The sequence below is a fragment of the Leuciscus leuciscus genome (assembly GCF_965113295.1).
Source record: "Leuciscus leuciscus genome assembly, chromosome: 19".
NCBI classification, from domain to species: Eukaryota; Metazoa; Chordata; class Actinopteri; order Cypriniformes; family Leuciscidae; genus Leuciscus; species Leuciscus leuciscus.
This window is the reverse complement of record NC_138743.1, coordinates 25587537-26157939: the sequence shown is the minus strand read 5'-3', so window position 1 is coordinate 26157939 and position 570403 is coordinate 25587537. Positions and strand designations below refer to the sequence as shown.

The 570403-nt window shown below is 37.7% G+C and overlaps 19 protein-coding genes and 1 long non-coding RNA gene across 35 annotated transcripts; 11 read left to right on the top strand and 9 right to left on the bottom strand.

Moving 5' to 3' along the window:
- Positions 1–2245: 2245 nt before the first annotated feature.
- Positions 2246–21550, top strand: hif1ab (hypoxia inducible factor 1 subunit alpha b). The gene is made up of 15 exons (XM_082146802.1): positions 2246–2561; positions 10549–10739; positions 13938–14083; positions 14174–14258; positions 14363–14472; positions 14792–14994; positions 15749–15855; positions 16018–16165; positions 16269–16525; positions 17571–17797; positions 17915–18037; positions 18126–18457; positions 18669–18756; positions 19021–19138; positions 20155–21550. The coding sequence occupies exons 1-15, from the start codon at positions 2530–2532 to the stop codon at positions 20307–20309; spliced, it is 2322 nt and encodes a 773-aa protein (XP_082002928.1). The 5' UTR covers positions 2246–2529; the 3' UTR covers positions 20310–21550.
- Positions 21551–22717: 1167 nt separating this feature from the next.
- snapc1a (small nuclear RNA activating complex, polypeptide 1a) lies at positions 22718–27860 on the top strand. 3 transcript variants are annotated; one of them, XM_082146881.1, is made up of 12 exons: positions 22718–23623; positions 23927–24073; positions 24157–24295; positions 25383–25542; positions 25660–25800; positions 25887–25988; positions 26164–26304; positions 26479–26526; positions 26626–26688; positions 27194–27323; positions 27418–27477; positions 27612–27860. In XM_082146881.1, the coding sequence occupies exons 2-12, from the start codon at positions 24064–24066 to the stop codon at positions 27644–27646; spliced, it is 1029 nt and encodes a 342-aa protein (XP_082003007.1). In that variant the 5' UTR covers positions 22718–23623; positions 23927–24063; the 3' UTR covers positions 27647–27860. The 3 variants fall into 3 exon arrangements, with proteins under 3 accessions (XP_082003007.1, XP_082003006.1, XP_082003008.1); XM_082146880.1 differs by having other exon boundaries at positions 25383–25800; XM_082146882.1 differs by lacking the exon at positions 23927–24073 and having other exon boundaries at positions 24123–24295; positions 25383–25800.
- Positions 27861–29632: 1772 nt separating this feature from the next.
- Positions 29633–42511, top strand: sgpp1a (sphingosine-1-phosphate phosphatase 1a). The gene is made up of 3 exons (XM_082146872.1): positions 29633–30589; positions 35223–35312; positions 39463–42511. The coding sequence occupies exons 1-3, from the start codon at positions 29879–29881 to the stop codon at positions 40012–40014; spliced, it is 1353 nt and encodes a 450-aa protein (XP_082002998.1). The 5' UTR covers positions 29633–29878; the 3' UTR covers positions 40015–42511.
- A 1661-nt stretch (positions 42512–44172) lies between these two features.
- ppp2r5ea (protein phosphatase 2, regulatory subunit B', epsilon isoform a) lies at positions 44173–63867 on the top strand. Of its 2 annotated transcripts, none has more exons than XM_082146863.1 (14): positions 44173–44641; positions 55081–55241; positions 56156–56352; positions 57350–57451; positions 57648–57740; positions 58143–58273; positions 58367–58426; positions 59367–59511; positions 59674–59727; positions 59844–59894; positions 60124–60243; positions 60738–60865; positions 62103–62204; positions 62291–63867. In XM_082146863.1, exons 2-14 carry the CDS (start codon positions 55085–55087, stop codon positions 62391–62393), a joined length of 1443 nt encoding a protein of 480 aa, XP_082002989.1. In that variant the 5' UTR covers positions 44173–44641; positions 55081–55084; the 3' UTR covers positions 62394–63867. The 2 variants fall into 2 exon arrangements, with proteins under 2 accessions (XP_082002989.1, XP_082002990.1); XM_082146864.1 differs by having other exon boundaries at positions 44174–44641; positions 59403–59511.
- Positions 63734–85610, bottom strand: rhoj (ras homolog family member J). The gene is made up of 5 exons (XM_082146930.1): positions 84941–85610; positions 76085–76143; positions 71348–71512; positions 70895–70990; positions 63734–70342 (listed from the first exon to the last, which is right to left on the bottom strand). The coding sequence occupies exons 1-5, from the start codon at positions 85152–85154 to the stop codon at positions 70196–70198; spliced, it is 681 nt and encodes a 226-aa protein (XP_082003056.1). The 5' UTR covers positions 85155–85610; the 3' UTR covers positions 63734–70195.
- A 1206-nt stretch (positions 85611–86816) lies between these two features.
- kcnh5a (potassium voltage-gated channel, subfamily H (eag-related), member 5a) lies at positions 86817–184733 on the top strand. Its single transcript, XM_082146781.1, has 12 exons — positions 86817–86930; positions 101142–101265; positions 103139–103245; positions 105468–105596; positions 114721–114836; positions 116238–116630; positions 121403–121495; positions 125538–125967; positions 156416–156615; positions 158278–158530; positions 162088–162284; positions 181871–184733. The coding sequence occupies exons 1-12, from the start codon at positions 86858–86860 to the stop codon at positions 183032–183034; spliced, it is 3279 nt and encodes a 1092-aa protein (XP_082002907.1). The 5' UTR covers positions 86817–86857; the 3' UTR covers positions 183035–184733.
- A 22272-nt stretch (positions 184734–207005) lies between these two features.
- Positions 207006–425182, bottom strand: LOC309481851. 2 transcript variants are annotated; one of them, XR_014200116.1, is made up of 3 exons: positions 425045–425182; positions 424491–424926; positions 207006–207335 (listed from the first exon to the last, which is right to left on the bottom strand). It is a non-coding gene; the product is annotated as an uncharacterized lncRNA (long non-coding RNA). The 2 variants fall into 2 exon arrangements; XR_014200117.1 differs by lacking the exon at positions 207006–207335 and adding an exon at positions 422916–423313 and having other exon boundaries at positions 424813–424926.
- On the top strand, positions 215628–231396 carry ptk2bb (protein tyrosine kinase 2 beta, b). Its single transcript, XM_082146782.1, has 31 exons — positions 215628–215784; positions 218014–218257; positions 218571–218749; positions 218854–218941; positions 219044–219123; positions 219286–219348; positions 219430–219484; positions 219831–219971; positions 220107–220181; positions 220814–220915; positions 221017–221146; positions 221411–221450; positions 221647–221675; positions 221776–221823; positions 221925–222019; positions 222241–222322; positions 223312–223412; positions 223986–224101; positions 224670–224770; positions 224981–225070; positions 227053–227257; positions 227417–227525; positions 227623–227682; positions 228971–229093; positions 229246–229395; positions 229491–229526; positions 229679–229703; positions 229841–229887; positions 230030–230164; positions 230582–230662; positions 230838–231396. The coding sequence occupies exons 2-31, from the start codon at positions 218066–218068 to the stop codon at positions 231072–231074; spliced, it is 3015 nt and encodes a 1004-aa protein (XP_082002908.1). The 5' UTR covers positions 215628–215784; positions 218014–218065; the 3' UTR covers positions 231075–231396.
- On the bottom strand, positions 231549–245053 carry chrna2b (cholinergic receptor, nicotinic, alpha 2b (neuronal)). 2 transcript variants are annotated; one of them, XM_082146850.1, is made up of 6 exons: positions 244852–245053; positions 239725–239876; positions 236744–236788; positions 236446–236555; positions 233262–234414; positions 231549–232508 (listed from the first exon to the last, which is right to left on the bottom strand). In XM_082146850.1, the coding sequence occupies exons 1-6, from the start codon at positions 244913–244915 to the stop codon at positions 232383–232385; spliced, it is 1650 nt and encodes a 549-aa protein (XP_082002976.1). In that variant the 5' UTR covers positions 244916–245053; the 3' UTR covers positions 231549–232382. The 2 variants fall into 2 exon arrangements, with proteins under 2 accessions (XP_082002976.1, XP_082002975.1); XM_082146849.1 differs by having other exon boundaries at positions 244843–244930.
- baalcb (BAALC binder of MAP3K1 and KLF4 b) lies at positions 345967–349265 on the top strand. The gene is made up of 4 exons (XM_082146626.1): positions 345967–346103; positions 346864–347273; positions 347935–348125; positions 348752–349265. Exons 2-4 carry the CDS (start codon positions 347090–347092, stop codon positions 348917–348919), a joined length of 543 nt encoding a protein of 180 aa, XP_082002752.1. The 5' UTR covers positions 345967–346103; positions 346864–347089; the 3' UTR covers positions 348920–349265.
- On the bottom strand, positions 349891–357810 carry nme6 (NME/NM23 nucleoside diphosphate kinase 6). Its single transcript, XM_082146627.1, has 5 exons — positions 357358–357810; positions 355267–355366; positions 354827–354866; positions 350601–350761; positions 349891–350221 (listed from the first exon to the last, which is right to left on the bottom strand). Exons 1-5 carry the CDS (start codon positions 357433–357435, stop codon positions 350073–350075), a joined length of 528 nt encoding a protein of 175 aa, XP_082002753.1. The 5' UTR covers positions 357436–357810; the 3' UTR covers positions 349891–350072.
- eif2b4 (eukaryotic translation initiation factor 2B, subunit 4 delta) lies at positions 369618–380097 on the top strand. 3 transcript variants are annotated; one of them, XM_082146855.1, is made up of 13 exons: positions 369618–369749; positions 370259–370296; positions 370553–370724; positions 371854–372051; positions 372835–372917; positions 373541–373632; positions 374412–374526; positions 374605–374681; positions 374803–374905; positions 377323–377450; positions 377530–377707; positions 379071–379251; positions 379344–380097. In XM_082146855.1, exons 1-13 carry the CDS (start codon positions 369701–369703, stop codon positions 379541–379543), a joined length of 1614 nt encoding a protein of 537 aa, XP_082002981.1. In that variant the 5' UTR covers positions 369618–369700; the 3' UTR covers positions 379544–380097. The 3 variants fall into 3 exon arrangements, with proteins under 3 accessions (XP_082002981.1, XP_082002980.1, XP_082002979.1); XM_082146854.1 differs by having other exon boundaries at positions 369628–369749; positions 371851–372051; positions 372838–372917; XM_082146853.1 differs by having other exon boundaries at positions 369642–369749; positions 371851–372051.
- Positions 380772–382739, bottom strand: atraid (all-trans retinoic acid-induced differentiation factor). Its single transcript, XM_082146928.1, has 7 exons — positions 382582–382739; positions 382284–382411; positions 382109–382177; positions 381936–382007; positions 381328–381449; positions 381149–381249; positions 380772–381062 (listed from the first exon to the last, which is right to left on the bottom strand). Exons 1-7 carry the CDS (start codon positions 382705–382707, stop codon positions 380958–380960), a joined length of 723 nt encoding a protein of 240 aa, XP_082003054.1. The 5' UTR covers positions 382708–382739; the 3' UTR covers positions 380772–380957.
- On the top strand, positions 383882–413057 carry snx17 (sorting nexin 17). Of its 3 annotated transcripts, none has more exons than XM_082148366.1 (15): positions 383883–384632; positions 388516–388590; positions 389755–389872; positions 392323–392387; positions 396412–396522; positions 398902–398992; positions 402586–402673; positions 405935–406004; positions 406257–406349; positions 406530–406733; positions 408291–408419; positions 408565–408642; positions 410188–410262; positions 410360–410401; positions 411068–413057. In XM_082148366.1, exons 1-15 carry the CDS (start codon positions 384573–384575, stop codon positions 411185–411187), a joined length of 1419 nt encoding a protein of 472 aa, XP_082004492.1. In that variant the 5' UTR covers positions 383883–384572; the 3' UTR covers positions 411188–413057. The 3 variants fall into 3 exon arrangements, with proteins under 3 accessions (XP_082004493.1, XP_082004492.1, XP_082004491.1); XM_082148365.1 differs by having other exon boundaries at positions 410185–410262; XM_082148367.1 differs by lacking the exons at positions 410188–410262; positions 410360–410401; positions 411068–413057 and adding an exon at positions 409843–410050 and having other exon boundaries at positions 383882–384632; positions 408565–408663.
- On the bottom strand, positions 413524–420367 carry znf513a (zinc finger protein 513a). Of its 3 annotated transcripts, XM_082148362.1 has the most exons (5): positions 420146–420367; positions 419724–419837; positions 417459–417593; positions 415412–416107; positions 413524–415328 (listed from the first exon to the last, which is right to left on the bottom strand). In XM_082148362.1, the coding sequence occupies exons 2-5, from the start codon at positions 419761–419763 to the stop codon at positions 414550–414552; spliced, it is 1650 nt and encodes a 549-aa protein (XP_082004488.1). In that variant the 5' UTR covers positions 419764–419837; positions 420146–420367; the 3' UTR covers positions 413524–414549. The 3 variants fall into 3 exon arrangements, with proteins under 3 accessions (XP_082004488.1, XP_082004489.1, XP_082004490.1); XM_082148363.1 differs by lacking the exons at positions 417459–417593; positions 419724–419837; positions 420146–420367 and adding an exon at positions 416451–417238 and having other exon boundaries at positions 415412–416172; XM_082148364.1 differs by lacking the exons at positions 417459–417593; positions 419724–419837; positions 420146–420367 and adding an exon at positions 416451–417238.
- LOC309481760 (E3 ubiquitin-protein ligase RNF19B) lies at positions 421007–437778 on the top strand. Of its 2 annotated transcripts, none has more exons than XM_082146819.1 (10): positions 421007–421314; positions 424051–424448; positions 425078–425523; positions 426877–427079; positions 427163–427310; positions 431031–431193; positions 431851–431965; positions 433992–434123; positions 435246–435489; positions 436468–437778. In XM_082146819.1, the coding sequence occupies exons 2-10, from the start codon at positions 424290–424292 to the stop codon at positions 436661–436663; spliced, it is 1806 nt and encodes a 601-aa protein (XP_082002945.1). In that variant the 5' UTR covers positions 421007–421314; positions 424051–424289; the 3' UTR covers positions 436664–437778. The 2 variants fall into 2 exon arrangements, with proteins under 2 accessions (XP_082002945.1, XP_082002944.1); XM_082146818.1 differs by having other exon boundaries at positions 421009–421314; positions 435225–435489.
- Positions 437779–441140: 3362 nt separating this feature from the next.
- Positions 441141–473731, top strand: LOC309481812 (low density lipoprotein receptor adapter protein 1). 3 transcript variants are annotated; one of them, XM_082146912.1, is made up of 10 exons: positions 441141–441436; positions 458937–459079; positions 460082–460194; positions 465661–465775; positions 466107–466179; positions 466276–466356; positions 466457–466575; positions 467560–467594; positions 470528–470556; positions 471595–473731. In XM_082146912.1, the coding sequence occupies exons 1-10, from the start codon at positions 441352–441354 to the stop codon at positions 471639–471641; spliced, it is 840 nt and encodes a 279-aa protein (XP_082003038.1). In that variant the 5' UTR covers positions 441141–441351; the 3' UTR covers positions 471642–473731. The 3 variants fall into 3 exon arrangements, with proteins under 3 accessions (XP_082003038.1, XP_082003037.1, XP_082003039.1); XM_082146913.1 differs by having other exon boundaries at positions 441147–441436; positions 470528–470565; XM_082146911.1 differs by lacking the exon at positions 470528–470556 and having other exon boundaries at positions 441146–441436.
- Positions 473732–474057: 326 nt separating this feature from the next.
- On the bottom strand, positions 474058–503776 carry fndc4a (fibronectin type III domain containing 4a). Of its 2 annotated transcripts, none has more exons than XM_082146933.1 (6): positions 503300–503776; positions 491692–491807; positions 487017–487221; positions 480278–480367; positions 477933–478066; positions 474058–474878 (listed from the first exon to the last, which is right to left on the bottom strand). In XM_082146933.1, the coding sequence occupies exons 1-6, from the start codon at positions 503373–503375 to the stop codon at positions 474837–474839; spliced, it is 663 nt and encodes a 220-aa protein (XP_082003059.1). In that variant the 5' UTR covers positions 503376–503776; the 3' UTR covers positions 474058–474836. The 2 variants fall into 2 exon arrangements, with proteins under 2 accessions (XP_082003059.1, XP_082003060.1); XM_082146934.1 differs by having other exon boundaries at positions 503622–503776.
- An 8558-nt stretch (positions 503777–512334) lies between these two features.
- On the bottom strand, positions 512335–523929 carry blk (BLK proto-oncogene, Src family tyrosine kinase). The gene is made up of 15 exons (XM_082146862.1): positions 523729–523929; positions 523333–523374; positions 523023–523120; positions 522843–522936; positions 522545–522581; positions 522173–522266; positions 521729–521827; positions 520760–520863; positions 518750–518899; positions 518207–518359; positions 516492–516671; positions 516317–516393; positions 513792–513942; positions 513311–513442; positions 512335–513208 (listed from the first exon to the last, which is right to left on the bottom strand). Exons 4-15 carry the CDS (start codon positions 522933–522935, stop codon positions 513006–513008), a joined length of 1473 nt encoding a protein of 490 aa, XP_082002988.1. The 5' UTR covers position 522936; positions 523023–523120; positions 523333–523374; positions 523729–523929; the 3' UTR covers positions 512335–513005.
- A 9912-nt stretch (positions 523930–533841) lies between these two features.
- rp1l1b (rp1 like 1b) lies at positions 533842–566912 on the bottom strand. The gene is made up of 4 exons (XM_082147711.1): positions 565907–566912; positions 552025–552654; positions 546543–546720; positions 533842–546422 (listed from the first exon to the last, which is right to left on the bottom strand). The coding sequence occupies exons 2-4, from the start codon at positions 552514–552516 to the stop codon at positions 534889–534891; spliced, it is 12204 nt and encodes a 4067-aa protein (XP_082003837.1). The 5' UTR covers positions 552517–552654; positions 565907–566912; the 3' UTR covers positions 533842–534888.
- Positions 566913–570403: the final 3491 nt, after the last annotated feature.

The following is a 570403-nucleotide window of genomic DNA, read 5'->3' as shown; positions in this document are numbered from 1 at the left end:
TTACAAAAGATGACGTTACTGGGAAATAAATGATTTATAACAGTGTTATTTTGCAGTAAAGGATAAGCTGATTGCTTTTGATGAAACTTTTCCCAACAGCAACCTGATAATTCCTCTAATCTTTCCTGAATTACAGAGAGAAAGCAACTGCTTATTTTTAGAGCCTTAAAGCCCTTCACAACCCACTTTGACGGGTGAAAGAGTTTAACACCTGCTAAAGCAACTTCTTTGCTTAAAGGTTTGATCAAAGCTGTCAGATGCTGTTAGACTGAAACTTGGTTAAAACAGCAAATTGACACACAAGCTCCAATCTTTTCTTTCATAAATCCATATTAAAAACATGTATCACTCTTTATACAGTCAGGTGATCTTATCATAATTATATGTTTGGTCATGCACAAACCATTAGATGATTTCAGTTTCATTGGTTTTTCAGTCATGTTGTCCATCTATTAGAGTTATGTCTCTCAGTGATCATGAGTCAATAACAGTCACTGCCTCCACATCAGAAACCTTCCATATGGCCTTGGCTGGATCTGACACTTAACTCCTGATGCTGTATCCACTGACACAGTTTATAAACAGCAGTTAACAACTATTTTCATCTTTAAGTGAATTTGACAGAATTGTGAGCTTAAATATGTGCATTTACATATGAATACCACTTAATCATTAAAAGGACCTGAGGTTACACTTTATTTTAAGGTGACATATATTGTACTTACTCAAATAAGTACTGATGTTAATTAAAGGGATGGTTCAGAGTCATTTCAACCTATGGGTCCTTTGCACCATGACCTTGAGCCAAACACCCGCCACCACTAATATGCACTAATATTAAAAAGAATAATAAAAAATTAAAATAAATACATTTAACTTTGTCAACTTAAAATAAAGTGTTACCGGACCTGAATATAGGCCTATCAGGTGATAGTAATTTCATGGTGCAAAGGACCCTAGGTTGAAATTACTCCGAACCATGCCTTTAATGTACTCACTATAGGGTTACGGTTAGGGTAAGGGTTTGGTTTTAGGGATAGTTACTTGTAATTATGCATAATTTACTTTTATTACTATAGTGAGTACATGTAGTTACATTTAACTACCCGGACCTGAATATAGGCCTATCATTTAGATTGGTGACTGGTGCAAAATGAGGTTTTACAGCAGAAAGAAATAGGCTAACACTAACACACTTGAGGAAACTGCTGAAATTTCTGCAAAACATTTCACCATCAACATCAGTACTTCCCTAAACGAGCAGAAATCTCACACCAAATAAAGGTAACTAAGTTGGCAATATTGTCCACAACAACGCACACCAGCTTTCTGTTTAATATGTCTATACCTCTTTAAATTCTTGGATGAATTCTGATTGTCTGTCAGTGTTTTTATCATTCATCAGATGAAAAATAAAATCATTCTGTAAGTGATTTTTGTCAGTGTTCATAGGATTTATAAAAATTGTATTTGGCTTATGTGTGCATTTTTAAATAAAGATATGCTATAGAAAAGTAAGGTTTGTCAAGAAAGTTTTTGTTGGCTTCACAAGTCTTATCTGACCATTTAAAATAATTTTAAAAGTTGAAAGCTTTTACAGTGCTGTACAGTCAGAGATTGCAGGGTGTTGCAAGAGTGGTGTGGTTGGTTACCACTTACCAGTATGTTCACTGTAAAAAAATCTGCCTTACATTTTTAAGTGCAATCAACTTGGATGTTTAAGTCACTTCAACTTAAATTATATTAAACTGACTTAAAAATTAGTGGCTATTTTTTATTTTGATGAGTTCAACCAATGTAAAAACGTTGTCAACTTATTGATATATATTTTTTACAGTGTTGTTAAAAAGATGCTAGGGTTATTAGATGGCTGGTGTTTTGGCTGGTCGTTAGGTCATTTTAACTGGTTGTTGTTAGTGTTCTGGCTGGTTGCTTCTAATGTGTTCTGTGTGGTTGCAGGCAATGTTTAGGTCTTCTTGCTAATCTCAAAAAATTATAATAAAATATTAGACGTTTTATACTAAACAACACACCATTACCTGGACAAGAAAGAAAAAAACCTTGGTTGTAGGATAAGCAAATCATTTTAATTTACTCGATCTGTGGTCAAATCAATAGTGGTGATTACATCACAGCGTGGGGGTCGACAGAACTGCTGGTTGGATTGATGCCCCATCGGTGTGAAAGAGTTTTTGACGCGACACCGACGTCTGTGCGCGCTCCCGTCACCGTGAACGCGCGGGCCACATAGAGAGTAGTAGGAGGCACGGCTAACTCTTTGTACCGACTTGAAGCTGCACCGATTGGGTGCCAGACAAATGATTTGACCTTCAGCGAACCGGAGGGTTGATCTCTACCGTTCTGACGCTTTCAACACACCACACCGCACTTGAATCGGATAATTTTATCGCGTTTGCTCGGTTTCTTTTAGAAACATTTTTATTTGTTAACAAGAGGTGGCCACGTCCTTGATTTTCTGGCCTCGCGGTTTGGAAAAACCTAACACATACTGAGTGGTTTTACCCAGGAATGGATACTGGAGTTGTCACTGAAAAGAAAAGGTAGGGATTCCCGTTTCTGTTTTATAGAAAGTGCTTGCTGAGCGGATTTTGTTATGTCTAACGTTATGTAGTAAACAGACAGAAAGATCTTCATCCCCCCCGTCATACCGATGTGTCGCCATTTTGTGTTGGATGGCAAACCAAACATTTACGAGCAAGTTTAAAGCGCTCATACCGGCTATTTGTGTTTAAAAGCCTATTAGATATTTTTTACAAACAATAAAAAGAGTGATATTTTTTGCTTTGTAACGTAATATTTGGCTTTATTTGAGGTAGCAAAGTGTCTGTGGAAATAGGCTATGAAACTAGCGGTATGCTAACTTAAACTTCCACTGATTTATGGCTTAAACCGCTATAAACAGTTTATAGTAGTATAGACATACTTCAGTTTCAATGGGAGTGCATAAACAAACTGATTATATGTCAAATGAATGCTTGCAATAAGCACAAAATACATAAGTTACTGCGCTTCTTTTTCCATAGTGAAATGATCAGACAGCTGTAACGTTAACTCTTACGTCTATTATAATAGTGGAGTTAAATGGTATAATCTTTGTTCTTAATTCAGTGGTTTGTACTTGGTATTCTGGTATTGTGTACCTAAGCTCTGAATGTTTTGATGTCGTATATTTGTGAGATAAAAGAGCCATGTGCTAGTAATATGACTGATCCCTTCTTCACCCCTCAAACCACTTGACCCCACGGGTCACACTAACTCGTTGCCCTCGTTCAGCCAGTTCGTCTGGCAGATTTGTTGATATAGGACTGGAAGCTGGAATTCATCCTTGGATTCTGCTGACAGTGTCTTATTATTTGTCAGGCCTGTCATCAGTGTGGGCTCAAAGTTTAGATGAGATGGAAAGAAGTGTTCTCATTGCTAAGTCTGGAAATAGTTGCTTGGTTTTTCTGTACTAATGAATTCACAGGAAGAATTAGACTGGCACTGTAGTTAAGCTAAGATACAGTCAGAGTGTGCCACCATTTATTTTATGTTATGGTGTCAATTTGACCCTTTTTGATTTTTTAGAAGTAACGTTACTGGTTGATAAATGTATAATTTATATAGATATAATATTGTTACTTTTCCTCATTTAGGTTCATTAGCAAAGTGTCAACACTTTGATGTGTTGTGGAATGGGTGTACAACATTTCTATTATATCCAGTTTAGATCCAACTGTACTGACCCATAATAAACTTTTTTGGGGGATATATTTTGTTTTTTAGTCTTTCATATCTACCCTTTTTATATTTTATTCATTTGGAAGATGCTTTAATCCAATGAAACTTACACTGCATTGCATTGAAGGCGTACATTTTTAGCAGCTCATACAGAATCATTCAGTTTGTTGGACTTCTCATGATCTTGGTATTGCTTGCACACCTTGCTCTATTGTTTGAGCTTCAGGAAAGCACACAGAACGGCTTTTACATACTTCTGTTTAAAATGTTAAACTGTTTTGTTTTTTTTAAGTTCAAAAGTAGTTACAGTGCTGTTTATAGGCTAATATTAATTATATTATTATTATTATATTATAAAAAAAATGTTTGTAATGTGTGAAGGAATATTAATGTTAAAGATTTGCTGTGTTTTTTTTTTTGTCATAATGTGATTTTTGGTGAATTGTATTCAAGCCCATTAGTGTCAATTTGACCATATGAATCTTACCCAGATTTTGAACATAATCTCATTTTTTATTTTTAGTTAAAACAATATAGTGTGATAGGCCCCATATAAAGTGAGTAATACCTTGTTTGCAGTGGCAATATTTTCCTGTAATAAATTTGGTTGGCATCCAAGTTCAAGCAACTACATGCTCTTCTCTCAAATCTTAATCACTCCCAGCATTGACGTCAATGCAACTTCCTGCCCAGTCTTGTGGCAAGACAGCTGCAAGTGCTCTATCAGTTTGAATGTTAAAATGGGTCCCTCTTATCATATTTTCTTGTTTTGGAGAAGGACTGGGCATTAAAACGATAATTATTATCGTGATGTAATTTTCCTCGATAAAACGATAACATGAGTTCGATAAATGTTAGAAATAATGTTAATTTATTACTTTTTTTTACTTGTATTTATTACTTGTATTTATTACTTGTATAAACAATAATTTCTTTGGCCATATCGCCCAGCCATATTTTTGCGTGTTTTTAAAATCCTCGGGTCAAGGGGATGTCTATTGATTCAGTCATTGTGTCTCAAGGCCTTGTATGTGATCTATATGAATCCAATTAGCCTGGGAATCGTGCCATAAAACAGACCACCTTTTAGACTGGCATCAATTTTGGTTTACTGATCAGTGGTCAACAAGGTATTTTTAGGAGCTCAAGAAGCCCTGTTCTTATATGGTAGGATTAGGCCATATATACATTACACACCATGTAGGCCTACTATGCTGAGCAGTTAGGGCGTGCAAAACTGTATCTTCCATACAAACTAGTCAGTAATTTTGACATTTTTCTTCACAATTGGCAATTTACACCTCACAATTCTGACTTTTTTCTCAGAAATGCCAGTTTATTTCTCTCAATTAATTCAGATTTTTTTTCTCAGGTGTGCCAGTTTATATCTCGCAATTCTGACTTTTTAAATTATTTTTTATTATAACATTTAGCCTAAATATGTTCTGACTGTCAGAGCTGATAGTCTTGTAGGCAGTGCTTCGAGAGAGTTCGGGTGTGCTTCGGGCAACCTGAGTTCGAGTCCCAGCTCGAGGTCCTTTCTTGATCCAAGTTAGAGATGTGATGGTGAGGAGTTTTCCCCTCTTTTTCCTCCTCGCTTTTACTGTACGGTTCGTGTCCACTGGCGCAGAGCGAGTTTCAATTAAGTTTTCAATTACGCTAATTCCTTGGAACTTCCATAGGAATGAACTGAAAACGCTTGCTCTGCTCACTTCACACCAGTGGACACGCACCATAATGAACTCCCGTGCGGATTTTATTAGCGGCAATTCGGGAGCGTCAATTGCTTGAATGGTGGGTTCATTATTCATTTTAATGAAAAACACAACAACAAAACAGTACAATGACAAACTCGCTTAAAGGCAGGGTAGGCAGGATTTTTCTAAAAAACTTTCTCCCAAATTTGTTTAAACTGTCTTTATATACCAATACATAATGAAAATGTAAGTACTCTGAAAAAGAGAGTATAAAAATCGAGTGTCTGTAGTCCTCTCAGGGCTGCAATAAACACAGCTACTTATTCCATTCACTCCCACCCCCTCCCTTCTGGGCTCCTTCCAAAGCCACGCCCCCAAAACACATGAGCCCCTTTCACACAGAGATTCCGGAAAATACACGGATAAAGTGACCCGGGATTTGACCCGGGTTCGTTTGATTTTGGTTCATTCACACTGCCAGTGATTTTCCGGAATCAGAGAGTGCGTTCACACACAATCCGTAAAAATGCCGTAAAGACACGTGATATCGATGTGACTCAGCAGCGTCTTAAGTTTGCTTATGAGCTGCGATCTCTCTCGAGAAACCATACTTGTGCATTTTTTTCTCTGATTCGATCATAAACTTGCGCATTACGGACCGTTTCACAGCTGGCGAACGATCCCGGCTTCAGCGTCATCACATACGACATGGCATTATTACGGCTTTTGTTCACACAGCGCGCGTTCCGGGACTGAACACGGCAATGTTACTAGGTCCCCAACACGGCATCGATCCCGACATAAATCCGGGGTCGGGTTTGCTTTCACACAGAAGGCGCTCTGGCAATTTGCCGGCAATATCCCGGGTTCAAAGCACTGTGTGAAAGGGGCTATTAACGCGCGATGCCGACTGCTCAGCTGGAGGACGCGTTTGCCAGCGCCGAGCGGAGAGGAGCGCAGTGCATGTAGTGACATCATGTCAGAATCACATGTAATAACATACCTAACTTTATCATTATGAATATAAACAACTAACATGGCTGTTAGTACTCACTATCAAGCTAGCATATCGATACTGGTAAAGTTTAAAATATATTGAGTTTGATTCGGTAACGAGCTAGTAACATAAAGCAAAGCTAAAAACAGGTTGCATTGATGCACGTTTTCCCATTACCATCAGTTATGTCTTATCGCGCTTGAATGATTCAAAAGCATTTGCATGTATAAGAGCGTGATCATATATTGACATGCTAGCCAAAGGATGATGGAGAAAAATATGGATGCTGCGTCAAATATTTTTAACGTGTTAAACCGATTTTTTTTTTTCTCATGCGTTAACGTGTTAATTTTGACAGAACAAATTAAAATAATATTAAATAACAATGTATTATTCTTTAATCAGTTCTATGCAACAGAAGCAGATTTAACAGATTTATAGAACTTAGGACTGACGGTGGCGTTTCTGTAAAAAAAAAATACTACTACCAATTCTATTACTTATAACAATATAAAATGCGCTCGGTCTGATGAGCTGAAGTGCTAATGAATATTAATCACTCACGTTGTCTGTTCGCTCAAACTGATTTGCTGAAATTAAAACAGGGACAGTAATAGGTGAGTGCTAGCCAATGAGATTTCCATTTGTGCGTTAGTTCCGCGCACTACCGAAGAAATTGGCAGTGGCTTTTGCTTGCTTTTAAAGGCTGAACTCAGTTATTTTAACAGGAAAATACAACAGAGTATAATTTACATGTAGTGCGTAAATTCACACTAGAGTTTAACGTTGCATCAAATATGCTGCGCATCCATCGAGATGAATTGGAATAGTACGAAACTCAAGTGCTCAGTCAGAGTGTTCAGCGAGTGAAAATATATGTGTTAAACTTACACTTAGCTTCTAACTCAAACACTGGTGGGTGAAATCTAACATTTTATTAGCCAATGGCTAATGATGACATTATTTAGTTGCCTAGCATGAAAATTTAGCTGCATATGCGAGTGATTTACTCGCATTGTAGAGGATTGATAATGGGCTTGCGATTCACATGGGTAAGGTACTTTGTACTGTGTATGTACTGGGTTTATTACTACATAAACTTAGATAATTAAAAAAGAAATCAAACGGGCAATTAAGTTTTACCAGTCATTATAAACATAAGAAGCTGGTGATTACTTTTGCTAATAGACAAAGAGAATACAACCAATTAAATTTGCATCAACAACAAATGCATTTTCAGTACATGACGTAAGGTTATTATCAGTTTGCTTTATTTGCCATCTTGTCATCATGATGAGAAACACCCGTTTCAAAGGAAACTCTTGTATTGTTCTCTTCTTATTGTGTTTTAAAGCCATGCAACCTCATACTACTTATGCATTTACAGTTAAATTAAAAAGCTTTCCTTTGCCAAAGGGGTCTTCCAGCTACTCTGAAAACAGTCAGAAATGTAGACATATATTATTAAGAAGTCCATATATGGAACTTACTGCGCACAGACACAAACAGGCTGAAAACTGCAATGAAATGCGCATATGAACAACCCCTGTGCACAAGGGTTTTCCTCCGTTTCTGGCCAAATGATTTCCGCTTTACTTCAGAGAGCGCTTTGATAGGGAGGATGGGAGCCTTCTGTCTCAAAATTATGTTTTTTTCCTGCTAGGTCACTAGGCTGTCTTAACCGTTTTCCTTCCTTTGTTTTGCTTGGCTTTGACAGTTTGACACAAGGCCTGCTCATTGTTTCTCATTGCTGCTTTGACCTTGAGCTCTTATGGGGAATAGGCCTATGTAGATTTGTTGGCAGTTGCACAGAGACCTCATTGGTCAATTCACTATTTGCTTGTCTTCAGTAAGAGTCAGAAGCATTTTTGCAAATTCAGAACAATTCTTTTTGATTCAGTAGCCTACTTTTAAAAATACTTTAAGACGTATTTAAGAGCTTCCGCTGTATTTTAGACTATTATTAGATCAACTTCCATGGGAATTAATTGAAAACGTTTGCTGTAATGATGCCCAGTTCCAGGAATGCACTAATATTTTGTTGGTAATACCAGTTTGCAACCATTATTAGTTAACACTAAGTTGTTACCATCAAAATATTAGTGCATTCCTGGAACTGGGCGTCGTTACACGACATCCTTATGCATCGCTTTCTGCCAGGACTTTTACGGGCTTTTCCCAGAGCACGGAAGTGACCTCGACGTCCGGGTTTGCTTTAGCATAAGCCATCAGGCAAGTGTTATTTATATAAACTCCTGATGTACTTTCAAACTTTCCAATGCCTCGTTTTATGAGTACAGAACCTATTTGTACTACTGTAGAAGTTTGGTACCATACCGGGCATTATTAGTGGGGTAATTTACGAGATACATCATAGGATCCATTAGCGCCTGCACTAAGCCATTCGGTTGATATCTCTAAATAAGCTCTAACTTTAATAATGTTCGACCAAAGGAAAAAGCTTCTTTGGTGTTTGGCTCAAGGTCATGGTACAAAGGACCCTAGGTTGAAATTACTCCGAACCATACCTTTAATAATGTTTCCATATCTAATCTGAAGCTTGTTTGATGCTTAATATCTTTAAGAGATAGATAAAAATAGTGGTGCAAGTATGACATAACTTTGTAGGCCATAACACGCAAGCAAGTTAGCATTTTTGCACTTCTGGTTCCATCATCCCGAAGTCAATGGGTTTTTAGTTAACACAAGCTCAAGACACTTTCAAGTTTTATTCTATAACATAAAATACATCAGCATTACCCACTCGTGACTTTTTTTTAAAGCTGTTACGTGTCTTGAAAAAGGCGGTTTCTAACAAGTATCTAAATGGGACTAAAGAGACCGCCGAGGAGATTAAACGTCATCACACAGGTAAACTCAGTCCACTTTTACAGCCTCGTTATGCTTATATTTTTGCTCATATGAACTATTCTAACTCAAACTTTCTGGGAATTTTTTTTGGAAGCTTGGTGATGACATTGAAGTAGAGCGACCGTGGTGTAGTTTGTTTATAGCCTACCTTTAGCTTTTTATGCATTTATGCTTCAGAATTCGAAAGTTGTGTTAATCTGTGAAAATTATCTTGATGGACAAAATGTGCAAGTTTTAAACTTTTGTTGATCACAGAACTTGTTTTTTGCGATAATCCAAAAAAATCCTATTGTGTTTTTGTCGAGGGAACCAGTGTGATGTTAACTGCCGGTTGGCATACAAAGTGACATCATACCTGCACCACTCTATATCTATGATAATAGGTGTTAATAGACTCTTTTTTTTATTTTATTTTATCTCTGTTTAAACCACTTCAAGTTTGTGAAATGTGACCAAGAATGTGAAATTCTAAAAGAATTAAGAAAATACGAGTTTATTCGGGATTTAGTCAATTTTCCTTAGTGTCATGGGCAGCTTTTGTTAACAGTGAACAACTTTCTATAACAATAAATCATGAAAGAACACCTGAGGGTTTTATTCAGTAAGGGAACTTTTGTTAAAGGGTGTGCATTACATAGCCTAGTTGCTCTTTGTTGCCCATAGTTTGGCTTGTTTTTTAGAGCCCTTCATTCTTGCATTTAACTGAAACACGTATTAAATATGTGGGAGTCTGTCTTGTAGGTCCCAAGGGTAATAGATATGCTTCTTTAGAAATCATGATGAGATACACACTAATTTTAGCAGGAAACTTTTTCATGGTGACCTATTTGTTAGGAAAGGGTTTATTTTCTCGCCATTAACTGTTTATTGTCCAAATCCTGACCTTGCTTGTTTGTAAGACCAGATGTTGCTTGTTTGTATGTTAAAGTTTGTTCTTTGTAGTGCACCGAAAAGTTTATGCTGTGAAATCTGAAAACTGTCGGACACAACAAATTTACAACCGTTGGCTGACCTCCAAGGGGTGGAACTGTGTCTTTCACACTGTGTCCACATCCTTTCACCAGCCAGTCACATTGAGACTATCTGCTTTCCTTTGACGCTGCAAGTTTTGACGCCATGCAAATGAGATATTTCTGAAAAAAGTAGACCTTGTTGCTGTCCTCAAGCATTAGCGCAGGATGTCTCTCTTTTCACAAACACAGAGCTAAACTAATGCCACAATCTCCTCCCTTATTTTTCCAGGGTGAGCTCGGAGCGCAGGAAGGAGAAGTCCAGGGATGCAGCGAGATCTCGCAGGGGAAAGGAGTCCGAGGTGTTCTACGAGTTAGCGCACCAGCTTCCCCTGCCACACAATGTCACCTCCCACCTGGACAAAGCCTCCATCATGAGGCTGGCCATCAGCTATCTGCGCATGAGGAAGCTGCTCATCTCTGGTCAGTTCGCTGATATGAATATTTGTGTCTAGAAGCGCATAAAGTTTACACCGCATGCAAAACGGATTCAAAACCTTAGAGATACTGTAAACATGAAGCAAGGAGGGAAATATGTACAATCTGCAGTCACTGGGGCAGTCCTCAGAGGGTGCATAATAGTACTAGTTTGTACCTTTTAGATATACGGTATGTATATCTGCATAATTAATCTAAATCAAACCAAAATCATGATTATGGCCAAGCATGATTATAAACTGCAATCTAATTAAATATACACTAGGGCTGTGCGATTTGGGGAAAATATCTAATTGCGATTTTTCTGACAGATATTGCGATTTGGTTTGCGTTTTAATTTTGTAAAGTCTAGCTGCAGCTCAATATTCTCACAGCACACACTCTAAATTAAAGGAGTACAACATGCCTTTAACTTTAGACCTCTCCACTACCTTGTAGTCTAGTAGATGCAGTGTACCTTTCTGTTAGTGTTCATTTTGTCAGCTATTTTTTATTTACTTAGTCTTAGTCCCGTCTCAAATGTACTTTTTAGTTATCATATTTCGTCAACCATGTCCTGTATTTGTTTAGTCTAGTTTTCGTCAATGAAAACTTGGTCACATTTTCGTCCTGCTGCATAATGGTTAAATTGATAATCCCAATTATTTTGCTCAAAATTATAAGCATAACGATTATTGTCATTTGAGAAATGTATTTCATCAGAATTATTGCACTTTAACCTATAAACACAAATCAAGAGAATGTCAACCCATACACATTTATTTGACCTCATCTAGTTTCCTGATTTATCACAACTACTGGTTAAACAAGAAACTTATCTCAAAAATGTAAATGTTTAATATTTTTCTATTAAAACAACAGCAAAAAAGACTTATTGTCATACAGAGCTGCATAAGTGCAGTTATTCAACAATCACAATCAATAGGCTATAGTCGAGATCCATGTTAGGATTTAAGGCAGTTCATCACTGAAACAGATTTGCAGCGACACAGATTTAGTCGCTGCAAACAGCGCAAGCAGCTCGTGACAGAGCACAGACCGACTGAATGACACTTTCATTTAAGTAGAAAATCTCAAATGTAGAATGGAGATCGCTAAACTGCAGGTTACTTGTTTGTCTGTGTTTTCAGATCATCCACGCTGCTTCAGCATTGTAGAGAGAGAGCGCGTGCGCATGGTTGCGAGATTGCAAAGATTTAGTAAAACACCGGGTAGAAAACGTGTTCTTTTAACAGAAAAGCTCTGATTGGGAGATTTAAATTGTTGAAATCTGGCAACCGCAAGCATGAATGCTCTTAGCGGCTTGTTAAAAATTTCTGTTATTTTTTTGTAGTCTCTTTTTTTGTTTTGTTTTTTCTGACAAAAACAAGTGATTTTGGTCAAGATTTTATTTTGAACTACATTTAGTCTTGCCTTTTTTCGTCAACGATATTGCATGTTTATTTAGTCACAGTTATCGTTTAATGACGTTGGTGTCGTCTCGTCTTAGTCATGGAAAAAAAGGTCGTCAACGAACATCTTTTGTCATAGATTTAGTTAATGAAATTAACACTGCTTTCTATCCAGTAGATGGTTAGCTTCTTTGGGGTAGAACAGAGGTGCGCTCCCTCAGTTGGTTAGTAAGACTGACACATAAAGAGGACAGTCATGCTTTTGCTCTGCAACATATTTTTCATATCGCATACACATCGCAGCCTTTTGCGATTAGCTAATCGCAACGTTTCAAATCGCAATTGCGATTCGATTTCGATTAATCGTTCAGCCCTAATATACACGTTGCGTGTTCCAGAGTGAAGGGCGGCACTGTGTTCCTTTACACACAACTAGCTCATGATCTGGTGTTTTCAGTGTCTCAGAGAGACTGTGTTTGCAGTAAATGCTGCTCATCCGCTTCTGCTCTGAGTTTGGGTCGAGTATAATGTGCCGGTATTCGGTAATACGATATATCACGATAATGAACATGCACAATATTGTTAACGTGGGCATATTTATTTTCAAACTTAAACATTTTGACATTTTAATCTGGACAACATGCCCTATATTGATTGAATAAAACTCTGATTATTTTATTGTTCAATCACACTTTACAATAAGGCACCATTATTTAACATTAGTTAATTCATTAGTTAACATAAACTGACAATGAAAAATACTTCTAGAGCATTTGTTGATGTTAGTTAATTGAATTTCAACATTTATGAAACTCTTTCTTAAAATCAAAAGTTGTAACTATTATTTAATGGATCTGAGCTAACATTAACTAGCAGTTGTATTTTAACAGAATTATTCTTTAACAAATAATAATAACTTCTGCAGCAAATGTAGTTCTTGCTCATTGTTAATGTGTTAATGCATGAACTAACGTTAACTAATGAGACCTTATTGTAAAGTGTTATTGTTTTAGGTAAGCTTTTAATGAAATTAAGACAGCTGTAAATATTAGTATTGTAATTTTACAGTTGTACTGTAAAAAGTTTTTATAATTATTATTACTATTAATGTCATTTTTTAAATACTTAATTATTTTAATTGTAATTAATATTACAATAGTAGTATTTCTTATTTTCAATTCACATTTTTTGTATAGCACTTTTTTCACAATACATAGTTTCAAAGCAGCTTTATAGAAAATGCATGTCTACATTACAATTTAGAGTGATCTGCTATCATATGTGACTGGGTCTAATTATGCATTTCAGAAATGTACATATACAAATCACACAGTCAGCCAATATTGCATTAAAGGCAGTAAACAATGAGCTCATTAAAGTAGTGAATACATGTTAACAAATGATTAGGATATTGTCTAATATTTTTTATTTAGTTGTAATAATAATTATTGTTATTGCCAAATTGTAAGTTATCACAAAATAATGCAATTCGATTTTTTCCCCACAAACTGCCCTATTATGTGCCTTATGTACGGGTGCCTATTAGTACCAGTATGCACCCTTTAGATTCTGTGTAATTTATCTACTTCTCAAGAGTACATATTAATGCTAGGTACTATAGTGCCCCCTTTAGGTATTAACATGTACCTTATCTTCCCCTCAAGGGTGCATTACAGTACTGGTATGTACATTTTATGCATCCTGCTGTTGTAACTGTAAAGGTGCCATATTTTCTGAGAGTGTCTAAAGGCACGATGTGCCACTATGACTTTGCTGTTGTTTGACTGTGCAGATGACTCGGAGAAAGAAAATGAGCTGGAGAGTCAGTTGAATGGCTTTTATCTAAAGGCCCTGGAGGGTTTCCTCATGGTCCTATCTGAGGATGGAGACATCGTTTATCTCTCTGAGAATGTCAGCAAGAGCATGGGCCTTACACAGGTAGCTAGCCAGATGTTTACATTTTAGTCTGTGCTGTTTAGATTTAAAGCTTATGGTGTAGCTAACTATCTCTGCACTCTTTACTCTCAGTTTGATCTGACCGGTCACAGCGTCTTTGAATTTTCACACCCATGTGACCATGAGGAGTTGAGAGAGATGCTGGTCCATAGGATAGGTGAGTCACGCATGAAAAAAAAAAAAAAAAAATCTCTGCATATAAATGCATCAGTGATTAATAAAAAAAAATGCATTAACTGAATTTTTTTTGTCCATGTTTAGGATCCAAAAAGACCAAGGAACAAAACACAGAGCGCAGCTTCTTCCTGCGTATGAAGTGCACTCTCACTAGCAGAGGACGTACTGTCAATATCAAGTCTGCTACGTGGAAGGTGAGATGTCTGAATTGATGCAGTTTTCTCACTAATCTCTTAGTATCCACAGCTTATATATGGTTTTCCCCTTTAGCTTTCTCCTTTCCTGGTAGATTTTTAGGTATTTGTTTTAGAAGATAAGATTGTATTTCCCTGACTTGATTTTAAATGGTTCATTAATTTTGGTGACATTACAAGAATACACAAAATGTAACAAGGAAGAAGGAAACTGGCTTGAGTCCTATGGTGCATAGAGCATCCTTTAAATTATTTTTATGCATGTCTGACTTGCTATAAATGGACTGCAATAGTTTCGCCCTTCTCTCTCCTGCTACAGGTTCTTCACTGCGCTGGTCATGTCCGTTTGCAGGAGCGCAGCGAGAGTTCGGAGGACTCTGGCTTTAAAGAGCCCCCTCTGACTTACCTTGTGCTCATCTGTGAGCCCATTCCTCATCCCTCAAACATCGAGGTGCCTCTGGACAGCAAGACCTTCCTTAGCCGTCACACTCTGGACATGAAGTTCTCGTACTGTGATGAAAGGTTAGCAGAGAGATGTAATGCTCTTACAAAACTACAAGCAAATTTCCCCCAGATTAGGTGATGGACAGATTGGCAGACATCATCTTTTCTTTCTTCCCTTTATTTTGTTTTCGTGTTAATGGTTTTGCCTTCCCCACTTCACATTTGTCTTTTCTTTTTGTGTTTGGGTTTACCTTGATGGTATCTGTACGTAGCAATGAATGTTGTGCGTACCAACGAGTTGTTTACATCTCTTTGAATAAAAGCAATGCTGCCGAACTGGTCTACATTTACATTTACATTTACATTTATTCATTTAGCTGACGCTTTTTATCCAAAGCGACTTACAATTGCTATATATGTCAGAGGTCGCACGCCTCTGGAGCAACTAGGGGTTAAGTGTCTTGCTCAGGGACACATTGGTGTCTCACAGTGGATTCGAACCCAGGTCTCTCACACCAAAGGCATGTGTCTTATCCATTGCGCCACCACCACCCCTGCATGCCAAAGCATGCCAAAGAACAAAAGCCTGTATTCTGTACTTTTACGAATGTAATTAACGCCACCTAGTGGCAGAAACCAGTGTTTTATTTTAAGCCTCTGCTTACTGTGAAGCTGTTACAGTGACTCGGCTTCGGAGTTGCTAGAAATGTAGAACTGTTTTGTTTTGAGCAGTGTTGTTGTTATTCTTACCTAAAACTATTAACTAACCATTCAATTAAATGTTTTAGTATGTTGCTACTTAATTCACACACAATCTGACTCTTTCCCAAAGGATCACAGAGCTGATGGGATATGAGCCAGATGATCTGCTGAACAGGTCAGTGTACGAATACTATCATGCCCTGGATTCAGATCACCTCACCAAGACGCATCAAAACCGTGAGTTTCTGGATTTAGATAATTATTGGCCATAGTTTACTAATTTAGTACAGGTGACAATGTCTACCTGATCATGTTAGAGGTTTACTTCAACATGCAAAACTGCTACAAAAGATGTCTTGTGAAATAATTCTAATTGGAGAATGTTATTTTTTTCCCCAGTGTTCGCAAAGGGCCAGGCTACCACAAGCCAGTACCGCATGATGGCTAAGAAAGGTGGTTTTGTTTGGGTGGAGACTCAGGCCACCGTTATCTACAACCCCAAGAATTCACAGCCACAGTGCATTGTCTGCGTCAACTTCGTTCTCAGGTACGGATCCAGTTTTGTTTCATTTTTAGTGGATCAGCATTTTTATAGAGACCAAATTGCGTCTGTGATCATATCTCTAACTTTACTGTTCTGTCCCATCCAGTGGCATTGTGGAGGGGGATGTTGTCCTGTCCCTGCAGCAGACCATGACAGAGCCCAAGGCTGTAGAGAAAGAGAGCCAGGAAATGAAAGATGAGGCCTCTGAGGTGGACATGCTCAAACTCTTCAAGACAGATAGCCTCAAGTGTCCCATGGAGAGCTCTGACCTTTATGAGAAGCTAAAAGCGGAGCCTGAGGCCCTCACTGTGTTGGCACCTGCAGCAGGAGACGTCATCATCTCTTTGGACTTCAACAACTCAGGTACTTTCTGATGGATGGTTACATTTTTAAATGGAACAGATTAAGCTCACTTTGACAGCAAACTTGCAATAATCGGAGGTCATTCGCTTTTATTGAGAGCTGGCGGTTCAAGTCAACTTGAGCAAAGAGCGAGTGTTTATTATTATATTTATATTCATGGTTCTCATCTCGTTTAGCCATAGATGACATTCATGCATTTTGTATGAACGCTTCCCCTCCACAATGTTGGTTTTTAGCGTTACAAAAAGTGTAATTCAAAATAAAATGACATTAATGATATATGGTTTGTGACCTGGAGGCTGGAGTTTTGCTACTTTGTGCAGCCCACAAGTACTGTAAGACAACCAGAATTTGAAGAACGCATATTTGCAATCGACAGCTAGTTGGTGACCAACAGTGCCTGACACAGTCATGTGTACATATACAAGTGTACATGTACATTTGTGATGTCTTTGAAATAAGTTGCTTATGCAGTTATGCATTCTCAAGGCTGTATTTATTTGACAGTAATATTATGTCAAATAAATATAAAACAGTAATATGACATTTATTTTAATCTAAATAAAATAACTGTTTTCTATTTTAATATATACTCAAAATGTAATTAACTCTTGTGATGACCAAGCTGAATTTTCCGCAGCTATTACTCCAGTCTTCAGTATCACATGATCCTTCAGAAATCTAATATGTTGATGTTTGGTGCACAAGAAAATTTCTTATCAATTTCGAAAACATTGAACAGCATTTATTCGAAATAGAAATCTTTTGTAACTGTGTAAAAGTCCAAGTTATTTCCAAAAAAAATATCTTCCTGACCCCAAACCTTTTGAATGGTAGTGTACCATTACATAACCAAATGTGTTTTCTCAACAGCTTTTTAATCTTTTAAAGATAGAAACATGTACAAAGACATTAACTAATCCTCTTAGGCTGTTTGAGAAATATGGATTCATGATCTTATTGTTGTAAGAAATTAAATAATAAATATACACACAATTCCTTGGTGTGCTGCCCATAATAATTAAGAGTATTCAATTCCCTCCAGACTCTGAGATGCAGCTGCTGAAGGAGGTGCCCCTCTACAATGATGTCATGCTGCCCTCCAGCAGTGAGAAACTGCCCATCAGTCTGTCTGCTCTGACACCCAGTGACTCCAGCCCAGTTCTGTCCAAACTAGAGTCCGGAGCAGAGGACTTCCCTTTCAGCTCTGCCTCTGATTGTGTTTCAGACTCCACAAACAAACTCTCCACATCTGGACTCATCTCCTCGGGGGTAAAGACTAATTAAACACTTTCTCATTCATTTCAAAATGATTGCTTATTTTTAAGGGCTAATGAGATTCTGTGTCTCTCAAAGATTTGCTTTAGCTGTTTTTTTTGTTGTTCTTAGCCCAACAGCCCCATGGATTACGGTTTCCAAGTGGACACTGACATCAGTTCTGAATTCAAACTGGACCTGGTTGAAAAACTGTTTGCTATTGATACCGAGGCAAAGACCCCCTTTAACTCCCAGGTAAACCTTTATCTGCCATATCTCTCTCTCTCTGCGGTCATTTATGCATTTGCATAAACTTCAGAACACACATTTCTGTGACCTCTAGGCCATGGGGGATCTCGACCTAGAAATGCTGGCTCCATACATCCCAATGGATGATGACTTCCAGCTGCGCACCCCCTCTCCACTGGATCCGCTGCCCTCCAGCTCTCTCTCTGTTTCAGCCATGAGCTCCCTGTTCCAGCCCTTACCCTCTCCAGCATCTCCAGCCTCTTCCCCCAGCAGAGCAGTGACGCAGGAGCCATCATCACGGGCCCCTTCACCTCTGCATCAGCTGCAGGAGGTGTGCAGCGCTCCCATCTCGCCCTTCAGCGGCAGTCGGGACGCTTCCCCGGCTCGATCCCCCACCCCACAGAGCAGCAATCAGCTCAATAACAGGTAAAGCTCTCGTTGGCACAACTACCTGCTGGCATCATTAACAATCGATTTGCACAGGGATCAGATAGCTGATCCGTATTAAACTTTAAGTAGATTGGAGTCCAGCCAAAACAGTTCTATTATGAGCGTAAGAGCTTTGATTTGGACTTATTTTTTTGATGACAATAATTGTAGATTATCTGATCTTCTGTCCGTTACTCCAATTTCTCAGAGAGCTGTCTCCAAAGATGTTAGCCATCCAGAATGTCCAACGTAAGAGAAAGCTGGAAGTGACATCTCTTTCTGAGGCTGTTGGACTGGTCAGTATGTTTTTAGATTTTATACATAGATTGTTTGTAAAGATGCATATATAAAAGTACTTTATTTTGTTAAATATTATTTTTAATATTAATATTGTATTACATTTAATTGTTTTATGCACTATACATTCCAGTTTTTTTTATTAAATTTTTTTAAATATATTTTTAACTTAAAAGGAAACATGGCTGACAAATAAGTGATCTTTTTGAGATCTGTTTTCTTTGTAACACCCATGCTAATGGCCACTCTACAATTTCCCGCAGGGTGCTTTGCTTCAGAGTGTGGACAGTGCTGTCGAGCCTGGAAAAAGGGCAAAGGTTTTAGAAGTTAAAGGATCGAGTGTTCTCGGGGGGGACAAAACCATTCTTATACTGCCCTCTGGTGAGTGACGAGACCATCATCATTGTACCATCTATTTGATGGAATTTTAAAGTCGGCATGAAAAGGAAGTTGCGATTAGTCTTTTCTTCCCTATTGTGACATATATCAGAGTAAAATGACTTCTGGAATGAGAAAAAAAATGTAGGGCGAGACTTGATTTCGTCCTTCGGGAAATTATTGGATCGTAGGAAGTTGCCAGTCTGCAGTCAGCTGTGGTGAATATTTAGCTCCACCCTCCACGAGACATGCATCATGAAGAGAACGACGTCATTAGGAGGTGGAGGGGAGGTTGACATTTTTGATTTAAGGATTATGAGTGCACATACATTTGAAAAAAAGTAATAATGCATGGATAAATTATTTATAATACTTTAAATGCGCTCTACTAATAAAAACAATACTATTTTGGTGTGTATACACAGTTATAAGTAGGGCTGTCACAATTCCTCGATTAAATTTGAGTAGTCGATTTAAAAAAAATAGTCGATTGATATTTACCAGTGTCGAGTAACAAGCAAAATACCGGAAGTGGCGAATTCCACAGACGGGAATCCATGAACCGCCTCATTAGACCTTTTTCTAAGGCTGCACTATATATTAAAACCATTTAGATCATAATATAGGCAGCATAGTGCTGTTATTAATTCACAAAGGCTGCTATTCAATGAAATAAATATATGCCCCGCTGGTTTAATATGCACTTTAATTATTTACATGCGTGTAGGTAAAAAAAAAACAAAAAAAACAGTGCATGTATTAAAAACATGACATATTTCAAAATATTATCGAAAGCACTATTGTGTAACCAAGATGATGAAATCCATTGTGAGAAACACAGGAAAGCCATATTCATGATCATGATTTAAATATTAAGATATTTGTTGAAAAAAAAAGACGTATATTTAGTATGCCACTTTTTATTTGAAGGTAGCACTTGAGAATTTTTCTTTGAATCTTAGCGTGTTGTAATCCAGTTGTCAGTAAATCAGTTTGTATTCTTTCCCCTCTGACTGTAGATGTGGCCAGTCGTCTGTTGTGCAGTTCTCTGGAGAGCAGCGGCGGGCTGCCTCAGCTAACTCGTTATGACTGCGAAGTCAACGCTCCTGTGCAGGACCGCCATCATCTGCTCCAGGGAGAGGAGCTCCTGCGTGCTCTGGACCAAGTCAACTGAACTCTGCTGTGTTTAGCCATTCTGGACATTGCATCCCTCTCTCGCCCCTTGACCCCTGAAATCTGCCTCCATATGTCTCCTTTTATTCCAAACCCCATTTATTCTCTATAAACCCCAGTGTTTTAAAAATGTAATAAATGACCTGCACCTTATATTGATCCTGTCAGTGATGCGAAGAGGAGCCCAGAGGGAGTCCATCCATCCCAGTGTGTAGAGGGCCTCAAGACAGAGAAGCGTAATGTAACTTTACAGTGGCATCACAAGAGTTAAGAGCCTTAATGTGAAATGCACAACTTGCCCCGACACCGATGCGTGCAATGTCACACACTCACTCTGGATTCCCTACTTTCACAAAAAAAAAAAAAAAAAAACTCCCGTTGTGTTTTATCCCCCCCAAAGTGTGTGTATTGTAGCTACAGTCGCACAATAATCTATTTTCTTAAGACAGAATACCAGCAGTCCATGCAATATACAAAACCATTTTTACAAATATGTACTTTTAATGAAAGATTGAACAATTTATTTTTTCTCTGTTTTGTTATGTAACGGTTACGTAAGAACTCTGTGTGTGCACTCATAGGCTCAATGGTTAAACGCTGTTGTATGTTTGTGAGTGTTGCTTTTCATTGCATTGATATTTACTTGCATACCTTTTGAGTTTTCCCTTGAACAGCACATATGAATTGTAAAAGAGACAAAGTAATGGAGAATGTGCACAAAAAAAAGGGAATTTACAATCATGGTATGATGTTCTCATGATGGGTTTTCTCCTGAAGAGGTTAAAACAGATTTATAGTTTAATTATGCAATAGATTTTTATATTTTTAGTGTTCATTTTTATTTCTGTTTAGTTCCCTATGTGGTAGATTCTTAATGCTTTCAAGAAGTCATAGCTGGTAACCATTTTTCTGCTTCAAGAGCAGTTTTAGATCATGCAAAGCTGATGTATCATTTGTCCCAGTTTTACAAGTATTTAAAATGCATTAGAACACAAATGCTTAGTTTTAAGTAAGACAATATTTGTTTTCATTTGCTTTCAGATTAATTCAGCCTGTTGACAATGTCCTGCAAGTATTTTATGACCTTTTATCTCGTTTTTCAATAGGAAAGACATTTTCTTTTTATGTTATTGTAATCTTCTGTTCAATTATCTCTGCAGTCTCCAGTCTTCTCCTTAATTCTCTTAACACTAAATGTATTGTTTATTGCATAAATCAGTAAAAGACAATTGTGGACCAGAATTTTGTGGTGCATGTTTCAATTGACATACCACTTTATAATATATATATATATTTTAAATCTGGATCTATTAAGTTATTCAGAAGTACATTAAAATGTAATTCATATGTGACTTGAATACATTCTTTCATTTTCTGAATTATTATTTTTAAGTTAAAAAGTTAAAACATTTATTTTATTACATTAAGCAGTAAAACAGCTTTATTTTACAATATGAAATTGTTTTTCTTTGTGTTTAAGAAAAGGAAAAAAGTTTTATTTTTTAAATATTATAATCGTAAATACAAGGGTGTAACTGGTTTGAGGAGTGGGGGGGACACAAAATGGGGGAAATGTTTTCATACTTTAAAAAAGGCAAAAAAAAAGTTTTTCGCAATTTTAATCCCATTTCCTGCATTTAAATACCTTTAGGGACTATGGTGATACAAAATCCAGGAAATAATTAAGTTGATTATAATGATAAATTCGGCCAAAAAGAATACAGTAGGCTACTAAACGTATAAGAAAAATATATGTCTTACTTTCTTTATTGTTTAATAGGGGCCGATTGCCAAGACTTGAGAGAATCATTTTATAAAGTCAAAAATGTTCACCATAATGTTTTGTGTGTAAATCAAATTTAAATAATGTGAGACTCAATTTCCGCTGTAATGTAGAAACAACATGTAAGTGAACTTAAAACAATCCTCACATAAACCCAAAAATAAATGTAATATTTACCTGTGCCCTTCCCGTCTAACAGGTATGAAATCTGAACACGAACGGGATTTTAAAAAGTGGGGTTTCCTGTCCCCAAAGGAAATTACCCCCGTGCGTAAATATATGCTGGAAGCCATTGTAAGAAGCACTGGAAACCTTTTTTTTTTTTTTTGCATACAAGGCCATTTTTATAATACAGTTTGTTTGACCCCCCAGATTAATTTTTTTATTTAATTTAAGATGAGGGTTTCATCTTAACCCTCTTAATATTTTACATTTTGTGTTATAGCCACTAAATTAGCAAATGTTTCTATTTATTTCCTATAATAACACATTGGCTGATGCATCATCATCCTTCACATGCTACATTTATATCTAAATATGTTACAGTTTAAAAGTAAATTCACATTGTTCTTAAATGGGGTCATCTTCCCCCATGTTACCCTATATACTCTATGTGTTGCAAAATTACCACCAAAACAACAGAGAACCATCCTCATCCGCTTGATGAGACGCCTATTAGGACTGGTAATGTAGATGATAGGAGAAAAGAGGGATGCAGGGAGAGAGGAGAATAAGAGGTGGTATTCACTTTAATTTTTTTAATTGAAGCTCTTAAATATCACTACATTCCTTTATTCTAGTGTTGATTGGCGATTCTTCAATTAGAGGGACTCTTTTACATTTGGTCAATGATTCTTTGTCATCACACCAGGCATTTTAGAGTGATAGTTTAAAGATCAGAAATGAAAATGATTTGATCAAGAAATCTATTGATAGTTTTCGGTCATTGCCAAACCGGTCAATATTTGAGTACAAGAGCATACTGCCCTCCAGAGTATTTTGACACGGGCAGGTACCATGCAAAACCAGCAACAGTGTTTTCACTAGACATGTTCCTGTTCCTGTCCAACAGCCTGTACCTCATCCACAATGACAGGTCCCAATTTGTCTTCTCACAAGGTGAGATTTTCATCAAAGTGTAAATCTCTTTCCTCCAGGTATAATAATTTTATAATATTTTTTAATGATGTAAGATTAAAAATATGATAAACAGAATGTAATATAGTGCATATATTTAGCAAAAGGCTCCTCTAGAGTTTCGAACTAACATGCTGGTCATTGGCTTTAGGTGACATTTTGTTCTCCAGCTGTTTTATTCACGCCTTTCCGCGGTTGAAACACCGATTGAGCGATTACATGAGACATACATTTCAGTAAAATGTATCTTTCAACATGTTCATTCATGTTTATTTGGTGCTATAACCAGTAGTAGCCTAATTAAGAGGAGGACAGATTGGTCACGAGTCACGACACCTGCCGCTTGAACTGAGGCGCTACATCGATCCCACGTCACATCAAAGAGCGCCAAAACGGTATTTATTGTTTGAATTTTGTAATAACACTAAGAGAATTTGAAAGCTTAAATTTTGTTCTATATCAAAAATAACCTGCTCTCTCTTGCCTGTTGTCGTGTTGTCAGTGTAGGCTTACTCTAGTCTTTTCTACGCGTTGTTTTTTCATTGAGTGAGAAAATGGGTGATGAGAGCGTGCCTGTGTCACATGATCTTATTAATGTGCAACAATAGGATACATTATAATAAAATATTGCTATTGTATAGGCCTAATGTTGCAAGCAACGTGTATTCATATGAATATATTCTGATTATATTTTCCAGGTTTGAACCATATTCGTAAGCTATAGGCCTAACAGATCGCACCCAATATCACCTGCTCGGTTGTTAAATCACCGCGCGCACAGGTGCACTCACATAATCACCATTCTGTGAACAGGAAAGTTCGAGGACGTGAGGTGATGGCGCAGAGTAAGTTAGTGTAAATAATATGATTTCATACATGGTTGCTTGATATCAGTGCTAGGTTCTCACGTGAGTGTGTGGTTGAGTAGAAAAGCAGTGCGAGTACTACTGGGCTCCTTTCAAAAGTGACTGCGAGGAGCTTCTGGGCCGCTTCCAGCAGACCGAGACGGTTCGGTTTGAGGAGTTTTCTGCCATATGGAGGGAGATGGACTTCTCTAGTGTTTTTTTGTAAGTCACACATTTACAGCGCTGCACTACGACATTTATTGTACTAAACGTTAATTGTTAAGTGGTTTTAAAGATAATTAAATTGACTTATTGCTTATCAAAATCTTCGAATCAGGCGTGTATTTGTATGGTTGTTAACTTATTCACTGCTATTGAATCCCCAAAGGTCACCCGTACAGGCACTATGATGTTTTAAGATGTTTGCCACACTTAAATGGTTTACCCAACAATGAAAATTGTCATTCACTCATACTCATTTTTTTCCAAACACCACTAAGTTACTTGTTGTCTTTGGAAGAAAAAACTAAAGGAGAATTTAACATTTCATTCACCCGATTGTGTGTGAGGAACAGACTTCACCAAAAAATGAAAATTGTTATATTTACACGCCATAATATCATTTTCAAATCTGTATGACTTTAATTCTTCTTCTGGGGAACACAAAAGAAGATATTTTGAATAGTGTTTGTGGTTAGCCTACCACTGACTTAATTTTAATGGAAAAATACTGAGGCATTTCTCAAAAAATCTTATTTTATGTTCCCCAGAAGAAAGTCGTGCAGGTTTGGAATGAAAGGTTGGTGAGTAAATGTCAGAATTTTAACTTTTGACTGAACTATCCTTTTAAATCAGCTAAATTAAAAAAACTCGATCAAGCAGATTCTGTCAGCATTAATGAAGTTCAGCCACTCTTACTGATTTGAAGTCAGTTGTCATTGGTTCTTTTGTGTCTTATGACTGATCATAATTGATGTCAGAATTGACGACCCATATTTTAATGTGTGCAAGCACACTTTTTTTATGCGTGTTCATTACCTTTCAGAATTGGAAAACCTGGAATATTGTCAGACTATTTGAATGGGTCTTTTTCCATTTTTGCGAAGTCCGTTTCCATTCAGTTTCATTGTATGCAAAAAAATAAATAAAATCAGCCAGGACATTATGCACTATCTTTTAATTTGGAAGGAAAAAGAGATATAATAGGCTAGTTTTTAAACATGAGAGTGAATAAATTAGACTTTGTTTTTACTGTAATCAATCATGTTTTTCGGTCACTCCTGTTTTTTTGTTTTGTTTTTTTCATCAGTGGAACTCATTCCAACCATGAGAACAGATCCTTCACGCGGCTCTCTTTCACCATAGCCTACAGATACATTCTGCCCCCATACAGCTTTCAAATTCGGGTTGGAGGCCTGTATATGATCTATGCCCTTTACAATACACAACTTGTTTGGCCAAAGGAAAAGGTGATCCATGTCTCTATTGTCTCACTCTTTTTAATCAAGCTCGATGATTCAGCATTACCTGTACATTTTTTTTTTCTGAATATGAGAAACATACAGTTGATTGTCTGTTTTACCCAGATCAGGATTGCTTTGAAGGACTGGAACGATGTGCAGAAGCTTATCACAGAGGCAAAAAGTTGTCAGCATTTGGATGTTGTTTACATCTTAAAAAGGCTTTTGTCAGCTAAGGCCTTTTATTTCACTGCCATGCCCAAGAAGGTCAGCATGTTCTACCTCTGCTATTGTGTTTTGGGGTGTATCTTCCAACAGTGTCTGAAAACTCTCTGAATGTGACTGACTCGCAGCTGACATTTGAAGCGAGCGAACGGGTTCAGCATGATGTGAACGAAGAGTTTCGGGCCCGCAAGGACAGAGTGGCTGAACTTGCTTCCTTTGAAATGCTAGGAGTGAGTATTTAGTATAGTGAAATGTTTTTATTGTAATATTTATTTTCTATTTAAAACAGTTCTGACTTGTGTAATCTCTTGTCATATAGATAATTTGAAATTAATGGAGGATTGAAATAATTAGTAATTGATTATTTGAAATTAATACATATAAAAGTATTTTTTTGATATGCAGGAAATTGCAAACGTGCACGGTCATTATGAGAGACTGAAGAAATCATCAGTGCCCACATCATCTGGAGTGACACTGCTTAACCTGACAGATTTGCTTCGGAAATGTACTTTTGAGTACCAGCAGTGGCAGCACAAAACCACTGTGAGTTGGTGGACTTGTAATACTATGCATTGACTAGTGTTCATTTCTGAATGTCGTTTCTTGAAGTGTTTTTATTATTTATTTTTTATTGTTTTTGAAAAAGAGCTTTTTTTTTAGTTCAGTTTATATAGGCCTAACTGTCTTACTAGTGTGTATTATTTCATTTGTACTTAGGCTGCAAAGGATACAGACTCTAAAAAGGAAACCACTCAGAAATCAGAGGCGAGTTAAACCCTGCTTTACATAAAGACACCTTTCATATGGATACAAAAAAGGTGTCTGAATTTATGGAAATTAAACATCGTGGCATTGTTTCTGCAGTCCTCCAGTAGAGCTGATCTGCTTGCCGCCATCAAGTCCAAATCATATGGTCACGTGTCAAAGGTTTGAGATTTTCTTGTTGCTACAAATACTGTTTTGCTTGTTGCTTTAGTTGAGGACAGTACTCACAAAACATTGACATCATTAAGGTCATTGTTCAGTTTAAAGGGGTCATGAGTTTTTGTTTTCCACGCTTCTGAAACACCAGGAATTGAAACTGCCCCTAGCATGAGTATGTAAATCAATCATCTTAACAACTCTTGTCTGTCCATCGATCACAAGAGCGATACTGCTGACAAGGTTAAGTGTGACAGAGTGAAAATGTGGATGGGAAAATATTGTTTTTAGCTTTTTTTTTTTGACACGCTAACCTCCAGAAAATATATAAAAATGTGAAACTGCATTTTCACAGCCCCTTTCAGATCACTTTTAGAATACAAATATATATTAATCATGTGTATGTTTGTTTGTTTCAATTATTTGGCTGTACAGTCAACTCTTTGGAAACTCATGTTGTAGACAGAAAATGGGTTGTTTCTCTCTTGACATGGCTTTGGCACATGGTAAGGGAACAAAATCTAGGCGCCACAGAAAGGTTGAGATGGTAACATCAGGCTCTGGAACTCAAGCCCTGTCTGGTCGTAAAGGGAGACCCCCATCCCTCAGGACCAGAACCTATCAAAACTTTGGCAAACCAGGTCAGAACTGGCTAAGGCCCTCTTTTAGACATATAAAACAAACAAATTTTGGGTCAGAAGTTGGTGCTGATATGATGTATTTTGTCTGAAAAAGGGGAGCCAGAACAGACACAGGACTGGCTTCTGAGTGTGATGGAGGAAGACAAAAATGCATGTAAGTGTAGTTTCAATAAACAGTCAAATTTACTGGGATACATTTAACTTGTGTATATTATATATAACTTGTGTATATATTACTTGATTACTTGTGTATTATATTACGTGATGTATTTGTTTTTCCTCTTCCAGTGAGACGCAAAGACCGGAGAAGATTCAAGTGGTGAAATGGCTATATTGCAATAAGTCATTAATTAAGTGTCAGTTAAATTGCACAAAACAGCACATTTTTCATCCTAGCCATCTATATGTTAAATTGAGAAGTTGTCAAACATTGCATTATGTAATCCAGTGTTTTATTTTATCATTTGAATACTTGAAGTCTAAAGCATTTCATTATCTCTTGTTTTATATATATATATATATATATATATATATATATATATATATATATATATATATATATATATATATATATGAGAGATTTACATGTGTGTATACATAAATAAAGAAAATAAAGAAATCTAACCATCCTCTTATTGCATTTATGGTATGATTCAGCTTACAAATCTCCTGCTTTCTTGCTTAGCTAGATGCAATGTTCATATTGAGAAAGCACAGGTTAGCGTTTATATTTTTAGAAAGCCTTGATGTTCTTCATGTTACACGCTTCGGCCAAATCATTTAAATTATATATATATATATATATATAATATATATATTACATTTATCTATCAACACTGCCAGTAAATTAATAGCTGTGTAAAGTCTCCCTCTAGTGGAGAAATGTTCAAAACGTCACTGCACCCGAGGTTCTTTTTAATTTAAGCATCTTTGACATCACTCTTACAGTGGCCACAAGACGTAACCTATGATAGTCCCACAGGGTAAATGAAATCCGATTAATTTAGGGGAAACCCTGACCACAAAGCTCCCTCTGTGTCCGGTGTGCTCCACAAAGTCATATGTTGTAATCAGCACGAGAAAGCAGTGTTAAAGGTCTGAATCCAGTGTTGTGTAGTGCTGCTCTTTGTCTATTTAAACCATCCATGAGATGCAGTTGTACCAGTGTCAGCAGAACTACTCTTTACACATATCCTCGACATGTGGATATTTTGGGGATATTTAATTTAATTTTATCAATCAATAAATTCCTCTTGAAACAAACTTTGTTGTATTATTTAAATTGAATACTGTGAAGCTGCTTTGATACAATCTGTATTGTGAAAAGCGCTATACAAATAAACTTGACTTGACTTGACATGCGTACACAAGAAACCTTATTACTAAATGAGGAATCTGACTAATTCTGCATTTCAACCTAAAAACTTTAACAAATTTGATCTGCAGGTAGTTGTAACTTACAGTAATGTAATCAGTTTTGTCCACATTTTCCTTTCCCTTTTTCTATTCTTAAGATAATTGATCAATAAAAACGTTTAAAAAAATGTAATTCTAAATTGAGGTATTTCATGATCCAAATGAACCTCTTTACTCATTTAGACCTATAAGTTGAAATAATTGTCTTGTTTTATGCTATATTCCTGTTCTGTTTATGCATCAGTTTCTTGATTTTTTTTTAAAAGTTACTTGTGAATTTTAAATTTATACTGTTGCACAGGTTAAAAATTGACGATATTTACAAAAAAATATTTACTCCTTCGGGGGGCGCTAGCTGCAAACTCAAAGGCCACAATTAAATCTTATAAATTACGTTTTTGTCTTTGAGACATCTGCTAAAAAAACTAATGATTTAAGTGAGTTTTTTTCTGAGTATTTTTCCGCCATTCGTACAAATAGAAATCCCCAGCAATCCCTACAAAATGATTTAGTAGGCTAGGTCTTCCAAACGAGTGTGATTGGTTAAGTCTGACCAGCGAGGAGAAAAGTAACAGGTCCCACGTGAAAACACCATTAAACGAGCTGCTTCAGAAACGTCCTGTACGATAATTTACATTTGAAAATGACACCAAAAACGTAATATCCATTGAATATGCACATTGAATAACTGAGGAAGATTTGTTATTCGGACTCATCGTTCCTGACTAACGTTATGTGGCGAGCGCCGCCCATTTTCAGATCCTCCTGTTTCATGCTAGTTATTATAACTTATTATTAGTGATCAAATATTTTCTGCAGACCGTAATAGAAAATAACCGAGACCTACTGTGCGTCATTACCAGCGCGTGTCCCCGCCTTCAACTACGTAACGTTACGTTACATGCCTCATCTGTCCCTGCTTAATAACGGACGGGCACTTCCTAGCCCCCAGTCAAACAGCCACTCTATTTTACCAATGTCTCATGTGGTTTGAAGACTCGAGGATTGTAAAGCTATGCGCCGTACAATATAATCTGCCATTGTTTAGCGCAGCTTTGCACGCGCTTGTGTTTACAGCATCTCGCGAGCAGCGCGCGCGTGATATTGATTCAGGGTAAAAGAGTCCTTTCGGTTTCACCATGGCAAGCGAGGCGCTAAACAGATTCGTTTGTCTTTGTCGATACCTACAGGATCCCTGCCATGTCGCCAGGTTCCAGCAGTTTTGCGGTGTCCGCGGGACGTTTCCTAAAAAAACAACCGAGGCTAGCGAGAGTGACGCGAAGCTTGCGGTCAACGGTGTTTGCGTGGGGCAATGTCAGGAAGACCGCGCGGCTAGTGGGGATTCAGCACACGGACTCCCGGGCCAAAGGCTGAGAAAAAGTTTAAATGCCGCTGGAGATGTTGAACCGGAAGAATGTCCCGCTGCTTTTCTCAACGCACCATCAGGGCTAGAGGCAGAGAGGGACTCCAAAGGCAGAGTGAAGCCTTTACGCAGGAACTCTTTGACTGGGGATGTTGGCCAGGAGTTCATCATCGAGAACAAGTTTCTCTTCTATCTCTTCACCATTGGTACCGAGCTGGGCAATGAGATGTTTTTCATCGTGTTCTTCCCCTTCTTGATGTGGAACGTCGATCCCTATGTGAGCCGGCAGCTCATCGTGGTGTGGGCCTGGGTGCTGTTCTTCGGCCAGTCCACAAAAGATCTGGTCCGGTGGACCCGTCCTCCGTCTCCTCCTGTGGTCAAAGTTGAGGTGTTCTACAACACGGAGTACAGCATGCCCTCCACACATGCCATGTCCGGCACCGCGCTGCCCTTCTCTCTGTTCATGCTCACATGCAGCCGGTGGGAGGTACAGAAGCCTATACTTCCACACAAAACCAATCGATAATCTTACCCACCTGAAGCAAGTAGAAAGTTGACTATTTCTGTTTATGGCAATCTGTTTTAACAATTTTCCTAAATTAACTTCCATTTATTTTTATTTTACGTAATGTGCATTACCACTTATTCCTATAGGGATTAGTATCTTTTCAACTTCATTCATTACATTGTTACTGCCACTGGCCACAAATCACACATTTTGTGTATCACTATCATTAGTTATCGTTTGCAAAATAGAATAGTTCTCTTAAAAATGAAAATTACCCCATAATTTACTCGCCCTCAAGCCATCCTAGTTGTAAGCTAAGACTTTCTTCTTTCAGCCAGACACAATCTGATAATATCCTGGCTCTTCCCAGCTTTGTAATAGCATTGAGTAGTGCCTACGTTTTTGAAGCTCCAAAAAGCACATCGATTCATCGTAAAAGTAATCCATAAGACTCCAGGGGGTTAATAAAGGCCTTCTGAAGCGACGCAATGGGTTTTTCTAAGAAAAATATCCATATTTAAACATTTTTAAGCTATAATCACTGGCTTCCAGCAAACGGCTGTTCGCGTGTTTAAGAGAGAGTTCTCACCCTGCAGAAGGGTGACCTCTGACCTAACGTATCCAATGCATAGCCCTATATGAATGCATAGTCCTATGAAGTATTCATTCTGACTTGTCATTACATATGACAAGTTAAAAGTAATTGTACTTATTGACATAATAAATATTTTTAGTATAGGATTTGGATACTAGTGAAGTGGTGTCTGTCAAGCCTACCATTGCCAAATGAGTACAATTAATAAGCTGAAGCACTAGTACAACAAAAAATAGATACTTGTAACTATTGGAAAAAATACTAGGAGAGCCACAGCTAGCAATTATTGTGCCCTGTACAAAACCTTCATCATGGGCCCTCTGGCACATTTGATAAATAAAATATATGCTAGTCAATGAAAACAAATACAAGCTGCTAGGTCTATGGGGTACATGTTAAAAAGACTTGCTGTTCTGTGTTAGGTGTGCTATATTCTTTCTGAACATCTGTCCTCATTATCAAAACAACCTGCCTTTAGCAAGCAGTCAGTGTCTCAGTAAAAGAGGCTGATAATAAGGATTTGTTCTTCTCACATTATACCTCAGCTGCTGATGTAGCATCAAGAGAGTTATGTAATGGTCTCATCCCAAACATTTTTCATTATATGTATTGCCATTTATGGAAACAGCAGAACTTTGCCTGAGACAAAAAATGTCATTTATCACAATCAAACTTAACCTTTTGAAGATTTTACAGTCTCTATATACATTTGATCCCAGCCTCTCATCATCCTTAGATTAAATGAGCTATTAAAAAGGTTTAAGTTACCATTAGTTAGTTAAGTATTCAAGCATAGAATTTAAGGCATAAGGCCAGTTTACACTAAGGATGATAACGATAAACATAGTTCTAAAAATCGTTCTAAATATCCACAGTTGTGGAGTCCACACCACAACTGTAACGATAACGTCACAGAGAAACAATATAGTTTGAATCATTTTCAGAACGATTTTTTCCAGCTGCAGAACTATAAAAATAATGACAATCAATCAGAATCCATCCTGCTTTAAAGAGTGACATTTAAAGTGTCAGACGACAAAACTGCAGCACGCTTTTCGAATAAACAGAATGATATCATGCTTTGTTGTGGACACAGTTATATTTATCGTTCTTGGTGTGAATGGGCCTTTATTTTTAATGCTTTGTTCTTTAAAACTTGCCACATCTTGCAGAATCAAAAACACTGAAATAATGTTTCTCTTGAGGGGAAGTTATGTTTTTTCTTTCTGTATTCAGTTCATTTGACCAATGCTTTGAGAAGTTCATGCTGCTGAATGATGACATGCTAGAATGATTGCTGTCTGTGTCTTTAAAGTTCAAACGTTATTGATTTTCACAGATCACAAAAGTAGTCAGTCTATTGCATTCAGTGGAAAATAGTAGTACTTTTCCATATTATTGTAGAACTGACTCATCTGGCAAATTGAGGTTCCCAGTGAATGCATTTCCAGACAGGACATTAATCTCCATCTTTTTGCAAAATATGCAGGCTTTGTTACTTAACCAGTAAATGTCTATGCAGTGCACTCTATTATTCATAAATATGGATTTCTCTGCTGGGTTGATTGAATCATATGTTTGTTGGTGTCAAATAAATCATTACATTCAACAATAATTAGCATATAGTCAGAAGAGGTTGTGCGATTGCTTATGATAACTCTTTTGATGCATCTATTATATACGCCAGAGATTTGATATTGTTCTGTAAAAAGCTTTTCTGATAGATTTTTATGGAGGATCATCCTTTTCCCCCAGCACTTCCTCTGAAGTTAGCAGAAACTGACCTATAATGTGCCTTGTACCTACTGAAGGCTGAAGTCTTAACCATAATTTTGAGCACAAAACAGAACAGTCTCTTTAGATTTTCTTGCTTTCATATCCTCTTAAATTTAGCAGGAAGCTAGAAACAATAGCCTCAAACATGTTTCCTCTTCTTTCACCGTTGTGCCTGCCTGTTGATTTTTTGCAGATGATTGATTCAAGTATTTTGCCAATGCCAAACTAGCAGTTTTGTATTCATGTTTGTGCTTTAACAACCACTGTACTAAATGGTAAAAGAGATTTACCATTTAAGGGAAACTGAAGATTTGTATTAAGGGGTCCTATTATGCTTTTTTACTTATTCAACTTTAATTAGTGTGTATTGTTGTTTGAGCATAAAAAAGATCTGCAAGGATACAAAGTCCACTTCAAAGAGAGAAATTTATTTAACAGAATCCCCTTTTCAAGAACTACAACGAACGGTTCGTTTGAACTACAACATGTTTTTTTCCCGGGCTTTATGAAGTCACAATGTTACTCGTTTAAATAATCCCCGCCCACAGAATATGCAAAAAAAGGTGCGAGGCCTGGTTGAACTGCATTAGAGAAGAGAGTGTTGTCACTGTTAAAGAGAGACTCTTTTTTTTCCACCCCGTTTCCAAAACTCATTTGTTTGACCTTCCTAAGGCTTCTGAACTTAGTGGTAAAATGTATTTTAAAGATTGTTCCTAAAGTTGTAGTCCTGTGAAATCCATGCTTGCAAAGTCCATGCATGAAATTCGTTCTGCACGATCCTCTTGTCTGTTAACATTAATCAGGCTTGAATTGGTTTGAAATTGACACCATCCTTAATATTTACACCTGAGAAAATGAAACTCGCGGTTATGGTAAGGGGTGTGACATTTCCCGAACACTGGCAATCACAACAAACTGGGCCAGCTAACCAATCACAGTACATTTTGTATTTTGGAAGGAGGGGCTTCATCAAAACAGGAACTAACAATGCGTTTGGTCCAGACGGGGTAAAAGACCATAATAGGACCCCTTTAAACTTTATTTTGGAAGTTGCAGATGAGAGCCAGTGAGGTCAAGTTAGTTCAAATTTTTAACATATGCACAGGCTAGTCAATGTTGATGGGTTTGTGGGAGGTACTGGTATGTTGCCCAGACTACTGGAGCGAAAAAATGCATGAGCACAGAAAGAAAGTTTAGCTGAATGCCAAAAATGAATAGATCTGTGGTCTGAATAATGAGAAATCCAGCATTTCTGCAGATCAGCAGCTACTTCAATCCACTTCTTTTCCAACTGCGCATGGTCTTCCTCTAGTATTAGAGTAGGAATTCATAAAACATATGATCTTAAATTTACATTGTGCCTGCTAGTCTCAATCCTTGATGGACTCTTGAGGAACTTTGCCCTACTCCTTCCTGATACTGTTGCTTTATTTGTCATTGATCATCATAGGTACTGTTAAATTATAAGCTTTTTGTCCAGACTAAGGCCTGTTTCACACTGCACGTGTAAGTAGAGCGTATTTCTTTTGGCACCCATGTAAACAGATTAGAGCATTCAAACTGCACACGTAAATGATGCGTGGCAGCACCTAGCAGGAGTTAGAACAAGTAGAACAAGTTGAAGTTGTTGTTTTTAAAGCACTGAGTCTATTTTTGCTGCGCTGCTCACACTGAATTAAAACCACAGTGCATTGTTCTCGGTCAAAATAGACCTGAGTTAACACGAAAAACTACACATTTAAATATAAAATTTTATTAAGTGAGCTGTTGTCAAAAATGTATTTTGCCTATGTCACAATATGAGGTAAATTTGACCTTGTACATATATACAGCATGTTATTGCATATGTGTGGGACAGTAGGAGGGGAATACGTGTTCAAAAGTTAGGGGTCAGTAAGAATTTCTTGGCCGCATTTATTTGCTTAAAAACAGTACAATTGTGAAATATTATAACAATTTAAAATAACCCCATCTCTTTTGAATGCCATTTTTTCCCTTGTAATGTCCTTTTTATAAAGTCTTACTGATCCCAACCTTTTGAACAGTAGTGTACATTATGCACTGTGTTGGACATTTATATTGGATCATATATATTTGTATATGTGTGTATTTTATTGCTAAAATATAGCTTTTATACCCTGATAAGAATTTAGATCATGTTATTTAACAGTGATGAAATTATCTTACTGCCTTTTGAACTGCAGTTTCCTCATAAGTCTTTCTTCTCTGTATGTTCAACAGTACCCGTTCATGATTGGATTGAGCTTAGCTCTGTTCTGGAGTGTCCTCGTGTGCATCAGCAGGATTTATATGGGCATGCACTCTGTCCTGGTGAGTAATGTTTTCATCACATTTAATCATTCTGTCTACCTAAAAGGGACAGTCATAGGTTTTGGAACAACATGAGGGCAAGTAAATGATGGCAGAGTTTTCATTTCTGGATCAACTATCTCTTTAAAATCTATGGCCATGTTAGATAGTTGCACTAGTAAGTGTGCATGATTGTTATTTTAGAGCGTCTTAATATGTTTTATGTAGTTCAGGCACGTTCAGCTGTGCACCATAATTTGCACTCCACAGCTTTTGAGGTTGAGGAACTTTCCAGCAGCTTCGTGACTAAGGTTTTGGTAACAGTTCAAGAAGAAGCTTAATAAATGCTGCTTCAGTCTTTGCAACCCTCTCCTGTCAGTAGAGCCCCTGAAACTAAGCAAATCAGTGAGTCATCACGGCTGACTCAGTATCCTCTGATCTTCGATTGCTCATCTGTTTTCCATGCTTTTCTTGCAAAAGATCTCTGATCGGATAATTGCTTCCCTTGGGCTTGTATGAGCCAGTGGGGATCCATTTACATTTTGATGTGTAGACTGTCAGCTCAAAACACAAGCTTTGCTTTAGTCATCAAAATCAACATACTGTGTATTAGTCATCAGTTCTGCAGGTTTCACATGCAGTAACAATTATGACAAGCTTCACACACCTGTTATTTTAAATAAGGATGTCTGTCTTTATCTGTTTAAAGCTGTTGGGGAGAGCAGACAGATTTAGAAAGCAGATGCTGGTTGCCTAGGTGATGGGAACCTTGTTATTTTAATGCCGTGCTCATGACGAAGGTGGCTGAGTCATCTTTGTGGAAATCTGCACACTCAATGATTTAGGAAGTTTAGATTGTGTACTGTGTGAATATTGTGTGAACAGTTCAATCCAATTAAGAATGTAGACCGGGGCTCAGCATTAAGGGTGTTTCGATAACCCACTATATCTTATGTCGAATGATCACACACAATCAATGTGTGAACATTGAACATTGTTGCAAATTGTACTGATTTATGTATGCCAAGTCAAAAGTTGTCCAACTAACTAACTAAAATCTAATCAGAATATTTCAAAATGACGAGAATAACTTTGAAACGATAGTTACAAGTTATATTATCAACAAATCAGTCATGTTTTGCACTGACGGTTTTCAGAAAAAGTATGTTAATTAATCGCTAATTTAATTCATTTAATAGCAATTTGTTGCATATATCAACTTTTTTGTTGTTGTTGGTTGTACACATGCAGATTGACATCTTTGGCTGTTGCATCATATCTCACTTTTTTCAGAATCTTGCTTTTTATAAGACTTTTGTTCTTCTTCGAAAAACACAAATGAAAACATTTTTAATGAAACCTGAGGGATCTCTGTCCCTTCACTGAAAGTTCATGCCAGAACTTTGACATTTTAAAAAGTTAATAAAGACATTGTAAAAGTAACCCGGATGAATCGAGCGGTTTAATCCAAGAGACATTATCAATTTATATGATAAACAGATTTAACAGCCTTTTACAAAAAACATTGATCAACACACATAGAGCTCATTAAATATGGTAAACAGAAGCTCAACTGTACATTGGTTCTTGCGGAAGCTCAAATGCACTTTCTTGGCGCGGGAGAACCGATGCGTGCCCTCAACTAGTGGGCCAACCAAGCCAGGATTGAAAAATTCTTATTGTTGAGCCCCTGATGGGCTGTTTGACAGCTTAGGACTGAAAAGCCTGTGATCAGAGAGCTTTGGTAGAAAGGATTACGAAAGAAAGTCTCAAGGAGAGCTTAGATCTTTCCAGCACCCATTCAGCCCTCTAACTTCAAAAGAGCGATAGAGGGAAGGACTAGAGCAGGAGTACAAAATGAGAGACTGTGCTGGAAAAAATGTGAGTCTTTTGGCCTGCAGTATATGGAGAAGCATGTTGTGTGCACATACATGTATACATGGACAGGTCGAAAAAGCTACACGTCTGTCAGATCTAAGGCTGTGTTCACACTGTCAGTCCAAATCCTATTATTTGTGTATCCCATTGGAATCTGATCTAACAGTGACTGTCCACATTGTGTGCAACAACTATACAGATCTGATTTGTGTGTCCATGCCCCTCTTTAGTTTTCCGGAATATCTTCATTGGTTTCTATGGCAATGGCGTTGCTTTGGTAGGTATACACCAAAACAACATGGAGGGGTTTGCAATAGAGATATTGTCTTATTTACAACATGACAATGTGTAGCCGCCACGCTGGACTACTGCGTCTTCTGAGGCAGCGGCAGAACCGTAGGAGACTCGTATGAGCTGCTTTATTCCGTGCTGTCGTCTCCGCTGTTTCAAAACATGTTTCTGTTATATTGTCATTTTCTGCTAATCCTGCACTTTGCAACAACACAACCTTGTTTCAACAACGTCTGATGTTTTAATTTTTCGTGGCGTGAGAAAGTCACATAAACCATCCGAAATCCGATCAGAGGCAGTCAGAATGAAACGGATTTCCAGAAATGTTATTTGAATAGGTTTTCAAACCACATATGAACGAGCTCAAAACAGATTTCATTTTGTGATTAATTTTGATTAATTTAATTTTAATTTTATTTTTTGCCGTTCACACTTGCTAAATCTGATCTGATTTCAATCGGATATGCACAAAAATCGGATTTGGACTGACAGTGTGAACGTAGCTTAATTGTCTGCAATCTCTAAAGAGAAGAGTTCATTCTGCAGGTTGCATTGACCTTTTACCCATTTTAAGTACATATCAGCATGATTGTATCACATAAAGACGATCAGATCGTAGTGTTATCGCGAAGTGTCCAAAGTTAGTCTCTAATCTTCTGTTAACCTTGAACATGCACCACATCAGATCAGGCGACTTGGGGGAAATAGATCATTTACTGAACTACCTCATGCCTTTCAAAACCCGTTTGACATACTTTCTTCTGTGGAAGATGAGAAAATGTGCAGAACTCTCTATCATTTCTTCATAATGAAACGGGCTGTCAAGCAAATACGAGGCAAAAAATATCATAAAAGTATTCGATCATAAAAGTGCTGTATGCTTTGTGTAGCAAAAATGATAAATCATCATACTGTGAATGGATCATTGAGTGTGGAACAACTGATTCACTGAACAGATCTGATTTTAAAGATGCTGGTACACTACTGTTCAAAAGTTTGTGATTGGTAAGAATTTTACTTTACTGTCACTTTTAATCAATTTAATGCATACTTGCTGAATGAAAGAATTCATTTCTTCTTTAAAAGAAATTAATCTCACACAGCAGATGAGTTGTATAGACCACTTTTATGATACTTTTCCCCTTTCCTTTTGAAGATTATCAGCATTATTTTTTTATATTGAAAAGAGTGACCAGAAAAATTATATGGGTTGGTAACATCACAAGGCCAAATAAAAACAAAACAATTAAATAATGTTAAATAATGACTGTCCTTTCTTTGCAAAGAAATTACAAGGTCAGAATGGACTTAAAATGTCAAAAAGCAGGAAGTCTGAAGGAATAATGTTCCAATTTTCATAAATATCAGTTCCCAATTTTCACAAGGCTGCAGTGTAAGAAACGTTGAGCTGGAAGACACAAGGGAAGACTTTGGATGTCTACTCTCTTGTGAAATCTCACACAAAGTGGAGAATAATAATAATAATAATAATAATAATTCATTACATTTTGATTACATTACATTACATTCATTACATTACATTACAGGGAGAAGTGCCCTGAACATGGGCTTTAACTTTTTGTGCCACCCACAAAATAAAGCAGCTGAAGTTAAAACATAAATAAATGGTACCTCTTAATCAGATCTACAATATATGTTATATTCTTTCAGCTTGTTCTCAGGTCTGTTTCGGCTTGCTGTAGAATTCACTGCAATTTTTCATTTCGGGATTAATGTTCTTGTAAGCTATGAATGTTTTGGTTAATTCTGCACCCAATTCCTGTTCCCGTAATGACTGTTTATATGCAGTTAACTTAACTGTTTTCACTGACCTTCATATGTTTGCCTGGCCAGTAGTAATAAACAATGTGAAATGCCAGTTTATTTAAAAATTGCACCATGTGTCAACAAAATCAGAATAAGGTTTGACTTGATTTGCATCATAACCCAAGGACCATTCATTATTTTTCTGTCTAATAAGATTGTGCCTTCATCTTTACAGGAGGTGATCACAGGCTTCCTCTACAGTGTGCTCATCCTGGCAGTCCTTCACCCCCTACTGGATGACATTGACACGTTCTACCTGTCCCACAGCTACGCCCCTCTGGTCGTCCTGCTAGTGCACGTGGGCTTCAGCTTGGTGGCCTTCTCGCTGGACTCATGGAGCACGTCCCGTGGCGACACGGCCCAGGCGTTGGCCACAGCTGTCGGAGCAGCGTTGGCGTCTCGTCTGAACCACCAACTGGGTCTGCAGCCAGATCCTCCTGAAGAAGCTTTACCACTCACCCTTCCCCTGATCGACAGGGCCCTATTGGGCCGCTCAATCTTGCGCCTCCTGGTGGGAGTGGCGGTGCTTCTGGCCGTCAGGGCTGCCATGAAGGTTGTGGCGATCCCATTGGCGTGCAAGATCTTCGGCGTGCCTTCGGATGACGTGCGGAAGGCTAGACAACATGCGCAAGTGGAACTTGCATATCGGTTTATTGTTTATGGCACAGTGGCCTACTGCTGCGTGTTCCTGGTCCCACTTCTCTTTAGCTTCCTTGGCTTATCCTGAAGAAAATCCCCACGTCATCCTTGTTATTATCCGTTTTTTATCCTAGCTAAAATCTATACCTGACCTGAACTAGTCAGGGTCCACAGCTGTTGTCAAAAAAAGCCTTTTGAATGCAAACACGAATGATGTTCATGATGTTGATAATTTCACCTGCTCCATTTCCATGCTAATTTATTTCACTTGTTTTGTTTGAAGATTTGACTAATCTAATCATTTTAAGCAGGGTTTTTAGGCACATTTGTTGCCAACTGTGGGAGATGAATCCAGTTTTTCGTGAAAGTGAGTGCATGTGACCTGTTCAAAGCTTCTGAGTGTTTAACAGTGATGTTTATAAGCCATTCTCAGAAAGGTCTCAGATGTTTCCTGCATTTGTCTTCAGTGGTTTCTCCTCAGCAGACTGACACCCACCCATCCTGAACCTAATACGCAGGAATGTTTCTCACTATATACAGAATTTATCTCAGTCTGCGGTCCTGTTTTCATCCTTCGGAAACGAACTAACCCGAGTGACTACCTTTGACAGACATCTGTATCTTTGTCATGGTTTTCCCTCAAGGGCTCACTCTCATAACAATTTGTAATTTTTCATTTATACCAGGGCTTGTTTCTTCTGTGGATCCATTCAATGCTGTGACCCCAATGGTTCATTCAACGGTTAAGGAAAGACACTCCAAATTCTGAGAGGTGTAGAAAGTTCTGGTCTTATCTAAAAGCGGGTTGAACTCAGGCCTCACAATACGAGGTAATGCATTGAGAGAATGAGGGGAGGGAACTTCCGGTCAGTATGAATGCTGTATACATGAACTTCCTGTGGATGTGTTCCTCTGAAACCCAAGCAAGGAAAATACTGCTCTGAATATGAAAGCCACATATCTCTCTTAACATTCTGTCATTGTCAGTATAGTATTTATACACGATATATGATATGTTTTCGAGTATTACTACAGCGAGTAATATTATTTATGCAGTGAGTGAATAGCTCAGTAAACTCAAGAAAATTGTACCATTTTTAATTTAAACAATTGCAACTTGTAGGTAGACTTTTGTAACATTTTCCATTGGTGTTTTTCAGTTTTCTTTCATTAGTTCACCCAAAAATGAAAATTCATGTAATGATTTATTCATCGTCATAAATCTGTAAAACTTTCTGTGGAACATAGTCCAGTTTTTGGACACCATTGACTCATTATATGGACAAAAAATACAAAAAACAAACAGACAACAAAAATGTAACCCCATTCACTTTCATTATGGTATTAAAATTATATATAATTTATAATTTTTGATTGAACTATCCCTTTTAGTAACGTTAGGCTAAATTGAGTCATTCAAATTCAGAGCTGTGTGTTGTCAGATTGTGCTGCAGATGTTCTGCATGTCTCTCTGTTCGACTGCTTTAAGACATCCGGTTTGTTCCATACTGTCAGCAGTTTAGAGAAGATACATTGAAATCCTTGTTTCTCTAGAAATTCACTCAGTGTGGCTTTATTTAATGGATCGACTGAACTTCCCTGCTTTCTTCACTTCTGCAGTTTTAACCGTTTAAATATGATTATGGTCATGGTAACATGTATTTTCAGATAACAAGTTGTCAGTATTAACCTAGGTAGTTGATATGTTGTTTGTCATTGAACTAGTACTCTGTACTTGCAGTTATTTTATTAGTGTGTTTAGTTTCACAAGAAAATGTTGTAAAGCCATGGAGGACAGATCTCAGATATACATTCATTGCTCACTGCTCAGAAACCCCAGTGCCTTGCATCCTTGTTTTCAGGGCAACTTTATCCTCTAACTAGGCACAAGACACCACAGCTGTCTTTCTGTGAACAGTTTTGATGGTGCAAATGACATAAAAATCATTACACATACTTAATGTTTATTTGCAAAAAGACATTGTTGGTTATGTAATTGAAGGCTTTTCCTTTCACTTTTTTTTTTAAATGTACATTATGTGGAATTTATTACCAGGTTTCTGGTAATGTATTTTGATGGTGACAGATTAGTAAACATTTGCACCAGTATAAAGGAAACAGTTGACCATATATTAATTTGTGATCAGTTACATGGTAAAAGTGCCATAACTGAATGATCAGCCATATTCAACGGTCATTATACAGTGCACTGAGCTGAAGTGGGTATCACAGAAGGCTAGATGAAACGAGTAAATGCATTATGAATGAACCTTGTACATTCTACCTGTACTGAACTTTGAGCCCGTTCGTGGTCGTCTAAACTCACAAATGTACTGTATCTGTAATCTATGGCTCCTCGTCTGCAATGCTCTTACCATTTTCTGTATTGACAGTGAATAGAAACTAGTATAAATTACCACTGTATTTGTGTTCTTGTCATCTGAAATTATTATTTTTTTATTCAATAATTCCATTACAAAGTGATAACTGAGCATTTTGTGTGATTAATTACAGCATGGTGTTGGTGAAAAATGGCTTTTTGATTAGGACCAACTCAATACACTTACAACAGTGTTTTCACCTTATCAGTGTAAGTGTGTGTGCTTGAGTTTGTTTCTCAGTTTGTCAGTTCTCTGGACAAAGGTCTACTTTCTGCATGATGTATTCATTTTAACCCAGTGTGTAAGTAATAGAGGACCTTGCTTATTTCCTACTGCACATTTATTTCCACACTAAAGTCAAGCGTCTTCCTACAATACACATATTTAGGCTCTGTGTACAAATTCGGGTTGTATTTTTCCTCATTCACTATTAACTCAGGTTGTTTTTACACATTCACTGCAGAATAAAAAAATAAATAAAATCCCATTTATTGGGAGGGTAGTTGGCATGAAATTTCAAGCAGTGACATCAGTAGTGTGACATGATGTGCTTGCTTTAAAACTAATTTTAAATAGCCTAACGTTTTTCCAAAAAAAAAAAAAAAAAATAAGACCTCATAATGAGACTACATGGAATATTTATACTTATAAAATAGGACAAAGTAAACTAGTTGCCATCAACCAGGGAAGATTTTTGAACAGTTTTCATATTTGATCAAACCGCGTTCATTGAGTTCATCATACTCATAGACAGTATGATCATACTGAACTTTCTCAGAGAATGGCAGCCACAAAGTTAAGGTAGGCTACTTATCGCCATCCTGTGGTTCTAAGTGCAAAGTGCATCGTGGGGAACAGTGGAATGGGCTCTTTTGTTGAACTTTTCTCCAGTTCTAAAAAAATAAAAATTAATGTAATTATCATGTAGTTAACCGCTAAAACAATTTAATAACTAACCTTCATAAGAACGGACATTCAAAGGCAATTTGTGGTGGGATTTTGAATCAGTAGGCTAGCCAACTCGAATCTTCGTTCACCAAAAGATTCGTTTGCTGATTCGTGCACTGTATAATTACACCAATAGGCAGCGACTCGTGAGAATCTTTTGTTATGAGTGATTTTTTTCACTCAAATGATTCCTTATACCGAGTCACGACCAAATTAAGCCGTATTCTACTTCATTAAAAATCACCTGACAACTAAAGAGACTTAAACTTTTTCATAATTCTTCACTTGATAACATGATTTAAGTAAATAAAGAAAAGAAAAAGTAATTGTAAGCTGTAGCCTATAAAACAACGTGGCAACTGTAAAGCATTACATTTGCTCAGTTGAGAGAAGAAACGAGAACGAATAGATTGAGATGAATAAATGAACGAGGAGAAACATCATCACTGGTCAGTGTCATTCGTGTTATGTAACATCGTGTTCAAAGTGAGGATTCAGTAATGGAACAGGGTAAAAAATCCCTCAAATCCTTTTCTAAGAATAGAAAACCTTAGTGGAATCGTTTGTCTAGTTACGGCTTTCTATAAGCGTAATTCATTTGTTGTAATTTACCTCATTTGAGATAAACTGAGCATGTAGAGACCGAGCGGACCGCAGCTCGGGTGACATTTCTTGCCATACGGGCATTTCAGGTCCTTGCCTTCATCCAATCTCCATCTCAGACATTTACGCCGCAACCTACCTCCATAGCTCCTCGACATCAATGACTTTTGACTTTCTAGGCGTAGCTAACACTGTTTTTGATTGACAACTCCAGGAACCAATCCACACGTTATTTGTGCAGAAACTGGCCAATCATTGGCTAAATAGCACAAACCAGCGTTCCATCATGCTAGGTTTAGCGGTCTGTTTTGAGCCAGGAAAAAAATTTGGCACAGAGCACTAGCAGAGTCTGCTAACATTTACTTACGATAACAGGTTAACAATTAGTCGCTATTTGAGTGAGGTTAGCAGTAAGGAGAAGGACAATCTGACCTTAGTGACCAACATCTGGGTATGTAGTCGGTCAGCGAATGTGTATGAATGTGGCTTTTGGTGCAGGCTGGGACGGCAGCTACAGGGATTAGCTGTGCGGGGAGCTCCTGCTAGCAGTGCAATGCTGACATACCTTCAGGCGGCTTGATAATTATCTCATAAACGGGGATTTTGGTGTGTCTTCAGTCGGAAAAATCCTCACCATTCACACGCGGATTGTATTCGAAAGCTTAGACCGGTTTAAATAGTCCGCAAGTGAAGCGATTGAGTTAGCTGGCTAGCTGGGTCGCCTGCAAGTACAAGGTTAGCTGCTTAAAACGAGCCACCTGGATCCGAGAACCATCAAGAGAGGTAAGAAGCCCAATTGCACACATCATTATTAAATTAAGAGTGATTTTAGAGTGATATTTAACAAGTGTCAGATCATTTAAAGAAGTGGACAAGATATTTTTTTTAAAACTAACGTTATGCTCTCTAAAAAAATCTAAACCTCTGAGGTCGATTCGAGTTTATCTGCCTATAAACACGAAACCACCTCAGAATTTTAGATTAGAGGCACGATCGTGCTTTGATTATAATCTTGTCATTCAGTTTTTTTACATATCTGCTCACTTGAGGTATTCAGCAACGCCTTCTTCATTCTGGTATGGGACACTGTCACTGCTGTGAAATGAGCACCGGTTGTACACTGTGCAGTGATGATTATTGTGTTTTCTTCACAAATGTTGAGGTATATTCTGAGGCATTTGTGAGAGTCTGATCAGCCTTTGGTGGGATGAGAACATCGCCTCTTTCTAAATCTGCCACAATCTTGTTTTGATTCTTTTTTTTATTTTTATTTTTTAGCTTGTATAAGACCTTTTTGAAGTGTCCATTTTGATATGGTCCATGTCCAGAGTGTATGTTAACATAATTCCAAATATCTGGTGTTGGGGTTGTCCTCCTCCAGGGTTTCTTGTGCTTTTGCTGGCTTTAACAAGTCAACAGTCTTGTTTAATGGCCTTGTCTTTCAGGCTCTTGGGAATGCAATATATTCCACACCTGTTTTTGTTCCACAGCTGCGGTCATGCGTTTCACGGACTGACAATTGAGACTTTTCAGCCACACTGATTCAAACTCTCCTTACCTTCTTGTTTTCTGTCTGATAGTGCTTATATTTTGAGGCAGGACACTTTGTTTTATCTCTCAAGGGCATGCGTTTAATCAGAAAGTGCAGTGCAAGATCAAACCCATCACTTTTTTGCTGAGATTCAGGAAATGCACTTTGTGTATACAAATACAAGAGTTAAATCTTGAGCAACATGAGTGACTTGTCAGTACTGTCTGTAGCCTCTTGATTTAGATTGTTGAGTATTGGACTACCAAAACATATAGAAGGAAAGTTAACTTTAATTAAATGGGTCAAGTGTTTGCTTTGTCAAAAATAGTGTCTAAATCTAAAGGGACACTATCTATATGGTTGTAATTTGAGTCAGGCGTTCCAATCAATGAGATGAGTCAATTGTATGTTACAGAGCCCTTCCTTATAAAACAAACACAGACTCTATAGCTGTTGTCTCTCAGTATGCTCTAAATTTGAGTCTTGAAAAGTTTGAAATATACTAGTGAAAGAATTTCTTTGGGGCAAAAAACTAAATGTTGCTGCTATTACTGAAGATGGAAAGGGGTATTACTATACAGTCAGACATGGCATTTTGAAGCAATATAGTGTCTTGTATAATTGAATTGCTTGATTATTAAAGGTAAAAAAAGTGTCAAACATTGTAGCTAAAATTGTGCGTTTGCATGTCTAAATTTGGTCAGTCCAATGAGAACTATACCATTATCACAGTTTAAAGTTAGTTCACCCAATAAATGAAATTTCTGTCATTAATTACTCCGTGTTAACAGTGCAGCGCTTCCTGTTTCCATGGCAGAACGCCGGCTCACTATTGGCCGACGCTGGTCACTTGAGCACCAGGACACATGCGTGTGATGCTAATGCAGGAGCTAGCCAATAGTTAGCCGGCGTTTTGACTTAGAACCAGGAGCCTCTGCACTGTGTTTACAATGCGTCAACAGCGTAGGAGAATGACGTGGAAGAGATTGTTGAATAAAGTTGTTATTTTTGGGGGGTTTTGCGCACAAAGTATTCTCGTCGCTTTATAACATTTAAGGTTGAGCCATTGGAGTCACATGGACTATTTTTTTTAATGTCTTTACTACCTTTATGAGCCTTGGAAGTTGCAGTCTATGGAGGGTCAGAATGAAACCTCTCTGATTTCATCAAAAATATCTTTATTTGTGTTCCGATTCCCAAGATGAAAGAAGGTCTTATGGGTTTGGAACGACATAAGGGGGACATAAACATAATTAATGACAGAAATTTCATTTTTCTGTGAACTAACCCTTTAAGCAGCCATTCCACTATTTCTGACATTTGAATATGATTGTCACATTTTGCCCTCAGTTGCATGGAACCTACAAATCGCTCATGAAGCAGCCGTTTATTCACCATGGTAAAATGAGTGAATGATGAATGTATGACTATATCACTAGTACGTTTGAAAGCAGAATATAATTGGTTTTTAGGGCTAATTGATGCAAATAAAGTAAATATCAGTAAATTCGTTTTTGGTAATGCTCACTCAATATTGGTGTTCTTCGCTAATCTCATGGTTTTGATTAGATTAGGCTATATCATTCGTTCTGGCGGTCACATAACGGTCTAACTGCAAAAGTTACTCTACAGTGGAAATGAATTGACTTTCAGTCTGTTGTTTTTCAGAGATTTACACTTATGCAACAAACTGTTAAGTTGTTGCTGTTGTTTTTTTTCTATATCCTTTTTTAATTTTTTTTATACATCATGTCTATCAGTACCATCAGTTTGTTTAGCGAATCAACCACATAGTAAACACTGTTTTTAATTGGAGAACATCCAGAAATATTTGGCCGCATCCTGTTCATGATTCAAGGGAGTGTATTATTTTGGGGCTGATTTGCTGTCTTGGGAGTGGGACAGCTTTACACTTGTCTCAGCAAAACAACAAATTCTGTATTTTGCCTGGGTGTTTTACAGGAGATTGTAAGAGCATCAAGGTGTCCGTTTGTGAGCCGAAGCTTAACCGAATGTGGGTCATGCTGTACAACAATGATCCTACGCTCTTAAGTAAATGTATAACCAAGCAGTTTCAGTCGAAGACATTTTATGCTTTAGAACAACCAAGTCAAAGTCCTGACTCTCCGGTTGGCATTTCCTTGCTCGTCATGACATGAGAAGTTCAATAGTTCAGTTTATGAACTCTAAAGAAGGTGAGCTAACATTTTAAGTTAAATTAATTGTCTTAAATGTTATCACAGTCGTTCTCTTACAAATATATGCAAAGTCCTTGTGTATGAAACCTTGAACATCTAATAAACAACTTGGTATCTTGAGTGTTGATTTATAATGCTGTTAGGTGAATGGGGAATAAATCCTGGACCGTTGTTAAATGTGCGGTGCTTTGTTTCTCTCAGCTTTAAATCCCAGGCTCATACTGGCAGGCCGTTTAGGGCCATATTACAGCCACCATAATGTAAACAAATCTGCAGAATGGAAAAGCAGTCGGCTGTTCTCCAAACTTCACTTTTACGTAAGGGTCCCGTGGTCTTAAGTTCATCTCTGTTTTGGTAAGGCATCCATGGGCTACATGCAGTTCATCATATGAATAACAGATCACTGAAACCATGTCAGTATAAGGTTGTGTAGCGTTAAGTTGCTTCTTGCTGAAGAGTTTGTCAGAAATGTTATGGCTTCGTTGTTTATTGTAATTTTAGATTGGTGACCTTTTATGTTATTAATACAGTAGGGATAACTGTTAAACATAGGCTAATTTACATAGGATTTTTTTCTGGTGGTTCAAAGTTTTAGTTTTTAGGTCAACATTAAAAACAGATGGCAGCAGGAATATCAGGCTGCTGTCACTTTAAGACCGAATGCACGGATTCAATATACTGTTACACATGCATTTTCTTTCTCATCTGATTAAGTTCAAGTAAGACAATGTTTACGTGACAGCCTTCGGATAGTCCTTATTGTCGAGCCCTTTTATATGACTTGTTCTTGTTTTTCAATATGCAAGCAACTTCAGGGATGGCAGAATGACTTCCCTACATGGAATGGCTTTGCTTCCAAAGTCCTTTTAGTTTATGACTAGTGTTATGACAGCCTCACATTTATCAGCGTGATAACTGACAGTTACACACTCTGTTAGTTGTGAAATTTATAAGCAAAGAGTATTTATTTAGCATGAGAGCTTGCTTAAATTTGTCATTGCTTTTCATTTTGGAGGCTTTTGCTTTGTGGATTACACAATTAGTCATATTTTTTTTGAATGCCAAGGGCATTTGTCTTTATTACAGGGTCTGTAAAAAAATCTGATGTACACCCAGCAGCGCTATGCTCATCATAGCAAATTGCAATGCAAAACATCAAAACTTTTCCCTTTGTTTTGTTGTCAAAATAAAAGGCACTTTCACTAATAATGAAACAAGTTCAAGGAAGCTAAGTATGGAGATTCAACACAAGTAGGGTAAGACACATGTGATAACATGGAGATAATATATCAGGACAAGGCAGAGCAGTTGTGGTGGTGCGAACTTTCAACCTACCAGAAAAGTAGACTTAAACAAATATCTTATGTGTTATTTACTCTAACTTTCAGATGAGTCTTGCTCCTTCCTTGTCAGCAGATACAATGCTTTTAATTGGTAGATGTTTGTTGATCATTGTTGGATGACTCTTGATGATGTGAGTTGTCATAATGAGAGCACTTTGATTTGCACAGTAACCGTAACTGTGAGGACTGTTAGCCAACACCCAATACAGGAATCCAGAAGAAAGCGAAAGGCCCTAGACCATTAACTTTGAACCCACGAAGGTTCAGGTCAGTATGGAATATTAAATTATGAGTGTTTAATAAATAGCCAATTTGTTTTCTCTGGTCTTCAGTTAGGTTTCTTTTTAATAAGATGGACCTGAAATTCACTTTACCCAAATGTAGGACATGGGGCAGAACAGAAGGTCATATCCATTAGGGCTGGGCGATAAAACGATAACGATATGTATCGCGATAGACACGTAATCAATATCAATAAAAAATGCGTTCGATAAAACGTTCGATAATTATTTATTTATTTTTTTCGTTGGAAGAAACCAGCAAAGCAAGTTTGATTGCATGAACAAAGGCACTCACTCTCTAGTAACTAGATAAAACAGAAAAAGTCAGCTCGCCTGACTTAAAGTCTGACCGTAGTCAGACCAATGTCGTCTGCAGATTATGCAAGACCGTCGTCAGTTTTTCTGTTATTCGCGTGCTTATGCGCTGTTCTAGCTAGTTTCTCAGCGCATACATGTGAAGCTCACATGCACTAAAAGCCTGTCTACCAGCGCCTGAATACTAAGTTATCTTTCGAGTCTTATTTTGCTAATACTGTTATACACACAAGGTTTACATAAACTAGTCGGATATGTCTAAAGTGAAAGCAAACTTGAGAAAATTGAGAGAAAATCTGCTTGTCAAATGCGTGTATAATAGACGCGTCGCGCGCAGCTCTTAAAGAGACAGTAGTAATAGTAAACACGCTGCCGCTTGTCCTTAAAGGGATAGTTCACCCAAAAATAAAAATTATCTCATTATTTACGCACTCTAATGTTGTTCCAAACCTGTATTAATTGCCTTCTAATATTTTCTAATATTAATATTTTGAAGAATGTGGGTATCCAAACAGTAGCTGGTCCCCATTGACTTCCATAGGAGGAAAAATATACTATGGAAGTCACTGGGGTACATCAACTGTTTGGTTACCCACATTCTTCCAAATAACTTTTATTTTCAACAGAAGAAAGAAACTTATTCGAGTTTAAAACAACGTGAGAGAGTAAATTATGAAAATTAGAATTTTTAGGAGAACTATCCCTTTAATGTTAATAAAACAACAAAATGTAAAGAGAAAATCACTCACTGCTCTTGACTAATAACTTTATTAATAGCTTTAATAAGTATCAATGTATAATTTATAGAAAATAGAAAGAAATAGATTTATATAATTTATAGAAAGAAATCGTAATATTATATTTTTGCCATATCGCCCACCCCTTTATAAAGCATTTCTTATGTATTCTTTAATTTTGCACCTTAATGTTAAGAGATAATTGTTAAGTGTTCATTGTGATTTTAGACTTTTGAGTTTTCCATGGTCGTGTTGACATTTCTGCCTTTTTAACTGATGGGATTATAATCAGAGGTAGGTTAAGTTTAAAATAAAAAATCTTTAAATGTAATATATTTGTCTCCTGGACTGGTCCTTATTTTAAATATGTTATAAAAAAATTCAATAATTATCGATATCGACCGATATGAAACACTTATATCGTGATACAGTTTTCAGCCATATCGCCCAGCCCTAATATCCATAGACCCCCTGTAGATTCTCTCTGGAGAACAAAGTATTTGTGCCTGCTGTGAAATTAATCAGCTGTCTGTTATTCTCATCCAGCTCCTACCATAGCAGCGTGTCAGGATGTTGACATTTTAGCTGAAAAGACAGGTGGGGTTAGGAACCAAGAACTGGTTCTTAGTCTGAATGAATGATATTCATTAATCTACATTATGGTCTTTTTAAGGACTTAAAACATAAACTTGAATTCTTGAGTTATCTGTTTGAATAAGTGTTTCTCAACGGTTCTTGACTCAAGGCAGGTTCACACCAAGGACGATAAAGATAAAGTTTTAAAAATAGTTTTAAATGTAATGGCAGAGTCCACACTACACCTAACTATAATGATAACAGCACAGAGAAACTATATTCCAGCTGATGAACAATAAAAACTTTGACAGCCAATCATCCTGCTTTAAAAAAGCTCAAGCATTTAAAGGGGTGGACGAGTGCTGCTCATGCAGATAATGAATAGAACAATGTTGAACGTTGGTGTGGACGCTAATATAGTTGTCTCTTATTATTGTTATAGTTATCTTTTATAGTTATTCTTGGTGTGAGGTGTGAACGGTCCTTTATTCATTGAACTTCAAGTCATTATCTTTAGTCATGTCCTTTTTTCTTTCTTTTTTTTCTTCAGTTTCATTTTTGTTTTGGGTTTTGTTTTGTCACCCATCATTTTTTCCAACACGCCACTCCTCCCCTTTTTTTTGTGAAGATATGGCCTAGTTTGCTAAACGTGTACAGTGTGAAGTCCCCACCTCCTCCTGCCTCTCCTCTACTTCCTGCTTTGCATGGGAGGAGTACTAAAGCCTGATTACTTCCTGTCCCGTCCAGCCCACGGTAATCCCAGTGCACAGCAGTCCTTTTGGTGTGTTTTGAGCCTTTACGTAAGGCTGAGAAGCATCAGGGACACCAGCCCCTCCATTCAATTTAAGTACAATTAAACCTGTGATGGCTCGCCGCCGTTTACTAACTTTGAATTTGAAAGGCTGAAACAGGTTCAGGTCAAGGGCTCGAGTACACGTCTGTCCTGATCATGACCGAGTGAGGATTTTAATTTGGAACAGACTTTGCGTCTGGAGTGCGTCCTTAAAATGCACCTCTGTAAGCATCTCACCTGCATTTGTCCCTTAGATTAGTGTTGTGACTTCAATACGGTTATCTGATTAAAATATCTCTATACTAATACTACAGCAAAAACCTAAAACAAGAAAAAATAATTAGAAAATAGAAGATAGAACACTGACTGAACATACAATTCGTTGTTTTATTAATTCATTAATTTCAGATCAAGCTAAATTGAAGTTATTACTGACCTCAACTGCCTCATCAGACTCCAATGATGAAAAAAAGTTTGCTTGTCACAAAATAAATCACACTTGTTTGACATTGAATCCATGAGCATCATCATGATGTAGGTTAATTATATTATCAATCACGAACCCAATTCTGTCATTTAGGGTTACACCAAAATCATATTTCATGAGTAATTTTATTTCACAAACATGTATCATTCAAGATAGTTATTTTTGTTACTTAATTTCTCTATGATATATAAATTTGAACAAAGATGCAAATTACAAACAGTAGTACAAATACAGTATAAGAAAGATAAATAAAATAAGCTTTTTTCAGGTACAGACTATTTAAGAGTAGCATTCAAATTAGGGAAAACTATAGAAATTGGATAAATCAAATAAAACGTTGGCTACAAAGTTATTCACTCAAGAGCAGTGAATGATTCTCACATTTTTTTGTTTGATTAATATTATTGGCATTAGACAATTTTTAATATAATGATAATTGCTGAAGCTTTTATCATGGTATATTATATTGTCACGGTATTGAATTAAGTTACCAAAAAGTGTTGTCCTTCCAACAGATTTAATAACTTTTAATATAACAAAAAGAACATTCAAATACGATAAACCAATACACAAAAATGTATTATGTAAACACTTTTTCAAACAGATAAAAGTGCAAAAGAACTATAGAGAACAAATGGAAGCACTTTATAATGAGGTCCCATAAGTTAATGTTAGTTAATCCAATAACTGACATTAACTAACAATAAGCAATATCTAGATTTGTTACAGTAGTTATTATTCTTTGTTAATGTTAGTTAATAACACTGCTAATACAACTGTTCAGTATAGGTTCAGGTCCAATGTTAACAGATAAAACCTTTGATATGAATAATGTATTAGTAAATGTTGGCATTATTATTAAGCAAGGAATAATTGACGTCGGGCCGTTGAACTATCAGAAAAATTATGCACACCCCAGAGTCAATTATTCTGCTTATACTACGGTTACCACACCTTTACAGTTTTTTCAGTGAAAATGTACTGGTGTGTGTTCGATTATATAATGCGGTTGTCACTCCCATAAATAACTGAACTGTCTGTGAACGTAACTGTATTAAGGACTCAAATGCAGGATTGACAACTGTGTTCTGCTGCTGTGTGAATGAACGTGGCCATAAAGTAGTGCAGCCCGGTTTGTTTAAGGGGTTACAGGGTAAATGCTACGTTTCTGCTGTTCCATCAGAGCAATCCGCCATGCTTCTCATTAGGGCTGTACTCAACCAAAGAAAATCTTGGTCGACTGAAGTCCTGAAATTTTCGACTAAAAATCGACTAAAATCGACTAAAAATGACGGTAGAAAAAAAAAACGTTAAATTAATTAGATGCGCACTGTGCGCAGGACTTGGTAGCCTTGTTGTCCGCCTAAATGAATTATAAATAAACATAAAAAACTAGTAGGCTATTTGCAGTATATTAAATCGTTTTTGACCTAATTATTTTGCACTGAAATGAGTCTGACACTCGAGTCTGTCGGCTCTGACAGCGCTGCATCACGTGCACCTGCAATATCATAGCTTATGATTTCCGAAAATAGTACTATGTTGTCAACTAGTGATATCATCACAAGAACTGTTGAGGAATATGCAACATAATTTAGACAATTATTTTTGTCATATGTTATAATAAGTTATAACTGTCTGTCAGACACTATCATTTCACCGTTCATGTCCTCGCACCGAGCGAGGCTGAACATGAGCTCAGCTTCGCAGCTGAGACACGAATAGACTATTAACTTAAAGCTTTTACTCTTAATAAACACAAAAGGCACGTCCACTTTAATAAAAAAAGAATATTTATTAAACAAACCAGATCAAGAGCAGAAACGAAATAAAGCGCATAACTGAAAAATAAAGCATCCTAGGCTCAAAACTAACACAACCAACAGCACAGCGCAATTGCGCATTAGGCTCCAAATAAAAAATAAAAAAGTTAGGTTATCACACTAAAACATTGAAATATGCTCATTCTGATATGTTCATATAGCCTACTCAAAACAGACAGGGCAAGCTAACGCAGACAAGTGAGCTTACCACTTTTAGATGATATATCATGTTTGTCGTCGAGCTGTTGCTTGCAAACTTTGCATTCGACCTTTTTCCTGTTATCAATTTTAACAAAATGCTGCCACACTGTCGATTTCTTTGTTGTTGATATGTTAGAAGAGGACTAACTATTAAACGCTCTCACAATTAAATAAATAATATTCAGCATCAAACCTTCTATAGTTATCGCGCTCTCTTGGGTTGGGCTAATCCAAAAAAGGTGAAAACAAGGGGGGTGTTCTGAAGACAGACTGTTACAGTGAAACAAGGGTACTCTGAAAACACCCCCATTAGCAGTTAGTGCTTTCCACCTGATGAAATGAGCGCGCCTCAGCGCGGCAAAACTGATGAAATAAACTCGGCAAAACTGATGAAATGAACGCGGCAAAAAATCGACCAATCAGAATTTTGGTCGAACCAGAACGTATCGACCAATTAATCGACTAATCGACTGGGACAGTACAGCCCTACTTCTCATGCACGTTGTATACATCAGTGTGAGCATGCCTCTTTGATGCAGCATACAGGCAGTTGTAAATTTTAACCGTTTGATGGAAAAGTATTCTTAAAATGCATCCTAAAAATGCATTTCTTGATATGGAATTATTCACGGTATTTTGAAGTGCCTACGATAACTATATTGTACATGTTTATTTTCGCAGTGTATTGTATTACCGCACATTGGCACGTCTGCTAGCAGCCTAGCAGGCATGTTAGGCTTCTGTCACTAAGACCTGAGGTCGTAGAGTCTTTTTACTTGGTTGCATTAAAACATGGGTCTTAATGTCTTTTTAATGTCTTTTTATTTATTAATGTCTTAATCTCTTTTTGCACAAAATCTCATTTTGTGCAGATTTTCATTCATTCTGCACATTATAACTGACTTTTTCTCTGTTTGTTTCCTTTTTGTCTCTACAGGGTTATGTCTTCAGCAGCCACCACAGCCCCGTCTGTGGACAAGGTGGACGGCTTCTCCAGGAAGTCTGTCAGAAAAGCCAGGCAGAAGCGAGCACAGAGCTCGTCCCAGTTCAGATCTCAGGACAAGCCCATAGAGCTGGTGCAGCTGCCTCTGCTGAAAGGTAAGTTCTGTTAATGTGGTCATATGAAGATAGTGGTTGGTGTCACAGGACTTTGAGCTATTTTAATTGTTCTGATAGAGCTGATAAAGATAGTTGTACTAAAATAAAAAATAAATAAAAGCAACACGGAATGCAGTCAAACCTGTCACTGTGTGAAAGAAAGATCTTATTTGTCAAGTTGGGATTGTTCTGTCAAGTCTGTGTCATGTTTCCCCAGATTTAATGTCCGTATTTGGAGTCGGTTAGACTTTTTTTATTAAATTTTTTTTATAATGTTTTTGAAACCAAGTTTAGATGGCCCGGTCCGGGCTGATCATGCGGAAAATTGGCCGATTCCGGTCCCTGGCCGGTCGGTCGGTGCATCTCTAGTATATTTCATTGCCTAGTTGATTTGTTGTGGATGTATAAACTCATTGCTCCCCAAGTGTAGTTCATCACATTAATCGTGAACATGTTAGACTAAAGCTTGACAACCACAAAATATCCAAATACATTAACTTCATTTGTGAACAGTATATCTATAGTTTTATTATTTTAAAGCGTAAAAAATCTACTTTGTGCAGTGTTTATGCTTAAAGTGTGTGTGCACTATCTTTCTGTTTGTCTAAAGTGTTCAAATACTGGCAATAAACCTATGTACCTACATGAACATTGCCACTGTAATGGTTGGTTGTGGCACATATATTACTGTGTCTTGAATGGCTTTTCAAACTCAAGCCCCTATCACTTGGAATATTTAGGGGTCAAATGCCAGATGGATCTCCAAGCTAATATGTGAAGTATTTTAGGCCTCCCATCAACAGTCCCGAAACACAAGACAGATTACAGTTGGAAAGTCAAGGATGTTGACATAAACCATTTGTGGAATTCTAGTACTACTGTTTTGCATTAAATCTCTCTTTCTCTCTGTCTAGATGTTTCTGCGCAGGAGCAACCAGAACTGTTCCTCAAGAAGCTGCAGCAGTGCTGCACTCTGTTTGACTTCATGGACACACTTTCTGACCTCAAAATGAAAGAGTATAAGCGGTCCACCCTTAATGAGCTGGTGGACTACGTCACCCTCAGCCGGGGCTACTTGACTGAGCAGACCTACCCCGAGGTTGTCAAAATGGTGAGATTAAAAGATTAGAAGCATGTTGTGTGATTGGAAAATGTATATTCTGTTATCGTCTAATTTATATGCTTATATCATAGTGGTGTAACGGTACATGTATACTTTCCGAACTGTGCGGTACGGACGTCACGGTTCGGTGCATGCAATCACGCGCAACCCACACTCCAGTCCAGAAGGGGCGTGCGCAGTAATGCAATGCTGTTTGCTACCAGTAAAAAGCGCAGAAGAAGAGTCAATCGCTCTGTTTACATCTCTCAACCAGTTTCAACTGCTGAAAGATATCAATAAAACTGCTTGAGAATAATATCTCACGTAGCATTACATTTACCTCAGGCATTTAGTGTCGACAGCAGGTTAGTTCGCTAGAGAAATGATCTGTAGAGAGGAGCATTTCGTATATGCACTATATTAGCCTATTCATTATGTACTTAATGTCTTGATTTATTTAATGTATGTTTAAAAAAATTTGTCATGAAAACAAGTTATGACAGCCACTGTGTAGATGGTTATAATTCAAAAATGAATTGAAGTAGAAAATTAACTTTATCATTAGATTTAGAAGTTAATGCAAAACCTGCCTTATGTGCAATTAACATGTTTTATTTTATTTTAGTGTTGATTATAGCAACTGAATTTAATAATTTGGGATCTGTTGTTAATTGTAACCTTTAATATTAGAGTAATGTGCAAGTAAGGGCTAATGTGTAAGTAAGGGATACCCATATAGTTTACAGCATTAGCTAAGATAGATTTTGTTATCCTTAAGAACATTTTTATTATAATTCAATTTATTTAAACAGACACATTTGTTAAAAAAACAAAACAAACAAACACAGTTTAATAAAAAATAAAAAAGCAATTGTGTTTAGTTTTCCCCCCCCTGCTGTACCGAACCCGTACCGTGACTTAAAAATCGAGGTATGTACCGTTACACCCCTACTATATCAATATTTCAGATATAACTCGAGGGTTTCCTCCTTTTTATTTGTCACAGGTGTCCTACAATATATTTCGGACTCTTCCGCCTAGTGACAGTAACGAGTTTGACCCAGAGGAAGATGAGCCCACGCTGGAGGCCTCATGGCCACACTTACAGGTACAGAGTCCCGGCTGCCATCATATGCAAAATAAAATACTTAATTTACAAGTTTCTACATGCATTGGTTTTCTTTTATATTTCAACGGTCAAACATGTGAAAAAACACATTGACGTTATAAAGGTCTTGAGATATTTGTAGGGTCTCATTTTCAAGGAAAAGTTTTCTGATCCCTCTCTTCCTTTTCTGCTTAAGCTTGTTTATGAGTTCTTCATTCGCTTCTTGGAAAGTCAGGAATTTCAGCCCAGCGTTGCCAAAAAATACATTGACCAGAAATTTGTATTACAGGTGAGTGATTGCCGGTTATGACTTCTCATCCTAGTATAAATCAAGTGAAGCCATTATTGCTAGTAAAACAGCACTGATATAGCTCTCTGGAATAGTTCAAGTTTCTCCTAGGTCAGTTGTGGCAATTTGCTGTCAAATAGTTTAGAATAATTGCCACTAAACTGTACATTTTACTGTTGTCACTGATAACCACTTCCCCAAAGTGCTGTTACAGAACTAGTACTCTTCTCACATAATTAATTTAATCTCAGATCCATATTTGGTTTGGTTTGGTTGTTTTTTGTTTTGTTTTAGTAGCTGTGTAGTTATAAAGGTAATGCATGGACAGTCTTTTTTCAAAGAGCGATACACATTGCTTATGATGAAGATCATGTAGTCAATAAAAGTCTTCCTAATTTCTAGCTCTTGGAGCTGTTTGATAGCGAGGATCCACGGGAGAGGGACTGCCTGAAGACCGTTCTGCACAGAATTTATGGCAAGTTCCTCGGCCTCAGAGCCTTCATCCGAAAACAGATCAACAACATTTTTCTTTGGTAAGTAACTGTCACTCTATTTAGTTGTTTATTCAAGATGAAATATAATGGTATGCTGACATAGCTCTTTTTCCTCCTGTCCTGCTCTGGCAGTTTTGTATATGAGACAGAGCGCTTCAATGGTGTAGCTGAACTGCTGGAGATTTTGGGAAGGTATGTCATATTTTAGAGCCTATTAATTGGTTGGAAGAGATATGGAGAAATTTAAACTAAGAAACTGAAAGTTTGGGAAGACATAAAGGTGCGACCCACAGAGGTCACATTCCTGTTTTATCTTACTCCACTCTGTCTTAAGGCCCCGATATACTCACAGCGAAGTTCTTTTTCGTTCTTTGCTGGGGGGGGGGGGGGTAAAAATACGTTTAAAATACGTGAGCAGTGATATACTGTTAGTGAACATCCCGACACCGCCCATGCTTCCGTGACCAGGGTTTAGATGAATATGTAAACATGCTGTACGCTTTCAGCTCAATAACAAAATTAACACACAACAAACTGAGAAAACAGCAAGCATTTTCTTTTTAAATGAAGCACAATAATCTGATCATAGCAACATGGATATGTTTGCACGAGCTCTGCAATTTGGCACACTAGTAAAGTCATGTCAGGTTTATTTATATAGCACTTCATACAATAGATTGCTTAAAAGCAAGCAGCTTTGCAGGTTTAAACATGAAAACCAGTGCTAGTCTTATTTCATCAGAATTACAACTATAAAGTGGCTTTCCAATGTGTTTTCACTCGTGGACGTGTGATCTCAACTGACTGAACAGGATGAATGAACCAGAGACGATTCATGATTCTCAAGATTCAAATTGATCCATGTCAAAGAAGGCGGAGCCTAAGCACACACCTACCTAGTACGTAATCGCCAATGGTAGTTCAAAAGGTGTTTATCAGACGGCGCTAACTTTTTCGCAATGTTCGCTTTGGCAAGCTGTTTCGAACTTAATTTTGGCCTGATTTTGTTCGAAATGATGTCAAACCAGTTCATTCTTTGATTTCGCTTGAAGTATATCGGGGCCTTTAGGTGTCATTTAGATGTCTCAGTCTCCTGCATATTATCAGTTTTTGTCATGGTTATCAATGTCAGATCAGCGGTGAAGCCTCATACGTCTCTGGTTTACAGCATCATCAATGGTTTTGCGCTTCCTCTCAAAGCTGAGCACAAACAGTTCTTGGTGAAAGTTCTGCTGCCTCTGCACACAGTGAGGAGCTTATCTCTCTTCCATGCCCAGGTACACACACTCAACATCTGTGTCTACACACGTCTGTGCTTGCTTGCATGCATTTCAAGGACAGAAGAAACAGAATCCTTGTCATGATTGTTTATGGAACAGTTTATGAATCTAAACATTTGTAATGCATTTATATTAATCTTAAGTCACCTTTTTTTGTAGCTGGCCTATTGTATTGTACAGTTCCTAGAGAAAGATCCCACGTTAACAGAACCTGTAAGTGTTCCTTGTCACCATTATCTTCCTCATTCTTCATCAAGTCCCATCTTGTTTTGGCTTGTTCCTAAAGGATTTTCACTAGTTTAACTTTTTTTATGTGTGTTTTTTTTCAGGTGATCAGAGGCTTGTTGAAAATTTGGCCAAAAACCTGTAGTCAAAAAGAGGTAATGTCTTCATTTTATGGAATCATACCTGCAAGTCATTAATCCAGTGTCCATTTTTTGTGACTTGCTCTCAAAAAGAAATAGTTGTTGAATCTTCTACCAAACCATAATTTAAAAAGTCAGAGAAAGTGAAGATATGATTTCTTCCACTATTGTTTTCTTGCATTATTCAAGAGAAATCCTTCACATGCTTTTTCTAAACATTTCTATAAAAAAAATGTTTTTGTAGGTTATGTTTCTTGGAGAGTTGGAGGAGATTCTAGATGTGATCGAGCCCACTCAGTTTGTTAAGATCCAGGAGCCTCTTTTCAAACAGATTGCTAGATGTGTGTCCAGCCCCCATTTTCAGGTGAACACACTCCACGCTAAATCCTCCTCACAAACCTTGTGATATCTTGCAATAGCTAGAAACTTTAACATGAAGATATTCAAAAGCAATTTCCCAGAGAAACCCTTATTCATTTGCTCACGTCACCAGTCCACTTTAAAATTAGCATGTTTGTTCATTAATATCACACAATTCTGGGCATACATATCTATTAAATAAAAAGAGAACATTTGCTACTTTAAAATCAACTGTACTTTTTTTTAATTGAATTTTATTTATTTAAAAGGGACCATGTGTAATTGAAAACATAAATGTAAACATTTGATGCATTACACCAGAGTTAGCCTTAGGCTAATTTGCATCTGCAGTCCCCGTTCCACGTTAACTTCCACGTTAACTTCCACGTTTTTGGCATGAAAATGGCACATTTGAGTGCAAGTGAATGCTTCAGGTTCTGCAATCTAAAAATACTGATCGAATTTTTTGTAAACATTTTTAAATGTATATCGTTTCAGGTGGCAGAGCGAGCCTTGTACTATTGGAACAATGAGTACATCATGAGTCTGATTGAGGAGAACTCTAGCGTCATCCTGCCTATCATGTTTGCCAGTCTCTACAGGATCTCCAAAGAGCATTGGAACCCGTGAGTTTCATGTTATATATATATATATATATATACACACACACACACACACACACACACACACACACACACACACACACACACACACACACACACACACACACACACTAAATGGACAAAAGTATTGGGACATAGCTCTTAATTCTTGAAATCAGGCATTTCAATCAGACCTATTGCCACAGATGTATCAAATCCAGCACCTAGCCATGCAGTCTACATTTACAAACATTGGTGAAAAAAAATGGGTTGTTCTGAAGAGCTCTGTGTGGTACTGTGATAGGATGCCAATCCTTTGCAATAAGTCAGTTTGTGAAATTTCAACCCTGCTAGATATTCCACAGTCATCTGTAAGTGGTATTATTGGAAAGTGAAATTGTTTAATAACAGCAGCAACTCCACCACTAAGCAGAAGACCACGTAAAGTCAGAGAGCGGGGTCACCGAGTGCTGAGGCGCATGGTACGCAAGAGTCGCCAATGCTCTGCTGATTCCATAGCTGAAGAGTTCCAAACTTCCACTGGCATTATTTTCAGCACAAAAACTGTGCGCCAGGAGTTTCATGGAATGGGTTTCCATGGCCTTACAGCTTCATGCAAGCCTCACAGCACCAAGTACAATGCTATATGCACGAGTGGTGTAAAGCATGCCGCCACTGGACTCTAGAGCAGTGGAGACGTGTTCTGGGAAGTGACAAATTGGGCTTCTCTGTTTGGCAGTCTGATGGGCAAGTCATCGTTTGGCGGATACCAGGAGAATGTTACCTGCCTGACTGCATTTTGCTTACTGTAAAGTTTAGTAGAGGAGGGATAATGATATGGGGTTGTTCATAGGTTGGGCTTGGCCCCTTACTTCCAGTGAAGAGAAATCTTATTGCTTCAGCATACCAGGACATTTTGGACAACACTCTGCTTCCAAATTTGTGGTAACAGTTTGGGGAAGACTCTTTTCTATTCTAGCATGACTTTTCCCTAGTGCACAGATCAAGATCCGTCACATGGTTGGATGAGTTTGGTGTGGAAGAACTTGACTGGCCTGCATTTATTTGAAATACTTAAGATTTTTCCATTATTACAAAAGATTTGTCACTTTTAATCACTTTAGTGTGGGCTTGCTGATTTTTATTTTATTTTATATATATTACTGACCCCACACTTTGAAATGGTGTCTATTAGTAATAGCAGAGTAGATAATTTAGACAAAGTGTTTTGATGTTCATGTCTGTTTTTCTCTACCATCAGGGCAATATCAGCTTTGATCTACAATGTCCTCAAAGCATTCATGGAGATGAACAGCGCTTTGTTCGATGAACTCGCCGCCAATTACAAATCAGACAGGCAAAGGCAAGAAACAGACAGTGTAAAGTGTTGTTTTAAACTCATGCACTTTACAAAGCAGTTCAGATAACCTCTTTCTCACTTTCCTGTAGGGAAAGGAAGAAGGACAAGGAACGGGAAGATCTATGGAGGAAGCTGGAGGACCTGGAGCTCAGACGGGGCATCCAGAACAGCGACGGTGTCATTCCCACCTAACACGGACCTCGTCTCCAACCTTCTCTTTGGCCCCAACCAATCCCTTTCTACTCTTCCACAGGGACCCCTCTTTGCTTCTCATGCTGCGTACTTTACCGCACACTCCCTCATTCATTTCCTCTCTTTCAACAGCACTGTAAATAATCCTCTCCCTCTTTCCTGTATCATACTACTACACTGAAAGGAAGAAAAGAAAAAACAGAAAATTTGAAGAGACTTAATGTGCACTCCTCGTTGTAAAAAAATATGGTCAAATGATAATCAGCTATGGTCAAAGGATATATTTAAAAAAAAAAAAACCTTTCAGTTCAGAAGTTGTTCAGTGTCTCCATGTCGATATTGTTCTCCAAGGAAGTGCCCTGGGACTTTAGGGTCTGTGCTCACCCTGCGATTAAAGATGTCTTATATGAGGATCCCGCTGCCACCACAATTTTTTTATTTATTATTTTTTTTATGAAGAGAGACTTTTCCATCTAGACATAATTTGACTCCCCTGACTCAGGGGATGCAAACTATAAACCCATGACGTGAATATAAGGAAAACAGAAGTGGGGAGGAAAAAAAACAAACATTATACATCCTCTCTGTGGTGTGCATTTTTTTCTTTTACAGGATGTTCAGCCTGGTCCTTTACTGTACATTATGGACAGGTGCTTTTCGCTGACCAGGAATCTTATCGTCCAAGATGGGCCGCAGTCGGCTACGGTGGTTACCTGTGCTCAATAAAGAGGACAAACCTCTCCGAGGACCTTTATTTTTTTAACTTGTGAACCAGGAAATTATCCGGTCATAGCATCATGCTGTCTGCTGTGGAGACTCTTGGGAATTCCCATGTGGAAATTCAGTTGTTACCAAGAGTATGTCAAGCTCAGTTTCTCGGACTTGTGGAATTTTGGTGGCACACAGTGTTCAGAGCTCATCCAGTGTTTTTAAAACCGTTAAGTGACATATATATTTTTCGTAAAGAATATTCTGGACATTTTTCTCATGTTCCACCCAGATTTCCACTGCTCAGCTCTATTAGTTTTCGATTTCAGGGTGGTTGGATGTCGTCTACATGACCGAGCTGAGCGAGACAAGGTTTTTCTTTCTGTTCATGGAGTGTTTGAAATGAAATCCTGCTTATGTTGGGGGGTTTTTAGGGCCTATGTAGGTAAACGCTGATCCGGTAGGTCATAATCTCTCTTCTGAAATACCAGCCGCCAGGCCAGGCTAGAACTAAAAAGCACTTCGAGCTAGATCATTAGTTGTTCTCATGGGACTTCAGCCCCTTTTCTTCTCTTCTTTTATTTGAAGTCCAAACAATCATGGTTGTGGATTTTACATGTGAGGAGGATGTATTTTATTATATATATATTTTTTGGCTTAATCATCTCTCTCTCTCTCTCTCTCTCTCTCTCTCTCTCTCTCTCTCTCTCTCTCTCTCTCTCTCTCTCTCTCTCTCTCTCTCTCTCTCTCTCTCTCTCTCTCTCTCTCTCTCTCGTTTTAACTCTCCCAAGCTCATTGTGTGTTTTATGATGGCCCAAATTTGATATGTATAAAAAAAAATTCAAAAGAAAGGGTTTGATGAATAGAATAAATCTAATTATTTTAAAAAAGAAAGAGATATTAAATAAACCTGTTTTTTTGTGATAAAATGTTTGCTTGTTTTCTTTTTTCTGAATTTGAAGTTCTATATTTGCAGATTGAAAAGCATCTGATCAACCCATTAGGCTTAGTGTTTTCATTATATTAATTAAATATTTTAAGTGTAGACCAATTATGAGAATATAGGAAGGGCAAAGTGTAAAGTAAATCTTTTAAGAGTATAAATGTGCCATTTTAATCCAGTAGGTGGCAGGAGGCTCATTCCAACAGCTGAAGGAAAACAGTTCATTTGAATAGAGAACTTGAAATGTTAAGCAATGAGTGCTGTGCTGTGTTTTAGTTAAGCTAATGACTGGCTATGTAATGAGATTCCAGATCGATTCCATGTTCAAAATTATTTGGTTAGATTATCACAACCAATAATATAGTGAATTAATGATAATTTAATTGTTAGTTTTAAAAATGTAATATTTTTGTGTTCTGTCTTCCACGAGCTGCATTAAACTAGACGTTCAAATGTGCCGTGGATTTGTGCGTCGATCAACTTACCTTAAAACACGCTCCACTCCCGGGAATTCATGTCATGTAAATCCTGATTTGGTGTTTTATTAGTTAACCTTGATATGGTTACCACCAGAGCAATCGTGTAGTGATTATTTTCACCAACAGAGTGAGCTGCAAGCTACATTCGTTGGCCTCGCGCCGTTTCAGCTATTAAGAACTTTTACCTTGACGAGAGAAGAGAAAGTCATCGTTATCGCTTTCAAGGTATGATACTAACTATTCATGATGGATTAAAGTAATACTGTTTGTATACACTATATAAAAAAGGCCTGAACAGGGTGTGGGGTTGCTTTAAACTATTTTAAACGTTCTCGAAAGTTTTAACGTTACCGTCACAGCTTTGCAAATAGCCTTCTCCCCGTTATGAAAAATACACCAAATTGTAACACTTGCTACAATTACATTCGGAAAAAGCATGTGTTTTGTGCTCATGTCCACAAAAACCCTGACTAGACACACCTGCCTGTCATTTTAAAGTCTGCATGAAACGGAGAGTCTCTAACGTTAAGTGATCGGCTCATCGAACAAGAAAAAACGGCGATATCCGAGCTGTCTAATTTCGAAGGCTGCGTCCTCTGGAGATCATTGTTGCATAATACTGTATATAAAAAAAAGATATATAAAAAAAATAACAATAAAAAAAAAAAAACGATGGACGACGCACCTTAACTCTCCTCCATTATAGAAAAGCCTCCAATCTTAACTTTGTGGTGCTGACATCTTGCTCTGATTATCTCTGCGCAGTGGTGAATGGGAAAGTGGAGCCGTAGTATCAAGGCCCCGCTCACACAATTTACTGCAGTAGGCCTACCGTGCAAAACAGCTCATTATGTCGCTGTGAAATAAACAGTTATGGAAATGTACAAATGAAAGTTAAAACTCCAATCTTATCCTGAAGATCCCGAAAAAAAGTCTGTTGGTGCCTCAGTGACTACTTCGCTCAGAGAAGCTGTCAATCATGACGTCACACTTCCGTTTTTATCTGCAACAAACTAAAGCCAAACTTATTTAAAAAGCAAACACTTGAACTTACATCGGTGTGATAAAAACTACCGAAAATTACAAAAAAAACATCTTTTGAAAAAAGTTATTTGAAGTGTAATTTGATTGTTTAGTTTGTCTCACGTCCCATTCGATTACATAGAGAGGCCAGGGTTTATGACCTATACTGGGACCAACCACCTGGGGCAAACTAAACATTTTGGCTTCACTTTTCAGGACTTGTGCGGCACACTTTGGCCATTGAGGCTGCTTTATTTCAGTAAACTGACCACTGCATTCCAAAGTCATTAAGAAATTACAAAAATATATGCTCCACTAGTCATAACGGGCAATTTTATAATAGTTATTGTTCCGAAATTAGACATCCTTTATGACGTATGCGACCTCCGGAGGACGCATCCTTCGAAGTGAGACACAGGACCGGGTGTAATGCTGAATTTCGAGACTCTCCAAAATTATCCCCCTCATTGAATCCACCTGATTGCCTAAACCTAACCCCACCCTCACACCTAATCCTAAACCTACCAATACTAAGGGGTTATAATCGGGCGGGGGTCAGAATTCAGCACAAATTTATATACGCATCGTAAAATATGTTGTACCATTCTAAGACATCTAAGATTGTTGTTCCATCCTAAGATCTTTGTCCTGAAACATGGCTTAATCTGCACAACAGCAAAAAAAAGCCAGTGACTCTGGAAAAGTGGATTCACGTGTGCTTTCTAATAACGGCCATGACTACGAAAGCGGCTTGATTCAAGACGAGCATCTGGTAAAAGATGAAGAATTTCCGCTATTCCCTGCAAAACTCCGCATGCTAATATCTTATTAATGCAAGAAGTGATGCCCTGTAAACAATGGTGCAAACCGCCTGTGCAGAAATAAAAGAACTGAAAACCAAAAAGCTTTACATCAAGAAACAGATGGACAGGGGCGAACAAACAACCAGAGTGTGCATGAGTTGGGTGATGGATTTGGAACGGTACGGTAGGCGCTGGAACCTGCGGCCGAGAGGAGGTTATCCTGTGTGCCAAGAAGTCTTACCACATTGAGCAGATTCTATAATATTTCTCACCAACTGTGAACCAGAAGTGCTAATGAGACGATGTCCCGTGCAACAATCATTCGGTTCACTGCCAGAAGATTCAGAGAATGCAGTATGGAAGGCGGCTAAAATCAGCGAGTTTCTCTTGAACCAAGGCATGCAGTTTAAGGAGGATCTGACGAAGGAGGACAAAGACTTGTAGACAGTAGTTGTGACCAGCAACTGATCAAAAAAGCGAGAGATGACAAATCTGCTTACTTTGTTGGAGGTTGCAGATTTATTGAAGGAACAGAAATTACATGGTGAGAGGAGCAGACAGAGAAAGGACAAATTGTCAATACTTTCTCAAGATTCTCAGAATTTCAAGTTCCTCCGTTACACTGAATGGTACGGTAGGCTCTGGTATGCTGCTCCGAACTCTAATTTGCAGCTTCTGGGATAAAGTCTATAAGGAGAATGCATTTTGTTCAAGTTGGGAACTTCTGAAATTTGAGGTCACCAAATACTAAAGGAAATTTGGCAGCCGGATAGAAAAGAATTGAAGAAACCAACATTATAGACAAAGACAATTTCAAAAGTTGTATGACAAGCTTTAATCACTCTGTGTATATTTACAACATGTTTTTAGTTTTGGAAAAGAAAGCTGTCACGTTTCTTAAAGGAACACTCCACCGTTTTTTTGAAATAGGGCTTATTCACCTTCTTTCCTACATTTAGATAGGTGGGCAAATGCATATTTGTCTCAGTGCATGCATTGTTTTAGTTTGACAGGGTCGGCGCTAGCTTAGCTTAGCATAATGAATGGAATCCTTTGTTGCCAGCTAGCATGTCCTGAGTAAAAGTGATATAAAAAATTAAAAAACCCCACCTAATTACTTCTTGTGGCCTGCGTATTCACAAGAAGTACAAATAGCGATGCAGATTAACACTAGACGGTTTCCTATGCAGATTTTGACTTGGGACTATATTAGGGGGAAGCACAGGTGAAGCACTGCTACTTGGGCGCAGAGATATCACGCCCAAGTAGCAGTGCTTCGCCTGTGCTTCCCCCTAATATAGTCCTTAATATATAAGTCAATATCTGCCAAGGAAATCGCCTAGTGTTAATCTGCATCACTATTTGTACTTGTTGTGAATACGCAGGACACAAGAAGTAATTAGGTTTTTAAATTTTTTTATATCACTTTTACTCAGGACATGCTAGCTGGCAACAAAGGATTCCATTCATTGTGCTAAGCTAAGCTAGCGCCGACCCTGTCAAACTAAAACAATGCATGCACTGAGACAAAAATACAATTGCCCACCTATCTAAATGTAGGAAAGAAAGTGAATAAGCCCTATTTCAAAAAACGGTGGAGTGTTCCTTTAAGCAAATAAACCAATACATGAAAAAAACAAAAACAAAAAACTATTAAAAATATTAAATATAAGTTTACAGTTGAGTTCAAGACTGAGTTCAAGTTATAGCTCTTTCAACCAGCGACTGAAAACTGGTCGTCTTATTAGCATTAGAGTATATAAACAATTGCATAAGACAATGCAAGGCACAGTATTGTAAGTGCACTTAAACTGTGTGAAGAAACAATCTCTATGCTACATTAAAGGCAAGTGAATGAAGGCTCATTCTTCCTCCTCTCTGTGGAGCAGGTTTGATTCATCAGCCCGAGGAAGGTCGCTAGCACCTTGCGGGCTCTGGAAAGAAGTCCCTGAGGTCAAACTAAGGAACGACTGATGTGAAGAGCACTCACAAGAAATCAGTACCAGTTCTGGTGTCCAAAAGCATGGTCGTCTGAGAACTACAAGTTTTTGGTAAGTGGAGTGATGATATGGAGACTTGAACTGCAAGGTTTCAGTTCGTTGCTTTGGCAGATGGTTAATATACCTAAAAATTGTTATGTCCCATGTCCAAAACAAAAAGGTAAGGGCTGCACATAATATTGTACAGTAGGGAACGTCCTCATTTTGAAAAGACCAAATAAGGCGGGACTGCAATTTACAGCATAACCACACGCTACACATGAGGGAAAAAAACAAGTTTGAAGAACAAAGCCATTTGTGTTTGAGCTGATCTTTAAAGGGGAAAATAAGGGGGTGGCTTTAGCCAGAGGAAAAACACAACAGTTAGACAGTGTACAAGCCTGGTTCTTAGTCAACACACCAGCATTTGAGCTGAAATATGGAGTTATAGGGTGTGTTTTTTTCACAGTTGTAAGATCATAATGAGTGCCACTTAATAATAATAAATATTAAAAGTAAACATTTGACATTTAATTCATGCTTAATGATTAAAACTAAAATAATACGTCAATTACCTTTTAAAATGCATTTAGAAAAAACAACAACTGGCAAGTGGAAAAAGAAAAGCAATTTGAACATGCTTTATAAAAATATAATTTAATTGTTGCATTTAAAATTATCAATTTATCATTACATTTTACAAAATTGTTAATTTAATTTGAAAAGTGATTTATCTATATTTAAATTTGGGAATTAGTACATTAGTGATTAGTTACTTCTTTTTATTTTTAAGTGGCACTTACGGTCCTCCATCGGCTCATTTTTAAAGAGAACAATGAGAGCATGTTTTAAAATGTGTATAGGCAGAGTAATTTGTGATCAAATACAGAAAAATCTTCTTTTATTCATTATTTTAGCTGTAGTTTATACTTCAAAAATCTAAATCTAAATGCGTATGAAAAATAGAATAATTACAGCACCATTAAATGGCATCATTGTTCTGCACCTACATTGTATAAAGATCAAACTCTGATGGCTCATAAAAATGTGACTAAGTACACTTCATGGCATCTCAGTTTTAAAAACGGAAAATAAAAAAAGTAAATACGAATGATTCATGGGCTAATGTTGTCACTATATACATTTTCCCTTTATCCTGTCACTGACAGACTTCAGTCTCCATATAGTGTGCTTGATTGTCACTCTTTTTAAAGTATTATTGTTGGTGTCTTTGGATGTGTAGGTAGGCAACGGTTTATAAGTGTTTATTTGCTAATCGTTAGTTGCTAATTTTATATGACCCAATGATTTGTGGTAAAGATGCACTTCTTACACTTGCGCTCTCTCTTCTTCTTTCTGCTCTACCTCTATTCATGAGTTGGCCATCCTCCAGAGAATTTCCCTTATTAACTAGCTCAAACTGCTGAAGCATTGACTCCAGAAAGAGCACAATATTGATTTGAGGTGACTGAGAAAAAAACAGCTTGCATGGAGGAATGGATTTTCATTTTTTCATAAGCCTCGAGAAACCATATAATATATGGCCCAGAGCTGAATCTAAAACGTTTGTTTGATTGAGATTGGCGATGTCGCACCATGTCGGTTCAAGTAACCGCAGTCCAGTCTGAAACTTCTTTGGCTTGAGAAGTGAATCCTGTAAGGCAACGTGGGGAGAAATTAAGGCACTTGTTTTGGAAGCTCTCCACGAGACACACAAACCCGAGGGCAAGACCGCTCATTGTCCTGAGGGACAACAGGCGGATGGAGAAAGGAAGGATGTACAGCAGACTGGAGGCGGTTTAGGGTCTGTTACATTGCCTGAAGCTTTGGAGGACTGTGGGTTTTCACAGTTGGAGATGTTTTATCCTCACACGATAGCACAACATCTCCTGCAGACTGCGCAGCCCCGTTTTTGTTTCTTAGGGCTGAAGATTGTCAGGATGGCCTCATCAAACACTGTCTTTAGTCCCTTCTGAGTCAATGCCGAACACTCCAGATAGCACTGGGCTCCAATCTGGGGATAGCAATATAATAAGACAAAACACTCAGCATTAGGTTAAAGGATAGTTCACTCAAGTACTCAGTCATCATTTACTCACCCTCATGTTGTTCCAAACCTGTATGACTTTTTTTCTTCCATAGAACACAAAAGGAAAAGTTTAGCAGAATGTCAGAGCTGCTCTTTTACATGCAGTGACCAGGGGCAATCAAGCTCCGAAAATTATTATCAAAGCAGGCCTTATAACTTGTCCTCTTGTAATCCCTGAATTTAACTGTTTATTCACAAAAAATGTTGCCTTGAAAATGTGGTCACCATTCACTCACTGAATAGGAACAAAACAGCTCAAATATTGTCATTCTTTTTTGTGTTCCGCATGAGAAAGAAAGTCATACAGGCTTGGAACGACATAAGGGTGAGACAGAATTTACATTTTTGTGTGAACTAATTATTTCAGTGCTTTGACACACAGTGGTGATAGTTCATAAATCATGCTTTCTGTTTTTTTAAACCTGGACAAGATCAAGAACAAAAAAGTGTAAAAACAAACAAAACAAAAAACATCACCTCTCGGGCTAGTTTGAGGCCTTGTTCATAGGTCAGGGGCTTCTCCTTCATCTGGAGCAGACGTGCCAGTGTCTTTGGGTCATCTCGCAAGTCAATCTGAATGAATTGGAACAAAATTTCAATAAATAAATGCCAGAATAAAAAATAAATTAAAAAAATGGCACAATGTTCTGGGATCTTTTCCTGGGTTCAAGCTCCTCAACAGCCCATAAATATTCCGATTTTTATTCTAATCTCAATATTTGATCTAATAACAATTATTATAATTATTATCATTATTTATAATATTAATGGTTGATCTGATAATATAAGTACAACAACAATAATTATTTTTCAATAATAATAAAATGCATTATTATTATTTGATCTGATAATTAAATATAAACAGCAACAACATTATTATTATTCATTAAAAAAAAATCACATCACTGTCTGTATTAGAAACTCTTGCACCTGTGTTCCAATGAGGATGTAGGGCACGTGAGGCATGCAGGATTTGAGCTCAGGTACCCATTCCTCCTGAACATTGTGATAGGAAGCTGGATTCACGACGGAGAAGCAGATGAGAAAGACGTCTGTGTTGGGGTAAGAGAGGGGCCGCAGCTGATTGTAATCCTCCTATAACACATGACCAAGATGACGAGTGAAGTAAGACCTGCTTTAGACTCAGTTCATCTCATCAACCGAAACATATTATTTGGAAAAACTAATAATAAGATAAAGAGGGCAGATAATTAATTTAAAGGTTAAAGCTTCTAAATCAGTGTTTCCAACAGTTTTTTTGTAACAATAAATATATTTATTGAAATGTTTCTTAGGCAGAAAGCCAGCTAATAAGTATGATTTCTGAAGGATCATGTGACAAGACTGGAATAATGGCTGCTGAAAATCCAGTTTCGCCATTACAGAAATAAATTAAATTTTAAAATATATTAAAGGGTTAGTTCACCCAAAAATGAAAATTCTGTCAGTAATTACTCACCCTCATGTTGTTCCAACCGCGTAATGGGCCTTTCACACAGGACGCGGTATGCGCGGCGCTTGCCGCTGGGTTCTGCGTTGCCCTTCAGATACAACGCGATTTGCGCTGAGCTATGACGTAGGCGGAGTTTTAAAAACTTTTAGCGGGAGCTCTATTACGTCTGTTTTTGTTTCTTAGTTTCAGGTTTAATGTTTGAATAAATGTTTTATTCTAAAAAAAGAGCTGACTTCATGATTCTTGTTTTAATTCAGATATACAATTTTGCCGTTCATCCATTTTGAATTCCGTCCTTGTTTGGATCCCCCGATTCTATTGGCCGCGCTGGTAATCGTCACAGAGCGCAGCGGCAAAAGTTGAACTATTTTGAACTTTGACCGCGGCATGCGCTTGAGCACGCCAATGATACGCACCGCTGCGCTTGCGCTTTGGTCGACGCAGCAACAAAACGTCCTTGCGCGGCGCAAGCCATTGAAATGAATGGGTTTTATAGCGCGACGCCGCGCATACCGCGTCCTGTGTGAAAGGCCCATAAGACCTTCGTTCATCTTCGGAACACAAATTAAGATATTTTTGATGAAATCTGAGAGCTGATCACTTCTCCGTAGGCTGCTAGGTGGCCCAAACTTGCTGGCCCAGAAAAGTTATTAAAGAGATCGTTAATATAGTCCAAGTGACTACAGTGGCTCAATCTTAAGTATATCAAGCGACGAGAATACTTTTTGTGTGCAAAAACAAACAAAAATAACGACTTTATTCCACTATTCATTTCCTTCTCTCTGGGCCACTAGTTGGTTCGCGTAGTGTTTTTGCGCTGCGCGTCACACACATGACCAGCGTCGGCCAATAGTGAGCCTACGTGGTGACGTGTAACACAGACGCGCAGCGCAAAAACACTTACGAGGCCCAGAGAGAAGGAAATGAATAGTGGAATAAAGTCGTTATTTTTGTTTGTTTTTGCGCACAAAAAGTATTCTCGTCGCTTGATATACTTAAGATTGAGCCACTGTAGTCACTTGGACTATATTAACGATCTCTTTAATAACTTTTCTGGGCCAGCAAGTTTGGGCCACCTAGCAGCCTACGGAGAAGTGATCAGCTCTCAGATTTCATCAAAAATATCTTAATTTGTGTTCCGAAGATGAACGAAGGTCTTACGCGGTTGGAACAACATGAGGGTGAGTAATTACTGACAGAATTTTCATTTTTGGGTGAACTAACCCTTTAAAATACTTATTTTAAATTGTAATAATATTTCAAAATACTACAGTTTTTACTACTTTTCTTGGGGGAAAAATTATAATAAAGAGACTTATACATTTTTTTTTTTTAAACTTACAGACCACAAACTTTTGAATGGTAGAGTCAATGAAAACCAGTCAACACAGTAATTAAAATTGTACAGGTTTAAGTACAACTTGGTATGCATGTACCCCTGTTTGGAGATCACCAGACTAAACCACTGCATGTAAAGAAGTGTCATATCTGAGTATTTTATATTGGCCATTTAAAAATGCATATTAAAAATGAGGACACTGAATGTTCTGGTAAAATAAAAGTAACAAGTTGAGTATCATTAACATCTATGACTTTATTCTGTCTCTTATTATGAAATGCAAATGAACATAAATAATTTACATTAGGCTTTTAAAGTGTCACTGCCAAATGACAACTCTGCACCAGCGCCAGCATCTTGTAAAAGTCAGTTCTTCTTGAGTGCAATTGATCTCTTAGTCAGTGATCAATAGAAGAGAAGGGCCAAACATCACACAAATGCTCCTCTGTATCATTGAACTGCTTAAAGGAGTAGACATGCTGAATTATATAACTTTCATTTATACAGCAATGTGCTGCACACTACATTAGTCAGTCTGTTCAATTCTGAAACACAGCAAATATGTATCATTACAGCTCATACTGTCCTTGCCACAGCTATAGATCCTAAGAAACATTTACATAATTATGCTAAACAGAAATACTCACACTTTAGCTTTCTTTATTACTTCAGTCCTTAAAACAAAGTAAAAAAATTGACCCTCAGTCAGCGCATTGTTGGTAAATATGTATATTTGCAAATTGGTACCCTATATGACTATAGCTCTTCATGCCAGTCTAGTGCCGTATCTGAGACATCTATTGTTAAATATGCACATATTGCTATTCTCCTTGTACATATTGCATGTTTTTGTTTTTACATATAAAATAATTGTTTATTCCCTTATTATTTATTCAAATATATACTCTGTAAGAAACTCCATACATCTTATTAAATGAATGCAGCCCCCCAGTGCAATGTCAGCAACTGCCAAAGTCAATATAGTCAATGATAGAATTTTCCCTGATAGGAATAATAGAATTCCTTATAAGGGCAAACTTAACAAGCTGACAGTAATGATCAATCATGAAAACAGAATAATTATCTGACTATAATTCAGATAAAAAAATAAAAAAATATATATTTTAATTATTTAAATTATAAACTATAAGTCAGATACTTATTCTGTTTTCATGATTGATGAAATATATATAGCCTATTTATATTATATTTTTTAATTATTATATATAAATTTTTTTTATAATGATCGAAATTTAGTAACAGCTGTACACAAATATCAAAAATGCCTCATTTCTATTTTTGGATTGGTGATGGTGTCATTTTCAGTTTCTTAAAACTTTTACTTAAACAGTTTTATCTTAAAATGCGGAAAAAATTGGGGGAAATGATACAACAACCAAGCCAGTGTTGATATTGTTCACTAAAACAAAAACCATATATGTGTATATATATATATATATATATATATATATATATATATATATATATATAAACATTTTTGGTAATTTAAATAAATGAAATGAAATAAATGAAATGAAATAAATAGAAAATATTAGATGAAAAAAAAGCATAAATTAGAAATATTGCCCTTTCAACTAACTGAAATAATTACTAAAATTACAAAAACTAAAACTGAAATAAATTTTTTACTAAAAAGAAATATTTAAAAATACAAAAACGAATAAAAATGACAAAAGCACATATAACAAAATTAATTAAACTTAAACTAAAAAAAAAAAACTTAAAAAATGTTGTTCTGAATTTAAAAAGAAATTCTAAATCCTATATAAAAAACTAAAATAACTGTCTGACACTGTACATAAAAAAGTTAGAAACTAAAGCTAATTTGGATGTTACACAGGCACTGGTTAGAAAGAGTGGAGGAGAGTCATAGTATGAACAAGTTCTTTATGTTTATGTTCAGACGTTGTAATCTGTTGCATTATATATATTCCAGGATTAACTCTAACAACTGGGGTCCAATAATATGGTTATTGCAGGGATGGCTGATTCTGTGATGCCTTTAGACACACAAGAAAAGTAAACCGCTGGGCTTTGATTTAGATGCATTTCTTCAGGCTGTATCTGACTATTCATGTGAGTTTATTTTTGAAGAATCACTGCAATAATAAGCCAAAATCAAAGTCATTATGGTGGGCTGACAGTGACAAAAACAACCCAGCCTGTGGTCTTGCAGCTTTATTTACATTATTCAAAACAGGCTGTACATTCTGCCATTAAACGCGACTGTAATTTTAATTCAGAGTGATATGATGCCACAATGTCACTTAGTGATGTTTTTTTAAGAGTATTAATGTAAATCCCTTTGCCATTTTTTAAATGATGAAATTCTGCTGTATTTAGTAGGGAATGTTGAAGTAAACCTAGTGAAAAACATCTATTTGTCTAGTGTCAGGTCGGTTGCTGAACTCAGTTGTTATTTGGTAACAATAGTAAATGTATGAATGAATTTAAATGCAGTGTAGTCAGTCTTATTGAGGTTTTGTTATTGCGTGAATAATGTTTGAAATCGAAATGAAAAGATTTGAAATGCATGCCATAGATCTTATTGTGAATGATTTAGCCATGCATATGCTTCTTTTTCTTTTTTATTTTTTTTTTTATATAAAAATATCATACTTAATATTCCGGTAAAATGACACAATTCTCTCTGGTGACATATCGTTAGCCTCATAGCATAATTGCCTATCACAATTTGGCCCAAAAATGACTTAGGCAATTATGCTATGCCGGACTTCTTAAATATTATTGTCCGTTGGTGTGGATAATAATACAGTCATGTTCTTGGTGTGAACGGGCCTTACTCAGGTTGTTAAGCAGATGGGCTATATAGACCTCAAAAACATTAACTTACTTGTCCAGCAGTATCGTACAATCCCAGTAAGTGCTGCCTTCCAGATACTGTTACATTCACTGTAAAAAATCAAAACAAAACAACAGATTCATTATACATGTAAAATAGAAGAACAGTGCAGAATATGTCTGCAAAAAGTGTTTATGCTCCTGCTGTATCACATCCCTCTGATGTACTTCCAGAACTCTGGACCTGCTGTTTGGTTGTGGGTGGGAAGAACAGAGGTTGATTTGGAACAGGACAGCTGTCAACAGCAAGGGGTGACCAGTTTTGGAAAACAGGGAGGAAAGAACGGTGCGTGCGTGCATACATATTTCATTCTGTGTTGTGGGTGATGAGGGGGAGAGAACGGCTGTGTTGACACAAGTAAAAGAAAAAAAACCCAGACAAGTCAAACTTTTGTCATCAAACAACATGCAATAAAGGACCACTGCTGAGAACAGGAAAACAGCTGGACTCAATTGAGGTATCAAACAAACTGCAGTTACTATCCACTGTGTGTCCACACTCTTCTCAAACTCAATGTTTTGAGCATGAAGTGGTTTGCTAAGGCTGATAAACTTTAAAGGAATGTGTGAGAGAAGAAATTCAACTCCATGATGGGCTGAAATACTGATGCCTGGAATGATATAATTAATGCTTAGGATCTTATCCAATTTTTGATAGCCCACAAACTGTACTGAGATAGCCATGAATGCTTCCAACATGGCCAATCAATGCAATGACCTTCCAGTCATGAAAATTGTGGACAGAACCAAAGCACTTCCTGCAAACTATTGCTCTGGCTCCCTGGATGAGTCAAGAAGTTTCTGGAAAAGGAGAAGACAGACAACCTCTCCAACGTTCCTCGAAAACAAGCCCAGCAAAATGTTCAGAAGAAATTCACTACAGATGATTCAGATTAAACTCTCCAATATTGTGACAATAAAAATATGGCAATGCAGAGTTTGAACATAGATGAACACCACTGACTATCAAAATAATTTGATCTTTAAAATCAAGGCTCTCCTTTTAGTCTGCTGCCTTCAAGCTTTAAAAAGACAAAAAGCACCATACAAAAACTATAAAAGCGGTTCATACAACTCATGTGTAATATTACAAGCCCGCTGAAGTCATATGATTGCCTTGTGATAGTATCAATGTTAAATTCATGAACAAATTGTTTGACATGAACTGTCCCATAAATATTGTTTCTTATGCTCAAATAGCATTTAAAAAGTATATCAGGTTGGTTCAGCCAATGTGCATGTCAGGACACTAACTGTTTCTGTTTCCATTTCTCTTGTAACAACAGATGCAGTGATGCGATGACTTTTGGGGGTGTATTCCGCCAATAATGCGTGTTTGCAATTTCTTTTATTGATAATAATACAAGTGAATCGTCTTTGCATATACAGTCATTGAATATTGTGATCCAGTTCTCACGTTCAAGTCATTGATTCAATGATCCAGTTACAGCAGTTAACAGCTCATTTGAAGGAAAGATTATCAAGGAATATTGAGTCAAATTTGAGTTCAGAAAGCTGGAAATGTAGCGCAAGTCATTGGATGCACTTTTATTACAATTCTTTAGTACTTAGCAATTTTGAGGGAATTTATCTTTTATTTCAACTTGCAAAAAGAGTGCTAAAGAAAAAAATGTCAATAGCCTATGACTTTCACAATATTTTATTATGAGCAAAGTTGCTTTGTTGCTAATCTTATATACTGAAAGGATAATTTGAACGGACCTAATCAGTTATAAACAAATATTAAATCCTAAAAGACACTAAAAAGCCCTAAAGACGTGCTTATGCTAGCTTTACTGCTTCACTTGACAGGGCATAATGTTTGTTTCATAAAATATGATTACAAGAAAGGACTATGCAGCCCTTTTAAAATTCAAATCTTACACCGCTTTGAGCGATTGCTAATCTCAATGCTAATTTTAACAATCATGTGCTCAACACTGGGGACAAGAGACACATTCAAAGCAGCACTAGCCCTAATGCTCCTAGCTTAGCTGCATGTATGAACAAGGGGTCACTGAGGAGCCACGTGGACAGTGGTGTGCAAGAACCTCCAGGGTGGTGTTTTGCTGAAAGAATGGGGCGAGGTATTGCAGCTGTGGGAATCTAGCCAAGCGGTGTTTTGATTAGATGTGCTTAGAAGTTCTTTCCCAGTAGACTGTGAAGATGGACCTGAAACAGTGGCCTTGATTCTGCCACTGCTTATCAGCTGTTCCTGACAAGTCTTTTTACCAGCACGATTCTCTTCCCCTCCTGGGGCCAGGCTAAATAAGGAGTCTGAACTAAGTGCAAACACACACACACAAAAAGTTTTTCCTCATTTACTGATTCTCTGACTCTTTCTTTACCTATATATGTGGAGAACTACTAATATAAAACAAGGCTGAGGTAAAAGTTTGAGAGAAGTAGAAGCTGTGTAGAAGCAGGTCGGTGGAGACAAAGAAGGGTTAGTGGCTGTGAATCAGGCTCTCAGCTGTTCTCTCCTGTCAGCTGCTTTTCCCCATGAGGCTCGAGCTCTCGGCAAACCCCAGCCCCCATTCTGGGGCCTGGAGAAAAATCAATGTTGGGTTACAGTCTCACTCAAGACCAACCCACTGTTGTGAAACGTGATTTGGGGCGTCAGAAGCACCCACGTCCTTCCAGGCCAACTTTCTCACCTCTTTTCTCTTTCACAGACAGGCCTGTGACATTGGAGTCAGCCACTATCTGCATTCAAGAGCTTTAAGCCCATAAGAACAGTACAGCGAATTGTATAGCTACTCACATAATGGCAAGAGACTGCAAATTTAATTTAGACACTTTCCATTCCAGCACAGATGCATTAGGTCTCATTTACTGATGGTGCTTTCACTGCTAATCACAAATGACACCCATTCTTGATGGACTGTTGTCCACCATCCAGTCCAGCAAATTTCCCATAAAATCGTCTTTTAGAAATAAATGTATTGGTGTCCAACTGCAATCTGGTAATCAGTGTGTTGTGTACCATTCAGAATTGAACTGAAAATGCCTCAAAAAGGTTTTTCTCAATTGCTTTGGCAAATTTTTTTGAAACAGTCTAACATTCTCTAAACTGTATAAGTGCAATTGTCACTGTTTTATGTGACATCACAACTCTATTGCATGTCTGAAAACATCTAGTAACTTACCCAAAATATTGAATTCATGCTTCTAAGCCAAGTTATTTTGTCAGTAAATTGGCAAATGCCACCAAAATGAGACCATGGCAATCAACCCTGGAGATGATTGTTATACAAATAAATGTTTTGTTGACTGTACATTTTGTCTTGCTGAATGCTATTGTGTATCAAACTGAGTTATTTAGATACTTATTTCAGCAGGTTGTTTACTGGGCAAAAGTCAATACTGTAGTAAACAGAAAAAGAATATGTATATTTGTATGTATACAGTTACAGTACATATATTTATAGCAATGTGTTACATGTAAACAAAAACATTCAATGTGAAAGATATTTATGAAATATACCTGTATGTCAGACAGATTTGGATAATTTTAATTTTGCATGTGATGGCTCACATGATGGAAAAAATGTTGTGAAGAGTGACAATTTAAATCAACTCATCAGCTTTGATCACCAAGCCATGTGCATTTAGTTACTTTGAAATTGTAGACAATTGTACTTACTCTTTTGCACATGTGCCAAAACACATGTAATTTGCCCAAAATTCAAATCTGATCTTATTGTTTTGAGAATTGAGCCATAGCAATAGTGAAAATTCCAGTTCAATTCCTGAAATTGAATTTAGTAAACAGGATGCAGAATTGCAATACAAATTAGAATGTAAGGAAGTAGAATTGAAATGATTTGAAATAAAAAATAATAATTTGAAAAGCAGAATTTGTCAAAAGAACTCTAAATGTTGACTTCACAAATCCTTTAAAAAAGTTTGAAAAGATAGACATTCTTTAAAGCAAAATCTTTAATTCTTGTAAATCATATTTACTAGGACTTGTAAATGCTGTATGTACATAATTTCCTACACTGTATTCTATAAGATCTGCTCTTCGCCCAAGAAGCAAAAGCTTTACGTCGACATGCCAAATATATCCAGTATGTGCTTGCAGTGTGATGTATAAATGGGTTTGTATATTTTTCGAGTGGTTGGCATTCCTTATGTGATTTTTAAAGAATTTTAAAGTACCGCTATTGTTCATTTGAAGGCATTGGTGGGTCAAAGTCCAAAATAAGCCACAGGGTTTCATCCTAATTTTAATTCCTGTTGCTGCAGAACTGTGCTTGCCAGAGGCTCGAAGTGTACATAATCTACACATTTTGCATAGCATAACTAAAGAAATGCATTAATGTGATTAATCTTGCGTTCTGAAGCCAAAAGAATCTGTAAGACCCTTACACAGCACTTGTTATAAGATTAAGCATTGCCTGCTGGTGAATGTTTTGTGACAGTACTTTCACTCAGCAAAACATTAAATAGGCTTAACCACTCACTGTACATACCCCACTAATTATGAGCTTTTATTTAATTACTTATTTATGAACTCTCTCTTTCTAGACTCAAACATATTTAAATTTATAATATCACTTAAAAGGGCAGTTTATCCAAAAATGGAAATTCTGTCATCATTTACTCACCCTATTGTCATCGGAAACCTGTATGATTTTCTCTCTTCTGTGGAACAGAAGAAAATACTTTGAAAAAATGTTTTCAGTTAAGTTTTGGACCCCATTGACTTTCATTGTGTGGACAAAACAGTTGAAACATTATTATTTTGTGTTCCACAGAGGAAATAAAGTCATACGATCAAATTAGCATTTTTTTCTCAATAACTAAATTATCTAGAACTAATTCAAGTGAGCTTTAGACGTACTCAAGTAAACATTTACCGCTAAGTAAAAGTGACAATTCAAAAGAAGGTTTACTTCTTTCAACCACTCCAACCAATTTCAACTCTTTTTCTTTCCACCAACCAACCACTAACCAAATCTGGCATGTTTATACCACTAACCATCAAACCACATGCATATTATGAGGCAACAAAGAATAAATACATCTTCAAAACCAGAACAAAACTCAACAGAACTTTCCTGGGTGTTTCTGGTATCCTTTACTGGTATTAATTTAATTATTATGATCTGCCAATCCAAGGATAGAAAATGCGAACTGCTACTTTCCTACATCCCCTAACAAAAAATAACAAAAAAACAACAACAATAACAAAAAAACAAAACACTTTAGCTTTACAGCTATATGGCATTTCAGTATTGACCATGTGGGAATATCTACAATGCTACGAAAATCTAATTGGCGGATTAGTTGATTTTGTTAGGAGTCTAGTGGGAGCCACACTAGACGATGACTCATCTCAAACACATTAGCAGGCACTGTGTCATGTCCCGGGAATGTCATCGGTTTTTGTTTTGGACAAGGGAATTCTGATCCCATGGGATTTATTGACGGAAACCATAGTCCGACATACTCCTGGGTTGAGCTCTGACTCTAATAGGTTGCAATCACAGTGGTTCTGGTGAAAAGAATATAATGTCAGTTCACTCCTGATGAATATATTACATTTGGCCTTATTTACAGAGTTATGTCAGCAAAAGTAGTGGCCTCCAACCCACCAACCCAACCAAATAAACCAGTAAGCCACCAACCCAACCAAATAAACCAGTAAGCCACCAACCCATCCAAATAAAAATAGATTGTTAAAACAACAAACTAGCTGGAAAGGTGAAATGCTGTACTAAAATATATCATCTTCAGTACACTCGTGTTTCAAAGTTTGGGGTCAGTAAGTTTTTTTTAAATTAATAATTTTATCCAGCAAGGATGCATTAATTTGATCAAAAGTGACAAGACTTACATGGTAAAAAAAATAAAAATAAAATCCTGACATGAATGTATCATGGTTTTCACAAATATATTGAGCAGTTGTTTTGAACACTGATAATAATAATAATAATTCATGTTTATTGAATTATATGTTTATTTAAATCATTATATTCTACTATATTACATAAGAGACTTCTTTCAAAAACATCTTACAGACCCCAAACTTTGAACAGTAATATATATATATATATATATATATATATATATTTATTAAAACAAAACTGTATTTGAATTATTTAAATATTCAAACAATATAAATATATATCCAAATACCTGCAGCTTGAATTCCTCAGTTCACAATTTCAGTTCATACAATTTGAAAAAGACGCATACTTATTAATTATATTTTCATTGATAATTTGATTGCAGTATTCCCAATGCGTTATATTGCAAACTGTTCAATTACTGCTGGAGCATGAATGGTATAAATGCAGAGTTTTTCATTTAAGACCAATTCTTGCATAGCAGCACAGTAAAGCTTTCAGTGGCCTACAATGGGAGCTCTGTGCTCTTCAGCTTGGACATTAAGCCACTATGTGACAATTCACTACTTTATTATGATGCTGTGTTAAGGCCCCTCTCAATGTGGAGACAGTAGTGGGGCCTAATATGAATGTAAGTGATTGATTGGCACTAGAAGAATATTGTTACTGTTCTCTCTCAATTTCCCTTAATACAAGAAAGTGCTGTATAGTGATGATACCAAAAAACACCTCTTTCTGGATGGGCAATATAAAATTATTCCATAAAATGAATTCTAATGCAAATCTCAATTGCTGATATTCAACATAGAACAACCGAGTATTTGATGGACACTTATAGGGTTTTACCAAATTAAAACCTACATGCATTTCTACTTTCATGTACTGTAATGATGGCATTCTACCTATAAAGTGTTTGAGTGCTTCTACCTTTTACAAACCATGCATTCAATATGTTTGCCGCACACTATAATGGAACCAAATAAAAATGCCTTTATGTGTTCTTTATTTTTTATGAGCACCGTTTCATTTCCTTATAGGTGAGTGTGTAATTTATGCACCACTAACATAAACAAAATGAATTGTAAAAATATTGGTATCAAGTATTAATGAAAAAAAAGGATATGAGAAAGCTTTAAACTTCATTCCTTATTTTTCATTAACATGTCTCCATTAAAATGTTTGGTCTGTGACAACATCCATTTAAGTGTCCTCTGGATGGCCTCCACATCATAACTCATCAGCTTCATTTAACCACAGGAGTTGACCAAGAATCACACTCCTTGAAAATCTTTCCATCTCATTCAACTCCCAAGAGTTTAAATGTTTTACTCACTCCTTGAATTAGTTCAGTCTGTCTTTATGTCTTGAGCCTGCAATGACCAGCTGGAGAAGATTACAACACAGGATACTATTAAAATCTCATAAAATGGAAACTGCCCAAATAAACATGCCTTATTTGATCAAATTGCACATTAGAAAAAAAGGAAAGAAAATCATTTGACCATTCCTGCTTTAAAGTTTTAGAGCTTTCACAAATGAGAGAGCCATAAAGATATATATTTTTTACAATTTTCACAAAGATTTATCCATTAATCATTTGAAGATGAAGATTGCTGGATAAGAGACTTTGCAAACATTGGAAATAAGACAATCTCTCTCCTCCCTTTTTCTCTCTAAAATTATAACTTTTCCCACTGCTAATAACACCAAAAGAAAAAAGCCAAGCATTGCATTGGGAAGGTCTACTTTTGTAGCACTCATCACTTTAAAAGTGTTAAAGGGATAGTTCACCCAAAAATGAAAATTCTGTCATAATTTACTCACCCTCAAGTTGTTTCAAAACTGTATGAATTTCTTTTATCTGCTGAACACAAAAGAATATATTTTGAAAAATGTCTGTAACCAAACAGTTGATGGACCCCATTGACTTCCATAGTATTTATTTTTTTCCTACTATGGAAGTCATTGGGGTCCATCAACTGTTTGGTTATCGACATTTTTCAAAATATCTTCTTTTGTGTTCAGCAGAAAAAAGAAATTCATACAGATTTGAAACAACTTGAGGGTGAGTAAATGATGACAGAATTTTCATTTTTGGGTGAACTATCCCTTTAACAAGCTATTTTTCAGTGTAGAATTTTGGAGTGCTTGGGAGAATTGAGTAAGGGAAAACTGATAGTAAAATATATTGTTGGTAATATGTCTTCCTATAAGTTCTTTGTTTTGGCATACATTGTATTTATGAGGGAAATGCCATGCTGTTCTCACAGAGCTGTACCACTCTCAGAGGATGTTGAAGCTGACCTGTCAGCCACTGTGTAATTATGACTTGATCCCCATATGATTCTCAGAGCATGCATGTATCACGGGGGCTTTCCCTGCAAAGAAACCAAAGCCTTATGCTGTCGTGCATATGCGTGAGAAAGAGTCAGAGAGAACGAGAAAAAGAAAAAGAAAAAAAACTTAATAGATGGTAAACTGAATGATTGGCAACACATTTGTGCAAAACACTGTGGTTCCACAAAGATGCATGAAGTACAGTATTAACAGCGCGTTTAGATCTCGTCTGTTCCTGCGATCAACAGGTTGCCGGTGGCGCGCGAGCTCTGACACACACCTCGCTGCTATTACCCGTCTCGCGGAACATAAAGTGTCTTTGACGTCCCTACCCTAGCACAGTAAGAAACTACCTTAACTAAGTTTTAAGCACATAATAACAAACACTTAATTATTTTTGCATTATTATATAATTTTTGATTAACCTAAATTAGCGAAGGCAGACCCTCCCCCCGTACCCCGTTTCTACTTTTTAGTCTGTCGGCCCTGCAGTCCTCGCTCTGGAAGTTGATATCTCCTCTTTCAGGCGGCTATTCTTGGGACCGTCCCCTACCCGACTGTATGGGGTAGACAAGGATTAGGTAGACATGCTGTAAACTTCACTTCATAAACAGGGATTGCAGTTGAATGTTTTGAGCTAGAAACCAACTTACCTGCGTAGTGATCGAATACAGTTGGCACATATTCCTCGGGAAAAGCATCATTTGCGTAACTCATCAGCAAACAGGTTTTTCCCACCGCTCCATCGCCGACCACAACACACTTCAACATCTTCTTGGTCGTAGTATCGACAGGATTGGTGTTACTGCCTCCATCCTCAACCGCTTCCACTGCATTCTGCCTACTTTTCGAGCTGAGAGTAGGCATGATAGTTGGACAAGTCCAGAAACTATAGGCTATTCAGCACAGGTAGCCAAGTCTTCTGTCGACAGAAATATCAATATTTGAGACGTTAATCTTGGTTTGACCAGTTTAAACACTCGAGTTTATGTCTCGTAGGCTTCGGTGAGCAGGCAAATCCGTCAAGTAGGTGACCCACGCTTTAGCTCGCGCTGCCGAAACAATCCGGCGCCATCGAGAGCAGCTTCATGAAAACTCACGATAACTCCTACAACTTGCATTCCGTCATTTTACATTTTGCAGGTCCGACGATGAACCAACACAAAAGCCGTGTCTGTGACCCTGGTTTAGTCTATTCCAAACAGCTTTCCACATTCGCCCCTATGCTACGCATCGTCAGTGTCAGGAAATCATTGGTTTCCTTGCGAAATTCCATATTAGGCAGGAGTGGGCTGGGAACAATAGGGGCTCTGTCCACAGCCTACTCAGACAGGGGACTTCAGCGGCACAGGAGGGGCGGGAGGGAGGACGTCCCCAGTCTAACTGCATTTCCGAAAATATGGCGCCACAGGATGGCTTGAGTTGGATTTTCATTCATTCATTCATTCATTCATTCATTCATTCATTCATTCATTCATTCATTCATTCATTCATTCATTCATTCATTCATTTCTTTCTTTCTTTCTTTCTTTCTTTCTTTCTTTCTTTCTTTCTTCTTTCGAAGAAATTCGCTCATATTTGTCAAGCAATAATATAATATAATAATAATGTATCTATAGTGTCGTTTAATTAATTTATTCGATGCTTCTTTTCTTTCAGTAGCGGCAGTCTCGTGATGATAAACTGTTTTAACCTCATTCATGCAGAATATTGGCTAGAATATGATATTGGCGTAGTTTGGAACAATTAATATGATATTATTCATTTACTGTAACTCTGACTGGGTTATGGTATCACTATATCCATGGCACCGGGCATCGAAATTTCTGTGCCAGTCAATTTTTATTGTTACAGCTTAAGCTTGCAAGTGCGCAGAGCCGGGGAGCGCTCTGTGGCTCCTCCATCATTTTAGTTGAAACCCTAAAACACCCCAGGCTTTTTAATTACACTTGGCAGGATAGTTATGAGGCTTTGTGTCTTTGTCCCTCATTTACCCAGCTCCTACCTGGTCTTCTCCTTTGTTTGGGGACAGTGGAGTTTGTTTGAGTTTTGCCAGACCAAGGCAAACAAGACATCCTGGACAGCCAGTCAACTTTTATAAGGTTAAAGAAACTATCATACAGTTTTATAAAATATGCGCTATTTATATTAACGTAATTTAGAGCAACTGATATCATTAAGATTGCGCGAAGATTTCCTTCCTTCCCCCTGTTCATGAATTATAGCATTCCGCTACTGTGAGTGTTCAGTGAGTTTTCATTAAATCGCGCGCAATTGGCGCCATCTGTTGCATGAGACTATCTCCATGGCACCGGGCATCGATGTCGAGATTCCTGTGCCAGTCAATTTTTATTGTTACAGTTTGCAAGTGCGCAGGCGCAGAGAAGGGGAGCGCGGAGCCTGCAGAACTGCGAGCGCTTTGTGGTACAAAGGACCCATAACAGTCAGACACGGCGCAGCGTTACAATGATCTTCTCCATCCCACCGATAGATTCCCATCCCGCCTGCATCACTTTTACGACCAGCTTCCACCAAGTCCGCGAGCCTGACCGACACTGCCCGACCGCAGAATGCACGGGGGAAAAAGAGGACTGGTGGCACCACAGAACACTTTTTTGGAAAATATTGTCCGTCGCTCAAGTGGTAAGATGATCGGTTTCTTCAGATTGCAGTACCTGATAAAGCAAAGAGGGAAAGTCTTAGATGGCTTAAGATAGGCTGTGTATAAATTCTCTCTCGCTTTCTTTAACTTTAATAGTGTATTTGCTCAGAATTATGCGTAAAAACAAAGCTTGTACGTTTCTTTCTATAAAAATGGGAAACCTAATCTGATCAAAGTAAGCTTGAATATTTGCATACGACGCGACTGTACGTATAGTTATTTCTAGATACTCTTCTTTATTGATAGTTTAATAAAAACTTTATTTATAATTATATTAACTAATATTAATGCTTGATATTAAAAAGAGCGGCAATACAGGGAAACAACCGTGAGCAAAACATAATCGCTCCATTGCCATAATAATAGTAATTAAACACTGTTAATAGCACAGTGCCCAAATGCTTCTCAAAACATTACCTTTCTACCATTGCTGCCCATTATCGGCAATAATGTAGGCTATTAATGCATCAGTAAGACTGTTACTCATCTATTCCTCAAAGAATTCTGAATAAAACATCTAAATTTCCACAAAAATATTAAGCAATTACAAAATGTTTTCAACACTGATAATAATAATATGTTATATTATTTGATAACATCTACAACCTATATTCGTGATGAATCTCATACGGGGAAACATTTATTTGCGTCAATTGACGCTTGTGAAAAGTGCGTGTATTTTGTCCAACAGCCATTTCGTCACACGAACAATCTTTCTAGCTTACTTGTACAACTTTAAACCAAAAAATTTAAACTAGCACTTCAGGTTCATAGTGTTTGATGGGAACTTCACTATTATAAATAATACATGATTTTATTTTTAAGTTAAATTATGCAGTGTAATCACTTTTTAATAGCTTGCATTTTCAGTTTTATTTATAGTAATATATAATAAAAATGATTATTATCATTACTGTATTATTATTATTAATTTCATCCAAGTAGTCAAAGAGGGTCTAGAATCATCATGTTCATTTCTCAATTGCTTATATCATTAAATTATTTGTAATCATAGCAAAAGTTCATTTAAAGTTGATGCTGTTTTTCTTGGCTGCTTTGCGGTGGATCTTCTCATTTGTGAAGGGCTTGTCGCCTGTAGTGTGAATCGCAGTCGTTTTGTGTCACATACATTTTCCATGTGAATCTGCCACAGGACTTCACCAGCAGAGGTCACACATGATTACTGCATTAAAAGCTATTAATATCCCTGCACACAAATACACAGACTTAAAAGTTGAAGGCATAAATTTGGTGTTTTTGTATATTGAGACCAGACAGTTCTGTCTGATAAACTCTGCGTGTGTGTGTACTAATGCGGTAGCCTCAGCTCGTAATACCATGCCTTGACATTTGCTGTGGGCAGCTCTCTGACTTCCAAGGGTCTCCGGATCTCCCACACACTCTTTACCAAATCTGAGGCAGAGCTTGTATCTTTTGTGAAAAAAAAGGCTCTACATAATTTTTTTTATAAATCCTGATAACATTCACTGTTTTAACAAGATGCTGATGTTTGTATTCTGTGAGCTCCCCTGTCACTGTGATCATCGTTTAATGTTTCATCAATGCATTAAGTGGAAGAATTTAGAATTCCAGTTCAGATTAAGTTGTTAAGCACATCCCATGTTGTTTTTGGACATCCTGCCTCATCCGATTACTAATTCAAATATGCTGACAGAATCTGAATGGGCTGGATAATTGATTCTTGCATTTAAATTTACATTTATTTTCTTGTCAAGGATTTTTAAATAAGAAAGTTCATGCATTCTGTATCTGGATGAATGAACTCTTTCACAGGCGTCAATTGGCGCTAGTCAAAAAGAGTCAAGAAGTATTTAATGCCTGTCAAGAATAAAAATGAGAGGTTGAGTGTAAATAAAAGGGAAGGTAAGAGCCTCATCCTTCCCACAATTTCACCAAGGTACATTCAAAAATGTATCTAAAGTCAGTGCCGATATGCTGCCAATGAGCTGCCAGCTCCCACTGAGGCTCCATGCTGATGGTGATTTTAAAATTGTATGGATGAACACTACAAGATTCTCTTAACATTTTAGAATTGTAGAGCTGATAATTATTTACAATATGATTTTGCAGCTATAATATGGCAGTGGTGTGCAAGTGGTAAATAAAGTAAGTTAACTGTGATTTTTGGAATAAATTGAAGAGAGTTTGGCAGGAACTGGATCTCGGTGTAGTTGGAATCTACAGAGGTATTAGAAGTCTTTTATGTTGTCTTTATGAAGTTAGAATGCTGAGGTTTCAAAAAATATTTTCAAAAAAAAGATCAGACTTGATTTGGTTTGACTTAAAAAGAGTACTACCTCCTTCATCATGTTGAAACCCCAAAACACCCCAGGCTTTAAATTGCAGTTGGCTGGTTGAACGAGGCGTAAAAAGCTAAGCAATCAAATCTTCATTATTTTCAATTATGTAATAGCCAAAAATGATCCAATCTTTGAGCATAATTCAGTCAATTCGTCAAATCGTTCAGGCAATTTGTTTTTCATATACCTCTTATATCATCATACGCAGCATGTCCACCTCAAAATAATGAAGCTTTTGACGAGTTCAGGTGTTTCTGAGGCTTTGTGTGTCTGTCCCTGATTTTCCCAGATCCTCCCTGCTCTTCTCCTTTGTTTGGGGACAGAAGAGTTTGTTTGAATTTTGCCAGTACACTTATAGGGCAATCGAGACACACAGCTGGGGGCAAACAAAGTCAACTTTTATAAGGCTTTTTATCTTGTTAGAACAGCAAAAGCAGTGCATATTTCTCTCCAATTTTCTTATGTATGTATAGAAACAACTGTGGTGAATTATAATGTGTTAAAGAAGCTTTTTGTAGTCAGGTTGATGTTTGGCTAATCAGTGACAGTAGGAGCTCTCACTGACTGGGAAATTAAATGATTTCACAAGTGCTTTTTGACATTGAGGAAGCCCATATCTGCTGAACCAGCTTTCAAGGCTGACAATTCCAAGAACAAATTGCATATGTTTGGTTATATGGGTTAAGTTTATTTTATTTTATTTTATTTTTTTATTAATTTTTTATTTTGTTTTATTCTATTTAATTTATTTAATTTATTTAATTTATTTAATTTATTTAATTTATTTAATTTATTTAATTTATTTAATTTATTTAATTTATTTAATTATTCATTTTTTATTATTCATTTTTTATTTTTGTATCATATATTTATTTTTTATAATAATAATAATTTTTATTGTTGTTGTTATTTTCAGTATGCAGTGCTGCATATTTTCTCCCATTCTTGTACTCATTTATTCTCTCTCTTTTCCTACCTCCTTAGAACTGTTCATTTGCGTATTGCGTATGGGGCTTATGTAATAATGTACCACAGCTCGTCTGAGCATGGTTGCCCCTGGCCATCCTCAGCTTGCTCTTTTGTAACGCTTGTCACAGTGTAAGGTATACATGCACACTACACACTCTCAAAGAGAGAAAGACACACACACACACACACACACACACACACACACTGAAAAGGCGTGTTTATGGTTTAAAAAGATAAGTAAAATAAATAAGCATTTATTACACACATTATATTACATACATACTTCAGCAACAAACTTATGAAAGGGAAGCTATAGGAATTGATAAAGTAGGGTTTGTTTGGTAAAATTAAACTTTTGAGAGAACCAAAAAAAAACCTTAAGGAGATCATAAGACTAGTGAGGAAAAAAGATAGTTCAGAGAGCTGGTTGTGTTTTGCGTTCAATAAACCGGAGGAAACCAATATCTGATGTGTATCTAAACTGAATTATTTTTTATTTTTTACATGCTTGTGATCCATAATGGCTAACATAAAATCGTTTTCACAAAGATCACAGGCGCTAAAAATGGTGTACTCCTTGTAAATATAGGTTTATCTTAATAGGATCTGTTTCTTCTTCCACTTTCCCTGTAGTCGTCCTTTCACCCAGAAGCAGGTGTACCAACCTGCTTACACGTAAGCAGTGTAAGAACACACACAATGCAATAGCATCACATACACAGAAAAATCTGAATGTTAATGGATCCAAAAATAGAAGAATGTACGCTTGTTTATTGGCTTTACTCCCCACTGCAGTGACCGCCAGTAACATGCAGATGAGAGCTGGAGAAGACACTTTGCACCTCCTAATGGCAGCTGTAGGGAGCATGTACTTGGTGAATTGTTTGTTACGGTCTCCAATTGCCCCACCATCTTCTTTTCTAGCATAGAAGACTGGTAGAACATCTCTGACAGCTCCCTCAGAAAGTACAGGCTGCTCTAGGTTTTCTTCTACAGCCTCGCTGTGCTGTCAGTCCAGTCTGCTGTTCGATAGATTTTCTATGTATTTGTGCCTTTGTACCGTCCCCATTTGTTCATTCTGAATGGTTGCTGTATGAAAATCCACCACCAACTCCACTGTCTCACTTAAGTTTAACTGCAGGTTGTTTACCATAAGAAAATTCTGTCATTAATTACTCGCCAAACCCCAACAGAATGCCATTACAAACTTTCTTCCGGGGGAGGACAAAATTTGATTTGTAGAAAGTGTTTAGATTAGAATATACCCAATATAAATAAATGTGGACTAGATCTATCAAGACCCAAAAAGAACAAAAAGCGCCATAACATACCATAGAATGTTCCATATGACTCATGAACTTGTAAGGCGGGAAAAACTGGAAGAGAGGGCAACTCTCTGAGAGAACAAAGGAAATTAACATTTGAACTCACTTTTGTGCACTATCAAGTTTCACCTCAGAATCATCCTAATCTACATTTCCTTCCCTCTTCCCCCATCCCTTCTCCCTCATGCTGAGATCACCAAAATTCACCCAATAATCTATATGGTTTAATGTGAATAATTATCATACAGTATTATGCATATTTGGTATCATTTGAAATGTCTCGACTGCACAAATGTAAACCAAAAGGTAATAAAGTTTTTAAGAGTTTAGAGATAACTTGCACACAAAGGAGGGTGGTTCTTCCAGGCAAATGGTCTCCTGCTCTCGAAAGGTGTAAACTCTGAATGCAAATTCCGATTGTTAGCAATTGTTTCCATGTGAAAATAAGTTTCTGGCTAGATAATGAAATGCAACAGGAGGCTCAGGGCGATTCTGTAACTCAGATCAGCCCATACTATTGAAGGACCTCAAGGACTTCAGCATTATGTATTTTTCTAAATGTCGGGTTTAGCCTTAGCCTTATCTTTTACATCTCTGAGCATATTGATGTTATTGTATTGATTATCTTTGAACTGATTATGAAATTGGCATGATACATTTACCTGACATAATAAATTGTAAACAATTGATTTTATTCGAACTGACTCTGAGTTAAAAAGAAAGAGTTAAAAAGAAAAGTCAAACATTTGCTTGCGGTCACGTCCAATTCAATATGTCGCACTAACCCGTTAAAAGTATTAGTAATAAAAAAAACAATGCGGCTCACTACAGTACAATTTAAAAGTTTGGGGTCGATACGATTTTTTGGTAACACTTTATTTTACAGTGTCGTTGTTACACATGTTATATACTATAAATTATGCATAATTGCATGCAATTAACCCTAAACCAAACCCTCATCCTAACCCTATAGTAAGTACATGTAGTTAATTAATATTATTCAGTACTTAAATATACAATAACAGTGTAACAAAGACACCTTAAAATAAAGTGTTACCAATTTTTTTGAAATTATCTTAATTTTTTCTTAACATGCTGCAATTATTTGATAAAAAATACAGTAAAAACAGTAATGTTGTGAAATATTATTTCAATTTAAAATAACTTCTATTTGAATATATTTAAAAAAGTTATTTAATCTTGTGATAGCCCAGCTGAATTTTCAGCATCTTTACTCCAGTCTTCAATGTCACATGATCCAGAAATCATGCTCAAGAAACATTTATTATTATGTTGAAATATTGTGTAATTGCTTAATATTTTTTTTGTATAAATTGTGATACTGTTTTTTTTTTTTATTCTTTGAGGAATAGAAAGTTCATAAGAACAGCATTTATTTGAAAGAAAAAGTCTTCACTGTCACTGTTGCTCAATTTAATAAATCCTTGCCTAATAAAAAATCTTACTGTACTGTATTTCCCGTAAAACACACTGTACAGTAGGCTCAAAAACTGCCACCAATTGGTAAAGCAGTGAATGATTCATGAGACTGGGGTTCTCCACCTGATTTGTCTTTGGCTTGATTCTAAGTCAGCTTGGCCAGATGTATTTATAACATTTAAACATAATAAAACGGGCCATTTGTGAAGCTGAAATAACCTTGTAAATTGCAAACTGTGTATTATAAAAAAAGTGACATATTAGCCCTCAGGAAATCTCAAAGTTCGTCAGACCTGGCCTGAACCTTCCCTATTGGAATTCCGAAGTGTACGCTTGAGATTAAATTGACAACGATCCTCAAAGCCGTTTGCTTAAGGCAGGACCTTAGGTCGGAGATTGGCAGTGGTTATTTCCTAATGCACACGCCGTGGACATCTCTCTTCTTGCTGGAAGTAATGGAGTCAAATGCTGACACACACAAAGTGTCACACCGTAATTGAATAGAGAATTAAAGAGGGATAAAGAATGACAGCGAGAGGCGATGGAGCCAGAGAAAAGGTCACAAATTGTCTCAAAGCAGAGAGTCTATCGCACAGCGTTTAATAATCAGTGCAATTTATAAGTCTGCTACCCTCTTTTGTCAAACTTGAAAGTTTTTAATCTGAATCATGGCCTGTCTTTCTTGTTAGAACACTGCATTCCAAATGTCAAAGAATAACATTTTCTATTGCATGCTTTTGAGTCACAAATGCTAAGAAATGTGAATTTGGATACATAAAAACACGTGTGAGACCAATAATATTTCCCTCAAATGTTGTTGCTATAGCCTTAGAGAGTCATTTGAACAAACAGTTTCATAATGAAAGTTGTTGCCGACTTGCACATTCCCAGCATGCATTGCAGCAGGAATAAACTGTGTGGATTGCATTGTGATGCATCATTTTGTCTTTTGCTGACATTATGCTGTTGAGGTGTATTGATTGTCAGCATTATTTTAGTCTTGCGTAGTCAGACGCTTGACCTGTGGCATAAGATCAGGACCTGATCCTCAACTGTTGCAACTTTTTGCTGTGTCCGAAATCACATACTGAGTAGTAGACCTACATTTGGTTTCAAACTTACTTCGCAACTGTTAAAAAAGTATGTTCTAAATAGTATGAATGTGTGTAGTATGAATTTAATTCGGATGTACTACATCCGCCATGTTGTCATTGTCTTGTGAGTTATGGCATCAGTCGCGTTACTTCACCTCCATTCACAAATCCTCTCCCATGGCCTCATGGGACAGTAAAGTGCTCATCGAATGCACACTTCAGAGTCTCTCCGGAAGTGGTAGGCCATCCAGGTACTTTCCACCTGTTTAATGAATACTATGAATTCGGACATACTCAACTCACACACTGTTTTTCACCTACTTTATAGCATGGATGTTGGCATATTCGGACACAGCGAAGAACTTCCAACTTCAGCAGGAAGTGACTGTCTGATTGACATTTAAAGTGACCAACCACAGTTTGTTTGTTTTTAAGGGGTGGGTTTAAGGAATATATATATAAAGTATTTATCTAGAGGCATTTAGGGACAGGTTTAAATGAAATATATATTTCATTAAACACGGCCCTATAGGCAAACAAACAAACTGTGGTTTGTCGCTTTAAATGTTAGTCCGACAGTCTCACCGTAAAATATATGTGTTGTTCATTTCTGACTGATAGAAAAAAGAAAGTTGGCAGTCAATCAGATTATAACTTGCTACCGTTATGGATTTTTGTGTGAGGTTTTTTTATGCAGTTTTTACGTGCATCTAAACGTAACTATTTCATATAATATTAATAAATATTTGCCTTGATATGCTCTTCCTCACAGTTTTAAATTTCTGTCATACACATAATTGATGACATTTAAAAATATGAACACTAAATTTGTTTCTGAAGTTTATAAGTCATCCAGTGCAAAAAAGCTTAAAGGACAAGTTCGGTATTTTACACTTAAAGCCCTGTTTACAGATCGTATCTGATGAAATAGAACGGTTAAGATTAAAATTTGGACACATGCTGCTGTCCCGAGAATTTTAGGTTTATTTCGCTTCCCCCCCCCCCACCCCCACAATGGTTGTCTATATGCACTGGAAGATTCCGACCTAAAAACACATTAAACTTTCGTTTACAAAGACGTGAAACTCACCGAGTGGTCAGGGGTGTTCACTGATATGTTCCCTCAAAAATTGCTGAAAAAGATGCATTCCAACAGGTTTTATCGTAGTTTTTGTCCAACTCCATTGACTTAATAGGACGTGCTGTGAGACCGCAGCACCTTTACGGTATTACTCCGCCGCTTCTTCTTCTGCTTCTTCTGTGTATTCAATGAAATGCCCGTGGTTTGCTTGCAATTGGCAAAGGTGCATTATCGCCACCGACTGGGCTGGAGTGTCTATTATTCAAGCTCTCAACGGAAGAATCACGGGTGTGACGCGTTTGGCAAAATAGGTCCATAAAAGCGAAATAAACCTAAAATTCTCGGGACAGGAGCATGTGTCCAAATTTTTATCTTAACCGTTCTATTTCATCAGATACGATCTGTAAACAGGGCTTTAAGTGTAAAATACCGAACTTGTCCTTTAACATAATTAAAAACGCATCACGTTTCTCAGCATTGATGTATACAGTAACTGTTCCCAATTTCATTTTATAGTGCATTTTATTATGTTGCATTTACATGTGTTGTGCGAAAGAAGATGCAGCTGTTTCATGAGTTTGTGTGAGTGGGCAAGTAAAGCGGAAAGAAAATGATATGTACATATGTAAATGTGGCCATGTGAGTGCTGATATGAGATGTTTTTCCTGTAAACACACTGCTGTGGAATTGTAGGAGCAACCTAGCAGCTGTCTGTTGGCCTCCCACGTGGGGTTGGCACGCACATCACTAAGTCTTTCATCGCTGTCAATATGCCTCTTATTCACCATTTACACAATAAGCTTTCGGCAGCATCCCATATTACACATAAAGTGCTGATGGACTGCCGTATGCTTCACATGGATCTGGAAGTGTAATCAATGTGTGTGTTACAACCACTTGAGCTATTTAAGGTCTGAATCAGCTGACATGAGCTTCTCTTAAAAACAACAAGACTAATTCAATAGAGACACAGGTAAACCTAAGTGTTAATTTGCCTCAAGTGAGATTATAAAGTCTTTCTAGCCTCAATATTCCATTGATTTTACATGCCGCCAGACAAAACAGCTGTGTCCTCTTATGGCCTGTGAAATGGATGCTCTTTTTGCCTTGAGGTGGATCTGGATGTGTGCCGTCTGTGTATTGCAATGCTTTATACAGCGTGGTTCAATTGTTTCAATTGTCTTTGTCCATATAATTTTAATTATAAATAAATGTTCATAATAATTTGTTTTCATTACTAAGTAATGGGTTTGTTAACAAAGACTGAAATAAAAACTACATGAAAATAAAAATATAAATGGAAAAAAACTTTAACTAAAATATTTTGTTTTAATGGGCAAAAATTATTTTAAGCTTTAGTTTTTGATATATAGTATATTATAAAGCTTGAAACCTTTCAAATCTACCTGCATTAAACATACCCCTATAACAGTAGAGTGTCCTGAGAAATTTCATTTGAAATTTTGAAATTATACTAGTCAGTGCATTAACTTTGGCAGCCACACTATAACCAAAATAAAAGATAGAAAGCTCTGAAAAAATTAAAACCAACATTGACAGATTGAAAACTTGTCCATAAGGGGTCATGGTGATGGATAAAATATGAGATCGGAAGAAAAATGATTATTTATTTGCTTTTGCTTTCACTCAAACTTTTGTGTTCCCAGAGAATCCTTGAACTCGCTCACTTAAGCATTTACTGCAAAAGTTTTGTGAGCCAATGTTGTTTTGTACCACTGAGATATCATTATAGTTGTTATTAATATTTTGAATTCATTTTTATTTTCCATTAAAAAGGTCTTGTGCGTTTTGCCCTTATTACCTAAACTTGTCAACAAGGCTACATTAAGTGAATGCGAGTGCATTAGCAGGTAGTTGTGAATAACAGGTGTTTATATGAGATGAGGACATTGCTGCAGCCGCTGATGAGGCTGAAACCAGCATATCCAGTGCAAGTAGGCTTTGACCTTTTTAGGCTTTAATTATATGAAACATTATTTTATTTATGCGTTATATTGAAGAGAGCTTTTGAAGGATATTGGTTAACTTTTACCATTTTTGAGCACTTGAGCTTAACTGAGACTTGAGTCTTTGTAGACGGATAAGAGGCTCTTGTGTCGATTGCAATATTGAGGAGTTCAGTTTTTTATGAATAAACGTGATAGTTCTCCTCACAAATCAACTGTTTTTTGTTTTTTAATTGGCATGTCTCTTAGGTGTCAAGGACTAGTGCATCTTTGAGCCTATAAGTGCTGTTAAAATCAGATACTCTAAGACTTACTCAAGTGGTATTGTGACTTGTAATGGAGTCATGTTTGCTGTAAGGTGTTTGTACTTTTACTTACAAGTATGGTTTTCATGTACTCTTTACACCTCTGATTGAAAAAAAATAAATACACAATTCTTTACCCTTCACCATGTCCCTTTTGGGGCTATGTAAAAATTGAGAAAAACGAAATGAAAAATAATTCTAACAAATTAACAAAAAATAAATAAAATGGCAATAAAAAAATTTATAAAAAAAAAATCAAAACTGTTATGACTCCCATTGCAACAACATCTCAGTCAACCCAACAGTCATTCCTCGCAAAGACTATTCTTTGTTATTGTTATGCTGTGGAAGTGACTGCTCCACTCGCCTGAACTGCTTTTCTATATTAGTTATTAATGCTTGAATTCTTGCCAGAATCTTTATTAGACTGAACGTGCTGTCTTGGCTGAGAATATGATATATCATCAGTGACAGAGCTTTACATGATTATCATATCCGAGCCCTGATCTGCAAAACAGGATCTGGGTCTCTTGCATCCTCAGGGAGTACAGTACTTCCTCGCAATTGGCCCCTGATCCAAGGGCAGGGGCCATGGCGTGGAGACCGCTGTAATGAGTCTCCACTCTCCTTCCTCAAGGGGACAGCACTTCACTTTATCCTTTCCGCTTCTCCTTTCAGCTGGTCCTGCGGAGGCAAACTGAAAGAGGAGGAGGAGGAGAGATAATGGAGACTATTCAATGGAGGAGAGAAGCAGCCACTTTTTTTTTTAAATGGCTGTGTCAAATGCCACGTTCTCTCTCTCTCTCTCTCTCTCTCTCTCTCTCTCTCTCTCTCTCTCTCTCTCTCTCTCTCTCTCTCTCTCTCTCTCTCTCTCTCTCTCTCTCTCTCTCTCTCTCTCTCTCTTTTTCCTCAGGGGGGGACTGCATGTGTCCAGAGAGAACTGTAGCTCTGCCGCAGTATAAAAGCCTTGTGTGTATGTGTGAGCCAAGGTGATTCTGTTTGTGGGTGTCTTTATTTGTGCTAGGATTTGTATTGTCACAGACATTTCTATGACAATTTCTGTCCTGATTTGAGCTGTAATGTCTTCTTTGCCTGGCTATTTTTATACCTGCGTTGGGAGGCTGAAGTCAGCTGGCTTTAGCCTCACTAAAAAGCTAATGAAGTCTAGAGAGGATGACTTAGTCTCTTTAATGGCATAGTCTCACAGGAACAATGTTCAGGTCTTTGACCCACCGGCTATGGCTAGACCACCTTGCATCAATTACATTGATGTCAAGACTGCATTGCAATTCAATTTGTCAAATGAAAAAAATAACTAATTAAGGCTGTTTCCACAAATTAAGTCCAAAATAGGACTTGAAACTCAAGTCTTTTTTTCTTTTCAGCAAAGTGCCATTGAAAGGTGAGAGCTTAAAGGAGTCTGTCCACCTCACGTGATTAGACTAAATGTTATATGTGCTGTTTTATTTGATATTTAGTAAAATTTTTTTTTTTTTTGCAGTCACACATCTACAAAAACTACAAATGTAGTTTAAAACCATAATTTGTTAAATAGGTTAATTTAGCAGATTAAACCACCACATGTTAGTTTTAGTTTTTGATAAATAAAAGAAAATATATGGATATACACTACTGTTCAAAGGTTAGGGACCAGTACATTTATTTTAAAAATAAATTAATACTTTTGTTCAGCAAGGATGCAATAGAACTGATCAAAAGTGACAGTAAAGCCTTATAATGATACAAAGATTTCTATTTCAAATATATGTTATTTGAAAATGTATTTTCATCAAAAAATTCTGGAAAAAAAGGCATTGCAGTTTCCACAAAAAAATATTAAGCAGCACAACTGTTTTCAACATTGGTAATAATAAATCGACATATTAGAATGATTTTTGAAGGATCATGTGAAGACTGGAGTAATGATTCTGAAAATTCAGCTTTGCCATCACAAGAATGAATTACTTTTAAAAATGTAATAAAATAGAAAACAGTCAAAATTGTCATAACATACTGTTCTTACTGAATTTTTTATTAAATAAATACAGCCATGATGAGCATAAGATAATTCTTTAAAAAACACATTAACCACAGTTACAACATCTACCAGCAGGGGGCTAATAGTGTCATGGGTCCCAACTATGCAGAAATTCTATTCTGTTCTTAAAAATTATGCTTCTGAGAGTTTAGGCTTTCAGGAAAGCATCTACAAATTACTCATTTAAAGGGATAGTTCCCTTTGAAATACATTTTTGGTATGTTTTAGCTTACCTCAAGGGCATCCAAGATGTAGGTGTCTTTTTTTCCGCAGTAGTTTCAATTTTTATATTTTTAGGTCAAACCGTTCTTGTCTGTCAGTCATATAATGCAGGTCTATGGTCATTATCTCAAAACACAAGCACAGAGTCCAAATTAAAACAATTCCCCGTCGTCCAAATTAAACAATTCCCCATCGTAAGTACACATTGATGGCCTAAGACACGAAACGAGCGGTTTGTGTGAGAAAACGAACAGTATTTATATCGTTTTTACCTCTTATACGCAGACATGTCCGAGTGATCTGATCTGACGTGTACGCAGACTGGTGCATAGATATATAAACACTAGATGTCGCCTTGTCTACGGCAGTTCATTGGAATGAATGTCTTTAAGGCGACATCTAGTGTATATATCTATGCACCAGTCTGCGTACAGATCAGATCACTTCGACATGGCTGCGTATAAGAGGTAAAAACGATATAAATACTGTTCGTTTTCTCACACAAACCGCTCGTTTCGTGTCTTAGGCCATCAATGTGTACTTACGATGGGGAATTGTTTAATTTGGACGACGGGGAATTGTTTTAATTTGGACTCTGTGCTTGTGTTTTGAGATAATGACCATAGACCTGCATTATATGACTGACAGACAAGAACGGTTTGATCTAAAAATATAAAAATTGAAACTACTGCGGAAAAAAAGACACCTACATCTTGGATGCCCTTGAGGTAAGCTAAAACATACCAAAAATTAATTTCAAAGTGAACTATCCCTTTAAACTGTTTTTGCTGTTCAAATATTTTGTCTCATCCTGAATCACTACGTTACACCTATAATAAGTGTTTATATTTTGACTATTTTAGACTGGTTCGGGTCGGCACTGCTCCAAAGTTGCCCAGTACCTGCGTGACTCGTCATAGACATAAATAGAGAGAAGTAGCTCCGGCTACAATGATACACATGCAGTTTTCTTTATTAACTGCTAGAGCGGCAAAATTTACATAACCATTTAAAGCACTGGTCTCAAACTCAGTTCCTGGAGGGCCACAGCTCTACACAGTTTTGCTCCATCCATAATTAAACCCAGCTAATCAAGGTCTTCAGGATTACTAGAAGCTTCCAAGCAGGTATTAGTTGGAGCTGGTTGGGGCTAAACTCTGCAAGGCTATGGCCCTCCAGGAACTGAGTGTGAGACCACTGATTTAAAGTGTTTTTTTATTTTTAAATTCCATTCATTTCATAAAGCTGGTTTAACTGAAGTGCAATAAAAACCAGCACACAAACTGTTTTTTAACTGGAGACATGAATCTCTGAACTATACCCAACCATGTATTAAGATAATAATATGAACACTAAATATACATACTGTAATAGTTATTTAGGCACAGTAATAAATGTGTCCTTCTGCCTTCTCTTATTTTTCAATGCAGAGACAAGTTTCTTGTTGGGGAATGCGCAAATCGTGGAGTGGCCTATAGTTTACAGTAATGACGGATTCTGCAAGCTCTCTGGTTACCACAGGGCAGAGGTCATGCAGAAGAGTAGCACCTGCAGGTGAGTCCCTCTCCCAAATGTCTACTTTTACCCTGTCTTTATTCTTTAGTCAAGGACAGACAGTGAAAGATACATTTATATTCGCAAGGCATGCAGGATTCAAAAACGCATTAGTGTGCATCATAACTAAATGATGTGTTTTTACAGAATTAAATTGCTTTGAATATGGAAAGGAAGCCTCACACACTTTTCCAGAGAGATTATGCTTGCATACCTGAAGCTAAATCTATTAAACTGATGCAGTGCAGAATGTGAAGTAGTGGAAAGACAGGAAGGACAGAGTTTGATTGTTTTGTTTTGTTGATTTATTTCTCAAGTGAGTACTAACCTCTCTATTCCTGCCAGTTTCACTCATCGCTCATGTTACTCGAATGATTTGGTGAAGTGTTAGAGACAGAAGTGTCATTTTCTCACTCTGCTTGAGTTAGCAAAGCTGCTACAGCATACTTCTCACATCAGTTCAGCTGCGTTAAGCCATAGTAGAATCTACTTGCGCCATTTAGCCACTCAGAGAGCACATTTCTCCTGAGCTATCACTGAACACCTTGTTAGCGCTAAATAAGCTCAGTAAGGTGCCAATCATCGGAGCAGAAATAGAAATACCAACTACAGTGATTTGGCTCTGCCTACATACAGTGATATGGATCTGCCTACAGTCTGTGATAAGACTCCAGATTGACTCAAGGATTCAATGGGAATTTTAGAGGTAGAATTGGCACAAGCCTTTGTCAGCTAAAGCAATAAGAGTGAAGATTTGATACTAAAAATCTTTGAGTAGCTTATAGCCACAAAACTCAAATGCACCATAAATCTCTGTATTTTTGGTTTTATGGAAGCTGAAGTGATAATAAGATACAAAGCAAATCTTTTAAAGGAAATTTCTGGGGAATTCAGTGCATGCTAAAGAAGTTGCAAAGTCTTCCAGTCCTGATTGTTGTAATTTGCTAAAATCACTATTTTGGTAAAACAAATGTGAGTTTAATGTTTTATCTAATATATAATATATATCATGAAAATGATCCACCCCACATTCTCACATCTTCAGCTTTGCCAATGTCTATTGAATATTTTTTGTCTTCCAATAAATATATTTTTTGTAAATTTAAATATTTAGTCAAATGATAATTTAAGCAATTTGATGTATGCCTTATGTCTCATTTGTTATCATTAAATTGTATTATCCCAAAGTCTGAAACTATGATGCTTCCAGTTGGCATTTAATGCAATTTATTTTGTATTCAAAATGATATAATAAGCATATAAATTTCATTGAAAAGTTGAATTGGAAAATGTTTTGTGTGTGTGTGTGTGTATTTCTCCCTTTAATGACATTATTTGCTTATTTGATAAGCAAGAATTTTAATGATTTTTTAAATTCATTTTATGTTTCCTATAACCGATCATATTTTTCCAGGCTAAAATCATATTTTGAATGCTAGATTTTCAAATATGATTTCAGACTTTTAAACTCAAATGTTCACAGACACCTTATTCGCACAGTTTGCAAGAACTTTAAACCCATATCTTGTCCTTGTTTTTGCTTCTGTTTGAAACTTGTCTGAACAAGGGCTTCGTATCTACTGTTTGACCAGCCTCCATAAGTTAAATAGAGTGGCTGCAGTAACTGACAGCCCGTGTCATCAGCCTCTCCCCTTGTGCACACTCTGTGAATTAACTGACAGTGAAAGACAAGGTAGAGTTTATCGAGCGGATGTGTGTGCCACACAGGTGTGTGCGCTCCCCTAACTCTCTTTTTCTGCTCTCTTTGTCTCGCTCATTTTCATCACCTGCTTCTCCCTTTCCCACCCACTTCTCGCACTCTCACAACCTTTTTTTGACTTGTACTCTTATGTCTCTCTGTCCCTCCCGGCAGTTTCATGTACGGCGAGCTGACAGACAAGAAGACAATAGACAAAGTCAGACAGACCTTCGATAACTATGAATCCAATTGCTTTGAAGTGCTGCTGTATAAGAAGAACAGTGAGTATTCCCAGCTATGATTGTTTGCTGTCCTTGCTGCATCTAGCAGAAGATTGAAAGTGCAGAGATGCAGTTGTGCTCTATATAAGAAGCTGAATTCCAGAAATAAATGAAAATTACTTGAGAAAATGGCTTAAGACAAAGTTTATATATATATTAAAATATTTAAAGTTTTAGCCATTCATGTGGATGCATTCATGTGGATTTGAGTACCGGTTGCAATGAGCCTATCATAGTGATGTGGAGGCACTACCTTCTCATTGAAGCATTGCATGTCGTTTGGAAATTAAACACATGTTATAATTAATGACAGTGGTGATGATTTACCTTGGATACAAGCGTGCAGCGTAGTCGTACATAGTGAGTACTATCAGAGCGGATAATGAATGGTCCACAATCTGCTGTCTCCCCAAGAGTCAGTTTTCAAGCAGCAGAATGCCGTCCTCATGCGACGCACATACAGTAAACCCAAGCAATTCCCTCTTCTATGCATAATCAAAAGATTTAAAAACATAATATATTGACCCCCATCATGTTTTCTATCATGCGCCGTGCATGTTGGTGATGACGTGAGATGAACACAATTGCACAAGGGTTCGAAAGAATCAAATTGAAGCTGTATCCCAATTCAGAGGCTGCATCCTTCGAAGGCGCGAACGGTCTAGCCAACCGTCCAAAAAAAAAAAAAAAAAAAAAAAACGTGTTCACAAACTGTCTAAATATGTTCATCTTGGTCCATTTCTGTATATAATAAAGAGTATAAACTATATAAAACCACTTCTTAGTAGGATATAAGTCAGTTTCTCTGCAATGTTTCTCAAAAGAATCCTGTCATCACTGGCGCACAATGAATTCTGAGGTAAGCAAGGCTGCAAAGGATCCATCTGTTGTATCATACATTGCCCAGGAAACGAAGGACACATTTCAAGCCACATTTGAAGGAGCCTTCGAATTGAGACAGCCTTCATCACACGCAGGCTTGCCTTCAAGTGTCTTTGATGCAGCCTCTGAACTGGGACGCAGCTTTGAGTGTGAAACCTGACCAACGCTGCAGGGGCCGCCGGGAACAATCGCACTCAGACCACAGCAAACGTGACCAGTGTGAAAGCCTCCTTAAAGTCATTGAACAGCGTTTAAACTTTAAAAATTGCATTATATAAACTTTATTTTCATGGATCTGCCTGGGTAGGTGGGCAAGCTGGCAATCGTAGCTCCGCCCCTGAGCTAAAAGCAGGCAAAAGATGTCATTCTGAAACTTTTCTCGCAAAAAAAGGTGTCCTACTAAAAATGGGTATGGGCATTTTAGCCGTTTTGTCGAGTACTCGGGGTAGGCTTATATACTTAAAAAAATTTTTTTTTTATATTCGTCACGCGGACGTTTGTTTATTAGGCTACATCGCGTTATGTTTTTATTTTATTTGTATTTTTTTTATTGCGATGCGGCCCGCTTTCTGTTTCCGCCAGGCTTGCTTGCAATCAGTGTTGCATGTTTAGTATGCAATAAGAAGTTAAAATATTATTTTAAAGACTGAAAAACCTGCGTTCTGTTTTATTAAGTTGCATGCCGTTTAGCTGATAAGGATAGAACACACACTCGTACACACACACACACACACACTCACTCGGTATTCTATCCTTATCTAGATTCTGTGAAAGTCAAGTAATTTATGATCATGACTGACTGATTATCGTCTACTCTGACCATCCCTAAAAACCCAACGTATTTGCTGAATTATTTGACCATTTACACCTTGAGGCATCTTGCATTGTGGGCACAATTGCATCCTCTCTGCACTTGAATGTCTGTAATGCAGTTACTTTGAAGATATATCACCTCATGTTGCCTCTGAAAGATAAAGCTGCCCTGTTAAGCTTAAATGTAATGACCCATTAGGCACAAGAGTTACATAGTATATTTCTCATATGGGTGAACTGAGGACCTTGGTCTCATTGATCTTTGTGTCTCCTTTTTTTCTCAAATCCTGTCTTTCTCTTGCCATCTTTATTTGCCACCATTATCTCATAATTTATTCCTCTCCTTCCCTTCTTTTAACCACTATGTCACTTTCACTTTCCCTCACTATTCTCATCGTTTTCATCATGTCTTTTATCTTCTTGGTCATGACTTCTTTTAAACCCTCTATTTGCTTCTTACCACTTTTCATCCTTTCCTTTCATCCTGCTTTCTCTCCTCTCTCATTGCGTTCACCCGGTGCTGTCAGGAACCCCCGTGTGGCTCTACATGCAGGTGGCCCCCATCAGGAATGAGAATGATAAGGTGGTCCTGTTCCTCTGCACTTTTAAGGATATCACTGTCTTCAAGCAGCCCATTGAAGATGAGACCACCAGAGGTAAGGACTCTAAACCTCATCTTAATTGTAGAATTTTGCTGATTGTTTGTTGTAGAAATTGCATCAGCACACCAAAAAACTTGATTTGATATTTTTTTCTTACTTGAATTTGACTTTTCTCTTGAATGAAATGATGCAACTCATTTATGTCAAATGGTTGCATACATGTAATGTGGATGATCAATGATATTTTATTAGACTACAATTTAAATGTCAACATCCCTTCAAAATTGTCAGTTTGTCTTATACACAACACTCTACAAAAACATATTTTAATAATTAAACATTTTAGATTTTTAAATAATTGTATTTGTATTGTTCTCTTGTTTTCATGTAAACAATATTCTTAAAACAAGATTAAATCTACATGGGAAGCAATACTTTTTGATTTCAGAGAATATATCTTGAATTAAGTTTATTTTTCATAACCTGTTAACAAATTTCTTTATTTAAATTACTTGATTTAATGATTGATTATTTATTTATTTGTTTATTTTATTTTTAAACGTATAAGTTAAAGTATAGCTCACAAAAAATTTGAGGTTTAAATAAAAAAGTCCCTAATATCTTACAATATAATATTTCTAATAAATATCCCTAATATTTTATACAATATTTCAAGTAGATTGATCTTATTTTAAATATGTTTAGATATTTTTACTGAAAAAAAGACAAAACTTCTGATTAAGGTTAGTTGAATGCAGTGATGAGGCCAGACATTTTAAAGGTGAGTGGACCTTGTTGAAATATGGTGTAGAAAATGCCTACTCTTAAATTACATCATTGTACAATACATGGAATAAAAATAATTTGACAATTAAGATTAGTTAAATGTGATTTATTGTCAGCCAACAGTTTCATGAAAACATCAGAATCCATTTATACATAAAATAACCAATGAACATAATAAGAACAATAAACAAAAATAATCATTGAAGGAGTGTGTGTAAGGCTTAGGGTGCGTCTCAATCTGATCCCTAGCTTCCCTAGGTTGTGAATCAGTATATTGTGTACATTAATTTGGGCTCTGGTAAGGACAGTAAGGACCCTGGCTCACTACACATTGGGACACTGATGACTCTATTTCCAGTGACATGAAAACATATTCTACAACATCACAACTAGTATTTACGTATGAACATCAGAACAACTTTCTGACATTATGTTTTAATGTTATTTAAAGTACATTATGATAAATGCTTTCCTTGTTACATATATGTGCAACATTTCAGCCTTTGATAAATTATAAATATTAGCTAGATTATGTTCAATTACCTGTCTAGCGATGAATGTTTATGCTGAAATGTAATTAAATAATGGTTTGTATTTTAAAAGAAATCTTTCGAGTGTCATTATGTGAAGTGAGTTGGCGCACATGATTTATGTTTCGCGCTTCGATGCTCAATGCTTCGTGGTTTTCATGGTGCATTGTGGGACTTTTTAGGGAGCAAACGTTTTAATGCACTGGGAAGATTTTGCGATTTAGAGAGCCCTTAAAAAGGCCCTGACAGGCCCTTAATCAGTGCCCTGACTACTGAACTAGGGAGCTGATTGAGACGCACCCTTAGTCTTCCCCTGGCCACGGGCTTGAGACTAGCATGGAATTTTCTCACTCAAACCACTGCCTGCTGTTGCTTTTGATTGCTTTTAGAAGGAAAAGCTGCTCATAACTGCTGGTCTAAGATCAGTTTTCACCGTAGCACATTGGCGATTTGGCAAAAGATCCCTTGTGTATTAGTGTTTGCATTTTGGAGAGCATCATATGTTTCTATTTACAATGTAGACAGCTTTATTGATTATAACGAAACTTCATGATATCGCGTCATCGCCCCTAAAATGTCACCTGAAAAAGGCGACGTATAACCAATTCAGAATTTGAATGCATCTTTTGTATTTCATGCTTGACCAGCAGCCACGTACACGCTGCAAAATTTTGGGAGTGACATTTCCTTAATTCATGTATATTCATGTAATTGTCTCATTTGATTGGGTGGAACAGACTGTCAATCTGAGTGTGCCAGTGCCACCCTGGTCCTTATAAAACCTTGCCACAAGTTGGACTAGTGCATGGTAGTTTAATGAGATTGACAAGCTGTCACTTTAGGTTGGAGAGTGCTGCTTATGGGCAGAACTGCAGTCAGCCGTAGAGCGCTCCTTGTATATATGTGCATTTATGATTGATGGGCATTGTCAGATCCCACTTTTTCCTCCATTTACTCTCTCTTTCTGCTTTTCTCTCTCTCAATCTCTTATAAACCAGTGGCTATTTTCCTTGTCAGCTTGTGCCACTGCTAAACTGAAGCACTTGTCCTTTGACAGTGATCCTAGCCCACACAGGAGCTCTTTAAAGACACATACACACAAACACAGACACACACACACACACACACACACACACACAGGTATATATATATATATATATATGGAATTTCCCCTCAGAGACTTGATAGCAGCTGCTGTCACTTTATGGCAGTGCACCTGTGCCCAGCTGAGTCTCTTGTCAGTGGGTGTGTACAGAGCGACAGGAAGTGGCATTAAAGTTCAGTGAATATCACTACATGGATAGCCAATCAGATGGATAAACCCTCCAATGCATAAGCAGTGGTGAAATGAAACCTCTCTGCAGTTATTGACTTCTGTGATAGGCAGCATAGTCATAGTCTAGCTATAGTGCTTGCATCATAATATACTTGCTTTGGCAATTGCAGTCACATGGTATATTAAAATGCATAGGCGTAATTTGCAGGTGGGACATGTCCCCACAACTTTTTCTCAGGGTCGATATTGTCCCCACGACTTTTTGAAACAGTTTGAGGCACGGATGAATACAAAAAAATAAAACATCTCCAGTTAAATAGCAGAGCATTAATTTAGTTAGTTATTAAATAGAGACGATTTAGTGCATAAATGTGTTGTTTTTGAAAATATGCAGAGAGAGTGATTGTTGCCGCTGCTATCAGTGGCGCGGATACAGTGTCTTCACACGGTGCTTCAATCTATCACTTGACGCCGTTGCGGAGACTCTATATTTGTTCCAGTGAAATCACAAAACAAAATGCACACAAACGTGTCCCTGCTTGATATACACTTTAACCACTTATGAACATATTCGGTTTTGATAAAAAAAAATAAAAAAAAATATACGAGTGCGGATTAGAACCCGTAACCTCTGACACGCTTGGCAAAAGTTCTAACCACCAGACCATTACAGTATACAAGAAAAAATAGCGGATCTATGGATTTATTTAACAATATATATTAGTAGATTTCAATAAAAGACAAATTAAACCCAATGTAACATTACTATTACAATTTTTTTTCGATTGCTAAATGACAGTGGGCACAACTGGAGTCACATGTGCAAAACTCTAACTACAGTCTGCACAGCAGCAGTTCATGTGGACCAAACTCTAGTTCGTTTTTCATTGCTTGAACACAGTTTTCAAAACTCTACACACTTATCCCATGACTTTAACCACAACCTGCACAACACTGTGGATTTACAACACTTTGTTCAAATGCTAACACACTGCTGTCAAAACTATGAACCACACATTCAAAACAGAATAGATTTCAGCCTTGTGCCTTTCAAACACTGATGAGTGCAGTTTCAGCTGAAAGGCTAAGCAAGGGTCTTGTTTTAGACTTGTTTGTGAACACACACACACACATATATATATAGGTAGAGCTCAGAAAGACTAATTTTGGAAATGGAACAAGGAAGACGGGTTGGTGGAGGGAGAAGGGTGGCAGGGAGAGGGCGGATGCGTGCCGGATGTGAGGACACGAGTCCAGAGGACTGCCAGGAATGGATAAGGCACTCCAGAAGGTTCTTCCCCAGGTGCATGGCAAGAGAGAACATTAGATGTGATGTTGATGTAAACCTGTGGCCTGATGCTAGAGAGAGGCAGGATTAGCCCCTCAATTATTTGTTCGAATTACAGTATGTACTTTTAGTTTCTACCTTTTTTTTCTCATTACTGTAATTCCGTAAATTACTACTATTGAAGCAAACTGCTAATTTTCATTTACCTTAAAGAATTGTTATGTTCTAAAAATTTAAATAAATCATGTGAAAGAATTTCACTCTTTTCTTTGAAGAAAATATTACTTTGTATGAAGTCCCTGAAATTGTAAAGTTAGTATTTTCTGTATTGGTGTTTGATGCTAGTGCTTTTCCTCTCAGTGTGTTCTGAGTGACAGTGTGTGTTATCTCAGTGAGGGTTGTGTGTAGTGTTTGGCTGCACTGAGCCTGTTTTGAGCCATGTGTTAAGAGTTGTGTTGCTTGGAGTGAGTTTTGCAGGTGATGTGAACTGTTTAGCTCAGGTGACTGTTGGTAGTGCAGACTGTAGTTAGAGTTTTGCACATGTAGCTCCAGTTGTACCCACTGTCGTTTAGCAATCGAAAAAAACTGTAAAATTGATTAGGCTACTAGATATCGTAGTGTTTTTTTTTGTTTTTTTTTTTAAATTGTTATTGTACCCTGTACCACAAAATCAGTCTTATGTGTATTTTTTTTTAAATTGAGATTTATACATCATCTGAAAGCTGAATACATAATCTTTCCATTGATATTAGGTTTGTTAGGATATGACAATATTTGGCCAAGATACAACTATTTGAAAATCTGGAAACTGAGGGTGCAGAAAAATCTAAATTTTGAGAAAATCGCCTTTAAAGTTGTCCATTTCTATAGGCGATTGTGCTTCATCCACTCACAAAAATATATTTTTTATATATTTAAGGTGGGAAATTTACTAAATATCTTCATGGATCATGATCTTTACTTAATATCCTGATGATTTTTGGCATAAAAGAAAAATCGATAATTTTTACCCATACAATGTTTTGTTGGCTATTGCCACAAATATACCCGTGCTACTTAAGACTGGTTTTGTGATCCAGGGTCACATATATACAATAACCCCCCCACTCACACTCACACCCACCTGTACCACCCACTTTTTAAACAGTGATTTCAGTATGACTGTGGGCTCAACCAATTACTACATACCTTCTCCAAATTGTTTAAAGGGGTGGTATAATGCGCTTTTCACAAGATGTAAAATAAGTCTTTGATGTCCCCAGAGTGTGTATGTGAAGTTTTAGCTCAAAATACCCCACAGATATTTTTATATAGCATGTTAAAGTTGTCACTTTTTGAGGGTGAGCAAAAACGCACCGTTTTTGTGTCTGTCCCTTTAAATGCAAATGAGCTGCTGCTCCCAGCACAGGGGGCGGAGCTTCAAGAGCTTGTGTCCTTTTACCTCACACAGACATGCACTGAAATTTTAAAAACTTTTAGCCTTTTATGTTCAAACCGACATAAAGACGGAGAGACTGGAGAAGAAGTGACAACATGTAGACAACATTTCTGAATGGTTAGTTGGTGAATTTATGTAGCTTATGTGTAGTTATCTTCTAGTCATTGATTAGCATATTCTGTCTTGATAATCTATAAATCGTGTTCTGGGGGCAGGGTTTATGTAAATTTTAGGGTTGGTGATGTCACTAACCTGGGAGGAATGTTGTGTAGTCCCTATCGTTTGTTGTAGTCCTTAAAAGCGATTTGTTTAAAATAAAATATCTCCCTTTGCTTTGAACTTTGAGCGTCAGAACTTTGCAGATGTTGTTTATGCTCAAACAGCAACATTACACACTAACTAAAGTTTGAAAAGTGAAATCATATTCAACCACCCCTTTAACCAAAAACACTACTTGCCTGGCCATATGTATCCTTATGACTGTTATTAAAAATGTATGAATATAGAAAATTATGCATCACAGGTGACTGCACTAACATTCCGTTGACATAGAAGGGCCTCTATTGTGGCCGTGTCGAGAATATGAGCTGCTTATCTCCACACCATACCACTAACTTTATTTAAGCATCTATCAGGCATTCAAATCACCTACAGTGATTACTTTGTAAATGAAGGACTCTTTGCCCTTATCAAAATGTTAATCTATGCCGCTCCTGACCCTTGATGCACTAATAAATATTAACAGCACAATCAGATTATTCATAGCCTGGCACGTCTCCTGAGCTTGTTGTTTGGTAAATATGAGATCTGTTGTTCTAAAGGGGCATTTGTTAAACGTCACACTCCAGGTGTGTATTCAGTATTGCTTCATGAATAGCTCATGTGCACGTACTGATGAGAGAGTGCAGTAGCCAAAAATCACCAAAATGCACCAAATCAGTATATTAGAATGATTTCTGAAGGATCATGTGACACTGAAGACTAGAGTAATGGTGCTGAAAATTCAGCTTTGCCATCACAGCCATAAATTTCCTGTTAAAATATATCAAATATTGTAAACAGTTATTTTAAATTGCAAAAATATTTCCCTTCTGCTGTATCAAAAAACGCAGCTTTGGTGAGCATAAGAGACTTCCTTCAAGAACATTACACATGTTCCAAGTACAACCCCACACTTTTGAACTGTAGTATATTATACACATTATCACCTTAAACATTATCATCTTCTATAATATCAGATTATTAATGTTTATTAATGTTACTAATTTAAAATTATTTAAATAATATGAGGTTGAAGTGAACCTTTAAGCCAGACTTTGCCTTCCGCTGTTGTTTTTTAAGGTAAAGAATTACACGCATTGTGCATAGTTAGTGAAGCTTTTAGTTTTATTTGCATCACAGGAAGTTAGTAATTAGTTGTATAACAGAGATCTTCCCTAGAGCTTCATTCCATGTGACTGTACCACCCCTGGGGAGAAGGATAGAGCTAAAAGCAAGAGTACTGTATGTGTCCATGTATGCTGGGTTCAAAATCCCATCGGAATAGTGTTCCTGTCTGTAAGGCTCTGCTCTGCACTGGTGGTCCAATGAAATATGCAAAGTATATGCATAATAAAGCACCATTTGGCATCAGTTTTACCAATGAACACTGGGTTATTTTGTGTTGACTGTGTATTCGTCCCTAGAGTTTAAATGATTTGTGAATAAATTTAAAGCACAATAGAGTGTGTCCTCTCTCTGAAGACCTCTGACCTATCAGCATGATCACATTGATTGTGACTTACCCAGGGGCACAAACTTCAAATAATAGCAAATAGGGAAGGAAAACGAGGAATGAATATGGGCTCCATGGCAACAGTGAAACCCTTTGATATCCTTCCAGATCTTTCTGTAAGCATCTGATAGTTACCTGGAGAGGATTTTCAGCTCATCAAATGTATACTTTAGGACCTCGGGATTGACAAGAGCATAAATTGAGATCTAGCCAGTAGAAGTTGAAGGGAACATAGTTAGCATTAGCAGCACTCAAAAAGGAAGAAACTGTGTTTATACAGTAGTTAGGTTCAGAGCTATAAATATATATAAAAAACTGCATTCAGAATTAGTTTGTTCATGTGTTTCATTACCTTATTTGCTTAATTCCTTTAGTGAATTGGGCGGCAAAACAATGCCCAATAATTAGCAATATCATGTGCAAATAAATGCTGCTATCAGTGGGTGTGATTCTTAGTGAAATCTCCCTTTAGTCTGTGTTTCCTTGACTGTTGCATGTCTGCAGTCTAGCAGGCACAGTTTGCCACTCTTCTGCCAGATGTGTTGCATTTGGGGAAACATATGCTCCATTGTAGTTTTGGTCTGATAGTGTTCTATTCGGCTGTGATGGCCAAACCGAGACTTCCCTGAGGCTTTGCCATGTGGCCACTCGACACTGGCTACCCAGTGCCGGTTTTCCCCTGTGGAAGGACTATATCTGGAAGACGCCTAAGGTGTCCTATGCAGTGACTCTTTGCCCTTAAACAGCCAGATGGCCTGAACCATCCATTGTTTTTCTCCTTTTCTTCCTTCTGTGTGTGACATTTTTTCCGTCTCTTTCCTTTTCCCCCGTCATAAATCGTTTTCTAAACTTTTTTTTTACAATATTGTCACTATGACAATGGTACACTCTAAACCCTAAAACGACCGAAAAAACCCCCCCAAAACAATGTAAACAACTTTTAATAATACACATTCAGTTACATTAAGTGACCTGGGGTTTTGCTTTATTAAAAGAAAAGGAGGGATGAGTCGAAATTACTTTTTGTGAAAAAAACAAACATTATTCCATAAATGCTTGACTTGTATCGATTTAGTTTAACTTGTAATGAATCCAGAAACTTCTTTTAACTTACATGTAGCCAGTTTGCTCTGACATAAATCTGTTCCCCCCTGAATGGGCTTGAACAGACCAGCGTGCTATTTTCATACATCCTACCAATAAGTGCACACGGCTGATTTCCTCTCCTTATCCCTTCACTGAGTTCATTGTTCATGTGGCCGTGCAGAAAGACTTCCCCTCTATGTCCCTGTTGTAATGAGATAGAGTGGCTGCAAGAGCCCCGATGTGCTCAGACTTACTCTGGCACTGTATTGTTGTGTTTGTACATTCATGAGATGTGACTTAAATGGGTGAGCCGCACTGTTATTAATGTTTTACTTCTTTTCCCACCTTTTAAAAACGTTCCATCCGTCGTGAAAGCAAAAAGAGCATGAATGAGATTAGTGGTTAAAACATGGCAGTTACATTGGAATACACTTTGTAATCACTTGTTAAAGATCTTCTTGTGCAGTACTCAGCTAACTCAACTAACTTTAGGGTTATTGGGCTCAAAAGAAAAAACTTCCCATCAGTCTTTATTAATGAGAAAGCAATAACTTCAAAAGAGGCTCTCCATCGGATGCAACTTCTCCCTTCATGTCATGATGCTTTCATTTTAAAGTCATAAAGAAGCGTATGCCTTTGTGAAGATCCCCAAAGGTTCATAAGTCTCAATGTGAATAGATGAGGAAAGAGTTAGGCTGGTTAAGTTTGTGACATGTTGATGGCATAGACTTTAAAAATGGGATGTGGGTACACAAAATATGGGACTTTATTTGGAAGGAAGAGATGGGGAAGAACAAATTTCACTGGTGTCAGCAATTGATGGAGCCTCAGTGGAAATCAGCATGGGCCATTGCTTTTCGGTTGTGGAGCATGATGCCAGCAGCGCTACTAGTTGTGTGGAAAAGTGTGATTGTGAGTAAAGTAAACAGGAAGAAAGGAAGAGAAGAGGCAAAAAAGTGTTACAAGTTGCTGATACACCATTTGGTGTTCTGTGTGGCAGGATGGACCAAGTTTGCCAGGCTGACCAGGGCATTAACCAATAGCCGGGGTACACTTCAGCAGCTCACGCCTATGAACAAGACTGAGGTCAGCCACAAGCATTCACGACTGGCAGAGGTGAGTGTCACAAAAAAATAAAATAAATCAACCTGTTGGGGACTTTCCATTTACTTTTATACTGATCTAATGACATTTTCTGTCCCTTAAAAATAAACTTGGCCTTTTTTGCATTTTTATATTTTCATTAAAACTGCATTAAGTTTTTTTCCTCGCTTGGACCTTTGAGTGGTCAGGTTTTATGGCTGATTTTCATTACTTTTTGGAGACATCTGGGCCTCACAATGTAGGAAAAACCTGACCCACACACATATAATCTATATGCACATACAAAAAGGTCAGCTGTCTTTGTCTTCAGTTCCACATCGCAGAAATAAAGTCTGACATCATTTCCAGACAAATGATTGTTGACTCAGCTGTCCACTAGCTGCTGAAGTAAGCTTTATGTCTCTAAAACTTGGGTGTATTATATCTTATGGTTCCCTTACAACATGAATGGCCTTTTAATTCATGAGTTACAGTATAGTATATATTCCTTATAGTGCATAATTTTGACAGTGAAAAGACCAGCTTAGACCAGCATAATTTCTTTTTGTAGTGGTTTTGCTGCACTGCAAAAAAAATCCCAGTCTTATTTTCTAGAAAATAAATAAATAAATACAGACATCCTTAATAACAAATCACTTGACTTTATATGGTAAGAATTGATTGAGGTTTAAGGCCCGTTCACACCAAGAATAATAACTTTAATTATAACTATATTAGTGTTCACACCAACAGGCGATAATATTCTGTTTATTGTAGTCATGCACTGCAGTTTGCTGTCTGCCACTTTAAATGCTCCAGCTCTTTTAAGCTGTGTGATTGGCTGTCAATGTTTTTATTGTTCATCAGCTGGAAAAATTTTCTGAAAGTGATTCCAAAGATTTCATTATTCTGTGTTGTTATAGTTGTGATGTTGATATCGCTATTCTCATAACTTTTAGTTTATAGAAATCTTATAGTGATGTGTGAACATTGGTGTGAACAGGCCTTTATGGTTAAATCAGCAAAAAAAAGTATGCAAATAAATGCATCTTGTTTTAAGGATGTTTGCATATGTTTACTTAAAAACAAGGCAAAAATACTGAGGAAAAAATCCAGGTGGGCCCGCATAACATGATATAAACCAGCAAAACTGGATGACTTTCTTTTTTTTAGCAAAGCTGGTTGATAAGGGTAGGCTTTAGTTAAAAAGTTAAGAAACCATGTGGTGACACCAGAACATTAAAATTCCATTCAAAACATATGCTAGTGACTAAAAATCTCAACGTCTGACCCCTTTTTCATCTCTCTCTCTCTCTCTCTCTCTCTCTCTCTCTCTCTCTCTCTCTCTCTCTCTCTCTCTCTCTCTCTCTCTCTCTCTCTCTCTCTCTCTCTCTCATTTTTTTTATTAACTCATTCAGTTTCTGTCTCATTCAGGCTCTTCAGCTGGGCTCTGACATCCTCCCTCAATACAAGCAAGAGGCTCCTAAAACTCCACCTCACATTATATTGCACTACTGCACCTTTAAGACCACTTGGGACTGGGTCATCCTTATCCTCACCTTCTACACGGCCATCATGGTGCCATATAATGTGTCATTTAAGACCAAACAGAACAACCTGGTGTGGTTGGTACTGGACAGCGTGGTGGATGTCATCTTCCTAGTGGATATTGTGTTGAACTTTCATACAACTTTTGTGGGACCTGGAGGAGAGGTCATATCTGACCCAAAGCTCATCCGTATGAACTACTTGAAGACCTGGTTTGTCATAGACCTGCTGTCTTGCCTGCCCTATGACATCATCAATGCCTTTGAAAACGTGGATGAGGTAAGCACATGTTTTTATTAAAGCAATATTAATTGATTATTTAAATACAAATATTAATAATAATAATCATGCACACACGCATACACACACACACACACACACACACACACACACACACACACACACACACACACACACACACACACACACATATATATTCAGCAAGGACATTACATCTATCAAAAGTGACTGTAAAAATAAATAAATAAATAAATAAATAAATAAATAAATAAATAAAATTCAAATCAATGCTGTTCTTTTGAACTTTGCTTTCAAGAATGTTAAAAAAAAATTTTTTTATCATGGTTTCAACAAAAATATTAAGCAGCACAACTGTTTTCACCATTGATAATAAGAAATGTTTCTTGAGCACCAAACCAACATATTTGAATGATTTGACAACATTGACATAATTTCGTCATATGTAACGAATCATTCAATCAAAGGAATCATTAATGGAACTGTTAAGGAATCTTTAAGAGTAATCCGAATCGTTACCAGAAAGGTTAAATTCCTTATGATTCCCATAGTGTATACTCTGATTCACACTCATTTGGAGAGGATGTATGAATGATGTGATTCTGTTTCATCTGCATAGATTTGCTTTTATGTGTTGGTCTCTGCTGTGATAATGACTTAACTAAATACTTTAGCAACTTGAATGATGATTTAACTTTAAGACTTTGAAACAATTTACTCTGTGCATTATGTCTTTCATCCAAATGCCAAACTAAAATCTTTTGTTTACAGTTTATTTGATCAGATGTAACATATCTGATTGTTCTCATGACCAATTATGGTCAATAATATTTCATCTTCTTTGCTTTTATTAGCTTTGGTCTCATGTTAATGAAGTATTCCAATTAAGTTTTCTGTGCTCAGCTCTTCTGTGCTCGCATTAAAACTGATTAAACTAAAGTTGGTTATTTATCTGTGGTTCTTGTTTGTGGTAATTATTGTTTGCACAGGACTTCTCCAGCATACATTTAAATCTCTTACTGAGAAGAAACAAATGCAGCTTTTGTTCTTCTGTCTTTCACTTGCACAAGCGGTGCTGCTCAATGCGTGCTTTTGTGCGTGTCAGTAATGCTTTATTTTTCTCACCGAATGGGATTAGGGTTTTAGTGGACTCCTCCTCAACATTTCTAGTGGCTGAAGCTCTGACATGAAAACTATATCCATTATTGCCATCTCTTTCCGTGTCAGTGGCTGCTCACTGTACTGGGCATTAGCCTACCCACCCAGACAGTTCAGTGATAAGTGAGCTGGTTGAATCCTGGAGTCTGAAGATATTTTGAGAAATGCTTTCAGTGATTTATTTTTTGTTGAATGCTTTGAATGGAATGGAAATATTAAATGGGTTTGGTTACAGACTTTCTTCAAAATATTTTCTTTTGTGTTCCGCAGAAGAAAGAAAGTGATACAGGTTTGGAAAGACATGAGTGATTAAATGATGATCTATCCCTTTACATGTTCTTGAAGTAAATTATAGTGGAGGTTAGGGTTAGTTCCTGGATAAATTACACCTGTGTTTTGGGTGTAAAGCACTTCCAGTGCTCTTTTTGTACTTATTTGGAGTTCTACTAGTGGATCTGCTGGAGATTTTACTCGCCATGCTTTTTAATCTGTCCTGTCTGGAGGCATCAGTCCAGCTAATATTAGAGCGACTGTGGACATTCAGAATAAAATATGATTCTCCTTTAAGCTTCTTTACATTATTCATCTCCATATGCATGGTATGATATATTTATCCAATAAAATACCTATTCAGCTTCCTACTGGTGCCCAGAAGTTCATGGTTGCCCAGGCAACTGGCATCCTCTCCCATTGTGGTGATGTTGTTGGAATGCATTAGTCTGCATCATTGGAACACAATGAAGTTCCAAAACTGGCCTGATCTCAGTGAAGTGTTCCTGTGTCATCTGGGACTGAGCAGGCACTGCTCTGTCACTCTTGATGTTGTTGAAATCTGCATGTACAGGCTGAGTTCAGCTAAGGTTACATCTCAGATACTTATTCTGTAGTTCAAATAGGGGAGATTAAATGTTTGTTTGTGAGGCTGCTTTATTTCCTTAAGCTTAGTGATAATTCTGTGATCAAGAGCATCTCATATTACACTTTTAGTGAGATGGTATTGGACTATACAGCGGGAATGTTTTGGGTATTATGTTCAATAGGTTTTGGGATTTTTTTAGTTTACCATAATTTTAGGAATATAATGAAATCCAAAGAAATACACTTAAGCTTAAAATCAAACAAAATTACAGCCACTTGCGTGTTGTAATCTTTGGAGTGGAAAAGTTAAGATTTCCATACTGTGTTTGCAAGTTTCAGAGCCCATGCTATTCTTACACCTTACGTCATTATCTTGTCAAAAAACAGCCACCAGTTATTAAAAAGTTATGATTTGAGCGTTAAACCCCCGTCCCAGAAACCAATAAGCTGAGGTGAAAAACTTGTAATGTAATATCAAAGACTTATAAAATTTTATTTCATTGAGCAATATGGCAACTCAATACTGCAAAAAATGGTTTCTTGATAAGAAGGAATTTCTTTGAACCTGTGATGCTGTAAATAACCATTTAAGAACCTTTATTATTAATAGTGTGAGGAGATGATCTCTGTCAGCTGACAGCTTTAGAGTAAGTTTTAATAAAGAAGGAAACAGATCAAGATAGATCATTAAAAGGATAGAGAACAGAGGAGAAACAGAATAAAGCAATAAGTCCTGCGAAGCCGTGATTTAGAACAGCTAAGGGGCGTTGTTAGGCACGACGCGGAGCAGAGTTTTTATAAAACAGTTACTCTGTAAAAATATTCATTTTAATATTTATTTTATTCATAAAATAAACACCAGCAACAAAAAATATAACGTTATAACACATTTATTCCTCCGCCAAGCAATGTAGTTCCAAATAGACCGGCAACAACAAAGAATCACAAACGGCAGTTGCGCAGTACTAATGTAATGCGGTCACAGGTTTATGTTTGTTGAAAAATTTACTACGGCTTCGAACCATTCAATCATGCAATATGGTTGATTCTCAACCAATCAGAATCAAGGACCAGAACTATCCGTTTTATAAAATTTGATTGATCAAACTCAAAAGCATTTTATATAAATTTAAGCATTTAAGAATAAAATAAATGTTGAGTAAAACATCATATGCCAATGTGTTTATATTGTGCATACTGAATACATTTACCAGCAGAGACTGTTTATATGAAAGCTGATGGTCTCTTACACAGCTGCTGTTGAAATGTCATACCCAGTTTTTTCAGCTGACCCCCAATGAATTCTGTTTTGTCTCCCAAACCTGAAACAAACCACAATCTCAACAGGACACTTGTTGAGCTGGCAGACGTTAGATGCCCACTGAGCCCTGAAAACCAGAGAGGGTTTTGAGGACGGCAGTGCAATTTTATCAACACTAAAAGTAATAATTAGTATTTCAATAACCAGTAATCTAATAAAAAATATATTTCAAATTTTTATTATTTTTATTATAACAATCATGTTGAAATAATTTAATGCCTTACCCATTGGCAAAAAGGTTTTTGTTTTGTTTTAAGCAGAAAAGTTTGCTAAACCTGGGAAAACAAATTATTAATGGGAAAAGAAAACTATATGCATATAAGTAATGAAAATATAAATTATATTATTTAAGAATCTTGTTTATTAGATTTTAAATTACAAAAATACTGACTGAAAAATTATTTGCTGTTTATTAAATGCTCTTAAATGCCTTTGAAACTTTAGCAAACAGAAAACTTGTGATGTCACTAACAATAAAAAAAATCTGCTCATAATAAAAAAAAAAAAAATCTAAAAAAAATCTGCTCATAATAAAATGCTGCAAAGTGTGTTATAAATATTTGAAGGCACAGGCAGTTGACAAGAGTGCGACTGTCCGTCATGGGGATTGATGTGCAGCTGTCAGATGTTTTCCTATGAGCTGGAGCCTGTTCTGTCTTTGTGTCCCCTGTGGACCACATGTCCCTGTCTATGGCTATTCCGGTCTCTTGACTTGTGTTGTAAAATACTTGCTCTTTTTCTGCACATATTATAGGGATATATTATAAATGAAAATTCTGCCATGTGCTCGCCCTCATCTTGTTCCAAACTTTCTTTCTTTTGTGGAAAATAAAAGGAAATTAAGAAGCTCTTACACTTATGAAGTAGCTCTCCAATGTTTTGTTATATGCCTCAAGACACAAGAACAGATATAGATTTATAAGGAGTATAATCGCACTCCTTTCTTATATACTGTATATATAGTTCTTATGTCTGGAGGCATATAAGAAAACATTATGTATATACACATTTTGGGGCTTGACAGTCACTTGGTCACTGTATAGTTTTTATAGTTTGTGTTGTATGGAAAAGAGCAATATGCACATTCTGATATATATCTTTTAATTTGTTCCACAAAATAAAGCCATATAAGTTTGAAAAAATATGAAGGTGAGTGAGTGATGACAGAATTCTCAAGTGAACTATTCCTTTAATCATTTCACAATATCCATTGTTCAGAAGGTGTATACATCAATTATTGTTACATAACGCTTGTGTTTTTTTAGCATCTTGATTTGCTTACAGCTGCTGTTCTGTACATACTAATTACTTTGACACGTTCAGTGTGCTGCTATCCAGATGTAATATCTGTAAATGGGTCTCTTGAATACTGAAGTCCATCTCTGAGCTTATTATATGCATGCGCCAGTGTAGTTTGGCGTGATGCGAAACGTCTGCCTCTGTCTTTCTGACTTAGGATCCCATTGTAGACCCTTCTGCGGTGGGCCACTTGCCAGCTACAGCCCACTCTTCACGCAACGCCACACGTGCGGAGGACTCTGTGTTGCCTGTAAGTTCGCACTCCTTTCTTGTGTTGTTTATGGCCCTTCTGCACCATTTTCTAATTTGTACTGCAGTTCAGTAACCTCTCCCCTATTCAATGTTGAGCAGAGATGCACTAATGGCTCTCTAATTTATGCTAATGTTGCTCTGAATGCTGCACCCCTTAGTGTGTTTGTTTATCTAAAGTGATTTTAGATGCAAGTCAATTCAAATTAGATGGCGCAAGCTTCATTCTCCATGCCCTGACACACACAACCACACACAACATGTTTCTCCAATAGGCATTAATGTTTCTCTTCCATTATCCCATGTTACATCTATGGGGTCGTCACATCTAACTGAACATTTATGAGCACACATAACCTTCTACTGTTCACACCCTATTCATCTGTTTGGCCTTAAAGACAAAGACAAAAAAAAAAACGTTATGGTTTACTAAATGCTACATAAGCACAGTTGCAAATTAGATATAGACCCTCAAAATGATAAATTACTTGGAAAAGTATCCATTAGGAGCTGCTCTGCCTGGGGAGTTGACTGTGTTGGCAAAATTAGCATCAGTTTTTTTTGCTAGTGTAATAAAAGCCTTAGGTTTTCATGCAATATTGCAGAATGAACACATCTATTTTTACCTTCCTTCCTCCGTGTCGGTGTCTAGGGAAAATTGCTCCTTTCAGGAACATAAAGCATGTTTGAAAATTAGCCTTTTGATTATGTGACGGCTGGAACAAAAAAGCAGAAATCCTCAGTGGAGGAAATGCTAATTAAACCTGTGAGGTACATATCACGGTCACTATTTATAAACAGTTCTGGGCTGACAGTCCAAAGCTGTTGAGGATGCAACAATTAGGTATACTTACTTCTCACCCCCTCATTTTCACTCTGCCAGCTTAAAAAGTGAATTCCATCAAGTGTCTGCAGAGAACGTATTGTTCCATTTTTTTCCTCTGGAAGATAGAATACATTTGACTGAAACATTTAGGATCAATTACAAAGTTCTATACGTGCTTCTGCTCTCTCATGTTTATTCAATATTTAATTCATATTTATTAATGCTTATTAATAAAGTTATTGAATATTTAATTGTCTGGACATCTCAAAATGGGTATCCATTTTTAATTTTCTACATTATAAAGTTGTGACGCCTAAATTCAGTTGTAGCATTTCAAGTCTGCTTTAGTTTTTAGGTGTTTTCTTATTTTATTTTTTAATGCATTATAGTACGGATGTTTAATGTCGGAGATTTATTGGTTATTGGCCATGATATAAATATCTAGTTAAGCCATGAATTCTAGAGTGCGCAGGCACTTTACATGCAGTCAGTAAGCAATCACATCATTACCACATGACATAAGCTGATTGGCCTCTGCTGATCTTGCAACCAATGAGATTGCTTGTTCAACATATCAGAGTTCCTCTAAAACCCTCCATCTCCCCCCGGCTCCACATGCCTAGAGCTGCAAGTTTATTTATGCAGCAACAGCATATCTCACATGCTCACAGCAGCGTGTCTGTGAATCTACCGTACCAGTAGTACTGGTACCAGTCGGTACTAGAAAAAAAAAGGTTAACACTAACAACATTTCTTCAGTAACGGTAGTACTGAGTGCCAGGTATATTTGGTACACGCTGATAGACGCTGCTTTCAAATGCTCTCGTTCTCGTTTGTTTGAGCGCTCTCTGAGTGTCAAAGGTTTCTATTTACACCGTGTTTTTATAAGTTTGAGCATTGTAGCCAATCACAATCATATCTGTTGAGCGCGTGAGCGCAAGTTTGTCCAACTTGAGCTGCGTGTGCGGGAATCCTGTGTAAATACGATGTAAATAAGAAATTCATTGTACAATTAAGACAGCTTTTTTATTATAACGGGTGTTTTCGCGAAAGTACAAAATTCAGTGACCTTGTGATTTAGGGATTGACAGCCTTAGTAATTATAAAGGGATGGCTATGCTCTTGCTTTCTGTTTATTACCCTTTCACAATCTGAATACAAGTTTAGTTTTTTATGCCACTAAGTACACTGCACAGTTTCTGGATTGAAAACTGTATTTTAATGCACGATTGAGTCGGAAACTGCCATGATTGACAGTGATAACCAGTGGACAGGACAAAATTAGAAAAAAAAAGAAAAAAAAATTACCGAAAATTATCGGTTACCGAAATTGGTACAGAGAACTGCAAATATTAACTGGTATTGGTACCGACTACTGAAATTTTGGTAACGTGTCAACCTTGGTAGCATGTCAATACTAGCAGATCTAGTCCACCAAGGCCACATACATTAACATTTCCATATTCATTAACATGCTAAAACTATTTTGAGAGTTGTTATGATTGAAATAAATATAATTATGGCTTAATGATATAATATAAACAATTATCAAAACTATCGCATTGACTAGAATTGTAATATTGGTGTGACCCTAATTTTCAGCTTCACTGGAACAAGTCTTTCATTTTCACTGGGAGTGACTGCGACCACTGGTGATGCTAAGTAATCTAAGCAAAACCTACAACCAGTAAGAGAGTGCAAGCAGTTGTATCATGTGATCTGATTCCTGATACACTTTAATATTGCATTTGTATAGAAACGCCTACTAGCAAACAAACTCCGGTGATTAAACCTCTGTCACTGTGACCCTTTCTTAGTGGCCCTTTAGAATTGTAGCACTTTCATTTAACCCCATATTTAGTCTAGATCTTCCCCCACATTCCTTGCAGAAAATGTCTGCATATTTTACGTAGGCCTACCTATGAGTTAATGCTGTATTTGTGTACGTTAAGAAAAATATATGTTAATCAAAGTGGCCTTTTTTTCCCTTTAAAGACCTATAATCTGCATTGGCCTGAAGTTGACAAGCAATGTTTAAGCTTTTGTTCAAAGGAATACAGTGCAAGTGTGGGCATAGCTGAGTGAAAGCATCCTCTTTATTTTGCTTTCAGAGCCAAAAAGACTATATTTATTTCACCCTTTAATGACACAGACTAGACAACATACATCCAAACTATTAGCTGTTATCTTTCATACGCTTAAAAGAATTTGCCTGATCAATATAACAACTTTGTTCACTCATGAGATCTAAGGTTCTCTTTGGATGTGCCCTGTGGAGTTGTAGGATCAGTCAAGGAACCTAGCTATCCATTGTCTCCTGCTCCTCTGACATGAAAGGTGTCTGATCAAAGTGGCTATAGGCTGAACGAGCAGGTCTCTGGAGCTATATGACACCCGTCAACATGGAATTATTCATGTTCAAGTGAACATGGAAGATCTTACCTTGAAATCGACACCTGGCTTTTTAAAGTCATGATCTGTATTAATTAAGCCTTTCAAGTGTACCTTATGAATATAAGCCTATTTATACAGTATGTGCCTACATACATACATCGTTACATTTAGGTTTGTTTTTTTAAACTCAGATTGTTTTCTTTTCAGTCTGTTATGTTTATGTTGCACACATATAGGTATGTAATCTTCCAAACCTATGCAAAAATGTGCTGCATATAAGTAAAATGTGAAGAGTTCATAATGCTCTTTTTTTCTTTCTTTTTTTTCTTCTGGATCTATTAATTTATTTAAAAATACCTAAATGTATTTTGCTACATACAATGACTTGAATACAACTCTTCTAAAAATAGCATAATTAATTTCTAAATTAAAATTTATTTGAATAATTTTTAGAGGCATTAAGTAAAAAATAAGGGAGTTACAACAATCCTGATATCATAATTAATCATTTGATGCGACCAGTGTGTAGTAACATGCGGGGAAAACAGAAAACAGAAAATTATAGAGAGAACCTGCAGACCCTGTCATTTCATGAAATAAATTCCATGTATACCCACCGAAATACATAATACATAATATTCATGAATTAATAGTTTATATTTTGTGGGGGAAAAAAATTACCTTTTGAAAATTATGATTAAGGTGTGCACACTTGCATGTATTCATGGCAGATCTTCTTAGTCTTACTTGGGTGTTATTTTTTCTTTTGTCTGTAGGTCATCTAGTTTTAACATGTTCTTACCATCTCTCTTTTCTTTGCCAGGGTCTCAGCAGCCTGTTCAGCTCATTGAAAGTGGTGCGTTTACTCCGCCTGGGTCGAGTGGCACGCAAACTGGACCACTATCTGGAATACGGTGCTGCTGTATTAGTTTTACTGGTGTGTGTCTTTGGCCTGGTGGCACATTGGCTGGCCTGCATCTGGTACAGCATTGGAGATTACGAGGTCATCGATGAGGCAACCAACAGCATCAAGACGGACAGCTGGCTTTATCAGTTAGCTAACAGCATTGGCATGCCATACCGCTACAATGCCAGCGGTTCTGGCCAGTGGGAGGGTGGTCCCAGTAAGCACACGCTCTACATATCATCTCTCTATTTCACCATGACAAGTCTCACCACCATTGGCTTTGGGAACATTGCACCAACTACAGACGGGGAGAAGATCTTCTCTGTGGCCATGATGATGGTGGGCTGTAAGTATCACTAAATGGTTTCCTTGCTTTCATGCTTCATCAGAAAGTTGGTTAATGCACGGACATTAGGAATGCGCAATATCTTGGTGTCGTACCGGTTATTGGCCAATATTAGAGATGTTTTGGGTAATGCTCAATATTGTATATTTAATTGGACATGGTCATTTTTGATTGCCTTTGCCATCTTCTAACACACACTTAAATTTAATGTTTAAAAACCTTAAAGCTGCAGTCTTAACTTTTTTGTGTTTAGAATTGACAAAATGTATATAATGAGCGAGTACATCATGAATCCATTTTACAAACCGTGTTTTTGTATTATCCTGAATAACTACGGTACTCCTATAATACGTGTTTATATTCTGACTATTTAAGACCGGTCGGGTCGTACCACTGCGGAGTAGCCCAATACGTGTGTGACTTGTCATAGACATAAACAGAGAGAAGTAGCTCCTGCTACAATGTTCTTCCGCAAGACTCATGCAGTTCTGTTTATTAACCGCTAGAGCGCCAAAAGTTACGGACTGCAGCTTTAACAAAGGAATATCCATTTTTCATACTGTACATTGGGATAAAATAAACTTAAAATACACCTAAATTAACCTATAGCATTTAAAATAACAGATTTTAGTTTTTAATGTTTTATTTTGTATTTATTTAGACAAAAATAGTGTAGAATTTGATACTGACCAATTATGAAATATTGGCTAGAATTTTAATATCAGTGCATCCTGTATGGTTTAAGCTAATCTTCTCAGTTGGGAATATGCTTCAATTAGCATCAGCGGAGTGCCTATTATATTCTCACCAATCAGCGCATGTCAGCAAACTTTAAGTGGAATTTAAAAGCATTGCAGACATATTGATAGGTATCATATATCATCATATAATTTGATATAAAACAATTTTCTGCCCTTGCAGGATTTCTGTTTAGAAAAACATTTGCATCATGTCCTAATATGACCTGCGATGCATCTTTGAAAACATTTCCTGAAATTTCTCTCTCTAAGCTGCTACATTTGATAAAAAATTAATAAGATTGTGCAGGCTTTAAACCTCCTCAGACTGTAACGCCTCACTTTGCTCTTCGTCACCTAATCACTTTCTGTTATCTTCAGAGTTCTCCAAGGATCCTAAGTACTGTAGCAGTGCATGTCAGCTTTTGAGTTACAGAGAGCAGGTCCATCAGAAATCCATTAGAGATCCACAGGTCTAACAGATAGCATGAGATACAGTAAACTAAGCTGTGACTAGTAGCTTTTTGCTGAGATGGCGAGTGGTAGGCAGCCAGGAGTGAGTCAATGGGGAATAATGGCGCTGCTTAATACATCATTTAGGAAGAGACATATTGTGCAATACTTCTGACAAATTAAATGGCAGTTAGATTACTGTTCAAGGTGAAGTGTGTAATTTTTTTGACGCTAATATACTACCTTCTATACCAGTTTAAGATGCAGAGACAACTGAGTCAGCCTTTTTCAAAACATCCCTGCAAAAAAAAGAAAGCAAGAAATATATATATATATATATATATATATATCAAATATGTTATAAATATATAAAATTCTAAAATATCTAAACATCCTTACAAGATAAATAGAATTCAAAAAAATTAATTGACATAAAAAAAACTAAAAACAAGCGGACCCAACAATTCCGCTTGTAGGGTCGCTGGGATGCTGGAGCCTGTTTATTTATTTATTTATTCATCCAAACTGCTTGACCTATGTAGGATCGCTGGGATGCTATAGTCAGGATCTTTTAGCAAGCAGTCTTTATTCCATGAACACACAAACACAAAGATAATCCAAACTTTTTATTTATTTAAAAAATTTACAGTTCTTTGGATTTATTTCTTTAAAAAATATAAAAATATTAGGGGTGTAATGATACCCTTATTTCACGATTCGATACATATCACAAATTGAACTCACGATATAATATTATTGTGATACTCCAAGACACATAGTAAAAGGTTAACAAAAAATGTACAGTTGATTAAAATGCTAAATTTGGTATTACATTGGGTGTGGAAATAAATTGGCTTGGACTTGGTGCTGATAACCCAATGCATGTGACACCAGAATAAAAATATGATTCTGAAGCTGAAAATACAGAATTATTTTAGACGAATATGTTTGCACTCTGTCACTGGCTACATATATTTAAAATAATGTAGGCCACTTTTTTACTGGTAACATAAGACATTTGGCATTATCAGGACCCACAAATATTCCCCCCATTGGCAATGCATTATTATACATTATATTCAACATTATAAATAGTAGTTTAATGCAGTACTGACACTAAAACTCTGTAAACCTGAATTTTTTCTCACAAAGAAATGTTCATTTTGGGTGAACTATACATAATATATTGTCACTATAACGATACACATTGATGCATTTTTGTATTGCGATATATTGTTACACCCCTACAAAATATATATGAGCAGTGATTGCTGTTTATTTTAATAGTATGACACTTGTGGCTCAGTATGTGGTGTGAGATTTCATTTTTAGACGTGCAGTGAGTGTCACTAGTAGCGCAGAAATTACATGCTTCAGCTTTAAAGTTTTAATTAGAAAGCTGACTAAAGGTAGTTTAATTTGGCAGACTTATAAAGCACAGCTGGCTTCAGATCAGATTTAGCGGTAGTGGGCCGCAGTGCTAATCATTTCCTGATGTGTAGTAGTGCAGTGCTTGCTGTTGGTTTATTGCTTGGTTGTTCTGCACCGTCTGAGTTTCTTGTCATACTTCTCTCTGCGAACACAAATGACAGCAGATGGGGAGAAAGTACTGTGTTGTTTGTGGATTTATCTCACAGTGCTACAATATGGTGCATTGCGTGGTATTCTGTTGTACTACATTAGCCAAATCCTATACTAAATTATGATGAAGCAGACATTTTGCATTAATGAACCATATGAATTCATAAAGACCAGCAGATTTACACAAACGGAGTTTAATTGCCTGTTCGCAGAGTCATATTTGTGCTAATCACGGACTTGTGGATGTACTTTTTCTGTGGTCTTGTAGAATAAATGTTTAATGCACGGTATGAATGGGACTGGATTTATATTAGATCTGTGGAATTACCATTAGACTAATCACCATGGCAAAGCCAGCTGTGCTGATCTGGCCCTTTTTATTTAAGTGAAACATAGAGCTACAGTTTAGACTCTTGTTCTTCTCCTTTGTTGCATAAATCTTCTTTGTTCTTCTTTTTAAAAATGTAAATCCTGGGCTTCTAGGCTTGCTAAGGTTGTATGTATCTTGACTGAGAGAGAGCAATTAGGACTGCTAATTGCTGCCCTTAAAGGGACAGTTCATCCCTCATTACTCATGTTGTTCCAAACCCATATGACATTTACTCTATGGAACACAAAATGTAAGGGTGTATTCACAACTGCCTTGTTTGGTTCGATTGAATCGAACTCTAGTTCGTTTCCACCCTTGGTGCGGACCTTTTGGGCAGGTGTGAATACAGCAATCGCACTCGGGTGCGGACCAAACAATCGAACCAAGACCCAGCTGAAGAGGTGGTCTCGGTACACTGTAAAAAAATTCTAACCTCTCTAAGTCAAAATTTTCTAGTGACTGGTCACATCTACATTTTTCAATTGGCCTAAGTGCATTTCTTGTTGCAATAGTCTGTTAACATTGGCTCAATTTTTTTTTGCACTTCCTGATTTCCCTACTTGAAAATCCTTGTCCAATGATTGGACGACCTTAGCACACGTGTGGTTTTGTTTACAAATTTTGGTTCACTTGCAAAAAGAGCAGTGTGAAAGCGAACCGTACCAAACCAAAAAAACAAACATTTTATTTGGTCCGGACCAAAGCAAGTGAACTATCGGACTTTCCTGGTGTGAATACACCCTAAGTGATTATATTCACTGCATATGTTCACTTCCAGTGAGCTGTTATCTCGAAAATGGTTGTCAGTTATTAGAACTCTGACTTGTGAATAAATCAATCAGAAATTTTGATTCTGTTGCAGAATGATTATTTTAATATGATTTATACTGTTATAGTATTTATTCATATTTTAAATGAGCTTAAATGAGCTCCTGATCAAAACACAGGCGATGAAGAAGCAGAAACAATAATAATATGTAGGGGTGGCACGGTTCACAAAACCCACGGTTCGGTTCGTATCACGGTTTTAGGGTCACGGTTTTCGGTTCTGTACGGTTCTTGTTGTTATTTTTTCTTTTAATCTTTAACACTCCAAACATGTACTTCAGCATATGATATATAGCTTAATTATCTAATTATTAATTTATTTCATAAATGGGGCGTGTTTGCAAAACGCAGCTTCTCATTTCCCATTCCGAAGTAATATAGTGAGCGCGCGGTCACCGTGAGGAAACTTTCAGTGGCCCTGGAGGTCCATCCATCTGTAGTGAGAGCTACGTGGGGACAGTTCTTTGTCAATTTCTCCTCGTGTCTCGTCATCATAGGTGTAATTTGCGGGTGGGACATGTCCCCACCACTTTTTGCCAGGGTCGATATTGTCCCCACCACTTTTGAAACATCTCGCGGCACAGGTGTACCAATACAATTAAATAAAACATCTCCAGTTAACTAGCAAAGTATTCGTTTCGTTCGTTTGTTAAATAAAAAGCAATATAGCGCTGAAATGTGTTTTTTTTAATCAAGTGATCAAAGTGCTCGTTGCCGCTGCGATCAGTGGCGCTGATACAGTGTTCTCTTTTGGCTCGCGCACACGCCGCACAGTCTTCACTCGGACGCGCGCTTCAATCCGTTGAGGATACTCTCTATTCGTTCCGGTGAAATCACAAAACAAAATTCACACAAATCTGTCCCTGCTTGATATACAACCACTGATAAACATAATCGGTTTTGATGAAAAAGCTAAAATATATATACGAGTGCGGATTAGAACTCAGAACCTATGACACGCTTGGCAAAAGTTCTGCCACTGGACCATTAAAGTACATACGTGAAACAGTCGATCTATGTATTTATTCACGTGAAAAAACAACATATAGTGGAGTAGATCTCATTAAAGGTCTAAGTAAACCGAGTGTACTATTTAAATCGATTGCTGGACATCGTAATGTTATTCTACATCTGATTTATGATTTAGCATTGTATTAGCACGGGCACGAGGCTACATTGCGCATGTGTCGAACCGTGCGACGCACACACGCTCCGAACCGAGACAAACGAACCGAACGGTTCGGATGTTTTTTCATGTACCGTGCCACCCCTAATAATATGTAAAATAACGCGATTACCAACATTTTGATATATTGCATGTTTAGATATTTATACAACAAAATATTGACAACAAATATTGACAAAAATGACAACTTTAAAAAAAGAAAAGAAAACGCTGGCGGGGAAAGAGTTTGGCTGATTTCATTTCAGTTATTTCTAAATTTATCTTACATTTTTTTACATCTCATATTTATATTTTATTTTATTTCAGCATTAAAACAAAAATGATTTTTAATAGTTTATGTTAACATACAACAATGCTAAAGAAGAATTTTTAATGAGATCAATCAGTTATTTGAAAAGAAGCAGCTCAAAAGAATGATTTATTCAGTGATCCAGGTCTCAAGTCATTTTTGCTCACTAGAAACTATTGTTGTATGTTTTTATGTTTTTTTTAATCATTCTCCATTTGTGTTCAACTGGAAAACAAAGTAGCATCAAATGGGTTTGGAATCACATGAGGGCGAGAAAACTAGGATTAAATTTTTTTGCGTGAGCTATTTCTTTAAGACCTGTCTGAACTGATTAATAAAACATACATTACATAACAAATTGCCCGGTCCACACCTCCCTCTCTTTACCTCACGCACTCAAAGCATGTTACCTTAGGGTGTAAGACACATGTGTGACTGTAGTTCAGAAGAATCCAAGCAGCACAACATTTTAATACTGTCGGTGTAAGAGTTATGGTGTGTGCTGACTAAGGAAATTGATGCTCTGTGTATCAGGACTCCTTGGAGCCACACTGTCATGTGACCACTGTCTTATAGGTCCTGAATCTACCGATACCTTTGGCAGTGACCAGAGTGCTACTGCAGTACAGTTCAGTCAGCAGTAATGGTCTCACCCAGGGGCTTTCCAAAGGTTTATGTGTTCCTGGTACACCAATATGATAGTTTCTCCATCTCATAGACCTCTACAGTACCCGTAATGACCCTCAGTGGCTCATTTTTTAGCTATCTTTGAGCATCAACTGTTGTAGGGGACTGTTACAGTCAGCACAGGGGATACATTTGCCTTCAGTGAAGCAGACAATATCAGAGGAAACAGATCTATGTCTAATGGAATCACATCTCATAAAGTGACGTTAAAGTCAGCAAGTGTCTGTTCACTCTCAGCATGTCAACAAACAACAGGGGCATCTGTTAACAACCCCACAGCAAATATGAGCATGCATATGAGAAGATAGTTTATGTTACTTTGCTTGTTGCCTTGTTCAGAAGCTTGAGGCTCTCTGTGCAGTAGCTTGTAATCTTGTAATGTAATGATTTTTCATAAAGGGATGTTGAGAATCCTTGTGAAAAAGGAGTGCACCTAATTGTATTGAATTTGCACTTGTAGTGTACGTCAAATTTTTAAAGTATATTTAAAAAAAAAACTACTTGCAGATAATATATTAATGTAATTTCTTTGAAGTTTCTTAACACACGTAAACTACACTGCAATGAAACATTAAAAAGTGCACTTTGTAATACTGTCAAATTGAAAGTTTTACTTTAGAGTACATTTTAAATCAATATGTTTTAATAATAATTTGTCATGCTTTGAAGTACACTTATTTTTGATGTGTTGACTGACATCCTAAAGCAGATATAAAGTATCTTATAATATTAACTGTGGTGTGTTATTCAATATTGAAGTTAATAGGCTATATTTTAAATGTGATAAATTTCAACTTTGTCATTACAAATATTTTAATGAGATAGGTAACACTTTATTTCACAGTCTCCTTACTTATGTTACATGTACTTGCATATACGTACAAGCAACTAACCCTAAACAAACCCTATTCATATAGTAAGTAATTGATATTACTCAATGCGTAAATGTATTAATTACACTGTAGTACACCTTAAAATAAAATTTAACCTTTTATATTTTAGTTTACATTAAATGCTAGTACATTCGGCAAAACACTTTGACCATATTTCAAAGACATTATGAAATTGCATAGAAAGATGTCCTTCAGTATAAAGTATACTAAAACACTCTAAAGTTCAGCTAATTGCATTTAATATAAATTCTAACTATAATACATTTTCATTTAATTGTAATTAACATGCAATTAAGTGTCTGAAAACATTACATTCAGTTCCCTCTTAAGTATATATATTTTTAATAATTCTGTAATAAGTACTCTTTTTAATAAGTATGTTAAAGTGTACTTTTATAATTTTTTTTTACAAGGGCAATGATAAATAATAAAGGAAATAAGCACAGTTAGATTTGTAAGATCACCATTATTTTAACAGCTATAATTTCAAGGAGACTTAAAAATGTTCAGCATGTTAGACAGTTTAAATGTGTTACATATGACAAGATGTCCGAAACACCCCACTGGGAAAGTCATTTCCACTCACCAGTTGCATAGTATTGTGTTGGATGTCTTTTGCTTCATTGCTTCATGTCAATAAGCAGCAGTATTCACAAATCAAAGGGGATGTGTTAGCTTGTTCATTCAGTGCAATACAGTGATCCATTCCTGTGTTTGTGAAGTTATTGATCTGCTGTCTCTGAGTAATTACTGACTGTGGCTGAGCGCTGACTGACCATATGCTGTTTTTACCATCTCTCCCTTTGCATTTCCCATGAAACCATGTTCTTCTGGTAGTAGTAGTGCTGCGAAGCACTTAAACATTTTAAAGGGGTTTTGACATGGATTTATTTATTTTAAAATGTTACTTCACTTATAATGTTAATAAAGTTTTTGCACAAAACACAAATAAAAATATCCGCAGAAAATGTGTTTATTTTCAACCCACATTCTAACCCTCGGATCCTTAAGGCTTGTCAGTAAAACGGCCACTCTTATGATTACTCACATTATTGCACGTGAGTTAGTGTTTTGAAAACATTATCCATATAGAACCATCATTTACAGACAGAACATTATGAAATTGTTTACCTACGTTTTGCCTTGCAGCTGCTGTCAGGTCTAATAGAGTTGGCTGATTCCTCTTTCAAAAAAAGTTACTTTGCAAACTCTCCATTACACTGATATCAATCTACAACCTGATTTGTGATGCAGCCTGTAATCATAACCACACCATGTTGTTTCATTTGGCCAGAGGAGGACTGGTCCCCCCACTGAACTTGATTTCGCCCAAGGCTTTTTTCTCCATTTCTGTCACAGATGGAGTTTGGATTCCTTGCCACTGTCGCCTTTTGGCTTGCTTAGTTGGGGACACTTAATATTCTGCAACATTATTGATTTGACTGTGCTGAGACTATTGGATGAGAACTGAACTGAGCTGGACGATGACATCACTGTTTTCTTCAGAGCTACTTATAGCTGAATTGAACTCATTCCATAACTTTACACAATTATTGAACGGAACTGAATCAACACTCAACTGACCTCAGCTGAACAATAACACTGCTTTACAGCAGAATTTATCTCTTTTTGCATTATTAAATTATAATGTTCCTGTTTATCCCTGTAAAGCTGCTTTAAAACAATCTCTATTGTATAAAGCGCTAATAAAAGTGACTTGACTTGACTGTGCTTTGTTTACAGTCTATAGTCAAATGCTCTGCACAAACATCTAATCCTCTGACGCGACTCAGAACGGCATTAAAAATAAACCATCCACTTGTTCCTGTCCAGGTCTTCTGTACAGAGCTCTATACAGACCACATCCAGGTCTGTATAGAGATCTATTTAATGATCTATTTAAACAGGCCGTTTCAAAGAGAACATTCTTTCACTCTTCCATTTGTCCTGTTGTCGACAGGATCAACGCGTGGAGTACGACAGAAACTGAATGCGAATCTATATACTTTATCCAGTGTAGACCACGTTATTGATTATAATCTGTTTGCTTTTGACGTGACTCTCGCATTTGGTGTTGACAGGTGTCAGCCGTTAATCGAATGAACCATAGTGGGCGGGACCTATGGTGTTATGATGTGTAACTATTGTCACCATTGTCTTTTTTTATTAACTTTATTCATTACAAATTCAAAACCATATACATACCAACACAAACAAAAAAACTTCACCGCCCACACTTAAACTACACATATCATAAAATAACATACAACATATACATTCAAAACACTCTCACCCACCCCTACCCAATAGCTGATGTCTTGCTCTAGAGGCAGACCTATGCAAATGTATTTAACCGTGTGACGTCCCAGATCCCACAATATCCAGATAAGCTGTTTTTGGAGCTTGATTAAATAAATGCTTTGTTTATAGTGAGGAGGAAGTTTTAAGCTATGAAACTTGCAGGATATTTTACTACAAAGACCTCTCATATGTCAAAAGCTCAAGGAAAATGTTATTTATCATGTCATGACACCTTTAATCAAATTAATTACATGATATAATGGCATTCCATTACTTAATATGGGATTTAGCATGGCTTACAGGACATAATTACATTTATTTTTTCATGATATAATTAATTGTACAAAAATAACAAGTTGTATTGACAGCCCTACTCTCAATGTACCTGGCAAAAAGCTCATTGTTCTATTTGAAGGGCAAACGAACCCAAAGGGGAAAACAATATGTATAATTACTCAAATGAGTATTCTCTCCTGTATGCGCACATCTGATGATCATCTGTTGTTTACTTCGCAAAGAAATTTTGGGATTGCATGTATTATGCTAAATCAAAATTTTTTTTTTTTCCTGCTGATGTCATGGGAAAAAGAAACTAGATTGCCCATCATGTCTTACAGCAAGCAGGGACAGTGGCTAACATGTATTATGCAATGCATCATTATGTGCAGCATTTTAAGTGGGAGCTAGAATGTGTCAGGAGATTAAGGTCCAGAGAGTTTATTGATCTTGCATATACGTGGTTTGAGCAGTCCATTTAAATGACAGGTATATTGATTCTACAATCAATATTGTACAGAAACAGAATAAACAGCTGTTTGTTTTCAAATTGTGTCTAATTTAAGAACAGCATACTACATTGTAAATGCATGTAAAATTATTTCATCTTAATTGGAGACTCATAAGTCCCTGGGTTATTTCGGATAATATTGTGAACTATAGATACATGTCAAGATATTTCATTGGGTCTATTGCCAAATGAGCAAGCAAAATGTTTGCGCCAAAGCTGGAGTTGAAAATGAGTTCAAACTAGCGTGCACTGCTGGGAGACAGATAGTGAAAGACACTATTGTGGTGCATCCTCTGCTTTTGGGAACTCAGTGCCTCTCTGAGGTGACGTATTGATTGTTGTGATGCAGAGAGAGGAGGACGTTACTTAATGCAGCAGGGGAAGGAGGGTTCGTTCCGGGAAGATAGAGAACACGTTGTGAATCTCTCTTCTTGTAGCTGAGAGAGATTGCTGACCTCACTTTTGAGAAAGAGTGAGTGCTCCGATAAATGATTATGAAAACTAGTGTCCGAAATTAACTTTATGGAGTTGATTGTAAGTGGCATAGAGTATATATCGTTTTTATTACTTATTTGAAATCTATGTCTAATAGCTGACTATTAACCCTTTTCATTTCCGGGTTTTTCAGAACCAGAAGCCATAGTTGGGTAAAGTTCTATAGTGGTGAATGGAAACTACAAAGAATTTTTGTGTTCTCATTTTCTATAATAACAAAAGATAAAATCAGCAAATCATTTCTATGACTTTACAAAAGAGGAAATAAATATTATCTGTTCCACCTGTGTTTCTGTAATCAGTGTTCATCAGTGTCTGTATTTAGTTCCCTCAGTTCAGTTAGTCCTTGTCCGTTCTCGTCTATGGTTAGTCATAGTCAGAGTCAGAGTCACGTCAAGTTTGGTGTTTGTAAACCTTCTGCCTGTATTTGCCTATCTAAGTGATTAGTAAACCGTATGTATTGGAGCCATTGGCCTCTTTGTCTTCTTCAACCGACACCACACCCTGACAATAACGTATAGGGCCCTATCTTGCACCCAGCGTAATTGACTTTGTACACCGATGCATGTATCATTCCTATTTTGCACCCGCGCACAGCGGACTTTTCCCTCCACAGAGGCACGCCGATAAACTTGGGAATGAACTTGCGCTCCCGGGGGCGGTGCAGGCGAAAAGAGGAGGCGTGTTTCGGCGCAATCGTTCCCTGATGCTATTTTGCAGGTTTAGAAAACAATTCCGCCATTGACCAGGAAAAACCTAGTCTAAAGTCAGTGGCGCGTTGCGCATGTTATTCATATGCTATTTTAAGGGCGCATGCTTGTCCATAATCAATGTAGCGTGTGCAAAATGCGCATACACTTTGATTCTCTCATCTACACAGAAGTAGCAGTTTTCCTTTTTGCAAATCATACATTATTACAAGGAAAAATATTAACACACGAGGGAACATCTTGTTGTGTCCATGAAGATGTGGAAAATAGGCATAAATCTAGCTTACACATTTACCCAAATTATTATACGCCTGTTTAACCGAAGCTAATTTGGGTGGGTTTCTCCCATCCCCAATGTCACTTCTCTGTGTTTTACGGCCCTGACGAGAACGTCGGTCTCCTCGGCTGTGAACCGCTCCTGGCGCGCGCCTGGCAAATCCGCCGTTATAATAGCAATCCACCATGGAACAAGCGCGCCTGCTCTTAAAGGGAATGTGAGATGTCGCTCTGATTGGTTTATTTCACGTTACGCCCAAACCACAACTATGAATAATGAAGCTACTTCAGACCAACCCATTTTAGATTTGCGTCGGGCGCAAGAGTAATTTATCCTGCCGGTATAATAGCAACAGCGCCCAAGACCTGCCCACAAAGTTACTTGCGTTTCGCGCTTGATACTTGCGTTTCAGATCGTTAAAATAGGGCCCATAGTCTTAGAAATTACCATTCACTTAAAAAATTACAAATATAAAAAATGGCTATAGTTACAATCTAATAACGGACACGTGTCATGACAGTCTATGAAAAGGGATTGGAGGGGAACATGTCCTGCTCTACAGCAGTATCCAAATGACACAGAGGAGGCTGTTACGGGCTGCTGCGTATAATCCAAGGGACAAGGAGCGGGACACGGAATGAATGACTACAGTATAATACTTTTAATTACCATGAAGAGCGAGAGCATACATCAAACAACTAACATAACAATTAATACTGGACAAGGAACTAAGGAAAACTCAGGGCTTAAATACACAGGGAGTAATCAATGAAACACGAACAGGTGTCGAATATAACTAATAATGACAGGGGACACTGGCACATATTCTAGTCGGTTACAGATAGACTGTCAGTACACTAGTCAGTTACAGATACAATTGATAGAATCATTTAGGTCATTTGGTAGCATTTTTCCTGGAGCCCTGGTTAATTTTTGACCCTGCTGTGTGGACCTTATAAATCTTCAGCTTAAGTGACACCTTGATAGATTGACTGTGAATGTGGCACTTGCTCATGAGCAAACCCTAGACATCTCCACCTGGATGACAGCACACATAAGTCACAGCTGCATGCTGTATGACAGCTGTGGAGGAATGTACTGTCAAACATACTCTGCTTTTTTGACACTAATGTCATAGTCATGTGCCAAGAACTTGCTGTCATAAAGATACAGACTAATGACCATATTACCTTTTGTCATAATGCAATTGACATTGTTTTTATTTCTTATTAGAATCTATTAATAATACTATCAGAGGACAAAATATGTGTGTCCTGCTTTATAGCAGTGTTCAAAGTTCAGAGGAGGAATTTGAAATGATATAGGAGAGAAGTACAACACAGGGAGAGAGAAATAGAGTGATGGACAGAAATGGTGTCTGCCTCCAGGCTCTGTAGTAATTGCTAAACCTGACCGGGTGTGTTAAGGCATCTATCCCTGTTGGGCTGATGCTGGAACTGAGCCGACTTTATTCCTCCAAGCACAAGAGCATTACATTAACTTACAAATACTGGCTCATCTGGGTCATCGCCCTGTAAGGGCTGGAAATGACTGAATCGTATCATAAAATCCTTTTGAGTTAATTCACTAAACAGTTGCCGCAATTTATTGTGGTATTTCAGTGCTAAAACATTAACTTTATTTACTAATAACTACCCATAGTCCAACTTAATAGGCAGCAGTGTTGTCAGTGAAGGAATTTTCCATGCATGCATGCATGTAAATCAGTATTTGCCAAAACAATGAAAGATTGCAACGCTGTAGATTTTATTATCATACTATTTTGCTTTCACTGGTAATTAAGCTTAAAGTACACAAATATCTTAAAGTATCTTGATAATTAACAACTCATTATAATCTCTCACGAAATCAACACTTGTTAGTATTGTAAGCTAAATGAGCAATATGCACAGTATGTGGGATCATCCACTCCTTGATTGTGGCAGATTTATAAATGATCCTGTCGTTCAGTCTTTCTCTTTCCCTTTTCGTTACCTGATTTGCATAATGCCTTTAGTGAGCCGAGTATGTTCTTCACCTATAAAGTAAATAAAGCGTATATAACATTTATTTATTAAATAGGGAACTAAAAGTGACATGCCTGTATGATGACCTGGCTGTGACTGTGCATTAAATAAGCTCATTCATTTGTTCGAGACTGTTATATAATACAGAGAAATATTTGCTTCAAAGATCTTTGCTTTTTCCTCTGGGGAAATTTTCTTATGTGATTCTAGCTATTAAAATATATATATATATATATATATATATATATATATATATATATATATATATATATATGACTTGATCAAATCTCTGTTAACCTCTACTTCCAGATGGACCTTCCATTTCCCATGTACTGATCATTACTGCAGAGGTGTAAGGAACAACTCCTTTCTCCTCTTGAATAAATCATGCTCAGGGAGATCTCTGGGTGATGACTCATCAATATGAAAGAATGCTAATATAAACCTCATTAGAAATGAGTCACATTATTCAGATATCTTTACCCATCACTACATCAGCAGTATTACGTCTGTACATCTAGGGAGAGGAGTGCAGCACGTTTCAGTCAGTCAGTCAGGGCTTTTCTGACGGGCTCACATAACGTCAAACATTTTCCAAGTGATGATTTATGAATAGAAGTGAAATAGAGAGAAAGGACAGAAAATATCTCATCACATGCATCTTTTCTTGAAAGGAAGCATGTTTATATCACTTTGAAGAATGTGTTTGAACATCTTCATTAAGTGGGAGAGTTTGATCTGAGAGTTCTCATTTCATTCTCGCATCAGTATTTCTGCTTTTAATTTCCATCTATGTCTGGTGGGGTTTTACAGATACATAAGTTATACTGTGGTTTGATTGGTATGTACAGTATGGTGGTTAAGGTGGTTAGTGCTCACATTTGTTTGTATTTGCTGATTGCACAGAGATTGATCAAAGGAGCTCACTCAACTCCATTGGTAATGACTGAAGGCTTCTTTCATAGTTCTACCAGAAAGACTCGGGAGGCAAAATTACATAACAAAGCATAAATGTATTAATGGCCCAGCAAACAAGTATTGTGATATAAAGTTATTTGGCGTAGCTCGCAATCCGAGGGTACGGACTCTGCATCTCCTGCCTGAAGACGAAGGCAAGGGCGCAGCCGACCCCTTGGGAGGTATGGGAAGGGACCATCCTGGTGGAGGGGAGGATGGAGGTTAATGTTGGCGTCAGCATCTGCGAACTCAGACATGTGTAAGTACCGATCTTTTATACTACGAGTATTAGAACACGATTGGTTAGATGAGAAAGTAATAAGTGACGTAACAATTGAGTCTTCCTGGCAGAACTTGCGCTAAAGCTTCCATTCCTTCCTCTCATTTGGCCTTACTTTTAAAGTGTGTATGGTGCACAGCTATAAATACATTTAATGTTTGACTCTCTGTTCTTTTAAGACCCAAAAACAGCACTATTGAATAAAATTAAGTCAATCAAGTCTATTTCTTTCATTTTTTTTCTGAGATCTGTCTACATATACATTTATAGAGATGTTTCAGGGAGTGCACTGTTCTGCAGTTGGGGAAGAGATTGATAGACAAACATACAGACAGACAGACAGGCAGATAGGTAGGTAGGTACTGTAGATAGATAGAGTATATAGACAGACAGGTAGGTAGGTAAGGTAGATACTGTTGATATGCAGACAGGTAGGTAGGTAGATAGTAAGAGAATCTAAGAGAATGTGGGGAAATTTAGCAGGTATGTGTGTGCTTTGCTTTAGGGTGTGATGTGTCAGCAAACAGCGACCACACATTCACTTGAGCTAAAAAAATATGAACATGGCCTTTAGCTCTGTATATTTGAACATAAAGTATAAAGGTTTTTCCCTGACAAGTCCACTAAATGTAGACCACTGTAGCTGCATGAATGTATGGCATGTCAACCATCGTCTCTGCTCTAAGTTTTAGACAGAGCTCCTCTCATAGACAGTAGCACTGAGGGATGAAAGTCAGAGATGCCGGCAGAGGGTTGTTCTCAAATTGTAGATTTAATTGGTTCCCTTCGGTCAGAACTACATGCTCATTACTGCCTAAAGTGCAGCACATGGCCCTATTATCATTATGCCCTTGAGCAAAGTGCTTAACCCCAGGTTGCCCCAGGGGGACTGTCCCTGCAATTGTTATACTTTAGATCCATTATTCCGGAACAAAAAGCTGTTGAGGGACGACATGTTTAATTTGGCCTTTAATCTAAGTCCGTTAAGGTTAAGCTAACATCATCAAATTAGTGTTAATCATTATTCCTGATAGAGAGCGAAAATGTTTTCTACTTAGCTCAACTACTGTTTGTTTGAGATGTTGCATTAATACTCAGAATGATGGTTAAACTCTGGCAGAATCTCTGGCAAAATAAGCCAGAGATGCTGTGGACTCCTGCGAAACTAGAAGGGTTAAACCAGTTATTTGAATGATAATAAAGTTTATTCTCCATGAAGAAGTTCTTGCGTAGAATAGATCTAAATTTGATGTCAGTATGGTGACTGCATACGCCTGGCTTTCAGAAGACACTGGGGTTCAGTTCTTCCTGATCAAGCTGTCATAGAGTTACGGTTCCCACAGTCACTTCAAAGAGGCACAGATAGACTCACACGAAACAGACCATTCTGATGAAGGCCACCACACCGCGTTCATGTTCAGCTCTGCTGAGACCTTAAAGCCCTAAATGCCACTATTGTGCACTAAAATATGGCACTTTTTCCCTAGTACTAAATAATAGGCCTACATTGCGTTAAATCCTAATAGGATGTTCTCATTACCAACAGTACATTACAGTCTCTCAATACATCGCAAACACTGCACAGACAATGTTTTTCTATGTGTGAAAGTTTTGGCCAGAGGAGGAATTGAATAGCAAGCTTGACTACACAGTACATTTGAGTTCCTCCGCATACATCTCAGAGCTCACAGGCCCACTTCTCGTGCGTAACAAAATAAAGACACTGTGGAGCTCTGGGACTCTGGGACCCTGCACGATCAACTGTACTTACATGTATTAAGTCATCGCCTTCCTAATCTTGTTAATATGGTTCTGCATTGCTGCGCTTATTTTTTTGGGATGTGTTCAACACAATTACTCGCGCTGGGCTTGTGTGGACTCTGCGGGGTTGCATCTCACGACTTTGTGCCACCGGGCAGCACAGCTGACTGGAACAGCGCATGAGTCAGCCCTGTAAATATTTAATAAGAGCTTGGAAATTGAGCAGTGGAGATATTACAAGGGATTCGCTTTGTAGTGCTGTCATCACTCTTAATATCACTGTCACATCCCAGAGATCGCCACCTCTTCAATGCAGCAATGAATCATTCATTTGATGCTCTGAGTGAAGGCGCTCTGAGGAATCGTTCTGAGACTGAGCTTTTTGCAAAGTCGGGTGTATGAAAGATCTGGATTTAAATGAATCAAAACCGTTGCTATTAACATCTGCCTGAACAGACTGTTACTGTGACCCAGATGCTTTTGGGAGTCGCTGTGCCTAGTGTAGATCCTTTACTGTGCTCATTGTTCAAAAGGATAGCCATTGTGATTCCAGTTTTTTTCTTTCTGGCCTTCTAAACATCCTTAAAAGAAGATATATGGACTTGAGATATTAGGCCTTTATTTTTTAGAAAAATCTAACGATATTGAATGAGGTTCATCATGCACGTTAAGAAAAAACGACCTCATTTCAAAGAACCTTATGTGAATTTTTTACTGTATGATTATTGTCTGATAAAATATCAGGATTTCAGGATTTCTACAATTATTGCAAATTGACCTTTTATGCAACAACAAAACCCCCCACAAACATATCACAATTTTATTGCACCATTTGTGAAGATATGCAGTTCAAATACACATTGCTACTTCTAACTGAAAACAAGTACTTCTATTTAAAGGTGCACTGTGTAATTTTTACACAGCATCTAGTGGTGAGGTTGCGAGTTTCAACCAACAGAAGTTACAGTGGCCGACAGGAAAAGATGTAGTCGTCTGAGACAGCAGAGAGTAGCCAGTTCAGCAATGAGGTTTCTTTACAAAGATAAATAAATTGTTTACTTAATTATTCAGTAAAACGGTATGTTATTGCGAATATTATTGTTACTTGTTCATCATTGTGTCAGTGTTTTATTCGCTTGCTTCTTTGCACAACATAGAACAACATAGTGACGAAACGTCTCTGGTTACTTACGTAACCTATGTTCTCTGAATAGGGAACGAGACGCTGCGGATAGCGCAGTGGGATATTCTCCGAATGTGCCGATTGTCTGAAGCCCTATAGAATCACGCCAATTCATTGGCTGATGGCGCCCGCGCAGTCTGGCTCCGCCCCGACGCTCTTACGTCGCATCATTACATATTCGCGTGCGCCATCTGCTCCTCAGATTTCTCTGCCGAAAAGAAAACTGTCAGCAGCGCGAGGAGCTTGGCAGCTAACGCAGCGTCTCGTTCCCTATTCAGAGAACATAGGTTACGTAAGTAACCAGAGACGTTCTCTTTCATAGGTTCACTCAACGCTGCGGATAGCGCAGTGGGAACGGACTACCAAACTCGCCAAGCTAGAGCGCTTTCCATGACTGGTACATAAATGAGACAACGACCAAGATGAGTTCAAACAGAAAGAACCTGGGAACCCGGGGTCATGTCAAGATCCAAATTATAGAACCTTACAAAAGTGTGCGGAGAGGACCAGCCTGCCGCAACACAAATGTCCTCCAAAAGTGCCCCTCTAAAAAGAGCTTGAGAAGATGCCACACTTCTGGTGGAATGTTCTCTAATGCTAAGAGGTGAAGGCAAGCCACGCACCTCGTAAGCCAACGAGATAGCTTCTGTGACCCAGTGAGAAATCCTCTGCTTTGATGCAGCAAGCCCACGGCGGCCAGCACCGAAGCAAACCAGAAGCTGGTTAGATTTCCTCCAACCGCCTGAGCGGTCTACATATATCTTAAGAGAACGAACTGGGCAGAGCAAGTTAAGCTTCCTATCTTCCTCAGAAGAAAATGGAGGAGGGTGGAAAGCGTTAAGGTTAACCACCTGCGAGCGGAAAGTTGTGGAAAGAACTTTGGGGACATACCCTGGTCTCGGCCTCAAGGAAACCTTGACCAAGCCAGGAGCAAAGTCCAAGCAAGACTCGCTAACAGAAAGAGCTTGTAAGTCTCCTACCCGCTTTAATGAGGACAAGGCCAACAAAAGAGAAACCTTGAGAGTCAGAATCCGCTCCGGAGCTGACTCCAAGGGCTCAAAGGGGGCCTTCGTCAAACCCTCTAGGACAATAGAAAGGTCCCATGAGGGAACTCTAGGGGAGCGAGCCGGTTTCAGGCGCTTAACCCCACGCATGAAGGCCGAAACTAACCTTAGTTTCCCCAGGGGAATCTCGTCCGATTCCCTATGTGCTGCAATAGCTGCGACATAAACTCTGAGAGTGGTAGCAGCTGCTCCAGAAGCAAACTTCTCCTGCAGGAATTCCAGTACTGAACCAACAGGGCAGTTAACCGGGCTCCTATCATGTGCTAAGCACCATGTCTCAAAAACCTTCCATTTGGAAGAATATAGCCTCCTTGTAGAAGGGGCTCTAGCACTCGCAATGGTCTCCTGAACGTCAGTTGGGAGATCAGAACTTAATGCTAACGGCCTCTGATCGGCCAAACATACAGCTTCCATATGTCTGGGCGAGGATGCCATATCCTGCCCTGCAGTTGGGACAGCAGGTCTTCCCTGACCGGGATCTTCCAGGGGGAAGATTCCAGCAGAGGAATTAGCTCTGAAAACCATGGCTGAGACGGCCAGAACGGAGCTACCAGGAGGAGGCGGACTCCGCTCTCTCTCACTCTGGCCAAGACCGCCTGGATCAGTTTGATGGGCGGGAAGGCATAGAGTTTCTGCGTTGGCCAAGGGTGAGCAAACGCATCTATCCCTAATGGAGCCGGGGGACTCAGGGAGAACCAAAGCGGGCATTGGGACGACTCTTGACATGCAAAGAGGTCCACTTCCGCTTCTCCGAAAACCTCCCATATCAGGGCCACCGTCTGGCGGTTCAACATCCATTCTCCCGATCTGAGTTTCTGCCTCGATAGAAAATCTGCTGCGAGGTTCAGAACCCCTGGGACATGAACTGCTCTCAGAGACAGGAATCTGCTCTGAGACCACAGGAGAAGGTGACGCGCATGCCTGTCTAGGGTGCGCGACCGAGAACCCCCCTGCCGGTTCACATGAGACACCACTGCCATGTTGTCTGTTCTGACAATTACATGGTGTCCTTCCAGAAGAGGGAGAAAATGATGCAGAGCCAGAAAAACGGCTCTTAACTCCAGGCAGTTTATGTGCCAAGAGAGAGTCTCGCCAGTCCAGACCCCACACGCTGGTCTGCCCTCGAAAACCGCTCCCCAGCCGGTGAGAGAGGCATCCGTCGTAATCATTTGACGACGAAATACCGTACCCATGCTGACCCCTTTCCGAAGAAAAAGAGGGTCCCGCCAAACTGACAGGGCTCGAAAGCAACTGCGCGATACCTTCAGTAGACGAAGGGTTGGCCCAGAGGGCCGAACCCCTGAGAGCTTCATCCACCACATGAAGGGTCTCATGTGGAGCAGGCCCAGCGGTAGCACAGAGGAGGCCGCAGCCATTAGGCCCAGCATCCTGCGGCAAGTGCCCACAGACACATGATGGCCTAGCGAAAAACGGGCCAAGCATGTCGTCAGACTGGAAATCCGTGCAGGAGCCAAGCGGGCCTGCATGAGAACGGAATCCATGTTCACCCCCAAGAAAATGGTGCTTTGAGCCGGAGCAAGAACACTCTTCTCCGAGTTCAACCTCAAACCGAGAGACTGGATATGACTCAGGACGATGTCGCTGTGGTGGGTCACTAGTTCCCTGGACTGGGCTAAAATGAGCCAATCGTCCAGGTAATTTAGAATACGGATGCCCTGGAGCCGCAATGGGGCCAGAGCTGCATCCATACACTTCGTGAATGTCCTCGGGGCCAGAGCGAGGCCGAAGGGAAGGACCCTGTACTGGAACGCTCTTTCTCCAAAGGCGAACCTGAGGAACTGCCTGTGTCGCCGTACAACCTGGATGTGAAAGTAAGCATCCTTTAGGTCTACTGTCACGAACCAATCCCCTGGCCGAATCTGAGATATGATAGCTTTCAGCGTCAACATCTTGAATTTCCCTTTGTAAAGGGCGAAGTTCAGTCGGCGGAGGTCCAGGATGGGACGCAAACCGCCGCCCTTCTTCGGGACCAGGAAATAACGGCTGTAAAAGCCCCGTTCGGTTTCTCCTGAAGGAACCTCCTCTATTGCTCCTTTGAGAAGGAGGGATGAAATTTCCTGCTGAAGTACAGAAGCCTGAGTGGCGCTGTCCACTACAGTAGGAAAGACCCCGTTGAAACAGGGGGGATTGCGGCAAAACTGAAGAGTGTAGCCGAACCGAACTGTGCGGAGAACCCAAGACGATACCCCTGGTAAGCGCTCCCATTCTTGAAAGAAATGTGAAAGAGGAAGAGGGATGTTGTAATGCAGACGACATACCTGAGTGAGGGTGCCGTGTTGACGTTCGTGGGGTAGAGAAGTTGACTGTGCAGGAGAGCCCTTGGCGTCCTGGCACGTGATGGGAGGCATCGATGCTGGGGTCATGGTGACCAGGTCTGCCTGCTCCGGAGGAGAACAAAAAGTGCCTCCGAGGATGCGACCGGCAGTTATAGAGAGTGTCGGGGGTGAGGGGAGAAAGCAAAAAGCGTCTCCTTCCTCCCGCGCCGGGCTGAGTAGAGATGGTGAAAAATGGCCTGCACTTCGAGACACTCTGAGTGGCGAAGGTGACAGGGCAAGGAAAGGAGAGCTGGGAGGTGGGCAGAAACGCTTGCGCGGTCTGTCCCAACCTTGAGGAAGCAGAGGAGCTCTCCTTTTTCCGACCGGAGGGTCAGGAACGGCTCTGGGCCGCCGGAGCGGTCGGTTTGTCGGACCGCTTCAACTGGAGGCGCTTGTGAGGCCGTTGACGGGGAAATGGGCGACCGCGGGCTCCCCAAACCTGTGTAGGTGGGGGATGCACCGGTTCGCTCCTCCTGGAAGAGAACTCCGGTCTATAAGAGGGACGTTCTCTGGGTCGAACAGGGGAGGGAGCAGAAGGTTCCCTAACCCTCCTGGGCATGAACTGTCTGAACGCGGCCGATTGGGATTTGGAGGAGCGGAATTTCTCAACCACTGTGTTGACCGCCTCACCAAACAACCCCGTTTGAGAAATGGGGGCGTCCAAGAGGAAAACCTTCTCCTTGTCACGGATCTCCGTGAGATTAAGCCACAAGTGGCGTTCCACCGCAACGGAACCAGCCATAGAGCGACCTATGGCGCGTGCAGTATGTTTGGTGGCTCTTAAGGCTAAATCCGTAGCCTTACGAAGCTCCTTGACCGCTTCGGGGGTCACGCCGTCGCCCTCGTCCATTTCCTTCAGGACGTCCGCTTGGTAGGCCTGAAGAATGGCCATAGTGTGCAGGGTCATGCCTGCCTGCCCAGCCGCCATGTAGGATTTCCCAATGAGAGAGGAAGTAGTCCTACATGCTTTAGAGGGGAGGAGGGGGCGCGACTTCCAGGACGGCGCAGACGACGGAGCAAGATGGTCGGCTAAAGTCTCCTCAATCGCCGGAATGGCGGAATAGCCCTGTTCCACAGAACCTACTAGGTTGGTGAAATCAGCAGCTGCCGCATTAGTGAGGCGCGCAGAGAAAGGCTGCTTCCAGGATCTGGAAATCTCGTGATGCAGATCACTGAAAAATGGCAGCTTTCTCCGTTGAGGCCTAGAATTAGGGCCACTGAGAAGTCTCTCGTCGAGTTTCGACGACTGAGATTCGCGGGGCTCGTCGGGCCAATCAATAGCGAGCTTCTCCGTAGCGCGCGAAAGTACGTCAACGAGCTCCGCGTAGGCCGCAGTAGGCCGCGCTTCCTGGCCGCTCGGCGGGATAACCTCGTCGGTGAGAGGAGGCCCGAAATCCTCGGAGTCGGAAGCCTCGGTAAAAAGTACATCCTCCAGCCCGAAAGAAACCGCGTCGCGTGCTCCCGGGCTGGGGCGCAAATAATCGTGCGAAAATTCGACTGGCATGCCTCGCGCGTGCCGAGGGGAGGGAGGGAGAGAAAGAGCGGGGCTCGTCTGCTCGAACTCCACATCCTCAAGCTCTACATCCGAACCCCAAGTCGCGGATCCTCGAGCGGCCTCGGGAGCGCGACAGGGGGAGACGAATGATTCCCTCTCAAAAACCGCGAGCCGCGATTTGAGGGTTCTGAGCAACAAATTTTCACAGAATTTGCATTTAGACGATCCTATGACTGCCTCGCGCGCATGTGAAAAACCCAAACATTTAACACACTTACTGTGTGGGTCGTCGTCAGCGATGTAACGAGCACATGGCGGAGTACAGCGTCGGTATTCCATGGCAACTTCACCGTAAGGAGAAACAGAGTTCCGCTTGAACAGTCGCAGAAGCGCCGAGAATAATCCAGAAGTCGTATTTTTTGAGCTCAGAAAAATCACGAGCGAAGGGCAAACGTGACCGCTTCGTTCTGAAGGCAGAGAAATCTGAGGAGCAGATGGCGCACGCGAATATGTAATGATGCGACGTAAGAGCGTCGGGGCGGAGCCAGACTGCGCGGGCGCCATCAGCCAATGAATTGGCGTGATTCTATAGGGCTTCAGACAATCGGCACATTCGGAGAATATCCCACTGCGCTATCCGCAGCGTTGAGTGAACCTATGAAAGAGAACGCGTAGAGTCTGTTTAGGGCTGCTGTAGAAACATGTTGGCGCATTTCAGTGTAAGGGGACCCGCCGTGTATGTAGATAGAAATGGCTCATTCTAAGGTACTGTAATAAAAAACATAACGGTTCATTAAGTAAGGTCTTTATACACCACTGAAAACATAGTAATGTATATGATATTGCATTTCTGTCAACAGATCCTCCTAAATATTACACAATACACCTTTAAGTTTCCTGCCACAGAATAAAACATTTTGAAAGATAATTGATAATTGCGACATTTTATCTCGCCATTCTGACTTCTGTTCTCAGAATTATGAGATATAAAGTCGTAATTGCGAGTTATAAAGTCCAATTCTGAGGAAAGAAAGACTGAATTGAATTGAACTGAATTGAGATATAAACTCGCAATTCTGAGATTTTTTTATTTTTTATTTGTGAGATAAAAAGTCGCAATTACCTTTTTATTCTGTGGTGGAAACAAGCTTTCATAGTATACCCTTTAAGTAAATATAAATATAAATAAAATAAAATATAAATTAAAATATAAATACTATAATATTATGTAAAAATTAACAACAGAGCCCAAACTATTAGATTCAATGCTATTTACTTTCAGAAATAATCATCAGCACTGAGTTGTATTCAAACATTTAAATTGCACATTTTTAAGACTGTTTTTATACTTTCTGATGTTATACTTATGTTTCTACACCAATTCGTTGTTAAAAATGATTATTTATCTATCTCTGTATAATGACCATTAAATTTAATGTTTTATTTTAGTTTTAGGTACTTTATTTAACAAAATGTATCCTTTTTTATGTACGTACAAAGGTTTGCCATTGTCATTTATATCAAAATCTCACAAAACCCATCACCAGACCAAGCTCAATCTTTTAAGATTGAACATTGGTCTGGGGAGTCTGCTATGTATTTTCTACTGCACAAGAGGCGTGATCAACGGGCATAGTTCATGACTCTGTACACATTTGAATAGTCCTTCAGCCAATCAGAACGATCCGGGTGACGTACTTTGCAGAGCAAAGCGAAAACGCCAGGCAGGAAATGTGTAACCAAACGTGTTGATCAGCGGTTTGCAAAAGCAGCAATGGAATCGAGCGATTTTTGCAGGTTATGCAACAACAACAAAAAACATGAAAGTTAGTGGTATTTACACCCACTCGAGCGATTTGTTTGCTAAAAAGAAGCCATTGAGCATCGTCGAGAGTTTACAAGGAATTGGACAGAGCCGAAACGGAATTTGATTGGATTAAACCCGACAAACACGCCAAGTGGATAAGCCAGTTTGTGGATTGGTTCCTGCAAATTTGTAAAGGAAGCAGCAGAGATAAATGTACAGGTTTCCAGCCTGAGCTGCAGGGTGAAATCAAATCGCCGGCAGATCAGGCTGGGTTTACCCAGTCTAACAAAACCCTACAGTTCCATCACAAACCTCTAGGGGCTGTGAAACTTTGTTTGGGAAACACTGCGTTAGAATATTTTGATGATTCTAATAAACAGTATTTTCTTAAAGGGGTGGTTGATTATGATTTCACTTTTCTAACTTTAGTTAGTGTGTAATGTTGCTGTTTGAGCATAAACAACATCTGCAAAGTTACGACGCTCAAAGTTCAAAGCAAAGGGAGATATTTGCTTTTAAAGAAATTGCTTTTTAAGGACTACAAAAGACTCCTCCCGGGTTAGTGACATCACTAACCCTAGAATTTACATAAACCCCGCCCCCGGAACACGATTTATAGATGATCAAGACAGAATATGCTAATCAATGACTAGAAGATAACTACACATAAGCTACATAAATTCACCAACTAACCATTCAGAAACGTTGTCTACATGTTGACACTTCTTCCCGAGTCTCTCCATCTTTCTGACTTCGGTTTGAACATAAAAGGCTATAAAAGTTTCTGAGTTTTTCAGTGCATGCCTGTGTGAGGTAAAAGGACACAAGCTCTTGAAGCTCCGCCCCCTGTGCTGGGAGCAGCAGCTCATTTGCATTTAAAGGAACAGACACAAAAACTGTGTGTTTTTGCTCACCCTCAAAAAGTGACTACTTAAACATGCTATATACAAATATCTGTGGGGTATTTTGAGCTAAAACTTCCCTTACACACTCTGGGGACATCAGAGACTTATTTTACATCTAGTGAAAACTGCATTATACAACCCCTTTAATCAGGGCTGTTTCAGGTCCCGTGACAATTTTTTTATAGGTGGACCTTCTACATGCATGCAGTTCAAAACCCATCTTGCTGAATACAGTAAACGTCACAAGGCAAGCTTCCTCCACTGCACATGTATCATTTTACTGTAATTGCAAAGGGCAAGGGTGACTCTTTCCTTCTTCTGCATTCAGCCCATTAGAAATCCAGTCCAATTGAAAATTCTCTCCAGCCCGGTACCACTCTTTCTTATTCTATCAGCCATCATCAAAAATGCATCTGCAAGGCCTTTGTTATTCCCATTATCGCCCCATAAAATGGCATAAAATTGTCTATTACCCTGACCTAATGAGAAAATGTCTGCTTCAGTGGAGAAGAGAAGACATTTATGAAAACGATGGAGCCAGAAATGACGATGAGGAATGATGTCTGGCTAACACGCAACCATTCTTTTGACTCCATCAATCAACATTTATTCAACACCCATAAGGATATAATATACCCTTCTCATGAGGGGACCACCCACTATCATGTCTTCAGTAGATTTGATTAGGCCATGAATACGAAGTAATGCAGAATTGATGGGGCTTGATGCTCATTGAGAGCAAGTAAAACTACAGAGCTGAAGAGATGGAGTGATATCATAATTTCATGTGCATCATTCCCCCTCCAAATCTAATCATCATGCTATCTTTGCTTATGGACAATTTTCCACAGCTGTCCACTTGTGTTGAATGGAAGAAGAAAAAACAGCTTGGACATTCTGCTAAATATCTTCTTTTCTGTTTCATGCAAGAAAAAACTAATCTTTTATAGTTTTGCATTTTTAATATAGCTTTAATGGATAGTTCACCGAAAAATGAAAATTATATCATCATTTACTCACCCTCAAGTTTTTCCTAACTTGTATGAATTTCTTTCTTCTTCTGAGCACAAAAGAAGATATTTTGAAGAATGCTTGTAACCAGACAGTTGACGGTAGCCATTGACTTCCATAGTATTTTTTTCCTACTATGAAAGTCAATGGCTACCGTAATTTATTACTCCAGATGTCAGTGTCACATGATCCTTCAGAAATCATTCTAATATGCTGATTTGGTGCTCAAGAAACATTTCTTAGTATTACCACCATGTTGAAAACAGTTGCCGATTAATATTTTTCTGGAAACCATTTAACTTTTTCTTTTTTCAAGATTTGTTAATGAACAAAGTTAAAAAAGTTTTTTTTTAAAACAGTTTTTTTTTTTATTCTATTGTAACATTACAGATGTTTTGCTGTCATTTTTTATTCATTTAATGCATCCTAGCACAATAAAAATCTTAATTTCTTTAAAAACAAAAATCGTACAGACCTGAAACTTTTGATTGGTAGAGTATCAAACATTAATTTCTCTCTCTTTTTTTGTTTTTGTTATAGCTCTAAATTTAAAATTTTCGCATAGTCTGTGCAATGCAGTGATATTTCCTATTTAATTGGCTCATTTTCTAGTTCATCATGTTCTTGCATGACCTTTATTATAATAACAGTAAACACAGCAACTGAAAAAACAACCCTATCAATTAACTGTAAGCTCTGGCTAATCCCTGCTTAATTACTAATCAAACACATATTTACATTATGTAAAACTGAACTTATTGTACTGCAATTGCCTGTGTGTATAAATGACACTGTCTTTGCCCTGTTGAATATTATTCAGGTGTGTGTTATCATGTGGATTGGCACGTATTCGTCTTACGCGCATATTTCTAGACTACCAGGCAAGTTTAAAATATGTCGCTGTTGATGACCCTTTATTGTGCTCATTTATATTGATTGCACTAGTAAAAACAGGCAGACGACTGACACATGAATGAATCATTGGCTCGAAATTGATCTGTATCATTGGTATCTTGGCTAGAAATGAATTGCTGCATTAGAGTGCAAACACTATTATCATCACTCAGCCTGCGTTCACTCACATGGGCAGTCAATTAATGCTTTGGTTTGCATAGACCATTAATGTTGATAGAGCTCCCGCTGGTCTTTGGCATGCGTGTCAAAAGAGGGTGAATGCAAGGATGACTGGTGCACAGACCCTGCTCTGTTCTCTGAATGACTGGGATCTTGTCAATCACTGATGTGATTTAAAGTGCATTACCCACACCTCTCGGTTTTCACTGGAATCTTACCTCTCTGCCGATGCTGATCATCCTTTCTGTCTAAGCCATTTTCCTGTCCACCCTCTGAGAACATACTGGTAACAAAATAACAATAGATTTCAGAAACTATTTTGGTCTGTGTTTCCATGGAAACGCTCGGGTGTAAGTTGGGATAGGATTAGGAGGATATTGCCAATTAATGTCTGCTTGCAAATATATATTTGCAGACTAAAGAACTACTGTACATAGCTGACTGTTGCTTAGAAGAGATTTCTGTGAATACTTGAAATCTTCTTTGACATTTGACATATTTTGTAGCCAATAATAAGTTTGATTACATGTTATTTCTGTATTTAAATAGACATTTTACTTTATATTGTGTCTGATATATATAAATTATATTTACACACACACACACACACACACACACACACACACACACACACACACACACACACACACACACACACACACACACACACAATACTTACTGCATTATTATAATAGTAACATACTTTTTTATTTTTATTTCAGTATTTTATTATTTTAATACATTTAAATGTCTTACTGTTTGTGTGTGTGGTTTAAGTTGGATTTAAATCATATCCTAAATTTGTAAAAGCACATCTATTCTAAGGGCCCTATTTTAACGATCTAAGCACATGCTCTAAAGCGCACGGCGTAAGTTCACTTAGGGCGTGTCCGAATCCACTTTTGCTTCGGGTTGTCCCTATTCTCATAATGAGTAATGGGTGTGTTTTGGGATTTATGTGCGTTAAACCAATCAGAGTCTCATCTCCCATTCCCTTTAAATGCCAGTTGCGCTCGCGCCATGGTAGATTCGCTATAATTTACATGACGGAATTTGATAGTGGAAAGACCGAATGCGTCTCCAGAGCGCAAACGGAACTGCTCATGCGCAAGGTAAAAGTGCGCAAGCAGATCATCTACGGGACAAGCCGGATTCCACCATATGTTTATGTACACAATAATAATCTTTTACATTGTAATCCTTTTATTTTAAATATTTGCCATGTTTGTGTGCTGCTGTGCATCCCTGTGTGTTTAATAAGCAGAGTGTACGCGCGTTGTGGACCCGCCACATAAAAAAAAATATTTTTGTTGCCTCAAAATAGCAACGCGCCAACAATGCACCAGAACACACCTCATTTTCAGACTAGCACGCCCATGGGTGCACAAATGGCCGCAAATGCATTTGCTATTTAAACAACGTGGTGCAGGACGTGAAAATTATAACTGCGTCAGGCTGAAACTAGCAAAAAACACTTTGCGCCGGGTGTAAGATAGGGCCCATAAAGTGTAAAATTATTGATGAAACATGAATTTTGTGTGAAAATATTTGCAAAGAGCTTTTATCCAAATATATGTGCATACATACAGTTAATAATTTAAATGATTGATTTCAGCTGTCAGTCAGAATCATGTTTTTAACAGTGCTGCAGGTTTTACTTTGCTAATAGAAATGTGATAGATAGGTGTCACGGGTAGGTCTGGCAACTCACCATTGTCAGGGCTCAATCTGAGGGGCGGGATAAACGGCTGTCTTTCAAATTTGCTCTGCATGCAATAGGACAGCGCTACAACCAACCAGAGCGTTTTCCCAACAGCGGAGCTAGTTTATAGATTAAACTTTTGCCGTATCTGGCCGGCAAAACTACGAACACATCTTCCTGTTTTAAGAATGACTTAAGTGCCGTTCTTTGTTCTTTTCTCAAAGAAAAGCTTAACTCCAAGTCCTCCAGAGTCACGGACAAAGCCGATTCGAAAGACCGCTGTTCGCCAGCAGCAGCTCTTTGTTTTCAAGTAGCAGGGAATTCACGCGGAACCGTCACAACTCTGTCGTCATTATGTGAAGCCCGCCCACCGACTCTATACACGATGTGATTGGCCTGACTAGAGTTTGGTTTTTCCCGCTCGAAAGTCAACGGAGAGTTGCTAAACTACCCTGGCTGCAACAGTCTGACATAAAGTCACATTTGCCATTTCAAAACACTGCCATTCAAAATGACACTACATGAGCTAATTGGCCAATACATGTGCCACCTGGCCAAACACCTCAATGGTTAATTGTTAACACTTCAATCTTTTTCAGTTTACTGTTTTTTTGTGAGCATATTTTTGTTCAGTCCAATGTAAATATATCTGATGTGCATATGTTGCACTGACTTGTTTGGTGAAAAAATAAAAAAATAAATATATTAGGTATTTTGCTGTTTGGGTGTGTGGTTTTGTGAATTGTTTTAAGTATTTTGAATAAACCAGCCTAGTTTGCAAAATTGTGTGTTAGCAATTGGAAAAAACTGTAATCCAAATAGATCACAGGAGAACTCAAGGAAACAGACAAAACACATCTTAACATTGACGACACTGACTATGAGGAAGACAGGACTTAAATACACAGAGCTAATTAATAGGCAACAGGTGAATGGGATATACAGTCAAGGGAACAAACTGGCACACGCTAGGAAACTGGGTCACACAGGCAAACAGGCACTGAACTTAAAAAAACACTGAAGCATATCAAACCCCTGACATAAAGTATATTACTGTGATTTAATACAAATTGCACCTAATCTCTATTTCACCCACAAGCATTGATATGAAGCTCTCCTCGAGCAGCAATTCACCACCCCCATTTCTCTTCACTTTTAGATACTCTCTCACTTCAGTCTAGCCTTTGATTTTTATATATAGCAGCTTTCTAAAGTTCCCTGTAGTTTATTCTCTCCCCTCTCTGATTTGCAGCTCTTCTGTACGCCACTATCTTTGGAAACGTGACCACCATCTTTCAGCAGATGTACACGAACACCAATCGCTACCATGAGATGCTGAACAATGTTAGAGACTTCCTGAAGCTCTATCAGGTGCCTAAAGGACTGAGTGAGAGAGTTATGGACTACATTGTGTCCACATGGGCCATGACCAAAGGCATAGACACAGAGAAGGTGAGTAAACCTGTTCCTCTTTCTGATGCACTTAACATGTCCTCTGTGCAGAGATCTAAATGAAGGGTACAAAGTGTAGAAAACCCCTCTTGAGGGAAATGTGGTATTTTCGCTTATTTAATTGTTTTGAATATTGATGGAGAAATATAATTTACGTAAAAAGTAACGGAAAGTTTGGATATTTTAGTTTTGATTGAAAATCATGTAAATATCAAATTTTGAGGAGCAATTTCACCCCACACTAAAAATGTCATCATCATTTTTTTTATTGTGTCTTTTCTTTGTGGGTTTTTTTTTAAATGTAACTGTCTGAATAATTTATGAATTATTTAGGCTATATAGATTTAATTCAATCATGACTGATTCCACCAGTTCTTGTTGACTGGGAAAGACACATTTTAAAAATACCAACACTTTTTATTTATTTAGTTCAGTGGGCTAAGGATTGAGTTTTTATAATGGAAGGCATTGTTTAATTATTTTCTCCTTATTCTTTATAGTGGTAACATAAATAATGGCTCACGAGAAATCTCTATCCTCTCTTTCTGAATTTAATTTAATTATGGACCCCAAATCAGGATATTTGGATGTAGGCAGTGATCCCAAATGCTAAACTAAAGAGAAATAATTTACGTTCTTTTTTATGATGGATGCTATCATTCTGTCAGAAAAGTTAAACAAAAAATAGTGGAGGTGGAGAAAAGAAGAACATATTTTTGTCCAATAAGACCCCTTTTTTATTCCATTCTAGAAGAGGAATGGGAAATTGCATTATATCCCAGGAGACATCAACCCTCAGGGAACATGGCAGATCTATTCAACCCCTGGTTTAAATTTAGACTTATAAAAGATTCTCATAACTGGTTTTCATGCAGCGTGGGGTGAGAAATACTGAGAAATTTATTGACATATGACAATGGGCAAATTTGAACATAGAATAGGCCTGACCAGAAAGATCCTGTATAGGTGACTGAGGCACAAAGTATAATTGGTTTCTGCAAAGTTTTAATTGCATTCTGGTGAAGTGAAGTGTATTAGATATTTTCCATGCACTGAACCTGCATGCATGTGCTTCTGCCCATAATGGAAACATTAGCTTATGAAGCGTCCAGTACATGGCAAATTTGTTATGGCCACTTAATGATGTAATATTAATGCTGTAACCCCACACGCGCTGACACACATACTGTACATACCTACACACACAGCATTTCTGGTCAGTGCATTCAAATTATATTTTTTAAATTATCCTACACTTCTGCAATGTCTCAATCTTATACAGATGTCAAAAAAAAAAATATATATATATATATATATATATATTATTTTTTATTTTATTTTATTTTTTGGAATCCTTATTATTGGTCCTGTCAGTTATTTTAGACAGTGTAATCCACTCGAATATATACTTTATATGGAATGTATGAAGATAAACAGTTATAGATGTAAATTTACAGATAATAAGAAGGTATTTGTCTTAGTATTCTCCCTAAAGGGTTACAATCAAATTTTGTGATTTTTGCTGTTGCGAAAATCTAAATTAGACACTTAATATCACTAATGAGTGACTGTATTTGGTATTTTATTGGAATCAATACACAGTATGTAGTACGTTTGAAAGAATGTGTCATTAAGACAAGGTTTCCTTGCTTTACTCGTTAGGTTCTGTCCATCTGCCCTAAGGACATGCGTGCAGACATCTGTGTGCACCTGAACCGCCAGGTTTTCAACGAGCACCCTGCCTTCCGGCTGGCCAGTGACGGCTGTCTGCGCTCTTTGGCGGTAGAGTTCCAGACCACACACTGCGCTCCAGGAGATCTCATCTTCCACGCAGGGGAGAGTGTGGACACTCTTTGCTTCGTGGTGTCTGGATCGCTGGAAGTTATTCAGGATGATGAGGTTATTGCCATTTTAGGTAAGCTAAATTATTCTATCCACTCTGGAAATAAATTAAAAAAATTCAAGGGAGACATCAGGGGTTAGTTGTTACTTTGGGTAGTTGTCACAAGGGCTTACACATAACTTTTTTTGGTCTGGTTCTCAAGGGAGCACCTGGAGATGCTGCTTGGTACACTTTATGCGGCAGACTTATCCTACAAGCTGTCATCATCACTTTCTTCCTGACTGCTCTCTTCACTATCTTCTTTTCTCTCAAACATGGTAGATGATGATGATGATGTTTTATTTTATTTTAATTTATTAACATTAATGACACAGACAACTGCAGGAATATAAGGCTGCTCTCAAGACTGAATGCATGGACCGAATATACTGACACACATCTGGTTTCTTTCTCAACTGTTCACTTATAACATAACTGAGAGAATAATTACTGATATGGGTATTTTGACATATTTTTTTTGTGTATGTGTCCGTTCAAGCGCAAGTAAATGCAAAAGAAGAATCAATTTGGTGTTCGAGAGCTGTCTGAAACGCACCTCTCTCTCTCTCTCTCTCTCTCTCTCTCTCTCTCTCTCTCTCTCTCTCTCTCTCTCTCGGCAAGACTAAACATGTCCAAATGATAAATTTTTTCTCTATGATGATTAAACTTAGCAGTTAATCTACGAATCACATGCGTGCCGAACCGTGGGGTCTAGTCAGTACACATCACGGATCAACTGCGATCCATTGCACCCAATAATTATTGAACACACTAATCATCATGATTGCTATGCTATCTTACCAGAAATGGAGAAAAATCCTTCTCCAGGAAGTACTGTAAATGTTTCCCTGTCCCCAAAAATGTTGGTAGATATAAAAAAATATGATAAAAGATCAAATCTTCCTTTGTATTCAAGAAAAACAAAGGTTCTTCTATAGCATCACCACGAAAACACCCTTTTGGAACTTTTTATTTTGAAGAAAGTACGTTGGTCGGTAAAATGTAGTTGTCGCGTTTAGTTAGTATTCATTTCATTTTCAAGGACTTTTAGTTTCCTTTGTTCTAATTTTCCCGCCATTATCAGTTGTCATGAATACTCTTTTAACAAGCACACCTGTTTGTAATGAAGATCGTCACATTGCGAATTTAAGTTTCTCTGTATCTCACGGTCATTAGGAGCGTTTATGCCATGTCACAGTTATCGCAATCACGTGATTTCAACTTGTAAAAAGCGTTCACGTCCTCGTAGAGCTCGTTATTACAGCTTGTAAGATGGGAATTGTCTGGAAGCTCCTACTTGTACCATGTGACTGCTGTACCACCTGACTGCTGCAGATTAATTTAGACATTATAATAATAATAATTAATTCATTACATTTATATAGCGCTTTTCTCGGCACTCAAAGCGCTTTACATAGAAGGGGGGAATCTCCTCAACCACCACCAATGTGCAGCATCCACTTGGACATTGATAGTGGTCTCATAGAACCTTATAATTCCCAGTCTGAGGACGTGAATAGCACTGAACATGACGTCATGTGTTGTCATCTTGAGACTACGGTAATTACGACATGGCAAGGAATGCAGCAATTGTCGAGTATTGTTTGTGCATGGCACACTGTTTCGTTTGTGTTAGTTATTATTCCATTGCCTAAGTTTTCTTCATGTTAATATGTCTGATACTTTTTTTATACTACCTTTTAGATTTTTTTTTTACTTCACATTTTGATAACAAGGCTGCAATAAGCACTGTTATTTTTGTATTATCTACTATATACTATTATAGTATACTTTGATATCATAATATCATAAATAATATAAGTATATATAGTTTATGATACTTTTCATTTTTATTAGTAAGTGACAACATACCCCTCTGTAGTCACAGAAGATCAGCTGTGTTTTTTGGCCACTAACGGTGGAAATGTTCAATAGCATTTAATAGCTATTGACAATTTTGTTTAATAGCAATGGCCAAGACTTCAAGATAAGTCCCTGTACAAAAATTAAGACACTCTAAGAAATATTCTTTGGCGTAAAACAGGCTGACAGTATCCAGTATATTCTGTTTTTAAGCAGGTTGGATATTCTTGAATAAAAACAGAATCCTGTTTTATTTCAATATATGCTTTGAAATAATTCCTGCACAACATCTCCGAGCATTCTCATTAAACTCAAGAAAGGCCGATGCTGCACAAATAGGCGGTTTGTAGTACTGTAATACTTCAGAGCTCTGCAGGTTTTCCCTAGGGCACATACCAAGGCTCCAAAAACCAAATCAAATCAAGCTTCAGATAAGTGCAGAAAAATAACAAACTTATAAAGGACACAATACTAACGCAGTGGATCCTAAAATATGGTTTTCACACAGGGTCTTGCACAGTGAACTCTCTAACATCCATTCTCTGAAGAAACATAAAAGCCCACAGTTCACTCCATGTGCTATATGTGGCATTTGCTACTCTGTCCACGGCGTCGTCTTATCCTGCTGTAATGGAACTGTGGGGACCGATTCTCCGTCAATTGATTGTTGAGTCTTTTGTTTCACAGGGATGTTCACTGATAGTTCACACAGTCTCAGTTCAGCCAGTGCTATAACGATGACCAGAGAAACAGGCATATTTTTAAGCTCAAATACAGACTGCTCTTGTAAAAGATGAGGAAGCCCAGGCTCGTAAACGTCTTATTTGAATTTGAGAAAGCAACAACAATCCTGGCCTTGTGCATCTTCTAGTTCTGTTGTAGCTTTATTTTTCCCCCTGAAATGTCTCTGCAACAAAGGGACAGTTACTAACGCTGTATTTAACTCTGAGCCTGGAACCAATTCCACTATGAACAATAAAAACAGACGGCTATTTTGTTGTGAAGAACACGTGCGCAAACAGTAACATTTACTGTAAGAGATTTCTCTCTCTCTTTGACTGGACTATTTCTTGATCTCTTTATCTCTCGAGTCTTGCTGATGTACCGCTGCCGCAAGAATGTGACGTGCCCTTCACTGACGCGGTGTAATAGCAGATGACATGACATTAGACCTTATGAGACACCGTAGAGGGGAAGTTAATGCCTCTTCTCTCTAATGGGGAATCAGATCAGATGCTCTTTTGTTTTAATGATTATGAAATGAAATAAGATGCGAATGCTGTGAGTTAATTAGCCCCAAGGCGTTTACTTGAACCCACCAGACTAAACCTGCTGGGCTCCTAATGATGCCCCTCATCAAAAGCCCAGAACACTGGGTACTTTGTACAGATTCTCTCATGAGTGTGGTGTGAGAACTTAGAAGATACTTAGGTCCTACTGTAGTAAGATCAAGTCGGTCTGTTTGATTCAGAGTAGCTACAAAAAAGAAAAGCTCAAATACAAGCCCATAGCTAGAACTATCAGCAATTACAGTTGCAGTAAAACATATTAAGAAGCTCAACTGTTTTTAACTTCGACAATAATAAGAAATGTAGCTGAACAACATGCTGAAGACTAATGTCTGCTAAATTCACTGGGATCATTTTATGGCCAATTGCAGAAAGCTTTTTTCCTGCAACTTTATTAATGGTGTCATTTAAAACTATAATTCCTCTCTTCTGTCCCAGGTAAGGGTGATGTGTTTGGTGACGTGTTCTGGAAGGAATCCTCACTGGCACATGCCTGTGCTAATGTGAGGGCTCTGACGTACTGTGACCTGCATGTCATCAGGAGGGACGCGTTACTCAAAGTGCTGGAGTTCTACACAGCCTTCGCCAACTCCTTCTCCCGAAATCTCTTCCTCACCTGCAACCTCCGCAAGCGGGTAAGCGCCACATACTCACTCTTGTCGTGACCAAATATCACGTTCTAATGGGAATAGACTTTGCTGAATCCATTCTGATATTTGAAAAGCCTTGGAGAATAGAATGCTAGCATGATCGCTCACTTTTTCTCCAGTCTTGGTTCAAGAAGACTTTTTTCCCCATTCATTTTCTGCATTGGCATTTAAAAATAAGGGCATTAAAAACCTGAACAAAATTAACCAGCTATGCAATGAATTACATGATGATAAACTGATTTAAAGCAAAAAGTACAGTATATGAAAACCAGAAAAATTAAACCATGAATCATTGCGAATAACATATTTGGATAAAAAATTGCCAGGGATTTGCGGCATATGGATAGCATATTGGTTATCAGCATTATTATATTTATTTATTTTAATCTTTTTTTGTTGTTGTTGTTTATCAGTAGCTATTGATCAACATTGGATATTTGATTGTTCATTCTTATTTCCTCTATTTTTACATTTAGATTACCTTTGCTGTCGTCTAACGCTCACAGTTAACATTTGAAAACACTTAATAGTTATAACAGCAAATGTGATCTTGTGCAAATTTCAAAATTGATATGCATTTTTCATACCGTGCATTATAATGCTGTGAGGCCTAAATTCACTTTTAAAATCCATTTAAAATGATTGTCTTTTTTCCTTTTTTCATTAATTTTAGGCAAAATTATGATGACATGCTTCATGAAAATGCTGCTGCTCTTAAAACTTTCGTTTTGCTTTTCTTATCTATCTATCTATCTATCTATCTATCTATCTATCTATCTATCTATCTATCTATCTATCTATCTATCTATCTATCTATCTATCTATCTATCTATCTATCTATCTATCTGATCTATCTATCTGATCTATCTGATCTATCTTATCTATCTATCGCGCTTCAGCCTGGTTGGTGTTCACGGAACAGGACGCAAAAATGAAGAGAGGAAACCCAAGGTCTAACTAGGACCAAGGAACAGGACCGGAGCACACAAAGTTTTAAATAATTTATTATTGGTACAAAACGACTAACGTTTCGACGCCCATGCGTCTTCTTCAGAGTCAAATAATCAATGGCAACGATGTACAGATTTTAAAGAATCAAAAATTCTAATCATTGGCCACAGGCCTAGATGGGTGTGGTACATCAATTAATCAATCATATACAAGCACTCAGGTGAAAAAAAAAGAAAAAAAAAGAAAAAAAATTATATATATATATATATATATACATACATATATACATACACACACACACACACATATATATATATATATATATATATATATATTCATACACACACATATACATACACATACATACATACACACATACATATTCATATACATACATACATACACACACATACATACACATATATATATATATATATATATATATATATATACACACATACATATATAATAAAATAAAACTAAATAAAATAATTTGAATAAACAAAATAAATGATAAAAAAAATATATGAGTGCTTGTATATGATTGATTAATTGATGTACCACACCCATCTAGGCCTGTGGCCAATGATTAGAATTTTTGATTCTTTAAAATCTGTACATCGTTGCCATTGATTATTTGACTCTGAAGAAGACGCATGGGCGTCGAAACGTTAGTCGTTTTGTACCAATAATAAATTATTTAAAACTTTGTGTGCTCCGGTCCTGTTCCTTGGTCCTAGTTAGACCTTGGGTTTCCTCTCTTGATATATATATATATTTATTATCGATTTATTTTTTCCATGTCGTATCAATCAGATTATTTGTCTCAGAGACTCAAGCACATCCTTGTGCACTTTGACCTGAATGTGTGGTGTGCAGTCCTGCTGTGTGCTGTGTTGGCATGAGTTCAGAGCTCTGTTGTGGCTTTCAGACCTGACCTCACATTCCTTAAATACATAAATGATTCATTCTGACAGACCGCCCATGGAGAACTTTGGATCTCTTGACGAAAGAAAGACCCTGTGCACTCACAACACAATTAGGAGACCTCAGCTGTGCATTTTACTGCCATTGAGTTACATAATTAGTGAGCATTGTGTAAAACTATATTTAGATGCAAAGATTTCCTCTGTTGCTATATCTAATCTCTATCATTGAGGAAACGATGCACTGAAATTAGGTGTGTTAATGTCATCTTTAAATAATGAGGGAGGAGATCTTGCATTCTCCCAAGTAAACAAGTTAAATTGGTAAATTTTTTCATAGACCTGCTGGACTTCTTGGACACAGACAGGAATCACTGAGCCACGATATTAATTTATTTCCTCTGGCCACAGCAAAATAGGACCTGTCTAATGAGAGGATACTTTGCTAAGGGCACTAATGAATTGATTTAAAGGTTTATGGTTCTTCAAGGTCTCTGAGTTACTTTGAGTTCATGAATTTTGCATGTAGTTGATTGCATGCAGTTGGAGCTCGGCGTACATCTTTCATTATTAGACGACATGGTCTATTTGAAAAATTCTTGTTGCAATATTAATTTTGTCATAGTGTCTTACATACTGTGATTTTTCTGATGGGTTTTACTGTTGATTATTATTCGAATATGCTAACTTAGGCTTACCACAGAGGTTACAGCAAGCAGATAACCATCAATTATACTGACCAGGATGAGGTGAAAATAGTGTGAAGTGTTTTAAGGGCAGAGCGTTGGTTTCTTTGTCAGTGGAGTGACAGAGGCCGTCCCATTGCCCCGCTGTGCTCATTCGACTGGGTAAAGCTGCTGATGGGCCGGCTTTACTGAGGAGGAACGGCCCCCTGCAGCGCACACTCTGAATAAAGCATGAGTCAAATCATCGGGAATACACGCACACACACTGACTCACACACACCACACACATTTATCATGCATATTAACAAGAGGTGTGGCCTCCTACTAATATTATGAAATGAATGTCATTATACTGTATCTACAACCTACACACAACATGACCAATATTGTTCACGTTGTGTTGGTGTTAGTCAAACATCGATTTGAATTGCTAAAATAAGAAGACTAATGCCGGGTTCAGACTACATAATATTTTAGTCTGTTATGAAAGTCACTGTGTCAGATTAGGCAATTTCGACTCCTCAATTCTTGTTGTGTTATGGACAAGAAACATATCAGACTACACATTGCTTCCCGACCAGTCATCGCTTGCTGTCTTTAATGGTGTGCGTGAAGGCGAAAGGGGTGGAAACTTTGTTAAAGTAACTTAGATTGTTTAAAATAGAGAGTGTGTGTGGGTGTAAATAGAATCAATTTGTCATTGCACTGGACTATTTTAATTATATTTTAAATACTGAATGAAATATAATTATTTATGTACTACCATTTCAAAGTTCGGGGTTGGTACATTTAAAAAACAGTTTTTTTTTTTTTAAAGAAGTCTCTTCTGCTCACCAAGACTGCATGTATTGGATACAAAATATTCTCATTTAAAAAACATTCTCTTTCAATATATATTCCTGAGATGGCAAAGCTGAATTTTCAACAACCATTACACCATTGTCCACTGTCTTTTGTAGCATTATAAAAGTTTTTGGTCAATTTAAAGCTTCTGATTAAAGGTATTGGTTTCACTTTATTTTGATGGTCCCTTTAACACATTCAGTTGACTATAGGTAAGTTTATTAAGTAAAGTTGCACCTACATGTCTACTAACTCTCATTAGAGTGTTTGTAGAGTATTAGTAGACTGGTAGGGTTAGAATAAGTTGACATGTAGTTGAATAATTACTTTTTGCCAGTAGAATGTCTGTTGGAGGAGCATCACAATAAAGTGTTAGCAGATATTAAGCAGACAGTCTACTAATTCTCTAATGACTGCTAGTTGACATGTAGTTGCAAAGTTACTTATAGTCAACAGAATGTTCAAAAGGGACATCAAAACATTAAAACAAGGGACATATATATTTTTTTTTAATGATACTAACCCCCAACTTTTGAACAGTTGTATATGTTTATTTCTCATACCTAGTCCACCATTTTGGACATTTGTTCACTGAGCTCATCATAATGGACTCTGGGACTTTTTGTAAAAGTGTCTTGAGGCAGCATAATTATAAAAATTAAAGATTCACAGCCGAAGTTCTCATACTTTCTTTAAACGCTTTCACATCTATCCTTCAGACTCCCTCATTATCTCCACTGGTCAATGTCTGAATGACTCACAGAAGTTCTGATTGGAAGGAAAAAAGCTCAGTGAAAGCCCTGTAAATGTCTCTGAAAGGAAAGGTCACTCAAAAAATAGTGTGTTAGTGAGTGAATATTTCCACGGCTCTACATCCACTCATGGATTAGATGTATAGTGCTATTGGCCTGTAAAGACTGTTCCTGTGAACTATTTTTTTGTTTTTGTTAAAGTAACTCTTGGTTCATGTTGGCTAGAGTAGATCACATTAAGCTTTTGTGAACTGATGACCTTTGTTTGATCTTGACAGACAGCTTTGTATTAACATACAGTTCAAAAGTAAATGCCTGAGAGTGTCTATCCCGTTCCGAGGCCGCATGTTCACTAGACAATCCCTTTGCTAGATCAGCAGACAATCCAAACCAATCTCAAACAAATACTTCACCATCACCCGCTGGGCTCACAACTGTTTGTCTTTGGCTGCTGATTAGTGTCAGATCGGAGTCTTTTTTGCCCAAGCTGATTCATCTCAGTAGCAAACGTTAAGAGGAAACCGAATCCTCCACACCTGCCACGCTTTCCTCCTAACAAGATTTACAAGGCCTTCGGAAAGCTGCAAACACCTGCCAATAAGGTGGGCGAAGCAACTTTATCATCCCCTCCATTACCAACAGGACAGGCAGAGAGATGCTCTCTCAGCAACAAGAGAAAGAATCACACAAAAATCATCAGCAAACAGTGTGTCCACACAAAGAACAGTTCATTTGTTTGGTGCAGTGACCGGTGTGACTATTTGTATCTGTCCCCCAGTGAAACCTTTTCAAAAACTGTGACGTTTGAATTGTACATTCATTGATCTCACATTTTTTATGCCATGTAAACATTTGGTTTTCTGTGATATACTCTACATTGTTGCTGCAAATTCTGCTGATTTGTCAATGTTATCTAGCTAGCTGACATGTATGATGTTTTGTTTAATTTGTATTTAGGTCATGTGATCGACTTGGAAGCATCAACAATTTTGTGTGTGTGTGTGTATGTATGTGGTACTGGTAAACCCTACTTTATGGGGACAAAATGTCCCCACAAAGATGGCAATATCCAAAATCGTTGTCATGAGGATAACAGCTTATAAATCATCCTGAGTGATGTTTTTTAAAAATGTAAAAATGCAGAAAATGTTCTGTGATGGGAGGTTTAGGGGCAGGGTTAGTGAAAGGGGATAGAATATACAGTTTGTAGGCTACAGTATAAAAATCATTATGTCTATGGAAAGTCCCCAAAAAACATGAAAACACAATGTGTGTGTGTGTGTAAACTGTATACTACCGTTCAAAAGGTTATGGTCAGTAAGATATTTTTCAAATAAATAAATAAATCAAGTCAATAAGTGTAGAATAGTACCCTCGAAATCCAGAGTTCTCGCGAGAGCACAAGTTGAATTTGCTCAGCGAGTTTACTCTGGCGTTGAGTAATGATGCTTATGCCCTTGTATCCGAGCTGCACCAATCACATCGGGTTATCTGATATAGGCGGGCCAGAGGTGAGCTAAACAGATGACGACAGCGCTGTGACGTCGAAGTCATTAGTAAACATTGCAAGATGGCTATGGATGAACACCAGTTGTTTGAAATGGCTTTGGCCACTACAATGAACGAGTTAGACTTGGCTTTTTATCTAAAAGAGGAACAGAAGACTGCGCTCGAATCGTTCCTTTGCAAGAAGGGCGTTTTTGCTGTTTTGCCAACCGGATACGGCAAGAGTCTAATCTACCAGTTAGCTCCGCTGGTGGCTTAGCGTATGGGGCTTATTGTGATTGGTCGTAGTGTTATCCAATTGCGTGCAGTGAGATTTTCAAATGCATGCTTGGTGCCACCCCTCAAGCTGGTCGATTTTTATTAGTCGATACCAGACCATTAATCTTTCAGATTTAGGTCTGGATTTCCAGGCTAGTAGAATAGGCAAATATGAGGAAATCTGCTATTAAGCTGCAGTCTGATTGTAGTATGGTTGTGTGTCTGTGTGCATACAGAGAACATTCAGGTATTAGATCATTTTGAGAGATGTTGTGGAAGAAAAGTGGTCAGTTGTCTCCCAAAGAGGCAAGACACATTTTTTCCATTTTTCTTTGGTAAATAATGAATAGAAACAATTAAAGCTGCTCTGTCTTTCTGCCAGAGAGCACAGCATCAGCAGTATGATCTATCTGTACAGATGCTTCCTAGAAACTGGGCAGGACCCAAAACAAGTAGATCACAATGTTTTATAGCCACTGTGGACATTATTGATAAAAAAATGTAACTCTAATGGGCCATAAGGCTTCTCTTATAGAATTACTTAAGGGTTAGATTTAAACTTCAAAGGCAATTTCTCACTGTACCAAAATTACTTAAAAAGTACCCAACCTCTATTTGTCCTGAACTATAAAGTCTATTTTAAGTTCTGTGAACTTTGTGGAGACATTAAATAAATTCAATAATCCTGAACAACATGCATGTACAGATTGCACAACATGAACATGAATCCTATAGCAGTGGAAGAGTCCTTCCACCATCCTTTCTTAAATTAAACCAAGTGAATTTTGCACCAAAAAAATGTATATGTGTTTTATTTCTATGTTGTCAAGAGGTATTATTGAACTCAAGATTTGAATGAATAATCTAATTTTAGTCAACTCTTTGCTGATTTTCTTCTTTGTTAGTATCTTGAGATTTATTCCACTAGATTGTCATTAAATCTGCTGATCCGGAAATAATCCTTTAGACTTCGCAGTTTCTGTTGAAGTTGGCTGGTAGGTCTGTAGGCTGAGACATGAATTAATTAAATGCAGCCTTTTGGCTCAGAGAGCAAAGGCCAAGGTAGGTATTGATCCCCAAACAGAGACTCTAATTTTATGGCTTGCAAAATGGCACCAGTTCTCTGTAGCCATTGTATTTTTGCCAGGAAGCATTATAGGTGAGTGAAAAGAGGCACTTGAATGTCTGAATGCAGAGAAATGGACGTGATTGTCTGAGAGGGACTATCATAGTCCTGACTCTTTATAGTGGGCAATAATCTGCTGATTGGCTGGCAATGATTGGAAAATGCTGAGCGGGGTGTTCCTGGGCTGGTGATGCCTCAGCATTGGGATGGGGGGGGTGGAGTGGACCCCATCTCTGGCATATCTTCAACATCCCGCTAGACTTAAAGTAGCAAAGCGGAGGAGTGTTGAATAGGAGGGGGGCTGCAAAGGAAGGATAAATGCTTGCCAGATCCCATTAATCTACAATGTTGGATTTTGCTGTGTTGGAAGACTCAGTGCTTTTTTGTTTCAATTCCCTGTGCCTTTTGCCGTTACACCCCTTTGCACTGCAGAAAATCATCTGAATCTTTCAAAACTCATGGGCATATTTTCTTAACATTTCAAATGTCCTACAGTGATTGTCACTAGGTTGTTTCACACCTAAACATAACTACTATAGCACTAATAATAATAAAAACAAGTACCCTTGCTGGTCTCGTTTTTTAGTTTGTTTGCCCCTTTTTTTATTTACAATCTATGGCTTATTTTCAGCTGATATGCAATCATAGACTTTTTGCATAAAGCCGAAGTGCTCAGTCATCTTTCAAAATTTAGTTCCAGTTCTGCTCTAACACGCATTCCTGTCATTTTGAGTGGGCCTAAAGACTTCATTTGTGTTTGATTGAACTGGGGGATACTTCTGCAGCTAGACAGATCTCCATACTGTAAGTGCAAACAGAAATAAGCTCAAACAATCCCAAATGCATCTTTTGGTTATTAGACTTTTACTGTATATCATCTTTTTTTCATAAGCCGTGTTTCCACCGCAGGAACTTTCCCCAGGAACTATAGGGACTTTGGGGTGGTACTCAATGTGTTTCCCTGCTCGCGAGGTAGTACTTTTTCAAAGTTCAGGAAATTTTGAGGGTGGGACTTGGGTGCTGAACATGCTGATTGGTTGAGTTCATGCAGCATTTTGATTGGTTGACTCCATGCAGCATTTTATTTCAACCACCATTTTAAAAGTCTTTTGCGGTGCATGCAGTAAGAGTTGCTTGCTATTCAGAATCAACAATGGAATTGAAAAAATATGGCCAATGGACCGACAACAAGGTTCAGGCTTTATTAAGCCTTTATGCGGAGGACAAAATCCTGCTGGAACTGGGAAGTCGCAGACAAGTTTTATTACAAATTAGCACACCAGACTTATTGGCCTAATCTTCACAGTACTTTAGACCTCGATGGAAATGCAGACAGCAACAGGTCTGGGGGGAAAAAGTTCATGGGACAAATTGTTCCGGGTAATTTCGGTTGAAACACAAGACCAGTGGAGTATTGAGGAATGTTTTTTTCATCTTGTTTAGTTTAAGTCACTGTAAATTGCCCTTTTCTGTTTTTGCCATAATCACATTTCAGTGGGACTGTTTAGAAGTTTTAACTAAATGAAAACCAGTAACCATATAGTTGCATTTGGGTCATGGTATAGCAGAGCAGTGACTGTGATCAGATTAGGTTCAGCTTTAAACCACTTGCCTAGACTTGCATTCCAGTTCACAGATACTTGATTTATCTTCAGCTGCTAATGGGTGGATTTTCAACCAAAAGTTTCTAACCAAACTAAAGCTAGAACAGCTGTATGAAAGACCACAGAGACTGGAAGGCTTTCAACAGCTGCTGTTACTACACATCAGCAGGGCTAATGTGAGTAATCTGAATAATTTCAAACCATGCACAGAAATAAACCCTGTGAGTTGATTATCATTTAATATACAAAAAAAAAAGGTCTCTGCACCTGGGTATAATATGACTCGTGACCTTTTCAAACCGTGTCACAATGCAAACCAGAACAAGGGGGAATGTTTTAATTCTTCTCCAGAAAAAGAAGTGTAAGCAGTCATGCTGTGCATTTGACTTTTTTTGATTAATTTTCCATTGCTGGTTGTGCTTCTTGCTCAATATAGAATGATAAACACCTAACCAGTAAAGGATAATTTAGCTACATATGAAATATAAATTACTCTTACAGTACATGTGCACACAGGCACACACACTGTATACAGTTTATCATATTTCTTCTCTTGGATCAGAATACCCAAGAGAACACAGGCTTAATAAAAAAAAAAGCTCATATAAAAGTTTGCACAGTATTTTATAACTAAAAAAACCTCTGTACTTTGTCATTGTTAACCTTCACATGTTATGAACTGCACAAGGTGCAATAAAAACTAACCAAACCAAACTTACTGAACCAAAATGTATGTATTTATTTGATTATTTAATCCATTTAATTAATTCATTAATTTAATGTATTTTTGCAAATTCTGGGCATGGCTTTTGAAGTGATTCTTTGAATTAATATTAATGTTTCATTTATTTATTTTTTAAAAATTTTTAATCAATAACACCCTTCCTTCAGTTTCCATTATAGCCCAAAAAGGTTTACGTTTGTGTTAGTTTTCAAAAATATGATGTCAACATGACAACAGCTTTATCATCAATTTATCATTGTAAATCTAATCGGTAGCAAAACAACTGTAGAAGGAAGATCTATTTATAGTGTTTATCTTAATGCATATCAATATATTCTGTGAGAAGGAAGAGGTATTCATAAAAAAAAAACACAGCCTGAATGAGAAGAAAGAAATGGATTTTTGTACTTTGAGGCCTTTTCTCATAATCCACCTCATCCCCAAGGATAAGGCAGGGTGGTTTACCTGTCACTGTTCCCGCTGTCTGTCACTTAGTCACTATCAGGGCATGTTATGTTACATGTGGCTCTTGTCATGAGTGATGAAAGTGTCATCTCATTCCCTTCATGTATTTATCAAAGTCATGGGAATATTTTCTTTGGAAAAGGGGCCCCTTTTGTTGTTTAAATGTATTTATTAAAGACATTTTTATATTTGAGAGTTCAACTTATCAGACAGTATATTGCCTGAATAGGCCTACATTCATTTTTGCCTGAGAATTAATGAACTAGAGGCCTGTCTTTAATGAGTACACATCTTAAACCTCTGTCATGTTTAAAGCCATGCAAAACAAAGACCCACAAAATTGCTTCTCTTCTATGGCATCTATCTAATTTAATACTCTTTTTTGAAGAGTATTGAAGACTCTCCCCTAAATTAAGTATACCTCAAGTTCATTTTATTAAGTACTTAAGTAAAGTTCAAGTGTATTTGTAAGTATACTTTATGTAGTAAATACTAATATTAGTATTAGTACGGGGTGGCCTGCCTGCGACTGGCTCCTCTGCGCCGCTTAGGTGGAGGCTGCTGCTGCGGCGCGGGAGTGAGGGTAATCACAGGACGACACCCTCGGCGACGAGTAGACTGAGGAGCTGCGGGCAGTTGGGTGGAGGCAGGATATGCTTAAATCGCCTCTGTCTGCTTCTGTACAGCTGAGAACTGCTGGGCGAAGTTCTCAAGTGCTTCGCTGAAGAGGCCGGTCTGGGACACGGGGGAGTTAAGGAACCTGACTTTGTCGGTCTCCCTCATGTCGGCCAGACACAGCCAGAGATGGCGTTCCTGGACCACCATAGTGGACATTGCACGACCCACCAACCATGCGGTCACCTTCGTCACACGAAGCGCGAGGTCCGTCGCAGCACGAAGTTCTTGGAGAACTTGGGGATTATGACCACCCTTGTGCAGGTCCTTCAGTGCCTTGGCCTGATGGGCCTGCTACAACGCCATGGCATGTATGGCAGAGGCGGCTTCCCCACAGGCCTTGTAAGCCTTGCCGGTTAAGTCCGACGAGTACTTACAGGTCCGGGAAGGGAGACACAGCTCTTCGCGGCAAGTGAAGTTAGGGCACAGTTGCATAGCAATGGCCTGCTCCACTGGTGGGATGCACGTGTAACCCTTAGCCGCCCCACCATCAAGGGTGGTGAGGGAGGAGGAGCCATTAGGACGGTTTCTGGCAGTGAAAAGTGCCGTCCAAGAAGAATCATGCACCTCATGCACCTCCGGGAAGAAAGGCACCGGGGTAGGTTGCTGAGAACCAGCGCGTGTCACCCCGGGAAACCAATCATCCAGCCTTGAGGGCTCGGGACATGGTGGAGGATTCCATACAAGCCCAATCCTGTTGGCGGCCCGGGAAAGCATGGCCATCATCTTCGGGTCCGACTCGGGCACCGCTGTCACACCTGAAGGTGGCAGTGGCGCCGAATTGTCATCCTCAGAGAAGTCGGACCCACCCTCCGATGTAGCGATCGACATCTGTTCATCGTGGGGAGCGCCAAAGGAAACGACTGGTACACACCTCGTGGATGGTCCAGCACATTCCGTCGGCGGCTCTACTGGCTGCGGAGCGTGGGAGGGATGAAGGTTCCTAGGGGAGGGAGGAGTTAGAGGGTTAGATCGCGGCAGAGACGGAGGGACTCCGCCCCTTTGCAGGAACGAGAGTCTCAACCGTAGCCCCGAGATGGTCATTTTCCCACAATGGATACATGACTCATCCATGAACACTGCCTCAATGTGTTCAATGCCCAGACACACGATGCCGCGTTCTTGACCATCCCACGATCCCAGGTAATGACCGCATCCAGAAACACACAGATAGAGTGACATCTTTAAAAAGACGCGCTCCACCCGTGTAATCTTTCAGGGGACTTCTCTCCTTGGTGCTGAAGCACGCAGGGGAATGGTCGCAGTGGACACAGACAGGGAAGTGTGCAGCCTGTCGTGCACTGTCTCTCTCTCACGGCGATCTTACCAGTCATAAGAACGGCTTTTCAGAGCTCTTGGTGCACCGTACCAGCTGTAAGAACAGCCTTTTTGTTTTGCTCAGTGACAAACAACAGAAACACAAAAAGACAGAAAGAGAGAGAGAAAAGTCGACCCTGCTGCCACGCTGTATCACCCGCACCAGACATGAGAGATCCTCCTGGAGAGCTCGCTCGTATAATAGAAACACTCAATGAAGAGAACAGCATCGAAATGCTCGGCTCCGAAGCAAAAAACTGAAGTGCAATCACACCTTCTGCTTATTATATACCCATGCTGCGTGGCTGAACAGCTGATGCAAATGATTGCACGGCAATGTGCATTGTCTCGTTTAGTTTCACTCGAATTAGATTGGCCTCTCTAGCGAGATTCCTATTCATTGGTCACGACGTACAGTGAGAGTGCCCGACTGATAGGGAACTGCACTCTGTTTGAAAAAATGCTGTTATGAGTTTCTTACAGTAATTCCCAGTGCTCACATTTTATATAAATGAGAAACTGTACCATTTAAATTGGACATCTCTTGAGAGCAATTCCTAAATAGTTCAGCTAAATGCTTTATTTAAAAGTATTGCATGTGTCAGGTAGCCTATACAAAACATTGTTTAATAGTAATCGAGCTACCCTTTGTGTCACAATACTTCTAAAGGAAAGCAACCAAAACTAATATAAAAATCCTCCCTACAGAGAGTGGCTTATTAACATCACTTAAGCTCACTTTGTTCCTTAATCTTTGTAATCTTGGACTAAATAGTTTTAGTAAGTTTTAAACTCTGTCTGTTTCATTTAATGTGCCCCTATTATGCTATTTTAAAGGTTCCTCATTTTGTTTTGGATGTCTCCTACAAATGGTTTACATACATCCAAGGTCAAAAACGCAAAGTTTATCATACATTGCACATCACCTCATTTCTCAAATAGTCTGCAAACAGTTTGTTCAAAGATTTGGTTTCTCTAGTCCTAAACCCTCCTTTCCACAAGCCTACTCTGCTCGGTCAGATGGCCCAGTCTGTTGTGATTGGTTTAATGCTTATAGTCCTTGTCAGAAATAAAACACTCATTACCATATTTGAATTTCAACTCTGGATGCTTCCTCTGTGTTTGTATACACCGTGATATGAACAGTTACAATGACGTCAGTTTTACAGTATCGATTAGAGCCCGAGTCCTCATCCTTTGGAAGTTCATGCAAAGTGGATTGCGTGGATCAAAGTGGATCTTGACATGTCGACAACACAAACCAAACTCTTCCAGGCCTCAGCTACAACTACAGTGGCTACGTGTACATGCACAACTTTTGTTTCAATCGGACTGAATTCATTCTGATTGATGAATCCAAACGTAGTGTTTACATGAACGCTAAACGTGATCGGGTTGATGTGCGTGTTTATATGTCACAAGCTTCAAATCGGAAATAGATTTTTTGACATGAGCAAACTGCATGAATAGTGTTTCCTGCTGTTTGCGCATAATAACCATTCTCCTACATTGGTTCTTTATTTGTTTTAAACTGCAGACTTAATCCCATTTCTGCTCATAATTTTGAGACGATGAGCATATGAACCGTTGTGCCGTGCTGCTTATATTTATCACACAGTAAAAATGCCCCTCCCCGAGCCCAAAACCAGTCGTCTGTGGATGAGGATCCAAAACAAGGACTGGTGGGACGTTGTCCTGCTCCACTTCACAGACGCTGAGTGAAAGGAGAATTTTAGAATGACGGGACACTCATTTATATGACACTTTATTCAACAGGAAGAAACAGCTCGTTCATTAGACACACGCAGTCCTTACAGTTTCGGTTTTCAATCCGATCAAGTGTTTACATGTTCTTTCGATCGGATTAGAAAAGGAATAAACCATTCCTTTCAATCCAATCGAAATTTTATTCAGATCAAGCTCAATCAGATTGATTAAGGTGTTCACATGAAGGCTTTTCAGTCCGGTTGAGCCATCAATCCGATTACTAACAGAATATTGGGTTGCATGTAAACGTAGCCAGTGTTTGAGGGTCAATGTAGACATTGTTCCCGGGCAGCCAATGAAGAACATAGGCTGCCATTATGCAAATTTGGAATTAAGTGAAACTGGAATTGCTGACGACTCGTTTTGGCAGTTCAGAGTCGATTTGTTCTTTTAGGTGATGATAACTTTATTTGTCGTGCAATTGGATCTCTAAACCTTTTACATTCACAAACAGCTATATTACACACCGCATGAAAGGTAATCATTTTAAAAAAGCATAATAGGGGCACTTTCAAATCAGGTGAAGTGAGATGAAGCAAGCACATTCTGCTGGTTGAAAAAATCATTCATGTTGTCTTTTTTCCTCTGTAACCATGTAGCCTCTTTTCTGAGCTTGTGGATCTACTCTGCTTCTGTCTCATTATCAGTTTGCATCAAGTCGGCCTACCGCTAAGTACATTCCACGTAGTGTTGGTCTTTGTGTTGAACTGAAATTTCTACCGGTAAGCTTAAAGGGTTAGTTCACCCAAAAATGAAAAAATTCTAACTTTATTAACCCCCTGGGGTTGTATGGATTACTTTTATGATGGATAGATGCACTTTTTTGGACTTCAAAATCGGGGCCACGACTCACTACCATTAAAGCTTGGAAAAGCAATTATATTTTTTAATATAACTCCGGGTGTTCGTCTGAAAGAAGATAGTCATATCATATATACATAGGATGGCTTGAGGGTGAGTAAATCATGGGGTAATTTTTATTTTTGGGTGAACTATCCATTTAGCCTTTTTGACATTTTTATTGATACTGTTGTTCACCTTAATAATTCATTACATTTATATAGCGCTTTTCTATGTACACAAAGCGCTTTACATGGAAGGGGGGAAGCTCCTCAACCACCACCAATGTGCAGTATCCACCTGGATGATGCTACGGCAGCCATATTGCGCCAGAACACCCACCACACACCAGCTTACTGGTGGAGAGGAGACCTTAAAGGGACATTTCACACAAAAATAAACACGCTGTTATCATTTACTCACCCTCAGATTGTTCCAAACCTAAATTACTGACTTTCTTCTGTAAAACACAAAAGAATATATTTCGAAGATATATATATATTTTTATTTTTATTTTTGTCCATTCAATGAAAGTCAATGGGGTCCAAAACAGTCAGTAGGACCCCATTAATTTTCAATGTATTGACACAGCACCATAACATTCTTAAAAAATATTTTCTTAGGTTCCCTGTTGAACAAGTTTGAATTGTAGACAAAATTGTCTGCCATTGGTTGGCCAAACAGATTGCCCCGCCCCCAAACGTATGCCATTGGTTGAGCTGCTGTTGCTGTGTGGGGCTGATGTTATCTCTGGAAATCTAGAAGAAATGCTGTGTAGATTTGTCCCTGATACTCTTACTGTGACAGTTCTCTTGAATTGCAGGCTGGACAGTTTTTGGTGTTCAGACATGCAGCAACACTACTTTAATACTACAGCTCATTAGTTTGAGTTTCTGTCCAGAAATGAACTCACAGCTGTGTTAAATAAAACAAGATTGACCCGGCATGCCTGTGCAATTATTCCAATTATGCAATCCGTCTTTGTTGGAAGAGAAAAAAAAGTCACTTCACACAGGTGAAAAATGTTAGAATAATAACACTGGCTCCAGAGAGTGTAAATGAAATATTGGATTCTTCATTTAAATTCCCCATGGATGCTAAGAGATCATTATAAATTCCTAATCAGTTTCCCTCTGCAGCAGAGATGCAGGCTGTTGACACGTGTTTTTTTCTTTCTTTCGGTCTCTGCTTTTATTCAGCAGATAGCTTGAGCGTTGTGATAATTGTCATTATCCAATAAGCTGCACAAAGGGAATAATTAAACCACATACATAGCCGAGGCCAAAGAGTAAATTCTTTATATTCTGGCACTCCACATAATTCTCAGCTCTTTTTGTTTTTCATTTCATGGGCACATCACATTGCATCGCATCCATATATCATACACATAATTTGCACTGCATTTTCACATTTATATATGTAATGGTATTTAATGGTGGACAGGGATAGTGTAGTTTTATTAAGCAGCTTTACCCTTCACCCTTTAGAGGATGTGGGTTGTTTTAAAAGTTTTCTCAGATACACATATGGCTGTTTTAAACTTGAGATGCATTATCAGTATCATACTGGTTAAAGGCAATATTATATTGTTTTAATTGACTGGTATCAGTTGATAATGAATATTTAATTGTCCGTGCTCATTTTCCCTCTTTACCTTTAGATTACTTTTGTTCTCATCTACACATTTAAAGTTGATCTTTAAAAACACTAATTTATAAAGCACTGTTTAATGTATTCTTTAGCAAATCTCAAAATGAATAACAATTTTTCATACTGTATATGATAATGTTATGATGCTTTTTGTATTTTCTATTTATTTAGACAAAATAGCATTGCATTTTAATATTGACCATTATTGGACTATCAGTTATGACATAAAAAAATCATTAACGGCTTATCAGTATTGGCCAAACTTTTAATATCAGTGCATCCCAAATTTGAACTGTTTTGAATAGTGACTAAATAGATGTTTGTCAAATTCAGAATGCAAATTAGATGTCACAACTGTTAATAGCAGTTATGTGAAGATTATTGTTTCCAACAAAACATATTTAGCATCCATCACTGATCACACCTCTGTTTCTTTTGTAGCATTCTCATTCTGCACCATAGCACTTATTTTGTATTTGGCTACACAGCGTTCATAGCCCACTCTCACTTTTTTTCTAGTTTACTCCATCACTCCCATCTCGTTCTGCTCGTACTAAGCGACATTTAAATAATATGAAGAGGCAGAAGGGGGCTGGATTCATTATTTACCAGAGTCCTCCTGGGAGATGAGAAGTGACATGCGCCGCAGCACTTCAGGGTGCCGAAAGACTGCACGGGGATAACTAAAGGGCACGTGACACGCTCTGTTCTATTTTTAACACTACAGACCAATGTTTGCCCGGAGGATTTTTTTTTTAAGTCAGTACGGTCGCTGTAATGTTATCGCACACGACAGTGATAGTGAAAAAAAGTAGCAATTATCTATGAGTTTTTGTGTTTTTTTTTACTATAATGTGTAAGTGATATAAAGATTAGACCTCTCTACAAGTGGGAGTTTTACATAAAACAAAATGCGTTATTCCAGGCTGGTCTTTGAACTTGTGATGAAATCCCATTAAAACTAACAAGCCGTGTGGCCGCATGACCTCCTCAGTATGTCAGGTGAGGTGGGGCTGTACAGACCTCCCTAGGGTCCTCAGCTAGGGGGCTTGGGTGGCTAATTAGCACTCTCTAATTAAAACGTATGCGATCAAAGCTAGTGCCATGCGTATGCACACAGCCGAAAGAGAAGCGATGAGGAGGGAAGGCAGAGAGGCAGGCGGTCTATTTCTGCGAGGTGTCATGTTACTGGGTGAAAGCTCTGAAACAGTGTACAGATCTGTGGTAGCATCGAGGTATTTGTGGTTTAAATGCTAAAACTTTTGATACCATTGTAATACCTGAACCTGAATGTTGACCCACCTGGCATAACTCCAGTGTTGTTAGTTTAATTTGTGTACTACTGTCCTGAGCAATACTGTCATGCCTCAGGAACCATGCCAATGGCACTTGACCCCATAGCTGGCTGAAAGCATGAGAGCAATACTACATCTTTTAAGGGCTCTCGTTGAAACAAAACCCAGCCAGCTTTACAACAGCAATAGCATCCAAAATTCCAGAGAATGGTTCATTCAGTAAAAAAGTTTATATAAAAGTTTATATATATACACACACAGATTTTTTTTTTTTTTTTTTTGGACTATAAGGTTGAGTAAATGATGACTGAATTTCCATTTTTGGATGAACAATACCTTTAATGTTTTTTTGTTTTTTGTTTCATATTAAATACTTTTTTTAATGAAATTATACTCTAAATAAGGAACTAAAACTGCCAGTAGGTGGCGTTAAATGTCTCCATTTATTAATTCAATTCAATTTGATTCGATTCGTTCAAGCGGCTGATTCATTCAGGAGTGAAGTAAATGGTTCTCTTAATAAATGTTCAATTGAATCATTGGTTCACCCCATTCGTTCAAAACACAGATTCAGAAATGAAACGCCGCTGTGTGTTGCTCTGAGACGAACAGTTCTGCTTTGTCTTTATATTTTCGTTGGCAAAACTGTACAAAACAGACAATAATGTGTCTAAAATAACACAATATTAACCTCTTATTTGTTGAACAGTTGTATAAAATCAGTGTCGCATTTGCACTCATTTGCTATTCAGAACAGAAAAACAGAACTCGTTACTCGTGTGATATAGCATATAGCGTAACTATATCATATGATTTAAATATGAGACAAAAACTCATAGGAGTATTTTTGCCCCATATCTTGAATTTTAGGGACATTCTAACTGCATTCTGTAGGCTCCATCATGCAGTGAATTTTTGCCCTGCATCATATTCATCATCAATCAACTGTATGAAATGTTAGATGACCTACATAGATCTGGGGCGGGGCAAGTGCATGAAATGTAATTTTTTTACCATAATTAATTGATCTAAGTAACGCGTTAAATTGACAGCTCTAATCATTATTGTTATACTTTGCAGTATGACAGGCATGTCACAATTTGACCTTATTTCTATAACTCTCAACTCTCAGGATAGATTGGTGTTTTAATGAATATGACAATGTTAATGCATTTGGCCTTGGTGGACACGATCTGCTACACATGCTGCTTCTGGTGCTGTTGTTGCTGCTGCTGCAGAGCAAGTATAGAGATTTGCTACTGCCAATACCTGCCGCTGCTGCGCAAATAGTTACATAATATTACTCATAGCAATCTAGACAGGTGGAGCTGGGGGAGGTAGAGGATTTCAGAGGAACTCCAATAGCACACTGTAGGACCAGCTTATAGCAAACAATGAACAAGACTATTTAAATGCAGATCAAGCAAGCTCACTGGCTGCCAATGCAACAGAGACCTATCAGCTTGTTCCATGTAGTGATGATGTGATGGCCAGCAGAATGCATTAAGGACCCATCAGTCTGTGCTATCTAGAGATTCATGACAGAACTAGGTATGTCTTGCATTTGCAACTTTCTTATAATTGTGACTTTACATCTCCCAATTCTGACTTAATATCCCACAATGTGATTATTTCTGAAATATACCGCTTTTTCTGTCAGGACCACTATTGTCAAATACTATTGACAGTTAGCATTCAGTTTGGATTGGCAGTATGGTTCTGTTCTGGGCAAGAACTCCCCTTTGGGTAAACAGAACAGAACCAACATAAATGTATTGCAGATATCATAAATTAATTTTAATGTACAACATAATTAGAGAATTTTAGTCTGATTCAGGGGTAATCAGAATGCCAAATCCTGACTGATGAGAGGAGGAGCTGGGGATGGAGGAGGGAATTGGCTCCTGAGAAACACAATAGCTGTTGATAATACTGAAGGAGCTTATGAATACAGTGATAGGCGTCATATTCCTATAGGTAGACGTGGATCAGCTAAGAGTCAGCTGGTGCGTGCTTGACTAACGTGACGTGATGATTTAACCAGCATAATAATTCTTTATTCCTTCTTATGTTCATATTATCTGTAGAGCCTTTTTAGAGCTTGAATCAAGTCTTTATTTAATTCATTCAGTGCAGACAAGGACTCCAAACATACAGATTTCTTACATATCATTGTGTCTCCACAGATTGTTTTTCGCAAGATTGTCGATGTGAAGAAAGAAGAAGAGGAGAGGAGACACCAGAAAAACGAGGTGACCCTGTCTATCCCCGTGGACCATCCTGTCCGCAAACTTTTCCAAAAGTTCAAGCAGCAGAAGGAGATGCGTACGCAAGGTTCATCCCAGCATGACCTGGAGAGGAACCAATTTCAGGTGGAACATCACCTCCATCCACTGTCCCACCAGCTTCATCAGCAGCAATATCAGCCCCAGTACCAGGGCCACCATCCCCTTCAACACCAACATGTGACCACCATGCAAAACGGGACACCTGGCTCAGGAAACGGGAACGGTGGTTCTAGCGTTGTAACAGTCTCGCAGATAACCCCAATCCAGAACGCCCTAGCCTACGTTCAGACCGAGGAACCCAACAGCGAAGGCCATGAGGCTATGGAGCTCAAGCCCAGCTTTGGCGTAGATAACTCAAATTGTCTAAAAGTAACAAGTCCTGTGAGACCCAGAGGAGGAAGGGGACGAGGCTGGATGCGTTTCCATAACATTGCATCGGGATCATCTCCCATGCCTCCGCTGGAACTAGAGAAGCAGCCGCAGCAGAAGGAAGAGGAGTGGGGGGATGTGTCCCAGCCCCTGAATGTGATCTCAGACAATGGGAAGAACCAGGAAGCAGAGGGTGGGGGATCTAACGAAAGGGGTACTGGTGGAAACGGTAACAGTAGTGATGAGACTGATGAGAATACAGCCCTACACAAGACTGATTCTTGCGACAGCGGAATAACAAAGAGTGACTTGCGTATTGACCGGGTAGGTGATTCACGGAGCCCGTACGACAGGGCCTCGATAGAAAGGAGCCCATATGATCAGCCTAGTCCCGGAGTGGGTGACGTGACCCTTCGGGGGATTCAATTTCAGCCTGTTTCTGAACAGGCAGTGCTTCAAAACAGCCTGTATGAGGCAAAGCTGGAACTAAAAGAAGACATCCAGACGTTAAATAGCCGGCTAGCAGCTCTGGAGGACCAGGTGGGGGAGATTTTGAGACTTCTGTCAGAGAAGAGGAAACCTTCCCCACCTCCTCAGACCTCCTCGCCAAAAACTACACATCAGTGCCAGGACATCTTTGCCCTTTCTCAGCCTGTCACTCCAGAGACAGAAGGGGACGATGGACCCCTTTGAATAGGAGAAATATATTTAGATATTGATATGCTGTTTTTATTTATCGTTTCCCTTCCTCTCACTCAGGAAGGAAAGGTGACTACTGATGATTAGGGGAAGGATCCTTGCTGTTGTAAATATATACTTGCATGTCCAGCTGGAATCTGGCCTGCCAATGAAATCTTCTCTATGGATAGTAGTTGCTTGTAAACGTATGGAATCGGTTGCATGCGGAGATGATTTTATTCTGACATTGCACACGGAATCTTCTAACCAGGTGATATTTCAGGGCATTTTCTGCTTGAGTGATGGCTTGGTGCCCCAGATTTGGGATCTTGGGTTGCTGTAAGGCAGAATCAGGCTTGGTCAATACCTCCATCGGTCATTCTTCATAGTGAAATGGCTATTAATAGCTACAGTCATTTAAAGGTATGGCTTGCCCAAAAAAATTTATTCTGCCATCATTTATTCACCCTCATGTCGCTCCAAAGCACAAAAGAAGATATTTTGAATAACATCTATTTATTTATTTTTTCATACTGTGTGACTACTTGGTACTTTCAAAGCAAATGTGTAATGATCCGTAATGAATTTACTTCCAATTAGGGGTGGGAATATTTAGGCACCTCAAAATCTGATCCGATTCCAAAATGATCTACATTTTATCGTAATTAGTTTACCAACTTTTAATCTCAAATTTTTGTGTGCATTTTTATTTAATTACTTGTATAATTTAATTTAATTTAAAATTTAAAATTAAATTAAAATGTTAAGAGTTTTCAACTGACTATAGCTTCAAAACATACAAGCAAATCGTAAATAATAAAGAGGAACAATGAAACATATTATAAGCAATAAATGGTGTGCTTAAGTATCTGAATGTTTTCTAGTCAAGAGCAGTGATTTTTTTCTTTCTCAGCTTTACTGCTGTTTGATTATTACTGATGACATCATAGACAGCATGAGATCTTATAGGCTGCATTCACACAAATGCACAGATCTATTTTGACATATCAGATGTTTTATCCTGCCCGTTTAATTCCTTAATATATAATTGACCGTGTTTACATTAATTTCGTGTCATAAAAAGATTTTGAGATGCAAGTGCATTTAACCGCTTACTTGACAGTCACACACAACCGCTTTCCGCAAGCGCTCTTCACAAAGCCCACGTGAGCATTTGAAAGCAGACATCTCTGTCAGTAAGTGAGTTTTGTGTATTGAATATATAGACCAATTGCATTTCAAACTATAGACTTTCAGTGTATGGACAAAAAACCACTAAGACATTTTGCAAGATTTTGTGAAAGACTGAAGAAAGAAAGTCATACAGATTTGAAGGATACACACCAGGGTGAGTGAATTATGACAGAACTTTCGTTTTTAGGTGAACTATCCCTGATTGCTCAAATGATTGGAAGTTTATGAAATTGTTTGCCTAGATGATTTCTTGGATGTGATTAAGGAGATAATCCAATAACTAAACTCACTTTTGATATGCGAAACCCATTTCATTACCACCGCTGTTTCAAATTCCATTATTTTGTGGAACGTTATGACAGATGAGAGAGAAATGACTTAGCCCAATTTTTGGGGAGCTGTTTTACATGTTTTAGAGAGATATATCTGCATGCTGGATGGATTTAGCTCTGGCATGGTAGGACTATGGACTAATTGTTTTTCCCTTATCAATTATGCAAACACATACAAAGTGCAAGTCACAAAGTGGGGGAGAGGGAGGGAGGGAGGGAGGGAGGGAGGGAGGGAGGGGGGGGGGGGGGGGGGTCTTGCATTTGGAAAGCATGAACACATTCAGGTCATTTGGAAATTATACAAGCATGCACTGAATTATTTGCATGACATCAACATTGTGTTTCATATAAAAGGTCATGGATCCCTGGTATTGCTTCCCAATAGAAATCAATATATAGTACCCAGAATTAATTTCAGTCCAGATGCGTATTTCAAAACCTTCACATTTGAATCCAGTACCCAAACTAAAGCCACACTAAACCGCCTACTAAGGTGTTGTTTTTGAAAGAACCTAATGGTTGGTCATTTGAAAGTGCTATGGGTAACTTTCTTAATGTTATTATATCCACAGGCGGTGACTCACTGCATATCAGCATAAAGGGGGCTTTAGAGGGTTTATAACATAATGACTAATGCTCATTCACCTCTTATTTCCCATCAGTTCTATTGTAATGTTATTAGTCCATTCTGGTGATGTTCATACCAACACAAGGGATGTTCAGTTGTGAATGGGGTTCAAAAGAGAGACTATTAAGATTAATACTACACCAACAGGAGTGTGGTTGTATTAATTTGACTTTTAATGCCTATAGATCCTTTACAATGAAAATGTTCTGTCATAAAGCAATCCACAAACAAGCAACAGTTCTTCAGTGGTACTTTCTACCCTCTAGTTATTCCCTAATTTGGTTATGTCTTTGATAAACACATGCTCATCACTGTAAGTGCTCAGATAATAATATTAGTTCACTACTATTGTTTAATCATCATTTCAGAGGTTATGATGTTCATGGGGACCAAAGACATTAGAACTTTTGTACTAATAACATTACATCAGTGTCCTGCTCAAATTCCCAATCCCATTATTACCTGTCACCAGTGGATGATGATAAAAGCCTTATTAGGTTATACTGATATGTAAATGACATCACTGTTTTGCTACTTAAGCAAAATAAAAATTTGAAAGATGACAGGATTCAGATAAATATAATTTACTGGCTGTAGTATTTCTAAACCACATTATTTTAAATTTAGAATAGTTTTAAGGGATAGTTCACAACAACAACAACAACAAAAATTCTGTCATAATTTTATCACCATTTAATTTCAAATCTGTATGACTTACTCTCTTAAGAGGAACACAAAATGAGAAATGTTGATGTACTGGTCAATTTGACATCTTATTTGTTTTTTGTTTTTTGTTGTTGCTTGGATTCCCATTAATTTAAATGTGGAAAAGATGGGCTTGTACATATCACCTTTGGTCATATAAGTCATATAGGTTTTAATGATAATGAGAGTGAGTAAAGGATGACAGAGTTTTCATCTTTGGGTGAACTTTTTAAAGCATGAAAATAATAACAATTACACCTTGTCTACATCTGACTTGATGCTGTCTACAATGGACGTGACAAAGCAACCACTGCAAATCGATTTGTTCTTCATATCAGAAGTAGCGCACGCGGCTGGAGTGCATCAGCAATAGTATGGGGCATCAGTTTACTGTCGGGGATCTGACGTGTTGCGTCGCGCCAAATCCAGTGTAGACAGCATCACTGATTATAATGGGCTCTATTAGCTTTTGACGCGCCATGGCGCGCCACTTATGTCTGGTGTAGACATGATGTAATAATATCTTCTAATAATATCTCACACTTTGATCAGCATCATAAAACATAAAACACCCTTGATTATGTGCTTTTTTTCATTCACTGGTTTCATGCTTTGAGATTTCAGTGTCCTGTGCTCCTTCATTCTGTTTGAGTTATTTTTCCTGTCATTCAGCCCAGCAGAGAGGAGCACAGACAGTGAAAGGATTATTCTTTGAGTATCCCATGAAATTGAAGAGATGGATATAATAGATGCTAAAAGCTGTAATAGTGTGGCAGATGACGCGAGTCTCCGTAATCGAATGGAGCTGGCTCGCTGCGTGAATCCCAGGGTGCCTGTTCCGAGGATTACACACAGTTTTCAGAAAATTATAAGGGTATTCAACTCCACTGGGTATTGAAACTTTTTGGAGTGGGGTGGGTTTGGAATGACGTGCCTGATCCTTACACACGCTGGGAGCCGATGGTGAGCACCATGTGCCTAGTGAGGCGTTGGACTCTGGGCATCTGACTGCATGCTGCATTTTTGAACTGTATAAAACTTAATGCCAATGGGAATGATATTTGCCTGCCAAAGCAGTGTTTTGCTGCGACTTTTCATGCACACACACACACACACACAATGGGCAGAGGCCTGGGCACTAAATCACAAAAAACACATCACACAATATTATGCTGTTCATTAAAAGACATTACATGCCAATACAGTTTTTTATGACTATCAATACATGCTGGCCATTGCAACACAATCAGCAGATTAATAGTAGGCCTAACTGATTTTAAATTGCCATTTATCTTCAGTCTCCATAAAAGGAAAAAAATTTAAATGTAAAACCAAAAGGTGGGATGATGTTAAAAAAAAACAAAATGAAGAAAATTCATTCAATGCGTTTTTTGACCTACAATAGTTTATTTAATAACATGAATATTGATTGTCTCTCACCAAATATTAGCTACAGTGCCTTTAAAAAGGATTCATGCCATCATAAGTTTTTGTGTTGTATTGTTTTACAACATTAAACCTCACTTGCTTTTTTTTTTTTGTACACTAATATTTTATGTCAAATGTCTACATTGCCCATTGGTCAGAACTTCTTACAGTTGTTAAACAAAATTATTGCCCCATTCTTTCCTGAATGGAGGAATATCTTAAGTAGATAAGCCTTTATCAAGTGCAACCCATAAATCAAAAAATGTTTTGATTGACATCTGGACTTTTGGATTTGTTAATATTAAACATTAGCTTTATACTTGAGGTCACCATTTTGCTGGAAAGGGATTCATTTGTAGGTGTCTTTGCAGACTCCATCAGAATTTCTCTTTATTTTGCTGCATTCGTTTTACGCTCCACCTTCACAAACCTGCCACGGCCTTTTTGCAGAGAAGCATCCCCATGAGGGTGTGTTTCTGATCATGTGCAGTTTGGCTTACAACAAACATGCCGTTAAGTCTGATGGCCAGAAAGCTCAATTTTATTCTCATCAGACAACAGAACCTTCTTCCAGCTTGTTTCAGAATCTCCCACATGTCTTCTGGCAAACTGTAGATGAGATCTCATATGCAACAGTGACTTATCTTTGTCACTCCCCTATAAAGCTGTGACTAAAGCTTGTCTATTTCTTAATTACGTATTTAACTTGGAACTGTTTTTGCATCCATTTCCTGGCTTGTGCCTTTCTATTGCTTTTTGTTTGCAGAGTTGCTTGGAATATTAGTTTTTCTTCATGGTTTATGTACAGCCGCAGTTCTGACTCACCAAAACTTGGACCTTGCAGATAGAGGTATTTATAATCATCAGAGACTACACACAAGCGAGATCCATTTAACATTGCCTATTTATATGGCTACAAACCAGTTGGCTGCACCAGTGATGATTTTGACAAGTCACATTAACATGAATACTTACCATTATGATATTTATAGTTATTTTAATCACTGTGTAAAGATCTGTTTTACCTTTTGAAATGAAAGTCTTTTTTGTTGTTGTTGTTGTTGATCACTGACAAAAAGCCAAATGATTCAGTCCACCATGATTCAGTTTCAGTGCTGTACAACAATAAAACATGAAACATAGAGTGAATATATTTTATAGGCACTGTAAAGGCAAAGATTAGACATTAACTTAAAAAGAACCTCGTGTTTTTTAATTGAAAAAAAGCAGCCAAGGTTATAACTAACTTTGTAACAGGATAGAAATAGGTGTCAGATAAATCATTTCAGTTCATTCACACACTTGAGGGAGGGTTAATCATCACTTTCTTTTAGGATGGCATTTTTTCAGACCTCAGCAGAATTTCATTGCTCTCATCTGTTCTCATAGCTGAAGTGCTGCCCAGGCTCCTCTTACCCTTTTGGAAGCAGTGACCACTGAGTTTATTATTAAGCTCCTTTTCCACTGTAAATGAGACTGCCTTTTTATCAGTGTAAAAATATTGTTATGATAATATTTCTGAGGGAGGTGGGGGAAAGTGTTTATTTTTACCACACTGGCATGAATATTAATAATTTGTTATATACAGTGTAGTACACTGATGTTATAAAATAAAAAAAATATTGTGCTAATTTACTCATCTTGTCATTTTTTTCATTTAACTTATATTACAATGCACATTGTTTTTGTATTATTAGAAATGTCATTGCATCACACACTGTTTTAATATTGTCCACTATGTCTATATTGTCCTGTTTCAATTATTCAGTTTGTTTCTGATAATCTCAAATGAAAAAAAAAAAAAAAAGCACTGAATGATCTGACACACTGACCCAACTCCAACAGAACCTCCACAAGTTGTGATACAGTGCAGCTGTTTCCTTGACAACTTCGACCTTAATCTCTGTGAAAATGTTTTACCTTGCCAACAGTGTTGACCTGAGGACTTTTAAATCTATTTTCTATAATCAGATCCCTCAAGATGGACTGGAGAGTTACTCTGTAAATCAAGGTCATTCGCTGAAACCATTCAGGCAAATTTCACCAATATCAAATGCGGAATGACTAGAGTTGAATAATAAGCCATCCTTACACTATACCGAGGTAAGGAAGATTTGTAAGGAGAGCGCAAGTACACAATTCAAATCTGCTACATTGATGAACACACTGACGTTTATGGATTGATTTCAACTTTTTCTCTTTATATGGCTTTAAGTGTGTTAAGTTGTGATACACATAATTAGTAATAGGTACAATTTTATAAATTACCATGTTTTTTGTTTTTGTTTTTTTGTTTAAATATATATTATAGGCTAAATGTATTTAATATTATATGGCATTTTTAAAGGTTGAAAAGTGAAAAAGGAAACTCTATGCTCCATCAGACAAACTGTGATGCTGCTTCATGTGTGTCAAGCCAAATGGTTGAGAAGTCATTTAGTGAGGCATTTGTCATAATAATTTGACAGTGCTTAGTTTACATGATATGTGTACTTGTTGTAGGAGGGAGAAAATTTCATCAAGGTTTTGTATGTTACAATTATGTTGCATCATGATTCCAGCATTGTTAAAGGGGATTCTGAATGCTCTACCTTACTGTTTTACATTTTGGCCCAGAGATGCACAATACCAACCCAGTCTCGTAAGAAAATCGAACTGTTTTACATTTTGGAGAATTCGTAATTTTCATTGGAAAATGTATGATTTTGAGGGGGGAAAAAAGCATGAAAGTCCACCCCTAAACTTGTCCCTTAGTGGAGTTTATGCATATTGTATTCATACAAATTAGCAAATGAAAAACAGTTTTGAATTGCCATGAGGCCGTGTTGACAATACTGTAAAAAGAACTGCCGCTTATCCAACTATCAGATATACTCTGTGTTCACATAATATTTTATGGTCAATTTATTTGATATCAGTTATCTCCAAAGTACACCACAAACCGCACAAGAAAACTATTTAAATGCCAAAATAAAACATGCACTATTTGTGCAACACAGCTATACTTAGCATGAAGCCTTCCTGAAGAGTTGAAGCTACCACCCACACAATTCTCTTCGCTTCATATAATTGTGTGAAAATAATATCAGGAAAAGATGTACGTTTTGATATTTAATTCTTTTTCTTTTTTCTTTCTGGGACAAGCTATTTCTGAGAATACCAGAGTATCTGAATATCTGTCAGTATGTTTCAACACTGTGATGTCTCGCCAAAAAACACCATCTTTGCAAGAAGACACAAGGCTTCTCTAAATACTTACTGGACTAAAATCAAAGTCTGCCTGCCAGCTTTCCAGGGGCTGTTGGCCAATGTTGTATTTTAATCTAATTAGTACATCAAACATTCAATGCATTTTTACAACATTTGGTCATGTTTCTCAAGTCAACATATTGCTGTTGATAACATACACTGTACAAAAAAAAAAAAAAAAAAAAAATTGTAAATAAAACAAAACCTGCTAGTGTGTTTTACAAGAAAATACTATTTCAGTCTTTCTAATTTAAAATTTTACATTTAATTCAGTTTGTTACTTGACAATTATCTGTAATTATTTGTGAAATTGACTTGAAATTTCTGAGTGGAAAATTGTATTGATTTATTTAACCCTTAAAGCTTAAAAACGTAGGCTCACATCAGGCCAGCATCACACACATGACCAGCATCAGCCAATAGTGAGCCTACGTTCTGACGTACAACACAGAAGTGCGGCGCTGTTACACTACGTGAACTCACCAGAGGCCCACACAAAAGAAAATGAATAGTTGAATAGTTGAATTTTTGTAATAATTTTTTTTGCGTACAAAAAGTATTCTCGCCGCTTGATAAACTTATGGTTGAGCCACTGTAGTCACTTGGACTATTTTAAACATTGTCTTTACTAACTTTTCTGGGCCGGCAAGTTTCAGTAGCATAGAAGCCTATGAAGGAGTGAGACAGCTCTCAGATTTAATCAAAAATATCTTAATTTGTGTTCCGAAGATGAACGAAAGTCTTACGGGGTTGGAACAACATGAGGGTGAGTACTGACAGAATTTTCATTTTTGGGTGAACTAACCATTTAAATGCAAGAATGTTTCCCCAATCATTATTACATATTCGGGTCTTTAGCGACCCGAATATATCTAACACGGATTAAGCTCTACCTGTCATGATAATATAAAACTCTTCTGATATTAAAGTAACAATTACAGAAGAATGAAATAAAGCATTTGTTACCTTTGGGAGCTTGGAAGGGTTCAGTTTGAGCAGGTGTTTAAACCATCATCACTCTCCTCGTCAAAACTCATTTCCCAGAAGTACATTCAGCATTAGGCTCATGTTCGCCATATATTCTCAAAACTATCATTTTCAACATCTTCAAAATCAATATTTTGATCGCTGATAGCTTCTTCCCCAGATCCACCAACAAGTGACAGTGACACTAATATTTGATTGCGTTCAGTACTTGCTTGCAGTAAATCGCTGAGCCATTTCAGTAGATTCCTGTACGGTGCATTTCAGTGGTTCCCACTGGCACCATTATGCAGAAAGTCACCTCAGTTGATCCCCGTCCTGGTCCTTCTGCTACTATGCACAAGATCACGGCAGCAAGCGCTGAGGGCGATCTGAGGGTACCAATCGAAGTATTTCCACTGGGTGAATCCCCATGGCCACATTCCTCAGCACGCTCGTCTCTTCCAGTCGAGTTCATGGATTAGTTAGACGGTTCCCCTACAAGTGAACTTAATTTCTCATTTGATGCTTAAGATGAGGATGAGTTGTCAAGCGCAGCATCGGAGGGTGAGTTTTTGCCTTCTAACAGGAAAGATTGGCCCCACCATCAGGTACGGTTGCACAGACTGAGTCTGACGCTTAGATGGCTGCTGTGCTTGACCGGGCTCCCATGAATATTAGGCTCAAGTGGTCCCCTCCACCCTGCACTGAGCATTTGTGATCAGCTGATTTGTTTCTAGGGTTGGAACACCACACAGCCATATTCCGCCCCTGTACCTTTCTTCTCAGAGGTGCACAAGAAACTCACAAAGTCACAGAAGGCATCTTTTACCTGCTTTGCAGGTTCTTCCATCCTCACTACCCTCGACTGTGGGGCTGCAGGACCCAGCACTCATGCATAAACTGCGCTCAGTGAACAATTTCGCACTATGGGCGTCGAAGGTCACAGCACAGACAACTGGTCGGGCGGTGTCCACCTTGGTGGTTCAGAAGCATTACCTATGATTCAACCTAGCAGAGATGAAGGATGCCGAGAAAGGACGCTTTCTTAATGCCCCATCTTCCAAGGGGGTCTATTCGATTTGGAGGACTTTTGCAGTAGTTCTTGACGGGGAAGAAACAGATGGAGGCTATAAAATATCATGATGCGACTCAGCCACCAGCTTAAAAAGTAGGCCACCAAGGTCCCACACTATAAATACTGCACCAGCTCCATCTGCGCCCGGCCCCAATGAAGGCCACTCGTTGGCAGGTAACACATCTGGCTTTCGCTCTCACGACAGCCATACATAAAACGCTTGCATGAATAAGTATTATGGAAGCGAGCCTATTGCTTCCTTGCATTCAGCTGCAGTGCACCCACAGTCGGGTAAATGCAATGTGATACGAGGACCTGCAGCTTCCTCAGCCATCACAGACCACAGTGTCTCAATGCTTCATGGCCACTAGATCAGGATGCAAAGCTTCCTATGTGGCAACACCTGCTCCACCTCGGTATGTTGAAAACTGTTGTTCCCTTGGTGCCCCTCGGGGAGAGCTTGGACGCATGGTTAGCACTTCCAAATCATTTAGCTGGCTCATCAAAATAATTCAACTACTCGATTCAGTTCACCATGTGCCTGCCCAAGTTCTACAGCATCCTGAAGTCATTGATGTGCTTTTCGCGATGAGTGAAAGTTCGAGGAGAGCGGAGACTCCATCACCAGGCAGTCCAGCTGATCTGAGCTCACAGTCCTCGCGACAACCCCTCCCTGGCGAATTCTCCTGTTGAAGGATCTCCTTTCTCAGGGGCAGGGCACAATCTGACAACCGACCCTAGACCTCTGGAACCCCCTCCAAGTAAGATCATGATGGAACAGTTAAATTTCATCTGGAAAAGCACAAGTTTGAAGGCTGAAGCCCTGCCTTTCCCTTTGTTTGCTGACATATGGAATGTGGCCGTTCACTCCATGGACCAGAGGAATCTAGGACTCAGGTAGAGTTAAAAAAAAGTAAAGAGGAATATAAGTATGCACCCTTCTGTACATTCAAGATTTTAATAAACTTTGAACTTGTTAGCTTGTCTTGTGTTTTTCTTATAATAAGGAGATTTAAATAAATTAACAAAACCATATTAAATTAAACTTCAAAATAACCAGTTTAAACCATGGTAGAGGCCTAATATGGTCCCTCTTGGGACCTCACCTTGGTGCTGCTGGCCCTGCAAAAAGCTCCACTTGGAGACAGTTGTGCTTAGCACCCTCTCTTTGAAGTAGGCCCTCCTGACTGTGCTCAACTCCATTAAGACCTACAAGTACCCGGCACACTCTCACTTTGTCCTGAGACTTTGGCCCGGCTATGTGCCCAAAGTTCCCACTACCCCTTTTAGGGATCAAGTGGGGAACTTGCAAGCACTCCTTTGTGTCGAGGGAGACCCAGCCTTATCCTTGCTGTGTCCAGTGTGCACCTGGAGCATTTATTTGCTCTTTGTCTTTTTCAGTGGACAGCAGAAGGGGAAGGCTGTCTCCAAACAGAGGATCATCCACTGGATTGTGAATGACATTTCATGGCATACCAATCCCAGGGTTTGCTGTGCCTCCTGGGAGTGAGAGCACTCCATTAGATCTCCGGGTTGAGCTGGTTATCGGATACAAACAGGCACATTTTGGGCAACTGGCAGGGTGTATAGCTTGCACATAGCGCCTTTCCCCTCCCTGAGGTGTAATTTCCTTCCCTGAGGTGACGTCCTTCTATTCTCCAGCACTCATTGGTAGCCGAATGCGGAATTCACTGTCAGGTCCATTACTCTGGGTATGCCCCTTTTCAGGTGAGCCCTTGTACTTGGGCTAAGTGCTCCTTATATGCTGATTTCCTGACGGCAATCCCACATGATATTTTCTTCACTGTTCGGTTTCCCTGAGGGTAAACCCTGTGTCATCCCCTGGGCAGAGCCTCGCTCTGATACCAGTATCTGTGGGTGTAGAGTTTCTCCCTTCTCAGGCAGAACCCACCACACAGACTTCTTTCCATGTTTGATATTTCCTGTTCAGTAAGTTGATGTGATGTATTCTCCACATGCTAACCCCCTTTTGGGGAGGATGTGGTCTTCGTTGTGTCTGTTTTATTTCATAAGAAAAAGACAAATTTCCAGCGCAAACTCCTGGTCTGCACGGCTGTAAGTTCTTATTCTTTATTCAAAACATAAGAGAACATCAGAAATTTTCACAAATTCCCATGATCGATTGTCGTTTAAATTAACGATCAATTAATCGATTAATCGTTAGCCTTAATACTGCAATATGCGTCTGCTGCAGTGGCATATGGCCAACAGCATGACATGGTCTGCAAATGCTGCTCAAAATGACATGTTCCTCACCAAATGAATGAGAAGGTTTTTAGTCTAAATAAAGGGCTAGTAGGATTGTAAAATGTTTTGAAGTGATTGATCATTTAATTAAATTACTTATTTAATAATCAAATATAGATTATTATGTCAGAATGTGTACACTCTTCGGAACAACGCGCTGAAAACTGCAACTAAACCTAATGATTTCACAATGATTTAATAAAATAGTGTTCTCATGTTATGTAGTATGACAGTCCCAATCATAGTTATTATTAGTCATGCATTGCTGCGTGCTGAATGAACACAGTAAACTGGAGCACTTTGCTAGTGCGTTATTTAACTCAAAGAAACACATCCTATATGAGATTAATCAGATATATACAAAATAAATATAAAATTACAAATTATAACTGCACAAAATGATGTGAATGCACAAGTGAACTAATTTACGTGCCATTCAGAATGGCTCATGTTGTGAACGCGCTCTTCCTGGAGCAACGCTATGAAACATGGCAACTAAACCCCAATAATTCACAATGTTTTATTACAATTTTGTTTTGTAATAGATGTTTTTTACAATATTGACAGTCCCAATCATAGTCATTATTAGTCGTGCATTGCCGTTTGAGCTGTGCACGCTGAAGCTGAAGATGATCAGCGGCAAGCTTTACTACAGCGTTAATTCTTAACCAAATGCATCCTATATGAGATTAATCAGATTTAGATAGGTCTACACAAAATAAACACAATATCACAACTTACATTTGCACAAAACAAAAGGCTGCGAATGTACACGCAAACTTATAGTCATGATGAATGTGTAAAATGGTCACAAACATATCTCCGGCGTGCTCTCTTGTTTCGTGGTTGAGCAGCATGCATGAACCTGTTTAATCGTCAATCGATAAGTTTTATCGATTAAATGTATTATCGACAATTAATCGATCGTCGATTAATCGTTAACATCCCTAGTTGTAACCTCCGTTCCCTGATGGAGGAAGCAAGACATTGTGTCCCTCCTGCCACAACACTGAACTATCCACTGAAATGGCCGGGACACTGTCTCGGCTCCTCAGCACAAACCTGAATGAATGGAGCAAGACACCTTCTAACTGTACAATATATGCTCAGCTCACACATGCACCTTGAGTTTTTTTTAGCACTAACTAGTTTTTTTTTTTTTTTTTTTTAATACTGCCAAGGCCAGTTGTTTTACAGTCGAAAAATAATCTAATGAGACAGAACAACATTCTAGTGTGCATGAGTCGATCGCCTTTGTTTGCGCACAAAATCAAATGTAATAACTTTTAAAAGGCTGTGTCTTTGGCTGCACACATATGCTAAGCATGCATTCACATCAAAACTGAAGTATACTTTGCTTAGTAGTGCTTTTGGGAAACACACCCCTGGACGAATGCTCAGACAAACATACCAGTGTAAGCTAATGGCTTTCTTACTTTCAGTATACCCGTAGATGCACCAGTGACACCACATCAGACTGATTTACAGAGATAATGAGCACAACATGTACATATGGGGACTCTATACACTCGTAATGCATATGCTAAAGTTACCGCACTTCCTTTTCAGTGCCACAGCAGAATACCCGATCCCTTGGGTCGATCTTAATGATGACAGTCTGCAAGCGTTTACTGTTAGACAGCTCCTCTTCAGTGCTTTGTGAGAAGAGATGTGAAGTTACATTCGTATCAGCTCTGCAAATCACATGTCTGTGTAAATCCTGATGTGACGTGCTAAAAGTAATTTAGTTATCAGACAAGTAGCATAATGTATATTATGTGATTTGAAAATGAGCTGGACTATCTCAAAAAGGTAAGTTTTAGAAAAGTAGCTTTTCTATTGATTGACCACTTTTTTTCAGCATTGCCACACACACACACAAAGGCTTTTGTTGAAGTAAAACTATTAAGTAAAACAACAACAACAGCACTGCATTTTACTAAAATGTGGCACGTTTTTTTTTTTTATAGTTATGAGGTGAAGACTTATTCTTATAATTACCTTCATCTGAGAAAGGTGGAAGTATAAAGCCAGTGACTGAGTGTTCATACTCAGAACTATAAATGGTATTACCACAGACCTGAACCATGGCAATCATTCTTGATAGGACCACTGCGTCTCCATGGAAACGGTAGCCAAGTCCTGTGCCACCAGCACTCAACCTTATAAGACAAGAAAACTGATTGAGATTTAAGTTACAAAATGTATAACTGTAGATAGGGAACAATTTATCTATACATTTTGCATTTATTTGATTAATTAAATATTTTAATGTATTATATTTGATAATGTATTCCGATGAAGGCAAAGCTGAATTTCTTTTGCAACCATTAAATCAGTAATTCAATAAAGAAGATTAATTAAAGCCCTATTTCTAATATTAGCCTATGTTAGCATTTCTTGTCTTGTGTATAACAGATGCCCGTTCTAAACCAGCACTCATTATTGTTTATGCGTTTCAGCTATCATCTTGTCTTCTGAAAGTCAGTGTCATTGTCACTTTGTGAAACCAATGAGGATGGTGCTGGTGGTGTACTTCACTTGTATAACACAGTCTCATACTGTGAAGGCCTGGTGTGGCTTGGCACTGTACAGTCTTATGTAAGAAGAATGACATCTGAAGCATACAACCATCCAAAACACACCAGCACAAAAAAACATATTACCATCTAATAGTCACTTTTGCATTTACAAGTGTGAAAATGCAAAAGATTTTTTTAATGATGCTGCATCGTGAAATGCACCATCAGTGTGTGTGTGTGTGTGTGTGTGTGTGTGTGTGTGTGTGTGTTGTCCAGGTAAACCCTACACACTACAAAACCCTACGAGCAAATGTCCCCATAAATATAGTAAATTTGGATATTTTTGACCTTTTTTTTTGTATGAGGAAAACAGCATATAAATCATATTAAATTATGATTTTTTGAAAATGTAAAAATGTTTTCTGTGAGGGTTTTGTTTAGGGTTAGGGCAAAGAATATACAGATTTCACCAGGTGTTGGTTTTATATATTGGTTTTGGCACAGAACATGAACATATATCACTCTGTTTCTTGGGATAAATGCATTGTAAAGCACTGTTTCCCTTCTTATCTCCATGTAATTCATTCTTCATAAGAAACACGGAAGACATGAATTTGAGCATCTAAGTATCTCTATAGTACTTTTTTTACTCTCTATAGTGCCCTTTAGTGAGGTTTTCTTTTCTTTTAAAGGGGCGCTGCCCTCGCTCAGCACAGCCATAAAACATGCGTTCTGCATTGTCACAGGGTTTCCATGTGAAATTACGCTCTGACCATTTTCTGGTTGCATTTTTTTTTAAGTTAACTTTTTAAAGTTATATGTGATTGAGTTGTAACTAAATGTAGCTGTCAATATAATTAAATAATCACAATTAATCTCATGTCTTTGGCAAACAGAATGATTATCAAATAATAATCCGAATACTATCAAATTTGGAAAATGTGTTAAAAAATAATAGCTTAAAAATGTATTTAATTGATATCTTATGTTAAAACATTTGACAGCCCCAAAAACTGTCCCCTTAAATTCTTCATGAACCCCCAAGCACCTCCTTGAGGGTCCCTAGAACCAGTTTGAAGACCACTGGCATAACAGAAATCAAATATTTATGGATTTAACAGAATATTCAGATAATTTTTCAAGCAAACATACTGTTCATTAACTTCAAAGTCCATTTAAAACCAGGTAGGTATGTTATAATGGGTATTTAGTGCAGTTAAAACTTTTTATAGTCTTTTTTGGCAAAAAAAAAAAAAAAAAATCTTCTCATACAGTATAGGCCACTTGAATGCCTTTACCTGCAAGACTAATTTTATTATGCCCGGAAGGAAATATGGGATCTCTCGAGGACAGCCTTCGCAGCTTGACTTCTGACAAGCTAGAGGAAGAATTCATCCCTCTTCTAAAGCCACTCAAGCATGTCTTGTCTTTTTTTAGTGTGTTGAGATACGTAGGAAATCTGGAGGTGATCTGGAGGGGAATGTGAAATTGTGAGATACAGATAAGTAGACATTGGCAGATGAGGCATGGTGGGTCTGCTGTTTCATTTTCATTCCTGTGGGCTGTTACCTTCCCTGCCTTATTACCCTCTGGGCAAAAAAAAAAATCCAATAATAAGCCCTCCGCCAGCGCACAGAGAAGCTTCTTTAGCAGAAGAGCTGAATTTATCCATGCAGGTATTTTTTTTATACAGTACGATGGTGGATGTATCACTGTGCTGCTTGATATATTAAGAACAAGAATTCTACATGGTTCTCTATACTGAAGAAAAGAAGTATGACTTGAATCTGAAGGAACACAGACAGAATGTATTTCTCATCTTCTGTCATAAAGGTCTGTCAATGACTGAAAAATGAAGAAAAATTTAATAAAATGGGTCACTGGGAAAGTGAGCGTCTGGGTGGCTAAGGTTAAAAAAGGAAAGCAATGGCTTTGAAAAGAATCATTTAAGAAATATCAAATGTGATTCTTAATGTGATATTAAGAAATGTGATTTTATAGGCTGCATCAGTACAATTTAAATGTAAAAATAAACGGATTACTTACAAAAGTTGACAGTGGTTCTCAACCTTTTTTGACTGCAAGCCCCCCATTGTCTATAACAATAAATTAAAGCCCCATGAATTTTCCAGGTTTTGAGATTTTATTTTATTTTTATAACTGACCCAATAATATTTTAGCGATTGGCATAAATAGAAGAATGCCTATTGAGTTATATGATTTTAATATAAATGACTTTTACATGCCAGGCCTATTAATCACACATTTAATTGTAAGCTACCTCATATTGACAGGATTATTTTGTTTAGTTGTCTTTTTCTTTGTTTCTTGTGCTTCAGTTTAGCCTTGATTGTATCCTAGTTTGTCTCCTTTGTTACTGATTACGTTGCTGTCGATCATTAGTTCCCTTGTTACCTCTGTGTATCAGTTCTTTGTCGATAATTATCAGTATTTAATGTTGTAAGCCTTTGTGTTCTTGTGATATTCTCCTGTGTAACTCTTTTTTGGATACTATCACCACACCTGACACATATGTCCAGTGGCCAGTTGCATAAACTGTTAAAACAAGTCTTACAAGTTAGTCATCCAATTTTATTCTTTAAAACTGTTAATAACTTTTTAAAGTCAGTAACATAAAAACATAGATTGGTCTAATTTGACACCGAACAGTAAGACTGATTACCCCTAACTAACTTCTAGTTGATCATACTAGTTCTTAAGACACAGTCTTAACATAATGGCTATGTTTATGCAACTGGCCCCAGGTTTTTCAATACAGTGATTATCCTGGTTCTTTGATGAACGATAAAACAGTTGTTGTGGGGGTGAATTCAAATAAGGAATATCTTAATTTTGGGGGGAGGTTTTGTCTTATTTTAAGTCATGTTGAGTCCCTTGGGAAGTTTGCTGATGTCCCCTGGGCCCCGGCCCCCTTATTGAGCTCCACTGCTACTGTATGCATAATGCAGTCATTTAGGACTACTCACCGTAAAAGCTCAACGATTGTTCTGTATTCATTTTCCCCCAAAGCATTTTTTAATGCACATAATCTCATGAGCTCTTGTTCCAATTAAACAAATTTAAAAACTCTTTAGTAATTAGATGCCTTTGGACTTTGAACAGGAAATGCTTGGTTGCCTTCAAAAAGCATTACATTGCTCAACTGAGAAGCCAGCTCTTTGAGAGTACCATCTGCTTTGTTAATCAAAATAACCATCCCTGTATATCTGAGCCATTAATGGCTTTTAATGTACTGTATTGTGTTATTGATCACAATGTGGATTTTTTTATTTTTTTTATCGGTACAATCGGTATGAATTTTTATGTATTATTCACTTTCTTATTGCCAATGTATGAAAATCTTGTAACGAAATAAAAAAAACGAGACCTTCCCCGACTTCCTATAGGTTGTCTATGAAAGACAGATTTTTATATGAAGGACTTCTCTTCCATTCTATGACACATGAAACAAATGCGAAAGAGCCCTTCTGTACTGTATGTCAATATGTCATGCAAAGAAAAGGGATTAATTCAAACTAGATCTTCATTAACAGTATATCGCTGCAAAGGTATTTCCAACTTATTTTTTTTACTTCTAAGCTAAGAATAAAAAAGAACTGCGCCATGAATTTATCAGGGAATTAAATCAAGTTCAGTCTCTTGTATGTTACGTGTGCGAGCATGAGCAATAAGTTGCTGGCCGCAGTTCATTTAACAGCCAATAGCAAGTCACTAATAACAAGGGTTTCTGAAATCTAAATATAGCCCCTTTAAATATTTTAGCTATTGAGTGCTGTTAAACCTATGTTCAGTTGACTGTCAGTTGCCTGGGGCTCTAGAACAAGAAATTAAGCTAAATCTTTAACATTTCATGCCATTTTTATTGGTATGTGGCACTTTTTGTTTCTGCTGAAATGGTCTGTTGGTGGAGAGGATTAGAAAAAGAGATGTGCTATGGTTCAGATGTGAATACCCCAGATTTCCCATCACAGAAAGCGGAGCTGTCAGGAGTAATCACTTTATGAGACTCTGTGTGTGCACGTAAATGTGTGTGTGCATGGATGCATGAAATAAGTGTGTAGGGACGTGCCTGCAGTATGGGAAGAGGGCTATTTTGTTGTGCAAGGGTTTCTAAGTGTTTAAGTGTCTAAAGGATTTCAGTGATGGCCCCAGCATTGATCAGCACTTCTGTTTTAATATATAGAAACATGAATTTCTACTATACCCAAAGGATAACTGATGGTCAAATAACTTTATAAAAGAAATAAAATACAAGAAATATATTATTCATTGTGTGTGTTCAAATATTTTCTGCAATTAGATGGTTCTGAAAGAATGGATCATTTAGAGAAAGTACTGTCAGATGTGCATCCTGGCATTAACATCTCTATGTGTAGTCTGATTGATGAGGCATGACTTTGTTGTTCCTCTCTATTTACCTGCTTCAGTAAACAGAGTTCCATCTTTATGGAGCCACTCATCCTGATATACAGAAAGGGCTTGCGTGATCAGCTCCATTAAACGGACTCATCCCTTGGGTCAGGTTTATCTGGCCCAGAACAGGAGGCACACATGAGTAAACCTGTGTAGAATTAATGTGCATGAGTTGGTACATATACACCTTCTGGATAAATCAGCAAATGTTATATTACTCCAATTACAAGATTTGATTCCATTCGGATTTCAACATGATTGGTTTTGATTTGTGTATATTCAGTCATTAAGTCCATTTGCTTACATAGAGGCAGCAAGATTTGAGCCGGTATCTCGTCTTTTTTAAATATTCATTAAAAACAGATGATAAGAGTAATTTGTCTGGAGAATCAGGCTACCCTGGTTGCACATACTGTATGTGTTTGAATCACTAAAACATATCGCCTCTTAAGACGCAATTTGTATTTATTTTGCATTTAGCCATGAGGTCAGCATCGAATTCAAGCTCCTTGAAGTAAGGCAGAATGAAGGTTAAATGTGTTAATCTGATGATATCTCCTGTCAAACGTGCCATTTTTTTCCTGTTTCAGGTGCTTTGCGAGAAGAGTGTTTTAAAATCGTCCAAACTATGGGAGAATACAGCTATGAGGGAGCTCTGGCTTTTTAACAAGCTCAGGTGTCATTTTTGTTGTGTAATACAGATGTAATACAGTGAACAATTAACTCATCTCCTCCAATCCTGATGAAAGTTTGATATACCCAACTAGCATTAATGAAGAACCCCAATCCACTGTACCGCATTTTAAAGATCAACACATTTACACTGAGCCCATCATTTTCTGATGACACTGTGCGAGTCACTTAGAGGCAGTTGATGAATTATGAACATCAGGTAGGCACAATGTGTTTCTGGGATAGTGCTGAATAGCATGATGAATCCTCTGGAAACAATGGTGACATCCTGAAGGTAAACAGAATGAAGATAGATGGCTCATCATATGCTGTTTCTTCAGATTTTCATTCATCTCAAGCCATTATTTTGTTTGAAGTTGCTTACTAAGTTGTAAAGTTTTGAGTTGGCAACTATTTGTTCCATTTTCACAATGCAAATATTGCACTCAAGTCAGCTTCTCAAATTAAAGAACACTCTGCATTTGATTCTTTTTTACCACAATTTGTATGGTTCTGTAGAGATGCAATGATTCAACACTTCCCAAGATCTGAAGTGGGAGCCTATGGTTTTTCTGACAGAACGTTATCCATTAAGTTTAGAGACATTTCCTTTAACCCCCAAAAAAAACCCGATGCAATGCGTAATTCAAAATACAGGAAAAACAGGTCTGTGAAAAATCAATAAGCTTACGTTCCTTCATATTAACACAGTAGTACATTGGAGCCTATTTTATGGACTTATGACTGTATATGACTGCATATGACTGTATCTGCTCACCAACCAAGGTAAATCTACTGAAAAACAAAACAAATTACATTAACAACTTAGGTCGTGTACATGTGATTGATAGAAAAGAGTGTTGGAGTCAATTCACTGGTCAAAGGTTGTTAGTTCAAACATATTGCCATACAATATTAAAAGGTCTCAATCTTTCAGTAACTTTATTATTTCTCACTTTATGAAAACACACATGCTGACTAGTTGCCCTGGCAACAAGGCACCTGGTGCCAACCAATACCTGATGCCAACCAATAGTGCTGCATTTCTAGACCTTATGTAGCCCCGCCCCTTTTCAGCATTGCGCTTCTTGTCTTTTGTATTCCGGTTTGTATTTCCACAGCGATCTTACTTAGGCTAGTTATGAATGAACTGACCGTTTTAAAATTTTCCCGTTCTACTGACATATGTTAAGACATCTGCTTTAAACATTACAATGCTCATGATAACTTTCATTAACTGTACAATAAGTAAACCCACTTCACCAGCTAGTTACTCTTGGACAGCGATGCCACAGAAATATACAGAGCTACCGCTAAAACAGAAATTCAAAGACAATATTCTAAAGATGGCTGCGCACTTGTTTCTCTGGCGCATAAGGTCTATACTAACCTCTATAACCTCAGTTTCCCAAAAGAATCAGAGGGACCTCGAGCTTAGAACGTTTGTTGCAGCTATTTTTGGGGATTCTTGGTGGGCAAGAGTTTTGTGAAAAGAAAAGAAAGCAGTAGTCATTTGTGACTTTTAATAACTTTTTAAGGTGAACTAAGTAACTTTTTTACCTTAACTGAACAGCTTCGGAGTCATTGGAATAGTTATATGACTTTTTTCGGGTTGAATGGTGGTTGTCTCGCACCCCCCAAGCGCCTGTGAGCCGAAAAACCACTCTTGCAACTTTGAGCCGGCGGGCCACCGGCGTCAGGAAGTATCGCGTGATATCAGGTCTCGCGATGTAACGAATTGCTTTACGGCAAAGAAATCTGCTCAAATTCTGTCATTATTGCGCTCCCTCACGCTGTTCGAACCCGAATGAAGAAGACGTTTTAAAGAATGTCCCATCTGCTTTGATGTCGTTGATCTACTAGCCTCTGGAATCTGAGAGTCGCCAACGAGTTTTTCGACAGTGTTGTCAAATATCTATTCCGAAGCTGTAGGGGGAGCTCTATAGAGAAACCTGCGAGCAAAAAGCGAGAATACAGCGAAGAAATTCCCGAAACTGCATAGCCCTGCTTTAAATCAAGAAAGTACACCAGTATAAGCACATTTTAATTTCCTAACACTTCATAGCAAACATGCAAAGACAGCATGAAAAAGTGGGCAAATTCGCATTAACACACAGGCCGACAGTATTGCATGAGTAAGTGCTGAGGAAAGTACATTGAGGATGAAATATTGAATGGCCTTTGCCAGTGTTTGTGCGGGGGAAATGTTTGTGTGGTAATAAAGTTGATTTACATGACAACTTGCAAAAACTCGTAAAGCTTGCAGCGAAAAGCGGGAGGCCAGTGTAAAATGTAGCCTATATGTGCATGTTTGCATATCGTGGCGGGAGGAGCAGACAGACACAGTGGTAGTGGTGTCCAAGCCTGGTTTGATGTCATTCACCGATCAGTCTGTGCAGCGCCGATTCAAATCGAACAAGCCTAACATGTGTGCTGGAACAAGAAGAATCTGAGGTGCTGCAAATAAACTATATTCAGTGGCAGATTAGAAAAAAAACATTCCCAGTGTCCTATCTGTCATATAAACTAACTAATTACCCAGTTCTGCCAAGACAACATGCAATTACTTTCTGCAACATTCTTCCCTAAAAAAAAAAACAGTCTCGTGTTACAAACACCCTAACCAGTGGAAACGGACATTGTTTTTGTTCTCAGCATAAATTGCCAAGGTTGTTTTTTCAGCCATGCATATTTTGTTTCAGTAAGTAATAATGCTGTACACTATTCTTACTTTTTGCAATAAATAAGTAAATAAATAAATAAAATTAGCTTAATTTGTCAGCAAAGCTTGAAATGCCTTTTTTTGTTGCTACATTGTGGTATTTTTTCTTCTATTTTGTCATTGAGTCTAAATATTAGTAATGAACAGTCAGTGACATTTGCTCATTACCCACCAGCCACATTTGAAACGTCCACACTGATAAAGCCCCCCAGCCCCCCAGCCCCCCATACTGGACAGTAGAAGATCAATATTGTTGCCTCATTAATTTTTTAAAGATGTCAATTCCCCTTAAACTTTAATGTTATTTAATTGCAATGGGGGAGTCGGTAAGCAGTCGTCTGTGAAAGTAATCATTCAGTTTTGAGTGCTGCCCATTCATTTACCCCTGAGTGCGCAAACAGAAGGCTGGGAAGGTCAGGGACCATTGCTGAGATCTCTTGGAGACCCCAACTGTGTTTTAGATGAATGGAACAGAAGAGAGAGAGCAGAATAAGAGACAGTACTGTAAGTTTTAGTGAATAGAGAGAATCAGAAGGACTCAGTTTGGCTAAGCTTTTGGGTTTGCTCCAAATACTTCCCCGCTGACTTCGGGCTCTGCAGTGAAAGAAGAGCTGAAGAAGAAAAAAACGAGGATGGCGACATTAAGAGAGAGTATACAGATAGAAATAATAGACAAAATAAGACCAGAGGTGAAACAGCTTTGGGTTCTTAGCATATTGTACAATAACTTCGAAATCGAGGGAGTTAACATTTTAAATGATTTTTTGTTAGTCAAATGTCAACTACCATAAAGACTTTGCGGTCACATTAATGAAGTTTGGGTGGTAATTTGTAAGTAAAAAAGAAAGGTCTATTGTCAACGTATAAAGCACAGCTCACACAAAAGTCACTTTCAAACTAAGCAACTTTCTTGAACAAGGTAGCAAATTTGCTTAAACCCATGTGAGGAACTTGCGTGGATTCCTATTGACACGACTGGATTTCATCAAGGAAAATGTAAAAAATGCGACCGCACCCTAACAATTGTGATATATTTATTATAAAATATTTTTTATTAAATATAGCCTAAGTATTTGTTTCGGCAATTTTCTGAACGCTTAAGCTTCCTACTATTGCCACAGTTACGTCCTCAGGCAAACACGATTTCTGTTCTTGTTTACCATCATGAAAAAAATGTGGCCTGAGATGTGATTGTTCAGCCTGATCTTACGGCAATCCGTACGAATTCTACGAGGTGGCTAAACCCACGTGATGGGTAGGTATAGATTCATACGAATGACCTACCCCTGACCCCGTCCCTAAACCTACCCATCACGTGGGTTTAGACAAATGGTACGAATTCGTACGAATTAGCTACCTTTTTATCACTCGTCCGAATTCGTACGAATTGGTCGTGAGATAGCGTGTTTGAGGTTATACTGAAATGTGTGAAGCTCAATTGAAAAATACTTTACATAAATTAAAGGGATAGTTCACTTTGAAATAAATTTTTGGTATGTTTTAGCTTACCTCAAGGGCATCCAAGATGTAGGTGTCTTTTTTTCCGCAGTAGTTTCAATTTTGATATTTTTAGGTCAAACCGTTCTTGTCTGTCAGTCATATAATGCAGGTCTATGGTCATTATCTCAAAGAGCATGCACAGAGTCCAAATTAAAACAATTCCCCGTCGTCCAAATTAAACAATTCCCCATCGTAAGTACACATTGATGGCCTAAGACACGAAACGAGCGGTTTGTGTGAGAAAACGAACAGTATTTATATCGTTTTATACACGTCAGATCAGATCAGATCACTTGGACATGGCTGTGTATAAGTGGTAAAAACGATATAAATACTGTTCGTTTTCTCACACAAACCGCTCGTTTCGTGTCTTAGGCCATCAATGTGTACTTACGATGGGGAATTGTTTAATTTGGACGACGGGGAATTGTTTTAATTTGGACTCTGTGCATGCTCTTTGAGACAGTGACCATAGACCTGCATTATATGACTGACAGACAAGAACGGTTTGACCTAAAAATATCAAAATTGAAACTACTGCGGAAAAAAAGACACCTACATCTTGGATGCCCTTGAGGTAAGCTAAAACATACCAAAAATTAATTTCAAAGTGAACTATCCCTTTAAGTAAAGTAGCCTTATAAATAATGCCTACTCAAACTTTTGGTTTTGATTTCCTTTGAGGGGGTTCAGGCTTTAATTAAAAACACTTTTGGTTTAGAAAAGAAAGAGAATGGCACAAAAGAGGTAGACAAAAAGTCCAAGCTTGATGTAAAACTTGTCCAAGCTTGATGTAATTACCTTGCGTAATTGTCATGGTGTTGTTATGGTGGTATTGAACATCAAGGTAACAAGAAATGAAAGAGATGAATATGAACAGACATGATTATCAAGCGATTCCAGTTCATCATTTATTATCATCTTTAGCAACAAACAAAGCTGCCGTTTCAGGGGTTTGACATCCTTAAACATACACAAATGATACACAAAAATGTGCAATACATACAAAGTGGCACAAAACAAAAGGCTAGTGAACAAGGCAGGGTCAAAGACGAAAAGGGTTTACAGGATACCGAATAAAACTAAGGCATATTTAAAAATGTCACTGTTGGTTGCAGTAGTAAGTGCACGAAAACGAGGAACTCATAGAGATCACTTGAGATCACGGGTTAACACAACCATAATAAGACGACACGGAAAAATGATTAAACAGAACTGAGGGTACACAGTGGAAGAAGTTTTAAGGATCGGGAACAGGGGAGGACTAATCAAAAACCATTGACACAAACTAGAGGCAAAGACAATGGCTGCGTCAGAAAAGTGAAAATGCATCAAGGCACGTCCGAATCTAAAGTTAGCTTCACTTCTTGTCTCCTGAGATACCTTCATCAGATCGATCTTTAAAGGCAGCATAGATGTATCCTTCACTGCCTTTGATATCCCACAAACCTGTGCTTTCCATTCTTTGACAGTTGAACTAAAAAATGAAGACGGTGTCTGAAAGTTGAGGTTGGTGGTCAGTTTGTGTGTAAATGTACATTTTTGACCAATGTTTTCCACTTTTGATGTCATTTCTAGCGAGAAATTACTATTGTAGTTATTAAATATTTGCTTAGTTTTCACCAAAGCTCTCTCTGTTTTGCTGTAGATCATTAAACCGTTACACTGGCTCAGAAGTCTATCCGAAATCAGTTTCGTGAGGTGTCTTCATCCGCAAACGCGAGGCAACAAGTCAGCTGCCTAAGATTTCGGATGCAGCCTATGACAAGGACTAAGAACAGAACTAAACAGAACAAAAACAAGACTCATTTGATGACATATTAAAATATTAAAATAAGAGAACATTATTTCACTCATATTTTATTTTCACAGAAGTTATTTGAAAGATGAAAGTAGACACTTTACTTTAAAAATGGTGACAAAGACATGGTGTCTTTAATCGGGCAACAGTTTCTTGTGAATCTGTGATAATACATTTGGGATGTTGTATCTTATTATGCAAAATGGCACCTTGTTTCAATAACAAAAGTGAAATTGAATGACTGCCCTTATTTTTGAAGAATGCTATAGTGTGATTTGAAGGTGTGAAGCTGGTTGAACAGCAGAGGCAATTTAAATAAAAAGCAGCCATGTGTATTGATTTCAATTACAGTGTACTTAAAGACTAATATACATGGCACAATATTCTATGGTTTAAACAGTGAACTTTTTGCTTTGTGAAAGGACTGTGCTAATGATCAGGTGCAGTATAACATTATTATGTAGACCATTTTTATAACATCCTGAGTGAATAATCTCAATTAAATGTACAAATCTGTCCAGAATTATGAAAAAACAACATAGAAACATTGTTAGTTTAGCTTGTGTTAGACAAGAAACATATTCTCTGTGAAAATAGCCACATGCTCTACAGCCTTAGGAGAGAAATGCGTACACTTTTGTGAGAAGTACGCCTCCACACACACACACACACACACACACACACACACTTGGGCCCTTGTGTATTGGAGGGAGGGGAATTCAAATCTGATACACATCAGTGCGTTTCGGGTCCCCTGTGCATGTGTGCGTGTCTCAAGGCATGACTGTGACGGGAGTCACAGAGTCTCTCAGCCATATTCCCTCTACAGTCTCCTGTCCCAAAAGTCCCACTACTGTCTAATCCGTCCAGAAAGCCACCAGGACATTGAGAAATAAAACCGTTTTATATCTTGGCTTGGTAAGGTTAGAGGTTTGCCAAATGTTTGATTAGTCTTTGTCTTTGTGAAAATGACTTAGGGCTAATACTTGCATGCCTTGCTCCATTTTCAAGTAAGGGCCTGTCTCTTTCTTGCAGATATATCTGGTTTGAATACTTTCTGCATATAAAATACTTTCAACAAAAGTTTTTACCCTCGCCCTCTGTCTATCAATCTCTCTCTCTTTTCCGATCTCCCACTAGCTGTTGTGCCGTGTAGTTGTGTCTCTGTGCAGCGTCTCCAGAATTAGTTTAAATGTGCAGTACAGCAACACACATAATCAGCCATGAACAACAGGGAAAAGGGACTTCACCTTGTGTCTCATTTCTGCTAACATTAATGTGGCCTGATGTGCTAAATCAACTGTGCTTTTTCAGTGTGAACTGTCTGTCCATAGGCATCTGTGATGACAGGGACATGTCAACACCTCTTTTTACCATGGCAGGTTTTGCCCCCTCCACTACACTTATGGCAAAATGCGGAAACTGTCAAGCAGGGGTTTCCATTTTGTTTGTGTGAGGTGTAGTGTGATGACCATGTGCTGGAATTTGTGGCAATTTAATGAGGTACAGCAACAATTTAGGTTTAAACAGAAACCCAGAACTGTTTTTGAAAAGATGTATCTTATGCTCAAGAAGGCTGCATTTATTTGATAAAAAATACAATAAAAACAGTAATAATATTATGAAATATTTGAATTTATTTTAAAATGTAATGTATTCCTGTGATGAATTTTCAGCATCATTACTCCAGTCTTTAGTGTCTCATGATCCTTCAGAAATCATTGTAATATGCTGATTTGCTGCTCAAGAAACATGTATTATTATTATCAATGTTGAAAAAGTCATGCTGCTTATGTGATACATTATTCAGGATTCTTTGATGAATAAAAAGTTGTAAAACAAACAAAGAAAATCTTTTGAAATATTAGAAATGTCTTTACTCTCACTGTCGCTTTAATATGACTATTAATGTATAAAATGCAAGAATAATTTTAGGTTAATTTTTTTGAAAAGCACAGAAATGGTTATTTAGTTATTTATTGCATATAAAGTCAAAATTTTATGCTTTACATTTCAGTTTTTACTAAGCAAATAGACCCGACGTCTGGTTCAATACGTCACATAGAGTATTTCAAAACAGTAAAAAAAAATTATATACAATTTTTTCCCACATAAATTAGGACCATATTAAAATGTATAAATATTTTCAATATTATATAATATTATACATTTTATAAGTCCCCACTGCTTGTGAACTACAAAAATGCTAATCTGTGAAAACATAGACGTCAGACGTAACATAGACGTCATTTTCACAGATCTGTGTGAATGGGGACCATTTTGACAACATTGTCACCTGTACAAAGGAATTTTTGTTTTGTTTTTTGTACATCGTTGTCGTGTAAACGTAGGCTACCCTTATAGAGGTTTATATGTAACAACACAGATGGCAGATGTGATTGTGTAGCTCTCATTAATCCATTGCTTGACATTTAAGTACACGCGTGTGTGTTTGCGCACAAGCTCGATGTCACTGTATTAAAGTCTAATTTAATTATGACAAAGGAGACTCAGCTCAGCCCACTTTGGCCTCAGTGGTACAATGGGAAGCAGCAGTAATAGCCAGCCTGTACTCTGAAAAGTAACAAAGCAGTAATTGGGGTGTCATGAGCCACAGGTGTGATATCCTCCCACTTGTTTCAATGAGCAATTTAGGATGATTCTGTGTAGACATGAGATACCTGACTCTAATTAAAATGAGCCAGTTCAGGAAGAGCTCGCTATGTTTGCTTGCGGATCAGTACATGGACTACTTACACTGTAATGCATTGTCATGTGTGCATTCATCATCCCGATCCTAATGAGAAACATTAAGCTTTAAAAACAAATTGTGGGATTTTACAATATTTTATTGCATAACAGAACAGTAACAACATACACAGGATCACAATGTATTCAACTATTATCTATTTACATTCATAATAGCATCAAAGGAAACTGGAAAAATAACCAGTTAACTTAATTTTAAAAAATCATATTAACTTACAAAATTTTTTAAAAGAAAACAATTCTATATCTTTTTTGCTTTTTTATTTCTTGCATCTTTCAAGGCCTCAATATAATGCTTAAGTTAAAGTTTAATAATACAATTTTTATTATTAGTCCATTTCTGTTTGTGTATACGGTATTTTCCACATATTTATTAAGTTAATCACCAAATTTTGATCCAAACACTTAATTTTATAAAACAAAATTATATCTTTACCAGATAGTCAAATCTTTACATTTGTGAATTTAAATATTAGATGTTCAATATCAATCCGAAACAATTGGGTAATTCAAAGAATAAATGTTTTATGGTTTCTTCTTCTAAATTGCAAAAGACACATTTAGTCTCCATGTCTCTAAAAAATCTTGAGACCACTTGTCTCTCTGGATAAATCAAATGAATAACCTTATCTGTAACTTCTTTAGCTTTATTGGACAGTATTTATGGGTAAATTCAACCTCTTTCTAATCAATCTTGTTACATTGAGTGTCAGAAACATTGTAGAAAAAAAATATTTTCAGGAAAGAAAGTACATTTTTTATCAAGATTATTTTTGCCTAGCATTGTATTGTGGATACAATTATTTGATTCACATAACCTAAGCTGTTTAGTTAAATTTGATGCTTTCCACTCTGCCAACTTCAATAAACAGTTAGCTATGCTAAGTGGGGATAGTTGTAACAGTTCATTTTAAAATGTAACAACCAACCCCTAATAAATCCAGTTATCCAATCACTTCCTCTGTTAAGGCAAAGTCACGTGAGTTTGTTGTTGCGCATCATGGTAATGGGTTTCCAACGTAGTTTATGCGCATGACTTCTTGTTGTATAAAAACATTAGCCGCCTCAATTGAGTGCACAGGTTTTTTATGCACATTTCTTTTTTATATTTATGCGGATCTTGGCCTTTCCATCCAGAGCTTTTTTATATGATATCCCAAAATTCACTTAAAAATAGTCGGATGGCAACATATGACTGAACCCTTATGTGACTGGAATACAGTTATCAAGTTCAGTACAAGTTCTCGCATAAATTAGATAGTGTGATCTTATTTCAGCAAATGATTAGCCTACTTCTCATTGTTACATCAATTCCCAGCTAGTGTTACAACTCTCACCCCAGTAGGTGGGTAGGTTGTAACAACTCTTTGTATTTGACATTAACTCACATAATCTGTGAGTTTTATTTGTATTGGACAAATGTAGCTACCGTGAATCAAAGTTTGAGAGATCTAGCACAAACAAACACTGAGTTACTGATGTTTAAACAAAACGTGTTACTTCCATCCTCAGACTCCCCTATTTCTTTAACACAAATTAAAAATTACAGGTAAAACAGGTGTGAAAAAATCAATACGGAAAATTCTTTCATATTAACACAGTACAGTTTTTTTGGACTGTGTTCACTGTGAAGTCACAATGCAGTTGTCATTAATTAAACTGGAGAACTAATTCTATGAATAAAATGACAAAGGATCCATGTAATTTTTTTTACAGTGTACCACCATGAGAAAGGGTGTGTGCACTGTGTATAGTTAAATGACTGCTTGACCCGTTTATGTCAAAGTGGAGACAGAATGACAGCGAAAAGAGCAATAGGTGTGACCATCAATATAATGAGCATTTAAATGTGTCCCATTAAAGCTTCACAGTTGAAATTCTTCTTGGTTGAGCTACTTCAGAACAGGCCGCCAATGCTGAACCTCTGATGCAGGAACAGCTCTAATTTCAGTCATTATATAGTCGGACACACATTAAAGATCCAAGAATGGAACTGACTTTTAAAATCGCTGAACAAAATATTGTTCATTTACAATGTGGAAATGGTAAATCTAACCTAACTGAAGCAGTAACCCTTACGAAAAAGAAGTTTATTCAAGTGTGCTATTAGTATACTTCTTTTAAACTAAAAATAAGAAAGTATACTTTCAGTCTATACTTTTTATGTACTTCTCAGAAAAATAGGCCTTAAAATCGCACTTTAGTGACTTACACTGATAGAAATGTCTAAGTATATTTGGCCTAATACTCAATCTTTTGATCAAGTCTTTTTTTCTAAGTATAGGCTATACTTGGCTTTTAGTTATGTTTACTCTTTTGATTGAGTAACCTATTAAATGTAAAAAATAAAAATAAAATCTCATAGTTTTAAATACCGTCTTATAAACTTACATTGTTTGAAATATTGATTTTATAAAGAAAACAGATATAGGTAATTCTGAATAGGCTATGTCAATTTTTGTGCTTCAAAGTGTATTTTCATAAACTATAAAACGTGCTACAAGTATTTGACTAGTAACTATCAGTGTACCTATAACTGTCACGGTTTTGTTCATGTTTCATGTCCTTTTGTAGCTAAATCATGTTCCTGTTTGCCTTGTGCTACCATTGTTTGTGCCATGTCTTAGTCATGTGATCCTGCCCTGTGCTCCCCTCACCATGTGTTCTATGCTGTCATGTTCTCATTGGTTTATTGTTTGTTGATTGTGCACAGGTGTCCTGTTTGTCTTGTCTTGTCATTAGTAGTTTGTGTATTTAAGCCCATGTTTGCCATATGTCTTGGTCAAGTATTGTTTGTGTAAACACTGTATGGTGAGTGTTCGTGTATGTCAAGTTCTGCTTAGTCTGCTTTGTTTTGTATTTAGATCATGTTTGGATGTAAATAAACTTCCCTTTGGGCTCTGCAACTCGCCTCCAGTGGATCCATTACAATAACAAAATAGTTGCAGTGCAAAAGAAAAACTTGGCTGTAAACTAATTGTGTGCTGTTGCACTAAGTATTCTTAAGAGTTTACTTTTATAGGCCTACACTAAAAATGTAGTCCCAAGTAGGATTGAAACACATCTAGTACATTGATATTAGTAGCCCACTTACATAATATAGGCCACTTAAAAATATACTTTAACTTTACTTAAGTACACTTAATAGTATTTATAAAAGTATACTTATTTTTTTTTGTAAGGGAAGCTCTGTAAAATGAGTCTGCTCTTGTTGTGCGTGTCTGTACTGTGATTCTTCTGCACATTAAACAGTCTTATTATTAACATCTGATCAGTGTGACTTCCATCTGCCACAGCACTGGATTCTGCACAAGTCCATCACGCATGGCTCATTCATCCTGAAGGGGTCAAGCTGTCAGAAATAAGTTTAAGGTCCATGCAGTGTCTGTAACCAGGAAGTCAACCGTATTGTCATTTTCTAGACACTGCACAAAGAATTATGTTCAGCTGTTGTGCAATGGCGGATGGTAACTGTTTTTCATTACAGAGGATGAAGGGATGTCCCCCCCACCCCCCAGTGTTGCTGTGAATATACTGCCATCTACTGAGGCAAACAATTTATGGTTCAATGACAAATTTGAATATATTTGTTGCAGAACTTTTGTGGTGTATTTCTGGTGCACAGATATTACAGTAATAAACTAACATATAACACATAACAGTAGTTCCGGACGGTGCCATAATCTGATTGGCTGAGCAGTTATAGAGCAGACGGGGTCTTCAACAGGTGATGGCAGTGGTAGGCTATTTTAGTATTAATAAGGCTATATAGCTACTGTTCCCTATTCACCTAGATTTAAAGCTTTATTTTAATTTTAGATTTCAATCTAATTGTTCTAAAAAAAAATAAAAAAAAATAAAATAAAAACATGTTAACGACCAACCTATAGTTCACCTCTCTACTAAATGTTACATTGTCGCTCCTTTATTCAAATGTGTTACATACAATTCAAATGTCTCTAATGGTTATTTTAATGGATTTACAATGTAAACATCAGCAGCAGTTACTGTTCAGGACAGATACTTTTTTGCGTCACTTTACGAAAGAGCAAAGTCTAGTAGCCTAGTGGTTCCTATACTTGGCCACTAGATGTCAGTCGTGTCTTATGTAAAACAACATCAAAGTATTTTATTTCTCAGAAATGCTTAATTGATTATTTGTATTATTATTCCCTATTATTCCTGATTATTCCCATCATTGCTCATAAAACATCAGTTAAAACATATTGTGACTTTTGCAAACTGGATGGCGTTTCAAATCAAATGTGTGCATATTACAAATGTGAGAACGTGTTAAAGCGGTGACCGTTTGCTCAGTCTCACCTATAACGGAGAGCATTCGACACTGCTAGGAAGTGCACTTTCAAGCGAAGGGAGTGGCTTGAGCATTCTCTCTATCTACCTGACTCTGAGAGCTGGACTTTGACTGGGGATCTTAAAGGAAATAAGAAAAGAAAAAGAAAAAACAACAACAACACAACAAGACCACAACTTTGCAAGGTTAGTGAGCAACTTTAATTAATACTGCCTTAACGGCGACGGGCAAAACATCTTACGAGCTGTTGTTTTCCATCTGTCAGGTCAAGTTGTTAATTTAATAGTAAAAGACACTCATTCAAATCACAAAACGTGCAATAAATTCCGAAGTGTTGTAATATATGGACATGTTATTAATTCAAATACACAGTTTTACATTACAACTCTTTTACATGCTTTTAAATTTAGGCTATGTGTGGTGTTTTGGGAGGGCAAGTCTGCGCAGGTACGGTTACGTGCACGCGCATTCCATTGTCTACATAGTCAGTGCATGCATTCTGGCCACGCAACCTGCTGAAATCTAGGAATAGTGTGGTCTGCCTTAACTTAGTGTTTATTTCGTCTTTAGAAGGGTTTATAGTTGTCAGTTTCTTAACTAAGTATTCACCCATTGATAGGCGTTTACAGCAAGTCAGTACAGCCTACTTCAGTTTTTGGCCTGTTTTTGGGTAAGGAGGATTAAGGAAACCACACACAATTATATAATTAAATGCTAAACATATAAGTGCATATTTTATTATTCCATTAGAGTTGATAGTGAAAATATCAAGACTGTCAGACTTTTAAAATGTTCATTATCAGTGCCAAGTGTAAAATAACAATACCAGAACACAAGAGTGTGTAGCGAAATGTATCATTTAGCCTATCAATTATTTATTTATTCATTCGTTCTTGCTGTCTGCTCTCAGTCAGGGCATGTGCTTCACTATATAAACAAAACATGGAGCTATAATTCAGTGACTTATAAAAGTGTAATTGAAAAAAATGTTTGACATAAAACAAACAAAAATCTGTATTTTCTTTATTGTTTTAGAACTTAACATTGAAATACTTTATCCAGGTATTTGAAAATGCTGTTTGCACGTAGAACTCCTCCCTTGTGCTAGTTCTGTTTTGTGTGTGTGTGTGTGTGTGTGTGTGTGTGTGTGTGTGTGTGTGTGTGCTCTGAGCTAGCGTTAGCTTGTAAAAACTACAGCCTCCAGAGGTCAAATCCCACATACTTGTTATCTGTGTTAGATTAACTATTTCAGAACAACTAGTCAAGTCGTTCTGGTTTCTACACTAATGTTTTATTCTTTTTTCAACTAACCAGACTTTAAAAACAATGTCCACTTTACTGATGTGACACTGAAACTTTAGCCCTGTGTAAACAAATGATTAGTCACTTAAAAAAAAGGCTTAACTGAAACCAAGTAAAGCTGGTACTTTATTTAGCCATTTATGACTCATTTTGCAACAGTAACTGCAAGGGATTATAATCTCACACTTAAAGAAACAGAGCACATAAAGGTTTTGTCATATGCATGCATTGCACATGACTGTTTCAGTTGCTTGTGCACAAACACAGGTAGCGTGGCAGTCGTGCTTTGAACAAGTCAAAAAAACAATTAGCCTTACTTCTAGGAATTCATTGCCTCAGGCAAACAAAACAGCAAGACAGGCCCTAAAAGAGAAAACACAGATGGATACACAACATGCTCACATACATACAAACATACATTTATAAACCTCCTATAAACTACAATCTTGGTGTGCCTTTAGATTTTGTCAAACACCCTCTGATAATCTCAGAACAAATCAATATTGTGTCAGCTCAATATTCCAGAAAATACAATCACATGGGTGTGGGGACAAAGAGATGCGAATATTTGAGCACAGAAACACAACCAGTGTGAGCAAACACAGTGTAAACTTTGGTCTAATGGATTTTTAAGGATGTGGACATATAACATCCATTTTGAATATGCTTTTTTTCAGGTTGTCTAATAACAATGCACAGTTTATGGCTAGCCTACCATATATCAGTTATCAGCCGATTTTAGGAAAAAAAAAATTATTTACCGGTATTTGTTGATATTGTATATTTAATTGTGCATGCTAATTTCCCTTATTTTTACATGTAGATTACATTTTCCATCATGTTGTGGACATAGAAGTGCCTCATCATCCAATGGTTACTTAAATGTAATCTTTAAAAACACTAATAATGTAATAACAATGTTAAATGTAATCTTCAGCAATTCTCAAAATGAAATATCCCACTGTAATTACAATTCCTGCTGTAAAATGGTAAAAGTGATATAAAAGTATTATATACAATGTCATTAATTGTTAAAGCCTTAGCACATGCCACAAATGATTCATCTAACTATAAACAATGTTCTTGTTTTTCCAAACTGGCCTTACTACCAGATGAGATGATTGTGTAATGGTGTGAGAATATCTTTGAGGACGTAACTTGGACATGGCGAGTGATGCAAGCACCCTTTCCTGGAAGGTACCCACACAGGACTGGGATGGCGGCATCAAAAGCCCTGACTTGGGTCCTGTTGGAGATGGTAGCCCTGTGAAGATTATCAAAGTGTGCTTCAGTAGCAGCAACAACCTCAGCAAAAACTTCAAACTGGTCAAATGTGACAGCTCATGGCAGATCAAGGTATACATGAAGTGTTGTTCAAAATTTTGGGGTTGGTACGTTTAAAAAAAAAAATGTTTTTGAAAGAAGTTTCTAAATAGAAATTTAAAATAGACATCTTTTGTTAAATTATAAATGTCTTTACTGTCACTTTATCAATTTAATCGATTTAATGCATCCTTGCTGAATTACATTTTTTTTTTTTTTACTGATCCTAAACTTTTGAACGGCAAGAATATATGATTGGCAAAACTAATTCATAGTATTTCTAGTAACACTATCCCAAATGTTGGAATACATTGTCTAAACATTTTGTATTTTGCTCATCTATCAGACTATCATCCAGTCTATTCTGATCAGTGGGCGTTTGGGTCCAAATGTGCAGAACGCAGGCTGCTTTGGGCTGAGGCTCAAACACCTCAAATCTGAGGAGCTCCACTGGCTTCACCCAGACCTGACTGTAGGAGAGGTTGAGACACGCTACGAGAGCCATCATGCTGAGGCAGAGTGGAGGTGAGGTACAATGACGCTGGTCAACACTCCCACACACATCACCAAATAAACTGGCTGTTATTTTAATGTTGCATATATATATATATATGTGTGTTTTATTTCAGATATGACCTTAGAATTCGCTACATTCCTGTTGATTTCATGAAGAGGTTAAAAGAAGACAGAACCTTCCTTTTGTATTTCTATCAACAGGTCAGCAAACATCTCCAGATTTGCTTCTTCTCTGTGGTTGTAACTTTTATGTTGTCACCTTTTGTTGCTCAGTCCATGAAAATACTGTTTCTCTTGTGGCAGGTGCGCTGTGACTACATGCAGCATCATGCTAGCAAAGTTAGCGACGGCATGGCACTTCAGCTAGGCTGTTTAGAGATCAGGTAAAGAACAACAGACTCTGTTTGTCTGTTATCGAGTGTAACTGCAGGACTTCATGAGCAACAACTGAGATTTTTTTTTTTTTTTTGAACTGTGTTGAATTGGGACTGGGAGAGGTAATGTCAGAGCATTGAATGACAAATGTGGTTTGTTCTGTCTTTCAGGAGATTTTATAAAGACATGAATGCCAAAGGTCTAGAGAAAAAGACAAATTTTGACTTGCTAGAGTAAGTTTATATTTTTCATTTGTACAAAAGTCATTTTAAAAAGGTGATTTTGTTTGCTAATATCATGGCTTTTTTATTTAGAAAAGATGTTGGTCTGGACCTGTTCTTTCCTAAGGGACTTATTGACAGTATGAAGGTTAGATTTGTTTTCTGCTTTTCAAGAGGTGACAATAGTTGATTGAATGGCCATTTCCCAAGTTAATGTTGTCTGTGTTAAATAGTACTAGTAATAATTTCTCCTTAACCAGCTGTTCGTTACAACCTACAATACCAATTGCAAAATGTTTACCGATAAGACATTTAAACTCAGCATAAATTCAGATTGGCTCATGTATATTTGACTGAGTGGATGAAGTGCGGAAAAGTAAACCCTCTCGATCAGGACCCTGATTAAATAAACAGAAAAATTAAAAAGTGGCAGCTTATGAGAGCTTAACACACTGAAATTCTACATCTAAACTGTACAATTTTGGTTTTAACAGCCTAAGCAACTTCGGAAGCTCATCCAGCAGACGTTTCAGCAGTATGCTACACTAAAAGAGGACGAGTGTATGATCAAGTTCTTCGAGACCTATGGAGAATTCTCCAACTTTGACGAGGAAATATTCCCTTGTGAGCTAGTGGTAAGTTTCCACAAGTTCCCCAATTTAGGTGTTCAAAAATGTTGGGGATTATGCAAAGAATTGTGGCCATGTTAGAAATTGAACTCAGATTTAATGTACTACTTAATTTACTGAAGTTCTTCTTAATCTACACAGCAAGGCTGGAGTTTAGCAGTGGATTTAGTCATTGGTGTCAAAGGCATTCGACAACGCACCAAATCAGACTCCACGGTGAGCAACGTCATACTTGGAAAAGTCTTTATTTTAATTACGATCAGTTTATTTTCAGTCTCAGGACAGTTGTCTATGAAAGATTAATTCTGCCACGCAATAAAAATCTATTTTTTTAAAGTTAATTGCGAGTTTTTGTCTTGCAAAAGTTGAGTTTTGATCTTAATTCTGACTTTTTTTTAAATCTGAATGGCATATTTATATCCCGCAATTGCTAGTTATATGAAGTAAACTATCGCAGAATTGCAATTGCATCTCGCAATTCTTTTTTCTTCTTCTCAGAATTCTGAGTTTACATCTCACAATTCTGTTTTTATTCACAAATTTTTAGACACCTGACCTGATCACATACACATGCAGAATTCTGAGTCAAAAAGTCAGAATTGCAAGATGTAAACTAAGAATTCTAAGAAAAAAGTATGAATTGCAAGATGTATAACTTAAAAGTCAGTATTCTGCAAAAAAGTAAACATTGTGATGTATAAACTTGCAATTGGGAGAAAAAAAGTCAGAATTGGGAGATAAAAAGTCGCAATTACCTTTTTAATATTATTATTTTGTGGTGAAATAAACTTTAGTAGTTGTCAGTGTCCAAATGTTTTTTAAAGTTCATTCTCTTTTACTCTCCCCAGGCTGTCTGCCTTGCTGAATTTAAACAGATCCGAAGTATCAAGTATAACGCACAAATTGAGGGCAGAACATTGTTACTTATTGATATTGAGGGTGCCAAACAGGTAAGAATGTGCTCACTATGCTCAGTATTAGGTTGTTAAACTTTGTATGCACAATGCCACTCATGTACTAAACTAGCTGTGATGTTTTTTTCCATTCATAGCCTCTCTCTGTCAGCGTGGCGTCTCTGGCCATTGCTGAGAACATGGCTGAACTGATCGATGGCTACTGTCGGTTGCTTAACCACACAGACTCATCTTTGATAGCCGGACCAAATAAAAGTAAATCTCAAGGTAAGTCCCAATTAATGTATGTCTGCAAATGTCAATAGTCATCTGGCAAAGTGTCATTTAAAAGAGTTTGTGTGAGCTAGTTTCAGAGGCATTTACCAAGGAGATAAATGACTAATAGTTTTGCAGTTGATCTGAGAATAGAGTTTAGGGCAGCGTTCTTCTGAACGTTGTGCGTTTTGAATCATGACTTTTGTGATTAATGTGGGTTTGGGTATTGCCATATTTCTCTGTGTTGTAAACTGTGATTTATCTTTGCTATCTTAGGTGTGCAGTTGCGCAACTCTCTTCCTGAAATTCCCTCTGGGTGAGTACATCAACATTCCTCTATCTCTGTTTTGTTCTCCACATAATTAATATTAATCACTATAACTCTAAAGTGATCTCATATGGAATCATTTACAATAAGTGAAATGGATCTAGACCTGCTGATTAAACGTTGCACATTTTTTAGAGACTTTTTTTCACTGTCCTCAATGCTGTTCACTCTTTCCCACTGTTAGGGAGCAGAAAGAAAGCTTCAGAGACAGCAGTGAGTATCAGACCCTCCCATTCAGGAACCCAGCTTTATATTCACTGTATTATTCTAACATCTTCTTGACAATGTGAATAACATCAACTCCATGTTTCAGACTCTGATATATATTGTGAAATCGCAGATGAAAAGCCGCCACCACCTGGTATGTAACGGAATTGTGTATTGTATCACTGTGAAATCATTATTGTTTATACTGTATTGATGTTCAAGTCCTCTCATAGTTTGTCATGTGTTTCGCAATAGCAAAGGTTGGCCTGTACAGGAAAGATATTATCCTGAAACGTATGCTGGGCGAAGGCTTCTTTGGGGAGGTTCATGAAGGAGTTTATCATAAAAAGGCAAGCAGTACTTCCAGACACTTTAGATGTGTTATGATGCAACAAATACTAAAATGTTTGTGTTTTTTGGGTCAAATCTGGATTTTTCCTTATACATTTAGCATAATATTAATAGATGTCTCACAATAACATCAGTACATCTTATCATCAGTGAATTAACTAACATGATTATGATTTTTTTTAATTGAATAATTTGAATTTTCAATAATTGTCGTGGTTAGAGTGGGGAGAAGATCAGTGTTGCGGTGAAGACCTGTAAGGAGTGTGCACCTGACGTCAGAGAGAAGTTTGTGGGTGAAGCAGGTATGTGAATGTAAATGGCATGAGATGGGTGTTTCTTCAACTGTGGGCACTTTTGGACCTGTGGACTTTTAGACAATAAATATTTGACTTGTGTATATACAACAAGAGTATCTACATATCACTCACCAGAGAATGTCTGTCACAACTGTCAACCTTTTCAAGCATATCTCAATTGATACATTGTTTAATAACATTCTCTGGTGGAAATAGCATTTAAAATATTTTTGGAATAAAATATCAGACTCCTTTGTCTTTTTTCATAATTTTTTCATAATTTAATAAAATTTCAGCTTGATTAGAAATTATTCACAAGAAAAAAAAAAAAGGTGATATTTACCTTGCTTTTTCTTTATTTCCTTGCATTTTGGCTCTACACCAGTTGATCTCATCCAGTGGTCCGGAGCCCACTAGGGGCCTTCAACAAACTTCCAAGGGGGCCTCAAAATGACTTAAAATTATTTAAAAAAAGACAAAACAATATTTGTTTTTGTTTTGATCTGTTTGTTTTTTATTATTATTATTTGAAGAACCACAGATTTTGTTATGTGATATATGAGGAAGCCTAATTTTAAAAGTGAAAAAGTCATGTAAATTAATACAAAATTATAAAACATGCCATGTAATTTTTTTTGTTTTTTAAATAATCAATATACATGTTTCTAGTTGTCAAACTTGGCTGAAATATTTTATCTGGTAGAAATAAAAAAAGTCATAAAAAATATTCAATAATATAATAAATAGTTTTCACACAAGAGATAGTGAAATTATATATAATGGTTTTAATGATGGATTTTCATATTCTCTGGGTCCACCGTGACAATTATAAAAAATTCTAATTATAAAAAAATAAAAAAATCTTAATCATATTAGTTAATTCACTGATGATACAGACATTTGAAATCAAGCAAAAATAGACATGATAAAATGTTAAATAATAATAATAAGTAATTGTATTTTTTTTTTTGCATTATAACGTCCCTCCCATCTAGTTATTATGAAGAACCTTGACCATCCACACATAGTGCGGCTGATTGGTGTCATTGAGGAAGACCCGGTATGGATCGTCATGGAGCTGTGTCAGCACGGAGAGGTAAGCAACAGCTCTGATGCTGGATGATATCACTCTTATTTTTATTATATGTCAAAACACGTCTTTTGGAAAATTGCAGGGCCAATAATGTTGTCACTATGAGGGATTTTTTTGGCAAGGGTGGTAATATATTATATGAGATAGAGGGGTTTACGTAACTTTTAAATTAAATCAATAAAATTCCCTTTCAATCCATAGTGTAATTCCATTTGCCAGAAAGGCAGTGATTGATGTAGCATACTCAATTAAGTGAATGCCATATATATGGCTCTATTAACATTTACAGGCTCTGTAAAACTGTCATAAACTGTTTACAAACTCACAGGAAGTTCAGTATTGTGTGATTCTTGTCAAGTACAGAATCACTGGCTTGAGAAGTCAAGTAGTGGTAAGCAAACATGGTTATGATTTAATACAGTAACTAAATGCTTTAGAAACCATCATAGGGCCTGAAAAATGCCTTTCAGGGCAGCAGAAAGACTGTATTCCTATATGATGTGTAATGCTCCACTTTAATAAAGTGGAAATTGCCACACTAATCCTTTTCTAAAATACTTTCTTTTGTGCTTACAGCTGGGGAAGTACTTGACAAAAAATCAGCAGAGTCTGACCAGCGTGACTCTGGTTCTCTTCAGCCTACAGATCTGCAAAGCGCTTGTTTACCTACAGGGAATGAACATGGTCCACCGGTGTGACATTCAATTCAGTATTTTTAATTTACTTTGTTCTCCATGGCTGCATTTATTTGATCAAAAATACAATAATAACAACAATATTGTGAAATATTATTACATTTTAAAATATTTGTTTTAAATTTTCTACATACATGTAATTCATTCCTGAGATAGCAAAGCTGAATTTTCAGTCTTGTCACAAGTCTTGTCAGAAATCATTCTAAAATGCTGAATTTGTGTGCAATACAATTTTTTATTTGTTATTATCAATGTAGGAAAGAATTGTGCTGCTTTATATTTTTTTGGAAAACCGTGTAAAATGTTTGAGTAGAAAGATCAGAAGAACAGCATTTATTTGAAATAAATAAATTCAAATTTTACTGACAAAAATACTCAATAAATGCTGGATAATGTGATCATCAGGTTTTACACAAACTTGTGGAGTTCATGCAGCTCGAGTGCTACTGTCATTAAAGAAAAAGAAATTAAACAAATACTAAGACATTCTGAAATCTATGCATTAATCTTAAATTTTCATTATTGTTGCTGTTTTTCTTATGTGTTTTTGTCATCTGGTTGACAGGGACATAGCTGTACGAAATGTGCTTGTTGCCACTCCTGAGTCTGTGAAGCTGGGTGACTTTGGCCTTTCCAGATACATAGAGGATGAAGAATATTACAAAGGTTACCTCAGCTGTTTTACACACTCATAAAAGTTGTGATTTTTTTTTTAATCATTGCATGATTCATCGTTTCATTCCCTGTTGAAACTGCATCTAAACTCCGCTAGTGCCACGTTATATAAATCGTAGAAAATATTCTTAGCTGTGTTGATGTTTATATTTTGTTTAGCAGGCATTGGAAATTTCTCATTACCTTGCATTATGTCTGCAGCATCTGTTACTCGTTTACCGATCAAATGGATGGCTCCTGAATCCATTAACTTCAGACGCTTCACCGCGGCCAGTGATGTGTGGATGTTTGGTGAGTGAATAGAAGAAAATCACCAGATTTTAACACAAGGCCAGTGTACCAACCAATGACACTGTTACAGTAATATAGACAGACAATCGCTTGTATATTGCCAGTTTAGAAACAAATATTTCTCAAATTCCCTCTCTCTTTATAAGTCATCGTAAAGTTCTCGGAGGGCACATAATTCTTTTTTATGAATCCAATTTTCTGTTTTGGCATGCTTAACCATCCTCTACTTGAAACCATTATTCAGTGCCCCAGGCCCACTATCAAACTTAATTTAGACAAATTACCATACAATAACTGACTTTCATTTCCTTCACAACAATTTGCCAATTTTTCATTTTAAACTAATTTCCTGGTTTACTAAATAATCATATTGGAATAAAACATATCTGTAATCATTTTTCTGTACTGTATTTATATTAGTCTTTGATCTAGACGTCAACAGTTTTTATTTTATTTCTGACGCCCCTCACTGACACATGGGGTAAATAACACATGACTAGAGAGACAGAGACCCCTCTGTTTGTGGACCTCAGCTGCCATGTTCTGTAAATCATCACCTGTCACTCAGTCTCTCTGATGGATGGCTTCACATAAGAGTGAAGATAGTATAAGAGTGCACCATCATCAGTACTGAAGCAGGGGAAAGGTGAACATATGATCCCAACATTTACTCAAGCTTTGGACTCACTTTTCAGAAAAAAAAAAAAAAAAAAAAAAAAACTATTCTGAATTAAATATCTTAAAGCCACACTAAGTAGAAATTGTGTTTTTGTCAAACAGCGACCCCTAGAGTCGCTGTGGAATACTTGCACTGTCGTAAATATATTATATTATAACGTTTTTACATGATTGCAGCTAAATCACAAGTAAATAGTCTATAGTCTAGGCATACTGTATAATTTAATTTGTGTACGTTGTTTTTATTGGAATGTAAACATTACAAAATGCCAGATAACATCAATTAAGTTAAATGTACGTCGCATTATTTCATAACATTGGCCGTTATGATGTCATTAGACATGATTATTGCAATTTATCATAATAGTTTGCAAATTGTGCTCGTTTACACTATTTACAACCTCTACGTTAGGCTTATTTATGTCCTGATAATTATGTGAGATATTGAAAGCTGTTCTCATGATAATCGCAGGAATCAATCAACAGCGTCGTCTGATATCCCTCAGGACTACGTGATAAATACACCTCACAACACCTGAGTTCAGCTGGCAAACTAATTCGTGAGGCATTGCTATCTGATTTATCAAAACGATTCCATTTACACCTGGTCACATAAATGTATTTTTGCGAAACGGATTTAAATTCGATCTTCAATTCTCGTGCTATATGCAGATTTAATGGAGTTCACGTCACCGAAAGCAACAGACATGAGCTGCATTTTATAGATCATCAGCTAAAATTTCAAAATCAAAGACCGCAATAAGAGAGAGCAGTAACAGCCCTGGTAAGATCATTTCGTTTCTTTACTTTTAATGATGAAGATTGTGTGTTAAGCGTCTGCGACTTACTTTCACTTTGATTTGCGATAGTTTGCACGTTGGCTTGATGCAGTTGCTCATCTGCGGTGATGCGTGTTCCAGCGCGTCGTCATATCTGGTTATAACATATAGCCTATAACACGCTCTCACACGTTTTAAAAAAAAAAGCAAAGCAGTCGAATTTTGTAGTTCTTTTTGTGCTCTTGTTACTACCCGAACCCCGAAGTTACATAGTGCCAGTAAAAGCGATACAGACCCGTCAGGCTATGGCAGACGTGTCATTCAACCTATTGTAAGTCGATGTACCATCACAAGGATCTTGGAAATATATTATGAAGGTTGAAAAGTTACATAGTGTTGCTTTAAATGTTAATTTGTATCAATTTATTGCATATTTGCGGAATATAAGTATTAATTTATTCTGAGAAGAGTAAAATGTGTTTCCTCCTCATGTCCATTTTATTCTCTAATGTTGCCCCCATTCAGCTGTGTGCGTGTGGGAGATTACGAACCGAGGTAAACAGCCGTTCCACTGGCTGGACAATCGTGATGTGATTAACCAGCTGGAACAGGGCAACAGGCTGCCCAAACCTGAACAGTGCCCTCCTGCCCTGTACTCACTCATGACCCGCTGCTGGAGCTACGACCCTCGCGAGAGACCTACCTTCACTGAACTAGCCTGCAACATCAGGTTTCTTCCCAATAATAATCACTGTTATTGATATAATATCTTGCTTTTTTCTCTCTAAATTATATAAAATGGTTCAGAACATTGTATTAACTGACATTTTATCCATCTTTTTTCATTGTGTTTACATTCATTGTAACTAATGCACTCTTTTTTTAACAGTGATGTCCATCAAATGGAGAAGGAGGCGGAGGTAGAGAGAGAGAGAGACAAAGCCCGTAACACCCGGTTCCTGGAGCCCAAGTTTAACATTAGTGAACCTCCACCAAAGGTAGCTGTCAGCTTTCATTGGCTTTTTGTTTGCCCTTACACTCAGTTACAGCAGCACATTCCTCTTAACAGTCAGTGTATTTTGTTTACACCTCCAGCCTTCCAGGGTCAATACTAGCCGCTTCGGAAATACCCTTGGAGTCGGCCTACATCTCCAGGTAGTGTGTTCTTTTTGTTTAAAGGGGTCATATAATGCCATTTTTGTACAAGCTAATATGATTCTTTCGGGTCTAAATTAAAAGTTTGTAATATACTTTAATTAAAAATTCTCATTAGTATTGTAAGAAAACACTAATTTTACCTGGTCAAAAACAGCTCTGTTTTCAGCACTCCGTTCAAGTGCATGTGTCTTTAAATGATAATGAGCTTTACTCACCCCGCCCCTCTGTTCTGTGCGTACACCGTTTAGAGCACAATAACACAATAACCATAACGCGTTGTTCATTATAAACGTGGGATTATGAATTATATTGAGAACGTCGTGCATAGAAAACATGCCGTAATGTACCTGAGTGTAAAAATAGCTGCATTCATCGTGAAGCGTGCAAGCGATTTGCAAAGATTAATATAAAGCTTAATAAAACGTTACACTCACTTCAGTTCTTCTGGAGGTGCAGCAGGAACACGAAGTTGGTACCGATCCTTTTTTCAGGAACAGCTTTTAGCAAAACCAGCTTTATACTGACCTCGTTTGTAAAGCAGTCTGGTGAAATGATTAGCGCAAACATGAAAGCATTGACGTTGATCGTGGGGAATATTCCCTTCGAAAACAAACTCAGCCACTGCGTCTTCAGCTGTACGGATTTAGGAACATCAATATGACTGCTGTGTTCGTTATTACACCCAAGAACAGAACACCACAATCGCTTAGACGCCATTCTGCTCAGTGCTCCAGCTATCAACAATGACGCGCCGGTCCGCACGGGCTATGATTGACAGCCCGCTCACGAGCAAGGGCGGGGCTGTGTTGAAACGCTACTGTCAATCAACAATCGTGGGAGGGGCGTCGATTTTGTGACGTCACAAAATCGAACAGCTTGATTTGAGTTGGGGGGAAACATAAAAGAAGATTAAAAAAAAAACACTGGATGGATTTTTATCATTTTATGATGGTTGTGTACAGGCACTGCCAACACACATTTCAGTACAATCAACTTGTAAAAGTGCATGTACCATTATATGACCCCTTTAAATGTCATGTATAGGAAATGTATAGTTTTAAGTTTAAAACACTAAGCACTGATTTGTTGTAAATATAGAATATAGAATCAATGAATATTTAATTGAATATATATATATATATATATATATATATATATATATACTGTATATGATGTATTACTATAATATTTAATAATATTGTACATAATAATAATCGTAAATGATTATATTTTATATTTATTTAATTTTATATTAATTTAATGTATTCTGCTCTTATTTCACTAGCTTAATGAGGCTTTATGTGCCAGTTCACCTGACCTGGCCAGCCCGTGTGATTACCAGTCACCTGTGGACTCAACCAACGTCCTGTCCGTTCCCAAGGCCTCGCCCCGTCGCCTTAGTCTTGGGGTAAAATTAAGCCATGATGTCTATTTTAAATGTATTTTCATTTAATTTCATTATTGTATTTGTTTTTTATTTTTAATGAAAAAATAATATAAAAATAAAATAAATAAAATATAAAAATAAGTGTAGACTTTTATTGTGTGTGTACGGGGTAGGAGGGCGAGTTCAGCTTCGGTCCATCCAGTATGGAAGATGCCCAGAGGCTGTGGCAGGTGGAGAAGGAGCGCATGCAGGATACTATGAAGATGCAGAAAGAGCAGATGGAGGAGGACACCAAATGGTTAAAGAAGGAGGAGAAGCTACTGGTAAGGAGGAAAACATTTTTACCAAACTCTTATGTAATAGGTCTGTCTTTAATATTTGTTATAATACACATTGCATGCTTGCTGTTCTTTCTAAGGACCCAATGGTTCACGAGGGCACAGATATTCCTGAGGTGTGTACTTTAATTTTTAAAACCCATATCACATGTTTTATCAATTATATTTTCATTCCAGTTCATAGATCTGATGTACTATGTAAAAAAATGACTACCACCTGAGTGTAAAATTTGACAACCCCAATATTTTTTTTTTTATTAATTATCAGCCACCTGAACCACCACTTAGTTATGGTAAGTCCTCTGCATTCTAGTAAAAAGTCAAGATACGGATGTACATGTATTTATATTGGATGATAAAACTAATGTAATTCTTGTGCCAGATTAACTTGTTACTTCCTATACTGACTGTTTCCTGTATTCACTTAAAGCTGAACTGCATCATCCTCCTTCGAAACCACCCAGAACTACAGTGCAAGTAAAGACTTGTTTACACTCATAGACAGTATGCATGTTTTATATTATGTTTAATGTGTAAATAATTGACCCCACTTTCCCAGTACAATGGTCGTAACAATTATTCAGTTTAATGTGTCTTCTGTCTGTCATCTGTCTTTCAGCCTACACCTACAGCAGAGCTGGACCGCTCAGAGGATAATGTGTACCAGTGTGTCATGGACGTGGTGAAAGTGGTGGTGCAGCTGAAAAATGACATTAACACACTGCCATCTACTGAATACATCTCTTCTGTCAAAGTGAGATTAGGCCTGGGTGGTATGAGGATATATCAAAGTGACAATATAAAGTGTCTATATAGAGATATTTCTACTTTATTGCCACTTATTAGAGTGATAAAGAAACGTGCATGAATGAGAAAATAAAGAACAGGACGTGCATGATGTTAAAAAGAGTTATTAAGTGCAATAAGCTGTGGAAAAAAAGAACTAGATGCATTACTCACACTGACTGACAGCGTAATATACCTTGTGCCGTCTGTGTCATTAGTGTTAAAACAACAAAATTACTCACTGCTCTAGACTGAAATAATTTTGTATGTTAGATCTAATAAGAATCAGTTTATATTTAATTCATACAGTGAAAAAAAATATTTAGGCCTAAATTTAAAATTAATGTATTTGTGTATTAATGTACTGTATATACTTCATTTGCAGACTGTCGGACTCTCATTAAGAAATCTGATCAACAGTGTGGATGATATACTACCAACTCTGCATGTTTCCTGTAGAACAGAGGTATCAGACCTGATTTCATGACACTAACAATATAAAGTATAAAAATAAATGTTTGCATTTTCCAAGTGAAATGCCCTCTCTAAGTGTTGCTAAAAGTGAGTTTAATCTTCTCCAATACAGATTAGACTTTAAGAGCACAAAGGTGAACTCAACATTTATTTGTCTCTGCTCTCAGATCGAAGGCACTCAGAAGTTGTTGAATAAGGACTTGGCCGAGCTCATCAGCAAGATGCGTCTGGCCCAGCAGAACGCCGTCACCTCTCTGAAGGAAGAGTGCAAGAAACAGATGCTGACAGCGGCCCACGGTTTGGCCATGGATGCCAAGAACCTGTTAGATTCTGTAGACCAAGCACGGGTGCGCTCGAACCTGGCCAGACCCAAACCTGAGGACGCAGACTCACAGACTGACTAGAGGAGCAGCTCGGGACATGCCGAGCCGCAGCTTGAGTACAGGACAGATTGAATCATCTGTTTGCATAAGATTCAGTTCTCATGTAATAACAGGGCAACACAAACACCAGTATGGGACATGAAACATCCAATAGAAATTCAGGCTACCGTTAATAACAGCTAGCTTGCTGAACCCTCTACATGACCTAACATTGCTCTGGACATCTTGTCTTATTAATTACATTTTCATGTATTGTAGACCAAAGCTATATAAGAGAATCACATATAAGCAAATATGCTTTTTATATTTGTAAACAGCATTAAAATAGGTTGTTATTGGTAAATGTTGTCTTCCTAAAACACCACAGATCAAAAGCAAATATAACCCTTTATGTGTATCTGAATGAAAGGGGCTAGATGTAGAATTCAGAAACCCTTGTTATTACTGGTGGCCGTTAAGTGAACTGCAGCCAGCAACTTAAAGGAACACGCCGACTTTTTGGGACTTTAGCTTATTCACCGTATCCCCCAGAGTTAGATAAGTCCATACAAAGCTTTTTCATCTCCGTGCGTGCGTACAAAATAACGCCAACATTTTCATATTTATTTTACATGTTGTGATTTGTATAGTCACAGTGTGTACAAATAAGGTCACATGAGACACAGCCATCTTCTAACCGTATACATACTGGGAACTATATTCTCAAAAGGCGAAGCACTGCTACTTGGGCGGAGTGATTTGGGTACTCGTCACTACAGTACACCTGTAATAAGTGTTTATATTCGGATTATTTTAGACCGGTCGGGTCGGCACTGCTCCGGAGGAGCCCAGTACGTGTATAACTCGTCATAGACAGAGAGAAGTAGCTCCTGCTACAATGTTCTTCCGCAAGACTCAGTTTATTAACCGCTAGAGCGCCAAAAGTTACGGACTGATACCATAGACTGATGCCACATACCAACAAACCTCTTTGTTTCTATATCTTTTTAGTGTGCACTCCTTGCACCAACCGCAGTGATTTTATTTGTGTAACTGATTAAAGTAAGTCACCGTGTATCTTGTCCAGTTGGCACTTTTAATTTGGACAATAATATTCAAGGTTATACAGTACATTCAAATAGAAGCTTTCTCATATACAAGCTTATGACCTCTCAATTTCTGTCCTAAAAAAGAAAAAGAAACAGGCGTTTGGTGCCACATTCCTGATGTCAAACATGCATTTTCTTACCCCATGCAGGGGAAATATCTCTGCTAGGATTGGCGTTGTGTCCCCATGCTGGTTCTTCCAGTGGAAGCCCATAAGTTAGAAGTCCTTATTAGAAGTGTTTTCTAGATCATGCCTGCGAGCCAGGGCGGGAGAAACAGCCCAATTGTGCCCAGCAAACACACTATGATGAACATCCATAAGAAGATTCTGTCTATTACCATAGCAACATACTTCCAGTCCTCTTTTACCTGTGTGAAGAGATAAGACAAATGAGTGGATTCTTATAGCAGTAACACAACTAGAAAATAAAAGCTGGAGTCAAACTTTGATGTTGACTTGACAAATCCTTTCTCGGACGTTTGAAATAGTTAATAGGTCTGTGCCAAGATTGAAAGATCTACTGTAGCTTGAAAGCTATGAGAAAAGTTCATTTATTTTATAAATAAATATTAAAACAAAATAAATTGAAAAATATTTAAATTACAATTTGATATACTACCGTTCAAAAGTTTAGGAGCAGGATGATTTATATGTGAAATGCATCATGATTTATAATGTTACAAAAGATTTCTGTCAAATAAATGCTGTTATTTTTAACTTTATATTATACTTGATATATCATATAAAAAATATTATCCTGATGTAAATATATATATAAAAAAAAATGTCAACATTGATAATAATATGAAATGTTTATTGAGCAGCAAATCATCATATTAGAATGATCTCTGAAGGATCATGTGACACTGAAAACTGGGGTAGCCAAATGATGCTGAAAATTCAGCTTTGACAACACAAGAATAAATAAAATTTTACAATATTAAAATAGATTTATTTTATACAGTTATTTGAAATGGTAATACTTCACAATATAACTGTATTTTTGATCAAATGAATGCAGCCCTGGTAAGAGAATTCTTTCAAAACCATAATAAAATCTTACCCACCCCAACACTTTTGAACGGTAGCATACAGACCTCGGAAATCTGAAAGAAACTTACACTAAAGTCAGCGTCTTCTGCTCTCAGGTGGTCTGCTATGTAGTGGACCCCCTCCAGAGCTTGCAGGACACTGGGGGACAGAGGAAACCCTGGCTTGTCTGCTATCAGGTTGTCAGGACGCTTCGTGACAGTAGCTCTTCCACTGGGCTGCCTGGAAGCCATGCCCATCTCCAGTCTAGGGGAGGGACCGAAATTCTGTAGAGGAGGTGGAATTGAGCCAAGAGGGCAGGGCGAAGCAGTTTGGAGTGAAAGTGAGATCGCGGAGGACAGCGTCCCCAGTTCTAAGTCCTTATAACATAAGCGCCTGCGGGACTCCTCCCCTGACTCCTCCCCTCTAAACCAGCTAGTAGATGTACTGAGGGTTGTGTTTGCCGGTCCAAGCACCCGGGACGTCATTCCTTGGCCCTGCCGTTGCAGGAGGAGGAGTTTCTGCCTGCGACGGCTGTCCGGTGCAGGTCTGCGCATAAACAGCCACCGTGGGATCAAATCCAAGAAGACCGAGTGAACCCAATGGGGCATCTTATGAGTGCTGGGCGAGCGGTGATGGACGTTAAGCACGAAGACGGTGATAACGATGGACAGGGTGACGAAGATCATAGTGAAGAGCAGATATTCGCCGATGAGCGGGATCACGAGCGAGGTGGACGGGATGATTTCTGTGATGAGCAGCAGGAAGACGGTGAGCGAGAGGAGGACTGAGATACACAGTGTGATCTTCTCACCGCAGTCTGACGGGAGGTAGAAAACTAGCACGGTTAGGCAGGAGATGAGCAGGCAGGGAATGATGAGGTTGATGGTGTAGAAGAGCGGGAGACGGCGAATGATGAAGAAGTAAGTGATGTCTGGGTAGATCTCATGGCAGCAGTCATACTTCTTGGTGTTGTAGGTGCCAACAGCATTGATGATGGCCCACTCACCGCTCTCCCAGTAATCTTTCAAGTCCACCGTGTTCTCAATGGGCTCCAGGTCGATCTTGGCTTTGTCGTAAGTCCACGAGCCGAATTTCATCTTGCAGTTCTGCTGGTCAAAGGGGAAGAAGGTGACATCGATGCTGCATGAGCTCTTGTAGATGGCAGGTGGAACCCAGCGCACTTTACCTGTGTGGAAGAGGTGGGCTTTGGTCATGTGGGTCACCGCAAACTCCCCATCTGCACTGAAAAGGACAACAACATTTATTTCAGCAGTTGCCGCTTTACTGTACCCTGGTAATCCAGAGTTCTCGCGAGAGCACAAGTTGAATTTGCTCAGCGAGTTACTCTGGTGTCGAGTAATGATGCTCATTAAATATGCCCCTCTATCTGAGCTGCACCAATTACATCGGGTTATCTGATATAGGCGGGCCAGAGGCAAGATGACGACATCGTTGCGACGTCGAAGTCATTCGTAAACATTGCAAGATGGCTATGGATTAACACCATTTGTTTGAAACGGCTTTGGCCGCTACAATGAAAGATTTAGACTTTTTCTCTAATGGCGCTTTTCCACTACACAGTACCAGCTCGCCTCGGCTCGGCTCGACTCGACTCGACTCGGCTCTGTTTGGTTTTCCACTGTGTAAAAGTTGTACCTGTACCTGCTTCCAGGTACTTTTTTTCGTACCACCTCCGGCGAGGTTCTGAGCGAGCTGATGCGATACTAAAATGTGACGTGAAAACACAGCAGACTGCTGATTGGTCAGAGAGAATCGTCACTATTCACTGCGTCATCATTGCACGCGCCAGACGGAGTATCCTGAATAAAAAACAGCAAAAACAAAAACAAAAACATCCAAAAACAGCATACACTCGATTTCCTCCATTGTCCTGTGTGTTTGGGTAGCGGGTGTGTCTCGCGCGTCTCGCGTAAAAGATTAAGTCACGGCAGTTTCCTGCGGCGTCGCTATGACGACCAGGTACTATTGTGGAGGTACTATCTGCAATGGAAAACGGAGCGAAAAGCGAGCCGAGCCGAGCCGAGGTGAGTCGAGTCGAGTCGAGTCGAGCTGGTACTGATAATGGAAAAGCGCCATAAAAGAGGAACAGAAGACAGCGCTCGAATCATTCCTTTGCAAGAAGGGCATTTTTGCTTTTTTGCCGACCGGATACGGTAAGAGTCTAATCTACCAGTTAGCTCCGCTGGTAGCTAAGCGATAACTTGTTGTGATTGGTCGTAGTGTTATCCAATTGCGTGCAGTGAAATTTTCAAATGCATGCTTGGTGCCGCCCTTCGAGCTTGCCGATTTTCATTAGTCAACGCCAGACCATTAATCTTTTAGATTTAGGTCTGGATTTCCAGGCTAGCTTTACTGCAGGAAAAGCGGTAAAATTGTTTCATGCATCTACAATTCAGTAGGAGTAATTTGGCACATTTTAAATTTGCTTTGAAGCAATTAAAACTATGCTTGCAGATACAATGACTGTTACAATGGATGTGATGTTTTATTACTATTTTTATTATTATTTTTCAAAACCGTTTTTTTTTACACTAAATATACACTGTTTGGTTATAGGACTTTTAACTGATAAATTAAACTCAAGCAATATTATTTAATTAATTAATTAATTAATTAATTAATTAATGTGATGTAATATATAAATGCATAAGGGAACGAGAGGTATTTCAGCATGCTTGCAGCTACAATGATAGTAATAATAGCTGATGTTTTTAATAAGTTTTACACTAAATATACACACTTTGATTATAGGATTTTTATAGACTTTGATTCTTTTTTCTATTTTATTTATATCACATATAGAAAAGATAAATAACAGGATTAATGATGCTTTAAATAAACAAATAATTTGCAAAACAATATAGTCAAGATTTTTTCGTATTATTTTATAAGCTATGTCATGTCATATCCCTTTCACATGGAGTTTCCTGACAATGAAATCTTTTTCAGACAGGACAGATTTGTTCCCATATTTTAATAATGATCCAGCAGTGAACAGTGTATGAACTGCCTCTGCATTACCACTTTCAAACAGTAGGTGGTAGTCTAAACAAACGTGTGAGTTCATTTCTGTCTAAGTGCAACTCTAATGGCATTGTATTACATACAGTGCACCTTATAGATCATGTCACTGCTTGTGCGCTTCTGACTCTGCATTTCAAACAGCCTTTTACACTCTGGCTTGATTTGTTTGCATTTAACTTGTGGGAATTCATGCTGAGTGTTGTTTAGCTTAGATAAATTGTTACTCACTTGTTGTACAAGACTATATCCGGGACCCAGATGAGTTCAGACGGAACCCTGATAGAAGTCACATTGTCGTAGTCTGAAGGCTTCCAGCGTAGTTTATAGTCATTCCACTCCTGAGAGAGAGGCCACAAATATTTAAGAAATTAAAACTAATTCATTACAAAATGTCTACCACCATTATTTGCCAATTTGAGGTTATTATTTTAATCATTTTATTAATTAACCAACTTTGCTCTTATTTATGGTGCCAGATATAAAAAAAAGTATCCGTTCCTCATATTAACTTTCCTGCTGAACATACCTGCTTTAGCCAGACATTTGTTGTCATCATCTGATTCTTCTCGTCCTGTGGAGGAGGAAAAGAAGGAAGGACAGTGGGTATTAGATGAGTCAGGATGCTGGGTTTGCTCCAGCAGAAAGCTTTTGGTTCAGAAAGGTCACAAACACCTTATAAATTTAATCTTCGGATGGACTTGGATACTTCAAGGTACATGTACCCTAATTCATCCAGATTCTAAGGTTTTAGGGCTCTTAATATGGCAATTTACTGTAGGAAGTTGGTGTTGGTGTTACTGGCACTTCCTCTATTAAATGAATATTTCATGACATCTGTAAGCAAAACAAACAACAACTGGCATTTTGTTATTTATTGTTATTATAAGTACACTAAGCTTTAAATGCCTTGGGCCAAAACAGACCATTGTTCCCCAATATTGATCAAGGATGCACTTTAAGTGTATATATTTTTTAAAGGTTTGAAATGAATGGAAGTCTGAAGTTGTGTAAGCTAATGACAGGGACAGGGACTTCTCAGTTTTTTCTTCAATTTATCTCAATTGCAATCTGACTAAGTAGTAGTTGTATAATAGTAATAGCATAAAAATAGTCATATGTTTACTACAGTGCCATTCAAAAGTTTGGGGTCAGCATAAGATTTCTATTTCACATAAATACGGTTCTTTTGAACTTTATAGTCAAAGAATCCTAAACACAGTATCAGTTTCCACCAAAAAAATATTAAGCATTTATAACATATAGGCTAAACTGTTTTCAACATTGATAATAATAAGAAATGTTTCTTGAGCAGCAAATCATCATATTAGAATGATTTCTGGACAGTGGGTATTAGTGGGTATTTCTGGACACTGAAAATTCAACTTTGCCATCACAAAAATAAATGACATTTTAAAATATATAATAAAATAAAAAAATATATATTTTAAATTGTAATAATATTTCACAATATTATTGTTTTGACCATGTTCTTGATCAAATAAATGCAACTTAAGAGTCTTTCTCTTAACTCTTAAGAGAGTCTTCTTTCAAAAATCACAAGTTTTATACACATTTAGACACATGAGCATATATAGGTTTAACTATAACTGTATGTACGTCCTACAGTGAGGAAAATAAGTATTTGAACACCCTGCTATTTTGCAAGTTCTCCCACTTAGAAATCATGGAGGGGTCTGAAATTGTCATCGTAGGTGCATGTCCCCTGTGAGAGACATAATCAAAAAAAAAAAAATCCAGAAATCACAATGTATGATTTTTTAACTATATTTATTTGTATGATACAGCTGCAAATAAGTATTTGAACACCTGAGAAAATCTATGTTAATATTTGGTACAGTAGCCTTTGTTTGCAATTACAGAGGTCAAACGTTTCCTGTAGTTTTTCACCAGGTTTGCACACACTGCAGGAGGGATTTTGGCCCACTCCTCCACACAGATCTTCTCTAGATCAGTCAGGTTTCTGGGCTGTCGCTGAGAAACACGGAGTTTGAGCTCCCTCCAAAGATTCTCTATTGGGTTTAGGTCTGGAGACTGGCTAGGCCACGCCAGAAACGGTGGTCCCAGCTCTTTTCAGGTCATTGACCAGCTCCTCCCGTGTAGTTCTGGGTTGATTTCTCACCTTTCGGTCTGGAGACTGGCTAGGCCACGCCAGAAACGGTGGTCCCAGCTCTTTTCAGGTCATTGACCAGCTCCTCCCGTGTAGTTCTGGGCTGATTTCTCACCTTTCTTAGGATCATTGAGACCCCACGAGGTGAGATCTTGCATGGAGCCCCAGTCCGAGGGAGATTGACAGTCATGTTTAGCTTCTTCCATTTTCTAATGATTGCCCCAACAGTGGACCTTTTTTCACCAAGCTGCTTGGCAATTTCCCCGTAGCCCTTTCCAGCCTTGTGGAGGTGTACAATTTTGTCTCTAGTGTCTTTGGACAGCTCTTTGGTCTTGGCCATGTTAGTAGTTGGATTCTTACTGATTGTATGGGGTGGACAGGTGTCTTTATGCAGCTAACGACCTCAAACAGGTGCATCTAATTTAGGATAATAAATGGAGTGGAGGTGGACATTTTAAAGGCAGACTAACAGGTCTTTGAGGGTCAGAATTCTAGCTGATAGACAGGTGTTCAAATACTTATTTGCAGCTGTATCATACAAATAAATAGTTAAAAAATCATATATTGTGATTTCTGGATTTTTTTTTTTAGATTATGTCTCTCACAGTGGACATGCACCTATGATGACAATTTCAGACCCCTCCATGATTTCCAAGTGGGGGAACTTGCAAAATAGCAGGGTGTTCAAATACTTATTTTCCTCACTGTATATAATATAGCATAGTTAGTGCAGTTAGAACAATTAGTATGAATTTCCAGGTGTTAACCAAGCGGCAACATTCTAATCTGAAAAATGAAGCCTACCCGGAAGTGCGAAAAACTGCAATACATCGAAAATCCGCTAGGGGAAGGTCCCACAAGGGAGCAAATGTCCATACACCCCCATATTAAAATGTCCGTTTTCACAGCATAAATTCATGTTTTTACAGGTTGGTCCCATGGACTTTTATTGTATTTTTCGATAGGTTCCGAGTGCCTGACAACTGTGAGGGGGGTGAATTTTTTTCTAACTCGTTAGTTTAGATCGTATTTAGATATAAAATGTATGACAAATAAGGGCGCGATTGACAGCTTGATTGACAGCTGACAACGAGCATAGGCTGCGCCGAGTGGAATTCCTGAAATTTGGCGTCTCGGCCATGATCTGACACAACACATCATACCTGTAAGTTATCCTTTCTTAACATTTGTATTGAAATATGGCGCCGCCCATACCCCCCATAAACGGCCTCAAAACCGTTCTTCAGAAGTCTATGGGTGACGTCACAGACGCTTTGTCCATATTTTGTTAACATGTTGAAATCATGATAATTTGGGTGCCACTGACCCACACATAATTTTTATTCCCTCTTTTCAAGAAATAGCCTGTAGTACCTTACCACATCAATCAGCTGGGCGATAGATAAACCGAACTTGACGATGACAACATCAGAGGTGTTTGGTACAGGCCTTGACCACTTGTTGTAGCCATCAAATAGCTTTTTGAAGAGATCATCTTCAGCATGTGAGTGAGTCCTCTCACAACAAGAAACTGTCAGTGGAAAAGACATTTAAACTTTTAAAAACATTTACAGACATTATATTAGATTTGTCAAATAAACTGTTTCAAAATCAATTCCAATATATAATAATATATATTATAAGACTAACATTTTGGATGATCTAATACCGCAACTTTTTAGTGAACAACGACAACAACAAAACACTTGATATGTTTAAACTTGGTATACAGTGAGAATTTCAAATAACTCATATAGTCTGTGTTCATGTGACTCCTGGTTAACACACACACAAGCATGAGGCAGTGGAGACAACTCATTTTGTTTTATTGTCCAATCCACAGCTTGTCATCATATAATGTCAGTCATGCACACATGTAAACTACAAAACATCCCGAGTGGTAGAGAAGCTTAAAGCAGTTTCACACGCTCAGCGTTTTGAAAGTTTTCTTATAGATCTGAGAATGGCATGACAAATCATTAAGCAAGTGTGAATTCAGCAAGCTGGACTCTAAATACTAAATGAACTAATGGGACAGAGAGTCTATTAATTTATCTAGGGTTCACTGTGCGCACTATTTGCATGATAAATAAGTAAAACATATAGTATTAAAGCAGGGGATTAACTCTCATTCATTTCTCTAATCATTTATAATTACACGCACCATCACTTCTCATCCGTCGACTGGCAGTAATGGATTTGCTCAAAAATGTTTCCAGGCGAATTATTTCACACGCTTAAACTTAAGCAATATCACACGAGCAAGAGTGCTGTGTTTCCGAAAATCAACGGTGCAGTATCTGCTGAGTGCCGCAGGTAATCCCAGCTGGAAACACCATGATTTGCCAGTGTAATATTACCTGAACAATAAAAAGTTAATATTGAGTAACTTACATTTTAGGCAACATTATTGCCAGTTACTTTGTCTGTTGTTGATCCAACAATGAAAATACTTCCAAACAAAGAATCCCTGCACGTCTCTGAGCAACACAAAACACAGCAGGTGTTTCGTTCCTGAATGAATCAGTGTGTTTTAAGGAATTGGTTGAGTAAATGATTCAATGACCCATTCAAAATATCACACTCTTATCACAGGCCTACTAAGTTACTCTTACTATAGCCTATCATACAAAGATGTTGCAGAAATACAATGCATTTTTGCATTCTACTGTGCTGCTTTTCCGTTGTTTTTATATATCCAAGTGAAACGGCTTCTCGAACAAGAAGAAATGTAGGGCAGGACTTGATTTTTGTCATGCAGTATTATTTCTGTAACTGCCAGAGTTACATAGTGATAAAAGTAACATAGTGTAGTAAATATATACACTCACCTAAAGGATTATTAGGAACACCATACTAATACTGTGTTTGACCCCCTTTCGCCTTCAGAACTGCCTTAATTCTACGTGGCATTGATTCAACAAGGTGCTGAAAGCATTCTTTAGAAATGTTGGCCCATATTGATAGGATAGCATCTTGCAGTTGATGGAGATTTGTGGGATGCACATCCAGGGCAGCTCCCGTTCCACCACATCCCAAAGATGCTCTATTGGGTTGAGATCTGGTGACTGTGGGGGCTATTTTAGTACAGTGAACTCATTGTCATGTTCAAGAAACCAATTTGAAATGATTCGAGCTTTGTGACATGGTGCATTATCCTGCTGGAAGTAGCCATCAGAGGATGGGTACATGGTGGTCATAAAGGGATGGACATGGTCAGAAACAATGCTCAGGTAGGCCGTGGCATTTAAACGATGCTCAATTGGCACTAAGGGGCCTAAAGTGTGCCAAGAAAACATCCCCCACACCATTACACCACCACCACCAGCCTGCACAGTGGTAACAAGGCATGATGGATCCATGTTCTCATTCTGTTTACGCCAAATTCTGACTCTACCATTTGAATGTCTCAACAGAAATCGAGACTCATCAGACCAGGCAACATTTTTCCAGTCTTCAACTGTCCAATTTTGGTGAGCTCGTGCAAATTGAAGCCTCTTTTTCCTATTTGTAGTGGAGATGAGTGGTACCCGGTGGGGTCTTCTGCTGTTGTAGCCCATCCGCCTCAAGGTTGTGCGTGTTGTGGCTTCACAAATGCTTTGCTGCATACCTCGGTTGTAACGAGTGGTTATTTCAGTCAAAGTTGCTCTTCTATCAGCTTGAATCAGTCGGCCCATTCTCCTCTGACCTCTAGCATCAACAAGGCATTTTCGCCCACAGGACTGCCGCATACTGGATGTTTTTCCCTTTTCACACCATTCTTTGTAAACCCTAGAAATGGTTGTGCGTGAAAATCCCAGTAACTGAGCAGATTGTGAAATACTCAGACCGGCCCGTCTGGCACCAACAACCATGCCACGCTCAAAATTGCTTAAATCACCTTTCTTTCCCATTCTGACATTCAGTTTGGAGTTCAGGAGATTGTCTTGACCAGGACCACACCCCTAAATGCATTGAAGCAACTGCCATGTGATTGGTTGATTAGATAATTGCATTAATGAGAAATTGAACAGGTGTTCCTAATAATCCTTTAGGTGAGTGTATATCTAGCCCTATTTTTTATTTCACTGCAATGAGTCTCTCGTGTTTAAATGCAAAAAACGAGTGACAGCCGGGCTGTCTGGAATGTGCTAACACGGACAAGCGGAGTGATTCAAACAGTGAAAAGTTTCAGTGCTGCCTGGTACACTGGAACGCTGCTTGAGAACCATAACTATTCACTGTTCTTTATTTAAGTTTTCCTATTAGACCAACAGTATACTATAAAAAAAAAATAAAAAAAAGCTATCTCAAGAACATTGCTTCAAACACCTGATATGTGAAAAAGCCAACAGTTTTTAATGATATGTGGGCCAGTGTGGCTAACTGAATGAGATTGATTCTCATTTTCCAGGAGGAGATGCCCTGTAACAGAGCGTAGACACCATTAAGCCGGCCAACTCCGGTCTCATGTCTGAGCTGAGGTCTGAGGAGGCATTAGCACAGCACCCTGAGGACAGTGTTTGCAGATAGTATGTGTCAGGCCTGCTATATTTGAGTGCTGTAGCGTGGCTGGAGTTGCTCTCTGAGCGCATTCATTTGCTGTGTGGTGAAGTGAGCTCCCATGGGTCATGCTGGCACAATGAGTCACACTCTGGGCGAATGACAACATGCCATTAACAAGTCAGATTTAGGGTCTGCACCACAGGGTATTAGCACAGTGGGACATGATGTGAAACCCAAGCACAGCCAACGAATACAGTCAGTGGCCTGCAGATGGGGAGGGAAATATTTTCTCACCTCTGGCACATTTCTTGCTTTTTTAAAGCATATTATGGCCAGGCCATGTGGTTCAAAGCTATTATTACTCTGAGGCAGGAATTTTATATTTTTAGAAGAACAGCCTATATCTACATATATAACCCAAATGATTAATTTATAGTTTAAAATAAAAGAGGTGTTCATTAACCAACCGGCAATATGGTTTAATTGGTAAAAAATATGCAGATGTTTTCTTAAATAACTATTTCTCTTTAGCCGTCATATTATTATTATTATTTTTTTTTTTATATATTTTTTTTTTTACCATATATCCACTAAAATAAAGCACAGATAGACCCTTGGTAATTTTGTATTACTCACCACTGTCATAACAATAAACAATGTAAGATTGAGAATCCTTCTTTTACACTGCATTTTTTTATTATTATTATTGTCATAACTTTTAGTCCATACATTCCACTTGTTACAATCATTTTTATCATAAAGTCTTGATTTTATGAGTTTTCAATGCTTCCACTAATTGTCTTCTAATTGTCTCAATTTTATAATAAAGTTATAAAAAATGTTAAATAGACAATTGTACACATCACACACACACACACACACACACACACACGCACACGCACACACACACAGTGTACAACGTTTAAATGATGGTTTTTTTCTCCAGTACCAAAAGCCTACTATAGAAATTATATAATTTTTTTATTTTGTGTAATGAACGTCAGAATCCTATAGCCTCGATCAGAATTCCAGTTTGGAATGGTGACGCCTGCGTCAGTTCTGCAGCCTCTCCAACAGCGCATCTGTTCTCCAGTGTGAGTGTGAGGAGCACAGCAGGTGGACGGGTTCGACTATACAGTCTACAGACTGTAGTAGATAAAAGCCTCGGACCTGAAATTGATTGGCAACCCGCTTCTTCGTGTATCTCCGTTCAACTTTGGAAACTTTCCAAAGCGCGGGGATGTTCTTAAACCAACCCGATGCAAATAGCGGTGGTAAAGTGCATCCAGCTGCAGCTCGAGTGCTCGGGAGGTGTCAGATGCCCGCAGTGATATTCATTCATCAGGAGTCCAGCGGCTGCTGACAGCGAGCGGACACATAAATGAAGAGTGCGAGCGTAAACGCAGAGTGATGAGCAAGCCCAATAAATCTGCCTTGATTTAAGCGACATTGGACACTTGGCCGTGGAGAGGACGTTTCATTTTACTGGCAATCGTGCGTGCCATTCTAATGCCTATACTACACATCTCTGAATGTGGATGTGAAAGCCAAAAAGCTACACTGTACCCCTTCGTATACCCCTCACGATGCCGGTTAAGCTAAGATAACCACCTTAAAAAACTGCTTTTAAAAAAAGCAGCAGAGAAAGCAAATTGATCAGTCACCACTGCACGTTAGTAGCCTAATGCCTAAAACACACATAAAGCAAACAAATATAAACTTTATAGAAAATGTAGGCTATGTGAAGATTAACTTTTTTATTTCTGGTCCAGGGTGGCTATTAGGCCAGGTTGACGGACCAATTTAGACCAGCAACAAAGAGCTACTGATTATAGGCTACCAGATTCAGGTGGTAGGCTAAGTGTTTTGGGCAAATGCCAACTGTTTGACCTGCCAAAAGCAGTTTGGACTGACAGTTAATGACCAGTTCCATGAGTCTCTCCATTTCTTACAATATTTGTGGAAAAATGTGAGAAAAAAACAAACAAAACACAAACAGAAGAGAAACTTACTTGACTCACATAGGATAGTGAAGAGAAGAGTAATCCGCAGGAAGAACCGCTGCTTCTCAAAGCGCTCCATCATACAGCCAATTCCACGCGACAGTTTCCGTATAATTCAGTTTTTCTCATGGCTTCTGTGTTTTCTGTTGTGTTGTCATACTCATTCTACATCTGGGGGTGGTGGTTGTAGGCTATTTAGGGTGAGATGTTCTCCTCTGACACAAGTTTTTTTTTTTCTTTTTTTTTTTTTCTCCCCCCTTTTAAAAAAAATAAAAAAATAAAAATCACGTGTATTTTAAATGCTGGCAGAATTGGCGTTTTTCATAAATATGTTTCGATTTAAGTTGCATAAATCCCGTGTTTATCCATATTTCTCCAAACTCGAAGTTTCCTGCTCTTCTACGTGAAAAGGCACGATGATAAGAATAAGTTTTGCGCACCTGTTCAGCTGAAGATCAGGAACACTGATTCGGTGCTGCAAAATTATTATTTATTTCCATATGCATCCAAAAATAATGATTTTTAGAAGCAGATATATCCCAGAGTAACTCCATCTGTGTCAAAAAATGCATAGATGCACTCATGACCTGGCTCCTGCTGTTTCCAGGGTTTACTCCAGACTGAGCATCTCTCTCTCAGTCCGCCCATCCACTTTCATGTCAGGCAGAAAGGGGAGGGAGGGACCTCATCACAAGTTCACCCAGGACCCGATTTCAAATTCAATTAGCAACTAATCTAAATGTCATTTTTTTCCCCTCTCTCTTATATAAACAATGAACACACATTTAATGGATACGTGCGCGAACTCGTATAACAAACATCCTGGGCCAATTAAACCTATTGGATTTTAAGTGATTAAAATGTTAATCAATTGAATTGCATCTTATGACCGCTAGAGGTCAGGGTAGCTGAATAAATGCTGAAGGAAATCGAGAACTCAGGCAGAATTCGGTGCAAATGACACATTTTTTATTTTATTTTCCAAGAGACAGAGACTCTATTAGAATCTATTCATAATAACATTTATGCTAAACGCACAGGACCGGAATACTGAAAGATTCTGTGAGACGATTATGGATAGAGGAGTAGCCTTTTGTCAGCACGCATGAATATCCAACAAAACAGTCTTTATTAAAATGCAACAGGATGGAATAGGCCTACGTAGGAGATCGCAGGAATATAACAATAGTCAAATAACGAAACTGAATGTCAAAATAAAAGCAAATAGAACGGAACATTACCGTGACAATAGGACAATTGGGATAGTTCATCCAAAAATGAAAATTCTTTCTTAGCTACTCACCCTCCTGTTGTTCCAAACCAGTAAGACTTTAGTTCACCGTTCTTCGGAAAACAAATGAAGATCTTTTTTTGATGAAATCTTAGAGCTTTCTTTCCCTCCATTGACAGTTATGCAACTGACACTTTGACACTTCAAAAAGTTAATTAAAAAGATCATAAAACTAATCAATATGAATTGAGCATTTTAGTCCAAAATTTTATGAAGATGCACGATCGCTTAATGATGAACAGACTGAACAATATTCACATCTTTTATTCACGGCTTTTATTCACATCTAGCCTAAACATTCATCAGTTGTGGTAAAGGAAAGCTCAAACATTTTTGCTTGACAAGAACCAATGAGATTCATTCTCGTTTGAGCTTCAAAGAGGTTTGTTCTCTCCTGTCAAGCAGGTTCGGTTGAATATGTTAATCATATTGCGATTGAGTCTCTTCAGAAAATTTGGACTAAACCGCTCAATTCATATAGATTAGTTTTTATGATCTCTTTTTGAACCTTTTGAAGCGTTAGAGTGGCATAGTGGCAGTTGCATAGCCGATGGAACCACTCAAAATCATCTTAATTTGTGTTCAGAAGATGAATGTAAGGCTTATGGGTTTGGAATGAGGGTAATTAATGACAGAATTGCTTAGATTTATACTTTATTTTTTATTTATAGCCTATACATAAATATATTTCAGACATACAAGTAGGCAGTAATATTTCTCATTGCCATTTTTACATAAATGTTAATATAAGCAGCATAATTGTTACAATTCTGTATTGTAAGTTGTAATCCGATTGGCTTTTCAGTGACTTTTACTGTCATTTGTGATATCTGGATTTTATTCTTAATCCAGCGTTGGAGTTAACACACACAAAGAGCAATTTATAGCTGAGGAATTACTTGAAAGATCTATATTGGCTATAGAAGTTTCCATGACCTTTTCAATTCTTGGTAACACTTTATTTTGATGGCCATGCCCGTGGGAACCCTGCTATTCTTTGACAAAGCTGAATTTTTGTGAATATCATTTTCAACAATGGCACATCAAGACTGACTAGCATCAATTGTATTTATTTAAGTATAAAACACTCAATATATAGGATATTTATATATGTCATGTCCCTGTAATTCTATGACCATACAAATATTACAATACACTCAGAATTGGGTCAAAATATGCATACAGCAAAAGTGACAACAACTGACTAATACACTGAAAATTTACATTCTTTGGTCGCAAAGATTTCATACTCTTTCTTCATCTGCTTCTTTAGGTTCTGGCTCCAAGCCGCCAAGTCATGTTTTCATTTATTCCTCAGTGACATCACTGTGATATTTTTTTTCTCTTTTCTTTCTCCGCCTTGCTCTCTCTTTCCAATGTATATGAGTTCATGCTTGTTGATTTCCAGACCCTCATACAGTCTTTTCACCATCTGCTCCCTAGCGCCAAGACAGCCAGACCATAGCTGCGGGGTTGTCTGTACTTGGAAAGAATATATTCTTTTAAGATGTCACCACACTGCCAAGATCATTTTTTCAATTTCCTTGTACACAGAGCCATTATGTTTCATTATGGCTCACAAATGAACATTGGACAAGAGAGGAAAAATATAGTTTGCGTTTCAGTCCTCTGTTTTTTTTTGTGAAACAGAATTATTGTCAATGTAACGATGGGAGATAACATATATAGACTGTTTAAAGTGATGACATGGTATCACTGTTATTAAAACATTGTGGATAAATACAGAATTTTTCTATTTTTCCAGGTTGGACGGCTTCCCACCGAGTCATTTAGTTTAGCGTGGCTGTCTCATGTTCTTCCTCAGCTGTGCGATCATCTCCACATGCAGGGCTCTTGAAGAACTCTCCAGTCGAGTGGCGATGTCTGACGCGGTACGCAGCATTTCTTCAAAGGAAAGGGACTCCTCTTTTATTCTTAGATAAAGACATAAAGCAGACACAACATCAGAAATAATCCAAGACAGACAGACAGACAGACAGAGAGAGAGAGAGAGAGAGAGAGAGAGAGGGATGGAGGAGAAGGAGGAGAAGGAGGAAATGAACAGGGGCCTCCTCAGGGCCTCAGTTTAGTTTTTCTTAAACCAGGGGCCTCTGAGGGGCTAAAATTCACATTCCTTCCAACTGTCCAGGCTGGTGATGGAAAACCCAGAAACCAGAATCAAAGCAGCATTATTGTGGCTAGTCTGAGGTTCTATGTTTCTATGCAACTCATCACTGTGTTTGTTCACATTTATATATATATTTCTTGTTTAGGATCTTTTTTTTTTACAGTTTTACTTGGTTATGTATTTACTATCTTTTGCCTGGAAAGTGTTTATGTACATGCAGACTCTTAAGCTGCAATATTTAGTGAGTGGTCTTGAAATTTACTTTAATTCTTTACACAATTTGAATGGTAAATTATTATAAAGTATTACATTGATCAAAAGACATTAAAGACATAAAAGATTTATATTTCATATTGGCCTAAATGCTGTTATTTTGAACTATCAATCCAAGAATCCTGAAAAAAAGTATCAGTTTCCACAAAAATATTTTGTTTTAAACATTGATAATAATAATTATGAAACGTTTCTTGAGCAGCAAATCAGCATATTAGAATGATTTCTGAAGGATCATGTGATCAATGTTTCATATTGAACATTTTAATACTGGTGCATCCAAAAAAAAAAAAAAAAAAAATTCCTAAAATACAATAATAAAAGAATGACCTCTGATCTTCCATCACCATTTCTTCTGAGAGAATTTTGACTCAAATTTTTCTCTCCCACGTATCAAATATTCCCCCGATTCAGGTTTGTTTGCTTTAAGCACATTTTTAAAAGCCTTGGAGTTTTGCCTGGAAGATAAGAGGATATTAATGTCTTATTAGGATTCAACTCATCTTACTTCTGAATTCCAGCCGAAGTGTCTAGTGCGTCTCCCTCCAGCTGACTCTCCATCTCCTCTGCTGCTTTTGTCACCACACTCTCACAGCTCACATGATCCTCTCTGATTCCAACAATGTTTTCTTGGATCACCTCCTCATAGCGTTGATCTCCCATTTCTGCTCCAACAAACTGGACCAGATTCTCCATCACTGCCTGGTTCCCATGTTGAACAGCCTTTAGATATGCAACTTCCTCTCTGAAAGCTCGTAACCGCCTAGACATGACTTGGCCGGTGTGGAAGTTGACATAACAGTCGCCGCCTTCCGTCTCTGGAAGGGTTTGAAAAAGTGGCCTGGTTCTGTCTGGCTCATCCCCGGCTGCATGGAAGATTGGAGCAGAGGAGTTGCCAGTGACCACAGGCCCGGAGACGTCACCTGATCCCAACTCTCCATCATCACCACTCTGGCAGTAGACTGGCATCACTAGGAGTGTGAAGAGCAAAGTGCCCAGTGTTGAGTGCAGCCTCATCATGACCCAGAAGAGTCCCGGAATAACGTCTATGACCTGGGACTTGATGGAGTGATGGATGAGAACCCAAGCGATGTGAAACGTGAGGTCCCTCTTGACCCTCTCAAAGCTTTTCCACACAATCACCACTGCTGCAAAGCTCTGACCTCATCTGTGAAGAAATAAACAGAAGCTCAAATCCCTAAAAAGTCTGATTCTTAAGTCTCCTCAAGTGAAAATATACATTACTCTTCAAAAGTTTTAAGTGGGTAAATATTTTAAACGTTTTTTATAAAAAAAAAGTATGCTCGCTAAGGCTGCATTTATTTGACTACGTACAGTAAAACAGTAATATTGTAAAATATTTTTACAATTTAAAATCGCTTTTCAATTTTAATATATTTTAACAAGTCATTTGTTCCTGTGATGGTGAATTTTCAGCATCACTACTCCAGTCTTCAGTCACATGATCCTTCAGAAATCCTTCTAATATGCTGATTTTTGCAAACTGTGATACTTTTCTTTTTCAGGATTCTTGGATGAATAGAAAGTTCAAAAGAACTGCATTAAAAAAAAAAAAAAAAAAAAAAAAAAAAAACTACCTGAACATAATCTAAAAGTCTTGACTGTCACTTTTAATTCATTTAACGCATTCCTTGCTGAATAAACATTTTAATGAATAAACAGTAGTGTATGCAAAAAATGGGTATTATATTGTATATTATATTATAATATAGATACCAAACTGACTAAAAAGAAAAATACACATATCTTCCAATAATTTCCTGTAACTTAGGTTAAAATGTGACAGATAATTGAGAGGTCAGGGGATGAAAGAAGTTTATTTATTTGTGAAACTATACTGTCTGCCAACTGTAGCCTACTGTGAAAGTGAAATCAACCAGTCATTTTTACAGGGTTTTCCGGAGCATGTGGTAGGGGGCTTCCTGCTGGTGTTTGTAGTGAGCACATTCATTTATGTGAGGGCCCTGAGGTGTAGCACATGACCCTCTGAGAAAGGGAGGCTGTTTGTTTAGTCTTGCATGTGCAAGGATGAGTGCTCTCTACTGCTCTCGCTCTCTCATTCTTCGCTCTTTCAAAGAATAGTGTGAGTCCCATTTTAGATAATACAATCACACAGGCTCTTGTTAATACTGATTCTACAATACGTAGTGGACAGTGGCCACCACTATGTCACCAAAACGTTTTTACAATGGTTTTAAAATCTAAAAAAGTTAAATAAATAAATATAATGTTGACCGTTGTTTTTGTGAGTATTTAAAGCAAATACTCACGAAAACAAGCAAAACTGCAGATATTTAAACTTACAAAGAACATATATAAAATTTAGAGAAAAATCTGTTAAAAAAATCAAATATATATATAAAATGTAGTGAAGTTATTATAGCTCCTGTTTTCTGATGTAGGGAGGACTCATCACCTCATCCCTCATGTCTCCAGATGTGACTGAACTGAACACAAACAATTTCTTTCAGTGTCCTGTCTACTCCAGGGCGTCCCAACACTCCTCTCAACATCTGGAAACATGTGAAATGCGATATCTGTCTTCAAGGGTAGAAAGCAGCGCTTTTCCACAAAGTGAGCACTTTGGCTTCTGCGGTATAACAAAGTTCAGAAAAAAAGATGGATATATATATATTGCATAAGTGTGGAATATCAAATCTGCAGTCGTCTTTTTTCTCTGGGGGTCATCTCCCTAATTTAATCCTAACCATATCCCTACCCCAATCCATAAGTTATTCCTAAAATCAGAGGGAAATGATAGGTGATTAACACAGATGTAGAAGCACCTAACCCTGGTTGTAAGCCTAAATTTAATATAAACTATAAACTTGTCCCTCAAATCCTATTTGTTTGACTTGAATGTTGTTCCAGGTTCAACAAAGATGTTGGTGAAATCAGGTTCTGCTGCATTCGGACAAATAAAAAATTTTTTTTATTTCATTTTAAGTCATTGGTTACCTATCCTATCAAATCTGTTTGCATCTTTTCTTTTTTACATTTAAAATGAACAAAGACACTCTCAGCGTTTATCGAGCTCTTTTAGTAAACAAGTATCATCAATAGCATCTGTGCCTCTCACCTCTCACTTTCAGTGCCTCTCACTGAAATGTTTTTGCAGGATTTTTTAACTTAAGTCTTAATGTGTAAAATGTATTGAGATGAGACATATTAAAACTGTTTTTCATATCTTTGAATGATGCATATTATTCATAAACCAAATGCAGTCATGTGCAGACATCATTTTTAGATGTACTGATCAACAATGTGCACAAATGCCTTGATTTGATTAGCAGCTCCATTTTTATCACACACAACTCCCCGCACTGCCAATCCGGAGCTTGTCATTTTTTACAACGGAGAAAACAATTAAACATTTTAGACACTTAAATGATACTATTGGAACAATAAAAGCCCATTTAAACAGCACTTTTAACCTTTATGTTTCCTTCAGGAATCTTTAATAGTATCATTGTTTCATTCCAAAAATAAATGCCAAACCAATTCAAAGCAGAGGAAATGCAGTATATTTTTAATGATAACAAAGTCTAATGCTCAGTCCAAATAAAAAGGGCACAATTAACCTTCAGTATTAATGCCAAGTGTCTGGAAGTTTTCATGTTTACCCTTGTGCTGAAACTCATCTATCAGAGCAGATGAAACATTTGCAAAATTGCAATATAGGAAGACTATGCAAATAAGCCACAAGTCTCTTTGAATGGAAAGTACAAAAGTTGCTTTTACAGTTTTTGGCTTAATGTAAACTTATGAAATGAAAGAGAATTTTTGTAATTACCCATAACAACTCATCACGTGTGCCGAAAGCAAAAAGTAAACACACACAAAAAAAGTAGAAACAGAGTAACAGGATATATTTAAAACTGGATATATTTACACAAATCACTAAATCAATGAATCATGCAATCAGTCAGTGGTCAGTTTCACAGAATGCAGAAAAACTGCATAAACTAGCTCTGCATTCATCAAGACATGTCTTGTTTTTCAAGGTAGAAACAAGAATAAAATCAAATTCACAAAGCCAAAAACTGACAGAACTCACCAGAATTGTCTGCCATGTCACAAGTTAGAGCCATGTGTCTGGTCAAATGTTCAAAGCTCCATTCTTTACTTTGCCATTCAGAGGCAGAGAAGTGGAGCACATAATCAGCCTTCCTTAAACCTCTTTTCACTTCTTCCAACAAAGTTTGGGAACCTGAAAGTCTGTGCCCCTATTTGGAGACTACTGGAAGGGGAGGGAGTGTTTATAAAAAGGGTGAAACTCAATGATTTCTTTCTTTTGTGGTCAGGAGAGTGAGGGAGAGAGAGAGAGAGTGCAGGAAAAGAATATTAGGGGGAGTGTGTGGTAATCTAGTTCACATCTGTGCCCTGATGTCTGATAAAGTAGGAGAGTTTCGTAGAAATGGGGAAAAGTCTTTTCATGACCATGCCGGATTTTCACTCAGCCATTCATTTTAATAGTGAGAATGTTGAGATATGAGTCAATGAAAGCTGCTAAAAAGAGCTTCGTCTCTGAACTCCACAATACATTTTCCCCCAACTTCACAAGGGTGATAGCCAGTTATAAAAACATCAAATGAGCTTTTCAAACACAAAGTTTATCCATCATTACCTGTTAAAAGATAAGAACATAAAGCTCTCTTTGCAACAACTAAAGGGATTAACGCTTACTCGGTCAGCCAATGTCAGTCAGATATACCACCCTGAAATTAAATGCATTTAAACGTACAATCCTATAACAATTACTTTGTTTCAGTTGTATATTTAGTCACACATTATTTATGACACATGGTTAGTTTTAATTTTTTTATTTTTTTATAAATGTGTATATATATATATGGCTGAACAACTCTATTGATAGCGATATCTATGGCAATATATGTCTAGCTCCCCCTCACTAAATGTCCAGCGAGGAGGAGCGAATGTAATTTGGGCCTAATGAGTGGAGCTAGAATATTCAACCACACACTATTCCTATCTACAACTCTATCCCTCCACCCCATTAGACGTCCGACTCTGAAGAGGTGGACCAAGTGTGCCGCACAAGTCCTGAAAAGTGAAGCCAAAGCGTCTTGATCGCCCCCAGGTGGTTGGTCCCAGTATAGATCATAAACCCCGCCCTCCCCATGCAGTCTAATGGGCGATGGAAACTAAACAATCAAATTACACTTCAAAAAAAATTTATTTCTAAAGATGTTTGGTAGTTTTAATCACGCTGATGTAAGTTTAAGTGTTCGTTTTTTGAAATACGTTTGGTCTTAGTTAGTCATGATGCTATAAAAACAAGAATGTGACATCATGATTGACAGTTGTGATTGACAGCTTCTCTGAACAAACAAAGTAGTCTGACTTTTGAGGGGGATTTTCGGGAGGAGATTGGAGCTTCAACTTTAATTTCTACGTCCATAACTGTTTATTTCACAATGAGTTGCTCTGGAGTAAACTGCACTTACCGTTTCTGTAGAGTGTGGACTTGATATCGTAGCTCCACTTCACGCTCACTACTGCGCAGACTCGGGTCCCGCGTTCACTACTGCGCTGACTCGGGTCCCGCGTTCACTACTGCGCAGACTCGGGTCCCGCGATCACTACTGCGCTGACTCGGGTCCCGTGTTCACTACTGCGCAGACTCGGGTCCCGCGATCACTCCTGCGCAGACTCGGGTCCCGCGTTCACTACTGCGCTGACTCGGGTCCCGCGTTCACTACTGCGCAGACTCGGGTCCCGCGATCACTACTGCGCAGACTCGGGTCCCGCGTTCACTACTGCGCTGACTCGGGTCCCACATTCACCACTGCGCAGGCTCAGGTCCCGCAATCACTACTGCGCAAAATTAGGTCCCAAATCAGCGAAAGATGTCAGCGTCATATTAGGACTTTGGCGGCTTCACTTTTCACCAATGGAAGAGAGTGAAGGGTCGTCGTCCATCTTTTTTTACAGCTGGACTATCCCCACACCATCAGACGTCCAGAGAGGTGGACCTGGACGTCATTTGACTCAGTTAATACCACTCGATAAATACGGCCGGCCGGCACACACTCACTCATTCATACTTTGCTTCGGAGCCGAGCGGTTGTGGGAGCGATTGCTCATTCCAGTCATCCTTCATCTGAGTGGATTCCTGTGGCAGAGAAACAGCGATTTTAATTGCTTTAGAGAGCTTATCCTGTGGAGATCTCTCCTGCCGGTCTGAGGGCGCATCCAGCGGTGATTCGCCTCCTGAGAGAGCTGTGTACGGAGAAGTGCAATTCTGTCCGTGTGTTTCTGGATGCTCTCATATCCTGGCTTCATCTGACCGTCATGATCACTGTCTCACATGTGTTTGTTAATGGTTCATGCTCTCACTGCGAGATGTGCATGTGCATGTTTGCATTGCGGTCATGACTTTCCTTCTTCACAGAGGCACAAGTCCCCTCTGCAGTTACCTAGTCAACACTTTTGGGAGACCTGAGGGTTACAGTGGGAGCTCTTCCGCTGGGTCAGTCCCCACGGACCTGAGACCGCGTCCCGGATGCGTAAGTTCCCACCACTCCTTTCATGGACCAGGTGGTGAACTTGCAAGCAATGCCCCCGGAGGAGGCAGACCCAGCCCTCGTGTTGCTGTGTCCTTTTTTCCGCATTGAGTGTTGACTACACGCAGAGCTTCAGAAGCTCAGAGCAGCTCTTTGCCCGACCGGTCAGCCCTGGGCTAGATGCCCATATGCTGTGATTCCCCTTGGGTAATCCCATATAAGTACTGTCCATGATACGGTTTCCCTGTCGGTAAACCCATGTCTTTCCCTGGGCAGTTCTGCTCTGCATGGTAGTAGCTCCTCCCTGACTAGGCAGGACCTACTGTAGAGATCTTCCATATGTAATACTGCCCCACGGGTCTGTCCATATGTGTATCCACCACAATCTACTTCCCTTTTGGTAGGGTGTGGCCTTCGTAGGACTAGGCATGCTTCCCCAGCGTTAACAATACTAGTCATGGCTGCAAATGATGGGAATTGAGATCCGAAGCACTTCCCCTTGAAATATCACGATAAGATGAACAGCAGCTACGACCGTCTCCAGAGTAAGCCCTGTCCCTTCCATCCCTTTGGTGTGGAGGACTACTCTCCTTGGGCTTACATGGGGCGCTGGGTAGGTTACAACTGTGTGGCCAAAAGGCACGCTACAGCTTGCAAGCATCTGCCTCTCCGACACTCGTAACACAGTTCAGTGGCTGTGGCCCTTTCCACAGGGACCCCAATACGTCAGCATCAACGTAACGTCTCCGTCCCCTCCTTTAGGGTACGAGGGTTACATTATTGTCTTTATTGTAATTTTGATCAAATAATTGCAGCCTTTGTGAGCATAAGAGACTTCTTTAAAAAACAAAGGAACAATTTGTCAAACACATGAAAAGGGAAAGTCAAACACGTGAAAGTCTCTTAAAGTAATGTTAATCGCAGACTTATTTCACTCCTAAATTGAAAACCGTAATTTTAAAAAGACATTCAAAATTCCCAAGTGATGGTGTAGTGGCGTTTACTGCCAAAAACAATGATGGACATGCCAAATCTACCTGCAAAAATTGTACAGTTCATACAGAGACACAAAAGAACAAGTTTGAAAGTATATTAAAAATAATTGATTTATTTTGATTAACTAGCTCCCTGGGCCAATGCAGGATGGAAACAGAATAGAATCATGTTCCTCTTCTCCTCATGGTTTATATTTTGTCATCACTCTGATTGCAAAGTTGTTCAGGCAGTTTCAGATGGACACTGTTTATTCATTGTGTAAACTTGCCAATGTGCTTTAGATTTTGGATGAGAAATGTACGTGAATGTCATTAAATACTGTAATGTTCTCAGCACAGAGAATTAAACAACTGAAACTATATTCTATAAACTACATTCTTTTCACACAATTAATGTAGGTCAAAAGCAGGACGCATGTTAGATGAATGAGAACATGCTTTTTGCCAACCCACACTTAAGACTTTGACTGTAAGCTGTAACTTTGATTGTTAACGGCACAATTCAGCTGTAGATTGCAGCGATGAAGCAATAACAATGGCTAAAAGTTGAAACTAGAGTCATGCTTTACTAAGAAGCAATAAAAATCGCTTGAAAACAACTAAATATAGCACACTTGGCAGATGCTTTTATCCAACTGCTGACCTTCAAGCCGCTTGACAAGTTTCTGTATTTTGTGTGTTTAACTGGTGAAGTTCAACCGTCTCTGTTTACTGGTGTGGTGGCGCAGTGGATAAGTATGGCGCGGTGGTAGTGGCGCAGTGGATAAGACACATGCCTTTGGTGTGAGAGACCCGGGTTCGAATCCACTGTGAGACACCAATGTGTCCCTGAGCAAGACACTTAACCCCTAGTTGCTCCAGAGGCGTGCGACCTCTGACATATATAGCAATTGTAAGTCGCTTTGGATAAAAAGCGTCAGCTAAATGAATAAATGTAAATGTAAATGGTGTAACCTGGAAGGATACAAGAATATACACTTTTTTTAATCAAGATGAATTATTCAGTGTCTTCCACAATCGTGGACCTCTGGTCATCTTTGGAGAGCAAATAAAAAACTGGCATGGTTTTATGAGATGAGGTAGGTAAATTGTATGCCTAAACATTCAATATTCACTGCGAAACTAGCTTTTTAAAATAAATGAATAACAAAACACACACACACACACACACACACACACACACACACACACACACACACACACACACACACACACACACACACACACACACACACACACACACACACACACACACACACACACACACACACACACACACACACACACACACACACACACACACACACACACACACACACACACACACACACAAAAGGTCTGTTTAATTGTTATGGAGCTTACTATTTTGATGTTCTGTATAAGGCAACTGACTTGAATACATATAATTTAAGTGACCGGATTTTTCTTTTATACAGACATACTCTATTGTATGTTTGTTGGCTTTATTTATTTAGGAGCCAGTCCATCTGCACTCAGTTATCTAAACTCAATTTTAAAACTCCTTGTAAATCAGATTTTATTGAATTTACTTGCCATTTGCCTCAGAGGGGTGCAACTAAGAAGCAGACTACACAAACCAGATGTTTTCTGATTTATAGATCTGTTGTAGGATGCAATACTTCTAATTGTCAATAAGCCAAATAGATGTAAAAGTAGCTTTGTGATTCTAATTCTATCATAAATGTATACATTTCTGATCTTTCTGTAATAAAGATATCATTTTGACACTCGTTTGGAACAGAAGGGTTTTGGAATTGGCTGAAAGAAAAAAAATAGGTAGATAAAAGGATTTAATTTAGTCAATCTCCAAATTCGATTTGAAAGCCACATATATTTCAGCATGGGATCACTGTTCTCTGTCTGGGAAATAATAGTTTGGACCACTAAGCAGTTGAGCGTCCAGTGGAGAGCTATAATTGGGCTGGTGGTCCTGACTGCTCACAGGATGTTTGACTCATCATATCTTCTCTAGAACCATTTCCTGTGTTTATTTCCTACTGAATTAATTGTGCATGATTTCTGTAGCTAATATTTAAACCATCTCATATCTACTCTAAGGTTTCTCACCTGCAGTGTAGTGTTTTGCAGTGGCTGGAATAACTGTGCTGCAAGTAATAAACAATATATAATCAAATAGAAAAAAATATTGATGTGAATTAAAATGAATTTAAGAAATAAATTAAAATGTAGAATTGCTATGTATTGTAGATTGTTAAGGGCTAAAAAGAACACACGTGAAGTTTTGTCTTACAATGAATGTCTCGTGCAACTGATGCCGTCAGGTGATGGCAACATGCCTCTTAAGTCACTTATAAATAGACAGTTCACCCCAGAATAGTACATACTTCTGCCCTGTTGTGTAAAAAAATCCAGTGGCTCAGCATTGTTAAATGCACACATATGGGTGTCACATCCCCGGCTGTCAAAGTCAAAGGGCGTCCCAGTCAGCATCCTTTCCTCTAATGCTGAGGTCAGTGAACATTAAGGGGGTGGAACATGAGCCAGACAGGATCTATTAAAGTACTGCGTCAGATATGATTCACATTTGCATTATGAAACTGAGACAGGTTGTTAATAAAAAAAGTCACATGTTCACTATTCAATTGTCCTTGCGTGCATGCACTCTAAACAAAGCATTGGTAAATGGTAATTCAAATTCCCCAGTGGTAAAGAAAACACTTAACCCAGGGCTGTCAATTCAAATAAAATGTAAATAGTAATTAAATAAATATGTTAATTTAATTTATTACATGAAATGTTTTGATTACAGTAATCGATTGACAATTTGAGTTATGATTAATTAGCAGAAATGAATCACATACTGTATATAAATGTTTGCAAAGAAAAGCTCCCAAAGATAATTCTGTGAAATTACGTTATGGCAGCATGGGTGAAACCATTGAAAAAAGTGCTTTTGTTTTATTTCCATTTCACTGAACATAAACCTGCAGTCCACATAAATCCATCCATTTAATTAAATTAACACGTTAAATTGACAGTCCTAAATCAAACAGAGGTTCTCAAAGACAGCTAACAAGCAGCAGAAAATATGACCAAACTTAGCATGTACGTTGATGTGATACACTTTTGAAACCAATTATGCTGCAAACCACCTCACCAAATCCCTTAAAGCAAAGAGTTGGCTGCTTAAATGCAGTGTAAGAACTTCATATCTAATTGCTGGCATGCTAATTGTGTCCCACTTCATTGCGCAGAGTGCTAAAAACTTGCACGGCTCATAAACCACAAGAGATTGAATGGGCTGATTGGCTTCTGTTCATGATTTCATGGCTGCTTCTCTCTATCCATTAAGAATAATTGTATTTATTTATTTCCTTTTCAATCTGTTTTTACGTGACGTTCCTCTTATATCTCACAGCCTAAAGAAGCCCAAATTACCACTTCAACCTGAAATTCAGTACAATTGAGAACAAGTGTGTTGTGGGCAAAATTGAATGGGAGCTTGATTGTGCAAACAGTTAGGTAATCCGATCTCATTTTGTAAACACAGATTAATTGCTTTTACCCTTGGCCCCCTCGCAGTTCAGGATCAAAGATGTTTAAAAGAGAAGAAAACCATTAAAAATTCCCAAGCGCTGTTGCAAGGAGTGCTCCAAACTAAATCTTTTACTTGGATCATAATCTTTTGGATCAATAAATGGCAGAGTATCCTAAAGAGCGCCGCTGACAGGATACAACGGTGTGTTATTCACATGGTGAAACTGCTGCATTATGGCAAAAAAAGAAGAAGTTGAGTATCTCTGCCAAGGAAAAGAAATAAAACTTATTAGCCAGTGATTTATGTCCTCCCTAAATCATTGCAAAAGGAGGAAGATGCTGTGTAACATTTGTAACATGAAAAGACCAGTGAAATACAGGCTCTTATAAACCACTAAACCACTTTGCTTCTGTCAGTCTTCTCCTCAAGGACAACTAGTTGCCTTTGGCTAAGCTGTAAAACCTTTTGCTGAGATTGGAAACATTTTATGATATATTCGATATCCAGGATTGGTCAACGGATTGGCCTAGCTGAACAACTAATATATACAGTAGAACACAAGAGCAAGAAAAATCACAAATGAGATCTCTTTAATATCTCTCTGATATATCATGTGTCTCTTCAAGCATTTCAGAGATGTTGACAACATCACGTGGATACATTTTATTCAACAGTTAACAATAAGTTAAAGGGATACTCCATTCAAAAATGAAAATTATCTCATACATCCCAGATGTATGGCTTACTTTTTTCTGTGGAACACAAACAAAGATTTTTAGAAAAATAATCCATCCTGTGAGTCCATAAAGCAAGTGGATGGGTCCTTCATAGTTGATTCTTCAATAAACCATACAAACCCTGTGGATCACTTGACTTATTGGTGACTTTTTTACTTATTTTATTTTATTTTACACTGTTCTGGCCTTGAGCTCTTCCTCTAGATTTACATGAGTATCAATACTTTTGGGAGCATTTTGTTTAGTGTGCAATTTTACATGATGTTGTGTTATGTTATAGGAATATTAGTATTATATTGTATTATATTAGTACAGTATATTATAGTTATAGTGTTAAAACACTCTTGGCATAACATACTACTTGTTTTTTGAGTGTTCAATCTTAGTTTAGTTTAAAAACACTTCACACAGCTCACATACAGATCAGTTCTGTCATGACAACTCTCGGAGTGTTTGACATGGTAATAGATATGACAATGTTGTATGTTTGGTCTTGGCGTAATAGATCTGCTACGCTGCTGCTGTTGGTTATTGCTGCTGCAGAGCGAGTACGGGACTTGCTACTGCCAATACATACACGACACGCTGCTGTGAGCAAGTAAGACATGCTGCTGCTGTACAATACATGAATTACCCGTAGCATATCTATACAGGTGGAGCTGGGGAAGGTGGAGGGTTTCTGAAGTGCACTGCACTGCTAAGGCAAATGCTACCCAAGTAGTTGAAGGTTGAGCACACAAGCTCATTGGCTACTGATACAGCAGGAACCAATCAGCTGTGCCCTATGATGTGATTACGAGCAGGTTGAGTTAAAAGACTTATTAGCCTGCACCATCTAGAGTTTCATGACAGAACATGGTATTTTATCTACAAGGGATCGAAATGGATTCTTGATTTTAATTGTGTGTTAAAGTGCCATGGCAACTAGAGAAGCATCAGCCTGAACATAATATCTTCGTGGTTTCCTCTCAGCGGATCAACAGTATCATAAAACAGTTTTCTAAGTCAGCAGGACATGAGAATTCCCAGAATCAGAGACTGCATGGCAAAATTCTCAATTGTGCTGTCTTGTGTCTGCTGTAATAAATACTGGCTTACAGGTCTTATGCAAGTCCGCTTCACCTCCGGTGTATTTTGTACTGTGCTGTCACAGCAATTTGGTGCTACAACAGACCTTGTCCTCTACTTTCTATGTTTAGCATTTTGTCTGCACAGTGTCAATAGGGTAAATGTCCAGACAGTCTCCTTGTTCACCTTGGGATGTGTGGTCTGCTCACCCATTATCAGACTGCACCTGCGCTTAAATTAAAGTGTCATGGGTTCAGAAGAGAACAATGCTGTCTATAGAAGCATCTCACATTACTATGCTTGGATGCTAAACTAGCTGATGGTGGGGATCTGCTCACAGTCAAACAGCTATCGCCATATCACGTTTAATTCAACTGAAAGGATCAAATGGGGACATTATTAATCTCCCTAAATATATCTCAGAACTATAGAGCTGCGCTTGATATTTCTATTTCATTTGATTTCATTTAAAGCCATTTTGCACACATAGCATTTATAACATTTATCTTCAAGGTGGCTTTGCTTTGTGCCTGATGTAAGAACATTAAGATATAAATAGAGAGAAATTAGCTTTTAGATATTTTACATTTACATTTACATTCCAGACAAAACTGGAGCAAACATAGTGAGCCTGCTTTTAGTACAGTAGACAGATCAATCATATAGTTAGACTGAAGGATAATTCACCCTTGCCCTCACCTGTTTTGTTATTGTGGAAATGTCTACAAAGAACACAATCTATTGATGATGATAAATTCTGGTCGTTCATGTTAATGAGGAGTGTTTCACTTTGGGAGATTGCTGAGCTAATGCTTCAGTGAGAAGGCTTTGTGCGCTGGACACACTCGAGTACATTAGGCTGATTGCCGCTCCTCCGTTTATACTGGACGCTGGCAAAGGCATCAAATGCCGTCCCAAACATGAACGCTGAAAATGTACAACTATGAATTTGATATTTGTGTCTGCCTTTGACAAACCATGCCATAATGTGTATTTTTTTAGTTTTTCTTGTGATTTTATGACATTGTTGTGTCTAAAACATGTTTGAGTTGTTCAGTTGTTGGTGGTGATGGATGACCATGATTTGATTGACACGGCTAGGTTCAATCACTCATTGCTATGCTTTATGGGAACGCCAATGCAATTAATCCTCTCCAAAGTCATAGCGAATCTGTATACGTTGCTACCTTAAAGTGTTATATAATGCAGTAGATCTCATTTGGTTTTATATTGATTTTCTTTGTATATCCGGAGGTATATAGGATCAACAGATTGTTTGTTCAATTTCCCCCTGAAACCTCTTAACATCAGACATATATGTCACTGCGGATAAGTTTGAAATTTGTCACCATCTTATTGTGTGCTGTGGTAACCTTACAGAGCCCACAGGTTTAAAAAGCTTTAGATGGTTATCTGGCCTTGTCAATTGGAAAGACAGACTACAAACAAGGTTTTATCACGGCACCGTACTTTGTTTAAATCTGTGGCCATTTATTGAGTGGCACTAAGACTGATGGATAGGAGGGATCTTTTATGTTCAGACACACCTTTTTATTGCCAGACAATGAAGTCCAAGATTAATGGGGTAGGCAAGCTGCTGCTCATGAGCATTAGACCGCTACTATTGGCATCCAGACCTAAAAGAGAGGCATCACTTATGCAAACATGGCATCTCGTTTTGTGACGATTGTAAGGTCATAAAGTAAGAAAATGTTGTCAGGTAACCTAAAATTGTGCTTTATTTGGTAACATCTAACATCTAAACTGGTTTTATTAAAATAAAATAAAAATTAGGGATGTAGCCTACCGATATTACAGTTCTGGACAATAATTTGTTTCATTGGTTGATAACTAATAAATGGCCATTTTTAAAATGTATACTATACTGTCTAATTACATTTCAAATGAAACACTAAAAACTAAAATGAATTATGTAAAATGCTACATGTTTAATAATTTAAGCATCACAACATTATATATGTGTATGAAAAATGGATATTCATACAGTACACACACACACACTGAATATTTTAATGATATAATAATAATTGTAATGTTGTCAGCTATATAAAAAATGTGCTTTATGTGGTTACTTCTAATTTAGCTGGTGTTTATTCAAGTAAAAAAAAATTGATATAATAAAATTATAGCTTATAGTTTCCGTCGAAAAATGGCAAATATTCCAATTTATGCTATACTGTCTAAATAAGTATCCAATAAAACACAATTTTTGCAGTGTGCATGTCCTGACCATGCTTGACAGGCTTCATTGATTGACAGGTTGAGCTGATCTGGGTCAAGGATATGGACCTGAACATGAAATTGAACTTCATGTTGATTTGTAAAGTTATACTGATGTATATTTATCACCAAGCAATCTGTTTTTGATTTCTTGACATTATGCACACACACTGTGAAGATATAGACAGGCTGCTTTTCAGTGCTGTACTGCAGGTGTTGTCATTTGTGTTGCATACTGCCTAATTGCTTCATGCTACATGCTGATAAAGTGCCATTGATTTCACACATTCAAGCATGCCTTTAATTCATCCTCATCAAGTAAGTGATAGAATGAAGTTGTTTTACTGTCCCTACATGGGAACATTTATGAGGAATCCAGGATGATTTATTTTGACCAATCAGCTCCCTGATTGCATGTAACATGACTTTTACAACTGCAATAAAGTAATCTTCACCTCTTCCAACAATGAAAGTCACAATGCTCAATGCTCTCTGGTACCTCCATTTTCACTTATTGCATTTTCAAGGGCATTTTCAGAGTTTTCTATAATTTTTACTGTTCATCTTTTAAGTGTCAGTACAGATACAAGGTTTTATAGAGTAATCTATCTCAGTTTGTGTCAGAATCAGGGTCGAAATCTTCAACAAAATCTAATGAGTGTGTCATGAAAAGAATAAATCACTTGTAACGAGATGGGTCCTTTACTATAAAAGAATGAAAGTAAATCAGCGCCAGCTTAATGCTAATAGTCATTGTTTAATTTTTTTTTTTTTTTTTCGTGTTTTGTATGTGTTTCCTTGGGGATTCAATTGTTTCTCAGTTCACTCCTGCAGCTCAACAGTTAGAGCTTGATGCTAAGAATCCAGATATAATAATTTGTATTATATTATATTATATTATATTATATTATATTATATTATATTATATTATATTATATTATATTATATTATATTATATTATATTAGAAACACACACACAAAAAAAGTTCCTGAAATGTAACAATTGCATGTTTTGGCCTTTTACAGTGTACATGTCCTAATGACCATATACAGGCTTCATTGATTGGTTTAACCATAGAAAGACATCAATAGAACAGCTTGTAAACCATGTCCTGTTCCAATTACTTCAGAGAAGCCATTCAATGTCCAAAATCGAATCAGGGGATTTCGGTCACTACCTAGTCTATTCTTAATTCGGATATTGATTCAAACATTTAAACTGCAGTCTGCACATAAGTCAGTTTTATAATAATAAAGTTATAATAACTTTTTAATGATATAATTATATTTCGACCTATATTTTCTATATGATAAAACGTCTCAGGTTACGACTGTAACCTATGTTCCCTGAGAACAGGGAACGAGACACTATGTCATCGACACTTTGGGGAACGCCTCAGGCGTGACAGGTGTCTGAAATCAAATATCAACTAACGACAATCATGTTGACCGGCGACAGCCCGTGAATCATCAGCTTGAATGATTAACGCGCGACCTGGATGTATAAAAGGGAGTCTTGAAAACATGACAACATCCTATCGTATGAAAGGGACTGTTGGTAGGCAGGCCCCGAGGCATGGCAGGGAGACGTAGTGTCTCATTCCCTGTTCTCAGGGAACATAGGTTACAGTCGTCCCTTTCGAAGGGAACTCGACACTACGTCATCAACGCTTTGGGGAACGATATACCCACTCCGCCATGCTGAGGGGAGTGCATTCCCAAAGACAGTGGCAACTGTCAGAACCAGCAATTCAGTGAACGCTAGAACCCCCTCAGGTCACACTGGGCTGTCAGTGACAGCACTCCCTACCGGTCATAGCCCAAGCTATAAGATACCACAGAAAACCTCCATAAAAATCTTAGTTTAAGGAAGGTCTACCTGGGCCAGCTCAAGGGCCTAGGACCACTATTTCAATAATAGAAGGGGTCCCTACTAGGTAGTGATGCTCCGATCAGCATTTTTGGGGCCGATCACCGATTACCGATCACCAAAATCATGATCTGCCGATTGCCGATCACTGCCGATCACAGAATGGAAATATGCTAGAGTCAAGAAAATCTTGAAGAACCACCAATATTTATTTAATTGTAGTTAGAAAACAAGATAACATAAGGCTACTGTAGGCCACCTTTTCCAAATAAGGCACAGTATAATTTTTCAAAACAAAGAGGGGTCAGGCAGACTACAATGGATGTAGTTGAGGAACTAACTACATCAGATCCAAAAAATAAAATAATGACAATGACATTTGAGGTTATTAAAACAGTAAGTCCCACCCCTCGACTGCCAAAAATAAAAGTGTTCGAGCGAGCAAAATCAGCAGGCGAGAGGAGATCAAGCGCGAGAGTGTGGGGAATGATCATGCGCGCGCGCGAGGGCAGAGATGTCATGCGCCCGCGCAGGGTTTGAATGAGCTCGCGAGTTCCCGTTTCCTCGCGCGTAGATCTGTTATCCTCTCGCGAATGTCATTTACCGCGCGCGCCAGCATCAGTTGTGCACTCGTTTATAATTGCCATTGAATTGCCGTCATAGGAGAACTCATTTTGCCACTGTTAAGCAAGCTCTGCTCTGCTGTTGTGTTGCCGCGCATGCGGAAAAGTTGCGCGAGTTATTTACGTCACGTGATCGGCTTTTTTGATCGGCGCTTTTGGGGGTTGCCGATCAAGCTATTTTTTGCCAATATCGGCCGATCATGATCGGCAGCCGATCAATCGGAGCATCACTACTACTAGGGAATGTGGCTAGGGAACCCGAGGGAACCCCAGCCAGTCACTATTCAGGGGAAAAGCCCCCTGAAATGTCACCAAGCAGGCCTGATCTGGTGTCAAACATAAGACACACAGTCTGGCCACTTCCTGTCTGTCCGAAGACAGAGCCTTTTGCCTTAGATAAGGCATCCAACCCGAAGGACTGCGAAGCTGGCAGTGAACCACTCGGCCCGGATCTCAGAGACGCCCTATCAGGGATAACCTGATAACCACAGTATGTGGGAGCTATATTCAGGAAGGCCTGGTAAGGCCTATAACCTGATAACCACAGTATGTGGGAGCTCATATTCAGGAAGGCCTGGTGAGGCCTATAACCTGATACTTGGTAACCACAGTATGTGGGAGCTCATATTCAGGAAGGCCTGGTGAGGCCTATAACCTGATAACCACAGTATGTGGGAGCTCATATTCAGGAAGACCTAGTAAGGCCTCTGACCTGATAACCACAGCATGTGGGAGCTCATAATCAGGAAGGCCTGGTGAGGCCTATAACCTGATACTTGGTAACCACAGTATGTGGGAGCTCATATTCAGGAAGGCCTGGTGAGGCCTATAACCCGATAACCACTGTATGTGGAAGCTCATACTCAAGAAGGCCAAGTGAGGCCTATGACCTGATAACCACAGTATGTGGGAGCTTATATTCAGGAAGGCCTGGTGAAGCCTATTACCTGAAAACCACAGTATGTGGAAGCTTGTAACCAGGAAGGCCTGGTGAGGCCTATCACCTGGTGATAAGCCACATTATGTGGGAGCTCACCTTCAGGAAGGCATGGTGAGGCCTCTGACCTGATAACCACTGAATGTGGGAGCTCATATTCAGGAAGGCCTAGTGAGGCCTATGACCTGATAACCACAGTATGTGGGAGCTCATATTCAGGAAGGCCTGGTGAGGCCTATAACCTGATAACCACAGTATGCGGGAGCTCGCATCCAGGAAGGCCTGGTGAGGCCCCTGGTGATAAACCACATTTTGTGGGAGTTTACCTTCAGGAAGGCCTGGTAAGGCCTCTGACCTGATAACCACAGTATGTGGGAGCTCATATTCAGGAAGGCCTGGTGAGGCCTATAACCTGATAACCACAGTATGTGGAAGCTCATAATCAGGAAGGCCTGGTGAGGCCTCTGACCTGATAAGCCACAATATGTGGGAGCTCATATTCAGGAAGGCCTAGTGAGGCCTAGAACCTGATAACCATAGTATGTGGGAGCTCATATTCAGGAAGGCCTAGTGAGGCCTATGACCTGATAACCATAGTATGTGGGAGCTCATATTCAGGAAGGCCAAGTAAGGCCTCTGACCCGATAACCACAGTATGTGGGAGCTCATAATCAGGAAGGCCTGGTGAGGCCTATAACTTGATACTTGGTAACCACAGTATGTGGGAGCTCATATTCAGGAAGGCCTGGTGAGGCCTATAACCTGCTAACCACAGTATGTGGGAGCTCATATTCAGGAAGGCCTAGTAAGGCCTCTGGCCTGATAACCACAGTATGTGGGAGCTCATAATCAGGAAGGCCTGGTGAGGCCTATAACCCGATAACCACTGTATGTGGGAGCTCATACTCAGGAAGGCCTAGTGAGGCCTCTGACCTGATAAGCCACAGTATGTGGGAGCTCATATTCAGGAAGGCCTGGTGAGGCCTACTACCTGTAACCACTTATGGCTCTTTTTTAATACTCCTTGACAGCCAACTCCTGGGAGCTCACCTCAGGGAGGCCCAAGCGCTGTCCAGTTGCAAGATGGGGACTATCTGGTCAAGGAGGCCTGCTAAGGCCTACTACCTGACCATGCAGCCTCTGAAAAAAAGTTAGTTTTTAGATTTTACTTTCTTACCTATAACATGCCCCAACTCTATACAGGAGACACGTCTGTAGGAGAAACAGAAATATGTTATTTTGCGCACAAAAAACATTTTACAAAAAGACCAGACAGTACACCTGTGGCGTGCGGAGTGAAGACACGTCAGGAAACCTTTCTCAAAGAGCACTTGGGGTTCACCACTTACATGCCTGAAAGAGGCGCTCCTACTAACCAAGCCGAGGAGGGCCATCAGACATGGTTCTCATCATGGGCCCAGCCCCAGGCCTGATGTAGGAGACGCCTGGGGGAAGTTAGGAGAAGGCTCCGGGGAGGTTATCCCTAGCGCAGCTGAGTGCGCTTTTCCTGAATAACCTCCCTCAGATCCTGCTTCCTGCGGGAGTTGCGTCTCTTCTGTGTCCTGCTCCGGACAGGAGGGGGCGCACGAGAGGCGACACTGGCTCTCTGGGCCTGTCTATGGTCCTCAGACCAAGACGGGCCAGGCCTTCCCGCCTGCTTGGGCGCAGACCCGGATCTCAGTGGTATACAGCTTCTAAAAGCAGCTGAGTGCGCCCTCGCCTCCTTGAACTTTTCAACCACCGCCTCAACGGAAGGGCCAAAAAGTTCAGCGGGTGAAACTGGCGAATCGAGGAGAAAGGTCTTTTCTTTCTCTCCGATGTCAGCCAGGTTGAGCCACAGATCGGCAGCAGATTGTTTGGTGGCCCGGAGAGCAAGGTCCGTGGTCCCATAACGTCCACCAGCTCCGCATACACAGGGCAGGATGGTTGAGATGGTTCGGTCTCCACCTGACTGACAGCATCATCAACCAAATCTTGCCCGTCCGGAAGAGCACCAGCTGCAGACGTATTAATTATTCCTGGTGGAGGCACGGTGTACTTATTAATAGTTAATATAGTTATTAGAAAAAACTCTGGCGAATTCACTATTCAACTGCTCGGAACCCAAGCTCTTGTTAAGTTAAAATTGACCCGTAGCATCAAAAAAGGGTTACATGTCTACATATGAAAAGATAAGCTTTCAATAAAACATGGCTGTATACAGTAGAAAAGCAAAACAAATTTGAAATCGGTAAAGGGAATGAGACACTGTGAGAATGACGCTGTGGGAACGCTCTGCGTGATTGACGTCATGACAAGGAAACCCTCGTCAGCGGACGAACTGTCTGAGAGGTTAACCTCCCTCTCAAGACGATCGGCCAGCTCTATCTGGGGGTCCTATGATGAAAGTCGCCGCTAAGCCTCAGCACCCCAAGCAGAAAACGCACAGATCGTGTGTGTCACCCAGCGTCAAATATCTTGGGTATGGGTCTGCACACTTGCGAAAACTCTCCTTCATCTCTGCGCGTTTCATAATGTTTCCTCTCCAAAGTGATATTCTCTTAAACAGACAAACAGTCCCTGAAGACGAAAAAGGATGTTGTCACGAGCAGATCCTGTCTCGAGCAGATCCTGTCTGATCTGCTCGTGCCCTACACCCCCTTTCGTTCGCTCCGGTCAGCTGACCAGGCACTGCTGGTTGTCCCCAAGACCAAACGAAAATTAAGAGGTGACCGAGCGTTTGCTGTGGCAGCTCCGAGACTCTGGAATGAGCTGCCTTTGCACATCAGACTGACTGAGTCTCTTCCTGTTTTTAAATCCCGTCTTAAAACTCATTTATTTTCTTTGGCTTTTAACTCAGTTTGATTGTTGACTTTCAGTTTTGTATTACTGTTGCATTTATTTTTATTTTTATTTATTGTTTTATTTTTATTGTTATTGTGTCTTTGTTGTATGTTATTGTTTATTTACAGTGCCCTCCACAATTATTGAACCCCCTGGTAAATATGATCAAAATTGGCTGTAAAAAATAAATCTGCATCGATTATCCTTGTGATCTTTCATTCAAAAAATGTGCAAAATTCTAACCTTTCATTGAAGTAAAAGAATTGAAAGTGGGGGGAAATCACATTATGAAATAAATGTTTTTCTCCAAAACATGTTGGCCACAATTATTGAAACCCCTAGAATTTTTTACGAGTAAAATATCTCTGAAGTATATTCCCATTAATATTTACCTTTTTTAGTACACCAGGGTGACTAGGAACATGAAACTGTCCAGCTATGACTTCGTGTTTCACAGGAGTTTAAATATGAGGAAACACAAAGGCCAAATCCCCTTAATCATCCATCACAATGAGTAAAACCACAGAATACAGTTCTGATGCGTAGCAAAAGATTGTTGAGCATCACAAACTAGAAAGTGGCTGTAAGACAATAGCTAAAGAATTGAAAATCCCCATTTTGACCATCAGGGCAATAATTAAGAAGTTATAACCAACTAAAGATGTTATGAATCTGCCAGGAAAAGGACGTGTGTCTATACTGTCTTAATGCACGGCGAGTATGAAAGTTTGAGTGGCCAAAGACTCTCCAAGGATCACAGATGGAGAATTGCAGAGATTAGTTGAGTCTTAGGGTCAGAAAGCCTAAAAAAAAAATTATCAAACAACCCCTACATCCCCACATGTTGTTTGGGAGGGTTTAAAAAAAAAACCTCCTCGCTCATCCAAAAACAAATTCCAGCAAATTTAATTGTCAGACACGACTGGATCTTCAAACAACACAGGGTTCTGTGGTCAGATGAGACTAAAACAGAGCTTTTTGGCAGCAAACACACTAGATGGGTTTGGTGAACACAAGGATAAAAAGTACCCCATGTGTACAATTTAATATACCATTGGATCTTTAATGTTGTGGGCATATTTTTCTGCTGGAGGTCCTGGACTTCTTGTTCAGATACATGGCATTGTGGATTCTATCAAATATCAACAGATAAAAAATCAAAACCTGACGCCTTCTGCTAGAAATCTTATAATGGGCCGTGGTTGGATCTTCCATCAGGACAACGATCCAAAACAAACATCAAAATCAAAACAAAAATTTGTTGTGGAGCACAAAATGAAGCTTCTGCCATGACCGTCTCAGTCCCCTGACCTGATGAGTGGGCTGAACTGAAGAGAAGAAGCACCAACATGGATCTGGGAATCTGAAGGATCTGGAGAGATTCTGAGTGGAGGAATGGTCTCTGATCTCTTGTCAGTTATTCTCCAAACTCATCAGGCATTATAGGAGAAGACTCAGAGCTGTTATCTTGGCAAAAGGAGATTGCAAAAAGTATTTAATAAAAGGGTTTCAATAATTGTGGCCAACGTGTTTTGGAGAAAAACATTTATTTCATAATGTGATTTTCCCCCCACTTTCAATTCTTTTACTTCAATGAAAGGTTAGAATTTTGCACATTTTTTGAATGAAAGATCACAAGGATAATCGATGCAGATTTATTTTTTACAGCCCATTTTGATCATATTTACCAGGGGGTTCAATAATTGTGGAGGGCACTGTATAGACTGTGTTCAGCACTTTGGTCAACAGTGTTGTTTTTAAGGTGCTTTATAAATAAAGGTGGATTGGATTGGATTGGATGTTTTCAAGACTCCCTCCTATACATTCAGGTTGCGCGTTAATCATTCAAGCTGATGATTCACGGGCTGTCGCCGATCAACATGATTGCCGTGAGTTGATATTTGTTTCAGACACCTGTCACGCCTGAGGCGTTCCCCAAAGCGTCGATGACGTAGTGTCGAGTTTCCTTCAAAAGGGAACTATATTTCTTGCACCTTTCTAGAGTTAATTTTTCTTTCTAACTATCAAGCTATTAACATTGAATGGCTTCTCTGAGGTAAATGTAACAGGACATTGTTTACAAGCTGTTTTATTGATGTCCTTCTGTGGTCAAAACACTGACTGAACAATTACATTGTAAGTGGTAAGTTGTACTGCATGGTACATAGTAAGTTGTACTGCATATAATACTAGGCTACTGTTGTTTTGTTGTAATTGATGCTATACTTCTTGAAAGGTAAATTAAGTTATTACTTTTAATGATTTTTTTTCAAGGGGTTTAAAGATATTATTTAAAAGTTAATAAAGACACAGTGTTAAAGCAGTTGGCTTTAATAAGCTTTCCACTAAAAACAATGAGTTCTCTGTCTGCTTAATCGGGCTCTACCTAAGGAAAACTCTCTACCATAATGTGAGAAATGGCTCTATTAGGATGTGATTAAGTCCAGATATAGGTGATTGGGCTGGGTGACAGAGTGAAGAATTGTCCCAGTGTTAAAGGGACACAGGGGGTGCGAGGAATCATGTTGTCAGGATTTGAGGTGATTTGATTGCTGACAGGCTCAGTGGGTGATGACAGAGATGGACAGGAGGAGTCAACAGGAGACATTGTCTTCTCATCGGAATCGGATTGATGGAATGCTGGAAATTTGTCCTCTAGGACACTTTTTTTTTTTTTTTTTTTTCTTTATCTGTGATTCAATGTTAATCAGGGGCGGACTTTACCATTAGGCAAAGGTCGGCAATTGCCTTGGGCCCCGAGCTACCTAGGGGCCCCCAAAATGCCCCATTAACTTATGCTTAATTTTTTTTTTTTTTACTTATTTTTTTTACTTTTCGCAAATTATATATTTCTAAAACTCCATTTGCAAAAATGGCATCAAATCATTAGTCGCAGAAAGGAGGGGGCCCCCCACCTCACTACATTGGACTATTCCATTATCTTACGCATCTGCGAAAGTGACAAGCCTGTATTGCGACAAAAAACTGACAGAGAAAAAGAAGTGATTGACAGAGTGTAAGGAGTAGTAGAGTAAAAACGAAGCGAAGCTACCCAAGCGGTGCTGAAAAAAGGAGGACAAATTGCAGAATAAGGTAACAAACTTGTTTTGTGATGCCCGCTGACAATGACAACAACGCTAACGATACAGGAACTACACAAACAGAGCAAGATGAGTCTAAACGTGAAAATGAAAAGTTTCGAAGTTACCCAAGAGTCTCAAATAAAAGAAAAAAAAAAAGACTCAGATACTGTAAGTATTTAGGAAAGCTGCTAACGATGACAAACTTTTTTATGGCTAGGAACAACAAACGTCCAACGCACAGAAAAATCGTGAAGCAAAACAGAGCAGTTTAAATTACTTATGATATGAAAAATCTCAGCTCTCGGTTTCTGTCAATTCTATTACGAAATTCAAACAATAAATACCCTTTGGAGCTTGTAATGTGACGTGACGCTGCAACACATTCTCACACCCAAGGCGTCACTTTTTTTCACTTTCAACCATGCTTCAATATCTGACGCTCAAAGCACCCTTTAGCGTCCATATGTGACGCTTCGGTTATGGGTAGGTTTAGGCGTCATATAACTGACGCTTTCGGAAGCGTCAATATTCGACGCACAAAGCACCCCCTAGCGTCAATATGAGACGCTTCGGTTGGGTAGGTTTAGGTCTGTGGTAGGGTTCTGCGTCTCATATGGACGCTAAAGGGTGCTTTGAGCGTCAGATATTGAAGCATGGTTGAAAGTGACAAAAAGTGACGCCTTGGGTATGAGAACGGGACCGATCCCTAGAGGCACGTGAACTGATCATCTTCGGTAATAACTTACCAAAATGTAGTATATTCCTTATTCATAATATCGACCAATCAGTGTTTTTCAACCGTGGAAAGAGGTAAAACAGCTGGAGAACAATCGTCACATAACGTTACCTCAGGAAAGCCATTTAATTACCATAATATAGGCTGTAGCATGTTAGTTGACTAGAAAAATAAGATATAAAGAGTATTTAGCTAAATATGTGTAGCCTACTATATTACTTATTTAGTATATTGTTTACTAAAACGCATTATGTTCATAGTTTTTTTTTTCTTGAGAAAAATTAACGTCTATCTTGTGTACCTAATATGTATCTAAATGAGCCAGTATTGAATCAAATCACAAGAATTGAATCGAAATTTGTCAAGCAAAAATAAAATAAAAACAGAGCTTACCAGAAATTGTACCATGTAAACATTGTGACGTTTCTGTTTAGGTGTGAATAAGAATAAGTGTATGCAAGGTTTAAAGGGGAAGCTTTATTTCTCCTCTCCAACCTTTACCTGCCATTCAGTCTGTAAAAAAAAGATTTTTAAAGGTGCAGTGTGTGATTTTTAGACGTCACAATATGTCGATCTTCATAGAAGGGGGTTCCCGCGGTTATGTAGGCCTAGATATAAATGACTCATTCTAAGGTAATAAGAACATAACGGTTCATTAAGTAAGGTTTTTATGCACTGAAAACATAGTTATATATTGCATTTATGTCAATAGATCCTCAGAAATATGACACATTGCACCTTTAAAGATCGGATCGGACCAATTTGCTAAATCCGCCACTGATGTTAATTACCTAGAAAATACTTAATTCTGCATCTTTGTTAAACTCTTAAAAATTAAGTTAACAAAAGGTTGTTGTTTTTTGTAGTGATGCATTTGAAAAGCCATTTTTTGGTTTCCCGAAGAACCTTTCTGTGAACAGAATCATTTTAAAAGAATAATTATTTTTCTTAGTTTGAAAAATACACACACAAAAAAAATGGTTCTTCAGCGGTTCTTCAGGGGTTCTTTGCGGTGGTTAAGGTGCTATATAGCACCACTACCATTTAAAGAACCTGTTAAGCCCAGTTTGGTTCTTCAGCGGTTCTTTAGCGGTTCTTTGGGGTGGTTAAGGTGCTATATGGGACCTCTTATGGTTCTACATAGCACCATTTGACAAAGGTAGGTGCTATATGGCACTTAAAGTGGTTCCCCTATGATTACAAGCCAATGAACCACTTTTAGTGCTATTTAGCACCATTTTTGTTTAGAGTGTATTTCAATAATTTGAAGAACCTTTTTTTTTTGTTGAAAAGATGCTTTTGTGCAATAGAAAGATTCCATGGATTAAAGGTTCTTGAAACCATTTATGCCAATGAAGACCCTTTATTTTTATTTTAAATATATAGTATATTTAATATCATGTTTTTATATTACAAGATTTTATTTTATATTTTTTTATATGTAGCCTATTGGATGTAAATCTTCAGTTCAGGCACACATTCTCTTTGTAAGCAATTAGACTTTGCTTAGTACTCCGAGATTCTTCTCAAATTAAATCTTAACCTCTGGACATGAATTCATTTGAATAATGAAATTAAAATGCCTTATACTAGGCCTTTTAGGTCTGCTAAGCTTTTGAAGTCGAGCTATCATTATAAAAATTATTAAGTACAATGCAACTCCATATGGCATACAAAAACAGGTCTCTTGAGAACTTGACGATTTATCTTTTTTTTTTTTATGTGTTTGAATGTTGAGAGAATAATAATGCCAGAAATGACATTCTGGTTCCACATGGTAAAACTTTATCACTGATTGTGTAGAGATCAAAGCATCTTGGATTAGTTGTCTGTGTATCGGGTAATGTGAGAGTATTACATGAGCCTGTTTGGTCATTTTGGCTTTTGCAGGTTCTAAAGTGCCATGATCAAGGAGAAAGATGAAAGGGGACATAAGCCTGTGCTCAAGGCAGTATTCTTTGGATATCTACACTGTGTAACTCTGCCTTCATCACCCCCGGCACCTAATTACCTTGTCAGAGCAATGGATTTTCCATCAAGTGTGCCTCTTCCAATGCCACACCTTTTCACACTCTCTAGCCTAATCACACTTTAAAGCAACTATAGGGACGCAGGTGGTTTTAAGAAGTCTGGTTTTGATGCGTGCTTCTGATTTGAATAAAATAAACACATTGTCCATTGTCCTTCGGGATAAAGTTGGATATGCCAATCCATTTCTATTTGGCATTGCAGACAACAACAAAAAAGAAAAAAGAAAAAAAATACATATTCCAGTACTTAACTTCAACTTTATTAATAACAAACTAATATTTCATTCAAGACAAAACTCTTACAGGCACAGTCCAGCACGGCTTACAGAACATTGTAGTTAATTTGTCTATATTTGCTCCAAAACAAAAACAGTTCCAACACAGAATCAACTGTGTTTCCGAGCAACACACATAGTGGTGTTTCGTTCCTGAATGAATCTGAGTTGAAGTGTAACTTCACCGATCTTCAACCCGCTTTGTATTGTTATAATGTCGGTAATATATGTAAATTAACAATGTTTAACTGGACAGAAAAATGTACGTTTATTTGTCAGCAAATTAGTTTTTTGGCCGTTCCAGGGCTTTTGTGAAAATGGCAGTTTCTTTCAGTTTTTCCCTTCTGTTTGGCCAAAAACACTTTCATGGTCAACCAATTTAAAATGGTTTAAACACAAACACAAAGGTTTTTCAGATTGTCCATCTCAGCATTATCTCCATATTTGCCATTCTTTGCAGCATTTTGCCACTATCTACAACGCACTGAATCCTTCCCTGGAAACCGAAAGTAACTCACTCCCGCTAAACGTTTACTCTTTGAATTCTTGCGCCCCGGGAACAATACAAGTTGACAGTCGACTAAAAGTTTGACAGTCGACTAAAAGTTTGCTAAGAAGTATTTGCTAGTAAAGCAAGGCGATATTTGACTCTGGTAAGCATATCCATAGCAGACTGGTGGGAGTGGCCTTGGACAGCAACATGTCCAGTGCATTATGGGTGTTGAAGTTTTTCTACCTTTTGGCAAAAGGCCAAGGTTGACAACAGCCTTTTTTGTATGTTCCCTTTCAAGGGAACTTGCGCTGTCTTGAGAATGGTGCTGTGGGAACGATCTGCATGATTGCATCGTAAAGCACATGTGAAATCAGTCCAATGGTGGGATGGGACGTCATGACATCATGACCAGAAAACTATAAAGCCCAAACAAAGCAACGCTAATATCTCCGTCTTCAGTAAGCATATATATATATATATATATATATATATATATATATATATATATATATATATATATATATATATATATACACAATGGCGAGCAAGCAGGAATTTAAGTTGTGTGTGTTCCTCCCTGCCCACGCTACGTTATGTGGGTAAACACTTATGTGTTTGTTTGGGAGCGGAGCACACACAGTCAGCAGCTCTTGCGAGAGCTGACTGAGAGCATTGTGATTTGCTTCCATTATTGACCCGTTCTGGTCCCGCTACTTCCGAGGCACAGCAGCGATTCAGGTCGTGGGGATTGCAAATGGATCTAGCAGAGGGGTTAGAGATGGGCCTGGCCTTTTCTCTGTCCTCACCTGCTGGATCCAGTGCCTTGTCTCAAGGTTTTGAAGTTTCCTGGTTAGGGTTAAAGTTAGGGTTTCCTTGTCATGACGTCAATCACGCAGAGCGTTCCCACAGCGTCATTCTCGCAGTGTCTCATTCCCTTTACCGATTTCAAATTTGTTTTGCTTTTCTACTGTATACAGCCATGTTTTATTGAAAGCTTATCTTTTCATAAGTAGACATGTAACCAGTGTTGCCAGATTAGAAATGTCGAAGTATCGTACCAAAACCTCAAAATTATCGTTTTTTTAGAAAAATTATCGTACACGAACCAAACGCATAAAATATAGCTATTTTCCAACAATTTTATTTTCCAAATAATTTTACAGCCAATTTAAACAAGCTGTGTAATACGCTCACACTAACTGGAGGAAGTCTGGCTACTTAACTTTTTTTTTTGCCAAAGTGCAAAAGATATGCCGACAGTCCACATTTTGAAGTAGCAAATTGTAATTGAACATAATTAAAATTGCAGTGTATTGTAAAAAAATTGTAGTGCAAAACTGTAGTGTAGTGTTGACGTGCGGGCGACACCGTGTGTGTGTGTGTGTGTGTGTACGTGCTTGCAGGCAGGCGAGCCTGCAAAATGATTCGGGGTCAGAGAGAGAGGCGGTAGGATGTGTGTTTGGACGAACGACTGAAAACTCTGAAATTATCGTACATTATGGGATTTTTTTCATTATTGATCGTACATCGTACAGATGTCAAAATTATCGTACAAATACGATAATTATCGTACATCTGGCAACACTGCATGTAACCCTTTTTTGATGCTACGGGTCAATTTTAACTTAACAAGAGCTTGGGTTCCGAGCAGTTGAATAGTGAATTCGCCAGAGTTTTTTCTAATAACTATATTAACTATTAATAAGTACACAGTGCCTCCACCAGGAATAATTAAGCAAAATAGTTTAGCCTTCTCACACACTCTTCACACACAATGGGTCTCATTCATGAAACACGAGCAGAACGAATTTTTGTGTAAATCGTGTGTAAAGTGGTTCTGGCGTAAATTTTCGGATTCATTAAAATGTTCGTATTTTCCAAATGTTAGTTGAAAGAAATCTACACCTGCTCCCAGCCACGCGTAAATAGTGCGTTTAAAGCAGCACTCAGTAGCTTCGGGACTTCTTCGCTGTATTCTCGCTTTTTAGAGCTCCCCCCCACAGCTTCGGAATAGATATTTGACAACACTGACTACGTTTACATGCAGCCAATATCCGGGTTATGGTCGGGTTAGGGTCACTATTTGGGTTTCTGAAACATTCGGAATAACGCGTTTACATGCGTGAGCAGAGAGAGTTACTCCTGTATACATGGAATTTACAATATCCCGATGTATCCGCTGCACTGTTTATACTCACGATCATTATGACGTAACAGTCGACAGTTGACGTCACAGTCGGCCACCCGAGTTGACGTCACAGTCGACCACAAGAGTTGACGTCACAGTCGACCACACGAGTTGACGTCACAGTCGGCCACACGAGTTGACGTCACAGTCGACCACACGAGTTTGTGAGGGATGGAAGACCTAGGCTGTTTCGTTGTATTAAAAGTGAACATGCAATACAAACAAAGACTGACTTAGCTTTTTAATTCATGATTGTTCATACAAAAACTAGCGCTGTTTATTGTTTATTTTTAGCATTTGCAGCTGGTGCATAAACGGGAGCAAGTGAAGCTGGCATACATTTTGTTATTAAGCATAACAGACCACTTTTTTTTTTTTTTTTTTTTTTTTACAGATACAGTATTACAATAAAATCACATTTCTGAAACAGAATATAACAGAGAGAAATGCACATTTCATATGGATTAGGCTACATAATAAGAGAGTAGCCTATTTATTTTGGTTTGAATATTTTCGTTTAAAAATAGACATTTCAAGCTTTCTGTAATATATAGCCTATATTTCTCAAATCTGTGAGGCACAAGCTGAGTTTCGGCGCCCTCCAGTTCACGTGCAATGCAAGTGATTGTGTCGGCGCCTTATTACATTGTCTGCTATATATTTTCTTATTATTATTATTAAATCCTAAAAACCCTGAGCTGCTGAGGCAGCATCTGCAAAATGCACCAGTGCTTATGTCTTCCGCAAACCTCAGGATCCCTAAGCAGCAGAGGGAGAAGAATATCCAAAAGGGAGTGTCTGTGCCTGCCAAGATCCCACAGAGAACACTTGCTCCACCGTGTTCCCCACAGCAACCACCCAGTTGCTACCAAATTGACTATTCATGTAGCATATTTGCTAAATGTTGATGTGTCATTTCAAATATTTAATTGTAATTGTACATGCTTTATATGAATGCATGTACAAATTAATAAAAGGTTTTCAAGCGGTGAGTACCTCATCCAATAAAAAAATTGTCTTAGTTTCAATTCATTTTACCAATATTTGTTTTATTTTGCTGGTAATATTTTTTTCCGTTCAAAACATTGTTAAATATAAATATTTTTCATTAAGAGCTCAACTAAGAAATATTAGTTTTTCGACGAATGTACAATCAAGGTTACAGCGCACGGGCATTAAACACAAATCTCGACCAGTCACCAGACCGCTCTTCAAGTCTACGTTCCGTGGATCACTTTCCTGCACCGGAGAGAATCATCGGTTGCATCGCGGATAAACTTAAGTGAAACAAACAACCATTTAAATGTGCTGCTGTATGAAGTAGCCTGTACATTTTATGCCAGACATGTTGCTCTGCTGACTTTCTCTGGTAGATAAGTATAGGCCTATGTATTGTGTAGTTTGTATTAATGCCATGGTTCAACAAATAATGCATTTGAGTGAATTTAAAATGTGTTTTAACTGTTTCCAAATACAAATAGAGTTCTGAATAACAGGGTTGTGATTATAAAGTGAACGAGCTATACCTGTGGGTGATAAAAGAATTGCGTTAATGGAATATGGGAGACATTACTCCTGTTCCAACACTAGCCAACTCTCCCCTATAGTCAAATCTATCCATAAAGTCAGAGCCCTCAGGTTCGTAGCCCAATAGTAATAAAGAAAATTAGGTATAGGGCGAGCCCACCATGTATTATAGGTGCTGTTTAGAAATCCTATGGGCTTTATAATCCCAAACAAAAGGAACCAGTATAGAGAGGATTTGGGCAGAAACACAGGAATGTTCTGCACCATGTACAGAAATTGTGGGAGAAATATCTTAATTGCATTTACCCTGCCCAGAAGAGAAATATGAAGCGTTCTCCAGAAATTAAACATTGATTTAAGTTTAAACAACAGGGGTAGAAAATTAAACTTAACTAAATTGGAACACTTTTTTGTCACCTCAATTCCTAGGTATGTGAATTGTTCTGAAGCAATCATAAAAGGCAAGCGATGAAGCCAAGAAGTATCTTTGACAGTGATTGGCATCAACACACTCTTGTCCCAATTAATTTTATATCCTGCAAATGTACCACAGGAATTTATCAAATTAAGGATATTTGGAATGCTGCTATTGGGCTCAGACATAAATAAAAGTATATCATGTGCATATAACGATAATTTATTATCAGTATTTCTGGTTTTATAGCCCTTTAATACCAGCATGGGCTCTAATGGCCTCAGCTAAAGGCTCAATCGCTAATGCAAACAAATGTGGTGACAGCGAGCAACTCTGTCTTGTACCTCTATGTAAATCAAAACGAGTGGAAATTGTTGAATTGATGAGAATTCTTGCACACGGACTAGAGTATAACAATTTAATCCATGAAATGAAATGTTCTCCAACATTAAACTTCTTCAATACCGCAAACAGGTAAGGCCACTCAATTTGATCGAATGCCTTCTCCGCATCCAATAAACAGTCTTTGAATGAAAGTAGAAAGAATTATTCACATCATGGATGTGAAAGGCGGTGCACAGCATCAAATTAAAACTGTGACTGAATCTCCAGCCTTCAATGAATGGGCACATGATGTGTCACAAGCTGGGGTCAAAACTTCCATCTTTTTTTGAAGATGATTGCTGACAAGATATAAAGCTTCTTTATGTCCTGCAGCTATTTTGGTATTTGAGACCATTATCTAACAGCTTACGTCCATCTGCCTGGTTTTGTTACAAGGCCGTATTGATAGGAAAGTGAGATATGCTGAAAAATGTTCCTGTGTATATTGAACAAAGGATTAGAGAGACACACTGCTGTGGGATACACAGCTAACCATGACTAAAACCAATTTCATTAACATTCCAATGCATCATTTATAGTATCTATTTTACACAAACATCAATACAAAGTCATCACCCACACACCTCAGGTTAGAGACTCTCCAGTCGGCTTTATTGCTACTCGGATGAAATGTGCATATGCAATGCAGACCTCCCAGGCACATATAATTCACAAATTGAGAAATTAAATTGATGAATGACCAGAACGCAACTTCTAGAGAATGACCAATACTGACACTAAAAAAAGCATTTGTAATAATGGAGTTCATGCTAGATGCACTAAAACTGATGCAAGCTATAATGCCATGCATTCCATGTGGTTTAATTATTCAATGCAAAAATGTATTCAAGTTGATAAAAAAGTAATTATTTAACAGAAATGGAGAGCGAATATAAATAATAGAATAAAAAAGGGTCTGTGCTGGTGACAGAATATAACCAAATGAGAGCAAAGCCGTGCCTTGAGCAAAGTAAATGGAGAAATGCACGTTTTGTATTAGTTAGCACGCTTGCGCAATGTTGACTGAATGAAAATAAGAAAAGAAAAGCAGATTCAATTTAATTATAAATAAGATAACCTTGCGCCTGCAACTGTCCTTCATATTAGTTTCATATCTCATATTTGCAGCCGTGGCTTACTCTGCTGTTTCAATTGTGAACTTGCAATCAATCATAACTTTGCAATTATTTTATTCAACACTGTTTAGAATTAGTTTCTTTCAGTATACTGAAATTAGCATCTACATACAGTACAATCAGATTGGTTTATGAGAAGGATGCATACATTTCTTTACTTTGGATTGAGAATACATGATATGAGCAAAACTGATTGTTTTTGAATATTTTACAAACATCTATTTTGGAATATCCACACTTTAAATTTTGTCACAGTAAATTCCAACATATAAATGTGTTCTGTGTTCTGATCTTAAATCAGCCTAATCTGGTTTAATATGGTTTAAGCAGTCTATGATGACCAGGGTGATCGGTTAAAACCAGCAAACCATCTTATGGTTTAATCTGTTTTTTACTCACATTTACATTCACTTAACATGCCTTAATTTTGACTGCATGATTAATTATCATTTAATCTAATCTCCATCAGGTTTTCGAATATACTTTGAGGATCCTCAGTAGCATTTATTAACCTTGACACTTATCTGTGCTCTGTACACCCATAGTCCTTTTAGTGCAATGCAGGGTCAATAAACTGTAAGGCAAGGCAAGGCAAGGCAAGTTTATTTATATAGCACATTTCATACACAATGGCAATTCAAAGTGCTTTACATAGAAGAAATTAAAATAATGAAAAGAAATAAGAATAATTAAAACAGTTTAGAAAAATAAAATAAAATACAGTACTTTTAAAAAATAAAAAAAGAATATTATTATAGATCTTTCCTTCAAAGGATTCCCTTAAGACTTAAATCTTTCAACCTTCTTTTAACCTTCAATATTCTTACGACTTCCATCTATCAACTTTCCTTTAACTTTCTTTTCTCCCTCATTTACTCACACGTTCTTTTCACTTTCTTTAGCACTTTAGCACTGCGTTCACATTCTTTCTCAGACGAAAACTTTAATATCGTCATTTAAATACTGTTCTACTTTCAAACCCACATTAATACACGTCACTTTCACATTATCACCTTCTGAGTGGGCATTTACAGTTTCGGGCTAAATGCCCTGCTGACATAGGAGAAATTAAAATAATTAAAAGAAATAAGAATAATTAAAACAGTTTAGAAAAATAGAGTAAAATACAGTACAGTACAAACAGTCGGACGAACAGCGGCACAGTGCTCATTCAGTAAATGCACAGCTAAACAGAAGTGTTTTGAGTCTGGATTTGAATGTGACCACTGTAGGAGCACATCTGATCTCTTCTGGAAGCTGGTTCCAGCTGTGGCTGGCATAATAGCTAAAAGCCGACTTGCCATGCTTAGAGTGAACCCTTGGTATTTCTAGCTGATATGATCCTAATGATCTGAGTGATCTGTTGGGTTTATATCTGCAATGTATTGAGGTCCTAGGCCATTGAATGATTTATATACCAGTAATAATACTTTGAAATCAATCCTAAATCTAACTGGGAGCCAGTGTAAAGACCTGAGGACTGGTGTGATATGTTCATATTTTCTGGTTCTGCTCAGAATCCTGGCGGCAGCGTTCTGTATGAGCTGCAACTGTCTTATGGTCTTTTTGGGAAGGCCAGTGAGGAGTCCATTACAATAATCCACCCTGCTGGTGATGAAAGCATGCACAAGTTTCTCTAAGTCTTGTCTGGAAACAAAGCATCTAATTCTTGCAATATTTTTCAGATGATAGTATGCTGATTTAGCATACTATCTGTAAGATCCGCTTTGAAGAGATTTATTAAGGGCTTTCTAAAGGTGGTCATGTTATCATCGGAAATAAGAAAGAACTTCATAAATGGCCCACCATGCAAGGTCACCAATCTATCGCAATAGAGAACTGTGGTGAATGCAATGAAGTGGGTTAGAAGCGAGCTTCTTTCATGGCATATTTTTTTTAAGTGCAGTTTCTCCTTAGTTTTGAACTATATTCAATGGTGGAGCAAAAATAGTTAAAGTGCAATATTCTGTCGATCATGTAAGTTATTTAAAATTAACTTCTTGTTTATTGAACTGTTGTATAACACCACACTCACGTTCGTTCTGCTGGTCTGAATATGTTTTGTGTGATATTAAGATTTAACTTGGCCTTGGCTTGACTGTTTGGTTTCCATCCAAGTTTTATTTACTTAAGTTAATGAAACATTCATTCCTTAAGAGATCCAAATATAAAGTGTGACTGAAGACACGCATGCCGCAGAATTTTAACTGGCACCTAAGTCTATATTATTGACATTAAAAAGCTTGTCTTGGATTGATATTTAGAAAATGACCACCACAGACTCTCTATACTCAGCTCAAGCTATTTATTGCAAATGGCTGTCACTAAGACTTTTGGTGGAATTGGCTGGCAGCGGAGGAAGGAATCATCCGCTAAAAGAGTAAAGGTGAGATTGAGTGGTTGTAAATCATCTCATAAATCTTTTTTAAGGTAAAAGAAAATAAGATGAGCTCCAAGGCTGTTTATCAGGCCAAGGTCACATGACACAGCTTTGAGGTGCTGTTCCCAATTTATGGCTACTCAGTGTCAGTATCACTGCAATGTCTTTAACTGGTCTTGTGTATAAAAGTAAACAGGAACGGTCAGCAATACAGGCGTTTTAAAACTCTCCTCTGTCGGTCGCCTCGCATAATTAATTGTCTTTTCTGGCGGGGCACATGATTAGAAGCACTCCAATGGAAGCAGTTTCTTGTCAGCTGCCTTGACTTGAGGCCGCTCGTGTCCCCTGTTTTGACAGGGTCCTGACATCGAAACTGCTGTGATTACAATTAGATGTAATTGAGATTTTTAAGTAGATGCAGGGTGTATTGATTAACATGTGTTTCATCTCAAGGCACATCACAGCAGACCGCGAGACAGATGGTGGCGTGGATTGAACCCACACTGTGCAGTGAAGGATGTTTGAAACATTTCCCTGCTGAGGACACTTTGGCAAAGGTGAAATGTGAGCTGTCAGATACGCAGATGACAGGAGGAAATGTAGGTGCATTCAGAGAAAGTAATCTTTACATTTTTGTTCTTTTCCTCTCTGCTACTTTACATACTTTTTCAGATAAACAAATTTGTAAGATATTTATTTTCATTTGTGTCTAGAATTTCATTTTGCGAAGTATTTCATGGTGCATTTCTTAGTGATTATTGTCATGGCACATAAAAGGAATATATATATATAAGCTTTTTTCTTTTTTCGTGATCAGCTATCTTCACACCAATCACACAGTTATAAATCAATTTCAAGTTCTATAAAAGGCTTTGGATGTGGTGGAGTTTGTTAACTCAAGGCATTTAAACATTCTCGGCACGACACTCACAAGTACCGTAGTGGCCAAAATTGATGTCCAGCCTAAGACAGCTGTATCTTCGCTGTTTATTAAAATATAATAAAAAATGTGTTAAATATTTTGTAAGCATATTTCATAGTTGTGCTTGGAGTCAATTGTTTTATTTGCAATAAAAAGGCAATGAAAAATGACAAATTGTGGCCACATAATTTTTGGCCAGGCTGTCATACAAAGAAATTGTGAACACATGCAAAAACAAGACACAAACAAACAAAATATAAATAATAATCAGTATGTATAATACTGTAATAAAGTAGTCAATAGTCAATGTAGGCCTATGATTTTTCCTGTCAGCTATTTGTTTTTCTATGCATTTTTGTTTGTTTGTTTTTTTGCTAAAGCTGTAATTTGCCATTTTTGGCAAACTATTTTATCAGATAAATACCTTAACCAAGTTTAGTGTTTCGTTTTTCTTTCAGATTTAAAATATTAAAAAATTTAAAATATTTTCCTAATATTTTGATTGTTTAATCAAACTTGTAAGTCAAACAAATATCCCCTCCGTACATCACTTTTGACCACTACTATTTTATTAGATGGTGAGTTAGAATGAAGTAAGCAGATCATATGAATTCATACAAATTAGCCACCAGTTCGCTGAAACATAGTTACATATTGCCATGAGATTGTGTTGCAATATGACGTCTTGTCTTTAACTGGGACATACACTGTTTATGTTATGCAAAAAGCATTTTAATATATTTTTTTAAAATACAAAAAAAATAAAAAAGTGAATTAACCATTTGAACATGCACAAAACCACTAATGTGAATTGAGGGTGATAAAATTAGACTATTTTTGGCTTTCTTTCCTGTAACCCCTTACAAAAATGTTTCCTGGTTACCACAGATATTAAAAAAATCCAGAAAGATTCTCAATGCGTCTGACATGGTTTGAATTGAAGGGTTTTATGGTAGGCTTAATAACAATAAATTGCAGTAGTTTGCCAAAAACTATGTGGTTACTATAGTAAAACAGAGCCTATAGAAATAAAACCTCTATATTGGCCTTCTAAATCAAATCTGCATTATCCATTAGGTAATGTGTGGCTAGCTCTAGCAGAAACACTGATGACCTTTTTATCAAGTGAAAGTCATTTGTGACAGTGTGCAATTAGCACAACGATGAACTTGATTAGTGTTTCTGCTAGACAATCAATGATAAGAAGAAAGACGACATCTGTTCTGGGACAGGTTTTATATTGCATACACGCCCACTCTTTGGCGTCCAGAGTAATGTATGACCCAGATCATTTTCCAGGCCAGTAATGTCATCATTGTAAAGCAGTTAAACTTTTCCTCTGACCATCTGCTGGAGTTTGTGTTCCCTTTCGAGAACGTTCACTTCGTATTGCATAGCTATTGCATTCGCACTCCTTTTCTCGAGGATATTGAAACCATTATTTTAAACACAGTGCAAATTAAAAATTTCGCCGCTGCGACACTCTAGAAGCTAAAAGAGAAATTTCTAACACGGCGTTGATTCAAATGCCGCGCTCCGCCTGTACTTCATGCGCCCTATGCCTGTGATTCTCCCACGCTGAAACTGCACTCAACAAGGGAGGCTGCCTGTACTGCGAAAGGCATGCCTATATCCATCCTGCGCTCGTGGCTAGCTCTCCTTTCGGACGGCTCCCCCGCCCCAGTCTCCGCGTGCCTCACTCTCTCCTCGTGAGACCCCCTCACCGGTGCGGTTTTCACAGACAGATCTTTGCCCCTCATCTCAAGCGGCAGGACTTGTCTCATTCAGCGCATCGGAGGAAAAGGGCTCTGACAGGCCACTTAGAGCGTTTCAGAGGGTTCTGGGCCTTATGGCCTCTGCATCATCAGTACTCCAACTAGGCCTACTGCACATGCATCCCCTACAGCGCTGGTTAAAACGCAGAGTGCCGGCTGATGTGTGGCGCTCCGGCCGCTTACGTATCAAGGTGGACCACGGCTGTATCAAAGCCCTGGCCCCTTGGAAGTGCACCGACTGGTACCAGTCTGGTGTAAACATGGGGTTGGTCTTGAGAAGGAAAGTGGTTTCAACAGATGCCTCCAACCTGGGTTGGGGGGCACTGTGCGAGAGCAGGCCAATATTCGGCCTCTGCTCAAGCCAGGAGAAACGCCTACATATCAACTGCCTCGAAATGAGAGCGGTTATTTTAGCCCTGAAAACCTTCCAACCTGCACTCGCTGAGGGCACCAGACATTCTGAACCAGACCACGGATATGTCATCCAGAGACAATGTTCCCCCAGGGGAATGGTCTCTCCACCCTCAGACGGTTCACATGATCTGGAACACCTTCGGCAGGGTGGAGGTTGACCTCTTCGCCTCAGAAGACAATGCTCACTGCCCAATATTCTTTTTGAAAAAGAGGGACGCGCTGGCCCACAACTGGCCCAGCGCCCTCTTTATGCGTTCCCTCCAGTCTCAATGCTCCCACAGGTCATCGAGCACATCAGGGAGAGCAAATGCTCCGTCCTGCTCATAGCCCCCCTCTGAAGATCCAAAGCTTGGTTCCCAGATCTGGCAAAGCTGCTGAAGGCAGCTTCCTCGCCCATACCGCTGAGGAAGGACCTTCTCTCGCAGGCGAACGGGATAATTTGGCACCCCTGCACAGATCTGTGGGCCCTACATGTATGGCCCCTCAATGGGTACACAGGGACCTTTCAGAAGGAGTCAAAATCACCATGATTGAAGCTAGAGCACCGTCTACCAGACGCCTCTTTGCCATCAAATGATCTGTATTCACAAGCCAGTGGGCAGCACTAAACGCAATTCCATACATATGTGGAGTACCTCTAGAACTTTCCTTTCTCCAGGAGCTGCTGAATGCGGGCAGGACCCCCTCCATGCTCAAAGTATATGTGGCGGCCTGGCGACTCCAGAGTTGTGCTCAGACCAAGACACGGCTATATTCCCAAGGTGCTCTCAACTCCGTTCAGAGTCCAGGTGATAGCACTATCAGCTCTTCCCCCATCAGCAGACGATAACGACTTGAATCTGCTCTGCCCAGTAAGGGCTCTCAGAATCTATATGGAGCGCTCCGCCACATTCAGTCGGAACAGCTCTTTGTATGTTTTGGTGGCTGCACTAAAGGTCTGCCTGTCACAAAACAGAGACTATCTAGATAGTAGATGCTATCTATCTAGCCTACACCTCCATGGGCCTTCATTGTCCCATAGGCGTTAGAGCTCATTCTATAAGAGGCATGGCCTCCTCATGGGCTTGGTCCAGTGGTGTACCAATCAAAGACATCTGTGCGGCAGCAGGCTGGTCCTCACGGTCTACATTTATGAGATTTTATGAGCTCTGCAGACACGGGTACTTTCTATCTAGAGGCTCTGGGGGGTGATTTGACTTTCAAACTTTACTTTTGACCACGGGCCGTTTTAGCCCCAGGTAATGGTTCAGGGCGAAGTCGCAAGCCAATGGCACTGTGTTTTAAAATGGGTTCCCACTGCATATAGCTATGCAATACGAAGTGAACGTTCTCGAAAGGGAACGTACTCGGTTACTAACGTAACCTCGGTTCCCTGAGAGTAGGGAACTAGTATTGTGTAGCCTGCCGTGCTATAACGCTCGGCTCAGGTGCTGTCGCTTCAGTCGCTTCAACCTGATTCTATGGCGAAATGGTCCGCTTATATAGACATAAGCCACGCCCATTCTGGCGGGCTCTGACACGCCCTGGGCGCGAAGCAACCCAACTGGTTTGCGCGTCTCAGCCACCTCGCTATAGGTTCATGCAGTTGCCGCAGCACAGCCAATGAGCAAGCTAGACGCTCTGCTCTGTGCTCGCTGTGCAGCTGCACTGCGTTCTAAAATAATGGCTTCAATATACTCGAGAAAAGGAGTTTTCCCACTGCGTATAGCTATGCAATACTTGTTCCCTACTCTCAGGGAACCGAGGTTACGTCAGTAACAGAGTACTTGTTCTTGTTTTTCTGTTTAAAGCGGTCTTTTCATTCGTTTTGACTTTACTAATAGACAAGGACCAGGCCTGAGGGATTTTGGCTACAATGACTGGATTGCTTTATTGTTCCATCCATATTCTCAACTGGCTTTTCACTGGATTCACACCAGATCTAATTGAAATTATAGAGAGCTAAGCAGCTGTAACCTTGCCAAAGGCAAAATAATTATTAACCTAAGAAGCTGTTTCTTTAGATCGGTCTAATACAATCCGAGGATGAATGAGGTTTTTTTATTTTCATGCACTTAAAAGTTAAATAGAAGGAAGATTTCAAGCATTTGTTTTTCTCCATAAAGAAATTTTTTTGGGGGGGGGGGTCAGTGGCAATCATTTTTGCCCATCTATTAAGTTTTAAAAATATGTTAAATATGAAATTATGTACCACGTGTACTATGTACTGACTTTAATACAGCTCTTTTATGAACATATTTTTCACAGTATTTATTTTCAAATTCATGTGGAGCAACCAACACGCAGAAACCATAAAACAGGAAATAACATCATATATGACTCCTGGAGATCCAATTACCATGACTCCACAAAAACTTAATATTTTATAATAATTAATAATCCGTACATGTATATAGCGCTTTACATATAGGAGGGGGTAAAAAAAATGCATGACATTTTTGAATATGCAATACACTACCATTTAAAAGTGTGTGGTTTCTTTAGAAAATGCTAATGACATGTTGTTGTAATATAGCATAACAGTAATTGATCTCCAAAGGGCTTTTCAACCATTCTTTTATATTGCTTCATAGTCTAAACTCATCAAAATGAAGAGGAGAAGAGGCATGGAAATGTGCAGTTTTGTATTTGCTAGCGTGAATAGTGAACGTGTCTGATTTCATCCCTTGACATTGTGTTTACACTTGAGAACAAATATGTAGCTCACAATGAACTGCGTAAGTGATACTGTTGATTTATTTGCGATATGAATAAAATGATTGTGACAAGAGCGTAATATCCAGTCCATAGGGATTTGCTCTTTTCTCTATCAATATTGGAGCATGACATGAAAAATGCCAACATTTATTTCCATAATGACAAAGATTTGATGCTGGCAAAGTGAAGCAAAGCACATCTATCATGGAAGTTCTGCATTGTTACAAACAATCTTATCAGCAGCTGCCATCCACATAGCAAAAAATAATGTGCGAAATATGATTAGATGGAGCTGCCAGTGACTACCTGACACTGATAATAATAGAGAACCTTTGAATATGATTTACATGTTATTGAATAATACCATCAAGCTCATCGTTTTCTCTTCTTTCCCATGGAAATGTAGCTATCATAAGCACATACTGTATTAAGGTATCATTTACTAATTTGTTTAACTTTATGTACTGAGTTTCAGACATCTTTAAGTCATGATGTTTGCTTTGACATATTTGAAGACATTAGCCCCTAAATTTGTAATGTGTGAGCAGGGATGGGGAGAGGTATTGAGAATCCAAATGCAAGCAAAGTTTATTTTAAAAAATAAAAAATAAAAAAATAAAATAAAAAGAAGGATAACCTAGTCCTGGAACAGGAATATAATCCAAACAGAGAAACCAGGAGTGCAACAAAACAGGAACAACGACCAAAAAACACCACCAAAACACAGGGTTATAAATACACTGTAAATACAAGGGCTAACCAGGCACAGGTGAAGGATATTTGTAACTATGGTAACAAATGAGGGTAACTACTAGGGAGACAAACCATATATATCATAAAGGCTAGATGTCTTAAGGCGGAGTCACTTCTGGCATCACCGGCGTCCATCTTGCTACAGGGAAGCTGTGAATTAAGGTAAGTGATCAGCACGCACACAAATCCTCTTATCTCGCTGAAATCTTGACGGATTTACAAACGGTTTGGTTTCTTACAAACTTTATTAACGTGGCTATAATTCTTTCATATGGAAGTCCATTGTTATAATTATTCATATGTATGCAGTGTCATAACTACCTCTCTGACGTTTATAACAAACCAAACCGTTTGAAAATCGGTAGAAAATTGAGCAAGTTATGGTTATTTAAAAGTACATGCACCATGTTACGAGTGAGCGAGAACCCTGTGGTAAGATGGCCGCCATGTGTGGACGTCGAGCTCCATTGGCCAGCAGCGCGCACAAGACATCTAGCCTTTATTATATGATATCTATGAGACAAACAATGAAACAACAGAAACAGGAACTAAACAGGAAGTAAAAACACAGGAACAATGGGAACAAATCATTTCAAAATAAATGTCCTTAAACACAAGAGAGTAATTGTGACACCACTTCCTCTTATGGTAGATGGATGGATGGAAATTGTATGAGATATAACATCTGAAATATAATATGTAATGACTTAAACACTGAATCGACCAGTAACTATTGGCAGTTATTCATTGATTATGAGAGTTATCACTGGATTCACTTCTGTAAAGAAACATAGGAACAAAGTGTTCATAAATTGAACACAACAAAAACATCTGCTGAGTGGGTTTGGAATGACCCTTCAACGTGGCTTCCATGATTGTTCTCTCTTCTGTCCCCTTAGTTGTCATTATTTGTGCCATTTGAAACACTGTAAATTGAAAACGCCTGCTCTGCTCATTCCATGCCATATGGTTAATGTGTTCAAGACAAATCATGCTTCTGTAAAGCCAGGCAAAATGTAAAATGTTTGGCTCACCAAGCAATCACATCTCTTATTCTAAAATTTATTCATATTTTCATAGGTCAAAGAAATTGCACCTTAAAATTTTCCCATTACAGATCTCTTTCATTATGAGATTGCCTCTGGCACATTCACTGAAATAAGCCATTATGCACAGAAAGCAGGGAGTCCGTTTTTCATCAGAACTTCCATTGATTCTCCACCACCCTAATTTTAAAGGTTCATTGTGTTAATTAGTCTGTAAACCCAGCAAAGAATGAGTGCTAAATTATTTTACACAAGTTGATGGCTCCATGTAACTTTTATTATCTAATAAATTAAATGTGTTTTGGACAGTGCAAAGCTTAGTCAACACCTAGATGGCTTGTCTTGATGTGTCTGAATCCATTTCTAATTAAGAGGACTTCTAATGCTGATTGGAAAGGAACCTATAGTATGACACATATACATTGATTGATTGTTTTTTTTTCCATCTTATTTGATATGCAATTTACAGGCTAATAGTTCACTGGCATGAATTGTGCTTATTAACACAATTCTTTTAAAAGTACTTTTTAAAATCTAAAATAGAATTTGACCATGAGCATGAACAGACTTGACCAAATCACTCACCAACAGCAGGGTTACATAAATCCAATACAAGACAAAGTAACATGGCAAACAAACATGGGCTTAAATACAGGACTATATGGATCACCTGACAAAAACAACCAATGAGAACATGACACACGAAACAGGGAAAGCACAATATATGCAAGGGGGTAATCCAGCACAAAAGTGTACCCTCCCTGGGGGCCGCCATTGGTTAGCAAGCCATCACCTGCTGTTAGCAATCCATTGACTCCCATTCATTTTGGCGTCACTTTGACAGCGAATAACTTTACATCTGAGGCGTTTAAAGACTATTTATCCATTGTTTATTTCTAAAGAAACACGACAATGTAAAAAAGGTTCCATTACCTTGTATCTTACGTTATGGCCCCGTAGAAGCAGTTTTTGTAAAAATAGGCTAACGATTGCGTCATAACCACGCGACTCTCTGTCGCACAGTAGAGAAAGAGCTCCTACTCACGCTCTCCGCCTCTGCAAGATTCGGAAGGGAATGATTCAGATTTCTCTTGGCACAGCTACTAGAAGACTTACAACTGTCAGACAGGTTGCTCACGTCACATCTACGTCAAGCTCAGTTTGAGGCTGCGCAGTACACTCAGCCATCAGGAAATCAATGGGAGTCACTGTGTCCATTTCTTATACTGTATATGAATATGAATATATGAGGACAAGGAGGTCACATGACAAGAAACCAGGAAACATAACTATGACTAAACTTCAAAATAATAGACATGAACACAAACAAGACCCAAAACCAACCTTGACAAGTCATGTCTGAATTTTCCTTTACTTTCTATTAAATGCAAGTGCTTGACTCTGATGAGCGATTTATGGAATTTAACTCTGAAATGTCATCTGAAAAAAAGTTTTCTCTGTCATTAGTTGGAAATTAGAGGCCAGAAAGCTAATATTGAACTCTTTCTGTTTGGTTGGTTTTTGGGTCTTGTTTGTGCATGCACATCATTGTATTTAGAGCATAATGCATTGCAAGGTCAAGCTGCTGTATATTAAAGAGTAGTAGCAACCTTATAACTCCAGCAGGAATCTGAGATCCCCCATACAGATCTTGTTAGCTGTCCCTCGCTCTAGATTAAAGACTAAATGTGACTGTGCTTATGAGGTAGTTGCTTCCATTTGGATCTAAGATCGGTGGACTCTGTTGACATTTTTAAAAAGCAGCTAAAACTCACTTGTTTAAACTGCTTTTTTCTAAATTATGACCTTTTTTATTGATTTTTATTTATTTATGTCTGTTATTCTTATTTGTGATTTCTCTTTTGTATTTTGGATGAACAGAATGACACTTGCTCAAAGGTGCTGCAATTTTTACCTGAAGGAGCTATTTCAACCTGATCTAACCTTAGTGTTTTTGCTAAATAATGCATGGTTGATTCTGAGATTTTAAATGTTTTTAAGTTGAAAAGGATCAATTAATGTAGGTGCTGCCACACAAAGAATCTTTAGAGTAATTTTTTTTTTCTACAAATAGAAATTCAATTAATTTTCTTGTTTTTTTAATTTGTGGATTTTGAAGAATCTGAATTCGTTCTGAAGCCACAATAAATGGACTGAGAATCTGTTTCATATTGATCTTAATCAAATTTGAAACAAACTAACTAACAACAAAAACGTGTACATTCTACTACACAAACAACATCCAGCAAAATGTTCATATTTCTGCCCTGGCTAGAATGCTGAGGTTTAATTTGAGTCATCATTGCCTGAGCTGAGGAAAACAGGAATAAATAAACATATTCAAGGTGACAACCAGTTGTCATCTCACTGAGTGCAGGGAGCGTGCATGGAATGAATTGTTGAGGGGAACAAATGAGATTGGTGGTGGAGAAAAGGCAGAGCCTGTGATTGGATGACAGATAAGGATGGTTCAGTGGTTTCCTGTCTGGCTTTTGGACTATGATGGATGGTAAAACCAGGTGTCACCTGGGATTGCCTTTTCCTTACCTCCACTCACACCCTTCTGCAAATTTGCTCTGTCTCGCTCTCTTAATCTCACACAAACAACCCCCCCAAACCCCCACCCCCTCACCTCACTATCCGTCTCTTCTTTCTCACAATCTCTTTTCCAACTTGTTTGTACTGCAATACAAGGAAAAGCAAAAAAAAAAAAAAGTAATATCACACCAAATAAGAGAAAAGATATGGAGTCTGTCCAACAATTCCCTGATATGAATGTGTTTCAATTCAAAGCATGAATCCTATTCTCCTGTGCTACAAAAACAAGTTGTTAGAAATACGGTGATGCTGACATTCACATGTGGCCATGTTAACATATGACAAAAATAATATGCACAAATTTTATTAGTTCATCGCTCTGTTTATATGTATAAGAAATGATGGGCATAGATGTATTTTTTTTTCTTTACCAGTTATTCTAGGAACTATCATATTTTCTTGAAAATCACACACGAGTCTACTGTATCACTTGCAGGAACTTAAACTTTGTTAACATCTTGAGCAAGCAAGCGCTATCAAAACAAAACATTCTCCCCCTAGTTGTCACATTCACCGTCTGTCATCGTCCTGTCTGCACTACAGTTCCCAGAATCCTCCTTGTTTCCACACCTGAACTCACTCCCTTCATTACCCGCCTGTTCGTCATCATCATCTGCATCACCTGTCTTGTGTTGATCTGTCTGTGTATTTAAGTTCCTTCTGTTCACTCATCACTTGTCGGTCAATGTTGAATGTTAGGTTTTCTTTGTTCTGAGCACACGCTCCCTTTTGTTTGTATTTGTTTAATATTGAGAATTAAAACCTTGGAATTCATAATCTTCGTGTTCGTCTCCTACTTCATCCACCCAAGAAGCCTGACAGATTGACCGACCACAATATGAGCTGGGAGCTCGCTGGACAGATCGCGGCTTTGGCTCGGGATAGCCGCGATCTGTTCCAATTCACCTGGGGGTTTGTCCCTCTTGCTGCCTCCTGCGCGCTGGATGACGAAATAATCAAGGCGTGTTACCGACTTGGGGCGAAGGAAGTCGACCCGAGGGAGCTTCCAGATCTCTCCGGTCAGGACTGGAGAGAGGCACTCTCCTGTTGTCTGGAGAGCTTCCTCTCGTGGCACGCCATGTCGCCGTCTGCACTTCACGCCAGTCCAGCCGAGCCTGCACTTCACGCCAGATCTGCCGAGACCAAGGCAGTAAGCGTCGTGCCCACCGCGCCTGTGACTGACAGCGATCTTCCTCCTCTCATCGGCCCGCCAGAGCCCGTCGCCTGCCCGCCAGAGCCAGAGCCCGTCGCCTGCCCGCCAGAGCCAGAGCCCGTCGCCTGCCCGCCAGAGCCAGAGCCCGTCGCCTGCCCGCCAGAGCCAGAGCCAGAGCCCGAGCCCGTCGCCTGCCCGCCAGAGCCCGTCGCCTGCCCGCTAGAGCCAGAGCCCGTTGCCTGCCTGCTAGAGCCAGAGCCTGTTGCCTACCCGCTAGTGTCTGTGAACGTCGAGACAGAGCCTTCATCTCCGCTGGTCCCGTCCAGCATAGTGCCTTCTTCTCCGCTGGTCCCGTCCAGCTCAGAGCCCTCAGAGCCCTCTTCGCCGCTGGTTCCGCCCAGCTCAGAGCCCTCTTCGCCGCTGGTTCCGCCCAGCTCAGTGCCCTCTTCGCCGCTGGTCCTGCCCAGCTCAGAGCCTTCTTCGCCGCTGGTCCTGCCCAGCTCAGAGCCTTCTTCGCCGCTGGTCCTGTCCAGCTCAGAGCCCTCGCCGCTGGATCTGCCCAGCACAGAGCCCTCGCCGCTGGATCTGCCCAGCACAAAGCCCTCGCCGCTGGATCTGCCCAGCACCGAGCCCTCGTCGCTGGATCTGCCCAGCACCGAGCCCTCGTCGCTGGATCTGCCCAGCACCGAGCCCTCGTCGCTGGATCTGCCCAGCACCGAGCCCTCGTCGCTGGATCTGCCCAGCACCGAGCCCTCGTCGCTGGATCTGCCCAGCACCGAGCCCTCGTCGCTGGATCTGCCCAGCACCGAGCCCTCGTCGCTGGATCTGCCCAGCACCGAGCCCTCGTCGCTGGATCTGCCCAGCAGCAAGTATTTTTTGGGGGGGGGCCATAGGGCTCCGTCCTGGCCACTCGAGGGGCCATGGCCACCTGAGGGGTCCTCACCACCATGGCCACCTGAAGGGTCTTCTCCGCCGTGGCCACCTGAAGGGTCCTCACCACCATGGCCACCTGAAGGGTCTTCTCCGCCGTGGCCACCTGAAGGGTCTTCTCCACCATGGCCACCTGAAGGGTCTTCTCCGCCGTGGCCACCTGAAGGGTCTTCTCCGCCTTGGCCACCCGAAGGGTCCGGACCGCCATGGCCACCCGAAGGGTCCTCACTGCCGTGGTCGCCTGAGGGGACATCACCGCCCTGGCCACCCGAAGGGTCCTCACTGCCGTGGTCGCCTGAGGGGACATCACCGCCCTGGCCACCCGAAGGGTCCTCACCGCCGTGGCCGCCCGAGGGGTCGTCTCCGTCCTGGCCACGCCCACAGCCTGCTCCACCGTGACCACACCCACAGTCTGCTCCGCCCTGGAGGCTTCCTGCCTTGTCTCCCTTGCCTTGTCTTCCCCGTCAGCCTCCAGGGCGCCCACCCTCCCACCCCTTTGGTCTTTCTACGACGCGCCTACCGGGAGGGGGGAGTAATGTCACATTCACCGTCTGTCATCGTCCTGTCTGCACTACAGTTCCCAGAATCCTCCTTGTTTCCACACCTGAACTCACTCCCTTCATTACCCGCCTGTTCGTCATCATCATCTGCATCACCTGTCTTGTGTTGATCTGTCTGTGTATTTAAGTTCCTTCTGTTCACTCATCACTTGTCGGTCAATGTTGAATGTTAGGTTTTCTTTGTTCTGAGCACACGCTCCCTTTTGTTTGTATTTGTTTAATATTGAGAATTAAAACCTTGGAATTCATAATCTTCGTGTTCGTCTCCTACTTCATCCACCCAAGAAGCCTGACACTAGTCCGGTAGTCTGACGTCGTCATACTCAGATTCCCGACCTAAAAATGTTGTGGGCGGGGCTAAGTTCGGCTGGCATCCAGGCTACTAGTCTGGTACTCCTCTTGTCATGACGCAATCCTCCAAACATTACCATATTATTGCAAACATCACACAGAACAGTACATCAGACCGCTTTTAGCTCTCTTATAGAGTTTAGGAATAATAGTATCTACTTTTTTTGAAGCTAAGTATCAATAAATGATCTTTTTAGACTGGGATCTCATCTTCTTTAGTGCTGCCTAACGGCGTGTGCGACTTCACGATGATATTGGTCTCGGTCTAGCACGGCGTGTAGAGTTTGTGCTGTTGTTAATTGTAGCCATGTTTTGATGTTACTGAGCCATGTCGTTTTTGGCCGTCCTGGTCGTTTTTTCTCTTCGATTTTTCCTTGCAGGATTTGCTTTAATAGCTGGTATTTGTGGTCGTTTCGGGCAATGTGGCCTAAGTAGTGACACTTCCTGCTAATGATGGTCTTCAGCAGTTGCCTGTCAGTGCCCATGTCTTGCAAAACTTGTGTGTTGGTGGTTTTGGCTGTCCATGGGAATTTCAGCATTCTTCGATACAGCCACATTTCGAAAGCTTCAAGCCTTTTTGTTGCTGTTGTTGTCAGTGTCCACGTTTCTACTCCGTACACTAAAATTGACCAGATGTAGCATTTCAGTGTGCACAGTTTCAGTGATGTACTCAAGTTGCGGTCTGCAAGGAGTGTTTTCCATTTAATAAATGCTTGCCTTGCTTGTTTAATTCTGCTCTTAATTTCGACTTCATGGTTCAACTGATCGTCAATGATTACACCAAGGTATTTAAATTGGTGTACTTGTTCAAATTTTTCGCTGCCCAGCTTGATTGTTGTTTCGCTTGTAGTTCGGCTGACCTTCATAACCTTTGTTTTCTTTTTGTTAATTCGTAAGCCCCATATTTGACTCTCTGTGGCAACTTCGTCCAAGATTTGTTGTAGGTCTTGTTCCGAATCGGCCAGCAGTGTATGGAGCTTATAATATGACAAAATGATTTGAATTTGAATTGTGTAAATTTGAATTATTTGCAAGTGTAATCTAACAAAATTGAATTTTAGGTGGTAGTTTAAATAGTTCTGAATTTGATTTTTTTTTAAACGAATATTGAACGTTTGAAATTTAACAAATTGAAATGTTTTTATGGCTGAATTTTATAGACATGTATTTTCAAACAGCTAGTTTTTTTGTTCTGAATTCGTATAGTGCAAATATTCAGTTTAAAAAAATACAGATTCAAGTTTTCAAGATGAAGAAATTCGGAACTTCAAATTCAGTTTTCTAAAATTCAAGTTCAAAAATTCAAGTTCAAAAATTCAGATCTTACAGAAAGTAGGTCACAGGTCATCCACAGGGAAGAGTAAAGGATCTCAGATAAGTCGAACAGAGCATTTTGGCTGCACTGCAGTAGTTTTCTGCTGCAAACGCGGTGGTGGTTCAAGAGAATCCGTGTATCTTTCATTCAGTCGTTTTTTATTTAATATTAAGAGTAGAAAAATGAGAAAACAGCTTGAGTATTAGATTTCTTCTAATATTCTAGTAATAATAGTCCGCTGCAGCAGTTGCACGGAGCTTACAAAACATTGCAACTAGGCTACATTTAATTTTCTCATCAAACAACTAGACTAACGAATGGCTCGGCACAACAGAAGAGCTTAGACAGGGCTTTCTCTCTGTGTAGACCAGCAGTTGGTCTGAATTTGCTATAACCTATAGCCTATTTTCTCGACTGTATAGGCTAAGTCACGTTTTATCATGAAACACGCTGTGATTTATTCCAAAGTGACTCAGGCATATATAATGCATTTAACGTTAAATAATCTAAATGTTGATTTTCAAAAGTAGGCGCACCAAGAAGGCTATTCTCTGTATTTTGGTTCATTTTTGGTGAGCGCCAGAAACATCTAAAGAGACCGAGACGCGCTAAAGCAGCGCATCATGTTGTTTTATTTATTTTTCAATGGCATGATATTTTGTAGTCATGTTGAATGTACACAAATAAAAATATACATTTTACTGTTTCGGATGATGTCATATTATCTGTATGACTAAATAACAGAGTATTAAGTTATTTCCCAGCAGTAGAACAAATCCAAGTGATGGCGCTCGCGCATCGCGCTCTCACACAACATAGTAGGATATCAGTTCTGGCGTTGCTTCATATCATTCTGGCGTTGCTCTAATTACTAACTATTAATTCTTTCCCCGCCATTGAGGGAAATTTTCCATAATTTATGAGAAAACGTTTCCCCGCCATTGACGTAATTTTCCGGCTTTCCATGTTTTCACTGTTATACAGTAGGGGGTGCTATGACACATCTTCTGAAAGAGTATTGCATTTCCTGATCAAAACACAGGCGAGGAAGAAGCAGAAATAATCCGAAATCGCATAGTTCCTTACTAAATAGTAGGCGAAAAACAGTGTGTGACAAAAGAAGTATGTCCGAATTCACAGTACTAAAGTACCTGGATGACATCTGGCGAGATTCTTAAGTGTGCATATCATGGACACTTTACTATCCCATGAGGCCACAGGAGAGGATTTGTGAATGACAGTGAAGCAATGTAACTGACACTGGTAGGTCACATGATAATGACAACATGCTGAATGTAGTATGTCCAGATTACATTCAAACTACACATAACACATTCATACTATATAGAACGTACTTTTTTAGCGGCCGTGAAGAATACCTTATTCAGAATTAGTACCTACTCAAGAGAGTATGCGATTTCGGACATAGCCCATAGCATATGTAAGCAGATACGTAAAATAACGTGATCATCAACATTAAGGGCCCTATTTTAACGATCCAAGCGCAGTCTAAAGCGCAAGGCGCAAGTTGACTTAGGGCGTGTCCAAATCCACTTTTTTCTAGTTTAACGACCGGAAAAATGGTTGGCGCGCCCAGCGCATGGTCTAAAAGGGTTGTCCCTATTCTTAATGAGTAATGGGTGTGTTTTGGGCATAACGTGAAATAAACCAACCAGATTCTCATCTCCCATTCCCTTTAAAAGCCAGTTGCAAGCGGAAAAACTGACCTCTTCTCCAGAGCGCAAACGAATCTGCTCGTTGCGCAAGGTTAAAGTGCACCACCTACGGGACAAGACGGATTCCACCATATCTTTATGTAAACAATATTAATCTTTTAGATTTTAATCCTTTTATTTTTAATATTTGGCATGTTTGTGTGCTGCTGCGCGTCCCTGTGTGTTTATAGGCATTGTGGACCTGCCTATAGGCGCATATTAATAACGCACTCTTTAAATAACAAAAAAAAGATTATGACGCAGTCTATTTCAGTTGCCTCAAAATAGCAATGCGCCATCAATGCGCCTGAACACACCTCGTTTTCAGACCAGCACGCCCATGGGCGCACAAATGGGCGCAAATGCATTTGCTATTTAAACAACGTGGCGCAAGACGTGAAAATGATAACTGCGTCAGGCTGAAACTAGCAAAAAACACTTGCGTTGCGCTTGGCGCTGCATTGCGCCGAGTGTATGATCCCATATGAAAAAAACCTGCATGGTTCATATACAGCCACCATACATCTTCCTTACTTAAATCGGCCAGAATTACCTTCTGTGTTTCATGTAAGGCCAATACATGTCCTATACAAAATCAGACCGATTATGGCCCATTTCATACTAAATAGCACACATACAACTTGTAGGGGATTTTTGCGTTTTATACAGTATGAATACTGTTAAAAGACTTGTATGAGTTTTACATGACAAAAGTATGCAAATGTATATGGTATTAGTAGAAATATATAAAACTCATATAAAAATCATTTAAAGTTCTTATATTGAATCATATGCTAGTCAAATTAAAGTCATATAGAATTTATACACATTTTGTGTCATTTGTTTTATGTGTTTCATACAGATTTCATGTTTTGATGACCAACATCCGATTCACTTATATGCAGTTGGCAATTTTAAACAAATATTTAAAAACAAATATTTATGAGTAATATTAACTGTGTTTATATGCCAGTAATATTAACTTTTTTATTTCCTCTAAACCTTTGTAAAAATATTCCATACAACCACCGGTATAACTACATGACATTGGCCTTTATTGTCGATGAGTAGCCTACAGCAATACAGCATATTTTACACTGTTTTTAACACGTATACAAAATTGCCTAGATTTAAACTAATGTAACAAACATTATCGAAGTAAAAATGTAACATTTAGGCCTAAACATTCAAGTGTAATCAACCGGTCTGTTATCCATTATCCACCGGATCAGCGCTGGTTCCCGTGCCGGAGATGGACTCGCCTCTGCGGGGGAACCTCTAACTTTACACTGCCGTCCTGCGTCACTCACAGCCGAAATATGCTGCGACGCGACTGACTCAATCACCTGCCAATAAACAAACAGTGCACAGTTCTGAGGACATTTTATCATCCAAATTAGTTATATTCATTGTCTTTAGGAATATATATGCTTTTTATGCAAGGCGTTACAATCACGCGAAAAGGCAGGCGCGAGTCGACACTCGTTTAACTCGTTTAAGGTGAATAACATTGCGTCTCTGTATGTTCTTTCGCATTAAATAAAATGATTTAAAGCACATTAATGATTATACAGATACAATAAAACATACACACACCTGAATTTCACAGAGGAGAAGAGGAGAGGACTCGGAGAACTGTTCTGGGGTGCGTTTCCCGAAAGCATCGTTAGCCAACTATGGTCGCAAGTTCCGTCGTTATTAGCATAGTTCAACGAGTCAGTGTTTCCCGAAACCATCGTTCTAACGAACATTCGCAAACAGCATCGCAGAGTTAACTGAATATGTGACATAACGTGTTTGTTTTGTGTCTTTTCAACATGTACATACCAGAATCTCGAGAGCAAAGTGCAACACTCTTGAGTGATGTCTTCCCCCAGCACCAGTGTGCATCATTTAACTGGAAGTGGTTACCATGGGTGTAAACTTAACTCCGCATTGCAACATGCTATTTAAAGCCTAGTTGTGTGTGTTTTTTCCCACTGTCAGCAATGACAGCTACAGCTGGCCTGATCATTGGCCATTCGGTCTGGCCCCTGAATGGCAATGACAGCACAATTGTGTGTTTGAAACGAAAGATCTCGACCTGTGGTTAGAAGCATAGTTTCTAGATTGCATGACATGTGGACTTAATAAATCAAAATCAAAATAAGCAAGCTGACATTCAGTACAACATGTGTGTTTTATTTAGAATACATACAAATATAATTTACATCTTTTAGTTTGTCAAGAGATTTAAAGCACCGTTTTTGAAGAGTGCGCATGTGCGGACGTGTTCTACTATGCAAGAACGAGCCTATGACTGAATCTGGAAATAAAGCAAAATAACTGAGACCAGAGTCATAGAGAGAGAGAGTTGCGACACTCCCATAGACCTCCGTTGTAAATAATGGCGGCGCTTTTAACCGCCTACTTCCGGGATATGAAGATCGGAATAGTTCCAAACACTGTCATTTGGGCGTTGGACACCATTCACTTACATTGCTGCGCGTCGAGTTGTTCCAGAGTTAAGTTGCCGAAATATCGACCTCTTTTGAATTGTCAACTGTCTATATTGTATCAGAGGCCCTTTGCGATGCTTATACTGGTCTTCATGTGTACATGCACAGCGTAATTATTTATATTTTATGTTGGTTGTTTCAACCAATTTTCAAGCACTGCCTGCTAGCTAACGTTAGTTAGCTAGCGCGACTTCGTCAGCTAAGAGTTCGGTAATGAATCGCTACCACCTTTATAGCAACTTTTATTTAATTTAATTTTTTGGGATATACTAACTTTTCATTATGTTATTATTGTCTTGAGTGAAGCGGCTTGTGAGAACAATGCTGGACCTTTAGGATTGTTATGGCCATCACCAGTCCTGTCCGTTTCATGGATCACCTGCCCCTGGTTTTTGTTTTTCTTGTTCACACACACAAGCACACATTTTTGTTGTCTGTCATTGTTTAATAAAAAATATTTTATTTGAAAACCTTCATTTGTATCAGCCATGCTTAAATTCGTTTTTAATCTGTTATAGTTTTGATAATGTGTATGGCTTAATCTTAAAATAATATTCTTAGTCTTAACATGATCATGTTTCACGTTGTGGTCCTGGGGGTGGCCACTTTCATCAGAAGAAGTGAGCTAGCTTCTAAGCGAATTCTGAACGGACCGCCACGGCAGACCTCTTTGCGTGATCACGAAGGTAGGCTAATGGCTGAATCAAAATTTATAAGCAAAATCACGGGAATCAATAGCCTAATACAGCCCAGTTGTGCTAAAATAAATATCATGAGACGTCCATCATCAGATGAATGATATGGAAAAGTTAAGTTAGAGCCGCTAAAGCCAGTGCTACTACCCATGCGAACATGAACACTAAGCTTTTCCCTCCAAAAATATAGCTTAAAACTTATCTCCAAATGCAAAACTGACATTAACAAAATGCAATAATGCAATAACAGCTGAAAAAGTACTTGGGTGTGTGTTTTATTTTATATTTACCGTTCAATAATGCAATCGCTGCTGTCTGTCCCATAGAAGAACATGACAGCCAGCGTACGTTTTGGAACTATTGGGGCTTACATGAACCACGTGACAGCCATAGCGGCGACATCAAAGAGTGTCGCAACTCTCTCTCTCTATGGCTCTGACTGAGACAAATGAGAAATAGTCTTCAGATGCCATGTCTGTAATTTTTTTGCAAAACATCTAGCGTTAATTCGATCTCAAACAGATTCATTAAAAGAAGTTATTACTCCACCACGTCCGCGACGTCATAAACCAACGTGGTTGAACGACAACTTTGCGACACTACAGTTTCGGGAAACAGTCGTGACTAGCTAGTTGATTTCTTCAACGATGCATCGTACTATGGTAGTTAAGCAGCGAGTTACGTCGTTGTTCGGGAAACGCACCCCTGGACTGGAGAGAGTGAGAGAGTTCAAACAGCGCGCGCTCACTCAACCATTGAGTTGTTGTCATGTCAGAGGGTGGGGGAGGGGTGTATTGTTTTAATAGAGTAAACTTACTCAATTTCTTATGCGTGTTAAATATTAATAATATTGATTTTATTTAAGTAATATTTGTGGTTCTTGAAACAGATCAGTTTAATTATCCATTCTCAAATATTGTGATGGAAATTTCACAAATATATTAGCTCAGTGTATTTTAAATAAATAATTGGTTTGTCAAATACTAAATTATTTTAGTGAAAAACTTCAAACTTAAATACAACTGTAAATTTCAGACAAAATTAATTGTTGGAGTTTTAGCCAATTATTTCAGTATGTTCAACTCAAACTATCAAGTAGGCTAAATGATATTCAGAGATTTTATTAAGTTAATAAAGTTAATTATTACTGTGATATTTACTAAGCCACTGGATTATTTTTTTTAGAGTGATAAGCATAAGAATCACTTCGACATTTAGGAAAGTTTTATGTTTGTAGGTTAAGAATAGAACTGTTGTACTACTGTGATAAAGTTTAGAGAAATTGTCACAAATGAAAATGAAATCTGGTGATGCAGGATTTAAAATGAAAACTATTGATATGTGAAATATGCAACTGTATCTTGTAGAACACACTCTAATAAATAATTTTGTAATTAAAATGTGTGCTTGTGTGTGTAGTTTAAATGTTGTGGTTCATCTAAGGCTGATTATAACCATGATGGACTACAGGCATAGGGCTTGACTGATAAGAACAAGCATGAGTGAAGTACAGCCTTATACTGATTGGTAAACTACACTGTTTTATACACGTCCATGCTGGACATTCATATTAAATTAGCATTATTTTCCTATGTGTTTACATCATGAAAATCTATATGGCTTTAGTTGTATGTAGGACATATATGACTTAATATGATTAAAAATACATTAATATTATAAAATGTATATATGTGGTTTTTGCTGCATATATGTCCCTTACAATATTCTGTTGGAACATATAAGAATCACAGGAGTTTTTAGCAAACCTTTTCCATATGGGGATAGGACCCTATACAGCATTAAATCAAAACGGCATAATGTTACCGGATGAAATATCGACCCAGGACGAGCTACAGGACTGTGCAAGCTTTGGTGGTGTTGATGGACTCGATCTACTTAACCTATGTTTTGATCATCGTTCTGAATCCAGACGTAGTCTTTGACAAAAACATGATTTTCTCAGCTTTTTGCTCAAAAATGTTGCTCAAAAAAAGCATCTCACTGATACTAAAATAACACGGTGCCAAGAAACAATAAGAGGGCCTAGCCCATCATCAATGCTATAAAGTAATGCAGTTTAATTGGTTTGGTTAAAAACATATGCACACAGATGTGAACAAGTGAATTATTTAGATGCTAAATATTACATTGCATTGAAAACAAAGTCATTGGCACAAATTTGTCATTCCATTGGCAACAGTATTAGTCCACATGTTGCCACCACATTCCATTTCAAAATGGATAAATATTTCAGCATCATTTTGGGGTTCCATGACTGATATGGCTTTGAGAAAAGCCCATTGTTTGCCTTATTGTTTTCCAGGTCTGTGGTTGAATGGAATAATAATTGTTTGCCTAAAGCCTCTGATTGCTGGGACAGCAGATATGTCTTTATAATGGTACAATATGATGTGATTGAGCTTTATTTTCCTGGAAATTCTTGGTGGACTAATGCTGATCTACTCGCTGTGATGAAAAATGAATATTGTCAGATTGATAAGGACATCAATGCTTTTGTTTCTTAGTTAATGTAATCGCAATTTGTTTAATAGCTGGTTAGAGTAATTATTGTTTTCATTTATCAAGCATAGCCAAGAATGGAAATAAATCCTATCTTAATTTTCTACAGGCCACTAACTATTAAAATTTCACACGTGAGCTGCCTTTATCTGCGACTGCGACCTTTTATATATCAAAGACCTCATTAGAATGATATCTCAAAGCATTCTGAGGGAAAACAGGCCTTTGACAATGTCTAAGGATAAGATGAATGCACGCTATATTAAGAATTTAAAAAATGTTTGTGAATATGTTACAATCATCATGAATAGAATCCCTCCTCATTGCTGTTCCTTTCAGAATATTTCCTTTTTATCTTCTGATAACCTTTCTTGTTCTTCTGGTGTGCCTTTAACCCTCAGAAATGATGGCATTAGAAGAGAGATTTTGTTTGGTGTCTCTCTCAGATCAATTGTCTCATATGTCAGCTTCAGTTGGAGTGTGTGGAGAGAGTGATATTCAGCCCAAACACGAGGCACTGGGCTTGTCACACTTGGTTAGGGCTGGCTGATGTGTTAAATGCCAGGTGATGTGCGCAGACTGGCAGCTTCTCACACTCCCTTTACAATGATGACACTCTGACATCTGTTACGCTCAAAGTCATCTCACTTCTTTCATCTCACTCTCCCTCTCATCTCCACCTCTCCTCTTCTCTTTTTCTACTACATTTGGCATTCAAATCCAGACAATATTGTCAATTGCACAATGGCATATTGCACAACATTACTTGATTGAATTTAATAATATTTTTGATATTGTGATAGTGACAGACACTGAAATTGCTAGAACTGAAAAAAATAAAATAAAATTGGGGGTCCCCAAATAACTGTGAAAATTATAATGATAAAATCAGTTTGCTTTAAGCAAGACAAGCAATTGTCTTGCTTTAATTGTCAGCAAGACAATACAGTATATGGAAAGCCTAAAATATATTACATATGTAATAATATTGCAATCTTTATATTGTGCAATTGTGACTATTTCTTACAATGTGACTTTATATGTAAGAATACGCTGTAGGCAGGTTGCAGCTGAACCCATGTGCAGCTGATTAGCATAAATCTAAAACCAATACAAAATAAACAAAGACTTGACTAAAAACATGAACATAAACTTAAAATAAACAAACTCGGTAATTGGGAACAAAGCTAGACAAGAGACAATGTGGGCAAAGACTAATGACTAACAAGAAACAGCTGTGAACAAACAGACAATGAACCAGTGAGAACATACAAATATGACTAGGGAGACACAAATAGTTTTTTTTTTTTGCATGGGAGCTGAACACGCAGCAGCCAGAAATACAGCTTAGGTGAACCCGAAAAAATAAATAATAAATAAATAAATAAATAGAGACGATCATCCATGTACGAATAAAAACAGTAGGTGACGGTAAGGTGCGGAATACGGCATAATTCCAAAGAAGACGACAACTAGAAGCACATGACATAATCAGGAATCATATAACAAAAAGGAACCATCCCTGCGTCTCAATGTCAATACTATCCATCATAAACAGTATGTGAGATTAATATAAGTGTGTTCCAAAAGCATAGTATTTGTAGAGTAGAGTTTGCCAGAAGTCCCCGGATGGTCTGCTATTTCCGGTCGATTTTCGAAAGTGTGGATCCATGCACACTCTAAAGGCTAATATTGCCCACAACCCATTGCGCTTTGGAGGAGGAACTACAAACAGTAAAAGTTTAAAAAAGAAATACCCCAAAAAAGTGTTAAAAAAAAACTACAAAACATGGCGGATTTGCGCCACCGAAGGTGAGAGGTTTAGATAAACTTGTGAGTAATCAAAGTTTAACCTGATAGAAAAAATATTTATTTAATGTTATCCGTGTTATATTTCATCTGCAATAACAATGTGGACTTTTATAAAGATCCGTTTGGCCATTGACTTTTAAATGTATCATTATGCATGAATATGAAGAGAGTTCTCTGCATGAAAGACTGCAGAATAACGTGCTACTGCATTTCTCTTCAATACGGTAGGAAATTAAATGTGGTGGATTTTATCTTTGACACGATGATTGACAGGCCAGAAACGGTGACAGGATGCGACAGAGCAGCCGTTAAAGACGCTATTGTATGATGTGATAGTATGTCCCAAAGCTTGTCTAGTCTTCTGCTACACACTCAAAAGTATGCACTTCTTCGTCACAAAAAGAGTACATACTTTTAGGGCGTGGTATAAGTAGGCGAATTGAGATGCAGCACATGGCTTTCTCTGAAATCACCCCCTATTCCCTCATTCACTATTCCCTACATCACTCCGCTAATATAGGCTAGTCCAGTTAAAGGATTGAATGAGAACAGGTGATTGAATTCATTTGACAAGCGACTCTCACAGTGCATTATGGGTATTCTCTAGCCGTTGAGCATACATTGGTTGTACACTCCTTATAGCGGTGCATTATGGGATTGAATGAGTGCACTATTACGTCCAATATGGTTTCGGACACAACTACAAATGGCTGTTCCCTCAAACAGTGGCCTATTTAAGTGTATTGGGGGTGATTTCGGACACAGCCCATGACTATGAAAACAACATTATTAATGAAAACATTAACGTGAACCAAAATCAAAACTTGACATTATATATCAGAATTGCTACTTCTCATAACTGTGCCTATCACCATTGCGATTTGATTTCTCATAATTGTGACATTATACATCACGATTGCAACTTAATTTCTCATAATTGTGACTTCATGACTTTATTTTTGTATTATATGCCTAATTTTTACTTTTTTAATTAATAAAATTTGATACTTTTAATTTTTTTTTTTTATCTAATCATTCATTTGAAGAAGGTCATCTGAAATCTGACTTGATTTAAATTAATCCATTCTTTCTTTACTTGTTCTACTTATTGGTAGACCCCTCATAAGACCTGAGTCAATTCAAGCACTGGTATAGTTTTTGTTTTGTTTTGTGATTACTTCAGGCTACGTTTACACGTGGCCGGTTATTTTCATAAACGGACATTTCACCCTCTCCGTTTTCAGAAAAGTGTTCGTTTACACAAACCCGTGTATATGCCGTCAAGAGCATGCCAAACCTGTAGGTGGCAGTGTAACGAGAAGCTGAAGCCCATGTTAGCCAATCAGAATCCCGAAAATATAGGTCGCACCTTTGACGCAGTGCAAGTTCTATCGCATACTGTGACGTCGACTGCCTAAAACTCAGTTTTTCTCAGTTTACCTCAGTTTACATGCAAACGTGCTAACAGAGTTTTCCAAAATCTCCACTCTGGCCGGAGTTTTTAGAAATAATCGTTTTCAGAGGCGAATTCTCCGTTTGCATGTAAACGAGGGGCACAACCAAAGAGAAATGTCTCCGTTTTTCAAAATAACCATGTACGTGTAAACAGGGCCTCAGTTGAATTCTGTCGTAGTATTGTTTTGAATGGTAGTTTATCTGTGACTAGTCTGTACACAACTATGATGGGGCCAGATGCTCCTTTAGCAAGCATCATTTGCCTCAGAAGCAGAGAGAGCTGAAGATAGGGAGGTAATTGCCATCTGGTGCAAATCATTCAACAGAATCATTTTTAAGACAGCAGCATACGCTTTTACCACTGCAACTGTTTATGTGTCCAGTTGCGTGTTTGCTGTTTTACATGGAAGAAGTTTAGTCACTGCTTTCATTCAGTCAGATTTCAGTCATTGGTCATTATACACTTCCTGTTTATTTGCTTTGAATGTGAATTGACTATTTGGGACTCTAATAATTTAGGGAAAACTACAGGAATTAGTCAGGGAGAGTTTCCAGATTGATTTGGCTTATGGAGCTGTCCGGAAACCATTTTGTCTCAGTTTGTAATCCATTTAGACTCAGCATTCAGCTGTTCTGTTGCATTGTGCTGTCTCTAACTTTTAATGTGATTCAAACTTTTGTTATATGAAGGGCTGAATGAGATATGACTCATAATGCATTGGGAATTATGAATGATGACATTTGCATGACTTTGACAAAGGATTCTTAGCATATTACCCACTATAGCTGTGCCATTATAAAATACATTAAGTTATTAGATTTCAGAACATCTACCATCACATATTGAGCATATCTTTAACATAATTCTATATTTAGTGTTGCTTTTAGGAATAATCCCTTTTGATTTGTCATTCATTTGATGATATTATATTCTACAGCTAGCAATTAATCTAGTAAAAACATGTTATTTGATGTTTCAATATGTCATTAACACATTCATTGTGCAGTTCAAAGACACGGTTACATGACAAAGACAGAATCCTAAAGGAAGATTAGCATCATGTACTCACCCTCATGGCGTTACAAAGCTGTATGACTGTGTTTCTTCTGTAAAACACAAAAGGTGTAATTTTGAAAAACTAGTCCTTACAAGCTCTAATTCGTTTCTTTAAGACTGGTCATAACATAATGTCACTTATAAAATAAAATAAAACTTTTTAAATTGGAATAATTTGAATACGAAGAGTAAAACTAATTACCCCTTGACTAACTGCCTGTTGGTCAGACAAGTTCTTAAGTGGCTATGTGTTAATGCATGTCAGCTGTGACTTATTTATACAGCACCAGCCTCGAGTAGCCTACCTTATTGATTTTATAAAATGGCTACCACACAATACAGATTTTAAAGCCAAAAAAAATATGGATTAGTGCAACTTTCATGAAGTAAAGTCACTAAAAGCCTTCCTTCTGCTGGCAAAAAAAAAAAGTCCCTGACCGTGAACAGCAGCAGAAGTTATGTTACATTATTTCGCCATTAGATGGCGGCAATTTGCAAAGACTGTCTTTATGAGTTAGTCAGTCTTTAGAGAAGACTTTTATATTGAAAGGACAAACTTGTTGTGAACACGGAAAAGCAAGACACAACTGATAAATGATTAGCGTCATGGCATGGGAAAACCCCTTTTAGGGTTAGTTCACCCAAAAATGAAAATTCTGTCAGTAATTACTCACCCTCATGTTGTTCCAACCCCCTAAGACTTTCGTTCATCTTCGGAACACAAATTAAGATATTTTTGATGAAATCTGAGACCTTGATCACTCCTCCATAGGTTTCTATGGGATCGAAACTTGCAAACCCAGAAAGTTAGTAAATACATTGTGAAAATAGTCCAAGTTCATCAAGCCATGAGAATACTTTTTGTGTGCAAAAAACTAAAATAACGACTTTATTCAACTATTCATTTTCTTCTGTGTGGGCCTAAATGAATTCACGTAGTTTTTGTGTTGTACGTCAATAGTGAGCCTACGTGGTGACGTACAACCCAGACGCGCTGCACTGTTACACTACGTGAACTCACTCAGGCCCACACAGACGAAATGAATAGTTGAATAAAGTCGTTATTTTTGTTGTTTTTTTGCGCGCAAAAAGTATTCTCTTCGCTTGATAAACTTGTGGTTGAGCCACTGTAGTCACTTGGACTATTTTAACTATGTCTTTAATAACTTTTCTGGGCCAGCGAGTTTCGATCCCATAGAAGCCTATGGAGAAGTGAGACAGCTCTCAGATTTCATCAGAAATATCTGAATTTGTGTTCCGAAGATGAACGAAAGCCTTACGGGGGGAACAACATGAGGGTGAGTGATTACTGACAGAATTTTCTTTTTTGGGTGAACTATCCCTGGATTGTTAAAAGGACAATATATCGCAGCGGACATTCAAATGGATTTTTTATTAGGAATATAGGACTGACCTGAGGGACGATGCGACATCTACTGTAAATGCAGGTACACTCGTATACTCGATCTCTCAAAAAACTACTCTAAGTTTCAATGAACAATATCAATGAGAACAAACCACTGATCTATATAATGTCATTATATAGATCAGTGGAACAAACATATGTTTACATTGCTAAGAGTGGTTGCTAGCGGTGTTGTGTACATACCATAGGGTGAAGTGGTCATAGCCGTGTTTTATCGTGAATAAAACACAGCTATTGACCAATCAGAATCAAGGACTGGAACTAACCGTTTTATAAAAATCAAATAGAGCCTAAGCAAAAAAGTTATTCTTGATGCATTGCCAACTTCTACTGAATGTTTACCTTGATGTTAATGGATCTATTGCATTTTTTTGTACACAATGCCTTAACATTGGATTTTTAAAAAGCTTAACTCTTCCAAATCAAAAAGTGCTAGGCCAGTGCTGGATCAATGATCAGAGGAGGTGTTCACAAATTTGTCTTAGCTGACAGAAGGTCAATGGTTGTACACAGAGGAGACTGACAAGACACACGGTGGCCCCAGGCCGACCCTGCTGCCAGTCTCTGGGTCAGTGTGCTGCAGGCCGCGCACTGTCAGGAGCTACATGAGTAATGGGCTGTGAGGGGCTTTGGTGGGACTGTTTAATTAACCGTAAATTATTGCTGTAGCAACTCCAGCGACCAGCTCGGGAGGTCTCGGCCTGGTCCAAATAAATGAGGTGGCAGGAGCTGTCATAATGGAGGGCTTGTAAATCTAACACTTGGGTGACAATTCTATGTCCATTCTGGTTACTTTGGGGTCTGATGGGACTAATTTGGGACATATAGGGGAAGATGCTCCCAGATTCCTCTGAAAGGTAAAATTTATACAGACTTTACATATTTACATATTTAATTGCCCATATTTTAATTGAAGACATGTTATAATATCAACACTATGAATTTACTTAATAGGTTTTAATTAATAGTGAATAGCCTATGTCTGAAATGTACATATATCTCATGGAATTATTGAATAATAACCCCATGAATTATAAGTATGAAGTATAAAATTAATAAAATAATCTACAACACTGTGCCTTCTGTCCCAGTTCTGGTGGGCAATCTTATCCCAAGAGTCTACTTTTTTCTTTTCACTTCAAAGTAAAAACAACATTTTGTGTCATGTTTTGCTCTCGTTTTGTTCAGTTCATTATATTCAAGTGTCTCTTTTTTTTTTTTTTTTTTTTACTATATCTTTAAAACTAGTTGTTTTCCAGCTGTTGAAGGATAAATACATTGACAGCCAATCAGAATCCAACCGACTTTAAAGAACTCGAGCATTTAAAGTGGTAAATGACGTAACTGCAATGCATGTTCATAATAAAGAGAACATTATCATGCTTTGGTGTGGATGGTAGTATAGTTATTGTTATAGTTATCTTTATAGTTATCATACTTGATGTGAACTGCCCTTAACTGTCTTCAAGTTTAGCAACTTTCTCCAACAAGTAGTGTAACTGTCAGATTTATGTTTAATTCTGTTGTCTTTTATTTTTTGACATTCTGTTCTGGTGTCTTTTGTTCCTGTTTCCCAGCTCTGTTTAGTTTCAGTTTCTTTGGTTACTGATTATGTCCTTGTTGGTTTCTATAGTTACACATTGCTGTCACCTGTGTCTTATTTAGTTCCCTTGTTTGCTCTTTGTATTGACCCCAATTTAGTTCAGTCCCTTGTTGGTTATTGTTAGTACTTTTTGCTGTTTATGATAGATATATTACTCCTATGATCTCCTTGGTTGGATTATTAATAAAGAGTGTTTGATTTTGGATACTCCTGCATCTAGTTTGTGTGTGTTGACAACACACTGACAGAAACAAACTGATACACTCTCATAATGCAGTGTTGGAAAGTCAGATTCATTGGTTAGTTTGAATGGTTTATGTAAATTAATCAATTCTAGGAACAATATACTGATTCCATCCATGAGTGATTCCCTGCATAGAAGTGTATGTACTGTTGTGTTCTATTAGTACCTGTTGTGTTCTAGTATTGTTGTTGTTGTTGCATTTGTATTCAATGCTGTAAGTGATTAATTATTGATTAATTATTATACATTTTTATATTCTAAAAGATAATGACCCCTTAAGTAACTTTGCAGCTTCAAATGGCTCTACACGATCCCAGCCAAGGGATAAGGGTCTTATCTAGCGAAACGTGAAGCCGCGCATTTGTGGTTAAAAAGTGCATATATATATATATATATTTATTTTTTTTTGTTTTTTTTATAGAAAATTACTGATCGTTTAGTTAGACAAGACCCTTATTCCTCAGCTGGGATTGTGTAGAGCCCTTTGAAGCTAGTCTGGATATCACCAGACCAAGCTCAATCTTTTAAGACTGAACATTGGTCTGGGGAGTCTGCTATGTATTTTCTACTGCACAAGAGGTGTGATCAACAGGCAAAGTTCAAATGACTCTGTACAGCAATTGGATAGTCCTTCAACCAATCAGACCAACGATCCGGGTGACGTACTTTGCAGAGCGACTCGAAAACTCCAGGCAGGAAATGTATAACCAAACGTGTTGATCAGCGGCTTGCAGAAGCAGCAATGGAATCGAGCGATTTTTGCAGGTTATGCAAAAAAAACAAAAACAAAAAAAACATGAAAGTTAGTGGTATTTACCCAGTCTTCTTTGAAGCTGCATTGAAACTACAATTTGGACCTTCAACCCCTTGGTCCCCTTTGAAGTCCACTAGGCTATATGGAGAAAAATCTTGGAATGTTTTCCTCAAAAACCTTAATTTCTTTTCGACTAAAGAAAGAAAGACATGAACATGTCATGTATGACATGGGGGTGATTAAATTACCAGGAAATTTTTATTCTGGAGTGAACTAATCCTTTAAGGATGTCTTCTCTGAGCTTCCTGGCCACACCACCATCCTCACTCATCAGATACGGACCCCTCCCCAGGTCCTCGTCCGGCAGGGGCCCTACAGAGCAGTGGTTCTCAACTCCAGTCCTCGGGACCCGCTGCTCTGCACATTTTGTATGTCTCTCTTATCTGACACACTCAAATCTCGTCATGGAGTCTCTCCTGACGAGCTGATGATCTGGTTCAGGTGTGTTAAATAAGGGAGACATACAAAATGTGCAGAGCAGCGGGTCCCGAGGACTGGAGTTGAGAACCACTGCTACAGAGTATCTTGTCGGGAAGCCATTTAGGAGGAGGTGAAAAAAATGATCCAACTACAAATGATTGAATCGTCCAATAGCCCCTGGTCCAGCCAGATCGTCATGGTCCCTAAGCCTGATGGCATTTTCAATTTTTGTAACAATTTCAGGAAGCTAAACAAAGTCTCACAGTTCGACAGCTACCCCATGCCCAGAGTGGATGAGCTCATCGAGAGGCTAGGAAGGGCCCGTTACATCTCCACACTGGACCTCACCAAGGGCTATTGGCAAGTACTACTGAGCCCCTAGGACAAGCAGAAAACAGCCTTCAGTACGCCCTCAGGCCACTGGCAAAACGGCTCCTTCCTTTTGACCTGCATGGGGCTCCAGCCACCTTGCAACGACTCATGGTAATTGTCCTGCGGCCCCACCTATCTTGATGTCGTGGTCCACTCTGAGAGGTGGGAGGACCATTTAACCAGGTTACGGGAAGTGCTGTCGGCATTACGTCGGGCTGGACTAACCGCTAATCCCCGCAAATGCCACCTGGGACTCTACCTGGAAGCACACCGTGAAGCACACTACCTGGGCTACCACATAGGCCGATGCCTTATCCTTCCACAAAAGGAGAAAGTGGCAGCTATACGGCACTGTCCCCGGCCAACCACAAAAAACATGGTACGGACTTTCCTGGGCTTAGCAGGCTACTATCGATGTTTCATCCCGTCCTTCACCTCTCTGGCTTGTGCCCTTACAGACCTGACCAAGAAGGGCAAACCAGACAAAATACAGTGTAGCCCTGCAGCCAAAGAGGCTTTCCAGCGCCTGAAGGCTGCCCTCTCTTCGTCCCTGGTTCTACACGCCCCTGACTTTTCCTGGCCCTTCACCCTCCCACAAAGGAAAAAAAAAAGGGGGAGGGGGTGTGACGAGTTGCCAGCAGTCGCCCCTGGCAACACACACAAACCAGCTGGGGAGCAATCACCAAGCCCAGCTGATGGCATTCAGTCAATCATCTAAACAAGGATATAAATTCCGATGGAGACAGAAGAAGTAGAGATTCTTCTCTCAACAAACTAATGCTTGTGATTTTGTTGTTTTGCCAGAGAGTGATTAACAGGAGGTTGGTGTTACGGACTCTTCGACTCCACACACACACTGAACACTGTCTGCTCAGCGGACTTTCACCATTACTCACCCAGACCAAGAAGACACTCTCACTGGAAACACTAAAAGAAGCACTGCTTCACGGAGACCAGGACCTGAGATTACATTCAAGCATCCACTCGTCACCTTTCCTTGCATTTGCTCACTTGTAAATAAATAGACCCTCTGGGTTGAACTCACTTCCTCGTGCGCATTCTCCTTTTTCCCCTCAGGAACCCACTACTATATATATACAGTATATAGGGTACAACAGGGCAAAAGGTGCCGGGGGGGAAAGGAATATTGATTTCTTACCTTATTTTCCTCTAAACCACTAGATGGCACAAAAACTCGCCGCAGTACTTTCCAAAACTTCCGCTTTTCAAGATGCACGTAGAAAATTGGCTGATCCTTGATGTGATCGCAGACAGCAGCTCAAAGTTGATTTTGCAAAATGTTATGTAATATTTGATGTTTTTAAAAAAAATTGTCGATTTTTAAACCAAATGAGCCACTTTTATGATTTATTTTCACATAAAATGTGTTGCTCCATCAATGTTCAATACAAACATTTTTCTTTCAGCAATCAGGCACTTTGGGAGGAGTGAAAAGCAAAAAAATATTTCATATATATACACACACACACACACACACACACACACACACACACACACACACACACACAGTGTAAAGATATTACATTGCATGAGTTTGGCAAAACACTGGAGATTTATTCACTACTTATGTGCATTGTGGCATAATGAGTGATTATGCCAAATTGTTCTCAGCAACATTTCTTACTCACTATGGAATGGATGGCACCAAATAAACAATGGATTCTTATTTGACAGTTTAGAATGAAAGACATTCCCTTAAAATTCACGGATAGTACAGTTTTCATTCCTCTAATGGAGACTCTGGATTGTTGGACTTACTCATGTGATTTTTTTTAATGCCTAAAAGTCCTCAAATTTGTGTCATCAACCATCTCCTTTCACATATCCGTGACTGTCATTTTTATTTCAGTAAAGGATACTTGTTAATGACTGAAGTCTTTCAAAGGCTCACAGAGAGTAATAGTCAAGGAAGGTTCACTTTGAGTCATAGTGAGACCTGGATAATTAATTAAATAAAATTATGTGAATAGTGGGGACATGGCCTTTGTAAGTGCACATTAACAAGGTTCTCCAATGAGGCAGATGTGAAAGTGCAGTCTTTGAATCAGAGCTGGAACACTACTCTTCAGTACTGTAGCCTATCCCACACCTCATTAGATATCAGCGTGAGCAATTTATTATGCCAGGCAAGGCAAAAATGTGTCAAAAGAAGAAAAATGAACACAGTACAGCACAGGCAATCTTGCAACTCATTTATCTATTGTTAAAGAGAGCCTGAATAGAGCTGATATGTCTGCGTTCACATACATACACATATATCATACAAATACATGACAAGAAGCTCCCGTCCATACATTAGTTTTGCAGGAACACAGCTGCTGCATGGAATGAACAATTTAGCTTAGGTTATTAAATATAAAAGGGTCATTATTTGTGCATTTCATAGTGCTAAGAGTCGATAAGATTCTCTATTAGCAATACTTCAACAATACACTCTATTAACGCACCTCAATTAAAATGTTAATGCATCCTGTTATCACTGTTATCATATACGTATATAAAATGAATTCAGTTTCTTAATTGTAAGAAACAGTTTATGATACCTTTTCTTTTTTTTTTTTTTTTTTTGCTGATTTGAAATATGTTATTGAAATATGAGTCTGGCAAGTATTTTGAGATTTTTGGTATTTCTCAATTCAGTTACATAGGAGCTTTTTTCATTTGCGACTTTGTTTCTCAATAATTCTGCCAATATATTTTCCCAGTGTGACTTTAAATATTTGAATTGCTAAATTGTACTGTATGTCTCACAATTAACAATCTCATAGAGTGACGTTATTTCTTATTTTAAACTTTATATCACAGTTGCCTTTTATAATTATTAGTCTGGGGTGGAAATAGGCTTCCATAAATGTCATCAGGTAAATTAAAAATACTCATTGCAAAAACATACTCTGTTACTAACGTAACCTTGGTTCTCTTTCAGTCGCTCACGTTCGACGTAACATCAACGTGACGACGTAATTGGGATCCCTTCAGGGAGCCCTATCAACTTCGAGTGTCTACAGAATGAGCCAATGAACGTTGGCATGCGTGAATCGCGTCACATGCCCCGCCCCGCAGTGCGGGTATAAACAGGAAGCGGGCGCACGCACACATTGTATTTCACTTCGAAGCCGAGCTTTTGTTTTGACTTCTGAAACTACAAGAAGACTGCCTTTGAGAACAAGAGGTTGGTGTGACAGCGCGATCAGCGGTGGGTGCGAGCATTGCAGCTCACAACTGCTGTTTTCACAGCACTGTGTGTTATTCACACTGCGGCTACCCCTGGGTGCCTCAGCACTCAGAGACTTATTAAAAAAAAAAAAAAAAAAATTCACTAAAAGAGCAACACAAGCGTGACCCTGCGTCTTTTTCAAGATGTCATTCCGCTTGTGCGTTTTTGGATGCCGTCGTTCCCTGGCGCCAGCAGATAGCCACAGTAGTTGCCTCTCGTGTTTGGGTATTCAACACGCTGAGGCAGCTTTTGTGGATAGTTCATGTTCCCATTGCGGGAATATGACTATCTCAGCGGTAAGATCGACGCTGGTTCTCAGTGCGCCGCCCCGGTACCTTTCTTTCCGGAGGTGCATGAGGAGCTTTCTAGGACTTGGAAGGCACCGTTTAGTGCCAGAAGCCGTCCTAGTGACTCCTCTCCCCTCGTCACCCTCGACGGCGGGGCAGCTAAGGGGTATGTGGATATCCCCCCAGTGGAGCGGGCTGTCGCGTTGCAACTGTGTCCGGCATCCGCCTCCTCTTGGCGGGGTAATCCACACCTCCCGTCCAAGGCCTGTAAGTTTTTGTCCGGTCTAATGGCGAGGGCTTACAAGGCCTGTGGACAGTCTGCTTCCGCACTCCATGCCATGGCGCTCTTGCAGGTCCGCCAGGCCCAGGCGCTCATGGACATAAATGTGGGTGGTTCTGACCCAGAGCTCCTCCGGGAGCTCCGTGTGGCTACCGACCTCGCCCTCCGGGCGATGAAGGAAACCGCACGTTCAGTCGGTCATGCGATGTCCACCTTGGTGGTCCAGGAGCGCCACCTTTGGCTCAACCTGGTGGATATGAGGGGCACCGATAAATATCGGTTCCTGGATGCCGCTCTTTCCCAGGTTGGGTTGTTCGGCGACGCGGTTGAGAGCTTTGCCCAACAGTTCTCAGCCGCACAGAAGCAGACGGAGACCATCCGGCACATCCTGCCCCGGTGGACCCACCCATCCTGCCGGCCGCAGACCCTCCGTCTACTCGTCGCCGAGGTCGGCCTTCTGCGGCGTCCTCCGCTCCCGCTAAGCCCCAGCAGCAGCATCCACCTAGGCCTCAGTGTGGAGCAAGCCGCAGGAAGCCGACCCCGCCCGTCCAGGCCGCTGCCACGGGGTCAGTGGCACCCACATTTTAAACAAAAGAGCAATTTCTGAAACCTCTGGGCCCCAAGAGGTTATGAAGCCTCGACGATGCTATGCCTTGTCACCCCCTAGGCCCTCTTTCATCGCCAGCGGGCAGCAGTGGCTGTGTTCCGGACGCACTGCGCCTCCACACACTCACTCTGCCCTCCGACGGAAGCAGGTATGTGTTGCACCACACACTCAGACCCCACTTCGGGCCACTATGCCGTCCGAATCGGGTCCCTGCATTCCGCCGCGCTGCCCCACCCTGGGTACGTCTGTGGTGCCGTTGGTCCCGCTTACTCGGTGTCCGGGAGCCTGGCTAGCGCTTCCCAGCCCGTCTCGCTGACTCATCCATACTATCAGACTCGGCTATGCAATTCAGTTCGCCCGGCGCCCCCCTGTTTTCAAGGGCATTCTGTTCACCCGTGTTCTGACGGACAATGCCCCTGTGCTCAAGGCAGAGATCGCAGTCCTACTGGCGAAGGACGCGATCGAGCCAGTCGATCCTTCACGAAAGTCGCGGAGGCGGCCATTGCTCCCATGTGCGAGCGTGGTGTTCGCATTCCCATTTACCTCCACGACTGGCTTATTCTGGCCCAGTCAAGAGAGCAGTTGTGCGAACACAGGGACATGGTGCTCAGTCACCTCAGCCACCTAGGGCTTCGGGTCAACTGGGAAAAGAGCAAACTCACCCCCGGGCAGAGGATCTCTTTTCTCGGTATGAAGTTGGACTCGGTCAACATGACAGCGCGCCTCACCGAGGCCTGTGTCCAGTCAGTGTTGAACTGTGTGAGCACGCTCAGACGCAGAACAGCGGCACCACTGAAACTTTTTCAGAGGCTCCTGGGGCCTATGGTATCTGCAGCCGCGGTAACGGCGCTCGGATTGTTTCATATGAGGCCGCTCCAGCATTGGCTCCACGATCAAGTCCCGAGATGGGCGTGGCAGAGCGGCTCGTGCCGGGTCCAAGTGACTCCGCACTGTCGCCAAACTCTCAGCTTGTGGTCGGACCCTTCGTTCCTGCGGGCAGGTGTTCCCCTGGAGCAAGTGTCCAGGCACTCTGTGGTCACTACGGATGCCTCTGCCACCGGCTGGGGGGCCACGTACAACAGGCATGCAGCTTCAGGTCTGTGGACGGGGCCTCAACTGCATTGGCACATCAACTGCCTCGAGTTGTTAGCAGTACGTCTTGCACTGAGCCGCTTCAAAACGCTGCTATTAGGAAAGCACGTACTGGTCCGTACGGACAGCACTGCGACCGTTGCGTACATCAACCGCCAAGGTGGTCTACGCTCCCGCCGCATGTCACAACTCGCCCGCCATCTCCTCCTCTGGAGTCAGAAGCATCTGAGGTCGCTTCCTGCGGTTTACATTCCGGGCCTGCTCAACCGTGCAGCCGACGAGCTCTCATGGCAGCAGGTGCTACCGGGAGAATGGCGACTCCATCCCCAGTTGGTCCAGCTGATTTTCAGGCGCTTCGGGACCGCACAGGTAGATCAGTTTGCCGCCCCGGACACGTCTCACTGCCAGTTGTTTTATTCCCTGACCGAGGGGACCCTCGGCTCGGATGCTCTGGCAAACAGCTGGCCCCGGGGCCTACGCAAATATGCGTTTCCCCAGTGAGCCTTCTTGTACAGACCTTGTGCAAAGTCAGGGAGGATGAGGAGCAGGTCTTGCTAGTTGCGCCGTATTGGCCCAACCGGACCTGGTTCCCGGAACTAGTGCTCCTCGCAACAGCCCCTCCCTGGCCCATTCCCCTGAGAGAGGACCTGCTCTCTCAGAGATGGGGCACCCTATGGCACCCGCGTCCAGACCTCTGGAAACTCCATGTCTGGTCCCTGGACGGGACGCAGAGGTTCTAGGTGACCTACCCCAAGCGGTAGTTGACACCATCACTTCCGCTAGAGACCCCTCTACGAGGCGCCTCTATGCGTTGAAGTGGAACCTGTTCGTTGACTGGTGTTCTTCTCACGAGGAGAACCCCCAATCTTGCTCGATCAGAGCCGTGCTTTCTTTCCTGCAAGAAGGGCTGGAGCGAAGGCTGTCTCCCTCCACCCTTAAAGTGTATGTTGCCGCAATTGCCGCACATCACGATGCAGTTGAGGGTAAGTCTTTGGGAAAGCACGACCTGATCGTCAGGTTCCTGAGGGGAGCGAGGAGAATGAATCCTCCTCGCCCACTCTCTAGACACTCTTGGGACTTGTCTCTGGTCCTTTCGGCACTTCAGAGACCACCCTTTGAGCCTCTGCAATCAGCTGAGTTAAAAATCCTGTCCTGTAAGACAGTACTCCTGGTTGCATTGGCCTCCATCAAGAGGGTAGGGGACCTGCATGCATTTTCGGTCGACGAATCGTGCCTAGAATTCGGCTCGGATAACTCTCACGTGATCCTGAGGCCCCGGCCCGGATACGTGCCCAAGGTTCCTACCACTCCCTTCCGGGACCAGGTGGGGAACCTGCAAGTGCTGCCTTTGGAGGAGGCAGACCCAGCCCTGGCTTTTCTCTGTCCCGTTCGCGCTCTGCATCTGTACGTGGACAGAACGCTAAGCCTCAGGACCTCAGATCAGATCTTCGTCTGTTACGGAGGCCAGCAGAAGGGAAAGGCTGTCTCCAAGCAGAGGATGGCCCACTGGATAGTGGATGCCATCGCCTTGGCTTACGAAGCCCAAGGCGTGCCCTGCCCACCCGGTTTGAGAGCCCACTCCACTAGGGGTGTCGCTTCTTCCTGGGCGCTGGCACACGGCGCCTCGCTGACAGACATCTGTAGAGCTGCGGGCTGGGCGACACCTAACACGTTCGCTAGGTTTTATAGCCTACGTGTTGAGCCGGTTTCTTCCTGTGTGCTCGCTTCAACTAGCCGGTAACACCAAAGTTCCCACTCTAGTGTCAGCTTGCTGCACCACTCCCTTCCTCGGAACGGATACGTGCGCTTTTTGCTCCAGTCGAGTTCCCCACTTAGGTGAACCCTGTGAGCTCCTCCGCACCCCTCGGACGTTGCGGAGCGTCCGACGCCAGGCCTAGTGCTCGCATGCTTGTGTAACTTGTGCTAGGCTGGGTCCCATATGTGTGATCCCTGCGGCGATCCCATATGCGTATTCTTCCACGACCAGCTCCCTGCGGTGAGCCCGTGTCTTTCCCTTGGCAGAGTCTGCTCTGCCGTCACTGTCCGGTGTAGCCTCCCCCTTCGGGCTGGAGCCACCCCAGTGACATTCCATATGTTGCACTGCCCCTTTGGCCAGTCCATATGTGTATTCTCCACATGTTACCTCCCTTCGGGCAGGATGTGGCTCTGCAGCGTCCTTTCCCCTGGAAAGGCACGCTTTCCCAGTGTTATCCAAGAGTTCACTGTGTGGGGTATAATGGAACAGCAGTTGCACTCCCTCTACGCAGGTCTTCCACCCCAGCCAATTGGGTTCTGAGAGCCTTGCGTAGGGCGCTGGATATGGCAGCAACCGTGGCGTTTTCCAAGGGATCCCAATTACGTCGTCACGTCGACGTTACGTCTCCCGTTCCCTCCTTTAGGGAACGAGGGTTACATTAGTAACCGAGACGTTTCCTGAGATAATGGGAACGAGTACTGCGTCGCTAGACGTAATGGGAAAACTCCCTTTTCTCCAATTACTGAAGATTATAGAATAACATAACACAGTGAAACTGTGTGCATCACACACATGACCAGCATCGGCCAATAGTGAGCCTACGTGGTGACGTACAACACAGAAGCGCTGCGCTGGTACACTACGTGAATTCACTTAGGCCCACACAGAAGAAAATGAATAGTTCAATAAAGTCGTTATTTTTGTGGGGTTTGCGCACAAAAAGTATTCTCGTCGCTTGATAAACTTATGGTTGAGCCACTGGATCCAGCTCTCAGATTTAATCAAAAATATCTTAATTTGTGTTCCGAAGATGAACGAAAGTCTTACGGGGTTGGAACAACTTGTGCAATACATATGTCACAACTAGTGTTGTATAAAGTGCATGAAGAAAAAGGTTCAGAGCTCAAATAGGGTTTAATAGTATCCACAGGTAAATCCAAGAGAAGAAGCAACACAGAATAACATTGACAATACCGGACACTGAACTGAAACAGAATCGAACATACAGGTGATAATGATGGTGATAGATGAGACCACAGCTGAACATAATTAGTGTCCGTGACAACAAATGAATGATTAAGACAGACAATGACGAAACACAACATGTGATTGTGACAACATAAAATAACCAATGCAATACAACGTTAACAGATTCATATTTATTTTCCATAGGTGTCGCCACATGCATTTTTTTCCATTGAGCCTGGGTTGGATTTACTTGATGATGTATATGGAAGCCTGTTTCCCCCTTTAAAGAGTATATTTATTGGGAAAACTAATGATATAACTAATAAATTACTAATTTGGTGGAAAAGTTGATACAGAAATCTCATCTTACCTCAAAATATCCCATCCTTGCAAATGAATTTGCTTGAGTTGTCAAAGGTCAAGAGAAACCATCCTTCACAAATTGAAGATTGCCAATCCCGTCCTCATAAATATATCATTTTTTCCCCCCAGATGGCTATGGAAGAAACCTTGCATAAATCGATATGCACTGTAAATCCAGTGTAGCAAAATGTTAAGCATTTTCCGTGAAGCAGTAAAATGTATTTAAATGTGTCCATGCATGAAATACTTGAAGGCCAGTGTAAAACTTGAGAAAACAAATTAGATACATTTCCACACAGCTTCCTGTAGTTCTTCAAGTGTCTTATGAAATAAAAATATTTTTAATTGTTATTCATGCATTTGAAAAAGAATGCTTTATAGGCCACACTTTTCCCATTATTATTGTCTGTATAAGCCTAAAATCCTATTACTGGCACAGCACATATTTCTGAGGCTCAGTGTTTGGAATCTGGTCCTGCCATACTTCCCATATATCTCAAGGGCAGAATCTGAAACAGCTCGTGCCCAGCAGATAAAGTGGAGAAAAAAATGGTCTACTGGCTTTTGATCAAGAGCACTAGTGGAATCTGAGGAGTTTGGGTCAGCTTTAAATACTCTTCTGTTGACATTGAGGAATTTGTTGTTATTTTGTCCAGTTTTAACCCCATTTTGAGGGCCAGAGCTCTGATTTTGAAGCATTTAGCAGCTATGGCTTTGAATTGGAGGTCCCTTCTTCTCAATGGGGATTATGTCACTACAAAGCTTTAACTAAATACTGAATGTTGAACTGAACACTGAAATAAATGTATTACCATTAACCCAAATTCACTATTAAGCCTCTGCAACGCCAAAGGGGTGAGTTTTTGTCAAATTGAAATCAAATTGTATCTATTATTTGGAATAATAGTTTTGGTATTTCAGTATGTTTTCGATTAATGTGCGTTATACTAAATTATGTTTCATTAACAAAGTTCGGAAAGACATACTGTATCCAATTAACTCACCATCAGAAACTATCACGTCTAATCCTATCAGCATGAGAGGAAGCCTATTATATATACACAGTTGACTCACCTACATTCCTCAACAGTTTTCAGCATTTGGTCCACCTATTTGTTACAATGTCTGAGATTGAATTGTTCAATCTGATGACAAATCCCCCGTTGCCCAGGATCCTTCAACACATCTCACCAATCTTTTTCTACTCTCTTTGTCTTTTTTTAAAGCCCAAGCACATCTCGTCTATGCAAATTAGTTGTATTATAGATTGCACACAGTTCACAAAACTCAGCACTTTTTGTCTGGCACAATTTGTTGTGCTACTGCTTGTGGAAAGCAGGTGGTAAACAGAAAAATGTTTTTATTTTATTTATTTTTTATTGATCATAGCAGCGGTAATTCATTGACTGATGATGAATTGATGGAGAAGAGCATTTAACCCAATCTCTTGCATTGCATTGAACATCTCGGATTCAAATTCAATTTAAACATTCAGTAGAAATAAACAAAAAGATTTTGAACCAAAGAAACATTATAACAAAATTAATCTGCACTAATTATGGGCCTCTGATTAAAGCACATTTGTGACAATGATCAAGTGACTTGTACAGATAATAAGGTGTTCTTGCTTCCATTAAACTCTGCTCTTTGTATTTTCTTAAATGATGCTTAAGAACATGATTATCAGATTTTTACACAAATTTGTGGAGGTCATGCAGATGGAGTGCCACGGTCAATAAAGCAAAAGAGGGCCAAATCGAAGACATTCTGAAAATCAAGGTAATTATTATTTTATTTAATTTTTTGCTGGGATAGGCTTCTGTATCCCTACAACCCACAATGGACACTACAGTTTGGAAAATGGATGGAGTGCCATAGAGACCAATACCCTTTTCTGTTTCAGTCACAATCCAACTCACCTCAGCAGCGCTGTCAGGGTATAAATAAATAACTAAAGAATCAGACAGATCTGTGTGGCATGACTTTGTCAGGCTCCTAGCCAGCTTCTGGATCAGGGTTATGCATGGTTGTTTATATGATGAAGGTGGTCATGGACCTATTCACCAGCTGTTGCCAATTGCAGAGCCTGTAGCAGCTGTCTGGAGGGAGAGGAGAGGAAGGACATGAAAGGACTAACCTTGCTTCAGGCTCTTTGTATGCTCATTTTAAACTTCTTAAGAAGCCTCATGCAGAGTCTCCCCAAAAGAACACATAAAGACAGTAGATTGAGCTAATCTATGTGTTTACTGAAAATACACAAGAAAACACCAAATAGAAATAAAATGGTGCTGTTAATATAATAATAATAATAATAATAATAATAAAAGATTATTTAGGATTTTAGAGAAAAATACTTAGGTCTGTAATAATTTTGTTTCTGCCTACCTGGAAATAGATTTACTTGCATATAGTTGCCGCCTCTGGTGTTGCCATCTGCCGTCTTTAATTTCCATCTCGTGTTGCAATATGTAAAATAGTCAGAATCGAATGTACATGTGAAATCAGAGTGCACTGTGTGTAAAAAAAGAATGAACGAATCTGGGGAAGGATGTTGTTAACCCAGAATTCGGACACCACTATGAAATGGCTGACACCCAATATAGTGCACTATTTAGGAAATAGGCAGTGGTTTCGGACACAGCATGAATGAGAGAAAGTTCACCGTGCAATGTGGCAGAATATCAGTGGCGGCTGCTGTAAGAGGGGAAGCTCATTTTCGGCCTACATCATAAAAATTGTCCATTTATTTATACGTAAATTCTGCCCTATGTTCCTTTTCAAGAAAATGCTCTGTGACCCTGTTGTACCAACTAGGCGTCTTTTCCAGTGACTTGACCAGTGTCCTCTCAATGGCCAGCAGAGCTAGGCTGCTTAAACGGCTTTGGCCCATTGTGTTACGGGTGTAGGACTTGAGCCGCTTTAAACAGGAGAAGCTCCTTTCTACACCTGCAAATGCAGCTCCAATTGTTGCCACTAATGAGAACAGTTTGTAAAGCTGAGGCATTAATGAATGAATGAACAAACGATCTAAAAAAAAGATGTTAAACTCGACGGAGGAAATGTGGGAATTAGGTTAAACTGAAACAAGGAATGTGGTGTGTAATTATGTGAAATGTATGATGAAAATTGGCTAGCAATTTCACCAAGCAAATACCAAGAAATAAGTTGCAGCAGTTTGTCTTTCGACTACACTTGCAAAATCCGCGATGGGACTGAGCTTGAATGCGTCAGCGACTTTTTATAGTACAAAATCCCTGTCAATCAAAAGGAGATGCAGTCTTTCGACAGACCCTCCAATCATCACGCAGAAGCCCGGAGTCCAGGCCAGCCCACTCCATTCACCCCCAGAGACGCTGAGCGTCCGTGGGCGGGACATAATCGCAGCATTTATCCAATGACCGTCTAGTTTCGAAGCACTGAAAAAAACTGTTCAAAGCAGCCCCATTGAAGTCAATGGACGCTGGGCTTCAACAGGGAAATGCACTGTGACGCTACGGGAATGTATGAGAAGGAAATCGAGTCAGCCGACCTGCTATATGTGGCTGATTCTGAACAAACTCGTCTTCGACATGAACGTGTTCTAACGCATTTTTAGTCAATAAAATGTTATCACAATAGTACATATTTGACCATTCATTTTTTGACATTATAGGGGAAGCCGAGCTTCCCTTGCAGTCTTAAAGAAATCCCCGATGCAGAATATGTACCGCCTTCTAAAATAAAAAAGTCAATCACCATTTGCTAAAGTCATTGCACAAATTTTTTGAGATTTCAGGATTCCCCCAATTAAGTAGGACTTCGTCTTGGATGCCTGAAATAGCTGCCTGGAGACATTGCAAAAATGGCTTCCGAGTGAACATACTAATTAATTTCTACGTTACATAAATAAGAGAACATCTCTTTGATTCAGAGATAATTTTGCATGAATCTGAGTTGCTGTTTTGAATTAGAACTACTGGCCTGCTCCAAAGCATCACAGAGCTCAGTGTGACTTATTTCGTTTTCCTTCTGAATGGAGGTTCTTTGCATGTGTTACACAGGGGACATGTTGAAAGGCACCCGTCCAAACTATCATTACTCTCGCCATCGATTGCATTGATCCGCAGGACTGTTAAAATGGGTAGTGTTGTCATTTATCAGTCTTGGTCTGATTAACCTCTGTAAGTGTATGTTAAGATGAATTACACTCCACAGCACAGCAGTCCACAGCCACCATCAATGCACAGCCTTCTAGATACAAGAGTTTAGCGGCGGTCAACACATCTCTCCAGATTTCTCATGCATGTCAGCCATTTACAAGAGTCAGCTGTATGCAAAAATTATAGCCAGTGTCTAAAAGCTAAATTTTTTGGCTGCTTTGTTTATATTTTTTTTATATAACTCTACTTTGTCTACTTGCTATATTAATTAATTGCATATGTGGATCCAACAGAGAGGATTTAAAGATTTAATTTAATACTGTCAGCTTTAAAACCTTTTTCTTCTGGGTTCCTGGTCTTCACACTGACCTCCCAGAGAAGCAGAAAACGAGCTTGCTGTAGGTGATTAATGGCTAGAGGAAAAGCCTTCGTTTTGATCTCTGGATCAGTGTGAATAAAACTTTGTGTTGCTTTGATTTACTCTTGATCAAGCTCAATATTTTGTGATGCATATCATATTGCTGGTTTCAAGATTTCACACTGTACATTAGTAAACTCTGGGTTAGCATTCTTATTTGCATATTTATGAGGTCAATAACATTGATTCGGCTAATACATCTTGTGACGGACACACAATCTGTTTTAATAACTGCTTGGACATCTGTAAACATGACAGAACATGAGTCTTCTCTGGCTGAAATGTTCAAATAAAACAATATAGTCTCTTTTCATTGCATTAACATGCTTGCCGTGTCGTACAAATTCTGTGCCTGACTAGAAATGATAGAAAACCATTGGACACTATGAAAGTTTCTATGGCTACTTCTCAAACGAAAGGCTGCATCCTAGTGAGGCTGTGTCCTTCCTAGTCCAATCCTTTGGAGGCTTAAATCCTCCTCGCTAGAATGAGACTGTAAAGGAAGTGTGCATTGCTACGCCATAATTGTTTCCGCCCCGCGGTCACCGCACGAAAATACTATTTAAACTTAATTTTGGAAAAATACTTAAAAAATCTTTATAGTAACCGGCTTTCTATTAATACAGTACAGTGAATGACAACCGTATGTGGTATCCCAGTGGCTTACATTGTGTTTTAGCATTGAGGTATTAATTTACAGCAAAACAAAAGATAATAACATCTATGATTTCATGTCTGAAAACATTATTTTTGTCTTACATTTCATAATAAACTCAGACGAGCTCAATACCGACTCATTTTCGGTCAGTTTTATTTTCTTGAATTTGAATATGTGCAAAGGATTGTGGGTGATTTAAGGCTGCGAAGGATACATCCGATGCCTCCTTCAAAACAGGCCGAATGAAGGACACGAAACGAATGATCCTTCAAATTGAGATGGCCTTCAGCAACGTTTGATGACGTGGCAGCCGAGATTTGCAGCCTTCGTAGGATGCAGCCTTCTGAGTGTATAAAGACCATGAATATTGAATGTGGAAAGCAATGACAAATCTCATGATTTGTTGAACTCACTGTAAGATTCCACTTACCCTTCCCCCCTTTTTTTTAATTATTATCTTTTTTATAGTGATCTATTTTTATGACCTTATCTCAGGGTTTAAATAACCCAGGGTGAAATGGCCTGGATGGCTTTTGCCTTTTTATTTAGACCTTTACAGCACTGCACTGGTCATTATAAAGACTTGTGGCCATTTTACAACCACTCGTGCATGAATTGTGATTTCTCATCACAGTAGATTTTATTCAGCTCAAGTCATTAAAACTGAATGTTGACTCAGTAGGCCTGAGCCCTTCAGTTAATGACCATCCTATTGGATTATTTCTGACTAGTACCATAATGATTTTTTGTAACTAGATTTTTAATAAACAAATTAAGTCTGGATTTAGGGTATGCTAGACTTCTCAGCATGACTCATGGCAGCAGGGTAACTCATCCTGTGGTATAATTACACTTGCTGAGCCTTGGTGAGCTTTGATTTGATAACCATTACTTCAGCAGCAGGACGCAGACCCATGACGCATGGCTGAGTTTTTATTTTATTATTGTTTCCAGAGGCTCATCAACGAAGAATCGATTATTTTAACAACATACTGGTCGGTTAAAAGTGCAGTTAGTAACAAATCTGTTTTTCAGTTGGTGTTTTAAGTTCTTGCTAAATGTCTTATTTTTTATGTGTGAATTATGAAAGTCTATGGAATGTCATAGAAAAGATAAAACGTGGAGGATCAAATTATATATATATATATATATATATATAGAGAGAGAGAGAGAGAGAGAGAGAGAGAGAGAGAGAGAGAGAGATGATGGAACAGCTAGTAACAAGCACATAAATTAATAACAGACTTTTTCTTTTCACTTAGAATGTGGATTGCAGGCGTTTGCGATTAGTGTGTCTGAAATGTTCATTCAATTAACTTGAGGCATAATTTATAACTTCAAAAGTAATTTCAAGTAAGAATCTAAAATAGACTGCTCAAATGTTAATGTCTGTGCGAGAGAGCAAAATGTGATGAGACTACTAATATTGTACAAGTGTATCAGCAATATCACAGGCTCATTTCATGTAAACTTATTGTGCAGGTATTCTAATGGCCTCTTTTTATAAAAAGATACAGAAAAAAATATTGTTCATCTATGAGCGTTTTTCTTCCAAACAATGGAAACCTCAGAAAAGTGGTTGTCTCACTCATTTCCACACGATTTTTGTTTATAATTATAAGTATGCTTACTTTTTTCGTCAGTCCAACAGGTAGCCATGATTTATGTGCACTCTGGATCTGTGCTTTTTAGGCGGTAGAACTCAGTGCAGCTCCCTGTCCATTGGCAGACTCTGAGCTCCATTAATCTAAAGCCATTTAGATGGAAGCATTCCACTGCCTGATAACGGATAGTGGTTTGGACGGATTTCCTCACTGGACTATAAACACCAAGTGCAGTGTGTGTCAGCTGAAAAAGGTTTTGTGATGATGTAACCAGCAAGATATGTTATCACTATAAAGTCCCAAGATGCATTTCAGAGGTCCAGTCTTACAGTTCTTCAGTTACGTTTGTTGTCTTTAGCTTTTACATTTATGTTCTATCCAACATATTTTTGCTCCATTTTCTTTTTTTCTCCTCTGGCCAACGAACGTAGTGTGTGATTATGATTAAGGCAGTATTATTACAGGTCAGAAGTCAGATTGGATCACAACCTTCAGAATAGTTATCCAGTTCCACACATTAGCATGTTACCATAAACTATTAGCACCGCATTAGCATTAGCTCATACTTGAAATTATGTGCTAGTTGCCAGCCATGTCTAATTACTGAAATTTAAAATGTGTTACAGTGATAATTGGCTGCTTTGTGTAGTTAAGGATTTCAACTTAATTAACTGTGGAATTAAAACTCACCCTTTTACATAACAGCATTACGGATGAAAGATCACAATGATCATGCTCATTTAATTAATACTTTAATTCAGACAGACACACAAAAGTGAAATGCTTTTGCACACAAACTATTGGTTACACACATAGCAACCTCATTAATTGTTTATATCTATATGTATATATATATGTATGTGTGTGTGTAGTATAGCTAGATAACTTTCCAAAACTAGCTCTGGATGATTTATCTTTGACCCATTTACGTTCCACACATGGAAGCAGAATAAGAGTATTGAGTTCATTGGAAGCGCTACGTCTGGCACTTTAGAGGCTCTAAATCTACAGATGATAAATAATGTCCATTTAGAATCTGCCTTTAAAAACACATAAATCAGTCTGAACAATCTTGCCACCAGACACATTTATTCACATACGGCACATTGATGCCTCAATTTCTATTTTACAGTCCTTATGACCTTAATCAGGTTAGATGCCATATTGAATTTAACTTGGATGAAAATGAGGCTGTGAGCGATAGACATTCTTTACACACACTGTATAAACATTGTGGATCATGTCATTTTCACAACACAACTTAAAAAAAAAAAAATTTAAACAGTTTTTGCCTACTGAAAGTTTTTCAGAAATGTTTATTCAGCTGAACAATTGGTGTGTTGTTAAACAACAGTACCATCCATTGAACTGTAATTCTATCCCTCCCAGCATTGTTTTCATTCCTGTCCAAAATTAAACATGGCGCTACCCCGACTAAGGTCTATGACTTAAACAATGAGAGGGTGAGGGTGGGTTTCCATTGCCTCAGGGCTGTCCTGTGCCTGCACTGCTCTGCCTTTCATGTTGGCTGCTGGAGTTCACAAGACAGACTGTCTTTTCAAGATTTATCCACCAGATCGACCAGAGGTGGACGAATCTTTGTTCTGAGTCTTGGCTTTTCTCAAGGTTTCTGAATTCCTTAACAATTTCACCTCAAGCTTGTTAACTTTACAACCAGCCACTTTATAAAGTCATGTTAAAACGTGCACTTTGTTACCAATTCATACTCAATATGTGAGTAAAGACAGGTTCTTGATTATCAACTTGTGCTTATTGTTGCTAATTAACACCTGAAAAAATTTGTGGAAAATGTGTGTAGACTTGTGTGTTCCTTTTTATTAAAAAATAAATACAGACTTTTTCATGAGCATGAATCTAATGTGTTATAGGTAATATTTTGTCATACTTTTAACGGTTTAGACTACTAATTGAGTTCTATGTTCAACAAGTCACAAACATCTTTTTACCCCCTTGAAACTAATGTCACTTGTACTTTTGGTGTTCAGTCACATTCATTACCATCTCTATTTGTCTGAATCTAAATATTCAGCCCATTAAGATGACAAATTAGATTTATGTTTCTTTCCCTCTATTTAGTTGCCACGGTACATTTGCTGGAAGCGTTTGCAAACAAAGTGTAAATATGTTTTGCATGAACTTGTCATATTTCAGTCACAGCAATCATATTTGGAAATATGCTATATTTGCATATATATATATATATATATATATATATATATATATATATATATATATATATATATATATATACCCATGCATATTTACTATTTGCGCTTGGAACATGACACACATATCTTAGGCTGTTTATACTTGCTGTCATAAGGCACTAGCCTTACATATTACCTCATTTGCATTCCTCTTTTCATGCCTCTCATTTTCTCTGTCCATTTAACAAATTTTGGCACCGGCAGTCATTAGGGGACCATTACACATTATTTTCAAAGAAGCAGTGAACATAAAGACAAATCCATCCTCAAGAGCACTCTTGAAACGCTTCAGCGTAGGGTATAGCAGTTTAAATGTTGTTTATATAACTAACATTTAGAAAACGGATTACTTTAATCACTGTGAGCCCATAAGTGAGCAGAGATGCTCTTTCACTCAACCTTGCATAAATGAAGGTCGTTTGTACATGTGGCCTTGCTGTAATCAAGGCCAAAGTTCTGCAAGATGGTTTCAGAAGCCATGACTGCATAATATCCATGACATTAATATTACATCTTTATTGAACCTTAATCATTTGCGGTTGGTGTTTCTAAGCAGCACAAACAAGACAGAACCTTGCATCATGCTGAGCTTAATAAATAAACTATATTTATCCCATTAGATGTATTAGAGGAAAATATTTGATACATTTTGCAAATAATGGCACCTTTTTATGCAAATGAGAGTGTGTGGGAGAGAAATGTCAAAAGTCAGATTCTCATTAACAGCATATTAAACTGAACTTACGTTGTGATTGTAAATCTGAGGTTGATTAAATTTGTGAAAATCTATAACTAGAGATTATGTCAGTTACGTTATTAATTTCTGCCTGAAAAGTGAAGAGCTATTATACTGGTCAAAATGTCTGAAACGACTATAGTGAAAAATTCTTATTTAATACTATTTTAATTATAAATTGCATTATCAGTATAATAATTTGAATAAAATGTTCTGAGTTTATTTGGAAAATTAACATGAATTTGAGTATGTCGTAGTATTTGGTTTTTCCCTATTTTGCCTTATTGACTGGATCACTCAAACTGAATTGACTGCATGTACATAGAGTCGCATGATCATTGTCACAAATGTGTTCTCTTTTTTATTAGGGAAATTGTACAGAATCTAAAATGTTTTTCCTAATTTCATTTAATTCCTAGTATATCTCACAAGAACATGGGAAAAATGCCTTTGAAACAATTTTCATAAATTTCACAAATTATTACAAAAAAATGGCAAGTAACACACTGAATTAAATGTGAAATTTTGAAACTTTACAAAATGTCTTAAATTAACGTAGAATAAACTACAAAATGTATGATCTGGACAGCAAGAGAACTGCATTGCCCATTAAAGCAAGAATATATTTTATATAGTGAAAATATATTGTGAAAATAATGAAATTAATGTTCTATATAAGACTGTATATGCATTATGCAGTAAGTAGAACTGATTAAACTGAGGGGTCAAACACTGTTCACTGTCTACAAAATGTGTTACTGTTGCCACCAAGTGGCATGCATTTGAAAAAGAGCTAACTTCATTTGTTATGGTTATTCTGTGCTAACGTACAAACTTATTTTTCAGTCCAAGCTTTCTTGAGGGCTGTGTGTATTATTATTACATGTTTCCCTAGTCTTGATTCTAATTGGTCAGTCACTGTTCTCTCTACAAAAACATATTTGTTTGTACCCCAGGAAGCAGATTTACAGTCTCTTTCTGACACAATAAAGTCTATTTATTTATTTGAATTATGCATGATAATATGCACTAAATGAACAGTCTCCGTAATATAAAAATGTTTCCATCTGGGCATAGCTGAATGCTTTTCCTCTTCCTTCAAAAATGTGTTCTAGCATAATAATAATAATAATAATACATTATCTTTTCTGTCTCTTCCTCTGAGGAAGCTCTTTGTGCTAATCAGATCTGATGCCTTTTGACATGAAATCTCCCTAATCCCAATCCCAAATGTTCCTGTTTCCTGCATTTTATTTTCCCTAGAAAAACTGAAAACATCTTGTCCAGACCTGCTGTCGTAAGTCTCAACAAATCTCCTCCAGAAGTAGAAATTCCCACAAGGCCTGCAAAGCTTCAGCTGGAAAGTAATTACCGTTTTGGAAAGTTCTTCCCAAGGACATCCACAATGTCAGCTAAACTAGATACATTTGTACCTCAAGCATAAGAATACAAATAACAAGAATGTAAGGCTGCAAAGAAAACTACAATGAATCAGGAGAGAATATAGAAGGTATATATTCCACATTTTCATTTGGTAAAAACCACCTTAAAGACTCATTGTTTTAAATATTGCTTTGCAATGGCAGTGGTGCTGCTGAATTGGAGGGCATCCAATCATCTTTGTCTCACTGAGTTACTTTCAGGCTGTGTATTGGTAGCGCTGCACTGCAGGATGTCTAAATTGACTGTTGCGCTCTGGTTTATACCTCGTCGTCATTGGCTGACTAAGAGTGACGTTTCCTGGAAATCAACTTTGTTTATGGTTTGTGAGCTGAACTCTCACACATTAAGTTATTTATGCGCGATGTTGGAATAAATACAGTGCTGACAAAGTATGGACTACTTGCATAAGCACACCATCCGTTCTCTTGAACATAGACAAAAGGAAAAATGAATGAAGAAGCATGGACATAGTGTTTTGTATTGATTTTCGTGCTATCCTGCCACGACCAGTATTGTTTTATGACTAGAATCATTTTCAGATTCAAATGAGTGATGCAGTAATCCAGCAAAGTACATAAGACACAATTAAAGTTAATCTAATCTTTCCAATTCTTCAAAGGGCAACACATTTTCAAAAAGATATGACACTGTTTTGCAATGCCAACATCTGCATTTCTATTCTGTGTGTGGTTTAAAGCTTGAGACCCTGAAATGTCACACAAGTGTAATACACTTTGGTGCATATGCAGTCATTTTCATTCAACAGCACATACCAGGTCAAAGATATTTCTTTCTTTTTCAGAAATGTATTTGTTTCTTGTTTTACTTGTCTCCAAGTCTGGTCATTTGTATGAGAAAAAAAACAAAAACAAGAAATGATTGTTCACCATTTGTCCTTTTTATGTCCCAGGAGTTAATTTCTACAAAAATTTACATTTTTAATTTGAATTGTTATTTTGGTACTTTTCAAATACCTTTTATGTATTTTATAGTTAATAAATGGTTGTTCCGCAGTTGTGTCATTTCCGCCACATCAAACAATTTTGACCCTAAAAAAAAGGAGACAACAGTGAAGATTGATATGTGAAGAGACAAATCAAGGTTAAAATCATTTGAGCAGGATATTTTTGTGCATCATTTCCAAATCAAATTATGCAAAAAGTATGCAAATATTGACACAATTTTTATATTTATGTATGTATTTGGGATACATAAAATGCTAGCTATGAAATTAGCCTTAGCGAGGTGGTAATTTTTATGCAAAAAAAAAAGTTCAAAATGTAATTTCCGCTACTGTCATTTCCATCACAGTGTGCTATAGAATGAGTGAAACTATGATGACACACTTCTCCTGTATATTCTATCATTTGTAGATAAATTAAACAAGTGAGAGTGTGAAAAGTGTATTTTAAGAGATTTTATTTCAATTGATTTTGTCACCATAGGCTTTAGATTTATTCTCTTCCTATATCTATAGACGCAGAGAACTGTAGATTCCGACTTATCCATAAATCAGCACTGACTTGAACTAAACTTGTAGTAAACTCTCAGGCTGAGATGATAAAGGGCAAATGGAAGACGAGTTCCACCAATGTCCTCATGAGCATTAAATCATCTCTGTCTGTCAGATCTCACTGATGACCCTGCATATCAAGTTTAGTGAGGATCATTCACCCGTCAGCCATGGCCGACTCATCAGAGAATGGACTTACCTTTCTTTACTGGATCATCACACTCGCTCTCTTTTCTTTCATTTTCAGTCTCTCCCTCTATCACTATCTTTCCCTATTCACAGTTTTTATTGAACGCAAAACGTCATCCATGGATGCAAATCCAATAACGTACAACATTTTCTAAAGTTTGCAGCCAAAACAAGATGAAAAAAAAGCTTGTGCTAAAGCTATTGTGGAGGAGGAGGTTAGTTAACTGGAGTGCTGCTGTCGTCAGCTTGCCTGTCTGTTCTAGTTTGGTCAAGCATTTATCAGCAAAATAGTCACCATGTTGGCAAAACACCTGAAGAGCTCAGTGAAACAAACAATACTCTCTCTCTCTTATTGCAAATACTTTTGCTTGACTTTTGTCAGTTGAAAAATGTGGATTTAAAAGAATAGTTTATCTAAAAATGCAAATACTGTCTGTCATAATTTACTTAATCTCATCTAAACATATGATTTTCGTTCTTCTGTTGAAAAAAACATTATATATATAGGTTTTTTTTTAAGAAAAAGAAGAATGTTTCAGGTCCATATTATGAAAGTCATTGGGGTCCAAATTAGTTGAGCTCTTTATATATAAGTTGATCAATGATTTGATTTGATCTGAAAGTGAATATTTCACTTAAGATGTATACACTCACTTAAAGGATAATTAGGAACACCTGTTCAATTTCTCATTAATGCAATTATCTAATCAACCAATCACATGGCAATTGCTTCAATGCATTTAGGGGTGTGGTCCTGGTCAAGACAATCTCCTGAACTCCAAACTGAATGTCAGAATGGGAAAGAAAGGTGATTTAAGCAATTTTGAGCGTGGCATGGTTGTTGGTGCCAGACGGGCCGGTCTGAGTATTTCACAATCTGCTCAGTTACTGGGATTTTCACACACAGCCATTTCTAGGGTTTACCAAGAATGGTGTGAAAAGGGAAAAACATCCAGTATGCGGCAGTCCTGTGGGCGAAAATGCCTTGTTGATGCTAGAGGTCAGAGGAGAATGGGCCGACTGATTCAAGCTGATAGAAGAGCAACTTTGACTGAAATAACCACTCGTTACAACCGAGGTATGCAGCAAAGCATTTGTGAAGCCACAACAACCTTGAGGCGGATGGGCTACAACAGCAGAAGACCCCACCGGGTACCAATCATCTCCACTACAAATAGGAAAAAGAGGCTACAATTTGCACGAGCTCACCAAAATTGGACAGTTGAAGACTGGAATAATGTTGCCTGGTCTGATGAGTCTCGATTTTTGTTGAGACATTCAGATGGTAGAGTCAGAATTTGGCGTAAACAGAATGAGAACATGGATCCATCATGCCTTGTTACCACTGTGCAGGCTGGTGGTGGTGGTGTAATGGTGTGGGGGATGTTTTCTTGGCACACTTTAGGCCCCTTAGTGCCAATTGGGCATCGTTTAAATGCCACGGCCTACCTGAGCATTGTTTCTGACCATGTCCATCCCTTTATGACCACCATGTACCCATCCTCTGATGGCTACTTCCAGCAGGATAATGCACGTCACAAAGCTCGAATCATTTCAAATTGGTTTCTTGAACATGACAATGAGTTCACTGTACTAAAATGGCCCCCACAGTCACCAGATCTCAACCCAATAGAGCATCTTTGGGATGTGGTGGAACGGGAGCTTCGTGCCCTGGATGTGCATCCCACAAATCTCCATCAACTGCAAGATGCTATCCTATCAATATGGGCCAACATTTCTAAAGAATGCTTTCAGCACCTTGTTGAATCAATGCCACGTAGAATTAAGGCAGTTCTGAAGGCGAAAGGGGGTCAAACACAGTATTAGTATGGTGTTCCTAATTATCCTTTAGGTGAGTGCAGATTACCTTCACTGAATTGTTATGTCCATTTTTTTTTTTAACCTTGACATTTTTGGACCCCATTGACATTCATTTTATGGATGAAAATACTTTTTTTCAATATATATGAATAAATTGTTTCGTTTTTTTTTCACAGATGAAAGAACCACATGATAGTGTGTGACTGTGAACGATTGCATAATGTTCTGGTAAAAGTTAAAGAAACCACTAACATCATCTCCAACCTCTTTAAGAAAGTTTGAGAGCTAAACTTATAGCAATTTTGTGCAAATCGCGTTAACAGTGCAATTTTAGCACCCAAGACAATGCAATGCTTTGTTTTGTTTTTACTTGCATAGTTTCATTAAGTGCACATTTTTATCACCAGAGGATACACGTAATTATAGTGTGAAACACCTTTGGGTAAAATAGAGCTCCAACACCACTAAAACATAATGATGAAATTGAAATAATAAACATGTATCAATTTCATTTTGGCTCTCGGGACTACAACTTTTTCCACGACCTTGTAATTAAAATTAAAGGAACAGTTTTGCAAGAGTACAGTTTGCAGCTTATTCCCAAAACCTGCATTTCTGAATTCAGGTAGGCTACAACATCTGGTTGAATAGGATCCCCTGCAGGAAAAAAAAAATGTCGAAGAACATTTTAAATAGTCTAAAGAACATGATGAATGAGTTGTCATTCAGGATGCTGTGCTGTCCATTAAGGACTCAAATGTGTTAGCTGCTACTCTTCTCCATTTATCCAGCATGATGTGAATGCCCTGCAGCAGACTACTTTTAGGCATGCATTTTACTCTTTTTAATTCACACATGCTAGATTCAATACATGTAATGCAATACATTCAGTGCACCTGACATGCTTTGGAAAGACTGATTTCAGGCTGTAGGACATTATACTGTCATTTATTCTAGGTTAATTTATCATACAAAGGAGAGATCTTATAAAAAAAAATTCTGCTCATCACACTGGATGAACACATTTGTCACTGCTGATTCCAGGTTTCATCTCCCAGTACAGTCTGATGCTGTACAACAAAATAGGCCCAAAAACATAAAAAAATTATATGACTATCAGAGGGGAAAGAATGTGCTTTATTATATTCTTTACTGAACAACTCTTACATGCTAAGACACATCATGCTATTACAGACTCATTTTAACTGTGCATCTAAGCATTATGTGCTTCTCGTACCACGTCGCTAAAGCACAAAGAGAGCTAAACCAATACTGTCATTGACAAGGACCTCATGCAATGACAAACCTGCAAGCACATTTATTCAGTGAACTACTGTGCATCGCTTTCATGAAATGAAAGGCTTTGTCTGGCTTTTTGTTTATAAGTTTTGTTTTCTCAAATGAAGCTAATGGAAACAGACTTTCCTTTCATCGTTGCCTAACAAGCTAATGATAATCTGGAACATTCCTGGACTCTGAACCGTTCACTATCTCGTCTGTTACAGAGTGAAGCGGCAAAAAGCAGAGAATCCAAAAGCCAAAAAACGTTATGCCTGTCGAACAAAAAATCTGAATGTTCCAGAAATATCAGGAAGGGCCAGCTGGCTTGTTGACATCCACAGGCTGCTTCCTTCTGTCAACATGTGAGCTCTTATTATGCTAATATGCTTGAGCTCTTTAAGTTAAACATTACTTTTTATGCCAAGTCCTTTTATTCTGCTCAAATCCTTAGTCAGCGCAGGGGTCAGCATTTTTAAATAAGCTGCCACATTTCATTTACTGTAGTAAAATGAAACAGACGAAAGGTCCATCAACAAGAGGCCATCAAGGTTTAATGAATTCCATTGATTCGTCTTCCCTAGTTAAAGACTCTGACTGGAATATAACCACATACTGAAGCTTCAGAGGACTGTTGATTTGCATGTGCTGAAAGGTTCAAAGCACATATATTCATTTGTCATGTTGTGCCCAAATGAATAGTGAAATGTTAGGGTGGCAATTCTGGCCGATATCGATAAGCCAATAATTATTGATAACTGACAAATCAACTGATGATTAGATTTAAACATTCTATGCTATAAATAAAATAAAAATAATACACTTAAAAAATGTAATCAATAAATACACTAAAATAAATTATTTAAATGCTACATTTAAACATTTATTTAAACATATTTAAATATTTAAAAGTTAATTTAGCATCAAAACACTGATTCATATTAGTGTACATTATTAGTGTTTTAAAATATTGACTGTAATATGAGAAAATGAGTGTTCACAATTAAATATTCAAAATCTACCAATACTAATAAATGTTTCGTTTTTTTTTTTTTTTTTTTTAATCAGTCAAGGAACAATTTTGTACATCACTAAAGATTGTTCACATCTAATCCTGTTTTAGGGCCGTGATATAATTTAGTTTGGTTCTTCCTCATATATCCTATATGTATGTATGTGTGTGTGTGCCGACTGCCGACTGCATCAGGTCTGGCTGTGATGGATGAGGTGGATTTAACTCCCAGCGTTGTGTGGACTGAGCTTGGCTCGACTGAGCGAAAAATTGTGGGATCAGAAGAGTGGAGTGTATTCTGCCAGGAGACGTTAGTCTTGATGGGAATCTTAGCTGACACGGGGACCTTGACAAAGCAAAATATAGAGTGGGCAACTAAAGTTACTCTCACTGCATATAAAGTGGGCAACTGTTATTGTGAGAACAGTAACAGTTCTGGCCAGATGAAAAAAAAGAGAGAGCTTGTTTAAAAATGCCATGGTTTTCTCTTTCATTTAGCTAGAAGTTTCCTTTTATTCATTTCAAAGTCAACTGCACCACTGCACTGAGTACAATGAAAGTGCTTTGAAAAGAGGGGGCTGCATTTGGAGGGATAACAACAAGCATAAAACAAGTCAGAAAAAATACAATACAAGAAGTCTGTGGTAGTAGATATGAGCTTGAGTAATGATTTTCTGCTATTAAAGACCCCATTACACCAAAATGAGAGTTTAGTGACTTGTATGTGTGTTAGCATTTAGTTCATCTATTGCATATGCTAGTGCACTAAAAAAAGTAGATATGGATAGTTAAAATTCAGTCTTTTTCTTCTGGGTAATCAATCCAAAAATATTGATGACTCATACTGCACTACACAGAGTTTTGTCCAATCAAATGCTTTTTAGAATTAGAATACCCCTCCCCTATAACATAAACTAACAAGTATAGCAAATCGTGTTCATGGCTTGAACAGCATGAGTCAGTACGTTTTTGTTTTTTAAGAATTCATACTTTTAATCAAGGAGCATTAAATTGGTCAAAGATCAGTAAAGACTTTCTACATTGCTACCAAAAATATGTCTATTTCTAATTCTGTTCTTTTAAATTTTCTATTCAAAGAATCTTGAAAACAATGCATCACATATTGTAACAAAAAATAAGAAGCACCACTGTTTTCAACATAATATATAAGAAATGTTACTTGAGCAAAACAACAACAACAACAACAACAAACTATAGAGAACTTTATATTTGGATCTTATAACAATGTCTGCACTGCCCCCATCTGGTGAAAAAAGCCTAATATAACCAGGACTCATATAACTGCTATGCTCACTTAGCCTTTTACTGGCTGTGTGGTGAATTTTAAAACCCAATTAAATTGCTTCACATAAGCATTTTATGGCATCTTTTAGTGTTGCAGGTTACAGTGATTAATAAATGGTTTACCACATTTTGCCCTTTATTATTCACAGATGTCTAGGTCAGTGTTCAAGCATATTCAATGATTTGTTTTTTCCAGAACAGAACAAACTCATAAAAGAGCTGAGATATGCATGTAATACTTTCAGGCGGATGTTTGATGACTATAACACTGTAGCTAACTTTTATCCTTTAGTTTTCTACTTTACACAATCCTTTTGAAAGCACATCAGGATCATAAATGGGATATTATTTTTATACATTATTTTGATATAGGTTACAAAGTGCATTCAAACATACATATTCTTACATAGTCATACATAGTCTCACTTCATGTAGATATATGGGCAACCAGAAATGACTGATAGTTTGTAATGGTTGTTGCTATTATAATAAAACTGGACACATATCAGCTTTTTTGTTTTTATTTTCTCTTTGGCTACTGAAGGAAAACACTGTCAGTTGCCAAATTTCTAATGCAGCATTAAACTATTCTGTCTTATTTTCTTTCCCTCATTTTTGTCAAGTGCGGGTGAAGGATGATGAAGGAGCTGGGAGAAATGGATCTTGATATCAGTCGTTTTATTATTAGTCATTTTATTATTAGTAAAAGGAGGCGAAAAAAATGGTCCATTGGAGGAGGGACAGGAGGAAGAGTCTATGGAGCATTGGGAAAAAGAGTCCTTGGGGGAACAGGAAAAAGAGCCCATGGAGGAGTCGGCAGAGGGAGGGACCACAGAGCAACCCAGATAAGAACCTGGAGGAAGACCCAGAGCGGAAATTGAGGGAGGAGCCAGGGAACAACCCACATCTGAGCCATGGTGCAGAAAGTCCACGGTGGAACCAGTGGAGGGAGGAGCCTCTGGTGTGTGTCTGGGTGGAACCAAGGGGACTTCCAACAGAGGTGGAGCCGTGAGAGCTGGAGACCTGGGCTGAGCCGAAGGGCCAAATACACAGGGTGACACGCAGGTCTGGAGGGCCAAGGCAGAGCTGTCGGCTCATGGGACAGAGGCAGAGACGGGGGTTCGGAAGACCGTGGTGGAGCTGAGCAGCCAAGGACAATGGTGGAGCCAGAGGGAAATTGGAGCCCGATTGCGCCAAAGGGGTGGAGGGCTGAGGCGTAGCCAGAGGCCAGGAACGGACGAGGGAGGAGCCAGAGGGATGAGGGAGCCCGGCGTAGCCAGTGGGATGACTGTCCACGGTGGAAATGAGGGACCATGGAGCCAAGATGGATCCAATGGATCAAAAGGCTGAAGTCCCAGACAGCAACAGTGTTGGCCAAGATCCGGCCCACATCTGGGCCGTGTGGAATCCATGTATAACAGATGTGGGCCGGATCTGGGCCGACATTATGTTGCTGTCTGTGGTGGAGTCATGTGTTCGGAGGCCTGAGATGGAGCCAGGGGGTCCTTACACCAACGTGGGGCTAAAGACCGGGAAGCCAGTTGCCAGATTTCTACTGCAGCATTCAATTATCATTTTCTCTCCCTCATTTTTTTCACATGTAGGCGAAGGAAGATGGAGCAGGGAGAGGAAGATCTTAATATCAGTCGTTTTAACAAACGAGTGGCATGAAACATAGGAAACAAGGAAAAGCAAACTAAAAGTCCATGGATACAAACATACCTTACAATTTTGTTCCAATATTGTCATGGAACACAAGAAAGCAGACACCGGTAACTTCTGAAAGTTTATTGAATAACACACATGAAGTTTGCAGGCGACTCTCTGGAGTCAGGCAGACGGCGATACACAGAAGATGAAGGATGGGACAGTTCGATGCACGGGTAGGTAACCCAAAGGTAAGTAGTCAGGTGGAAGTTCAGTGTTGAACGACAAGACAAGACAACTGTGATGAGGAGCGTGACTGATTATGTAGGGAGATAATGAGCCAGTGCTTGGGTGATGTGTGATTATCTGTGGCAGGTGTGATGATGACTCAGTCTTTTTCAGAGGTGGGGACCAGATAGGATGCTGTGCAAGTGTAATTCTGGTGACTGGGCTGGTGAATTATGATTGTGACACCTATTATGACTCCTTTATTTTGTCGAACACAAAAGAAGATATTCTAAACCAAACAGTTTTGGTTACCATTGATTCTTATTGTCTGAATGAACAAAAAAAACTAAACAAAAAACACAGAAGAAAGAAAGTCGTACAGATTTGGAACATGAGACAATTTTTAATTTTGGGTGAACTATCATGCTAATGTGCTGGTTTAATCTAATAAACTAAATGAATAATTCCTATTATTATTTAATTATAGATGTATATAATTGAATATTTAAAATATTGAATGGCCAAAAATGTTGATATTTTCATGATGAGTATTGTCATATTTTGATCACTTTATTTATAGGTGAAAGTAAAAGATATAGGGCATCCATTAGTGCAAGTAGCCTTAATGTACTTTTTTTCATTACTTTTCTTTAAAAACTAAATAGCGAAGCAATGAACAAATGGTTATGAATAGCTGAAACTTCCAGTGTTGCACATTATAGTCATACCGATTATTCATCTAAATAACATTAGGAATGCATTTGCCATTATCAAAAAGGCAGTTAAATAGAATCAAATGTTGATTCACTGATACTGCAATTTCCTGTAAATGTCATTAATTCATATGGAATGGACCTCATGCTGCACAGTACAGCAGCAAATAACAAACAGCTGCTTACAAAGGAAAGCAGGAAACCCATGGCGCAAATGTGCAATTTTCTTGATTTTAGAAGTGTAAACTGTAGAAGTGCTCAACTATTTTGTCTTCAATAACAAACATACCACTGTATGTCTTCAGTCTGAAATGAGGAAGGAATATCACAAGTGTAACATTTAAGCTGCATGGGTCAACAGGGGTGGATTTTTAAGTGGCATGAAAAATGTCCAAAATCACTTTGTTCCACATAGACTACCTCGTTAATCTTAGCCAGAAGATGGGAGGATCAGCATCATTCACATCAGGAGAGAGAGAGAGAGAGAGAGAGAGAGAGAGAGAGAGAGATGGGGGAGTGTCATCATCATTCAGTGTTTGGGGGCTTTTTTTTCTCGTCGCGGTAGAGCTCCTCTACGAATTTTGGAAATTATGTTTTGAAAAGAGTAATAAATACTGTGAACGGATAGCCTACCGGAGAAAACTATTCGACTCTTGACTCTGATTCCTCTGTCGACTTAAGGTAATATCAAAAATCTTTGTCGCATGAAAGACCACAAGCAAGGCATTCAGCACATTTGAAGGACTGAACACACCGCATATGAAAATGCATGTTTCTGCATATTATTATGTTCTCCGTATGAGAGGAGCGCGCCGTCACCACAGTAAATACGACACAATTATGTAGGCTACTCATATAATAAATTACCAATCGATTAATGATTGCATGACAGGGGAAACGAACTGTACATCGCTTAAATTAAATTAGGAATCTATTCTGAATATAGTTTATTGGTTTCTTTATTATTTGTACCAGAGGCAATTTTAAACTCGTCTTTGTTTACATCATGTGCGTATTGCGAGGGCTGAACTACTCAATTTGGATACGGGTTAATCTTATTTCCTATTCAAAAATCACTCATTAAGGCTTTATATGACGTGTTATGCGTAATTTCTGAAGCTAATTATATAAATACAAGAAGAAGGAAAAAGGTTACCATTTATTTTAAGGTGTCATTGTTACAGTGTAATTAAGTGCTGAGTAATATTAATTAACAACAATGTAGGCTAATAGGCCCACTACAGGGTTAGGGTGGGATTAGGGTTTGGTTGAGGGTTAGTTGCATGCAGTCATGCATAATTTACTGTTATTATGTAGCCTACATGTAACATATGTAACAAAGACACTGTAAACTATAGCTTAATTCTATTACTTTAACTTTGAAATGTTACTTTAAAGGATTAGGATCACAACAAACAGGCTATTCTTTTTTCTTCCACAGAATTAGTCCCAGATCTCCATGTTTGCGTGACCTGATACCTGACCAGCGCAAGACTACTGATTTTTGCAACAATGGGTTCTTGATGCTAAATGACGTAACTTTTGTGGCTTGAAAGAAGATGCCAATGACTTGTGCAATGAACACCATTTTTCCATTTGCCATTCGGGAGGTATTCTAATGGACCTAGAATCCAAGGCTGTGTAGGTGTGGATTTGTCTTTCACATAATGGGTTGTGGAGGCTCCAGGACAGATGTGTTGGAGCCAAGATATATGGAGAGCTGGACCAAAGAGACAGAGTCCACTTGGCTGGCAAGCACAGACACCGACATCCCCCTGTCATCCATCCAGAGCATCCCCTCAGAAAACTCTTCAGAGGCGGGCTTCCCATCAGAGAAAACTGCCAACCTTGGTGAGAATGGACTGAGATCATACTTCGAGGCGTTTTAAAAAGGTTTTGAAAATACACAAATCTGCATTAGGCCTATGTCTTCATATTTAAGTTAAATATCTCTTTTCACCTTAGACACCCCAGTTTAACGCGTCAAAACCATCATATGATATTTCCTTCCCAAAAGGACACGAAAGTGTTGCGAGTCTGCTGTTGGTGTGCAGTTAATTCATGTAGGCCTCTTGTTGCCATGGCAATGGTTGAATCCCTTCAGTACTTCAGTACAACAGTATGAGCATGGATGAACACAATAAGCACTCCAAGTAAATGTTTCTTGAGCATTAAATCATCATATTAGAATGATTTCTGAAGGATCATGTGACACTGAAGACTGGAGTAATGATGCTGAAAATTCAGCAAAGGAATAAATGACATTTTAAAATATATATACATTTTTTTAAACAGTTTTAAGGATGGATGGATGGATAGATAGATAGATAGATAGATAGATAGATAGATAGATAGATAGATAGATAGATAGATAGATAGATAGATAGATAGATAGATAGATAGATAGATAGATCTATCTGATTGTGAAATATTTATGATATGATGATCACCACTACAGTGATTTTGTTAACAACAGAATTAACAACTTCCATATTTGTATCTGATTCATTAGATCTCTTTGATGATGGTCTGCCTGCTCCGGGTCAGGCATATCTGAAAGTGTGTTCTGCCATGTCTGAGGTGGGACTGAATGACATGAAAACTGACACCACCCCTGTAATACTCTCTTCTCAAGAGCAGGAAGTGCTGTCTTCTTCTGCGACCACAGTGCAGAAGAGAAGTGTGTTGCGAACTGAGGAAATTGTAAGTATTTCTATCCAAAGTAATGGTTTAGTGCAATCTTCTGCACCTAGCATGTGTGAACAAGACACTATAATATAAATCAGTGTTTCCAACTTTTTCAGTTTTATACCCTTTCATTTACACCACACCTCAAATTATTGTTAATTTGATTTAAGCAGCCTTTATTACAGTATTTCACTTTTAAACTACAAACACTTTATTAGCACATTAAAAATAGACTTGTAGCTTCCTTTCACATTAATGAGACATTTGAGCTTGTTTGGCTTTCACATTTTCTGACAGTTCAGGGGGACATTTTAGAGAAACCATCTCTGAAATAAAATATGTTTATATGACATTGTGTTTATTTATCTGAGAAATGACTGGTTCTTCGTTTTTTTATTGGCTTCTATGGTTCTATAGCTCCATCAATTGAACCTTTCCTTGGCACAAAAGGTTATTTAAAGTCGAAATATTCTTCACACCAAGAAAAAGGTGGTTCTTTTAAGGACTGTTCACTGAAAGGTTCTTTGGGGAGAGTGTAGGTTTCAGGAATTGTGTAAGCAACTGAGGGAAAACTGTAGTAAAATGTTAAAAAGATTTGGTAACTGTCATGTCTGATAATCTTTCTATGTCATCTTCATTAGACAAAATGGCAGGACAACAGGATGTCCACCAAGCAAGTGACCATCACTGTGACTCAAAGTATACGGCAAGTGGACAAGAGCGGGAAGATCAAGGAGACATCGCAAACCACCTATGAGGTCATGAAACCGGTGGATTGTCTGATGGCAGTTGACTCAGTGCCTCAATGAAGTGGATACGCAAGACCTCGTGAAGATTGTATCTTGGATTTCTTGAAAGCTTTGGTGAAGATGTCATGGACCAAAGAAGTAAAAAGCAGGGATGACCTAAATGAACAAATTCATCTGGGCTTAATCAGTGATTACCAATTTTCATTCAAGGGTCATTTGATTGTTTGTTTCATCATTCAGTTACATTCTTCTTTAATAATGTTTATTTTTATGTACATTTTTCCTCTGTAATGTCTTTGTCATAATGTTCTCTTTTTTTTCATTTTCTAATGCCAACAAAAAGAATCTTAGTAAAAGCATTTACTGTACATACATTGAAAGCACAGGATAGATCAGGAAGGGTAATCAAGAGGTGGACACTTGACTCGGCTTACTGAATGATTTTGTGAAAAGTGTAAAAATATATATTTACATTGTTTAAAACATAGGAACAAGTGTATTTTTAAGTTTTATTGTTGCATTGCTTAAGTGTTGATTTTATATATGAAAATCAGGGCTTTTTTGTATATCCCGTACACTTACTACCACACAATTGTTGCCTTCAAACAGTTATGCTTTTATTTTATTTTTATTTTTTACAAGAGCAAACATTTGTTCAAAACCTAATTACAGTTTCTGTAGCAAGCTAGCACTATACTGTAAAAAGGGTAGTGTGCAAGAATAAGAACCTCTGTTCCATTGTTCCAATACTGTTTGATGCATCACTGCTTTACTGACTGGAAGATGCTGTTTATTGAGTCATTAAATATTTATTGCGGTACTTTGAAAACCTTTCTCTTGGTCCAGTCTCAGAATTAATTGGTAACACTTTACAATACAAAGGCTCTATATATTAACATTAATGCATTAGGTAATATGAACTTACAATGAATATAATACTATTACAGCATTTATTATTATAGGTTAATGTTAATTTCTAAATATACTAATATATTTTTTACATTTCAAGTTGTAAATAATAACATTAGGTACACTTTTGACATAGTTTATTATTAGGTATTCAAATATATTTGTTTTTATTTAATCATATCAGAGCTGAAGGTAGTCACAAAAGAGTAACATCAAAATACATAATAAAATGCAGCAGAAGGGAAACATTAGGTGAAAGTCATATTCATGTAGCACTGCAGAAGTATCATCAGCCTAGAGATCATCACGTGTTCTGGAGAGTATGAATTTGTCTCTCCTCATTATATTCAGTAAGTCCCACCCTAAAACGTGGTTCCTCCATAACCATCCATTCATCTGCATTGAATTCTGGAAAGAAAAATGAAATCTCTCTCTTGGCTGATTCAATAGAATCTGAAAGAAAGAATATAAGGCAATGATGAATTACTAATATTTAGAACTGTTAAGAAATGAGACTTTATTATATAAAACTGGAGATATAATTAAGGACAGGGACATTGCAGAGTAATCCAGCTTTTAGTTGATCTAGTCTAGGGGTGCTCAATCGTGTTCCTGGAGTTCTACCTCCCTGCAGAGTTCAGCTCAAACCCTGATCCGACACACCTGTCTGTAATTAAAGTGTTCCCAAAGATCTTAGTAAGCTGGTTCAGTTGTGTTTGCTCAGAGTTGGAGCTGAACTTTGCAGGAAGGTAGATCTCCAGGAACAGGACTGGGCACCCCTGATCTGTTCAGTCTTGAAAATCTTCATCAAAACAGGTCCATGTTACTCTACCTGAACCATGAGTGGTGTTTCTGGTGTCAGTCAGCCCGTACTGGCCTCGAAGGGTGTCTGGTGAAGTGAAACGAGCTCTAAACACTTTTGTAGGACCCATCATCCCCCTCCAGTGAGTGATAGCGTCTTCCCTGGCTAGGACGTACGCTCTCATTGGGCCACTATTGTGGGAATAAGAGTGAATAAAAGGATTACACAGAGAGTTGTGACAACCTTGTCTTTGCCTAGATGGATAAATAGAATTTAATTCAAACAGAAAAGTGTGATAATTTCTTCTATGACGTCAATAGTACATACAGGCCTAGTCAATAAAGAGTAGTACTGACTTAGTGGCACTGTCGGCACAATGGAACAAAAAAAATTAGGAGTAATCAGTGGCTTATTTTTCAATTACTCTGACGTAGACTAAAATATGTCTGCGGCACTAATGTTTTATCTTCCACACGCAAAGACGTACAGAGGACAGGGTGCCATGGTAACATCGGTCTCGTCTCACTGTCCAAACTAGATTAACAACAAGCATTGATGTCCTTCTCCACAGATCATATATCTGCATTAATTGTTCCCTTCAAAAGAAAGAGGGGTAGTACAGAATACAGCATCAGTAGTATGGGGTTGGTAAGAATTTTTTTTGAAAGAATGTTTTGGAGAGAATATGTGTAATATTGTGATATATTATTACAATTTAAAATAACTGTTCTCTATTTTAATATATTTTAAAAATGTAATATATTTCTGTGATGGCAAAGCTGAAATTTCAGCATCTTTCTGAAGGGGGTGGATTCTGGAATCCAATGCTGCTTCAATGTATATCTAATGAGTGATTATAATCAAGGTATTAACCTAAATATCACATGAGTTGAATGACTTCTCTAGGCTTGTGAGATTTTACTTTGTTATAGAAGTTACCAGTGTGATTACTGAAATGTTCTTTTCATGTATTTTCTAATGTCTGTATTTGATATCTGAATGCCGTAACAGTGCTTGCTCATTTAGTCCGGCTTCCAGAAATGAAATATAATCTGTTCTTCTAGCTCACCATGACGACTAGGTCACAAGGGTCATTGGAACCAATTGTTTAAGTGACAATTTCTTAGCTAAAGTCTTTACTTTACTGCGTTAGACTAAAGTGTCCTCTCCATAAGAGAAAGAACATTTTATCTTGATGTTTTGAGATGACTCTCCTGTTTATAGTTAGAGCCTGGCTAAATCCAACCTTGGAAAAGATATGTGTAGGAGTGTGTGTTAGTCTTCTTGGTTACAGGTTAAGGAACAACTCCATTATTGGAGATTGACTGAGTTGTTGTTCTGGACATGCTGGTGCCCAGCAACCCAAATCTGCAACCTGGAAGGTCACGACGTGCCTAACTTTAGGGTCCGAGTGTCAGCTGCATAATCGATGGAGATATGCTTCAGTCTATGTGTGTAAAATTACGATGTTTATCTATTTCTTAGCCAATGAGAATCATTCAACCTGAAGCAAGGACGTAGCTTAGACCTACAGCAGCATAACTGCTGTGATCTTTGTAACTGTATGTGGGGCTTCTGCTGATGAAACTAAACTATCTTCAGTAAAGCTTTTCTTTAATTTATTATAATTCTGACTCCTGTCTTAATTAATCATTTCTGGTTCTGGGTCTTTGACTGTAAATCCCCTTACAATTACTTCAGTCTTCAGTGTCACATAATCCTTTAGAAATCATTCTAATATGCTGATTTGCTGCTCAAGAAATGTTTATTATTATTATCAATATTGAAATAAAAGTTTTGTTGCTTAAATTTGTTAGGAGTTCAAACAAATAGTATTTATTTGAATTTGAAATTCAAGTCTTTTCTAACATTATAAATGTGTTTATTGTCATTTGTCACTTGAAAGTAGTAATTTATTTAAATGTACAGACCCCACATTTTGAATTGTAGTGTATGTGGTAATATTCAGGAAGAACAAAAAGCTATATAAAGATCTATTTCTTTCCATTCTTTCTAGTGATTTAAATGTCAATGTCGTTGATGAAAAATGTCTGTGAACCTGTAGGATAATCCACTCAAAGGCTGATTTGATGAAATTGATTACTGAAGGTTCGAGACTCGTGGAGCTAGTGGTTAATAGGTTAACCTTTGACCTCCATAAATCATGTTCAGTCAAATAACATACAATTCAAAGAATTTCTACATAAGTTGTTCCTCTTCCCAGTATTGTAAACAGGTTTAACCATGAACTTATTCACGAAATAGCTTAAATGTTAACAATTTAGACACATAAAGTCTTGGTTACTGATGTATCCCTTGTTCCCTGATGGAGGGAACGGAGACGTTATGTTGCCGTTATGTTGAAGACAAATGAGGTCTCACTTGGGAGCCCCAATCACCTCTGAGTTGTAGAAAAACGACCAACGGAATTGGTGAGTGGAATTTGCATTATGTACAGGTACAGTATATAAGATGGCGGCACGCATCCACTCATTCAGGTTCAGGCTGATGAGCCGAGATGAGGGCCCGGCCATTCAGCGGGGTGGTTCAGGGTTGTGGCAGGAGGGACATAACGTCTCTGTTCCCTCCATCAGGGAACGAGGGTTACATCAGTGACCAAGACGTTCCCTATCTGTCAGTCACGTTCAACTTTATGTCGAAGACTGACAAATGGGGTCCCTATGGAAAGTGCCACAGCCACTGAACTGTTACGAGTGTTGGAGACGCGGATGCTGGAAAGTTGTAGCATGCCCTTTAGCAACTGCTCTCATTTAACTTACCCAGCGGCCCAAGTAAGCCCAAAGAATAATAACCCTTCATGCCAATGAGATGGAAGGGCGGGGTTTAGCATGGAGATCGTAGTAGCTGCTGTTCCTATAGTATGTTTAATCCACGGAAAGGGTGCTTTGATTCTTTATTCCCATTTTTGTTTTCAGCCATGACCAGTGTTGTTAATGCTGGGGAAGCGTACCTAGTCCAATGGAGAAGGATGATATGGAGGCCACATCCCGTAGGGAGGAGTTTGTGGAAATACACATATGGACTGACCTGTGGTCCTTCCTCAGGAGAATTCGCTAAGGAGTTCTTTGAGTGCTTTGGCCTGATGGACTTGAAGGATGGCCATTGCATGCAGGACAGAGGCGGCCTGTCCAGCGGCACTGTAAGCCTTAGCAGCCAGGGCTGCCATCGTCTTACAGGCCTTGGAAGGGATACGCGGACGGTTAATGCAGGTGGACCGCACAAGTGCACCGCAATTGCACGCTCCACCTGGAGAATCTCCATGTAACCCTTGGTGGCCCCATTATCGAGGGTAGTGAGAGTGAGGAGGCTGCAAAGCAGCTTCGGGCAGTAAAAGGTGCCTTCCACGACTTCTGAACCTCCTCATGCACTTCAGTTAAGAAAGGCACTGGGGCGGAACGCAACTGTGAACCGCGCACCGCACCCAGGAACCGATCATCCGATCAAGGTGGAGGGTTCCACTCGAGTCAGATGCCTGCGGTGGCCTGGGCAAGCATGGCCATCAACTCTGAATCCAATTCAGCGCAAGCGATCACCCCAGAGGGGGGGAGCTCAGCTTCATCTTCCTCTCCAGAGGACAATAACCCACTCTCCGATGCAACTATCAACATCTGATTTATCAATCACCTGGAGCGCCCAATGAAACGATGGGTTTCCCCACGAGAAGGACCCACGCCATCATCCGGCAGCTTGACGGTACACGGCATGCCTCACAAACCTCCTAATTGACGTACTGTGTTGATCAACAGATACAGAAATATTTTTGGCTGAAGTCATTTGGTATTGCCACAGAGGAACAACTGCCAAACACTAAGCCCAAATATACTATACTAAATGCTGGATCCATGTATTATATAAAACAAGACATACAACTACAATACAATACACATTTTATTTCTGTAGCACATTTAAAACAACTGTCGTTGACCAAAGTGCTTTCCAGCATAATAAATACAATATAAGCAATTATATAGATCCACACAAACAATATTAAATCATGTTCACTAATCACATGCAAAAGTAAATCTAAAAGAAAGATTTATTTTTCTATTATTTAATGATCATTTGCCATCATTTGTGGTCTTTATTACTATACCTTACAGTTTTAAATTAATTAATCAATATATAAAAATATGTCCACAAACCTGTAAATAATTGTATTATTGGGTTATTATTAATAAATAAGTTGTATTGTAGGCACTTTTATGGTTAGTAAGAAAATGATAATAAACTTTTACCTTGACATGAATTCAACCAGTCTTTGATAGAAAAATCGTCCTGTAAAATAAAAACAGGAATGATAACAAAGAAAATTGCTGACTGTTTTGATATATCTTTTTATCAGTTTATCCACTGGGACTGAACCAACAACGGTGATGTGGTTTATGCAGCAGATTTTGCTGCAATCTGTTAACATGGTCTGGGCAAGCTTTTCCATGCGATTTTCTTTGGATGCAGGATATGATAAGCTGAGACTGAGTAACATGTTTTCTCTCCACATGTTGTCTCAACATTATATCTCCAGGTTGTGTGAGGCCTTTACTATGACTCACCCTGTTTAAAATCACATATCACATAGACACCCACCCACACATGTACTTAACCATTCAATCTGTTACAAACACAGACCATTTTCATTCATGCAGTGCATTTCATAGAAAGAAAGATCTTTTTCTACCTGCATGTTCAGAATAAAACTTTTCTGAATCTTTTGTCCTCCACATCAGATCTTTCTTTTTGATTATAATGAAGTTTTCGAGAATCTTCTGATGAAGAGCCTGAAATTAAAAGAAATAATATATAAAAATGTTGCTGTGCAATGGCCATCTGCATCTCTATAAACCAAAACTCATTGTTGGCGGTTAAAATAAAAATGCCTGTTGCAGTTTTGCTGTAGGCTTTTCATTTCATCTTTTCCCTCAACAACAAGATGACAAAGAATCTCAGCAAAAAAATCCAAAAAATAAAATAGGGTTGATTTAGAGTTGTAATCTCACAAAAGAACAAGGGTAAAGGCTGAGTGATGAAAGTATATCTCAGACTAATAAAAACACAAACATTTAATTTAGAATCCGCTGGTGTAAATTAAAGCAGTCTGAGCTTCAGCTTTCAAACCATGTTGCATGAGGAAATTGTTGCTAATTAACGGCACCTTTATCTCTTTGAAGCGACAGACAGAGGAAATTAAATCAGGAGAGACTGGCTTGTTTCAATAGTAAAGACAAATTATTATGTAGCCTTAAGCCTCTACATGCTATCCATCTTTCTTCATTAAAAATTAAAAAAGTAACATTCCGCAGGATGTGGAGACCAGGGCTAGTTATCACACTTGTTGTTCGGGATATATACCGTATATAAAATAGTTATTAATAAATTATTACTTAAAGTGCCACCTAAGATTTATAGATTTAAAAATATTATATAATATTTAAATAAGTTAACAAAACATTTGCATGACCACAGTTCTCTGATCTCGTAACTGCTCACGGCATGCAGGTAAACATAAAATATTTAATATTTTTTATTGTTTCATTTTAATTGTTTTTATTTTCATTTTTAAATATTTTTTTTTATTTATTTAAATTTGTATTATTTAATTCATTATTAGCTTTTTGTCAACTCATGAACCCAAGTTTGGGAAACACTATCGTGTTAGAACAGCCCAATTAAAGGCTTTTCAAGAAATTTAAAACAGTGAAACAACATGAAACAGATGGTAACAGAACTATCAAACAACCCTTTAGTCAATGTAAAGGGTTGTTATTTTGGGAAAGTTTACCCAAAATAAAAAATGAATGACATTCATTTGAAATGAATGCTTCTGTTCATAGGTCACCAGAAGTCAATGATCACCAAAACTGTTTGGATACAAACATTCTTCAAAATATATTTTTTCTTTTCTCAGAAGAAAGTCAGTCATGTTTGGAACCACATGAGGGTAATTAATGACGCCATTTTCATTACTACAAACTCAGCAAAAAAAGAAACGTCCTCTTACATTCAACTGCTTTTTTTTTTTTCAATAAATTGCTTAACATGTGTACATTTTTGTATTAAACATAAAAGATCAACATCTGAAACATAACCTGAACACATTTCACAGACATTTAATGAACAGAAATGGAACAATGAGTCCCTGAACAAAGTTTAAATCTAAAATGTAGCAGTCAGTATTTGGTGTGGCACTATACTTTAAAGTACTACAGTGAATCCTGACGGACTGCAGCAGATTTACCAGTTCTTACTCTCAGATGTTATCCAACTCTTCTACCAAGGCAGTGAAGGCACTTCTCAAACGCATCTGGGCGGAAATCTGCTTATGTGTGGTTTGGCACTGCAAAAATGATCAGTTGTCCTTCCTGTCTCCCTATCTTAGACGTCTTACATTATGGACATTGCAGTTTATTTTTCCTGGTGTTTTTCAGAGTCAGTAGAAAGGTCTCTTTAAGGTCTCTTTAGTATCCTAAGTTATTGTGACTTTAATTGTCTACCACTTAGCCTACTGTTAGTGTCTTAATGACTGTTCCACAGATGCATGTAGGCCCACAAACAATGATTATGGTTCATTCAACAAGCATGAAAAACAATGTTTAAATCTTTTCCAATAAAAATCTGTAAAGCTTATTTGCATTTTACAAAACTATCTTTAAAATAAGGTATCCTGAAAAGGGACGTTTCGTTTATTGCCAATGCCATTTAATTTTTCTTTAATTATTTATATAATCGGACAGGTGTTCATTAAACAGCTGCAATGTCATCATTATCTCACCTCCAGAATGAGTGGATGGGCCACAGCATCTGGTTTGACGACAGCGAGGGTGAGCTGCAGTGCCTTCACACACCGCATGCTTGCGATGGCTTCAATTTCCTGATTTCACATCTACTAAAAGTCTAAAAGTCATTAATGGGCTTATATCTTCCCCGTGTTTGGTCTCCGGGTGTATAGTTACACGCTAACCAGCAGATCTAAACATACATGAGTGCTCGTGAACACTTCACTGCGCAGTTCAGACCAATAACGTTAATGTGTGGTACAACAAAATAAATGAACTGATACAATGTACACGATCCACCAAAAAACGTTCGATATATCAGTTGCTGGTAAATTTGTTTTCAAAGTAAACACAATTCGAAAAACACAGCTCGATTTAAAAACTATACGAGCTCCGTGCTATGGGTTGTATGGGCGCCGCCATCTTACCCGGTAGTAAACATAGGAAGTTACAGAGCGCGCAGCTGCTGAGGAAAATTCCAACTGTCTGATATCCAAATGCTTTGTTGTCAATAAATCTACAAAGAAAAAACTAACATCAACACAATAGCTAATATTCGATTTTTAACAAAACAAACAAGACCTCGAATAAAAAGTTTGTTATCTATGCTTGTTTAAAGACATCTTAAGATCAATGTGCTGTTCCATGCCTTTTCTTGTTTCCGTCATATAAAATATTATTACATTTGGAGACAGCCTACAGGTGTAGAAAATACTTTAAGATGGCAGCATCATTGTTTTATTTGTACATGCACCGATATTGGCAGCTATTAGCCAAATCTGTTGATTTTAGCAATCTTTGTTGCATTAGGCTATTTGCCAATGGTGACAGTTTAAAAAAGAACTGTAACTAGAGTATTATTAACTAGATCTTAATATCCTTTTAGATTTTGGTTCTTAACAAACTTTTCTTTTGGAATCCATATTTTAAGGCCCTATATGGTTCAAATCCAAGAAATATTGGGATCTCAAAAAGCTCTAAGAGTAAATTGTTAAATTATACACATCTTCAGTGGTTAAAAATCAAATATGGTTTACTTTATAGCTGATTCTTTTTTTTTCTTTCTTTTTTTGAAAGAGGACGAGCTGAAGAACAAATAATGTTGAAACTAGAAATGTATCTTGTTAATTCATGTGCCCTTTTATGTGCCCTATACAATTCATGTGCCCTTTTATATGTCGAGAGTTTGATCTGGATCTGACATAAAATATGATCCCAAAGAAATCAATTTGATGACTTGTGGATTATTTCCTTAACACTAATGTGGCTACACCACATATATATTACTTTTTGTTGTGACATGTCACAGCTCCAGGCTGCAGTAAATAGACCTTAATGTAGAATCCTTGATTTAAACACTCCTATTATCGATTGTTCTTTTGTTAGTCAGTGTAATTATGCCAGTTTTGACCTATTTACCCCAACTTTACCCTGACCACCACCATGGCTCACACACGTTCATTCAGTTTTGAATGAGTTTGCTGACACCAGTTGGACCAACACATATCCCATTTTGACACCCTGTCTGTTTCATGTAGGTATTTTAAGGAGTGACAGGATGGGGTCAAAGGTGCATTTCCTGCAATATGACCATTTGGTCTGCTGTTTAATAATATCTAGCCAACAATTACTTAAATTGTAGCCTACTTTTGATTGGAAAAATGCATGTAAAAAAGTTCAAAAGCTGTAGAGTTTATATATATATCATATGTTTTTCATATGTGTTTATCTTTATCTTTATCCAAAGAGTCATTTTGAGCATCCTTGTGGGACAGGGAATAAGCTGGTTACCTCTCAATTGCTAGCACCTGTTTTGACATCTGAAATGCGAGTGTCCTTTGACCTTTTCTATTCCCATGCTTCACAGAGCAGCACCAGACTCTCACAGACAGCTGTGTCAACCTCAGCGGGAGCAACTGTCATACCTAAGGAAGGACAACACTTTTAAAGCTGAAGAATTATGGTGTGCCTTGACCAACTCCACTTTTAAATGTGCATTGATGTCATTCACATTAGACAAGATGGCCTACCCTGGAATCACATGTATCATAAAACAATGTATTTCTTTCATAATTTACCTACATTCATTCCAAAATGACTTTCTTTCTTATGTGGAAGAAGATATTTATTTAAATGATTATGAAATGAAGTGTTTTGTCCATCATGCAATAAAAAAGTCAGTGTGATTCAAAACAACATTTGACCCCATTGACTTTCATATACAAAAACCAAAAACATAAAGACAATTATCCAAAATAGAACATGAGGAACTTAACTATGTACTAACATTTAAATAAATAATTTGGTACAATGTATTTATTGTATATACATGTTCTTACATTATACGTATATATATATATATATTTAGAATATATATATATTTATATATATATATATATATATATATAAAAACCTAACCGTCCTTATGAACACAGTAAGCATATTGCACCTAACAATTCATTTTTTTATTTAAGTACATAGTAGTACATAGACCCTTTAGCGCCCTATAAAATCTATTTTAGTTTAGTTTTTTCACCCCAAATTCCATGTTTTCCTTTTTAATTGTTCTGAATTCTGTTTTAATGGTTTAATTAAATTTCAATAATCAAAAAGGATGTCTAATAAATTTAATTCATAAAACTTCAACAATTACTAATTTATTACAGTTTTACCAATAACAGTACCCTAAGAAACCCTAACCCTAAGTTTTTTTGTTGTTGTTGAAATCCTGTGTTGTCAGTTTACATTTTTCTAAAATGAAATTTGAATAATTGCTTTCATATTTTAGCAAACAAAGTACTGCACAACAGAGGTTTAAATGAAAGGTTTAAGCTAAAACATATATATAGATATTCCTTAAAAATATTAGTAGTAATATTGCTTCACGAGGTAAATTCTGTACAATGGTGATCTATTTCTATCAAAACCAAGTTAAACCAAGTTACATGGGACCGAGCATGACTTCAAAACCTAGCCTTCATCTGCCAAAAAAGATCTTGTGTCTGAGTAAGAGAAGGGAATTATTTGTCAACAGTAGTAAGGACTCATTTGGGGGAAAACGTGGATGTTCATACTGTAAAAACTGTGGTTAGATGTTTAATAAGCTTCAATATCATAATTTCTATGCTATTTAATTTGAGGAGAAATGTAACCCAAAAAGATAATGGCTATCTGCTTCAAGTCCTGTGCTGTGCATTTGTGTCCTGAGAATCAGCTGTTTAAACTGGACTGCCTGAAAACTTATATGTCAGCCCCCGGAAAAAGAGAGAGCTAAATGACCTCTTAGAATAAACTTGGATGCTGCTGCTCTAGTGACAGAGAGGAACAAAGTTATTAGCACTGTGGGGCCCAGCTTGACTGCCACTGTTAAAAATAAATCGAGCGGTCAGATTTGGAGCTTACGTTCTACTCGAACACTGAGCATTCTCCCTCTCTTGTTCTCTTTTTTTCCCGTTGACCCAAGTGAACACTTGCTTTGTATTGTTTCCTGAGTGCATTAAATACACACCCTTACAATTGTTTCACAGCCTTCATGGGATTAGCTACTGAAAATGACAACCAATCAGTTTCAATTTTTATATTTCTTGCATGAAATCTAACGCATGAAACAGTAAAACATTAAGGATAATGGGGAATTACTGCAGATTCGTAGCTTTAGAAGCAAAAATATCTTCACTGACAGGTGTACAATGACCTGACGGCATATGTTGTAATCCTCAGTAATGATGTATGGAAATGTCTAATTTGTTACTGTCATGTGCAGCCACAGGAAACAGTAATTGTTGAGCATGCATGGTGCTATTCCTGCAAGAGCAATGCTGCTGGCTATTTGTGGTGGTTTAATGCTGTTAAAAGGGTGCAGAGTGTTGGGTTTCAGAGTAAGCCTCGTCTCTGGCCTGAGGTCTCTGTGAATAGGCCTGGGTCTCCTGTTGCCTGGGCTTCTTTTAGAACACAGGTGCTGACTTCAGGGGTACTGGCGTGCTTGTTGCAGGGGAAAATGTACCAGACCTCTCCCATTTCCTCCATAGAACTAGGTCGGGGTTCGTGATGTGGACGGATCAGTCTTGAAATCGTGTGGTCATCAAGGCACTGTTAGTTATTTCAGCTACAAAATCTACACCACTCAAAACTTATAAGTAAATATGGATATTCATTATGTCTATTGTAGGAGTATGGCTAATTTAAACAAATATGTAGTACATGACGTGATTAGTAAGATTTTCATTTTGAATTCTCTAAGTGAAATATACAGTATATATATATATATATATATATATATATATAATTATTAGGGGTGTAACGATACACGTATTCGTATTGAACCGTTCGGTACGAGGCTTTCGGTTTGGTTTTCGGTACGCATTTTCAAACCGAACGGTTCGTTGGACCATTTTTCCTGCCGACCAAAATTTCGTTATTTCAAATGTAAAACGTACCGAACCGAACCGTGACACAAGTGTATCGTATCGAACCGAACCGTGAATTTTGTGAACCGTTACACCCCTAATAATTATATATAATAATACTTTTATTTATCAAGGATGCAAATGCATTAAATTGATCAAAAGTGACAGTGAAGAGAGACTGTGGGCCCTATTTTGCACCCGCGCAAATCGCGCTTTTCCCTTCACAGAAGCACGTCGCTAAACTAGGGAATGAACTTGCGCTCCCTGGGCGGTTCAGCGCAAAAAAGGAGGCGTGTTCCGGCGCAAACGTTCCTTCATGCTATTTTGATGGTTTAGAAAACAATTGCGCCACTAACCAGGAAAAAATAGTTTAAAGTCAGTGGCGCGTTGCGCATGTTATTCATATGCTATTTTAAGGGCGCATGCTTGGCCATAATCAATGTAGCGCGTGCACAACGCGCATACACTTTGATTCTCTCATCTACACAGAAGCAGCTTTCATTTTTGCAAATCATACATTATTATGATAGATAGATAGATAGATAGATAGATAGATAGATAGATAGATAGATAGATAGATAGATAGATAGATAGATAGATAGATAGATAGATAGATAGATAGATAGATAGATAGATAGATAGACCATTTATTATAAAAGCATACATCTAGCTTACACATTTACCCAAATTATCATACGCCTGTTTAACCGAAGTTAATTTGGGTGGGTTTCTCCATTTCAATGTAACTTCTCTCTTTTACGGCCGTGACGAGAGCGTTGCTCTCCTTTGCTGTGAACCGCTCTTGGCGCGCGCCTGGCAAATCCGCCATTACAATAGCAATGCGCTATGGAAAAAGCGCGTCTGCTCTTAAAGGGAATGTGAGATGACGCCCTGATTGGTTTATTTCACGTTACGCCCAAACCACACCTATGAATAATGAAGCTACTTCAGACCAACCCATTTTAGATTTGCGCCTGGCGCAAGAGTCATTTATCCCGCCGGGAAAATAGCAACAGCGCCCAAGACCTGCCCACAAAGTTACTTGCGCTTTGCGCTTGACACTTGCGTTTCAGATCGTTAAAATAGGGCCCATAATGTTACAAAAGATTTATATTTATTACATTATTTTAAAAAAAAAGTAATAAATACATTTAAGAAATGCTTCTTAATTCTGTTTATTGAACTTTCTATTCATATATTTTCTCTCTATATTCACTCTATATTCATTCTTACTTTAAACTCTATAATTATATGTGTTACAGTACATGTTGCAAAATATTTCCTTTATAATGCTGTTCTTTTAAACTTTTTTCATTTATTTCATTTTATCATTTCACACAAATTTCTTTAAAAAAAAATGTAAGCAGCACAGCTGTTTTCAACATTGATAATAATAATAAATGTTTCTTGAGTACAAAATCAGCATATTAGAATGATTTCTGAAGGATCATGTGACACTGAAGACTGGAGTAATGATGCTGAAAATTCAGCTTTGCCAACACTGGAATTATTTAAAATATATTATAGATTTTTTTTATTTTATTTTTTATTTTTATTGTAATAATATTTCACAATTACTATATTACATGAATATATAAATTAACATTTAATTAATAAACTATTTAAATCTTGCTAGATAACATTATCATTAGAAATACAGAATTCATGTTTTTAACTGAATGTTTCACCTAAATTGTTATTTGTACAAAAGTTTAAATTAATTTTTTTTAGCAGGTTTAAAACTGTTCCCACTGTAAAGGCTATATTGTACTAAGTTAGAATACCTTGATTGCCCTTTATCTAGACATAATTTATGTGTAAAATACCTCAAAATAATGTTGATTGTCGACATTACTGTTGATGCTCAGAAAAACTGTTTGTTGTGCGCCATCATTCAGAATTTATCAAAATAAACAGAAACATCTTGATCACAAATCGTTCAAGCCTTGAGCCTAAAGCCCGCTTGCTTACCAAATCCCAGACAGTAGTAACACTAGCTTGTTTCAGCTGTGACTACTAACCCACTACTGTACAGAAGTCACTCGCCCACAGTTGTTTCCTGGTTTCCTCTCTCTCTCTCTCTCTCTCTCTCTCTCTCTCTCTCTCTCTCTCTCTCTCTCTCTCTCTCTCTCTCTCTCTCTCTCTCTCTCTCTCTCTCTCTCTCTCTCGCTCGCTCTCTCTCTCTCTCTCTCTCTCTCCCTAAAGGAGCCATTGGGATTGGGTGTAAAAAGAGGAGCAGTGGGTGTAGGGTGTCTCGAGGCGAGTGTGAACAGCTGAGAGGTGCGATTTCACAGGCTCGCTCTCCGCTGACACGGCCCTGATTGGGTTGGACAGAAGGCATAGGAGAGGCCCTGGCTCCTAAAGGACACCAACAGGTGGGGGCCCGCAGAGGCAGAGGGGGGAGTTTAAGGGAGGCTGAGCACTTGAAAAGGCCGGGAGCATGTGGCCATGTCTGGGCAGAATCCACCGGTCATGCAAAGAGGACGATACACTGTAGCACTCAGCAGAAGAGGAAAGATGGGAACAGAAAGGTGTGGGGAGAGTTTTTATATATTGGTAGATTGGGTTGGTTTTGGACTTGGAATAGGTTCACATGATGTCAATTACAACATCTCGTACTTTTGTTATATATTCATTTATTTAGCAAAAAAATCATTTAAAGTAATTTCTCATTCTTTAATTGGCGAAGCAGTCTAGATTAAATATCTCCAAATTATTTCAGATTAAATGAGGGCAGCCAAACTCTTGTCCATTCCATGTCTGGGATGAACAACCTGCGATTTATAAGAATTAAAAGGATATCTTCTTTGAAACGTTTCATTTCTTTCTTAGCAGAAATGAATGAAGATATATGTGTATATAGCTCCAGTTTGATTTGGACTGAGATTCTGGGTGACATCTCTCTGTTTTACGAGGCAGCAAATGGAAGATTTTACACCTCTTCCACTGGAAATGGTGCTGTTAAAGGAAATGGAGGTATGAGCGTGTCACTGGGTTTTCACCTGAGGTGTCGTAGCACGTCTTTCATCCACTGTAAATCAAGCTACTATATCAAGAAGGAGTAAAAAAAAAGGGCAGTTTGTGCATATTGGACTTGCTACATGGCAGAATGAGAAACCTTCTGGTCTCTTTAAATGTGAGAAAGATGTTCGAGTGCTAGATGTACTAGTCCTCTTCTGCTTGGCTGCTTTCCTCCTTGTACAGATACGTGTCAACACAAAGAATGATTATGGAAAGGACAGGATAACTACATACAGGTAAATTCAGTTTTTCTGTAATATTACTCAACAGAGTATGTCATTTTTTGTTTGTTCGCTTTAGTGAAGGGCTAAAACATTGCTTTTTTGGATCATTCTGGCCAAAGTTGTTGAAGTTATCTAACATTTTTATATAACAATATAGTTATGAAGCAGAATAAAAATGATAATGAATTGTAAAGATAAATAAATAAATAAACAAACAAACAAACAGTAATGTTATCTCTTCTCTCTGTATGACCTGTGCATTTTTCCTGACAGCTTTGTCTATTCTGTGAGAGAAACTGAAATTTGCCCCTTGTGAAGACATGCTTCCTTATATGCCCATATGAATACTCAAGTTATGGAATGTAAGGAAGTGTGTGGTTTCAGGGGGAATCCATAACCACGGAATAGAGCATGCAAATAAAACACAGTGTGATGGATGAAAACCTGACGAATTAAACCTAAATCGAACAGTTTAAAGTTTGACACACATTTGTGTAATTTCCTATTCTGAGATGAATACTTCAGTTCAGCTACATGCACATACATTCTTAAAAATAAAGGTTCTTTATTGGCATCTGTGGTTCCATGGAACCTTTTTGTTGCACAAAAGGTTCTTTATAGTGGTAAAGGGTTCTTTAGATTAAAATGTTCTTCACACAAAGAAAAAAAAAAAGGTTATTTTCAGTTTACTGAAAGGTTCTTTAGGGAACCAAAATTAGTTATTCTATGACATTATTGTGAAAAGCCCCTTTTGGGACCTTTATTTATGAGACTGTAGAGTGGATGAGGTGGTAAAGCTGTTGTTTCTGTGAGTTGGCTGGCCGTAGGCCTCCACACCCTGATCATCTCTCACTGACCCATAGATACTGCAGATCAGGGCAGATTGACAGAGTACAGCTGTCCCTTACTTCACTAATCCATGAGCTATACAAACCTTATGGGTATAAAGAAGACGCTATGCTGAATTATTTCCGCAGCTATCTGCAAATAAAAATAAAACAATAAATTAATTAACAATGCTAAACTCATGTTGGTAGCAATGTTCATCCATTAAATTGCACAGAAAATAAAAAATTCTTATTGAAGAAACAATTTGTAATGAGGCAATCTGTTGCCAGTTTGGTTCAATTTTTTTTAAAGAAGGCCTATTATTTATTTATTTCTCCTTTGTCTTCATAACAGGTAAGCACCGAGAATGATTTTCTGAACTGAAGAATGTCAACATAAGCTCTGTTAGTCTGCCTGGCCGTTCTCTGTTCCTGAAGCACGCCTTGCTGTGGCTGGTCAAATGGAACCAAGTCAGGTGTTTCTGCGAGGTTTGGTCCCCTTCAACCAGCTACTGCGTCGTGAATACAGCCAACATAGACCAAAGATTATTAGAGAGTTATTCACTAAAGTGTGCTTTTTTGTGACTTAAAATGTACTACTAACCCTAAAAGGGTTAGTTCCCGCAAAAATGAAAATCCTGTCAGTAATTACTCACCCTCATGTTGTCGCAACCCCGTAAGACTTCCGTTCATCTTCGGAACACAAATTAAGATATTTTTGATTAAATCTGAGAGCTGTCTCACTTCTCCATAGGCTTCTATGTTATTGAAACTTGCCGGCCCAGAATGTTAGTAAAGACAATGTTTAAAATAGTCCAAGTCACTACAGTGGCTCAAGTTTATCAAGCGACGAGAATACTTTTTGTGCGAAAAAACAAACAAAAATTTATTTTCAACTATTCATTTTCTTCTGTGTGGGCCTCTGAGTTCACGTAGTGTAACAGCGTTGCGCTTCTGTGTTGTACGTCATACGCATCACACACATGACCAGCGTCGGCCAATAGTGAGCCTACGTGTGACGTACAACACAGAAGTGCTGCGCTGTTACACTGCATGAACTCAGAGGCCCACATAGAAGAAAATAAATAGTTGAATAAAGTCGTTATTTTTGTTTAGTTTTTTTGCGCACAAAAATTATTCTCGTGAATCTCGTCGCTTGATAAACTTAAGGTTGAGCCACTGTAGTCACTTGGACTATTTTAAACATTGTCTTTACTAACTTTTCTGGGCCGGCAAGTTTCAATAACATAGAAGCCTATGGAGGAGTGAGACAGCTCTCAGATTTCATCAAAAATATCTTAATTTGTGTTCCGAAGATGAACGAAAGTCTTACAGGGTTGGAACAACATGAGGGTGAGTGATTACTGAGAGAATTATCATTTTTGGGTGAACTAACTCTTTAAGTTTAAATATATATATATTTTTTTCATTTTTTCATTTTTAGAAAATTCAATAAACTATTTTACTGTTGCGATGTTGTGTTAATTTTCTCCTTTCTTAATTATAATAGAAATTCTTTTTTCATTTAATAATAATCATTCAGTACCTGATTATCATTTATTGATCTTGTGAAAAAGCATTGTATTGAATGTGCACTTGTAGTGCACTTCAAATCTTTAAAAAACTGTACTTGCAGATAATATAATATTAATGAAATAAAAGACAATTTAAGTGTACTTATATGACTGTTTCTTAAGCACACTTTTTTTTAAAGTGCACTTTGTAATAATGTCAAATTAAAGACTGCAACCAAGTAGCCTATTTTTTTATTTTTATTATTATTTTACAGCTCACTACTTTATTCGTACTTGTCAATCTTAGCATTCAACCATCAATTCTTTTTTGAATAAATATTATTTATGAATAAATATATGAAAACTATCTTCTGTGGTAGGCTACCGTCTCTGTGGCAACAATGGTGTATTTCACCGGAATATATTAGATAGGCTATACTATAGAAACCTAAATATTAGTAGCCCTATACATTAGGATATTACAAATTATGTATAATAGGCTATAACCCTTGTATAAAAAACACAAACTAAATGAGACCGTAATTTCAAAACATTTGTGTTTATCTGATGTGTCACTTTTTTAGCATTATGTTTACATTCCTTTGCCCACCAGAGGGCTCTGGAGTGCTTCGAAACGAACATGCATTCTCGTACAGCGACTGTGTCACCGGATGAATCAATGCACCGCAAATTATCCCAATTCCTTTTCAAAATCAGTTTACTAGCAAGAAGTCGCGAAGAAATTAAACTGCGGAATCGGGTAGGAGACAGGTTGACAGCATCAATTATGCTACAGGTAAAATTTACAAATGTAAAAGTATAAATACGTGCTGTTTCTGAATACAAAGCTAGTAGCTCTGTTGACTTTAAACACGACGGTAAAGTTAGTTTAACGTTTGACATTCGTTCTAGACATTTGGTTTTATACCCATTAAACTCTGCGTATTTCATGTTTTGAGCCCGAACCAACTCAGATAAACAAATTCCCTTTGCATAGCACAAGGCTTAAATACAATGTAGCCTATATTAATTAGACCTATCAATTAAACTATTTAACTATACATGATCAAACTAATAGTAAAATGTTCAGAAAAATATCCCTTTTATAGAATAAGGCTCTGTTTTTTGGAATTAGCTTTTTTTTTTTTTTTTTACTTTTATAGTTGCCTAATTTTAGAACTTAAACTTCAGGCCTCATGCAATACTGTTAATCCATTAAACCACAACACCGTTTGCCCAAAAGGTATCAAACCAACTGTAAATTACTTAGATTATTATTCCCCATTTTGCACATGGTTTGTTTTTCAGATTATTAATCTGGGTGTTTTTTATATACAATTCTAAGCCCATTTAAATAGGTCAAACAGTGTTGTTGTAGTGTAATGGATTTAAATGAGTTCAGTATTATATAAAAAAAATATCAAGTTATTCATTAATTTAAATGCAATTTGTTTAATAATGTAGTTTAATGGATTTAAACGGGTTCAGTAGGCTAATGTAGGCCCTAATAGGCCTATATATATATAAAAAAGACCAGATAAAAAATCTGAAAAACAAGCCTTGTGCAACATGGGGAATAATTATCAGAGTAATTTGCAGTTGGTTTGATATGACATCTGTCTTACGAATGTCAAACGGTAAACTAACTCTCTTTAACAGAACTTATCGCCTGCATGCGTTTATAGTCATTAATATAGTTTGTTTTGAAGTCGATGAACTTCACGTTTAGTCGTTTTATTCATTGAAATATTGTTGTTTGTGATTGTTTTTCATTAAATAAGAATGTTTATTTAAGTTAGGCTACTATGAAATCTTCTCAAGTTATTGATAATTTAAAATCTTTACAAATGATTGATAACTTGTTAAGATTTTACAATAATTGAAACAAACTCGCTTAAGGTTCACCATTTAATTAGCAAACAACAATATTTTAAAGCTTAAACCGTTACTAAAAACGACAAAACCTGTAAAAACAACAACAAAACAAAACATCTGCGTTATTACTATTTCACGTAATGACGTAAGTACGTGGCGTACGTCAGGATGTGGTGCTGCGCTCAGGTCACGGTTTCCCCTCGTGGCCTGGGATCGAATCCCACTTCTGACAACAACTTTTTGTTCTTTTCAACATGATGAGAACATGTTGCTGTACGTGAATATGCTGCGTCTATTTAATTAAAGAAACGTACGGACGTTTTTCAGCTTGGGCAGTTGGGTACGTTGTCACTGTACATAAATTATACTATAAAAGTTCAGCTCACTCGTTTTAATCGCTAGAGGGCGACGTAATTCCTCACGACTGCTTTTCACATCAGATTACCAGCGAGAAGTCACGAAGAAGTGAAACATGGCGGATTCGGGTGGGAGACAGATTGACAGCATCAACCATGCTGCAGGTGAAATATACAGATATTTAAACTTTTTACACGTGCTGTTACTGAATTAAACACGTACATAAGCAGTCGTTCAAAGTATTAAGAGAGAGCTTGTGTTACCGCGTGTTACGCCGTTGATCACCACTCTGCCATGTCACAGCTGACTTTACAAATGCACAGTGGAAATTACATCATGCAGTGTTTGACATTTTGAACATATATTAAAATCTAACTATATAGACAGGATCACGATGTTCCCTATTGTTTGCATGTGTAACGTGATGTGTTTGTAATATTAACTGAATCTTTATGCAACATTCCTTAGTTTGGTAATGATCGAGTGTGAACCAGCATGATGAAATAACACTGCAAAGACAGTGTCGATGTTCCCTGTCGCCATAGACATCATTAACATCATTAATTCAACCCTATACTCTAAACAAAAATATATATTCTACCAATATCGTTTGTGCAAATATAGAGCAATTTGAACTTTGCATACGTTTTAAATCATTTTATATGTGTCATAGATGGAGATGGCAAGGTGCAAGAAATTGTACGATCGAAGGTAGGTCTTTACTTTTTTTTATTCTCAATTTACTAGATATCACAAACACAATGGCTTTGTCTCAAAACCTAGTGAGGTTACATGGACAGCGTTTTGGGCTTCATAGCCACATTCTCAGCAGAGACTCAGTATGCTAAGATGCCCAAAATTCAGACTAGGTTTTAGGGAAAAAAGCCAATTTTAAGCCACATCAGTTTACAGACACAATGGATAATTTAAAGACATGCAAACTGTGATTCCCTTTTTTTATGTATAGACTGAAGGTAAGGAATTGACCAAAGAAGAAAAGCAGCGTCTTAGGAAAGAGAAGAAGCAGCATAAAAAGAATAAAAAAGATGACAAGGTTCCTACAGAGAAGGAAAAGGAGAAAGAGAAAGCATCTGTTCAAGCTCCATCAAAACCTGTCACACAGAGCCCAACACATAAAGGTACTTCAGTCCACTTGCGTGATGTTGCTTATCTATTCTCCTGCAACCTCAAGTCTATAAAAAGTTGTATCAAAATTAAATTAGTTTTGATTTAAAATAGGATAATTTGAGGAGAATTATTTATTTATCTTTATTTGTTTATGTAAGGGTATTTTTCTCTCTTATTGATACTAGATTAATATTTAGTTTCTGAGTTGGCTATTTTGAAGGAAGTAGGGACTTAAAGGGTTAGTTCACCCAAAATAAAAATTCTGTCATTCGTTCATCCTTGGAACACAAATGAAGATCTTTTTGATGAAATCTGAGAGCCTTCTGTGCCTCCATAGAAAGTCTATGCAACTGCCACTTTGAAAAAGTTCATAAAGAGATTGTAAAAGTAATCTATATGAATCGAGTGGTTTTGTGAGGTTCATTGAGGTTCGATGAGAACCAGTGAGGTTAATTCTCGTGTTACGCAGCACGTTTGAGCTTCCACATGAACCAATGAGATTCATTCTTGTGTGTTACACAGCACGTTTGAGCTTCAACAAGAACCAATGAGGTTTATTCTTGTGTTACGCAGCACGTTTGAGCTTCCACATGAACCAATGAGATTCAAGAACCAAAGAGGTTTATTCTTGTGTTACGCAGCACGTTTGAGCTTCCACATGAACCAATGAGATTCATTCTCGTGTGTCAAGCAGGTTCGGTTGAGCTTCTGTTCATGTTCGCTGATCAATGCTTATATTTGAATTACAGCCTAAATTCAATCTGTTCATCGTATAAAGCGGTCAAGTTTCTTCAGAAAATTTGGACTAATACACTCAATTCATATGGATTAGTTTTAACAATCTCTTTATGAACTTTTTAAAGTGTCAAAGTAGTAGTTGCGTAGCTGTCACTGGAGGAACAGAAATCTCCTTAGATTTCATAAAAAATAAATCTTCATTTGTGTTCCGAAGATGAACAAAAGTCTTACGTGTTTGGAACGACATGAAGGTGAGTAATTAATTACATAATTAAAATTTTTGGGTGAACTAACCATTTAAAAACAGATCTAGATAGGCTTAAATAGTCTTTTAATAGCCTTTTTAGTCTATAGTCTATGTTTGGGGTGCTTTTTATTTGATGGGCCCTTTGATCTCAGCAGCGGCTCCTGTGCCTGTAAGTGCATCTGCATCTGAATCTCTTGCGGCTGCAGAGAAGCCTGTAAAGACCAAAGCGGAGCTGCGAGCAGAGCGCCGGGCACGGCAAGACTCAGAACGAACATCAAAACAGGGCAAGAAGGAAGGGGGGCAGCAATCCACCTCCAGTAAGCCTAAAGCTTCCCCCAGTGAGCTTCAGCCAGGTAATTCAATGCATCGGAAAAGGATATTCCAGGATGGGAAGTTTGGGCATTCCCACAGTGGCTGATGAATGCTTATTTTTATCAGCCATTCCAATATTGCTGCTGTTTTTTCCGTCATTTCAAATATATAAACAAAAAAAATGTAGTGTCTATTGTTGGCAAAGAAGGCCATTTACACTAACTCCGCCCACCATTGTCTCTGAGCCAGACAAAATGACAAAAGAAACTCGAATTTTGTTAAGTTCTAATAAACCTTTACGCACATCAACTTGAAGAAGCGTTTATTTTAAAATGTTTGAAAAGTGGGAATAAAGTGTCTAAAGGGTATTTAATTTTGGGAATAAAGTGTTTAACTGTTTATTTGGTGTAAATAGTACCTGTTGCTATTTGCACTTAGTACAAATGCATAAATCCATACATGCTTATTCTCACACAATGCATTGTGAAATAAAATGTTCTGTTTTAATTTACTTTTAAATGTAACTTATTAATGTGATGGCAAAGCTTTTGGTAGAGTTTTTAGCAGCCATTACTCCAGTCTTTAATGTCACATTTCAATGCATATTTTACTTATATTCAAATTGAGTTTGACAACTTTGCAAAACATTGATCGAACAAACAGTGATTCAAACAGCAGCATTTCTCGTCAGAATGTTAATGCGAGATACTTTACGAGTCACAATGACTCACAGATTTACTCACAGAAGTGGCTGCATTTGACTGGTGTTCATGTAGAGACTGTGACTGAGCAGTTTTACAATTCTTTTCTTTATTTCTTATTAGTAGTAAAAAGGTTACCAGAGCACGTTCAGGTGGACGACCCCGCTGCATTGAAGAAGTTGGCCAAAAAGCTTGAGAGACAGCAGGTGAGACAAATCAATGCCGTCCTGCTTTGCCTCTTTTCTGATTACTACCTGTTGACGGAGGATGGATTCATCCAGGTGTTTTCTGAGATCTCTTTTGCAGCGTTTTTAACCCAGGTCCTTCCCATGTCTTACAGAAGTCAGGGCAAGGATGCGGTTTAAATATAACTGGAGTCAAGGTCTGGCTCCACACTTTTGTGTGCAGTGAATTGTTAAATTATTTCTTTGTTTGATGTATTTTTAATTCTTGGTGAAAGTTAACTCAAATTTGATTTTATTGGAGATTGGTGATTTCATTGTGATTATCTTCATTTCATTGTGTTCATGTGATGAGCTAGATGTCTTATGTGGCTGAACTTTCGAGTGAGTTTTTTTCTTTTTTTTTCTTGATTCATAATTTTTCATTTGTTATTTGTTAGGTGTAGATCTATAACACTAGCGTAAAGCTTGGGAAGTCCTCTGTGGAGCCCTTCTTCAGTAGTGCACGTCATGTATGTCTTCATGCACAGTGTTCTGTTGCAGTCTCAGCTCTTGACCTGAGGAGGGAGGATGTGACCTCCACAACATCTGTCCCTGAGGGAACAAAATATTCACATTAAAAGCTGTTGTTTGCTCTGTTCTCTTAGGTTCCTTTGAGGTCCGATTATGGCTACAAGGTCAGCCTGTTCTCCCATCTACACCAATACAGCCGAAAAAACCCTCCAACTCAGCAAATCAGGTAATGTAACAAATGTGTCTTCTAGTTAGAATATTAACTTAAAAGGGTCATATAAAGATAAATCTCCCTTTTTTTATCCTTGACTAAATTAATTTTCAAAAGTTTGGGGCTGGTAGTATTTTTTTTTTTTTTTAAGAAGTTTCTTACGTTCATTAAGGCTGTTTGTTTGATTTAAAAATCTGATAAATCATTAATATTGTGAAATATTATTACAATTTAAAATATTTTTCCTATTTAAAATATAATTTATTTCTGTTATGCAAAGATGAATTTTCAGCATCATTACTCCAGTCTTCAGTGTCACATGATCCTTCAGAAATCATTCTAATATGCTGATTTGCTGCTCAAAAAAAACTTGTCTTATTAATATCAATGTTGAAAACAGTTGTGCTGCTTCGTATTATTGTGGAAACAGGAATATATATATATTTTTTCAGAATTATTTGATGATTAGAAAGTTAAAAAGAACAGCATTTATTTTAAATACAAATCTTTTGTTACATTAAAGATGTTTTAATGTCACTTTTGATCAATTAAATGCATCCTTCCTGAGTAAAAGTATTAATTTCTTTCAAAAAAATCTTACTGACTCCAAACTTTTGCACAGTACTGTAACTTGACACATACTATAACTTCAAGAACTTAAAGATCCTCCCCGGCCACAAAAAGTTTATTTTATTTTATTATTATTAGGGGATAGACATATTATAAATGAAGTATGTTTAACCTAAATGAATTAGTTGGTTGACTTGTATTGTTTGATATGGTTTATTTTGTAGCATCCCTGCCACAGTTATTCACCCATCCATTGTTCGGTTGGGTCTCCAGTACTCTCAGGGCATAATAGCAGGATCCAATGCTCGATCTGTGGCCCTACTACATGCCTTTAAACAGGTAATTCATAATCAAACCTATAAAATTGCTCAGAAGTTGTTAATTTTTGGATTTAATTAACCAGCAATCATTTTATAGGTTATTCAAGACTATAGCACACCTCCAAATGAGGAGTTGTCAAGGGACCTTGTGAACAAGCTTTCGCCCTATATCAGGTTTACTTTCTTCCTTGTGAAAATTATATAGCACATGCTCAGATGTATGTTATTTCGTTTGAATTCTCTTACATGTAAATGGTTATTTGACGGACACTACCAATCCTCCTTACCCCTACAGTTTTCTCAGCCAGTGTCGGCCCCTTTCAGCCAGTATGGGCAATGCCATCAAGTACATCAAGAAGGAAATTTCAAATATACCCAGTCAATGCAAAGAAGAGGAGGTAAGAGTATTCAGAATCACTAGTTAGAGACATTTATATGCAGTAGGGGTGTCCCCGACTAAGGATTTTCATAGTGGAATCAGAATCGTCAAGTCTTGCCTATAGTCTACTAATAGGCTAATTGTGTGAGGGGGCGGGGCTTTAACATTTTAAAGGTGCGATGTACAGAACATCACACAAAGATATAGAAGAAAATGTATAAAAACATTTCCAGTCTTTCACTGTCTGTGTCCGTTTGAGTCTTTTAAAATTGTGTGTGCGGATAAAATACATTCTAAAACGTTTAACGTGAAAAACGTATAAAGGCCTAATTTCCTAAAACTGTTATATTAAAAGATCAAATTCTGTACACACCTTATTAATAAAGCATACTATATAGCCTAAAGAAAAGCAGATGAGCCAGAATATGAACAACGCGTTTAGCATTTTCCTCCCATAGAAAACCGTTAAAGAAAACGGTTTACGTGACTTTCTATAGGAATATAGTTCATATTCTTGGTTCATCTGCTTATCTGCACATAGTATCGTTTCTTAATAAGGTGTGTAGCCTACTGTGTAGTGCATAATACATTAAGCACGTAAAAGTGCCATTTAAGCTTTTTAAAAGCTTTTTTCACGTTAAGCGTTTTAGAATGTCCTGAGGAAATCCAACTTGTTAACGTTGGCCGGCAAAAGTGCGATCGTGGTTTTCCTGATGCTAAATCCAGCCTTGTAGAATATCCTTTCTGATGGTGTGCATCTTCAGGTTTTCTTATCCCAGACATTTTTACAGATTACTTAAACATAAATCTGTCACGGGGTGTTTGGATTTATTCACGCTGAAACTTAAGCACGCTGAAAGATTTATTAAAAACGTCTTTCTTTGCACATTTTTATTGACAGCATTATCATAATAGGCTGTATATTAACGTATTGACAGAAAACCGGTAGTTCTATGTGAAATCTTACATTGAGCACCCTCATATAGCCAAAATAACATGATCCTCGTTTAATAACATCTCTGCGAAGATTCGACCGTGAGATTGGTAGTCGACTCAGGCTCCTTCTGTCGAAGCATCGAATCTTCGACTATTCAGTAGGGATGTCCCGATCCGATCCACGGCATCGGTATCGTGCCGATACTGGCCCAAAACGCTAGATCGGATATCGGAGGGGAGAAAAAAAAATTATCCGATACCTATGATCCGATACCCATTAGGGGTGGAACGGTACGTATTCGTACTGAACGTACGTTCGGTGCATGGATTTACACAGAGAATACACGGTATAAAAATAAATAAAACTCGCGTGCACATTAATTAATGTAATACGGAACTAACTGTTAGATACGCGCATATGCGGGTTCTTATAGGGACACCTAATCTGTAGCCCCGCCTTAGCTCTGAACGCGCGTCTATATCGCTTCAAACGTTCACTTTATCATAATACGCGCGCGGCGCGTCCTATTCGCTGTGGACGCGCGGATGGATTCAAACTGTTCAAGCATCGAACTAGACGCGATAGACACGAATTTGACGTTCTATTCGCGTTTGGTGTGAACGCAGCAAAATGAACAGGCTGCGATGTCAAGATTGCAATGCTGGTGTGTTTGTGTGTGTGTCAGAGAGAGAGAGGCACGGGCGCGATCGAACAGTGGAAACATAAAAACATCGTCATTTTCATACAGGACATCATTAAAACTGCAAAAAGTGTTTAGCCTACTTATATTTGTGTAAAACACAACATTGTGCTTTTGGCAATCTGTAAACTCTTGTCAAACTGACTGTCACCCAAAATCACACACACACACTGTTTAAAAGCAAAAATGATCTCATCTTTTGGACATTCATCATATTGCATTGGTTTTCATTTCTTGTCCTAAAACAGCACAAATCTGTTTATTTTTAAGTTACACATTCTACATTGAATAAAACAGAAAATCAAATCATGTTTTTAATGGTAGTATTATTTTATACAGAAATAAATTATTTATAATTCAGATGAGAATAAAGTTGAAGTTAATTCAAATTTTAAGGAAACAAATATATTGATCTGAAATATAGCAAATTAATTTTAAATTCATTCAGGTTACCAAACATATCTCAAGGTCTTTTGAATAAAGGGTGGCAGTCTTTCATTATCAACTGTTGTTGTGGACTATATGGAGAAGTATTTGTTCTCCATTTGAGTGAGATGTTTTTATGTGGCTAATTGTGCAAAGTGCTTCCATATATTTTATTATTAGTAGTATTAGTTCAAGAATAAAATAAAAATATCGGATTGATATCGGTATCGGCAAATAGCCAAAGCTGCGGCATCGGTATCGGTATCGGAAGTGAAAAAGTGGTATCGGGACATCCCTACTATTCGGGGTCACCCCTAATATGCAGTATTCTTCCTGATCCTGTGATTATCTAAAAGCAACGTTTTCTCAACAGGCGAAAGGGAAACTCCAGGATTGTATTGATAGTTACGTAAATGAGAAGATCATTTTGGCTTCTGAAGCCATTTCTAAGTATGCTATTGAGAAGATAAGTAATGGAGACGTCATTCTTGTTTATGGCTGGTAAGATCTTTCACTGAATTGCTATAATCCTGTAATAGTTTGGATTAATGCATTTAATGCCTTTTTTGTCTTTTTCCAGCTCTTCTCTTGTCAATCACATTCTGTGCGACGCTTTTGAAAAGCAGAGGAAGTTCAGAGTCATAGTCGTTGATAGTCGACCCAGGCTGGAGGGCCGAGAGGCGCTGAGGCGTCTGGTGAAGAAGGGCATCCGATGTACTTATGTGCTCATATCTGCCTTGTCCTACATTCTGCCTGAAGTGAGTCATTCTTTTCAGTAAAGCTTGTTACTTGCTGTGATTTTTGCAAACACATTTTATTTTTAGCTCATTGCGAGTTAATGTGCTTTATATCCAAAGTGCTTGTACCCTCAAAGGAGTGATTATGTGTGTGACATCAGCAGTAGCTAAAAATATTAATAAGCCTAATTATGGATTGGTACTTTTGTTCTTAAAGACACCGTATCAACTGCAGTGGTGCTAGTAGAGCAAAAGGTTGACAAACTACTCAGTTTTATAGAGTTTAGAACAGCATATGGACTTTATTTACATACGTATACTTTTGATAATGACACTCTTAGATTGCTGTTATGGTTTTATTTCAAATAATTATATGGCACGGTGAGGTTTTGAATATTTAGATTGTTACGTTATATATTGTGTTAAACCAAATTTTCAGGCCGTGTGAAAAACAGTTGAGGGAACTGTCAGTTGCCCGATGGGGCCAGTGCTGCATCTTCATGGAAGTTGATCATTTTTAAGCCTGGTCAATTTAAATATAAAAATCCTTAGCGTGTAGCCTTGCATGTATTACCGCTTAAAATTATTTTAAGATTTTTAAAAATGTTTTTGTAAGAAGTCTCTTATGCTCACCAAGGCTGCATTTATTTGATCAAATATACAGTAAAAACAGTAATATTGTCAAAATAACTGTTTTTGATTTTAATTTATTTAAAATGTAATTTATTGCTGTGTTGGTAAAGCTGAATTTTCAGCATCATTACTCCAGTCTTCAGCCACATGATCCTTCAGAAATCATTCTAATATGATGATTTGGTGCTCAAGAAACATTTCTTACTATCAATAGCTGTTTCCATCCACCTATTTTTATGTGCATTTTGGGATATCGCATTAAAAAAACGCTGGATGGAAACGGCAAGATGCGCATCAATTATTGTAATTTTTTTTATCTGATAAGAAAACATGCACATGATTGGATAACTGGACTAACCAGTTGCGCTCAGGGACACAAGTCATCTATGTTGTTGGAAAAAAGAGCCACGATGGCTTCTCCAATTTCAGCAACTTCAATTTTTTCTACAGATATTTTCCAGGAAGTGACGATTTTGTTCTCTTGAACACGAGGTGGAAATGCTGTTTAATTCACGAATGTTTAATGCCATATTCCAATTTTAACTTTAAATGGAAACATAGCTAATATTGAAAATGGTTGAAATATTTTTGTGAGACACTTTTTTTCACAATTCTTTGATGAATAGAAAGTTCACAAGAAATCTAACTTTTGAATAGTGTACTTGAACTACAGTTAACTTGCCTTTATGTTGTCATTATAAACATTGTTTCCATGAATGCTGAATCAGTACTTGCACTCTCTTATTTCCAGGTATCCAAGGTATTTCTTGGTGCCCATGCACTTCTTGCCAATGGTTATGTGATGTCACGTGTGGGAACTTCCCAGATTGCTCTGGTAGCAAAGGCCTACAATGTACCAGTGCTGGTCTGCTGTGAGACCTACAAGTTCTGTGAACGAGTGCAGACGGACTCTTTTGTATCCAATGAATTAGGTAAGACTAGCATGATTGGTAAATTTACTATCATCATTTTTGTTATTAACATTATTTACACAAAAAAAGTAAACCCTAATGGATTTTTACAGATGATCCTGATGACCTGATTGTGACCAGAAATGGGAAGACCCATCTAGAGAATTGGCAGACTGTTAAATCACTGGGGCTTCTGAACTTGGTGTATGACGTGACGCCACCAGATTTTGTGGACCTTGTGATTACTGACTTGGGCATGATCCCCTGCACCTCTGTGCCTGTGGTACTGCGAGTCAAGAACGTGGATCAGTGAAGAGCAGATGAACACGGTTCGGCTTCCCTTTTGCATCTGCACATAAGAGTATGTGCACACAGGGCTTCTAGCATGAAGTAAACATATCTATGAAATGGAACAAGCTTTTCAAATAAAGCTACAGTTTATGTTCTCACTGCCGGGATCCTTTCAAATGTTTCATTTTGAATTGTATAACTGGTCCAAAATGACGCAGTCCATTTCAATCCACCTAAAGGAAAATTCTCAAATCACTAGTGGTTATACACAAGATCAAGAATATCAGATTCGCTTGTTCTTGTGTCAGAACCACAACATTTAAAGAGTGTCGGTAAAGCATGTTTGCTTTCAGTTTGGGCTTTTCATGATGGTCAGTGCATAGACATAAACATTAAAAAGAAATATTTATCATCCTTTTTGGATTGTTGCTGTTGCTGAATTCCTTTCATAGATGTGAATAAGGGAAAAGGAACATGGTGCAAATGTAAGACCGTGCAAAAGCTGAAGATAAGGGGTTTTGTTTGTATTACCAAAACCTTTTAAAAGGCTACAGAAAAATAAATAATTTAGATAAACTGTTGTTTGCCGATTCTTTTGTGACAAATCTTTAATTTTTGGTACTGGTTTACCGGGGTACATGCTGAATTCTTCAACAAAATATTACATTGAAAGAAATGAGATTTGCATATTGTAACATGTACAGTCAGTATTATACTAATAGTGTGTACCTTTTTAATCTCATATTAGCAGATGAAACATATTCCCTTTACTCTGCCAAAATGGAAAAGCATACAGTTTTAGAGGTTAAATGGTTATCGGTTAGTGTCTAACTAACATGTGACATCTGTGAACAGCAGGATGTGGCAGTAACAATATAACTTCTTTTTTTTCACAAATCACAAATTATAACAGTCCAATGACATCCATTTCCCCCCTCCCTTGTAAAATGAAATCACTTTAAATATCTTTGAAATCAAGATAATTTTAAAGCAACACAAAATATTTGTCCTTAAAATATGTCAGTGCTTCACTTCTGTCAGAAATGTGGCTGCCCTCCAAAGACAATCAGCAAGGTCAGTCTATAGTCAGTTTTCCCTTTACAGACCAGTCTTTTCAAGGCTGTGAAAATGTCAGTATTCACTTAAAGATTTTATAAAATGTAAAAAAAAAAAAGGTTTAAGGACATTGAGGGTCAAAAGAAAGTGAAAGTTTAAAACATCAAAAATAGTGCATTAAGTTATTTTAAAAAAAAGAATGCCATGCAAACCTGCTTTTGACAAGTTTAAAAAACAAGAAACTAAAATGTTCATGTGATGGTTAAGCTTCCAGTGTATGAAACTCTTCTCATTTCTTCTCTTGCATCCTTTTCAATAAGCTTGATGCATTTTGTGGCATGTGCACCTTTGTCACTCCAACAGTCACTTCTCTTTAAAATTCAAGTGGTCTCGACCTTTCGTCTTTGAGCGAACCAGAGTAACGATGAAGCCACAACTGTTGATCCGGTGAGTATCCCAAGCACCTTACCTATGGGAAACTCTCCCTGCAATTGAGAACAAATAATGAACATGCGCAATAAAGGAGTGATGGCCAACATGTTAAGGCTGATTTATTTGTCAGGGGCCTCACCTCTCTCATGCACTTGTATCCGTGGAAATTATGGAGACAACCACACTCAAAGAACCCTGGACCATATGGGCTGCAGAATGAGTTTTCAGGGCAATTCCAGGCTGAAGAGACAAACAGCATTCAAGAAATGCATTGAAAGATATTTTAAAGATTGAGATCCCAGTTTACTGATAACTTACGCATCAGTGCTGTCTGATTGCAAAGATTTTTCTGTCCTTCGCAGATTCTGGTATTGTTTTTCACTTCAACCGTCTCCCATGATGAATTGCCCCCCGGACACTCCAGTTTTGAGGGTAGTAATCTAAGTAAAGATTTATCAAGTCACCTTGTTAGCTTAAATAAGGGATTTTCAATCTTGTAGATGCCATGGACCCCCAAATATCATCGTCCTTGTATGAGGGACCTCCATTCTAAAATGTACGTTTTCATGTATAAAGACCTAATTTATACTGTGATATTTTAATATAAATATGTGTAAAATATTACTTGGAAAATATTTAGATTTTATTACATAAATTTTTTTCCACCGACTACTATAGCACTGTACTGTTAGATGTATTATTTATTTATTTAAACATTTTATTATGTAAGAATTATCATTTATTTTAATCCATCTATTTTTCTTCTTTTATTATTTAATTACTTTATTTTTTATTATATATTTGTTACACTTTTCTTTCTAGATTTGTCCACTGACCCCAAGCAATTTTGGGTCCCCAGACCTCAGTTTAAAAACCCATTGATTTAATGTTATGAACTTGATATACTGTGCTCATGCATAACTTACAATTGGGTAAGATGGCTGAAACCCTGAAATACGAAATCGCTCAGATTGGTGATCGGGTTGTTGGAGAGATCTCTGTGTAAATACAGTTCAATATTGTTTAGATATTGCATTTAATATTTAATATATTTTAAGACACATTCACAGATATTAATAAAACCTGATCTGGTACGTACATTATGACTGCTGTGAATGAATTATACAGGTGCTCTACATGACTGATAGAGCAGTTTGACAGGTCCAACCTAAAACAGGATAAAGATAATCGTACACAGTTAGATTTACAAATAGGATATATATATACACACACACAATTTAAAAAATAATTGGAATACTATAAAGTTTTCCTACCCTATAATGGTGTCTATATTGCTGGCATTATTTTCAAAACAGCAGCGTCCTTTAATCTGGCCTTTTTTTAGGCAGAAATCCCAGACAGGACTGTCTTGTCGTACAGTCCCTTCGCACATTTGACATAACTATCGACAATAAAGGTGAAAGCTTTCAAAATATTATAGAACAACATGCGTGCATAAAATGTGTATACAATGAGTTTTACTTTACAGCATGACAACAATGTAGCATAGCATGTTTTATTATAATCCTTTAGCTGTACAACTGTTGCAATCATTATAGTCGATCGTCTCACCTGTACATCAATATCCTGACTGTCGACATATGCACTGAATAAAACAAATAAAACAGTATATAAATACACAGTAGATACCGCATATGTTGTAATGCTAGCTTTCATTTTCGCCAAAAACAAAATCATGTGACACGATGATCATGTGACGTTCAAGGGCCGCGACCTCATTCATGACATCAAGGCGGCGCAAATATTTCGCATTTCTCATTGTAAAATTTTGATAGAGACGAAACTCTTACAAAACACTGGAGTTTTTACATAATTCACTTTGTTGGACTGATATAGATCCTTGTCGCCATACCTCCAATATTAGTTCGGCCAATCTACATTTATTCAGTCTGGATATTGAAAGGCACACTCCACGAATTCGGATGACTTTATGAACAGTACAGGCATACAACCCCTGTTATATTTTTAATTTATGCTTAATTAAATATTATCTAATATAGAAATAACCTAGTATAAAATGTAAGTATTTTTAAATAGGCTACAAGAAATGTCTGTACCCCCCTTAAATGGGTATTTTGGACTGTCCCAACTCAGAGGTAATTTATTCTATAAAATTGTGATAACATAATGGACCGGATAGACTTTAGTATGGCAGGAAGGCAAATAATCTCATTCGCTTGTCTCAATTTTAGGCAAAATGGTAGTGTCGAGTGCCTTTGTCAAGCTTAACCATTCAACACTGTTATCAAAGTTACTGTTAGAAAAGATGATAAAAAAAATAAATAAAAAATCTTTCATTTAGGCTATGGGAATTATAGGCTACACTATTAATTACAAAACAACATGGTTCTAACTACTATGCTGCCCTGTGGAGTTACAGGCTAATTTAGGCTAATAAATAAATGTAATAATTTAATTTTGTTATGTTTGCTGCAAAACTGCAAAAATCACAGATAAATTGTGGTTTTATACTAGATATAAACCCAATTGAGAAGCTTCTTTTTTTTTTTACTTCAAAAATGACTTCAGAATTCAGACCATATTTTCGTGGAATTGCAGAGCAGGCTACCTCAGGTCACCAAGATGTTTTGTAACCAACTATCATTAAGCCAATATTTAAATACCGTTTGTACGTAGGCCTATCACAGAGCCATTTAAGCCTATATAAATGTTAAACTTAATATTGAGCGTAAACGATTTCAACCAGAATTAAGTATAAGTTTACATCGTTATGGAGAAATTGTTTTCTACAAACTACGCTTGCACCATGTTCATGCCAAAGGACCTCGAATGAACGTTTTTACGCAATAACACCCCCCGGCTAAAGAAGAATGGTTTGATCCAGACTGTTGCAATGCTTCGGGAGCGCGCAGATACATATTGAATACATTATAGCACACAGACAGAGTTGCCTGGAAGAAGGTTTCGATACAATGTAGACTTATGTGTGTTCTTCCTAACGCCCTTACAAGTACGAGCACTGTGTCGGCATCTCGAAATGCATCCTGCGACAAACAATTTCTTCATTTGTTTCCTCTCCATACTCGTTCGTATGTAGCCTACCAATGTAGGCTGTAGAAGACAACCGCGGAGCACCTTTACGTGGAGTAATCTGGAAAGTTAATTGGATTGTGGGCCTCGCGACGACACTTCGGTGTTTTGCAGACTCGCTACTTCCCACATTCTTTTACAGTGCGTGAGGAAGTGAGAGGACAGATTTGGCGATAAATTGCCGACAATGAACGTGGAATTACCTCCAGTTGCAACATGGCTGCTGCTTAGATGTTTATTGAAAAAGTTCAGCCCTGAACATTAAGAAAGTTTTTTTTATTTTTTATAATCCACTTCGCGAAAAAGAACTTTTCTGGCATAATTCGACCCAGGATTGGACTGGATTGATCAGAGCTAGTGTAACGTTAGCTCGCCGTCATTCAGTTTGGTCCCTGCATGACAGCAAACCAACACCGAGAGCTATCAGTGAACCTTCTCGCTCTTAACAGCATTTTCAGCTTCGTCAGAGACGCGTAATCTTACAGTAGAAAATGCATTTCTCCATCCCCGAGACGGAGGTCCGATCCGATGAAAACGGATCTACATATGTGGTAAGTGTATTGGAGGTCAAATAAGCGATGCGCCAAGCTTTTACATTTGGAGACACTGAAGAATAGTGTTGCTTTAAATCTGTGTTTTGAACGAATCTTTTAAGCGAACGAATCTTCTCCTGACTGACTTGAACGTTCATTCAGATGTCAAATGAGTCATTGTCGTGTTAACAACAATTTTTTAAAACATTTTAACAGGCTATGGAAGTAAAATGTGCTTGTTTAGGTTTTTGTGATTACTTTTATATTTGACAAAATACGGAGGAAATGTATATGATGCTTAAACAGTAGGCTAACACTCTTTCTGAAATCTCTTTCGCAATTTTTAAAATAAAAGATAACGACCTCTTTAAGTTGTAAAAGACTCGGTGTTTATAAACGAATCGGTTGAGTAAGCGATTCAATTACTAAAAACATTTGCCACCACATCCTTGCATAATAATAATGATAACCTGCAAAAAAAGCACCGCTGAACGAATCTGAATGAAACTTTGTAGTGACTCTTCAAAATCTACATTACTCAAAACTTATTATTAGATATGAATATTCATGTAGCCGATGTTGTGTAGGAAACATAGGCTAAAGGAGACTTAAAAACGTGTCTGTGAAACCATATGACTTAATGAATAACAAAAAGGGCACAAAGACCAGGAATTATTGCATTGAAGGTGCAATCATTTTGGGAAGCTTTGTTACTTTCTGTATTTCTATTTGAATGGTCATTTAGAGTTGTTGTGTGAGTTAAATTTCACAATGTCTCAGTTCTTCTGGCTTCTCTCCCTTAGCCATATGCAGTGCAAGATTGCCATTTATTTCCGCACAAGTTATATTCAGTAAGTGGAATAGCTGGCTCACTGCTCTGAAGACATGACACTTCATTTATCTTTACTATAGCCTATCCATAACAGACAGCTTCGGCTCCTGAGGTTACATCTGTATTATACTGAACTGTGGATTGATTACAAAGCGTATTCTGTTCAAGGACAGACACTGCAGTCCAATCTGCACTCTCTTTAGCCACCAAATTATTTGAATAAAGGCTGAGATATATGAGCTCTACTGTGCACATGGATGCTCTCTGTACACCTAAAACACCTCCGGTAGATCCACAATGGTTTTAATGCACTGACGTGAAGATGAATGAATCATTCCTAACAGATTGATTGCAAAAGTTGTTTGTGTTCTTCTGTGACAGTGATTCAGAGAGAGTTTCTCCATCATAGAGACACAGACGGTCAGAAGAGTCTTTCAAAGCCGCTGAGAGTTAAATTGGCCAGATGTATGATTCCCACTCACCTTTTAATGCTCTTATGTTTCTTTCACTTTCTTGATGACTAGATATTAGCCTTGTTGTTTTGCAAAATTTTAAGTGTCTTATAGATTTGGACTGGTTCACCCTACTCAGTGATATTTTATATATTTATACAGTATCATAGTTTTTATAAATATTTTAAATTAGCTTTCATTTATATATTTTCATTTGAATTTTAGTTCAAATTTTACTCATTTTGTTATGTATGTTTGCCATTTTATATTTCTAAATGTTTTCATTTTTTCAGTAAGTGATTTTAGTACTTAACCTTATTTCAGGGCAACATTTCAAAGTTTTCTTTTAAAATATTTATATTTTATTTGATTTCAGCTTTATTTTATTGAACAAATGTTTTAATAGTTTTCATTTTAGTAAACGATAACAACACCGACCGTGCTCAAATTTTCTCAAGTCAACTCAAACTGATTTAAAATTTTAGAACGAGTGCTTTCATGAATGGAGGTGGTTTTCTTCAGACATCTAAAGCATAATGTTGTCTTGATCTGTATTAGGCAGGAAGTTGTGTAGTATACTTTGGAGCTGTTTATGTCACAGAATAAGCATACTTTGCAGAAAGCCACAAAAATGAGTGGGCTGCGTTTTAAATGGCACACTTCCTGTTCAAACAAAAGGGTAAAAAAAAAGTATGATGGTTTGTACTTCCTGAAGACTTCCATACTCATTCTTCATTATTTTGATTTGGAGACATGTAAGGGCATGGCAGTTTCATCATACCTCTATTAGACTTGTTCCAGCTTTGATATCTTTGGTGACTTGCATGTATGAGTTGTGTAGCAGAGCTTTGCTGTCAATAATTGGGTCATACCACAATCCACAAGAATGGCTCAAGAAATGTTTTTGCTGTATTCACTCTACCTAAAACTTAGTGTCTTTGAAACAACACTCTTCATATTGTTTTCCCATTCTGAAGGCAAAGTTTTTCTTTTGAATGTACCCGTACCACACATTTTGGTTTTTGTCTAGGTGATACATTTCATGCTTTCTTTTTTACTCCATAAAGAACAATGGACCATTATCTCAACACCTAAAGATGTGCAAAATGACGAGTAGTCAAAACAACAACAAATCAGAAAGTCAGACAATAGTGCAAAAGTCCCTCAATTTTATAAACACAGCTGTTTCAGATAAGAAAAAAAAAATCGAGCTTACATTCCTTTGACAATAAATGGTGTTGAGAAGTCCATGCATATTAAAATATGATTATTGTGCCTTCCTGATTGTATCTTTCGGAGTGGATGCAATAACAGCAAATGCTGTAAAGCTTTTGGGGACAAGAAGAAATCGGAACTGAGTGGCATTGGTTTCCAGGCTCAATAATCGCTTTAGATGCTACTTGTTTTTGTTTTTTGTAGAAAGGCTAAAATAATACTAAGGCACCACCATTAAACAAGCTGTTTTGATATAAAATATTCTTATTTACTAAGCGACTACATAATTTACACCGTTTTTTTATTCCAGCGTCAAAATATTTCACTTAAGAATTTATTTAATAATTTGATATTTCAGAGTGAATGGTACATGGTTAAATCAGCTTGTGGTTATTGATGGGCCTTTCAAAATACTCATGAATAGGCCTATCTATCGAGTGCTTCTTTTTATAATGTACACCTGTACAAATTCAAAAGTTTGTGGTCAGTAGGATTTTTTTTTTTTTTTTTTTTTTAAAGCAAGAAATTACTTCTTTTCAGCAAAGATGTATTAAATTGATCAAAAGTGACAGTAAAGTTTAAAAAACAAAAACATTTTAAATAAATGCTGTTCTTTTGAACTTTCTATTCATCAAAGAATCCTGGAAAACAATTATCACAATATTCACAAAAATATTAAGCAGCACAACATATTTCAACATTAATAATAAAAATAGTGCTGGGCAAAGATTAATCGCGATTAATCGCATCCAAAATAAAAGTTTGTGTTTGCATAATATATGTGTGTGTACTGTGTATAATTATTTGTATATATAAATACACACATATGCATGTATTTATTTAAGAAATATTTGCATGTATATACTGTATATACATTTATACATAATTTATATTATATATAAATATAAATAATTTATATATACATTTAAAAAAATCTTAAATATATACATGCATATGTGTGTATTTATATATACAAAATAATTATACACAGTACACACACATATATTATGCAAACACAAACTTTTATTTTGGATGCGATTAATCGCGATTAATCTTTGCCCAGCACTAAATAAAAATAAATGTTTCTTGAGCAGCAAATTTCTGAAGGATCGTGTGACACTGAAGACTAGAGTAATGATGTTGAAAATTCTGCTTTGCCATCACAGGAATAAATTATATTTTTAAATAGAAAACTGTTATTTTAACTTGTAATAATATTTTACAATATTGCATTTTTTACTGTATTTTTAATCAAATAAAATGAAGATTTCTTTCAAAAACATTAAAAAAAAAAAATCTTACTGACTCTTTCAGAGCCTTAAAGATTATTCATGAATATGTATTGAGTGTTTATTTGTATAATGTGTATATAAAGACTAACTAACTGTTCTTCCTTCTTCAGGCTTACAATATCCATGTGAATGGTGTCTTGCATTGTCGAGTACGTTATAGTCAACTCCTGGGCCTCCATGAACAGGTAAACACACAAATCAAGAAAACACAATATTTAAACAACTAGTTACGAATCACTGGCTGTAAAATCATCCAATTAATAAGTCAGTGCTGTGAATGCTGTCTGAGATTGTGAAATATATTCTGAAAATGTGCCGCTTCACTGAAATTGAGGAAATGAAACATAATGAGAAATTACAGTAGACATCGTACCTATTATAGCATTTTGGTTTAATTGAAAAATGTTCCTGTGTTTATTGAGATTTAATGTGATTAGTCACTTTGGCGCCTGGATGGACAGCCAGTGAAATGATTTGTAGCTTTAAATCTAAACTTCAAAGACCTTTTTTTGGACGTGACCGGGTTCTCTGTTAGCCAAAAAAAACGACAGTAATTTGCTTCATAATATTTACTGAGGTTGTGTGAGAAAAACACAGGCATGTTTGTTTTGGACTGGATTAAAATCACAAAGTACACTTGTGAAACACAAATGTACTTCTCATCCAAATAGTGAAGTGGTAAAGCTGTGAGCATATTCACCAGTGCTGAATAGTTCAGACATATTCCAAATATTTGGAAGTGAGGCATCATTCTCGGAAAAGGATCTGCCTATTACCTTTCTTACACCTACCAATTTAACAAACTCTGTGTTTCCTCATGAATGAAAGAGAACTTCAGTGATCTCAGCATTAAGAGCATGTTGTGTTGTTTCAAAGCCGCTGTTGCTAGGTAACAGGGCGTTGAGGGCCTAGTCAGATCATACGTGGTCATATGATGCAATCCGCAGAGGCTGTCGTGGTGTGAGGCTTGAAGTTAACCCTTCAAATGGACCTCTAATATTATCTAATCTAAAATTAACATTTTATTTAGTTTCAGCTATATTTCAAACAGTGAACACTGTTTTAGTTTTAGTTTATGATAGCAACATTGATTGATAGATATTTTTTTCTTTCTTCTTGTGCCATTGAATAAAATGCCAATGACACAGATGGAACAACAGCAGGCATAATTTTAGTAAATGCTGTGAAGTGTAAACAGATTTATTAGCATGGTGCCTGAGAGAACCTCAGTACGCCTGCACGAGTCTCAGCGGCCAAGGGCAGGCAGTGGTCAGTTTAATTTGTCCTCTCAGAATAACCAAATGTTCTGTTTTCAGATTTAAAATGAACTTCTCCCTCTGTTCTTTCAGATAAAAAAAGAATATGGAAATAATGTGGTGCCGGCTTTTCCACCAAAGAAGATCTTCACTCTCACACCGGCTGAAGTCGATCAGAGGAGAGAACAGCTAGAGAAGTACATGCAAGCTGGTAAGAAAAACATCCTTTTACCTGAAAAGTTCACAACCAAAATGATCTTTGTGACTTGTGGTCCATTTGTTTTATCTTTGAGCTCATCTAAATGCTAGTGTACTCCTAAATTTTATTAAATTTATTTAACAGATTTACACTACCGTTCACTAGTTTAGGGTTAGTGAGATTTGTTGTATCTCGTAAATTACCCCACTAATAATGCCCGGAAGGGTACCAAACTTCTACAGTAGTACAAATAGGTTCTGTACTCATAAAACGAGGCATTGGAAAGTTTGTAAGTACATCAGGAGTTTATATAAATAACACTTTATGCTACAGCAAACCCGGACGTCGAGGTCACTTCCGTGATTTGGGAAATTCGGCTGATATCTCTAAATAAGCTCTAACTTGAATAATGTTCAACCAAGGGGAAAAAAAGCTTCTGGGGGGGTGTTTCGGTCGAGGTCATGGTGCAAAGGACCCTAGGTTGAAATTACTCCGAACCATCCCTTTAAAAAACTGTTTTTTTTTTGTGGAAAACGTTTTACATTTTAAGGATTCGTTGATAAGTAAAAAGTTCAGAAGAAAAGTTCAAACTGCATTTATTACATCTTTTGAAACATTATAAATTTCTTTTACAGTCACTTTTGATCATTTTAATGCATCCTTGTTGAATAAAAGTATTACTTCTTTCAAAGAAAAAACAAAACAAAAAACTTTTTAACAGTAGTATAGGCATTTAAAATCGACAGCAAAAATGTTGATGACTCATCCTGCACTGCACAGATTTTTGTCCAATCGAATGCTCAATATAATGCGACTGCAAGTTGCAAGCCATGACTCATGGCTTTGATTTAAGCCTGTTGGCTATAAAAAAAAACACACCCAAACTTCCTGTTTCAACTGGAAATGTCAACACAGTATAGAAAACTGGTTTGTCAGCCTTAATCCTTCATATGGGGTTTTATGACATTTCTGCTCTTCCTGAAGAGGATGGAGCTTGTTAATGTTCTACATTGTCATTCCTGAAAACATCAGGTACACTACATGAAAGAGAGCTACCGATATTGTACAGCGTTAAGAATTTTGCCATGCATGTCATTTAACAGGTTATGGGTGAGGTTTTCTGAACACAAAAGGAAATCAGCAGTGCTGGCAGCACCAAGAGCCGTTAGCTCTAATCCATTCCAGCACTGGCACTATCCATCGAACAAGCTAAGCCTTGTTGAGCTTATTTGCTCACAGTCTGGAGCTGCTCTTGGCTGGGGCTCCCCTCAGTTACATCACTGAGAAACATGGTTATGGAAAATTAACCGACACAAACACACAAGCTGTTCAGAGTGAATATTTCATTAGTTGGTGCAAATGTTTTGCGGTCGCTTACTCGTGTGCTATATTGGAAGTAAAAGTAAACAGTATAGTTTATGTTGGTCAGTTTGCCTCCAGCATCTTTTTTTCCCACAAAACTAAGGTTATTATCAGTCAGGGAGCCATGGTGGTATTTTCAAAGAAAAAGTCTGCATTGTATTTCAGATTAGTTTGAGTTAACTTGGAAACATTGAGTTTTACGTTATAGTTCAATTGAGACAAAACACAAGATTAAGAAAGTTGGTTTAAAATAATACCTCAAGGAGGTACACAAAAATATTCTGACAATCTTTCTACAAACGTTTCCATACGAAATTTGTATCTAATACTTATCTAATACTTTGATTAAAACACTGGCCTTGTGCTCAAGTGGCATTGATGTGTTCGATTCGTTTAAGTGAATTGGTTGGGAGGTTTGTTTTGATGAGCTTGTTAAAACAAATTGATGATTCGAGTCATTGTTGAAGCCCTTGCACTGCTTTTTATGGGTACTTTTTTACAGTGAGATACAGTACCGTTCAAAAGTTTGGGGTTGGTAAATTGTTTAAAGATTTTGAAAGAATTCTCTTATGCTCACCGAGGCTGAATTTTCAGCATCATTACTCCAGTCTTCAGTGTCACGTGATCCTTCAGAAATCAGTATTATGCAAGCTGGTGCTCAAGAATCATTTATTATTATTATCAATGTTGAAAACAATTGCTGCTTAATTATTTTGTGGAAACTGTGATCCTTTTGATTGATCCTCATGATTCTTTGATTAATAGAAAGTTCAAAAGAACAGCAATTATAAATAAATTGAAATAGATATCTATAATAGATATCTAAATTAACAATGTAAAAGCATTTACTGTCACTTTTGAGTAATTTAATGCATCCTTGCTGAATTAACGGAGTAATTTCTTTAAAAAGTAAATCTTACTGACCCCAACGGAGGTATAAATGTTTAGTTTATTAATTTTGTATTGTATACATTTATAGCATGCTATTCTGATATGAGAGTATAATAGTAAAACAATTATCCCATAAGTAAGATTCAGTTTATTTAACTACATTTTTATATTAGCTTTAAACCTTTAATGATGAGCTTTTCTCTCTGCAGTGCGTCAGGACCCCATTCTGGGATCCAGCGAGGTGTTCAACAGCTTTTTGAGAAAAGCTCAACAGGTAGATTTTCTGTATTATTTTTGTTTATTGAAAGTGTTTATTTATTATAATTTGAAAATGTATTATGATGATACTTGTAAGTATAATAGTTTAACTGCTGTTATTTGAAATATTGTAAACATACATATGAAAACGTATTGTAAGTTTACAGATCCAGAACCTATAATGAATACAATTATTATTGGTCATTGTCACATGATTATCCACTTAAACATTTTGCTATTAGCTTCTTTATTTGACTTTAGCTTAATTAACATTTGCATCATTTCAGATATGTCTTCAAAGTTTATGGTGTCTAAAAACAGAAGTGACAGTTGCCTGTCATACCCAAAACGTAAAATGAATCCATATGAATTGAGGGGTTTAGTCCAAATTTTTTGAAGAGACTGGATTGATTTAAATGATGAACAGATGGAAATTAGTATTTTATTTACATATAAACATTGATCAGCGAACATAAACAGAAGCTCAACCGAACCTGCTTGACGCGCGAGAACTAAGCTCACTGGTTCTTTCTGAAGCTCAAACGTGCTGCGTAACATGATAATGAACCTCACTGGTTCTTGCTAAAGCTCAAACGTGCTGCGTAACACACGATAATGAACCTCACTGGTTCTTGCTAAAGCTCAAACGTGCTGTGTAACACACGAGAATGAACCTCACTGGTTCTTGCTGAAGCTCAAACGTGCTGCGTAACACGAGAATGAACCTCATTGGTTCTTGTTGAAGCTCAAACGTGCTGCGTAACACGAGAATGAACCTCATTGGTTCTTGTTGAAGCTCAAACGTGCTGCGTAACAAACGAGAATGAACCTCACTGGTTCTTGCAGAAGCTCAAACGTGCTGCGTAACACGAGAATGAACCTCATTGGTTCTTGTTGAAGCTCAAACGTGCTGCGTAACACGAGAATGAACCTCATTGGTTCTTGTTGAAGCTCAAACGTGCTGCGTAACACACGAGAATGAACCTCACTGGTTCACACGTCAAGCGAACATGCACACGATGTGTGCGTTGATAAATGTTCATATGTGAATAAAAGCCTCATATCATCATATAAAGTGATTGAGTCCCTTTAGAAAATTTTATCTAAACCTCTCAATTCATATGGATTTGTTTTATGATCTCTTTATGAACTTTTTGAAGTGTCAAAGTGGTAGTTGTGTTGCTGCCAATTGAGGGACAGAAAGCTCTCAGATTTCATCAAAAAAAATCTTAGTTTGTGTTTCGAAGATGAACAAAAGTGTTACGTGTTTGGAACGACATGAGGGTGAGTAAATAATGAAAGAATTTTCATTTTTGGGTGAACTATCTCTCTGATAATTTCCCCTACCACTCCCATTAATGCTAAGAATTCAAAACTTTTAGAAAAAAAGCTTATTCATCCAGCATAAGGTTTAAAGAGGCTACATGCGATTTTCTGAAATTTAAACTCGCGACTGACACCTGTGGCCAAAAAACGGAACTGCTCTTCCTTTCTGCTCGCTCTCGTACGTGCACACTTCACAAGTCATCCGCTGCAAAGAAGTCAACATTATGTTTACAGAGGTAGGAACAGTCAAATACATATATTGTTTGAGAAACTAAGTTTGTTTGCTGACTAGCGGTGGTGGCAGAGTGATCTGAAACGTTTAACATGAACGCGCTTGACGTCACATCCGCAGACAGCGCGGGAAAAATCCGACCCGACAGAAAATAGAAAAAATAGGATACAGGCTTATAGGTGCACCCACTGTGAGCGGACAAGGTGTCAGTATGCTCATCAGGAGATGTTTGAGTCATAAATGGTAAAATAAAAAGGCTATTGTTACGTTTATTTTGGGGAAAAAGTTGCATATAGCCTCTTTAAATATTGGTGGGTCTGATATATCGCATTTCCTCCTTAAGATATCATCATGTGTCCTGAATGAAGAACCGGTTGATGTTCCTCTCTGTTCACTTCCTTACATTCAAGTACCATTCTGTACTACATTTGTTGCCTGAATCACATAGGTTGCATTCATTCTTTGGGAATTTCATCCCCCAGCCCACATATATTTCTGGTAATTTTGCAGTCAAATCCCGTTCGTCCCCCAGCTGCCCGTCAGAGAGCAGTCTGCAGAAACAGAATAAGAGATTAGAATTGGCCTTGCTTTTTCATTTTTTTCAAATCTCTGTAAAGATCAGCTGCTGCTCTGAGACCCTCTGCCACAGTGGGAGATGAAACATGCAGGAAGAGGGGTTAAAAAAAAAGATGAATTTGCAAACAGTGAAGGATAGAACAGTGAAAGAACAGTGTTTTTTTTTAATCCATAAAAACTGTGTGCTGTGGTCAGCACTGTAGTGTTTTGACCCTTGTGGCTTTGTTTAATTCAAATATCTTATTACCAAATCACCAGTCCTATCTAAGCTCTTATATCTTGTGATAAGCCTGAATCTATACAGTAAATCACACCGAAATCAAAGCATTACATTTAATCTAAAATGAAAACGCTCCCATGACATGTAAGTTGGAATACACAGGAAATGAAACTGCTCTGTGTGAAAGGGTGTGATAAATATTACCAGTACTGCATGTTCATCAAAACACTCTGAGATCAGCTGTACAGGAAACATCAGAAGTTGAATTAGAGTTCAGCGCAAGGTATTTCCCAAAAACCTTTAAAGGGGTTCTTTACCACTGGCAAAATGGACTTTCAATAAAAGTTGGCTGCCTATACAATAGAAATGCAAAACTAACCCTAACTGTGCTACCTGACTACAGAAAACAGAGAAAAATAGGCAGGAAACCTTCAACATCCCTAATGCACTAGGCATGTTAATGTCCAAGGCCACTCCCACCAGTCTGCTATGGATACGCTTCCCAGAGTCAAATATTGCCTTGCTTTAGTTGGAAATGCTTCTTGGTAAACTTTCAGTCATAATGGTGTCGACTTGTATTGTTCCCGGGTGCAAGAATTCAAAGAGTAAACATTTAGCAGAAATGAATTGCTTTCGGTTTCCAGTGAAGGATCCAGCGCATTGTAGGCTAAAGGCTGCAAAGAATCATAAATATGGAGAGAGCACTGCCATGGAACCTTTGAAATGTTTGTAGTCAACATTTCAAACTGGATGACCATGAACACAGTGTGTTAGGCCAAACGGAGGGGAAAAACTGAAAGAAACTGCTGTTCTGTCAGTTCTACTGTAGTGCCGAATTCTGTGAACCACTGAATTCTGTGACCCTAGTAGGATTAATACAGTGCAAACAGTCGGGTACAGGTAAGAAAGCTGTTGCCTTGGAGTTCCATTTTTACCAATGTGGTGTTTAAAGAGTAGACATAGTTCAGTACAATTTTCAGTGATAAACCTACCCTACCCAGGTAAAATGGAGGACGAGTAAACATTGTGCATTTACATATACTACCGATACAATACAAAGCGGATTGAAAATTGACGAAGTTACACTTTAAAGAGGACCTATTATGTCCTTTTAAGAAGTCTTTATTTTGTTTTTGGCGCTTCTAGAATGTTTTCATGCTTGAATGTTCAAAAACCACCTTATTTTTCACATATTTTACATTGTTGCAGCACCTCTCTTCCCAATCTGACAGTTCATGTCTCTTTGAAGCCCCTCCTTTCGAAAAGCGCAATGTGCTCTGATTGGTCGACTGGATCAGTGTGTTGTGATTGGTCAACCGATTCGAGCATGTTTTGGAAATGCCCTTACCATAACCGCGTTAGGTCTGGGGTAAAAAGCGTCCCTTGGACATGGGCGACAACACACTACTAATGCAACTCAACCAGGCCTTGTCCCCAATTTTTTTTTTTTTCATGCCTTGGGCGAGAATATTGTGACGTAACAAGACTGCAATCGAGGTGTCTCAGGGAGTTTAGAAACAGTTCTTACTAATATAGAGAATAACTACCTTTGGAGTGGACTTTGTGCTTTTTAACTTTGCAGACCATTTTAATGCTCAAACAGCAACATTACACAATAAAGAAAGTTGAGAATGTAAAAAACATAAAGACTCTTTAAAGAACATCACTGTTTTCACTCTTCCACAGGAGACCCAGCAGATCCCCACTGAGGAGGTGCAGCTAGAAATCTACCTGTCCAATGGCCAGAAGGTCAAAGTCAACATCCTCACATCTGACCAGACCGAAGATGTTCTGGAGGTAATAATGTTGTTTTGTAACTGTTTCCAAAGCACACATCTGCTTCATGTTTTCAAAGCACATTAAAAAGCACATCCCACTGGATTTCGTCCTTCGCATATATGCTTAATAAAGCCTGAACCTCGTCGACGGTCGATCGCTCATGTTTTTTTAAACAAAATTGTTGATTCCAATAACAAATGACTCCTCTTACTGCATGCACTGTAACAGACTTTTAAAAATGGTGGTTGAAATTTTTCAGTCAACCAATCAAAATGTCACGTGAACTCAACCAATCAGCATGTTCAGTGCCCTAGTCCCACCCCGAAAGTTCCTTAACTTTGAAAAAGTACTACCTCGCGAGCAGGGACTTTCTAAGGGGGGAATTTGTACCTGAAACTTCATTTAGACCCCGGTGTCTTCGGTCGAAACACACAGAGTACCACACCCCAAAGTCCTTAGTTCCTGGGGAAACGCGGCTTAACATAAATATCCTGTACTCTCATGTTCATTCATGTCTTGTTACAATAATAAACTCATATGGTCACATACATAAAAACAGAACATAGACTCTTTTCTGATTTAACAAGTAAAGGATTTATATTTGTTAGGACTTTCAAAGTGAACAATTAAATTTGTTTATCGCTCAACAATAGGTATAGTCTTATGATACAAACCAAACTAACAATGTTCAGTAATCTTCAGTTTCCTGTATATTTTCATCTAAATGAAATAGCTGGCAGCTATTATTGTGAATTTCTTTGTAAAAAAATGTGTAACCTTTTTAATGAAAAAAATTAATTTATATGTGTGAAAAATGTGATGATAAAAATATTAGAAATAATTTCAAAATACATAATCAATAATTATTTCAAACAATGCGTAAATGATACATTTAAATAAGAATACAAATACAACATTTTAAATTTGGGGCAAAAGTTGTTTTATTATTCACTTATTGCAGATTTGCGTTTTTTCAAATGAGATCAGAAAAGAGCACCAAAATCTGTCCATTGTCTTTATACACATCTCTGTTTAAAAATATGGGGTTGGTAAGAAATTAATACTTTTATTAAGCATTATGCATTAAAAGAAATCAAAAGTGATAGTAAAGACATTTATGTATTGTTACAGAAGATTTCTGTTTCAAATAAACTTCAGCAAGAAATGTTAGAGCACCAAATCATCATATTAGATTTCTGAAAACAGCTATTTTAATTGTAATCATTTTTTTTACTGTAATTTTAATCAAATAAATGCAGCCTTGGTGAGCATAAGAGACTTTTACCTTAATACATTTGGCAGACACATCCAAAGCAAGTGACTCATTACATTCAAGGTACACATTTTTTGATCAGTTCAGCATTCCCTGGGAATTGTAGCCATGACCTTGGCGTTGCTAGCACTACTTTACTGTTTAAGCTACAGAAATGTTTCTTTCAAAACATTAAGAAAAAAAATCTTGCTGACCCTAAACTTTTGGTAGCATATGTATACACATATAGTCCACTGTAAGTGTAATCAACACAGACTAAACCCAGTAATTATGTTTATTATTTCTTTGGAAATCATTAACTAGAAGGCAAATATTTATGTGATTTAATCATGATTAATCACAATTTAAATTAATTGACAGTTCCTCTAAAGTCTTTGTTGTTCCTTTTTAATGCAATTGAATATAAATAATATTGTGCTGTACAAGTCTTAGTCTGTACAGTAAAAGAACATCTTGTGTTTTTTCACTGGTTCTTCACTTAGACCTGCTCTCCAATCAGTGTAACACATATTACAGCTTAAGCCTTAGCGGCTTTAAGAAGCTCTTTGTGGATCGTAGCTTTCCCACGTGCACCACACAGAGCCATAGCAGATCCAAGCTCTCATTAAAATGCTCCCTGCACCCATATGCAGCACGCACTGCTCTCCGCTGTGCTATTCAACCACAGTGATGGCCCAAAGTGCCCTTTAGCACCTGATGGAAGTGAGAAAGTCAAGTGTTGTGCATAAAACACGGCCTAAATGTAGTGAAGAGTAACTTGATCATGGGACCTCCTTGGGTGTAATGTTTAACACTTGAGCGCTCCTGTTTAACACTCCTGTAAAAGAAAACACTTCGGAAAGTTTTGACACAAGAAAATCTTGTGTGTTTAAAAAATGCCATATCATTTAATATGGAATTATAAAATAGAATATGAATCCTACAGCAGTAAAAAACAAAACACTTTGGGAACACAGCAAGGGCATTCACTTGTCTATTCTAAATTCACATACACGCATCATTTATCAAAATTGTGTGTTTTGTCTATGAATACATATGCATGTCTTGTGAATAGGTTTAGTCTCTTCTCTTGTGGGTAATAATAAGCGCTGTGTAGATTAATTATGCTTTAATATCCTCATCAGGCTGTGGCCTCAAAGCTTGACCTTCCTGATGAGCTGGTGGGATATTTCAGCCTCTTCCTGGTTCAGGAGAGGGGGGATGGGGGCTGCACGTGTGAGTATACCATTTGACCTATTTAATTCAGACCTTTTGTACAGAAATTTGCCATCACAAGATTTGGCTTGCTGGCCTCAGCTGGAAAGTGCTTTGGCTGTTATTAAATGGTATCTGAAAGTCAACATACTTCCTCTGGACTGGATCTAAATGCAGTCCTTGCAGCTCAAAAGAGGGTCTGTGTTCTGTTGAGATGGCCGCCCACTCTTTTCAAAAGTAAACTGAGGTCAAGTAGATGAAACTTCGGTCAAGCTGTTGTTGGCATGGCACATGCAGCTCTGCTGTAGGCCTGTAATGCATGTTAGGCAAACATTGTTATTATTATTGCTTGTACTTTCAGGAATTGAATTAAGCCCAAACCCCTAAGTGTTAAAATGTTTGTGCGTAACCCGTCTTGTATTGTTTTAGCTCCAAACATCAATATGCCAATAATGTAACAACACATTCACATATTCATGGTTCTCTGTAATCAGTTAAGTCACATGACATACAAGTAATTAATATACACACATCACATTGTTGTTTTAGGAACCCAATCATTTTCAGTAATTATTATATATAATTACATTATTACATTATTACAAGGCTTAAAATAGTCCTAAACTAAAATGTATGTTTAAGCCGTTTTAAATGAAAGCAACTTGCACTAAAATATCTTAAAATATGTCAGTGCCACTGTTTTGTCTCAAGATGCACACCAGTACTGTTTTTATCTACGGCATTTTGATAAAAGCTACTTAAATGTCCTAATTGATCTAAGGCCTAATCCTGGCTTAATCTAAGCCCTGTCTGTGAAACCAGGCCTATAAAATATATTATTATTAATATTATTTTAGTGTTGTTGTTGTTGTTGTTACCTCTAATTAAAAAAAAATATATACTATTGTAATAATACAATTGTACGGTACAATAAAAAATATGATAATTACAATTAATTTATTGTTTTCTACAACTTACAATCATAATATTTGTCTTAAATTCTTTAATGTTAAAACCTCAAGCTTTTATTTTGGCAAAAACTGCAGGTTTAAAAGGAAAGCTTATATATTTTGACCATTTATGTACACGACAACTGCCTTTTGGTGACCTGAAAATATAAACTTTTGAAAAAGTTTTTGAAAACTATAGCTCTATTTGTGAAAACGGTGACGTCATGCACATGCATATTGCGTGTTTAATCTATAGGCGTAGTGTTTCTTTACAAAGTGACTGTCCTGGCATGCATAAATACAGCATTTTTTGTCGTTTTAGCAGATCTGTATGAACGGAGATCATTTTGACAACATACCCCAAACGTACACAAATCTGTGTTTAGTTTGCAACAGGTTTATATGTGCTTCTTGTTACAAGTCTGGCAAAAATGCTGAAAACTTATGTCCACAAAAATGTTGGAAATCATGCAAATGTGAAAACTAAATGTGCTTGGTGAAAATAAAATTATCCTGAAGTTCTCATAGGAACCCGCAAATGAGAAACCCTGTTCTAAGCAATAAGATGTTGATGTTCACCTTGCCCACAATCAAACAGACAAACAAAGTCCCATAGGGCCAATAAGCAACTACCCAGAACACCTCAGCAACTGCATAGCAACGTACTGAAATCACTCGGAAGGACTAAGAAACTGCATAGTAACACCCTAGCATCGTGATGATGAGTCTTGCACAGAAAAGCTAATGTAAAGAAATATTTAAAGAAATGTTACCTGCTAACCAGTAATCATTATTTTCTTTGTAAGCATTCAAACATGATGCCTTTTATCAGCTTTGTGGTAAAACAACACATTACATACTCTGAGAGGGGAAAAAATACTGCATGTAGTTGCCTAGAGGTTGAAAGACAACATGAAACATTGCTTCGATAGAATTTTCCTCGTTAGTCTGTTATAAACAATGTTTGTTGAGACTTTATTGGCAGGAGTAAATGCAACAGCAGCAGCATTCAAATTGGTTGTCACTGTATTGATTGATTGTGTATGGCCTGAAATGCCCTGTGCAGAGAAATATTACTTGCTCCATCTGAAATTAAACCAATTACACACTCACTGCGAGGAATTGTGTTTGCTCAAGATCATGTTTAATAATATTCTGGCTTTAAGCGCCTTTTCGAATGACCAAGAGTGTATCTATCATTTTTCTATGAACACCCCCCAGAGGCAAAATAAATGAATTTCCCGAGTCCAGAATCTTTCATTTCTTGTGCAATACGTATCAGTTCAGTGCGCAGGGCAAATTAATTTGTAAAGAACACTAGAACAGGCTATTTTGTCCTCGATTGTTCTCTTTCCAAATCTGCCGTCATAGTGTTACAGAACTGAACATCGTTCAAAGAATGAATCCCTTGGAGGGCAGTAGAGTTATTGGAAATAGAATTGTTATTTTTCTTTAGACTTCACAGACTCGGTCCAGTTCTTGAAACTGGAGGGCATCTCTTCTCTGATTTAATGCAGATGTCTGGCAGCCGCTCTCCTTGTCTGCATGTAACGTTGTCGTTTTGTTTGTGGAACTTTCCATGTCTACGTTTTTATATGAGCTGTCATTGTTGAACTACTTTTAGCACAGAATCCTCACGCATCCCTGAGGAATGACATGCTATGTGCCTCCCACTCGGTTGCCAGATCCTCACCTGAAATGATCTTAATTCTGACAGATTGGATGAAAAACAGTCCCCATAAGAATCCTTCCCAAAAATGATGTTGGCATCCTGCCCATTCTTGGCAGAAATATGCATTGAGAAAAATAAAGGCCTGCAAACAGAACCTGATTTTCTATTGACTGATGGTGGAAAAATAAATAAGTGCCAAAGAATGTCTGTGCTAAAAACAGAAAAACATCCTACTTTAGTATTATTATTATTATAAATACTGGAAATAATCCTGAATATAATTATAAATAAATATTGTAGTAATAATAATAATAATAATATTATAATGACAGTTTATAACAATATTAATGTTATTATTGTTATTAAAATATTTATTTTGAGATTATTTTGATATATTATTTTATTATTGAGATCTTTACAGTGACAACTATATGCAATAACCATATAAAGCAATTAGAAGCGTGGTGATGTAGTGCATATGTATTTATTAAGATATTCCCATCACATAATACCGTTCTTGTCTTAACATGCTGTCTAATGTCAGACCACTGAAAGGGTAAGCCAAAGAGTAGAATGAACTGTTGTGATGGCATGCACTATGCTATAGATCTAACTGTCGTCTCTTCTTCTTTTCACACTCCTGTTTTTAATGTTTCTAAAAGCTCAGTGCCCATTTCAGTTCAATCCCTGGCTTCCATTTCTCTCTCTTTCCCAACTCTAGAGAAAACGTATTTTTCTAACAGCTGCAGTATTTATTCCCTCCCTCCCTCTCTCCCTCCCTCTCTCCCTCTGTTCCTCCTCTCTTGCACAAAGTGATAAACATGTTATTGTGCCCTCTACGGCTTTAGCCAGATGGATTCTCCCCCATCTCACTTTGTTTGTTGTCATTGTTATTACTCTCCAAATGTCCTTGAGTCTGAAGGCACTCAAACATTTCATCTGGTCTCTCATTCCCTCCATCCAAACCTCTCCGACCTCCCACGGTGTCCCAGACGTGAGAAAACTGCAAGAATTTGAGCTGCCCTACGTGTCCATCACCAGCCTGCATAGTCCCGACTACCGTATTGTCCTCCGTAAAAGGTACAGAACTCATTTTGGAAGAGATTTTGGAGCATTATGTCCAATAGCAGAGTATGTATAACAAGAATATGTATGTAGCTCAGGGATGAAGTGATTTGATGTTCTTAAAATACTTCTATAACAAAAACAGCCTGTTTAAAGGGATAGTTCACACACAAATTATTTACTCACCCTAAACCTGTATGACTTTGTAACTGTTATTTTGAAGAACATATGAGTGTTTTAAGCTTCAAAAAGGATGTAAAAACACCATAAACATGTCATTTCAAGTCAACGGAAGCCATATGATAACCATACTTTGAAGAACAGATCAAAAACAAAACATTCTGATTCATGAACCAACCATTCGGATCAGTTTGATGAACTGAATCATCTGATTTATTTCAATTAATAATGACTTACATTTTATTTTCCTCACACAAAGTTATCAGATATGTTGTAATATCCCAGAAGTCACATGGACCATGTTCTAGATACTTTTATGGTGTGTTTTTTTGTCATTTTTGAGCTCGACCACTACAGTGCTTATTCGGTTTTATTAAATGGATAATAATAATAATGTCCAAGATATTTATAAAAAAATAAATCACCTTTTATGTTCTACAGAATAGTCATACAGGTTTGGTATAACATGAGGTTGAGTAAATGATGACAGAACTTCATGCACGCTTCCTGAAGTATAACTTCAAGTTCTCTCAAAGGGCTATTCAACACATGGATATTTGCTTTAGGAAGAGGTACCCCACAAGGGCTCCATCTTCACCCTGTTTTATATCCTAGAGAGGCACTTTTTTGCCTTCCTGTTGTAGGGGTTGGTATTATAGTTACCACAGCCGACTGCTCGTGTGGTTCTGTGCAGCAGTCGTTTTCGTATTTCCCACTTTAGACTTTTTGGACTTGAGGACAGCTTGATTTAGACATCTCTCTTTGTAACTCAATGTCTTTTATAACTCTGAACTACTGCGCTTCACACAATCTCTGAAGTAGTTTAAAGCAATTCAAACTTCATTATTTATTCACAGGAAAGTGCCAATCTGCTCACAGCTTATAAATTTTGATGTTGCTAGTGGTTTATGAACAGCAGTATATTCATCAAATGCCCTTTGGAGTGCACGGTTTATGTAATGCCATAATTTGAAAGAATCAAGGGAGATTATTTATGTAAAACCACAAGCATGGGCATAGAAAACACCATGTGTTTCACCATGTGCAGTGGAAGCAGGTGTGAAGGTGTTATGTGAACATAAATTTCCCATTTTAGCATATTAGCACAGCTTAGCAGGGATTATTTTGCTAAAATGGTTCCACTTTCACCTCTTATATAAATCCTTACCTCTGAATCTCACACCTCTTCATCATGTATGGTTGAAAAAGGTGCATTTCTTTTCAGTCCCCTCAGGAGAACCACAGGCCTCTTGACCTACTTTACAGGAGCTTACAGACAGCCTTCAGCCAGATCCCACCTGTTCACTACATCAGGAATGGGATATAGATCTGGCTGCTCTGATTGGCTGCTAACAGTGACTGGAAAGGCGTATAAAACAGTGCAGATATATTTCAAATTGAGTAAATAAATGTAGCCTCCTGTGTAGCCATAGGAGTACATTTTTGAAAAGTTCCCATGCCTTTTTTTCTGCTTGCTGTCTGTCATGTGTAGTTTAACCCTAGAATGCATGAACCAAAAGTCCTGCACGAATGCATAAAGGGGGTAAAAGTGACCCGTACTAGAATTAATGTACTATAAATGAAATAATTTAATTAATTGATGATACACAAATAATATATCATTATTTTAATAAAATTTTTCCAGTTTCCTTGTAAATATACATTATAAAGATGATTTGTTTTTTAAAATGCAGTTGTACTTTTTCTTTATTTTCTTATTTAGATCTACTATAGAGTATATTCAAGTCTGAACCTTCACTCCCCACATTTCTCACAGACCATGTGAAAATGATCTTTTCAGACAGAGACAGAACATTTCACATAAGATTTGCAGCTTTCTAAGCATAACATTTGAGCAGAGTTTGCACCTTTCCTTTGTTTCTTGTAGCTTTTCTCTACTGCACCTAAATTTGCATACTGTCTGAGTAGGTTCTACATTTGAGAACTTCATGACTGTTGAAAAAATGATGCATTTGTATAGTATGAATAAAGTATTATCAAGCATGAATGTGTGTAGAATGAATGCAGTCTGAATATACTACATCCGCTGCCATGTGAGCTATGAGTGAGTGTTGTCATTTCCCTGCCATTTGCAACTCCTCTCCAATTTTCCATGGATATAGTGTCCATTGAATGTGAAATTCATAATCTTGGAAGAACTAGAAGGTTATCCAGATTTTTTTAATTAATTTTTTTATATATTTCAAGAAAATAATAATAATAATAATAATTATTATTATTATTATTGACTGAAATGTATCCAAAAAACCATGTGTCCAAATTCTATAGGAAGTGAATACGGGTCGATTTGACCCCCTTTATGCATTCTTGACCAAGAATCTGATCCGTCACATTCATGACCAAGAAATATGAAAATGACATTGATGAGGGTCAGAAACATGTTTTTTGTTTTTGTTTTTTTAATTCATGGAATATATATAGATGTTCTCATTGATAAAATATTTTTTAAAAATCACATCATGTCCTTTTATGCATTCTAGGGTTAAGAAATGTTCAATCATCAACTGCTAAAAGCTTTCAAATGAAATTTAACGGATATCCAGTCTTGGCTGCTATGGGAACAATATCTATTGTTATGCAAGATTGTATCTCTGTGCTCTTACAAACTCTGCTAAAAACGTATTTCTGCCCACAGTGTGATGAAAATAGTTTTGACATATGGACGTTCAGGATGGCCATTGAGCTGAAGACTGCTTGTTTGCCAGATTATCATTTGCTTCTAGGCAAATGGAGAAATACACTGCAGCAGCATTTGTTCAATAGCATATAAGATACTATTTCCATATAGATTTAGGCAGATGCTTTGTTACAGGACAGAACTCTTCTTTTGTCTATGTTTAACTTAATGAAATATTTAATTGAATGTTTTGTAGACAATTGGTAAGCTTTTTTCTTGTCAGATCCTCAGGCATGTGTACATAAAGGGTGTGGTTATGCAGTAAAATGCAGTGCACATGATTTTAGTGCTTAATGGTTTTAGATGGTACATCAGACAACGGATGTGATCAAAAGGTAAATTATAGTATGTCCCTGAAATAACTTTCAAATCATTATTGTCTCCTGTCCTATTCTCAGCTACTGGGACACAGCGTACGACAGTGATGTCATGGACGACCGTGTGGGACTCAACTTGTTATATGCTCAGGTAACAGTCACATATTTTAAAAGGCACTCGTGTGTTGTCCATCGCACAAAAAGTTGTCAATGTGCATAATGGTTCTGGAAAATAACGTTGCTTGTGTTCTAAATTGGTCCTTTCTTTTTAGTTATATACACTTTGTGGGATTCATAAAAGGCTTAATTATAGTCTCTGCCAGTGTTGTTGCTTTCGTTATCGAAAATCGAAAAGTTAGTCAGAGTGTGAGAAACCGCTTTTTCCCCCTCTTCTTCCTCTCAGACGGTGTCTGACATAGAGCGGGGATGGATCCTTGTGAACAAAGAGCAGCACAGACAGCTGAAATCCCTACAGGAAAAGGGCTCAAAGAAGGAGGTACGGCTGAGCTCCACCACACACGTTATTTGATCTCCCTAGTGTCTACGAGCAAGAAATGGACCGCTTCTATAAAAGCTGAAGTCCATTCTCAGACCTGACTGTATAATGGTGAAGCTTTGTTAATCTAATCATTTGTGTTTGTTAATTTACCATCTGTGTGTCTGTTTTCTCCCACAGTTCATCAGATTGGCTCAGACATTGAAGTACTACGGCTATATCAAGTTTGATCCCTGCATCACAGATTTTCCAGAGAAGGGCTGTCATGTTATAGTCGGTGCCGGCAACAATGAACTCAACTTTCATGTCAAACTGCCCAGCGAACAGATGAAAGAGGGAAGCTTCAAAGTCACGCGCATGAGATGCTGGCGGGTCACTTCATCTGTAAGTTTGATAGATAAGGGCTTTTACAATACAAAGTCTTAAAGATGTAGTCGCATTAGCAAACTTGTCCATTGTCCATTGTGTAGCAATGTATGAAGCACAGCTCACACATAAGCCACTTTCAAACCAAGCAGCTTTTTTGTTGGTCAATCCAGCGCATTGGCTTGTCCAAATTGAACACAAGCAAAATATGTGTGGAGAACTTTTTCGCCTTCATGCAGATTCCAGTTCAAATGAATGGATTTTGTAGAGTAAATATAACCGCACATTTATGCCGGATTCACACGACACAATATCAGGCCGATTTTGGCGTAGGGTGTTGTGGTGATTCGTAATCGTAAATGACAATGCCCATCGGGACGCAAGAATCGATTGTTTTATCTTGTATAGTGTGTCATAGTGGACCCCAATCGACAATGTGATGGTGTAGTAAGTTGTATGATGTAAATAGTATGTTGTTGTCAACATTAGACATTTCAAATGTCTTTCAGAGGCTGAATTTGCAGAAAAACTTGTAATTTAGCAGTTCCACAGTACCAGAGTCCTTTCCTAAAGTATATGAGTAGTTAAGAGAGGTTCTTGACCTTGTGAAGTCAAATAATGTCATGTATTTTAAGGAAGAACTGCATTTTTAGAACTAATTAGACACTGTTTTAAATTAAACAGGCAAGCAGTATTTAATTTTCTTTAGCCTGGTTTATTGAAATATTTATAAAAAGAAATTCAGGAAAATAAAGGCAAAAATTTTACTTTAAAAACCCTTATTTTTCAAAATGATCTGTACTCCTTTTTACAGTTAAGATGTAGGAACATTCCTTTTGCATCTCCAGACAACTCTTCTCCAAATTCTTTCTATGACTGTCCCTTCAGGCATGTCTGGTTGGTCTATTTTTGAAAATGGGAAGTTAAAACAACCAAAAAGCCACTTACAGAAGGAAAAGAGACTGTGCTCTGTCATCTACCAGACACTCATCCATCTATCCATTCGTATTTATTTCATGGGACTACTGCCCTGCATTTACACTAAATGTATGCCTTTATGGTTTTCTGCAGCCATATTAGTATACAAGAATTAGGAAACAAAATAAAGATGATCTAAATCTTCATTCTAAAATGGATGAATGCACGTTCTGGTGTTTCATTAGCGAGTGGAAGTTGTCTGTGCTCCTCTCTTCTTCAGTGGTCTTGGCTTGGTATTTGCCTTAGAATAGCAGAGTTGTGTTACTAATGAACTCAGAATGGCCGCCCTCTGACGCCGAGGATGCTGGGACTGCACAGCCATGTCTTCCGAATGGGACTGAGAGAGTTTCCTGTGTAAAGAAGTTGTTTGTTTTGTGTCATCTGAGACAATTCTAATGAGACACTTTTGTGTTTTGTGCTCGTGATGCAATGTAATTATGAGGACGATGACATTCAGAGCAGAGTTAATGATTACTAATTGAGCTTTGAAGGTAATTGCCATGTAGAGGAGTTTAGAAATGGCCGCTGTAATTGCCTCGACACAAATAACAATAATTATGATGATCGTATTTGTGATGACCCGGCTTGACTCTACAGCAGGTGCCTGTGGCGAACGGTACCGCAAACCCAAGCAGCTCCAGTAAATGTGATGTGAAACTAGAGCTGGCCTTCGAGTACTTGATGAGTAAAGACCGTCTGCAGTGGGTCACCATCACCAGTCCACAGGTCAGTCGCAGAAAGTGTTGAAATGTAATGCTATAATGTCTAAATGAAGAATAAAATGCTAAAAATGAATCATTATTTTAAACGCTACAGGTGATTACTGAGATTAGACCGCTGGACTAAGGGACTTTTTGTTTTTTTGCCCCAGGCCATCATGATGAGTATCTGTCTGCAGTCTATGGTGGATGAGCTAATGGTGAAGAAATCTGGCGGAAGCATTAAAAAGGTCACTAGATCTATGTTTGTCGTCTTGTAAAGACTAGGGCTGTACCCGAATAATCGAATATTCGAATATTCGTTCTGTGGGTTGGTATTCGATTTGAAAATTTGACAATCGAATATTCTTTTTTTTTTTTTTTTTTTTTTGCACACCTGGGATCCCCCGCGAAACAGTTCTCATTCGCGCTTGAATAAGGCCGGCGACACACTAGCTGAGCGTCTGCGTGGCGTGTCCGTTTTTTTTCGGCTCCCATGTTAACAGGTTGAAGTTTGCATGCATTCTAGAAATAGAACCGACGTCTATGTTCCAGCAACGGGAGTGTTCTCTGGCTAGAGCGCAGAACAGCGGCATACGTTTGTATGGACCGAAGTTCATGCCTGAGCTTGTGTTTTGGGTTAAGCTGCGTTGCTTTGACATTGTGGAAAATAGAATAGGCTAATATAAACAAAAAGTATTAGCCTTTTTACCCGTTATTATCAATCTAAATTAATCTCGTTTTTAATTTAACTTAATTTCGTTTTTCTTTATTTAAATTTAGTTTTTTCTTTATTTAAATTTAGTTTTTCTTTATTTAAATTACGTTTTACTTTATTTAAAATTCGTTTTTCTTTATTTAAAATTCGTTTTTTCTTTCTTTAAATTTCGTTTTTCTTTATTTAAATTTCGTTTTTTCTTTATTTAAATTTCGTTTTTCTTTATTTAAATTTCGTTTTTTCTTTATTTAAATTTCGTTTTTCTTTATTTAAATTTCGTTTTTCTTTATTTCAATCTACCCTTTACTGTGTCAGTAATTTGTTAGTCAGAAAAATATTAGATTACCTTAAAAGTATTTCTTAATTTAACAGACCTGTGTGTGTGCCTTTTATATCACTAGTATAGTGTCCGTTCTCGGAGCATATAAGCCCTGCCCGCGTCGCTTCCCGCTCGCTGTAGTTTACTAAAAGTTTATTATTCTGAATGTGTTGCGTGTCACGTCTCGCGTGTCCATCCGCGTGTTGCACCAAATGAGACACTGCACTCCCTTGTGAAGTCGATTGGATGAACGGTTCTCGAAATAATCAAAATGCAAACGGACATACAGACACATCGAGATTCCTGCCTTTATTAGAGAGAAGAATATTTTCAGCACCCTCTCTCCGAAGCTTCGAATATTCGACGTTCATTACTACCGAAGCTTCGAAGCTCAAAAAATGGTATTCGGACCAGCCCTAGTAAAGACCTGTCAAATATCTTTGGGAATATCTTTCAGTAGGTTGATGTGACCGTTTGTTTTATTTAAGTTTTATTTGAGTTTGTCATAATGAATTTTGACAATGATAAACCCTTTCAAGATAATAGGCTTAATGTGTGGTATATTTGAAACTGGATTTTCAATTAAATTAATGGGAATGTCAAAAGCAAGCGCTGCAACAACTGAAAAAAGCCCTTGAAAGTTGTTTCAGTGCAAAAACAACTCTTTTTTTTATTTTTTTTATTTTTTATGAATTCTGCAAAATAAGAGCGTTCTCTCTCTTTTTCTCTAAGTTTGTGATTGTGATGTGTTTCCAGCAGATGCAGAAGAAGCGACTGAACGGCTCGTTCCAGCGGTCTGACAGTCAGCAAGCTGTGAAGTCTCCTCCGTTACTGGTGGGCATGGAGGTTTTTGCTAATGCAGAACATCTCTACTTTTGATATGGAAGATGTACCATTTGTTAATATGCGATTTTGCATGAATGTTTTTCAGGATTCCCCTGATCCCAGCCGTGAACAAGTAGTCAAACTCTCTGTGAGTTGTCTGTTTTTAATTTCCTTATAATCAATTTGCAATGTTAAATATCTTCTATACTGTTTCATACCAGTGTTATTTTGGTAACACTTTACAATAAGGTTTAATTTGTTAACATTAATGTATTAACTAACTATGAGCAATTTGTATAGTATTTATTTATCTTTGTTAACGTTAATAAAGGCATTAATGTTAGTTAATAAAAATACAGCTGTTCATTGTTTGTTCATGTTACATCGCAGTGCATTAATTAATGTTAACAAATACAACTTTTGATTTGCCAAAGCATTATGACGAGTCACAGGTGAAGCCACATATTAAGGTCTGGGTAGATTAGATGGTAAACAAACAGTCAGTTCTCGGAAAAATGTGTTGGATGGAGGAGACTTTTGCAGGAATAAAGATCTGAGTGACTTAGTTAAGGGCCAAATTGGTATGGCAAGGCAACTGGGTCAGAGTATCTCTAAAATGGCAAGGCTTGTGGGATGTTCCCCAGGTAGTTTCACATTTTTAGTTTAGTCTCAAGTTCATCTAATATTTGTATTTTGTTTTATTTCAGTGTAATTTAAATTAACAAAAAAATTATATTTGTAATAGTTTTAGCTAACAAAAACAGGTTTTTACACATCTCCTGTTCTGTGTTTTTTTTTGTTTTTTTTTTCACAGACCAAGCTGTCTTCTGTCTCCCTGAGAGGACTTAGTTCTTCCAACTCAGCCAGTGACATCAGTGGCAATGATTTCCATGGAAACTACGCTTTTGAAGGAATAGGGGACGATGACCTGTGATGAAGTCGTCCTCATAGACTGGACTGAAGGAGTCTGATTCATTTAGCGGTTTCTCTGCGTTGAGTGTGGTTTAATAGATGCCCAGTTCTGCAATATTGTAACCCCTTTCTGAAAGAATTAGATTAAGGGTCTCACAAATGGCCTATGAAGCCTCTCATTAGTTTTATGAGAGGCCTCAGATTCAGTGCTCGCTCAATTAAAGTCAAAGAAATTGGATAATTTCAGATTTGAGGCATAATTGGAGATTTCAAAGGTTGGGGGAGGTTACTGCATTCAGGAAAGATGTTAATTTAGGCTGTGATGGAAGTTTCTTCTGCAGACGGCTTCATTGAATCGTACTTCTTTACTAGAGACACAAAACTGTGCTTTTCCTCTCATATGTCATCTTGCAGGCACAAATTCCTGTCATCTCATTTTCTCTTGCTCCTGACTTTAGTTGCCTACTAGAGCAAGATCCATACCAGCAAATTGTGTTGATATGTTCCTTTTAAAATCCATTAAGATTATTATTTAATAGAGAAGTGGTCTGCTTCGTATCGTGCAGTGTGTCAATGTTGCTCAACCTATTGTGTGGTAGCAACACTCTGACCTGTAGCTTGGTAGATCTCTGCAGATTCCTGTTTTTTTTTTTTGTTTTTTTTTTTTCAGGAGATGTAATCTTGCAGCTAACTCGACCTGATGCCTACTGCATATTCATTGCATATTCTAGATGAAATTGTGGCCTGTTTGTTCTCTGCCTTACGCTGATTCAACCGCCTTACAGTTCAACTTCTCAAAATGAAAATAAAATGTAGCACCGGACACAAGTTCTCTCATTCTGGCCTCAGCTGTGTCCTGAATCTCGCTTTGTTTTGGTGTGTTCAGAAGGCCCACTTGCACTAGCTGAACCCTTGCCATGTCATGGTTTTTTTTTTTTTTGGCTGCACAGTATTAAGAAAGGTAGATGGCTTGGGTATTTATTGAGATATTGACTGTGGGAAAACATCCTGGAACATTTGCAAGAGGTTTGTAGGTCTGTCAATTGATTTTTGTGTGTGCTTTTTGTCTATGTTCTGTTATTCAAACCAATATATTAAAAAAAGGTTTGTCATAAATGCCAAAATTATAGTTCACTAAAGCATTTTGCACAGAAAAGTAAAATTATGGTAATGTCACTTTTATAAATGTACATGCAATTAAAAAAAGTATTCTGAATATTTACTAATACCTGTATTATCTTTAGTATATTACAAAAAAGAACAGTTGATCAAATATAATCCAGGCTGTGTAAAAAAACTAACATTTATCAGTGTTTACAAAATTGTAGAAAATTGTCAAAAAAGAAGTGTTTACAAATTTCACATTTAAATTTCAGTGATTGTCTTTGTACACTTTATTTTGAAGAATATTATTCCAGACTTTCATTTTTCATTTATATATACATATACATAAAATCCATTTTGTATTTTACTAAATACATTGTGGCAATCATCTCAGAGGACTGATCACATGGTGCTTGGGAAATGGCTGTATTTCGCATTTATTCTGGGGTTTTGACTGTCTGCATTGATAGTCTTACTAAATGAAATGCTCATATCTTTCATCCCAGATGATTCCCCCATGTGCAGAATGTTTAATGCGAAGATTGTTTAAATGTTCTCATACTTTGTGCTGTATGGCTGACTATTTTTTTAACTGATGACTGTAATTTGTGATTGCCATGTTCAGTATGTTCACCAGCATAATCTAGGATGAAAAGAGTAAACTGTCTGTACACTTTAAATCTTGTACATCTCTCATAAAGCTTATGAGCATGATTTTTTAAATCACTTCATTTTAGAATGGAATTTAGAGCCTTCTGGGTTTCAATAAACTTAGGTGCCAAACAACACTACTCTGTGAATGCGAGTCGTTTTCTGAGGTATTTCAGCATATGAGATTATCATATAGCCTATGTGGCTTGCCTGTAGTAAACGCATTGACTCCTATAATGAGCTAGTGCGTAAATTCCCACACAGGAAACCTACCGCAAAAGATCCTGGCATAAATCATTAGCATGATATTTCGCTTTTTGACATGATTTGAATGTCAAATTTCCTTTCAATGTAAGCTTTGGCCTCAAAACAGGCTCTAGCACTTCAAACTCATTCGCTGCCCGGGGCTCTGTCATCATTAGCGTGTTTACCGGTGCTGTTCACAGCAGAGCGCGGGGAAGATTACAGCTCTCATTATGAAAGTGTGAGGATTACATACCCACTGCCTGTCTAGGCATCTTAATCACATCCTGCTGGCTACTAGTAACTTCAGTTCAGTTCTGTGACTGAAGATGAAAAGTGAAGTAAGACAAAGAGGTTAAGCAAGTTTCAACACAAATGTTTTATTGGAGGATATTTAAGGCATTAATGAAACCACTGCATAATAACAAGAAAACACTCAAGCACCACACACCTACAAGATTTCAATGTTCGGTCATTTCTTGGCAACCTTAAGGTTTAACTGCATAATAGGGTTTACGTTTACTGTCGTCCTTCGGTATAGCTAACAATGCCATGGGTGGCAAATACATGCCAAACATTCCTCAGAGATAAAAAATAAAATCACATACAAAAATAAAAGCTCTATGTTCAGCATGACACTAAAATCCACTACGCAACATTTTGCTTCAAGTAAACTCGGACAAATGGCATTTCTCACAGTCAATAAAATACACACAACAATAAAAGGCAACACAATCCCCCAGAATTATTGAGAGCAAAAACAAGATGATTAAAGATCACTATGCTATAAAGAACATTATGTTCATCTGTGAAGGCATTTTCACCAGTATGGTTGAGAAGATGGAAAAATGATCAATTACATAAAACCTCGAAACAGTCAACCAAGGTTAACTTAAGTGCATGCAACATGGTGCCAGGCTTAAAGAAGAACTTTGTATGGCAGTGGTGCAGTAGTGTGTTTGGCACTAATAAATGAACCACAATCAGGCTCAGAACGCTCTTAGAGAGCTTTGGGTAACAAACGTTTTGCCTCGTTCAAAGGCATTAATCAGGAATGTCCAATCCTGCTCCTGGAGGACCACCTTCCTGCAGAGTTTAGTGTCAACCGACTCCAAACCAGCCAGGAAGTTTCAAATAATCCTAAAGACCTTGATTAGCTAGTTCAGTAAATGTTTATATAGTGTCTGCAGGAAGGTTGGCCTTCCAGGAGCAGGATTGGACAACCCCTACATTAGGACATTCAGGTAACTGTCTTTGAATTTGACTTCATGTAGCAGCTTGTGATCAATTCCAAAAATAATTCTGGGCACAAAAGAAAAGGACAACTAACAACGCTTATGCCATTACAGTAAAATCTCATATGGACGACTGTCTTGCAATTTTAGTCTACACCTCTTCCTCGTCCTCCACCTCTTCCTCATTTCCAGGCATCTGCGCTTTAACCCAGCCATCTGTAGTCAGGCTGTGCTTCTTCTGATGTCGTTTGTAATTGTCCCAGTGACCAGTGGTGTACCCACACTCTTGGCACTTATGGGGCTTCTCGCCCGTGTGGCGCAACATGTGCCGCTTCAGGTTCATACTCTGATTGCAGCTGTAGTTGCAGATTGCACACTGAAAGGGTTTGGCGCCTGAATGCACCCGTTGGTGCCTCTTGAGATTCGCCAAGTTGCCGCAGGCATAGTCACACAGGTGGCACTTGTAGGGTTTCTCACCGGTGTGCACTCGATGGTGCCGCTTGAGGTTGTCGAAGTGGGCGGAGGCGTAGTCGCACTGTGGGCACTTGTATGGCTTCTCTCCGCTGTGGGTCTTCATGTGGCGGGCCAGGTGGTTTGGGTAGTGGGTGAGGAAGGGGCAGGCAGCACAGGTGTAGACCTTGTCCCCTCGCTCAGCGGGGCATCCAGTTGTGTCCTTAGTCAGCATCTCCAGGGTGCACTTGGCGCAGATCTGGGCCGAGGACCCGTCCTCATCATCCAAGGCCATGCCGCACAGACGACAAGTGAAGGGGAAGAACGTGGGGGGTAGGGCGGCAGGTTCAGAAGGAGCCTGTCCTGACTGCAACACCCCTGTCGACGACGGCTGTGCAAGCCTGAGGCCATCAAAGGTCTGCAAGTAGTTCCCATCCCTTCCCATGTGGGGACGTGAGACAGACTGCACAGCACCTGCAACTGAAGGAAGTTGAATTACAACTCGCTGTAAAACTCTGTTCAATGTTCTTTCAAGGGGACACACACAGCAGGACCTCACTTACCTTCAGTGGGGGCAGGAGCCGCTTCCTTTTCCTTCTGACCCACAGTAGTGTGATTTAAACAGTTGCCACTGACCGGCTGAGTGGCATTCTGACCCGGGCTTACAGCTAAATGCATGCGCTGGTGCCTCTTCAGGTTCCCTAAGGAACTGCATGCAAACGTGCAGTGGTTGCATTTGTAGGGCTTTTCTCCGGTGTGTATGCGCAAGTGCCTTTGCAAGTTCACTAGTTGTGCAGATGCATAGGAGCACAGCGGACACCCGTATGGTTTTTCGCCATTGTGTGTCTTCATGTGCCTCTTAACGTGATTAGTGTAGCGTGAAGTGAAACCACAGAGCGTGCATGAGTGGAGCTTCAGGGAGCTATCCTCGCCACCAGCGCCCTCATTCCCTCCCCCTCTAGACTCCGCTTGTAAGCCTAAGCCCAAACAGAGCTTCCTGTCCACAACGCCATCCGCATTCCCTTTGCAGCAGCGCATGCAGTAGGGCCCCACCAAGTCCATGCCGGGTCCCAGGGGGTCTTCCAGGAGCTGACCACAGCCCCTGCAAGAGAGGTAAGAGGGAAAGGCAGACTCAGAAACCCTCTCTTCACGCTCGCTTTCGGTTGCGCGGAGGTCGTCAGCGTCACTCTCCATACTGAGGCGGCTGAAGGGGGAGCTCTCCTCGTCTCCCAGGGGGAAGCCAGGCAGACTGATGTCAGCTGTACAGGACCACAGCAGGACACTGCATTACATTATGCAGCTGTATAGATATGTGTTCTGCAATCTGAGACAGTGTGCAAGCATTCAAATACAACAGAAATTTCAAAAGATAAAGACACTATTTCAGTATCTGTAGCAAGTAAGTTGACAGTAACACTAGTATCTTAGTATTACAAGTTGCTGACTAAGGACAAATACACACAAAATGGTTTAGGAAAACCTCTCATGCCAAATGAGAATCTATAATTGTATCAAAAGTAAAAAAAATTACAAGGAGAGCACAAAATATCAACAGCTGAAGTTGATAGTTTGAAAAATATTTTTTTCCGCATTTGTACTTACCCACTAAGCCAGTGGACAAATGTTACTTAAATTCTGATAGCAACAAATAAAAGGTAGTACTCCAGCAAAACCCAAAGCTACAGTGTTTCTGCTCAGTCTTTCTGTGAAACGACGTTTTCCTTCTGCAAGCGGTGTCCTCATGCACATGCAATGTGTAGAAATGTGTGAGTCTGAAGTCTGAACGGGCCTTTATATCGCCCGTTTCAGAAACCCCAGGTGGATGATTACCCAGCCTAATGATAATGATGATGACTATAATGGTCCTGCAGATGATGATGATGATGATGAGGGGGAGATGATGATGATGATGATGATGATGATGACAACTATGATAAAGACCCTGAGAGGAGATGATGATGATGATGATGATGATGACTAAATGCCTTATTATAATGTGTCCTTGATGGTGATGACTGTCTTGATGACCCTTATATAATAGTGTATTTTTTCCTGATTTGCCATTTTGAAATAGTATGTTCTGTCAGAATGCCAAAACCAGTAAAAATTTCCAGGGAGGTAGGCTCTCTTCTCTCATCTGTATATGAAAGTTCACACTGCTTGCTGACAGACAAAATGCAGCATGTTTGCATAATAGCGTTAACATTACAGGTCAGTCTTTGCAGTTAATATCCATATTGAGAACATATGGCTCTTCATGAATGCCAGCAATACATCATCAAAAGCATATGTTTTAAATCCTCAAGATTTGTCAGTAACCATCATAGAATAGTCACAGCCAAGTAATACATTTTATAGAGACTGCTTTCACAATTAAAAAAAATGGTTTTCAAAACTTTTTTATTACAGTTGGAACCCTGTAATATGAGCTAGTTTCCAAAATCTGAATTAAATTTGGTCTTTGTAATACATTTTTTATTTTATCTTTGCATGAAACTAGTTGTACAAAGGGAACTGGCACAATTCTCCTGTGGCAGTGGCACAGATTTGGATTTGGATGACAAGAACACGTCCCTACCAAAGTCGGGCTCGAAAACTCAAGTAACTCACCTGAGAACTTTTCAAGGCCTATGATCTTGTTGTCATTGTCAGGATCTGAGAACTCGAGTTCTTGTCCCAGGAGAAAGTCGCTCTCAAAGGTAAGGCTTGCTGGACGTACGGTGCCTAAACCATCTTCAGAATCCACTGAAAGCAAAGGCTCATGGTTAAATACAGCAGCAATGGCGTTCATTGGAAGAAGATCATGCAACTTGACCTATTTATATTTTATGAGCCATTTCTGTCCTTACCTTTGTGGTAATGCCTGTTGATGTCAATGTGTATATATATTATTAATCTATTTACTTACCTATTTTTTTCGAGGTTTAATTTTTTATTAATATGTGACCCTGGACCACAAAACCAGTCACATGGGTAAATTTTCTGAAATTGTGATTTTTACATCATATGAAAGCTGAATAAATAAGCTTTCCATTGATGGATATCATTGTTAGGATAGGATGGGTGCAAAAAAAATCAAAACATTGAGAAAATCACCTTTAAAGTTGACCATTTATGTTCGTGATTGTGCTGCATTCACTCACAAAAATAAATGTTTTATATATTTATGGTAGGAAATTTACTAAATGTCTTCATGGAAAGTGATCTTTAATTAATATCCTAATGATTTTTGGCATAAAAGAAAAAGCGATAATTTTGACCCATACAATGTATTGTTGGCTATTGCCACAAATATACCCGTGCTACTTGTGACTGGTTTTGTGATCCAGGGTCACATATTTTATTTTTAAAAAACATTTTTTTCAAAGAATGTAAAATTATGTACTAAAGCCCTGTGAATCCCACTCAGCAGCTGTAAACTTCATAAGAGGAATACTGAATATTCCATTTATTATACAAACACGAAGATTTACAGTAAACTGCACACCATCTTGTGGGATCATGTACATTTGTAACAATCAACAATAAATAATTTAATCAACTATCATCACTTTCAGCCATGTGGATTTTTTTTTAAAGATGTTGTTTTTTAAATTATACTTTTTCACACTCTGATTAGTTTATTTCATTTCTCATTTCAACAAAGTCACAATGTATACATTGTGTTTAAAAGCGTTCTGGGGTTAAAATGTAAATTTTAAACATTTTCTGAAGAAAATTATTGGCTCCAATTAAATTATATTTTTATTCTATTTGTATAATTTGACAAAATTACAGTTTGATTGGAAATACAATAACAATTTGTGACATCTTGATTTTTCTTCACACATCAGGTCTCGAATTTCATTTCAACTGTTTTCATAGCTCATCTTTACAAGTAGAAAAATTGCTGGTCATTGTGAAAATAAAACCACAACAGCTAGATGATCTTAAATTTTAAAAATGTAATAACATTTTATAATGAACAGTCAGCTACTATACATGAAAAGTAATAGTAAAGATAAATAAAGAAGGCAATGTAAAATGTTTCCAAGACAGTTTTAATGTGACCTTCATATAACAAAAAGGGAAAATAAGCAGCCCATTATGCAGTACTGACTTCTTACTGGCCCTGGCTTTACTGTAGATTTACTGCCATCTACTGGGCCAGATTGAAAATAATGACCACTTTTTTGAGAAGAAAAGAACAAACAATGAACAACCAATACTTTAGCAGGAGTTAATGTTTAAAGCAAGTCAAATATTATTCAATTATTTACCATGACAGTCACCATCTAAATCTAAAATTACTTCCTATTAAATGAATTAAACTGTGTATACAGCTAAACTCAGTTTATCTTCATAATCTGACACAAACACAGAAATAACTCCTAGTTTTGTTCGCCACATAATACATTTCAAGACACCAGATTTACAGCATATATAATCATCAGAAGATTCTTGTCTGACACCTGAAAGCACAATTCAAAATCAAGATGATCAAAACAGACGGCAGTGCAATTATTATGTTTCTGTGAGACCTGTCAATAAAAAATAATGACTATTTAATTATATGTTATTATAATTCATTATAATTATATATAGTTTATAATTATAATACAAATCTATTATAATACTATAACCACACAGTCTAGATGTCCCTGCTATTACTGTAACAAAGAGTCTGCTTATTGATAGCTAACATTTAGGAGATTTTGGACAGATATGTCCAAGTTTAAATGGCTCATGAGCATTATGACAGTTTTAATTATAAGGCAAGACCACATGACCAGTTTAATAATCTTTCTGTGAATTAGTAAACACGAAAACAAAACGCATGTGAAAGGAATGAAGCAAACCATTTAGCTGACAATACTAGATGAAAAAGCATCTTACACTTGACAGGTTGTGGATTCTGCTGTTTTCTTCTTGGCATCTTCCAGTCAGCCTTTTTATTTGCAACCTCCTCTGGATTCCCTCGAAAAGAATCAACTCATTCTCCAAAGTAGCCTTTGAAAGCATTGAAATAACAGACGTTACTGTAGTGACATGCACGTCAACACAACCTCTATAACAGATACATGGGCTAACGTGCTAATCTTACAGTGTCATTTAACATAAATAAGACTGGCGTTATTTATAGCACATACAGGATATTTTAAACTCGTAGTGCGACAGAATGCATGTCTGTAGTCGTGTTGTACACGTACTGAATCGCATGACTCTTGCCGCCCAGCCTGTCGACATGTAGCTAGAACACAAATCTAAACACTCAACTCCAGCTATATTGTCAAGCTCAGCAGATGTCATAAATATACCTGCTCTTTCTGCCTGACACGTCAAACAACGGTTCCCGTCGAGGCAAAACAGCGGCGTCTGACGGTGCACTACTGCTCACAAGCCGCCATTCCATAACACAGCGACCACAAAGAAAGGCAATTAATGCTCTTTTTTCATAACTTAATTGATTTCCAAATTGCCATTGTATACATTTTTCTTCCGCTACCGTTGCGTATTTCCGCTTCCTCAGTGACGCGTTTCCGGGTACGTTGCTCCCTCTCTATTTTTACTTTTCTCTTTTTATGGAATGTTTATGGAATGTTTTTTTTTTTTAAATAGCTAAAATAAAGGAAAGCCTAATGTTAGATTTAGTTTTTATTATTATTAATTTTAGCACATTTGATTACATGGGCGCAATAAATAATAACTGCTATATTATAACAACAACAACAGCAGCAGCAACATTATATTATATTATATTATATTATTAGTAATACAACAACGATCAATTTTATATTTTATTTGTTTATTATTCGTAAACCGTAGCAAAAGTCTACAGTCAAACTACGTACAGTCCTTGATACGCACACGTCTTAACTTAATGTTATATCTTATTAGTATCATATTGCATTGTTATGAAATGGGCTAATATAATAGCGTTATATTAAAATACTAATTACTGTTGCAGTGGTGCTCAATTACTGAACATAATACTGAATTTAGAAAGACAACCATTCTCTTTATTTGCACAATTATATTAGCTAAATTACTGAACAGACAACAGATTAAGCCTTTTTAGCTTTTTTATTAAATTAAAAAATATATATGTTTAAGCCATTTGACATAAGATCGCTAGTTGTCAGGTACTGTTTCATTATAATGTGGTTCGTCATTGAATGAATAAGTGATTATACGTCATCGCACGGATTCCGATCACTGCAGTCGCAGCATCTTTCCCGCAGGCCGTTACAAGAACTCGAGCAGCAGGCGCCGCCGGTGTGCAGAGAAGAGGGAACCTCGAGGTTTACGGGGATCTCCTCGCCAACGTCATGCGGCGAATCTCGGACCACAGGGTCCAGAAAAACGCTCAAAGACACAAAACAGGCGACGTTTTACAGCAGTGGGAGGAGCCGTCCTCAGCCGCTCAGTGGGAGGAGCCAAGCACCCAGCCGATGGTGCTGCCGAGCTGATATCGCACTGAGCGGAGGTAAGAGGCTGATTTCATTCACTTATTGTGCGCTATCTTTTGGTCAGAAGGTGATTTAGTCTTCTGCTTTACTGTATAATACGCTGCATTTACGCATAAAAGTGTATTATTTGGCGGGGGGTGGGGGGGTGAACAGTCATACGTAATAACCTTGCCACTCCCTGCAGTGCTGTGATGCCCTGGCCAGACCTTCTTATTAATTAATAATACAAATTCTGTTCGTAGACAATGAATTTCAGTGAATGAAATTTAAAGCAACGATAAACAGACCCTTTTCTGCACAATCGAGAGGTCTTCTGAAGTGCATGTTATTCTGTACGTAAATTGTAGGCTAATATAAATATTCGTAGGCTACTGTATCATTAAATTAACAGTTGTTGTAAATGTCGGATCACTGATGCGCTCCTGGCCCTATGATGTGGAGGTGTGTCCTCATATAACGTCCTGCCACGATGCTTTCCGGATGGGAGTTATAAGTCAGGGTATTAATGGGATCCCCTCCTTCTTCAAAATATCCTGATATAATTGTAAACAGAGCTATGATAGCATTTCATCGGCTTTTGATATTTTAGGTTTGCCAAGTTGTTGCCCAACTTTGCTTAATGTGGTTAAACAAGAAAGCCGCTGAGTGCATGTCCAGGAAAAGTCCAGGGAACCGAGAGAAAGAAAACACAACAAAGCCAATCCAGAGATCTCAGCCACAGGATTTTGCTCTATGGCCAGAGAAGCTATAAATCACATTTGAGCTTTGTCTCATCATTGAGGTCCACTGGCACTGCATTATGCATGATAAAAGTATTTCTTTTCCGTGCATGCATAAGACAATATAGCATTGGTGGGAATTATTTCAGAAATCAATGATATGCAATTAGATCTGCCACGTTGCTTGTCTCTTAGAAGTCAAGCAGAATGTCTAAATGCAACTTTGTAATAATTTAATCTTATCATGTAAGCTAATGTATTCCCTCCATTATAATTGTATAGCCCTTTTTATTCACGCTTCAAGCTCGATCCTGTGCATTTTAAAACCCTGCTTGTCAGAGTGTTGAATGACCTTGATATTATAGGTCTATTCTCCTTATTGGTTTCTGTTCTGTTGAGTGATGGAGCATGCAGTCAAAGGCAAGACACAGACCCGCACGTTAATTACGTAATGCTGCCAGAGGTGCTGATGTTGCTTATTTCAGATCAAAATATTGATCTTTTTTTTTTTTTGGCCCATGATATTTCATGTTTTTCTCTATTTAACAAAACCATGATTTACTTGAGATTGTTTTAAAAAGGGTAAGTGAAAGAAATGTAGTTGTTTTGCTATTAAGACCTGGATAAGACTTTTATTTCTAATGACCATAAAATTCTGGGGTTTTTTTCCTTAGTAGCTTTATTGGCCATATCTCTTAATTTAATCTGCTATTTTTATAATATTTACCACATCAGAATGTTTATCTGCAAAGATCTGAATTAGATTGATCCTCATGAATATATTTTATCTTAGTGTTTAATGTTGAATAATTTAGCAGTTTGTTTTCTGTTATATAGCAAAAGAACTATGAACAATATGTCAAATGTGTAATTTTTGTATTATTTATATACTATTAGCCTATAGTATTATTCATATTTTGAATTAGTTTTTATTTTTATATTTTCAGCTTTTATTTTAATTTTAGTTCACGTTTTAGTCATTTTGTACGTGCTTTTGTCATTAGTTTTTTCAAAATATTTCTGTTTAGTTTAATTCTTTTTTTAGTAATAATCTTTAATCTTTAATTTGAAAATGCTTGAACATGATGTTCTTAATAATGAGGTTATCTGATGTGGAGTCAGACTCCACATGAGTGTTTCTTTTGGAGGAGAGTAACATTAACAATTGACAGTAAAAAAACAAACAATAAAGAAAACATACCCCACATCATAGCATCTGAATCCTCCAGGGAAAAAAAGTCCGTCTTAACTATTTTTCGTCTGTCTGGCATCTCCTTCTCCATTACATGTTGACTCTCTGTTGATATGAATGTAACAGTCTGTGTTTCAGTTGGTAGATTCATTTCACATGATCATGTATCAAGATAAAATACAGCTCAGACTTCTCCATTCCACCAGCTTTGTCACTCCATAGCACAAAATAACTACCTCTCAGTGAAAGTGTGCACTATGCAGTTGTCTTTGCATTTTTTTTCAAGGTAAAAATATTTTTACAAAGATGTGTATGTGCAATATATGTGTTTGGGATTAGTAAGCTTTTTTTTTTTTATTAATACTTTTATTCAGCAAGAAAACATTAAATTGATCAAAAGTTTGATCAAAAGACACAAAACATTACAGAAGTCAGAAGATATCTATTTCAAGTGCTGTTCTTTTGAACTTTCTATCCATCAAATAATCCTGAAATGTATCAATGTATTTTTGTGGAAATGTTTCCACAAAAATATTAGAAGCAAAACTGTTTTTAACATTGATAATAATAAAAATAATAAGAAATGTTTCTTGAGCAGCAGTTCAGCATATTAGAATGATTTCTGAAGGATCATGTGACACTGAAGACTGGAGTAATGATGCTGAAAATTCAGCTTTGCCATCATAGGAGTAAATTACACATTAAAATATATTCTTTCAAAAAATATTAAAACACCTTTACCTACCCCAAACTTATTGTGCACTGAAAGATGTTTTCTACAACAATCTTACTTTCACAATCTACTGATACTGTTAATATGTTTTTTTTGTTTTGTTTTTCAGTTATGAAACCACCATTTGTGAACCGTTTGGATAACTAAAGGAACATAAAACATTTTATGTAAGAAGAAAACAAGGATGACCTTGATCAGGAAACGCTGTTGTGGACGATTTTTCTACTTCCTCACAATGGTCTATTTGCCAATGTTCAGTGTCAGACCATAAGCAACAAACAGAGACAGACAAACAAAAGGGGCCTGATCACTCATGCTGTTTTTGGCTGGACTGTCCAGCTCTGTACAATGAAGAGACCCAAGCAGCAGTCACAGTCCCTTAGTTTTCTCAGCTTCTTCAGCCGAAAGCCCAAATCTGATCCCAGGATTGAGAAGCCCGCCGGGACTTTGAACAAGGAGGAAGTGGCCATCACTCTCACACCCAATGAGCATGGACATGTGATACAGGTAAGATGACATTTAAACATTTATTCTCTGTACATCTGTAACTCTTAAGCATGTTTCAATTTAATCTCTGTATTCTGTGAGCAGTTGCTGTGATGGTTCACTTAACCTGGTAGACACTTTAACATCTCAGTTCCTTTCAGAAGCATCATGCCCAATCAAACATGCTCCCTCAGATTGCCGAGCCAAGTGGATTTGGAATTCAACTTCCCAAAAAAATTTAATAATTAAAACTCTTAATATTCGCTAATTCAAAGTCAAACACATTTATTTTTGTGTTCCAAGAAGAAAAAGTCATGTTATCAAAACGTGAAATACAATAAAATACGATGTTTTTTTAATCCAATGAAAATAAAACTGTACCCACATTGGACATTTGGGACGCCCTTTGGACCACTTCCAGTAGGGCACCAGCACCCACTGAAAAATTAGATGCATGACGTCCCACAAACCTTGTTTTATTAGGAGTGTCTCATTTGTCCTGTTGTCAAGAAACAGAATGGTTAGACCGTGCCATTTTCTTATTTAATATAATAAAAATGTCTTTAAGCTAACTCGTCTTCATTAGACTTTCATTAGTCCTAACTTTCATTACTGACCTCAGTCATTTTGTCTTTCCCATTTCCTCCCAGGACCGGGCTCACAGTGATGTTGGATTAGAGGGCGGTAGGGATGGAGGAGATCCTGGGAAAGGGGAAGATGACGAGGGAGGTGTGGAGTGTGGGAGCAGTGGCTCAATGGGTGTACTGTCCTTGTCCTCCTCCAGCCAGGATCAGCTGCTCGAGCACCTGGTGGAGTGCCCGCTCTGCCTCCTGAGTCAACCACGCGGCCACTTCCCACGCCTGTCCTCCTGCCAGCACCGTGCCTGCACCGACTGTTTGCGCCAATACCTACGCATCGAGATCTCAGAGAGCCGCGTGGGTATCGCCTGCCCGCAGTGCCCTGAAGTGCTGGCTCTGCCCGACGTCCGTGCCATCTTGGATGACGGTGCTCTTCTGGAGCGCTTCGAAGAGTTTCAGCTGCGCCGCTTTCTGGCTGCTGACCCGGACACGCGCTGGTGCCCAGCACCAGACTGCAGGTTAGCACATAAATGTGATTGCTGAAGCACAGCCATTGTCCCATCCTCTTCTAGAGTGTTCCATCATTTGATTTAATATTACTTTTTCCTTTTATTGAACTTGTCACAATAATATCTACAAAAGGTTTTAGATGTTTTTAGCTGCGCTTTTTTTTTTATCTATCATTTGTATTAAAAGTGGTAAAAAAAAAAAAAAAGTGCAATGAATTTATCTTGGTGGTTTTGTATCTTTGATTTTAAATATAAAGCAGAAATTTAACTTAAGATTTTAATATTCATATTCTGGCCGATACTGGCAGATTTGGTTTTCACATTATGGCTAATAACTAATAAGTGTCAATTTTTTCAATTCTATATTATTTTATACAGTGTATTTTTTATATTTAATAAAAAATATAAATTTGAAAAATAACATTTTAATAATATTTTAATAAAGACACTAAAAACTAGTGAAGTGAATTTACGCATCACCACGTTATAGTGTACAGTATGAAAAATGGATATTCATTTTGAGATTCGATGAAGATTACATTTAGCAGTGTCATTAAATCTCATAAAAACCTGATCATCCAATAACTGTTACCGATACTGTATTTTCTGCATCCACTCTTGAATTTTTTAACAGTATGCTGCTATTCACAACCAGTTAGATTGTGTTTCATAAAACAAACTTGCTGACATAAAGGCACCACATAATATTACTCAATGGAATTGCTTGTGAGAAATGTAATTGTTAGTTTTTTTGACTTGTTGCTGGTAGTTACAGTAGTTAGACCATGGCTTCTCCACCAGCTTAGCCAAGGTGGTCTATCAACTCTAACCAGCTTGACTGAAATGGTCTCCCAGGTCGTCCTCAGTCACACCAGCTTGTAGTCCTGCTGATCACCCGACCTCACCCATGTGAAGAGGGTTTTAGCTGAATTTTCAATGAGCAAGTGTATAGTGGCAGATCATTATGTCACGCACGCTGCAGCGTGAAGCACGTTCTCCTCTGTGGTGCATTATGTATAGTTCTGGAGGCTAGCTTTAGGTTTCGTAATGGTAACCGGATCGGGGTAGTGATGGGAATCCATGGCTGTTTGGCATTTCTTGTCAACAAGACAGTATTAGGTATCACCTGCAGTCACTCCACATGGGACCAAGAGCATCCTCTCTCTTTACTACTGTGACTGAAGCACAAAAAACAATGATATTCCACCACCGTCTGCTAGATGGTGGCTTATGTTCACATATCAAATGATGTGTGTTTAAAATATTGATTAACACATGTTAACTAGCTGCATGTTGTTGTTTTAATTTGAAATATAATTGACATAATCCATATGTTTTATGTTGTATTCTGTCATTCATTAGCTATGCAGTGATAGCTTACGGCTGTGCGGAGTGTCCCAAGCTAAGCTGTGGTCGGGAAGGCTGTGAAACCGAGTTTTGCTACCACTGCCGTCAACTGTGGCACCCAGACCAGACTTGCGACCAAGCCAGACGTCAACGCGCTCGCCACACGTCAGGAGCCAATGATGTTTCCACACTCTTCGTGTTCAACGAGGAGCCTGGCGGTAAGGTGCGAATATTGAGGGACTAACCTAATATCCATTTGGGGTTCCGGCTAAGATGTTTGTTTCTGCCCTCGCTCTTTAAGATGCAGAGGAGATCAAGCCCTGTCCACGTTGTGGGGCCTACATCATGAAGACTAATGATGGCAGCTGCAATAGAATGAACTGTACAGTGTGTGCTTGCCAGTTCTGTTGGCTATGCATGCAGGAGATCACTGATGTGCACTACCTCAGGTACACACATACAGAACACACGCTCATCAGGTTACTGTAAGAGTTGTCGCACGTAGCCAGATCTTTGACTAATGGCTAACAGCTACGGTCTCGTCCACATTGTAGCTTATTTTGTACAAGAACTGCCCATTTAGATCTGATTGACATGTAAAGCAACCAACCTTGGCTCAGTTTAGATTTTATGCACTTTAAAAGGTGGATTTATCTGAAATACACTACAGTTCAAAAGTTTGAGGTCAGAAAGATTATTTTATATTATTTTATTAAGGACAGGCACATTAAATTGAGCAAAAACAGACAGTAAAGACATTTATAATGTTACAAAAGATTTCAAATTAATGCTGTGTTTTGAGCATCAAAGAATCCTGAAGAAAAATGTATCAGGGTTTCTACTAAAATATTAAGCAGCACAACTGTTTTTAACATTGATAATAATAAGAAATGTTTCTTGAGCAGCAAATCAGTATTAATGATTAGAATGATTTCTGGATATATTAAAATAGAAAACAGTTATTTTAAGTTGTAATAATATTTCACAATGTCTCTGTATTTGTGGTCAAATAAATGCCTTGGTGAGCAAAAGACACTTCTTTCAAAAACATAAAAAACTCTTACCTATCCTAAACCTTTGAACTTTAATGTAAATTATACCACAGTAAAATATTTAAATATCTATTTTTAATTTAAATAATAGTTCACTAATCTCTGTGAACAGTCACATATAATTTACATAATGGTGCAGAAGACACTGAAAACGTAGACAAAAAATTTACAGAAAAAGGAGAATATACAGTTTTGATCATAAATATCTCATTTACTTGCAGACTCAAACTGTTCTGGAGATTTGATGCTTCTAACATTGAAAACTCTTCCTCTCAAATGCTCATTGTATCAACCCTGTACATTCTAAATACTTTATTTCCTGACAGACTGATTTCAAATAAAACGTGCTACCCTTGGAAGTCACTTTAACCATAAGCATAGTGTTAGATTTCTCTATATTTGGCCGAGCGATTGTTTGGGTGGCTCGCCAATGTATTCGATTTCTCTAATACATAAAATAAGTAAGTTTGACCAGAGTTCTTGTGGGGAGAATAATTTATTGAAAGTAGTAGTGTAGCACAGTTCTTCAGCAGCGATATTAGCATGTCTGCCTTCAAAGAATCTTAACCCAAAGTTCTGTCTGTGTAACAGACCTTTATACCTGGTAACAAATGTGCCACAAACAATACAATGACACCCAATGGAGAGCCAATGAGACAGTAACCTGATGATGACCTAAGGGGCTTTGGGTCACACTTTAAGAAAAAATAATAATAATACAGTTAATACCAGTTACAAATACATCTGACTAAAGTTAATTAAAAAGAAACAATCCTTCAATAGTGTGGAATGGGTGATTTTATGAATGTGCCTGCAGTTTTCTATGCAAAATTTGGTCCGTGGTTGTGTGTAAGAGAAACTCATACAGTTTTTAAATCTCCCTGTGTTTATTAATTGATTAAGTTCCTGTTGGCTACTGTACACTTTGTAATTAACATTTACAGAATATTAATCCAGTGTGCAGAGCTTTCACAACCAAATATAGGACATTTGCCTGCAAGCACATAGCCCACATTCATAACAAGCAGTCACCAGAGTTTGTGATCTGTTATTAAGCTACTCTCTGACACATTCGGTCCAAGCTAAACAGGGGTAATTCTGCTGCACAAGAATGTCAAATATGTTTTTCTGGCCCTGCAATACTGAGTTTGTGCCGAGTTGCTTTTGTAGCCGACTTCATGAATATTGCAGATTATCAGATTTGTTTAATTACTCTTAATCAACAAGTCTCACAGAAGCTGAGGCATTTTAGAGGTCTGATCTTTCAGATAGAGACTTTGCTTCCAGTTTCAGTAAGCTATCGCTGCACCAAAGCTGATTTCGAATAGATTTTTCCGTTCTTGGATGTTGGCCAGCACCAACGTTTGTCAATTAATCAGTACAAATCTTGGTTCATATTTCCCTGTCCATGCAACCCAACCCCCATGATTTGCCAGAAGCAGGTTTCTTAATTTAATGAACACCCCATTCTGCTGGGCTCCAGCTGGCCGGAGAAAGATTTTTACTAAATGACAGAATGCATACATAATTCTCAACTATCCATTTAAGACAAGACAGGTAGAGTGAAAAATGTGTAGAATTTACATTTCGTTAATTTGGATTTAGATTTAACACACCCTTGAACGTCACCGAGATTTAGCGGTTTAAAGGGATAGTTCACCAAAAAAATGTTTTACTCATTTACTTACCCTCAAGTTTTTCCAAACCTTTATAAGTTTCTTTATTCTGCAGAACACAAACTAAGATATTTTAAAGAATGTAACTTTAAAAGTAACCAAACAGACCCAGGGCCCCATAGACCTCCATAGTATGGAGAGAGAAAAAAATACTATGGAAGTCAATGGCCCATCAACTGTTTGGTTACCGACAATCTTCAAAATATCTTCTTTTGTGTTCAACAGAAGAAAGAAACTTGAGGGTGAGTATGAAACTTGATGATATCATTTTCAGTTTTTGGTGAGCAACATACAGATGCATGTTTAATTCTGTCATGTGACACCACATTTATTTGTGTTAATTTTTGAAAAAGGTAGAAAACCTTTTTGTAGACATAAAGGGCCCTATCATACACCCGGCAGAATGCGGCGCTGGGCGCGACAGTACTGTTTATTGCTAGTTTCAGCCTGACGCAGTTATAATTTTCACGTCCTGCGCCACGTTGTTTAAATAGCAAATGCATTTGCGCCCATGGGCGTGCTGGTCTGAAAAACGAGGTGTGTTCAGGCACATTGTTGGTGCGTTGATATTTTGAGGTAACTGAAATAGACTGTGTAGTCAATGACGCAATATTTTTTTTTGTTATTTAAAGGGTGCATTTGTAAAATTAGGCGCAAGCGTAACTGGCTTTTAAAGGGAATGGGAGATGAGACTCGTATTGGTTTATTGCACGTTAAGCCCAAAACACACCCATTACTCATTAAGAGAATAGGGACAATCCTTTAGGACCATGTGCCGGGTGTGCCGACCATTTTTCCCATCGTTAAACTAGCAAAAGTGGATTCAGACACGCCCTAAGTGCACTTGAACCGTGCGCTTTAGACCATGAGCTTAGATCGTTAAAATAGGCCCCAAAGTGTTTTTGCGGTATTTTGAAATATAGACAGAAGTTACGAAAACCGATAGTATGGAAATTTAATTAATAATTCACATTTCTTTTAGCTAAATCGGTAAACATTTTGGTGTGCTTACCCGTTTTCTGCTACAACAACAAAAAAATCCTTGGATGAAAACTTGCCTATTGGGTGGTTGATCAACATTCATCTATAATAAAGTGTTGTCTTCAAATATTTACTTTAAATTCACTTTTAAGCTAGAACACTTAGCCACAGTACAAAACAGGAAGTGACACTGACCATAGAGGATTGTAATTCACCCAGGCAGTGCATGAGGCTAATCGAGGATGAGATCATAAAATATTGATTCAATGAGAGTGTGTGTGTGTGTGTGTGTGTGTGTGTGTGTGTGTGTGTGTGTGTGTGTGTGTGTGTGTGTGTGTGTGTGTGTGTGTGTGTGTGTGTGTGTATTCCTTGTCTTAAATTTAACCCCATGTCATGTATATGCCACAGTGTGTGAGAGTATGAAACAGTAAATCACATTTTTAAAAAATTTTCCTTACAGTCCCTCAGGCTGCACTTTCTGGGGAAAGAAGCCGTGGTCACAGACACGAAAGGTTTTGTGGCAGGTCGGCATGCTGCTCGGGGCTCCGGTGGTGATCTCACTCATAGCAGGCATTGCGATACCAGTCATCATTGTGGGCATCCCCATTTATATGGGCCGCAAGGTAAAGACTGAAAAATGTGGTGCATTATTTAACTCCAAGTGAGCTGCTACTGAGAAATGCATCCAGTGACCGTTTAATAGCTCTAGGATGATAAAAAGACAAGGTCATGCCCCTGGCTGTATGCTCATTATGAAAAAAGTGCTGCTGAATGCATATATGTAAATGTATGTAAATCCACCAGACCCCTTCACACAGCAGGTGAATGTGATATAGAAAATGTTTGCAAAGAAAGTAGAGAGTGCTTCACTGTGCCATTCATTTATGGAGTCAATTTTGCTCTTTGGGACCCCATGAAAAAAGAAACAGCAGGATATTTTTAGAGTAATCAGATTAATCAGAAAACACTCAATTTATTACTTCCTTTGTATGTAATGATTCATTTTAAGTCTCTTAAAAACCTTGCAGTGTATATTATAAATGATTTATCCATGCACCTCATTATTATTATTTTTAAAACGTCTATGTGCCCTTGTAATCTTTAATCAAAAACATTAATTAGCAAACCACAACATCAATAAACAAAATCAAGCCCGCACTACTTTTTGTTTTGTTTTTTTGTTTGAGAAGCCATTTCACTTGGATATATAGTCACTAAAAATGATCATGATTTCCGTTTCATGCCGACTTTAAATCTGTATCTGTTTGCTTGCCTTTCAGGTCCATGGTCGCTGTAAGAAAAACAGTATCTCAGGAAGTAAGCATTATCTGACAGTGGCCAGCGGGGTCATGATGTCTGTTTTTGTGTCTCCAGTCATAGCGGCCATTACTGTCGGTAAGAAACTCATCCATCCACTTTGGCTACTAAAATATTTGAGAGGTCATTTTATCTTATATGTTGTGTTTTATATTATATACATTACTGTTCTAAAGTGTGGGGCCAGTACTTTTTTTCTAATGAAAATAATACTTTTATTCAGCAAGGATGCATTAAATTGATCAAAAGTGACAGTTAAGACACTTATAATGTAAAATTTACATTTCAAATAAATGCTGTTCTGTTGAGCTTTCTATTAATCAAAGAATCCTGAATAAATCTTAGTTTCCACAACAATGTTAAGCAGCACAACTGTTTTCAACATTGATAATAATCAGAAATGTTTCTTAAACACCAAACCAGCATATTAGAATGATTTCTGAAGGATCATGTGACACTGAGGATTGGAGTAATGATGCTGAAAATTCAGCTTTGATCACAGGAATAAATTACATTTATTAAAACAGAAAATTTTTAAATTGTAATGATGTTTCACAATATTACTGTTTTTACTGTATTCGTGATGAAATAAATACAGCCTTGGTGAGCATAAGAGACTTTCAAAAACATTTTTAAAATCTTACTGACCCCAAACTTTTAAACAGTAGTGTTTGTCTTTTTTATGTTTTTGAATGTGAATATAAGAAATGGGTGTATTAAGAAGTCAAGGAGCACTTTAGTGGTCGTATTGTTGGGTTACGGCAATGTAAAGGTGCTGACTTGAGTGTTATTTCTTTGTATTGATTATTCTGGTGTTCAGACAAATGAAGCTATTTAAGACACAAGTCTGCCTCTCTGCTGAGACCTTGAATAAAAAAAGGTAGAAATGAAAACAAACACGCTTAAAGGAATAGTTCAACTAAAAATCATTAACTCACCTTCATGTCATTCCAAACCTGTACGACTTTCTTCTGTGGAGCCCAAAAAGGGGATTTGAAGAATATTCAAAGAATATTTTTATGGTGCTTTTGCATCTGTTATGAAGCTTAAATGCTCCGGTCTCAATCATAATTTTAGGGAAAAGAGCAGCTGGCACATTAATAAAGATTTCTCATTTCGTGTTATACAAAAGCAAGAATATCAAATGGCTTTGGAATGACTTCAGAGTAAATAACCCTTTTTTGGGTTGGGTGAACTATTCCTTAAACATCCATATTGCAAACATTTTAGCCTACATACGTGCATGCAGCTGTTTCATTCACACACACACACACACACACTGCCCGGTCGTCTCTGATGACTCATCTATCTTCTGCTTTGGCACTCCTGTGAGAGTTGGAGCGGGGAGGGGAAGATTACAGCAGCCGGCTGCGACTAAAATGTCAGAGCGATCTCCATGGCATAGCGTGAAGACCTGAGCGCAGCACATTCACTTCTCGGTGCTCTCCTCGCAAACCCAAAGCTTGTGTTCCCTCTCATTCTCCCCTGTGAATAGCCCTGTCTGTTCTGTAGCTCTGACCTCTCCTCAGGAGAGCCAGAGAGGGGCCTTGTCCCCTACAATGTCCTCATCAACAATGCCACACTGTTCTCATCCAGAACCAGGAGGATCATGGCCTTTTGTCTTCTTTATTGCGTGTTGTCCTTGTCTTTGCTGCTAGCATTATGCCTCTGTGTATTTACGCTGCCATGTGAATTACTGCCCTTTTCCTTCAGATTCATCTGAAAATAAGTTCACTTTTGAGGTAAATATGTCTGTGATTTGATGTATTCGTTTGCATAATATACAGTAGGGACTTGTACACTTATACAACTTTTTTCTGTAATTAATAATACACTGTAAGAAAAAGTTGCCTTAAGTTTTTAAGTACAATCAACTTGAATGTTTAAGTCAATTCAACTTAAATTACTTAAACAGATTTAAAAAAAAAAGAGTTTAATCAACAACAAAAAAAGTTGAAAATTGCTTAACTGATTTTGATGAGGTAAAGCAGTGTAAAAACATATGTTGTCATAACTTATTGATCATATATTTTTTTACAATGTAATACTCTTTTGGAACAACTTCCTAATTATTTCTAATGTAGTAAATCTTCTGTGTTTCAAGGTGTAGGGGTGCCTCTTATGTTGACGTATGTCTACGGGGTCGTGCCCATGTCGTTGTGCCGTAACGGCTGGTGCAGGCCACAAACTGATCCTCCTGAAGTACGGAACATACAGCTGGAAGATCTGGCCAATTGTAAGTTCAGCTAACAAATTAAAAGTTGAGCTGCTTTCTAAATTAATATAATTGCTCTTGAAATTGATGTAAATTTAGCTGTTCAATTTAGTACAGAGATTCTTGTTGTTTTTTTGTGCCAGATAATGGCTATATGGCTGATACAATAATGGGAATAATATAATACAGATATTAGATAATATAACAAGATAAATCTGCTTCTGCATAGCTTAGTGAAGTTAGCTATTTTGTTGCTAATACTGTAGCTTGTAGTGTAGCTAACAGTTTTTAAAAGTTGCTAACATTCCCAGTTCTGAAAAAAATATTTTCTGAATGTTTTCTGAACGTTCAACGGGTCCAGTTTTTTAAATGTTTTAAAAACGTTTCCATTTTATAATTCTGCAAACATTATGGGAACGTTACTTTTGAATGTTCTCTAAACATTTTGAAACAAGTAGTAACATTTAGAAAATGTTAGACAAACCAAAATGTTTCCGAAAAAAATTGTTCCACGAACAATGTTTTTGTGCTAACGTTTTGAGGACATGTTATGACCGGATAACTTTGAGCGAACATTCTATTAACGTAAATTGAAAACTTTTTTTATGTTGAGAAAACCTTACCAGAACGTTAGCAAAAAAACTGAGGAAGTTCTCTGTTAGATGGGTTCAATGTAGTTAGATACTTTTTACTAGTGAAGACACTTTTGACTACTTTTAAGAGTATCTTTGCTGTAGTTTAACCACCTTAAGGAGATTCAGACTGTAGTTAGTTACTTTTTGTTAGGAACTTTTGATGTGGCTAACTAAAGTAGGCCTATCTATTTATTGTAATTAGCTACTTGTAAATTTCTATAGCCAACTACTATTTTGAAAGAGCTTTAGCTTCTCGGAAAGATTTTTAGCTTGGAAGTAAAAAAAATGCTTACCCAGCACTATACTGTACATTACCCATGACACTGTTTGCTTGAACATGATCCTGCTTTATTATAAATTGCTTATCTTTCTATATGAGTTTATATTTGATTATGCAAACATTGTAACTGTAGTGCAGAAAGATTAGTATTGCAATATTAAGCTCTCAGTTTGGCCTGATCTGATGACATTTAAACTTCTCTTGAAGATCTTCTATTTTCTCATGTAGTCAGTGATCATTGGACTGGCCAGACTAACCCAGCTCTAACTGACGGAAGCGTACAGGAAGTGAGTGTGAATTTGGAGGAAGGGATGCCGCTTCCCAGCACCAGTGTGGTCCAGTCTGGAGCAAAGGGCTCCGTTGAACTCCCTAATGATGGACATAATGACAGCACTGAGCAGGTTGTTCAGTCAGACGATGTGGATGTAGCTGAGGAGTGTGCCTTCAGCAGCACACAAACATTTGCTTTGAGGTCAGCAACATTTTTTAAATATTAATCAAGTAAGCAAGATTGTTAAAACATATACAACTGTTTAAAAGTTAAAGATTTTGAAATAACTCTCTTATGCTCACCGAGACAGCATTTATTTTGATTAAAAATACAATATAAACAGTAATATTGTGAAATACTATTACAATTTAAATGGTTAGTTCACCCAAAAATGGAAATTATGTCATTAATTACTAACCGCTATGTCGTTCCAAACCCGTGAGACTTTCGTTCACCTCTGGAACACAAATGAAGATCTTTTTAATGAAATATGAGAGTTTTTCATTTTAATATATTTTAAAATGTAATTTAGTCCTCTGATGGCAAAGCTGATTTTTCAGCATTATTACTCCAGTCTTCAGTGTCACATGATCCTTCAGAAATCAGAAAAATTCTTTTTTGCAAATGCTGCTTAATATTTTTGTGGAGGCCGTGATCGTTTTTATTTAAACATTTTTCAGGATTCTTTGATGAACAGAAAGTTTTGTAACATGAATAGAAATCTTTTGTAACATTTATAAAGGTCTTTACTTTCACTTTTCATCAGTTTAATTTAATCATCATAGAAGTATTCATTTCTTTAAAAAAAAATCTTACTGACTCCAAACTTTTGTCTATTTTTCCTAAGAAATAATACTAAAAGTTTATGCCAAACTATGTACAGTTTAGCTTTTATTATTTAGTTGTTGTTTTTTACATATGATTTTTTTTCTTCATTATGATATCAGGACAGTTGTATTACTCTGACATTTTGACATTATACCCCCTCAAAAATATATCAAAATTATTTTTAATTTAGAAATTAAAAAGATGATCATAATAGAAGAAGTGTATTTAAACCATTTTATGCAAGATATTACTTTGAATATATTTTTTGTATAAATTGTTAGATAGAATAAAAAAATATTTAAAAAAATAAGCATCACATCATTGACTCCTGTTTTTTGTTTTTTACCGCAGGGAAGGGACCAATATTGAGGTCCGTGTGGAGATTGAGGCCCAGCCACGGGGCGGCCGGAAGCCGAGTCTCAGCAGTATTCTGTCTAGCAGGAGCCTGTCAGCAGAATCTCTCAGCCAGCCCTGTGAACCTCTGTGTGCCTCTCAACAGCCTGGGAGCACCGACCCCGTGCCAGTTCCTGAGATAGACAGCGTCTGAGCGACTCCTGGAAAACCACGGCTTCCACGGCTCACCTACACTCCCACCAGGAGCTTCCAGCCTCTGCCTGCAAATGCAGAGAGTCAGCGAGCGTGAAAGAAAAGAGAGAGATGGAGAAAAGCATCCAGGGCAGCTGCTAAAATCCCACGGAGGGGATTAAAGATGATCATATAAACTCAAATGACCAAGCGCATGTTTGTCAACAAGTATGAGGAGTGCTAACCAATTTTATACTATGTTCTATAGAAAACATTGCCGATTTGGATGCTGGTCTGTTTAATTTATTCAATCAGCTTTCCTTTTAGCTATACCCTTTTATCTAATGACCATATGGTTCATGTCCCCTGACTCATCCGTGGAGAAAAAAGGAAACGGTAATAAGCTACGGATTAATAGCATGGTTATTTCTGCCACAGTTGCTAGCCTGACATGCCCTGTGAGTGACTTGCAAGATGGTGAAATGCGTGCTGCGGGCTAATGCTAAGGGCTTTTCCCTCATGGTATTCATTCATTTAAAATAATGCAATTTTCTTTTTTGCATTTTCATGAAGAAGCAGCAAAATCTGTGGGATTTAGGTCTAGAATTAGCCCTCAGTGTCATGCTGTTTCCATTATGAAAATCTTGGGTCAAAACTGGTGATCTTATGGAACGTGAACATCATGGACTATGAGTGCTGCTATGAAAACTGATGACCATGTTTTTCTCTCTTCACTTTTCACCTTTATTTCTGCAGTAAAGGCATTTGTTTTGTTTTTTCCCCCTGCTGTTATTGAGTACGTAATGAATCAAGTTTTAATAGCCCATTTACTAAAGAGAGCATCTTATCTCAATCATCTGCATTGACAGTTTCAGCTTGCTAAGTAATAGCATTGTACTGGTACCACAGAGCCAACAGTTGCATAATGTCTAGACTTTCTTTACTGCTATTTTTGACACTTTGCATTAATGAAGGAACTGCTAGATCAGGCCTCTAACTCAAACTGTTACCCTCTGTCCAATTCAAAAATGAACAGCAGATAGCCCTGCCTCCAGGAGTTTCCTAAACCTTTATTGCTGCACTGCAGATTGGGAACAATGAATGGAACAGTATGTCAGTAAAAAGATTTGTATTGAATGGTGTCGTGTTTTTTTAATTCTTGGTTTTCTATATTTTTTCATTAATCGGATGTTATTTTATGGTGTAGGTGGTAGATTCTATTTAAACTGTTTTTGTCTGTATTTTATTAGGAACAGACAGAGGGCGCTAGAGCTCTAAAAAACAGACTAGATCGATGAGGGCTGCTGGATCCAAGCTGTAGGCCTACAGACAGGCATGTCAGTCTTTGTTTAACTTTAAAAAAGGCGGTTATCTTTCTAACGAACTAAACCTAACCCTCTTTTTGGTCCATTGACATAATATGAAGATGTTCTATCTGTTTTTAGTAACTTCTTAATATTTCTATTGTCTATTGAATTGAACGGCTGCGTTTCCCAAAAGCATCGTAAGCCTAAGAAGTTCGTAAAGTCGCTCGTAGAAAATGCTCGTAAGTGCTAAGAGATACATCGTTATCTGGAAGTTATTTTACGAAAAATGTAGTACGCTGTTGTTAACCCATTGTAAATTCGGGTTGTTTTTTACTTTTTTATTTATTTTCAATGACCAAGTTTGTACACTTAAAGAAGGCTAAACTAGCTGAATGGCTATTGTCAAAGCTAACTGGGCTTATGTTCCTTGCTCAACACTCTTGTTGTTCTTGTGGTTCCATGAAGAGCCTTAATGAGTGAATTTTGAAGGTTAATTACAGGGTTGATGGGGAAAAAACTTTTACAAATATTTTATTCAAATATATTTATTTAAATAAAATATTTGCTATTATGGGGAAGTATATATAGGATCTATTTACAAATATCCAGTTTCTAATAGTGAAAGGTTAATGTAAAAAATCATGGTAACAGGGTTGACTATTTAACTCTTTCCCCGCCATTGACGGAAATTTACGGCTTTCCATGTTTTCACTATTATATGGTAGGGGGCACTATTAGGCATGTCGGGGCATCTACCCATAGACAGTATAAGAAGTGGACAGAGCCATCTCATTGGAACTCAATTGAGACAAGTGAAGCCCATTTTCAGCGATTTCTTAGGACTTCCGTTCCTGACGCGCAGACTCAAACTGAGCTTGACGACGTAGATATGACGTGAGCAACCCGTCTGTCTTCTAGTGGCTGTGGCATGAGAAATCTGAATCATTCCCTTCCGAATCTTGCAGAGACGGAGAGCGTGAGTAGGAGGTGTCCATGAGCTAGGAGCAGGAGAAACTTTTGCTAGGTATTCTGATTAATTATTTTGTAATTTTGCCTCCACGTCCCCCCGATTGCCCGTGAGCTTCTCCTCCCGTCCATACGGTAATCTCTCTACTGTGTGACAGAGAGTCGCGTGGTTATGACGCAATCGTTAGCATACTTTTACAAAAACTGCTTTTACGGGGCCATAACGTAAGCTACAAGGTAATGGAGCATTTTATACATTTTCGTGTTTCTCTAGAAATAAATAATGGACAAATGGAGTCTTCAAACGCCTCAGATGTAAAGTTATTCGCTGTCAAAGTGACGCCAAAATGAATGGGAGTCAATGGGATGCTAACAGCAGGTGAAGTTCTGCTACAAGATGGTGGCACGCGGCCGGCTTCAACTTCCGGTCGACTTCCTTCCCGCTTGCATCTACCCCATCTATAGGCTCTGCACCAAATGGCGCTCCTCATATGCACTTTCGGTCTTGTGGACTTACAATGGCTGCTGTGTGCGCATGTCCTTGAGACCGTGGGGTGTCCCATTTGTCATTTTAGTTTTCAGAAGGGTGCTCGCCTTTTCAATCGATGGCTGGATCCCAAATGACATACTCCGGCCTTGTGAACCTCCTTCGAATTCACACTTGGTGACGTCAGGAAGTGCAGACCAAAGGGGCGCTGCCTCGAGTCCACGAGGGCACGCGAGAGTGTATTTTGGGACAGGCTTGATGACATCATGCCACCGAAAGTCAAACAGCCACGAAACTCCTCCCCTCATTTATCTGATTGGGCGTTCGCAATGATTCCTGGGTAGGTAACTCGTGTGGAGGGTGCGAAAGTGCGGGCTTCGCCAAAGTCCGCATCGAGGGCACAAAGGCGCCGCTCGCGAGTGCTGAAAGCACTTCTGAGCGCTGAAATGCCGAATGGGACACCCTACGGAATCGTACACTTGGCGAGCACACCCAATTTAAGGCCACGAGACAGCGAGTCCACATGAAGTGTGCCATTTGCGATCCAGCTGATATACGCCCTAGATGCGCACTTTTTCCAAGCCCGCACTTTGGCCCTGTACTAAATGGCACCCTAAACACTTGCGGTCTTCCTACGAGTCTACACTTTCATGACGTAATGTTGCTTTGACTGTCGGGAAGAAGTCTGCTGCGGAGCTCGCATCAGTGTCGGCTCAGCAAAAGTGCGCATATCGACCGCAAAGGGGGTTCTCAAGAGCACCCTTCTGAAACCTAAAATGACAAACGGGACACTCTAAGGTCTCATGGATTTAACGGACACGCGCACACGGCAGCCATTGTAAGTCCACAAGACCGAAAGTGCATATGAAGTGTGCCATTTGGGACAGGGCCTGAAGTTCCACAGCAGACGTCACAAAAGTGCGGATTCGTAGAAAGGGCGCGAGTGTTCAGGGTGCCATTTGGGACAGGGCCTATGTTTTTATCATTATTGTGAATCCCATCCAGATTAGATTTTCTCAGTTTTTTTATGAAACTTACCCACATTCAAGTGTTGATTAAAAAGAAGAAGAATGCATTAAGCTAGAATAAAAGTTTTTTTTTTTTTTTTTTAAGCAGGGAGTTCGTACTGTTCTTTATATATATATATATATATTGCATATTCAGATATTCATACAACAAAATATTCTAGGGGCCATTAAACTTTTGTGAAAATGATTTAAAAAAATGGCGGTGGCTGGCAACTTTTTTCAAAAACGCTGGTGGGGAAAGAGTTAAGATCGCTCCCTACTGACAAACAACCAAACATAAGATAAAGTAATAAAAAAAGATAAAACATTTACTACCTGAAAGAGTTAACATTCTGAAAAAATATGTTATGATTTTTTTTTTTTTGTATTGGTTATGGAATTATGCTAGGCTATTTTAATGATGATGGTAACAGGGTTGACACATAAAATAGGGGACACTTCAAGTTCAAATATTATATTCAAATATATTTTAAATATCATTTTAGCTATTTTGTAACATTATATGGCCTAGGAAGAATGAATAAAACATTCCAGACTTGAAATAATCTACGGAATTCATATAGCCTAATGCAATAATGACACTTGATAAAAGTTGAATTAGCTTTTCGTTTTAAATTGATCACAGCCGAACTTCATGGAATAAACCGGATGAATAATTATTTGGTTCGCCAAGATTTGCATGGTTGTTCTCATTTTATAGTGAAACGTCAGCGGGTGCGTAGGGAACAACTCGTGTGTCTCTGTCAGACGGGCAGTGAAGGGTTAATGTTACTGTACAGATACAGGACTGTGTGAGGTGTCTATAGGCTGCCCGTGTCCACTCGCTGCATTACTCGCTGCATGTTACTCTACTTTCCCCATTCCCACAGTAGTAGGCACCAAAGAAGAGCTCTGCACCTGCTCTGCAGACACCTCCTCCAGCATGGATGCATTAAAATCCGCCGGGAGAGCAATAATCAAAAGTCCTGGAGTTCCGCGGCACACATGGGGAGCGTCCAAGCACGAAAGTGAGTAGCATGCGTGCGTTTATCTCTGTTTACATTGACTGAATACAACTGCATCCGTGCTGCTGTTCACGCGATGCTTTGATAGCACTGCCTCTGTTACATATGAAACTACCTGAACATCTTTTAATTTGTCCTTTTACTGTTTGTTTTTTTGCAGTGCGATTTGCTTAACTGTCCGTATTGCTTTTATTTGTCTCTGCATAGTGAGAGATATTCACCTGTGTATTTATATACAGGTTATTACAACAATTGTCAATTTTAGGCTACTATTGTTTTATTAGCCTACAATATTCCTTAATTGCATATTATCGGATCATTGGCCCTATTACAGTCTGGTTATTGCAAAAGATCTGTTTCTCACTTTTTCCCATGTGTAGACTATAAGAAAAACCTATTAGATCGAATAGATGTAACTAACCACTGAACTGTTCAAGGTTGACTGGTTTATGAAATGTGTCAAAACTTGGTCATGCTCAGAGAGACATCTGGCAAAAAAAAAATAAAAAATCACAGTTCTAACTTTAACACTTTCACTGACTCCAAATCACACTTCATCCATTTATGTTTTAATGATTGAATCAGCTGGCCGGTCCTGTCAGGTTTTGTTCTGTCAGTAGGAAGAATCGAGTGTGGAAAAGAGGGCATTGGTTTTATGAGACAGCCCGTGTCACATCGGCGGTGACAGACAGGAGCCTGAGGCTCAACGCTCTGTCATTCTGACGTGTGAGATGTGAAGTTCATGAGGCACTCTGGGGAGAAAACATCTCCATGCCCACTTGAACTGTGTGCCAAGCATACAGCTGGAGAAAATCCGCCTGTCTCTTGTTGCTGAGAGAATGTAAATTTGCTAAAAACCAAGAAAATTAGCATAATGAATTATTAAAGTCAACAACTATGTCTTGGGAATTTACATGTGCCCTCCCCGGATTAAATTTTAATGATTTGATCTGTAATGGCTGTCTGTCTCTTTAGAAATGCATTGTGTTTCAGAGACAGAGTGACTAGGATCAAGTAGACTAGGTTTAATTTCTGTTTGAGGACTAACATTGCTTGTTGGTCTAATGCATTTTTTCGAATTTCGGTTGAACATAAAGGATGATATTTTGAAGAATGTCTCACTTGTACATGCAGTGAAAGTCATTGGGGGTTCAGAACAAAATAAATGAATGCTTAAATTCAGTTACAGTAGGATGCATTAAAGGGTTAGTTCAGGCAAAAATGTAAATTCTGTCAATAATTCTGTCAATTGTTCCAACCCTGTAAGACTTTCGTTCATCTTCGGAACACAAATTAAGATATTTTTGATGAAATCTGGGAGCTGGCTCACTCCTTCATAGGCTGCAAGGTAATCGATATGCCATCCCAGAAAAGTTAGTAAAGACATTGTTAAAATAGTCCAAGTGACTACAGTGGCTCAACCTTAAGTTTATCAAGCGACGAGAATACTTTTTGTGCGCAAAAAAAAAACATATAACGACTTTATTCAACTATTAATTTTCTTCCGTGTGGGCCTCTGACGTGAGCTCACGAGAGCGCCACGACGCATGCGAGAGAACTGAGAAAATGGCGATCACGATCATTTGATGGGAAAGTGTGAAAGGTAAGCCATTCATTTTGCGGCATTGGTAAGGCACTTTTACGTTTTCTCGTTGGTTTCTCACGATTCTGACACCAAGGAAATGCACACTTTAGAACCATTTTAAACACTACATTCAGACCCATCTGCGCCATTTTCTCAGTTCTCGTGCATGAGCATGCAGCTCACATCAGAGGCCCACACAGAAGAAAATGAATAGTTGAATAAAATTATTTGTTTTTGCGCACAAAAAGTATTCTCGTCGCTTGATAAACTTAAGGTTGAGCCACTGTAGTCCCTTGGACTATTTTAACTATGTCTTTACTAACTTTTCTGGGATAGCAGATATCGATTACCTAGCAGCCTATGAAGGAGTGAGCCAGCTCTCAGATTTCATCAAAAATATCTTAATTTGTGTTCCGAAGATGAACGAAAGTCTTACAGGATTGGAACAACATGAGGGTGAGTGATTACTGACAGAATTTAAATTTTTGGGTGAACTAACCCTTTAAATTGATCAAAAGTGACTGTAAACACATGCTGTTCTTTAGAAATTTAATCAAAGAATCCTGGAAAAAATGTATCATGGTTTCCAAAAAACAGTTTGAACACTGATAATAATCATAATCAATGTTTCTTAGGCAGTAAATCAGCATATTAGAATGATTTCTGAAGGATCATGTGACACCGAAGACTGGAGTAATGATGCTGAAAATTCAGCTTTTTGTGCTTCTATACAAAACAACAGTGAAATTAATGAAATATTTCGAACTCAAAGGGGAGCGGATTCTGGTACAGCACACAAACAAGTGAATAATGAACTGTTTTTGTGCTGATATTATGAATATTCATGGGAGGGTGGTGATGTCTCTCAAGTGTGCATTTGACTTGAAGGTCAAAGTTTTCTCTGGCGCTCATTAAAAGTGAAATTTCATGTTTTATGTTGCCAAAAGAGAAAGTTCAAGGCAAGCTAAAATATCATGATTGGGATCCTGTAGATCCTGTCATTTTTTCCCCCACAGAGAGCTGATGTATTTAAAGTCAGGACATGCACACAGAGAAGTCACTATCAGTTCTCATTGTGTCATTAAATAACATTGAAAGCTCCAAGTATTAGACGCCCACCTCGGTTTTTACACTGCAAGTTTGTGCAATTTTCATCGTAATAACCCCTGGTTAGGAAATAACAGGTTTGATGATAAGAAACTTCCCTGTCGATCTCATGTAGACATTAAGAAAATGATTTATAAAAAAAAAAAAAAGCTTTGGCAGTTAATTACTGTTTAATCATAAATCAATGCGTCAAGACCCTCTGAGCTGAAAAGTACAGTTGTCTAAATCCATTCTGTACATTTCTTTACTGTCGCTTTTGATCAATTTAATGTATCATGCTGAATAAAAGTATTCATTTCTTTTTTTTTTAAACTGACCCCAAACTTTTGAACAGTGATGTACATAATGTATACGCATATGGAAAAATATAAATCATATAGTGTGAGGAAAATGATTCTATACAACACTGAATCAATGAACGAAATGTGAATGTGAGTTCATTTTAAGGATGTTTCCTGTGAAAAAGTAGAATTTGTATTCTTTATTGTATACTCTTCTCGTTTGTTTTTTTGATTTATGGTTCTTGTATTAAGTTCTGTTGCTAAAGTTAAGGATTCTTGGTATGTTGTTTCTTTAACATTCTTTACATTTTATTATTCATTTATGTACGTTTTTTTTTAATAATTATCATAAAGCTAGTATCATATTGCATATTCTTTATATTCATTTTTAGATGACATTTATATTGATGTTCCACACATATATTGATTTTGTCTTGCTAAATGTTTGAATGCTGTTGAAATAACTATGAAATACGTATGTGCAAAGTCCAAGTTTCATTCAGTTCTGCTGATAGCAGGGGAGTTTGAAGAGTATATGTTCAAGGTTGGCTGATAAGCAGTTGTTTCCTCTGTGAATTCTTTGTTTCATATGCTATAAAGAGTGTGCTTTTTGACTGCACTTGAGGAGGTTGTTAGATTTTTCAGGTGGGAGCTCTGGTAATAAAGAAAGCTTTGTAGCCTTTTTTCACAGCAGGCACCGACGTTCATTCCAACAGGGTGAAAAAACACACACAACCATTTTTATAATTCAAGAGTGTGCAGTGCTGTGTAAAAAGACCCCATTAGATTTTATAAGGGTGTCACTGCTGCTCATTTCAGTGTGTGTCCACCCAATGGACAAGACTGAAACTATTCCTCTCCCTTAAAGAGAAATCAGTACTGACCTGGAAGACAAACAGGGAAAGCGAGAGAAATAGGCACGCTCCTTTATTACTTCTGGCCTCAGTGACTCCCAGACATTGTTATTGTGATCACCCTCAGACACTGTGACAGCCGTGTGCAACAGCCTGTCTGCTTTTAGCCGTTTCTCAGCACAGGCTGCTCAGGTCCAACAATAAGGTTTGAATTTCTTAAAAATGACACTAGACCTAATGCCCTGGGTGACAAAATCAACCTATTCTGTGAATCATGACCTGAATAAAGAAACAGATCTTCATACTAAAAATAAATAACGCAAACACATTCTTGAATCTAATTTAATCATGTGCAATCCACTTAAATTTGTATAACAGAAGTTGCTTTTCCATTTGCATTGGTATATGTGAATACTTTTTTGTGCTGTTGATGTAGCATCGCACATAGCTATTAGACAAAAATAATGTTTTCAGAGATGAAGGCATACATGTTATCTTTTGTTCTGGTGACAATTAATCACTTAACACTGAACTACCAATAATGTAAGCCACGGGGAGACCAGACTGTTGTCAATCACTGCATTGCATTAATAGAAAGCCAGTTGATATAAAGATTTGTTATACAAAGTATTTTTCTTATAGTTCTATAGTTCTAATAGTATTTTCATGCTGCGACCTTGGGTGCGGGAACATAGCCATGCGTGTGATATAGCCATGCGCACTAGGAAGGACACAGCCTCTCTAGGATGCAGCCTTCCGTTTGACAAACACCCGTAGACAGTGATCCATGGGCTCAATGACATCGCCTCCTATTGGCAAACCAATGGAATTTGGAAACGTTACGAAACAGTTATAACAAAGCCTTGCTTACTTAAATTACGTGGCAGTTTAATACACACTCTTAACCACTGGTTCAAAACAAGATTTGGAGCTTTGCAAAGCAGTGTTTTGAAAGCATCCATCACTAATGTGCACAATTTCTAGTTAACTGACTTATTTTATTGGCTTCACTCAGCTTTAACTACTCCAGGTGTTTGAGTAGAGGTTAAGGTTAAATTTAAGGTCAAGACAACCCATTTCAATATTTGGAACCTCTTGAAGTTGTCTTAATGTGTGAATAAAAAGTGAATATTACATTTTGACAGTTTCTTTGAAATATCTTTTTTTCCTTAGATCAAATATAAATGCATTCAGTTTGAACTGCCAGCTCTCACAACTGTCAGCTAGGAGAAATTTAGCTTCCCATGCTTTCTTTTTAAACCAAATAATAACCAGTCTCTGTTTTCCCCTCTTCTTTGATTTGTTTGCTTGTTACTTATCTCTCAAATCACTGGCAAATAAGAGCAAAATCCCTTAAGACCTCAGACTAGGTCTCTCTCTCTGTCTCAATCCTTCTGTCTTTGTCATTATTTTTCCTTAGTGTCTGTGAGCATGGATACTCCCTGTGGTTTGTTTCCTGCAGGCTATGAATAAAAGAAGAGAATAGGATTTTGGAGAGAGAAACGGATGCACAATGTGCGTATGGCCACACTCAAAAGACACAATCCACAAAAACCTTACAAGGAATCAGGGCACTTCACATTCATGTTACAGTGTACAATTACATATAAATCTGTTGATAACACTTCATTTGATCATGGACAAATGTAAGGACTGTGATGTGAATATTTCAGAAGTATTAATTTCTCTGAAGATAAAAGTAACATGCTGATCAGGGTGGTCTCACCAAATACATGGATATGATTTTTTTTATATATATATTATATTAATTAATTAAATAAATTATTATTATTATTATTATATTATCATGATTTCAGCTAGCAACAAGATGAGCACTGCAGCAATACTACAAGTTTAATTTATATAAAATAATCTGCAATTAATTTTTTTTTTACTGTGGACAAGTTAGTCAATACACTTAATGAAGTACCAAGTGTTTAATTTCTAGTTTAATTTCTTTCTAATTGATACCAAAAGAGAGAGAGAGAGACATGAAAGCCGCACCAGTATTTTTCCATAGACAGATGGTGAAATATAAGTCTTCATTTTACAAACTTATTATGTGGTTCTCTGAAATATTTCAATGTACTTAATAATCAGTGCACTTACTCTCAGTTTTTTCATGCACATGTGTCCTGCTACAGACCAATCAGAATCAAGGACTGTGTCCAAAAAAAAAAAAAAAAACCGACTTGTGATGATCTGGTTAATTAATAAATGCATACAATTGCATATCTTTATCCAGTGAGTTTCCCCTCATGATATTAATCAACACACACACACACACACACACACACACACACACACACACACACCTTTCTCTAAATTAATCTAAAAAATAACCAGTGGTTCTTTCATGTCTTTCTCTAAAGTTGCATTGCTTTTTCCATTAGTCTGAACCTGCTTTATCTCAGTTAGACTGTGAGAGCGGTCAATTATATGGTCCTCCTAAATATTGATTTTCTTTGTTCTCCTGATGTTCACCAAAACTGAACAGCATTATACACCGTCCTCACCTCTTGCATTAGATTGCACTGAACCATTGCCAGGTTGTGAAGGCCGATAGAAGCACCAATATAAAAATATTTCCCCCAGTTGAGTCATGGAATGTGTTTGAGTTCAATGATAACATTATATTCTTATTCATAAATTATATTTTTTTCTAATATAACTTTTTGTCTCTCTTATTTTAATGTGCATCATAACTCTTGTAACAGCCTGCAAAATAGGCAGTGTCCCATAGAAAAAAAGTTAAATAAAGCGCACACTGAATGCATGAGAATCAGCCGTCGCTTCCTCCCACAGAGTGATCCGTGACATCCAAACCTTTTCAAACCTTCACATTTTCCTGATGCATGTCCAGGTTGTTGACAACCTGGACATGCATCAGGAAAATTTGACACCCGTTCTGTCTACCCTCCCGTTTCTCGTTCTCTGCGTCTGTTTCTCTTTCCTTCCTTCCGCTTCATCTGACAGCTCTCTTTTCCTCTGTTGATTTTAGGTACCGGTGGTTTCTTATAAAAAAAAACTGCCTTTTATTCTATTTGAGGCCTTCTCTGCTGCCAGCATTACCCCCAGTGAACCCTGTCACTGATAGTCTCTCTTGGTCTGTCTGTCACTCCAGCTACACACGGTCTCTGTGTCTTTTATCTGTGCAGTTGGGCTCAGTGGGATTCAAACGGCTCCGCTCAGACTGACTGAACACCTGAAACAGGAGCTGATCAGTTGAGCTGTCTTTTATGAGTTTCAATCGTCTTTATGCATGCATAAATAACACATTCCATTAATAACTTATTATAGCTGTTATGCGATTGACATTTGAGCTATAAAGCAAGATGTTCTGTTCTGTACAAAACTAGTTTTGTTGTAGTTTATACATCATTTTGTACCATGTTGTAATTAACAGTTTAGTGTTCTGTTCTTTCATTTCAATGCATCACTTCTGCCATAATATATATATATATATATATATATATATATATTATGGCAGAAGTATTACAATAATATATTATTATTACAATAAGTTCTTTATGAGTTTATTTATATATATATATATATATATATATATATATATATGTGACCCTGGATCTCAAAACCAGTCATAAGTCGCACAGGTAAATTTGTGGCAATAGCCAACAATACATTGTATGGGTCAAAATTATCGATTTTTCTTTTATGCCAAAAATCATTAGGATATTAAGTAAAGATCATGTTCCATGAAGATATTTTGTAAATTTCCTACCCTAAATATAGAAAACATTTATTTTTGTAAGTGAATGCAGCACAATCGCGAACATAAATGGACAACTTTAAAGGAGATTTTCTCAATGTTTCGCCAAATGTTGCACCCTCAGATTCCAGATTTTCAAATAGTCATATCTCAACCAAATATTGTCCTATCATAACAAACATACATCAATGGAAAGCTTATTTATCCAGCTTTCAGATGATGTATACATCTCAATTTCAACATACTGACCCATGTGACTGGTTTTGTGGTCCAGGGTCACATATAAACTCATAAAGAAATTATTTTAACTCTCATATTCTCTTGAGATTGACCCCAATAATACAAAATTATAACTTTTCATTTATCACGGTTTAAAAAAAAAAATATTTAAGTATCAACCTTTAATGTTAAGTATATTTTCAAGCTATTTCATTGGCCATTGGTCCATCAGAACCCAAACAAATTCCTTGTACTTTTATGATTAAAAAAGTCCTCGTTTTAAATATGAAAAAAAGATTAATGAAAAGGATCTAAATGCTAGACTTTATTTACACAAGAACTTTAAAAAAAAAAACCACTATAAGCAGGAACAGAATCAACTAAGCTAAACGTGATGTCAACGGACAAAGAACTGAAATAAACAGAGCTTAAATGAACTGACAAAACCAATTAACTAAATGAACATCAGGTGCAAACAATGATTAACCCATGAATAACCATAGTAACTAATTAACACAGAAATAGAAAACTGATCTAGAAACTGTGAAAACCACCTCAAACTTGAGCAAACGCAAACACAAAAACGAGACATAATCCTGACACTATCTAGGCCATAAATTCAGACCATAAATATAGTGTAAGACTTCTTCTGACTGAGCCTCCTCATGCATAATGAGAGCAGTGTTCATTTCAACATGCACTTCATCTATCCTTTGGCAGAGTCTTCAGTGCTTTGACCTTTAACCTCAGTCATTACTGAGTGCAGGCAGGGTATTCAGAAGGGCTGCGCTGAACCAACCTAAACCCACCAATCAGCAGCACATGTAGGGGCTGCATTAGTGCCAAACCCCCATGAGACACCACTTACTCCACACACACCAGCTGAGGCCCTGTGACACACACGAGCCTGTCTCTCGTGATTAGACATCATCATATTAAGCCCATACAGTTTTATTCTATTACTGAGCTCTTAGAGATGGTTTCTCTTTTGATGGTGTATCTAAATATTCTCTGGACAATTAGATTAAACTCTTATCTAGACCATTAGATAAATTCAACTAACACCAGCGGTTAAAGCACAGTGTTGTAATAGTATAAACTTTCAGATTGTGACATACTGCATAACAACAAATCATGTGTGAAATAAAATGTTCAGCTATGATTTACCCATCTTATATGGGTCTATCAATATATGGATTTCTCCATGCATTTCCCAAATAATTTTTCTTGAAACTATTTGCTCCCACTTAAAAACTCATGCATATTGTAAAAGAGTTGCGTTGTGCCTGCCCTCTCTTATCTAGCAAAACATCCCTCTGAAAAGCAGACCTTGATAAATGGTTTCAAACATGACCTTTGCATATAGGTGACCACCAGCCGATAGTGTTGCTTGCTCCCTTATCAAGACAAGAAAAAAAGTGCTGAGGAAGCTCCCATAACTCAAACTTATAGAGTATAGAATGAGTCATATAACACACTTCCATTCTTACCAGAACTTAGACCTGCTTTTCCAATACACTGAATTTGATCTTGTGCCTTATTAAATGCACAAGTGTGTCTGGCTTCATATACAACTGAAGAGAAACAGTCCCTTTGTGACATTCAAAACATGTTTACATTTTCTTAAAACAAAATGTTAATGTGCACGCTGTTCAGGACAAACAGAACCTGAGCGCACAAAGTCTGAGCTGCTGTTTTGCTGCTGATAAGACTTAAAGCTGCTGTGATTTTGAGAAAGAAACATTTTGCAAAGCATTTGGATTACTTTGAAATCAAAAAAGCAAATAATCCACATTTTTATGTATGAGGATTTGAGGTGAAAATGTCTGTATGATAAATGGTTACGCTTTGTTGTGAACATTTATTAAAAGTTGTGAAAAGGAAGAATGGCCATAATGTGTAGCAGTAAAGTATAATTCATGCAGCTCATTTCTGAAGTTACGACATAGCATATGTGTTTTTTTTAAGGTTCTAAACTATATATATATTGCAAATCAGGTTTTTTGGCAAAATATACAGACTTTCAGCTGTTTGCAATGAACAAATCAAACAAAAGTAATTGAAATAGCAACAAATGTTTCAAGTGGTTTCCCCAAATTCAACTGAAAATGCAACTTTTAATGACTTCTGCAGTCTCAAAATTATTTAACCCCTTCATGGCAAGCACACCCTTTTGCTGTTATGACTTGCTGCAAACGAGATGTATAACCAGACACAAGCTTCTGGCAGCATTTCAGACGAATCTTAGCCCATACCTTATATGAGCAATTGATTGTAGGCAGAGTGTTCTACTCAGCATATGATTCATTCTTCTTCCTCCAGACATACTGCTGATCCATAAGGCCGAAAAGTTCCAGTTTTGTTTCATTGCTCCACAGAACAGAATCCCAAATCTTCTGTGACTTATTTATATGATTTTGAGTAAAATGGACCTGACTTTTCTTGTGCTTTTGGGTCAGTAGTGGTTTATGTCTTTGAGTTCTGGCATGCGTTTAGTACGTGCCTTACTGTGCATGCTGAAACCTCCGTGTCTGTTTGCACCAAGTCTCGCTGCAGGTCACTCAAGGGTTTTTCTGAACCTGCCTTCTCAGAAATCTGGTTGCAGCGGTTGATAGCTTCCTTTTTCTGCCTCGTCCAGGTAGTGTAAACCACTGTTCCTTTAACTTTGAACTAGCCAACTATGCTTGCAATGGTGTCTCTAAGAACATTTAGTGCCTTTGTTATCTTTTGGTATCCTGTATTTGTGAAATGTGATGATATCTTCTCTTAACTCTTTGGACCATTCTTTTGACTTAGCCATTTTTCTAACATGCTGTCAAACGTGACACTCAACAAACCTAGCCAGTTCAGATGTTTCATGTGTTCTAGCTCAAGCACACCTGAAGCGAAAATGAAGTCCTTGATTAGTTGCATCAGGTGTGCTTGAGACACCTGTTTTGCAGATTTGTTCTGTTGTGAGGGATTCTATTCAGGGGGTTGAATAATTTTGAGACTGCAGAAGTCATTAAAAGTTGCATTTTCAGTTGAATTTGGGGAAACCACTTGAAACATTTGTTGTGTTGAGATATTTCAATTACTTGTTTGATTTGTTCCTTGCAAACAGCTGAAAGTCTGTACATTTTGCCAATTAACCTGATTTGCAATGGGGGTTGAATAAATTCGATTACAACTGTAGCCCACCAAGGCTGCACAAATCAAGGTAGGCGAAGTATTAAATGTGAACACAAACATTTATTGTTTATCATTTCCAAACAATTCTCATCACTTCTTTGGATGTGTGTGTATTTTAAAGGAGTTTATTTAATAAGTGTCTTCAGTGGCCTAAATGCCTAAAGTGGCCCATAGCTGAAGAAACACTCATATAGAGTATGTATAAATATATGTTCTGTGTTGATTAGGCAGCCTGTGTGTATTAGTTCCCATTGGTTGGCAAGTCAAGCAGAAAGTCATTAATTCATTCAGTTTTGGAAGAAAATTCCCCTTGTTGCCTTGAGGCAGAAGATGTTGTCTTTCTTTTTTCAGTCATACTGTAAGAAAGACCTTGCTTTCTGTTCATTAATTCCATTTGTGCAGTCTTGCGTAAGAGTGATAACACTCATAACTATAGGCCTCTGCAGACTGAGAACAAAAAAAAAAAAAAAAAAAAGATGAATGAAGGTTTTCAAGTAATTATTTTGTTTTATTCGGCTATTTTAATCATAAGATTCAGTTGCATTGAAATATCACTCTGGCGCTGAATTTATATTACTCTGCAAAAAACACTGTGATGTAAATACAAAGTTCTGTCATGAAACTCTTGATGGCGCAGACTGAAAGGTCCTTATAGCGCAATCACATCATTCTCTATAGGGATCTCCCAGTCACGTGACCCCTAGCCGCGTGTCAGCCATTTTGACGGAATACATCCGTCAGCTACTCAGTGGCAATGGATCTATTATAAGGGGTGGGTAATATATTAGAGAGTATACTATTATACTAATAATATAATTATTAGTATAATTATTTTATAATTAGCCTAAATATTGCAATACTTTGCGCTACAGTATTGATATAATTGCGTGCGCAAAATATCTCGATACTGAACAGAATCGATTTTTCCCCCCACCACTAACTTAAGTTATCTATTATTAGCGCAGTGGCCGTCAGCTAACTCTTCACGTCATGTCATCGCACTTATTAGCATCACAAAAAGATATATATACAAGTATATACAAGAGGAAGATAAAGGAATTAGGAATCATAGATCCATATGAAGCACCACAAGTTCTTTTTACAGGCATTAACGTTAAATGTGTAGAAAAACTTCCTGACATTGAGTTCGGTGACATTTACAGCTACCTTATTCACTTCCCATCACGCTACACCGGAGCTTCATTAAAAGCATACAAAAGCTTAGCAGGCTATCGGTTTACATTTACATTACATTTATTCATTTAGCAGAAGCTTTTATCCAAAGCGACTTACAAATGAGAACAATAGAAGCAGTTAAACAGATAAAAAAAAAAAAAAAAATTGTTATAGAACAGAATAGAATAGAGTTCTAAAAATTGTCATGGACAAAATTGTCATGGACATAACCGGTTGTCATGGACATGTTACAAAAACTGAATAGACGTAAAAAGTCAAGTAACCTTGTATAATTTCATCTAAACTTTATTGTATATTTTACATGCACTTTTATAATTTGTTTACATTTTACTTCTTGTACCTTATATCACAAACAGTTGGAAGCCAAACACCGCCATCAGCGTTTTGCCTGTTTATTGCCGCCAACCACTTGTTTCTCCGTTTTGTTTCTTTTGGGATACGGTATAAAGATATTCCTTTTGTATGATCACGTATCTGATTGCATCCAACTGCACAGCGTCGCTCGGGCATGATAGGAATATTTCGCGACGAGCTGTAGTATCACGAGTATCACCGGCGGTTTAGCATTTTCTATTCCGTCAAGATGGCTGCTCCAAATGGCGTGACGTCACGCGGGACGTCCCTATAGGGCACAGCTGTTTGGTTCCTGCTGTATCAGTAGCCAATGAGCTCCCTGCTCAACCTTCAAAAACTTGGTCAGCATTGTCGTAGCAATTGCAGTGCGCTTTCAGAAATCCCCCACCTTCCCCAGCTCCACCTGTATAGATCTGCTACGGGTAATTCATGTATGCTATATTGTACAGCATCAGCATGTCTTACTTGCTCACAGCAGCGTGTATGCATCGAAGAAAACTGTTGTCTAATTATGCAGTCAAAAAAAAGTATTTAAAAAAAAAGATATATTGTTATATCCATCATTTGAAGATTTTCATTATAATGGTTTTTCAGAGTTTAGTGTGTGCCATTGTGACTGCTGATGTTTATGCTAACATCCCCCATTGTAGGACTGTCTTATGCCCATTGACTTTTGTTGCTAAGCAATGGAGCTTGGTCTGACACCACTGTGGTTGTCCTGAGCAGAGAAATCTGATGAAGATGGCATGTTCAACACAGCTCAAACAGCTCAGGGGCTGAGTTTTGTCAGGGGACAAAATTAAACATTGAGACTTTGAGACCTTCCTGTTATTTCTCCTCAACAACCCTCAACAGTCTCTTTCACTCCGAAGAAAGGTTCAAGACAGCAGAATCAACAATGTTTGATACGAGATGAGAACCTTTGAAGACACTACCAATAACTTAATGGAATATAAAGACCCTTTGTAATCACGGGGCCAGTTTTTTTTTTTTTTATATATATTTTTTAGCACCTTTATTTTAAAGTGTGTACTCCACTTATGGCTGATAGAAGCGGTTCTATTCCCCAATTCCTCTCTGCCGTATCATGTCCTATATACTGTCAAGGTAATGTCCTAGATTCTTACAACACTCATTATTTAGACACTAAATTGTAGAGCAGAGATCAGAGGCCTTTATTCAGCTGCTGTCAGCACATATTTAAAACCTTTTATTTTTCTTAGGGAAAACCATTCAAGTCTGAGGTATTTCATATTCAACAATTTGTATGTGATGCATAAAAATGCGAGTGCAGAATCATTCCAGGAATCTAGGCATCTGATTTACTCGTTGCTACGGGCAACTGTCCTGCCCGTGTGTCCATGTGTGAGCTCTCGTTTTAATTAATCATCTTATCATGGAAATGCAGTCATTATATTCACTGGGATTCAACATGCTTGTGTATTCATGTGACTTTTGAATGTAAATGAGACCATTAAGCATGTAGTATACATAACTAGATCTGTGGCTGACGTCTCCCTTGCTTTCCTTCATCGCCACGGTTTAAGGCATCCATGTGCTAAATTATCAAATGTGTCAGTGAAAGCACTAGATCTTTATGAATAAGAAAATGATCACCTTTAAGAAAGTTAACTGCTCATGATTCTGCCCTGTCTAATCGTGGCATGTACGTATGTTTTTATCTTGAGGAAACATTTCAGCATTAACATTGAATTAATACTGTTTTATGAATGTAGAATGAATATGAAAAATAAAATGTAACCATTAGAAAATGTTCTGTTTAAATTCTTATTAGGTTAGCACACAAAAACCTCCCTAAAATGTTCCTAGAATGTTAGAAATTTGTTCCCAAAGAAATAACCAAACAGGAACCATATACATTTACCAGTTCACACTTAGTTATAACGATGACGATCTAAAGGAAAAGGAATAGCAGAGTCCACACTGCAACTATAACGATAACGGCACAGAGAAACGATATCGTTGCAATCACTTTCAGAACGATGTTTTTTTTTTCAGCTGATGAGCGATAAAAAACATTGGCAGCCAATCCGAATTCATCCTGCTTTAGAAAGCTCGAGCATTTAAAGCAACTGTCAGGATTATGTTTAGTTTTGTACTCTTTTTGTTCCCATGCGTTTGTTTCTGGTAGTTCAGTTTTAGTCCCATTTTTGTCCCTAATTTGTTCCCTTGGTTACTGATTACGTTCACCTGTCAATCATTATGTCTCCCTGTGTATTTAAGCCCTTAGTTTCCTAAGTTCATTGTCCGGTATCTTCTTTATTTCATGTGGTTGAGTGTTCGTTTTATCCTGCTGTGTGTATTTTTGTAGATTAATAAAGAAGTGTTTGTTTAGATTCACCTTTGTCATGCGATTACTACAACCACCACATGACAGTGACATGGTGTGGATGCTAATATAGTCATTGTTATTATAGTTATCTTTATAGTTAGTTCTTGGTGTGAACGGGCATTTAGTGGTAAGTGGAACGTTCTGTGTTTGCTGGGAGGTTCTAGATTTCACTGTTCAAACTGTTCAAAGCGCTTCTGAAAAAAAGAATAATATTCTAAACAATATATTTAAGTTGGCTTCTTTTGATTTAAACATCAAAAGCTTAAGCATTGCATCACAGAAACCTTTACACCACTGCAAGATCAGTCTGGAGAAATGCCATGCAGCTTTTGTCTAGCGCAGACACAAATGCAGTTACAGTACGTCTCAGTGTCTGTGGTAATCACATTTTATGTCTGCACAAATCGGATCAGTCTATCATGCAGACACATGCGCCAACCCAGCCGTCACATTATGTGCTGTTAAAAATGCCACTTTCATGCCAAACACACAATACTGCCTGCTTTTTATTTCACATTGCAACCTGCTCTTGGCTAAACCTGAGAATCCAATTACCATCAGCCCATGGCCTTTTTTGCATTATTTGCTTTACTTTATTGTCATAACCTCTGCAAAGTTTTATGACCATAACCATGTCCTACTTCAATCTGAGTGAAGGCCTGGAGCATCAACAAAAAAATGTGATCAATTATTCATTCAGCAGCCTGGTGAACGTATGGTACATCCCTCAAGTTACAGAGAGATATAGTTACAGAGCGATTCTTTATTGTGGCCCAAGTTTTATGTGTGTCAGCATTCCCACTTTCAGGGATTTCAGCACGACAAATGTGCTGCAACAGCTCAAGGAGATTATACATGCCAGCAAGTAACCCTAAGAGCTTTTCTGGCTTCTTTTACTTCTGTTGTGTTGCCATGCCCTGCAGCTCATCCTATAACATGTCATTTAGAGATGGCTGCAGTGCTGAGTGAGCATTGACTGTTAGTTTTCCTGCCTATTGAGTGCTGAGATAGATTTAGTGTCTTCTTAGGTTAATAATTGACTTACAGTTGAGAAAGCCATGATGGTGGTGTTGTCTTCCTGGCCTCAAACAGCTGGTGCTGCTGGGAGAGCCAGATGGCTCCGGCAGAGCTGTCAGAACAGGACACAGGACACTGTCAGATTAAATGAGTTTCTGTCCTCCATAGTTACCTTTTTAGGCAAAGGAACATAGAAGTAATCAGTTACTGAGTAGTAACTGATCTGTATTCAGATGCAGTCTCTGAAAAAAAGAAATCATGGCTGTTGTGGTCTAAGATTTTATGTGTAATAAATTCTATGTTGAATCAAATAAAACCTTTTTTTTATTTTTTATGAAGCAACTTTTTGTCATGTCTATTTGATGCTTTTCTCATTTAACACAATAATGACTTTAAATGATCTTTTGGTGGGTCATTTTTCAGCCAAATTGTATGTGCAATTGTAACTGTATGTTACAATTACGAATTGTAATTAATTAATCAGCATTTCATGTAATAATTAGATTAAACATTTTAATAGCTTGACAGCCCTTGTTGTTATTATTATTACACATTATTAGGACTAATGTAATATGTGTGTATATATACACGTGCTGGTCATAACATTTGAATATCATCAAAAAGTTGATTTATTTCAAGAATTCAACTTAACAGGTTGCACCTGCCCACACTGCCAAAAAGAACCAAAACCTGGTTCAATGACCATGGTATTACTGTGTAATTACTGTGTGATTTCATGTAATATTCTAATTCTCTGGGATTTTGATTTCGTGGGTTTCATAAGCTGTAAGCCATAATCATCAAAATTATAACAAATAAAGGCTTGAAATATCTCACTTTGCATGTAATGAGTCTATATAATATATTAGTTTCACCTGTTAAGTTGAATTCTTGAAATAAATCAACTTTTTGATGATATTCTAATTTTATGACCAGCACCTGTATATGCCATATATATATATATATATATTTACATTTTGTTTTCTAATGAGCTACAGCAGGTCATAAGAATAACTTTTTAAAGAGTTTACTGCTGTCTGAAACTTTGGCTTACCTGTCACGATAAATATAAATTATCAAGGAAGTTCTATTTTCAATGCTCTATTCCTGCAGTTCTGATGTTTTTTCAGCCATAATAAATTTATATAAAATAAAATAATAAAGAATCTTTGTCATTTTGAAAGCATAATAATCAATAATTCACACTGATATGGCTAACAATTTCTTAAGGTCCATCACTTCAGTGCTTGCTTTATATAGATTTTTGCTTCAGAATTGCACTAGCAGGGCAGTGGATGTCCAGGTTCATTCTGCATATCTTTCGATCCAGCTCTACACTCCGCAGGGCTTTGTATTGGATTCAAATGGGACCGGAAAGCTATTTAAAGCTCAGTGTGTGGCACAGTTCTCCTTACATGGGAATGAGCCCCACTTCTCCTAATGGAAAGGTGTGAAACCTACCATCCATGTTCAATGGACTTATTTTTATATGAAAAACATATTAAGCGAATGGATTATTTATTGCATTAAAAAAAGTAATTCTGCTTAAAGGCACCTTTCCTGTGATATCCATTTAGTTTGTTTCTTAAAGGGGTAGTTCACTCATAAAGGAACATGTTTTATTTTGCGTTTTAGAGCTCCCAGAGAACTGGACGGACACCAAGGAAACACTCCTGGAAGGGATGGTGTTCAATGTGAAGTATCTCGGCATGACTCTGGTCGGCCAACCTAAAGGAGAAGACATGGCAGCGGCTGCCATCAGGAGGATTGTAACTACGGTCAGTCATCAGAGGAAAAGCGGGTCAAGGGACTTGAGGATAGTGAGGAATGATCATGAGCCAAGTCGGCACAAAATCATATTTAAATAGTTTTTATGCCTTTGGCAATTTGTAGTGGTATAAATTGTGTATGTTGTCACATAATAATAATAATATATGATAAGTATGATTATTATATATTAATAATAATGAGCTACTTGAAGATGCAAGACGAACTTTGTAAATAATTGATTGATGCTTCTCATCAGTATCAAACTGATTAACAGATCAAAAGAGAAACCAAAAGCTTTTGTGATCAATAGTTTAGGGCCTCACAAAGACATTTATACAAGTTACTTTTTGGTGATAAAATTTTGTACTGAAAAAAAGAGTCAGCCTTTCAGTACTGTTTCCTATTAAAATACACAATATAGTTCCTTGTTCTTTAGAAAGCTAATGAAAAAGAGATTTTTCTTCCTTTGACAGCACAATCGAATCATAACGAGACAACTTTCTCTAAAAACTAATTGTCAAGACTGTGAATCTTTGAGATGAGTTTCATTTGTGTTTTAAATCAGTATTTACTGTCTCCTGGGAAGGGAGAAAGACCCTCCAGATATGCTTTGCCTGATTTCCCTTTGTCCTTGACGAGTCCCCTCTCTCTCTCTCTCTCTCTCTCTCTCTCTCTCTCTCTCTCTCTCTCTCTCTCTCTCTCTCTCTCTCTCTCTCTCTCTCTCTTTTCTTTCTGCCAGCACACTGTATTGATGTACCAGTGTGTTCATATGCGGGGGTCACAGCAACACCACTTAAACAAGGCAGAAGATGAATTTTATATATTAAGCGTCATCTCTTTTCAGCTCTTGTACCCATGGAGTTGGATTTAATATCCCACACAGATTTCGCTGACCTTTTCTGGTTATTGTTCTTGGTCAGTGAGTTATGAGTGACATTTCAAAGTTGACTATGACAAAGATGTTTGACCAGGGTTCACACAAATTGTTTATCCTTGTCAACCACATGCAGGCTCGGGCCAGTGCAAAGAAGTTTCGGAAAGTGACCCTCACTGTCTCCCCCAAGGGAATCATCATGTCAGACACAGAGACCAATGACCTCATTGAGGACGTTTCCATTTACAGGTATAAAACCACACCAAAAACAAGGAATAAACGATTTACAATAAGGTTTCATTTGTTAACATTCGTTAACTACATTAGTTAACACGAAATAACAATGAACAATACTTTTACAGCATTTCTTAATTTTTGTTCATGTTAATCTCAACATTATAATAATTGTAACTATTTTTAATAAATGCTATAAGAAGATTATTAGAAGAGAATTAGCTTATTGTTAATTCATGCTAGTTAATTCATGAACAAATTTGAGCTGATTGTAAAGTTTTACCCATTTATTTCCTGAGAAATACAGTAAAAACAGTAATATTGTGAAATATTATTACAATTTAAAATAACTTTTCTATTGCAATATATTTAAACATGTAATTTATTCCTGTGATGACAAAGCTGAATTTTCAGCATCATGAGTCTTTAGAGTCACATGATCCTTCAGAAATCATTCTAATATGTTGATTTGATGCTCAAGAAACATCATTATTATTATTATCAATGTTGAAAATAATGTTCTGTTTAATGCTTTTATGGAAATATTATACTTTTTTCAGGATTTTTTGATGAATAGAAAGTTCAGAAGAACAGTATTTATTTGAAATATACATTTTTCTACAAATGTAGCCTAAACGTTTTTGTCACTTTGATCAATTTAATTGCTAAATAAAAATATTTAAAAAATATTGCTGACCCCAAACTTTTAAACAGTGTACTTGTGCCTGATCGAACCTTTAAACATGATTTACTGTATGATTTATGGATTATTTATAAAATCTGTATACATTTTATAACAATTTTATATATATTTTTTTTTTTGCATTGTATTTATGACGTATTAAATAATATTTTTTGTCAAACCCAGCTGATTCAAACCACATGAAGCTGACAAAGCATTTCTTGTTTTTAAAAACCATTGAGTCAATTATTGCAAACTTCACTCCCTCCAAATCAGTTGTTTAAAGATTTTTAGTCAGTCAAGGTCTGTAGAACAACATGAACACTGCAGTGAGATCACTAACAAGTGAATCATTAACATTTGAGTGTGTCAAACAAATATTGATGCAAGAGGTGATATGCTTGTATGGTATTCATACATTTGAGAGAGTATTATAGCCCTCTGTTAGAGGGAGGTGATTTGTTCAGTGGGCATGAGGGGTGCTTTAGAGTGCAGAGAGGAGCCCCATGCTGATCCCCCTTATCAGCTACAGCAGAGACACAGTCACGGGAATCACGCATCTCTTTAATCCTCTCCCATAATGTAAAAAACTTATCCCACATCCTTCCTACTGTTTTATTCTTTTCTCTATCCCTCCTTTCTCTCTTTCACATTTTCTCTCATACAGTACATAAACCACGCACACTCTTTCCCTGTCTCTTTTACCATTTTTATAAACATTTTATATTCTTGTATTCCAGTAACATTAAAATGCTAAGTAAATCGGCCTAAATTTATTTGAGATGCAAAATTGCATACATGTTTTTAAAATTTTATATTATTTTCTAAGCATTATTTATTGATGTTTACACTTAAAACAGGACAAACCAACATTAAAATAAGAAAAATAATTAAGGGATAGTTCACAGAAAAATGAAAATTCTGTCATCATTTACTCACCCTTACATTTTTCCAAACCTGTATGAATTTCTTTCTTCAGCTGAATACAAAAGAAGATATTTTGAAGAATGAGTTGATGAACCCCATTGACTTCCGTAGTAATTATTTCCATACTATGGAAGTCAATGGGGTCCATCACTGTTTGGCCACTGACATTCTTCAAAATATCTTATTTTGTGTTCTGAAGATAGAAATTCATACAGGTTTGGAATAACTTGAAGGTGAGTAAATTATGACAGAATTTTCATTTTTCTGTGAACTATCCCTTTAATTCAAGATACTGTACATTATCTCTAGTCTTTAAAACAAATGAATGTAAAATTAAAATGTAATTAAATTAAAATACATTTATTTGATAAGCTAAATTGCATATAACTTTTTTTCTTTTCTTATTTCTTATTTAGTTTCTGCTTGTTTTAAGAACTATTTATTGAAGTTTACACTACAACATGAGAATGATTCCAGAGGGTGATAATGAATTCAAGATACTGAATATCCTTATGTAAAATTAAAAGGGTAATCAAAGCAAAATACATTGAAAAGCAAAATCGTATATCATTTGAATTAATCTCTTGATGTTTGTCTTTTCTTCTAAACAGTATTTATTTTAGGTTTACACTTACAAAATATATTTTCCAAATATAGATACTGAATAGTTCTGAATAGTCTTAACATAAATGTATTTTGTTTTAAGTATAAATATATATATATATATATTTTTTTTTTTTTTTTAATGGTTAATGGTATTGAAAACCAAATTACTAATTAATTTTTTTTAGCAGCAGAGCATCAGGTCTGACACAAAACACTCTGTCCTTGTACCTGGAACTCCTCCATCCGTGGCACTGTCCTGCGCCGCTCTCTTCAGAGATGCTCTGTGGGCTTCTGGCTATTTAGTGTGATGGCATATGGATTCCTGTGTAAGACAAGGAATTCTGTGAGCTCACGTAGAGGACAAACTGCTCTCCACCGCACAGAGTTTCATCTTATTTTCTTATGTCTGTATTATTAGCCTTATCCAGGTAAAGCACACCTCAAAATAGAGAATAGACCCTGGAGCGATGGGTCTTATACAGCAGAATGTAATCAGTGTAGACTTTGATCATACAGCCTCAGTTTGACTTTCAAAGGAGGCTGGAGAATAAACACAAGTACCAGGGGACCGTAAAATCACAGTTCAGTCGGGATGCTATAATAAATGCTATTTCAACCCAGACCCCGAGGGGGTCTCGGACAACCATTTGGAGGGTGAAGCAGAGAATCATGGGTATTCTCTGCCTTTTCACTGACAGCAAAATAAACGAGAGCATCTTGAATGAAGTGGTGGGGGTTTCAAAAGAAGGAAACATAGTGCTGATGATATGAACACTTTTCCTCATCTTTATTCACTCCTTTGATCCACCCCCCCTCCCCCTCCACAGCTGAATATACAAATAATGATGAAAAAACACAGCCGTTCTATTTTTAGTGAAAAATAGGAGATGATGTTGTTTGTCTAGGCTCAGTAGGAGCTGTCAGCTTTATTACATCAGAAATTGTAAAGGTTTGAAGGGCATTCTGGGTCTTTATTTCATTTTTTGTTTCATTTCCGTCAATGCTCACTGCCATTTAGGATTTTTATGTGCCTTTTTATGCAAATAAATATCACTTTCACTAGTGCCACTACTGACAGCTTGTCTCTTGAAAAGAAAACATCTGTGTGCAATACTTTATTTTCCTAAGCCACAAATCTTGCACAGTGATTTGTGTAATGAGATTCACTACGGTCCCGCATTAACTGTATGGGGGTTCACGAAAAGATTAAACCCCACTTTGGCTCCCACCCATTCTGGGAATGTCATATTCCACTGTAATGTGTTCGGCAAGAGAAGGGAGCCAGTAGGGCAACACTGAGGGAGCAATCTGTGCCACTGCCAATGCAAACACTGCCAAGGCTATAATAGGCTCTTATGCTAGTCAGGGCCACAAGGTCATGTTTGTTACCCTTGAGTTGCATATGTGAAGGCTCCTATTATTATTATTATTTTTCTATTTACAATGTACATGGCCTGACTGAGGCTCTATATGTATTTGTTGAAATTTAACAAGCGTGCGTCTCTTCCTTGCCTAAAGCAGAAAGCATTCATGTTAAGGCCAAACTCACTTTGTGCATTGCCATTTTATTTTATCTCTGCTTTTCACTTGGCCTGGATTCAGTTTCTTTGTGTTGCGTTTTCCCATTTATTTACAGTACAGTAGGATCTGAGAACAGATAGGTCTGAGAACACATTGACAATAAAAATAAATACAATTGCTCAGACATTTACTTTGTTTTTAGCTCCGCCAACCCCCCAAAAAACAAAGAAAATAGTTCCACAGCAAAATCAAATGTTGCTAAATTGCGCATCTTCCAGCGGCACACAGGAGTGGTGTTATATTTCAAAATGATTCAGTGATTTTGGTTTAATCGGTTGAGTGAATGATTCAGTGACTCACTAATAATAAAGACGTCACTTGTCACCACCTACTTGCATAACAATGCAGAAAGAGTAAATGAAAAATCCCTACCTGTAGAACTCACAGACAAGTGGAGTGATACAAACACTGTTGTTGAACTGTATACACACTATATCATATATAATGGCGCTCAGCCAAACAAATTCGAGGAATGAAACTTACTATTGTATAAAACGTGTTTGTTTTGTAATGCATTCAATATCATGTATTGAGCTACGGTATACTTTCAAAAATGTTCTATTTGAGTACCGCAAAAACAAAGATGTAAAGGTTCCTTTCAGCATAGCTGAGGTTGTTTATGATCAAATTTCCTCCTCCTTTAATTCAGTTCAAAAGGAGCTACAAACAAGCTAAATTCGGGCCATTTACCATTTCCTTCCCTCTCAGTGTCACGCTCTTCAATAATGAAGTTGTGCAATGCACCACAGACTGGAATAAATGATAATTCACCACACCCCCCATGTTCAGAGAGAGAAAGGGGAGGGAGAAAGGGAATAGAGAGTCTTGGGCATTTCTATTTAGGTCGTGCATCAGAAGTAGTGCACTAACAATTGTAGATGAAGTGAGATCAGAGCTCTGTCTTCCCTAATGTATCTCATTATTTCACACAAGCTCTTTTGGTTTGGTGCTCTAAATTCAGGTCCTTTTCCTAAAAGGACAAAAACGAAGAAAGAAAATGAAAATGTCCTTTTAGGTTCTTTTTTCTGTGGAATATAAAGTACAGAATGTTGAAGCTGAATCCATGCTCTACTATTTAGGCTACAGGAACACTTCATTGTATGGAAGAGAGCAGTGTAAATATTCTTCAAAATATCCTCTTTTGTGTTCCACAGAAAATAATTCGTTTGAAACGATGATGACAATAAGAATTTTTTGGGTGCACTATTCCTTAAAATGCAGAAATATGTCTTAGTACAGTTCAACCATACCATCTCACTTCTGTTTTGGCTCTGAATTGGTTTTTCATGAGTTTTCTTAGGGATCTGAGAGATTACAAACCCATGTTACTTTTTTAAAATACAAATCTGTTCTCAACAGGAATCATCTGGGTTGGTTTGCAGACTTTAAATGACCATACTTTAATTGGCCGATGCAATTATTACTGCAGTTAAAAGTTAGAAATGACTCAATAAATTAAAGAAGAGTGTCATTATCACTGAAACTTCAAACAGCTTGTTGCATTGTCTCTGTAAAATAAAGCTGATGATTTTCACACTTCCATTGACGTAATTGAAAGATTTAAAAAAGTCATAACCAAGTCTCTGCCAGTAGATTATTAATTCCTGGAAATGTTACTTAATTATATGAGTCTTTATGAACAAATACAGTCCACAGTGAAAAGCTTTTATTTCTCACCTCTGCAGAATATCTTACTGCACAACAGACAAAACTCAGGATAAGGTATTTGCCTACGTCTCCCAAAGCCAGTTCAATGAAACTCTGGAGTGCCATGCCTTCCTCTGCCAAAAAAAGAAAATAGTAAGTGTGTTCAGATGCACATCATGAACATATTTGGAAGCACAGTAACAGATGGCAAAACATATAGGCCTAATTCCCACGCATATGCACATTGTTTGTTAAAACTTTTCCATTTTGATAGTATTGCAATCCTTCTTCACCGTGTTATGTTTCCTTATTAATCATTACCTATTTTTTCGCTACAGTTTTTATGGGATTGTAATTGACAAACAGGTTATTGTGTAAGCCACAGCCTTTTCTCTTGACCTGTATCCATGAAAGGTATCTAGCGCCATCTAGTGGACAACCTTCAGAAAGCCTCTGATTTTGTGCGTTCATGTGTTTTCCACAGGCTCAGGCTGTGACTCTGACAGTTGCGCAAGCTTTTAAAGTAGCTCTAGATATGTGGGAAATCGCACAGGAAGGTGAGGGTTTTGTGCCACGTTTGTTTATAGGCTATAAATGGCACATATTCCATGGAACAGAACACAAATATTCCTGTCTTCATTTTTCCAATGCAGACAAAAGCAAGAAAGTTCGCACATGCTACTCCTGTTCAGACCCTGAATCTCAGCCTGAATCTGAACCAAACCGTGTTTCAGGTACATTTATTGGTTTAAACACAATGGTTTGCTTGATGTTTGTCTTAGTTGTGTTAAATTCATGGGAATACCATTTATTTTCGTTCTTTCCTTGTGTCAGAGGAGGAGAAGACTCGGGCTCTGATGGAGCACAAACTGAGGAAGCCCTTCTTCCCTTCCTTCCTTTCACCATCTCCACGCAGCAACACCAGGAGACGGCCAATCAAACATGACTCCTGGGTATGATGTCATTAACCTTTTTTTTTTTTTTTTTTTTTTTTTTTTTGTCAACCACTACCATTAAAAAGTTTTGGGGGTCTGTAGGACGTTTTAATGCTTTTGAAAGAAGTCTCTATATTTTTAAATGTAATGAATTTAAATGAATTTTCAGCTTCATTACTCCAGTCTTCAGGGTCACATGATTCTTCAGAAATATTTCTAATATGCTGATTTGAATCATTCTAAAATGCTGAGCCCAAACTTTTAAATGGTAGTGTATATTTGGCCAATTGTTTGGGTTCAGCAACTCAACCGAATCTCTATATTCAGAGTGTTAGTGTTTCATTCAGAGCTTTAAATAATTTCACACATAATAAATATCCCTTAAGAGGATAGAACTGCTTTTCCGTGAGTCTATTTTGAATCGTATCCATATTATTTGATTAAATATGGCTGAAATGCCAGGCATCTGAATCCTCACTTTAATTAATTTTCTGAAAGAGTGCCACTATTATGCAGAGTATCTGCTCCAAAATGAAGGTCAGTTGTTTTGACACCGTGACAAAAAAGGTAATTACTATTGCCACTGGCTAATTGCCATTATATTGTCAGTCAGCATGGCCCGTCCTGTTGATAAAGCACATAGTCACCACTAAGTGGCATTCTCTGCTTTAATGCCGTATTTATTGATTAAATGTATGGCCACTAGGCGGAGAGCTACCCATATTGGATCCGTCAAGCTCTCTGTTTGCACAACCATGTTCAACCTGCCTTTTGTTGATTACTTTTTTTCTGCGTTGATTGTATTCCATCCACTGTTCACGCGGTTCTGAAACCCAATTAAAATCTTCAGTCTGCTGGTCTCAGATAATGACCGTCACAGAAGAGACATTAGAGTAACTCTTTAGAGCTTGCTGGTGCTGACGTTGTTCAAGTTACTCTCTGGTTCTGCAGGTATGATATAGATGTGATCTGATCTGTTATTGCATGTTCTCTCATTCTCAGGATGCGGAAGATGGCCTCGATGATGCGTTTTCAAGGTAAGTTTCTTCCCTTCTACTCACTTTTAATCACACATAGTAAGCCTCACAGAAAACTGTCTGTGAAATCAGAGATTGTTCATTCAGGATAGTGTTTATTGGAGATTGAATGCTTATTGATAATAACTTACCCTTCAAAATACTCTTATACATATTCACAAAAAGAAAAGAACTGACTTTGGTATTAAAAAACCCCCACTACCGTTCAAAAGTTTGGTGTCTGTGAGATTATTTTAATGTTTTTGAAAGACGTTTATTTGACCAGAAATACAGTAAAAACAGTAATATTGTAAAATATTGTTACAATTTAAAACTTTTTTTAGTTTAATATACTTTAAAATGTGATGGCAAAGCTGAATTTTCAGCATCATTACTCCAGTCTTCAGTGTTGCATGATCCTTCAGAAATAATTACAATATGCTGATTTGATGCTCAAGAAACATTTCAGATTATTTTTAATGTTGAAAAAAGTTTTTGTGGAATCTGTGATTCTTAGAAAGTTAAAAAGAGCAGTATTTAGTTGTAAAATAAATCTTTTGTAACAATACAAATGTCTTTACGGTCAATTCTGAATACAAGTTTATTGAAAAATCTTACTCACCCCAAACATTTGAACGGTGTATATTGCAGCATTTTTGACTGCAGTGCAGCTTAGCAAATGTCTGAAAACAGAATTTAAAAAAAGAGATAATTTCCCCTGAGATACACTCAAATTCAGTCAATATTTCTTTGTTTGTTAACTTTGTTGATTTGCTGCCCACTTGAAATAAAATTGTGAGTTTTGTAGCAGTTATCCATGTGTTGTAGCTTCAAGGCCATCTGTATGCGGATGTGGAACAATTTGTAAAATATTCTGTCTCATATAATCAGCTAATGTGTTCGCACTCCCTCAAGTGTGACATTATGTCTCATAAAGTGGAGATGGTGTGAGATTCGGCACACAGTAGGAGCACTGAAACACATTAGCCATCGCAGCTCTGGTTGCGATTAACAGACATGGTGAATCATTTTATTCTGAGTGTCTCTCCATACACGGTTATTAATATAAAGTCAAACAGAGCCCTGGAAACGTTATGGAAATAGTTTGGAGTTATTCACGTTTATAATATATATATATTTTAAAACAACCCAAACACACCTATACACATTTGGATGCTGCATTGAACAAATTCTTAAAGGGAAAAACAAATTTAAATAATACATCAACTTCATAGCTGATTCCAAGTGATCAAGGGCTTTGGACGTTCCAATTCAGCCCATTGCAGTCTCTGCCAGTAGTGGGCACTCGTGCAACGTAAGCAATAACGTACATCCGAGTGAACGAGATTGAGGGAAGTTAGCAAGTGAAGGGCATGACAATTTTGGACTGGCCTTAGCCTATATATGCACACAAGGCTGAATGAGGAACCAAACAAGACACAGGTGAACGTAATTAATTAACAAAGTAAAGGAAACCAAATCAGTAACTATGGGTATGTTTACACAACAACAGTGCACTAAAAACTGAGAAGTTTTTCCTTTGCTTTTTCACATACAGCCAACAACGTTGTCAATATGATTCCTGTTCACAAGAATCCACGCAAACGACTAAAACGGCTGTGTTATACTGTCAGGCCAGTAGTTGGCGATGTCACTTTGTAATGAAACATGTAATGCACATCACCATGTTCACAAATTCGCGTTTTTTGTTGTTTTCACAGAGACAATAACGGTAGCATTTTCAAAAACTAGCACTTTGAAACCCAATTTCTAAAGTTTGAGCTTCCAGGCCCCCAAATCATGTAAATCATGTCATGTAAATGAACGGCCAAAACGCATAACAAGTTTTCCGTTTTTAGTTGAAAACGGTGTCGTGTAAACGTCCCCAAATACAACAGAGAAAACACAGGGAACTGAAAATACTTTCAGTATGTAAAAAGTAAATAAAAATAAGAATATAAAAGTCCTTGAACAGAAACAGAGAATATGTGACAGTAATAAACATCTAGAACAATTCAATAAGTAGAATTAAGGTAGAAAAACTTAGTGTATACATCTGGATCAGGGATGGGCAACTTTGGTCCTGGAGGGCCACTGTCCTGCAGAGTTTAGCTCCAACCCTACTCAAACACACCTGAACAAGCTAATCAACGTCTTAGGATTATTAGAAAGCTACAGGCAGGTGAGTTTTATCAGGGTTGGAGCTAAACCCTGCAGGACAGTGGCCCTCCAGGACTGAAGTTGCCCATCCCTGATCTGGATGGAGCAAGCAGAAGACTTAATGAACAGATGTTCAAATTAAATATTGTGTATTTAATATACTGTCTAAAAATAATATATATTTACATTATATTTTACATAACGCCCAGCAGGTTGCATACTATCATAAGGATATTGATCTATAAAATATAGATCAATATCCTTATGACAATAAGGATCAGTATCCTTATATAAAATCACAAACATCCAATGATTTCATTGCTTAGTGAGTTACAAGCATTCTTGTGCATAGGGATGTGCTTTCTAATAAGGTTGTGTAACTTGTTGAATCAATTTATTTTTAACATGATGATACATGTTACAAGTCTTTAAATGATTGCTCACCACATTCTCCGCCACCATAAAGTTATAACTGCTTGTGATGCCAATGCATTACTATGACTTCATTGCTGGCAGGACAGAAAAAGCACTCATCTTGCCAGTAGAATCCATTATTATAAGTAATGTAATGGGCCAAAAAGGATCATGATTCTTCTAAGCGATTCAGATGAGGCGGATCCAAATCAGCTCTTTCCTTTCACTGAGCATGTATAAAAAACACAATAAAACATTTAAATAATAGGTCTAGATCCCCACAAAGTTTGAACAGTAGCATGCTTGGGAGGGGAGGATGTGATGGTTTAATCATAGCTTACTGTCAGCATGTGTCATGCTCTCTCTCGCCTGCCATGCAGCAATATGGAGGTGGAGGAGATGGACGCAGGTAAGTGAGGTGAGAGATACCGTACCGCGTAATGACATGCCTCGGTTTTCATCAAACATCACTAAACCTCAATGAGAAATTAATATTACACTTCAGACTTAGTTTCCTTTATGGTCACTGCCTGACAAGATTTATGTTTCACTTCAACACAACAACTTACAACAGGGTTCCCAGTAAATTCCCATGACCTTTTTTTAATGAATCTTTTTTTTTATTCAGACTGATTCGCTAATGAATCAGGTCCGAACGATTCAGTGAAAAGAACTTGTTTCACTCACAATTTCTTACTTGCAGAAGATTATCATCTACGCTACCGTTCAAAAGTTTTTAATAAAGTGAAGACTTTTATTCAGCAAGGATGCATTAAATTGATCAAAAGTATAAAAAGTTGCAGTCATTTATAATGTTAGAGAAGATTTATATTTCAAATAAATGCTGTTCTTTTGAACTTTTTATTCATTAAAGAATCCTGAAAAAAAAAAAAAAAGTATCAGTGTTTCCACAAAATATGAACTGTTTTCAACATTGATCATATAAAATGTTTCGCGAGCAGCAAATCATCATATTTGACTGATTTCTGAAGGTTCATGTGACACTGAAGACTGGAGAAATGATGCTGAAAATTCAGCTTTGATCACAGGAATACTTATATTACATTTTAAAATATATTAAAATATTTCACAATATTGCTGTTTTTACTGTATTTTTTATCAAATAAATGCAGCCTTGGTGAGCCTGGTGAAAAACATTAAAAAAATCTTACTGACCCCAAACTTTTGAACAGTAGTGTATCTGATTAAATGTTTTAGAGCATGCATAACTAAACAAAAACAAAACAAAAGTTAAATTCCCTGACATTTCCAGGTTTACGATGACTGTGGGAACCCTGATAAAAGCATTGTTGCATGTGCATCTTTCAGTGTAATTTTGAATTTAGTTTTAAAATCCATTTCATCTTTGAAATAAACTTTTAGGATTTTAAAGAGAAAAAGATTAAAACAAAAAATGAAAGATTACCCTTCCTGTTCCCTCAATCAGACTGGCAACGTCCCGCAGCAGAACCGTGTCTGAGGATGCAGCTGTGAGTCCGGTGGAAGATCATCTCCTGTCCTTCAGCAGTGAGGACTCAGACTGAGCGCACACACACACACACACACACAAATCACTCTCACCAGCCTATCAGAAAGTGTCACGAACACACAACGTGCAACTTATGCCTCAGCGATGGACTCACTCACTCACACCACTGCCATTTAAAACAGCAAACAATACCACAAAAAAGCATCACAGACGTGCATGATTCAGCTATATAACTCTTGAATGCCAATGTACTTGCATTATAACACTGTAAGTTCAGGGTAAGAACTTGACAATACAACATGTATGAAACCGCATGTTGTTATATTGTACTCCAGCGTTTGTGTAAGTAGATTTGCTACCTGTATAATGTAAAGAGTGTAAATCTTTTCAACGCATTGGTGCTATATTGTAGATACTTTGGTTATGTTATTTAAATATACAATAACTACAAACATGTACTTGAAAGGGCGACCAAATGTACTTTCCACAAAACTGATGTTTGTCCTTCAGCCCAGCATTCTTCAAGACTCCCACGGCATTCATCTGAAAGTCAGATTGCATGGTTCATTTCAGTCGAGTGCTTTGTACTGAACAAAAGCCACTGAAACGCTCTCAGACAAGTGTTACAGGATGTACAGTACTAGATCTGCATGTGTTAGCGAACTTTAGACGTGCAGTTATACACTCTAGGTGAACGTTTACAAATAAGTGTGTACTGTAGAGCTGTTCGGGACTGACATTTTGAAGCACTGTTGAATTTCAGATATGATTGTGGGTCAGGGGACAATGTGGGCCCTAATCCGGCCCACATCGGGGCCGTGTGGAATCCACGTGTACCAGATGTGGGCCGGATCTGGGCCAACACTATGTTGCTGTCTGGGGTGGATCATGGAATTTTTAAACATTTTAATAAGGCCTCAAAACACTTCAGATTTCTTTCTTTTTTAGGATCCAAAATATTGCAGTCTAAAAGCCTCTCACAATGGGTTAGATTTATTATTATTACCATTATTTATGTTCACAGATGCTTTTCATCAGTGAAACTTATTTTTAACTTTAATTGTTTTAAATATATGCAACTTCTTAATTTAAGGACCAGACTGTTTATTCTTTTTTTTAAATTTTTTTTTATAATCCAGTAAGACAAAGTCACACAAATTATGTCAAAATCATCACTGATTTGGGTAAACTTTGGGCAGACAATCATCACACATTCATTTTGCAAAAATAATAAATAGATAGAAAGACATTTCTTATTTCTATAGGCTCTGACATTTCTTTGCTTTGTAAGTGCTGAAGTAAAGAATATTACACATTGGCTCTCAGAAATGAAAAATCTTTTGTCCATGAGTTCCATCAGTCTCTAGTGTTACATGTAATATACTGCCGTTTTTAAGTGATATTAAAATGCACACAGAAATCTCTTCTTCATCATTTAACGTTCCGTCTTTGAGCCTCAGTAGCTCTGTCAGCTTTTTTCTCCTTTGTGCATTTTTGAACATGCAGTATTTCTTCTCGACATTACAGAATTTTTGTTTTTTACATTTTCTATCCTCCTAAAAGTGGGATAAGTTTCATTTAATTTGATAGAATATATGCTGTGATAGCAGTATATACTGTAACTAAAGTTCTTAGTTCAGTTAGTGGTGTTCTAGTTATTTTGGTTAATCATATTGAAACTGTCAGTGATTTAATAATTAATGTTTGATCTGATTTGACTGCTTATTCATTTCAAATAATCACAAATTTTCTGTGGAAGGATTTAAGACACTTTCAATGTCTTTAACGATTGCAACAACCATAGTGAAACAATTTTTTTTAATATAACAATATCTGAAATGGTTTCTAAAATATTGTGTAGATTGTCTCTGTAATGTGTGATTGTCTTTATAATGTGTTTTATTTGATTAATATTTTGTAAAGTAAGAAAGTTGGTGCTTTAAGAAAATCTATGCAATCTATGTTTGGCTTTGTACACATAATGATTTTTATTATTTAATCATCATGAAACCATAATGGAGCTCAAGAGGTAATTTGCATATATACATAAACAATTGGTTGATATTTAATAATGTACAATAAAATATTTGTTCAAAAACACAAAAGTGTCATATCTTGTGATTTTAGTAAAGGAAAAATTGCCATTAGACAAAATAATGTTTATATACTGTAGTTCAACACAATGGGTTTCTATTTTGAAAATATTGTTCATTTGATTAACTCCCTAATGTTTTATTAATATTAATGACTCTTAATGTACTTTGCTTGGTGGTTGAATGCACCAATAAATGAGATCCCACTTCATTAGCATGTTTTTGTTGAAACAAACAATATATGGGTTTCTGCATAGTACTTCTCTCAAATTCCAAAAATGCTAATATGTCAATAAGAAAGCAAGAAAAAAACAAACAAGCTTCCATCAAGTCATTCATTATCTTTATTAAAACTGAAAAGGAGAAAAAGAAGATAACAACATCCTTTAATTAAGAGAATAAACATGAGATTAAGGGCATAAAAAAACATAAATTATGCATGCATTATATTCTTAATAGCAACAATTCAGTTAGGATATTGTTTTTTGAGCATGTTTTGTATACAACACAGAGAGATGAGCAATTATGTACATTGTTCAGTCTGGCAGGTTTTTAAGATTAGTATGTAGTGGGCAAAAAACTGGGCAAATATGCATATTTAGAATACAAAAAAACTGGTTAGGAGGATGAAGAGATGACAAGCAGAGAGATTTGGCGTCAGTCTGTTCCCTCTAATAAGCAGCGCAGTCACAATTCCACCAGTTTTACAGACTAATGAAAAGAAGAGCACAAGCTTATGCATGCACAAACCAAACACAAGCAAATAAAGAGTAGAAACCCTGTCATACTGCAACAGTACCATATCAAAAATACACTTTCCTCCCTTTTCTATACAAGAGGGAAAAATCCCCGATTCAATCTGATATATTGCAGGAAAGTTTGGGGTATTCTCCATCCATCATACAATATAGGCATCCAGTCATATACGCAATATGATATTTACAGTCCCATTGGATTGCTTTAATATACGTGCGTATGGGTGGGCCGATACTGAGGTGTAGCTGATGTGCTGCTCCATGAGGATTCTTGACTGGGTTATGATGGAAGGGCCGATAAACTGTCATCCTGATACGGGGGATGGTGCAACTGACATCTGCGAAACTCCCATCACACCTCAATGATGTTGATAGATGGCACAGACTGGTGGAACTGCAACAGACAGGAGGACAAAAAAACAACAGAGGAGTGATTCTCCTCCGAGGGGCCCGTTCATCAACGCCTACAATCGTTTGGGACAGGATGGCTTCCTGGATGGATAGAATGCCGCTGGATGTATTTGCAGCTTGAGATTATTGTATATATGGCTGTGAGCACTAAGATGTAATGCACACAGAGATGAATGAACATCATTTTGCTCTGTAGTAGTGCAATATGTCGAAATGAAGACCATTAGGGTCTTGGCGCAGGGGGTGACATCATCACATGGTCTGATATTGATTTTATCACGTGTCTAAAAGGGCAGATTTTTTTATGTGTTATAAGGACTAATGGTGGCACATAGTGGAACGGGTGAAATGTGAAGCATCTGTTCTTGCTTTATCACTTTGAATTTCCACCACAGAGAAAGTGCCAAGTGAAAAGCAGGAACGTGAAGGCTCAAAGGCACATGGTGGTTTTCCTGAGATGGTTTATTATAGAAGTAGGTCAGTAGCTCTGGCATTTGATCCAAAGCACTTATTATGCCGAAAAATGTCTCTGATTCTAAAATTAAGTTGCATGCATAACATCTGCTCAAACTGAACCCTTCCAAGCTCCATAAGGTAACACAATATGCTTTATTTCATTCTTCTGTAATTGTCACTCTAATATCAGGAGAGTTTTATGTTATCGTGACAGGTAGAGATCCATCCGTGTTAGATATCTGTGTCGCTAAAGACCCGGATATGTAATAATGATTGGGGAAACATTCATGTATTTAAGGGTTAACTTAAACCATTCTGATATTGATTCTTAAAAATCCCACAATTGGTCTGACTGCACGAAAATGCATAATCTGGGCTCTGTTAACTTTTAGGGCCCTATCATACAGCCAGCGTAAAGCAGCACCGGGCGAGACGCAAGTGTTTATTGCTAGTTTTAGCCCGACACAGTTATCATTTTCACGCCCTGCTCCACGTTGTTTAAATAGCAAATGCATTTGTGCCCTTGTGCGCCCATGGGCGTGCTGGTCTGAAAATGAGGTGTGTTCAGGCACATTTTTGGCACATTGCTATTTTGAGGCAACTGAAATAGATTGCGTCATTGACCAACTGAAACCTGGTCTAAAGTCAATGGCGCAATATTTTTTTGTTATTGACAGAGCGCGTTAGTAATATGCGCCTATAGGCAGGTCCACAACACGCGTACACTTTGTCCCGTAGATGGTCTGCTCACGCGCTTCAGTTTCCTCTCTGTAGAACCGGTACGTTTTTCCGCTTGCAAATTCCGCCATGTAAATAGCAAATCCGAGCGCGAGCGCAACTGGCTTTTAAAGGGAATGGGATATGAGACTCTGATTGGTTTATTGCACGTTACGCCCAAAACATTCCTGACCATTTTTCCCGTCGTTAAACTAGCAAAAGTGGATTTGGAAACGCCCTAAGTGCACTTGCACTGTGCGCTTTAGACTATACGCTTAGATTGTTAAAAAAGCGCCCTTCAAATTATTGTTTTCATTATATCCCAAATTAGAAGGTTTTCTGTATCAATGTTTCCTGCACTGCTTTTCACACTGTTGAATATTCAGTACTACGGTAAAAGAAATCATATTTTACCTTGAGTTGTGAGTTTGTATTTAATCACAGTCTGTTTTGAATTCAATAAAAATACTTTGTTCTGCAAAATGACAATAAAAGGCCTTCAAGTTGGATTGTCCTTGAAGGCTGCATGCAAACACTAAACTCAACAAGTGTAGTCATAATTAATGAACTAATGACTCAGATGAATCAAAAACATAGTGCAAAGTGTAGTCTGATTCTTATGAGCTGGTTCTTTTAACTACGTACTAGTTCAAAAAGATGTGACTGCGATAGCCCTAAATTAATCAGAATGAAATTATTTCAAGAGAATCTGAAAATCTGTATCGAAACCCAGCCTGACTATTCTTTATTCATAAACCAAAATAATGATTCTGGGACACTGACACACTTTCTCTAGCAAACCACTCAGCATTACTGATCAAAGCCAAACAGTGAATTCTAGCATTGCCTATGCAAATATACAGTAAAGCTCCATAGGCTTAGTTGATCTCACAATACTTGTACAACAGAGTGCTACCCTGAAGCCTTTCACATGAGTCAGGGAATGCAGGCCATAGTGTTCGATCTCATCCCTCATTGCTGGCAGGTTTCATCCGACAAATAACAAAAAGGTTTGATCAATCAGAGGTTTTATCAATTGGCAGTTCCTGGGCAGACAATCTTTGTGAAAAGTGAGATGGATAGCAATCTAATGCTTTCCTGCTTTCTGTCTTAGTCTTTCCGCAGGTGTTAAAGTGATCAGGTTGTTTTTCCTTGTCCTCTTTTCATTAAGAGCTAATGAAATGTATCGGGAAATGTAATTTCAACTCAATCTGTGTTTTGAAAACAGGGGGAATTGTGGGGGAAAGCACAGATGCATAGCTTGTTTTGCATTGCAATTAACAGTTTAAAACTGGAGATATCTGAAAATCTGTTACAGCACATTCGTTTAAAGGCTATTACATTTATTCAAGGGCGATTTCCTTCACAATGAAGAGAAATATTTTTATGACAACTCTCGGAGTGTTTGACATGGTAATAGATATGACAATGCTGTATGTTTGGTCTTGGCGTAATAGATCTGCTACGCTGCTGCTGTTGGTTATTGCTGCTGCATAGCGAGTACGGGACTTGCTACTGCCAATACATACACGACACGCTGCTGTGAGCAAGTAAGACATGCTGCTGCTGTACAGCATACATGAATTACCCGTAGCATATCTATACAGGTGGAGCTGGGGAAGGTGGAGGGTTTCTGAAGTGCGCTGCACTGCTAAGGCAAATGTAGTTGAAAGTAGTTGAAGGTTGAGCAGCGAGCTCATTGGCTACTGATACAGCAGGAACCAATCGGCTGCGCCATAGATGATGTGATTATGAACAGGTGAGTAGAATGACATAAAGTAAGTAAGTGGCAAACAGGATTTTCCTCTTTCTTTAAAAGGGATGTGTGGTTTAGACAAGACGTTGAGTTGAGAAAGATTCCCACCTTGCTCCGCAGCAGACCTCCGCTGTGGTGCTCTGGTGTGCTTCTCTCTGAGGATGGTTTTGCCTTCTCTTTGCTGTTGCTGGAATCGTTGTCCTTTATTATGTCATACTGCCGGCAAAACAAGGCAATTACGGCTGCAGAAACAAAAAAGACACAGAGTCGTCATTCTAATGTAACTCTACAAAGCTCTGGAGAGACAGGACAGACTGATAGGTCTAATAGAGTCACTGAAGCATCCAACCCTAAGACACAAACACTGAAGAATCACAAAATTGTAACCATGTTACCTCCATTTCACCTCTGTCTCGGCCCATTTTCTTAAGTAGCTCAGCACTTTCAGCATGTATACAACCCAACTTTGAATCTTACAGTATCATTAAAGCTTTCAATGAAAAGTTATCATTAAAATACAGTGTAGTGCCATTAAACTTTTCCTTGACCTTTTGAGATTAAATAGCTTGAAAATGAAAACATACAGTAACTTTAAATATTCAAAACGTCTTCCTCAGTGGAAAAAAGTGCTGAATGTATCGACATAGATTAGTGTTAATAGGGTCAGTAATATATATATATATATATATATATATATATATATATATATATATAAGAAATGAATACTTTTATTCAGCAAGGTTGCATTCAATTGATCAGTAAAGACATTTATATTAATGTAACATTTACATTACTACATTTACATCTAATGTAAGATTTACATTTCAAATAAATTCTGCTCTTTTAAACTTTATTCAAAGAATCAGAAAAAGTTGCATCACAGCTTCAACAAAATTTTAAGCAGCACAACTGTTTTCAACATTGATAATAAATTATTACATGATTAAAAAAAAAAATTTCTTGAGCAGCAAATCAGCATGAGTTCAGATGCAAAAGCCTCTAAGTGCCATCTGAAATGTTTTTCTAGAATGATCATTTTTATCAAGCTTGTATATTTAAGTTCAGTAATTTCACTTAAATGACAATTCATAGGTAATTTTCATTGCCATTTAAGTGAAATTACTGAACTTAAATATACGAGCTTGATACAAATGATCATTCTAGAAGAAAATTTCAGATGGTACTTAGAGGCTTTTGCATCTGAACTCTTCATATATTTCTGAAGGATCACGTGACACTGAAGACTGGAGTAATGACTGCTGAAATGAATTTATTTATTTGTCATCAGGAATAAATTATATTTTAAAATATATTTAAAAAAAATTCATTTCAATTTTTATATTATTTCACAATATTACAGATTTTATTGGATTTGTGATTAAAATAAATGCAGCATTGATGAACATAAAAGACCTCTTTTAAAAACATTTAAAAAATCTTACTGACACCAAACTTCTGAATGCTTTTCAATGTCACCTGTTAGATGAACTTGAACTTGGTCCACTCAGATACAGTGAGGAAATAAGGAGAAAGGAGGACAGACATTATTAGTCCTGAACACCAGAACAAGCTATTGAGCAAAATAAGGAAAAGGAAAGGAAAAGTTTAATTCTGAGGCTCTGATGACAGAAAATATTTTAACGACGTCATTGACCATTTCGGTCAGATAAAAAAAAAAAAAACTCTAAGGGTCAGATAAAGGGTTTTAAAGGGATAAAAAAAAAATATGTATTTTTACGTGGAGTTGACATGTTCATTAATTAAAGACGTCAAAAGCTGAGGGCCAATTTTTAAATAGGTTCTGTTTCATATAGATTAAATTAAATAATTTTTAGCATTTTTAAGTGTAAATCCTTGAAAAAAAGTGTAAAGGTTGACGGAGTCTCTTTTAAATCAGGGTGTAGGGGCTGCCCCTGATCTTCATGTTGCACACATCCAGCATCCTCTGGATTGAGAGGGGCTGACAGAATTCCTTTCAATAGTCAAAGCCCAGCGGTGCGAAGACATTCCTTGTTTGCTGGAGTGGCAGTTGCAATTGAGCGCATGAATTATTTTGTGACAGTGAGGCAGACTGGCTCAGTGCCTTACGGGAGAGAAGTGTTTCTATTTCCTGTGCCCTTCTTAAAATTCAAGCAGTACATTTCATATTTTATCAGTTTAATGCATATTATGGTTTCGCAAGGCTTTTTAGGGCTGGCATGCATAGTGGAATTTCAAGTACAATTTAATTTAATTCAAGTGATGTTAAAATTATTCAGGTGAAAAATGAATAACCATTAGCAAATCAAAGAAAAACGTATGATCCGCACTCTCTTTCTAAGACTCATCTCTCTCGCAGTTTAATAATTTATGAGATGATGTTTGCAAGCATAGTTTTTCTCAGTAGATATAAACGGTCATGAAAGAATGAACAGACTCTGCTTATTTCTTTTGAGCTGACATCAGTGTCTCACCTGCCCACATTAGAAGCACCACCACAATGATGATCATCTCCCCTGTCTGCAGCTGTCGAGCTTTATCCAGGCCTTGGACTGTTGGGTCATCTGTTAGAAGACAGAGGATCATCTGTCAGTGATTGTACTGAGAACTGAATGCTCATTTATAGCTGATACAGTCATCGCTGATCCAACTCTGAAATTAAAAGTGGACAGTTTTTATTCTTGTGGTCATGAATCAAAAAATGTATTTAAAAAAAAAAAAAATCACATTATGAAATAAATGTTTTTCTCCAAAACACATTGGCCACAATTATTGGCACCCCTAGAATTTTTTACGAGTAAAATATCTCTGAAGTATATTCCCATTAATATTTACCCTTTTTTAGCACACCTAGGATGACTAGGAACATGAAATGGTCTAGCTATGACTTGTTTCACAGGAGTTTAAATATGAGGAAACACAAAGGCCAAATTCCCTTAATCATGAGTAAAACCAAAGAATATAGGCTAGTTCTGATGTGCATCCAAAGATTGTTGAGCATCACAAAATAGAAAGTGGCTGTAAGACAATAGCTTAAGAATTGAAAATCCTCATTTTGACCATTAGGGCAATAATTAAGAAGTTCCAATCAACTAAAGATGTTACGAATCTACCAGGAAGAGAACGTGTGTCTATATTGTCTTAATGCACGGTGAAGAGGAGAGTTTGAGTGGCCAAAGACTCTCCAAGGATCACAGATGGAGAACTGCAGAGATTACTTGAGTCTTGGGGGTCAGAAAGCCTTAAAAAATAAATCAAACAACCCCTCACCACATGCTGTTTCAAGAAAAATCCTCCTCGCTCCTCCAAAAACAAACTCCAGCATATTCAGTTGTCAGACATGACTGGAACTTAAAAAGAGATTTCTAAGCTCAGATGAAACTAAAAAAAAAAAGCTTTTTGGCAGCAAACCCACCAGATGTGTTTGGTGAAAACAGTGATAAAAAGTACCCTATGCCTATGGTTAAATATACTGCTGGATCTTATATGTTGTGGGCCTATTTTTTTTGCTGGAGGTCCTGGACATCTTGTTCAGATACATGGTATTATGGATTCTAGCAAATACCAACAGATAAAAAATCAAAACCTGTCTGCCTCTGCTAGAAATTGTATAAAGGCCCGTGGTTGGATCTTCCATCAGGACAACGGTCCAAAACAAACATCAAAATCAACACAAAAATGGGTAACTGAGCACAAAATGAAGCTTCTACCATGACCGTCCCAGTCCCCTAAACTGAACCCTATAGAAAATAAGTGGGGTGAACTGAAGAGCCAATAATTATGGCCAACGTGTTTTGGAGAAAAGCATTTATTTCATAATGTGATTTTCCCCCCCCCCCCCCCCCCCCCCAATTTCAATTCTTTTACTTCAATGAAATGTTCGATTTTTGTGAATTTTTTGAATGAAAGATCAAAAGGATAAACAATGCAGATTTATTTTTTACAGCCATTTTTGATCATATTTACCAGGGGTGCCATTAATTCTGACCACAACTGTATTTTAAATACAAATATTTTTTCTAACATTATAAATGTATTTACTGTCACTTTGCATTTGCTGAATAAAAGTAGTAATTTCTTCAAGAAATTCTTACTGACCCCAAACTTTTGAACGGTAGTGTAAAAAAATACATTTTAGTGCTGTCAAATCGATTAGTCGCATATAACATAAAATGTAAATATAGTGGTAGTTGCGTAGGCTGTCAATGGAGGGACAGAAAGCTGTCAGATTAAAAAGCTCTTCATTTGTGTTCCAAAGATGAACGAAAATCTTACGGGTTTGGAATGACATGAGAGTAATTAACATCATTTTCATTTTTGGGTGAACTATCCCTTTAAGCACAAAATAAAATTAAATCATTTAAATGAGGCACTTTTAAAATGTTATACTGTTTGTGTTTAAAAGAATTATAGCACACACACACACACACACACACACACACACACACACACACACACACACACACACACACACACACACACCACCATACAAAATTCAATGCAGAATGCATTATGTGATTAATTTTACTTTTGTTTAGCCCCAAGTATGTATCCCAGCATCCCAATCCCCACCACAGCCCAACCTCAGCCTGATCTAACCAGCCATCTGTCTTCATTATTAATCCAGTGTTAAAGGGATTGAATTCAGGCCCATTTCCTCCCCCAAGTATCTTTTAACCTGTGTGGAGTTGGTCCAGAGCACCACTCTTCCCAATTGCTGGTCTTTTTTGGATAAAAGCGGCTAAGACACTGAGACACCTGCTGTCATAAAATGAAAAAGTAACGGGTACAGAGATGAGCGCCCGCTCCCCTTCACATTCTCCACCACTAAAGAATCAGGTTAGAAGACAGCGAAACGTTCCTCTCATCATTCCCATGAATATTTATAATGATAAGTGTAGAGGTTTTTCACTCATGTGTGGAAAATGAATACTGTGCTCCACACATTAAGCAGGTTCAACATAACCTTGCCACTTCTCTCAACAGAGATAAGAGCCTTATGTGAGACGCAGTGCTGTTTATCTAACTGGTTACGTTCCAAAAGCTCTACAGGAGGGCCCTTAAGAGAACTTTAAAGGGGGCTGCTATAACGGCAGACAACATAATGCTTCCTCGCTTCTTCTTTGGCCCAAGTAACCAAAGCAAGACATCTGCTCATTAGTTCCACTAGCTGGGATCAGTTCAAAGATGCTGTTGCACATGTATGCATCACTGTGACATTCTCATGATGAAGAACACAAAAACACTTTAAATTATGTCATCATTTACTGACTCTAGTGTTTTCCAAACCCTATAGGCTGTTTACACACTGCAAGTCTTAATGCACAGATCTGATCTTTAGACCATATCTGATTTTTAGTCCCACCTGTTTACATTCACTTTGGACATGACTGCAAAAATTACTCCCCAAAATGCGTAATCTCTTCTAAATTTTCTACCTCAATTGTGTGAGCGCATACAGGAACATCATCTTCATAATACAACCATAAAAATCTAGCTTTGTTGGCAAACGTGTCGCCCTCGCCTTGTGGTGGCTTGGAATTCCAAGGGGAACCGGATACACGTGTTTAGACATAGGTCAGATGTCCAGATATCGGATATGTATCTGATTAAAAACCACATTTGGAGGAGGCTCTGCACAGATACGGATTTTTGTGTTTAAACGTGTGCCAAAAATTCAGATCTGTGTCAGATGTAAACGCAAACCTATATGATAGGGCTGTAGTCAAGACCACCTTTGTCGAGTCCAAGACAAGTCCAAGACCAGGACTAGTCGAGTCCAAGTCAAGACCAAGTCCAAAGAGGTTCGAGTCCAAGACAAGACCGAGTCCAAAAAGGTTAGAGTCCGAGTCAAGACAGGAAAAAAAAGTCTGCTAAAAAATATAGCCTATAGAAATTAAATCATTATGTAATAATGAAATAATGAATGATTTTAATTTTATTTAAAATAATTGACTAATTCAAAGAACAAATTTTTTTTTTTTTGGAATAGGCATCGTGGAATAGGCATTTAAAAGAGAGACAGATTATGGAGTGATATGACTCAGAAATTACATCGGCAATGTTCATATGTCATTCAGCGAGACAAGTCTGAGTCTGAATACCAGCGAGTCCGAGACAAGTCCGAAACCATAGAAAAACGGTCTTGAGTCCGGACTCGAGTCCAAGACCGGACTCGAGTACTACAGCCCTACTATATGACTTTATTTTGTGGAACACAAAAGAAGATTTTTTCCATACTGTGACAATAGGGTCCAAAACAACATGTTGGACCCAACTGACTTCCATTTTATGGATAAAATGTACAGAGACATTTTTCAAAATATCTTCTTTTGCAAAAATAATGACAGAATTTTTATTTTTGGGTGAACTATCCCTTTAAAGGGATATTTACTCACCCCTTTATATATTTACTCACCATTTCCTCACACTCATTTCGTTCCATCCCTCACTTACTTTCTTCTGTGGAACATAAAAGAAAATAATTTGAGAAATGTCTCAGGATTTTTTGTCCATACAATAAAAGTCAATGGTAAGTCAAAAGGGTTTGGTTACCAGCATTCTTCAAAATATCTTCTTTTGTGTTCTGCAGAAGAAAGAAAGTCATACAGTACAGGTTTAAAACAACTTGAGGTTGAGTAAATGACAGAATTTAGATTTTTGGGTGAACTATCCCTTTAAGTGCCTGATCTGTATTGATCATCAAAGAGAAAGCATTGTGCTTGCTAGAACATGTTTATTGTCTTTCTAGTTGTAATTGTGATGGGTCTTTCCTCATCAGGATGCACAGGTTTGTTTGTTAGAACTGCAGGGCCCAGGTCTTTGATATTGACACAGCTTCTACAGACGCAGTTCTTTGAAATATCACAGTAATTGAGTCCAATGGGAATCATCTTCAGCACAGTCTGACAGCACACGAGAAGCATTGGCCAAAAATACCTAAGAGATGCAGGTGAAACTGTCTGAAGTCACAAAACAAGATACATTACTCAATGACTTGGCTCACTTTTCCTTTCTCTCTTTCCATTATCTCTATGGAGACTACTTCTTTCCTTTTCGGATTTATTTAGATATTTGTCAGATTCCTTAGGCAATTATGGCAAGTTGACTTTGAAAAGCAGCACTCTGCATTGGATTTCCTGTTTGTAAGCAGATGGCAAATACTCCCTGCTAAGTCTATTGCTTCTCATTTCAAATCCATGCACTGCATGATGGAGGAGGGAGGGTTGGAAAATGTATTCAACTGGTGTTGCATCATGATGAGATTCATTATTAATATAGGAACAGAGAGAGATGCATGAATGCATCGAGAAAGACTGTACTAATTTAAAACTCCTCTGAACATGCAATAAATCACTGGGTCATGAACTGAGTGCTCGGTTTATAACATGTAAATGTCTGTATTTGAATTATGCTTGTTAAATTCTTTCTCCGGGAGGAAATTTCAAAGTCATTCTGAGGAAATGGAGCCATTTGTGTCAGATAATTATTTTTTTATAAGATTTTGAACTTGTAAGAACTATATGACTTTTTCTATGACCAATTCTTAAACTATTACCCTCAATACTGAACACTGTGAAAAAAAGAGAGAAAAAAATATGATAAGAAGGATCAAACAATTAATAATAAAGGAAGATCACAGCATAATGGACTTGAATAGAAAGTACAGTGACAAGCATTTTAGAAAAAAATCTAGATGGATGATTTAAAAAAATTCTAATAAAAAATATAATTTAAATGTATTTAAATAAAGAAAAATAAGTATAATAATAAATAATAAAGTAATATAATAAAAAGTTTCAACTCAAAATATATGTCCACATCGCAAGTATAACAAGCTGAATAACTTACAGCAAGCCAGTCATTACCACAAAACAAACATATCAATATAAATGTATTTTGTGCAAATGAATGTCAAACAGCATTATCTCTTACTTAATTACTTGCATGACATCTGGATACACAACTTCCACAAATGCTTTCATGTCTGTCGATGGATACAATTATATTATGACTGCATGAAAAGCATTGTAAACATTTATTAAACAGTTTTATAAGATGTATCAAAATGTTTATTTTTTTCAAGTGTACTGCGCTAGAAAATTTTAAGAGAGAGGCCAGAAAAATAAAGAGAATGAGAGATATTTTTAAAGGTCCTTGAATTTCAGCCACTATAAAAATAAGAAAAAGTAAAAAGAAGATGTTGAAAAACATCTATGCTTTATGCCTCATTGAAGTTGAAGTCCAGGCTTCTTCTGTTCAGGCAGTTCTAAAGACAGGCATTCACTCTTCAGTTTGATGAATTTTAGACTGGCTTTATACTGTACACTGCTGTCAGCCAAGATGACGCTAAATCCAAACTCCTACAAAAGCAACTACATGAAAGAAACTAAATGTTTACCTATGCAATCATTAAGGAAGCTTTAGAAATAATTCTAAATGTAGTTCAATTGAACTGAAGCTCTATGTAATCAAATGTTTTCAATAAAATTACTTAATTACACACCTTCCTGTATCCGCAAGAGTCAAACGTGAAGTCTAAAAAGTCTTCTGATATATATTATGCTTTGAACGTGCTTTTTCAGTTTAAGGCAGGAGAGCGTTAATGACATACTGAGCATGTTTTCTGAACTACGTGCATCTTTGAATGCTCGGATGATTAATTCCGAGCGCTCCATTTGCGTTGGTGTGCACAAGCTATCTGGATGTTTTGTTGTTCTCAACATGGCTGGCAAAAATAGCTACTATCATGTTGAAGGCAGCTTGATTTATCTGGTTTTCAGTGCTTTTTTCAGTGCTAGATTTCATACAGAAGAGAAAATCTCTCAAAAACATCTCGTATCAACACAACATTGAAATGGGTGTTAATAATCCACTCAATGGCCTGCTATTAAGGATCACCGCTCGTGCCGCACAGCACCAAATATACAGCATCCCCTGAGAGGCAGCGAGCTGATTAGAAATTGGTGCTGAAAATGAGAGGCAATAACCAGGTCTACCTGCATCCATGCGTGAAGTGTTCATCAATAATTAATTGGGTTGTAGAAAAGAGAACTGTTAAACACAATGGCAGAATCCACTGAGAATGTAAACGGTTACTGCCCTATTCACATTTTATGTTTCACACAAAATGTCAAGCTATGAGGGACTGCATCAAAACAAGTGTAAATAATGATATACTAATGTGGTGTAGGAGTGAGGGTGGGCTGTTACCTTGGTTTGAACTGTTTGAGGGGAAACGGTCAGTTTTCTTCAGGGTTCTGAAGTGGATACGTTTGCTGGCCTGACTCTCTCCGTACAGGCCGATGGACTGAACCTGGATGATGTAATTCATCTCCTCCTCCAGGTCCCACAGCACACAGGATCTGCTGGTGGTGTTCACCTCTCTGATAAACCTCTGCATTTTGCCGTCCATTCTCTGAAAGAGTCAAACCACTTGATTGGTATAGATCAGAAGAAGCTGTAATTATGTTATGGTTCAGTGATGTATATTTATATTATATGTATATTTATGTACTGCATGTTATATAATAAAGCAGACCGCAAATTAAATTTGCATTTATAGGGTAAGGTAGGGTAAAACAATAAGTAATACAACAATAAAATTGTCTTCTTGACCATAGATGTAATTAAATCTCAACACATTTACTGAATGGTTATGTTCTTGACATTTGAATTAAGGGTCGTTCACACCAACAACGATAACTATAAAAGGTTTTTATTTTGAAGTGAAAAGTAAATGTGAGAGTAAGACGCACTCCTTAGAATTGGGGCAGAAGGACCGTAGAGAAATGTTATTACTGGTGTTTTTATTGATTATTTATTGTTTTTTCTAAATCCATTAACTAAATGCATATTTTAGACATCTTCATTATTCATAACATTATTTTGAATTCATAGGTCATTGGTATTATGACAATTCCTAATTAAAAATACAGACACATCATTTTGCAAAAAATTTACCTTTCACGATTTGTGACGTTCACAAATGTTTCCAGTTACATCCTTTAACAATAAATTGAATGATGCATGATGATTCTGCTCATGCTATAACTAATCTCTAAATATGTAACAATTTACTGTAGGAGTAAATGCACACTGTTCCTAAATAGTATGAATATTGGGGATTTATATGCTGTGGGTTGTGATTAGCTGTTTTGTAGTCCAGGTCCATCTCTAGTCTAAACTACCTAGATTTAGATGTTCTTTCAAACGGCAAAAACTTTTCAAGGTTCCTGTTGAATTTACATGATCTGAAACATCACCTACAGAGCTTTAGGCTGGTTTTCGCTGACATTTCAAACAGCTCATGCTGTCTAGAGGTCAGCAATAAAGTAACAGTAAGGGCTTTCTAAGAGGTCACTTAATAAATATATAAATCACACATTAGGGCACTAAAGGATCTTCTTTAAGCTCTGAGAGCCAAACACGACAGCCTTTCATTTCAGCTATAATTCTGCTCTCTAACTTAACGTTGCATTTAGCTCTGCCTCGGCTGCTTTTTAAAGTCTGTGAATAGAGTCAAAGCACTTTCCTCTGCCCTTGAGCTCTGAAGCAGCCTCTAGGTGTACAGTAGGTGTGTGTGTGGGGGGGGGAGGTCTGATTAAAGTCCTTGACTAAATTAATAATGCATTCATCTGTGAGTGTCGCCTGCAAAGCCATTACAGATGTGCAGACAACCGATTGCATAACATGACTGACATATATATTTGTAATTGTTTGAATGTGAAATAGGCGTATCGCGATATACGTATTGACGGTATTGACAATAAATGATATTGAAAACATGAAATTTTGATATTGTGTTAATTAAGGGTGTGACAATATACCGGTATTAGCGATAACCATAATATTTTAAATTAATAGCACACAATCACATATGATATTATGACACGTAAATAATCCAGCACCAGTACCTGGTTGACATCCCAATGTACAATTGGTGGCGGTATTGCAACTTAACGCTACCATCTGTCATAAAGCAGATGACGCAGCGCGTGCAGATACTACTGCTTTGCAAAATCAGGTCGTCCGATAAGACAGAGGAGAAACTCTACCCACACTTAAAAAAAATAAGCTTGCCAGTATGGGAGTTTTTGTGATTTAGAGAAAATTACTCCTTAATCAGCCCAGTCTGCAGGACTTGCCGATGAACAGTGAGCGGAAAAGGGGGCAATACCAGCAACCTGTTTACCCACCTCGCATTTCGTCACTATACAGAGAGTAAGTTGTAATTATTTTGCTAGTCCTGAAATGGGAAATGTTACATTAACCTGTTAACTGCTGACACCTTTCTGTGTTTTGTTATATTTACAGGCTTTTAGTCCAAAAGTATGCTCATTTGGATAATTCTCAGTCTCAATGCTTTCATAGTGATGAGGGCTCAGGCTTTCAATGTGCTCGATCTTCAGTAGTGCTCTCGCTACAGGACACAATCAAGATGCTCCTTGCTAGGTTGACTTTGGACCTACCTCCTCCTGTTTTGGGCCTTTCAAACCTCTTGCATCATCCGGTTGCATGGCCGGAGGACTTGCAGATACCTAGCAGTCTTGACTTTACCGAAGTGGTCTTCTCTGCATTTCCCTCGGCTCCCTCACCCAGGCCGAATTGAGTAGCGTGCACACTGACAGCAATTACCGAAGCCCAGGAGGACTCTGTAGCATACCTCCTGTAGTGCCCTGTAGCATACCTCCTGTAGTGCCATGTATTTCTTCCCAAGTGGTATATCCAGATGAAGCCTTGAAACATGAACTTCGCTGCCCCGGATGCCTTTACGTCATTCAACTTCACAACAGTGTAGACAGGGGCAATCTTACAGGCTGCTGCAGCAAGATACTCAACTTGGCTTGTCATCAAGAGGAGAGGTATCTCACTCTTGGATTAGGCCACCAACATGCCTACAAACTCTCCATACTGTTGCTAGTGTTTTAGGGTCTGTGGCAGGACACTTTTCAACCTCTCAGTTACATCATTGGAGCGGTATTACAGACAACAAGCGGCATCTCGACACACTTGAGAAAGGCTATTGTCTACAGTAGGCGTCGCAGACCCCTAGCAACACCCATATCTGTCCTACAGTGATCCAGGACCCTCGTCAGTCCCTTGCCCTATCGATGGAGGTCCAAAACCTGTTGGAGAATAGTGCGATAGAGCCAGTAGCCCGCCAACCCCATTCACCCCAGGGGATTCCACTCAAAATATTTTTTAGACCAGAAGAAAGATGGGAGCTTCAGGCACATCCTGGACCTCAGATGCTTGGAATGTGGTTCACCTTTGGGGACTTGAGGGATGCATATTTTCATATTCCCATTGCCCCACACCACAGAAGGTTCCTTTAATTTATGTTTCAGGGCAGGACATATCAGTTCATGTCGTTACCTTGGACTTGAGGGTAAACCTTCAGAAAAACACCCTAACCTGACACCAGTCAGTGTGTTTTCTGGGCATGCACTTGGGACTCCAGGTCAATGAGAGTCCCCATCAAAGATGGCAGAAACCAGGTATTGCGGAAGACCTTAGCAAGGTTCCAGGTTCATTGTAAGCTTCCCTTTTTCAGCTTCCTACAACTGGCAGGCCTTCTCACTGCGACCTCATCAGTTATCCAGCAGGGCCTTTTGCATCTTCGTCCATTCCAATGGACAATACCACAGTGGTATTTTTAATCAACCACCAGGGAGGCACGAGGTCCCTACACTGTCTCCAGTTGAGGAGAGTGCTTCTATTGTGAGCAAACAAACACTTCCTGACAGTCAGAGATGCACACATTCCCAGTTGCTGAAACAGTGTGTTACTTACCTGTTTGGAGCCGAAACCAGGGGAATGGTGTCTGCAGAAGGAGGTCTTCCAGTCTTTGTGGAAGATTTACGGAACAGCAGCCATTAACCTCTTTTCCAACAAGGCAACGACACATTGTTCTCGGCACAAGAGGAACAAGGATTGCTAGGGCAGGATGTCCTGGCCCACGAATGGCCAGACCTCCTTCTCTATGCCTTTCCCCCCATTCCGCTCTTCTAGTCCATCCTGAGGCTTGTACAGGAGAAGCACCACAGACTTATTCTAGTAGCCCCCATTTTGCCATCCATGCCTTGGTTCAGCCTCCTATTAACTCTCTCAACTGGTCCACCTTAGCCACTGCCAGCTTGGAATGATCTGCTTTCACAGATGGACAGGGCACTGTCGCATCCTTCTCCGGACAGGTTGAAACTGTGTGTCTGGCCTCTGGGGTTGAGAGGACGCTCTCTAAATGCTCAACAGGAGTAAGGAACACAGTCATGAGTGCTAGGGCCCCTTCACCACGTCACACTTATGCCAATTAATGGAAACAGTTTGTTGCATGGTGTGCAGATCGGACTCTCAGCCCAATTGATTGCCATATCAGCAAAGTGTTGGACTTTCTGTAGTACTTATTGGATGCTGGACGTTCTCCAGCCACTCTTAAGGTGTTTTTGTCAGCCCTGTCAGCCCAATGGGATCCTATGGGGCCGCTGTCAATCGGTGCAAATAGGCTAGTGGTGGCTTTTCTTGAAGGAGCTGTGTGGCTTATGCCACCAGCATGGGTAGTGTATACCCAGTGGGATTTGCAAGTGGTGTTGTACAGTCTGTGTTCAGCACCCTATGAGCCGATGGATCAAGCAGATATTAGAAATCTTTCTATGAAAACTGCTTTACTTTTAGCCATAACATCAACCAGAATGGTCATAGAGTTATCAAATATATAAGAGCCAAGGACGGACCAAAATTGTTCGGATATTGCGCAATCAAAAACAAATGTGCAAATGTCTCTTCTGCTTGTTTACAAAAAGAGCACAAACTGCCAATCTCTACATATTTAAAAGATTAGATTTGATAGGGTATATTTTATGTAATATTTTGTTGAAAAGTGATTTACCTGTTGGGAGATGGAAAAGCCAATGATGATGTCACCCTCAGGCACCTCCCAGGACACGGTTGCTGAATCAGCTCTCAGGTGCATGACCGACACATTAACCGGAACAGGTGGACGGTCTAGAAACACAGGATAGATATTAAAATAACTTTGAATCTTTGAGCCCTAATAATTTATATAACCTGCTAGGCTTTATTGCCCACTTATACTATGGTTGCGTCAGAAAGCTTAAAAATGCTGCTTTTGGAGAACGCATTCCAAGGTAAGAAGACATCAAGGCATGTTTGATTGCAATGTTAGCTTCACTTCCTGACTCCTGAGATACTTCATCTGATTGATTTTTGAAGACAGCATAGATGTATCCTTCACTCCCTTTGATTTCCCACAATCCTGTGCGTTCCATTCTGTGACAGTTGAGCTAAAAAATAGACGGCATCTGAAAGTTGCGGTTGGTGGTCAGTTTGTGTGTAAATATGTTTTTCTACTTTTGATGTCATTTCTAGCGAGAAATTAGAATTGTAGTAAAAATATATTCGATTAGTTATCACCAAAGCTCTCTCTATTTTGTCTTAGATCATTAAACCATTATGTTGCCTCAGAAGTCCAAAATCAGTTTTGTGAGGTTTCTTCATCCCCAAACGCTGCCTGCAAAGTAATTGCCTGATAGGGCAGCGATGCAACAAGTCAGCTGCCTAAGATTTCGGACACAGCCTATTTTATAAACTGTAGACAATAATAGAAATCATTGGCTGTGTAAGCCCAACTCAATCGGCCCAATACAGTCATCCGGTCAGCGGATGAAGGTCTCTGCGTGTTACTGTCTTTCCTCGTGGCAAAGTAATTTGATTAAATTAAATAAAAATTGTCATATGTATTACCTCATTATTTCATCTGACTCCATAAATGAAAAGGTTTTAATGATATCTGTGCATCATTAAATGTGAACGAATGTTTGACTATTCTTTTTAACTCTTAACTGAAAAGTCAGTGTCAGTTAGAATAAAATCAAATGTTTACAATTTATTATGTCAGGTAAATGTATCATGCCAATTACATAATCAGTTCAAAGATAATCAATTCAAAACATCAAATGCTCTGGAAATAAAGAGAAAAGATGCGAACCTGACATTAGAAAGTACATGATGCTGAGAGTCTCAACCACTCTCAGCATCACGGGCTGATCTCGGTCACAGAATCGCGCAGAAACCTCTTTTCAAATGTAAACATGAGTTCACAGTGGCAATTTGCATTAAATCACCATCCCAGACTTATTGGGGACAGGAGCTGATTTACATGGGTGCACACCCACAGCAGGTAACAAGATATCTCTAAACTCTCCACACCTTATTACCTTTTTGGTTTACTTCTGTGGGAATGAGACCGTTGTACCAGTCGCACTGAGACATTTCAAATGATACCAAACATGTATAATACTGTATGATAATTGTTCATATTAAACCATATAGATTTTTGGATGAATTCAGGTAGGGTTGGGTGAAGGGAATGATGTGTAAATTAAGAGGTGATCAACTCAAGTGTGATCGTGTCTCGAATGGGGATGGTAATATAGCAAGAGAGTTCAAATGTTAATTTCCTTTGTTTTCTCAGAGAGTAGCCCTTTCTTCCAGTTCTTCCAGTTTCTCCAGTCTTACAGCTGCCATACTTAAATTGATATACTGTTATAATATTTCCACTCTAATCTTAGTGCAGAGACAAGTAGAGCGAAGAAATATTTTCAAGAAAACCTCTAAAGCAATAACCTACTGTCAAACAAAAATCATGGACCAGCTATTATACCTTCCCATGAAAACACAACAATAATCTACAGGTCTGAAATATGTTGCTGTGCACTGTTTTTATTTGCTGTCCTTTTATAGACTGTCTGAGTCGCTTGCCAAGAAAGCTTTCCAATCTGACCTATCAGATTTGGGAAGAAAAACATTCTCTCTATGGCTCATCTCTTCATACCAGCTTGCTCTCTGAGGGTCTACAGCTCTCTCTAAAAGCAAACCTGGTACTTACAGATTTTTATGCAAAGCTACAGTACATTCCTTTTTTCTTAATATCAGTACAACACTCCTGAGCAACATGTTTAAATTGGGATATTTAAAAGTTTTTTGGGTCCATTATGCTGTTTGCTATATTACCAGTTAACCACTTCATTTGTGATTAAATGAGTCAGTGTTCAGAGGAGGCGACAAAGTGACTGTATCGAAAATCAGATTGACAGTGGCAAAAACACCAGGGATCAGCCAGGTTTCATAAAAACTCAAAGAAATGGAAAGTGTTCTCTTCAAGACAATATGTTTTATTGAAATTGCTTTCTGAAATTGATTGAATCCAGCACATTTTATCCTAAATGGGACTTTTATGCAGGACCTTTTTTTAATTCAGCTCAGCTCTAGGGTGCTCGATCATGATTTAGGAAGCAATAGACAAGCAAATTAGTCCAAAAAAATAACCAAGGAGAACAATGACAGGTTCAATAGTCAAGCACATGCCTCTGTCGCTGTGGTGAAAATATAGAAAGGCAGTGAACAAGACTGAACCGCGAGAGCATTTTCTAGCATCTCCTCTGAGCAGTGCTCTAATGGACTTTATGTGTTTGCGTGGGCGATTGCAAAAAGGGGAAGGGGTGTTTTTTTTGTTCCTGCACCCAAACCAATGCAATAACATCAACAATAACATATACAGACTCTTAGCTAAGTTACATAACAGCTGTTTTGAAATAAGTTGTGGCTCGTTGCACAACGATTCTGTTCCAGATCTGTATGATGCATCTTTTCCAGAGGTCCACAAAATTAACAGGCACTTTAAAAGAGTAGTAGAGTACAAAATAATGCCTAAAAATCATACAAACACTCATATTTCTTCTGATCAATAATAAAATAGTATAAATATAAATAATTACAATTTTATACAATACATTTATTTGAAAAATATGACACAAAACAAAACATTGGTATTTGTACCTTTAATGCTTTAAATGGACCATTGAACATCAAAGTGTAATGTATTTGTGGAAAGTGCCAACAAAAAAAGCAAGCATCTAGGATACAATATAAGGTAAGCAGAGGAGCTTGGATCTGCATTTGTCATTAATCTGCTTTTCTCCAGAGCTAACCATCGGCAACAAAACCCATAATGCATCACAAAGCTGAATGATCACTCTCAGTATCAGACTGATAATCAATGTCCTGTGTTGACGCCCTAGGAGGTCACTGGTATGGCAGCACTCCTTTCCATGCTATGATCATCATACACAATGGGGGTCAGGGCTGATTATGCTGGTCTTCCTTGCCCTCAGCAATAGCTGTCTAAATTGGATGTAGAGAGGTCTGACTCCAGCTCTGCGCAATGGATAATAATTTAGAGGAAGGAGAGGGCCACCTCGGTGAAGGCTGACTTGCACATCAAAGCGTCTATAGGTCACGTGCATCAAATCTTCCATTTTAATGAGTCTCCAGGTTTGCAGCTACATCATTGTTTTTGTGTAATTCTTATTATGAAGCTCTACATCTACACTGGCGGAGGATGTATATGTTATATAAGATATTTATACAATGTCACACATGCAAAGAGGCCGCGAGTCAGACTGGAAAGTGGACAAGGGAAGTATAGTTTCGGCTGTTGGCACATAACAAAACAGCACAATTGCAAGAATTAACAAGTCACTGCTGAGTCTCATTTTAGACAATATTGCCAGCTACTTTGTTTTGCTTCATGAATGAAAATAATTCCAAACAAACCTAGAGCTGTCTTGTAACTGAGGAGCGGTCTTTTGTACCTGAAATGAATCAGCTGTGTTGAATGAATCGGTTGATTGAATAATTCAGCCTAATTCAAGTTCCTGAATAAAAACCCCGTAATGAATCGCTGAGAAATCGCCTGGTACTTTTGGAATGCTGCTCAACTAATCAGATCCGAGAGCCAGAACTAACTATTGTTTCAAAATATTTTCTGCATCCAAACAATTTACAGACACCTTTGTCAGATAATAGAAGGGCTAAAAAATATTGTTTTTGTCCATTTGTGTAAGATGAAATCACTGTTATAGTGTGTTGTTACAGGAACTAAAAGCAGGTCCAGTTTCATTCCACCTGTCCAGCAGATTGCTCAATGAAGTGAAAAATGAAAGATTTTCACATCTGCAGGGGTCATTTCTGCCACATCAACAATTGTATTTGCACCTCAGAGTCTGTTAAATTACGTCTCATGATTACGACTGGTGATTTGTCACAGAAAGCAGAAATTTTTTGGACATTCAACAGAATGTCCCACTGACTAAGAGTCTATTCTAGTAACAGTGCAGTTTGATGCCAAATGAATGTACAGAATGTACTAATGACATAATGAATTGCCTTATATATATATATATACACTGCTCAAAAAAATTAAAGGAACACTTTGAAAACACATCAGATCTCAATGGGGAAAAATGTCATGCTGGATATCTATACTAATATGGACTGGGTAATGTGTTATGAACGAAAGGATGCCACATCGTTTGATGGAAATGAAAATGATCAACCTACAGAGGATTGAATTCAAAGACACCCCGGAAATCTAAGTGAAAAAATGATGTAGCAGGCTTGTCAATTTTGCTGAAATTTCATTGCAGCAACTCAAAATGGTACTCCGTAGTCTGTATGGCCCCCACGTGCTTGTATGCATGCCTGACAACGTCGGGGCATACTCCTAATGAGACGACGGATGGTGTCCTGGGGTATTTCCTCCCAGATCTGGACCAGCGCATCACTGAGCTCCTGGACAGTCTGAGGTGCAACCAGGTGATGTCAGATGGACCGAAACACAATGTCCCAGAGGTGTTCTATTGGATGTAGGTCAGGTGAGCGTGGTGGCCCTTCAATGGTATCATTCCTTCATCCTCCAGGAACTGCCTGCATGCTCTCGCCACATGAGGCCGGGCATTGTTGTGCACCAGGAGGAACCCAGGACCCACTGCACCAGCATAGGGTCTGACAATGGATCCAAGGATTTCATCCCGATACCTAATGGCAGTCAGGGTGCCATTGTCTAGCCTGCAGAGGTCTATGCATCCCTCCATGGATATGCCTCCCCAGACCATCACTGACCCACCACCAAACCGGTCATGCTGAACGATGTTACAGGCAGCATAACATTCTCCACGGCTTCTCCAGACCCTTTCCTGTCTGTCACGTGCTCAGGGTGAACCTGCTCTCATTTGTGAAAACCACAGGGCACCAGTGGCGGACCTGCCAATTCTGGTGTTCAATGGGAAATGCCAATCGAGCTCCCTGGTGCTGGGCAGTGAGCACGGGGCCCACTAGAGGACGTCGGGCCCTCAGGCCACCCTCATGAAGTCTGTTTCTGATTGTTTGGTCAGAGACATTCACACCAGTGGCCTGCTGGAGGTCATTTTGTAGGGCTCTGGCAGTGCTCATCATGTTCCTCCTCGCACAAAGGAGCAGATACCGGTCCTGCTGATGGGTTAAGGACCTTCTACGGCCCTGTCCAGCTCTCCTAGAGTAGCTGTCTGTCTTCCTGGAATCTCCTCCATGCTCTTGAGACTGTGCTGGGAGACACAGCAAACCTTCTGGCAATGGCACGTATTGATGAGCCATCCTGAAGGAGCTGGACTGCCTGCGCAACCTCTGTAGGGTCCAGGTATCGCCTCATGCTACCAGTAGTGACACTGACCCTAGCCAAATGCAAAACTGGTGAAAAACAGTCCGAAAAGATGAGTAGGGAAAAAAAATTCAGTGGCCTCCACCTGTAAAACCATTCCTGTTTTGGGGGTTGTCTCACTGTTGCCCATCTAGTGGACCTGCTGTTAATGTCATTAACACTAAAGCAGCTGAAACTGATTACCAACCCCCTCTGTTACTTAACTGACCAGATCAATATCCCAGGAGTTTAACTGACTTGATGATATTCTCTGATTAAAAAGTGTTCCCTTTATTTTTTTGAGCAGTGTATATTAACTTAACATAATGAAAGTTTTTCACTGACTGGGAAAAGGTGGTTCTTATTAAATAATTAATCAGGTTTTTGTCATTTTAGTGACATTTTCCTCACTCTTCTCCCGCAAGAGCTCATTGTCCTTGAAGTAATAGAGGTTGAGAGTAGCTTCAAATTGTGATACATGGCCAGGCATAAGCTCTTTAGTGATGAGGAAAATAATTGTTTAGATAAAGGAAGACTTTTTGAGTTTTGGTGGTCTGGTCAGCATTTGCAATGAATTATCTCACTGCCTGAATAAAATAAAATAAAATAAAATAGTCATTATTTACCCACCCCAACTCATTCCAGTCTAAAAATATATTTTTCCAATGCATTACACATCTCTAAGGTTTTGTTCATTGATTTATTCTGCTAAGCTACAAAAACATATTATATTATATTATATTATATTATATTATATTATATTATATTATATTATATTATATATGTCTTAAATCTTTAATAAATCAGCTCTCACTTTTGTTGTAAGGAAAACGGAAGCTCAAAAATGTTGTAGTATATCTCATTTTGCATTTAAAAAAATAATACTGGAAAGCAAAGAGTGAGAATATAACAACAAAACCATAATTTTTAAGTGGACTATTGCTATAAAGTCATATGTTGCAGCAAACATATGGAAATATCAGTCTTTGGTAACTACTGTTGTCTATATCCTTCCTAAAATATATGTCAGATGTTGAAGTATCTTGCACTGCAAAAGTTGATGAATATACTGATGCAAGCTTTGCTTACTTTCATTAGTACCTAACAAGAAGTGATTTGTAATAAAGCCTAGACCCACATAAAACCAGAATACAAAATAATGCGAAATAAGTACAAGTCAGATGCACTCAAATATTTTACATAACAGAAAGAGGAGAGCAGGTCACCTTGTGTAATACACTGAGCATACAGTTAAAAAGCAAGAGTCCACATGAAACAGGCACATAGCAGCATTTCAGCTGGTCTTCATGACTGAGAGTAGACACGGGCAATTCCAAAATCACCTTCAAAGAAACCTTCCACAAATCCACATGCAAGTTCAACTACAATCCACAAGTATATTAAAGCAGAATAAACATGTGTTCACAGAGTCAGCAGCATTTAAATAGCATCGAGGCAGAATTTTGCGTGGCTTTGATCCAGCTAGCTAAAAATACACATTTAGGCTGCAAAAAACCTGGATTGCTTTTTCCTCCTTTTTTCTTTAAATGTTAATTCCTCCCAACTGTTTAAACTGCAAATGTGTAAATTGATTCCTTCAGCTTTCTCATCCAAATTGAGGATTTAAAAGAATCCTCTTGCGGCATCAGAGGTCTGGTAGGTGAATGCAGTAAAAAGAAGAAACACAACACAAAGTCATTTGTCTTTCCCACATAAATGCGGCATCTCTCTCACACGTCTCTGTCCAACATGTTATCTAATGCTCTAATGACCTCCAGGCATGCAATGAATTCTGGAAGGGATTAGTTCTTCATGATAGATTTTGTCAAATGTTGTGCTGTCTGATCCTTTCAGGGTAGACAACGCACTCACAGATGGAGCTGTAGGGTGTTCTATCAACACAAAGCCGTAGAGGGAGCGCGTCTCAGCCTCAGGGGAGCACTGCACTTTCCCAGCAGAGCGAGATGTCACTGTAACACCAGAGCACCCCACACTTCAACAGTCATTGGGTTTTCCAAGGACAAGATGGAGAACTCAAGCATAGGATATTTTGCAAAAGCAACATGATCCACCTTATTTTTGAGGTAACTTGAATATGCAAGGGTTCCAGTGTCATCCACTTCTGGTTATTTTAGCTGTAGGCTACAAAAACAGTCTGTTATGTTGCTTGATATTGCAAACTTTGTTATTATAGTATTTTAATGTAATATGGTAATGATAAACACATTGGTTTGTAGCGCAAACAGTTTTACCATTTACTGCACTATGTTATTCTTATTTAGCTCCACCTTATTTTGCAAAGCAGAAGTAAGCTATTTTTGTGAATTTGCGAGACTTCCAATTCACAGTGCAATAAACGGTAAAACTATTTGCGCTACAAATCAGTTTGCTAATAATTACGACAGTACGATAAATAATTTGGTAATAATTATCAGTTTGCAATTTCTAGCAGCATAACAAGCTGTTTTTTTACAGCTACAAATGACACCAGGAGCCTCGGACATTCAAGTTCCAGGTAGCCGCGCACTCTTACGTAAAAAATTAGGTGGATAGCAGCTAATGAATTGGAGGTCTCACACATTCACAGAAAATATCGTACTCTGTTGTTGCAAAATAAGGTGGATAAACACTTTTTTAAACACAAGTTTTGGTTTCTGTTTCAGTTTTCTGCAGTTTTGCCTGCCTGTGTTCTCTAGTTAAATTCCTTGGTTGTTAATTGGTTTCACGCACCTGTTTTACTTCAGTTGACTACCCTCCCTCTGTACTTAATGAGTTATTTTTGTTCATCATTCGGTCTTGTCAATGTTAACGTATACCATCCTTCTTTATTCTCCTGTATAGTAAATAAAGATTGTTCCATCGAGTCTCCAGTGCCTTGCATGTTGAAGACCGATCCGTGACCGATCCATGCTTGTTTTTTTTTCCGCAAATATACAAAGTCACAGAGTCAGCTGAGCTGCCACATGTCTCTTAACACACAATAAAGGCGTTTAATTCCGGAATGAATGAATCAGTGGGTTTGAAAGATTCGGTTGAATTAATGATTCAATGACTTACTCATAAGGAATCATAACAAAAATTATATTGAGTAACTTACATTTTTGATAGTATATTGCCAGTGTCTGATTTGCTTCATTAATGAAAATACTTCCAAACAAACCCAGACTGGCGCATCTCAGAGCAACATGCAGCAGTGGTGTTTCAGCGTTGTGCTTCTAAAGATGAGTCACTTGTTGCCATGCTGGCCTAATCATGAAACCTTCAAAAAGAATCGCTGAAAAATCCCCACCACTAAACCACAAACCATCGGGGTAAATGAGACACAAATTTGAACAATGTCGAGGGTACAATTTTTGCATATCTTCTGACAGTCAATGATTATTAATTCAATTAAAATTATATTTTGGCCTTGTAGTATAATATGCTGTTTTTTATTAGATCTAAAAAAATTGTGTCCTACATTTTATGTTTCTTTTTAATTTCATGTTAATGTCCTTATTTCAAGGCAAAGCACTTTTCAAAGACACATATTATCAATACTGTTGAAAGCCTTTGTAAAACACATTTTTTGCTTGTCCTTGTTCAACACTAGATGTCCTCAATAGTCACCAAACAGCACATGCATAGTCTCTATAATGAGTTTGAAATATGAGTGGTTTCACAGTGTAACATTAACATGTTTCATGTAGATTTTTGTCTGTGAGCTATCAAAAAACGAACAATTAAAATAAAACATCTCATTTATTATAAATATAATAAATCGATTGATTAATTTCATAATTATACATTGACATATGAATCAAGTGATTTTTAAACATGTACATAGTTCATATGTTAATATTGCATGTTCTGTGTCTACCCAAAAATATCAAACTGTACATGACTTTATGGACAAATACCTACGAATACTAATGAGATCACACAGTCATGCCTCCCTGCTCCACCATATCACCTGTGCACTAGTACCACCTCATTTCCATCTGACAATGACGACCCTAGCTAAGAAAACTCATTTGATTGGTTTGCAGGCTCTAGCAGTGATCCGTGAACACTTCGCCTCCCTGGGTCCGCAAGAGATGGAATTGGAAAGTGTGGCAGTTTAAGGTCAATGTAATTGGTGACCACAGTCCACCAGGTCTGGCCTGCCGATGCAATTCTCTTGTCACCTCAACACGGGCCAGATGAGGTGTTGGAAGTCGGACAATTTTTTACAGGCTGCCAATTTCAGCACAAATGCTCTGGAATTACACGACATGGCCAGAAGTATTAGAACACAAACACCACACCCATATATATGCTTGTAGAACATCTGATGGAAAGGTTTTCAATCCAGACAAAATAGCATTAGGTCCGTTCTGTCTGGCTCACAGTTGCTATTTCAATTTGTCCTAATGGTGGTCATTGCAGTTCAGGTATGCGTTTCACATGCATTTTATCATATAGTGTACATTTACAGCATCAAATTTAGTCTTGATCTAACGTGACTTTAACCGAAAGTGAATTTGCTGTAGGTATTTTGAGCAGTGCAGTGCTCTGGATGACACTAACTCATTTCAGGTGTCTGTTGTCAAGGTAAAGACACCAACTCTGCAAAGAAGCTGTTCTGGATCATAAACTAGGATAGATTTCAGGCTGCATGATCATAATTTCTCACATATACCTCTCTTTAAACTGAATCAAGTACAGTACATCTATTGTGCTGTATTTGTATTGGACACGACAGTCCGCATGCTTTTGTGTTGAGACTCTGCGCTTATGTTAAATGCATGAGTGTAAAGGTTATTTAGTGTTATATGCACTTGTAAATTACTTTTAATATGGAGTTGTTGAGAATGAATTCTGCACTATTCGGTTATGTTTTCTCTGACAGGTGTAATCTATTTTGCAAAAGGAGAGGCGTACTGGTTTCAAAGGAGCAACTTTCAGCACTGGAAGTGTTCATATTTCAGACAGAAACACCGTGCTTCTGAGAAGAGAAGCACCAACTGCTGCCTTATCAAAGCTACCGCAAAATCCCAGGTGACTCAATGAGGAAAAAAGGGAAAGGATTAGAAACATACCGGAAAATATTTTCCTGACATGCTTCCATGCCTTTCAATTGCATGCATGAAAATTCAAAACATTTCTAGGAATACAAGAAAAGCTATTTTGTAAAAAATATGGCAGGATTTTACAATATTTAAGCTTTTGTGTGCCTCAAACAGTAAAGGTGCTAGCAATTCCAAATTCATTGGTTCGATTCCCAGGGAACACATGAACTTCTAAAATGCATACTGAATGCAATGTAAGTTGTTTTGGATAAAAGCATTTGCCAAAATGCATACATGTCAACAGCGACATTATAAAATAAAAAATACTCAATGCAAATCAAAGTAGGCATTAGTTCATTGTCTGTAAAACACAATGAACTAGGCTACTTGTTTTTAATTCATCTTTAATTTAACCAATTCAATAGTGTCACAGAACACAACTGCAGCTCAGTGGTTGATTTCTATGTTTATCCTGACCAGAATTATATGGGGCATATAATCTCTTGATATAATCAAACTAATATTTTACATTTATTTGTAATAAGCATAACCACTCATCTTAAAAGTACAACAACTACTTGCGCAGGAATATGCTGAGAATTTAAACTGTTTTTAGTCTCTCTATTAATATCTTAACCAAAGCACAATTTGGTCAGCATGTTAACATCTGTATTTGTCTACGCCATATTAAAAGGATGTAAAATAATGGAGATCATTGTTATCTCGAGGTATCTTTCGTTTTAAATAAAATTTTTAACAATTTATGTAACCTATTTCATGGCATGATTTTGCACAAAGACCCAAGCACAGAGGATCCAAGCAAGCCAGCAATGGTTCAGTTAATCTTATTTGAAGAAGCACAATTGTACCCATTCAATACAATACAGAACACTGATTATCAGACAAATGTTTCATAGTAAGAATAAACTTACTTGCTCCCACCAGAAACATTTCACTACCGAAGAGCAACAGTCCGACTGAGTTAACAAGGACAAGAATGCGAGCCATATCTCCACAAATGTCAAAGAATCCAAATGAATGTAATCTTCTTTTGCTTCTAAACAGCTTTGTTTATAGCAACATTATAAATGATTATGTATTCATCCAAATAAACACATCTTAAATAAAGTACAGTAAAAATCTCAGGATGGACATCATGTTCGCAAATCCTATTAAAACACGTGCCGGAACGTCCATGTCAGCTGCAGGTAGAATGCTGACTTTCCATCGACTTCCAAAATAATTCCGCCTTACTTCAAATTCATGCTCGATTTCCTCCGAAACTGCAGGTTGTGACTGAGGAAGCGTCCAGTTCAATCTCAGGTTCGGAGGTGTTCAGATCTACCGCTCGTTCATGTCAGTGTTGATCTTGAGCGAGAGCGAGAGCGAGCGCGAGGCGATCAGCACCACGGTCAGCTCCAGCGCCGATGCGCGCGAACACGAGCCTGGGAGACCGCAGATATATTCATTTATGAATGCGCGCGCATCAAGACCAAGTGGAGATACCAGTGTAGCTACATTCCTGGTGTGCACTTCACCGAACACCTGTAAAGTATCTGAAAATGCAAAGTAAGAGGCCTCCGGCGCTTTGACCTTCACAAAAGTCTTTGCAGTAAAGTTCAATATGCTAAATGTCCGTGTTGACGGTACAACCGTCTGACAAAATTAAACTTTAGAGAGTGACATGGTTGCTCTGCAATGATTTTTAGCCTTCTATCTTAATGGGAAGATTTTCAAAGGTCAGTGCAGCACGGTTGCCTCTTAATATGCATTTTCAGGTACAATAGAAATATTCTATAACTATAAAATTAGCTTAATGTTAAAAATCATATGCAGTTCGTCAATGATTTACTGAATATGCTCCACTCCTATATGACAATGCCCACTAAAGCCCATTGTTGCATTTTTCTATACATTTTGACGGATGTATTCTCTATACTGTATTACACATTAGATTTGTACTTGGAAAATGACAAAATTTGGTCCAAAAGTCTAAGGAATAGTGTCAGTAAACTATGAATATACGACTTCAACAATCTATTATGTGAACTTCTTACCCTTGTTTATTAAAAACAAAATTTCTTATTTAATTGATTTTAATTTTGTTACAGATTGGCTTTTAGAGTTAATACATAATCTCTTTTTCCTTCTGCTTTATCAGCTATCCGACTATCAATCCAATCACGTTCTCTATAAATGATAAGTCATAACTCATTCATGTGACACAGTCTGATATGGCTGTATAGGTGCAATGGTAGAATCGAACATAGTGTATTTGGTTGAATGCAATAGTCTTTCTTTGTGCAGTTATGAATGCGCACGCATGTAGTTTCTATGAAAAGGTTTCCAAAAACAATAAATAAAAATAAGTCACAGAAAAAGTATGGATTTGGAAAAATGGCATATTATTCGCTATTCAGAAGGCTACAATTGCAACTGAATATTTTGCAGTGATTTTAATGCATAGCCTTCACATTAAGTACATTTAGAGATAATTTTACAAGACTGCTTTGATATTATTCTAAGAATATTTTACAATGTTCTGCTGTGCTTTTAAAGGCAGATTGCAGGTCCTTAAATGGAATGAAGGTCTTTAATGTCCTTTAGACACCTGTGGAGCAGAAAACTGTTATCATACTGTAAGTAATTTGTCTCTTTTCAAAGGCACAACAGGGGATACATTTCAAACTGTATGTGGTTTCTTTTTATCTATCTATCTATCTATCTATCTATCTATCTATCTATCTATCTATCTATCTATTTTCCACACTCATATTCCACAGGCTCTTTGAAATATGCTTTACCGGAACATTTTATAGAATGATTTGGATGATTGAGGTAATAATAGAAGTAAGAATAATCAGAGAAGCTGATTTTCTCTACAATTGTGAAACACTTGGAAAAGCACATTTCATGGCATTACTTCAAAAGATAGAAATGAATTAGTAAATGCAGAATTGGATGGCATTCTGCATTTGTAATGGACTCACCTAAGAGTTGGATGTGTGTCTCCAACATATACAAGCCTTCACTTTCCAAATTGCATATTACGTACACAAATGAACCTAAATATATCAACAAGGACAAACGACTGTTAGCAGTGCAGTGTAATTATGTTGTTTTTGTTTTATTCATAAATTATAAGTGCTTTGTGGAGAGAATAATAAATCTACATTGTTTACTGGAGTTTATTTGAGGTACAAATTATAGTAAATAAACAATAGCTTTTTCAATAACACGATAAAGTAAGATTCCAATCAGGTTAGTCTTGAAATAGCTTTATGACAAATAATGCATTATTTTTGTACTTTAAACCAGAGGGAATAGCAAAAGCAGTGACCGTCTCATCATTATAAATTATTATTATACTAGCCAGGTAAAGTGCATTACAGTCTGATTTTCTTTTAGGCTGTGGGATATAGAACTGAAGATGAATGTACAATGAAAAGCTGTAGAAATGCTATTTCAAGTTGCTTTTAGTTCAAAATTAAAATGTTTCCAAAATCAATGGAATTGAGAAAGTAAATTCCCACCATGAAAGAAATGCTTCACAACATTCTTCTGTATTTGTTTGGTAAACATAAAAGAATAAGCACGTACAGCTATTGATTTTTGCTGCAACAGGCTCTCTAGAGCTTTCTAATTGTTTCTGCGAGAGGGAGAGAGAGACCATGGCCAGTTCCATCACCACAAAGGACAGTATTCTAGGTCACAGAAACATTAATATTTATGCGAGGATGTTTCTCCTATAGATTGATATAGTCATCCACTGTCCTGACTCTGCAATAGTTTACGCTCTAGGGATCTGCAGTGTTGTGTATATTTAAAAGTCTCTCATTTTAATTGAATTACAAATCAGGAACTTCTCTGCAATCTTACTTGACTAAAATTAATCTATTAGAAAGGAATGAATTTATTGAAAAGGAAACCACAAAAAGAGGTGGGGAATCGGACACGTTGCAGGCCTGATTTGAACCTGCATCACCTGCGCGAGCACCATTCATGCCTGAATATTTTCTGAGTTTTAAAATCAACATAAAAAGCTGTTCGCAAACCCATTTTCCCTATCGAATATATTTCAGAGTGAAAGATAATTTTGTTCATTGAGGACAAAAATTAGGAGTGAATTGTCAAAGATCATAAATGTGCACAAAGAAATGAAATTGCGTCATTTTTGATTTCATGTTGAAGTTTCCTTTTCAATATGCAACCGTTCTACACATTGGGGGAAAACCACACCAGAACATTCTTAATGTGAAGGCCAAAATTATGAAGGTAATTTGCAAGATGTGTTATTCAGGAAATGACACGCTAAAATGGGTACTTTTGCAAGGCACTGTATTAGTCATGAAACAAAGGCAGCGTTTGGTCAGTTTAGTCAGGTTTCTTGTAGGCAAGAGGAGAATACCCACCTGGATGCATTTTTAGAATGGGACAAAAAAAAAAATCAGATTTTATTCCTCATTACTTCCTTACTGTTTTGTATTCATAACACTCTCTTTCCACTGAGTACAGGAAGGAGGGAGTGACTGTGAGGGGAATATTTTGGTCTTCGATCGGGGTGTGCAAAGTCAGCCTAAGGACAGAGGTTACTCAAACTCATGTAACAAAAGACCCTTTTTTGATGTTGCTGCTACAGTCCCTGTTCATTTGTGTAAAACATGTCTGCCCGTATCTTTTTGTTTTGTTGTTCTCAATGACCTCGACTACCCTGCATGTTAGTCATTTAGACAATGTTATATACAGTAGAGTCATGATATAAGAGTATTTCTGTTTGTAAGGCACTGCAGGGAAGTCAGAGGCCCTGAAGTGAACTTTAACAGAACAGGCAAAGAATTGTGGAGCAAAATGTTGACTCAAGTTCACAGACAGACCACAAGCCTTGAGCTGCACGTGTTTGATACAGAGATAATAGGGATAGTCAACCTAAAAATGAAAAATGTTATACTCACCCTCAGTAATCATATGACGTGTTGAATAACGAGCTGTTGTTGTTTCACTACAGTTATAATTAATGAGGACTGGAGCGTTCCAACTTCCAAGCTTCTAAAAATATGAACATGTGTCATAAAGTTGGTCCATGATGCGTTGTAAGTCTTCTAAAGTATGATACATTTGTGTGACAAACTGAAGATGACATCTTAACCCTTATTGCCCCCACTTCACAAGGAAGGGAGAAGTAACGATGTTTGAATCTTTTCAATGAATCGGTTGATCCATTTCACAGACCATTCGAGCACGAATCGGACTGACTCTGATTCAACTCAATAATTCAATAACCAGTAGTGAAGATTATCATTGAATAACAGTTTATAAATTATTATAAAACCAAAATATTGCTTAGTTCTTCAAACAAAGCTATCTTATTATGGCTTCAGAAGACTTTTATGGGGCTATTGATTTTTATTTTATTTTTTTAAGCTTGAAAGCTTTAGTTTCAAATTCGCCTTCGTCTAAAATAAATTTTCTACAGAAGAAAGAATATCACATGGATTCGGAACGACATGAGGGTGAAAAAAAGATGACAGAATTTACATTGTTTGTCTTGAAGAATATTGTGAAATGGGAGAGGGTGAAATTTCTTAAAGAACACATTACACAGTACATGCCACCATGGGGTACATGAGAATATTGTTATATAGATATAGGCTAATGAGGTCTGAGTGAAAGAGACAATTGAAGAGCTGACTGTTAGTTTTGCCTCAGACAGTCTGTGTCAGTATTCAATTAAGAGATATTGAGGCTCACTGTCTGGCAGATGATTTATCAAGCAAGTTTCAAAAGAAAAGTGCAGCGTTTGACCAGAGATATATAAATGATGTCGTCAAATAATGTGATCTGGCACATTATCAGAGGCTACAGTCTACAGATGTTCAATGCTAACACAAAATCATTCTTGTGCTTGACTACCCCTAGTGGAAATGTCTGAGACAGACTGAAAGAGGAAACGTGTGCATCAACTTCATTTATTACTCATCATTTCAAGTTCCAGGCCAGCCATCAAAAAGCTGGAACTAAGCCTTTTCTGACTGAGGTTATTATATCTTTTCTAATTCAGACTTCAAAAATACCCAAAATCCAATAGAATTCCAATGACATACTCAATGCAAAAGCTTTCAAAATGACTAAAATCAGCACAGTTCTTTAGGATGCCAGTCTGAAAGGTCTATAGCCTTCAAACGACTATTTTAGTATCATTGAGATACTATTATAGGATTTTTTTATATATATTTTGAATTCATTTGACTTTAATTTTGTTACATTCTAAGTAATTTAGTCATTTTTATAGTTTTATTGACTTTTATTTTCAACAAAACTAATTTTAGTGTACCTTAAATTTGTATGGTTTTAGTTTAAGTTAAATATAATCACCCTCCTTCAAACTTTTTAAATACATTTTTTAAAAACATGTCATTTTAATTGTATTTATTATTTTACTACATTATCAAAACGTTCAAAGCAGGGTGAATTCAGCACACTATAAAGCTGTGTTTCAAATTAATTCATTTGTAACTGATCCTTGCTAAAAGTGCATGCCACTGATAATCAAATCGATTTGACAGTTTTATAATATTCATAGGCTTTTTTCTTCTTTTTTTTTTTAAAGATTTTTTTAAAGATTCAATATCAGACAGTTTGCTTCTGCCAGGAGATAATGTAAAGTAAATGGAACCATAATATATTTTTGCAGCCTAGCTGTTGGAGCATGGCCAAACTAGATGTTTAAATCAAAGAGGTGCAGGTGCTCATTGTATTTTTCAGAGAAAACCTTCTGTAATCTTTATAATGGGTTGACGTTTTTGCAGAGAAGCAATTTGTGATGATGCATTAGAATAATTGGTCTTCCATACGTAAATCACACTGCTTTGGGAGGGAGCTGGCAAACACAGAGAGCCTGCTGACTCCAAGTCTAATCCTCTTATTTGTCTTATTTATATAAAAAAAACACTCATATATTCATATGCATTTCACAAATCTAATGATGCATCCATCTAATATTGCAGTAAAAAACTAGATAATGACCTCATTAAAAAAGTATGACTGTAAATGCGCTCTGGATAATGATTCATAACCACTGTTACAGTCAACATAGCCTTAACGTAACTGAAGAGGCAAGTCATTTATCAGCCTCTGTTAAATATGATCATTCCATTAAAGCAATGCTACTTAGTATATGAACAGATATCAAGTTGCGGAAGTTTGTCATTAACACAGCTTGAGAGCATTACTCAAAAGTTTTCAGCATGCACTTCCCAGAAATATTTTGCTTAACTGGCCACCTTTGATTTTGCATGAATGCTGGGAAAAACTTCTGCAGCGTGTTTGGAATTCCGAGCCATTGAGTGCTTTTCGTGAGAGGAATGCTGACTCAATGCTTCCTGTTTCAGCTGCAGACTGGCAGGCAGGAAACCACAGGAGCAGCTCTTGGGTGTTGGTTGCATTCTCACTCAGTTATCTCTAAACATATAAAAGCCCCAGGGGTGAGTTTAAGGCAGGGAGAAGTGCTGTATGAATGCTGGGCATTTCTCATATTCATCTGAGCAACAGAGATTTACACTGTGAAATAGGAGAACCGTGCTCCAAAGATTTTTAAATGAACAGTATACTATTTAAAATATCAGTTAAGTTTATGATTGCACCTTCTTTTAAGTGAACATTTTGAAGAAAAAAAAATAGGCTCTTCTTAATAGCTTTGCAGAACTATTTGGATATTATGTACTATTTTTCCTAAGGATGAACATATTTTCATTATATGATTATCATACTAATGCTACACTACTGTTCAAAAGTTTGGAGTCAGTAATATTTTATTTTATTTTATTTTATTTTATTTTATTTTGGAAGAAATCAATACTTTTATTCTGCAATGATGCATTAAAATGTTCAAAAGTGACAGTAAACACATTTATCATGTATAATGTTTCCAAACATTTTAATTAGCATATTAGAATAATTTCTGAATGATCATGTGACACTGAAGACTGGAGTAATGATGCTGAAAAATAAATGTCCTTTTAAAATATATTAAAATGGAAAACCGTTATTTGAAATTGTGTACTATTTCACAATATTACTGCTTTTACTCTATATATTTGATCAAATAAATACAGCCTTGGTGAACATCAGAGTTTTTCAAAAAAGATTTTTAAAAAATTTAACAAAAAATTGTCACCCCCAAACTTTTAAACAGTAGTGTATATGATCAGATAATCACAAACTTTTTAATCTATTCCTGATTAACGGAACATTCACAGTCTGTTATCTCAGGAGGAAGTCCTATAATGACTATGTTCATTTTATGGTTTCCTGTAGTCAGTTTATTTAAAACACATCCACATCAGTTCAGAGTTCATAGGTATGTGCATGATTTGACTGAAACTTCAGCATAAGATATAAGAAGATCTTGTTTACTGCACTCTAAAAAATAATTCTGTGGCTTAGTAATAAATATTACAGAAATATTTAACTTTATTAACTTAATAAAATCTCTGAATATTGTTTACTTGATTGTTTGAGTTAAACATATCAAAATAATTTAGTAAAAATCCAACAGTTAATTGTATCTAAAATTTACAGATATATTTAAGTTTTTTTCAATAAAATGATTTAGTATTTGACTAACTAATTATTTCTTTATAATACACTTAATATATTTGTGAAATTTCTATAAAAATATTTGAGAATTTTGAATTAAACTGATCTGTTTCAAGAAACAAAAATATTACTTAATTCAAATCAATATTATTAATATATTTAACACTCTTAAGAAATTGAGTAAGTTTCAGTACAGCGTCCAGAATTGGTGCATTTCCTCTGTGAAATTCAGGTTTGTGTATGTTTTATTTGATCTATAAAATCATTACTGTGCTTTAAATCGTTTTATTTAATGCAAAACATACAGAGGCGTAATTCGACACCTAAACGAGAGTCGCGCCTGACTTTTCGCGTGATTGAAAAGCCTTGCATAAACACATGACTTTATTCCTAATGATAATGAATATAATTAATTTGGATGATAAAATGTCCTCAGAACTGTCACTTTTTGTTTATTGACAGGTTATGGAGTTACCATAGACTGTAAAAAATAGGGAGTTACCTATGGAGCAGGTATCTTTGGGCTGTGAGTGAAACGCAGGACGGCGGTCTAAAGTTCGAAGTTCACCGTCCATCTCCGGCACGAGAACCAGCGCTGATCCGGTGGATATTGGATAACAGACTGGTTGATTACAATTTGAATTAGGCTACCTGAATGTTTCAATGTTTCATTTTTACTTCTAAAATGTTTGTTAAATGAGTTTAAATGTAGGCAATATTGTATACATGTTAAAAACAGTGTAAAATGTGCTGTATTGCTGTACTCATCGACAATAAAGGCCAATGTCATGTATACTGGTGGTTGAATGGAATAGGCTACTATTTTACAAAGGTTTAGAGAAAATAAAAAAGTTAATATTACTCATAACAGTTAATATTACTCATAAATATTGTTTTTTAAATGTTTAAATGTTAAATTATTTCTACTCAATTTTATTTGTTAATGTACCAGATGCAGTTACTCAGATTTACTTAACTTTTTTACTTGCATTTACTCAATTCATACAGTATATTTAATTGATTTCACAGCTTTAAAATGTACTCAATTTTTTTTTCACCAAAAAAATTGAGTAAATAATAGTTCAACTTTTTACAGTGTGGCTGTTAAAAACAAATGTGTCATAATTCAGAATTTTCCAAAAGCTTTATCAGAGAGTTTTAAAGCTTAAGTGTTTAATTTTCGTGAAACTAGCATTTCTCACCCTGTCTTCGAACTGATTGGATAAACAGATAGCTCCGCCCCAATCTCATGCATTGGTTGAGCCAGTGATGGTGTGTTGGGCTCAAACAAACCACAGAGCCACTGTGTTCATATTTTTGGGTGGAATCAAACAAATGGCTTACTTACAGTTGTTTATATATTAAATTGTGATAGGAGAAAGTATTTTTATTGAGAAAAGGTACACACTTCTCTTTTAAAATCGGCATGAAATGGAAGTTGCGATAGTTTTTTCTTCTCCATTGTGACGTATATCCGAGTGAAACGACTTCTTGAACAAAAAACAAATGTAGAAAGGGACTTGATTTTGTTCAACATGAATTGATCGGATCGTAGGATGGTTGTGGTTTGCTATTTCTCTTATGTCATGTGAGTGACAGGTTGCCCCGCCCTTATGCCAGTAAACAGAGAAGAAAAGTTGTTGCAAGAGGGAGGGGAAGTTATTCTGAATACACACATGAATTTACAAAAAGAAAATATGTGCACGGATAAATCATTTATAATAAATACTGCAATATAAAAAAAATAAAAAAAAAGATTTGTCCATTTTGATTTCAAGGTGACTTAAAAAATACCATAAGACAGCCAAAAAACAAATCTTAGAAATACACTAAACCTTGACAACAGTGACATAAGTGTAAAAAAACAAACATTTACAGATATACAAGGACGCAATCTTGTTGTTGTTCTAGTATATTCCCCATAATCCATTGTTTGGTCCGGTGTTTAGTCCATCCTTTCATTCCTTTCATGTGTTTTTTTGTACCCCCTTTTCATTTATCCACTTTTCAGTTCATCTATTCATTCATATTTCAGAATGGAGGCTATGGTTGCATCTCGTACTGGCCCTCAGTAGCAATGAAAAAGTCATTGAGTGTGTCTTGTAGGTGGTCAAAAGTGGGCCTGTCCTCTGGCCTTTCCTTCCAGCAATTCAGCATGATGTCATAGAGCTCTTCTGGACATCCATCAGGACACGGCATTCTGTAGCTCTTGTCAAGGTTACGGATCACCTCCGGATTCGTCATACCTGAAATTGTGTGGAAAGCACAGCCAGATTGTTAGAGATCTACCCATCTATCCTACACAGTTCTTGATGGGAAGCGAAACCCTTGAGAGAAAAACCCATTACCTGGATACGGTACTCTGCCATATGTGACAATCTCTGTCAAAAGAACTCCAAAGGACCAGACGTCTGACTTGATGGTGAAAGTACCAAAGTTGATGGCCTCAGGGGCCGTCCACTTAATAGGGAACTTCGCACCTGATCGGTAAATAAGACACATTGACAGGCGACAATAAGCCTTTCATAAATGTGATGTGGAACAGAGATGCATGCATGGAAAACTAACTCATAATTTGATGGTATCAGTTACCAAAAATGACTATAAATAAAGCTACAAGGACAAAAAAATCTGCCTTAAAGTGGTTAAAGTGGCAAACTTCAACATGGAAAGATGCTATTTTTGAACGTCAGTAGCTCGTACCCAACCTTAAAAGGTCAGATATGTCAGTTAATCGTATTAGAAATCAAATGTCAACAATGACTGGTGCCAATTAATTTGTTGCAGTGGAAAAAGCACTGCATTGTGGGAATAAACTAGTGAACTGACCTTCTTGTGCAGTGTATTCAGTTTCTATGATCCTGGCAAGGCCAAAGTCTGCTATTTTACAGTGCAGGGTCTCAGAGACGAGAATATTAGCGGCACGCAGATCTCTGTGAATGTAGTTTTTCTTCTCGATGTAAGCCATGCCTTCTGCAATCTGTTACATAAAGAGAGTTAAGTGTGCAGTGAAGTGGATAACAATACTGTAACATTTTACCACTAAAACATTTTTTTTTTTAGGTTAAATATAATATAGGCTATATTGTATGTGGGATTGTGGTTCATTTGTAAGCTCAAAACACAATTACACAACTAGATGCTAATTTAATAGCTAATTAAAAACTATCTGCAGTAAAGTTTTGTTGGCTATGATATTATTAAAATCAACCCAAATATTTTTGTTTAGGTTTGGTTAATTGTAATTATGGGTAACACTTTATTTTACAGTGTCCTTGTTACATATGTTACATGTACTTACAATAGTATTAACAGTTAATTATGCATAATTACATGCAACTAACCCTCAACCAAACCCTAATCCTACCCTAACTCTATAGTAAGTACATGCACTTAATTAATATTACTCAGTACTTAAATATATAATTACACTGTAACAATGACACTATATATTATTACATAATGTTATTACTAGGAAGCACATGTACGATGTGTAACATTGACACTGTCAAATAAAGTGTTATCACAAATTCATCTACTCTGTAAAAAAAAAAATTACAACATATGTTTTTACATTGCCTTAACTAAAAGTAGATGTAAATTGAAATGACTTAAACATCCAAGTTGATAGTACTTCAGGCACCAACTTTTTTTTTACTGTGTACATAGGATTTTTAGGTCGAATTCAGTTCAAAATTCTAGAAGTTTTGAACTCAAAATTAACCTTAAAGTGGCTTTGTTTTGCGAACATATACATAAAGCATTAGCATTTTGCATTTATATTTGCAATGCAGACCATAAAAAACAGACAGCATGAACAAAGTGGTCTCTAACAGGAAGTTGCTTTTGCATAGAGAGCGAGATCACAGTCACGCATGGTAGGGGCTTCAGGTCGATGGAAAAATGTACGTAATATCCTGTACAGAAGATATTAATCTAAATTTGTGGCGGTTGTTAGAAGTGTTCAGATCTAAAAATGTTCAGACCATGTGTCTAAACCAAAGACCATTTCCTCTACATGTCCCTGAGAGTGCAAAACAGTTCTTAAAATAGTTACAGAAGTTGAAATTGTACAGTAGGTGTGCAGATTTCCACGCACTGCGTTAAAATGTGTCCTGTTCCACAAAGTTTCAGATCTACAGTAGTGGCCAAAACTGATTTCCAGAAGGGGTCTTTGTTTTTAGTGACCCTACAAGTTTGAATAAACCCTCAAAATGTCAGGAATATATGAAATTTGCCTTTTTTACCACTTTCCCGTCAGGGATCACTGGTGATCCCGGATTATTGTAGTTCAAAATATGTTTGAGCTTATATATCTCAATATTAATAACAGTCTGGTTAATTTTGAGTCTTGAACTATAAACTCTCAAGGGTTGGCTTTCTAAATGTATGTGTGTTATGTTTCTATTCAGAATTACTTATGAGCAGTAACCTTTTTATTTTGGGTATGTCATGTATGCAGCACTTGCTAAAATTGGGGGTGATGAGGAAGGGGTTAAGGCAGCATTTTTTTTGTTCCTGTGGCTTTATTTATAGTATATTTTGGTAACTGATACCATCAAATTATGAGTTTGTTTCCCATGCATGCATCTGTTTTCTACATCACATTTAAGAAAGGCTTATTGTCGCCTGTCAATGCGTTTTATTATAGAATAGAATAGAATAGAATCGGGCATTTATATAGCGCTTTCATATGTACATATGTTCATATGTACTATTAAACTATCAAAATATGAGAAAAATAAAAATAAAATAACAATAATTTAAAAAAAGATTAATATATATATATATATATATATATATATTAATCTTTTTTTAAATTATTATTATTTTATTTTTATTTTTCTCATATTTTGATAGTTTAATAGTATATATAGATATAGATATATAGATATATATGCTGTATTTACAAGGTATTTCTCTAAAAAAAATATTTGGGAAAAATAGCCAAACTATAGCTACAGATTTTTTTTTAAAGTCCATAAAACAAAAAGCTCACAGGAAAAGGCAAAAATTGTAATCTATAATATTTCCAGTTATTAATATTTCATTGCTTCTCTATTGTTTTTGCATGTATTCATAATTTCTTTGTAAGACAGCCTGGCCAAAAATTATGTCCGCACAAATTGCCATATTTCATTGTCTTATTACAAATTAAACAATCCACTTTAAGCACAACCACGCAATATGCTTAAAAACATTTTAATAACATTGGAATATATGGTAAAGATGTCAGTTTTCTTACACCAGAGATCACTTTTGACCACTACTGTACATTGCAAGAGAAATATCAATTAATTGCTACTAAGCAATGAAGACAATCAAGGGAAATCATAAAATTAAATTATTCTTACTTGAGCAGCCATATCAATCAGCTTGGGAAGTTTTAATTTATGGCCATCATCTGTCTTCAGAAAGTCTAACAAGCTTCCTGGAATAAAACAAGAACAATTGTATGGTTTGGACAGTCACAACATAATTTAATAAAATAAAATAAATTAGAACTAATAATGCTGTGTTAATACTAACCATTAGCCATGTATTCTGTGACAATGAAGATGGGCTCCTTGGTGACTACAGCGTGCAATTTGACCAGTCTCTCATGCTGGAGCTGCTTCATCAGATTCGCCTCCTGTAGGAAGGCCTCTGGCTCCATGGTGCCTTCCTTCAAAGTCTTGATGGCGACTTTCTGGTTGTTTTTGTAAAACCCTACAAACAAGAGCCACAGGCAAACACAGGTTTATTAAATAAACTTGCACAGAAAACCACATCGATCTACGGCAGCTCAATAAACACTTTTTTCATGACAGATAATACTACAGATTTATGGTTCGATTCTTGAGAAAGGGCCTAGAATCAATAATTAATTATCAGATATGCTGTAAAAAATAATAATCAGAATATATATGTAAACATCACAAAAAAAAGATCAATTTACTTGAGAAACACAATTGTCAAAGATATTCACTCAAAAATGAAAATTGTGTCATCATTTACTTACACTTCCAAACCTGTATGAGTTTCTTTCTTCTGCTGAACACAAAAGAAGATATTTTGAAGAATGTCTGTAACTAAACAGTTTCTGGACCCCACTGACTTCCATAGTATAAAAAAAAAAAAAAAATACTATGGAAGTCAATGGGGTCCAGAAACGGTTTGGTTACAAACATTCTTCAAAATATTTTCTTTCGTGTTCAACACAAGACAGGAACTCATATAGGTTTAGAACAACTTGAGGGTGAGTAAATTATGTCACAATTTTCTTTTTTTGGGTAATCTATCCCTTTAATGCTTGTTTTCTGAGAATATATCATACTGTACATTTATTTTTCTCACCCAGTTTTCAATCAGTTTGTTCTTGTTTTGGGCACAAACCTCACTAAATATCGTTACATAAATTAAATACAAATACAAAAAATAAATAACACAAAAAATTAAAAAGATATATTGTGCGAAAACAAGTGTTATGGCAAATAAAGGTATAAGAACATTTAAAGAATTAAAGAAAGATTAAAAGAAAATTCATGTTTTGAAGATTTGCAGAAGCACATACAGTAGAGAAAATTGGGTCAGAGGTTTTTGAGACTTCTGATTAATGTTGAACCTGGTGGTCAAAGTAAAAGCCCCAGTGAGGTACACATAATTTATCATTTGTGTGGCTAAAATATGCCAGTATCACACAAAGCCACATGAAACACAAACACGTGCTCTTGAACAAACAAATTCAAGGCCAGTATAATTACAATTTTACTCTGAAGTGAGGAGAATACAATGGCATTTTCATTTTTTTTGTAAAATAAATTTTGTATTAAATTTAGTGTCTGATTAACTTAAGTCTTTAATTAAATTGTGAAAAATAATATTTGGTCATTTTAAGATACTGCAACATTGACTTGCACAAAGACTTGTGCATGATGTCAGAATACTAAAAACAGAATCGGCTCCTACTTTATCTGAATTAACTTTTAAATCAAAATAACATGACTCTATATATTTTTATTCGGGTAGTTCTCCAGAGCAAAAATACATGTCCTCCAAATGTTGTACCTTACCAGATTTTTTTGTTAAATTGACTACCAGGGTGTTGTATGACCAAATTTTAATCGGTTTAATCAAAGTTATTCCTTCATAATTATCAATTTAATCATCGTCTTATTGGAAACATGTGCTTGCAAAGGGAAAGTAAGAATTGCCTTTTTACCCAAAGGCAACATTGCGTAACTGAACTTTCTTCTGCTTCTTACCCATCCACACTTCTCCAAACTGGCCGGCACCAAGTTTATTCACCATCTTCAGAGTATCTCTGGGAATCTCCCACTCATCTTGATCCCAGGGTCTCTGAGGGGCAATGGTTTTACAGGGACTTCCCAGCCTCTGGCACAAACCATCCGCTGACCCTATAGGTTCGATAAAGAAGTTTGGGGAAAGAACAAGAATGTTCAGAGGAGAGTAAGAATGCAGAGTCACAAATTAAAGCTAAGACTAGCATCTACTTATCTGACAGAAATTAAACCATGCTTACTGGTTTTGTCTGGAGAAAACCAAAAGATATGCTCCAAAAATTGGGCAAAAATGATTTTGTTGCTTTTAAACAGTTAAATAAAAAGACACAACAAACCAAAATGGGGCAAGATTGTGGACTACAAACTGAGACTGAAGCTGACCTATTTATCTGGTGGTTAAAGCAACCGTTTGTCACATTTTCACAGCTACAACCACAGAAAGCATACAGTAGATGAATCAGAAAGGGTCCTTGGTATAGCAACATCCTTGCTCTGAGTACTTACTGGAGTAATACTTGACTAGATCTTGAAGAGAAGAAAAGGTTATGGAGGGAGAGATGTAGTAGCCACCATTATCAAGGGCTCGGATCTTATAGTGCTTGACCACATCACCTTGATCTGGGTTGGAATCTCTTAAAGACAGAGAGAAAGCACCTGCGGAGGATCATTCAGAAACAGCAGTCAAATAACACGGCTGATCATTACGCCGTGCTTATTTTAATAAAGATCGCCTTAGCCAGCCAAAATCTACTCAAAAATGTGATTTGAAGGCAATGAAATAGTCTGCATTAAATTTGAATCAGGGTGAACCTGATTTCACCAAGTACAACATGTTCCTTGACCAACATCTTTGTTGATCCTGGAAAAACATTCCAATCAACCAATCAGATTTGAGGGACAATTTTACAGTTATTATGTCAAGTTTAGGCTTACAACCAGGAATTACTGCTTCTACATCTGTGTTATTCACCTATCATTTCCCTCCGATATAAGGGATAAATTATGTGTAGAGTTATGTTTAGGGGTAGGGATCGGACAACATTTTCAGACAGGAATGTTCTTCAGCAAAATATGTTGATCCAGAAGCATGTCTTACTTAGCAAAATTAGCGAACTTTATGTGAACTCAGACACTGATCATTCTGAATGTTCAGGATTTCACATCAGGTTTCCTGACATGTCTTTGGAGGGCTGAAGAAAATGAAATTGCTGACATTTGCTTATAGCACCTTAAAAAAGAGCTTATGCAATTAAAAAAAACAATTAACTGATATTTTAATGAATCTTCAAGTACAGTGTCTTAATGTTCAAAAGGTTTTTTTTTGCGTGTGGGTGTGGGTGTGGGTGTGTGTGTGTGTGTGTGTGTGTGTGTGTGTGTGTGTGTGTGTGTGTGTGTGTGTGTGTGTGTGTGTGTGTGTGTGTGTGTGTGTGTGTGTGTGTGTGAAAGAAATTAATACTTTTATTCAGCAAACATACATTACATTTTTTTTAAAGTTTTACACTTTTTAACTTTCTATTTACCAAATAACCCTGAAAAAATGTAGCACAGTTTACATAAAAATATTAAGCATTAAAAAATGTTGTTTTCAACATTTATGATAATAATAAATGTTACTTGAGCAGCAAATCTGCATATTAGAATGATTTCTGAATGATCATGTGACACTGAAGACTGGAGTAATGATGCTGAAAATTCAACTTCATGAATAAATGTCATTTTAAAAGATATTTAAATTTCGCAATATTACTGCTAATTAATTTTTATTTGTTTGTTTTTTAACTGTCTTTTTGATCAAATAAATGCAGCCTTGGTGAGCTTCTTTTAAAAGCATAAACAAATCCTACCAAAAAGATTTACCCAAACTTTTGAATGATAGAATATACAGTATATATAAACACAAACTAAACAAATGTACTGAGTTTCATGCTTATGGACCACACCACATTGTGCATTACAAGATTTACTCAGAAAAGTTTTTAAATCGAACTATATCTGCATACAAACAAGAAAATTCCAGTGGAGACTAGTTTCTGCACTTCCCCTTGCTCCACAACTACACAAATTAAACAATAAAGGGGAATTAATATCTTCCATCAAGCTCTGAGAAAAAGCACATGCAGATCTCAGTACATAGTTTGACTCTAATTTGCTCTTTCTTTGCATGATGTGAACTTGAAAAAGAGCAGCAGATGAAAAATTCAGGCATGCACACGTTATCAATGAAAAATTTGATCAAGTTTTGAGGCTGTGGATCCAGTGCTCCTTCAAATATTAATTTAGTTTGACTTGTCTGAGGTAAAAACAAAAACCTTGACAACCGAAAATACAGTAATATTATATTGTACCAATAACTTGTTTTCTTTAGTATTTCTCTTTTACGGTAGACATTTAACTAATGCCATACGCAGTTCTTGCTGCACTACATTGTGCCTATATAGAAGTAGTGAAATGATGTAATTATTCAGTGATTATGTGAAAACATTAATGGGACACTGAAGATTATTGGCATCTGACCTTTGGTTGTTTCACTTTCTCGTACAAGAAATGCACCAGGTTTGTTTCCTGGCGCCAACAGAAGACGCTCTGTGTCTCTGCGACTCAAGTCCTTGAAAAACCACCTGGAACAGAAAACAGAACCAATTATACAAAAGCTAGTTCCGAGTGACATTCCAAGAATCCTGATATTATTCTGAATAGCATAGCAGTGGAATGGATTTGGTGCCTCCCAGCTAACAAAGATCATTTTGCCAGCGTTCAGGGGTAAATCTGGGGTTTCAATATTAGGGGGGCTCAGACCCCAATGAGGGTATGATAAAAACATTTTTTTAATATATTGTTTCTGAGGAAATCACGAATTTGTGTACAGATTCTGGAGCTAATCACAAATTGTTTTGGGGGACTGGGAAGAAATTTAGGGGGGCTCAAGCCCATCTTAAAAAGTGGCCTAGTGACGTCCTTGCCAATGTTCCCATTAAGTTATGAAAACGTTTTTTCTGAATTTTGCTTGACAGTTCAAAACATAAATTTTTTTAAAATGTTTTTTTAAATGTTTTTCTGGGTTGTTAAGGGAACATTCCATTTGATAATTTTGTGAATATAGTCCTATTATGGGAACGTTAGGCCTGCTTTTGAATATTCTTTGAAAGTTCTGAAACAAAAAGTAACATTTAAAAAACGTTATGCGAACATCCAACTAAAACGTTTCAGGAAAAAAATATGCTCCATGAACCATGTATTAATAATGTTTTTATTAAAGAGCCGATAACTTTGACTGAACGTTCTATTAACATTAGCCTACTGGAAGAATGTTTGTTCATAACTTTGAGAAAACCTTGCCAGAACGTTACCCAAAGTTCAGAGAACGCTCCCTGTTAGTTTGGCTACGGATGAAATACAGCAGTGCTGATATTCACAACAACAGACAACACTCTATGGGATATTGCTTAAATATATATGCATGATATTAATTATATCTTTGCCTACCTCTCCACCTCCAATGTTTGTGCTCTTGCCACGAATGAACTTGGAATATATCCCTCATAACCTGTGACCAAGGACTTCGCCAACCACCAGTCACCAGTCCTGAAAAAACATGGATTAGTTACTAGTAATCACTTGGCTCTTTAAACTTGTCTTTTGTGTTTATATATTATTTTAGCTGACGTTTAGCATTTATCAATTTAAACAATTATACAAATATAATCCACCTGGAACAACGTGAGATAAAATGGGAGCAAAACGGATTGACGGATTTGCCCACTATGCCATTCACACTTCATTGAATTGTTAATGAATTTTAGTCTTTGGATTTATGCACAATTAAATACCTGATTCTTCAAGTGGAGATCTTCTCTTATTATAATACACTAGAAGCTGAATTTAATTGTATTCTCATATTACAAAAAAATATCCATATTGTTTACTCACTCCTTAATAATCTTGAGTCTGTCCCCTTTTTTGAATTGAAGATCAGTATCACTAGCAGGCTGGAAGTCATGTTGAGCAATAACAATGTCTTCATCTGAAAAGAAATTTCAATCTGTTAAAATATGCAATTCAAAGAAACACATAATAAATCTCTTCCATCTGTAACATTTCCCTCTATGGCATACCATTACATGTATTGACAGTTTCTGGCCTTTAATGTTTTATTCATTTTAGTTTGAACACAAGATCTGTGTCAAGCAGCATTATGACTATGATGTATTCAAAATAATTTTTAATCAGTGAATAATCAGTGTTCAAAGAAAAACGCTCTCCTGATGCCATATTCCGCAACTACAAATTAATATGTATTACCTTGATTGTTGCTTTGCTTCCTGTGATCTCTTGACAACTGTAAATCAAATTATTAATTTGTTTATTGACTGAGATAATTATATTTAAAAAGATAACATGTAATAGAAATGTATACATTTGAGTATAATATAAACTGAACATAATTTTCAAGCAATATAACACAGATCGAATCAGCACTGATCAAAAGTAAAAGCAAAGGACTAAACAGAAAGTTGACGTTTTTCACTGTAAAGCTCAAAGGGCAAAGTAAGAAAAATTTTAAAATTCATAATAAAAAAATAAAAAAAGCAATACTTACATGAGATGCGTTAGAATTTGAAGAATTATGATGTTCATGCCCTTTACTCTTTGAGTCTTTGCCATGTTTCTGGTCACTACAAGCACAACCCATCCTTAAAAATAAAATGTAATCATCTTAATCAGTGTTCATTTAACCTTATTTTATAAAAACGAATCGATTTGTTAATTGCAATCACACCTATATTCGCCGCTGTCAGTCTCCGCAGTTCTCTACTCGGAGTTCAGTAATAGTCCAGAAGAAATCCAGAAAGGTCGAGAAAGGCATCATACTGGGGGCTGAAGAAAAGAAGAAAACATTTTATTAAACTTATAATGATATCACCACAGTTTGGTGGTTTACGCTTTAGTCTTTAAAACACCTAACCAGTAATGTTTTCATTAGTATAATAAATAGATCACATGATGTTCTCTAGTACAAGTGCAAATCTTAAAACCAATCACACAAATAATAAACCAACATATGAAATATGAAATGAGTGACTGCTTACCCTTGTGATATAAAAACAGATTCCATAGGACGAAAATATTAACTAGTGAAAAAGATAAACAAGATAAAGTTTGTGTGTGTGTGTGTGTGTGTGTGTTTACCATGTTTAACAGCTTGGTAGGTTAAACCAAATCAAAGAAAACTATTTGAATACGTTATGATATTGATAGTTTGCAGATAATCGGAAGTCATTAAAAAGAATTATGGTCACTGGATAAAAGCATCCTCATATATTATGTATCAAATTAAACAATACTTGAATGTCAAAATATTAACATTTAAAAAAAACAATTGTTTATAAAGAAAGAAAAACAACCAAATGTTACTACTATATGGTCAAAGCAACATCTAAAAGTAAAATATTATTTTAAAGTAAAAAATACATAGTTTTACTTACATTTTTGTGGCCTGTAATATATTTAATAATCCAACTTTAGATTCTTAATTTCTGAACTAAATCAAGAGTGTTTCTCTCTTTCAGACACATACAAAGACATACTCAGTCAGACCATCTACCGCACACACACACACACACACACAATCTGCATTTGAGGCCCGTCATGTGCCCCGAGAGATCACATTAGTTGAAAGAGATAAATAGAGATCAGTAGTTGTGTTTATTTAGCTTATACCCCTCCCTCCCTTTCCTCTGTCAGTGCCTAATTCACAAAAGGCAAATGCCTTTGCATGCATATGATGAGCATGTGATGTCAGACATTAAAGCTGCAGACGACTACATAATTTAACATCCTCAGTTCTGTTTCACTCAGATAGACGTTAGACAGATTCATGATATGAGTATTACACTATTTGTAAATAAGGAAGCCAGAGCATTTCTTAGAAATACAGAAATAGCAGCTCCGAATATGTAAATGCGTTTAAAGGAATGAAGCTTTCTATGAAAATCATTTAAATGAATTTGGAAAGCTGTGTTTTCTGTTTTAAAGGCATGGATCATAATATTAAAAATCTTGCTCAACCACATGTAGGCCTAACTGTAAGACTATGTGAAGTGCTCTGAAGATACATGAGATTTAGCTCACAGCAGCAGCTGTGTCACAGGATGTTGTTGACTAGCCCCTATACAGAGAGTGCTTTCCTTTTAGAGGCACTGTGGTTTTCTTCAGTTAAACTTCAGTTATTCGGATCTCTACATTTTGCACGTTCATTTACTCTGCAGATGTAATTCGAAGTTTGGATGTCTTAACAAAACATACATGTTTTTGTAGTTCCAATCCTGTTAGGCCTTCAAGACTCAAATCAAAATGAGAGTTTTGTGTCTATAGTCTTTGAGTTCAATGATCCTGAACATTGATCAAATTGACATGAGGCAGATGTTTACAACACAGATATTTGTCCAATCAAATTCTAGAACGAGAATGTCACTCACCCTAGTGCCAAACACAAAAATGACTTAAATTGCTTAAAACTTTTGGAACACAGAGAATGTCTTAATGGAAATTAGGTGTGAAAAATAATGATGTGTGCAATATGTAAGAAAAATAATAATGATGCAGTGTGTAGCCTACCTTGATTTGACTTTGGATGACATATCTGGAAGGCTAGAGAAGCTCATGTCTTCTCACAGTCTCTATAACTATAAAAGTTAATTTATCCAAGTTACTCCGAAATGTAATAAAATACTTCATATTGTGTAGAATTAACAGTAGCCTATAGGGGAGAGCCGGGACAATTGAAACGCGGGACGGATGAAACACTGAGATTTCCTTGAAAACCACTCACGTCATGTAGGCTACGTCAAATTTCGTTAGCACGTACGACACGCAATGCCTACCATAGCCTACCCACGAAAACATTTCTTCTTCTTTTTTTCTTTTCTTTTTTTTTTCTTGAAAATATCAAGATTTACAAACAAACATGGCTGCATAAAATCCTTTTCTTCAGAATAGGATACAGAGAAGATATAGCCAGAGGGAGCAGCTCTTAATAGTAACAAAAATAAGGATGATTTATAAAAGGAAAAAGAAACATTCAAATAAACAAATTTAAATAGATAAACAGTAAGAAATTATAACATAACATAAGGGGAGAATTCAGTCATTGTTCAGCAATTAACCTCAGTTGGGAAGTGTTTTAGGGTATCATATATTTTTTGTGCTTTAGGACCTTTCAGAGTTTTTAAGGATTTCATATACAGTTTAAATTCATTAAAAAAACAAACACATTTGGGAGATGATTTCACAATTCTACATTTGTGAATTAAGAATTTAGCTAGACATAGGCTACAATTGTATTAGTACAGAGCTCATCACCCTTGCTTTGCAATATCAATCCAAATATGTTATGTCCCTGGAGATAGAGGATGGGAATGAAGACATCTGTTGCTTTACCCATTTATGTATATCACACCAAAATATCTGTATCACATTACATGAGAAAAATACATGGTCCGTAGTTTCGACATCATTTTCACAGAATGTAGGCCTACATGTATAATGTAGATATCATCTATAGCCTACCAAAGCGAAGTCTCAGTAATTCTTTAGAGGGGTAAATGTTGCTCATTACTTTGAAGTGTGTTTCTTTCACTTTAGGAGGTATAGGGAGTGTTAGATACATTGTTCTTAGTTTAGTAATCTAATCTTTATACATTTCTTCTTTACGTTGTGCCGTTTTGGAGTTAAAGCCGCAGCTGTTTTTGAGTGCGGTAAGTGAATTATTTCGTGCGGTAGGCTACTTTTTTTTTGACTGACGAGTTGTATTTATTGTTTCATGTGCCATTGATAATACGGCAGGTGTATTAGTAGCCTACTGCAACACACCCTTAAGTGTGCATTATCAGAGTTTTTTAGTTTAAGGGCAAAAGAGGTTTAAATGGCAGGAGGCGCTGTCGGGACGGTTGAAACTTGTTTCCTGCCAGTTAAACCATGGTCATACTGTTCATAGATTAATAGGCTATACTGTTCCTAGACTTGTGTTTCTTTTAATGCAAATTCATTTTCAATTACGCAACACATAATTATCTCTTTATTGTCCAATCTTCAATCTTCAATAAATGTAATTTAGGCCTATCGTCTTTAAAAGTAGGCTACATACTAATTAGGCTATCATGTGTATGTAGGTAGTATCAATGTAGGCTATATAATGTAATTAGTCTGTAGGGCCTACTTCTTCTAAGAGAACACATAGGCCTATGTGAGTTGTTGATCACAAAAAAAGAAAAATCTATCTGTAACCTTATCTTAGAAAACGACATTTACGGAAAAATCATATTTTGTATAAAAAAAATAGAATAGAATACAGCATTTAAATGGAAATAGCTGTCTTACATTAAACATAGAGTTTTTTGCAAATTATAAACCTATTTGAGTTTTGGGTCTGTGAAAAAAGTTATGGGATGATGGGCAGCAGTAAAAATCCTATAGCCTAGTATAGGCCCATAGTAGGCGTAAAACCATACGTAAAACAGTATGTGACAAAAGTACGAGCAATTACTTCCGGCGAGATTCTTTAGTGTGCATCTGATGGACACTTTCCCATGAGGCCACGGGAGGATTTGTGAATGGCAGTGGAGCGACGTACGCAACTGACTCTGGTACGTAACATGACAAATGTTGATTACATTCATACTAGATAGAATATACTTTTTAGCTGCTTTTAAGTAATTCATTATTCAAAATAATAGCCTACTCAAGAGAGCGATTTCGGACGTAGCCACCGTCTGGTAGGTTACTTCCGGAACCAAGCCTGATGAAAACGAAATTCAGAACCACATAGGCCAACTAGTTTGCTATCTAGCCCCGTTCACATGACGATAAATAAAGATAACGATAGATATATAGTTCTAAAAAATCGTTCTCAGTATAAAAGAATAGAAGAGTTCACACAGGTAACGGCACAGTATGATCGTTGGAATCACTTTCAGAATGATTTTATCCAGCTGATGAATGCTAAAAACATAGACAGACCATCAGAATCCATTCTGCTGTAACGAGCTCGAGCATTTAAAGTGACAGACAAGCAAGCACTTAGATTATTAAACAGCATGATATCATCTACTGGTGTGGATGCTAATAGTTATCGTTCTTGGTGTGAACCGGCCTAGCTTTACTTTTAGAGAGAGAGAGAGAGAGAGAGAGAGAGATTTTATATTTAACTATACATTTAAACTGCATTTTTTTTTCTTATATTGTATATAATGTATGAAATGCATTTACAGTTGCACAACAACTTATGACATATATTTCATATAGGCTAATTGCACTACTCTACTCCTGTCCTGTGTCTGTCACTTGGCCAGCTCCATTACAGGCTGATTGTTGTGAATCTCTGTCCTACACTGTCAGACAGACAGTAGGCCTACCGATACACAGAAAAGCGGATACATGAGTAGGCCTACGTTAAAATTGGCAAAATTGTGTCCATTACAAAACGTCCACTAGAGAGCAGCAAAGCTTCTTTTTTTTTTTTGACGATATAATGCCTTTTGGACATGAATATCAATGTGCAGTTAACAGCTATTTAGATGTGAGAAAGAGTGTCGAGACTCCAGTGAAATATTATATAGACCTAACTATAATTATATAATTAGATGATTGTTATTTACATTTTTAATTTACCTAATTAAAATTTGTGACCATTTTTCAAATATGTTTGCTTTACAAAAAAAAAAATTTTCATCTAATCATAATCACTGAGCAAGCATCATCTCTGTAATTAAACAAACTACTTGAGTATCAAAACCCAGCCTCATTTTAATGTTGCTATATATATTTTTAAAGTAAGTGGAAATATTTAACATTTATTGTTTCCTTTTTTAATTTTCATTCCACTTAAGATCTTTTTCATCTTATTTACATTTGATTATAATTATAATGGTTGTTGGTGTCAACTGGTGTAATTCTGCTAGAAAATTCATTTGAAAGAATTTGTAGCACATGCAAGCCGTCAAAAACACTTTTATACAGCTATATGTCACCTGGTGTGAAATTCGCGGTTATTACAATGCAGGGTAGGCTATATGAGACTGAAAATGACATCATTCCACTTGATCATTTGAAAAAGTTTGAGTAACAAAGGAAATGAACGATAATAAACATCAAACAATAGATTGTTGATTAATCATTTTATCCTAAGTAAACTCTGGTTTTCCCATATAATCAGGAAGACATTTATCATATTAATACGAGAACTCCATAAACAATGATAACAAGGAAGTACAGTAAACTTTAAATCACTTCAAAGTTGTTTCCTCTGAGTTCCTGTTTTCCTGTCAGAATCACTTTTTGATTGCACATAAATGGAGAGTAACAATGTCACTCTCTGGCCAGGTTTTTTTGGCGGACCACCTGTGTATGTGATGTGGAGTCTGAGGGGCCCCTCTGACATAGTGCAGGTGTGTGATGGGACTCTGTTGAGGTAACACATTCATCTTTTTCCCACTCTGGTTTTCCCAGAGATTGCGGATACTGTGTCCCCACAACCCAGGTCCCCAGACACTGCATCCTGTCCAGCAGTATAACCTGAATAACAGTGGAAATGAAGGAGCGGAGAGAGAGAGAGAGAGAGAGAGAGAGAGAGAGAGAGAGAGAGACTGTGCTCGAGAGAACCTCCGTGCCCTGCCCATATTCACGACAATGTGCTAACCCTGCAAAATTCCTGCTGCACCATGTCTTATTGTGTTATGTGTACACACACACACACACACACACACACACACACACACACACACATATATGCGAAACTGGGGTTAGTTGTCACACTTTCCACTCTAGTGAACATTTCTCAGAGTAGTTTAATTTTTTAAAAGTCCATTTCTGTGCAAACACTGTACCCAAAAATGTCTTGGCTTCAAAAAATAAATAAATTATTGAGGGGTGGGCGATATAACCAAAATCTTATGTCACGATATGAGTAATTTTATATCACAATAGCATAATGATAAACCCCATTATAACGAAAAACCCCATAGGAAAATCTCAAAGGAACCAGCGGCGAATTAGACTTACGGGTTCTGACATCATACCTGCAGCACTGGGGCTGTTGAATGCTTGAATCTGATTGGTTGATGACCGTGGTGTGCAATTATTTTCATGGAAACGCACGGCTAAAGTGGTTCACGGCAGGTCTTGACCGCATTACAGTTCCAAACGATTTCAGTTATTTCATAGGTCTTTACAGCCGACAACAGCAAAAGAACCAAAACCCACAACGACACTGTCCAAGCAAATAAATATAGTAAACATTAGGATAAAAATGACTCATTATTTCCATGTTTTTGCCACAAAATTCCTCCCACTCTCTCCCACTCAAATATGTTGTCAGCGCTGCTCTGACAATTTTATCAGTAAAATAGTTGAACAACTTAAAAGCCACATGACATTTCTCACTAGCGAGGTAATAACGGCACTGTTCTTGAAGCAGATAAACGTACAGTTTTGCTATTAGTAGACGCTGCTGCCGAAAACTGTCAAGAGACGCACAGACTCAGGTAATTCACACACGCTTAACCCTCCCCTCCTAACCCTCCCTAATTTAAGAGGGTTCTGAACTGTTTTTAAGTCAAAGTCGCTGCTAGAGAAAAACACATTTGTCTCATCTGACTTTTTATTCAAACATAATTGTTACTGCGATAAAGTGAATCTTCATCTAGTCTTCATCTAAGTGAAAATTGCTAGTGCGTGTGTAACTCAGACTGTGCATCTTGACTATGAACTCTTGTGCATAAAACAACAGGTAGGCCTTGTAGATTGATGTGAGCGTCTGCTCTCTCACACGGTTTGCGTGCACCCAGTCCTAACCGTGCCAATCAAGCAGCACCTGAGGACAAAAGAGAGAGAAGCCCCTATTCACAGCCTTGTAGGGTGCTTCCTTAGTGGAAGAGGGGAAAGCAGCGTACTGTGAGAACATTTTCTCTCTTCCTCTCACCGTGTGGGAAAACTCCTCTGCCCCTCTCACACATCAAGCCGGACAGGGACTCACTCATTTATTCGTCCTTTATTAAACGAGACCATGGACAGATCAGTTACAATAACACTGAACAATGCTCTCAAGGGCCTGTTGTTTAGCCCTGGCTTCCAGGACTGCTTTATACATGGTACTTCCTATGTGGAATCAGTTTTTGTCTGGAGTTGGTGGTCTGAAAAGACACGTCCTTGGCACTGGAGCCATATCCTACTGTAAAAAGACATGCCAGGACTGATACAATGATCAATGATTGGCTCATTCTCCTAGATTTGTGTCCTGTTTGTGCTCCCAAGAATTGCCTGTAAATCATAAGACAATCACATACTTCTCATATTATTTGACAGAGGTTAACTTTAGTTTGAAATTTTAAAAGAAAAGTTTGTTTTTTCATTGGGCAATATGAATGTACAAATTTTATAGAATTTTTTTTGAGAAAATGCAGAAATTGTCTCGTTCAACCCTGTGTTGTGATATTTATAATAATAACCGTTTGATATTTCTGATGTATTGACCTTTTAAATTAATATTATTTTTCATTATATATATATCATTATATTTGGCCGTGCCAAGTTCAGTGTTATTGGGAAAAAAATAGTAGTCAGATTTTATTATTAATATTTTTTATAAACAAAAATAGTGACTGAAAAAACATGCCATGACATTGATCATATACTTTTTACAGTATATGTTATATGATCAATAATTTATATACGTAGTATACTATCGTATATACATTCCAAAAATACTGTGACACTAGCAACATTAGGCACATATTTAGAGAATCATCCATTAAAACATATATATATATATATATATATATATATATATTATGTATATGTGTGTGTGTATATATTGAAAAAGTGGACGAGAAAGACTTAATAAAATAATCTTATTTAAAAAATGTATTTAGAAGTGATTTAAAAAGACAAGTGTCCTCTTTTACACTTGTACTTGACATGCACCTGCATATGTGTGAGGCAGGAAGTCCTGGCACACAGCTTAAAATGGCTCTTCTCCTGACCGACAGGCTGGCACACTTGTTTTTCCTGGAACATCTGGAAGCATGAGAGTGTGGAGTCACACTAAGCTGGTCTTTGCAGCTGGCTACAGGCATAACACTCAAAGGTAAACAGGGAAAAACAGGGAAAAACCCCTTGCATTATCCTCCGGAATAGATGTCTGTATATCCCAGTGTTGAGGGTGGAAATAGCCCCCCTATCAGGGAGCAGGTGCTTCCTCCAGCAAGTCTTCTTATTTATCCACATTTACAGCCATGTTTGGGCAACCATGGACACCAGCTCAAGTTCAGGCCCCAAAGTCTCTTAATACCAACAACAGCTAAAAAGCGTTTCGATGTGCTGCACAGGTGGACAAAAATCATAAAAAGGGGAACTGAATTCATAATCTCAAAGTAACTCCAGCTATTCCTCATTTGGCTTTCAGCCTTCAGGAAATGCTTTTTTTTTATTATTATTAACTGGTGATATATTTTTTTGTTTTTGGTAATATGGCAGATTTGATCCCTGCGAGAAGCAGTGAGCTTCAGGATCACTGTATGCTTGACTTCTAGAGGGACACATTGGTCTGTCATCACTTTATGATTATGATGCATTATTATCATCATATTCCTCATATATACTGTAGGGTAAACAACTACCTATTTGAGACTTAATTGATTGAAGTTTAAGTTTAAATAGTATTTAAACCGCAGAAATAAAAAAGGGGGGAAAGTGTTAAGTTCTCAGAAATGTACTTCTTGAATTCCTGGTTTCATTTGGTTGTAAAGAACGTTTTAACAAAAGGTTGCATTGAATTTACATCCTGAACCCCTTTCCTTAAAAAGGTATCTGATATTTTAATAGACTTATTGACCAGGGGTTCTATATATGATATCATTTCCTGATTTAAGGTTGTTGTTGTTTTTGCACCCTTTTAAAAGCAAATAAAGCAGTTTCTGTTTCACCATTTGACTAGCTTTCGAATGATTACAGTACTATTACAAATAAAGTAAACAGGAAAAAGCAATAACCTTCTGTATTCTCTGCATACTGGCATGCAAACATAATCATGTATACTCTTCCACTGGTCCGTCTTTACATGATGCTGAAATTAAAACGGTCTCATCGTCTCTCTCTCTGTAAAGAGATGGAAGGCACTCTAGGATATTGTGAGAACTTGCGAGATTAGACAGCTGTGTTTTGTCGGCTGCTTCAGCCCCGCCTTCGAGTGTGGCACCCGGTCGATGGGAGTGACACCAATTATTTATGTCACATTCCCTCCGGAAGCAGAGGATGGAAACTCAACAAGAGAGGACCATCCATCAGACTTGTCCAATGGGGCTGTATACCTATGACTCCAGCACTGCGAAGGCAGGGATGAAGTCTCTTAGGACAGTTTCAAATAACCAGCCACACACTTACCCTGTCAGAAAGAGACAGTAATTAAAAGTCCCAGAATATACATACCATTTAGTCTGCAAATATCAATTTTAGACTAACGGATTGTAAAAGGTGATGCCATTTTAGGGGGTGTTAACTTGAGTAATTGGAGTTGTCGTGGAATCCTTGGGCTCTGCCCCTGTTCGGTGAACTGGCCGGCCTGTTAAAAACACAGCGAAGTTAGGGAGGAAAAACAAAATGCAGGTTGTTTCAAATCTCTCACTGGCTGGGAATTGACTCTTAACTAGGTGGTTGATGGATGAGGTGGGTCAGGTTATTAATAGTTTGCTGATTTTCACCTTCAATATTTTCAGGGGGCATTTTTTATTGTGTCATGAATGTCATAGTATGATCTATTGAAGGTTCAGAGACAAAGTCAGCTCCCTTGAAATAATGTTCCTCTTATTCAAAACTTCTGAAAGGCACAGTGACCAAAGCAACATAGCATTTGTAATGCGAGTGGACAGCAGAGTAACGGAAGATTGATAGAGTGGCAGGTGTCTGTCATTGCACATGCATTTTACTGGAAGAAAAAATATTTTAAGTGACTATTGTTACACATAGAAAGAGATTAGAATACTAATGAAAGAGTAAAGTCTATTTCACCATCTTATATAATCTTTCAGGCTAGGTAAGTAAAATGTACAAGTATGGCTGACATTTACAAGGTGTCATTAGTGCTTAATGCTTCAGCCACACGTCGACTTAAATAACAATGACCCCATAATTCAATTAAGCAATCCTCTGGAAGGATTCTATATGTAGACATGTAAAGTACATCCTAAACCTAGAAATTTAGACCTTCTAAAGCTGGAGAAAAAAATTTAAAATCTTTTTTTAGAAATAAACCTTTTTGTTTGACAAATAGCCACTCATCTAATCCAACCTTTTTTTGTCATTTGAAAGGTAAACAAAAATAAATAATTCTAAAACAGTAACATGCAGATGATACATCAGAGATTACTACTTGCAGCATTAGCCCAATCTAAATATACTTCTATATTGTTTTTAGACAAGAACTCATATTTAAAACCTAAATTATGCATTTTAAAAGGTGTGCTCAAGAAAAGCCCCGTAACTTTTTCAGGCTTTTTGATTAATTTCTCAAGCTAAAAAATAAAAACCATTTAAAATATTTTTTTATTTCAGGCAGGAATTTAGTACATTCAAGTCGCAAGGAATTGATAATATCTAAGTTAACCATTACCTTTTGGCCAGCAGAAAAGACACTGCAATGAAGGAACCACATTTGCATGTGCATCACCTCACTTTGAAGTTTTGTGTGAACACATAAGAACATATAATCCTTTAGATGTACAGTCCTTTACGTGTTGTGGCAAAACATCTGAGGCATGTCTTAACGTGTACACCTCAATTCTTATAATACACAATATGATGTAATATGGGTGATTTTTGGTGTACATATGAATTTAGTACACTTACTTCCAATAAAAGTAAGCATTATTCTGACTAAGCCTGATGGTGGACCTCTGTTATGTGATTTAGCATGGATAACAATGTTTTTCTTTTACCTTTTATAATGGTCTCCCACAATCAAATATGAAAGCCACATTTGTCAATTCAATACACATTCATTCTTATGCACTCATACACAGAGGTCAGGCCCCCTGATTTCCCTTACACGTCACCATGGTATGTGATTTCCATTTACAGTGTATTTAAATAAAGGGACATTTTAGTACACTTGTATAGCAGCACACACATACATTAAATATTTGTAATACTTTATCAGCAGTCCCTTATTCCCCATGGCTAAGGCTTACAACCAAGTGTTTTATATAAACTGCAATTAAATATTTTGTTTTGACATACATTTAATACAATTCTAAACAAGTTTCTACCATAAAGCTAGAAGAGCTTCCTGTGCTGTTCAAGTTTCAGAAATTCCCTTTTTACAGTACCTGAGCAGTAATGCTGTGCGTTTGCATATATAATTTGCATATACAGTACAATGGTAAATAAGTAAAGTGCATAATTTTTTATAAATAACATTATATTTTATATTATATTAAATAAATAAAATAAGGGGTCCAAAGGGCTACTAAGAATTTTTTTTTTTAGGTTTATAGTATTTATAAGGTCTAATTATAATAGAGAATTAACCTCTCTGGAACTATTTTTACATGCTCAAAACTATATTTGGTTCTTTTCTCTGATGTTGAGGAATTATTCTACGGGTTGGCTTTCAGATGATTTAAACGATTCTGATTCTTTGTCAGTTCCTCATGAACTTCTTCGAAGGAACCTGGCTGAGATTCCATGGATGACTTTGTCATCTGCTTTTGCAAGGCATTTTCAGATGATTCCCATTCACTGTCCTTTGAATCATCATTAGTCTCATTTGTTTGGTTCTGCTCTTCTTCTGCTGTATCCTCTGTAATATCTGAGAGTTTGCCCTTCTCATTTCCATTCAACTCTTCAACCTCGTCTTTTTCCACACAAGAACTCTCTCTTGCATCATCACTCTCATCCTCTTGAGTCTCATCGTCTTCAACTTCATGTTCATTATCCTCTTCCCTCCTCTCTGGTTGTCCAGTGGCTGAGAGTTTGAGGAAATTCAGAGCATGAATGATCATCTTGAAGGTTTTATGTGCAGTTTGTTTCTGTGGTTTGCCCTCTGATTCAGAATTCAAATCCACGACTTGGTTGTGTTCTTCTGTTTCCGAGTCTTCTCCATCAGCATCAGCCCCATCCTCAGACTCTACCAAAACATTAAATGAAGTTTCCCCATCTGTTTTTTCATCTATTGGTTTTGGCTGTAACACAGCTGGAGCATTGCCATCATGTTCCCCTTCATCTGTCTCCATATCTGGCTCGGTATCATCCTCAGCTTCATCACCAGCTTCAGCTGATTCACCAATGTTGGCCACAAGACCACATTTATTTGCAATTATCTCCACACCATCATCTTCTTTCTCACTTTCTTCACCATTATCATCAACACTATCTAGGACAACATCACCCTTGTTCTTAAGAGATGTTTCGTCTTCAACCACATCAAGATTAGTCAAAACATCAAGACACTTTGCATCTTCAAGGTTAGAAAGAATGTCTCCCTCCTCTGCTGCTTCACAACTGACAGATTCCTTGTCTTCCTCAACGTCTGATTGACTTTTGTCTGTCTCTTCTCCAGTTGTCTCATGATCAGGTGTTTGCTTTCGCTCTGCCAGTTCTACCTCAGCATTCTTGTCTTCTGCTGTGGTGCCATCTTCAACAGTAGCTTTCTCTTCAGACATCTCAGTTTCAGCTTCAGTGGTCCCTTCATCTGCTGTGTCCTCGTCACCTGCATCAGTCTCTCCTGCAGTTTCAGCTTCAGCAGTCTGCCCATCTTCTACAGATTCATTCTCAGCCATCTCACACTCTTCTACAGTGCCATCATTAACTGCCTCACCCTTTTCTGCAGTTTGATCATCACCTGTATCACCATCTTCTGTAGTTTCATCTTCAACATCTTCTACAGATTCATTATTAGCAGATGTCTCACCCTCTGCAGTTTCATTTTCAGTTATGTCATCCTCGCCAGCAGTTTGTCCATCTTTTTCAGATTCATTTTTAGCAGCTGTCTCACTATCTTCTGCAGTTTCATCTTCAGTTATGTCCTCCTCTCCAGCAGTTTGTTCATCTTCTACAGATTCACTTTTAGCAGCTGTCTCACCCTCCTCTGCAGTTTCATCTTCAGTTATTTTATACTCTTCAGCAGTTTCTGCTTCAGCAGTTCGTCCATCTTCTGATCCACTGTCTTCTGCAGTTTCATTTTCAGCCGCCTCATGCTCTTCTCCAGTGTCGTAATTTCCTGTCTCAACTTCTTCTCCAGTTTGTCCATTTTCTGCAGATTCATTTTCAGCCGTCTCATGCTCTTCTACACTGTTGTTGATTCCTGTCTCAGCTTCTTCTCCAGTTTCATCTTCAGCAGTTTGTCCATCTTCTGCAGTGTAATTTTCATCCACCTCATCCTCTTCTGCAGTGTTGTCATTAACTGTCTCACCTTCTTCTCCAGTTTCATCTTCAGTTATTTTATCCTCTCCAGCAGTTTCTATTTCAGCAGTTCGTCCATCTTCTGAAGCTGTTTCACTGTCTTCTGCAGTTTCATTTTCAGCCACCTCATGCTCTTCTACACTGTCGTTGTTTCCTGTCTCAGCTTCTTCTCCAATTTCATCTTCAGCAGTTTGTCCATCTTCTGCAGTGTAATTTTCATCCACCTCATCCTCTTCTGCAGTGTTGTCATTAAATGTCTCACCTTTTTCTCCAGTTTCATCTTCAGCAGTTTGTCCATCTTCTGCAGTTTCATTTTCAGCCACCTCATCCTCTTCTGCAGTGTCATCATTAACTGTCTCACCTTCTCCAGTTTCATCTTCAGCAGTTTGTCCATCTTCTGCAGTTTCATTTTCAGTCACCTCATCCTCTTCTGCAGTGTCAGCATTAACTGTCTCACCTTCTCCAGTTTCATCTTCAGCAGTTTGTCCATCTTCTGCAGTTTCCTTTTCAGCCACCTCATCCTCTTCTCCAGTTTCATCTCCAGTTATTTTATCTTCTCTAGTGGTTTCTGCTTCTGGAGTTTGTCCTTTATCTAAAGTTTTATCTTCATCTGTTTCACCCTCTTCTACTGTTTCACCCTCAGCAATCTCTCCATCTTCTGCAGTTTTACTTTCAACTGTATTAAGCTCTTCTTCAGTGTCATAATTAGTTGTCTCACCATCTTCTGCAGTTTTATTACCGGCTATGTCATCCTCTTCAACGGCTAGCGCTTCTGCAGTCGGCCCGTTTTCTACAGTTTCTTCACCAGTGGTCTCACCCTCTTCATAAGCTGTTTCGTCCTGCTCTTCTGATTCTTCCTCAGTGTATTCTTCAGTTGCTTCCTCCTTTGCTGTTTCAGCCTGCATTATATCATCAAATTTACTAATGTCATCATTTGCCACATCTTCATCAAATTCATCATTAATCTTAGAACTGCTTTCACTTTCTTTGACGGTCATTACATCAGAATCAGTCTCATCATTCTGCTCTTGCTCTTCATCTTGTTCTGCTGCCTTATGTTGTGATGTCATCATGTTATTAGACATCTCAGCAATTTCCCCAACTTCATCCACATCTTTCCTTAAATGTTTGGATATATTTGATTGTTTCACAGAACTATCCTCTACATAAGTGCTGGAGGCATTGTCTTCCTCTCCACCCTCCTCACTTTCTTGTTTTTCATAATCTTCCTTAATTTCTTGGGCACTGGAAGCAAGAATTTCTTTATTCATCCCCTCTTTCTCATCCTCCTCTTTGACAGCCTGAAGCCCCACATGTTCTCCCTCCTTCTTACTGGCTGAAGATTCACTGGCAATCCCCCCGATGCTTTCATTGGTAGGAGACGATTTCTTTATCTGGAGAATTCTTCTCAAATCAAAGTCCATCATCACAGGGGCAGAATTCATCATTTCCACAGGTAACACATGTTTGGATGCCATTTTCTTTTTCAAGCATGTGTCACAAGGACAAAATTCATCATCGCTACGTTGATCACTGAAATCAGTCCCTGTCATTGTGTAATCATCATCACTTTTAGCAGGTTGCGGATCAATTGATTGGTTGCGCATTACTTTCAGGCGCCTCCGCTTTTGCTCCGTTTGAATGGTAGATTCACGTGACATTTTCTCTTTCGGTGGTCTTGGTCTTCCAGCTCTGCCTTGGATTTTTCTTAGTTCCCTGTCAATACTCGTTTGTATCCGTCTGCGGACTTCATCTTGCAATTCACTTATCATGGCGTCAAGCTGCTCATTGTCATCCAGATTCCAACGGACTTTGAACTCAGCCATTGCATCAACATAATTTGTCATAAATTGTTTTTCTAATTTGTTCAATAAATTCAGAATCCATACAGGATCAGGGTCTTGAGAAAGCCTTTTTGAAAAATGACCTCTTTGTAGTGTTGGAGCACTGCTTGAACTTGTGTCCTCTTGACGGTCTGATTCAGTTTCCTTATTATTATTTCCAGAACTCTTGTTTGATGAAACAGGTGTTTCAATGAGTTCCCTTGGACTATCGTTATTCCTGATAGTCTCGTCAGAACCTCGGACATCTTTTAGCTTCTCTTCAACTGTGTCCATAGTCTCTGGAGTCCACTGAGCTTGACTGGCTGAATCATATTTTGATACTGGTGTTTCTGAAGCTTCCTCTTCCACGGTTTCATCAACTTCCTGTACCTTTGTCAGGGTGTCCAGGCCTTCACATTCTTTATTGATTTGGGCTTGGGTGCCGTCATTGACACTACTTTTCCCAGAACCTGTTGAGCCACTGTTAACATCTACCCCTGATGATGACCTGGCTTTGAATTCCTTGTCCAGATGCTTGTTTCTTTCCTCAGATGTCTTCTCACTGTCTGTGGGGTCACAAAGCCAAAGGGACTTAAGCATGCTCATGAGCTCCTGGTATTTTTCTTTTTTACCATCTTCATCGTTAGAACCAAAGTCTAACAACTGTAGATTTACCAAACAATCCAGAAGGCCTTGCGCTGATGTACTGAGCTTACGTCCATATACACGAGACACCTCTGGTAAGCTATTACATCTGTCTAATTTGGGGCTCAGCAAGACTTTCATCACCAGAACTGAGGAATTAAACATCTTCGGTTCTTCTCCCCTCTGAGAGTAATCACCCTCAGCAACTTTTTTGTCAGTAACTCCCTCTGCATTCACCATATAAGCATCTTCCATCTCAGGTTGTGTTTCAAGCTTGGTTACGCCATGTCGCAAAGTTTCATGTTTATTTTCATCCCCTGAAGGCACATGTGACAGTGGTTCTATTGAATCAAAGTTGTCGTGAAATTCATCGCCTAAATCACACAAGGTGGTGTCTGATGGAATTTTCCTCAGCCATTCATTTACCACCTCAGTTGGGGAGGCATTTGGCAGGCAAGAAGGACTCAGCTCAGACATGTCTTCATCCATCTCGTGGCAAGACGAGTCACTCCCAATCCTTTTCCTACATTTGCTACTTTTTTCACTCTTGATGTCACTGACATTTGTATCAGATTTACAAGATTGAGTTTTTTGACCGAGTTCTGCTGCTATATTCAAACAGTCAGTGTGTTCTTCTCTTGGGTCTAGAGCAGGAACGGTCTGTGATAACATACTATCATTGGAGCTGGCAAGTAAATTAACAGGTTTTTTGGATTTTTTGGGAGATTTTGGTGGGATAGGACTGAGATGGTTTCCTGAGGTAACAGATAATGTTGCTGAATGACACCTGGGTGTATTGTCCTCAACTTTCTGTATCGACCTGGTGCTTAATTTATTGTTTCTTCCATCGACAACTGTAGTTTTAACATCATTCTTTTGACCATTTACTTTTAAATGAGATGATGAACTGGATATATTACTCTCTGGTCTGTCAATCATTTCAGCAATATTTCCTTCTTTAGCTGAGGCACTTGAAATTGGTCTTTTCTGTTGTGTAGAACTGCATTTTGAACAGACACTTTGAGATTTATGGGTAACATCTGGACTTCCAGTTTTCTCTTGACCTGTGATTTCAGTGCGTACAGACATACCAGAAGCTTTGCTAGATGGACGGATCTCTTCGGTTGGAGAGCTCTGCCTCACTGAACCATTGGCAGGTGAAGTATTGAAATACTTTGTTTTGGAGGATTTATTGCTTGCTACATCAACTTTGTCCTGGATTGTGTCTCTAGGAAATGTAGAGCTGCAATTAGAGCATTTGGACTTTGATTTACTAGAGTCATTTGACTTAGCCGATGCAAAACTTTTTGGTCTTTCCTCTGGGGTCGGTGTTGTTTCAGTTGTTATTCGTACTGTAGATTCGGATAAACATTGGTCAGATCTACCACATATTTCAGTCTTTGATGGACCAGATGTTCTTGAGTTCATTGAAACAGCACCTTCATCTATTTCATCAACATCATCAGCCTCATAGTCTTCAACTATCCCAATAGACACTGAGGTGCTTGTTGGTGTTAAAACTCTTTCAGAGTCTGAACTAACTGAGCTGATTTTGGACTTTGCTGACTTTTTAGAGAGAGGACTTGCAGGTACTTCATGTTCAGAGTCTTTTTCAGATGATGCCATTTCACTTGAAGACTTGTTTATTGCACTGCAAACATATTTATTTGAGTTCTCTGTGTGGGATACTTTTGATTGATCACACACTGGACTCTCACCTCTGTTTAATTCCATATCTACAGTGTTTGTGGCTGTATGGACCTGACTCTCAGAAACCTTAGACTTCTTGGATCTTGTAGATACGTTAGACTTGACTGACAATTTGCTTGGTGATCTGTTTGCTTTTTTATCCACACCTGCTTTAGACACTTTAGATTCTGCAGATGTATTAGACACCACACTTGTTGATCTTCTGTCAGGCTCTTCAGCTTCTGAGAAGAGGGACTTTGCAGAAGCGTTTGATTTGGTAGGCACAACACTTGATTTAACAGTGGCATCAGATGTTGTAGATGGGGTTGACTTTACAGACAAAGAGCTTGTTGTTCTTTCTACCAGTTTATTTGCTTCATCGTCCTCCTCCGCTGTTCTTTCTGAATGTTTTGATTTCTCAGACGCACAAGATTTTGCGGACATTGCACTTGATGATCGAACATCTCCTGTATCTGTGTTTCCAGTTTCTTTTGGAGCAACTCCTGAGATATTTGACCTCTGAGATCTTGCAGATGTTTTAGATGTAACTGATGCTGTACTTGGTGCTCTCTGCTGTACATTGCTAATTAGCTTGGAATCTTCTGACTTGTTTGATCTTGCAGAAATATTAGAAATAGAGGACAAAGCACTTTCTGTTCTTGCTTCCTTTTGTTTATCTTCATTCACAGGGTCTTCTGGACCAGAACTTCCAGAGACAACAGATTTCAATGACCTCGAACTTGGTGCCCTCTTCACTTTTTGTTCATCTGGTTCAACTATGATTATTTCTGAAACTTTCGATGCTCTGGATCTTACAGAAGAATTAGATTTTGCAGACACTGCACTTGGAGCCCTTTCTTGGATTTCTTCCTCATTTGAGATCTCATTTTCATCAAGAGTGGCTTCAGACAGTAGGGAAATGCCACTTGGAGGTCTATCTAGGTTCTGAACTTCTTCCTCTGGATACTTTGACTTATTGGATCTTACTGAAATTCTGGATTTAGTAACACTTGGTGCTTTTACCTCACTTTCTTCTTCATCAGGCTCTTCTGCCTGTACTTCTGAAACTTTCGATGCTTTGGATTTTGCAGAGATACTGGTTTTGGTAGAAATATCAGATTTTTCTGACATAGCACTTGGCACTCTGTGCCCTTTTTCCTTATTATCAGTGTTGACATCTGTTGCAGAAGCATTTGACTTTTTTGATTTTGCAGAAATGTTTGACTTTGCAGACAAAGCACTTGAAGCTCTCTCTTCTTCTTGGTCTTTTGCATCAGGCTCTTCGGCCTGTACTTCCGAAACTTTCGATGCTTTGGATTTTGCAGAGAAACTGGTTTTGGTAGAAATAGCAGAAACGTTTGACTTTGCAGACAAAGCACTTGAAGCTCTCTCTTCTTGGTACTTTCCATCAGGCTCTTCTGCCTGTACTTCCGAAACTTTTGATGCTTTGGATTTTGCAGAGATACTGGTTTTGGTAGAAATAGCAGAAACGTTTGACTTTGCAGACAAAGCACTTGAAGCTCTGTCTTCTTCTTGGTCTTTTGCATCAGGCTCTTCTGCCTGTACTTCCGAAACTTTCGATGCTTTGGATTTTGCAGAGATACCGGTTTTGGTAGAAATAGCAGAAACGTTTGACTTTGCAGACAAAGCACTTGAAGCTCTGTCTTCTTCTTGGTCTTTGGCATCAGGCTCTTCTGCCTGTACTTCCGAAACTTTCGATGCTTTGGATTTTGCAGAGATACTGGTTTTGGTAGAAATAGCAGAAACGTTTGACTTTGCAGACAAAGCACTTGAAGCTCTCTCTTCTTGGTAATTTCCATCAGGCTCTTCTGCCTGTACTTCCGAAACTTTTGATGCTTTGGATTTTGCAGAGATACTGGTTTTGGTAGAAATAGCAGAAACGTTTGACTTTGCAGACAAAGCACTTGAAGCTCTCTCTTCTTCTTGGTCTTTTGCATCAGGCTCTTCTGCCTGTACTTCCGAAACTTTCGATGCTTTGGATTTTGCAGAGATACTGGTTTTGGTAGAAATAGCAGAAATGTTTGACTTTGCAGACAAAGCACTTGAAGCTCTCTCTTCTTCTTGGTCTTTTGCATCAGGCTCTTCTGCCTGTACTTCTGAAACTTTTGATGCTTTGGATTTTGCAGAGATACTGGTTTTGGTAGAAATATCAGATTTTTCTGACATGGCACTTGGCACTCTGTCCCCTTTTTCCTCATTATCAGTGTTGAAATCTGTTGCAGAAGCATTTGATTTTTTTGATTTTGCAGAAACGTTTGACTTTGCAGACAAAGCACTTGAAGCTCTTTCTTCTTCTTCTTCTTCTGCATCAACAAGCTCATCAGTTAAAACATCTGAAATTCTGGACTTATTGGATCTAGTTGAAACGTTTGATCTTGCTGACAACGCACTCTGAGCTCGTTCCTCTTTTAAATTATTTGACTTTTTCAGTCTTTCAGAAGCATTGGATTTAGATGACATAGCACTCAGAGCCCGTTCCTCTGCAACTTCAACTCCATCACTTACAGTGACTCCTGAATGATTGGATTGTGCTGAGAATGTACCATGAGCTCGTTCTTCTGTTTGGTCTTTTTCTGAGACCCTTGATTTAACAGATTTTGCAGATATGTTAGATTTAAAGGACAGCACACTTGCAGATCTCAAATCATCTCTATCTTCAGCCGCAATATCTGCTACCATATCAGATCCTTTGGATTTCTTGGATTTAGCAGAGCTATTGGATTTTGTTGACAATGCACTTGGTGCTCTTTCCTCTTTCTCTGGTGATTTTTCTGTGCTTTTGCAAGTTTCTTTAGGTGCTGTTCTGTATTCGTTTGATGTTTCAGAGGTATGTGAAGCTGCATACACTGCAGATAATCGATCATCATCTCCTGCCACCGCTGACATTTTGGACCCTTTAGATCTTACAGAAACGTTTGATTTAGCAGATATTGCACTTGATGCTCTTTCCTCCAGTTGCTCTCCGTCTGACAGATTCGATTTTTTTGACAATGTAGAAACTTCAGATTTGACAGACAAAGCACTGGAGACTCTGTTTTCTATCTCCTCCTCCTCCATCTTGGACTTTTTTGATTTCAATGAAGCATTTGATTTGATTGACAAAACACTAGGAGCTCGTTCCTTCATTTCTTCTCCTGATCCTGGTGTTGGGGTTTTCTTGGATTTCCTTGATCTTGCAGATGTAGTAGAATTTACAGAAATAGTGCTTGATGCTCTTTCCTGAACATCCTCATTTTCCTGTGCTTCATCTTGGTCTGCCTCTGAAATTTCGGAGGTTCTGGATCTTTTAGAGATATTTGATATTGATGACAAAGAGCTTGGCGATCTCTCTCCTGGTAACTCCACTTGAGTAGCTGATTCAGCTTCAGGTGTGTTTAATTGCACTGAAGTATTCATTGAATTTAAACATCCCCCTCCTTCTTGAAGAGAAGCTGATTCTGAAATGTCAGACTTTTGTGAAACAATTGATTTAATAGAAACGCTGCTGGGAGCTCTGTCTTGCTCATCATCCTCAAGCTCGCTCAGCTCAATTGACATTGATCTCGCAGAAATATTTGATTTTATCGAAATGGAACTGTGAACTCTCTCTTCTGTTTGATCGTCATCATTTGTCAGATCTTCAATTCCAGACTTGTTTGATGTACCAGATTTAACACTTGACGCGTCCTCTTCTATTCTCTCCTCAGATGCCCCATCAGGTACAGACTGTGTCTCTTTAGACTGACTAGATTTAACAGAAATACTTGATTTAGATGACACAGCACTTACAGCCCTCTCCTCAACATTGTCCTGTGAATTAGCAAGCTCATCAAAACAATTTTCTGACAGTTTGGATCTCACAGATGTATTTGATTTAACAGACATGGCACTTGATGTTCTTTCTTCAGAATTTTGTTCCTCAGGCACATTGTCTGAGGCTTCAGTATTTCTTGATTTGTCAGATCTATGAGACTTTATTGACATGGCACTGTGTGCTCTTCCATCCTGTGTGAGTACTTTTGAAAAATTTGTTTTATTTGATTTTCCAGAGGTATTGGATTTGATGGAGATAGCACTTGAGGATCGCTCCTCTATTATTTCATCATTTACTTCAGTATTCTCTGGATCATTTCCATTTTCATAAGGGGCTGATAACTCAGACAGAGACTTTGTAGACATTTTCGATTTGGCTGACGTTGCACTTAGTACCCTTTCTTCTGTTTCTGTATCTTGAACATCAGTGTCTTCTAGTTGACCATTTGATTCAAAAGCCACTGGAGTCGTTATGTCCTTTGAGACTACACATTTATACGTTTTTGGTCCAGACAAAGATTTGGGTGAAGCAGATGCTTCAGACCTGACCGCTTTATCACCTACTTCTGGACTGGCAAACTTTCTGGACGTTTTAGACTGCCCTGATGATGAAGCTTTGCTTGGTGGTCTTGGTGATAAATTCACCAGAGATGTAGGAGATTTACAGGGTGTAACAGAACATGGGTTTGGTTCAGCATCTTTGCTTTCCTCATCTTCGCTCTCCTCATCTTCCTGTTGGCCACGGGATGCTCTCGAGATACTTAGAGGGAGATGAACATCTTCATCATCTTGGTCCTCTTTCAGTGATGCTAAAATTTGGGAAGAAGAGCTCACGACGGATATAGGCCTCTCATATTCCTCTACAGGCAGAGTGATTTGAACACTAAATTGATCTTTAGGAAGGTTAGAGGATATGACATCTGGCCTGTTCTCGTCATTATCAGATGCATGAGTGTTTTCACGATTGTCTTCTATAGCACTTGTGCTCTTTGTTTTAGGGGACACAGAGCGCACTTCACTTCGACTGCAGCAATGGTTAATGGTACATTGTTCAATCGTGGTGTCGCCCTGCTGCCCGATGGTCTGTTGAATGCAAGTTGCCTTTTCCACTACATGCTCTGTGTACTCTTCACTGGACATTGTGCGCATGCTGTCAGTAGATGCCTTCTTGCACACTATTCTCCGCGAGGATGCACTTGAGCTTGAGGATCTGATGCGTCTTACAGATCCTTGACTGGGAGGTACAGGATTCTTCCACATGTCATACTCTTGACAGTGAGCGCAGCAGTGCTGGCAATGTGACTCTTCAAAATGTCTTTGGTAACATTTGGTGCTGTATGTCTCCTCTGCTTCACCAGCAGAGAGAGAGTCGGCTTCTGAGCAACTCTCTGCACTTCCATGAGAGATGGAACAAGCATCATCAGGTACTATATGGGATTCATTAAAAGAGCTCTTTGACTTCTTGACCTCTGTTGACCAGTGCAATGTCTCGTTGTGTAATAGTCGAAAGCGCACTTTCATCTCCATTGACAGGCTTCCATCTTGGTTGACCAGAACTCGCTTTTCAATGTCATCATCCATCATATTTTCTCCTGTATGAGGACAATCGCCTCTGTGCCTTGGAGGTAACGAGTTGGTAGGTAAGTTGGTAAGTCGATTTGGAAACAACTTTTCAGATGAGGTGGACAGTCCTGCTGATCTGTTGCTTGAATCACACTTTGGATGGATGACACTTCTCTTTGTTTCTAGTCCAAAGTTGACTTCAAGAAAGTAATCACAATATTACAATAAATATTAAATGTATTGTACAATACATTTTTTACTGTGAAGTTATAGAAAAATTAATGATAAAGAAAATTACTTTTTGCAGTGTTACCTACCATTTCTCTTGGCCTCCTTTTTATCACTGCAGACACTAGAGCGTGGCTTTATGTTCAGCCTCGGAAGTTTGTCATAAGAGTTCTTCCTGAAGCTGTCCAACAGGAGTGGGTGGAAAGGCTCACGTCCCACACAAAACAAAATGCTCGGGCACTGCAGCAGACTTTGCACACTGTCAATCTGAAAAACATGCAAATCCCTCTCAACATTAGAGAGACTGTCTTGCTGGTTGATTACAACATGACAATCAAATTGATTGAGATCAGCAATATCTGGCTGAAATTAAACAGCAGGGATTATTACAACTGCCAAGTTCTGATGAGGAAATGTGCTATGATGGATTGAAGCCATACCAATTAAAGGTTAATGGCCATGGGAAGTCAAACCATCTGGTGTATACATTTTCCCACACTAATTTTTAATCATGAAAACAGTGATCTGAAAATGTGTGTGTGTGATCCATTATGCAGGGTGTTTTCGGTGCATGAGTAAGTACCCATGGGTCAGCACAAACAACAAGTGTACAAACAAATAGGTCTTAGGTCAATAAAATTTTTTTGAAAACTAATTAGAAAACTAGTATGACTACATTAATGTTTCTTTAAAAAAACAAACAAAAAAACAACAACAACGAACAATCAGCATAGTATCATAGCTTCATTCATTAGAGCTGTGTTAACTATTGGGGATGTTAAAAAAGAAATAATTATTTTTATGTTGAGACAGTTAAAGGTTTTAAACTTTTTTTTGGGGGGGGAAAAGGAAAAGAGCCCAGAACATGAGTACTATGGTGCTTCAGTCTTGTCCAAATAACCTTTTGACTGTAGTCATCCAACAACATCTGAAGTTGAACCAGGTTCCAAACTCATGAAATCAGAATAGACTGTGTATAAATAGAGAAAGAGTAAAAGTACACACATCAACATCACATATCACTCTTTAACACAATACTAACTTTATATGCTAAATCTGCATGCTTTGCAGTTTTAGATCTTCAAAACTTTTCAATTTTGCAGTGGATTTGAAGATAATTAATTGGAACTGTAGAGGATGCGAGTATCTCAAACTGTATGTTTTCATGGCATTGACCTGCTTCTGTTGGTTCAAAATAGCTCTGATTTGAGCAAGATTAATAGTTATTCTCTGGATGCTGGTGCATCACTGCTGTGCAAAAATACAAGTAAAGGAATATCCTGATCATATCTAACAAGAACAGCAGGAAAGGTTTATTCAAATATGTTTAAAAAGAGTGAATGAAAGATGAGAAAGCTTCAAGGCAATCAAGAGAATGACATAAATAATAAGTAACAATGTAATTCTGTTATACTAAATAAGGTTATAAACAGTCTGGAGAATGCAAATGTGTATATCCAGTTCAAGAAAGATAGCCATCAGTTATCAATTTGATGCACACTTTAGTGATCCTGACCGTATTTGTGCAAAGTAAATGTTTTTGTAAGAATATTACTGCCTGTTGGAAAAAAAGTTAAGTGTTGAGTGTTTTTTTATTATTATTACTAGTATTGGTTGCCCTTTCATTTGGAATTTAACTTAATCGACAAATGATTCACTATTCAGTGAGGGAGTCAGTCATTAATTTTGACCCAGGCTGCGTCCGAAAGCTTAAAAATGCTGCCTTTGGAGGATGTATTCCAAGGTAGGAATGCAATGTTAGCTTCACTTCCTGTCTCCATACCTTCATTTGATTGAGGCAGCATAGATGTATCATTTCCTGCCTTTGATATCCCACAATCCTGTTCGTTCCATTCTGTGATGGTTAAGCTAAAAAATAAATATGGCATCTGAAAGTTGCAGTTGGTGGTCAGTTTTTATGTAAATGTACAGTTTTGTCAAATGTGTTCCACTTTCAATGTAATAATTTTGTGTAGTAGTAATTAAATAATTCATTTAGTTTTCACCAAAGCTATTTTGCAGTAGATTATTAAACCATTTTGCTGCCTCAGAAGAAGTCTTTCTGTTTTGTGAGGTTCCTTTGTGTGCAATCGCTGCCTGCAAAGTTATTGCCTGATAGGGTAATGAAGCATCAAGTCAGCTGCCTAAGCTTTCGGGCTCAGCCTTAGTCAAACAAATGTTTTGTGAATGTTTTGGACTAACACATTAAAATAATCGCTTCATCAGAGTAATTTGTTCTTGAATTGGACTTCACCTTTCTGGTACATGCAGGAAACATTATCCTGTACTCTTAAGATGTAACTAATGCCACTCCACAAGATATATCTGACGCAAACTACATATTGACGCACACATTATTTTATTAATAGAGATGAAGAAATTAAATATAATTATAAAAAAAATATTGTGATCATTTTATTTGCAGTCTGGACCCCAAACAATATACTAAATAGGCTGCTGCTCTGCTGTTTTGTCATTTGCCTTGCCCATCAACTTAAGATCAAAACTTTATGGCCTGGTTTCACAGACAGGGCTTAGATTAAGCCAGAATAAGGCCTTAGTTCAATTAGGACATTTAAGTAGCTTTTATAAACGTGCCTTAGATAAAAACATTACTGGTGTGACAAAAGTTTTGTGTTGAGACAAAACGATGGCACTGACATATTTTAAGATATGTTAGTGCAAGTTAGCCTAGAAATCTAGACGCATCCTTGCGGCAGCAAATTTTATTTTGCAGCCAGGGTCGTCTAGCAACTCTCTGTTGGCTTGCGAGCTGGAAAAACCAAACTCTAATCAGGCCAATCACATCGTGTATAGAGTCGGTGGGCGGGCTTAACATAATGACGGCAGAGTTGTGACGGTTCCGCGTGAATTCCCTGCTACTTGAAAACAAAGAAGAGCTGCTGCTGGCGAACAGCGATCTTTCAAATCGACTTTGGCTGCGACTCTGGAAGACTTGGAGTTAAGCTTTTCTTTGAGAAAAAAACAAAGAACGGCACTGAAATCATTCTCAAAAAAGGAAGATGTGTTCTGAGTTTTGCCGACCGGATACGGCAAAAGTTAAATCTATCAACTAGCTGCTGGTGGGAAAACGCTCTGGTTGGTTGTAGCGCTGTCCTATTGCGTGCAGAGGGAATTTGAAAGACAACCGTTTATCCCGCCCCTCGGACACCCAATGGTGTGTTCCCAGACCCAACATCTTGATGTGCGTCTGGCTTGTCAGGCTAAGTGCAAGTTACTTTAAGTTAAAACAGCTCAAATATGCATTTTAGTCTGGGACTAGGTTTAAGCCTTGTCTGTGAAACCAGGGGTATATCTTCAAAGATACACAAGGGTCCTGATGGATTCTGTTCTCTTTCTCTTACATGTTCAACTTTCAGCTAGTGACAAATAAAGCTTTACTCTACTGCTTGTCGAGCTATTTCTGGCATTGTCTCGCTGCCATTCGTAATGTTATCCATGTATCAGTCAGGCCCCTGTGGAGGGGTGTGTGCCACTTTACAGCATGTTTTCTATGGGAAGTACATGCCTGTGGCAGTGCTAATAGGATGTGCCTGCTCTACCACAGAGGACCAGCAGCGCTGACCAGAGTCAGCAGTGAGTCCAGCTCTGATGGGCAGGAAATGCCTGGATCGACTCCAGACATTCTGTGGACTCCAAGCCAAGAAGTGTTCCCCTTTTAAAGGAACAGCACTTTCTCTGCGTACAGCGTGATGACACCATTAGCACTGTGGCATACCATGCCGTACCCTTGCGTGCAAACACATAGAGACAGGTCTTGATTTGATGGGACAGCCTCTGGTTGCCCTCGGGGCTGTATAAGCTTCTCACCTTTTATCAGGGTTGCCATAGCTCAGTCCCAGAGGGGCTATTTCTTACACTGCCCGGGCCACCCTGTCCACCTCTTATCTACCCAAACCACCTGCAGACTGTAATTCTTTATTTTTTCCTCTTCCGTGGTCTGTGGCATTTGCCCTTAAGCGCAAGTGGGAGTGATAGCAACTAAAATGAACTTTACGCTGACTGATCTGCTCAAGTAATCTTGTTCTCAGCATTATGACCATTTCATAAATCAAACAACACGATCTTTGGAGACTGTCACTTTCTTTGGTAGACTCGAATAACTAATGCATAAAAATCTAATTAAAAACCTCAAAATCAGAGGTCCCACAGCTTGGGGACTTTCCAGTTGTCAGATGTGGCGTCGCTTGCATATACTTAGCTTCCTGTAAACATGTGTTTTAGCTAAAATGGGAGCTATGGTTACAAACAAAGGAATAAAAGATTGCTAAAACATTTGCTAACTTATCTGCTCCTGAGTCTGTTTATCAGATCTTGATAAAACATTTTCCAGTTTCAACCACTAGAGGCCTCTGTGTCCTTAGCACATGTGCTTCTCCTCCCTACTGCTGATCTTACATAATTTAGGTCAGTTTACCAAAGAAAAAAAAAAAAAAATTAGCTACATGTACTTTATTGCAAGGTTAACCCAAGTTCAAATCAAATATTTTATTAAAGTTTGGAAGGAACACGTTCAAATGATCTATCCAATCAGCATGAGATGAGGCCTATATATATACATAGCCACATCACCTATGTTCCTCGACAGTTTTCTGCCTCCCTCTGCCACCCCAACTCCTCACTATCAGCTGGTTACTATCCCAGCTGGGGATAAGGGGTGAGTACTTTGGGTTCGGGCCAAATTCAGAGCACAGAGAGCCCTCCCGTCAGACAGCACACCAAATACGCATGTGCGGCACTCAGAACTGAATTCAGAATGAAGTGATATTGAATTGAGCTAACAATCAAGATGCGGATTTGGAAGGAAGTAGAAATAAAATGTACTGATTTTCTAATAAATTTTATAACTGCAATAAGTATACATTTTAACTACAAAAGAAAAGACAAAGCTTGACAAAGTCTGAAAGTTTAAAGAAGTTTGCTGTTTTTGAGAAAACTGTTGAAAAGTCTTGAATTTTGAAGGTTTTATATAGTAGGTCTTACAGGCAGACATTTGTCACATGAATTAGTTTATCATATTTGTTTCCGGAAGTACAAAATACTATAAAAAGTTGCTGATATAGTGAGTATATCACCTCACACTCCCTTTTCTTTTCTTTTTATTGAGCATGACGTGTCTGGATGTTGAGTATAATTCCTACATAAGTGATTTTGTAAATAACTGATTTATAAGTTATATATTTTTTGTTTAAACTTGTGCTAAAAATTTTACATAAGAGCATAAACATCAGTACATACACTACCGTTCAAAAGTTTGGGGTCAGTACGATTTTAATGAAGTCTCTTATGCTCACCAAGGCTGCATTTATTTGATCAAAACAGTAATATTGTGAAATGTTTTTACAATTTAAAATCACTGTCTTCTATTTTAATATATTCTAAAACATCATTTATTCCTGTGATGGCAAAGCTGAATTTTCAGCATCAGTCCAGTCTTCAGTGTCACGTGATCCTTCAAGAAACATTTCTTCTTATTATCAATGCTGGAAACAGTTGTGCTGCCTAATATTTTTGTAGAAACTATTGTAAATATTTCCAGAAGAGACTCACCTTGTGGCCTTGCAGTGTGTAGAGCTTCCTGATGAGACACTGCATGAGTTCAGAAACCTCGTCCATGAAGAGTGGAAAGCTGTGCAGGCTCCTGCGGTGCAGCACGATGGTCCTCCGGACAGAGGGGTCACTGTTTTTCACAAGCACAATCTTCCTGGAGTGTCTGTGATGATGGTGCTGATCTTCACTCTGTTCAGGAGCTTCCTCGGGTCTAATGGGCCTTCTGTTTGTAAACTGCTGAGCGTGTGGATGTGTCTGGAAATGATACCACGGGTTCGAGTAAGCTCCCGAGGCCTCCGAGGCCATCGTCTTGGCCTGCTGGTGATCGACACACAGATAACATCCACGATCCTCCAGCGGTTCCAGTCTAGTTGAGCCAGAGGAGCCTCTGAAGGATGTTGCGGAGTAGTGCCCATGGGAGAAAGAGGGCTTTAGAGGTGGGTCGTCTGTGATGGTGTCAAAGCATTGAAAGCTTTGCTTGTGGGAGGCCATTTTAACTTCATCCAATGGCCTGTGGCAGATGTCAGTTGACTGTAGTTTAAATCAGAGGATAACGGGACCACAGGAGAACATAGCAGGGCTATACTCTCTGGCCCAACTGATCACACTCACTCATCCTCTCCTTCCACTCTGCAAAAGACAAAAACACAAAACACATGCATAGGTTAACATCACCAACAGAGCATTTCAAATAATACTGTGTCAAGCACACTAGGACAACATTTGATATTAGGGAATTTTATAACGCTTATCCAAATTGGACATAAGCCGACTGAGCCTGGGTTCTCCCAAGGTTTTTTTTTCTCCATTAGGTCACTTGATGGAGTTTTTCGGTTCCTTGCCACTGTTGCCTTTGGCTTGCTCAGTTGGGGATATTTAATTTAATTTTATCAATCAATAAATTCCTCTTGAAACAAACTTTGTTGTATTATTTTAATTTAATACTGTGAAGCTGCTTTGATACAATCTGTATTGTGAAAAGCGCTATACAAATAAACTTGACTTGACTTGACTTGACATAAATGAAATTGAATTGTTTAGGCCTATAAAACAAATTTGCATATATGAAACATAACGTAAACAAGAATGTGGGCAGTATCTGGAATTCAAACAGTTTTAATATTTAAATAAAAAATGTAAATGTAAATAAAAATGCTATGATGTATTGTAAAATGAATAACATAAATATGTAAGATTCTGCACTATTTCTAGGTGATTTCATTAATAACTTTGCTTACTTGTCAAAAGTCAGATGTTCTTGCTTCCATAGGCTCTATGGAAAACATGATCATCATGTTTGACACAAACTTGTGGAGTTTATGCAGCAGTGCTTACTGTCATTAAAGATAATGCTTCATAAAAATCATGATAACCCTATTCAGCTATCACTCACATTATAGGCTAATAATATAATTTGTAATGAAAAAATAGTGCATAATTATTTATATATATATATAAACAAACAAGAATTGTGCTGTACTGTATGCTTGCACTTGAATGCTTACATCGCATACTATAAGAAACATAAGAGCATTGATAATAAAATGAAGAATTTAATGCAATTGCAAACTAGTTGATGAGAATTTTCTTTGTGTAAAGACAATCCGGAGAAACCTGGGCATAAAATAACAAGCTTAATCAAGAGGATAAACTCTCAAGCTGAAAATACTGAATACATTCAACTCTGTCCTGTTCTTAACAGGATTTCAAATGATTTGCTGAGTGATCCACTGAAACATTTTCATTGTCATGAAATTAAGTGTTTTTAGATTACAAACTGATACTTTACATTTAAATTTGAATTAGTTGTACTTTAACCTATCTCCAACCTTTTATAGCAGAATCGAATTAAAGTCTTTTCTCAATCACTTTCTTGTAGAATCAAGCTTCTTTACAGAAAGCACGGTAACTTTATAATTCTTTTTAAGTCTTTTTGCCCATTGCAACTATTGAAACTGAAAGTATTTTTAGTGTTGATGTCGAACCAAAACTGAAAACATCCAGATTTAACATGTGACCAAACAGGCAGAGCCGGATTAACGCAAAGGCAAACTAGGCACGTGCCTAGGGCCCGATTGGCGGGATGGGGCCCAGACAGAGGGACAAAAAAAAAAAAAAAAAAAAAAAAAAAAAAAAAAATGTCCAATGTCCTATCTACAATTTATTTCAATATTTATTAATTAACTAAAAATAGTTACGATGTTTATCTTAACCATAGACTGTTACATTACTGCAGTTAAACCAATGAATGTGTCCGTTACAAAGCGGGTGCCGGCTTCTGAAAGTATATGTAACGAACGCATCCATCAGGTGCTGCGAGGCAAAAGCCTAATAAGCACACAAAGAAGCACAGCTCATAATGCAGGTGTGTGAGTTGTCGTCATCTATTTTGGAGTGATTGCAATGTATTCTAAATATAAACTTGTACTGTAGATCAGCGTCATTTCTGGAAAAATCATTCACCGCTTTATTACGAGTTTAAAAGAGCGCGAGCGTCATTAACGTGGCCAGACGCGACGCTTTGAATTTGCGCGTACAATGAATAACATCGCGTCGGGAGCTGACTAGTAAAAAAGCTACAAAATTAAAAGACAAGACGTCTGTATTACGTCAAGCCAACACACTACAACATTTTTAAATGTTTCAAATAAAGGATCTCATATCTATGGGTCTATCTTCTAAATTCTGCTGATGATTAGATTATACCCTGACATTACGCCAATAATATCAGTTTATATATTTTTTTCTGCTCAGTAGCGATCGTGTCTTTCTCTTCCACTTGATTTGTGTATAGCATATTTAAGGTAGCAATGCAATATAAAAGCACTTATGCTCATCTACTGAAGTGGGATTCTGGAACTGTGAATAAATTGAATAAAACAGCAAAATAACAACAACAACAATAACATCTTCATTAAACAAAAAAGAGATTACCTTAGATAAAGTTTGATTACATACAGTACCGGTAAAAGTCTGGACCCATTACTATTTTTAATGTTTTTGAAAGAAGTTTATTATTATGCTCTACAAGCCTGCATTTATTTGATCAAAAATACAGAAAAAAAACAGGAATATTCAGCAAGGATGTGTTAAATAAATAAAAAGAGATAGTGAAGACTTTTTTAAAACAACTTTTTAATAACCAAAAATCCTGAAAAAAAGTATCACAGGTTATAAAATAAATATTAAAGGAGAAGTTCACTTTTAAAATGAAAATTCTGTCATCATTTACTCACCCTCATGTTGTTTCAAACCTGTATAAATTTCTTTCTTCTGCTGAACACAAAGGAAGATATTTAGAAGAATGTCAGTAACCAGACAGTTTTTGGGTCCCATTGACTTCCATAGTATATTTTTTTCCTACTATGGAAGTCAATGGGACCCAAAAACTGTCTGGTTACTGACATTCTTCTAAATATCTTCCTTTGTGTTCAGCAGAAGAAAGAAATTTATACAGGTTTGAAACAACATGAGGGTGAGTATATGATGACAGAATTTTAAAAGTGAACTTCTCCTTTAAGCACAATTTCTAACATTTGATAATAAATCTGAATATTATAAAGTTTTCTGAAGGATCATGTGACACTAAATTCAGCTTTGCATCACAGAAATATAAAGTATAGTAAAATAGAAAACCATTATTTTAAATTTTAATAATATTTCACTATATTATTTTTCTGTATTTTTGATCAAATAAATCCAGGCTTAATGAGCATAAGAGACTTCTTTCAAAAACATTAAAAATAGTAATGTGTCCAAACTTATGTACTGTGTAAGTAAAAATATACTGCTTTTAAAATTAAATGTTGTATAAATAAAAAGGTTAGGAATCATATTTGTTTCAAGTGTTTTTTTATTGGGGGTGGGGGGCCTCCAACATGAATTTTGCCTAGGGCCTCCTAATGTCTAGAACCGGCCCTGCAAACAGGTACATCTGCAGGAATCCCACTGGCACATGATGACAGCACATTTGTGCCTGGCACACTCTACAGCTGAGGGAGCATTACTGAGCTCAAGAGACAGAAATGATGGACAGATATCAGAGACTAAGCAGGGATAAAAAGAGCAGACTTCGCCTAAATTAGACTAAAGAGCTTATCTACAAGTGCAGGGAAAAAGTGGAAGCAACGTGACAGGATGAAGCTGCAGTAGAAGCCTATTGTTATTTTTGATTCAAGCACAAATGTGAAAATTAAGTAATACCAAAGTCATGTGATTTAAGAAAGCAAAAATGTCAAGCAAGAAATGGCTGATTTGTTCAAAGAAAAGGTAGAACGCTAAATCAGTCAAATCTAACATAACTATTAACATACAGTACAACAATTCGGATTTCTTACGTCAGATCAGTGAATATACCGCCTTATATTCTAATCCAAATTTTATCTGAGAATTATTATTTTAAAATTTTTTTAAGGACCATGATCTCTTGGGAAAAAGAGGACCATGAATCCTCAGTTCCAGCTCTCATTTTCAACTCATGCTATCAGAACAAAAACAGGGAAATGATCTAGGCTGAGAGTTTTATTGCAAAGCAGGACAAAACCAGACTCTTTAAGTCTTGCAGAAGCACATAATAAACCGTAATGTACTGTACATTAACGTTCAAAAGTTTGGGGTCAAAAATCAATCATTTAATTCAGCAATGATGCATTAAATTGATCAAAACAGTAAAGACATTTCTAATGTCACAAAATATTTCAATTTCAAATAAATACTGCACTGTTTTCAACAATGATAATATGAATTGTTTCTTGAGCAGAAAATCTGCATATTAGAATGATTTCTGAAGGATCATGCGACCATGAAGACTGGAAAAATGATGCTGAAAATTCAGCTTTGCTATCGCAGGGACAAATTACATTTTAAAATATGTATTAAAATGTAAAGTATTATATTATTATATACTTAAAATAGGACATAATGGGGATTTGTTTTGCATGTGTATATAGTAGAAAATGGCCTATGCCACAGTATAGCATGCATAAATAAATAAAAAAAATTACTTTAATACTGAAACTTCAGATTTTTCAAAGTACTATCTGATTTCACCTGAAGGCATAATGACTCAAACTGTGGAACCAGGAAAACTGAATCTGTATCTGTAAAAATCTGTATTTGTAAAAAAAGAAAAAAAAAGAAAGAAAAAAATTCTAATAAATTACCAGGAGGCCTGTTCCAATATCTGCTTTTGATGAGAACATTTGAAGAAAAGAGAATGCAAACAAATAATATGAATCATATGATATCAATTATGTTACCCAAAACTAATAAAATCCTGTGATGCAGATGATCTGTAAGCTCAAAACACCATATGAAAAAGATGTCAAACAAACCTGAGTTAAGTACGTTTTAAGCATCATGACACACTCAGATCTTTGTAAATGCAGGCAGAAATTTTGAATTCTGACTAGTACAATCCTATAATGCATCCCAGATAACTGCACCGGTGTTCCTCATTATTCTACAGTGCTTTTGCATGCACCTGGTTTGATATTCGTGTATTCACTTAATTCTGATGAACACCAAGTCCATCAAAAAACACAGACTGAAACACAACATTTTTGAGATTCTTTAATTTCCCCATAATGATTTTTTTAACCAATGAGGTTTAGCCAAGGTCAAGGTAAAGACTGTGAAAGCACCCAACAGTCTTAATTACATTTTCAATTAACTGTGATCCAAATGAACCGGGAAAGTCTTCAATGTAAATTCAAACTGTCCCTTAAAAAAAAAAGCACTGCAAAATACTCACCATCAAAAGAACCATGATCACAATGTTGGGAAACCAAGAGCTCAGCAAAGCATCCTCTGAGTTTCCACACGAGAGCTGAGAAGGAGCAGGAGCTGCTATGAACTGCCAGCTGAGGAGCGCTTGTCCCACCGGGGACCTATCTGCTAATCGGTCCTTGGGAAGCTAAGGATAGAACGGAAAGCCTTCTTAATCACCCTGAGACTGCATCCAAATCTGCTGAGGCTTTGGACATGTGACTAGAACTTGGACATTGCATAAAAGAGTAGACAAACTTAAGACTTTTAAGGGCACTGACAGTTCATATAGCAAATGGGTACATATTTGCAGGATCCACAGAACACATAAATAAAGCTTAAGTGTGTCATAGATGGAAAGTTCTGTCGAAGGTAGGAGTCTTACAGTTCATAGGGAACATGAGCATGAACAATTAAATATCTCATATCAATTGATATCGATAAATGAAAAAGGCTCTAATACTGGTCAATAACACTACCGTTCAAAAATTACAATTTAAAATTACTGTTTCATATGTGACCCTGGACCACAAAACCAGTCACAAGGGTCAATTTGTCAAAAAAGAATTCTAAAATTGAGATTTATACATCACCTGAAAGCTGAATAAATAAGCTTTCCATTATTTCATAATCTTTACTTAATATCCTAATAAATTTTGGCATAAAAGAAAAATCGATAATTTTGACCATTACAATGTATTGTTGGCTATTGCCACAAATTTACCCGTGTGACTTATGACTGGTTTTGTGATCCAGGGTCACATATATATTATATTTTTAAAATTAATTTATTCCTGTGATGGCAAAGCTGAATTTTCTGCATCATTACAGTCTTCAGTGTCACATGATCCTTCAGAAATCATTATAATATGCTGATTTCATGCTCAAGCAACATTTCTGAGCAGTTGTGCTGCTCAATATATATATATATATATATTTTTTTTTTTTTTTTTTTTTTTTTTTACATAATACATGTCTCAGTTGTAACAATTTTATTTATCCTTGCTAAATAAAAGCATTGATTTCTTTCAGACCCCAAACTTTTGAACAATAATGTCATGTTCAGTTTTTGTTTCAGTTTGGTTTTTATGAACTCTTATTCTGTATTTCATTGTTTCCTGTCTTTCCTGCTGTGATAGTGTATATAAAGTCTGATATATATTGAAAAAAAAGAGGACCATGAATCATCAGTTCCAGCTCTCTTTTTCCCCTCATGCTATCAGAACAAAAACAGGGAAATGATCCAGGCTGTGAGTAACAGGACCAAACCAGACTCTATAAGTCTTGCAGAAGCACATAATAAACCGTAATGTACTGTACATTACCATTCAAAAGTTTGGGGTCAAGAGTTTAAAAAAAAAAAATCAGTCATTTAATTCAGCAATGATGCAATGATGCAAGTGACAGTAAAGGCATTTCTAGTGTACCCAAAGATTTATATTTCAAATAAATGCTGCACAACTGTTTTCAACAATGATAATATGAACTGTTTCTTGAGCAGAAAATCATCATATTAGAATGATTTCTGAAGGATCATGTGACCATGAAGACTGGAATAATGATGTTGATAATTCAGCTTAGCTATCGCAGGGATAAATAACATTTTAAAATATGTATTAAAATAGAAAGCAATTATTTTAATAATATTTTAAACCATTATTGTATTTTGGTAGAATAAATGCAGCATTTGTGAGCAGAGACTTCTTTAAAAATATATATTATTATTATTGTAATTTTTTTTGTACTTTTAGTTTTTAGTATTAAGAAAACTATTTTTAGTTTTTTATTATTTATAAAACAATTTTAGTATTAAGTAGCATCTCACTACTGTCAATAAGCTAGATTACTATAATGGAGGTATAGTAATTTTTAAGGATCTGGTCTGTGAAGAAAAAAAAATTCTGTCTTAGTCCAAATAGGGGTGTCCCATGAAATGTCACCATTATAACATTAGGTAAGGCTCTTTGCATAAAAATCACATAATGTGAGTGATTGAATAGTCAAACATCTACAGAACCTTATCACTAAGAACAGAGCTCAGGGTATCTGGGATGATCCAGTTAACTTGATGGGTGGCCCAGATGGAAATGGATTAATGGCTCTTATTCAGCAGTAATTAGAACAGTGCATATCACATTGCTGTCCTAAGGCAACCTTTGTGATCCAAACCAGCATTATTTTCATCGAGGCTCTGCCAGCAATGACAAATTCAATTGATCATCTGACATCTTTAAAACTGCTGATTCAAGCCAACTGGAAAGTGATTCAACAATCAAAAGTGCATATGTGACCCTGGATCACAAAACCAGTCACAAGTCGCACGGGTATATTTGTGGCAATAGCCAACAATACATTGTATGGGTGAAAATGATCGTTTTTTCTTTTATGCCAAAAATCATTAGGATACTAAGATCATGTTCCATGAAGATATTTTGTAAATTTCCCTACCGTAAATATCTAAACCATTTATTTTTGTGAGTGAATGTGTATCTCGGCCAAATATTGTCCTATCCTAACAAACCATACATCAATGGAAAAGCTTATTTATTCAGATTCCATATGATGTATAAATCTCAATTTGAGAAAATTTACCCATGTGACTGGTTTTGTGGTCCAGGGTCACATATTTGAGCAACTTTTCTCTTTGAGTAAAAATACTTTGATGGTTGCTTGTATGTATAAATCCTGAACAAAATCTGAAAGACTTTTGGGAATCAGTATCAAAGCGGTAGGAAACAGCTTGTTGCTGAATAATGGAATAAACACACAAAAAGTTAACTAGACACCTGCCTAATGCCGCTCTTATCAGAAACTGCACCTTGTAAAGATAGGCTGTCCCAAACTCCTGTTACCACATTTTTTCTGGAAATTACACATATATTATTCATCCAAGCCTTCCTTGCTAACTCAAGGGTGAACTTGCGTTCTTCCCATCTGTCTGTGTGTCATAAGAAGCTTGGCTGAGCGGATGGGTGAGTGTGGCCATAAGATTGTTTTTCTCCTGAGTCATGTGCCGTAAGACCCCTGTAGAGTTCACACCCCTGCCTCCTCCCTCTCGCTCTTTCCTGAGTTAAGGGACCTCCCTAAAGATGTTTTAAAACAGTGGAGACGGACTGCAAGAATTCCAAGGAAACAACAAATATCCTTTAAGATTTTCATGATTTCTGGATAGAAAGTTATGCGACAAGACAAAATAGTATGCTTGTTGAAAAGTCTTTATCTTTTGAACATGAATAGCTATATTTAAAGGTACTATGCCATAACTGAATCTAGCCAGGGGCATTCCTTCTATGGCTCACACGTGAGTTCTGAGAACTTCTGACACCTCGGCTTAGCTGCCGCTTCCTACACTGGCATGTCAGGCCTAATTACTGCAAAACTCGCTTTGATACAAACTGTAGCGATGTTTGACTAGTTTGTCTTTTAGGCTACACCTTGTACCGTATATGACTTTAAGTAAAATGTTATAAAGTACTTACTTTCATAAAATTAAGTTAGTTATAAAATTACTGTAATTACATTCTACATTTCAGCTATCGTATGGCTTCAGAAAATATATGCAAGTATGTATGTATATATATATATATTCACTGTGAATCTCCTGTCTGTGCGACACAAACACACTTGTGCGCACAGAAAGCCGCTTCTTGAACAGACAAAAACACATACAATTATGCCAAAATTACTTTTTTGTTTGAGAATCCTCGTAAGCACAGTCACATTAGTTAAATTAAGTTTTATATGAATGTAAAGAGTTGTGAGAAAATGTGAATCAGATCTACGACATGTGCAGCAGATCTTAAAGTGACAGCAGTCTAATAAATCCGCTGCTGTTTGTCATTAAAGATAATCAAAGAACGAGGAAATCACTCACTGCTCATGACCGAATAACATTTGTAGCTTTAATAAGGATTGAACTATATACAATTTATATATCCTACCTGTTAGACCAATCTTAAAGCACTGAGCTTTTATTGTCAAAAACAATAACTTTTTGTGCATTTTGACAGGGCAGGTAAAAATCTGAACCGGTCTGATTGGGCCAATAGAAAAACTTGTGCCCTGATATATTGAAGGGCACAGGTAAATTAAACAATTATACTGTAATGTTGAATGCCTATAATTAATGGCTACAATTGAGAAAAAATCTATTTCACAGAGACATCAGTAGCAGTATATCGGGGATGCCTTCTTAAAAAAATGCCATTAAACAAATATTTAAAATATAGGAAACTGTCTTTATGTTGTTTCTACATTAATTTGGAGATTAAATGTGAAATTATTACGATATACAAATATATAAAAAACGTTAATGTTAGGTGAGATTAATCGCGATTAATTACAGATTATTTTGAATTAATTAGTTACTTTTTTTATTGATTGACATCACTAATATATATATATATATATATATATATATATATATATATATATACATATATATATATATATATAAGTACACAATATACAGCAAATCATACAGACTATCTTTATGATTTGTACAATTTCTGATGCTGCAGTCGACATTTATTGATATTGCATTGAAAGGAGCAACCATCCGTCACAATTTTTCCTTATGTGTTGCACAGAAGAAAGAAAGTCATACAGATTTGGGACAACATGAAGGTAAGTAAATAAAGTAAGTAATTTTTTTTCAGTCTATATTTTGTGTGTGTACAACAACATAAAATAGCATTAAACTTGGCATGAATTAAAAATTCACCCAATCTATTTTTAAATGCTTGTTATTGATCTTATTTTGAAAGATTCAGCCATGTATGTTTCTTTTAAACATTATTTTACAGTGAAACTACACACTTCTCATCACAATACAGAAGAAAAGATCACTTACAATGAGTATGAGTTATACGAGTATGGGCACATTCGTATTACAGTGCTTGTGGTAGAGATATTAGCCACTAGGGGCATCAATCCAAACATCACAACAAACCCCAGAAGCTACTGACCCCTCTCATCCCTGTATTTAGCACACCCACCCAAGACCTAAGTTCAATTAACACACATTTTTATAGTCAGGCAGTCAATGTATCAAATCATAACAAGAATATTTAGGCTTTCTGAAAAATTAAGAGCAGTTGTGGAGATGAACAGTTAGAAAATAGGTAACATTCACTTGTATTCAGCCATTTTAATTAATATATATCTGTAATATGTTTTCCAATTGCAAATCTGATATGCTAAACTTGTATTCTGAGGAAAACAGCAATAAATCTCATAAGGTACGACAAAATTCGGAGTTGTAGGTCTGTTTGTAAAAGAAAATGAGAGAGAGAGAGAGATGGAAAGTGAGAGAAAAAGGAGGTGGAGACTGAGTGGGAGGAGGGCAAAGAGAAATGTGAGCATCACAAAAAAAGGACTGTGTGAACATGAGACACTTTATCAAATGCAAATTTTACTGTTTTTCCATAATCAACCTCTTGCATAAATAAGCAGCTGAATTAATTCTGACACATATGCAAGGTTGCATTCACACATACCTGCTAAAGAGCACATCTTTACCTGCAGCACATTAACATGCAACACGTCTCTTTGAGGTCATTTATGTCACGAATGCACCGGTCCTCTGTCAACGTTCCACTCCCTCACTCTCTCACTCTCTCACTCACCCTCTCACGCTCGCCAAATGACTAATTGAACTCACCTGTTATCAATCAATGTTGCACTGTAAGGGGTCGTTTACACCACATCATTTTCAGCTGAAAAGGAAAACTTTTTTGGGGTGGGCCTGAAAACGCAAACTTTGGAAAACGTGTTTCTAAGTGCAAGTTTTTGAAAACGATACCGGTATTGTCTCCGTGTAAACTACGAAAACGTGAATTTGTGAAAACGGTGACGTATCACATGTTCAGTCTATAGTGCGTCGTTTTTCTTTACAAAGTGACAGCGCCAACTACACCATAATACAGCGTTTTTAGTCGTTTTCACAGATCAGATCATCTTGACGTTATTGTCTGTGTGCGAAATATTCAAGCAATATTTAAATACATTTTAATAGCTGTTTTACCAGTGTGTGATTAGTTTTTGTTTAGTAAGAAACACACTGTAAACGCTAATCTGTCATCACGCGTCCTGGACAACTTCAACTGACTGCCTATTCTCCTGTCAATCATCCTAAACCAATCAACACACTATAAGGGATTTATTTGAACCACTTATCTATTATATTATCTATTAAATCAGCATCGTTCCTTCTACTATATGATACATGAACACTATAGTGAATATCCTGTTATGCACCTGTCAAGACGAACTGTCCAGCTTCAGGGGCACTATGACTCATTTCCATGATTTTCATTTGAAGTGAAGTCTTAAGGAAACAGATCTGACTATCCACCAGGAAAAGATGCCTTGCGAACTCATAAACAACATCACTCATGATGTTCAAATGTTTGCGCACATGAGGGGAAATGATATTACTTTGTGCAGTGGCCAAGGTCAGCTGCTACTGATCCTCCCCCTGTTGTCACATTGTAAACACATGGGATCAAGGCATCGGAAACTCTCTTTTGTCAGAATAACATATTTGAGGATAAACGCAATGGTTTTTGGTATTGCTGTTATGTTGGTTGTGCTGAAGGTTTCAGATGTATGTGATTCACAGGAAAAATGCTTGAATAATGACGCTGAGCACTTTTTTTTTTTTTGCTCATGTGATTTGTCTAGAAAGCAGGTATAAAGTCCACGCCAGACGAAACAGGACGAAACAGATTAAAACATCTCTCATCGTATTCATTACTGTGGTTTCAGGAAATTGGTTGAGTAAACACAGACACAATAGTTAGTGACTTCAAACAAGATGTTAGTGGTCGGCTATGATTGGTCACATGCATCACGTCGCGCTAAACTCAAGACGTTTCTTTTTGTCACTCTATGAGCTGTCAAACCTATATATTTACAAACACGGAAGCAATGCTGACATTTTCATTCTCATGCTAAACCTCTAATGTTTAGCATCTCTGAAAGGACTGCTCTTTTGTAATTCATGATACATAAGAATATTAAATATATGGCTTAATGAGTTTTTGCAGTTCATGTAGGTCATAGATTACTGGAACAAAAAATTCCAGAGTGTTGGGCTGTCACCAAAACTCTTGCCAGCGGCAGGACAGGAAATGACGTTACTTTTTACACAGACTAAATGAAAGATCCACATTGCAATTAGGAAGCACAATAGGAACATCCTCCTCCACATTGGGGTTAAGAGTTATGACACTCCTGGGAGCTCCCGTGCTTTACAAAAACAAGCCTGTAGAGTTTGCAGCCTACTCAAGCTGACCCTGCTAGGATGTTCACAGAATCATGATCTGCATCAGCAAAGGGTCCGACAGACTGATTACACTACAGTAAATGTCAGCTCCATATGGGGATTGTGGGTCACGACTCACAAGTGTGGAAGATCCTGGCACAGATTGACTGCTGAAACTATTCTTAAAGCTTTGTTTTTTCTCAGGATGCTTTATGGGTTACAATAAAGCATCCAAACTTGCGGCATAAAAAGATTTAAAATAGTTAAGAAACTCCACATAAAGGGCTTCATTTTAAAGTCTTTCAAATGATATGAAATAGTTTGACTGTTTTGCACATTTAAAAAGATAATGAATTTAAATGTTAAATTTCAAATTGTCAAATGCCTGAAAAACCCATTGACCCCTACACTACTTCATATTACATTTATAATATAAACAATAAAAAATTAATGCTTGTCCCTTGATTGTTTGTCGCTGTTATTGAAATTAAAAATATATATATTTTTGAAAATACAAAAAGATTTGGAAAACTTAACTTAACCAAGGTATTTTTTCCCCAAAAGTTTGGGGTGAGTAAAATGCATTAAAAAGATCAAAATTGACAGTAATAACATGTATAATGCTACAAATCTATTTTTAATATCAGGTATGCATAAGGTGTTTTTCCACCATGTTCTGATAAGTTGTCTAAAGCCTTTTCTAATATTTCCATGACATGCAGGTGCATTTGTTGAGCTGTTTCATATTTAAAACATTACATTTCACAATTAGTATGCATGGCGAAAGTATCCTGACAAAGCTGAGCAGGAGGAGACAAGGCGTAAAATGTTGATATTGGAATCGCTTACCGCTGAGCAGGAAAATGAGGAGCTGTATTCCCTCTCCCGTGGTTGGCAGTGGAACTCCAGCCTCATTTTCTCAGTTAATGGCACCTTTCAGTATCTGCGGTAAACAGGTGCTGGACTCAACAGGGCTGGCGTATTCACACGCAGGTACAGGTGGGTGGCCGTTGGCTGCTTGCAGCATCCCTCAAGTTTTCCAGGGGTTCCCATCTGTATCCATGCGCTGGCTCCACCACATGGCACAGGGCCCTGGGCCGGGTCTGGTCCATTCTTTAGCTGGCCTTGCACCACGCCTGCACCACATCTGCCTGCCGAGTCTGTTGTTCTACCACAATGAGCAGGAATGCAGGAGAACAGCTAGACCTATAATCCCCAGCCACCAGTAATGGATGCCAAATATGAATAGTAAGCAGGTTATTATTCTTCTCATTCCACATGCTGGTATGTGCAGTGACCATATTGACAGACACAGACTCCTGTTTCCCGTTTGGAAAGTTTGCTGTGACATAGTAGAGGGATTAGGTATAAACTGTTGTCATACTTTAATATGAGACAATAGTTATGTAAAATTACAGGGTCACTGTCACTGTTCCCCCATAACTTTACAGTTGTTTTAAGAAGACTTGTATGGGACATCAAATGTTGATTTAAATTTATGAGGGTGGTTAGGTTATTATTGAAGACTGTTTCTGCTTCAAAATGGGTAAAAAAATAAAAAGGTTATAGCGATTTTATATCTATCTAACAATTGCATCTTTTTTATATCTCACAATTCTCATACTTGTGACTTAATATTTCACAATGTGAATTTATAATAATTCATATAATATTCATAATTCACTTGATGGTAAATACGACCTCAGAGGACGTTCATGTGTAATTTTTACCTAAAAACCTCATATTGACGATAATTCCGATAACACAAGAAAGCAGCATTTATATCAAACTATTTTTAATTTATATCTCATAATATATCTAAAAATTAGAACTTTATTTATCATAACTGCCTTAATATTTCATAATGTGAATTTATATCAGAAAATTGTGACTATACTTTATCATTATAAAATTTATCTCATATTTACCTTTTTTCTTTTTTACACTGAGGCGTTACTTACTTTGAAACTCTTCTTTTCTCATTATTCTTTGTGATGTCTCTCTCCGCTGATAATTGTCACATTCATGTCTTGTTTTGTTTCTGAATCATGTTCTGTTTAATTTTTAGGTCATGGCTTTTCTTTGTCACTGTTTTGCCCGAGTTCGAGTTCTTAGTTTGTTTCCATGGTTTCTAATTAGTGCACACCTGTTCCCTGTCTCTTTGATTGCCATCCTCATATGTAATGTTTAATGTGTGTAGTAGTGATTATCGTTCTTGGTGTTTATTAAAAGTTGTTATATCGTTCATTCCGTGTCCGTTTTTACTACACACTTACCCATGACACAAATAATACTATCATGACACAAAACTCCAGACCAGCCCAACAATGTAAAAAAAAATTTTTTTAAATAAAAGTAATGTATTGGGTGGTTTTTGTATATTTTTACGAGTAGTTATTTTTACTGTAGCGCTATAATTTAATACAATCTAGTTTGACTGTATAGTGTGAATTCACATTGAAGAACAGCACGAATTGACTGTGATGTAGCGGCATGTGCTGTAAAATCTTAATGATTATCTGCTTCTGCATTAGTCATCTCATAACTGTTATTGTACGAGTACTATACTGGCTATAAATAAACAGAGTTGCATTTGCTGGTTTATTTTGGTCCAAGGTCCAGGATTTCCCCCCCCCCAGAACAATTTGCATCTGCCTGCATTAATTTCAAAGTAAAAATCACAGTATTCTATTGTTGAATCAATAGAATAAATTTTACAGTGTACAGTATGTGCTGTCTAACTCATTTTAGCATATGGGCTGACGTTATCAGGTGGGTTTTGTCCACACCCAGTCAGAGCTCGAGCCAGTATGTCTCCGACAGGGGCGTCAATATGCATGACCTCCTCTCCCTCAGGACACTTAATACTTTACCCAGATGTGCTCAGCAAGGTCGTCACACCATCAGATACCCGTTGTAAGGAAGATGGCGCGTGCTGGACTGCTCTCTTGCATATTTGCCCAGCGATGTGACGTCACTGCTTAGGAAACAGGAAACAGTTGGGACTACCTGACATCCACGTTCCACAGAGCTGACCTGAGAATGGAGCTGATCCAGGGAGCAATCAGAGAGAAAAAACAACAAGAACCCATTAAAAGGGGGATTTTTTTAAAGGGTTGTCTTAAAGGGTTGTAGAAAGATGGATGCAAATTGTGAAGTGTTTTATGGACATTGTACACCAAAAATAGATATGAATAAGTTGTTAAAATAGACAAGTTGGTTGTTTTCATTTTTAACTTGAATAAAGAATGCATAACTTCATTTTACACATAAAAAACACATTCTGCACATTAATGTAATTCTCAGGCACTGTAGCGCTAGCCAACACTCTGGCCTATTTGAGGAACATGGAAATAGAGGCCATTCTGTGGGTGACATTGAGTGCAGTGTATTCTTAGTGTGTTGCATGGAGAATTATTCAAGTTTCACACAGGAAAAGATTGTAGCAGATGAGTTGATTGTTTGCCCTGGTTTCCTGAAAGTCAGCAGTCTCCACAGAGACAACAATGGGCCGGGGTGTTTATGAGAAGTGGTGAAAAATCTAAAGGCTTTTTAACTTTTAACTGCAGAACACCTCTTATTTTAATGCTGTTAATTTGTCAAGAGAAATCATTAAAATATAGTATAATATTTTGAAATATGTCCAGTAACGAGCTACTTCATCTGCGTGATATGCTACATCGCTTAGCTTAAAATAAAAAAAACTAAAACACACTCACCTAAACGGTTCACACACTCTTATTATGTCTTATTTTTAATTAGGGTAATGTGTCCAGTGAAATATGATTAAAATAGTGCTAATCTATTTGAAATATAATATGTACGAAGCGTACTAACGCGACTAAAAGCAACACTGTATCGTTGTTTTAGCTGAGAGAATCTAATGCGCTCACCTGACGTAAACGGTCTTTTCTCTCGCATGCGCCGTATGAATTTGAATGAACTTCATCCTAAACGGTGCTTTTCTCATTTATGCAGCGTTGGAAAGTTTATGATTCCCTTATATTGAATCGGTTTTATGAGTAAAATTAAAAACAACTGATAAAACACTGCAAACTCTCATGCATTAAGTCAACAAAACAGCTTGAAAACATGACACGTAAAGTTACATTTAGGCCTAGCCTACCTCAGAAAAGCAATTCAATGACCATCATTTAGTTAGCTAGAACAACTCTAGTGAGGAGAATTTAAAATATATATATGCACTTTATTACCGGTACATGCTATATTTTACACTTTTAAAATTTGGGATATAAATAAAAACTGCCTTTAATTGTATACCAATCAGTCAATTTGAACCAATAATAATAATGTACCAGCTGAAAAGGTTCCATGTTACGTATTTAGAGATATTTTTGGGGAAAAAATTACACATAGCCTTTCTGATTTCCAAATTGAATCCAAATTGAATCGAATTGAATCAAGATCGGAATCAAATCGCAGGTATATGAATCAAAAATAGAATCCAATCATGAAAACTCTATCAATCCAGACCAATAAAAACAGCAACAGTTCTGTAATATGTTTATCTAGATATATCTCTAACCAGTAAGAGATCTCAAATGGGTTGATTTGTAGGCTATGATTTGTATGATTTGTTGATTGTATGAGTAGGCTATGCGTTTCATACAAGATCTGGCAACTGACAACCTTCAATAATATATTATTGAATATATTATATATGCATCCTGGCCAAATTTGCCCATTGGCCTCTGTCCATCATGGCCTCCTAATCATCCCCATATAAATATATACTGATTGGCTCTATCACTCTGTCTCCTCTCCACCAATAAGCTGGTGTGTGGTGGGAGTTTTGGCGCAATATGGCTGCCGTCGCATCATCCAGGTGGATGCTGCACATCGGTGGTGGTTGAGGAGAATTCCCCCCTTCCATTTTTAAAAGTGCTTTGAGTACCTAGAAAAGCACTATATAAATGTAACGTATTATTATTATATTGATATGATTATTCATATAACAAGGTTTGGGCCATACATTTATATTTATGCATTTGGCAGACACTTTTATCCAAAGCAACTTACATTGCATTTCAAGGTACACTTTTACATTCTTATCAGTTATATTGCCTGGGAATCGAACCCATGACCTTAGCATTACAAACGTCAACGCTCTACTGTTTGAGCTACAGGAAAGCTCAAACAGTATAACAATACCATACAAATTACGAGAGTTTCCTGGGAGAAATAGGAAAACGGAAGAAGGGCGGGAGATGGGTGTGAAAAACTGAGTGTTTAGGTAGACATATGTCTCAAACCGAAATTGGACCAATCAGCTGTGAGCAAACTGTGATGTCTGACACAATAAAATCATTCCCCCAGTTTCTCTTG

Bases quoted from the DNA above. Each gene is read 5' to 3' on its own strand.
- znf513a (XM_082148362.1), bottom strand. From the start codon at position 419,763: ATGCCAAGAAGAAAACAGCAGAATCCACAACCTGTCAAGT. The intron at 416,108-417,458 runs GTGAGTTACTTG...GGTCCTGTACAG, and splicing joins AGGCCTTGAAAAGTTCTCAG to CTGACATCAGTCTGCCTGGC. The intron at 415,329-415,411 runs GTAAGTGAGGTC...AACTTCCTTCAG, and splicing joins GGCTCCTGCCCCCACTGAAG to TTGCAGGTGCTGTGCAGTCT.
- hif1ab (XM_082146802.1), top strand. From the start codon at position 2,530: ATGGATACTGGAGTTGTCACTGAAAAGAAAAG. The intron at 14,084-14,173 runs GTAGCTAGCCAG...CTTTACTCTCAG, and splicing joins AGAGCATGGGCCTTACACAG to TTTGATCTGACCGGTCACAG. The intron at 16,526-17,570 runs GTACTTTCTGAT...AATTCCCTCCAG, and splicing joins TTTGGACTTCAACAACTCAG to ACTCTGAGATGCAGCTGCTG.
- fndc4a (XM_082146933.1), bottom strand. From the start codon at position 503,375: ATGGCTCGCATTCTTGTCCTTGTTAACTCAGTCGGACTGTTGCTCTTC. The intron at 487,222-491,691 runs GTAAATCACTTT...TGACTCTTTCAG, and splicing joins GCTTTTCCATCTCCCAACAG to AGAATGGACGGCAAAATGCA. The intron at 474,879-477,932 runs GTGGGAATCTTT...TGTCTGTTGCAG, and splicing joins GAGGTCTGCTGCGGAGCAAG to TTCCACCAGTCTGTGCCATC.
- eif2b4 (XM_082146853.1), top strand. From the start codon at position 369,701: ATGGCGGATTCGGGTGGGAGACAGATTGACAGCATCAACCATGCTGCA. The intron at 370,725-371,850 runs GTACTTCAGTCC...CTTTGATCTCAG, and splicing joins ACAGAGCCCAACACATAAAG to CAGCGGCTCCTGTGCCTGTA. The intron at 372,918-373,540 runs GTGAGACAAATC...CTGTTCTCTTAG, and splicing joins AAAAGCTTGAGAGACAGCAG to GTTCCTTTGAGGTCCGATTA.
- sgpp1a (XM_082146872.1), top strand. From the start codon at position 29,879: ATGGCAAGCGAGGCGCTAAACAGATTCGTTTGTCTTTGTCGATACCTA. The intron at 30,590-35,222 runs GTACAGAAGCCT...TATGTTCAACAG, and splicing joins TCACATGCAGCCGGTGGGAG to TACCCGTTCATGATTGGATT. The intron at 35,313-39,462 runs GTGAGTAATGTT...TCATCTTTACAG, and splicing joins TGGGCATGCACTCTGTCCTG to GAGGTGATCACAGGCTTCCT.
- snapc1a (XM_082146880.1), top strand. The intron at 26,527-26,625 runs GCGAGTTAAACC...TTGTTTCTGCAG, and splicing joins AAACCACTCAGAAATCAGAG to TCCTCCAGTAGAGCTGATCT. The intron at 27,478-27,611 runs GTAAGTGTAGTT...TTCCTCTTCCAG, and splicing joins GGAGGAAGACAAAAATGCAT to TGAGACGCAAAGACCGGAGA.
- LOC309481812 (XM_082146911.1), top strand. From the start codon at position 441,352: ATGGATGCATTAAAATCCGCCGGGAGAGCAATAATCAAAAGTCCTGGA. The intron at 460,195-465,660 runs GTATAAAACCAC...TCACCTCTGCAG, and splicing joins GAGGACGTTTCCATTTACAG to AATATCTTACTGCACAACAG. The intron at 465,776-466,106 runs GTAAGTGTGTTC...TGTTTTCCACAG, and splicing joins TCTGCCAAAAAAAGAAAATA to GCTCAGGCTGTGACTCTGAC.
- ppp2r5ea (XM_082146863.1), top strand. From the start codon at position 55,085: ATGTCTTCAGCAGCCACCACAGCCCCGTCTGTGGACAAGGTGGACGGC. The intron at 57,741-58,142 runs GTGAGTGATTGC...CCTAATTTCTAG, and splicing joins ACCAGAAATTTGTATTACAG to CTCTTGGAGCTGTTTGATAG. The intron at 59,728-59,843 runs GTAAGTGTTCCT...GTTTTTTTTCAG, and splicing joins ATCCCACGTTAACAGAACCT to GTGATCAGAGGCTTGTTGAA.
- nme6 (XM_082146627.1), bottom strand. From the start codon at position 357,435: ATGCGGTGTGTGAAGGCACTGCAGCTCACCCTCGCTGTCGTCAAACCA. The intron at 354,867-355,266 runs GTAGAAAAAGAT...TTTATTTTACAG, and splicing joins GTTTTATTCTGAACATGCAG to GACGATTTTTCTATCAAAGA. The intron at 350,222-350,600 runs GTAGAGTAACAT...TCTTTCTTTCAG, and splicing joins AAACACCACTCATGGTTCAG to ATTCTATTGAATCAGCCAAG.
- baalcb (XM_082146626.1), top strand. From the start codon at position 347,090: ATGGGTTGTGGAGGCTCCAGGACAGATGTGTTGGAGCCAAGATATATG. The intron at 347,274-347,934 runs GTGAGAATGGAC...CTGATTCATTAG, and splicing joins AGAGAAAACTGCCAACCTTG to ATCTCTTTGATGATGGTCTG. The intron at 348,126-348,751 runs GTAAGTATTTCT...CATCTTCATTAG, and splicing joins TGTTGCGAACTGAGGAAATT to ACAAAATGGCAGGACAACAG.
- ptk2bb (XM_082146782.1), top strand. From the start codon at position 218,066: ATGGCGAGTGATGCAAGCACCCTTTCCTGGAAGGTACCCACACAGGAC. The intron at 220,182-220,813 runs GTGAGCAACGTC...TACTCTCCCCAG, and splicing joins GCACCAAATCAGACTCCACG to GCTGTCTGCCTTGCTGAATT. The intron at 221,147-221,410 runs GTAAGTCCCAAT...TTGCTATCTTAG, and splicing joins AAATAAAAGTAAATCTCAAG to GTGTGCAGTTGCGCAACTCT.
- LOC309481760 (XM_082146818.1), top strand. From the start codon at position 424,290: ATGAAGAGACCCAAGCAGCAGTCACAGTCCCTTAGTTTTCTCAGCTTC. The intron at 427,080-427,162 runs GTAAGGTGCGAA...TCGCTCTTTAAG, and splicing joins GTTCAACGAGGAGCCTGGCG to ATGCAGAGGAGATCAAGCCC. The intron at 431,194-431,850 runs GTAAAGACTGAA...CTTGCCTTTCAG, and splicing joins CCATTTATATGGGCCGCAAG to GTCCATGGTCGCTGTAAGAA.
- atraid (XM_082146928.1), bottom strand. From the start codon at position 382,707: ATGATTTTGTTTTTGGCGAAAATGAAAGCTAGCATTACAACATATGCG. The intron at 382,008-382,108 runs GTACGTACCAGA...GTATTTACACAG, and splicing joins TCATTCACAGCAGTCATAAT to AGATCTCTCCAACAACCCGA. The intron at 381,063-381,148 runs GTGAGGCCCCTG...TCTCAATTGCAG, and splicing joins GATACAAGTGCATGAGAGAG to GGAGAGTTTCCCATAGGTAA.
- kcnh5a (XM_082146781.1), top strand. From the start codon at position 86,858: ATGCACGGGGGAAAAAGAGGACTGGTGGCACCACAGAACACTTTTTTG. The intron at 103,246-105,467 runs GTGAGTATTCCC...CGGTGCTGTCAG, and splicing joins GCTGCTGTATAAGAAGAACA to GAACCCCCGTGTGGCTCTAC. The intron at 156,616-158,277 runs GTGAGTAAACCT...TTTACTCGTTAG, and splicing joins AAGGCATAGACACAGAGAAG to GTTCTGTCCATCTGCCCTAA.
- snx17 (XM_082148365.1), top strand. From the start codon at position 384,573: ATGCATTTCTCCATCCCCGAGACGGAGGTCCGATCCGATGAAAACGGA. The intron at 389,873-392,322 runs GTAAGAAAAACA...TTCTCTCTGCAG, and splicing joins AGAGAAGTACATGCAAGCTG to TGCGTCAGGACCCCATTCTG. The intron at 392,388-396,411 runs GTAGATTTTCTG...ACTCTTCCACAG, and splicing joins TTTTGAGAAAAGCTCAACAG to GAGACCCAGCAGATCCCCAC.
- rp1l1b (XM_082147711.1), bottom strand. From the start codon at position 552,516: ATGGCCTCCCACAAGCAAAGCTTTCAATGCTTTGACACCATCACAGAC. The intron at 546,721-552,024 runs GTGAGTCTCTTC...CATGTTTTTCAG, and splicing joins ACACACTGCAAGGCCACAAG to ATTGACAGTGTGCAAAGTCT. The intron at 546,423-546,542 runs GTAGGTAACACT...ACTTTCTTGAAG, and splicing joins AAAGGAGGCCAAGAGAAATG to TCAACTTTGGACTAGAAACA.
- chrna2b (XM_082146849.1), bottom strand. From the start codon at position 244,915: ATGATGGAGCGCTTTGAGAAGCAGCGGTTCTTCCTGCGGATTACTCTT. The intron at 236,789-239,724 runs GTAAGGTACTAC...CCTCCTCCACAG, and splicing joins TCGCCCAGCTGATTGATGTG to GACGAGAAGAATCAGATGAT. The intron at 234,415-236,445 runs GTGAGTAACAAT...TGTCCTTTTCAG, and splicing joins GATATAGTCTTGTACAACAA to TGCAGATGGGGAGTTTGCGG.
- blk (XM_082146862.1), bottom strand. From the start codon at position 522,935: ATGGGTTGTGCTTGTAGTGACCAGAAACATGGCAAAGACTCAAAGAGT. The intron at 522,582-522,842 runs GTAAGTATTGCT...TTTGATTTACAG, and splicing joins CAAATTCTAACGCATCTCAT to TTGTCAAGAGATCACAGGAA. The intron at 516,672-518,206 runs GTAAGAAGCAGA...TCTTGTTTGTAG, and splicing joins GTTTGGAGAAGTGTGGATGG to GGTTTTACAAAAACAACCAG.
- rhoj (XM_082146930.1), bottom strand. From the start codon at position 85,154: ATGCCTACTCTCAGCTCGAAAAGTAGGCAGAATGCAGTGGAAGCGGTT. The intron at 76,144-84,940 runs GTAAGTTGGTTT...GATTTTTTACAG, and splicing joins TGTATTCGATCACTACGCAG to TGAATGTAACAGTATCTGGA. The intron at 71,513-76,084 runs GTAAGTTAATGT...CATGTGTTATAG, and splicing joins TGTACGATACTGCTGGACAA to GAGGATTACAATCAGCTGCG.